Source organism: Pygocentrus nattereri, chromosome 20 (genome assembly GCF_015220715.1).
Source record: "Pygocentrus nattereri isolate fPygNat1 chromosome 20, fPygNat1.pri, whole genome shotgun sequence".
Taxonomy (NCBI): domain Eukaryota; kingdom Metazoa; phylum Chordata; class Actinopteri; order Characiformes; family Serrasalmidae; genus Pygocentrus; species Pygocentrus nattereri.
The window spans coordinates 17,694,875-18,151,153 of record NC_051230.1 but is presented as its reverse complement, the minus strand read 5'-3'; the positions used below and the strand labels follow the sequence as shown (position 1 = coordinate 18,151,153).

At 39.0% G+C, this 456,279-nt stretch overlaps 14 protein-coding genes across 32 annotated transcripts in view; 8 read left to right on the top strand and 6 right to left on the bottom strand.

The window, feature by feature from the left end:
- The window catches only part of rhobtb4 (Rho related BTB domain containing 4), a 67,414-nt gene extending 29,743 nt beyond the window's left edge, over positions 1 to 37,671 (bottom strand). The window contains exons 1-4 of one of the 5 annotated variants that reach the window (XM_017695546.2): positions 37,522 to 37,671; positions 36,684 to 37,164; positions 5,271 to 5,472; positions 1,858 to 1,961 (exon numbers count right to left, since the gene is read on the bottom strand). In XM_017695546.2, the coding sequence (XP_017551035.1) occupies positions 1,858 to 1,961; positions 5,271 to 5,462 (296 nt within the window). In that variant the 5' untranslated portion in view covers positions 5,463 to 5,472; positions 36,684 to 37,164; positions 37,522 to 37,671. Of the gene's footprint in view, positions 1 to 1,857; positions 1,962 to 5,270; positions 5,473 to 7,475; positions 7,799 to 14,661; positions 14,949 to 16,032; positions 16,403 to 36,683; positions 37,165 to 37,521 lie in introns of those variants that run through there. The other 4 variants (XM_017695547.2, XM_017695545.2, XM_037531336.1 and 1 more) reach the window with 4 other exon arrangements.
- A 29,067-nt stretch (positions 37,672 to 66,738) lies between these two features.
- wdr54 (WD repeat domain 54) lies at positions 66,739 to 79,223 on the bottom strand. Its single transcript, XM_017695548.2, has 10 exons — positions 79,178 to 79,223; positions 77,807 to 78,078; positions 75,722 to 75,784; positions 75,575 to 75,641; positions 75,225 to 75,281; positions 74,965 to 75,092; positions 74,154 to 74,254; positions 73,510 to 73,672; positions 73,345 to 73,419; positions 66,739 to 71,419 (listed from the first exon to the last, which is right to left on the bottom strand). The coding sequence occupies exons 2-10, from the start codon at positions 78,038 to 78,040 to the stop codon at positions 71,288 to 71,290; spliced, it is 1,020 nt and encodes a 339-aa protein (XP_017551037.1). The 5' UTR covers positions 78,041 to 78,078; positions 79,178 to 79,223; the 3' UTR covers positions 66,739 to 71,287.
- Positions 79,224 to 79,543: 320 nt separating this feature from the next.
- On the top strand, positions 79,544 to 83,305 carry LOC108426181 (uncharacterized protein C2orf81 homolog). 2 transcript variants are annotated; one of them, XM_017695486.2, is made up of 4 exons: positions 79,544 to 79,696; positions 80,645 to 80,880; positions 81,041 to 81,235; positions 82,437 to 83,305. In XM_017695486.2, exons 2-4 carry the CDS (start codon positions 80,650 to 80,652, stop codon positions 82,692 to 82,694), a joined length of 684 nt encoding a protein of 227 aa, XP_017550975.1. In that variant the 5' UTR covers positions 79,544 to 79,696; positions 80,645 to 80,649; the 3' UTR covers positions 82,695 to 83,305. The 2 variants fall into 2 exon arrangements, with proteins under 2 accessions (XP_017550975.1, XP_017550976.1); XM_017695487.2 differs by lacking the exon at positions 79,544 to 79,696 and adding an exon at positions 79,719 to 79,902.
- A 2,323-nt stretch (positions 83,306 to 85,628) lies between these two features.
- LOC108426221 lies at positions 85,629 to 99,944 on the top strand. 2 transcript variants are annotated; one of them, XM_017695550.2, is made up of 5 exons: positions 85,630 to 86,235; positions 87,856 to 88,326; positions 92,040 to 92,159; positions 95,864 to 95,954; positions 97,632 to 99,944. In XM_017695550.2, exons 1-5 carry the CDS (start codon positions 86,172 to 86,174, stop codon positions 97,879 to 97,881), a joined length of 996 nt encoding a protein of 331 aa, XP_017551039.1. In that variant the 5' UTR covers positions 85,630 to 86,171; the 3' UTR covers positions 97,882 to 99,944. The 2 variants fall into 2 exon arrangements, with proteins under 2 accessions (XP_037387867.1, XP_017551039.1); XM_037531970.1 differs by lacking the exon at positions 92,040 to 92,159 and having other exon boundaries at positions 85,629 to 86,235.
- Positions 99,945 to 118,108: 18,164 nt separating this feature from the next.
- aqp3a (aquaporin 3a) lies at positions 118,109 to 129,022 on the bottom strand. Its single transcript, XM_017695551.2, has 6 exons — positions 128,832 to 129,022; positions 122,288 to 122,414; positions 122,038 to 122,175; positions 121,834 to 121,937; positions 121,234 to 121,451; positions 118,109 to 118,868 (listed from the first exon to the last, which is right to left on the bottom strand). Exons 1-6 carry the CDS (start codon positions 128,937 to 128,939, stop codon positions 118,691 to 118,693), a joined length of 873 nt encoding a protein of 290 aa, XP_017551040.1. The 5' UTR covers positions 128,940 to 129,022; the 3' UTR covers positions 118,109 to 118,690.
- Positions 129,023 to 173,138: 44,116 nt separating this feature from the next.
- polk (polymerase (DNA directed) kappa) lies at positions 173,139 to 185,015 on the top strand. 2 transcript variants are annotated; one of them, XM_017695554.2, is made up of 15 exons: positions 173,139 to 173,582; positions 174,173 to 174,364; positions 175,450 to 175,569; positions 175,723 to 175,875; positions 177,139 to 177,258; positions 177,390 to 177,540; positions 177,956 to 178,153; positions 178,266 to 178,390; positions 178,761 to 178,927; positions 179,799 to 179,831; positions 180,166 to 180,262; positions 180,492 to 180,663; positions 181,465 to 182,655; positions 183,070 to 183,109; positions 184,344 to 185,015. In XM_017695554.2, the coding sequence occupies exons 2-15, from the start codon at positions 174,218 to 174,220 to the stop codon at positions 184,444 to 184,446; spliced, it is 2,817 nt and encodes a 938-aa protein (XP_017551043.1). In that variant the 5' UTR covers positions 173,139 to 173,582; positions 174,173 to 174,217; the 3' UTR covers positions 184,447 to 185,015. The 2 variants fall into 2 exon arrangements, with proteins under 2 accessions (XP_017551043.1, XP_017551041.1); XM_017695552.2 differs by having other exon boundaries at positions 177,139 to 177,270.
- Positions 185,016 to 187,704: 2,689 nt separating this feature from the next.
- Positions 187,705 to 198,651, top strand: ankdd1b (ankyrin repeat and death domain containing 1B). Of its 2 annotated transcripts, none has more exons than XM_017695478.2 (15): positions 187,705 to 187,891; positions 189,161 to 189,261; positions 190,364 to 190,462; positions 190,672 to 190,770; positions 190,867 to 190,971; positions 191,624 to 191,728; positions 191,980 to 192,078; positions 192,389 to 192,487; positions 192,625 to 192,723; positions 192,915 to 193,013; positions 193,506 to 193,604; positions 193,693 to 193,788; positions 196,218 to 196,419; positions 198,225 to 198,356; positions 198,513 to 198,651. In XM_017695478.2, exons 1-15 carry the CDS (start codon positions 187,720 to 187,722, stop codon positions 198,566 to 198,568), a joined length of 1,662 nt encoding a protein of 553 aa, XP_017550967.1. In that variant the 5' UTR covers positions 187,705 to 187,719; the 3' UTR covers positions 198,569 to 198,651. The 2 variants fall into 2 exon arrangements, with proteins under 2 accessions (XP_017550967.1, XP_037387291.1); XM_037531394.1 differs by having other exon boundaries at positions 187,710 to 187,891; positions 198,518 to 198,648.
- Positions 198,556 to 206,387, bottom strand: poc5 (POC5 centriolar protein homolog (Chlamydomonas)). 6 transcript variants are annotated; one of them, XM_017695555.2, is made up of 13 exons: positions 206,272 to 206,387; positions 205,822 to 205,905; positions 205,508 to 205,658; positions 205,312 to 205,416; positions 205,048 to 205,232; positions 204,476 to 204,652; positions 204,177 to 204,281; positions 203,531 to 203,710; positions 201,468 to 201,633; positions 200,354 to 200,499; positions 199,783 to 199,902; positions 199,469 to 199,645; positions 198,556 to 199,311 (listed from the first exon to the last, which is right to left on the bottom strand). In XM_017695555.2, exons 2-13 carry the CDS (start codon positions 205,903 to 205,905, stop codon positions 199,168 to 199,170), a joined length of 1,740 nt encoding a protein of 579 aa, XP_017551044.1. In that variant the 5' UTR covers positions 206,272 to 206,387; the 3' UTR covers positions 198,556 to 199,167. The 6 variants fall into 6 exon arrangements, with proteins under 6 accessions (XP_017551044.1, XP_037387287.1, XP_017551045.1 ...); XM_037531390.1 differs by having other exon boundaries at positions 199,831 to 199,902; XM_017695556.2 differs by having other exon boundaries at positions 205,048 to 205,220.
- Positions 206,388 to 216,399: 10,012 nt separating this feature from the next.
- Positions 216,400 to 258,622, top strand: sv2ca (synaptic vesicle glycoprotein 2Ca). 2 transcript variants are annotated; one of them, XM_017695561.2, is made up of 13 exons: positions 216,400 to 216,595; positions 224,709 to 225,398; positions 235,593 to 235,773; positions 237,579 to 237,730; positions 247,479 to 247,612; positions 248,049 to 248,138; positions 249,450 to 249,560; positions 249,668 to 249,756; positions 250,471 to 250,635; positions 251,066 to 251,199; positions 251,524 to 251,727; positions 252,771 to 252,930; positions 254,596 to 258,622. In XM_017695561.2, the coding sequence occupies exons 2-13, from the start codon at positions 224,810 to 224,812 to the stop codon at positions 254,777 to 254,779; spliced, it is 2,193 nt and encodes a 730-aa protein (XP_017551050.1). In that variant the 5' UTR covers positions 216,400 to 216,595; positions 224,709 to 224,809; the 3' UTR covers positions 254,780 to 258,622. The 2 variants fall into 2 exon arrangements, with proteins under 2 accessions (XP_017551050.1, XP_017551051.1); XM_017695562.2 differs by lacking the exon at positions 216,400 to 216,595 and adding an exon at positions 219,020 to 219,170.
- A 3,593-nt stretch (positions 258,623 to 262,215) lies between these two features.
- Positions 262,216 to 349,250, top strand: iqgap2 (IQ motif containing GTPase activating protein 2). The gene is made up of 38 exons (XM_017695563.2): positions 262,216 to 262,474; positions 274,206 to 274,305; positions 288,648 to 288,804; positions 289,874 to 289,951; positions 295,996 to 296,072; positions 302,929 to 302,996; positions 303,858 to 303,971; positions 304,908 to 305,086; positions 308,412 to 308,499; positions 310,160 to 310,323; positions 310,535 to 310,622; positions 312,878 to 313,038; positions 313,517 to 313,683; positions 314,210 to 314,334; positions 314,673 to 314,836; positions 322,179 to 322,269; positions 324,460 to 324,627; positions 325,135 to 325,277; positions 325,532 to 325,702; positions 325,883 to 325,966; positions 326,304 to 326,375; positions 326,813 to 326,882; positions 326,980 to 327,188; positions 327,699 to 327,851; positions 328,170 to 328,333; positions 328,870 to 329,094; positions 329,689 to 329,829; positions 332,002 to 332,086; positions 332,275 to 332,507; positions 334,083 to 334,215; positions 336,668 to 336,770; positions 336,934 to 337,075; positions 340,559 to 340,646; positions 344,038 to 344,250; positions 345,363 to 345,523; positions 345,965 to 346,108; positions 348,079 to 348,187; positions 348,399 to 349,250. Exons 1-38 carry the CDS (start codon positions 262,429 to 262,431, stop codon positions 348,510 to 348,512), a joined length of 4,992 nt encoding a protein of 1,663 aa, XP_017551052.1. The 5' UTR covers positions 262,216 to 262,428; the 3' UTR covers positions 348,513 to 349,250.
- Positions 314,409 to 318,568, bottom strand: f2rl2 (coagulation factor II (thrombin) receptor-like 2). The gene is made up of 2 exons (XM_017695564.2): positions 318,351 to 318,568; positions 314,409 to 317,553 (listed from the first exon to the last, which is right to left on the bottom strand). Exons 1-2 carry the CDS (start codon positions 318,412 to 318,414, stop codon positions 316,547 to 316,549), a joined length of 1,071 nt encoding a protein of 356 aa, XP_017551053.1. The 5' UTR covers positions 318,415 to 318,568; the 3' UTR covers positions 314,409 to 316,546.
- A 629-nt stretch (positions 349,251 to 349,879) lies between the features above and the next one.
- Positions 349,880 to 353,512, top strand: f2r (coagulation factor II (thrombin) receptor). Its single transcript, XM_017695565.2, has 2 exons — positions 349,880 to 350,089; positions 350,566 to 353,512. Exons 1-2 carry the CDS (start codon positions 350,011 to 350,013, stop codon positions 351,729 to 351,731), a joined length of 1,245 nt encoding a protein of 414 aa, XP_017551054.1. The 5' UTR covers positions 349,880 to 350,010; the 3' UTR covers positions 351,732 to 353,512.
- A 1-nt stretch (position 353,513) lies between these two features.
- si:ch211-130m23.3 (uncharacterized protein LOC558547 homolog) lies at positions 353,514 to 402,860 on the bottom strand. Of its 5 annotated transcripts, none has more exons than XM_017695570.2 (17): positions 402,723 to 402,860; positions 385,499 to 385,571; positions 380,437 to 380,498; positions 380,242 to 380,326; positions 362,349 to 362,429; positions 359,711 to 359,770; positions 358,673 to 358,730; positions 358,471 to 358,541; positions 358,302 to 358,363; positions 357,348 to 357,396; positions 357,189 to 357,224; positions 357,030 to 357,084; positions 355,910 to 355,980; positions 355,368 to 355,473; positions 354,877 to 354,905; positions 354,623 to 354,721; positions 353,514 to 354,116 (listed from the first exon to the last, which is right to left on the bottom strand). In XM_017695570.2, exons 1-17 carry the CDS (start codon positions 402,776 to 402,778, stop codon positions 354,087 to 354,089), a joined length of 1,083 nt encoding a protein of 360 aa, XP_017551059.1. In that variant the 5' UTR covers positions 402,779 to 402,860; the 3' UTR covers positions 353,514 to 354,086. The 5 variants fall into 5 exon arrangements, with proteins under 5 accessions (XP_017551059.1, XP_037387670.1, XP_017551061.1 ...); XM_037531773.1 differs by having other exon boundaries at positions 354,877 to 354,899; XM_017695572.2 differs by having other exon boundaries at positions 355,368 to 355,446.
- An 8,211-nt stretch (positions 402,861 to 411,071) lies between these two features.
- On the top strand, positions 411,072 to 421,856 carry LOC108426232 (arrestin domain-containing protein 3-like). The gene is made up of 7 exons (XM_017695573.2): positions 411,072 to 411,428; positions 414,184 to 414,228; positions 414,337 to 414,397; positions 415,560 to 415,707; positions 415,801 to 415,897; positions 417,851 to 418,107; positions 421,172 to 421,856. Exons 1-7 carry the CDS (start codon positions 411,164 to 411,166, stop codon positions 421,358 to 421,360), a joined length of 1,062 nt encoding a protein of 353 aa, XP_017551062.1. The 5' UTR covers positions 411,072 to 411,163; the 3' UTR covers positions 421,361 to 421,856.
- The last annotated feature ends 34,423 nt before the right edge of the window (positions 421,857 to 456,279 follow it).

The following is a 456,279-nucleotide window of genomic DNA, read 5'->3' as shown; positions in this document are numbered from 1 at the left end:
TTTGAACATGGCATGGTTGTTGTTGCCAAATGGGCTGGTCTGAGTATTACAGAAACTGCTGATCTGGGATTTTTCACACACAACCATCTCTAGGGTTTACAGAGAATGGTCCAAAAAAGAAAAGATATCCAGTGAGCGGTCAGTTGTGTGGACACAAAAATGCCTTGTTGATGTGAGAGGTCAGAGGAGAATATGCAGACTGGTTCGAGATGATAGAAACAACACCTTGTTGAAATGCCACAAAGAATTAAGGCAGTTCTAAAGGCAAAAGGGGGTCCAACCTTTTACTAGCAAGGTGTACCTAATATAGTGGCCGGTAAGTATATATTAGTCTGAAATTTTATCTCAAAAATGGGGATGCACAGAAATATTTTTTTTCAGACCAAGAGTTTATTAGTACTTGCCAATACTGATACTATGAGAAACCTAATCAAAATGCAGTAGTTATGTAAATATGTTAATATAAAGGAGTGCAATGTAATTTAACAGATAAATCATTAAAATCTAGTACATTAGCTAGCTACATTCCATTAGTTACATTGGATTGAGTAGCTTTACAGTAGACAAGAGTTTAAAGTGACCAGCGACTGCCATGGTGTCAGCGATACTTCGCTGTGCAAGCAGAGCCTCATTCTTTGCCAGCTTAAGTCATTTGTACAATAGCAGGGCAGCATACACTGGGCTTATGTCACACAGTGTCAGGTTGTATTGGCTGAATACGAGTAAATGAGCACAGTATCAGGTTGATACTCAATACTAGAATTTGTAACACACACATTTGAAAGAATGTCTCAGAAATGGAGTAATGTCTTTATTTGTATTTAGTGTAACAGCTTTCTGTGATGTAGCATTTAGATTAAACTCTGCTTTCTGATTATTTCTAAACAGTTCGCTTTCTGGTTAAAGCTGCACTATGCAAGATATTTACCCAGTAAATAAATACTCAAAACCTACATAATGTAGCTTTAACATTTACTTGTGGCTTTCCCTTTAGTATAAATTGTATAGAAATAAAACTGAACAAAAACAAGTTATCAGATTTGTAGGACTTTTCAGTATATAGGAAGCATGGGTCATTCTCTAAATGAACTGATCATGGATAAGTTCTCTGACCTGTTCTCTGTCTTGCATGGACAGTAATTATAATTCACTTTTCTCATGTCCCTCACAGAAGTGTAATTGTAATAGTTCCACACGCCTGACATTTTTACTGTTGATCTACTGCTGCTTTTCACAGTTTGAATGTGTCTGTGCTGATAGGCACAACTATCACCACAACTATCACCACCATTAACCACTATTTCTTTTAATTACCATTAATTTTTTTTTTTAAATTACCATTAAAATGGTATGTTAACTGTTAGAAATATAACACTTATTTAATCTTTTTCTTAGGCATTTTTTCTCTTCTAATTTGGCACAACTATTTAGCTGGTACATTTAGTCTTTTCCAACTTCTTTTCAACACTCAGACAAATAAAATGTTATATATCATGTATATTAAAAATATTGCAATGTTACAGTTTTTGCCATATCGCCTACTGGCCTGCCTTCTCCCCTTGGCGCAGCTCTCCTATAGGATCCTCACTAATATCCACTAAGCTGAAATAGCAAGGCTGATCTACTGATCCTTCCCTGCCCGGCAAATAAGAGCCTCCACGCGGCCCAATTGGCCCTGCTTATGGTACATTAGTGAGCCAGCCAGGAGGATTACGCTGGTAACCAAACCTTGGCAGGACTACAAGTACCATTAGCAAGAGTGAGGGAAGATGAGAGGATACGATCAGGTGAGACTAAAGATGGATTGCGGGGTGTGAAGTGGGGAGCACAGAGTAAAGGTCATGATGTTCCACTGACCTGCCATAAGCGAAACGTCTGTCTTTGTGATGATCTCCGAACGTGTCCCACAGCCTGAGGGACACGCTGACTTCATCCACCACATCCCTAGATCTTTCTAACACCTAGAAACGACAGAAAACACATTTAGCTCTTCATCTTATGTCCTTGTGTAGTGATATTAATAATGCATGTTTGAACTGAGAATGTGAACGAGCTAGGCCGGGCAATATTCTCTCCATTAGCATATCTAAATGTGCATAAACAGTATAGTGTTATAACCATAGATTTGCACAATACTGATGCTTCAGCTTTTTAGTTTATGTGTGTTTAGTTATATGGGTAACACTTTACTTGAAGGCTACCTACAAAGAGACTTCATAAGACATGCACAAGCATTAAACATAAAGCAATGGTTGAATCTAAAAAGCAATTATTTGATATTTGATTTATCATACATATTTGAGATGATCACAATTATTCAGGCTGATTGCACAGCCATTATATTTCACAATAATATTACAAGCAACAAGCAAAATGTGAACTGGATGTCCTGTGCAAATAAATGTAAACTAATAAGGAAAACTGTAAATGCAATCTTTGAGACACATCATGAAAATTATGTAATCAAATGAACTTCTAACTTTGTGCTTTAACACAATTAGATGACAGTAATATGTGTTCACTTGCTTGCTATGCAGCCAATTCTAATGTTTAAGTAAAAACAATAAAAAAGCTCTGTTTGACTACACACTGAGACATTTGTGTGAGAGTTTGTGTGTGGTGTATCATGTATACAGCGTGGTGTATATCAGTGCGGTGTATCATGTATACAGTGAAAAAGAAAAGACAAATTATTAATTGGAATTAGTTATAAGAAAATTAATCATCGCTTAAAGAGGATATCAAATGTTTGAAGATGTGAATGGCATTGCATTGACCTAAGGGGCCTTACACTGAGATTTGTTTAAGTTATAACACAGTATTGTAAACCAGAGGCCATATATAATATATAAAACCATATATGTAAAACATAAAATTCTATGAGAGTTAAAGTATAAAATACAGTTTCTGTTAAGGCTGCACATTGAACAGGTAACTGTGTTTGCCATCTCTGCAGCCACACAGTCTTAACAGAAACTGTTTCCAAATACTATATCTGTAATGACTTAAAGTGCTTTCACTTTTAATACTTAATTACATTTAAGACATTTTGTGCTTTTGTACTCAACACTTAACACACAGACAGGGGACTCCTTTTACTGTAATAATATTTGACCAAGGGTACTTCTACTTTTATTCAAGTACATATGTCCAGGAATATGTATATTCATACATATAAGAAAATATACATAAAAATATCACTTGAGCTTAAAGCATTCACTGAACATGGATCAAAGGATGATACATGGAGCTCTTATCTTGATTTCTAGGAATGATAGAATAAAACATATCTGTTACTTCAGATTAAGAGCCCTTATGTCTTGCGATTGGCATAAGCTGTTATAAGTGTTTATAGATATTCAAGTATTGCTTTATAAATATGTTATGCAATACTTCAGTAAAAGTTACGACTTCCCTATGTAGGAAGCCTTCAGTTGAACTGTAAAAGTATTGTGTTAGGTAGATGGAACTTTAATCAGACGAGATTGTGTTGTTTAGGTGCACCCTTAAGGTGAGTCATGACTGTCTGGCTTCATCCTCTTAGAGAATTCTTAATCATAGCAGAGGCCAAACTGCTCACACTAAACTTGCATGCTTGGTTAGATGATCTGTAAATTCTGATCTTGTTGTTGTCATAATAAACACTTTTCTCTATGTATTGTATAAAGGAAATAAGTGTGCACTATTGCTGAGTAGCTGTAGGAGTATTACAGAGCTTTTTTGTATTCCAGTCTACCCCAATCTTCTCCTATTTTTATGTTAGAGAAAAGTTATATGTGCTTATAATTATGGGGCTTAGATACCAGAAAGTCAATTAAAACAAGTGGAGGAGGGCATTTTTTCCATCTTTTAAAATTAGCCTTTTTTATGTCTTTGAAAAAACTTCCCCTCCTCTGGTGGCACTTTATATAATGGCATTTCATAAACTTTTAGAATTCTGGTTTTTGGCAGGCATCATAAAGGGCACTATGTCTTTAGTTTCCCCCACATTTATGTTTTGTGGGCTAATTTGAGACCCTCAACAGTACTGTGTGAAAGTCTTAGGCACCCAAGACACATTTTCAAAATCAATTTATTTGCTGAGAAAAGTGTTAATATATGAATAAACAAAATGTATAGAATATTATTTAATAATGATTATATATATATATATATATATATATATGTGTGTGTGTGTGTGTGTGTGTGTGTGTGTGTGTGTGTGTGTGTGTGTGTGTGTGTGTGAGTGCGTGTGTGTGTGTGCGTGTGTGTGTGTGTAATAAATGGTGATTTTATGGATGTTAGTGTGTTTGTTTAACCATTTTCAAATCTCTCCTCAAGGAAGCCCAGTATTAACTAACCAAATAATTCTTGTTACTTTTTATTGTTTTTATGTTTAGTTGAATTATGAATATGACTTTATTCTAATGTATATTGTGATAAACTCACTGCTGAGGTAAATTGTTTAAAAATTTGCTTAGATGCCTAAAACTTTTGCACAATAGTGTACTTTTACCCTGAACTGTGAAGGTGCTCAAACCAATAAGACACCATGATACCATTATCATGTGAGTTGAATATTGCAGAATACATTATTAATGAATATGCCCAGAGATTCTGCAGGAATTCTAAGGATTCAATATTATTATTTTTTAACCCGATTTTCTGCAATTTCATCCATTAGTTAGTTGACTCCCCCAATCACATGATGCTATCACTATCAGGAGAGTGAAGGCTAAGACAGGCTTCCTCTGAGACCTGTGAAGTCTTCTTTTCGGATTGCCGCTCACGCAACGTCATTGGACAGCCGAACGTGCTAAGAGGAAAGAGGAAAATGCTAAACGCCAGTTCTGTTACGTCAGCTAACAAACACCTGTGCCGACTAGCATCGCATTGAATGATGGCGGGAGGAGGGGGTGCCATCCTACCCACCCATCACCAGGGATCAAACTCGCAATCTCCTGATAGGGCCAATGCTTAGACGTTTGTGGCACTCTGGAGCCCCTGAATTCAATATCATTTTAATACTGTGAAAAACTGAACAGCCTAATTGTTTGTGAGACTGGTATACAAACTGAAACGTCAACGTATGTACCTGCACCACCTTAGTCTCAGCGTATTTTAGTCTGACATTAAAGCTGAATGAATTAGTCATCTACTTTGCTGACGATATGAACACCCATTTTACGTAAGATGCTTCCCTTGGGGTTGTAACAATAGTACCATACTATATTTGTGTACATTCCAATATGTTGCACAGGATATATACAACACGCCACAAGCCTACCCACCTCCTGGCACACACGGTACTGGTCGATGGCCCAAACGGTTGGCACGTGGGTGGCGAGCAGCTGGTACTGGGTGAGGGTGGCGTTGCAGGCGCGTGCACAGATTAGGCGGGTCTTACCTACCGCGTTATCACCCACCACCACACACTTTATGGTCTCCACATTAGGCCTTTCATAGTCTGTGTCTATATCCATGGAGAGGGCCCTGTGCAAAGAGAGAAAGACAGACAGAGATACATGAAGTATCATCATGGATATCAGGAAAAAGTAATTTTTGCAAATATAAGTGCAAATATCGGTTCAGCCATATCATAAGCTATGTCAGCATAAAGTATCAGCAGGGTCCTGAGTTGACCATCAATATGGATTGTAAACTGTTAATAATAAATAATAAAAAAAATAATAAAGGACGATAGCCCCCTGACTATCCTTCCACCAAATGTTTACGATCTCAATCAGGGTGCTATTTCTGTCTCCATAATAAAACAACTAAACAGTTCTGAGAACTGAGTGCTTGATAATACACTCTTCCATGGGTTGAGGTTCAGAAACAACACAAACACATGCACCCCCCACTTCAGTTCTCCTCTGCTTTTGCAGAGTGACAGAATGGCCTACCTGAGAATCTGTGAAAGCTGAGGCTGCTAGCAGAGAGCAAAGCCCAGTGGCAGAGTTTATTTTGGAAAAGTGCACATGGCTCCCATCTGCTACAGCAGATTACAAGAAAGCCTGTGCTTTCGTGCACACACTCACATACACATACACACTCAGGCATTCATCCACATAAAGACTGCTTCTTATTGTGCAGGGAATGAAAAAAAAGCATTACCTTCTTAAGGGATGTTCTTAAAATGGACTACTGAGAAGCATGCATGACAGCACATACTGCTGTAACTCGATATCCATGACAACAACAACAAAAAAAGCCCTTTGCAGGCTCTAACATGATTAAGCTGTGAGAGGTATTCAGTGTTCTTTCTCATGCCAAAGAAAGGATGGAAGAGGTTACCAAGGTGTTAGCAGAAGGAACCAACTATGCTGAGTCATTAGGTCACTGTGAGTAGGCTAAACACACTTGCAAAAGACTGTTGGAGGTGTGTATATCTGTGTATGATGGCAATTTGAAAGCATAATACAAAGGTGGTAATACAAGGAGAAGACATAGAAGAAGAAGGTGAAGTTGAATTACAAATGCAATCATTTAACAAAAAATAATTACAACCTTACAGTAATGTATTACTGGCAACAGAAACTTTAGCTTTGTCCCATTTAACTCATTAAAATGTGCCCTCAGAATAGTTGTTACACCTGGATGTCTATATTGGTCACAGTGAAATGTATCAGCACGTGGAACTGGAGCTCTCAGTGTGCTACTGTGATTTCTATCACTATATAAAAGAAGCATTACGCTGTCTTTATTGCTGGATGCACTGTGATAGCACACATTCAGAATGGAACTGATTATTACTGATTTGTATCATCACAGACACAAGTTGATTGAAGTACTTGTTTCACATGAAAAAAAATCCATTATTATTATTTCAGTTTCAGAAATCATGTTAAAAGACAGAAATAGTGCATGTTTGCCTCAGGATTAAAGGGTTAACAGGCATTTCTGCACACTAAATGCCTCAAATGCTTACACTTAAAAAAGGCCTCATGCAAAGACAAGTCACCGGCAAGTAGGGCATTCTATTCAGCAATATAAGGACACAGCTATCTGTATCATGAGTAGCGACGAGCTCAGCGATCTGGCTCTGCTGAGGTTCCATAAAAAGCATCTATGAAAGATTGATAGGGCCACTGCTTATTATTCCATTGACAAAGACGTCATTGGTGTGACCTCCGATGCCAGGCTGGGGGTGTCTAAAAATGGATCCTATTCAGACGGACACACGAGCCATCTTTTCAGTGCTTAACAATCGCCCGTTCCTCCATTCACATCTCTCGAGGACGAGAAGGCACAGACTGCACCGGCTCAGCGTCATTCACCACAATGCAGAAAGCAGAATGAATGAAAGACAGATGTTCCAGTCTTCCATCGATGAGTCTTCTATCAATGAGATTTAACTTCTGATATGCACCTACTGTTTTTCCCCTTATATGCGCCTATAAACTAGTCGGTTTGTTACTCATGCTAAACCTCACTTCCGAGATTTAATCACCATTCACCCTGGTAATCATGCGTGTTAAGAAGAAGCAGCCTACCTTGATGTTTTCATTTCAAAGAACTGGCTCTTCCAGGAGTTTCTCAGGAGTTTGTAAACATAAACGCTGATGAGACCTACTTTCAAGACACCTTCCTCACACAGGATGAGGGCAATATGTTGTTTAGCCAAGAGTGAGAAGTTACCTTTACTGCATCACGTATTATCTTTATATTAGTCATACCAATGATGTGGCAGTGACATGCAATCTGAAGTGTTGTAAAGTAGTGATAAGCAGTTTTGGAGATAACTTTCATGATAATAGGAAAAAAATAGCAGATATAGGAATACTTGGCCTAGTTTCCGCACTGACCTAGCTTTTTACATTTTGTCAATGAATACATAGCAAGACAGTGCCTTATTGACCTCACCCTTGGCCTGGTATAAAGCAGAAAACAAGATCATATTGTGCTATGTAATGTTACTTTGCTGTTATTCTCACTTAATCCAGGTCTGCCTGGCCAAAATGCCTGGGGGATTTTCCTGATTTAGTGCTTTAATGCAAGATGCACGTGGTGGCTGTGTCTGTTCGCTTCGGCCGTGTTTATTCAGACTGGAAGTGCAATGGACACGTACTCTCTCTCTCTCTCTTTCTCTCTCTCTCTCTACAGGCCACTAATCAGCTTAGAGACAGAGCAACAGAGCAATGTGTGATGTAACCCCACAGCAGACAATTTCTCAAGAGTACTACAGGCAGAGAGAGAGGGAGTGAGGGAGAGGGAGAGAGAGAGAGAAGGAAGGGGGGCATTTCAACCCTATCGTCTCCCTGTCTCTTCCCCTCTTTCCCTTTAGATGGCAAGCTGTGGCACTGTGTCTGGGACTGAGCTGGGAAAACATAGCCTGCTGGAGGTCAGCTAAGGCTTTCAGGCAATCAGGCTAATTTCGCTGTTTTTCACCAGAGAATGATGCCATTACTGTGTTTTACCAAACACACTGGCATTTTTGAGCCTACAAACACATTGTTAAATGTAATACTGTGTTAAACATTCATGATAGTATATACAATAGTCATGCTCCAATATCACTTTGAATAAACCTCTTTACAACAACTTACATAAAAAGGTAAGACTTCTATTCTAAAATAATTATTTGAAGGTACATGTTTTCTTTGGACAGCAACAATCTTGGCCTTGGCCAAACAGCATTTCACAGGCTATAAATATTCTTTAGTGTTTCTGAACGAGTACTTCTTTAATATAAATATTGCAGTTACTCATTTATTAGCAGTGTAATGACACAATCAGCCCATGATTCTGGGCTCACAATTCAAACTTTGAATTAATAAAAATAATGATTATAATCTGTTGCTGTACAACTTCTAAATGACATTATAGCTGGGGGGCAGGAGGGGCACTGGAGTGATCTGTTGTTGGTGATGACTGTTTGCAAACATTGCAACAATGCAACTAATAATTGCATGAATGTCCAAATAATAGGATGCCCATTCTCTATGATGCATTGTCACAGTTTTGCATTGCAATACCATAATGCACTGTTACACCTCCCAAAGTTTGCACAATTTTTTACTATGAGCATCCCAAAGAATCAGAGAGACTGTTCAGAGGTGCTGTCACGCTATGTCACAAACCTACCTCACCAGTCGTATGCAAAAGTTTGGGCAGACTCTGGTAAAATGATATGTTTTGTTAATTTTCTAAGTAAAAATAAGCATACACCCTCTACAAAGAACACACACATTTTAAGGAACAATTTTAGTTGTTTCATTTAGTTGATAAGACTATAGCAAGACTATAGCAGCAATGAAACAAAAGTGCAATGTTTCAAGACATAAATCTTAGCAAGGTTTGATAGCCAGTTAGCTGGTTTATTGGACAGACTGTCGAAGCTCATGTTCCAGTGCCAACTTAGTGGTCCAAGTTAAATTCCACTGCGAGTGAAATAAATTCTTGTTCAGAATTGATTAATTGGGGGTTTTATTCTAAATCCATACAGATTTACGACTGTTCATTAGCCAAACAAATGAATGTGCATTTGTCTACTTCTATTCATTTAAATGCTCTTTGCCATTTAATGGTTGGGGGGATGGGGGGGTGGGGGGGTGGGGGTTGTGTTCAGCCTTTAACTAAGATTACCTGGGGATGATATGATTTTTCTTAGCCTAATGTTTTAAACGTAATAACAAAGGTTTCATTACGTTCTTACCATTTTTGCTGACTTTTTAACTGTTTGAACTGTTTGAACGTATTGAACTGTTTAAAATTTTTTATTGAAAACGGTGACAAATAAAAATATACCAACATAACGAACAAATACTCTGGTATTTGGATTAAATGGGTCAGCCCTGGTACATATGTGTCCTTGCTGCATGCACACTACCTGAGAACTCTGCAAAAAGTTCCAGAAACCAGATACCTTAGGACCAGCACTGAGTTTCACTTCCATCAGCTGACCGACATGTGCAGCCTCACACAACAGACCACACACTCACACTGTACAGTACAAAGCTGTGTCGCCAGAGGTATCAGTGTATCCTGTAATGCATCAGTACACTGAGTCAAAGTGCTCTAACATAGAGAATCAGAAGTATGTTGAAGCCTTGATAGTAATAAAATTAGTAGCACATAGAGCACATATAGACAGAGTCAAGGTGCTTTGGGGGAGGGAGTAGAGAAAGAGAGAGGGCAAAAAAGGCACGTATTGAGAGATGAGAAGTGTGGGTGAAGGGAGGAGAGAATAAGAGAGAGAGGAAGAGAGAGAGAGAGAGAGAGAGAGAGAGAGAGAGAGAGAGAGAGAGAGAGAGGGAGGAAGACGCCTACTCCATTCACAAACATTCCACTGCCCACACAATAGGCCTTCTGCTCAATTCAGCTGAGCCAAACCCTGTTTCTGAAGGCTATATGTGTGTCCACTTAGGAAGAGTGGGAAGCATCATGGCATGAGGATGGACTAAAATCTCTGTTTCTTTCTTTGTTTCAACAGCTTCCACACTGACTTCAAAATGAAAGCAAATTTAAAGTCTGTAGTTGAGATACACAGGATGCGTGATAATTTTGGCATATACTGAAATCGCTCAAAAAATGACTGCCACTGAGCAACAGTTTAGCTTTGACCAATATTTTTAAATGATTTTTTGATGCCATATATATTATACTCTGGAGGAGCTGAAAGTTTAAGTGTGTTAGATGCCTGCAAGTTAGATTTTTTGAAATGGCAATGCACTGCACATTTTACAAACAGATATGTACATGGAAAAAACAGATATTGGCACTGGCCCACAATTCCTATGTCAGTGCATTAAAAAGAAAAAAACTCTGAATACCATCATGTCTGGTTTTGATTTGATCAAATTCCTTCAACAGAGCTTTATCAAAGTAGTTTTTGCTTTGTGTATCTCTGCTGCACCTCTTTCTCTCTCTCCAAAAGCAGGGCAGAAGATAGACGGAGGGAGACTCACCCCCTCCCTGGCACAGCATGAGTGCGCGTGTGTACGCGTGTGTGTGTGTGTGTGTGTTACGTAACAGCTCCAGTGGCAGAGACTGATCCGGCCCTGCTGCCACATAACCAGAATCCACAACTAGCGCTCTACAACAAAGCCAAACCGTCTGCATGCGGCCCAGAGGGGTAGACTCCAGACACACGCGCTCCATCATATGTCAAATTATGAAATCTGCACAAATACACCAATGCTCACACATTCACGCCCAGAAGGAAAAAAATATCCAGCACACACTTCGACAGACAAGACAAAATACATATAAAGATGACACAACTGTCTACATGTCAGTATATCTGTAATAATGTATGAATTAACTGGCTTGCCAACTCATGCCACACATATACTGGGCTGGATTTGCAGAGTTGTGCTCTTCAATGTTTTGGCAGAGGATATGTAAAGACAGCCGCTGCCATGGGCAAGGCAAGTGCAGACTGGTTACATAACCCAGTGGCCTGCTAGTAAACAGGTTGAAAGGGAAGCATCTTGCTACACAGCAACCAAGATCTTCACTTATTAATAACTGGAGAAAACCAGAAGAATCTAATGATTAATCCAATTACGGCGGCATTATTCTTGATTAAATGGCTATCAGGTTTTGTTGCTCAGAATTGAGATCAGGATTCTTCACAAAGCACTTTGGTGAAGAACAGTAAGTTTGTTAACTTATGTGTCTTGTATAATAGCAGCTCAGAGATTGATATAAACAGCTATTACTCTGACCTACAAATCGACTGTCAGCATGATACCATCATGGTGTCAGCTCTTGTACTGTTTGCAGGGTCAAGGCCAACCGTCACTGAATCGAGATCACTATCTTAATACTATTTTTGTGCAGCCCTAAAACCAATACAGTTATATGTTAAAGATCTTTGAAAAACAGTGCAGAGCAAACACAAGGAGTATTCTTTCCCCTTGACATCAGTGTCTGTAAGAAGGAGGGAAGAAATAAGTAAGTGAAAGAATGGAGGAAATCATCAGCGCTTCCTTCTTCAAAATAACAGGTTCCAGGCTTAGATCTATAGTTCTAAAAAAAAAGGCTTTAACTGATATATAACCATTACTTTTAAACATTTTTCACACTGGCACAGCTCATTTACACCAAAAGCTGCAGTAGTTTGCATTTAAACATCAACAGTTGTTTCAAGTTTTTCTATTTTTGACATCAGTAAGTATATTAATCTGTTATCACTGTTCAAAGAGGATAGTGTAAACTCTAAAGAATGAAACAAGGGCTCTTCAGAGAACCAAAAGTGGTTTGCCAATGGTACTGCTCCAAAGGACCCTTTTTTCCAGAAGGGTGTTGATAAGGACACAGCAACCAAGTGACTCATTCTGTTTTGAGATTTATCTCCACACCCTTGAAACATATCTATTAAGCCAAGCATACAAAAGAGCACTGTCTTTTTCTGCCCCACTCCTTCATAACCACACTTTGTACCTGCCACAAAATAAGCCAAGAGGGTGCAATGTGGTGCATGACAACATGTGTACACAAAGGCATCTCAGCTACGTGCGAGAATGTGTGCAAGCACCAAAAACCAGTATCAAAACACTGGTGGACATTGTAGCAACCTAACAAGTAACTGCTCTCCAATGTTTAACCAGCCAGTGCAGTCTCACGGGGGCCTCTGCGGACCTCAGCTGTCAGATGCTCTCCAAACACGACTGCACCTTTGCTCCCAAAGAGGAACTCGGCCAAGGACAGAGAGAAGGGCTCATTAAGGCTGGCTGACGGCCAAGACTTCTTCCTTCAGTTCCAACACCCCTGCCAACGGTTGCTTTCAGACTGTTCTAGCAGAGGTTGAGCCTCTTTGCTGATCTGAGATCAATCTAGTTTGTCATTGTGAACTGGCTGAGGTTTTGCATAGAGGAAGCCAGTCCTTCTGACCTCAAAACACAGAAAACTATCAATAGATTTTAAACACAATATCTATTGGGACAATATGCAACGGCAACATATCACATCACTCATACAGACTCCAGACTTTTTTAAACTCTTCAGAATACTGTTTCTCAACTTCTGAACATCACAAAAAAAAATCTATTCCTTTTTTGTCTGTAAAGTTCATATAGAGCACCCTAGTTGGAAGCAACTGTATCCAAATGACATGGAAGCCAGGGATGCATAAATATGTGAATTGCGGGCAGATGCCAATATGAAATTTCTCCTTGTACATTCACTATATAGCCAACACCTCCTAATTACTGAGTTAGGTGTTTCAGCCACATCCACTGCTAACAGATGGATAAAATTAAGCACATAGCCTTGCAATCTCAATAGACAAACACTGGCAGTAGAGCTCAGTGACTTTAAACGTAGCACTGTCATAGGGTGCAACATTTGCAAGCCAGGCCTTCTCACCCAACATCAATGCCTGACCTCAAAAAATGCTCTTTTGACTGAATCGGCACAAATTCCCACAGACACACTCCAAAATGTTGCAGAAAGCCTTCCCAGAATAGTGGAGGCCAACTCCATATTAATACATATACACTACATTGCCAAACGTATTCACTCACCCATCCAAATCATTGAATGCAGGTGTTCCAATCACTTCCGTGGCCACAGGTGTATAAAACCAATCATGCAGACTGCTTCTACAAACATTAATGAAAGAATGGGTCGCTCTCAGGAGCTCAGTAAATTCCAGCGTGGTAACGTGATAGGATGCCACCTGTGCAACAAGTCCAGTCATGAAATTTCCTCACAACTAAATATATATATAAAGTTTGATGGAGGGGGGATTATGGTGTGGGGTTGTTTTTCAGGAGTTGGGCTCAGCCCCTTAGTTCCAGTGAAAGGAAATCTTAATGCTTCAGGAGACCGAGATTTTGGACAATTTCATGCTCCCAACTTAGTGGGAACAGTTTGGGGACGGCCCCTTCCTGTTCCAACATGACTGTTGTGTGCAGTGTGCAGTGGTCCATAAAGGTCCATTAAGACATGGATGAGCAAGTTTGCTGTGGAAGAAACCTGACCTCAACCCGATAGAACACAGAATGCGCTTCTGGAAGAACGGTCAAAAATTCCCATAAACACACTCCTAACCCTTGTGGAAAGCCTTCCCAGAACAGTTGAAGCTGTTATAGCTGCAAAGGGTGGGCCAACATCATATTAAACCCTGGGATGTCACTCAAGTTCATATGCATGTAAAGGCAGATGAGCGAATACTTTTGGAAATATAGTGTAGTTCTAGGATGACCAAGCTCATATGGGTGCGATGCATAGGTGTTCACATACTTTTGGCCATACAGTGCCTCTGCCAGCGCTGAAATCTAGATATAACAATTTATAAAATGTAGAATTTGGGACGTCTACCTGGAATAGCACTGCAGAGAAATCAAACAATCATAACTAAAGTGTTGCAAATGCTGTAAAATGAATAAAAGGCTTAGCGTTTCCTAAATGTTCTGCTTTTCCAGAGAACAATAAACACATCTTAAATATCGATTTGAAGTATGAGTCAAACATAATTATCTGCTTGATGCTGCTATTTTTACTGATATCATTAACCACGGCAAACAAGTTGATCTACCTAAAAGAGATGCATTTGATTATTTATTTATTTATTAATGTTCATTTAGTCTTATCGAAATGCATGAATTTACACTGTCATATGACGGCATAAAACAGCAAGCATTCCATCTTCCCTGCAACTTTTCATAAACTGAAAACACAAACAACTTCTTCATCCAGGTGTTTGTTCTTGCAATAAATATCAAAACATACCCATTGGCAGTACGGCTGCTCATTTATCTAAGTGTGCTGATCCTCATATCCTGGGAGTGGCTGTGACGTGGAAACGTTTTATAAAGATCACAAACGTGCACTGAGGAAAGAGGAGAAAATGACTCTTCACTTGTGAAAAGAAATAAAACCACTGCTAATATAGATGAAACTGGCTGGAGGACACTAGTCCTGGACTAGATCTTCCTTTCAATGGATGGATTTCAGTTCGATGGATAATCCTGGTCCATGAGACTAAATCTTAAAGTTTTATAAGCCTGTTATAAAACAGAACAGAACAGGAGTGGAGTCGGAGTGAGTGAATGGAAAGGGTGGATGTGAAGAAATCTGCACACATGGTTCAGCAGTGACGCTCGATGACAATGTACACTATCACTGCACAGCCATTTACGGATGATTAGATCACGACTTCTGCTTTTCAGAATCACATCACTGTGTTATGAACATTAAATAAACAAGCGAAATTTCTATTTCAGGGTCCTCGGATGACAATGACCGGACTAAAGCCCCCCCAGTGTCTCAGAATGAATAAAACTCAACCAAGCTTGCGATGTGTAAAGAGAAAAATCATCCTCCGAGTATTTGCAGCATTTCAAGTGATTACATCAGGTGAACAGGTGTAATGCGAGGCATCTGTGGGCAGCCATTGATACCCAGCTCATCTACCAGCACCACCACGACCACCCCCCATTCATATTTCCGAGCTGCAACAATTCTGTATTCATTGAGAGCGCGTTTCATTGAGAAATACAATGAGCAGCAAGCGCTCTCGCTAAGAGGATTTCTCGCCTTAGACATAGAAGAAGATTACCGAAGCTTTGAGAAATGCGTGATTTTTCTTTTTTTTGGTGAAGTAACCAGCGCTGCTTTCCTGCTAGGGGTAAGAAAAGAGATGCAGCACAGCGGAGCCAAGCCCATGCGCGCGACCGAGAGAGAGAGAGAGAGAGAGAGAGAGAGAGAGAGAGAGAGAGAGAGAACAAGTACTGTGGCACTGTGCGCCGAGGAGGATGAGGAAGCACAGCAACATACTGTCAGCTGCGGCTACAAGAGGCGTACAAAGGAACTCCAGCTGGGCTGAACCGCCGGTCTCAGCAGTCAGTCGAGGCTCATGCTTCGCAAGTTGGCTTCCTCGCCAGCGTCTTGTTCGAATTTCCCGTTCCACCTTAAACGGTGCAGCAGTTACAGGCGCCGGAATGCACCAAACTGCACCGTTTAAGGTGGAACGGGAAATGGGACGCTAACTTCGGCTTCGTGTTTCAGTTCCAGCGGTCCCACAGCCGCTTTATCGCGAGGTAAAACATGTGACTGGTCCACAACACCGCTGACACCCCACCCCCAGCCCCCCCAGCCTACCTTCCGACGGTTCCGGAGTTGACCCACATGCCAGTCCGCTCGTCGTCCGCTCCCTGCTCCCGTTAAACCGGGGCGGAGGAGGTCAGCAAGCTCGAAACGACTTTAAACGCGCACACATGCACACGCGGCGCCGTGAAGACCCTAGCCGTGCTTTATCTCGCCCCTGTCACGAACGAGGAGGCATCATCTCCGCCAGCTCGCTAAGAAGTTATTTCTCTGCACAGAAGTGAGCCTCGCTGCCCCTTCCACTCCTCCTTCCCTCAACTTTGAGCTTCTTTACCGTCAGATTCTGCACACTGCTGTATAAAACATGCCGTTTTGTGTGTGAGAGTGTGTGTGTGTGTGTGTAAAACGGGGGGCTCGTTTAAGTGTTATTGTTTCCACAGCTGATTTCGCCTCCTGACACGCCCCTTCGTCCCTGCGTCACGCCGACGGGGCTCCGCCCGAATCCCTGACGCAACAAGCGTCGCAGCCAATCACGTCACGCAGATCTGCCCACCAGCCTGCGTGGCCACGCCCTATTCTCTCTGGAGAGTCTGGCGCTCCGTTTAACCCCCAGCGTGCCGAAGCCAAGCCCAAGCGCGCCCGTTACAAAACCATCCTATTCTGGTACACGGAGAATATTAAATCCACTCGCTTGAGATCTCAAAACTACCTGTGTTTACTTCTGGTCTCATATCACAATCGTCTGTACTTCCTTTATTCAGGCTCCCATGCATGTGATGTTTTTCCTGCATTGTAAGACCTGTTCACTACCTGCTGGGAGGCATGTAGGAATTCACTTCTGGAAAAATGCATGAAGGCTGCTGCATATGAAGTGTGGAACATCTTGCTTGGCTATGAACTTTGCACTGACTGAGAACTGAGACCAAAGTCACTGTCTGCTGCTGCAAGTAATAGAAAAAGCAGTTGATGTACAGGGTTTTATCAGCTCTAAAAAGAGATGGAAGATGTGGTAAAATATGCTCTATAAATGTCTTTTGGAGAGCTTAAAATAGTCAATGCTACTGCCTCTAAATGCCATTTAGGCAGCGCAAGCTAAGAACACTGACCTCTGCTGGCCTATCTGCACAGAATATTCCCAAATCACAATAACCAGTTTCGGTCTATTCCACAGTGAACATGATACGACAAACAACTCATTTGTAAACAGTAGGCACCACTTTAAATGTGAAAAAAAAGATTAAGAAAATGCTGAAAAGATCCACTGTGAGGCAGCGTGATCATGCATGAGGTCATAGCGTAGAGAGGGGCCGCCGTGTCAGTAACAGGCCTGTTCCCACAATTCAGTCAATGCAGGCCTTTCTATCATCCATCTGAAGCCCAGCTGGACACTAGCAGGCATGGCAATGCCAGTGAAGCAGCGGGCCCTGAGAAAGTGATGCCCCCCTGGCCCTTCTGGCGAGCAAAGAAAGAAGGGAGAGATGAAGCGGGGGGAATCGGACTGGGGGTCAGAGGAAACAGGGCAAATGAGCATGGGTATGGGGATTTAGGGGGATTTTTATGGGGAAAACAGTGGGTCAGTGACGTGGTATTTGCTTTCATATAAGCACGTCTTTAAAACTGGGCCATACAGCCAGAGAGACAAATTAGTCTGCGATCTGAGCTCCGTCTGGATGGTTAAATGGTAAGCCTGGGAACCATTAGGAGATGTCTCCTCCAGCGCTGGGTTGGGTTTGTTATTGTGCCGTGATGTGGACAGTAGGTCATGGGCTCCCATGCACAAGTACATCTGCAACATCTGAAAAAAAAATCTCCCTCTAATGCAAACAGACCATGCTGGTATCTATTACATCCACAAATCCCCTCCCAAGCTCTCTCCCTCAGACACACACACACACACACATATAAAAACTTCAGCTAATACTCTACTCTAGGCTCCCCAGGCACAGAAGGGGCACACAGACTGATTCGCTGGCTAAATCAGGCCTGGCCCCTGTTGGGCACTTAGACAGGCCTGATCCACTGACCCCAAGCCAGCTCCAGATCGCAGCTGTCCGAGCAGCTCCTCTTCCTACACCAGTGGTCCACATGATATTTTTACAACAGGGACAACCTCAACCCCATCCTCATCAAGAGGGCAAAGGTTTTTCATCATAAATTGAAACTGTCCTTAATAATCTACAATACAGCGGTTATACAACTGGTCCTCAGGGCTCTCCAGATGGTCCATGGTTTTGCTCTGTCCCAGCACCTAATACCCCTGTACCAGGTATTCAGTGTTCTTAATAGGTTCAGGTGTTTTGTGAGGTGAGATAAAGAAAAGACGTGGACAATCTGAGGACCAGTTAGAGAAAGCCCAGTTCATGCACTTTATTATGCACATTATAATGCACATACCTACTGGCTATCCTGTGCCATAATCCCTATGAATAAGAACCTTTTCCTCTTTTTTCCGCTACTGTAGTATGTTTACATTTACATTTAGATTTGCTGATTTTTTGCTCTACACACACACACACACACACACACACACACATGTTTACACACACATGTTTGCACACACACACACACACACACACACACACACACACACACAGACATACATGTGTATGCACACACACACACACTACACTCACACACTCAGTACGTCAGTGATGTAGCTTTATTGTAGCTGTACTTACATCAAATTACCCGTTCTTTCACTTGCACATTGTTGTCTATTTTATATTTGTATAGTATATCTTTTTCTAAATTTATTTTATTGGGTTTAATTTTGTGATGACACTCACACATAGAGAAATTCCTTGTTAACCTGGTACTTGGCAAAAAACGATTCTGATTCTGATAAAGATTCTGATTCTAATGTCAGCTTACCCAGACTGCAAAGTGGTCCACTAGTTATCGAAGTAATGGTAGTTTCTCTGTTATCATGTTTATTTAGGTTAGCCACCTAGCCAAGTTAGCTAACGTACTGACCCCACAGTGCCTTCAGTAATTGTGTGCTTGTGTTATATCTGACTCACAGAAATAAAGTTTGGGTACTCACCATCCGCTGCCCTACACCATCTGCATTTAGTCACACCATCTCACACAAGTAGGTCAACCCCTTTTCCTCTCACGTGGAGGAGGCAATTTGTGGAGCTCAAATTCAGCGAGGTCATCTGAGGCAGCATACAGGTTCTGTACCACATCACTGGTTAAGTAGACATGTGATATGACTAGAATAGGTACGGCTGATAGTGTTCTCCACACTTCTGGCAAGGTGTTGTGCATGTTAATTGCCAGTGTCACCACAAGAAGAGAACAATTTTGGCCCCAAGATATCAGCACATGTTTGGCACAGAGATTTCCCAAAGCACATGCAGGAGGACACAATACAAGGAAAGAGGAAGAGGTTCCATGATATTGGGGTCATGGTGCTGCCCATCTGAGCAGCTTGTAAGTGTGTGTTTGCACAGAACCTCCAAATGAGACACGTCCAAACAACACAGAGATAAGCAAGGGAAAAGCGGAACAGGGAAAATAAGCAGGAAATGGCCATCAGAGAAGAAATGAGGACCAAGTGAGGGATGAAGTGGAAAGATGGAGTGAGGGGGGAGGGTGAATATTTTGAGGACAAAAGCAGCTGTACAGAGAACAAATGACAGCAGTGGAGTAATGAGGGAAGGAGCAACAGTGAGTATCAGAGAATGAGAGACACAGAAGAAGCAGAGCAAGAGCAAGACTGCAAAACCAAAGTGGTCCACACAGGGGAAGTAGGGGAGGAGCAAAGGAGGTATAAAAGAAAAGAGGGATGGGGCAGGCCCATAGGGAGGGAGAGCAGGAGAGTAAGAGAGAGAAGAGGGTGTGAGACAAACAGAACTCCAGTTCTTTCTTCCCTGGTTTTATCTCCGCATGACTGGGATGGTTTTATCAATGATCAATTTCAAGCTCTGCAAGTACGTCAGGACTGTGCGTCCAAACAGGAAGTCGCTGTACATGATCTAATTACTGTTCTGATTCATGTAATGCAGTCACAGCATGAAACATAACAGAAAGATGTTACATAACAAATACAGCATATACCGTATGACAGTTTTTATGCTATCTATGTAACTTTAGCGCAACCTGGTATGTACTAGTATACATTATCGGACAGTACTAGTCCTAAAATGACACAAAGGAAGGGAAAATTGAACTTGTATAATAAACTCAGTGGCTCAGAGGTTATTTTTGATTATCCAGTCTGTATAAACATTGCTGCCCTCAAAGTTACTGCTGTAAATAATGGAAAAATCTAACTTTCACAGTCTAATGCTAATGATGAATGTATCCAAACAGCAAAGTCATATTTGGTTTAGAATTGCAGTTAGGCTCATGTAGCTAACAAGTACTGGAAGCACAAAGCCCACCAATTATCATCATAACAAAAATCACATTTGCCTCAAACCATGTTAAGCTGACATCTTTGAAAAACGTATGGGCAAAACTCAGGTGTCAGAATGGCACTAGGGCTCAGGGAACCAGGTGAAGCTGGATGAGCAACAGCAGGACTGCATTCTCCACAGTGCTGCTCTGAGGAGTTGGGCCTTATCAGTCCAAGTACACTCGAGAACTGTGAGAACTTAGGAAGGGGTCTGGAGATGGTGAAGGTCTACTGGCAAGGACTCCATGAATTTGAGACTGTGCATTAGACAGGGAGCAAGATTTTTTGGATGCTACTGTTATCTGTGTGTATGTGTGCTGACAGTACTCTCAGGGACCTGCTTCATATCACTGAGGCCAAAGGCACTTTTCCACAACACATCTGCCCCACTGCTCTGCGGCATGCACTGACACCCATTTCAGCTCAGGGGAAAATAATGATCCAAACAGTACACAGCTTCTTACGTTAGCCGTATGACATAACAGTAATGAGGCTCAGAGAAAAAAATATAGACAATGTACTGGTAAAGAACAAACTGTACATCTGCTGATTGACTACTGCTGTCTAAAGTTCGCTTCTTTAGTTTTGAACTGGAGTTATGAGGCTAATATAGCTAATGAGTAATGAAAGCACAACCAATGCACATCAAATAACCTGCATGCCTAAATTATCACACACTTGCTGAAATTTTCAGTAATCTCAAATAGACTTGCTTATGTGGTTCCTGACAAAATGCCATACTGTTATCTATAACAGTGGATAAAAACAGCAGCAGCCAGATTTTAATGTTCAGGCATTTAGAAGGCCCTGATGAACCTGAATCTGCTGCCATCCATTGAGCTCCACTTAGCTCACTCCATCTCCATCAGAGCAGCTTTATGCCACTGAAGAATGTAAAGCATCCACTGACCCCACTGCCCCTCCAACCTTTCATACTCCCCTGTGCCCGATATCTGCTATCATTTTTGTCCTCACTAACTATCTGTGAATCCACACTTTCCTCACTCTCATGAATCTGGCTTCATAAATGTTCATGTGAGCTGTCTGCAATACAACTTCTGTACAACCTGGCCATTCAAAACCAAAGTTGCACGCAATACATTCAATCACTCCACTAGATGGTATTTTTGATACACTGTATGTCTAAAGACAGCTTCTACAAGTACGGTTCATGCCTTATTCTCTATGAGTAAAACATTAAGACCTGATCTCTGATCAGTTGACAGAGGAACATGCAAGCATTAAGTTATGTTCTGAGCAGGATGTCCCCCGGAGGTTGAACATGAGGCTCTTTAAGCACAGCATGCTAAAGTGAAGAGGCTAATCTCATTAAGGCTTGACCCAGCGGCTACAGCACCAAGGCTTAATCACAGGACTACTATGGCTGCGTACCTGAACATCTGATTTACTGCGTTAGCCTCTCTGCAGATAACAGCAGATTTGCACATGAAGGAGCTGTAAGTTTTGCAGACAGCAGGGATCATATTTGAAGTAATGCCAACTGGGGTTCACAATACATTGTTTGTTACTCATTTTTGCAACGTTGGTTTTTGCATTAGTGCTACAATACACTCAAATTAAGTCATCAACTACAAAAATCACAAATGTTTTGTTTTGTGTTGTAGCATCCTAACTAAACTTCTGTGGGCCTGATTGTTAGCATTGTTAGATGAAGGCTTCCTTAATGCATTTTAAGATATTGTAGGCCTTTGGTAATATAATGCTGATTATATCTATCATAAACAAGAGCGTAGTTCTAGCATGACATTGAGTTCAGATACCAAAACCAGCTCACCACAGGCAGTGTAGTGCGGTCAGAAAAAAAAAGTACATTCTAAAAAAAGCACACCATGGTGTAGCATGATGTAATTTCAATCTTATTTTGAATGTCATGTGACAGAAAGCTTGCCCAAACACCTGCAGTGGACTGTTTAGACTTCACAAAAGAATGAGGACACCTTAAAATGGGCCCAGTCCAGGTCAGTCAAAATTAACACCAGTCAAGTCAACCACAGAAGATAAAAACTGACCCCAAATCAGCCTGTGAAAGCAACAATTTTTCCTGCACTCATCAATCTCTTTCGTGAGGTGCAGCCCAGTGCAGCAGGCCATTACCAGGTATTTGCACTTGCATGTTAGTTGTTGGAATGTTGGAATGTTCTTAACCTGTCAGAGCTTCGGATAAATCTTCAGTAACCCTCACACTTTGCTGTGTAAACACTTCAGACTAGAAGAGCAACATGAGAGGTCAGCGAACAAGAACAAGAACAAGGGGAAAATAAGAGAAAAAAAAGAGAGTGGATAACTCCCCATCCACTTAGCATTAGATATATTTCTGATTGTGTTCTAAAAGCTGAATGTAATAGCCCACATCTTCATAGTATGAATTTTGTCACTCAAACTGAAGGTATTTAAGACCTCAAACAAAAATCTTCCTTGGCTGAATTCAGAAACAGCTCCATTGTAACTAGTAAACTAATAAAGTGTAACTTAAAGCAACTGATGTACACAAATGAAAAGAAATGGGTCAATTTTTAATTTGATCCTTTAGTTTTGCACTGGAGATCCAGTAAAGACCAGCATTATGCAAACTGCATCACATGCATGCTGTCAAGGTTAGTAATCTCAAATAGACGTGTGGTTTCTGTCACTGTAGAGTACTGTGTAAAAGTCAGAGACCACCTGTCACTTCTTTCATTTCCAGTCTAATGGCCATTTAGCACAAGGTGTTAATTTTTCAGGAGATGTTTCAGAGGAGATAAATGACATTTCACTTGCAGAAGGAAGGAGAAAGTCAAATGAAAACATGTTATTTAAAAAATTATTCAAATAATATAGAGAGAACAGGACTCCTTATAACTGTGCAAGGCCTGGTCAACAATCAAAACTGTCAGCATCAGACAAACAGTACTTTAAGATGTCATCTTTGAGAGATAAATCAAGCTTCACTATTGCTTCAGATCTGAAAAATCCACAGGTGTTTTTGTCCATCTATCCAGTGCTATGGGTCTGAAAGGATGTGTAGATGTCAAGAAGCTCTTACTGAGAAAAGGAAAGAAGAAAATCTGCAAATCAAACAAGCTGCTAGTGCTCTCAGAACAATGGACATCAGAGTCCAGACCTCAACATCATTGAATGTGTTTGGGATTGATTGGATTATAAGAAGCAGAAAATGCAACCAACTTGTAAGACTGAACTTTGGTGGTGTGGAAATACATCCCAACAGATTTATTTGAAAAGCTGAAAGCAGGTCTCCTGAAAAGAATAGAAGCTGCAATAAAGGCAAAAAGTGGACACACTACTAAATGCTGAAAAATCTGATGTTATGTTTGGTTGTTGTGGTTCCTGTATAATTATCTGTTAAACATGTTTTCTTCTTATTTCTTATTGTTTTATGATGCTGAAAACAATACTGTGCACTGGAATTTAAATAAATGGCACATTTTTATGCATAAAAAGATGACTGCCACTACTGTGTTTAGACATGTGAGCTACTTTTATTCACTTTTCCAGATAAAAGTATGTAATTGTTGTGGATATTTGTGCAAATTTGATTTTCACTTTTTAAAAACTGGACACCTTTGTATAAAGAATAGACTGAGCACATGGTGCTTTGAGCCAGATGAACACATTACACTCCATCCACAAAGCATCCTGTATTCTTGTTTTATGTAAAGAAAAAAGTTCTAGAGACAAGGAGGGTGTGGAGAGGGTGCAGGAGGAGGGGTTGGATTGGACAAACAGGCTGATCAAATACAAGGCCCTGCCAAGCCAAACACCTCTAGAGCTCAGGCTGCATGCGCAGCAGGCCAAGCCAGGATCAGGCCGTTCTCCTCTGGGGGAGTGAGGGAGTGCAAGAGGGTTGCAGACACAGCCCTGCTTTTCTTCTGTACTTGCTTAGATCGAGAGAGAGAGAGAGAGAGAGAGAGAGAGAGAGGATACATGGATACATACACCTAGTTGAGCAATCTGACAATACGTTATTATCACTGCAATAAATCATCATTGTAAGTATTTTTATAAGACTGAACAACCACACAACACAAATTCAGACCAATTATAGAGCCCTAGTAATCAACAACTCGTATACAGTAATAGCACAGACTGCAAAGTAGCAAGTAGGCAATTGGAGGTCAGACCATTGTGATGACATGACATGATTTTAATCACACATACACACACACACACACACACACACACACACACACACACACACACACTTTCTAAGCTGCTTCTCCCTCAGAGTCGCAGGGGGTGCTGGAGCCTATCCCAGCGGTCATTGGGCAGAAGGCAGGATACACCCTGCACAGGTCGCCAGTGATCACATGAAACACATTAGCCCATTTACAATACTCTCAATTGGCCAAAGTGGCAACATAAGTAACATTATTTGCTCTTTTAAGCTGCACTTGGTAAAACATTTTGTTAAAAAAATTGAAAGAAGTAGCTGTACAGATTTACAAGAAAGAAAAACATGATATGTGTGCACTGCTGTGAGTCACCCTGTAAAACCTGAAACAATAATTTAAAAGCCAGAGGTATCAGGTTTGGTTCTGCAGGGGTTTTTCAGACCATGTCACACGTACATACTCAAAAAGAAGGTCGATGTTTAGCTCTCAAATACAAAATCAACATTACACTGATGATGATATGATGACAGTTAATGACTGAATTCTCTAAGAACACTCTTTCAATCATCAGATTCATCTGCTCAAAAAAAAACAGCTGCCTATTTAAATAACATGAAATCAAACAAAGTGTGAAATTGAAAGTGAGAGGCAACGGCCTATTTAGCACAATGAGTCATGAATAATTACAGCATTATGGTAAAGGTGTAGTAGAAGCACTCACATATAGCATGAGTGTGCTTTCCTGGCTGAAATTACTTATGTGACAAAATTGATGATTGCCAATTTTGTGTTTAGGTCTTGAACAAAGGCTATAGTTCATTTTAAATTCTTATTATACATCATGATTTTACACAGTTTTGCCAAATTGCCCACCCTTACACACACCACACAGTCACAAAGACTCTATGGCATGTGCACCTCTGAGATGCTCTCACATGCCTGGCATTGTAGGCTGGGTAGAGTGCAGAGATTTCTGGGCTCTGGAGAAAAGAGAAGGAGGCCACTGTTTGACTCGGGTCTTGCTTTTTCAGTCACATTCTTTTCTGTGTTGATCCCTTTCTCTCTCTTGTTCTATCTCTCTCTCTCTCTCTCTCTCTTTTCTCTCTCTTTATTTCTCTCTCTCTGTCTCTGTGTGTGTCTGACTCCGTCTCTCTTGGGAAAGGGGCTTTCAGAGCAAACAGGAAGGGGCTTTGTTGGGATGTCTGTGGAGTGTTGACTGGGTGATGCTGTAACTGCTTTGGTATGCATCTCCATACACTGTTTAAAAATGTGGAGGGGAAACATGCCAGATAGAAATAGACTTTTAAACATGAGGGCTGCGATACAAGCATGCACTGTGGCAGCCGTATCAAAACCTCATTACATTTTTTTGTTTTTGTTTTTCTTTTTTTTTTTTACACCATTTGAAAATGCTAGCTGCTCTTTAAATTCTGTGAACATTTCATCATGAGTGAGAAAATCGAGTCAGAATTATTCACAACAGAACCAGATGCCTGAAGCCTTTAATGCATCTAAAAGCCACCTCAGAATAAAGGTAGCTTATATAGGTATATAAAAGTATATTATATTATATGGATTAGCTTTTGGCCTAAAACACATTTTTAAAATGCGTTCATGGCGGAGAGGTACGTGCAGGGCATAATAAGGGAAAACAGTCCCCAAAGAGCTTTTTTTATTTTACCATAAACAACATTAGATGTCAAGAAAGATAAAAGAAAACTGGTGATTTTGGATAGTAAATAAAAGGTTGTATTTGTAGACACTATAAATCTCATTTCCTATCACTAACATTGTAAAGAAATCTAAGTTGCTACATTTCTCTACAATGAAACACATCACATCTATACACTCTGATTGACTATGCAGAAACTGTGTAGAAAAAATCATAACATATATATATATATATATATATATATAACCCTGACTTATGTTAAGTTATGAATATCTTACCTTTCTCTTATAAAGTTACCATTTCAGAGAGATGTAGAGAGAGATATTTGCTGTAACAGCCATGACACACAACAAACAACAAAAACGGAGAAGCAGCAAGTCATATGTTAATAGTACGCACACACACACACACACACACACACACACACACACACACACACACACATACATATACACACACACATATACACACATATGCAGACACACACACACAGCACTCTTTGGTACCCTTTAGAACATTTCAATGACCAAAACCAAAAAGCAACGGAAAAATCTATATTGCTGTAAGCTCACAATGTGCTGCCATGAGCCATCTCACACTGTGACTGTGTCATTTGCATCATGGTGATTACGGTTTATCACTGATGGAAATAACAAGAAGATTGATAGCATGGATTAAACGTGTTCTGTGAGGTTATTTTCACATTTTATGTGCAGCGTGCAGTACTAACACATGATAATACTTGGGTGTTGTATGACTGGTGTTAAGTAGGCGGTACTTCTGGAATATTAAGATAATTGTATGTTATGCCACAGTCAGCTGCTCTGGGGCTGCATCAAAATAGGAGCTGTGGGCCGATGCTGACATCTGATCAGTTTCATACGCATATCTGCTGACAGGGCCGAGAGAATACAAGTACTGAGAAAATGTATTTAGAAGTATCTGTACTCAGTCCAGGTTACATTTTTAAAGCAGCATTCAGCATACAATTACATGGTACAATTTCAGGAAAATACATTTCGAATGTATTACCTACTAAATTAGAAAAAAATGATACCATCTTTAAAAGAAACACCATCAATGCTTGTTTATGAATTTTATTAAAATCAGTGCACAGCACGTGAAGACATTTAAAGTAAGAACTTATTAAATGACTTCTTTACAAACACTGAAGTTCCTGCTAAAGCCTGAGTAGACTGATAAACCAAAGTGATGAGCTAATTATTAGTCTCAGCGGTACTAAACTCTAAAGGCATGACTCAACTGTTTCCTAAACATGTTAATTTTATGCGTTGTATTGTATATATTGAATGGCATACATTCAGGGCAGTGTATTCAGAATTCAGCCAACACTACTTTTTCAAAGTCGGTCTGCTGGTGCCAATGCTGATTCATACAAAGATTTACAAAATGCAAAAACTGGGGCTACATCTACCTGGATTAGCATTACTGAGAAATATAACATTTATTTCTGAAGGTTTACAGCTGCAATAAAATGAATAAAATACTGACATTTTAGCACAGTAGCTTTATAAAGCAAAATCTACCAATGCTGATATGATTCTAATATCATCATGCATCACTACATTGAGCCTTCCTACACCTCCTATATGTGGTTAATTAAACATCTCTTTAGTAAAGCAGCTGGGGGAAGAGTGATTTAATCATTAATTGAGTGCACTGTTACAGACTGCCTTTCATTGTCACATCACACCAACAAACACCTGTATGGAAAACTACATCAAAACACTCCATTGCATCCATGGTAACTTCATAGGACACTAATGAGAGGGAGTGTAGCAGTGGCCTCCCAATTACAGCTGTTGGGAGTATTAAAGAAATGCCACAACAGCAACTCCCAACTTGAAGCAGCCAGCCAGGCAACGTCTGAGGTAGCACGTACGAGCTGCGGTTCAGGATTCCCCCCGATGACTCACTTGGTGTGTCAGCACGGTTGCATCAGTGTTTTATATTTTCAGTCTAGTGAGGTCTATAATTTCCATTTCCAGAAAAGAAGTTCCATTCTAACATTATGGTGAAATGTATACTCTGGCATGGGATCAGTGGTCACTCCACAGGTGGTCTTCATTGCAAAAAACAGACTTAGACAGCATTCAAGAAAAAAAACATTTCTACCATATGCAGGGTGTAAACAAGCTAGATTTAACTGTCACTGCTAACGTAATTACTGCCAGTAATTAAGTCAACTGAAGGCCAGTAGTCTAAACCGGTTCTTTCAGATTTGTCAAAGACTGTTATACAAGAGAGCAAACTCCTTTCACAAACTCAGAAGAGGTGACTGATTTTGTAGTTTAAATGTGGAAAGAAAAAAGAATATGATTAATTCTCTGCCTTATTTGTACCTGTTTCTATTCACTTCTCTACCCTTTTTTGTTCTTCATACTCATGCTCACACACACATACACACATAGAAGAGCTGTTAATGTGGCTTCTTAATTCTGATTTAATGAGTCCCACACCTTCCTGAAAAAGCCTAAGGAAAACTTATTAAAAGTCAGCCTGCAATTTCTGCACTCTCTCAACTCTTGTTCTGCAGAATTAGGCCCAACACAACACATGTACCAACCAGTGAAGAAAAGCTGGAGTCAATTTTACCCCATCCACTTTGCTAAAATCGCTACTGACCTAAAAACCCCCGGGCTGACAGTGATTTTGCGGTGTTTCAGTGGAGATGTTGTCTTCACTCATTGTGTTGATTTTGGATCTGGTTCCTCTCTCTCCCACTGACCTTACGTAAGCACTGTAAGTCCAAAACTGGATACTTGATCTCAGGCTCTGTCTATTCCCTGAAAGTGTCATGCAAGCTGCTCTTCCATGCTGTGTTTCTGGGTCAGTATCAACTATCAGTGCCCTATCAGCGGAGAAAGAACTCCTGCAAATACTTCACCACAGAGAAAGAAGCTCCACCACAGAGACATAAAGCACTGAAATTTATTCAGATACCAAGTAGATCTTTGACCATCTAAACTCTTGAATAAATACCAAAAAGAAGCACAATATGAGGCACATTTGAGTTGCAATGACAAACAGCATAAGTTACATTCTTTGTAAAAATCATCTAAGTATGGTATGGCATTGTTTGATGCCCTGTATTAATATAATGGGGTCACTAAAGAAATTGAAAATAAAATCACTGATAATTAAAAAAAGGTGGGATGGCTAACATATTGTTTATTGTTGCATCTTGTTCACACTTCTTCAATCAAACTCCTTATACAGAAAACTGTTTTTTGAATAATGCTGTTAAGAATCCATGTAGTTCTTGCAGGAAATGGTTCAAAATGCTCTAAACGCTTTAAAAAAAGTTGGAATATGTATGTTATATCTGTTCATCATGACATGAGCCACGTCTTTCCAGTAAAATCAAGTCAAGTACACATTCTTTTTTATTGAAAGTTCTAGAAACCTGTACCTAAGGTAAGGTAACTGTATAATAAAAGTGTCTGTGTAAAACGTGTCAGTTATGATGATGATATGATGATTTATGATTTTCCTTTCATGAAAAGAAAATATAAAAAGTCTAAAAACATATTTTACATATTTTACATTTAGTCTCTTTACAGCACATTTAGTTCATAATATGAGTAGTCTTCTGTTCAATTATGGACTATTTATAGTTCCACTTTATATAGACTCTTTGTTCATCACTGGCCCCCATAGCAAAGTTCACATTAGTCATGTTGTACAAGAACGTGATAAACATCAGTATTTACTTTCCAAGAAAGGCAGATATTCGTAGAAACACCAAAGTTCTTATTAAAAGCCTTGTGATGTGGCAAAGCTTTGTGAAGATGTATCTTACATTTTCACAAAACATAGACTAACCCTGAACCGTGACAGTAGAAACCAAAGCACAGAAAAACAGAAGAACAAGCTCATAATACACTCTTCATACTAGCAAAAAGAAAGTTAAGTCCAGGAGAACCATTTTAAGACAGCAATTCTAAAGCTCTCCTTTTATTAATGTTGCAGGACATTAAACCTAGCTTTAGATTTCAATCACTGCTTTTCATCATTTCTGTCTGCACAACGACATCCTCTGCCCAAAGAGGAATCTCAAAGCACTTTCATTCTTCCAAATTGCTTACTGCTCCAAACTGTTGACTGCTTTGGATATCACAGAGTCATGCCCGGGAGGGTGGCACTCCAGATATTTCTCAGCACCAGAACATGCAATACTTGTTTCGGCTTGGATTAAAGGACTACTCATGTCTATATGCTGCATCTGTACTGCACAGACAATAATTATGACTTATTGTCTCCAGTCAGTAAAAGAACAGAGAACCTGTTGAAACACACTTATAACAGAAGCCAATCCGTAGGCTCTGAAGCAACAAGATCAAGCTGAAAAATGCTGGAAACATCACTGATTGAGGTCAGTACACTGCGCGTTCCAACTTAGGTCCACTTTGCCCACCCTTCCCCTAGTTTGTACAGCAAAAAAAGAAATGAACGCCAAAGAATGTTGATTAATAATGTGCACCAGTGAAATTACGGCCATAAAAGCCCTTACATTTCCTTCAGTCTACAATGTCCATTAATTTACTTAAAACAATGTTGCAGATCTTGATAGAGAAAAAGGAAGTGATATCAGCACATTAGAAAGCTTTGCTCCACAAAGCCTGAGGTCATTCAAGAGTGAGTCAACAGGAGTTGTGCAATGGACTCCCCTATCTGCACATTCACCATGGACCCCAGAACAGGCATTCAGACAGGCGGACACAAAAAAAAACACACAAACACAGGCACACACATTCCCTGGCAGGCTGAAGGAGAGAACTGAGGGAATACAGGCACAGACAGCAGAAGGAAATGCTGGTGCGGGTGATGCAGCAGAGCTTATCACCAGTCAGGCCTCTCCTCCATCCCAACATCACACCTTCATATCCTCCTGTCTTGGCACAGACACCTTCCCCACCACACTGTTAAAGTGGGAGTGTGTGTGTGTGTGTGTGTGTGTGTGTGTGTGTGTGTGTGTGTGTGTGTGTGTGTGTGTGTGTGTGTGTGTGTGTGTGTGTGACTGCGAGACAGGAAACACATCCCTGCAAAATTTTTGTGTCATAGTGTAAATTGTATTTGCATATTTTCCATATTGTGTTTGATTTTAGTTCCAGAACAGAAAAAGTCTTCAACATTGACATAATACCAAACATGTAGGAAATTTATTGGCTTCAAGGAAGCTCTTTAATTTTCAGAAAATCTGGAAATGAAAATAGGCTTGAACATTGGCAAACCACCAACTGACACAGCAAGAGCGTGAGAATTCACTGTTTTGACATCACTGCTGTATCCATTTCTTTTCAGAAAAGTGACAGTGTAGTTCATTTTACTATTTTGTTATTGACTGCAAAATATTTTGACAGACTCAGTCATACTACCATGGAACAGCCATTAATATTGAGATATGAAAAGAAAGAATCGAAAAAAAGACCTGGTGGACCACCAAAGTAGTACTTTTTGGAGAAACAGACGTTAACAATTTTATCTGTGAGAGATAGGAGACAAAACAAGCTCTCTTGATTTAAAAAATCCAAAGGTGTTTCTGTCCTTCCTTTCACTGTGAGAAGACGACTCAACACTATGGGTCTGAAAGGATGTGTAGCTGTCAAGAAGCCCTTACTGAAAAAAGGAAAGACAAAAAAGAAAATTTGAAAGTCAATCTCACGATAATGAGTCCAGAACTCAACATCACTGGATGTTTTTGGGATAATTTGGATCATGAGAAACAGAAAATGGAACCAACTTCTAAGACTAAACTTTGAAGGTGTAGAAAAACATTCCTGTAGGTGAAAAACTGAAAACAAGTCTCTTTAAAAAATATTTAGTTGTTGACACGGTTAGTAAATATGTAAGTAAGCATATAAGTATTTAACAAAACATAATCCAGTGCAACCTAACCAAAAAAAATAGGTTTATAATGCATCCGTATAGGGTGCAGACCTAATGTCCAGAGGTAGACTGTTCCACAGTCCCTGAGTAATTTTCTTTTAAGTATATGCTTTCTGCTTTTTCTGATGCTGAAAATGAATAACTTGTACTGATGGGCAGTTCTGACTGAAAATTAAAGAAATTTAATGTGGTCTCTGACACACATACCATATGAACAGGATTAGATACACCTATGCATTCAAGAGTTGATGTCTGTGGCAGGAGTGCCCAAGCCTGCTTCAGCACATCTACCATCCTATAGAGTTTGAATCCTAATCTACCACATCTCATCCAGTGTATCAGGTTCCCTGGAAGCATCTAAGTATTGGAGAGCAATGTGTTTAGAACTGGCACAGTCTATAATGGCAGAGATGAGGACTTTCTGGGAACAGGGTTGGGCTCCTGTGCCATCAGCAAAAAAAAAAAGAAATGACTCTCCAAGAAGGAGCAGAAGAGTCTACAGGTACTTATGTCAACTTTCACATCAGATTTAGGTTACCATGTGTGTGTGTGTGAAGGTGTGCACATACTTTAAGACCAGGGGTCTACCACATTGGTTACTATTGTTCAGGAACATCTGAGTATCATTCTCATGAATTTTAGATTGCGAATGGGAGATGTCATGACAAGCCTCCAGGAGTAGAGGTGGGCAGTCCTGTTCTATAGCATGTGTACACAGCAGGGTGTTTAAGTACTGATTTAGTTATTTGTTACATCTACTTGCCAAATTATGCTCCCTTCTTTCTTAAGGCGTGCCATTAGTGAAACCAGGTGGATGAATCATGCATCTAAAGACACTGCCCTTTTTAACTGAAACCCTTGAAACACCTAGTTCTAATGTTCAAAGGCTTGTAACTTGATTTGCAAGATCAGCTGTGAAGTATTCAGTGTTGGAATGCCGCACTAATACACACCTCTAGAAGCAGGTGAGGTATACATAGACACAGCCTTGGATTATGTAGTTTATAAATGTCAATACTCAACATACTAGGAAATTTGCCCACACCATCCCAGTTCTCAGTTACGCTGGCTTCCCATAGCTGCACACCTTCAATTTAAACTCCTTTTCATTACATGTAAAGCATTGGACATGACCTTTGCCATCTCTATGGACTCTGATCTGATGGTACGAGTTGACATGCCTTGGGTAAAGCGGTCTACTATGGGTGTTAGATTATTTAAAGCCACTGCACATTGGAATCCCCTCCCTCTACACCTTCATAACTGTACTACCCCTTCTTCAAATCTAACACTAACTCATCATATCTTTCTAGACAGTACTTTCCTACTAACAGCCACAGTCAGTAGCCATCTCTTACATCTCAGTCACTTATTTCACACACATATGGACACAGACATGTCTTGTTTTATTTATCGTACATATATATTCTGCAAATTTAGTTGCATTTTTCATTTTATATTGTACAGTAACCTTGAGTTTGGGAAAGAGGCTATGTAAATAAAATGCATTATTATTATTATTATTATTACTACCAAAACAAAGCCTAGTTATGGTTTGTCATTGCCATACACTGTCCTTGTGTCATCTGAGTCATTGTCATTGTGTTTCCCTTTTTGGTCCAAATATACTCAGGTGTTTTTTCACTACTACATGGCATATTATACAATATTATGGTTATCATTATGGGTTATTCTCTTCTGCTTAATTTACTTTGCACTATGTTTATATGTGTTTAATGTTCCTTGTAGCATTCTGTCTTGCACTGGGAGTTCCTGTAATGGGAACGTGTGGAATGTGCATCAAAGTTGATTCTGTCATAGCTACTGTTTGTCGACTTCGGTATGACTTGCCTGGCTTGTAAGTCAGGTTTGGATCAAAGGGCCTGCCAAATGAATACATGTAAATGTATAGGACGAATGCAAAACAAAAAAGATGCTGGCTGCAGCATTCTGTTACTCCTGGCCTGTGGTGAGTAGGGCTGTTATCATGTGGGCTAAAATAATGCAGTTAGCAGTGTCATTTAACATTTAGCAACTGTCGTTTGTGGTTTTGACACTGATTGAAAGATTGTGGATTGAAATTTGTGCACTTTATTCGCTAGTGCATGATTTTCGTGTAAACAAACCAAAGTTTTTTATCTGATTGTTTCTGATTTTGGAAGTAACGTGAGATTAGATGGCACAAAGGCACAGTAAATGTAAAATCAATCAGCGAATAGCTCCGCCCCCAAGGTTATACCATATAGAGCGGAGATGGTTTAAACCTGGCTATGACAAAAGCAGCAGTATGCCTATGTCTTGCTCTCATTTCTCACATCCATGCCTTTCTCTAGGCCTCTTTCTGTGTCTTCTTTCACTCTCTTGAAATGTGTCTCATTAATAATTACCCTCCTGTTTTCCTATAACCATGTCTCACCCTTGTTCCCGCTTTCTCTCTCTCTCTCTCTCTCTCTCTATCTCTGTCTCTCTAACTCACTCTCTCTTTTGCATGCAGCTGCAACTTGATTCAGCCAAAGCACCCCCACCCTGACCCCTTTGCACTTGCTCTCCAGGATCTGCACTCCTCTTTTCTCCCTTTGCTTTCTTTCAATCTTTTTTCTCTTTCCTCATCCCTCTTTTCCCACTCTATCACCCACGCTGGCCTGGCCTCGGTTTCCCTTTGCACATGGGCTCTCCCTTTTCAAAAACAACTGCGGGAGCAGCCAAGAAAGAAGGGAACAGACAGAACACCCTACAATGGCCATCTCTCTAAACTGCCATTGCTCTGGTGCAGACAAACATCATGTGGTTTGGGAAGCAATGACATGTTTGTTGTCCCCTGAGTGTGCGGGTGAGTATGCAGGACAGTCACTGTGACAGCAAGGCAGCATTTGTTTGGGCATATGGTCTCTCTGTGTACAGTACACAAGTTTCCCCACCCATTTGTCTATGAGGGTATTAGGGCACATTTCTATGTATTGGAGCATCTATATATACTTGCATGTTTGTGTTTGAATGTAATCCATCTGGGTTGATTTGAATGGCACGCTGCCCTGGTTAGAGGGAGTGGAATGCAGAGATCAGTCAACCCCCCCCCACCCCCCACCCCCACTTACACTTTCCCCATGGCATCAGAGTGTGGAGTTTTGGAGTGATATTGCTCAACGTTCAGAGCCCCAGGGTCTTATAAGGTTCCCAGCTGTGCCGAGCTGGCCGGCTCCACTGTGCTTGAGAAGCCTGGAATGTTTGGAGTGCAAACCTCTCTGGAAAGCTCAAGTCACCAACAACAAATCTCACCAAGAAAAAGGAGACAAAGAGGGGGCGGTGGGACGTGCAACGAGGTCCATCAGGAGAGCACTGCCTTAGTCAAGGCTTTCACACTCAGGTTTTCTGAAAGCTGAAAAGCGAAAGCACTGATTGCTCACCTGCCACTGATTTACATTCCAGGTCATGTCAATCATTTCTATCACTACAGTCACAGGTAACTGTCACCATAAACAAAACCACAAACATCTGTCAGTGCAGCTGATATGTCACGCTTCAGTTAACAACCTGTATAGTATGGGAACTTCTCAGCATCATTACAAACCATAAAAGGCTGCATAGTTCAGAACTTATGAAAAATACCGCAGTGAGGCAAAGCGAAGTTGACTTTGGCCAGACAAAACTGTTTACACAGCTGAGTTAAGTCACCCAAAGAAAGGGAATAGTGTCCCATAGCCTGGGGGTGGGCGATATGATGATATTTGTTGGTATTGAGATAAATTATGTCACTGTATGGTTTTCTGAGCATTTCTGACCGAAGGCATGCTTCATTACTAAGACAGCATATATTCCTTCCTCTGGTCCAACTTAATAAACTACCATGTAATTATCATGTATCATGAAAAAGTACTGAAGGATCCTGCTGTTATATATTTGGAACATCGCCCACCTCTTCTGTAGCCTAATTTCATCAAGTCCGTCTTTTACTTGAACTCTTTTTATGTATGAAAAGGGACAAATAGAACATGCTCTGATTAAAAACTTCTCAACTTTCTCTATCTTAACAAGCAGAGCAGCCCAAACCAACTGAAGACTCCTGCTGTACTAGAGCTACGGGGGCGACGTGCTTCAGCAACACCCCACCGAGCACTCCGGACAGGGGGAAGCAGATGACACACCCACAGTTAAGAGCGTCGGTCCGGACAATCATACGCTAAAGCCTATGAGACATATGTCTTTTATCAACTCACTATGAAGCTTAAAAGCAGCTCACTGGCGTATTCGCTCACTTTAAGCGGCGGGTTGTGACTCGTAGTGAGTCGCACCTCTGAAGCGAGAACTTGGCTGAGCGGTAATCACCGCAGTCTGGGCTTCAGACACACTGGACGCTCCTTCGTCCCGTTAAAACCATAAACAAGCGGGCACACGTCGCTAAAGTGGTACGAAGTTGTACGAAACTCAGTGTTATCTACTTCTAAAGCGCCTCTCTGTTATGCAATGAGACCAGGCGCACATGTGGACTCGAGCACAGAGGCAGCTCCGCCGCGGCTGCTCCACCAAAACCACAACACACGGGGCTGAATGTGGAAAACAGACCACAGCTCAGAAGTGAAAGCAAAAAACACACCTTCAGTGTATCTCTCTCAGGAGGAATCCTTCTGCTTCTCCTCGACACGCGTTCCTCTCCTTCGTCTCCTCACTCTCCTCTGGAAAAGGCGAAGCAGGTTTTGCCGTCCATAAAGATGAAGGCAGGCAGAGACAACTTTCCCCTCAGAGGCTGGAGCTGGAGCTGGGGTTGGAGCTGGAGCTGGAGCTGGGGTTGGAGCTGGGGTTGAAGTTGGCAGCAGCTTCTGTAGTTTCACCACTAGCTCTCTGAAGAAGGTCCAGAAGACGCTCCTGAGATCCTGAGACGGAGATCGGCGGGGATCGAGAGTGCGGCCAAGGCGAAAGGGCTCGAGAAAGAAAGAGAAGACGCCTGGAGGAATGCACTAACTGGGGGGGACGAAATAAGAGGCAGAACGAAACGGGCGGGTGTTGCTTTACTGTGTCTTTCTTTGTGTTCACTGGTCCTGATGCGAGCTGCCTCGGCTCCTTTTGTTGCTGCTGCGCTAGAGAGAAAGAGAGAGGGGGGGAGACAGACAGAGAGAGAGGGGAGAGAGAGAGAGAGAGAGAGAGAGAGAGAGACGGGGGGAGAAGAGAGAGAGAGAGAGAGAGAGAGAGAGAGGGGAGAGAGAGAGAGGGGGGGGGAGAGAGAGACAGACAGAGAGAGCGAGACAGACAGAGAGAGAGGGGAGAGAGGGGAGAGAGAGAGAGAGAGAGAGAGAGAGAGAGAGAGACACAGAGAGAGAGAGAGAGAGAGAGAGAGAGAGAGAGAGAGAGAGAGCGATGCAGAGTTAAACTTAGCAGCTACAGCTCCAACCACAGCAGTTCACTCAGTAAGCGTGTCTGAAAAGTGGGCGCTCTACCGAGACAGACAGACGGCGAGCTGCTCCGTGTGTTTGTCCGAGGCTCGCGCTGCTCAACCTGCCGCTCTCTCAGTCTGCAGAGGAGAGGAGGAATCCGTTCTCAAACTGGGTCCTTCCCGAATCGCTCCCTCAGTTTTCTGACTACAGAAACTCCAGCGTGTCTGTGGTTCCTTTGTTATCTCCCTCCCTCCACACACCACGCGCCCGCCCCGCCCCCTTTCTGCCTCACCGTGTCGTCTGAGGCTCTGATGCCGGTCTGATGTGAGGTCCGGGTGGTGGTCTGGTGGTCGGACTCCTCTCGTCGGGTCTGCTGGACCCAAAGAATGGTAACAGTAATAAAAGCAGAAGATAAAAGAAAAGCTTAATGTGGATGTCAACGAGCGCGGTGACGCCACCGGCGCTCGCGCTACCGCTCGCCACACCCATCCATTCATAAAGTGGAGAGCGCGGGAACGGAGGGTGGCACGCGCGCGACAGGCTGAGCTCGCTCGCCATGCTAACCGTGCTAACCTGAGGCAACCCACAGGGAAAAAGATGCCCGAGATGAAGTTAAACGACGGCGGTGTGCTCGTAGATTCAGCCCGTTTTAAACTGCTAATAATCACCCTTCAGACTTTTCTGCGAGGGTTCTTTGAAGGAAATGGTTTTATTTAGAACCATCAGTTCCACACAGAGCCATTTCATGCTTCAGTGGGTCTTTGTATGGTGTAATATGTCTTCAGATTGATGGAGAATGTTATTGGTTTTTTGAAAATGGTATAGCACCAAAATGGGTTATGCTATTTATCTAAAGTGCTATTTAAGATTAAGTGGCCCTTGTTAGTCCCACAACTGGGAAATTTCACCTCCACATTTAACTCATCCATGAAGTGAAACACCACATACACACTAGTGAGCACACACACACTAGGGGGCAGTGAGCACACTTGCCCAGGACGGTGGGCAGCCCAATCCGCAGCGCCCGGGGAGCAGTTGGGGGTTAGGTGTCTTGCTCAAGGACACCTCAGTCATGTGCTGTCGGCTCTGGGGATCGAACCGGCAACCTTCCGGTCACGAGGCTGGTTCCCTAACTTCCAGCCGATGACTGCCCCCACCTCCAGCCCATAACTGCCCCTAAGCTTGGCATGTTCATAATAGAACCATTCTGGGCGCTATACACTCTTTAAAAGATGGATCTTCAAAGGTTCTTTAGTAAAGACAAATGGTTCTGTATATGAACCATGAAGACTCAAAGAACTGTTTGCATGGCTTGTGGGCTCATTGCTCAGTGAAATGGTTCTTGAGGTTGATATAGAATGTGTTCTTTATGGTTCTGTATAGAATCTTTATGAAAAATGTTCAATATTGTACCAAAAAATGTTTCTGTTGTCAAGCTTATAACAACAGAAGAATGTTTTTTGATATGTAGAACCATATTCTGCAAATTCTCCAATCTGAAGAACCATTTAAGCATGAAATAGTTCTATATAGACCTAGAACATATGGTTCTGAGTAGAACAATTCTAAATACTAAAGAACACTTGAAGAACTATTTCTTAAAGAGATTAGATTACAGTAGTTTACACTGTAAAAATATGGATGCAGTTTTCCTCTCGTTAGGTCAGGTCTCAGATTCAGGTGATCTAAATCGGGTAATCAGGTAACTTCATAATCTGTATTTATTGAGCATCAGTGAACTCAAAATTGGAAAGCAAACATTATATAACCTGAGAAAAGTTCAGCCAGTTCGTATTGAAGTCCCAGTAATTACAGAATAATAAGCCTTAGGTGTTAAGACAATCAAACATGCATTAAATCAAAGTGTGGGTGCTATTTTATTTATTTGAGATTAAAATAAATAAAACAAAACATTAAGACCTCTATAAAAATGGCACACTTTCTGTAGATCTGAAAAAGATAATGAATGACTCTATCACATTTGTGCTTCATATTATCATGTTTTAAGAGGATTAGTAATATATGCTAAATGGTTCTGATATACATATTTTAAAACAACATTACTTGATATTTACTACTTTTTTCATGGTGTGTATAATTCAAGATTAAACTATATTATTTTTGGAAGGCAATACCTGCTAAAAACATTAATATAGGCTGTATGTGGAGTTCTGGTTTCACTGAAACAAAAACAAAACAAACAAAAAACCCCCAAAGAAAATTGGGCATGAAAATCTGCTTCTTAATTGACTACAGATGACTAACATTTTGAGAGCTATGATTCCATCAACCCATTTGCAGAGCTCAACAGGTTTGCTAGATAGGCTACCACCATGTCTGAGGAAAAATAAACCATAAAGTGAGGAAATATCCCTGAAATAGTCCATATTCTCTTGATCTTCCTCTCTCCAGAGCAATTTCTGACATCCAATCCTCAGGAGATACACCCACACTCAAGTGGTGCTGTAGTTGGGTTCCACATGGGCAATGGTGCACTAGGTGTATCCCTGTCAGAAGGGTTTCACTAGACAGCATGTTTGCATCTCTGTGCCATGGTCCCTCAGGAAGCACCAGGAGATATGGACCATTTTAATGCGTCTTTCACTCTTAGAAAGAAATGCTCCCTGAGCATCCTTTCTGAACTCTAGTTCAGGACATCAATAATCAATAAATGATATTCATGGAATAGGTCACTGAGGCTGAAGCTTTGAAAGATCTCCTGTTCGTCACATCCAGAGCTAGAGCCATCACGTGTGTGATAAGCTTTTGTGATCTGAGAGCTTGTTCTTATTGTTTTCTTGTGGTATTCATTTGTGTTATGCACAGTGATGTACTTTCACTTTCACCTCAGCTGAACCACATATTCACCAGTCCCACATATGCCTATGGTAAGGAATTTTCCACGAATTGATGTACAAGTCATAGCTCATGGCTCAATGATCAACACGTGTGTTGCACATCAGTGTAAAATCTACATAATTCTGCCTTGTGGATAAATGTCATTTTGCAGTGGGACATTTCTGAACATAGATATAAATTGATTATGAGTAGAATACTTGACTCGATTTTACTACATCAGAAAGCAGAACTTCCCAACTTAATCCAAGTTCATTGAATTTGAGATGATGCCTCATAGCAGAGTTACTGAACTGAGTTACTGACGTAATTGCACAGGAGGATTTTCACAGTGCTAGTTTTCAGTGTTTTTTTTAAATGTCTTGGACTTCCTTACATGTACTGCTGTCTTAAATGAAAGACTGCCAGTGGGATATGTCCAGACTTGCCTTTCTCAAACATGATATGTAGTTTCAGCCAAATCATTTGAAACATCTGCCTGTTCTGTCCACCCACACATGACTAAAATCTTCCTATTTTCTCTGTACAGTTCACCAGCCAAAAGTTCCACAGCTGTTAGGCTTTCATTTTAAGATGAAGGCAGAATCTCAATAAGATTTAAAGGAAATCACTTGTCACCTTTTGGAAAACATTGACTTTTCTGACACTTTAAAAGTGAACATAATGCATTTTTTTGTTTTGTAGATGTCAGATCACACTAAGTTGTCTGGCGGTTTTTGCTGCTCTGCCCATTAGTGCCCGCTTGATGCATGGGCAGGATGCAGCCTCTTTTGTTCCTGGTTCTCCCTGGTACCATGCGCCCATGGCCATTCTCTTTATCCTAAAGTGTCTTGCCTAGCACTTTTTTTGCCCAGGCTTCTACCCAACACTATTGATGTGCCTGGGGCACAATGGAGAATAACGACAATTTCAATGCAGTTCACTGCCTCTCTCTCTCCTCACAGGGGGGTAAAGTGCTGATCAGTGGGACGGAAAGGCCTTGCGTAGGCTGATTTGAACAAAAAAACTGGCCTAGCCTGTGACATAGACACATGAAAGGCTTGGGGGTTAAGCCCAGCCAGATCAATTTCACTCAGCAACTCTCTATGTCCCAAGCTCCGGCCTGACCAAACCCACAATGCCTGGCTTTCTGTGGCACTGAGCCACACAATTCTCTGAACTGATCCATCCTACAAAGGCCTGTTACAGAAGTGCCAATTGAGCTTGAATAATCGCTCACAAAAGCGTCGCTGACCCTGACCCCGCCCCGGCACAACCCCACCTCCTGTCCAAACGACATGGGGACAGCTGGCCCGTCAGAGGCTATTTCAGCCAAACTGTATTATTTGAAACCACATGTATATTTTGTGAGATTAGCAGAATGCAGTCTGCAGTATAAGACTGCACAGCCAAATTACTAATACCACAAGCTGGAATGTCCCTGGTTTTTGGGATGACCCAGCTTGCTCCGTCTTCAGTTCTCAAAGTGGAATTTGACCAGTTTTTGAGATGTAAACAAAGTAATTCAGTCAAGTTTTTTTATGTAAAACAGTAGAGTTGTAGCGACAGCTATCAAATTCTTTGTAGTGGCAGTGGCAAGAGCCAGGGGTCATAATGTTTACAACACAAATATAGCCATTTATTTGCTAACCAAAATGACCAACAAATCTTCTGTTTGTGTTGTTTTTAGATATAATGTAAATAATGGTAGTGAAGTGTTAGACTTGTCTTTAGTATTATTTTGACTCTCTGTCAATAATTAATAGAAATAAAATACATTTAAGACCTTAAAACTATAGTTAAACAACAGTTCAGGCGTCAGGCAGTATATTTGTAACTATTTTATGTGATACGTTTTTGTGATGAAGGCAAGTTTTTTGAGGTATTGAAGCTGTGAACTCTACAGGTACTAGTATACTAGTATACTAATTATACTCTACTAGTATAATTCTACTATGCAAAACTTTTGTTTACATTTAAATGATTTCTTTTCACAGAAATAAAAAAAATTGAATTACCTTAATTAACCTATACATATAGGTATAGTTATAGAGCTTTAAAAATAGCACATCATATTCATATCCATACTTGCTCATGATGCTGAAATGCTGTTGTAAATGGCAAAGTTGTGGCATTACAAAGATTGTTAAGCTAACTAGCCTGCCCATTATTAAGGCCCGATTGTCTAGCTTAAGCTACTTAACTTGCACTATTATATCAATCCTGTAGATCCCACATGCATTCATGTGTGAGTCTGAGCTAAAGTAGGAGCCAACTGAAGACTATACTTACCTCATGGTCACTAGTCTAGCACTTCTAGTGACTCATCGAGTGAACTTTTGCATCTTGGCTAACTTTAGTGAAATCAAGACATAAAATGTCTGAAGGGTTTTGCATGAGAGGGAGACAAATACACAGGGAAAACATTACTTTTAGCTTGTTCAAGGCAAAAAGTCTTGAGAATGAGGTAACGTCAGCAGAATGTAGCCCAAGTGTCCCCTAAGTGCATCACAAATGGGAGTGTAGGGAAAGTATTTCAAAAGCCAAGACCATTTGCCACAATGGCTGTTTCTATGGTTGTGACTGTTGGTTTGCTTTAGTCTGTAATGCAGGTTTTTATAATGACGTGAAAAATTATGACACATTTCAAAATTGAATTTTTATTTTACTAAATGAACAGAAATAGTGCACTGAAATTTGTATAAAAATGTCAACTTCAAGTTCTCTGTAGAGGATGTGTTCATTTATTTTCACTTAGGAACAAAACATGTCATTTGACCCGGGGTTGTTCAAACTTTTGCGTATGCCTGCAGGTACAGGAGAGAAAACAATCTCTCCCAAACAAATCTAAAAAAAGAGATGTGTTGACCCCAGAGAATTATATTTAAAGCAATCTAATTCAGAAAATGAATGTCTTCATAGCACATGGCTCACCAGGGGCGAAGCTGTGGCACAGCGCTTGACCCTTGGCTTTGGAACGGCTGGGCATCAGGTGTGATTTAGACTAGAACAGAACCACAGAGAACGCAGATGTCATGGTCAGAACAGACGCACACCTGCCCTCGGCCAGCCCTGCTCAATCTCAGCCTCGTCTGTCTTTCCTTGTCAAGGGAGGGGAGGCTTGCGCCGGGCTGAGCAGAGCGGTCCATGAGTAAAAAAAAAAACACAGTGTTTATCCTGAGCTCAGTCTACCACAGAGAGCTATGAATAGAAGCTCAGCAAGAAGGAGAAAGAGAAAGGTAGAACGAGAGAGAGAATGTGTGAGTGTGTAACAGAAGAATGGAGAGGGAGAAATTGAGACAGAAAATGAGAAAGAAACAAAGAAAGAACAAAGAGAGAGAGAGAGAGAGAGAGAGAAGAGAGAGAGTGAGAGATCCACAAAGAAGCAGAGAAAGAGAGAGGTACAGAAGAGAGAGAGAGAGAGAGAGAGAGAGAGAGACATTGGGCTTTGGCATCCGCCGCGCTCCCAGCAGCGTCACTTGTCCCAGCAGCACTTTGGGGTCGCCATGGAAACAGTGATGAGTACAGCTGCCACTGCCCCTGGCATCCTTGTATCGTGCGCACTCGAGATTATTCATATCGCACACGCCCGTTTTCTTACCCATGCCACCGAGAGGAGACCTTGATACGCAGAGCAGGAGAAAGCAGTGAGCCTCAGTCTGACACTGTGACTTATTGAATTAACAGACTCATCCAGTCTTCACAACTTCTTTAGTCTGTAGTCCACATAAGTTACACTGCATGCAAGTGGAAGCACTTTGCAAGTGAAACGATTACAGTGAGGTCAATAATTACATCAAAACTCTGCTCTCAAACCCTTTTCATCAAGCCGAAGTATGGCTTTCAGATATGAAAGAGGAACCATGAATGAATGAACAATGTAAAGACATAGAAACTATGAGTATTTGCAATTTTTCATTCACAAACTCTTCATCTTTGTAAACAGTGATGCACACTGTAGTTGCAATAATTGGATTGCGTGCAGGCCAGGTGCATGATGAGCACAGCTGGAAGCATTTCAGTGTTCATGAGTATGAAATGGGCAGAAGAACGATGTGTGCAGGACCTTAATACAAGATTCCCAGAGGTCAATATTATATAAAACAAGTTATATATCTCCATATATTTGCTCCATACAGGCTTCCACATCTTATGTGTATAGAAGCAGATTTTACACCCCCTATAACTAATTATATTTTAAGATGTGTAACACACTCATTTTGGAAGCGCTGTACTGAATGAGTGGGTGAGACAGGCTTTTCATTTAGCATTCTCTCTGGGTTTGTCATTATTACATTTTAATATAGCAGAGGCCACCCTTCATTTATCTAATTTTCATTCAAATATTTCATATGAAGGCTCAGATACTTCACATCCATCATTTATCAAAAAATGACACTCAACAAATGTCTCAACAAATATGTCCAAAATCTCTACACGTATATCCAACGTATTTGCATTAACAATTTATATTCTTTTCAGGAGATTTGGAAACATTCATTTGTTCAAAGAAATCTGCAGAGATATTTTTCCACACCTTTGGTATGACCTTTGGTATATGTTTGGTGTCAACATGTTTCAAGTGCGCTGAATGCCAGTGTTCACATCACTTTTTTTTCCATACAGAAGCATGTATGACATTTTTGTGTTACAATATTGCTGCTGTCAAATCAAAGACTCCAAAAATGTCATTTATGTTGTGAACTTTTCATGGCTGGATCAACAGGAAAATCCTATTATATCAACCTAAAAGTTAAAGACATTTTGTTTCAGGTGCCATTCCTGAGATGCTAAGTTTTTTCTTATAAGAGCAATAATATGTAATGCCTGTATACATGTATTTATGAGACAGCGTTTTTCTTATCTGATGGACTAAAGACTACAAACAACATTCAACAAAGGAATAGATCTTCTAAATCACAGAAAGTTGGCTTTTATGTTGCAGGTTCAGGTCAGGGTTAAAGATAGGCTAGGCCTACACCCTGTCCAGAAAAGGGTTGTTACAGAGTCCTCCCTTAAAACCTCCCTTTCAAATCTGCCTAAGCCTAACCTTGAACCCCCATTCAGCTACAAACGAGAAATATTGATAATAGTACACCATGCTTTTGTTATTGCAATAACAAGATTTCTAAGGGTTAAGGTGCCTCACCTTTTGCTCCCAATTTGGCTCATTCTCCAAATGGACCTCTCTTGTGATCTTTACACTTCATTTAAAGGCTTTGGTTAATGCCAGCTCTCAGAAGCCCACTGAGAAACCCAAACAGACAGATTGAGGGGTTAGTCTTTCCACTCCATTTAGACCCCAATGTTTGATCTCTTCTGTGCATCAAAGGGGCCAAGCACCGCCCATCTGGAGACCATGCTGTTTGAGGGCAATGTTTGTCATATATGCAGTGGGCCAAATGGAGGTCTAGTATAGGGCTATTTACGGGGCATTCCAGTGCCACAGCTATGGGGATCTTGTGACCATGTTTTGGCTAGGAGAGTGCCTTATGAGGAGCTGGGGTGTGTAACAGGGAATGGGGAGCGTGCTGTTGGTGTAAATCATTGCTGACATATCAAAAACTATTTTTTCTGTTTTTTTAATTAATTTATTTATTTTATTTTATTTTTGTATACCATATGAAAATACTAAATACTCTGTACATTATGTAAACCAGAGGTGCCCAAACCTGTTTTGGAGGACCAAAAGCAATGTTTGTTAAAAATTAAAGTAAAAAGTTATATAAAAATGTTTTTTTTTCTCTCATTGGACGAAGAGGAAGGGGACTTGGGGCCAACTCTCTGGCAGGCTGTTTTTGTTCTGTTTTTATTTACATTCTGCACACATTCTGTCCCAACTTTCTTGGAAATGGGGTTGTATATTAAACATAAAAGGTCTAGTCCATATACTAGAAAACTGAATCTTCCTTACTTTTTAAAAAATTTATTTATTCATATACATGTGATATGTAATGTGGTTGTTAACATTTTGAACATTGTTAACATTTTGAAATATACTGTTCACTGCCCAGTCTATACAGCACATACACACAAACAACAAAGTTTTTAATTAATTGTTATTGTGATTTCACAAAAACCAACACATTTACATATTTCCACCTATCCAGCCTACAGCAGTTTATCTCCACCCATTCACACTGACGTTATAAGGAGTGTTTCTTGAATGAGCCACAATACAGTGTAGTCTTAAATCTTAACACAAGTCATTTGCACATATCAATACTAAAGACAACGGGCTGTTTAATTTTAATATATAAAAAGAAGTTGGGAAATGGTCATTTAAAAAATGAATTATGGCTTTCATTGGTTCTTTTCTTGCTTCTTATTTCTGGTCAACACAATGAAATGGATGTAAGAGAAGTAGTACAAGACAAAGTTTCCAGCTAACAGCTTGACCCAAGGACGCTGTGGGAGTTTGCAAACACTGGTGTCAAGGCTTGTGTGTGCGTGAGTGAGTGAGAGTGAGTGAGAAAGTGCGTAAAAGAGAGCGAGGAAAATAGAAGGTCAAGTTTCTGTCCAGCACAGCATATTCAGGTCCACTTGGAGTGCAAGGCTAGTTTGTGTTACAGGTGCTACAGGCTGCAGCATGAGTGACAAGGCAACTGGGACATGTGCTCACACACGTACACACAGACACACAAGCACACGCAGCAAGCAAAGCTGAGAATTACCCAGAGTACACCAGCTGTGCTCATTTAAACACACATTATATAATCCACACCGCCTGTTTTGACCAACACTAAGTTAACTAGTGCGTATATAAAAGCTACGAGAGAGATGTCAGATGATTAAACCCATTCCTGAGAAAGTGGCATGAGCCAAATTTGCTGCTTTCATGTATTTTTAGACAGTCAGGCTGAATCTGTGAGCAAATAGGCCAGAATTGTTAGTTTACATATAATAACCACATCATCATTTTTCTCAGCTCTGCTTGCATACAGACAGATTTGCTAGTAACTCAACTGAATGCATTTAAAGGGGCGATATCCTACATTTTATGTTTTCTCCTGAGGTCCACCTACAATGTTTGTGTGGTTTTATGTAAACCTGTCACAACTGATTGACCATTTCCCAACCACTCTTTCTACCTTAGAAGTAAACAAGCTGTTTGCGTTACTGTGCATTTAAGACTGATATATGTAAATGACCTGGCTGTCCCTTACTGCACCTGATTCAAAAATCAGCTCAGGCTTAGACACTCTTTAGAACTTTAATGTGAATTGGCAGAGTTCAACTGCTGTAGGCTGAATATGTGGATATGGGCAAATATGTTGTTTTTTGTGACATCACAAAAACAGTTCAAAACTGGCACATTTCTGCAATTTTGTCCATATATGGTCTATGTCGACTGGAGAGTGAATGGTAAGTTTTGACATTTCTACAAACCCATTACTAAAAAGGTTGGTGGGATGCTGCAAAATGTAAATAAAGACAGAATTTAAAAAGATAATGATTTTGAATTTGATGCCAGCAACATATTTCAGAAAAGGTGGGACAGGGCAACGAAAGTTGTGTAATGCTAAAAAAAAACACCAGGTGGAACAGCTCACAACTAATTAGGTTAATCAGGTCAGTAATATGATTGGTATGAATAAATAAATAAATAAATAAATAAATAGGTATAAAAAGCATTCTAGAGAGGCTGAGTCTTTCAGATGAAGAAAGCTGTATGGGCAAATAGTGCAACAACTCAAAAAAGTTTATCTTTCTTTACATAAAATGGCAAAGGACTTGGAGATTTCATCATCTACTGTACATCACATCGTTAAAGGATTCAGAAAATCTGGTGAAATCTCTGGCAAAAAACAACATTGGCTGACCATGATCTTCAGGCCCTCTGGCAGCACTGCATTAAAAGCAGATATCATTTTGTAGTGGAAATCATGGCATGGGCTCAGAAAAACTTCTTAAATGCACTGTTTGTGAACACACTTCATCACTGCATCCACAAATGCATATTAAAACTCCACCATGCAAAGAAAAAAACATACACAAACAAGATTGGTGTGGTTTAGGTTATGGATTGAAAAATATGACAAAGGAGACCCTGAACTGTTGAGCAGCTGACAGCATATGTCAAACAAAAATGGGAAAACACTTCACTTTCAAAATTACAGCAGGTCTCCTCAGTTGCCAAATCCTTAGAGTTGTGTTAAAAAAAAGAGGTGATGCAATACAGTAGTAAACATGCCTCCATCCCAACTTTTTGATGTTTCAGGCATCAAATTCAAAATGAGCAAGTATTTAAAAAAACAAAAAACAATTTCCCAGTTGCCACATTTGATATGTTGTCTTTGTACTATTTTCAATTAGAGTTGATTTGCACATCGTTGCATTCTGTTTTTATTTACATTTTGCACAGCATTCCAACTTTTTTGGAAACAGGGTTGTACAAAATTACAAAACTAACTTACAAAGGCAAACAATGTTTTTTTTTCAGTATATGGGCTCTTTAAGTGAAATTGTGCTTTTAATGGATATACTTATACTTATGTATATTTCTTAAGAAAGAAATCAACTTTGTACTCCTTAACACTTAGCTATTGATATTGAGTTCCTAAATCCTGTTTTGTATGTAATTTTATTCTGTTCTGTTGTTGCACCACCTAGACTACTTTCCTGTTGAACATTTATGGGCTTTAGCATTTTATTTTAGACCAAAATAATCCAAAAAGTGACTATCTATCTTCAAACTACCAAACCTTGGTTTGGTTCCTGGCCAATGCTAGATATACTAAGAAGTTATACTGCAGTTACATATAAAAATCAGTGCTAAAGTACTGAGACCTTTTTTAGTCATGCTTTTATGCTAGGTTTCTTTTACTTCTACTTGAATCAAGTAAGAAACCTTGTACTTGAATATAGCTTTAGGCTATTTTACCCTCTTGTGCTTACAAAACCCAATAGGGGCATCTAATACATAATGCTCGGCAGCTGATTTGGAAAGTTTTTAATGTGGCCTTTTCCATGCTGACCTGAGAACAGTTTTGGATATTTCCTTGTGATGGCTCAGGTTAAGATTTGGGACAGGAAAGTTAATCCTTGGTCAGTTTTAAAACTTGCCAGCCTTGATCTCAATCTGTGGCTTGTTTGAAATGAAGACATGAGGTCTCTCATGTGATATGAACCAAAATATATTGACACAAAACTTTAACATGTAAAACCAGGTTTCAACGTGATGCTTGCAACTCAGCAGGGTGGTTTGGTAAAATCTAGCACTTTGTAAACATTCAGCAAGTCATGTAAGCTGCCAAGTGGGCGTCTAGATTTCAAACATTATGAGGCAGTTGATATATGGGTGGAGTCCTGATTTCCAAATCCGAAGACAAGACAGCTGTATTTGACAGGATTAAGGCAGAGTAAAATTTGTGCCTTGTGTAACTGGAATGAGCTAACCAGACGTGCACACATGTATGCACACCCCCCCACCCCCACCCCCACACCAACCCCCCACCCCCACCCCCAACCCCAACCCCCAACCCCAACCCCCCCTACTTTTGTCTTTCTCCTTCTTCCTTCCCGACACCCACAATGCTTAAAAGTATCATTTTTAGTAAAGACGGAGAGCTGGGTCAGGTCACAGCAGTTTCTTCCCTATCTTTCTTATTCCCTCTCCCCTTTCAGCAGTGGACCACCACCGTTAACACGCTAATCCTTCCTCTGTGCTGTCAAGCTGCCCTCACTAGCCTTCGAGCTGTTCTTCGAGCTGTTCGAGTATGTCTCTCTTTGCCAAGGCTCTCACCCTGGTGCCTGACCCTGCCATACCTGGCATGTTCCATCATGCTTGGCAAGACCTGTGCACCAAAAGTTGGATAAGTGGGGCGAAAATGCATCCCGATAGCATTTGTCACTCGTGAGGCGGCCAAGCTTCAATTCAGCTTAACCTCATTATTAAAACTTGAGGATAGAACTGGTCATTATGGCAGGTTACTATTTCTAGACTATCTACGCCAGCTTGTTCTGAAGGATACCAGGATGAAGGTATTTGGCACTAGAGGGCCATTTGGAACATAGCCAGGCCAATAGCAGCTTAGGCTGGATTTACACTGCAAAGTTTTCATGCAGTTTTAGTTAATTGAAACCTATGTGAAACTATTACTTCACTTGAGCAGCCTAATATAAAGCATCATGAACTCATTTGAAACTTACCTGCAACAGTCATAAGTGTCTCAACTTCATGGAACAAGTTTCATGAAACATCCATCCATCCATCCATTTTCCGTTTACAAGCCGCTTCTCCATCAGGGTCGCAGGGGGGTGCTGGAGCCTATCCCAGCAGTCATCGGGTGGAAGGCAGGATTCAGACAGACAGACACAGACAGTCACTCACACACTCACACCCAGGGGTAATTTAGCATATCTGACTGCATGTCTTTGGGATGAAACCCATGCAGACACAGGGAGAACATGCAGACAGAGAGGACCCGGTCACCTGGCCGGGGAATCGAACCCAGGCCCTCCTCGCTGTGAGGCGTCATCTCTAGAGTGTCTACATGACATTGTCCAGAACACTAGGATGAAGGTATTTTGCACTACAAAAATGTTTCAAGCAGAGCCAACTGGAGCTTAGCAGGTCCAATGTTAGCATAAATGTCAGCTTTGCAGTGACAGCATTACAACATAATCACAGCAATGATGCTGGAGAAAACAAGGACTAAGCGTAAGAAAACTAGATAAATGAGGATAACTAGGTTTGTGACTGCTTCTGACCACAGGTTGCAAGTGAAGTAAGCAGCTGGCAGTTCTGACCTCTGTCTTACACTTGATTTCATCAGAACATTGTCATTCGATCTCAGACTGTTTTCCTGTTTCAGTCATTTCAGGATAGTGTCCTGTGACCACTGTGACATCAGCACGGTAGAAAGGGTGGCTTCATCTGATTTTAATTTGTGAATGGAAGATTAAGACAATAGGCAGCATAAGCATTAAAGAGACTACAGGATATTCAACAGTTACATACTAGTGCAATCTTAACCTGTGGAAATTTCCACAAAAGAGTAACACACAAGTAACTGGTAGCTCAAATTATAATTATATTATAATGATTATATAATAATATTACAGCTAAATATAAAGCCTTACATGAGCAAAAGCATACTAGGTGTAAAACGCTTTTAAACTCTATGTGCTTCCCTGAAAAATCAGTTTTAAATCATCCCAGGTTTTCATTTCATTACCGAAACACAAAGAGTTTTAGTCCATAGGTGGAGCCTTATTTTAGCCACACCCCTGCATTTTAGAGCAGGAAATGAGACTGCATCCCTGTCCCTCATGGTGATCAGTTAGATCCCATTGTTTTTAATAGTCCTAAAGTCTGAAAATCAGTGTGTAACATTTTAAATTGTCCCATATTTTCTGCAATACATTTTTCTGTGAAAAATATTATGATTTTATGTGTGTTCAACTGTTCAAAGCTGTGTTTGCTAGTCATGTGCAAGCTGGTGTTTTTCAGTTCTGCTGAAAATTAGCTAAAATTGTCACTACCAAAACAGTCACAACAAATCATTTGGCAAACTTTTGGCAGTGCTATGAAAAACTTTGATGAAAAAGTTTAGAAAAATTGGCTGTTCAATGAAACTAGGAGGCTGTAGGAGGCTTTACATTATGCATAAAGTGTGGGTTTTTGAAATGCAGCTAAAACTGCATGAAAGTTTCACCTTGTAAAGTCACTCATAACTTGACTCCATGTTTTCCAGTACCTGGCCCATAAAGACACAGTGAGCCAAAGCCTCATTTACAACCATAAAGACCAAAGCTGATATGACGGCGTTAGTGACTAATTAAAGAAGAACAAACAAATCCATCAACAACATGCTGCTCTTTTCCATTTCAAAGCCCATTATCTCTGTCCCATCAGCGACAGACTGCTCAAACAAGGACGCAGTGCCTGGCAACCCAACTATTTCACCACAGATGACAGAAAGTCAAAGCATGTTTATTTAACGCAAAAAGCACTTATGCGGAGATGCTCCTTGTGCCTGCTAATTGAATTCAGTTAACTAAGACTTCGGAACACTCATGCAGGACTTCAGCGTCTGACTCTAATGCCTAATTTGTGTTGAGAAGAGGCTGCGTGTACGTGTGAGTCTGCATGCCCCACAATGAGACCAGAATGGACTTCTATGTAATCTTCGGGCTAGGTCAGGCTGTAATAAAAAAAAGAAAGCAAACTCCGAGACCAGTGCATGCCTAATGGTTTAGCAATGTGAAACAAGGTGTGGTCACATGCCTGTTCTACTTGCCTGTCTTGCAGAGCATGCTCCCAGATTTTGGCTACCCATGCTTTGCTGAGTCATTAATTATTGTAGTTATGAATTATAGTGCTCTGAGTCATCACTCAGAAGCTATTTCAAGTCTCTTTCAAGTGCCAGTCTTCAAGAGAACAGGAGATTTTTAATTTACTGTATAAGAAAACACTGCTGTTTTCTTTGTTCAGTGCATTTCCTGTGAGATATGACCACTTGAACTATGGGAAATACAAAAATTAAAAGAAAAACAGGATCTTGATAATATTATCCTGAAAATAATCTTTCCTACCAAACAGGCTGTAGGTAAACTACCCCCCCCCCCCCCGTTATTCATATGTACACATTAAAATTCATGACATTGCTTAGATAGTGTAAATATTTTCATTCAACACAGTGTTCTCTCTGATTAGATAGTATGTATCTGCAGTTAGCTATGAACACACTGCCAAATAACAATGCTAATGAGACTAGGCTTAAATTAGACTAGTCAGGTGTACTTTATAACATTATTTCAAATATGTGAATAGATTTTTACATAGAAATGCTGTTTGATTCTAGAAGTTATACATAATCCATAAATTTACTGATCAAATCCCTATAACCCTAGGCATCCCTATGCATAGTGAAATTTGTGAAAGGGCAGCTGGGGTTTTCAAATGATAAATATGTGCTAAAACATTATGACCACTCACAGATAAAGCAAATTACACTGATTATCTCATAACAGCTCATGTCAAGATTTGCAATATGGACGATAGAAGTCTGCAAAAAACAGTCCTGAACCTGCCTGCTTATGCAACATTTCATCCCGCTCCCACAGAAAGGTGGAATCATTTGTCTTGCTCCCGCCCACAACCAAAAAGCTTTAGCCCCCCCACGCATTTCCATCAAGTCAAACTGACATCCAATATCTGACAGTCTTTTCACAAATACATTCCTCTGCTGAAATAAAACGGCAGTCTTGGTAATCGGGCTCACTGGGAAGTAACTTCACCAATTTAACCAGTTTATTCCCAGTAAACACAATGCAGCAACTAAACCAAAGATTGATTATTTTTGGTGTTTTGCTGGGCTCAGCAGCTGTGTGTAATCCAGAGTGAGGAGGCGGACGCACGTGCTGAGATAAGTGAGATTTATTAAGGGCAGATCCAGGGTCATAGTCTAAACGGTCCAGGTTCACATAGCCAACACAGATAGATCGGGGGGCAGACATGACACACAAACCAGAATAACAATGCAAACAGGTCAAACAACAGTACAAACACCAATACAAGCAACAGTGCAGATAACAAAGACCAGCAAAGATAAAAGGGCAAACAAAGGGCTTAAATAATAACAGGGTAAACGAGGAACAGGCGGGAACACAGCTGGAGACATTCAGGAGAGGAGTCATGAAATGAGGGGGCTGGACCAAAACAAACGCACAACAAGTGCAACGAGTTCTGTTTTCTGTTACATCTTACACGTGTGCAAGTTTTCCTAGGGAAGTAATGGCACCAGGATGCACTGTGGAAAGAAGGCAAGCTGGTGGAGGCAGTGTGATACTGTGAGCAATGTTCTGCTGGGACATCCTGGGTAGAAAGATTCATGTGGATGTCAATTTGGTACACGCCACCTAAACATTGTTCTGAACCAAGTACACCCCTTCATGGCATTGGTATTCCCCGATGGCAGTGGCCTCTTTCAGAAGAAAAATGTGCCCTGCCACACACTTTTTGGGAATATTTTAAGGAACATGATGAAGAGTTTTTGCCCTGGCCTCTAAATTCCCCAGATCTCGATCCAATCGAGCATCTGTGGGATGTGCTGGAACCTCACAACTTACAGGACTTAAAGGATCTGCTGATGACATCTTGGTGGCAGACACAAAAGGGCACCTTCAGAGTCCATGCCTTGGTGGGTTGGAGCTGTTTTGACAGCACATGGAGGACCAACAGCATATTAGGTATGTGGTCTTAATGTTTTGGTTTGAAATTTGAACACAAACTACAGGGAACAAACTCAAAGTTATATATGCATAATGTAACCCAAGTATCCAAAGAGATAGATATTTCTAAGAGAAGTCAACATATTTGGCTGATCATTCACTCCTGACTTTTTAGTACATCAGAATACTGAGAATCAGAATCATTACTATATTTCCTACAATGCATTGTGTTTAACAGTACAATCCATCATACTCAATAGTAATTGTGTGAGCAGAGACTGACCAGCGTACGTGTGTGTCTTCATGCATCAAGCTAAAACCAGCAAGGACCACATTGTTATCTTTAGGCTAGGTCATGCTGCTAAGCCGTGGAATAAAAAGAAAAAAAAAAAAAACCCCAAACCCACAAATGGGCAACTGAGTGTTTCCCAGGTGAGCAATGTGAAACTAGGTGTGGCCACAGTGCATTGTGTTTAACAGTACAATACTGTAAAATAAATAATAAATCTGCCCTTTACTGTTCAAAGACCTGTAGAACTGCATTTATCACACGGCTGTACATATGATGTTATGATCATGGGGCTTGTGTTTAATTACTGTATGTGTAATGTGTGTCAGTTAAATGCAATAACTGATATTGTGAATAAGACGTTTTGGACCATCCAGGAATCCCACCAGTGGAGCAGATGGAGCATTGCTCTTTTTTCCTCTTGCCCACCCTGCTGTAAAACTACTGAAATGAGATACAAGTGGCATGTGTAAGAAATAGAGGGGTTAGTGCGAGTAACGTGCTTGCTCTGGAGAGGTCCAAAAAAAAAAAAAAACCACAAATAAGCCAAATGAATCATTCACTGGGTGTCTCTTTCTTAATCCAGCCCTGATCAACATACCTGTCTTTGTCCAATTTGGCTCTCTCGTTAATGCTGGCTCTTCTCTCTCTGTCCCTATTGCTCTCTCTCTCTCTGTTTCTTTCTCAGTCTCCTTTTGTACCACCCTCCCCTTAGTGCCAGACTGCTGGGGTATTAGGCAGATCTAGTAGGTTGAATGCTCTTCCCAGCAGGATTAGCTCTAAGGAATTCTCAGGACAGAAAACTGTAGACACAACAACCATCTTAGAATAATTCTTATAAAACAGTTCCTCTTCTAAAATGTTCATGCTCCAAAAAGTTCTCAATACATATCAATATGACACCATACATCAATTTACATTGAATTTTATTGGGGCCGTATTTATTACTGTGCTAAATGTGTGTATGTAGAGTTGTATATTTCAGTAAAAAACTCATATCAGTAAATTAATTTTAATATTTTCTTATAAGCAATGTGTCACTGGCATAAACATACTATCACTTGCTCATTGGAGGCTGAAACTGGCTTAAAAACACAGAGTCTCATTCACCAACTGGTCTTACGAAGAAATGTCTTCTTAAAACCCACTTATGCAGTTTTCACAAGGACTGATATCTACCAATGTTTTCTTACTTGGAATTTCATCTTAGGTAAAAACCAAATGAATGCACACATAAATCTGACATAGATGTTTTCTTAGGACCTTTGACTGACATGCAAATGTGCCAACCACTAACCAATTGTCCAAAAGGTGCTACAACAAAAACAGACCCACATAAAGCAAAAAAACCTGAATGAAATGACTGGATGGCCTACCTACCTGTCTGTCTATCTACCCCACGACCTGCACACATGCATGCACTCTGCAGGTTTATTCATTTGTGTACATGTACAGAGTCCATCATACAGACTATGAGAAACAAGATTCTCTGGTCTGATGAGATGAAGATTGAACTTTTTGGTGTTAATTCTAAGTGGTATGTGAGGAGAAAACCAGGTACTGCTCATCACCTGCCCAATACAACGCCAACAGTGAAACATAGTGGTGGCAGAATCATGCTATGGGAGTGTTTTTCAGCTTCAGGGACAGGACGACTGGTTGCAATAGAAGTAAAGATGAATGCGGCCAAGTACAGAGATATCCTGGAAGAAAACCTCTTCAAAAGTGCTCTGGACCTCAGACTGGGCCAAAGGTTCACCTTCCAAAAAGACAATGTCCCTAAGCACACAGCTAAAATAACAAAGGAGTGGCTTTGTTCACAGAGTGAACAACTCTGTGACCATTCTTGACTGGCCCAGCCAGAGCCCTGACCTAAACCTGACGGAGCATATCTGAGCATATCTGGAGAGACCTGAAAATGGCTGTCCACCAACATTCACCATCCAACCTGACGGAACTGGAGAGGATCTGCAAGGAAGAATGGCAGAGGATCCCCAAATCCAGGTGTGAAAAACTTGTTGCATCATTCCCTAGAAGACTCATGGCTGTACTAGCTCAAAAGGGTGCTTATACCCAATACTGAGCAAAGGGTCTGAATACTTATGACCATGTGATATTTCAGTTTTTCTTTTTTAATAAATTTGCAAAAATTTTTACATTTCTGTTTTTTTCTGTCAAGATGGGGTGCTGAGTGTATGTTAATGAGAAATAAAATGAACTTTTTTGATTTTTGCAAATGGCTGCACCGACCCACAACCGAAGGGAGGGGCAGTAGTAGGGGTTTGGTGCTTTTTGGATCGGGCGGTGTCCGAAGGCATGGGCCTTGGCGTTCTGATCCTCGGTTGCTGAAACTGGCTTTTGGAACTTGGAATGTTACCTCACTGGCAGGGAAGGAGCCTGAGTTGATGCGCGAGGTTGAGAGATACCGGCTAGATATAGTCGGGCTCACCTCAACACACAGCTTGGGCTCTGGGTCCAATCTCCTTGAGAGGGGCTGGACTTTATTCTTTTCTGGAGTTGCTCATGGTGAGAGGCAGCGGGCAGGTGTGAGCTTTCTCATAGCCCCTCGACTCGGCGCCTGTATGTTGGGGTTTTCTCTGGTGGACGAAAGGGTAGCTTTCCTATGCCTTCGGGTTGGGGAACGGGTCTTGACTGTTGTCTGTGCTTATGCACTGAACAGCAGTTCAGAGTACCCAGCCTTCTTAGAGTCCTTGGGAAAGGTGCATGAAAGTGCTCCTCCTGGAGACTCTATTGTCCTACTGGGGGCAATGACAGTGAGACCTGGAGGGGTGTGATTGGGAGGAATGGCCTCTCTGATCTGAACCCGAGTGGTATTCAGTTTTTGGACTTCTGTGTAAACCACAGTTTGTCCATCACGAACACCATGTTTGAACACAAGGATGTCCATAAGTACACATGGCACCAGGACACCCTACGCCACGGTTCAATGATTGACTTTGTAGTCGTGTCATCGGACTTGCGGCCATGTGTTTTAGACACTTGGGTAAAGAAAGGAGCTGAGCTGTCAAATGATCACCACCTGGTGGTGAGTTGGATCAGGTGGTGGGGGAAGATGCCGGTCAGATCACGCAAACCCAAACGTATAGTGAGGGTTTGCTGGGAACGTCTGGCAGAAGAACCTGTCAGATTGATCTTCAACTCACACCTCCATCAGAACTTTGACCAGATATTGGGGGAGGTGAGGGACATTGAATCAGAATTGGCCAATGTTCCTCTCCTCCATTGTTGAAGCTGCTGACTGTAGCTGTGGCCGCAAGGTAGTTGGTGCCTGTCGGGGTGGTAATCCTCGAACCCGGTGGAGGACACCCCAGGTGAGAGACGGCGTCAAGCTGAAGAAGGAGTCCTACCAGGCATGGTTGGCCTGTGGGACACCAGAGGCAGCTGGCAGGTATCGACAGGCCAAGTGATCTGCGGCTTCAGTTGTTGCCAAGGCAAAAACCTGGGTATGGGCGGAGTTTGGTGAGGCCTGGTAAAGTGATTTAAGAATGGCTCCTAAAAGATTCTGGCAAACCATCAGGCGACTCAAAAGAGGAAAACAGTGTGCCACTAGCACTGTATATAGTGGAGATGGTGTGCTGTTGACTTCGACTGGAGAGGTCATTGGGTGGTGGAAGGAATACTTTAAGGACCTTCTCAATCCCACCGACACGTTCTCCAGTGAGGAGACAGAGTCTGGGGACACAGGAATAGCCTTGTCCATTACTAAGGCCAAAGTCGCTAAGGTAGTTAAAAAGCTCCTTGGTGGCAAGGCTCCAGGGGTGGATAAGATCCGCCTGGAGTTCCTCAAAGCTCTGGATGTTGTGGGGCTGTCTTGGCTGACATGCCTTTTCAACATTGTGTGGACATCGGGGGCAGTGCCATTGGCAGACTGGGGTGGTGATGCCTCTTTTTAAAAAGGGGGACCGGAGGGTGTGTTCCAACTACAGGGGAATCACACTCCTCAGCCTCCCTGGTAAGGTCTATGCAGGGGTACTGGAGAAGAGAGTCCGACTTATTGTCGAACCTCGGATTCAGGAGGAGCAGTTTGGGTTCCACCCTGGTCGTGGAACACTGGACAAACTCTTCACCCTCTCCAGGATTCTGGAGGGTTCATGGGAGTTTGCCCAATCAGTCCACATGTGCTTTGTGGATTTGGAGAAGGCATTCGACTGTGTTCCCTGGGGTATTCTGTGGGAGGTGCTTTGGGAGTACAGGGTACATGGCTCTTTGCTACAAGCCATTCAGGCCCTGTACAAACAAAGCAGGAGTTTGGGTCGCATGGCCGGCAGTAAGTCAGACTCTCTCCCAGTGAGAGTTGGACTCCGTCAGGGCTGCCCTTTGCCCTGCCTTTTTATCTATTCATAATTTTCATAGATAGAATTTCTAGGCGCAGTCAGGGGATGGAGGGTGTCTGCTTTGGCGACCTCAAGGTCATATCGCTGCTGTTTGCAGATGAAGTGGTCCTATTGGGGACATCAGGCCATGAACTTCAGCTTTCGCTGGATCGGTTTGCAGCCGAGTGTGAGGCGGCCGGGATGAGAATCAGTTCCTCCAAATCCGAGGCCACGGTTCTCAGGTGGAAAAGGATGGAGGGCCCTCTCTGGGTCGGGGATAAGCTCTTGCCTCAAGTGGAGGAGTTTAAGTATCTCAGGGTCTTGTTCATGAGTGATGGTAAAAGGGAGCGGGAGATTAACAGGTGGATTGGTGCAGGGTCAGCAGTGATGCAGGCTCTTTACTGGTCTGTTGTGGCAAAGAAAGAGCAGAGCCATGAGGCAAGGCTCTCGATTTACTGGTCGATCTACATTCCTACCCTCACCTATGATCATGAGACCCGGGCGGAGACCCCAGGGAAGACCCAGGACACGCTGGCGTGACTATATTGCCCAGCTGGTCTGGGAGCGGTTCAGACTCCCCCCAGGGAGCTAGTGGAAGTGGCTGGGGAAAGGGAGGTCTGGGCCTCATTGCTTAGGATGGAGAACCCGGAGAAGCGGAAGATGATGGATGGATGGATGGATGGATGGATGGATGGATGGATGGATGGATGGATGGATGGATGGAAGGAATGAAACAGAGTGAAAAATTTAAAGGGGTCTGAATACTTTCCGTACCCACTATACATTGGTGCTTGAAAGTTTGTAAACTCTACAGAATGTTCTATATGTATGCATAAATTTGACCGAAACATTCACATTAGGTTTTCATACAAGTCCTAATAGTAGATATTGAGAACCAAATTAAACAGATGAGACAAAAATATTACATTTGGTCATTATATTATTGAGGAAAATGATCCAATATTATATATCTGTCTGGCAAAAGCATGTGAACGTTTAGGAATAGAAGTTAATTTGAAGGTGAAATTAGAGTCAGGTGTTTTCAATCAATGGAATGGCAATCAGATGTGAGTGACCACCCTGTTTTATTTAAAGCACTGGGATATGAGCACAGTCTGATATTCACAACACATGTTTGCGGCAGTGTATCGTGGCATGAACAAAGGAGATTTCTGATGACCTCAGAAGACAAAAATGCTTATCAGAATGAAAAAGACACTGGAAAGCCACCTCTAAAGAGTTTGGATTCCACCAATCCACAGTCAGACAGACTGTGTACAAATGGAGGAAATTCAAGCTCCCCAGGAGTCACTGACCAACAAACATCACACCAACAGCAAGGTATGTCTGTGAGGTCACAAAAGAACCCAGGGTAACTTCTAAGAAACTAAAGGCCTCTCTCACAGTGGCTAATGTTATTGTTCATGAGTCCACCATCAGGGGAACACTGAACAACAATGGTGTGCATGGCAGTGTTGCAAGGAGAAAGTCACTGCTCTTCAAAAAGAACATTACTGCCTGTCTGCAGTTTGCTAAAGATCACACAATCTATTGGAACAGGCTATTGGAACAATGTTTTGTGGATGAATGAAACCAAAATAGATTTTTTTGGTTTAAATAAGAAGCGCTGTGTTTGCAGAAAGGAAAACACAGCATTCCACCAAAAAAACCTTATACCATCGAGAACCATGGTGGAAAACACTGCATTCCAGCATAAAAACCTTATCCCATCGTGAACTATGGTGGTGGTAGTATCATGGTTGGGCCTGTTTTGGGCCAGGACATCTGATTCTGAGCTGAAAGAGAACATGGGTCATGCAGCAAGACAATGACCCTAAGCACACAAGTCATTCTAACAAAGAACAGTTAAAGAAGAATAAAGTTTTTGGAATGGCCAAGTCAAAGTCCTGACCTTAATCCCATAGCAATGTTGTGAAAGGACCTGAAGGAAGCAGTTCATGGGAGGGAACCCACCACCATAACAGAGTTGAAGCTGTTTTGTACAGAGGAATGTGCTACAATTCCACCAAGCTGATAAGCAGGACTAATCAACAGTTACCAGATGCATTTAATTGCAGCTATTGTTGTCCATCTTCTTGCTCTAACTTAAATGGTGAAGCAGCTGCATTCCTGGTTTCTACAAAATTAACTACTCCAGCTTTAAATGTCCCTCTGCTGTCACTTGCCACTCACAAGCACATCAGTGGTTGACATGCAAACTTGTCACCTTTGGTGAAATTTGCCGTTTTGAATTCTGAACATGCCACTCTCATGATTTGTGTAGATTATTAGAGTTTTCAATTTGATCCCTGCTGTCAACAAGGAGAGTTCTGAGGAAGAATCTCATTCCCAGCAACAGAACATGCTCATTTATAATTTAAGACACATAACACATGAAAAGATTTCAACAGTTTTGTTTTCACATATATGATTTTTTTCATCAACAGCTTTCAAATAGCTGTGCAAAAATGTTAAGTATCAGTCTGCAAGCAGCCCACCGCAAACAGCATTTTTGTCTGCATTAATGTAGAACACATTTATGTGGACCATCTACAAATATCTCTGCAAGTGGTAATCATTGGGGTCCAAGCACAACATGGCTTACACAGTCAGAATGGCATCTATTTAGAATAACTGCTGAGGAGAAGGCCAAATCAGATGTCTGCCCAATTTAGTTTGCCAAATAGGTTTAAACAATAAGCCTAAATACCTGGAAAGACATACAGTTTTTGACATGACTTATACTGGCATAGTTTTTTAACTTAATGAATTTAATAATTCTATAGCAATTACCTACTTCTGTTATTCTCAGATTGCACCAGAAAAAAAAATTCCTCCTGCATTGGGGGAACAAGCCTCTGAACTTGTCACCCTTTTCACTGCCTGGAAGTTTGCATGTCTGAATACACACACACACACAAGAGTGTGTGGAGGAAAAGAGGAAAACCAGAGTACCCGGAGGAAACCCATGCAGGCACGGGGAGAACATGCAAACTCCACAAAGAAATGATAAGCCTCATGATTAAATGTTTTATTAAGCCTACTGCTGAACAATATAGGGAATAAGCTGTATCAGTATCTAGGTTGATGCTTAATAAAGTTTTCTGTTTAGATGTATTTGGGGATAGTAGGCAATAATTATGGAGTTCTTTGAATTGAAGGCATTTATTTATGTCCCAACCAAAAAAAAAGCCACTATTATATTATAGCCTATAATTACTATTATAGCCACTGCTATGTTTACTGGAAATTCAGAGTATGTTTTTTAGGAATTGGACTTCTCCTAAAGTCAATCTGAACACTAAAAGACAAACAGTATACATAATAATGGTGCTCTACAATGCAAAATGCACCATTCTGGTTGTAGTTTGTGATAACGCATTATTAAAAATGTTTTGCAAATATTTCTTTTATATATATATATATATATATATATATATATATATATAACTTTTTTTTTAATAATCTTTGACCATGTTGCTTGGCAACAATAGCCTGTTCACAAACTACTTCATGGAAGAACGGTTTGTTGTAGTTATAATTAACATTAAATAACAATTTATTAAGTGCTTGTGTATTTTATCATATTGTATTTTGCTATTGTTTTATAAATGCAATATGGTATTCACCGCATGTTGTGCATAACATCATTGCATGTGTAGTAAAAGCACTGTAATGCATGGTTTTGAGTGTGTTATTACTTTATTATAGGTCATTTCCAGACACTTTTGGTTTCCAAGGCTCAGACTAATGGGTCAACAACTTCAGAAGAGGCTTACATAAACACTAAAAACTCAGAGCAAGCAAATGGTCAGATTTAAAGAGATATGAAAAATAATGGACGGATTATTTTCACACACTACAGAGAGTGAAAGGCAGCTTCGTTTCTGTCTCATTAATAAAAGATGGGAGTACTTCCTGGGTTTTATGAATGGGGTCACCGCTGCCCCTCCCATCCACAAAACACCAAATATATACACACAGACATTCTCTCTGCATCTCTTACATACGACTGCACCCACAAATGTGCACATTCTCTCTCTCTCTCTCTCTCTCTCTCTCACACACACACACACACACACACACACACACACACACAGACACACAACACACTTTCCAATCACCATAATGAGCCACTTGGGCTTTCTGAGGAGGTAAGGTAGCCAATTTGGACAAGGACGAAGCGAAAGGCAAAAAGTGACGCACGATCTTGTTACATCTGAAAATGGAACTCAAAATATCACAGACGACATGGACAGGCTGCTAACAACCGTCTAAAAGCTCCTCGGTCGTCTCTGAGAAAAGCAAACTGATGCTGCCATGAAATTCTCCAAAAAGCACACCACAGCACTAGTGAATGTACTGAAGAGACTAATTCATCATATACAGGCCTACAGTTGACAAGCTTTGTTTGTGTCTGAGCAAAGGCACAGCTAGTAATTTTAGGCCCCCTTAAAAATGTAATGCATGCAATTTGTTATAGCTACATAATTGCTGTGAATATAATATAAGCAACATGATTGCATATTAGTTCACTGTATGCAACTGCTTAAAGTGTATCGTTTGGCACTTTGTTGCATGTCGAGTAAGATCTTAGTTCTTAAATTAAAACTCTATAACGAGTTATGATCAGTCTTTAACTAGGATAGGACAGATACATAGTACAAAGTCCACTAAAATCATAAAAACATACTCAATTATCCTAGACATCATGAAATTCAGTGGTGAAATAATGGAAATTCTAGTTTTATTCAGGCTGCAAGAGGAGGACAGGAGCAGTCTTTACACTAGAGAGAGGGCTTGGGCCCCATGAGCTCCATGGAAAAGGCCTCCATGGAAAAACATAATTTTAATTGTTTTTCACATCATTTGAAAATGCCTGTAGCCTGCATTGTGTAAATATTTCATGACAAATGGACCAAAAGAAATGGCCCACAATTACTTGGAAAAAGAAGTGGTTACACTGACTTAAATTAAAAGTGAAGTGTGTTTTTGTTTCCTGTAAAGTTACTATTTTGGAGATACAAAATTTTGTTCAGAGAGCAGTGACATATACATATATGTATATATATATATATACACACACACAAGTATTTGTGTGTTGCACTAGTATGAGCAGATCAGACACAGCAGTGTTGCTGGTCTGATCCAAAACTTTTCACCAACAGCGTCCTGTGGACTGCATCCTGTGACCACTGATGAAGGACTAGAGGATGATCAACACAAACTACACAGTGACAAATGAGCTACAGTCTCTAACCTTACATCTACAAGATGGATCAACAAGACAGGAGAGTGAATTCCACTCACTTCAGCAACACTGCGGCATCACCATCACCATCATGCGGCATCACCACCATGTCAGTGTCTGCATTGCTGAAATGATCCAAAACCCAAATATTACCTGCTCTGTGGTGGTCCTGTGGAGGTCCTGACCAGAAGAACAAGGAAAAGGTGGGCTGACAAGGTATGGACCACAGTCTGTAATTGTACAATTACAAATTGCTTATATAGGAAAGTGGAGCTGATAAAATTCACTATGAGTAGAAACAAGGAGGTGATTTTAATGGCTGCTTGGTGTCTCTCAGGAGGCCTAAGTACAGTACTGGAACTAAAGAGTGACCAGCCATGGAACACACTAGCGGTCAGTATTGAGCGTTATTGTACTGGGCTGTTTTCTGACAGTCCCCAGCTGCAGCCCCTGAGGCTACAGTCCACATCAGGGGAAGATGTTATTGAACTTATTAGGTATGTCTGAAACTAGGCTCCATTTGCTATATAGTGCACTATTTTTGAAATCTACCATTTTATACAGATGTTGGAAAACAGTAGAAAATATCCAGTGCACTCTTACAATTTCAAGTGCAACAGGTAGTGTACAAACATTGTTGCCTATCCATAACATAGAATACCTATAACACTAAAGGAATGTGATTATCTTCGCAGCGTCATGAGCAAACCAGTGTAATGTCACCACACAAAACTGTTTACATACAAATTCTGTTTCTTACAATACTGTTGTGGAGTTCCAATGTAGGGTAAATTTATTACTGAGCCATTTCTGTTTCCTATAACAATGTTTATGTAATGTTCTATATAATGCTTGTGTAAATATTTTTTATCCAGGCACATTTTCATGCATTACATAGCAGTTATAAAAGCTGGTGTAATACTGAAAAGCTTTTTTCTATATAAGCCTTTGAACACAATTTTTTTTGAGCAGTGCACATGCTGTGCCTTTGTTGTTGTGCACTGAATGATAATAAGACATTTAAATTTCAATAAGACATATTTTCCCTGGGAGAAAATTCTGGATGGTAGGCAGGCCAGTCTAGCACCTGCGCTCTGTAATTAAACAGCCATGCAGTTGTAACATTTTCAGAATGTGGCTTAGTGTTGCCATGTTGAAATAAGCATGGACTGCCCTGAAAAAGACAGCATCCTAAAGGCAGCATATTTTGCTCTAAAATCTGTGCAGCATTAATGGTGCTTTTACAGATGTGCAGGTTACTCACCAATACCCCCCATATCATGACAAATACTAGATGCAGAAATTTATGCTGGTAAGACCTTTTCTTCTTTGGCCCAGAGAACACAATGTTTATTATTTCCATAAATAATCTATAATGTTAATTCATCAGGCGACAGTACACGTTTCCACTTCCTCTGAATCAGTCCATTTCAGATGAAAGCCCAGAGAAGTCAGCAGCATTTCTGGCATGACGTCTGCAATGAATAGTACAGTCTCAACATTGCATTTGTGGATGCAGCGACGGACGGAATGTTTATTGACAACAATTTGTCACAGAATTACGGAGCCCGTTTTTTCAATTTTGTGTTCTTGAGAAAGGTTCTGAGAAAAAGTCTACATCAGATTCATGACGTTCTTAAACTGTTCACACATTTGTGCTCTTGAGTGTGTGTAGATTCTGTTCTTACGTAAGAACAAATCACAAATGAGAAAACATTGAATATCAGAATCCATGTGAAAACTGTATAAGTGGGCTTTAAGAAGACATTGCTGTTTTAAAACGATTGGTGAATGAGGCCTAGTATTATTAAACTGTTGGATTTTTTGCAGCTTCATTTTGGAGATCCTCGACCTGTCCTTCCTCATAAAGGACTTGGCCTTTCCCAGAAGCTAATTTTATACCCAAGCATGATTGTATTACTTGCTTAAGATGGTTTTTGAACATTTCACCATGCTACACAATAGTCTTAAATTGCCCTGACCTGACTTTTTTGGAATTTGTTGCAGGCATCAATTTTTAAATGAGCATAAATTTACCAAAACCAATGAAACTGATGGGGTAATACATTAGATATCTTGTTTTTGTATTGCCTTCAAATACAGGTCAAAGGTGATTAATACATCACTGTTTTCTGATTTTATTTGTATTTTACATGCTGTCCCAGCATTTTTGAAACTGGGGTCGTGCATGAAACATGGCCTCATAGTGAGAATTTATTTAGAAATTTTTGTTTGTCATGTTTCACTCGTTTTGTTGGTCTAGTGCCTGTATTATCACTATACATTTTTCGAGGATGTGCTTGCTTCATTTCCTGTTTTTTGATCCACAATGTAAAAATGGTAAACATTCTAATTAGTGCATAATACAATACATATTTTTGACACAGTCTCTGTCCACAGCTATGGAGTTTATTACCACCCAATGAGAAGCATGATTTTAAAAGCATCCCGCTCGCTCTCCCCCTCTCTTTCACCTCTCCACTATGTTACGTAACTCCATTAAAGCAGCAGCCATCAGACTTCTCACTTGCTTCCCCTCACTCTCCTCTGTACACCGCTAACATCAGTTCCAAAGCCCCCCATTCAGATAAGCTGCTCCGTGTCCCTGGTGTCCGGTCTCTTTCACACGCAGCCCCAGTGTCAGACTGCACTGGGCAGAGTTAGCCATTCTTACGTAAGTCTTACAGCGTGTTTTAAACATCAACGTTCACCGTTTCCAATCAGATTCTGAGTGAACTGGACAAGAAAGGTGGTGACCTACGGAGATATTTGTGGCAAAACAAAGCCTCCAGAATTTTGGAACAAAATAGAACATATGTTGTCAACACACACATCATATCAAAAAAGGTTATTTAAGGTTATAGCACTTTGGGAAGACGCAGCTAAAAACTAAGCCAGGGGAGACTTATGCAGGTCAGTGATATAATGATGACAAATCATCAAAGCAAGATAGAAAAGTATGAATTAAGACTCTCATCATTAATTGATTACACTTGATTATGCAATTTTAACAAAGAACAAAGTAAAGCATTGTGGTTACTGTGGTTACTGTGAAATTATCAGAGACCACTCATGTTTTATTTCATTTCCAGCCAAAACAGCCTTGAAGTAGAAGTTATCCAGTTATATCAGTACAAAAAAAGCAGAAAATATACAGTACTGTACAAAAGTCTTAGCCACCTAAGCACATTATTTCAAACCATTTGCCCTTTGCAATTAGTGTGTGTACATTACAATAAATGCAAATAACATAAAAAGCAGCAGAAAAAAGGCAAGAATTTCTTGTTTTCAAAAAAGTGGTTGAGTAACAAAGTCTGGTTCCAGCTGTCTCCTCCAAGCCTCCAGCCATCAAACAGATTTATAAAATTCCGTCACCAGAACACTTTTAACATAATGAAGGCTTGATTAGCCAAATCAGATAATGGGCAGTATCAACAAACATAGCTTGAGTTGCTGGAGGAGTGGTTTGAAAACTGACAAGCAAACAAATTGGCATGTATAAAATAACTACTTAATGTATTAACGTCATTTATATTTATTCTATTTTTAGCATTTTCTATGTAAACTGCCAAGGTAAATAACTTTTTTTAAATGAAAACTTCTCAGTGGCCTAAAACATTTGCATAGTACTGTATAAAATTATGGTAAACAAAATTGTACACTTTTTTTTTTGTATTTAGCATGTTCCTCATTTGCATTTAACACAGCTTCAGTCCTTTTCGGGAGAATCTGCAGGGATATTTTTCCTCACCTCCAAAGTTCAGTCTTAGAAGTTGGTTGCATTTTCCAATTCTCACAATCAAATTAATCCCAAACACATTCAGTGATGTAGGGTGGCGGCTGTTTTAAAGCGCACCGGTTTTGTTTGATCTGCACATTTTCTTCTTTTCTTTTTTTGTCCGTTTCCTCTTCAGTAACAGCTTCCTGTCAGTTAAGTATCCTTTCGCACACATAGTTCTCACAGTGGAAGGATGGACAGAAACAGCCATGCATTTTTTCAGATCTGATACAGGAGTGGAGCTTGATTGTTTCCTCTCTCTCAAAGATGAAAGCTTTAAGGACTGTTTATCTGATGGTGGTTGTTTTGATGGTTAACAGGAATTGCATGGTTATTCTGTGTCCCAATTTCTCTACATCTTTTAATCATTTTTGACAGAAGTTTTGGAAATTTGCATTTGACTTTCTCCTTCGTTATGCAAGTGAAATATCTTGTATGTAATCTCCTCAGTAATAAGATGAATAAGAATGAGGAACCTGTACTTAAAAGGCTATTTTGACTGGAAGTTAAATAAATGAAAGGTGCTCTCTTTTTCTGTTCAGGGAAGTCCATTTTGAAGTCCTTGGCCTTTAAAACACAAACCTCTTGAATAACTGAATAAAAATCTATTTTAAATCAACTGTTAAAATATTTGTTAGCTTACTTGATTACTAATATAATAGGCAGTAGCCAACCTAACATTAGTAAAGCCATATAGACAGACCGTGTGACAAAAGCTTCAGCAGAAGTTTACATGTGTTCTATCAACAGTGATGTCATACAGCTTACCTAATCAACACACTATCGCATGGCCATGCATTATGTGTTGTATACACTCCTGTTAGAAAAAGAAAACAAGAACTTGTTTAAATGGGTCAGTTCCCAAGTGTAACCATAACCCCTGGTCTTTCCCTTAGATTATACACTCTGCTTACTGTAAGAACAGTTGGTTCAGTCACAAGTTGACACGCTTCCCATAATTCCCAAGGATTTATGCGCTGGACATCAAACCTATAGTGATTCATACAAAATTACTATCATTCACTGTAACAGTTCATTGGCATTTTGAAAAATCATACCTTTCATATGCCTTTTTTTTCCAGATGGGTTGAGCTTCCAGTATTAAATTTATAGCTCCATCTACTGGTGGATCTATGGAATTGCTACAAAAACTGTGATAAACTGCAGCATGAACGTTTATTGACTAGTGTTCATAATCGAGAAAAATATAATACTATCATTTTATGACAACAAGTCCTGCACCAGAAGTGCATAATGTAAGACATCAAAACTCTTTAAGGAAAAATAGTCTATCTCACTCATTAACACAATAACATTCATATTAAATACATTCAAACTATGTTGATACAGTTGACTTTAGCCACGTAAACTGATATGAAGATATAGATAATGTCTATTGTAAAGAGGTCACTCAGCATGGACCTAATGTAACCCCTAGTATAGAAGTATACAAGAATACATACGCAACTGTAGTACTGTGCAAAAAGAAACTGCCCCTCATTTATTTGATTTCCAGTCAAAACAGCCAGCCATTAAGTATAAGATACATCTTTTACCATCAGGAAAAAGGTAGGTACACACACACACACACACACACACACACACACACACACACACACACACACATACACACATACACACACACGTATATATATCTGAAAATTACACTGAAGGCTCCTCAACTAAACATAACAGCATTTTTAAGTATTTAGTGTGCCCACCTTTTACCTTTAACACAGCTTCCATTCTTTTCTTTAAAACTTACTTTCAGTTTTTCTAATAAATCTACAGGCAGATTTTTCCACATCTCCAAAGTTTAGTCTTAGAAGTTGGTTGCATTTTTTGCTCATCAATCCATAAAATCTTTCTCCACATATCAGATGTCCAGTTTTGGTGTTCTAAAGCAAATTTTCTTTTTTCTCTCAGCAACAGCTTAGCATTGAGTTGTCTTCTTACAGTGGAAGGATGGACAGAAAGGCTGTGGATTTTTACAGATCTGAAGCAAAGTGGAGCTTGATCTTACCCTACCTTATCTTTATAATCTACATAATTTATATAGATCATATAATTTATTCACTTTTTAACTCCAGTTTTGGAAACTTCTGTTTTTTTCACATTTTCTTTTGCTTTTCCGCTTCCTTAAGCAAGTGGATTATACCTACTTTCCTCAGAAATATTTTCTTTAGCCTTTGTAGATGAACTTGGGAGAGACTATTGCAAAGCGGCCGAGTTTGGCTAGTTGCTTTGGCAGTAGTGTGCACTAAAGAGTGGACAAACTAAACAATGATAGATTTGATGTTATACTTATGTTATACTGATGTTATACTGTTGTGGGCTTCTGTGTAATACTCATTATTTTGCTGTGTAAATTAAGCTAAAAGTAAATAATTTGTACTTAAGGGCCATTTTTGACTGGAAAGTAAATCAGTGAAAATGTGGTCTGTGAATTCTGCACAGTACTGTATGAAACAAAGTAATTTCTACTTAAAGTTTTTTATTTAAATGTCTATTTGAACACATATGCTATTATCACAGTCATATCATCAGTCTTTTGTTGCCTCTCTTCTATAGTGTTTCAAAATATCCACTCTGTATTTTCAGCTGCAACCTCTTTAGAAGAGAACCGACCACAGAAACATTCTTATCTCAGGCTCGGGTCATCTTTAGAAGAATTTTGTTTTGCGAAAAATCAAATTTACACAGCTCAGTTTCAGAGAATTCAGGCATGCCATTTACACTATTCCACCTGGTCAATATAATCTTCCATTATTTGTTAGCTAAATTAGCCTCACATCTCCAGAAAAGACACAAACGTCAAGATACCAAACACGTCTTAGCTAATTGACTGCAACTGAATAAAAGGAAAGCCTCTGCAAATTAGACTTCTTGCAAGATTATTCCTTTAAACCGAGGCTCCACTTTCACCACTGTGATTAAATTAGACCAACGAATGGCTGTAGAAACATGACGATGACTTTCACATGCCTCTTTGGACCCAGAGTTCAGCTTCGACTACAGTACACAGAACACAACGTACTACTGACAGTCTTGCTCCCTGCACCTATACTGCAAACCAAATCACACACAAACAACCTCTACCATAACACACAGTCAGGCCTGTGTCTTACAGTAAACAGTCCTCAGGAAATCACAGGGAGCACTCTCTAAGCCTGTGTGTAGCGGATGATCTCGCTCAAGTCGTAGCCCGTGACTGCGAATGCGTAGCCGTCACCGTCGCAGAACTTGGCTCCACAAATCTGAGTGTCCGTCACACATTCATTATATAGGTGCTCAATCTGGAAAAAGAGAGGATCAGTATGGATGAACTGCTTTTGAAAGTATTACAAATTAATAATATCAGGTTATTTAGATGAAGGACAACAAAAACAGAAACATTTTAAGATCAGATCAAGTTACAGTTGACCTAAACCTGCCCCACCCACAAATGTGGGTGTCACTTCACAATAGGACTATGCATCACTCTTCTAAATTGCTTTAAACTGCGGTCCCACCAAAAAAAAAAGATTTAAAAAACAATTAAGTATTCAGACCTTAGATATGTACATTTGGATCTCTACTAATCAAGATAGTAATAAGCTAAATATATACCAAAATCATAATTTATAGGGTACTTTGTTGGAAGGTGCCAACCCCTAAATTTCAACTTGAAATTTGAAAATAATACTTCAAACTTGTTAATTTTTTTATGTTGATTTTGAAAGATCACTTTGATTATTTTGAAAGTGAAGGTTTAGATTCATGAGTTTTTTTTTTTTTTAATAAATGCTGTCCCAATCTTTCATGTCACTACAGAAACACAGAATTTTAGTGGTGCCTTATTTTAGCCATACCCCTGCATTTTTGAGCAGGAAGTGAGACTGCATCCTTGTCCCTTATGGCTATTGTCCCTATTGAGCAGTTAGATCATACTGTTTCAAAGTATATGTGTCACAAAGTCTGAAAATCAGTGTGTAACATTAAAAATTGTCACTACTTATATTTTCACACACATATTTTCAGTAATGAAGTAAACTCTTTTTGTGTTCTGTTTTTTTTTTTTGTTTAAAGTAGGCATAAGTATGCTAGCATTTTTTTTTGCTTATATATTCACTTTAAAAAATATATATGTTTAAATAATTGACTCTATGCCTGATTCTGTGCAACTAGACATATGTTTGAGTAAACAACTAAGAAGCTAGATGGCTAATCAGCTAATCTGGACACGTCATGCTTATACTTTAACAGTTGCAAACAATGAGCAAAAAAATACAACCAAATCATCAATCACAATTATTTATGACAATCATCAGTTAAAATTCCATGATTGTGACAGTCCCAGTTCTGAGCAGTGTTTTCTACTATGGTTTATTAAACATTTAAAATTAGTTTATTGAAGGTTTTTATTTAGGTCATAAAAACTTAAAAATGATTAATAAGCAGTTATAAGATATAGTGACGGTTTTGCTAAAACCTCAGATCTTGCTGTTTATCTATCTTTCTTTGTCTTCTCCATCAGTCAGCATTATACCTGTCACCTTCATCAGATATTCAACAAGTCAATGTTGCCTTATTTATTTATTAAAACTGTTTATTAATGATTTGAAGGTTTTTATGACTTATTAAACGCTTTGTAAGGGTCATTTTAGTGCAAAGTGGGACCATAATGTGTTCTATGGTCACTTCTAGTTTGGGCTCGACAAACATTATAGGATGTGGACAAAAGAGTTTTTTGTCAAAATTAACAAATCTGGGTTAAACTGGGTGCACTATTTATTTTGAATGATATTTATATTGTATGCATGGGAAATGTGTAGTTCCTTTTGTTGCATAATACAGCTATAAACTTTCTGTATGTTGATATACACAGTGGGAAAAATATTGGTAAATAACTTCAGATATGCTAGTGCTGTAGGCAATGATATTAACTTAGCAAGCTAGCGATGTTAAAACAGTTAAAGCTAGAGAATTTTTCACATCTGAAGCTAGCGAACCAGATGTTTATCCCTGAAAAATTGGTCCATCCTAACAGACTGCATTCAAAACGTAAAATCTACTGTACGTCGATTTTTAGATTGAATGAGATTTTTGTCAGTGTTCTGTGAAGCTTGTCCAACCTCCTGATAGTTGCTATGAACGAATACACTTGTGAGCATGAACAGGTCAGCAGAACACAACTGAGTTTTGACTGAATTTAGGGCTAACTGACGAACCGATCACTCACCTCTACACTGTTGGTTTCTGGGGTGATCGTTAAATGCCATACTCGAACTAGAGAGTCCTCAGCAGCAGACAGCAGCTTTGAGTTGACAGAAGAAATGAAAAACATAGTCACTGTCCATAAATCAGTGTTATGCATGCTGTCATGAGAGAGATCTGCTGCTCTTACCAGACCAGTGAAAGGAGCGATGTCCAGTGAGTAGATCCAGCGGGCGTGGGCATTGACCTCAGCATGCAGGATCCCAGTGACTCCCTCGTACAGGCGAATCTGTCCTGTTCCATAACCGGCTATCACAGTGCCTTTCCATAGCTTCAAAGAGGAGCAGCTAGTGCTAATAGTTCAAGAGATGTCAAAAATGAAAAACATTTCCACTTTTTGACAGTTTCACAGCTTTAGAAAGACTCCAAATTATAATTTTATGTATGTTACAATACATAAAAAGTGAATGTGATCAGAATTATTTTAGAATACATTTAAAATATAAACTGATAAGGAACATTACTAGTTTGATCATCCCTTAAAAGACCTCAGTAACACTGAAATAAATGACTGAATTTAATAACTGTTAGGCTTTAGCAGAGCTCAGCAACAATAAGATTAATAACTGATCATCACTTTGATTTATCAGTCTACTCAGGCTTTAACATTTTTTTTAATGGACAAGTATTCTAAGGGTATTTTCTTTAAAATGTAAAGTCACTGTATTCTGAATCCTGCCTTTAAAAAATGAAGCCTGGACTGAACACAGATGCCAGTACTTGTATTCCATTACATCCCAACACTGTGCATACTCTATACTTTTTTCCACTTACTCAAATCCAGGGATCTTGTTGAGAAGCTGGAAATCACCTCCAGATTTCCACACACAGAGAAGACCTGAGTCATCAGCACTCACCAAATCAGCTATACATTCCTGATGGAGGGAGACAGAAATGCATTAGCATTAAAGCATCATCAGTTTATTACAATCTGCTAAACTGTATCTACGGACATAACTAATATTACTACTAGCTTTAAATAACTGTTAAGTTTAGTCGGCCATGCAAACAAAGACAGTTATGGTTATAGTCCTTGTCAGTAAAGTTCCGCAAACTGTCTAACCCTGTGCATAATGTCATCAGAGGTAAGATATAAATGGAATGGGGAAAAAAAAAATTCCATACCCACTGTGGCAGTAAGCTTTTGGGTTTGGTTTGAGTTTTAAGTATTTTATATTTACATGGCCAAATTTCATTTTTTTGCCTTCACTGGGGTAAATGAGTTACTTTTCAAGAGCAAATGCATTCTTTGTAGGGAAATGTTGCATTGACTGTTGGGCTTATATCACCTGCCCTTTCATTAATGTGCAAGTAATGTTGTTATTGCTTTGTCTGTGTAAGTAACATGTACGTAATGTTGTTATTGCCTTGTGGGGGAAAAAATCTTAAAAGCTGTGGCATGCCCAACACCATGTTTAGTGTGCTGCTACTGCAGTGCTGCATAACCTTCTGTGATATCCTAAAAAAAATCTCTGACCATCCAAAAAGGTAGTATGGCCCAAGAAACACGTGTGACTGAGGGCTGACAACTTTATGATCTGTGCCTGATTTTATTCTCCCAGTGTAGAGTAAGTAGGTACTTTACCATACTGCCTGAGCACTCTGACGCCATGTCTGTGATAGCTTCTGTGTGTTCCTCTAGGACTTCAGAAAGTGTAATGTTGCTTCCTTTACTGGGAACATCAAATACCAGCACTGAACCAGATGAGACCCCTAACAGGAACAGAGGTATAGAGAAATGGAAAAGAGTATGATATCCATTAGCTATGCACAGACCATAATGAACCATCAAAGAAGGATATACTTTCAGTTAGAAGTCAGTGCTGTTGTTTGCATCACACTTACCTACACAGATGTATTTTTCTCTCACTGCAGCGATCCCCCGAGCAAACACTGCTTGAGCTGATACAAAAGAAATCAGTCAAGTGGCTTTATTCTATCCGCATTTACATTATTTATTTGGCAATCCATTTCAAATGGTAATTTATCAGATTAATTAAAATATGCACACAATGTATATAGTGAGAGTACAAACCTTTATGCAACGATATTTTAGATATTTTGTATTGGATTTATTTGATGCTGTTTGCATCAAGTCATTTTTATGCAATGTATCAAAATACATATAAATACATGGATGAAACACAGCTACACACTTATACAGCACATCTCAACAGCACTCAATCTGAGCATACCTGTGGGAGTCTCTGGAGTTTCCAGTGCGTGCCAATACACCATAATGGAGCCATCAGATTCGTACATCTATTATATAAATACAGAACTTTAAAGCACAGACATGGTGGCTACTGTATGCGAATTGCATGTGAATGTTTATGTCCCACCTGAATCCCTTTTTGAGATGTGAGGACAAGAAGGTCTCTGGATGGTAGGACACACCAGGCTGCCTGCACAAACAACAGAAGGTTTGCCAAAGATATTCACCTGTGTTGTGGTGAAATACAATGGGAGGTTGGCCAGATTTGTTTTATAGCTGAACAATTCCTCTCAGTATTCTACAACATTTAACTTCCCTGGCTCGGGAGTCTGGAGACTGAACAGACTAAAAAATGGGTACTGCCTAGTCTAAAGGCCTGCACAACGGTTTTACAACATGCACAAACTTAAAGTCATGCTCATCTGGAAGGCAAAGTGCTCTTTAGCATTAATGTACATTCTCTTTATTAGCTTTGTATTACGACTACTGGTTCTTTCGATTTACACTTTTTATCTGCTTGTAGATACACTCTGTATCACTATTTATTTATTTATTTTTATTCTTGCTTTTGGACTTTCTATTTTCTACATTTACTGTTATTGTTGCTGTTCATTGTGGCTTTATACACACACACAGCTGCAAGAAACAAAAATAACAACAACAAAGTTGTGCGGCAATAAAGAATCTTCAATCTATTATCTATTAGCATTTAATGGTCTGACACTGGTCTGAAGCTGAACCGCTTTCCTCCACAACAGTTAGGCACTTTGGAGGCACGTCACTAAAAAGTAGTTAAGGTGTTAGTGCCAAGAGACAAAGTGTGTGAAAAGATACAGGCCAGTTCTGAAACCCAAATACTGCCTAATACTGTTTATATTGTAAATAAAAAAAATCATTTAATGTAATAATAATGCTCTACAAACTATAAACCTATTTACCGCTCATTATGCATTCTCACCACATCATTGTGTGTGTGACACAATTGGTTACCACACCACATATCAACCGCATGATTGGACGCCACTGCTAAACTGTAACTACTGGCATAACGTATATTACTGCTCACTTTAAATACCTGTTAAGTTTAGTCTGCCTGTTAAGTTGGCCCAAAGCAGCCTACTACTATTTTTAAACTTTTTATCAGATTATCAGATTATCATTTATCAGAAATCACTGTGGGTGTGACACAGTCGGTTACCAGACCACATATGAACAGTCTGATTGGTTATTACTCTTTATAATGTAGTATGACAGATCATGTTTGATGTAGATTATCAAAAAACTCAAATGTAAAAAGGCAATTAACTCATCATTATAACATAGTTCACTTCAAGTTTAAAAATTTCAGCACTCCCACATATACTACCATATTTTTTTTTTACCAGATACCTTACACTTCCCAAGCATATTGTCATTGTCCGAAACAAAACTACAAGTATCTCCATTTTTTGCCATTTTTAGTTTTTACCTTATTAGTTTTGTGAAAGTTTTCATGATGAATGGACCAATAAAAATACTTGCTTGAAATAAAATAACATCACATTAACGTACATTAAAAGTTAAGAACATTTTTGCCTTTTCCTGTGAGGTATCACTTTGGAGATATGAAGTTTCTTTGGACAGCGATGAAGATTCACCAAAGCATCAGGCACCAAAATGCCTGCATGCACATTTGCGTACAGCTGCTCTAAATAATGTACTCAGTGGTCTCTTTACTAGAAACACCTACCTTGTACTTTTAGAGGCTACAGCCTATCTATTGCCATGTATTATAACCACATGGTTTTACAGTCACTGCTCTAAATGCAGAATTGACACTGGCGTGTGTAAAAACCTGAGCAGCAACACTGTTCCTGATACACTCATACCAGCACCACTCATGCAACAATCATCACTGTCATGTCAGTGTCATGGCTGTGCTGAGAATGATCCACCACCCACATAATATCTGCACAACGGTGGTTCAGCAATCAGAAGCTGACCACTGATGAACTTTATAGATGGTGGCTGACAAATATGGCTACCATGTGTAACTATAGACCTATACCTCTTAAAGTGATCAGTTAGTGAAAGTACTTGGTAGGTGTTTCTAATAAAGTGGATGGTGAGTGTATAATCAGGACTGCGCTGTCAGATACAGAATGCATAATACGAGCATATGAAGGTTGTTATTCATACAGACAGAACAGGACCTGTCATACACAAACATTACCTGCATAATGAGTGAGGAGCTGGTGGCCACATTGCCCTCTTTGGACTGCAGCTGTCGATGTGAATAATTCAGTCCATCCCAGGAAGCGCTGACCATGTTGACCACGTTGGCATGGACCACAGTGAAATAGGTGAGGCAGCGGGGGGCAATGCGCAGGACACTGAGGTTGTTGTAGAGAGCAGACGCACTGCTCTTTATCTGGATGCTCTTCTCTTTATGATACATTTTTGCCATTTCTGAGCAAATGAATGAAAGCAGCCCCCCACAATTACCTCGAAAACACACAAAGAGAGAAACATTACAGCTTCTACTGGACACATTAAGATGCATCTTAAAGGGGAATTCACCTTTAAGATGTCCAATGCTGTAATGTAAAGCCATTAAAATTTGGATGATGTGAAAGTGGTTTGTTGTAGAGAAACTTTTTGACTTGTTATATGTAAATGGATTAAAACGAATGAAATAGCAAGACGTTTTATGCCAAGACTTTACCACAAAACTATTGAAAAACAGTCTCAGGTATCAGGCAGAGTATTCATAACATCATTTCATGTAATAGCTGTCTGTGAGTGGAGCCTTCAGAAGCATTAAGCTCTTTAGACGTCTGGTTCCTATCACCAACACTGTGAACAATTCTGACTAGGCAATTTTTTCTAGAACGGAGCATTTCGCACCAAACTACCCTGAATTATTTTTGTTTACATCTTAACCATTTTATTATGTAGAATGAATTGAACTTCTTTTATCCATTTGTAGTAACAATGCCACTGTGTTTAACAAAATACAGTATGCAGTTTTTCACTCTTATTTTATCAAATAAAAAGGCTTATTCGTATAAAAGATTCGTTTCTTCGGTGGCTGTAACGTTAGGTAAGCTAGCGTTAGCTACGTTGGGATAAATAAAGTCATTAGCAAGACCAGGAAAAATCTTGGAGATAATTAGACTAGGTTAATCTGCATCCTAGCGCCAGTTAACTAAATGGAACTAGACGGACTGACAGCCGATAACACTGGCTAACAAAAGCCACTGCTTTAAAATATAAGGCGAAGAGCTGAGAGGAAAGCTACTTACAACATTAGCTAACTAAGCTAGCTAGGTTAACTCAAGACGAGGCCATCAAGCTACAGCCGTCTTCCCCTTTACCGGGGTAGAGCTAGGTTAGCTTGTTAGCAAGTAAACTACAGCCAGCTAACATCAGCTACAGCGTGTGTGTTTAAAGAAATATAACGTATGGACAGTTCACCAGTGTTCAACAATGTAAGATGTCAGTAAACGTGTAAATAAACGTGAACAACGTGAGTTAAGCGCGAAAGGGGAGACACAGACGCCAGATTTCACTAACGTTAGCTAACGGGTAGAATAGCTCTTACCACTTCGCGTCCTCTGCAGCCATGGTGACGGCAGCGGCAACGTAGTGCGTACACTTGGGGTACGTTCCAATCTGTGTGCTTGAGTCCTTACTAGAGTGCCTAGCTAGTGCGAACCGTACATGTCGTTAGCCCTTGTACTTCTCTCTAGATAAATCGTTGCACTGAAGTTAAGTGGAAAGAAGACATTCTGAAACGCGTTCCAATTGCCGTGCCTTACGCGTAGCCTATTCCCAGCCAGTAATGTGTACCTCATGCTAGAATGTCCTAGCTAGTGTACTAGCATACACCTCCATTGGAACACGACCGTAATTCAGGCAGGCGAGAGTTGCGTGGCAAGACCCTAAGAGGCATGTGTTGCCTAGCAACTAACATTTTATGTCCGGCTGGCCAGAGGAGATTTCAAATTTAGTCCATTTGGGTTGGTTTTCACTTTCAGAAAAGGAAGATTCTGAGGTTTGAGCAGCAAAACGACACACTCGGGTTAAGTCAACGGACTCGCTTCATCCTCCATCTATAACGGTGATTTTATAATGTAGACTGCGCAGGCAGTGCTGTGTAGTTGTGTGTTATAGTGAATGTGCGCTCGCTACAAGTGCTTTAAGTAGGCTAAAGTTAGCTAATGAACTGTTTGGAGGTTATGCTGTTTTAAATTAGTCTTTCTAAGGACTGTAAATCGACGCTATGAGATCACAGGCATCACCGTGGACACAGTACTTTGCAAAAAGGTGTGTAAAAAGTGATTTAATTGGTAAAACATTATTTAGCTTATTATAATAAATATCATCAACAATACAATAAGTAGTGATTTGGCTATTCAATACTGAATTCAATAAATCAGACGCACATTAACTTGTACTGTGCTGCTGATAGAATTTAACGTCCAGTCAATCATTATTTTCAAGGTATTATTTTTCAGCATCAGGAAAAAAAAAGAAAAAATATTTCTTTTCAGTATTTAAAATCTGCAGGAATATTTTCCCATACTTCCAAATTTCAGTCTGACAAGTTGGTTTCATTCTCTGCCACGATCCTGGTAATCCCACACACAATCAGTGACATCAACGTCTGGACTCTGGGACGGCCAGCTCATTGTTTTGATAATACCAGCAGCTTCTTTGTTAGATTTGTAAATTTTCCTTTTTTTCTAAGTAACAGTGTCCTGACAGCTGGTGCTTGGCATTGTTCATGGTGACCATAGGTTCACATGCAAATGATCCATAGCATCCCATTTTATTGACAGTTCTTTGCTATGTAGATTATACAAGCTATTTGTGCACAACTGAATGTCTGTTTCAGCACTGAGTGCACCTTAAAGTAGCTAAATTTGCTAGAAGAACTAGAAGGAGTGTCTCTTGGACAGATATTACAGAAGTAGATGTTGCATTAAAACATATTAATAGTTGCAGCAGGACTGAAAAATCAAAGCCAGAAAACAATCTGAGGCTGCCTTTACATTAATTTCCTCAGAAACCATGTCACGCACATCTAAGAGCCGGGCTGATAAGGGACGGGCTACATCTGCACAGCTCCCACCTCCCACTCAAACGCCAGATGTGGTGGACATTGTCAGTGGTCGCCTCACAGAGTCTGAATGGCTGTCCATGATGTCTGAGCAAGATGGAGAGGACATTGTGGCAGACACGGTGGAGGAACTCTTGAATAGTGTGATGGAGAAGTGTTATGAGTTGGACGTTAAGGAACAGGTAATACAGCTTATTTGTAGAAAGTTATAGTTCTGATAACCTTCTGTATGAATGCCAGTTGAATGCACTGTTCTGAAAATAATACATTAATGCCTTATGTAGGGTATGAGCCATTAAAACAGCTGTGTAAGCATAACTCAAAACGTTCTTCTTCACACAGATAGTGCCATTCTGTGTGGTTTGGGCAAAGGATGCTATGGTCCAAGTGATAAATTGCCAGTACCTAATATGTGACGAAGGTGATGAAGCAAACATAATCTCAGACTTGCAGGAGGACACGGAACCTCTACCTTCAATCCCAGACTCTTGGGCTGAAGGCTGTGTGCCTGTTATCAGAATCCCAAATCCCGCACAGGTAATGCTCTGCCTATATATGCTCTCTTTAATAGGTACTGTTGCTGGGCTGGACAGGCCTTAAAGAACATTGGTATAAATTCCTTTCAGCCTAATGAAAAAAACTGTAGCACACAACTAGCCCAGTTCCCAAGTCACGTCCTTTTTTACAGCAGACTGTTTCAGAGGAGGTTCCTCAGTTGACCTAGGAATTTTCTTCAATAACATTGATGGAATATATTTCAATAGGAATGTGTATGATTTACAAAACTGGGAGTGAACTGAACGGTCAGCAAGCAAGTAAACTTTTATAAATGTGTTTTTGTGGCAGCTGTACACAACTGGGAGCAGGGAGTTCTCACCTTTCCCCTTTCACCTTTCATTGCTCGCTAGCAGCTCAACACAGAATCACATTTCACAAACAGAGTGCCAAGAGTGTCCTAGTTAATCTGAGTTACAGGGAAATTGCAACATCAAAGTATGTTGTGCATAAAATAACAATCTTAGGAACACTGCATGCTACAGAGTTACTTTCATTTTTTCCCAGAAAGCTAGAGACTGAAAAATGGCTAATGCAACACTGAATGTCTTGTGAGATTATTTACCCACTTCTCAGTGCTGAAAAGAGTTACTGTTGTTAGCAGGGCAATCAGCTGTCCACTGACACCTTGGGTTGAGTGGGTTGACCACTCAGAGGCTGTGTTCTTGACTTGTCAACCAATCAAAGGCTGTATTCCTGACTTGTCGCTGGAACAATGCTACCCTTCTGGGCAAAATGAAAGTGCATTGAGCTGGGGGTGTAAAACAGCAGGATGGTCAGATCTCTAGGGTAGATGGCCACTTTTCTACAGCACATCAGCAGGTGGAAAGCTTTAGGTCCCATCAAAAAAAAATAATAAACCACAAAATCCCAGCATCAATAAAGCCACACAGTCTCTAAAACCTTAGGAGATGATTCAGTCATGGACACTTGCTGTAGCTGTAAGGAGGGTGAGCTGAACTAAAACTACACCCGACCACCCAACTTTTTATTAAGTTGAATGGGATTTTCGTCCATGTTCTGTAAAGCTTGTCCAACCTCACAACATAAGAACGGAAGAATTTGTACACACATATTCAATGACATAAATCATCTTTTTGGTTATACTCAATTATATAGTTTGTTAAAATCTTACCAATTGCAGCTTTATAGCAATGTGTCCAACCTGTTGTTATTTGGACAGGACTGTAAGTCAGATGTACAGGAGGATGACGTCAAGGATCCACCACAAAAACAGAGATCCCAGTCAATAAAGGAATCAGAATCTCCAAATAAAGAATCCAGAGCGGAGAGAAAGCGAGGTAGCAGGCCTCTGAAACTAATCCCTGCTCAGGCAAAGTTGGAAGTGCAAAGAAGGCCACATCCACCTGAGATACCGTCACCAAATAAGCTAAAACCTTCAACTAGCATGATTTCTGCAGGACCACCACCACCAGAGTGAGGTTCTCCATCACTGTAACAGGTGCCTCCGCACATGCAGTCAGGACAGAGAATGATGTCAGAGAACACAGTCTTTTAGAGGATGAACATCCAAACACCTTTTTGAAGGTAGTCTGCACAGATGAATGGTGATGCTAATAGTTCTTTCATTTCTACAAAGGCATGCTAGCCAAGCTGGTCACAGGTGGAAGGCCCTGAGAACCAGTTTGCTTGCTTGTAAACAGACAATACACAGTTCTCAGAGAATCATCTCACTTTAACAGCCTGTGAGAACATTAAAACAAAAGACCAAATCTACAAGGAATGTGGAAACTAGGCTTGTGCTTATTTAGAATTAAATGAGTACAATGTATTCTACTGTAAATACAAAAGCACCGACAACTTCAAGACATTGTTACCTAGTTTTAAATGGTTTACGTGTTTTAGGATGCATATTTATGGTTCTGCATGTTAAATGTATATGTCAAACAGAAGATAAGACAAAAATAAGAAACAAGGGCTTAAAGATTTTCTAGCTTTGTTTTCAGATTTTAACATTTCAAGCTCTTTTCCTAAATTAAACGGCCACATTAAAAACTATATCACCTGCATACCTGAATTGGTTTATTAAACATTTTGCTACCATCAGCTGCACTCTCTTGCTTGCCATTTCCACCTTTGGTGTCGGTCAGGGCTTGTTTGTACCGATTACCAAAATAGGAGAAGCTTTTGCCAACAACACCTGCTTAAATGTGTTAAGTTTGCACTATGAGACTCTATAAATCTTGCATTACATGTGATTCATATCTGGATGGTATCTGGATATATTTTGACCTTTACACTTTTCACTAGAATGCATCCCAAAGGTTTTATGTTTCTGCATAAAAAGCACTTCAACACATACACTCGTAGGCAAAAGTTTAGGTGCCCCTAATCAAATGACAAGTTTTTTGGATCTTCTAAGTGAAAATATGTTATTTAGTCTACTAAGTAACTATAATCTACAGAGAACACACCTCTGCACATTCTGCACTACTACTCTGTCTTTGCAAAATCTAAGAAATTAAGAAAAGATCAAATGAGGCCTGTGCAAAAGTTATGGTTCATTTCATATTATTCTTATTTTTCTCAAGACTCAGCAAATAAATAGGACCTACCAAATAGAAAATCATCAAAACATGTAACTGGATTCAAACTTTTGCATATGACTGTAAATAGTTTCTGATTGTCAAGTGAGATCTGAACATGATCCGACCACTGAAAACGCATGTTAATGCAAGATGTGAGCCTCTACCATTTCTCAAGTAGTTCCAAGAGAGTCTGATTGATGATTAGTAAACTCTAATCAGTCCAGACTGCTAGTGCAGTCAGCCTTGATTTAGCCCCTACACTGTCACAAATGTTATCATGCTGGTGCCTCTTCAAGCTGGTTTGCTTCATGTTTTTCAATGTCTTGTCTTTTCCCCCTCAATTTGCTCAATATTGCTTATGATGAATCCCTCCTTGACCTCAAACTATGTTGCATATACCTCTCATATTTCAAATCCATTCTCCTCTTCCTCTTTCACTGAATATGGTCTGCATGATCTAATGACATGTACGACTACATCCAGGAGCCATTGGACATCAACAAACAGCCTGTTTGTTTCAAATCATATTCTCTGTAGTTATGAGCTACAACTTCAGTTGACAAGTTTCTGAATAGGTTGATTTTATTTCGATCTCGCACCAGATATTTCTTAAATTGCATTTAGCAGGATGAGGCTCTTCACTAATCAGGGAAAAATAATAATACCTGAACATAAATTTAATGCACATTTATGATGCAACTACAATGATGGAGATCCAGAGTCCAAGAAATGTTGAATAGATCTCAGGTGTTTGGCATGATTAGTCATTTTTCTCACATGTTCTTCCACAAAAGGCCTAATTTTGTACAAAAGAACTCTGTACCACCTAGACTGTAAATCACCCATTCTCTCCTTTCTCTTCAAATTCGGAGTGAAACTGACCTTGGCTTCATTTCCAAAAGGCATCACATTACAAGGAACATAAAACGTTTGAAGTGTGTATGACTTTGAACACAAGTTCAGACCCTCTCACTTCTGTGGAACTCTTTGTGGCTCTTTGGTGTGTTATGTATACAGACTTTCAGCAAGAGGGTTTTTTTCTTAAATGACTACAAGACTTTGTCCTTAAATATCTCAATGTAAACTGAGATAAAACCACTTGTTTTTTTGCCAAAAATGAACACAATACATCTAGTCTTGCTCTGAACGCTATCATTAATGTCACCATGTGCTTCTCAGTGCTGAAAAGATGCTTAATGTGGGCGCTTGGCCTTCCCCAGTTTGGTCTTTCTCACCTTTTTCTTTTACTAGACTTTCTTCTTTTTAAATCTTTGGTTCCTTTAGTATTGTGGACATCATATGAACACTGTTTGTGCTGTTTTCACTGCACAAAACCTAGCATTTTATATAAGCATCTATAGGGGAGCAAACTATGAAGCAGCCTGAACAACTGAACAATCAGTTCAATGGCAGTCTTAGTATAGTATATTCAACCATCAGCAATGTCTTTAATGCCTTAAGTTACATCTTTAGACATCTTTGACTAATATCTTCTAATACTGATGTCTTCAGGCAGAACTGAGCATTTCACACCAACCCACTCTGTTTACATCTCAACCATTTAATTATGCAGGAATTTGGCAAAAAGGAACCTTTAGTTTAACCTGAAATGCTAGGCTTGGCTGTTTACTTGATCAAATTATTTGCGTTTACAAATATTTAAGCAGCTACTGGTAAATTATTGGACGTAAACTTTAACAACAATGTTGTTTATCACTTCGTCCCCCTTTTCTGCTCATTTCTGCAGTAATCAAAGCAGCTCTGTTGAACGCGCTGGCATGTTGTTGTTGTTGTGGCCTGTAGGCGGCGCTCTGATATCACCAGTGTTCTGTACAGAGGCGTGTAACTCACTGCGCGTTAGCCTCGGGTATTTATCATTTTGAATTGAGTGAAGTGGGTTTACAGTTTGGCCATCTGGGCTGACCCTCGTCATTTGTGGATGCTTTAGCAGACAGAAGTGGTAACCAGTATCGTCTTTAAACTTGTTTTGGGCTGTTTTGGTCGCGTTTCCAAACCGCGCCTCTCTCCCACGCACTGAAAGCTGAAAGGTACTTTATTGCCCCCCATTATGTCTTCTTAATTAGTATTCACTACTTAACCGTTCTGCATGTTTGCCTGCCACCAGCCGTAAATCGCCCATCTTCCTCCAAGGGGAGCTGTTTTTGTTTCTGCGTGCGAGCTGAAGAGGAGCATTCATTCTTTTCACTAAACTAAGATCATTTTCGTGCAGCAAGTTATCAAACGAGGTAGTGCAGCAGAGAGACACCGACACTGGTGGGTGTCTGAACCTCAGCGTTAGGCTTTGGGCAAAGTTTCCCACCTAGAAAGGCTGTGGAGCAGCAGGCTAACGGACTGTCCTCACCGCTGTCATGGAGGGAGGAGGAGAGTGGAAGAAAGTCTGCACTCTGACGCTCACCGCACTTTTCATTCGAGGTAATAAACATTCATAACACGGTAGTAAACGTGTATAAGCCACAGAACGTGTGGAAAACGGCATGTAGTGAAAATGAATGGGAAGCTAAGTTACTTCGAGGTGAAGTAGCTCCAGAGGAGGCAAGTGTAGGTTAACTTAGCCAGCAGCCACCTGCCGTTAGCCAAACAGTGGGAGACTCACCGTCTCCACGGAGTTTCAGAGTTTGGCCAATATTACTGGCTAGTTAACTAGTTAGGTAGTTAGCGTTAGTTAAGTTGGTTGGTTAGCTAACTAAATCCTTTTAAGCCGTTTTTCCCACGAAGTAACTGGTCGGTTTCATGAGGATAGATTTGTTGGTCTGTCAAGAGCGGTGGGAGTAGCACAAACTGCTGATCCTACATGTTTTGATGCAGATCCCGCTGATTCCCAATCAGCTAAGCTAGTCCTGTTAGTATTACTAGGTGCTGTCTGGTCAGTTGCGAATCCATTGAAGAGTATGGACATTTATTCCTCCACAATATCTGCCTTCTTTTTAGGTCTTGAGTATTTTTAATGGCTTCTTCATCCTTCTGCCATGTTGCTGACCGTCCCTTTTATCTCTTTACCTTCTCGCTGTGACCTTTTCACCGAGTTGGTTCTTCTCACGTCCTAAAAGCTAGCCTAGCCTCTGATTGTTTACTGCCATTTATAAGAAAACCACATTTTTAAAGCTCATATTAAATAACGTTAACACATTTTCTGTTAATTTGTCATTACTGATAGCAATTTCAGTATTTTCTTACATTTTTACAGTACTTAGGCTCACCTTAACGTTCACCTACAGCTATCTGAAGTCCCTTAATCTTCACTCTGTTTTTCACAAGAGACTCTTTATCCATCACACCCTTAGCTAAGCTGCACATTACAGCAGTTACTTGCACTTAGGATCATTGTAAAGACAGCAGTAGCCAAATATCCAGTATTAATAACACTGCATGATGAACTATTTCACTGAAACATAAAACACCACCATGGTTAGCATAACAAAACAGATCAAATACATTCAATCATAGGAACGTAGTAATAACGTCTTAAAACAAAAAGTCATTTGAAATGACCCTGTTAGGTAAAAAATAAAAAGCAAATGAACAAAAACTAACAACAAGGAATGCTTGAAAGCTCCATCCCATCATTGAAATATTCAGAGACAGGCTGCTAATGTACGGTTCCTACTCTCATTGGCCATTTAATCAGATACACCTGCCCTAAAGATGCTTTTTGTGACTTTACAATTACTGAATGTTCCAGGTGCACAATTTGCAGGTCACCCACAACTACACCTATCCACTGAACAATAACCAGCCATCCCTTTCCTCATTCATTAATGGAAAGGAAACCTCTGTAGGACCACCACAGACCAGATACTATTTGGTGGACCATTCTCAGTGCAGCAGTGACTGACACCAACATGGTAGCAGCATGAGTATCTTAGAAAAAGCATGTATAAGCATAGCTGACAAAATGGCTATTACGTGTAGGTACAATAAACTGGCAATAGTGGTGTATTTTCTATTAGATAACCAGGGTAAGGGGTAGCATTTCAGTCATATTTGAAAAAGATGTCCTAATTAGTTCAAAGTTCTCCTCTTTTCCGTCCATAGAAGTGGCAGGGTTGAGCATGAGAAACGAACAGTTGGAAAAGTGTGTGCAGGTACAGGAGGGCCAAGCCCACAGCAGTGTGAGTCTGGAGGACTGCCAACCAGGCTTGGCCCTTCAGGAGTGGCGCTGGAGCTCGGAGAGCCAAACCCTCAGAAACCCGCAGACAGGCAAATGCTTGACTGCCATCCAGATCAAAGAGCATGAGAATGTTGGGCTGTTGACCTGCAGACCTGCAGAAAACGAAGGCCAGGCCTGGAGCTGCTCGAAGAAGGGCCACCTGACCCTCCATGGCAAAGGCTTACATCTGAGTGCGCACCATGACTCCTCCAATGTGTTTTTGTCCATGGATCGGGGAAAAAATAGCAAGTGGAGGACACTGATCAAGCAGACAGTGTGTGAGGAGGAGGAGGAAACAGATCGTGTGCCTGAGAAGACAGGACCTCGCATCATTGCTAAAATCCGCCTGTGGCAGCGTAAGAAAGCCTGGACTAATATCGTACCCCACACTGTCATCTAGCCAAATAACAGCATTTCATCCATTTGTTCATTAGAGACTGGACTGACTTTGTCTAAATGCAGTATTCTTAACCTGAGATGTATTAATTCAATAGTTACTAACTTCCTGAACCTGACATCCATTTTGCCATTGTTTCTGTGTTGTGCGCATTCATAACTGAATGTTTTATGTTTTCATTTTAATGACCTGCGTATTTCAGAGTTATCTGGACTCCTTTTAATTCACTCAGATGTGCTTGCCATCTTATTTTTTGTCCCATTATACTGTACACTAGTAGTTGTTGTTACTCCTCTGCTGTTGGGTTTAAGGAATTCTCCAGCTTTTTCTGTTATAAGCATACAATCGATGACTACACTCATTTCAACCTGTTTACCTGTAGTAAGTAATAGAGCTGAAAACCTGCTGACTCGAAACACACTTAAAATAGAAGCCGTTGCTGAAACACCTTCCCATTGGCTTCTGTTATAAGTGTGTTTTGAGTCAGTGGGTTTTCTGTCCTTTTCTAAGTAAAGATGCACTGATAACATACTGTTATTTTCTTCTGATACTGACACCTTATTGCAGATACTGAGTACCAATCCTAAGAAAATTACTGCCTAAAAATTCTGATTTATACTATTGCACTTTAGCTGCACTCTGTATGACCTCTCTGCTCTAAATGTATAATTGCACGCAACCTGTGGAAGAACATTTTTTTAACATCATTTTTTGCTTCTGGCCCCTTTCCAGAGCGGATGGCTCTGATTGTGAGCATGTTGAAAAAGCATTCAGTAATCTTGGGAGCTGTTTTTGGTGGCTGGCTTGCAAACCTAAAATGCCGTAGCTGTTCAGGAAACAAAAAGCCAGCTCTGTGTCAGTCTTACAGCCCCTCAGGTCAATTCTAGAAAGCCATGTCAGTATTTGGTCATGTTTTAGCTCAGCCTTTATCGTTCTTGCTTTTTGCTTGCTGACACTCTTAAGTTCTTGTTTTTACATTTACATCTTAGCTTTAACAACAGGTGATGGCACAGAAGATGAATGGGTGCCAAAACAAAGTCGCTGCACAGTCAGCAATGTCTTGCAGAATACATTGGACAAATAGAGATTTTATGAAGTTGAAATGAAAGAAATGTCAAATGATTGGAAAATAAAATGAAGAAATACAAGAGAATAAAAATGAATTTGGTTTACTTCAGCACTTTGTTTCACATTGACCTCGCAGACCAGTCTGCTGACCTGATTGACTACTAGCTCTGTTAACCCCCTTTTTAAAGCTCTCGTCCGAGAGCTTTACCCACTTACCTTTAAGTGCTACGTGTAAACTAGATGTATCTGGATATCAGAGATAATATGTGCTGTCCCCCTGCACAACTGATTTATGCTTAGGCACACATGTGACCTGTGATTAATGTCAGTAGCCAAGAGGGCAAGTAGCCTGGACCAATGAACCCCCTAGGCTGCCCATAAACACCATAAAAATGCCATCACGACATTGGATGCCTAAACACTACACATTCTTTACTAAAATTTACGGTCTAGGTCAGTCTTAAATTCACATGCAGTCCTAGTAAAACAATACATATGAGCACATGGTATGTGCTAATCATATAGAACAGCTATATAACATAATAAATGGGTAAACGTAACCAAGAAAGGATGAATATTCAAAAGGTAGAAAGGATACAATTCTCTTTCATCAGTAAAATAATCTGTTTACTGAAGTTACATTGCTTTAAGTTATCACTGACAGCCACACTCCCACTACGCATGTACCCTATGTAAAGATGGATAGCAACATCTATGATGGACTCCTCTGACTGTTAATATTATTTCAAGCTTTACAGAGTGACTTGAATCAGCATAGCATGTTTTTTTCTCCTTGTCTTTGTATTTCTTTGAATAGTAGAAAAAACCTTTACATTTTAATCTGGTAAAAACTGTGTTTTGTGTCACAGATAAAACATACTAAGCTTGAGTGAATGGCATTTACTGGTTGGATAAGGTTTATTTTCAAACGGTTAATAAGATTTAATGTAAAATCCTTGCTAGTTGTACCACCCATTCAAATACCAGCCTAACCGATTTTGCAAGGAGTACTTTTACTACCTCTTCTCTCAAACGTGAAATTATCCCACACCACTGACATGCTACTTGCTTCAGTAAAGCTACATTTGCTTGGTATCGGTGTTCTCTGTTGCCAGTAGACCACTGTCGTGTCGTCATTTTGTAGTCGCACCATGTTCTTATGCCCATATTAGGAACTAAGCTTAATTTCCTTATGGCCAGAATGAATAGGGTTATCGAAAAATCACCTCTATCGCACCCTGTGTTAAATTTAAATGTTCTGAACCCGACATGTTTTGTCTTGTGAATGTTCTTCTCTCAAGTACCACTGGATCCTCTGAATTACAAGGTCATTAAAGAGTTGAAACATGAATTTGCTACATATGAGCTAAAGCTACTGTGCACTGAATTCACATCATTAGACTGGCAGCCTCCTTAAGGCTTTTGGCAGCGTACATTTCCATCTACAGACTAAGGGGATGAAAAAAGTCAGTAAAACATCAGTAGGTTTCCCTGCAGTTCTCAGTTCTTCATCTGATGCTCAGTGAAACATGATAGATCTCTCCTTTTAGGTTGATTTTAAAAGATCTACAAACGTAGCTGCACTCAGGCTAATCCAGTGTAGACTCAGCATAATAATCACTGCTCACCGCTGATAAACTGATGTAGGCAACCAGAATGTCCTAATTATTATTTTAATGCTGGCAACATTTTTCTGAGAACATTTTTTCAGGACATTCACCAGCTTTTTGATCGACTTTCCCCGTTCTGCCTTAAATGTTGCAGCAGTTCAGGATGTGGGATGGGAAAATTCGAACAAGCAGCCCATGGAAGGTTGACAGGCATGATCAGAACTGACAGGTCAGTATTTTGTTTTGTTTGCTAATGTTTGTGATAGCTGCTCACAGCCGCTGCACTATTTAAGGTGGAACGGGAATATTCCAACAAGAAGCTGGGAAAAAAGAAGCTAAATCCAGTCTCGTATTTGTAACACAGGTAGTATTTTTTATAAGGAATTTTAGCCTATCAAAATATCCCACCCCGAGGATTTATTTACCCGTACACTTGTAATTACGCGCAACAGCAGAACATTTCGATAGCACAGCTCATCTGAGCACCGGCTCAGCCCGCGTTAGTTTTGTGTAGCTTAGTGACATCAGATTGATGCGCAGTAGCTTTAGCTCTGATGTAGCAATATTATTATTATAACTCTTTACAACCTTGTAATTCAGAGGATCCAGTGGTATATGGGAGAAGAATGTTCACATGACAAAACGTATCAGGTTCTGAACATTTTTATTTAATGCAGGGAGCGACAGAGATGATTTTTCGAAAACCCTATTCATTCTGGCCATGAAGAAATGGGGCTTAGACCCGGAGTTCCTAACATGGGCATAATGAGGACTACAGAGTGACGCAGGATTATAGTGGTTTCTACCAATACAGTGTTTAAGTGTCAGTATCAGGGGCTGAAATTGATACAGTGTTGGTGAAGCACTATTTCTAAGTGCAGGGAAGTTGTTGTCTGTGTTAATCAGCAGGACCCTACCAATAAAGAAGAAGACTAGTTAGAAAAACGCCAGAACACTTTTAACTGCAATGCTGTCTTGCTTTGTCTTTGTTTAGCTCCAGTGGATTATGGCCTGTCACCTTCCATGGCCACTGAGCCAGCTCAAATTTCATCTGCAGTTCCAGAAGCAAATAGTAGCATTAATGCTTCTCTGAATCAGCTCAGCATGGAGTATGGTGGGTATGCAAACATATTCACATACTGTTAACATCATGTTGTGTTAATAGTAAACCATGAAAACAAGAATCAGAAAACTTTTGAAAGCTATTAATGATGATAAGTAGTGAGTCAGTTGGAAGTACATTTTTGCTCACATGGGGGCAGCAGAGGATGGGAAAGCTGAGGATTGAAGTCAGTAGAGAGGTATTTTTTACAAAGCGGGATTTCTCATTTAGTCAAATATCTCAAGCCAAAAGTCAAGCTAGATTAATACTCTGTAAATCCAAATGTTTAGGTTTTAAAAATCTCACAGTTTCAGTTGAGCTGTTACCCTAATTGAGAACGAACAGGAGAAAGCTTGACTGCAACATCAAATAAACAACAGAGTTTAAAATCTAATTGCCACATGATTATTTTTGGAAATCAGTATTCTTGTTTTTAACAGGGGTTGTTTTTCCTTTATTATTTTACAGTGGTGCTTCCCCAAGTTTGCTCCCAAGTCGGGGAACAACTCAAATAAATACCATGACACATTAAAGACTGTTACAGAAAAGTGTTTGAGGCCTAAACATATGGATTTACTTAGTAGTAGGGGAGAGGGGATGAATGCTTCAGTCACAGTTTGTGAAGAGAACCTCCTACAGATTATCTACAGATGCTCAAATTATTATGAAACTATGTGGTGAAACTTTAGGGTTAGGACTTTTAGGTTTAGGTTTTGGGTTGAAGTTAAGGTTAGGGTTAAAGTAAAAGTTAGATTTAATACAAGTTAAGGCTGCTCTATGTTACATTTGTTATTGTTAAAATTCAAACAGCATTACTGAGTCAGGAGAAAAAATATGGTAAAATGTGGTGAATGTATGCGGCTCCCTGTAAGGCCTGAAATAAGTCTGAGACACCGGGTCAAATTTCATGTTTTTCAGACCATTAATGTCACAGGCACAGGCTCAAACAGAAGGTTCAGCTTAGTTTAGGTATCAAATGCAAAATCGCATTATGCTAATGAAGATATGATGACAAAAGTTGATAATTCACTTACGTCTTCAGGAGACACGTCCTTCACCAAGTTTTTACCTTTTTGTTTTTGATCATCTTTCAAACATTAGATTCATCTTCTTCGGGAAGGATCCGAAGCAAAAACTACATTACGTAGCGTGCAATTACATATTTCCACTAAAGAGGTCTCCAAATCCTTAAAACTTACATAGTGTAGCTTTAACATTCATTTGCATTATTATAATAGATTATAATAGATATTTAGTTGAACGATAGTTAATGACAAGCTGCCAATCTACATAACATCTACAGTGGACTCAAGCAAGTGTTTCCAACATTCCTATAAGACATTTCATTTTAAGCTTAAGTTATCCATCTTACTGAGAAATCCTGCTTCATGAAATACCCTTCTGGAGTCCTTATTTCATGGTTTAAAGTTCTTCCAACACTGTGCAGGAATTCCAGAGCAGAGCAGGGTCGTTTTTTATATCTAAATAACGGCTCATGACAAAATGGATAGTTCCAGTACAGAAGTCTGATTGGCTGATCTATGTTCAAAGGTGTTCAACACACACCTGACCGCCTCACAGCTGAACTGTGTATTACTGCACCACGTAAGAAAAAAATCTTTGTGCACTTGATGGAATAATCTTTGACTCCGACGCTACTTGCACGGACCACAGAGTGTACTGATGAAATAAGTTAAACCAGTGGGCTGACTGCTTATTTTCTCAACTAGGCTGCTCAGCTAGCTAACAGGCTAAAAGATAGCAAACATGCTAAACAACTTCTTCATTAATATCAAAAGCTTAAATTAGAATGGGGTGGTGGGGCGCGGTGGGCAGCGCTGTCGCCTCACAGCGAGGAGGGCCTGGGTTTGATTCCCCGGCTGGGTGACCGGGGTCCTCTCTGTGTGGAGTTTGCATGTTCTCCCCGTGTCTGCATGGGTCTCCTCCGGGTTCTCTGGTTTCCTCCCACAGTCCAAAAACATGCAGTCAGGCCAGTTGGATATGCTAAATTTCCTCTGCGTTTGTGAGTGTGTGAGTGACTGTCTGTGTCTGTCTGCCCTGCGATGGATTGGCGACCTGTCCAGGGTGTATCCTGCCTTCTGCCCAATGACTGCTGGGATAGGCTCTAGCACCCCCCCCTCGCGACCCTGAGGAAGAAGCAGCTTAGAAAATGGATAAATTAGAATGGTTACTGTATGATTCACTGTAAAACAGCAATTCAAAAGTCTACAGAATGTCACTTGAACAGCTTCTGTGTTTCAGTCAGATTTACCTTAAGTATCATCAAAGCCAGAGTGAATCTCAAATGGCTCTGTGCTTCCTAAATAGTGTGCTAACTATGTAAGTTATGAAATTCTAGCTTCTACAGCCAAATAGTGCACTATTTGTCGATTATGGGTGTGACCAAATCCCAAATGGCTATTTGTTAACTATATAATGCACTGTTTGCGTACAGGATTTCAGTATTTAAATTACTACATAGTGCACTATATAGACAGCAGGGAGCCATTTGAGATTAAGCCCCAGTGTGAGAAAAGGCCTGTTAGCTTGGTGCTCTAAACAAGACTTGCGGTGGTAATTTGGTGACCAAAAAGTACTTAGAAAGTGAAGGTTTTTGCATTAAGCAGTGTTATGTCATGATATCTCTTTACTTTTTTTTTTTTTTTTGATCCCACAACCGGGGAAATTCCACCTCCGCATTTAACCCATCCGTGCAGTGAAACACCACATACACACCAGTGAACACACACACTAGGGGGCAGTGAGCACACTTGCCCGGAGCGGTGGGCAGCCCTATCCACGGCGCCCGGGGAGCAGTTGGGGGTTAGGTGTCTTGCTCAAGGACACCTCAGTCATGGACTGTCGGCCCTGGGGATCGAACCGGCAACCTTCCGGTCACAGGGCCAGTTCCCTAACCTCCAGCCCACGACTGCCCCATGTTCATTATTATATGACCAGTTTATTACAGGTTTATGAAATGAGAGCCAAATACACTAATGACTGACCAAACGTTCCCCTGTTCCGCCTACTGTTACGAACACTCTTGTGATAAAATTGCCTCTTATGGCTTATTGCTAAATTATATGTCTATGGAAAATATTCTGCATATATTTTTTTTTAACTGTCGCATAGCAATGACCTGGCTCTTTATGTATGTATGCAATCATAAACCATAAATCATCTTTTTTGTAATAATAAAGCAGACCTACTTTATTAATAAAAACCTTTGTTTACATTGTTGGTCATCAAGTATCAGCTCAGTAATGCATGTGACTACACTGGTTTGAAAAAGCTTTGCAATTAATAAGCTATTTGTTTTGTTTTCATATCGTCATCACAGTCCTTAGAACTAATTTGGCAGTCATTCAGGAACAGTATGCTGCACATGCTTTTCTGAGAACAAAGATAGAGCAGGCAGTGACATGTTTAATGAATAGGCGTATCGAGTATACCTTATGGCTTTGAAGGTTGTGCTTAGATTTGGATACAGTTATCATACATTACAGTTATCATTGCGCTTTTGTTTCGTGCAAATCGTTATTGTACTTTTTGTTATTGTTTATTTGTTTCAGTTATGTTATGTCATTTTGTGAATCTGCCATAACCAAAACTTTCACCAGGAACATTGTAACTTCATTTACTTCATTGTCATTTAAACCTGAAGCATGAATGACACGTTACAGCGATTGAACAGTGAAGTATGTGGTTTCTAACAGGGATTGAATGGAAGGTGACCATGCTGGTCTTGAGCTCACTTGCCCTCCTCCTTGGACTGGTGATCCTCATCCTAAACATCTACCAAAACAGGTCAGCTTCCACTTTTCACATGTTATCCCCATCATTGCTTGTTTTTTAAGGCAAGACAAATATTTCTAATTCATGTTTCTATACAGACTTTATTAGTGCTTTTTCATGTGCAGATCTCCACAACAGTATGCAAGTTCTATAAAGTCATTACGTAATGCTTCAGTTAGAAGCAGGTTGTGGAGGACAAATAACTGAGTGGTTTTTAATTACATGGAGGCATTATCATATAGCTCATCTCTGAGAGCAATAGTACAGCAAAAAATCCAGTTGGCACAGTTCTTATCTATGTCTAGAACTAACAGCCACAATGTGTTTGGACAAAGGTATGGAAAAAATTCTGGTTTAGGAATGGTTGTTACAACTGTTTTTATATGTGTTACTCTTTTTTGTTTTTTCAGATAACAGCACTGTTAATGTCAAAACACATAAGCACGTCTTATTAAGTTAACTTTAAGGCAGTGTGTGGTGATTTAGGCATGCCATTTGCTTGGTACTAATTGGCAAATACAACCCCAATTCCAATGAAGTTGGGACGTTGTGTAAAACATAAATAAAAACAAAACGATGATTTGCAAACACGTTCCAAAGAAGTTGGGATGTTTACCACTGTGTTACATCACCTTTCCTTTTAACAGCACTCAATAAGTGTTTGGGAACTGAGGACACTAATTTTTGAAGCTTTGTAGGTGGAATTCTTTCCCATTCTTGCTTAATGTACAACTTCAGTTGCTCAACAGTCCGGGGTCTCCATTGTCGTATTTTACGCTTCATAATGTGCCACACATTTTCAGTGGGAGACAGGTCTGGACTGCAGGCAGGCCAGTCTAGTACGCGCACTCTTTTACTACGAAGCCACGCTGTTGTAACATGTGCAGAATGTGGCTTGGCATTGTCTTCCTGAAATAAGCAGGGATGTCACTGAAAAAGACGTTTCTTGGATGGCAGCATATGTTGCTCCACAACCTGTATGTACCTTTCAGCATTAATGGTGCCTTCACAGATGTGCAAGTTACCCATGCCATGGGCACCCCCACACCCCCAGACCATCAGAGATGCTGGCTTTTGAGCTTTGTGCTGATAACAATCCAGACAGTCCTTTTCCTCTTTGGCCCGGAGGACATGACGTCCATGATTTCCAAAAACAATTTGAAATGTGGACTCGTCAGACCACAGGACTCTTCTCCACTTTGCGTCAGTCCATCTCAGATGAGCTTGGGCCCAGAGAAGCCGGCGGCGTTTCTGGGTGTTGTTGATATATGGCTTTCGCTTTGCATGGCAGAGTTTTAACTTGCACCTGTAGATGGAGCGACGAACTGTGTTCACTGACAGTGGTTTTCTGAAGTGTTCCTGAGCCCATGTGGTTATATCCATACAGAATGATGTCGGTTTATCTGTTTAAACATTAAATATCTTGTCTTTGTAGTGTATTCAATTGAATAAGGGTTGAAAAGGATTTGCAAATCATCGTATTCTGTTTTTATGTATGTTTTACACAACGTCCCAACTTCATTGGAATTGGGGTTGTATAAGCTTCCTTTACTTCTTGGCTATACCGCCTCATAGCTTGACTTTAGAATCAGATATCTTGGCTGATTGGCTACATTTTGCAGTAAGGCCAAAATGTGCTCATATTTTCTTGCCAAACTCTTGATTTAAATGAATTTCTTTCTCTGCCAGGACCAGGAAAACTGTTGTGGTTCTTAAGTCGTACTCTTCAAATGAGGCAGTCAGTCAGCCTGGATCACCAGTTCCCAGCGAGAGAGCTCCTCTGACCAAACACCCCATGAGACCCCCCAGATCCCCTTCCATCCAGCGTGGGGAGATCCTTGTGGAGTGGAAGGATGGCTCAGTCACTCCCCTGTTCGACACATACCTGACCTCCCAGACCAACAACTTCCAACTTCACAGGAATAAAAATGTTGTGTGATGGTATGTGGTACACCTGGTTTGATTGTTTGAAACCTGAGCCCCTCTTTCCACTCAGTTCCTCAGGTTTCAGTTTGCTCTTTGGTATGTTGAGCTCTTTTTTTAACATTACTTTTCACGGATGATTGTTTGATAGAGTGGATCTGCAGATGATATGTACAAAATGTACTAGCAGTGGCCACAAGACTGTAAACAAGCATAATGCACAGACACACCCTTTGGTAGCGCCACATGAATAGCAGTGGTGCCAGGCAAAACTATAGGGTGCTTTCAGCATGGTCCAATGTCAGTGAATGTGTGGGTGGGTGTGCAAATATGTGCACTTCACTCTGTGATTCCCCAGGAGACTGAGCTACAGTACACTGTTTACGTTTCAGTAAAACCTCAAAACGCCTGGTGAAATTTACGTAGGGGAGCACTAACGGAGAAGAATATTTACGACTTATAAACAGACAGATTCTGGATGTCATTATACACATTTTGAACACTGCCAGAAAATGTATAGGGTTCAGCAGGAGGGCGTGAACCTCAAGAAAGACTGTGCTCACCCCTAAGCTAAACTTCTCGTCATGAGTGTTTAGTTCATGTGTTCAGGTGCAAGTTTGAGCATGTAGGGAACATAATGTAGTGAACCAGACTGGCAAGTTGGAGTTTAACATAAAGAGGCATTTGCACCAGTCACAACTTGCAGTAATGTTACATAATTATAAACAAGGTCGGGCTCTTAAATTATAAATGTCACGAAGGTGGTGCAGCTGCTCTCTGTAGGAGTGAGCCCATGTATTGATGTGACTTCATGTGACCTCAGTAAGGACAATAATAAATAACTAGATTCTACAGCTAATATATAGAATGTAAAGTGTTTGTTGGCGACTCATTCAAATGCCAGATTTCTCCAACCATTTTCAGTACAGATAGACTAACTTGGTACATACATGCAAATAACACAGTAGTTAACATTTGAAGTTGAGTTTACTCCTATTTGTATTCTGTTCTAGTTTTTCTCGTCTTGCTTGATCAGTCCTGTGCAAAAGAGATCATGCGTTCATTTAATTTCCAGTCAAAATGGCCAACAAGTTCTTTTTTCAGCATCAGTGAAAAAATTTAGCTGCTTCTGTCTTTGATCTGCAACATCTATTAATATTTTATCTCATTTTTTTATCTGTTCTTTTCTTTTGATTTTACTCATTTTTCTTTCACTTTTCTCTTCCTTACACATATGTAAATTATTATATTACCTAATAAGACCATAATAATATTCTGGAAATTAAATACATTAAGAGCTCTATCTTACTTTTGCACAGGACTGTATGTGTCCACAGGAAATCTTTCCTTCCTGGTTATCCTCAAATATTATTAATAATGTATAACAAAGTTTAGAGAACGTTTTTAGAGAAAGTTATGTGCGCATTCTTAATTTTGTGTTCATCCTTCACCCCACCATTATCCACAAACATGGACCTTTCAAATGTAGTTTATCTGTACTAGCTAACATATTGAATTCTCTTAAACAGTTAAAACAATGTTGGTACTGTTTTCACATTGTAGAAATGGCCTTTCTGGTGAATAAGGTCAAATTTAATTCTATTATAAATGGTCCAGAACTGAATTTTATCTTTGGCAATGACAATATCATGTGGAAAGCGGACATTTATGAAAGCATGACCTGAAGTTGTTTCTTTTGCTTGTGCCATGACTGGATTAGTAAAGTATGCCTTAAATATGCATTGTGTGAGGCTTGTATATCCAACCACAGCTATACATGCAAATGTATGTACTTGGTCAGACTAGGACATTAACTCATATCTAAGTACCTACATGCAAATAGACCTATGTTGAAAACTGGAATCTCTTTCTTTCCCTTCTTTAGACGAGCCAATGCTGTACAGGTCACTGATGGTAACTAAATTTATAAGAAAACATGTTAAATGTTAACATGCGAAGCACTTTTAATATCTTTAGTATGTAAGATCATTCACATGTATTAAATGTAAATTAACAGGTTTGAGTTAAAAGTCCTAGTATTTATATTATAACAATGAAAATTAAATGTCATAAAACTAACAGTTTTGTTTTTAGTCTTGTATAAGTAAGATGTGCTGTTCTTCTGGAGGTACGGTCTCCAAACTGGTGTGTATGTTTATCCTATAAGATTTTGTTTATTTTTTATTAAGAATAACATTTACATGGGCTGTAATATAAATGTGTCTGAATATTTTGATAAATAAACTAATCCCTCATGTGTGGGCCAGGGAAAGGCAGATATTCAGGTTGTGCTTGGAGAAAGTTACGTGTCGGGGAAAACATGTCCTGACAAAGCCACAGCTTTCTATATAGAATCTTTTACAGGTGTGCCTGAGAGCACAGATGTCTACAGAAGATTGTTTTGCTACTCATTTTTTTTACAGAAATGAAGGAGACAAAACACCAGATAAATCTCATTCAAGATTCAAGACCAGTTAACAACTTGCATGTATTAAGCAAAATAAGTAAAGCATAACAGAAAATGACTAGTGATGGTCACTTGTTGGGCCCTAATATTTGTGTGGCTTTAACAAAAACAGTTAAAATTGTTTCACGTGACATTTTTAGCCTTGCTTTATTCCTTAGAATGAAGCAAACTGTTTTTGTTACAGTGCTTTTTAGATACACATAAAAAAAAAATCTGGCTCTACCCTTTTGTGCCTTGTTCAAGACGTAGGCCAGGATGTACAGAACAATCTCACTTGTGAACTGAAACACCTGTCTGGATCTATTGGAAAGCTATGATGATATATTTTTTTCTGACAGCCAGCAGAGTTGTTTGGCCCTATATGCTGAATACGCATGTTGCATAGGGCCCCCAGATAACACAAGGGCCCGGCCTCCCCCCCTTATGTCAAAGCCTCCTATCATTGAGGATGAAGCAGAACTAGCTATCTGGACCCGAACAAAGAAAAGAACACCATTAGCGAATTGCAGGAACAGCGGTCAGTTGAACTTGTGTTCTGACCAAGTTTAATGACAGCAAATGCTAGCTGGGCAGTGGATCTCTCTCTGTCTGCCTTGCTAACCTAGCTGGACAGTGCTTGTTGATTAGCTGGACATTCTGGACAATACGGATGCAGAGCTCTCATGTAATAATTACCAGTTATGCTGCCAAGCTATAGTATGAGTAGTATTTTATGTTAGAAAATGTCTGAAAGGAAATCGGGGGCCAGTGTGTATGGGCCTGATGCAGCTGATGAAATTAATAATAGTATAATAAGTTGACCTATTCTTAGACCAACAGATGCAGAAAACTGTTTTAAGGTTTGGCTGTGTGGCAGTTGCAAGCGGTTCACATGGCTCACGGATCAGTTAGGTGGGCTGCTTTACAGAACTTTGCTTAAGGCTCCAGGGAGGTGAGGACCTGCTCTTGCAGACTATGATGCTCTGCACATGGTGCATTCCCTCCACGTTCCAACTTGTATAGCTCCCAAAAAGCCTGGTTGCACTGAGTGAAACTACATGTTCTCAACATGGAACACTTCAGCTCATTCCTCCAGACAAAAGTGATTGTTTCAGAACAGAAAGTAACATTAATTAACATTTGTGTATTAAACTGGAATAATGTTTTTCTTTCTTAAAATAAACACCTATGTTGAAATAATCACATACTTTTAACAACTAATAAGTAATTTTTTATATTCTATTTATAGACTAGTTTTACCAGAGGAAGTCGAGTGAGGTAAATTGTTTGATTCCCCCAGCTGATTCCTACAGGATGAAGTATCTGTGTAATTTCCCCAAATTATGCCAGATAGCCCAGATCAAAACGCCGTAGCCCAGGCTTTCCAGTTAATACCAGATAGTATTAGGCTTGTAAAGTGGGTTCATTTAATTTAACAATTGCAAAAAAGAGTAATCGTGTCTCCCGCTCACCAAGAATGTGAGGTGTTGTCTATTACCAGGATTCATTTTTACACTTCCTTGAGGTTGATTTGAACAAGTCTACTGTTACTGTAAGTTCAACAAATTTCATCAATTGATAAATTATAAAACATCATTCTTTCAGGAATTACTTAACAGACTTGGAAAAACTACAGACTTTGCAGGTTTGGGTTAAAATCACAGATCTTGTCTGTAATCATTCAAATTACAATGCCTCACAAGTTTAAACTAATCCAACTCGAAAAGGGCTTACTAACTAAAATCTCAAGAAAATAAGGAATTATTTTGAGCTAGTCAGTCACAGTTTGAAACTTAGTCAGAGAAAAACCTGCTTTCTTCTACCCTATGGAATCCATACAGTAAACATGTGAGCTCTTTTAACTAAAGAGTTGTGTCTGTGTTCATTTGCCTAGAAGTTCATAATAGATAACCTGCTAAATTGGCACAAAATCTGCAGACTGCCAGTAATTAGTGCATGTTTTAGTGAATCTACTGAATCGTTGTTTCCACGTCTTCCACTTTTAATAACTCTGCTACAGAAAGTCCGCAGTAGCAACACTCCTTATCACTTCAGCATGAATGGTGGCTAAACTGGTGGAGGCTGAACGAGAGGTCATATGTAAATGTGTGACATCACAATCTTGATTAATTCAAAACATGCAGTTTTTGGCAGTTCAGCTCCAGTAGATGGTCTGAAAGTGGACAGTATACCTTGAAATATGTTTTTTCGTATGTGACCTTGAACTGAGCAAATGACAGTTATGACATATAGGTCTGGTTTACCAGACATGGTTAAGACTAGTCTAGGACTAAATTGGATTACCAGTGGTGATTCATCGTGCTTTAGTTTAGGATTAATCATAATCTGGGTCTAGCCTGGGACTGAGTCTGGCCTGTTTTACTTGCTTGTCCACAAATTTGCAGTATTAAAATATAAAGTACCACTAGAGCGTTAGATTTATGTGCTAGAGGCTAGTCCATCATGACGTGAGTGTATAGCAAATCTGTAGCACAAATCAATCTACTGTGGCAGTTATCCTTATCTTAAAGCAATTCTTGGGTTGGTGTTTAATGAATTTAATACAGCAAGTGTGAACAGCATTGCAGGTTTAAGACCCAAAATAACCCACAAGGCAATAGTGCTGACAGCCAGTGAATCCTTCATTTACTTCTGAGGCTTTTTAGGCATAAAGTGTGGATTGAAACATACCAACCTAAGAGCAGATGTGCTGTCCCGCATGGCTATCTATCCAGATAAGAGAATGTCTCCACCCAAGGATGTCCCCACCCAAGTACTTGAGCTGGATGGGGCCACTTTTTGTATTAGTGACCCTCCTTCATCTGTCCTCGTTCTGGATGCATATCTGCAGTAGTAACCATTTCAATTAAATTTTTGTCTTGTTGTATTTGTATTTTACAGAGTAATTCAAGTCGTGACCTCGAAAACATTTTTTATGTCACATTATGTAGAAACTCAGCTAACCTAAAAAAGAAGCAAATCTGTAAAGCACTGTAAATCACTCTCAGTTGGCTTCTGATGGTTTATTTGGGCCAGAACATCTGATAACCGTTCCCTTCAATTAAGCCTGGGCTTCAACAAAAGTACAGCACAGAGACGTGACTACAACCGAAGCCCAAGTGAGTTTAGGAAATTGTTTGTTGCAAAACAATACATTTTGAGGATCCGGAGAAAGAGGACAGTAATTGACAAGCACACATTTTTCCAAATCTGCAGGGAACTGGGAGGAAGTGTTTTTATCTGAGGAAGGTATCTGCTCATTGTGGAAGCAGAGTTAACACTAAAGGATGAAAAAATAGACTTTCTTCACCAAATATTGCATGTGATACCTTAATGTATACATGATGCTGAACTTTATTGTTACGTTGTCAAAACAATATTTAGAGGGGTTTTTTGCTCCAATCTAGAAAAAAATTTGAGGCCAGAATTATTTAAAGATAAATGAATCCATAAACATCACAGTATAAATGAAATGTTTAGAAAATCGACATTTTTAAATCAATTCAGAATCGCTCACGCCCACATCGCGGTGCATCTAAGAATCTAGTTTTTCCGGCACCCCTAGTACATAATATCATTAAAAGATTTAGGAAATCTGGAGAAATCGCTGGACACAAGGCACAAGGCCAACGTTCCACATTGGATGCTCGTGATCTTCGGGCCTGCAGGTTGGATTCTGTGCTGGAAAGCACCGCATGGGTTCAGGAACACTTCCAGAAATCCTTTTCTGTGAACACAGTTTGCCATGCAATCCACAAATGCAAGCGAAAGCTGTATCGTGCAAAGAAGAAGCCATATGTCAACGTGATCCAGAAACTCTGCCGTCTTCTCTGGACCAGAGCTCATTTGCAATTGACTGAGACAAGTTAGAAAACGACGCCAGACGAATCAAAATTTGAAATTCTTTTTGGAAACTATGGACGCCGTCTTCTGCGGACTCAAGAGAAGAGGGACCATTCAGCTTGTTATCAGTGCACAGTTCAAAAGCCTACATTTCTGATAGTGTGGGGTTACATTAGTGCCTATGTCGTGTGCAGCTTACACACCTGTAAAGACACTATCAATGCTGAACTGTATATAGAAGCTTTAGAACAACATATGCTCCGATCCAGACAACACCTCTTTCAGGAAAGGCCTTACATATTTCAGCAAGACAATGCTAAACCACATACTTGCTTAATCATAACAGCATGGCTGTTCATCAATAGAAAACATTTGGCACATCATAAAACGAAAAAATCCAGCAAAGAAGATTTTGAAACTGGGGTTGTAATTTGAAGCCTATTTGATTTAACTATGTTAGTGATTGATATGACTTAAGTTCTGCTCCTGAAGTCCTAACCAATGGGAGAGCTGGCTTGGCCATATCTACCATGATACCATCAAGAAAAAAAAATTTGGGGCAATTTTCCACTGGGAGCTTCAAAAATGTAACCCAACTAAAATGTAATAATGAAACTGTGGAGTTTAAATACAACAAGCATGATGTAAAATAAAAACGAACAGACTTTTATTTCACAGAAATCATTAGGCCTTTTCTGAAGGCCTAGGAGGCTCTGAGGTTTGTCTAAAATGTACTTAGCTAAATGCATGTTGGGTATATGGTAAAAAGTGTACACTAAATCCTTTTTTTCACATTTCACATTTTTTATATATGCATTGTAAACATGGCTTCTTTCAGCACTATGAAGAAATCAGCCAGTAAGTTTCTCTACAATGAACCATTTCATATCAGACCACTTGAATGACTTGAATATTTACATGTTAACAATTCTATTATGCAGAAATTTGGAAATCTGCGTGTATGTGTGCTTGTAGGTTAAGGCTTGCAGAGGGTCAAAGATTGCTCCAGGAAAAGCGCATAGATTAACTGAGTGCTTGCAACCATTTATTTGTGTTAGATGAAATCTAGCCCTTCCTTTGTCAGTATCCTTTGCTTTTTCCCCCACTTTTTACTCTTACTTACTCCATGCAGCTAAAGCAGTACAGCTATCTGATAAGGAAATGGCCTCTCTCCACCCAAAAGTAGCTTATATTGTTCTGCGTCCTCTATTACACTAAGACAAACAAAAACTACTGTGATTCAGTTTTGAGGATGTTTTTTTTTTTTAAATAACACCCATGAGGAAAAGTAGGATGACTGCAGCAGTAGTCTTTGCGGCCAGCATACATTTTTGGACAAGCGATTCTGACAGACCATAATTTTCAAGGCTACCAACCTCCTCTGGAAGGTAATGGAAACAGTCCAGAGAACTAGAACTTTCCTGCCAGAAAAATAGACTACCCACCTGGGGACAAAATGATGAAAAGAGTTTTACAGCCTGGCAATCATGCCTTTGGAAACATCTCCTAAGACTTTACCTCAGTGCAGATTTCCAGGGTTCTGCACTTTCACATATGGGCAGCATATGGTTGACCAAACACTCTCTAGGTGTCCGAGCCTAGAAAAGTCTGAACAGAGAGTTTATTACCGGAGGATGACCCACTAAAACGGCTTTTATGGAGCAAAACAGGAAACATTAAAAGCTGATTAAAAGCTGGCTAATCGTGAGCTTTAGAAGTGCTTTCTGTACCTCTAGCAGAGGAGCACATCATGACACCTCCCGATGCCAGACAGAACACATCTGTTTAAGAGTCCAAAAGAATGAGGCTCTGGACCAAGATAACTCAATTCAGCTGAGCCTGTTATGGGAAAGAAATGAAAGAGTCATAAATCTAGGATTTTTGTACTATGTACAGCCTTCAAGGTAAATATCACAAGCTAATGCAGTGCAACTCATTGTCTCATTGTCAAAATCATCACAGTGCACCTTTGTTCCTTGAAAGTTCCCACAATGCACCTTAAAAACCAGTGTTCACTGTCCTCCCTTATGGAGTTTCTATTGAAATAATAAAATTCACAAGCAAAAATTTGCATCAAAATGCCCAACATATGAAAAAAGTAAAGCTCACAGTGGAAAAATAAGAACTAAGTTTACATGTTTAAAAATGAGTAATAACCTGTTTGAAATGTTCAGTTTAACTCCAATTATTTGTACTTGTAACATATTATAGTGTTTACTGCTATCGAAGAAGACACAGCTGATGCACAGGTTGTTGTGCTTTATTAACGCTATAGTTGGCCGCTCCCACGTACACAAAGAGAGCTTCGTCTAACAGTTTGCTCTAAGCTTTACTGTGTCTTACTTCCTCTGCCATCAGCATTAGACTAACTCAGTGCTTCCTAGTCTACACAGAACACAGCAATAGCTAGCCCTGCCTTCAGAACAAGAGTCCTAACAAAGAAATGCTACAATTATCCAAAAATTGACATGCACACATTATGGAACACACTACAATATGTTGGATATTTTGGTACTTAATATTTTTCTTTTTTTTTTTTCAGATTTTATTATTTGTTTGAAACTTTTGACACAAAACGATCTCCATACTCCCTGACCAGAAAGTTTTCAAATGGAGGATAAATGTACGTTATGTCACTTCCCAGCTTGCAAAATCACCTGGCGCAATTCCCACTTTAGTGTCAGTGCAATCGGCAGAGAGTTAGATGCAGCCAGAAACAATATGACCAATGCCGACCCGGTCTTACCACAGCCAGGCTTGGCTAATACTTGTAGGAAAGCCTCTGACCTGAATAGCTGGCGGAAAGGCTGCAGCCCTGCACAGCCCTGTGATTTAGGGCCTGTGGTGTGTACCGGTAACTCCAGAATCACCATAGCAACGGAACAAAGAAAGTGCAGGAATGCCACATGAAAGAAATGCGATTTAAACACAAGCGGCTTGCGGCCTCCACAATTTCTCCCACATAAAGTTACACTTTAACTAACTGCTATTTTGTTTAGTGAAAGCCTAACGATATTTGAATGGACTAACAAGCTGTGCATGGAAATGGTTTTTGTTTACTGGAAAATATTACCTTATTTATTTAACCTGGCTAGAATACTGCATGCAATGTTAGCGTAAATGTTATTATTAACCTAATATTAGATATTAATTAGATATTAGATATTATTAACCTAATAGATATTAAACTAACTAGCTGCATCCTGAGGTTAAAAGACGCTGGAAATCTGTTTCAATTTTAGAGCTTCCTTTAGCTCCTGCGTTAACCGAAGCTTTTCTGACAAACTCCAGGCCAACATCACCTCAAACTCACATAAGTGGAGGGTCGATGTTTGTGTGAGATGTGTGATCATTATGCTCTGTTAAATGTTTAAATCTTTATATAGATATTACACTTGTGTTTAATCTTTTTATATATTTTTATTGAATGACCTGTGCCTTCAATGTGTACTGTGGCAAATGCCAAAAAATGCATCCATATGACTAGAAATGTTTGAAGTTATGTTACATCCCTACTATTAAGTCATCAGTTCACTGTGTTCTAATTACAGGAGCCATGAATCACTTAGGTGAATCATGGTTAGCCTGGTGCTAGCAATGCTAATAAAAAAGATTGTTATGCAAGTGATGTTAATCGAATAATGATTCAGCTGCATTAATCATTACTATGTGTGTGTGTGCTATGTGAGGGTGTGGTCATGCAGAGGCAAAGAGGCAGCTTCAGAGAGTCAAAAATGACAGTTTCAGTATTCCAAGGAGGTTCTAATCACTCAGTGGAAGTACAAACCCATCTACACATTATTTCTGGCCATAAAAAACACAATACATTCAAAGAACTGGGCGGCACGGTGGCGTGGTGGGTAGCGCTGTCGCCTCACAGCGAGGAGGGCCTGGGTTCGATTCCCCGGCTGGGTGACTGGGGTCCTCTCTGTGTGGAGTTTGCATGTTCTCCCCGTGTCTGCGTGGGTTTCCTCCGTGTTCTCCGGTTTCCTCCCACAGTCCAAAGACATGCAGTCAGGTCAATTGGACGTGCTAAATTACCCCTAGGTGTGAGTGACTGTCTGTGTCTGTCTGTCTGCCCTGCGATGGACTGGCGACCTGTCCAGGGTGTATCCTGCCTTCCGCCCGAAGACTGCTAGGATAGGCTCCAGCATCCCCCCGCGACCCTGACGGAGAAGCGGCTTAGAAAATGGATGGATGGATGGATTCAAAGAACTGTCCCAAATAGCAGTCTCCCCAATAAATAAATAAATGCCTTGTAGCACATTCAACTACTAGCTTTTCACTTAAAGGAGCATGCAATTAAACCTTACAGGAGCATAGGGAGCACTTACATGAGAAGTATAATATGTCCACTGATGGGCTTAAATCCAGTATATTTAAATGAATGTTAAAGAAGTGCATAAGACACCTAGTTATAGTTCTCGATATCATTTGGATTTACCTTCTAGAAAGGCACCAAATTAAAGTGGCAAATACCGCACTTCTACCATTGAAGATGTAACCTATTTTCACTTTTAGCACTGAAACCATGGCTTTAAGGACATGCAGTTCATATATATAAAATATCAATGCAACCAGTATAACACCATGGACATGTAAGGTCAATTAAAAAGTATTAGATGGCTTGGCAACATAGACAATGAAGGTTTGTGTTTCATAGTGCCAAGCTAACATGCTGTAAATCATAAGCATGACAGCCCCAGACACATGGGCCGTCACAGTGTGACTGACACATGACTTTATCTGGGTCTCACTTCAAACAAAATGAAAACATCCATAAAATAACTGGAGTGTCCCAACCTAAAACAACACTGTGGCTAAACAGAGTAGGCAAGCTTTGTAGTTGATGTTGTACTATGTTGGTGCATAATATCTCCCAATCTTCCTGCTACCAGGGACCTAGCCAGTGTCCACATTTGTATTCTTTATATACTGATTCACTTTATATTGGACTATTAAGCAGTCTGTGGTTGACATTGTTCCATCATTTACCGTGTGTCAGTACTGCATTCTTTGACTTAGCCTCACTATTTACCATTGGGGGAAATCCTCAAGATCCACTCAATTCATTTTTATTAGATGGTCTCTTGGAGGACTGAAGGACACAAATATAGACTTCAGCAGCAGAACTTATCAACATATCATGCAAATTACCTTTCAAAACTCCCTTAAAATGGCTGACAAAGCTGCATATCACGGCAGTTAAACTCTTTAAAATACGAATAAGTGGCAACCTGTAGAGCAAGGGTCAACAATGTTAGTCACAAAGAGCTGGCATGGCTGCAAGTTTTTATTCCAACCAGGCAGCAGAACACCTCATATTGCCAATCAAATATTTGAAGACTGATTAAACAAGTGGAATCAGATGTGTTTCTGCTTGTTTTAAATGAAAAACTTATTTTCACAGCCGCCAATCTGTAGAAATTTGCTGATACCTACAGTATGTATGCAGCACGGGAAACAACCTAGCAAAGTTACATGGACTTTTTACATTGTCAAAGAAGGTCAAGCAGTTTGTACCTCGGCCACATTGCCACATTTCCTCACCACGGTCTCCCGTGAAAATTCATTCATCAGCGTTTTAAGGAGATATATATCAAAGAACGTTTTGAGGGCATGTAAGTACTTTATTTCGACAGTTTTTTTCAGTTACTGAACTGTTTGTGTAAATCACAAAATTCAACCTTATATTATGTTAATCACCATCTTGTTTCCTACAATGCATCAGTACTTGGAAGCATGAGACAAGCTCACAGCAGCTACTAGCTAGGCTTTAGTATGACCTCTTTGACTTAGCCTCGCTATTTCTCATTGGGGGAAATCCTTGAGATCCACTCAAATGTTGTATGGACAATGGTCAATCGATTACGGGTGGCTCTGATGCAGTTTTGGAGGAAATCACAAGCAACATTAGTTTTGTTTTTTATTTAGAAAGAAGATTCCACAGTCTGCCCTCTTGTTTTCTGCTGACTCACACTTCTGGGATTCACAAATTAGTGGGGTTAGTGTTCACCTAGATAAATATGCTTTTCTCCCCAGATAAATTGTGTAACATCTTGGTGGAGAAGAACCAGAGGAGGCTATTATTTCTGCCTCAGGAATGCTCTTTTATTGGACAAAGCAGAAATGGCCACTAAAAAACACATATCAGGCATAGGAGCCTCTAGCCATAGGACTCCTCTCTATGATAGACACTTAATTCACACTAACGAAACTCACATCCCAACACAATAACACAAAAACAATATGTAAACACATCTCAGACCGACAGACAACAATAATAGCAAAAGCTACAAATGTCTCTTTTCCTTTTCTGCTTTGCGTACCACACATACCAAAGCCCCTTCTGCAACACAGAGCAAGCCACCACAATAGCTTTGCAAGTACAATATTCTAATGTGCCTAAAGCTTTTGTGCAGTATTGCATGTCAGGGATGCCCAAACTTATCCACACAGGCCTGGTGTGGGTGCAGGTTTTCGTTCCAAAACGAAGGGCACACCCGATTTCACTCATTTAATCAGTCAGTCTCAGTCTTTTAACAGCTGATCATGTGAGCTTCCACTTTCTTGCAACAAAAACCTGCAGCCACACCAACCTTTTGCAGATAAGATTGAATACCACTGGTGTATGTAATTAAAGTAAACATGGCTGGTTGCTGCTAGTATGAACTGAAGGAACTCTTGTGCAGACTGGAACTAAAGATTGCTGTGGGAACCGTTTTTATCATCTTGGTAAACAAAGCACCTGTATCTACCCAGTTGAGTCATTTCTGACAACTTCAGACTTGTGTGCCACAGGTGAACAGCTTCATCATCATTAAGCAGGATTATATTAATAGTAATATTGAACAGAATATCATACAATAATTGGTGTGGACTAAGGTAGTTCAGAAATGGGGGTATGTGACAAACAATTGTTTGTCCTATAAAGTAACATCCTTGTCTAGTTTTTACCTTGATCTACTAGGCAGATTTAGTCAGTGAACTATTTCAACTCTTAAACCAACAGTGTTGTCACTGGTATCATTTCACATAAACTGATGTACCCACATTATCCTCCTAGAATCACCACTTGCTACTTTCACACACAGTGTATATGTGAAGAGCATCAAGTAAAGAGTTATACAACATGGGGGCACATTTGTGGGCAGTTCAGTTCTTTCTCTGGCATAATATGTAGCGCCGCTCATAAGAGACAGGAAAAGTCATAATTCCTGCTCAGAAGCCACTTTTTATTAAACAAAGCAGAAAACAGGAGGGAGGGGGGGTTTCCACCACTAACCACAGCTTTCATGCCACTGGTGACTCCCCCTCGCACAAACATCACCCCAAAAACCCACATCCTAGACTCACAATAACACATAAAACAAGTACACATACCAAAACAAAACAACAAGCAACATAGCCAACACAAAAGACTTTACTTAGTGGCCAGTGGCACGATGTCACAGTGTGAACACAGATGAATAATATTGGTTGACATTGCTGCTAGTGATGCAACTGAAAGGTTGAGCATTTGACTGGATGTAGGTGACTTTCACATGTTTCACAAGTTTAGACTTACTGAACTTTAGAAAGTGTAACATTTTACATCTGAGCTGCAGCACATTACATCAGAGCTGAGAATGGCTGCTCTAAACCAAGGTGTTAAGACGGTCTTAAGCTAAGATTAAGTAGTAGTTAAGATTAGTTTTTAGGGTGGACTTAATGCCAATTGCACCAAAGAAAGTTATGCCTACTGAGACTGATCTTATGCTACGTCATTCTGCACTTCATAGTGGTACAGAGGCAACAGCATCATGAAGCTATGCAGTCATTGGCATAATGAACCTGGTGCTGGTGAAAATGAGTGATCATGAGAGGAGAGCTTTAGCCGTGTAGATTGTTAAAGGTAAAATAAGGAAGCAGGACAATCTATACTATTTCATTTTGTGTTCTATAATACTGGGTTTGTCTGGAGCTCAACAACTAAACGTTTGGCATCCATGGCTCCCAAAAAAATTAATATGCGGTTTATTCCACTGTTCATGGATCACTATACTCACTGCTGCAAGTCATATAGTCACCTGAAAGTCACACTGATGGATAAGCATCTTCACATCTTCAAAACATTGGCTGGTTTAGGAGGACAACACATTGTAGAACAGCATTTCTGCAACCATCGAAAACTGCATTTTGGGGTTCCTGACCCCTTCTTCTGGACTGAAACACCACAAAATGGGCTTTAAGCTATGGCAGAGCGTTTTTGCCATCTGATTCTGCTTTAAACACTTGCTGCATTGAAACTCTGACCAATAAATTTCTTCGTGCTCAGATTTGTTTCTCACTGTCTGGCCTAAGCAGTTATCTGATTAGACAAGGGGTGGTATAGAAGGGTAAGTATACATACTTGTGAAATTCCTATGCAGGTCATACACAGAAAAAACAGATCACCTCACATGGGAAACAAGTCAAAACACAACAGTATCACTTGCCAGTATGGATAATCAGATCGTCATTCAATCTGATTGTAGAAAAAGCACTAGCACCCTTGAAGTCCCATTGTCACAATGTTGTCTACCATCTTACAACGGTGCTGTTTACGTCGTCTGAACAAGGTTCTCATTGCAGTATAAAACAGCCATACAGTATTATGACTAACTGTTGCCAACTCAGCAACATGCACAACATGATGGAACAACATGATGGATTCTAGAAAGCTCTGACAACATTGCCACTATGTTATCACAATGTTGTCAGATAACGTTATTACAACATTCTGAGGAATTACATTTCAACATTGTGACGTTGTTGGCACCAAAACAATAGGTAATCACAACATTGTCATAATGTAACTGTGTTTGCAGGAGTGTAACTTACTTAAAAATTACAAAGATAATCCTCAATCTCACCTTCGACATGACAGTATATCAGACTTTAATTCTGTCAGTTAAATACACACATAATTACAATCAAAGGCAGTCAGTGAGTCTCTCATTCAATGTCTTTGATTGTGTTTGTATGTGTTAAATGTGGATGAGAGACTGTTTAGCTGTTAAACAGTAAAACTACATAACTGAATCAGCATGACGTGAGTATGATAACCAGATGAAAATATAACAAAGACAAAATTAGATTTTAATGTTAGAATTGTTCTAACTGACATACACAGGCATGGGTGCCATTGGGAGGGGGCAGAAAACAGATTTGATGAACATATTGTGTGAACATTTTAAAATGATTAATAATGAATTCAGTTTGTATTATTGTACAGTTTCAGTTATGCTGTATTTATTAAAAGTCGTACAGTGATGGTGTCTCTCCGCGCACCCAGCAATTCAAAGCATATTCCAGTCAACTTTGCTTAGTTTCCGTTATGCACCAACGGAGCGCTTATAAACTGCTGAACAAATTGAAAGGCAAAGTGGATAATGTGATCACATTACACTACTCTTGTCTTATAGTACTTGAAGCGACCTGTTACTCGCTGGAGCTGCCTCCAAGAAGCTCTGGAAGTTTGTGTTATTTTGTGCCAAGGTGTTGGTTTAGTTTGTGTGTGTTTTGTGTTGGGGTTGAAGTCTGTGGCTAGTGGTGACCTCCCCCATGAGTTCAGTGTCTTGTATGTTGATTTCTGCCCTGGTGCTTAATAAAAAGCCTTTCTTGTGGTGGATATCATGGCCTGCCCTGCATCTTACTCTACATGGAAAAAAATTGTTATTGATAGTTGCCAGTTTTGACTTCCAAAGATCTCTATTTTGTGATATTACATGCTTGCATGCCCTCCTTCAGGATGTAGGCTAAAACTGGCTATCAGCAACATGCCACCAAACATGTCACACTCTTTCCCCGTCCAATTCATCAGGAAAACTATAACTCTGACAACTCTGCATCACAGGGAAAGACCACCCCCCAACTGCCAGTATGATTAAGATGCAAGTGGATTTGTTGGTGGAGCTGCGGCTTGTAATTCAAGACATCCATGGCACATACTGTACCATCAGTATTTCCTGTCCAATGCTGCTTTCGCAGCATTTCGCAGTCAATTCTTGACTGTCCTTCAGTAATCTCAAATTTCCAAGGCATGACCATTTATTATTAATTAGTTTTGTTTACTTTGAAAAATATCAAAATGCATTCAGTGTCAACGTACAACAACTATTGTTGGTTAAAAGTTTCTGCTTTAGTACCAAAACCTAGTATGCTTTATCTTCTGTGACGTGCTCACAATACCTTTGTTTTTAAGCAGAGAGCAAGCACTTAATGTACCTTTTATAACTGCACCTTTTATAACTGCACCTTTTATAATGGCTCAAGGTGAGTTATACAACAGCACAAAACACAGACGCTCCCAAAATAACCTGGATTTTCACACCTCATTGTAGCTGATATGTCTTGTATTCACCAAGTCTTTCCTTAAGATCAAGTTAATAGAAAACGTTTGTCCGCAGGCATCCATGCAGGTGGCAGGGCATGAAGATAGATCGAGGGCTGGATAGACCAAAGCCCTCTGAGTCTGTTAGATAACAGACAAAGCTTTTATTATAGAAACAGTAACCCTATGAGATTGTTCTCCCTCACATTAAACTGGAACTGAACTTCTGTGCTGGGAACAGAGCTGGAACATGTTCTGGAGTGCACGTACCCTGCAAAATGAACAGTGAAAAAGAGGTAGCAGCTGGACTCGAACTCTCACCCCAAGATAGAGTTAGATAGGCAGTAATCCCAGACTGCTCTTGGAGCATGCCTTCAAGAGTATTATAGTTGACCATAGAGCAAAATTCAGAAGTCTAATGGCACTAGCTATGAGAGGTACATGGACAGTATTGCAAAAAGGGGAAAAAGTCAGAGATCAAAGTCAGAGATCAACATTTGCTTTATTTCATTTCCCTTCAAAACAGCCATTAAGTACAAGTTAAGTGTTCAACATCAGAAAAAAAGCAGCAAATATTTAGACAAAAAAATCACGTAAAGGCCTCAACACCAAGTGTAATATTGAATCTATCAGTATCTAATTTGTCCACAGTTCACATTTGTTTACTGACACAGTAACTCTTCCATCCTTCTGATCCTGATCCATCCTTAAAACCAATGATTTATAGCTGCGTCCTCCCAACAAAAGCTGTTCCCAAAGCTCTCACTGACATCATGTTATCCTTCAAAGAGCAACTTTACACAAGCAACTACCCAAACACTCCTTAACTGCCTCACAAAGTTCTTGTGCATGTGCATCTAAAGTGCTAAAGAAGATATTTCTGAGGAGATTGGATATAAGATAATCCACTTGCATATAAAGCAAATGGGGTTTCAATTAAGAGATCTAAAGAAAATGGGACTCCTAACCACCATGCAAGACTAGGCAGACTAGCAAAACTGTTCCCATCAGGTAAACAGTGCTTAAAGTCTTCTTCTTTGAGAGAGAGAGAAGAAAATCAGCCTCCACTCGTGCTTCAGATCTGAAAAAATCCACAGGTGTTTCTGTCCATCTTTTCACTGTGAGAAGACAACTCAACACTGTGAGTCTGAGGGTGTGTTGCTGTCAAGAAGCCATTTCTAAGAAAAGGAAAACGACAAGCAAGAACACAGAAACATATATCTGAGCTGTGGAGTAAGGTTTTATGGACAGATTAGGGATTATTTCATTTTGTGAGAAGTAGAAAAAGCAAGTTCTAAGACTGAACTATGAAAGTGTGGAAGACATCGCTTCAGATTTCTGTGAAAAACCGAAAGCAAGTCTCCCAAAAAGAAAAATTAAAAATTATATTTAGGTGTTGAGGCTTCAGTGTTAAGCTGCTTTCTGATAAATAATTTTACTGCTTTTTCTATGTAATGTGGAGTTTTTAGATTTTTAATACATTTAGATTCAAGTAGAATATCTGCTATCAAATAAAAAATAAAAAATGTGAGTTTACAAGAGGAAACAAAACATTCTTTACTTTCAAATCAATGTAAATTCCAAGCAATTTTGTAGAATTTATATTAATTCAAGGACGTCATGACTAAGAAGTCGCAATCATGCTATGACTAGGTGGTTAGGCAGTTTAATGCCATTTCATTCTTTTGTGTCATAGTTGTATTTCAGATGGTTATGTAGGCCACTCCTAGCATATACTCATAAAAATACAGATATCAAAAAGGGTTCTGATGCCATAGAGGAACCACTTTTGGTTCCAAAGAGAACCTTTCAACGAATATAAAGAACCACTTTTGGAAAATAACATGAAAATGTAAAGAACCTCCTCATAATGCAAAAGTTCTCTATCATTACATTACATTACATTACATTACATTTAGCAGACGCTTTTATCCAAAGCGACTTACAAATAATGTGGTACATAGAACAAACATAGTCAGGCCTTAAAGGAGGCCAAGGGGTGATAGCGGGGTAGAGAAGGGAAGGAGGGCAAGAAGGAGATGAGGTTGGTAGTGGTTAGATTTGCAAGAGGCAATTAGAGCAAGTGCTCCCTAAAGAGCTCTGTCTTCAGGAGTTTCTTAAAAATAGCGAGGGACGCCCCTGCTCTGACAGTGGAAGGTAGCTTGTTCCACCATTGGGGAATCAAGTATGAGAACAGTCTCGATTGCTTTGTGTGAATGTTTGGCAAAGCTAAGCGACGTTCATTGGAGGATCGCAGCGGCCGGGCGGTGCTGTAAGCCTTTAGGAGCGAGTGCAGGTAGGAAGGAGCCTATCAATTATCAATTATCAACTATCAATTAAAGGATTTCTGTTGAACCATACATCCAAGCCAAAGACCATTTAAGAAACTTTATTGTGTGGAAATACAGGATATATTTACTGATTTAAAAACAAAAAAAAAATCATATAGTGTTTGAGTTAAAAGTGTATGAACTATTAGCAGATATAACAAAACAACAAACTGATAAAATTATGATACAAAGATTTTTTATACCAGTTTAATGATCAAAATGGCACTAAAAACCCAACCTTAGAGCATTAGAAGAGATCTGCATATGGCTTTAAAAATGTTAATCACACAATAAAGCTAGAAATATAAGAGACACAAGTGATACATTGAAGCGTAGAAAGCTATACAAAAAAGAATGCTTGTTTTTAAAGGGTTTGTGGGGCGAGGAAGTGAAGCCAATGGCGGATCTGGTGGATTAAGATGATTTGAGTGGATACAATTACTTAAAAACAAGCAAAAAGGTCTAGAAATAGATTGAACAATCTTAGAATACTCCTACAGCAATCACATAATGAGAGATATTACATACATTCTCTGTATTTAGGATGTTTTTTTTTTCCGCATTTCACAATGCAGTTAGTTGGATGACTATTATGTGCCAAATCCAGCATTTGTAGTAAAACATGGAGTGCATTTTAGCTCTTTTTGGTGGATTGTTTCTTCTTTTCTAAAACTGAAGTGAGCTAAACAAGCATTCAGGTGTGTACGGCCTTCCCAAAGATTGTAGCAATGCCCAAGCAAATTTGGCTCACATTTAATATAAAACAATATTTTACAAGAACCGCAGTTCTGAGGTTTTACAGTCAGAAAGAGCTTATAGTGGTTTCATCCATTTTACACATACAATGTATGAAATCTAGCATTCATTAGCTACAGTTTACATGAGCTAAGATGTTATTGTCACCCATATTTGAAAAGCTGAGATGTCTTCCCAACAACTGAACTGGATCCATTTTATTGAAAGAAAACAAAAACAGTTTTTAAAGAGAGCCCTTAATATTTAGGTTTCTTGGTTTAAAGGATGCTGTCTATGCGCGCACACACACACACACACACACACACACACACACACACACACACATATATATTGCTGTTGTTGGATCAAAACCTCATATCTCCAAAAGGACAAAAGAATAACTTTACAGGAGAAGGAAAAAACATACTCTACTTTTAATGTAAGTCTATGAAACCAGACGTTTTTCCAAGCAGATTTGTTTAATTTCTGTTGGTCCTTTCATCATGAAATTTATGCACCATATATAGTACCACAGGCATTTTCAAATCACCTCAAAAACTGAAAAATGACAAAAAATACAAGGTTTTGTTCTGACAGCAGCGATATATATATATTTATATAAAATTACTTACAACAATGAAAATTATAGCAACTATGTAGCCTGTATGTGTACATCTGTGTAAACCTCCATAACCTTAAGTACAAAAGCAATGTCAGCATATTTACAATAGAAAAAAAGACTAAACTAAATGGTAAAAAACAGGAAATACTGCATATACATATACAGTATTTGTGGGAAGATGTCATTTGACTTTCTGCTCCAATCACCTCTTTCTGTTTCAGAATTAATATAATTCGCGCTGATGGAGAGAGACCGTTTCCCTTTATGTCAGAATGTTGTGTAGATTAATATGTAGAGAATACAATCGATATATGAACAAACAATATGTCAGCATAGACAGCACTGCTGCGAAAGCATCGTGCTGTGTTTACACATTTATTTGCAGCTGTTTCAGGAGCCGCGTTTGATATCTAAATTCTTTATGAGATGGTCGAAGGCAGGTATCATTCTTTACAGCTTACTGAGGAAAGCACTGGTAGGATTGGTTGGCACAGTTCAGGGAGCCGTGATGTCATTCACATCATTCAGTTTCACATTGTCCTCGGTTGTCTTCTTTTTGTCTCGCACCTCGCCCTCCACATGCCAGCCCACCATCAGCTGGTACACAATGACTCCGACGATGGTACCCAGGAACGGGGCAAAGATGGGCACCAGGAACCAGCAGTTCCCTTTACTGTGGAAAAAAATAGTTTCACTTGTTAGCATTACGTTCTTTAAAGTACAGATGACATAAAGCAAGCAAGCAAAATTTATTTATATAACGCTTTTTACAACAGGTGTTGTCACAAAGCAGCTTTACAGAAAAATCAGCACTACAGAAAGAAAATCCGGGTCCAAGACCCCATGGGTGTTGCCAGTGGCAACAGTGGCAAGGAAAAACTCCCTAAGAGGAAGAAACCTTGAGAGGAACCAAGACTCAAATGGGGAACCCATCCTCCTTTGGTCGACACTGGATAGCAAACGTTGTTAGTATAAAGTATTATAGTATTATAGTACAAGGCGGGAAAACAGGTAGGCAGTGGTTAATTTGATTAGTTTATGATTTTGCAGTGGCAGCAGCAGCATCTGAGGGTGAGGATTGCACAGCGTTTGTACAGCAGGAAGCTCAATGGTGGTCAAGCCGGTCCAGCAGGCTGGCGAGCAGCGGGCACCCAATCAAGGCAGAAGAGGCAACAGCATCAGACGCACAGGAGGGCAGCTATTCAACTCGGCAAAGAAATCATAAAAAAAAAAAACACACAGAGAATCAGTTCTTTAGTGGCTGACTGATCACATATTACAGTATAAAAGAGCAGCAGAGACTCCGGCAGGTCTAGATTGTACAGGGAAAACTAATTACCAAAGGCTTGACTATACAAGTAAGCTTTTAGCCCAGACTTAAAGACAGGCTGTGTCTGATTCCCGAACATTAACAAAAAGATTATTCCAAAGCTGGTGAGCTTTGTATGAAAAAGCTCTCACCCTGAGGTAACTTTATTAATTCTAGGTACGAGTAGTGATTCAGCACCTTGTGATCTAAGTAGGCGTGATGGTTCATAGTAGGAGAGAAGTTCACTCAGGTACTGAGGGGCGAGTCCGTTTAGAGCTTCATATGTGAGTAATAGAATTTTATAATGAATGCGAAATTTAACTGGTAACCAGTGCAGCGTCGATAAAACTGGACTAATATGGTCAAACTTTCTGGTTCTTGTTAGGACCGCGGCTGCAGCGTTCTGGACTAGCTGAAGCTTGTTAAGGATTTTGCTGGAACATCCAGACAGCAGGGCATTACAGTAATCTAATGCATGAACTAGCTTTTCTGCATCCTGTAGAGATAATGCATTTCTTAATTTAGCAATATTACAGAGATGGAAGAAGCTGTTTGGGTAGTGTTTGGGTAGAAGAACAGAAGCTGTTTGGGTAGTGATATTAGTTATATGTGCGTCGAAGGACAGATCAATGTCTGTAATCACACCAAGGTTTTTTACCAGTGAGCTTGATGCAACTGAGATATTGTTAAGTTTAAGTGTTAAGTTAAACAGTTTGTTTCTAGCTGCTTTTGGACCAAGAAGCAGAACCTCTGATTTATCCTCCGAGTTAAGTAGGAGAAAGTTACTTGACATCCAGTCTTTTATGTCTTTTATACAGACCTCAATCTTGCTGTGTTTGATCAATTTATGCTGTGTTTTCTGAGGTCTTATTACTGCCAGTTTGAGTTTTGGGGATGTATCCAAGGCTAAGAGAGGAGTTTATTATTGACAGAATGGGATTGTTTATTTCTGCTCCGACAATTATTATTTTACTTGAAAATGTTGTTAAACTTAAAAAATAGAAACTCAGAGAATTCCTGTAAGAACTGAGAATACGGCCCTGGCGGCCTGTATATTGTAATTAGTGAAGAGGAATTTTTATTTATTCCTTGATATTAGGTAAAAGAACTTCAAAGAAAAGAGAATTTGAATCATACATTCTGGCTCACGGTTAAAGCTTTACTATGGATGGTTGCCATATCTCCACCCGCTTAAACTAGGATTCATAGGGACTGGGTTCTTGGGTTTTTTTTGTTTTTTTTTTCCCTAAAGAAACTTTCAATTGATGGTTCCGCGTGGAGTTCGGACCATTCCTTCAACATATGGTTTAAGGCAAGCTCAGCTTAATTTTCCAAGAAATTCAATTGAAAAGGAATTCTGGGTGGTAGGCCTGAGCCAATTGTTGATTGCATCGGGCATTGCTCACAGATTGCCTCTATTGCAATGGCTATGAATTTGGACAATTTGTAATGCCAGAAAACGCAGCATCTATGGCTTTAAGATGCACAAATGAAAAGTGTGTGTCTCAAAATCTGTGCATAGTCCATGTCCTATATCAGGACATTATACAGCAGTGCTAGGTGACTTCCTTTTATATGCGATGGTCACTCTTGCTAAACAGATAAAGCTATACTGCAACTCACCACACTCTGACCGTCTTTTATCATAAAACATTTGAAAAAAAAGAACAGGACAATTGAAATTGATTCATTACAATGAAAGAACTAAGCTTGGTATAGATTGACTTACACAAAGACTTCATAGCCCCAGCCTGCAATGGCAGTAAAAAGCCGAGGTCCCAGGTCTCTGGCTGGGTTTACAGCATAACCAGAGTTGAAGCCCATGGATAGACCAATGACAAGTACAGTGAACCCCACAGTGAAAGCCTCAAGTCCTTGTGGGATGGGGTTGTTGAAGGGGTCCACGATGGCCAGGACACAAACTATCAGTGCAGCTGTGCCGATCAGCTGCAAAAGAAAAATAATAACAGTCAGTGAGCCAAAGTTGGACAGTTGCAAAGTTATATGTGTTTAACTATTTTCACTTGTATCTTTTTTGATTGCCCTGAGAAGGGCAGGGCAATCACAAGGTGGAACTGAGCTAAGCTATATACCAGGCATCCAGAGCAGAGCTAGACTAATTGCCAGGTCTGAACTCTGCAGCGCTATACGTTCAGCACTTTGCACACAAAGAATGAGACAGTTGTAAACATTCAATTAATTTCTACTTCAGACCCAAAACTTCTAACTGAAAAGGTAGGACACTGTGCTCCCCTTACTCTGACATCATTTCACTTGTATCACTCTAATAACTTATGATACAAGAGGCTGTATTGTTGCAATCACTAACCTGATCAAAAAATCCATTGACAATACTCAGATGCTCGCCGGGGTAGGTAGCGAAAATTCCAACAGGTAATTCTTTATGTGTGTGTTCATATGTCACCAGAGCATCTTTAAAAAACAGGATAAAATAAATTAAAAACAACATTTCATAAACAAAACTGTCTTAGAACAAACTTCTATTTTGCCAGGTTATTTTCCTGATACTTGCCATGGTACATGCCAAAGATGATACCAGCACCCAAAAAGGCACCAAGGGTCTGGAAGAGAAAGTACACAGGGAACTTCCTCCATTTTTCCCTCCCAAGGAGGCAGAGGGCAAAGGTGACAGCTGGGTTTAGATGGCCTCCTGTGGGGTTGGCAAAAGTTGTCAAAGTGAATGATAAAAACATTCCAGAAGCAATAAGAAAAAGACCATGCCTTACACAGCTTAGTGTTCAATTTTAGCAGGGTTTAGGTACCTGAGACCTGTCCACACACCAGGATTCCGAGAGTGGCCGCGAATCCGAAGGCTAAGTTCACACCTAGGAAGATGCCGTGCTTTTCGTCGCTAAGCTTTAGCTGAGCCACCGAACCACAGCCAAACATCTACAGATAGAAGAAAGGCAAAACCAGACAAAACAACATGAGCTCCACTGCACATAGGCTGCATTTAGAAAGGCTGTATTTGTGCACTCATATGTGGTCTTTGCAGAAGGAAGCGTCCAGACCCACAATAATGCGTTTCATAGTTGGATAATGCTATGTTATGTGTGCACAGGAATGCAATGAACAAAACTTGCAGAGGAAGAATGTCAACAGAGAGAAGATCCACATGGCTGATATGGCTGATAAAACCTCTGGAAGCGACCCTTCCTACTACTGCTGTACCTGAATTAGTTGCTATTCTTGAATGGAGATATGCAGTTATCATGCATGTCAAACCACTTGCATAATAAATTATAACTAGGTTATAATAAAAAAGTTATATAATTGGAATTAGATTCCTTCTTGTCTCCTAAAAGATCCACTTGTGTTAATTGTGTGGGTTTATGTACCAAAAACATACAGGGCATACAGGGCAGTGAAAAATGGTGATGTAAAAATGTACATTTTCCAATGTCTGTATATTTTTATAGAATTACACAGGAAGCTTTTGTTGTGCAACATTGATGATGGACACATGTACATGACCTCCGTTCTGATTGGCTGCCCTGTATTGTGCCTCATTCAAAAGCAGTCCAAGCTAAAACTTGCTTCAGCATAAATGGGTGGGGCTAAGCTGCTAGGCTGAGTAAGTAGATGATGTCACAAAAACAGTTCATTTTAAATGCAACTTAGTGTCCATATTTGGAATGTTTGGGCCGGGTAGTGAAAGGTCTGCTATTAAGCCTTACATGGCCATGGGGCCACCGTCTAAAGTCTTATTATACACTTCTATAACTTAAGAATAGCTCAACCTGTTTACATTGAAGTTCCCGTCGTTACTGAATGATAGGCCTTAATATGTAGGCCTGGGACAACAACTCTTTATTTCCAACAGGTAAGAAAAAAGATAGATACTTGTTTGTCGGGAGTTTACTTTACTTTTGTGAGTTTAACCTGAAGTGAGTCACTTGTCTCATCTTTAACTGAGAAGCTTTTGACAACTCTGGCAAACCACTTTTCTCCAGCTTCCAAGAGCTTGAAGTAGTATGCCAGATTCTTCTTCTGGCTTGTATCAGACCTAGGGGGAACAAGGTGGTCCATGGAGTTTGTTTGATCCAAGTTTATGTCAAAGAACAGAATGTTCCATCTTAAACAGCAGGTATGGAGCCTTAGATCTTATGGGCTGATCAAAGCGTTCCGTACTTTGGGTTCTCAGGATCAGATTTACTTCACCTCAAACTTTACATGTTTTAGCACTTGCTGGACCTCATTTGTGCTTCATGTGATCATCAAGACACAAGGTACTTAACAGCCACATTTCACAACAGGAAGTGCAGCTCTGACACTCTGTCCCTGATAGGAGGAAGACAGAGGAAGGTTTGTTCGGCCTGGTTTAGACAATGTAGTATCCAATGACTGTAGCAGTGTAGCAGGAAGAGGTTTGAACTGAGAGCTATTTTCTCATTTTCATGCTAAGGTGGTGGTAAACAATTGCAAGGCATAGAGGAACTGCAAAGGTGTGACATTTCTGAAGCCACTTTATAATGTGGTAGAGCGAGCATTACTTTGAACACATGCTCTAATTGTCCTGTTTTAATGCTACAGATTCAGATTCTCTCCTCTGAACCCCCATAACAAAAAAAGCTAAGCGATCTAGCTAGCCAATGTAGATATTTACATTGGGCTCATTTTAGGCTTCTATTATTGTTAGCAAAACTAACTAATTAATCATTTTAAACTTGTAGAAACAAGATTACCAAGAAGAACTATTTTGGTATATGAAAAGCTCATGTTGTTGCTACAGCAGCTAACATTTTTTACATGATGTCAGATCAATCAACCCATGTTATATGTATGACTGCTCTGACAATGGATTTGTGGGCCGAGATTCAATATTTTTCAGGTACATATCCTACAGTGCAATACATTAATGTTTATGAAATGTAAAAATTGACACAAATCTACTAGGATTAGCATTATGGAGATGTGTACCATTTATTTGTGAAGTTATGAATGCAGGAAAGCAAATAAAATATAGATATTTTAGCCCAGTAGCCCAGCCTAAACATTCTGCTCTACTGGAACATAATAAATATGTAATCAAATACTGGTTCAAAAATCAAATGTAGACATCTGCCTAATGTTGCAGTTTTTAAGCAGTCATCTGACAATATGGTTGTGACATTATTGCGTATGTACTGCCCCATTTCTGCACAAAAACAAACACAAAAGCTAAATTTTGAAAAGTATTGGGGACATGCTCTACACCCTACCCCCACCCCACCCTGCCCCTAAATGAAAACTATACCAATAAGCACTTAAGCCCTGTTAAAAAACTAAATTGTTTCAATTGTGTGTATTGAATATCACTTCAGATACCTTTGGTGCCAAATGTAATTAACTGGTTCATGTTTCAGTTCCAGAAAAATCCTTTAATTGTTCAAATGTGAAGAAACACTTCTTAAGGAATGTTGCCAGGGCCAAGCACTTTGCTATCTATTTCATGTGCCTTTACTGCATGCCACTAAGCACAGGGTTATGGAGATATGTGGAAATAAATCTATTTATTTTGTATATATAATCTGCACAATGCCCACTTTCACTAGCAGAAATGACCTTCCTCAGATAAGCCACCCTGGTTAGGCCATGGATGACGCCTTAATTGCCACATTTGAGTAGACGATTGTGCACACCAACGCACAAACAAAGACAGACTGTTCATTGGCACTGCAGAGGTGTTTGATGGCAGTGTGAGCACTCTTTCACCTTTCCGAACCATCTCAAGTTGTAATGGCATTAAGTGCTGCTTATCTCGAGGCCTCTTGACAAACAACTACCACAAAAGTCCTTTTCACTTTAATTTCCTACCTACTTATATATGTCTTTCAGTGAGTAATATTTTTAATGCTTTACACAGCTTTCAGTTTAGCTGTTGATTAAAAACTTTATTTGAGTTCAAATATTTTGTTGGAATTGATGCTGGTGGGTCTGTCATGTTCATTTTATTGTAAATGCCTCTAATCATATTTACTCCTACATGAAAGCTATACATTGTTGTAGTATCCTAACATTTTTAATTTCTCTTAAATTCTTACATGCTTGAATTTCTTATCCCTTCCAGTACTGATCTTGTGTGGTGGGAGAGAATGTGCCCATGCTGTTTGCAAGAACTCACTAATTTATGCTCCCACAGTGTGATGCAAGCCACATAATGTTCCATTCATATACATTACATAATATTCCACTGATATAGGACTGCAAAACACCTGTAACCAATACACAGGGTGTGGTGCTCTCATTTATGGCACCCTGATGTATTGCATCATTGCTTTTTGCAGTTATTTAGTAGAATGACAGAATCATGATTGCTCATTTAATCATTCCTGAGTTTTGTTTTGGTCCCCCAGAAGTCATTGAGAAAGCAACAGGACCACACACGTTGGTACAAATTCAGGAGTTATACAAATGCAATCATGTAAACTGGGACTTATTTTTTCTGAAAAAATATCTGTAGGGACAGGAAACATTTTCTGTTTGAATGCATAAGCTGTCTGTGCACCACTCTGTTTGGAAAAACCTGCTACAGCTGCAACACCAGGACAATGCTGTTTGAAGTTAGACCACAGTTCTCTTTCTTAAAGCTGCACTATGTAAGATTTGGAGATTTGGAAACCTCTGGTGGAAATGTATAATTGTGTGCAATCACACATTTTTGCATGCAAAAAAATGCTTTCTATCTGCGTAGATGAATCTGATGATTAAAATGTGTGGAAAAATTATTTTAATAAGATTATATTTATAAGTATTAGTATTTCATGATTTCCAGGGTGACTTAAGTGTATGCACTATACTTTAGGGTTTTTTGCATATTTAGTTGTTTTTTCTGCCTCAGTAATGCTAATTATTTCAATTTTAATGAAAGATATTTGCACACATTCATCAATAATTTGTATATATACTTATCAATAAGCTTTCTTTGCTGCATACTGTGCCATCTATTCAAATGTTTTTTTTTTTTTATATCATTATATATGGGCGGCACGGTGATGCTTCACAGCGAGAAGGGTCTGGGTTCGATTCCCCGGCCGGGTGGCCTCGGTCCTTTCTGTGTGGAGTGACTGCTGGGATAGCCTCCAGCAGCCCCCCGCGACCCTGAAATGGTTTAGAAAAGAATTATTTATCCCCAAAATATCCAAGGTAAATAGTGTTTGAAAACTGCCCTGAAAAGCCTCCTACTTTTGGCCCCAGACTCATATTTAATGTCAATCCTCACTCCACCTATTTTGGCACCACCCAGTACCACACATTCCTTTAGCTCTGCTCTCCACCATATACAACACTCAATAAAGTTAGCAAACTTCGTCTTTGTGAAACGACACCATCCATCACAAATATACCAAGGAGAAATGAGCGCAAATGCCTTTTAGGAATGTTCTGTCAGAGACACCTACAGTGTCCCGGATGCAGATTAACCTCTAGTCACTGCAGAGTCAAGATTAATGTTGCACTTTGTTCCAAGACTAGGTTTAACCTATGTCCAGAAAACCACCTGTGACTGTGTAGGGGACACTCCCCTTGTGCACATTCACGAGTCGCTGGCTCAGTTAGTGTGCAGCCATGTGTCTTATTGCATGGTGATTGATTAGAACCCATTTGCTGCAAATACAATAGCTATATCTGCACTGTAGACATCACGGGTAGGAACACAAATCTGAGTCAGTACTGTAGTTACTCTACAGTAAACCCTGTAACAACAAACCACTATGAATTACCTTGTTTACATCTCAACCATTGAATTGTACAGATTTTGCAGATATTCTGCTAATTTTCTTTTCCTAGAACCAAGGAAGCACCATTGGAACCTTTATTTTTAAGAGAACATAAAAAGGCAAGATTCTCAAAGACATTACAGTACAGTACAGTTCCTGTCCGGCACCACTGTGCGTCAACAAAGGGAAGTTTGCTAATGGGGAACCTTGCTGTCCAATTTAGAACTGCTCATTTTATTCACAGTCCTGGTAGATGGGAAATGGGAGGGCACATACAGGTAATAACACTTGCTAAATGATTTCATCCATGTCATTAGTGAGCTTGCTTCTTATCTAGAGCCTTCCAGTTTTAACAGTGGGCGAAAGGATAGAAAGCTGAAGGGTGTTTTCTGTTGTTTTTTATGGAGGCATGCCAAGAGCCTGTATTTATGCATCTCAGAAAGCACAATGAGATTCTATCGCTGCTCTATTCAAGTTAGAGCTCCAGCACTGCTCATGCTGTCACACTGTATACAGGTCTATTGCGTGTGCATAGCGGCAGACACAGGTTCAGTCTCAAAAAATAATATAAAATTAATTCAAGAGGAGCAGATTTTTTATCCTACAGATTTTAATTCTTAGCTATGATGTTGTCAATATTGACAACCACTCTGCATTTGAATAGATTAACCTTGGATTAGGTAAATGAGCTCTGAAGCAGCTGTACAGTGGACAGGCTGAAGTGGATGCTCTCATGATCAGCTAATGTTTTTAAGGGCTAATAGGCAAATTGCAGGCTGATTTCATTCTCAATTAACACATCCAAATCCTAGAATCACTCATTGGCTCTTCATTTTTAAGCACATCTATCCTCTGCATTCAACATTTATGGTAAATGTTTCCTTATATAAACAACGCTCACTTGCTTGCATACACTTGCATTTATCTAACAAGACCAAGTAATTAAAATTAAAGGTGCCACAAAATGTTCTGTCACAAAAGAACTACTTTTTGTTTTCGGAAGAGATTTGGATGGTTCTTTAAAGATGCATATAATGATTCTACAACAATTAGGTTTTTTCCTAGATCCATACACCAAAGCCAAAAACCATTTAGGAACCTTGTTAAAAGCCTAGGTGCCTGTCTCATCTCTGTAAAACAAAGATCCTGAAACATTTTATTTGCAGTGGAAAAACCACTTTTTGTTCCCTAAATATCTTTTGAACCCTTTTTTAAAATGAAATGTCTAAGTGTGAAGAACCTTTAAAGTTAAAGTTTAAAGAACTTCCACATAATGGAAACATTCTAGGAAGAACCCTTAAATTGGTGAGTTAAAATTTCTTTTTACTTTTAAAAGGTTCTTCACTCTTAAAAATCTCATTTTTAAACATGGTTCTTAAGGGAACCAAAAGTGGTTCTTCTCTGGAACCTTTTTTAAAAGGGTAGGTCCATGTAGAATCTCAGGGTATCCATGTGGCTTCCACTTTTTGCACACTTTCTAAGTTATTTAACTTCTAAATCACTACATGTAAATGGATGTATAAAGTTTAAAAATGGCTACAATGAAAAGGTTCTTAGCCCAAATGTTCATAAAAAAAACATAGAACCAAAAGAACAGGTGGCCACTTACCACCAGGATGAGGGTGCCCAAGCATTCTGCAAGTCCTTGACGCAGCAGCTTGTTGCGAATCTGCAAGCTACGGGACAGCTTATCCAGGAAAATCTTCTGCTTGCCCATCTTTCAGCTGAGCTGAAGCTCTTCTCCTGACCGTTAGTGAGAGCTACAGAGAGGAATGTGCAGAGTGATGCCCTTCCATGCTCTATATACACTGCAAGACTGAGGCCAACGCCTCAGCCGGCTCTCACAGCCAGCCTCCACACACACCCCTGCACCACAATGGCCCTGCCCATCAAACCATCCAAAGATATTATGCCTTCTGTTTCAAGTGCAGACTTGCAGGCATATGCTCCCTTCCTGACTTATCATCAACCATCATTCATTTACTCATGCTGAAACCCTAAAGGCAGTCACTCTTTCAAGAAGACACTTTCTTCTAGGAAATTTCCAAAAGCTGTGTGAAGAAACTTCCATACGCTTTGATGAAGGAGTGTGTTACAAGATATGCAGACAGCACCACAAACTCGAGTTAAAGACAGTTGATATCCTTGACTCTAGCTCCACTGGTCAAATTACATATTTTGTTGATTTTTTAAGTGAAAAAAAGTGAACATATCCATACATTTTAATGCACAATTATTTACAGAATTCAACATATTGAGGAGGAATAAAATATGGTCTATGCAAAGGCTTTGTCTCATTTAATATGGTATGTGCTAAGCTCAGAAAAAATAGAAAGTGTACACTAAAATTTGCCAAGAACTGCCATATTTAAGTTTGAAAAACATATTTATAAATGAATACTTGAATATTCCTAAACATGTTATGCCAGTAATACAAGATGACATGAGAATATTACAAAGTGAAAGATGTTTTTTGTATTGAAATAAGTGGCCTTAAACTAAAATGATGGACATTTGCTGTGTTTATAATACAGTTGTTAAGTTTTTTTCTCAATTAATGGATAAGTCAGAGACTTAGACGAACACTATACATCATTTATGTATACCATATTATATACTATAAGGTCCAAAAGTCTATAGTATAAGGTCTATATATAAGGTCCAAAAGTCTGAATCTGCACTGAAAGTCTGTTTTTTTAAACCTGGAAATAAACAACAGAAAGTTTTAGAGTTTTGAAAAAATGAAAACAAAGAACAGTTATGAAAATGTAAAAGAAAATATTCAAGATTCTGCACTATTTTCTGGTAACCATTCAAATTTAAATTTAAATGCAAATTTGTAACACTGAGCATGTTGTGTCCTTTGTACATTGAGATCAGATTATTTTAGGTTTATATTTCCACTGAAGTTGGAAGGTGGATTTTATCTACTGATTGATCTACAGATTTGCATGAAAAAGTCATCAGAAGGAACACAAGGAATGTGTAACCTTATCACAAGTAAGCCAGAGTCATTTTGGAAAGAAGCATTGTGAACTGTTGTGAAGTAAAACTGGAATCTTTTGGCCACAATCACAGAAGAAAGGAGCAGAATTGGATTAAAGGAACTGTTAAGTGTGGGTGTTTTACGTTTTATGCTTTAGGGTTATGTGGCAACCAGTGACGCAAGAAGTGATTCTGGCAGCCAGTGATGCAGGGTTCCACAGAATGTGACACAGTCAGCAATCAGCTGGAAAGAGGCCAGTTTCAACCAGATTATAATCCAAGATGTACCTCAAATCTACCATGAACTACTGCAAGAAATGCAAGCCAAAGCTTTTGGAATGACCTTCACAGTCCCCTGTGGTCAGCTGTCACAGTCAGCTGACTGAATATTGTTAAAATTTGTGGATAGGTCTTAAAGAGCCCATTTCTTACATTTTATCTTTCCCCCCTGAGGTTCTTTTATAAAGTTTGTATGGTTTTATGTACCAGAATCAGTTCTAGTTCATTTGTACCAAGACCATGTTCCAATCTTTCATAATCCCTTGCAATTTAATGGGCTGTTGTCACTGTGACAGCCCCCTCACAAGTATAGCCCCATGAGTGGTATTTGCTGTGGCCAGCCAGAAGGTTCAGTTTTAAATGCTGATGCAACAATCTGCAACACAAATAAAATAAACAAATTAAACAGTGCTGATAGCCATCCATTATCATCCAGCCTCTAATAGTCACAACACTTGTGAAACAATTGCAACTGATATGTAAAGGCCTTTTTTCTTTGATTGGCTGACCACTCTGAGTGAAAACACTCTTTCTAACCACAACACAAGTGGACAGGGACCTCTGTAGTTTAAATAGGCAGATGTATATAAATTAGCCTTTTTAGCTGCTCACAAGAACAGTGAAATCAAAATTCATGGACTGGGGAGTGAATGAAATGTCTTAAAACTTTAACACTGTTCACATTGTACATCAAATTCATAGCAAAAGAAGCAAAACTTGTTTTTCTATAATATGGGCTGTTTGACGATGCTGTGCATGCAAAAGAGCCCAAGGATATCACAGAACTAGAGGGATTCGTCAAAAAAGAGTGGCTAAAAAAGTCCTAAAACAAGAATATTTTGAAGATTTCTTTTGAAATATTTTACTACAGATTGTGTTTACATCTTTTCACTTAAATCAACAAAATGTGTAATTTGGCCAAACTTTGGCGTACATGCCTTTCAAATCATCTTGAGCTCACCTTGCACTGCACAGCATGTTGAAAGTGCTGTTACAGAAAGTGACAATAATGACCGTTTTCCAGTAAAGTGTGTTTAGTTACTGTACTCTCCCTGCAGCTCTTCATATTTGAACATGCTGTCAGATGACCCTGCAGAAATCTCAAGGTTGCAACATGTCAGAGTATTTTTAAAGGCATGGTGAATTAAAAGCTTTCGAGACTTGTTTCTTCAAATAGCGCCTCAGGCCCTCCGTTTTCTTTTGACTGAATTGTGTCAGGGAGAAAAAGAGAAAAGGTGGATGGCGGGATGGTCTCCGTTTTCATGTGTGAACATGAAATGGAGGGAGTTTGAACAGCTTTGAATGAATTGATGAGCAGGAACTTATCCTATGGTTGTCTGTGGGAGGAGTGTAGAAGGGAAGGAACTGTTCTGGTTAGCCCCAATCTATTAGTCAGAAGATAGTGATCATAGCAGAAAATATCATTATTTCTAAGGTGGAAGGGATGTGGTATAAGATTACATACAACAGGCAGTTCTGATAGCACAGTCTGGTGGGTTCACAAGCATTGTACATGCACTCAAAAAGGTGTTGTTTAACTTACCCAGGGGTGATTGCTGCACTAAGCTGAGGTAAGCAGCCACTAAGGGCCCCCATGGACCAAAGACCCCATGAAAATAAAAATTATATATAGCATATGAGGTATATATATCAGATATATCATATAATATATATAAATAGAAATAGAAATATAAATACATTTCTAAAATGCACATTATTTGCAATTGTAATGGTTATTTTCTGTAATTTCAATGCAGCCCACACCCATTTCACCCCCCCCCCCCATTAGATAATAGACTATTTCATTCCTTATATGATAACACAACTGTGTAAAACAGACTGCAGTTCTGCAGTGTAACTTGTGGATATTAAACAAACAACAAAATCTAATCTAAATATGAAAAATATATAAGTGCAGCAGAGAAATGCAAAAACAGGATGGAAAGCAAAATGTTTGGTGCTACCCTTTTAAACATAAGTTTCTTTTTTCAAACTTTGTCCATTTCTACCACCCTAGTGACCATTTAAGACTTTTTCTGAGGGAGCACAAATGCAAGATAAGACAATACTGTGCACATTGGATGCCATACAACATCCAGAAATGCTGCTGACTTCTTTGTGATCTGAAATGGATTGATGCACAGTGGAAATGTCAGTTGTGGTCTAACGAGCCAAACATGGAAAGCAATGTCCATTATTTATGGCAATAATAGATATTGTGTTCTTTGGGCTGTGTCTGTCTGTCTGCCCTGCGATGGACTGGCGACCTGTCCAGGGTGTATCCTGCCTTCCGCCCGAAGACTGCTGGGAAATGGATGGATGGATGGATGGTGTTCTTTGGGCTAAAGAAGCAAACTTTACCAGTGTAAAGTTCAAAGGCCAGAGCCTGATATGGTAGTATGAGTGGTATTGTTGCCCATGGCCTGAGTAACTAACAAATCTGTGAAGGCAATATGAACACTGAAAGATATAAACACATTCTGGAGCAACATATGCTGCCTTTTAGACATCGTCTTCTTCAGGAACAAACATGCTTTATTTACAACGGCAAGCCACATTCTGCACATGTTACAATAGCATTGCTGCATAATCAGAGTGAAGCGGGGCTAGATTGACCTACCTGCAGTCTAGACCTGCCTCCCATTGAAAATCCATATGCATTATGAAGCACACAACACAATAAATGCCATGTATGGTTGTACAGCTGAAGACTTGTACATACAACAGAATAAAAAAATTAACTTTCAAAAGTAGATCAGTTGGTGTTTTTTGCCCCCAAGTAGTTATAAGGTGTTGTTAAAAGGAAAAGTGGTGTAACATATTGGTAAACATGCTTGTGTCAAATTCATCAGGTAAAACATTAAACATATTGTTTTCAGTTGACAACAGATTAAACCAGATTTGTTAATCACTGCTGTCTTTTTTTACTAGCATTTCACTTTCTGTACCAACTTTTCAGCATTTAGGTTTGACACCGGTATGGAAGGAAGCCTCCTTTTGGCAGGGTTTGCTCTGCTCAGTAGCGTATATAATGCCAGACAGTGATGAGTTATGGGGGTTCTTGATTTTTGTGGCAGATACATCACAGCATATAAACTTGTACTCTGAAAAATATGTACCAAACAAGGTTTTTTGGTGTGATGAACAACGAATAGAACAACTACTGTTTTGTTTCCTAAAACCTTTCAAATGATAATTTATTAAAGAAACATTTTACAAGTGGATCACGTTAGTGTGAAGAACCTTTTTAAAGTTTAAAAGGTTTAGGGTGCATGGAAGATGGAAGAAGGAATGTATGCATTAAACTCCTCAGATGTCCGGTTCCTATCACCACCACTATGAACGATTCTGACTCAGTAAGTTTCCCCACTCTGAATTAATTTGTTGACATCTTATTTGGAAATGTTTAATTCCTCTTTAGTACATTTTATGCATGGCACAAATGTCCAAATACTTTGGGGTCACTGTAAGTTGTGTACATCACAGTACAGAAGCTTTTGAAAAAGCACAGTCCCTGGATAAAAAAAATTACAGAAAGTCAACAGACAGCTATGACTGAAGCTAGTCCCTGCTGAATGGTAATGTTGAACCCCTGATAGATGCTCAGATGCACTGTAACATGCTCCCTAATACTGCAGTCAAGTTGGTTTCAAATCTGTTTGCTGAACTATGGAAAAAAAGACTTAAGAGCTGTTTCGAGGGCACATTTCCTTTTTTATTTTTAAAATGATACAATCCCTCACTAGACAGACCATTTAATTCCTCTGACTTTTACAGTGTGTTTTTCTCTTCACAACCTCCTCCTGCCAGTGCTGTTCCCCTCCTGCATACAACGCATTGTTGTTTTCTTCCCCTTCCATTCCTTTGTGGCCTGGTCTTTTGTCAGGTGCCTGAAACTTAATCACCTGCTATTATTTGTCTGGAGTCATAACTGAAAAGCTGTGGCAGAAACCTTGTGTGAAGATCTGGTGTGAAATCTTCAGTATGTATGAAGAACCAGTAATCAGGTGGTTTCAACATGCGAGTACTGCTCTGAGCTGGTTCAGGTCGGCACAGAATGTGCTCAAAGCTGGGTGAGATTAGCTGGTTTTCATTTAGTCATGAGACAACTGCTGTAGATGCAAGAGTTACCAGCTTTATCGTGTTGAGTAAGACCTGTCACATATCGTTACTATCATTCAGGATGACTACTGACTATTTACCTGAAAGAACACCAGAAAGATTGATGGGAAGGAGACAGAAAGTCACAGTATGAATCATCACAGGAAAAATATGAATGTTTGCTAGCTAATAGTTTACCAGCAGCCTAATAGTCATTTTGACTTGTGTCTTTTATATTAGCCTAATATAAACCTGACATTTATCAGAAATACAGGAATGTTATTTTGTTTCCTTTTTGCCTCATCTGATGATAACGAACAGCAGCAATTGAGAGTCATTGACAGTAAATCAAACTGCATTGTCCATTTCTAAAAAGTGTGTCAGATTAGTGCACCAACAATAGTGGCAATAAATGCATTGTAGATCTGTCCAAAGGTTCAGGAGAAACTCAACAGGAGAGCTTGTGGCAAATCTGTCTGCTGATTTATCTTATATCATATATCCCTAAAATACAAAGTGAAGCATGCAAATCCTTATCTGTTTGGTGGGTTTAGGAATGAATGGTTAGTGGAGCATAGACACAATAGCCCCCTGATGCCTTGCATAGTTTGCATGTAGGAAAAACTGGCACTATAGTATGGCAGAATGTGAAATGAGGCATAGCCATCGTACATGATCATACATCATACATCATACATATGTTTTGGCATTCGGTTCAAGTATGTGATGTGATCTACAGGAATTTTCTCAAGAGAGTCATTCATGTTTGAATGGAATGAGATATAAGCAATTATTCTCTATAGAATCCTTTTAGAATAAAGGATGCAGAGAAAACTTGTTTATGACTAAAATGATGGCTAATGATGACTAAAAGGGCAGTTTTTAAACTCTTATTAGCTTTTAAGTAATAAACTCAAATAAAACAATAACCTTGACACTTGCTGCAACCTACAGATGCTGCCAATTCTACACTAATATGACTTGAATCCACATACTCAATAGTTTGCATAATCAAGTATTAGCAAATTGCAACTAATAATGCAACATCTTTCAACAATACTATTACCCAGTTGTACAAATACATACAATACTATACATGACTGCATAGTCAAAGATCTACTTAAAAGTGCTTCTTCTGGACAAGACCTTAATAAATCCCAAATATGTGTCCCTTAAAAAGAAGTGTTGACCTGTTTTGGATCATTAAGAGACATAATTCTTAATCACTCTTAAAAGTAAAGGGATTTTAAATTATTCTTGGCTTGGACATATGGTAAAAATATTAATTGGTATAGAACCTTTACGTCACAGTGATGTGAAAAAGTATTTGCCCCCTTTCCCAATTTCTTCTATTTTTTGTTTTTTTGCATATTTGTCATACTTGACTGTTTCAGATCATCAAACTATGTTTTTAAATGATGATTTTATTCATTGAAGCAAAAATGCTGGTTTAAATTAAAAGAATGGTTATTTTAAAGCTAATTTTGTCAGAGTTTACTCATGTTGTCTTATTTTAAAATGAGTTGGATGAGCTGTAATATTGTGAAATGTGATAAGCTATCAAAAATAGCAGAAATCAGGTGAGGGGCAAATACTTTTTCACAGCACTGTATATGACGACTCTTTAAACTTTAAAGATGTTCTTCACACTCAAACAGCTTATTTACAAAAAAAAATCCTTTAATGAGCCATGTTTTGAAAGATGAGGATTCTTTAATAAAGACAATGACTCTATTTAGAAACATGAGTTCGATATAGAACCATTTCATGCTTAAATGGTTCTTTGATGTGAAGTCGTTCTTTAGATTGATGGAGAATATGTTGTACATGGTTCTGTATAGAACTATTTTGAAAATGGTCCTAAGTAGCACTGCGTATAACACATTCTCCACCAATCTGAAGAACTGTTTCACCATACAAACCATTTAAGCATGAAATGGCTTTTTATAGAATTCATGGTTCTACATAGAACTATTGCCTCAAGAACCCTTAAAGCACCATTGTTTTTAAGAATGTAAGTTTGAGCTTTATAGGACAGGAGAAGGACTGAGGGATCATCAGCAGATTTAAGAATTCCCCTTAGGCAACCACAACCTTAGCAATACATCTGAGCCAAAAATCTCAGCATCTGATTAGCTCTTGATGAGCATTTCAGCACATTCCATGTAAGCTGATCATTCTATATGGACTTGTGTTAACTTGCATGGAATTAAAAAACCAAAAAAAAGACCAGAGGTGAATCTAATCCAGGTCAAACAAAACGCCCACCTGCCAAAAACATAACGTCATAAAAGTAACTGATAAAAACAATAGCACATTGTAGTCATCAGGCATAAAAACAAAACTGAAAGCGCAAGAGAAGAACTCATTACTGCAGGAACTGTAGAACCTTTCAAAGATAACACACAATTGCCAAAGTCAACAGTGATAGGTGTTACTCAGAGCACCTCAGTTTCCAACAAACATGAAAATAACTTGGTTACTGTAAAAATAGTTCAGAAGACACTGTTGCTGCAATAGGAGGAGCTGATAGATGCATATAAAACAAGGCCATGTAGTAGCTGTATTAAGAAGTAAAGAAGCTGTTTGGACTGTGTAGGACAGGTGTGGCTGTAAAAAAAAAGGCTGCAGAGCATCCCTCAGGACACAGGTGGGGCGAGGTGAAGATGGATATAATAATTGGGCCCTGACACATGCAGGGTAAATCTCACTCCTCTGTCTAGCTAGCGGCTCATCTGGGCATTTGTTAAGTTGATTGGGTGTGGGACCATCACACAACAAAGGGATATTGGAAAGACATGATTTTGAAATTGAAAAGTGATTTTCTGACTTGAAATGTTATTTAAGATGCTAAAATATTTCTTAAAAGAATACTTTTCTATCAAATTTTTAGCTTCCACATCTGTAGCATATGGTTGAATATCACGGACAATAATTTCTTTGTAAACACTCTTATGTATGATGAGCATATATTTCCAGTCAATGTTTCTTGTTTTTTTACTGTGATAATTTGCTACAGATACAGCAGGCAAGGTACAGATACATTAGACTGAAACACTGGAATATTCCTTTAAATATAATTTTCACTAATGTATAATACTGTGCAAAAAACAGAGACCACCCTTCATTTATTTTATTTCCAGTCAAGACTGCCAATAAGTACAAGTTATTCATTTTTCATTGTCAGGAAAATCCAGAAGGCATGTACTTAAGAGAAGATTACATAGAAATCTCAACAACCAAACATAATATCATTTTCAGTATTTAGTGTATCCAAAATCAACCTTTATTACAGTTTTCATTCTTTTCAAAGAAATCTGCAGGATATTTTTCCACACCTCCAAAGTTCAGTCTTAAAAGTGGGTTGCATTTAATGCTGCTCATGATCCAAGCGATTAAAACACATTCAATGACAATAAAATGCAGTCTTGTTGGTGTATAAATGGGGCTCAGGTGTGTGTAAAGAAGTTAAGATGAAACAATTCAAAGAAAAGATTTAAAGCAAAGATGTCGGACTTACTAACAGAACTATTTTAAATCTTGATGTACTCTTTCAGTGTTTAGCATTAACCTCTGGGGAGTGCAGTGCTAATTTAAATCTTAATATCATTGTCATAACAGTGAAACTTAGCACTTGAAAATGATCTGACCTAGGTTGAAATGTATAATATAAAAAGGAGGGGTCCGAGGACAGAACCATGGGGCACTCCCTGAGCAACTGGGGCAATGGATGACTTGGCTACATCTATAGAGGTTGCTTGTTTGTCAGGATCAAAACCAATCAAGAGCTAAAGCCGTAATACCTGTGTAATGTGGCTATGACAAACCAGACACTTGGGGATGTGAAAAGTAAGGGCTTTAATGTTTGAAGGATAGTTTAGGATAACATAACCAAAGTCAGACTAAGTAAACCAGGAGAATCCAAAGCAAATACATGGACAAGGCGAAATCAATGTCAAGACACTAGCAAATGTCAAAAATGAAAAAAAAAAAAACAGAAAACCAAGAAAACAAGGCAAAGGGCAAAAGGAGAAATCACAAAAAGAGCTTGAAACACAATAAAGACAAAACAGATAAACCCTCAGTACACTGTAAAAAGTGGCTTGTCGGATCTACTTAAAAAATTACTTGGTGGTAATAAGTAAATTAACTAGTTTTATTCAACCTAAATAAATTCTTTTAATGAATGATTCTTTCAGTCAATGTAGTTTTTTTAAGTTCAGTTAGTTCAATTGCTTGTTACCACATGAAGTAATTAACAGATCCGCTCTAAATATTCCATGGTTAATTTTTCACCAGCATGGATCTACTGTTCATCATCCCTTAAACTACACCTACCCGCCCAAACAGATGTCCAAACAATGATTCAGTAGAGTGTATACAAAGCTACTTAGTCTTTGCAGTAGTGTCCCAGGCTTTATAACCATGTTGTAGTGATAGTATATTATAGTATCACTATAGTAGTAGTGCTTTTTGGCCTAGAGCTGGTCTAAAAAAACAAACAAGCAGTTTGTGCTGTTGCGCTGTCATAGCCTTGTCAAAAGAAAAGCTCACATGACACAGTTGGAGCAAGTAATGAAACCTCATGACTCTTGCCAAAGCAGGAACAGAAGCTAAAAAAACATACCTTGAAGGTTCAATATAGAGTCTCTCCTAAAAACTTGGGATCAAAGGGGCCATATGATAAACTAACATCTAGGGATGTAATTTTTATGTAACTATTAGCTTTGAAATTGATGTTGTTTTATGCATTTGCAAACTAACAGTGAAGACAATGAAGAAGAATACAATTCAAGAATTCACTGGTTTATTCAGATTCAGATTCCTTTATTGATCCCAGGGGGAAATTGCTGTTGTTACAGTTGCAGCCATTTATGTAAAAATAAACACTTTACTAATAATTTAAGACAATATAGAGAATTTACAGTATGTACACCAGATTTAAGTACTTAAGAATATAGTAAGGTGGTGGTGATTGTGATAGTAATGTGAAACATCAGGTATAAAGCAATTACAATTATTTAAATTATTTAAATGAAGTTAGTGTCTCTCTGAGTTATTGCACACACAATTGTTATTATTGCACATATGAACAGTTTCGTATTGAGTTTTGTGAATCACACACTGAGAGAGGAGTTATAGAGTTTGATGGCCACAGGTAAGAATGACTTCCTGTGGCGCTCTGTGGTGCATTTTGGTAGAGTGAGTCTTGAGCTGAATGAGCTCCTGTGTCTCATCACCGTGTCGTAGAGTGGGTGGGAGCCATTGTCCATAATGGCCTGCAGTTTAGACAGCGTCCTCCTGTCCGACACTGCCTTCAGCGAGTCCAGCTCCACACCCACAACATCGCCGGCCTTGCGGATCAATTTGTTGAGTCTGTTGGCATCTGCCACCCTCAGCCTGCTTCCATTGCATGCAACAGCATAGATGATAGCACTCGCCACCACAGACTCATAGAAGATCCTGAGCATAGTCCGGCAGATATTGAAGGACCTCAGGCGCCTCAGAAAATAGAGACGACTTTGGCCCTTCCTGTAGAGGGCGTCAGTGTTCTTAGCCCAGTCCAGTTTATTGTCAATATACACACCCAGATATTTGTAATCATCCACAGTGTCCACACTGACCCCGCTGATGGACACAGGGGTCACCGATGCCTTGTCCCTCCTCAGGTCCACCACCAGTTCCTTTGTCTTTGCCACATTGAGCTGCAGGTGGTTCCGCTCGCACCATGCGACAAAGTCCTTCACCATCGCCCTGTACTCATCCTCTTCACCCTTGCTGATACATCCAACTATTGCAGAGTCATCATAAAACTTCTGAAGTTGGCAAGTCTCTGTGCAGTAGCTGAAGTCCGTGGTGTAGAGGGTGAAGAGGAAGGGAGAGATGACAGTACCTTGTGGGACTCCAGTGTTGCTGACCACTCTGTCCGACACACAGTGCTGGAGGCGTACATACTGTGGTCTGCCGGTCAGATAGTCAACAATCCAGGACCCAAGGGGGGCATTTACCTGCATCACTGTGAGATTATCACCCAGAATAGCAGGCCAGACGGTGTTAAATGCGCTGGAGAAGTCAAAAAACATGACCCTCACAGAGCTGGCTGGCTTATCCAGGTGAGCATAAACTCGGTTGAGCAGGTAGATGATGGCGTCTTCAACTCCCAGGCGGGGCTGATAGGCAAACTGGAGGGGATCTAGAAAAGGCTGGACTATGGGTCAGAGCTGATCCAAGACGAGCCTCTCCATGGTCTTCATGACATGAGACGTCAGTGCCACTGGCCTGTAGTCCTTGGCGTCACTGGGTCATGGCGTCTTTTGGACAGGAACAATGCAGGATGTCTTCCACATCATGGGGACCCTCTGGAGACTCAGGCTCAAGTTGAAGACATGTTGAAGTACACCACAAAGTTGGGTGGCACAGGCTTTAAGCACCCTGGGTGGAACCCCATCAGGGCCTGCAGCCTTGTTTGTGTGGAGTCTCTTCAGTTGTCTTCTCACCTGGTCAGCAGTGAGACACACTGTAGAGGTGGTGGGTGGGGGAGGGATGGAGGTGTGAGATGGGCTGTCACAAGAGGGGGGCAGGCTATCAGGAGGGGGAGAGGGGATGAGTGGTATAAATTAACTTTCCTGCTAATACAAAAGATTAAAAAATAAAACTCCATTGTGTTGTTCCAGCCAAGAATGTGAAAATCAAATGTGCAAAGTAGCAGCAAGAAAATATAACAAAATTAAATCCGTTTTCCTTTAATCAAGTAAATAAAAAATATTCTAAATTCTAATGTTAATTTTAAACAATGCATCCTGTGATCTGTGCAGTTTGCTGTCTGTCTACACTCTGCTACACCTAAATTTTACAATCACAGATCTTTAATGAAACAGAGGTAAGTGAACATTTCTTTGCGCTCCTGTGAGAGTCTCACTTTCCTCTGAGAGCGGATATTCACCGCTGCAGAGAAAGCAGTCTCTGATGTAGGAAAGTGGTGAATGTTTATGGTAAACCTCTCTATAAACCATATATGTGAATAGTGTGTATTTCACACACTACACTAATGAGTGCACCTCTAATGGTATATGCGTTATTTTTACACACCATTTAGTGTGCTATTATGTGGTTTGGGACGCGGCATATCTTATGGAGATGAATCTTCTTCGCAGTGAGCCGCTGTGTTGTTAACTCTCCACTGAACGGTAACGTCAAAGCGTTCCTAATGAACGGGAAGACATGTAATGACGTCACCAGCTAATTGACCTCTGAATTAGTTGCCAACTAATTTGGTCATCGATTTTAGTCAATTAAGTCGAATAATCATTGCACCCCTACTAGGATGCCTCCAGGCAAAGAAGTCATGAGACAAAAATGAAGTTAGTCTCCTCTACTCTCAGTTTAAAAGGCTTTCACAAGGCCAATCTGGTACTAATGGTCAGTTCTGCTGAGGAACCAAAGCCTGGCAGCTTGATAAAACTAGCTGAAGACATAGTCAGTTTGAATGGTTGAGGTCAGTCCTATCTGAGAAACATCAGAAACAGACCATCTCAACATAGCCGGTGCCCTCACTGGGAGGAGGCCTCTAGCATGACAGCCACTGGGGAAAAGGTCCACAAATTTCAATGGTCAGGTCTGGAATTAATTATCTGTGTGCACAGTGTTAGGCGCCATAGGTCATCTCAAAGGATCTTTGCAAACCAAAGTTTATCTGACCACCTGGGAGCGATTACAATCAAAGAGAAATCCTCTGCCCTCACCTCTGAGTGAAGAATTAGCTAGGTTCCAGCAAACCTTTCTGGTTTTAGCCAGAAGGTGAAAATACTGCTCTGAAAATATGTACTACAGAAGAAGTGGATATTGTGGGTCAGTATGCAAACACAACGTCATACTTTTTGGCTCGCTTTTGATAAGCAGATTGACCATTCGATCTGTGCTACTACTGCACTTCAAAAATGCTACCTGGACAAGTGAAAACATCTACATTTAATTGGTATATCCAATATTTTATTATTTTGAGATTGTTGTATTAATTTGATTGTTAAAAGTCCCCATACCCTAGTTTTTGTGACCCCATGTGCTTTTTGTTTACTGTTTGATAGTCCATGTGCTTCTTTGTTTTGGCATCCCTAGTCCTGCCCCCTTGTTTTGTGACTCCACCCCTGATTGTTTTCACCGGTCCCTCGTCTTCCTGGTGTTGTATTTAAGCGCTGCTTGCCCTTTGTTTTTGTTTGTCTTTGTTTGATATGTTTGGATGTATGTTTGAATTGGTGTTTGTTGGATGTTTTGTCTGTGTTCATTTTGTCATGTCTGTCCTCTGTGTTGAATATATGAACCTGGAATGTTACGACTACGACCCTGGATTTGCCTGAAATAAAACTAATTTATCTCCATATGAGTCCACCTCATCAAATCAAATCAAATCAAATTTATTTGTATAGCGCTTTTTACAACAGATGTTGTCACATAGCAGCTTTACAGAATTTCTGAAAAGACAAAGTTTCAACAGGACTGTAAGAATGTACAGAACCCCCCCCCCCCCCCCCCCCCCCCCCCCCCCCCCAACCCCCGGTGGGCAAGCCAGGGGCAACAATGGCAAGGAAAAACTCCCTCAGAACTGAGGAAGAAACCTTGGGAGGAACCAGGCTCACCAGGGGGGACCCATCCTCCTCTGGTCAAACTACCTACAAGTGATTATATTACTAATATTAATAGCAGTAATATTGGTATTAGGAATAACTAGGAGTCTATGAGAACATCAGTGTAGGGTGGGCAGCTAGTCCAAGGCAGGTGGTGGCAGCTGGGGCATGCGCAGCTGGTCTGAAGTGGGTAGCAGGAGGGCTCGGCAGTCGGTCGTCTTTCAGTGTCCAGCCGGACATGTGGGTGATTGTATACTCGGAAAGAAAGCAGGTAGATGGAATTAGTTTTATTCTATCCGTTTATACATAAACAGGGAATGTGAACATTTCCAGAGTGTGGCTAATGACTCCGGCAGATCTGACTAAGACAGCTTAACTAAAAGGTGAGAACCAGAAGGAGACACAGACACAGCAGCACTCTGAAACAGTTTGGCATCCCTCCGCTCCACCGTCCACAAACTTGAGTGACCGCGTGCGAGCAGCGGGACGACAGCACCAGCGTCTCAGTTTACTATAATTCCCTGTGTCCATGGACCCCTGGATCTGCTGCCTTTATCTAAAGTATCTAAATCTCATCACTCCGCATTACACAGCCGAGTACTTTTTAAATCACAAATGCAAACAAAACTGCTGTTTGTTTACTCTCTGGTTCTGTTTTACACAGAATTTAGAACTTAATTGATTGGTCACCTCATGAAATGTGACACAACAAGCAGAGCTTTTCTGATAAAGTGAAAAGTACTAAGTTACAGAAATACCCAAGTAAAGTACAGATATTTAAAAAACTTGTACTTAATTACTTCCTACTAGTGCATTTGGATATGCAAGCCATCTGGGAATGCTATGATTTGTTGGTTCTAAAATGTTTCATATGATTAAACACTAAAGCAAAGTAAAATCTAACATAAAAAACAGCAGTGGCAGAAGAAAAACACATCAGATGCTACCGGTAAAATCCGGTTTTCTGTGGCAACAGGTCCTGCAGTTCTGTGAAAGCTGAATCAGTCGGATCTGAATGTGCGTCAACCCTCGAATGACAAGGACAACAGGAAATTGTAAGATTGTTTAAAACCGAGCAGTAAGTTCCAAGGAAATTCACGCTTTATTTTTTTTATAGTGACTTTTTTCATTCTAGGTAGAATGTAAGAGCTGTATAGGACACAATTAACACTCTATACTGAGAATATTGTCACCTTTTAATAACCTACTGACCTAACTGTGAACAACTTGAATGCTAATGGTGTTATATTAGCCAAATATCAGTCAAGTGTTGGCTTACAGTATCTACTTTATTGCACTGTAGCCAAGGTGATAAAGTCCCAAGCACTGGCTTAAATGAAAATGAAGCCAAAGAATAATCGTTATGTATCCTGGTTTCAGTCTGACTCCCAGGTTGCCATTATTTAAATGAGTCTCCAAATACATTTGAGAAGTCAATTCAATAAGTATATTTATTACACACATAATGCTGAATTTGAGTAATTATTCTTTGTCAAATTCCTACATATATTATAAACAATTTCAGTGACCTTTAAACTTTAGAAGTTGTGAGTTGCTACTGTCATTTTGCTATATTATTTAAAAGTATTATACAACTAAGTCCTTACATAGTAATTATACAATAAATACATAGTAGTTACTAATTACATAATGATTATATGTAAATTACATTCCGTATTTACACTTTGAAATTTTTCAGTTTGTTTTGATGCCAATCAATGAAAGAAACATAGCAAAACTATTAAGGATGTTTTATTCCCTGCAAAACAAGACGGTACGTGCAAATACAACTTCATCAACTCAAAATAATAATTAAATATCTCCTCTTCCACTTGTGAATACAAATGTTAAACTGTTTGAAAGTAGAAAATCTACAACTTTTATCCATTAGCTATGAGTGAGAAATAATTCATGTTGAATTACACCATGCCTCTGTTATCAGTGCCAATAAGCTCTGAAAAGAGACCACACTCCCTACCCCTAACACAGCACTGGTAAATATGAACAGTGACCCCTAACATACTAGCAGTTAGGGCTGCCTTTTATGTTTTGAGCCTATGAGTTCACTGCTGCGTCCGCACCCCGCAGATAGAATTGTCCGTTAGGGCCAGATCAGCTGCTATCAGCTCAAGAGGCCTCCACCCCACTGATACTATTGCTCACTAGTAGCATGACTCTGATCTGTAAATACAGTAGTTTCAGAATCTTAATCTGATGAGTAAGACAAATAGTGGTTAAGCAATATTTTCCGAAACTGTGCATTTATGGTTGTTATTGTTATCGTCTGCTTACTAGCAAGAGAAGGGAAGTGTAGTGAGTCTGAGTGTGGCTTAACTAGTTTGACATGTTTAAAACCTTGGAATTATCATAGGCTGAGACAAAGAAACAGGTCCATGCAAGCACTAGAAGAGTGGATATTGTGGAGGTGCTGAGGTGAATGAAGTTACGGGAAGGTTTGTTGTATTATTACATCATTAAATTAGCGAGTTAGGTCTGTGGCATGTAGTTAATTGAGGTTAGCTGCATTGTGCTCAATAGTAACAAAGACAAAAACAAAGTTTTGGTGAAATGTCAAAATCGTGAAATTTGCACATTAGGACTGTATCATGTAAACAGGTTCTCAAAAAGAGTTGCCAGCACACCAAGCCTGTTCAACTTAGGACCAGTTTTCTGACCACAGATTAAATGCTAGAGTATTAAAGGATTTTTAGTGAAGAATCCCCACTGACACTGTAGTCTGAGACTCAGTCTGGAAAACCTGCTCAACAAGATCCTCATAAAACTTTTGAAATCAAGACTCAACACAAAATCACATGCGTGACTATGCGTAGTCCAGGAAAAACAACAAGTGTAATGAATCAAGGAGAACAAAGCAGTTGGCAATAAAGATGCCTGATGATAAATCATGAGAACTGAACTGAAACAAGATAGACACAGAGAGGCGTGCAAAAGCAAATCAAATCTAGTTTTAGCCAAAATAGTCAGAAAAGACATTTGCTGTTATAGTTCTTTAGCTTTTTTTAGAGTTTCTTTAGCTTTTCACTGGAGCTCAGCTAATGCAATAGAAGTCCATGGTACTACTTAGATGGGATCTGTTTTTTTTTACCACAGGACGTCTATGTTTATGACCAATTTGCACAAAATGTCAGTACAAAAAAAGATAAAGGTGGTGCCGTTTTTCTGTTATCAGGTTTTGTTAATATATTACTGTGAGGTCAAGTTGAATAAGGTTAAAATTACTGAAGAAGCTCTGAAAATGATGAACAGAAGATAATTCAATCCCATATGCTTAGCAGACATAGCGGATGTGTACTGGATTAAAATTGCAGATCTCAAAGATCACTCAAATTACAGCATCTCCCCATGAAAAACTAATCCAGCTTGAATAGGGCTTTAATCACTTATTCTTAATGATTCAGTAATCACTGAAGTTGTTAGGGGGGCAGCTGTGTATGTTGTATGCTGTTACAACTGTACAACTGGCACTGCAAGCAACCTTCAGACCCCAAACATGTCTTGGCTGATGGACTGTATGAGCAAAAGGAAAATTGCAGGCATCCATTAGCTGACATAACTAGCAGTTAGCATTCTCCAAGTGCCGTGAGCTGTCCAAGTGTTTATGACAGATGTGTTGGTGCTTCACATGCTCATGTTAACCTTCACTCTCCCAGCTTGGTAGCATCAAGCCTAAATTAAGGCAAAAGCCAAAAAGAGGAAAATAAAGATAATATCAAAAAAGCTTGCCAATTGTCCACATTGTTAAAAGAATTTGTCACTGCTAAAGACTGCCAAAGCATTACAGTGAAACTTCAGAGCATTTGTGAAAGTGTAATCATGTGGAGTAGGGGTGGGAATAAATGAGAAGTAAAGGCTGGTTTTACAGAGAAAACAAAAGATGATGTGGAAAGTGATTTCAACAGTAGCCAGTGTGACACCTCCTGTTCCAGTTCTCATGATCTAAAAAGCTAATTCTAACATACACATTTATTAAACAAACAAATGTATAGCTCAGTAAAACCTGATCTGTTTTTGAGATGTCCATGAAGGCCTCAGCATAACATGGCAGCCATGGAAATGATGTAAACCAGCTGGATTTTTTGCTTCTTTGGAACAAGTATATGTGTGTCAAATGACACAGAGGGTGCCAGCAGAGACGCTGTCTAATACTGTATCCAGAGCGATCACGTGGCCCATGAGATATTATGCAAACGAAGAAAAGGTGGGTTTTAACAGTGCTTTATCAAGTGTGCACTTGTTTGCCACAGTCAAAACCCTTGTCGTTACAGGGCTAGACAGATAGGTCTCCCTAAACGCAGTACAGGTTGGTCATAAATCGTGTCATGTACAACACTGGCCTATGCTAATGCTAACTAAACAGACCTGAACTGCATATATTAGTGTCTTTCCTGAAGATGTTAGAATGAGGGAAAACACTATGACTGCAGTGCAGGGGTTCTCCAGTACAAGAATTATGAAAAAGTACAAAAAATGATGTTTAGAACCAAACTTTCCACACCTGTTTAAAATAAAATGTTTCAAAATGTACGTTTCACTCCGTCCATCCCGTCCATATATGAAGACTACGCTGCTAAAACAGTCCATTCTGATTTCACTTAAATATATGGCTTAAATGATTTGCAAATCTTTGCATTTTGTTTTTATTTAGATTTTGCACAGCATCCCAACCTTTCTTAGAAACAGGGTTGTACATCAGCTCTTTACCTTGAAAGCTACAGTAAAACACTGTGATGAATAAAGTGCCATCAAAACAATGTAACACTTTTTCTAACCTGTCAGTCACACTGAGGAAATGATAAGAAGCAACTTTGTTACAGGCAATTCTAAATGTATGAAGTGAGACATACACAGACTGCCTGTGCTACAGTATGCAGAAGTCAAATCAGGAAGAGAGAAACAGTTGGTTGAACCAGTCCTTTGAGGCAGTATACAACCTCGAAAAAAGCTGAACTGAAAACTGGGTCCCTCAAATTAAAGGCCTATGGAGTTACAATAGAGGATGTCCACTGCTTTTGATGGTTATGTGGTCTCAGCTGGCATGAATGCTACTCTTCTGTGGTTGAATTTAACATTAGAGTCCTATGAGGTTTTTGAGAAGTCAAAAAGCACTTACATTTACAGTTGAAAGGGACGCATTTAGAGAAAAGCTTACATGTACTCATTCAGCTGCAGACACATTCATTGCAGCAGAGAAGCAGAGTGAAACTTAAACATCTATCTGAGAATACTGGGAATAAGCCCCACTGGCACATATGCCACTCTTTCAGACATAATGGCACATCGAGCGGATGTTTGAAATATGCCACTTCAGCTGAAAGCTCAGAAAAAGTTCAATTGTGCATTGTTGGGAATAATTTGTCATTTATTATTTATGAATAGAAATTACTTTTCTTGGTAATGCAAAAATATTCCAGGCACCCGTTCTAATTAGTGAATCCAACTATACTGTAAAAAAACTGTAACTTTAGAACTGCTTATTCTGGCACTCAATCAGATACTTTCGGGATGAGTTGGAGTGGAGTTTGTGATCCAGAATGAATCATTCAACATCAGAACCTGGGTGCTTAATGGCTGAATGCAATCAGATCCTCACAACAATGTTCCACCATCTGTGTAAAGCCTAACCACAAGAGCAGAGAAGGAGGGGTAAACTTCCTATTTACACCAATGATTTCAGAAGAAACTTTGGGTGAGCAGGTGTTTACAAACTTTTGGACCAACTCATTACATGTACCATGGCCACAATAAGAATATAAAGTGGAAGTAATCAATATTGCATATTCTGTGAGCTACAAACTTAACCAAACATAGCAGCTTCAAAATGCTCACATAGAATCACATCATAAAATGTAGGTAAAATCCTTGTAGCCTAGAAATCTGCAACAAACCCATAGCAAAACTTAAAGTGTGTGCACTTTTTTATACTTCCTTTATTGCTTCTGTTTAGTATTTCTTTCAGTTTTTACGGGAACATACTATTATGCAACAGAGAGATGCAGAGGAGGAAAATGTTGATAGGGGTTATGACTTTTTGAACTCAGTGGGGAATATTATGATCAGGGTTACGTTACAAAAACATAACTGTCAAAACAGAAGAAACAGCACAAGTAACAATCAGAACAAGTCATTCATTCCTCTGTGTTATGACCCCACGGGTAAGCCTACAGGAAAAAGGGCCGGTAACATGGTTTCGATGTGATGTTTGCAGCACAAACCAGGAAGGAACAAGACACAACAAGTTCAGTGTCTTTTGTGCCATTTATTTCACTCCGCACCGGCTACGAGTGAGTGAGACCCTCCCCCCATAACAACAATCATCAATATTTACAATATTTACAGTTTTACATTTACAGGCTTGCTGTCAAAAGAAAAAAAACAGTCTTCTGGACCCGGACGGAGCCAAAGGAAAGAAATAATCAAAACCTTCTTCTTTCGGCTGCTCCCTTTAGGGCTCGCCACAGCGGATCATCTGCCTCCGTCTTGCCCTATCCATTGCCTCCTCTACTTTCACACCAACCATCTCCATGTCCACCTTCACTACATCCATAAACCTTCTCTGAGGTCTACCTCTTCTCCTTCTACCTGGCAGCTCCATCTCCAACATTCTTTGCCCAATATATCCACTATTCCTCCTCAACACATGTCCAAACCATCTCAACCTGGCTTGTCTGGCTTTATTTCCAAACTGCTTTACCTTCACTGTCCCTCTAATCTGCTCATTTCTAATCTTGTCCAGCCTTGTCACTCCCAACGAAAATCTCAGCATCTTCATCTCCGCCACCTCCAGCTCAGCCTCCTGTCTTTTAGACAGAGCCACAGTCTCCAAACCATACATCATAACAGGACGCACTACTGTCTTGTAATCCTTCCCTTTCACTATTCCTGCTATCCTTCTGTCACACATCAGCCCTGACATCCGTCTCCACCCACTCCATCCTGCCTGCATCCTCTTCTTCACCTCTTTTCTACACTATCCATTGCTCTGGATGGTTGACCCAAGATATTTGAAGTCATCCACCTTTACGACCTCTACTCCTTGCATCTTCACCTTTCCACCTGCCTCCCTCTCATTCACACACATGTATTCCGTCTTATCTCTACTGACCTTCATTCCTCTCCTCTCCAGCGCAAACCTCCACCTCTCCAGATTCTCTTCCACCTGCTCTCTACTCTCACCACAGATTACAATGTCATCTGCAAACATCATGGTCCATGGAGCCTCCTGCCTGACCTCATCTGTGAACCTGTCCATCACCATTGCAAACAAGAAGGGCCTCAAAGCTGATCCCTGATGTAACCCTACCTTGAGCCATAAACTGTAAATGTCTTCTGAAAAAAATTGTTACAGAAAATATATCTTTACATTTTTGAAAGAAGAAAAGTGAAAAGTCTAGAGATTAAGCTCTTTTTAGCTTAGAACTAGTGTCTATATATCAAGGTGTGCTTGTCTAGTCAGTCTGAATTAGCTCTGCTAATAGCTGCTTATGTTCTGTGGTCGTGCTCAGCTGGGTTATGTAAGGGGAAGAGATTAAAACAACGTAACATCAACAGAAAGCTAGCAGTCACATTCACACAGAGTGCATGCATTGGCACAGAGGGTGCGTGCACATGCAGCGCTAAGGGTGGAAATCAAGTTCACACCAATAAGTAGTTTCTCTCTCTTCTTTTCAGATGAAATGAGGTGACTCACTGTTTAGCAATTATTTTCCACTCCTTCATTATTCTTAAGAAAGCAGCTATTTAGTTAGACATTTAAGAACTACCTCAAGATTATGCACAAAAAGAATCCTCATGCAGGTTACCTGCTGCCTTAAATTGTTAAATTTAACTTTACACACACATAACTCGCTCTCTTTATGAAGCTTTTTCAAATTCTACTGTTAGAGTTTATCAGGAGACCTACTGATCCAACACATGGGCAAGATATCAAAGAGAATGGAGAAAAGAAAAGGCCTGGCCATTGTGAATCAAAAAGATTTAAAGGGCGATGAAGCCAAAGCTGAGCAGTGCCAGCGCAACAGACCAGATTGATCCATACACTTACATGCTTTGTGAAAAACACAAGAGATAGAAAGATATGCCATAAAAACAAATCACTGCGTATAGCATCCCATATGAGAACAATGGCTCCACCTAAAGGTTTGTTCCAAACATGCAAACCAGACTGTTGGTTCTAGGTAAACAGGAGCAGGACAACATTGTTTTAGATACTATATTACAGTAAACACACTAAACTAGCATGGCTTAGTTGTGCATGTCTGCTATTAGTTGATAAATTAACATTGTGCTTGAGTGCTGCTACATAACATTAACAGAACCATTCCATAAACATGGCATGACAAATGTCATATTCCATCATTAATTGGCATGACAGATCACGTTCAGTAATATAACAATGTTATGTTACTATTAATGAAATGAAAATGGAATATGTCAAATATGTGAAATGGCCATGTATCCTTATGTTTGATTTCCCATTCTCACACTTTTGGGCTCAAGATTAAAATTCTAAATTGTGTCTGGAGACTGCTTTTCTATGTTACATTTAAATTTTCCACTCCTATATGGCATTTTGGTCTCAAATGGACATTTTAATTTAGTTTTACCATTTTAATTTGCCATTTGGTATAGTAGTGTTAACATTTTATTTACAAAGACATTCAGAGGTTTTACAAGTAGCTTTATGTATTCCTAGAACTTCATGTTATGCTTTAGGTGATTATATAATAATGGTCTCAAAATGAGAATTAAAATGAAATTTTCCATCCATGCATTTGCATTTTCTAATCATGTATTTGAATTTGCTTCATAAATAAATAAAAACAGAATACAATGATTTGCAAATCCTTTTCAGCCTATATTCAATTGAATACACTACAAAGACAAGATATTTAATGTTCAAACAGATACTTTATTGTTTGTTGCACATTTTTACTCATTTTGAATTTGATGCCTGCAACACGTTCCAAAGAAGTTGGGGCAGGGGCAATAAAAGACTGGGAAAGTTGAGGAATGCTCAAAAAACACCTGTTTGGAACATTCCACAGGTGAACAGGTTAATTGGAAACAGGTGAGTGTCATGATTGGGTATAAAGGGAGCATCCCTGAAAGGCTCAGTCGTTCACAAGCAAGGATGGGGCGAGGTTCACCACTTTGTGAATGATTGCATGAGCAAATAGTCCAACAGTTTAAGAACAATTTTTCTCAACGTGCAATTGCAAGGAATTTAGGGATTTCATCATCTACAGTCCAAGTTAAACAGCCATCTACAAGTGCAAGTTAAAACTCTCCCATGCAAAGCGACCATATATCAACAACACCCAGAAACGCCGCCAGCTTCTCTGGGCCCGAGCTCATCTGAGATGGACTGGCGCAAAGTGGAAAAGTGTCCTGTGGTTTGACGAGTCCACATTTCAAATTGTTTTTGGAAATCATGGACGTCGTGTCCTCCGGACCAAAGAGGAAAAGGACTGTCTGGATTGTTATCAGCACAAAGCTCAAAAACCAGCATCTCTGATGGTGTGGGGGTGTGTTAGTGCCCATGGCATGGGTAACTTGCACATCTGTGAAGGCACCATTAATGCTGAAAGGTACATACAGGTTTTGGAGCAACATATGCTGCCATCCAAGCAACGTCTTTTTCAGGGACGTCCCTGCTTATTTCAGCAAGACAATGCCAAGCCACATTCTGCACGTGTTACAACAGCATGGCTTCGTAGTAAAAGAGTGCGGGTACTAGACTGGCCTGCCTGCAGTCCAGACCTGTCTCCCATTGAAAATGTGTGGCACATTATGAAGCGCAAAATACGACAACGGAGAAAGTTGTATATGAAGCAAGAATGGGAAAGAATTCCACCTACAAAGCTTCAACAATTAATGTCCTCAGTTCCCAAATGCTTATTGAGTGTTGTTAAAGAGAAAGGTGATGTAACACAGTGGTAAACACGCCCCTGTCCCAACTTCTTTGGAACATGTTGCAGGCATCAAATTCAAAATGAGTAAATATTTGCAAAAAACAAAAGTTTATCAGTTTGAACATTAAATATCTTGTCTTTGTAGTGTATTCAATTGAATATAGGTTGAAACGGATTTGCAAATCATCGTATTCTATTTTTATTTATGTTTTACACAATGTCCCAACTTCATTGGAGTTGGGCTGATACAAATGCATACATTTGCATATTGTTGCACACACTGACTGGCCACTGAATTAAAACCACCCTTTGTTTCTACAATTGTAGTTCAACTTTTCTAAAGCTTTCTACATTTACAGACTGTAGTCCATCTATTTTTCTGCATAATTTGTTCACCCTGTTCTTTAGTGGTCAGGACCCCCACAGGACCACCACTGAGCAGATATTATTTTGGCGGTGGATCATTCTCAGCACTGCAGTGACACTTATGTTGTGGTGGTGATGTGTTAGTGTCTGTTGCATCTGGTACAAGTGGATCAGACACAGCAGTTCTGCTGGAGTTTTTAAACACTGTATCCACTCACTGTACAGTGTACATGCTTAAAAGAGATGGTTCTTCAAGGGTTCCTTAGTAAAGAGAATGGTTATAGAATATAATTACTATATATATAGAATATAGTTCTATGTAGAATGATTTTATGCTTAAATGATTCTTTGCCAGGTGAAATGGTTCTTCAGACTGATGGAAAGTGTGTTGTATATAGTTCTATATAGAATGTTTTTGAAAATGGCTCTATATAGCACCAAAAGGGTTCTTCTACTGTTAGGATGTCATGCTGGTAATAAAAGAAAACCCTTTTTGGTGCTACACAGAACCAATGTCAAAAAAAGGTTCTGTTAGGAATTTACTTCCTGTCCCTTTCTGATCCTACCCTCAGAACTCTGGGGAGTGTATCAGAACAAACAACACAGAAGCATCAATGTTCAGAGACACACTCAGTTTAATGCAGGTCAGAATAGCCCTTTTCACTCCAAGAGCAAGGCGTGTAATTGTCAGCAAGGTCAGAAAGAACCCCAGGGTAACTTCTAAGCAACTGAAGGCCTCTCTCACATTGGCTAATGTTAATGTTCATGAGTCCACCATTAGGAGAACACTGAACAACAATGGTGTGCATGGCAGGGTTGCAAGGATAAAGCGACTGCTCTCCAAAAAGAACATTGTGTCACACGCTCGGAAGCCTTGCAAGACAGGGACTCCAATTCCCAGAATCCTTTGGAGTCTCACGTGACTTCATACTCCCCACCCCGCTCCTGGCAGAGATCCAAGTCTCCTGATTACTAAGGATGTCCACCTGAATTTTATCATGAGACCCTAAGGTTGGGCTATTTAAGCCCTGACTTAGCACTACTACAATGCGATGTATTGTTCCGCGTGTTTCTCGTGTTTGGACTTTAGTATTGTTCTTTGTGCCTAGCCCTTTTTGGATACCTCTGTTTTGTCATTTTGGATATTTGCCTATTTGAACTTCGCTCGGACTGGGATCACGATTTTGTGTCACTCTTTGTCTTTCGATCATTGTATCATTTGTTTACTACGCTGATCTCCGATCTGCGTTCGTTTGCTATTCTCTATCTTACACATTGCTGCTCATCTGCAGTTTGATAAAGATCATGTGGACAAGCCAGAAGGCTTTTGGAAGAATGTTTTGTGGATGCATGAGACCAAAATAAAACTTTTTGATTTAAATAAAAAGCATTATGTTTGGAGAAAGGAAAACACTGCGTTCCTGTATAAGAACCTTATCCCATCTGTGAAACATGGTGGTGGTAGTATCATGGTTTTGGCCTGTTTTGCTGCATCTGAGCCAGGACGGAATAATGGATTCTGAATTATATCAAAGAACTCTAAAGGAAAATGTCAGGACATCTGTCCATGAACTGAATTTCAAGAGAAGGTGGGTCATGCAGCAGGACAACGACCTTAAGCACACAAGTCGTTCCACCAAAGAATGGTTAAAGAACAATAAAATTTAATGTTTTGGAATGGCCAAGTCAAAGTCCTGACCTTAATCCCATCGAAATGCTGTGGAAGGTCCTGAAGTGAGCAGTTTATGTGAGGAAAACCACCAACATCCCAGAGTTGAGGCTGTTCTGTACAGAGGAATGGGCTGAAATTCCTCCAAGCTGGTGTGCAGGACTGATCAACAGTTACTGGAAATGTTTAGTTGCAGTTATTGCTGCACAGGGGGGTCACACCAGATACTGAAACCAAAGGTTCACATACGTTTGCCACTCACAGATATGTAATATTGGATAATTTTCCTCAATAAACAAATGACCAGGTATAATATTTTTGTGTCATTTGTTTAACTGGGTTCTCTTTATCTAATTTTAGGACTTGTGTGAAAATCTGGTGATGTTTTAGGTCATATTTATGCAGAAATAAAGAAAATTCTAAAGGGTTCACAATTTTTCAAGCACCACTGTATATGCTTTTAACATTGTTGTGTTCGCAAGACAGGACTTTCAGGTTCTATATAGAAACATACAACACATTCACCATCAATCTGAAGAACCATTTCATCATGAAGGAACCATTTAAACATGAAACTGTTCTATATAGAACTCATGGTTCTAACTACAACCACTTCCTTTACCAAAGAGCACTTGAAGAACCATCTTAGACACTCTTACCTTGTAAATGTAATGTTGGAGACAACATCTTTGTTGCTGCACAGTTTGTGTTGCATCTTCTAGTCTTTCACAGGTGGTCACAAGACACTCTTAGCTGGATATTTTTGGTTCATATTTAGATAAAAAATTGTATTCTCAGTCATTACATGATAAAAATTTGTCTGTGATGAACTCCAACATCTTTCTTACATAGACAACATGCATCCCCTTTAAGTACAGGCAAAGCACAATACGATAAAATGATTTAACTTCCTTTAAAACTTTGAAATTAAATCAATTATGTCCTTCAAATTATGGTAAGATTTATATGCATGATGCATGCATCGGTCCATACATATTGACCAATAGTGGTTCTACAATATTTACTGATTAGGACAATTTGTAGCCATTGGGATAAACAATTTCTGAAAACATCTCTTTTAATTGATTTGTTTGTTCTACTGATTAATTTGCTCTATCTATACAGTCCTGAGAGTAGAGTTTGCCTTGTGCCAGTTATTTTGCTTGCCTGATTAAAACTCGTCCCAACCTGCACTTGCTGTTGTCAGTGAGAGGAGTAATACCAGGATTAGAGTTATATCAGGATGTAATATTACAAAACACATCAGTATAAACAGCTATCAATACACCTTCTTCCACATCTGAGCTTCTCAGAAGAGTTAATCGCTGCTGGGTTTTCATATAAACAGAATCGGCATGTTGGGAGAAGGACCTTAATACCCAGGTACTTATAGGCTTTGACCTGCGCTATTACCTTTACCTCTAAAGGTTCAAATAGAGGAAGAAGAGAGTCATGTGCTTGCTTCCTTATGCAGCACCGCACCTTAGTCTTGGACATATTAAGCTCTAGAGACTTCTTTTCAATGGAGTCAGACAGGGAGTCCACACAGTTCTGGATGCAATCAGGGAAGGATCATTGTCTAATTGTCTGCACATTTCAGTAGAGTCCATTTATCATCACTACAAACAATTGCATTTGTGTAAATAGAAAAAAAGAGCAGAAGATAAAACACATCCCTGTGGAAGCTCTGTGTATAGAAACGTATTAACAACCATATAGCCGTCTATCACGGAGAAATTTCTTAATCCATAGGATTCACTGCTGAATTGATCTGTACACCTTTAAGGTGACCATGTATGGAATCTTACTGTATTGAAAGGCAATATAACAGGCTACTAGCAGTGCTCCATAGGCAACCCTGCCAGCTGTAAAGCTTAGCTCCTCACTGCTAGGTTTTAGTTAAATTTAGGGCATCATATGCTTTCAAAAAGGCAGGATGTGATATCTATTATCGTCCACTCCTCATTCTCTGGTGATATGAACCTGAATCCAGCAGTTCTGACGCGTAAAGAGCCAGAATGTAACTGCTGCTCCATTTAAGGTGGAACAGGAAATTTAAGCTAGCTAGCTACTGAGACATTAGCACACTGCTAGTGATTTTTAATGCTTGTGTAAAGAAGAGGCCAAAGACAACACAATGGTTGTCATTTTTTAACGTAGAAAAACTTTTGTTTTTGTTTTTTTTTTGGGTTTTTTTGGTCCCCATCTTGTAGGTTTTCTTTTTTTCTCATAACACTCTCTTTGGCGTGTGCCTCTAAAAACCTCAGTTTGGAGCACCATGTAGCCCTAACACTTCTCCCTAACCATCCTTCTCAACAAAAGTCGGAACACCTTACCCCTAGAAGTGAATGTGCAAATGGAGGGCTAAGGGCTACGTGGTAGGGGTAAGGGGTGAAGTGGGATTGGGCCTTGGTTTCCTTATTTTTATAGTTTCTTAGTCAATTCAAGACTGCACCTTCTCCAACTCCCTGACTTTATGTGCATCTCACTGTACAAATACATTTTTTTCCCAATTCAAACATGTTTCCTTGGTGACCCAAGGTTTATTATTACGGCTCACCTTGACCAGTCTGATTGGGACAATAATGCCCTCACAATATGATCATTTACAAGAAATTGAAGGTTCACAACACCCTCACTGCTTTCAAAGAACTTTTCCCAATTTGTGCTCTCTGAGTAGCTGCTGACTCAATTCAGTTGAGTCTTGGTTCCAAATATTAACACTTTTAACCTCAGTGTTGCTCATTTTTAGTTTCTCTCCGTAACGTGGCAGTGACAGGACAACATAATGATCTGAGCGACCAAGTGGTGGGTGGGCTGTGGAAACATGTGCATTGGGAATATTTTCCAAAACACAAATCTAACATTTTATCCTATGTAGTTGGTACTGTAACATATTGATGTAAATTTGGAAGCAACATAGAAACATTGTATTTGTTAAAATCCCCAAGCGACAATAAAGCACTGGGTCAACAAAAGAAATTAAGGCAACGTTTTGCATTAGTCTTTTTGAATTATGGCAACTGCTGGTAGAATTACATTGAGCCAACACAATATTTTAAGTGGATTAGCTTTTCAGTCATAGTAAAAAGCATTTTTAAGTAACATGAACTTAGTAATTGTCAACATGAACAGATATTTAGTTGAATTGATACAAAAATCAATCAATGTTAAAACTATGTATATACAAATTCTTATATTATTAAAATTATTATTTTAAAGTACAGTTGTTACCTAATATCTCTAAAAATGAATTTAATGTTTGTTGACTAGCTCCTTGCATTGCCCTGAATCTTTTCTCACTCAACTCCTGCTTTTTTCTCAGTAACATCAGTCTTTCTGAATGGAGTAAAAAAGAGTAAATATTAGACAATATGGCTACTTTTATTCTGTGCAGTGATTTGACAGAACATTGTACTCAAAGCATAAAAAAGAAAGGCACTGAAGTATTTGGTCTAAAGTATTTCATTACAAGTCAGATATGAGTCTCTGTTTGATTCTGTTGAGAGTGAAACAATATAATTAATAATAATAATAATAATAATAATAGTAATACTAATGTGATAATGTGCTGCGGACAGAATTGCAGACAAATGCAGATAAAAATACCAATGTGATTTATAACAAAACAAATCACAAATGTCAAAGGGTAAAGCAGCAACATAATCAATGTCAAGTCTAAAGTCAAAACCAAAAGGGTACCAAAAAGGGAAAAGGCAAAAATCCAGCATTCAAAGAACATGTAGGGAGGTCAGAACACAAATGCAAACAGCACACAGGAAGAACGCTCGGTAAGTCTCAATGGAACAATACTTCACAATGTAACTACCTAAAGCCCGGGCTTAAATAGTCTAAGCTATTTGTCACCTGATAGCATACAGGTGTGGACAATTAATAATCAGGGGACTGAGATCTCTGATAGGTTCGCATGGAGAGTATGGAGTCATGAGAGACTCCCGAGGATCTTGGGAGATGTAGTCCATCTCCTGCAGGGAAGGATTCGAATGCCTGACAGATAAAACATAGTTATAGAAGAGATCATTAGTATTTCATTAGAATCTGTAGGGAAGAAAAGTGCATGCATTATCCCTCATCAGCAAAGCACAGAATCTGGCGACATCAAACCCACCAGGATATTGGTTCCCTCAACCACAATGATGGCAATCTTCATCATGTCTTTTGCTACACAAACATTGTCCTCATGCCTGGAAGGATAGTTTAGAAATGGGCATAAACAAGTTCTTATCTTATGTCACAACAACTTTCTCAAGAAAAAAAACACCATGATGTCCATGAAGATGACAAACACGCTACACGCCACCTAGAGACACAGAAACTAAAGTGATGTATTCCTAGGTGTAAGAAACATGTTCTTTAGATATTCTATATGAAAAGGATACACATTTTATTAAAAGAGATCATTTATACCCATTTAAACTGCTCTAGGAAGTTAACAAGGCTGAAGATGGACAATCTGCAATCACAAAACTCTCAAATAAATATTTGCTGGTAGTGATGGCAAAACTGCTTTTCATGGTATCAATTTGGTTCTGCAACTGGACTGCTTTTCCTAAGGAACTGCGGGGTGGGTATCTTGCACAGCTTGTTGACTGCCCTGCATAATTTAACTCAGAATTTAGTTTCTAAGTTAAAGTGGTGTGTTTGAGCAGCAAATAGATCCATCAGTTCCCCACCCCCTGTTCTAGAAATATGTTGTCAATAATCTGCTAATAAACAGCACTGGTTTGAGGCATGTACAGTTTCTACAGTTCCCAGGACAAACATTAGAGAAAAAATGGTTGCTATGATGTTACAATGACACCATCTATATGTACATGATATTATATATCATCTTTATGATCTTCTGAGCTGTGGTTTTGCATCGTGAGCTGTACTGAGGCCTCAAAAGTTTATTTAAAGCTCCTTTCATAAGCAAAAGATCTCTGACAGGAAGACATTTACCACACTGAGCACAAACCACGAAGCAAATGCATGCTACATTTCAGAGGCTGCACCAAAATAGTACTGTGAAAATGTCACAGATCACCGTGTTAAATTTCCAGTCAAAACAGCCATTATGTATATGTTATTCATTTTTCAGTGTTACAAATAAAACAAACCTATATTAACAGAAGGGCACACAAAAGCCTCCAACACTAAGAATAATAATAAACTTATTTCACAGTATTTCATTTGTCCACTCTTTACTTTTGTGCCACCTACTGCCACTTTAACTCCTCCATCCTTCCAACTTAAAACCAAATACAGCGGTGATCTTTCAACAAAAGCTGTTCTCAAACGAGTCACTGATGTTGCATTCCCCTTTAAACAGACACTAAAATTCACACAACTACCCAGCACACCTTAACTGTCTCGCAGATATCTTTCTCATGTGCTTCTGAAATGGCTAAAGGAGATATTTCTGAGGAGATTAGATATAAAATAGTCTACTCGCAAAAAAGAAGGGCAAAGTCAAAGACCACCAAAACTGCCACCATCAGAGAAACAGTGCTTAAACCTTTATCTTTGACTGCTCCACTCGTGCATCACATCTTAAAAAAACCCACAGTTGTTTCTGTCTATCCTTCCACTGTGAGAAGACAACTCAACACTATGCATCTGAAAGGATATGTAGCTGCCATTACTGAGAAAAGAAAATCTGCACTAGAAAATAGAAACTGGACATCTGGGATGTGGAATAAGGAGTAACAGGACTTCATACAATCCCAAACTGTTGAAATAGCTAAATGTGTCACTGTAGACATCAAACAGCAAAGAAAAGATCAGATCTAGATTAAACCTGTGGTTTTGGTTTCACCTTCTTGGATAGCACCCAATCGATTATCTATAGATGTTCAATTCATTAGCGAACTGACAAAAGTCAGTTGATTCACCACAGTCATGGGGTTAGGATTAGGTTTAGTACCATGGTTAGAGCTAGGACCAGGGTAGTAATATTAAGTAATATTTTACCAAATTGATTTCTGCTTGTACAGATGTTTTATACTTTGCCTGTGTTGAGTTTAAAGCCCTAGTTCATCCAGGAGGCATTCAAAAAAAGGAAATTAGAAAGCAAAACAGTCTGATGCCATAATCATGCATGAAAAAACATGTGAGAAATTATAATATCTTCTTCATGCATTTTTATTCTTTTTGCTAAAGCAGCAGACCACAGAAAGTGAAACAGCTACCACACAGAGCACAAAGCATCTGATAACTGCATATCGCATATCAAACAGAAGGCCAGCTTTTTCAGTATTTAGCCAATGCTTTAAGATGTGTGAGTGCAAGAGATAAGAGTAAAAGCTTATATGATATAAACTTTTACAAAAGTTTCCTTCAAAAGAGCAAAGAACATAGACAAGATCATATGAGTTATAAAGCAGTGATTTGTGATAAAAAGTAAAATTTAATGGTGAATAAGAAGCATATTACAATTACAGATGGAGTATTACTGATTTTAAAACTGTCATAGTATTTAAAATATTTATTGTAAGATATGATCGATAATCCTCACTGATTCAAAGTTCTGAGTTAAGAGTAAAAAAAAAACACTTGCACAAGAGCTACATTAAAGAATCACCAAAAACCACTTATTATAATATGAAGAAATATTACTTCAGTTAATGTTCTAATAGTTTACACATCACAGGAACACATTTTGACAAGAGTTAAAAAAAGGTTAATTTTTCATGAACATTTAAAAAATATTTTAATCAGAGACTTTCATTTTAATTCAAATTAATGGCTGCTGGGAAAATAAACTGAATGTTGATTTTGGGAGCCATGGATGCTCACTGACATGTCCAGGAGCACCCAGTATTGCAGAACAAAATATTACAGAGCATCCTCCTGAGTTTTTTCCATTTTAAATAAACACTGACACTGCCAGAGTACTCCTCCAGTAACAGGGACAGCATCTTTTTTAAAGTCAACATGTAAATACAGCATTACAGTTGACTGGGGCAACTCTAGCACTGCAGAAATTTGATGGACTGACTTGTCCTATAACATGAATTGAGAAATCCTTTGTGAAATAATTATCTTCATCAAGTATTATCTATAATGTATTATGTGGTTCCTGTTCATTATTTGAACATTTTGATGTCTTAAATAAGCATGATAACATGTTTAGCAGTATTCAATGACATAACACAACACTTGGAGGAAAGCAGTTTCCACACTCACAGTGAGCACAAAGAAGAGAGAAGACAGTAGAGAAGGTTCTATGTAGAGTAAAGAAAGTGTATTTCTGCAATGACATACAATGAAATGCTAGTATGTACCGTAACCCAGGGAGATGGGGTGGGGGGGTTGTAACACTTTAAGCTTCTGTAACTCATTGGTTGCTTGTGCTAGAACTTAGAATTTTTTACCAAGTTATAAGATGCTTATATCTGTCTGTAACAAATAACAACAGTGTAGAAATCGACTGCTCATTCACAAAACGAGCAAGACAGTGTCAAATACAGAGTTCTGCTGTTACAGTAGGCAACAGTAGGTGGTGTAGGCTGTAAAAGTAATATAACAGATGTCCGCAAAGTAATATTTATAAAAGTCCACAGGCAGAGCCTTAATTTAGCAATAGTCCTACATTTTAGAGCAGGTAGTGAGGCTGTATTCCTGTGTGGCCACATGATGAGCAGTTAGATGCTCCTGTTTTGAAATCATTGTGTCCCAAAGTCTGAAATTCGGTGTGTAACATTAAGTCTAATCACTATCATAACACATATTTTCGGCAATTAGGTACATTTTTGTTTTTTATTAAAATTATTAGGATTTTATGTGTGTACAACTGTATTACGTTTCAGTAGTTTTATGACTGTATAGGTAGTGACAAAATGTAATCTTCTAACATTTGTTTTAATAAAATAAACACATGTAAGGTCACTCAAAACTGGGTTTGACCTAAAGTCTTCTATCTTTTCATATGAGCTCAGGAGGCTGTTGGATGTTTGCAATAGTGGTATCACCCCTGTAGGTTATTTTTCATTGGTGAAACTGGGAGTGTTACTAATCACCCTGTTTTACAGCTCTCACTGGTCTCCCTTATTTCTAAAAGTTCAAGTGCCCCACAGATATCATAGAGGTAAGAAACAAGGTGACCATACATCCTCTATAGCACTAGCCCTCTTTTTTGAGGCCTGTCCCACTGTGATTTCTAAATTGCCTAATGTCCAGGATTGAGCTTTGCTTTCATGTTCTGGATCTCAAATTGCCCCTTAATGCCTATAAAGTGCATTACACAGGTCAAACTGTGGTTTTCTACACCTAAATAGTGCAGTAACTATTAGACAGGGAGTTGTGCTGCTTTAGCTGAATATAAATGAATATAAAATCTGTTGGACATTCTTATGTAGACATTCTTTCACAACCTACATAGTGTACCAAATGGAGAGCAAAGAGCCATTTGAGATTTGGCCTTAGACCACTGAGTTAAGATTATGCTGATTGTTTACCTGATACTTGGTCAATATTGAGGTCTTTAAGTTTGTTCTTGTAGGCCAGCAAACACACAAAAGGGTCAGTGATCACTCTCAAATGTACACGATGAGAAAAGTTGTGTACAGGATCACTGTGAATGTGGCAAGAGATAACATTATGTATTCTTTCATTTTGGTTCTAGAGGAGCTGTGGAATTTCATGCATGGTGTTCTACATGTAGTTATCCACAGCTGTCACAGCTAGCAAAGGTGACAGATCCAAAAGCAGAAACATGGGCGCTCTGAAAAATTCACACAGGAAGATACAAAAGTATGTAATGACAAAGAGTAGGGTGGACAAGAAAGGAGACAAATCAAAGCTGAATGAATGTCTCAGAGCAAAAAGCACTCTCTAGCACTACCATCTGCTGGAAGTGTACACCACAGATTCTTGACCCTGACCATAAAGGTAATAACATCTGATAATGCCATGACGTGTTGCCCAGTTCTGAATCCCAGGCTTTTTGGAACAGTTTTGCTATGATGTATGGATTCACAAGCATTTCTAACAGATCACAAAGGAGGACGGTAATAACAAAGGATGAAATTCTGCCCTTGGTTTTATGATGATGGAACAGAACAGCAGCAGTGCAAATCAGAACTGGAACACTGACACCCTCACCACAAATGCACTGAGAGGAAGACAATAAAAATGTGATAAAAAATTTTAAAAAGTGGAAAGTTTGTGAACAAAGTTGGCTTGACGAAGCATTTGCTATGAATTCCCATTTTTCCCATTTTTAAGGAATGTCAAGTTGTTTCTAGTGTGTTCCTATATTATCCCAGGTGGTTTCTAAGGTGTTGCAGGGCTGTTGCTGTGTTATCCCAGGTGATTGCTATGCTGATGCTATATCATTGCTATAGCATCCCAAGCAGGGCCTTAGGTGTAGTTAGGCTGGTGCCTTGATATCCCAGCTTGATGCTAAGGGGTAGCTATTCAATTGCTATGTTATTCAAGGCGGTTGCTAAGGTCTTTCTAGGTGATTGCTATGTTATTCCATTAATGGTTGCTAATATGTGTCTGTCATATTTATGTGAACCCTCAGTGGCTGTGGCTGCTTCTGGAGCTAACAGTGTGTGCTTTTCAGGTTAGCTGCTGAGCTGAGGTGGACCCTCATTGGGCAGTGACTGTGGAAACACTATGCTACATTAGCTATTTTAAAAACCTTAACTTTCTGCATTGAATCACAAACTGTGCTTATTTATCAAATTGTATTTGTCAAAAATAACTATAAATGTAGCTAATCGCCAGCTAGCTAACCTAGCTAACTTTAGTTCATGTTACAGTTTACATATTTACAGTGGGGCTCTTTAGGTTCACTTCCTCAGAATGACAGAAATTGCCTGTCCTCTTTTTTTGCTTTCTCTCTGTCTCTCTTTTTTTTCTACCTCTCTTTTTTCCTTTGTGACATCCTGATTTTGGCTTAATTTTAACCAGGTCATGATGGCTGATCACCCACTAACTGCCATCTATAGCCAACAATGTAGAAGTCACAGGACTTGAAAGATGATCATGTAAATTACTCAGTTAAACACTGTAAATAACTAATTAACTAATAAAGAGGATGTTTGGGTGAAGCCTGTTCCACCTGAATGTTGATGTCTTTAGGTCGCCTCCAAAGCTGCCGTCTCTCTGTAGTGTTGGGAGCCGCATTGTTTTTCTGTGTTTTTTGAATGGCTTTCAGAACTGAATATTTAACATCTAACCATGTCTTTCTCTCTTTTTTATGAGAAGATACTCATAATTTATCTTTATTCTGTAAAGTTATTAAACATTAACCTTTTAAACTCCTCGAGACCACCAGTGGTTCCAAAATGCACTTCATCATATTCTTCATAACTTTCATATTTAATAAGCTACATTTAAAAGGTGGGTGTCGTATAAGAGCTGCAACTGTTTTCTTTCCAAATAGATGGTGATGTAATTTTAAATCTTTACAATGAATATAACAAGCGGAACTTGTTGTTGTTGTTGGTTGTTTTTCTACTAAAAGTCGACAAATTTTTCCACAAATCTGGGCTATAAACTATAAATAGATGGCGTCTCTTCAGTGATCTGCTCTGTAAAATTATTTTTATAGGAAATAACACAAACAGCATCTAAGATGTTTGGCTTTCAGCAGTTAATTGTAAGCATTTAGCAATATGTGTATAATCATAAAACACATTTTCTGCTAATTTGAGGGGAACTTTTACAAAATAAAATAAAAATGTACATTTATTTCATGCAGTTGCTGACTAATTTTCCTTTTGATTTGGTCATTTAAATTCAGATAAACAAACCCAAATATACTCTGGAGAATAGCCAGGATGAAATATTACAAATGACCACAAGTAAGAATAAAATCACTACAATTCAATGGGATAGGCTCCAGCACCCCCCAGCGACCCTGATGGAGAAGCGGCTTGGATGGATGGATGGATGGATGGATGGATGGATGGATGGATGGATGGATGGATGGATAACCAACTCTCTGATACAGTCAGCTAAAGTTTGAACACCGGTCTAATTACCTGTCTAATTGTTTTTTGTTTTTTTTTTAGTTAACACATTCTCTACAGGGAACAAACTTAAATATGCCATTTTCTGCACGTTTTAAAACACAGTTTCTAGGTATCTGCTGATTTTAACACATGGGGACTAAACATAACTAAACATACAGATTATGTTCCATAACATTTGCCCAGGTCACATTTTATGCATTATTTTTCCAATATGATACATTTAGCACATAAACAGAAATTGTGCATTAAATGTGCAGGTCTGTCCTCTGTAGAGGATGTGTTAACTTATTTTCACTTCGAAAATAAATAGAACGCTATTTGACCCAGGGTGCCTAAACATTTGCATGTGGCTGTTAATATATTTCTAGTCACATTTGACAGTGGACAAAAACTTTTTAAACTTTAAATAACAGAATAAATTAATACAAATCTGAAACTATTATCTGAACAATAGTAAACATTTGTAATATCATGAGCATATTATTTTTTGCAATCTTAGCACTGCTATTCTAAAAGAGTGACATTGTTCTGATAACATCAAAGACCACCTCCCTGCCCTCCTTCTATACTGAGAAAGTACCAAGTGAAAATAGTTTCTTGCACTTTAATAAAATACATGTACCGATCAGCAGTCAAATTTAAGAGAGGATCAGAGAGTGAGCAAGACCGGGCACTCTGACACTAGCCCTGCCCTCTAGGCTCTGTCCTAGAAAGAGTGAAAGGGAGGAAAACAACACTTGCCGGCTGTCCCTCGCATCAGAGGAGAGCTAAGTGTGCAATAACCATCACTCCAGGAGACTTTGTTCCCAGCGTACAACAACTTGCTTTTTATTATTTTTTTATTTGATTATAGTAGGTGATTTAAGTTTATTAGAGTACAACTAAATATGTAAAAGAACAGTTTTGTCTAAAAACACATTTTTATTTCTCTAATAAGGGGGTATTAATCACATTATAGCACTGGTAGTTCTTCTATGTGTAAAGCCCACTACCATCAACATATATCATGAAAAACAGAAAATTAATGAAAGTAGTGCTTTGTAACTCTATAAACAGTCCTGTGCAAAAGGTTGAATACTACCAGTCGAATTGCATGGTTTGTTGATTTTCTATGTGAAAATAAGTTAACACGTCTTATTCAGGGAACATTATTAAACATGGCATTTCTCTGCACATTTTAGTGCACAATTTCTATATATTTCCTGAGTTTAACATATTCCTTCCTTCATTCATCATCGTTTGGTAGGTGTACCAAATAAATTGGCAACACAAGGTACAATGCTATGTACCTGGAAGTATAATTTTCAAGCCCCTATAGCCTAAACACCAGCTTCATAACCAAGAAAGCCCAGCAGCGTAATGTCTGTTTAATTTATTGAATTGTTTCTAGTTTAATGTTTGCACATTTGCACTTTGCCTGTACTTATTTTGTTCCATGTTGCACAATGTTGGTCCTGGAGAAACGTAATTACACTCCATTGTGTACTTGTACACAGATGGAACGACAATAAAAGCCTCTCGACTTGACAGGACTTGACTTGAACTCAGTGACTGCTATGATCATATATGCTGGGCTGTCTGCTAAGCTGCTAACTCCACATACTCTGTGTTGTGTACTACCTGTGTTCTGTTTTGTATTTATTGTTTTGTATTTATTGTAAATCTTTTGTATTTATTTGTTGTACTGTATTGTCTGTGCTGTTTGTATTGTATTGTTTTGCACTTGTGTTGCATTATGGTCCCGGAGGCCCAGAGGAATGTTGTTTTGCTTCACTGTATACTTGCATATAGCTGAAATGATAAAGCCTGACTTGACTTGACTTGACTTGATCTTCATTCAGATAGGCTAGCCTTGGGGACCCTAAACATATTTTTTGGGAATATCCATCTTGCTTGATGTTCTTCAAAATTAAGGGCTACCTAATAACAATGATCACCACAAGCTGTCTAAATTAAATGCATTTATAACTGGCTAACTGCATTTTGCTGATGGTTGGATGCTCATTTGGGATTCTACCATTTAAATTACAGATCACTTTCTCAGCATTCTCCATCCAGAGCTCTGTTTTGCAGAGCAGTGTTTCATGGAAACCCAGCTAACTTTAAGCTTGATTTAACCTTGGTGGTGATTTATTTTTCCTTCTTTTACAAATCCTCCTCATGTTTCATTATGGTTGCTAAGGGGTGGAAAATGTCAGATACATTTCCAGTAAATTACTGGTAACTTTCCATGGGAATTTTAGCTCAGAGCCTTTCAAAATGTAAACTTTCCATGGAAATTTTGGGAACTTTGTGAATTTATAGGAATTTATTGGATTTAATAGGAAATATTGGATAATTTAAAGGAGCTATATCATTCATTATCATCAATGTACCATTTTATTGTCAACAGCAGACATGAAGGCATAACAATACAAATAATATCTATGACACATAGTTAGTTGCAAGCAGAACTTTATAAATGCTTAATTCTTTCATTGAACAATTAAAAGTTCAAAACAATCAAAAAAACACAACTCCGTTCAAAATGTAAAACAAACAGCCTTCCCTCTTTTTTTAAAAAAAAGATCAAATTTAACATAAAATCAAATAAAGGTATTTTCCCACAAGCTTCTCAAGCCTGGCCTCTGGATGCTCTGCATTTTTGCTTAATAGTTTCAGGCTTCTTCCTGAACCTTGGTATCATCCATGTTCACTTACTCATCATCTGTAACATTAGACTCCTCTTCCTCTGTGTCAGTGTCCAGCCTAGTTGAGGATGGCTCTGTGAGGCTCAAAGAGCCTTAAGTTTGCTCAGATGGCCACTAGTTGTCCCACTCTCTCATTTGTGAGCCTTTTGCGAACCTTTGTGTTTGTGTTCCCAAACAGTGACCAGTTCCATTCAAAGGCTGCTGATGTTGGTGGGATTTGGAGGAGGATGGAGCTTTGGGTGTAAGAATCTCAGATCCACAAAGGCCTTTCCACCAGATGGCTGCTGGCTTCCCTCCAGTAGACTTTCATACATGATGACAACTCCACCCCATCGTGTGGTGCTGGGCAGTTTTGGTGTGGTACTCTTCTTCTTTTCCAATTGCTTTGAGAGATAGATTGCTGAAAGCACTTGTTTGCCTTTGACATATTTAACTACTTCCTTTGCTCTCTTGTATTGTGTGTTCATTGTCTTCAGTTTCTTGATGTCCTTAAGGAGAAGATTGAGAGTGTGGGCAGGATAGCCAATGGTTGTTACATGAGAGTAGGCTTCCTCCACTTGTGTCGTCTTTTGTGTCTATGCTCTTGTAGAACACAGGTTGTGGGGTAGTGACAATGAAATTGATAATTCCATGTCCTTGGATGTTTGATCATCCATCCGATATGACTGAAATGCAGTCTGCCCCAAACTCATCATCAAGGAAACGAGTTGATAAAGCATGTCTGGTTGGAGGGATGTATGCTGGTCAGAGAATGTTGAAAAACCTCTTCCAGTAGACATTTGATGGTAACATCAGAGGTAAGCAAGTTGCATAAATTGCTCTGGCAAAACACTCATCTGCATTCTTCTGGGTTAGTGTATCAAAGAATGCTCTCATGCCAGAGGGACCAGCAACTGATGAGGATGTGTCTGTGTCCAACACAACAGATGCATTTTCTGCTGGAGTGGAACTCTTCTCTGCGTGTTGTTTTGAGCTCTGGAGAAATTTGAGGCACTTATTGATATGTTGCTGCAGCTTTGTGGCATTCTTCACACACCTCTTTCCACAAGATTTACACAAAAAGAAAGACTTTCCATCCACATTAGCTGGTGTGAAATGTCCCCACAAATCAGATGATGCACGTGGCATTCTTCCGTTGAATAAAATGACAAAATGTAAAAACACTAAAGCTAATGGTCTTCAAAATGTTAAATAAATAATTAATAAGTCTTAATTCTTGGTTACAGAAACCCGTTGAGGCAAAAAATATAGGTTGCTAGCCTATGCTAGCCTTGGTAAGCTAACCTCTTGCTAGCCTTGATAAACAAGTCTCTTAAATGAAATTGCTCATTAAGCTTTTCTGATTTACCAGAGAGCAAGCAACTGTGAGATTACACCTTAATTTAATAGTTGCTTAAATATTTCAGTGCTATTACTGTCAATAAAAATCTGAACCTCGTCAAAACTTACCTGACTTTAGGTAGTCTTTTGGTCCAAATGTGTGCTTTCAATAGTGGTGAGTGTCAGGTTTCTAGAAATCATCTGGACACATGCTGTACATGTGATGGAGGAATGAACAGTGCATGCAGGGGGTGTGGTCTCAATGGCCCTTCAGTGTGTAATGTGCCATGTGCCTGGGATTGAGGAGCAGCCATTCTGTTCAACTGTTTTGGTATCATATATAATTATTTTAGCCAAGATTATGCTTTAGTATATTTTTTTACCTATTTTTTTACCTATTTTTAACTATATGTAAGTTTCTCACCTTTAGCTTTGAATATTTCTATTTCATTCCCATTAATTCCCGTTAATTCCCATGGTAAATTTCCCAACTTTGAAATGAATTTTGCAACCCTATGCTTCATACAATCGGTGTCATGCTTTCAAGTGAGTCAGGACCAATAAAAGCCTGAGTATCTGAACCTGGATTAAGCACAGCCTAAGTATCTGAACCTGGATTAAGCACAGCCTCAGTATCTAAACCTGGAATAAGCACAGCCTGAGTATCTAAACCTGGAATAAGCACAGCTTAGGTATCTAGTATTGCTCCAAAATATGCTCAGCATTAATTGTGCAGGTTACCCACTAATATCCCCCCATCATGACAGACACTGGCTTTTGAGCTTTACAATGGTAACAACTTGAATGGTCCTTTTCTTCTTTGGCCCGGAGAACACAATGTCCATTATTTGCATAAACAACCTGAAAAGTGGGCTTGTCTGAAAATAATGTATGTTTCCACTGTGCATGAGTCCATTTCAGATAAGCTCAAGTCCAGAGAAGTCAACAGCATCTCTGGATGTTGTTGATACATGTCTTCCCTTGTGCACAACACAGTCTTAACTTGCATTTGTGGACACAGCGATGAATTGTGCTTATTGACAATGGTTTGTTGAAGTACTGCTGAGCTTATGTGTGATACACAGAGATTTCATATATTCGATATTATGCACTGCAGAAGGTGAAACACCAAAAATCCTTGCAATCCTTGGCTGAGGGACCATGGGCCAACTGTTCTTAAGAATACATTTCTTCTTTAAACCCACTTGTGCAGTTTTCACAAAGACTCCGACATTCACCAGTGTTTTCTTATGTGGGATTTGTTCTTCAGTCAGAACAGAATCTACACACGGTTACGAGCACAAAGGTGTGAACATTTCTGCAGTTTAAGAACACATTACGACTCTGACGTAGACTTTTTCTAAGGACCTTTCTTAAGAACAAATATATGAAAAATGTAAGAAAATAGAGGTGAAAGAGGCCCATTATATTTAAATTACTGGATTTTTTCAGCTGACACATTTTTCGGAAAAATTATTGATCCACCCTGAATGCTGTTTTTATACGTAAGCATAAATGCATCACCAATTTAAGATGTTTCTGAACATTTCACAATCAATTTTAGAATGGGGGTGTTTTTACAAGAAACTATGTTTTTGTACTGTTTCATTCAAATATGGTCAAAGTAGATAAAATAAAATAAAACCAGTGATAGAAAAATCACTGGTTTCTGTTTTTATTTACATTTTACCTAGTCTTTTTTTTTTTGGAATTGTGTTAATACATGCAGTGTATTTAGGAAGGAAAAGGACATGAAGGAAATATACTACTTTAAGAAAATGTATTTTATCACATTGACCTCTACCATTATTAACATTACCTCAGAAATGAGTGTAGCTTCACTGGTCATTTTGTATAGTAAATAAAAGAGAGTAGACGTGACTCCTGCTTCTTATGAGCACCACTGTAAAGAAACCTCACTCAGTAAGTTTCTCTACAGTACAACAGTGATTTCACACAAAACCACTCTAAATACATTTGTTTACATTTCAACCGTTGAATAATGCAGACATTTTCAAAAATGATGGAGATCCCCAAGTCTTGGGTTATTATTTTGTTACTAATATTAAAACTACTAAGCTAATATGTAAGTTATGTGAGTGGGGAATTGGGTTCTTAGGGCTTAAGGAGTAATTACTGATTAGGATATAGGGTGCAGTAAAACATGCTGGAGGTGTTTGTCTAGTGTTGTGGTCTTGGATATATTTTTTAACTCATTTGGGAATTACAGCTAATGAAGTACTTTATTTATTATCATGTAGGTATAACCTGGACAATGTTAAAGAACTGAGCTCTAGATTTTTATTTTTTGTATATGCAACTGTGTCCTTGCTTGGAAATGCTTGGAAATTTAAATGTGCCATTTTACTCGCCCCAGTGAATTAGGAAGCATTTAAGAATTCCCAAAGACACTCAAGTGTTCTTAAAAACAAGGACACACAGTGTCTAGGCTGCAGCTAAGAAAAGGTTAGTCCACCACAGGACTGTCCTATGAAGGCTTCTCGTTTGTTTTATATAATACAAAATGGAACGGTCTGCTAGGGTCGCACTGTCGTGGCACCAGAAAGTAGTTGGTGCTTAAGATTTAATGGAAAAAATAACACTGACCTAAATGCTAAGCTGGCAAGCAAAATATTGATGTGAATGATTTGAATCCTGCAAGCTAAAAATGGTTAAACTCACTTCACACCATGCATTCAATTCATTTACACACTCTTATATACACAACTATATATTCTGCTGGCCTTTCAGAAAACATGCAGGATTAGTGATGACAGAAGACAGTAGGAGTCAGCAGGAGGCAGCAGCAATCAGCAGGAGGCAATAGGAATCAGCAGGAGTCAGCAGGAGGCAGTAGGAGTCAGCAGTAGGAATCAGCAGGTGTCAGCAGGTGTCAGTAGGAGGCAGTAAGAGTCCTCATCTCCTGTCCTCTTCACCACCAGCGAAGAAGTTTGAAAATGGCGGCGGTTGGAGCGCAGCTGTCAACATGCCTCGGTTCGTGACTCTGAGGCAGACTCACTGTATTTACCGCGCGCGGTCCCGCTCAGCGGCGTATTCAGTGCTAAATATTACAGCAGTGCTGTAAAAGGCCGAGCACCGAGTCTGACAGCAGGTACCGCGCTGGTAGCGAGTTAGCTGTCTTAGCGAGGCCAGGGCTGCGGGTTGGGAGGCTCGAGTCCAGCAGGTTCGGCTCGACTGTAAATCATCGGCAACAGCATTTCCTCCGATACTGCGGGCTTCGCCTTATTTCGTGGTCTTTAGACTGAAGGCCAGAGCACACGGACCAAACATTCAGCAGTTCTGTTTATGATGAACGGCCGGGAAAAGAACCGACCGACACGCCGGTGACCGAACCGTCCGGATTTCCCCAGCATGTCCGGGGGTTGTTCGTATGTGTTTGTTTCTGCAGGTACCTGTGAAAACGTTTCTTATGTCTTGAAATATATTTACGGTCATAAAAGGTCTGTTTTTCCTACTGGAGTCCATTAAATTATAAGGTGATGCTTAAAAGACCAGGTTGGGAAAAAAAAAGTCATTTTGCGTATTTATTTAAAACAGTTCATAAAACCTGAGATGTCCAGCATACAGTGGTCCTGTGGTCCGAAATCAGCTGCCAATGCAAGGCAACACAGAAGCAGTCGGTTAACCTACCTGACAATATAGTCAAACACTGTACAAGACAAGAAGATAAGAGAGCAGTTAACGTTAGTGGAACTAGACGCTGAAACCCAGAGTCTGTTTTTATAAAATAAGCATCAGATAATATCTCCCGTAGTTGAATTTCTGTGTGGCAGTTCAGTGGAAAATATATTCCAATATCAAAAAACGTATTGAGTTTGTTTTTTAAAGAAATTGTGCCGTATGAAAAGAAGAGAACGTTCTTTACTCTCCCAACCAACACCGGCACAGCACAACAGCCAAGCGCAGTTTGTTTATGTTGTTGTTTGTCTGGTCTGTGTTCTCTGGCCTTTAGACATTCTTGTTGTATGTCGTCCTCAGTTTAGGTGACTTCCTCCACCTGTAGCTTGAATTCCTGCTGAAAAGATGGAGCCCAATGCAGGCAATGGAGTGGCTGATAGCAACGAGGGTCAGAGCGTCCTGCTCTCCAGAATTGCCCTCAACGACAACAAGGCTGGTATGGAAGGCCTCGACAGGGACAAAATCAACAAGATCATCCTCGAGACATCCAAGGTTTGCTTAAAGATTTAGTTAATTGTGATTTGTTGGTTCAGTGCCCAGTGTGTCTAAAACAGAACTGCAGTGATAAACAAGAAGTCCAATGTCTGTAGCGCTTTGTGCTACTTAATATCCATATTCCAGCCCTAGTATAATCTTTGGGTATTACTGTCTTAGTCATTTGTAGTGTGTATTGTGTTCTGTAGTGAACTATAATATGTAGGTTAGTTGTTCAGTTTCCTCTGGGATTTGCACAGGAGTAATGTAGAAATTCCTGTACAGTATTGCAGCGTTTGGTTATTAGGTGTTGGTCATAGCTAATGATCATAAACGTCTTGAGCTGAATCAAATGTGTTGGAGCAAGAAGGAAAACACAGCTCTTGTGTTTGATGTGACTTAAGACTGTAGTTAGGACACCGCTACAGAGCTTTTTATTTTCATGCCAAGGTTTGTTACCTGATAGCACCAGGCCTTTTGAGACAAGCAGTCGACCCACAGTGGCATTTTTGTAATCCCCATAATCTCCATTAAGGCTGGGCGTTAGTTTGAAATACAAGGAAACCCTACCAGAGAAAATGTTTTTGCTCAGAGGTTTCTAAATCAGTCCTCAGAGACCCACAGCCAGTTCACATTTTCAGTTCATGCTGATTACCTGGCTCAGGTGCGTTAGGGACTTGAATAGAGCGAAAATGAGGGCTGGGTTGGGACTCTCTTGACTAGCTGCATCTTTACTTCTTCAGTAACATTTCCAATGGCTCAAGTGATGAATGTGGGCACACCCAGAATAGCATATGGTGTACTTTCTTTGGCAGAATGTCTGGTTTGTGTTTGTTATTAACATGTGAAATTCACACTTTGTCTCCCTGGAGATCATGAGAAATACAAAAATAGTATTTATTGTGGGATACCAAATCATGTCTCTGCGTAACGATGAGAAATAAAATGTCTTTATTTTTCAATGACATCAAAACTAAAAGGGAAATTTAGACATTCTGCAAGATAAAGTGAATGAAGTAAATATGTGCAGTGATATGTTAATTAGCTGGTGTTTTGCACTAGCCTCATAAATGTGGAAGTCTAATCTTTTATCTGCTTTGCAGGGCTCCAGATTCTATGAAAATGAGCTGAAAAAGGAGCATCAGGTGAACCAGCGCATTGAGAAGATGTTGCGATATAAAGCTAAGGTCACAGAACAGCAGATACAGAAAGCACAAGGGGAGGTAATTCACTTTTTTTCATTGCATTCTGCATTTGAGAAAGCTTGAGTAAGTTTAGGGTTCATCTGATGGATGGACGAATTTGTCCTTTTCTATTATTTCTTTATGTAATAAGGGTAGGTATGTATTACAGTATGTCATATTTCTGTTCTGTAGGTGGAGAAGCTGACCGCGGAGCTGGAAAGGGGCCGTGAGCTGGGTCGAGTGATGGTGCATGTGGACATGGATGCATTTTACGCTGCTGTGGAGATGAGAGACTGTCCAGAACTGAAGGAAAAACCCATGGCTGTGGGGTCAATGAGTATGCTGGTAAGGATACTTGGTCAGTTAGATCTTGTCTGAGTAAGGTCATTTTCGTGGAGCATGGTCGTCCCTACTGTTCCCCACAGATTTGAACTATACTGTAGCAATACAGACCCTACAGTGTTTGTACGATAGTCTGTTCTTACAAGTACACGCATTCTTTATTTATTTGTTTGTAAGGGGCCTGAGTGATTTTTTTCTTTTTTCCCTGTGAAACTATACTGTCGTGCAGATATATATAAACACGGATGGTCTGACCAGCTGCCTGCCCCTGTTTAATCTGGCATTTTTGTCAGTGCTGTAAAAGGTGATGATTTTGATTCTGAGCCTTTGTTTCTCCAGTAGGTTACAGTACTAAAATAATAACATTACCAAAATATACTTCTTTTAAGGTTTAAACTTAATGACTACAAAGCACTGAATTTGCCCCTAACAGGGTACCTGGGCTACAAGTCTCTTCTTCTGTTCATGCAGCTTCTTTTTAAGATATTTCTCACTACTCATCTCTTAAGTAAATATTAGGTGAATAGGTCGTGTTACTGGAACTTGGGCAAAATTACATTGGCTGTCCTTTGCCTTATCGAGTCATTTCAGCCACTTGTGTACAGTGTCATCGTAACAAACTTGTATCTAGTATACTTGGGTATGCCACTGTGAACCAAACAGTAGTAAAACATCTTCCAGCTTTTGGCATGTGTGACTGGTGGCCGTGTTTGCTTGCAAGCTCTTTGCGTAACCCTAAAGGTATGATGATTCACACAACATGTATTCAGGAATCTTACTGTGAAGTGCAAAGTTACTACTACTAGGGCTACAGTTAACCATTATTTCTGTCATTTAACCTATCGACTTTTAAAATGATTTTTAAATTGAACTAGCAGAAGACAGGTCATTTCCTTTGAAGTGTTCCTTCAATGTATGCTTTAAAATGCCATTGCAAGCTGTCGGAGTGATCATGAGGATCATATGAACATTTTAGTGCATTATAAACCGCATTATGCTGTTTTAAGTCAGTGTTTTCACAATCGAGTTTATGAACTTTGCTCACTGATCATTGTACTAACTGCCAGTGGTAGACAGATTGTTAACTGATTGTGATAAACAATGGGCTATTTAATACATAAAAACAGCTTGGGCTAGGTTTTAGGAACTGGTATATGTTGACAATGGCATGGTTCTCATTTTTGCAGGCATTCAGTTTTTTTGCCCTGCATCTATTTTTAAGTACATGTATTATATGTATCAGTGTAACATGTTTTACTTTTTTAGTCCACTTCCAATTACCATGCCAGGAGGTATGGTGTTCGTGCTGCTATGCCGGGCTTCATTGCAAAGAAACTCTGCCCAAACTTGGTCATCGTTCCACTCAACTTTGACAAATACAGAGCAGTGAGTGAGCAGGTGATGGTCAGATGTCTCCATTCTTTAACTTACTGAGCTCAGAATAATGCCCCTACACCTAGTTACTGTCATGGACAACTTATTGTGAATTTTAACATATTTATATGTGTTTGTTTTAGGTTCGAGAGATATTTGCAGATTATGATCCTCAGTTTCTGCCGATGAGTTTAGATGAAGCTTATCTGGACATCACTGACCATCTGGAGCAGCGGCAACACTGGCCTGAGTCTATGAGAACATATCACATCAGTGGAACGAAGACTGAAGGAGGTATTGTGTACTGTTAAGATTAGATATCACTGTAGCTCTTTGCACAGCTCCTTTAATGGACAGTTTGAAATATGAAATTTCCAGTCATTACTTTTGAATAAAATAACTTACTAAGCTCATGTGTATTTAATGTAATTATCAGAATCAAATCTGGGATTGAAACGTGGGCACACACATTTTAAGGAGATTTTAAAGGGATAATAAATAATATTAAAATGATGCTTTTAAGTAAATACAGTTCCTTGTCCTTCAGAAAGTGCTAGGCAAGCTAGACAGGGAAATCAATTGTAACAGATTTAGCTACTTAACATGCACATACTCATAAAGCATTAAATAATTTGTAAATACAGTGCTGTTTAAATAAAATTTAAACAGAGCTGTGAGTTACATGGTGTCCCCCTTGTTTCTGTTAAAGACATAGATAAAACAAGTACAGAGGTTGGAGCAGAGACAGATACTCTTTCCCCTGTACTGTTTGAGGACAGCCCAAGTGCTTCGCCTACATTCCCAGGTGTTGATGGAAAGGTGGAGGTGTTTGGGACGAATTCTGAAGAGGCTGTGAGAGAAATGCGCTTCCGTATTGAGCAAAAAACCTCTCTGACAGCAAGTGCAGGTGACTCCAAAAATATGCTTTTAGTTTATTTGTAATCTTAAACAGCATTTATATCCTTTATAAAAAGATTAATGATTGATGTCTTTTTGTCATTTGTTTCGCTCTGCTTTAGGTATTGCTCCAAACATGATGCTTGCGAAGGTATGCAGCGATAAGAACAAGCCTAACGGACAGTACAGAATTCCTAATGAGAGACAGGCTGTGATGGACTTCATCCAGGATCTGCCTGTTCGGAAGGTTCATGTCTACTCCATTTTGATCTCTAATAATAGATTTCCGAAGTGGTGACGTTGTTCTGTAGCCGGTGTCCTGACCGCATTAGGAGCTCCAGATCTAATCTGGTTGTCTATATGAGAAAATGAATATTGTTTTTGAAAAAAGCTGTTTGCACCTGAAGTAAACACAAATGTTTCAAATCTGATATATTTTGACACACGTTGTTGCCTGATCCTCTAAAATATGAGACTGTTAAGAAGCTGTGACAATTGCTATATGCAAACTACCACTACTGATTACTGAAATGACATCATAAGACAATAAAATGACACATAAGTTTAACAGTTACAAGATAGTGGCTGCTGAAATGCTAAAGAAGTTTGTATTGCAGGTGTCTGGGATTGGTAAAGTGACTGAAAAGATGCTGGCTGCTTTAGACATTATCAGTTGTGCTCAACTTGGACAGCAGATGGCAATCCTCTCATTGCTCTTTTCTGAAACATCCTGGCACCATTTCCTCCAAATCTCACTTGGGCTTGGATCTACACATATAGAGAGGTGTGTAGCACTAGCCTATTTGATCTGTTTGAACTAAGCCACATTATTTATTTTAATTAATATTAATAAATATTATGTATTTTGTTGTTTTTATTTTACCATGTTTTTCATTCAAATGTGACCACATTGGTTTTGTTTTTTCTTTTTTTCATAATTTTTCATATTCAGCAGTTGTACGTTACATTAGAATTAGTTTGTACGAATGTATGAATAGATTTTGAAAATTAATAGCCAAATCTTTGCTTGAGTAGTGTGTGTGTGTGTGTAAGTCATAATGAAATCCAGGCCAACTAGTTATAAGATTTGAATATGCCTGAACTGTGTTTGCCAGTCGTATACAACAACAGTCAATAAATCCTTAAGGGAAAGCACTTGTGAGGATCTGTGGTCGCTTGCATAACAGTTTAAGTAAAGGTTGGAATTACATGATCTCCTTTACCTTAAAGGAGCTTCATAAAATCTTTTCAGGCAAACATTTAAATAGAACAGGGGTGTCCAATCTGATCCGCAAAGGGCAGGTGTGGCTGCATGTTTTCACTCCAAACAAGCTGAAGCGCACCTGATTCCACTAGTTTAATCACTTCTTTTAAGGCTTCAAATGTTTGATCAAGTGATCTCCTGCTTTGTTGGAATGAAAACCTGCAGCCAGACTGGCCCTTTGGGGATCAGATTGGGCACCCCTGAAGTAGAAAGTAGAAGAAGAAATCTGTAATTGTAAGTTGAGTTTTAAACTTTAAGTTTATTTTTACAGATGCAAAATCTGCGTGCACATGTATGGCTTTAAATTTTTCACTTAAGCGTGTAACTTTATGTAAGCTACCAGCTGCCCAAACTTTATATCGTAACTTTCAGCCTCTGTTTTTACTTGCAGAGATGCTGAGAGAAAAAGCATGAGCACAGAAAGGTAATTTCTTCCTTCACAATCTATGCTCAGTTGTGAATCTCACTTTGTACTCTCCACTTATTTTATATTTTTGTCAGCAGTTCTTGTTCAGTTCCTCAATTTCCTTATCTTTTAACACTGCCTGAAAGAGGCATTACATGCCAGAGCGCTTGAAAAGAGGATGTTAACAGCACTTGTAAATAATCCTGGATCAGCTGCATTAAATGGTCATGAATTGACCATCTGTCTTCATGTCCCATGTTTGAGATCTGAAGACAAAATGGAAATGCATTGACTCCAAGATCTTTTATGGGTGATTTGACACAGAATGACCCACGATCATCTTTCCTGTCAGGACATTTGGGGAGATGAGTGACTCAGAGGAGCAGTATTCTCTGTGCCGGGAGCTCTGTCACGACTTGGCCAAGGACCTGCAGAAAGAAGGCCTTAAGGTACAGCTTTTGAATGCAGAAACGTAAGGGGTGTATTGAGCTTGGTAGAGAGCTTTTTTTCCCTTTTCTGTCTTGTTACTAATTTTTATGTCTTGCCTGTGAAGCTATTTGCCAGAGGCTACAATGGCTGTAATGTGATATTTTAGCTTAACTGTCAGTGTGACACAGTGTCTGTGTCACTACACAGAAATAGAATTAACACATTTTCATTATGCAATTTCACATATAGGGCAAAACCATTACCTTGAAATTGAAGAATGTGAACTTTGAGGTGAAGACCAAAGCGTTCACATTGCAGTGTGCTATCTGCACTGAAGAGGAGATTTTTGCTGCTGCCAAGGACCTTCTGAAGGCTGAGATTGATAATGTCAGCCCTCAGCCGCTGAGGCTGAGACTAATGGGTATGCATCTTTTTCACTGACATCTTTTTGATTATTTCTGTGGTGATGAACCAACTTAGGATGGATAAAATCTCTCCTGTGCATCAGGACCTTAGAGTGGAAGTCATGGTTTTGTGATTACCTGCTTTTATTTACTCACCAAGACCTGTAATTCTTCTTTGTATGCCCATTAAAAGCTCTTCACACTTCATGTAATTCCATCAGATTTACCAAAGTAATTTGCCTGAGTCCTTTACAGGCAGGATTCTATTTTTTCCTGTCATTAGGCTCAGTAATAACTCTAGTAATTAACTTCAATGAGATGGTTATTAGCACAATTGAAGGCATTTTTCTGCATCAGTAGACAATCCTGATAACTCTATTAGTCACTGTGATAAAACTCTTTTGAAGGTCTAACTGCCACTTCATTATTAACCTGAAGTCTAGAAGTGTGGTATTGTGAGGATTTTAGGCAGTTGTAATGCTTCTTCTATGTCCCCTACATACAAGTTATAGAATTGTCTTTACAGTAAGTCAAGGTGGCAGTATTTAAGCAGGTTTAAATGCTGGGGAATATTTACATCACTCATTTGAACTAATAAAGTGTCTTAAAGGAATAAATGGGGGGGAGGGGTAGTTTGTAAATACAGACCATGTTGTCTAAAAAGGCTACCTTTGGCATTCGGCTACATGGCTTTAAGTTTGTGCGAAGTACAGTTGCCTATCATCACTACTACCACTAGATGATGTTTCAGTTGATTATATATTTGTTAAATTGTAAAATGTTTTGTCTTTGATACATTTGGTCTTGTTTTTTGATAGGTGTTCGGGTCTCAAGTTTCATCAGTACTGATACCAAACGGCCCCAGCAGAAGAGCATAGTGGGTTTTCTGAAGATAGCATCAGATTCCAGCAGTTCAACACAACCACCCAGAGTTTTGTTCAGACCTGAAGAGGGCAGCGTGTCTGACTCTAGTGTCAGTTCTCTGAAGCAACAATCTGAGACCAGAAGTCCCTCAATTGTAGGAGAAATACCCAGGCTTGTCATTAAGTTGGGGAACGAATCTGAGGGTACTAAGAGACCCCAGCAGCAGACCTTTTTCCAAAGGGCCCTTTCAAGAAGGTTGCAACAGGAGTCTGAGCAAGAAACCTCTTTGTCTTCAAATAGACCATTTACAGCCACCGACTCAACAGTATCCCATGCATGCTCATCAAGAACATGTGCAGAAATTGACAAAACGGTAGTTAAAACTGACACAAGCTTGTCTGCTACAAATACAGCATCACACATAACTGAATGCTTAAACATGCAGACATTAGTGAGAGCACAGTCTTCAGATATGCCACAGTGCTTCACCTGTCCTGTGTGCTTCAATGAAATGAAAACTACAGACCTCAGAGTGTTCAACCAACACATAGACGAGTGCCTTAAGGGCAGTGCAGTGGACGATGGGAGCAGATTCATGGATGTAGGTCAGGATGTGTGTGAAGAAGAGAAACAATTGGACAAGTGGGATCATGTGGAAAAAGATCAGCCAGTGTCTTATGCTAAAGCTATAGCTTCAAGTTCTGGAACCAGTATGTCATTGGATAGTTTAAATAGAAGCATGTTAACAATAGCAGATGAATGGCATTGCACCTCAAATGCAGTAGCAACCAAACCAGTGTTTGAAGATGGTGCAGATTCTGATTTTATGACACCGTTTTTTAAACGCTTTACAAACATGAACAAAAGACGTTCACTTGTGCATGATGAAGCCATATCAGTGACTGATTCTGGATCTAAAGCCTTAAAACAGACTTTTAGTCATGATGCAGTTATAATGAAGGATGCGAATGTGAAAATCTCCACTTTGACATGTCCAGTATGCAACCAAGCTCAGGATACAGATGACCTCACTCTCTTCAACCGCCATGTGGACATGTGCCTTAACCAGGAAATGTTGCTGGAGTTCAGAGAAGCCGGTCCCCCATGTGGTCAGTCAGTTACAGTATTGCTGGGGAAAGCCAAAGGTCAGTGTTTTTGAAAAAGTATGTGTATATATATATGTATGTATATAATATAATTTTTTTTCTTTTCTTTTTTTCTTATATAGGAGTATTTGCACTTTTTTGACTACAACAGACAGTAATTTGGGCATCTTTCCCTGTACTTTGACAAGATTTTAACTGTTTTAGTTTTAAATTTGCATTGCGTAGTCATGTATTTCAAATGTTAAACCATTGCAGTGATTTCTCTTTTCAGTAGGTTTTCAGTTCTGTTCTGAATACAGGAGAACATGTTGAAATTATTCCCCACAGTAATCAGTGCTACCATGCAGATAAAACAGATAAATTTGGTTGAAAAATGCTGCCAAGCTCATTTAGATTGCTGTTGTCGACTTTTTTGCTATAACTAGATGTTTTTGTGCATTTTGCATTTTGCAGATCATGAGAGAGCTTCTAATACAAGAGGGAAAAGCAAAAGGTCAGATTCTTTTAATGAAGTCATGTGCAAACTCTGAATATAGGTTTCTGCAACTGTGGGCAATTTTGACTGTTCAGACCTCAACAGAAATTCATTTTAAGTCCAAATAATGGTTTATACCAAAATGCATAAAATGTTCTTTACACCACTTTTAATTCATAAAGAAACTGTGTTTGAAATACTCTTAAGCTGTGTGGAGCGATAAAAAGATTTATGCTGTCTTTGAGTAAAAATGACCATTAGCATGCCCTTTAAGATTTAACATTAACTGTAGCAGATAATGCAGAGAATGTCTGACGTTTATCAATTTAACTTTAGTTTAAATTAATTGAGCCAAGACATTATAACCACCAGTCTAATATGCTGTTGGTTTTCTTGCTGCCAAAATGGCTTTGACCCACCAAAGCATAGAATCTACAAGACCTTTGAACAGATCTTTCAGATCCTGTGAGTTGCAGGAGGGCGAGCCACTGCAGATTGGATTTGCTGTTGTTTGCACTCTGGTGCTTGATTTAGAGGCCAGGGCAACACCTCAAATTCTTTGCCATGTTGAGAGAGAGAAAGAGGATGTAAATGTCATTATGACACTTTTACACAGTAAAATTACCTGTAAATCTTGAGTCAACACATTTAAATACACTCACCGGCCACTTTATTAGGTACATCTTGCTAGTAAAAGGTTGAACCCCATTTTGCCTTCAGAACTGCCTTTATTCTTCATGGCATCCTTTAACAAGATGTTGGAAACATTGTCGCTCACTGGATATTTTCTCTTTTTCGGACCGTTCTCTGTAAACCCTGGAGATGGTTGTGCATGGAAAAACCCAGTAGATCAACAGTTTCTGAAATACTCAGACCAGCCCGTCTGGCACCAACAAACATGCCACATTCAAAGTCACTTAAATCACCTGTCTTCCTCATTCTGAGGCTCGGTCTGCACTTCAGCAAGTTGTCTTGACCACCTCTACATGCCTAAATGCATTGAGTTGCGGCCATGTGATTGGCTGATTAGCTATTTGTGTTAACAAGCAATTGAACAGGTGTGCCTAATAAAGTGGCCGGTGAGTGTTTGTCTCTCTCTTTCTCTATATGAAATGGTCCAAGAATCATTAAGTATTTCTATTCTAAAAATTGTAACGTAAATAAATTAAAAATCCATGATGGACTATTTGTTTTGTGATGCATGCAAAACTAGTACTAAGAGTTATGCTTTTATGTTCCTGTTTATCTATAGGAGAGGATCATCACCAAATCCTCCTTCAAAGAAATCCAAAGCCATTAGCACAAGTCACACCATTGACAAATTCTTCAAGGGAAACGGCAACCGGACATTCTAACAGGATTTATATGATACAAGTCCATACCAAGCAGCAGAACAGTCAATGAAGCAATGTGTGTTAGAGAAAGACTTTGGATCTACTGTTGAATTTCTATTTTTGAGTACAAGAATTTTAGCGAATGCACTTTTAAAATAATATGGATATGCTACGTGGATGTGTGTATCTAATTAAGACAAAAGGAAAAGGCATTTTTGCACTGTGTATGTAATTGAAGCTAAACAGCCTGGTAAGATGATATTTTTCTTAACATTTTTATTCTTATGCTGGAAGATAATATAATAATACTTTCTTACTATTTTGTGTTGCTGAAATTATAGACAGAAAGCACTTTACAGACCTTGCACAATATTATCTAAACCCTAATGAGAAATAAATATTCAATTTATTGGTGTTCACAGACCAGCAGCCTGGGAAAAGACGTCCTGAATCTTGCAAGCTTTTGCTTTTGTTTTGCTTCATTGATTCCATCTGGCATTCCTCCTGTAGCAACACTTTCTCCAGCCTTTTTATAAGCCATATCGTTCAGTGTATACTGGTAAAATAAATAAATAAATAATTTAGAAAAATCAAGAACGAAGGGTGGCTATCAGTTCTAGCTGAACTAGAAGCAGTAATTATGTATTATAAAAGTTATTTAAAGTTTGACGTATTTTCTTAGTATAGTTATTTCTCTTTTTTTGACTACAGCCTTGAAGTTGTTGATTTAGCTAACTCTTGGTTGAAATCTGATTCTAGATTAAATTTATTCTGTGCATCAGGTGGTGACACCTTATAAACAAATGGTGAGTTACTAGAACCATGGCAGACTGAAAATGACTGAAGATCAGGGGACCTTTTAGCCGTTATAAAAGTGAAAAACTAGGTCTTATCATTTTCAGCATTTAAGAAAACATCTATTCAACAATTCCAAAAATATGTCAACCTATTTCAGAAGCAATATAACATGGTTGAAATAAGACGGTTGACTTTTTTTTAGCATAGAATTAGCAAATACACAAAATGTGTAGCATCCATGAAAGAATAATTGACGCCATCTCTCCCCTCATCGCTCAGCTTAGTGCTAGTCAATGCAGGCATCTGTATGCTGCTGTAACAGAAATGGCAGTTATTGTTCTCCAAGTGTGCTGAGCTGTTGAATGATGATGTGCTAGCAGCAGTGTGAGAAGAAGGGGTTTTGCTTCCCGTGTCTCAGAGGAATCATGTTAGTCTTCACCCTTCCAGTTTGGTAGCATCATGTGATAGTGGAGTCCTAGCTAACAGTTGGAATTAGACATGACTAAACTAGGGAGAACTATGGGGGGAATGGAAAAAGGAAGGACTATAAAGATTGAAGAATACAATAACATTCTTTCTTCCATGATCTTCAGGAAATTGCATAGTGTAGATTCCTCTGACACATGTGGCATAATGTACATATTTCAGAGAAGTGAATGTAGGGGTGGGCAGTATGAATATTTTATTGTTGACAAGATAAATTATCACAATACGCTTTTATTGTGGACATTGTCGGTATGTAAAAATTTTCATTACATAGTATAATTTAGTCTGTTTAATTAGATTTTGTGCAATGCAATTTGTAAAGCATTGAATAAGTCATTTTTGTTGGAGGATTATTATTAATAATAAAGTATTTTTATATGTGGCACCACAGGTTCTATTTTATCTGTTTCAGCTTATTAAAGCCTAGAAAAACTTAACATCCTGGTACATCTTGAAATATTGATAATATTTTTCCATGTTGCCCAGCCCTGGGTGAACGTGTTCAGGTAAAAGCATTCATTGAATATTGAGGGACACACATACACATTTTTCGTAACTTATAATGGGTGCCCCATGAAAAAGGAAGTTGCAGTCATGAGTTGGTAAATTAATTACACATTCATGCACAAATAATACGTTTTTTGAATATTTTCATGATATACACTCACCGGTTACTTTATTAGGTACACTAATAAAAGGTTGGACCCCTTTTTGCCTTCAGAACTGTCTTAATTCTTCGTGGCACACTTTCAACAAGGTGTTGGAAACGTTCCTCAGACATTTTGTTTATTTATTTGAGTTACTGTTGCCTTTCTATCATCTCGAACCAGTCTGCCCATTCTCCTCTGACCTCTCACATCAACAAAGCATTTTCGTCCACACAACTGACCGCTCACTGGATATCTTCTCTTTTTTGGACCATTCTCTGAAAACCCTGGAGATGGTTGTGCATGAAAATCATCGGTTTCTGAAATACTCAGACCAGCCCATCTGTCACCAACAACCATGCCACGGTCAAAGTCACTTAAATCACCTTTCCTCTCCATTCTGATGCTCGGTCTGCACTTCAGCGAGTTTTCTTGACCACCTCTACATGCCTAAATGCATTGAGTTGCAGCCGTGTGATTGGCTGATTAGCTATTTGTGTTAACAAGCAATTGAACCTAATGTACCTAATACCTAATAAATGTACCTAATGTACCTAATAAAGTGGCCGGTGAGTGTATATCAAGCTTGTGTAGTAGGCTGGGATTGGCGAAAATGTTTTTAAAAGCTGTAGATAATCCTATAAATTGTAACCGAATGTTATTCATCTGAATGCGCACAGATTGTTGTGACGGACCCTTTACCGTTTTATTTTTATTTCTTTCACCTTGGCGTTTATTCATATATGTAAGTGTAACATCAGTGGGACACACATGGCACCCCAGTCATGGAATCACCCACATAGTGTTGCCACTATACCATTTAAGAGTACGTGTTGTGTTACAGTGGCCATATGAAAGGAGGCCCTGAATGATTTAAAATATTATAATACAGCAAGAATATACTTAAAAAATAGAGTTGTGTTTTTAATTTATAATGGGAAAATTATATTATTCTCTTTTGTAATGCCTTTATGCTTAATGCCTGATGTTTAAAGTTGCATTCATACCAAGTTGGATATTTTCCTCATTCTCATGTTCGAGTACAAATAGCATTTCGTTTTCACTCGGTGTGTTCTGTAGCAGGTATCATCTCATATGCTGTCTTATTGTTTTCCTCTGATTCAGATTCCCTCAGCACCAAGATACCCTGCCTTACCAAGTCTTAAGGCAAAACTTCTAGAGTGTCTTTTAAGAAGTTCTCACAAGCCTTTCAACACAATCAGTTCTTGAGAAGTTTAACTGTATGTACTTTGAGTAAGAGCAAATTTCCTTAGGGTGTAGGCCTCCAAAGCAAACAAACGTAGCCACGTTACAGAGCTCTTTCTGTTTCAAAGCAGAAAGCTTCACCACGACACAAAGCACAATGGAGGAGAGAGTTTTGGCTCTGAAAGAAAGAATCATGAAGCACCCCATGCTGAAAAAGGAGAACCTGAACCCTAAAACGTGGATGAAATCAGAGCATATCAAAGACTTCACAGATTTTGTACTCCAGAAAGAGCCAGAGCCAGACAGCAGTTTCGATAATGTGGAGATGTGTGAGTACTTGCTGTGATCTAGTAGCAGTTTCAGTAATTCGGTTATTTGCCTACTCTGTTACAAGTCCTGCGTATTTTTGTTAGGTTTAAGACTTAAAAAGTTAGTGACCTTATAGCTGAAATTAGAAGTGGGCAGTATGTATGGCAATATTCTGATCTTGATAACTTTTGTCGTCATGATAATACACTTTTGTAAGCATATTGTGGATCATCAGTACCTCAGGAACACTCCATGCTTCATTACATAGAGAGCATAATTAGCCCATAAATGTATTCCATTTTTCTGGATTTAATACAGTGCAGTATGTGAGATGTGTACAAGTCATTGTATTTTTACTGGCCGTTTTAAATATAGCTTTATTGCATTATTTCTGTGTGAAAATGTGATATACATCATGCAGTGTAGTGCAATGATATATTTTTTTGCCTTATTAGTTCTCCCTAGCTGGTATTATTCTCAACCAAACTGATTGTTTTGCCCTGAATCCTAATAGATGATTGATAATATCTGAAGCAATGCATTCTTGACCTGTTTATGTCCAACCTTTGTAATTAGAAAATCCCAGATATGGGCATTGAGGTGTTAAAAACTAAAAGGCACCAAAAGGGATTTGGAGGGAAGAACCTCTTGGTTCCCTAAGAACATTCAAATGAATTTAAATGAATAAATGAAGATCCATTTTTATGAATGAGATATGTGTCTGACAAAGTTTATAAAACCACATAGTGTAAAAATTCTGTATCATTTAAAGTTTATTTCTGGAACTCTACATCCAAGGTAAAAACCGTTTAGGGACCTTTATTTAGTAAGCTTTAAGAAAAAAAAGTGCTATCCCAGCAGAATATGGAATGTTTTTAGACCTTTTATGATTAAAATTAGTCATTTTGGAGTACCGAAAAGTGGCCAGGTTGGCTATTAAGGTTTTGTATAACTACAAACTCTGGTGAGAAATGTTAATGCAGTGGGGATCCATCATTTTCTTGGATGTTGTCAAGTACAAATCATGGAGACCGAAGTACATAGCCTCCCATGAGTAAATCATTAGTGGTCACACAAGACTAATTCATCCATGAAGTGAACACCTCAAACAAAATACTGTTTGTGTACTCAGTGATACATACCTGAGCATGCAGGCTATCACTTTTCCTGTAATCTTGTAAACACTATTGCCAGAAGTAAAATGACTGTCCGTATTGATCTTAAATGCTGCAGCGAATTGATCAGTTTTGTTAATGAACTTTTCCCTCTTCTCCAACGCTCTGCTCCAGTGTTAGAGACGGAGAAAGAATACATTGAAGCAGCGAAGAGGAATGACGTCGAAACCATGAAGCTTTTAGGAAGGGGTGTGAATGTTAACGCAAAAAATGTGGTAGGTCAGTGAAACTATTTGGAGAGTTTTTATGAAATAGGAATCTTTGAATGTTTATTACTGTATTTCAATATACACTCACTGAGCACTTTATTAGGAACTCCTCCTTGTTCCTACACTCATTGTCCATTTTATCAGCTCCACTTACTATGTGTGCACTTTGTAGTTCTACAGTTACAGACTGTAGTCCATCTGTTTCTCTGCATGCTTTGTTAGCCACTTTTACCCTGTTCTTCAGTGGCCAGGACAACCACACATCAGGTAGTATTTGGGTGGTGGATCATTCTCAGCATTGCAGTCACACTGACGTGGTGGTGTCATGTTGGTGTGCAGTGCTGGTGTGAGTGGATCAGACATAGCAGTGCTGCTGCAGTTTGTAAACAATGTGTCCACTCACTGTCCACTCTGAGACACGCCTACCTTGTCAGTCCACCTTGTAGATGTAGTCAGAGCCGATAAGCTCACCTGCTGCTGCACAGTTTGTGTTGGTCGTCCTCTACTCCTTCATCACTCGTCACAGGATGCTGCCCAGAGGACGCTGCTGGCTGGATGTTTTTGATTGGTGGACTATTCTCAGTCCAGCAGTGACACTGAGGTGTTTAAAAACTCCAGCAGCACTGCTGTGTCTGATCCACTCAGACCAGCGCAACACACACTAACACTCCCCCACCTCTTCATTGTCACTGCAGTGCTGAGAATGATCCACCACTCAAATAATACCTGCACTGTGGTGGTCCTGACCATTTAAGAACTGGGTGAAAGGGGGTTAAAAAAGTATGCAGAGAAACAGATGGACTACAGTGTGTAATTGTAGATGTTCCTAATAAAGTGCTCGGTGAGTGTATGTACTGTACTATGTAGTAGATGCAATATTTATTATTGAATATTATTTCAACAATAAAGCAGTTGTGATCCATGTGTCATCTACTCCATGGGCTCAGAAAAAGCTTTTATTTTACTTCAAAGCCTGTATGTCAAGGAATATATGGAAATTCTACTTACTGTACTTTTAGGGTCCAGGAAGTAATTTACTTTCATTACGGCTTTATTTTGTTCTCTCTCTCAATCAAGAATTTTCTGAATCATCTTTGTTTCATCCCAGCACAATCGTACTGCCCTTCATTATGCCGTGGCCTGCAGAAACGTGGAAGCGGTTGATGTCCTCCTTAGGAGGAGAGCAAAGCTGGACTTACAGGACAAGGTACGCTATGGTTTAATTTAAGTTTCATTTAAATGAGACCAAACAGTGACACGTGTAATATACACTCTTAAAAATAACGGCATAAAGAGTTTTTTTGGAGTCATATATTAGCCACTTTTGGTCTCAAAATAATGTTCTATGAAAAGTGTACTGTGAAAATACTGTTGCATCTATTTATCATTGTTCCTCCACTTTCATCTCCCACACAGTATGGAGTAACTGCCATTCACCTGGCAGCTTGGTTTGGCAGTTTGGAAATCTTAAAGTTACTTGTACAAGGTGGGGCTGATCAGAGGATTGAAAACATGGTGAGGTTGTGATCTCACTGTTACATATTATGTCTGATGAAATGTGACCAGTCCTGAATTTCAAAATTTCTCTATGTGCTGTCATTCTGTTCCCAGCAAGGGATGAACATGATGCACTGTGCTGCCATTAATGACCACACTGAAATTGTGGAGTACATTGTGGATGACCTTCAGATGAGAGAACTTGATAAAGAAGACAAAGTAAGACAGTTTATTCTTTTGGCTCTAGCTGGAAAACACAGTACAGTTTTTTTTTTTCAGGAAGACCCTAAAAACCTAACTGCCTGACTAGTAAGCATAGGGTTAAGGGGTTAACGAAAGTGATGCAAAACAGGGGCAGTCGTGGGCTGGAGGTTAGGGAACCAGCCTCGTGACCGGAAGGTTGCCGGTTTGATCCCCAGAGCCGACAGTCCATGACTGAGGTGTCCTTGAGCAAGACACCTAACCCCCAACTGCTCCCCGGGCGCTGCGGATTGGGCTGCCCACCGCTCCGGGCAAGTGCGCTCACTGCCCCCTAGTGTGTGTGTGCTCACTAGAGTGTATGTGGTGTTTCACTTCATGGATGGGTTAAATGCGGAGGTGAAATTTCCCCGTTGTGGGACTAATAAGGATCACTTAATAATTAATAATAATAAATCTATTACATTGTTCAAAACTGTGCAACTCTCATAACTATAAGCAGAGGAATCGGCTAAAATACTAGCTTGGCTAACATTGAATGAAATTGGGAACCAGTTAGCATTATCTTTTTATGATGCTACATTGTTATATACAGTACATGAGGGTGATGTTAGACCTTGTATTTTCTTGACGTGAACAGTTAAACATAGCAAACACGTTCTCTGTATGTCAGAATGGAAATCGGCCTTTCGCTGTGGCAGCAGAGCATGGCTGTGTGAAAATGCTGCAGATGCTGATGGAAGAGCCTTACAACATGTCCACCATGGAGGAAAATCAGGTCCACTTCATTTACACTTTCTCAAACTCTCCTTCATGCTAAATCATAGTTATGAATGGTGATACAGTATATAGCCAAGTTTTTACCTAGGCCATCTATTCGTTTTCTGTTCATCTTTTTTCTATTACTGTTCCCTTTGTTCACTTGTGGGCATTATTGAATATATAAAATAGGTATATAGAAATGCAAAACTGTAAAGGGAATTGTTTTAATTAAACATTGGCCCATGTTTTTCCACCTCTCTTCACTAGAATGGTGACACACCTTTGCACCTTGCTGCCAGAAATGGTGAACTAGAAGCCCTGCAGCTCCTGCTGGATAACTTTGAGATCCGGAATGAAGTCAATCATGTAAGACTTGTAGCGTCTGAGTCTAAACCTATAAAAAGAAATGCTGATGAAAAGATACTAAAATCCATAGATAGAAAGACAGACAGACCAATGGATGAATAGATAAATGGACATATCAGATAAATAGAGAGGCAGACATAGATGGTTAGACAGACAAATAGATGGACAAAAATAAATGGATGCACATATGGTTGGACAGACAGAAATAGATAGACATATGGATGGACAGATAAATAGATAAATGAACACAGTCTACACTATAATGTTAAATGTACACTTTATTCAACATTGTAATGTGTTGTGTTTGGAGGCTGGGGAGACAGCGCTGTATTTAGCTGCAGTTGGAAATCATGAGGAGTGTGTTCTGGCTTTGCTACAAGCGGACTGTGACCCAAACATCCCCACTACAGTGAGTAAGAAGTGCCTGTCTTGGAAATGACTGAAGCTTAGATACTTTACTTGTATGAATGTATGTTCTATTGTTAGGTCACCTGACATCAAATGACACTCATTATTTCTAATATGTTGTATGCTGTTTGTTCTCAGAACAGGACAGGTCCTCTGCATGCTGTGTGTGAAAAGAGTTTTACACCCGTGGTGAAGCTCCTTGTTGATAATGGCACACAGATGAACATTCAGAATCAAGTAAATCACAATGCTTTTCAACCAGGACTCAATACAAAATGCAAATGCTTATTTAAATCAAATTATGCTGAATGTAATGGCTCACAGAACTGAAGTATGTTTATGATAAACTAGTATCCAATAAAACTGACAGTAGTATTAAAGAACGGTTAAAAATCACCTCATAATGAAAATTATTTGACATTTTCCAGCACTTGCAAACACCACTCCACCTGGCAGTGAAGAACTACCATATTCCAGTGATTCACACTCTACTGGAGTCAGGGTGTGATGCAGACATAACGGATCATGTGAGTTATGCAGCAAGTTATTTCTGAATGAATAAAACATTGGTAATTATGAATATGACAAGTGAGTCCAAACATTTGAATAGTATTGTGTTTATACAGTGCAGATGTAAATATTATAAACCAGGCACCAAAGTATATTATACTGTATTTACCTTTTTATCTGCTTTGAGATGTGATCGCCACTGTTAAAATATTCTAGATATATTCTTTATTATAACTATGTATGGTGTTATGTGGATTTTAGAATCATCTACAGCTCATTTCATCACTCTGGACATATCTAAAGGTTCTTATTTTACAGTTTTGTAGCTGCATATTAATTATTTGAAAGATGTGCAAGACTAGTGGCCTAATTAGGATCACTTTATGCATTCATCTGCTACAAAACTGGTTTTATATTACTGAAAATATTGTTTCCACTGCTGTAAACTGTTTAATTTTTAACAGTAACGTGTAATTACAATTAGTGTGTTTCTCCATCACCACCCTCAGCTGGGCCAGACAGTCTTGCATGTCGCATCGGAACTGGGGAAGGTGGATGTGGTGGAGATGATTCTGAAAGCTGGAGTGAACATGGAGATCAAAGACAGGGTATTCTAGTTCTAAAATATAGACAAACCTTTACAGAGATACCAAATGAAGTGTGAATTTCAATAAAAGTTTGTTTTTTAAACTCCAGCAAGGGAAAACAGCCTTGGGAGTGGCAGCCAGAGCTGATATAGTGATCATTGTAGACATGATAATCAAAGCTGAAAGATATTTCAACTGGTTAAATGTGAGTATTCAAACCCCCCACACCAGTAATGCAGTTAAAGTGATATTTCAGTGAAAGATTAGATTTACACAATTTTACCCCGCAACCTGCACATGTTGTCCTGCGCCCACCTCCAGTCCCGTATAGCTGGTTTCCCTCTGCATTAATCACATATTTAAATGACTGCAATACGTCAGTAGTCTGTAGCCTACTAAGATTTTCAGTTTGCATGTTGTTCATGTGATTGGTTGCTTCACCACTATTTAGGAAGAGTTTTATTAATTTGTTATTTTGCTGTTAGATATTATAGACTACATTAGATATTATTAGTTAGTTTTATAATTTTTATTAGTGAGCATTATAATTAGAATTATTATCATTAGCCCTGGCCTGCAAGGTATTGTGGTGGGTACTATGGCAATGTAGACCTCTACCTTGAACAATTTCGTGTTAAGTAAATAACCTGACACTTTATGACAAACTTTTTTTATACCACAGGTAGTTCCAGCAGAGTCTGATTTGGTTTAGAAGTATCTACCCACAAATCACATAGCACATTTTTTCACAGTAAGGGGTATCAAAGCCAACCGTACATCCTCTTCTCTTTTTGGGACCTAAAAAAATCCATCCAGCTAGGACTTCTAAACTGCCTGAAATGTCAGGCATTTGGTTTTGCTTTCATGTTGACATTTGCTTTCTACCATCTACCCTGTGCTGCCCTCATGTGGATATGCAAGCAAATGTGACTACAGTCTGACCGTGCAAATCAGATTTGGTCACTTGTAACTTTAAATCTGAACAGCTGATCTTAAAAGGTAGACATAAGAAACCAATCCAGTTTGATCTAAAGTGTGAACAAAGCCCACGTTTTTACTTTAGCACATACAAGAACAGAAAACTGATATTTGACCTACAGCCCATTTGCTCGGATGTTGGTGAATAATGTGATAGCAGGCCTGCATCAACAGTTATGATGGCAGAACTAGACTTGAATTAGCCAGAAACAAACAGAAAACAAATAAACAAACAAAATAGTTTGTAAAATGTTTCATAGTGACAAAACGACATCCCAGCTAAAAGAAATAGGCCCTGGCCAGCGGTGCCTCCAGGGATTTTGGGCCCCATGAAACGATATCACATTGGGCCCCACCATCCCACTACCACATACTTCAAAATTAGCTAACGTTAGCATGCTAATCCCTCAATGTACCATAAGTCATGTGTGTATCTTTATTACAAAAGAACAAGCACAACAAAACGCAAGAATTTGTAAAACGTAGCTATATTTGAGAATAAACTGTGGAAAACTATTTAGTTTTCTTTTTTTTGGAAAGGATTTAAGGATTTGTCTTTTGTCATAATAATGAAAACCAAAATGACCACAAACCCCCTGCAATTATGCCAACTGACGTTATTGAACGTAATGCTTCTCGCTTCTGCTTACAGTTGAAAGTAGGACTGGGTCATTGGTAGGGCTATGAGGATGGGCAAACAGGGCTGCTGAGCCTGAATCTGCATGTGTTGGGCCTGGCCTCAACAGGAGCAGGGAGTACTTGTGTACTATGAATAGCTTCCTAAATGTTTGCCTGCATTGATTAAATGTCAGCTAAAAGAGGAGCAAATTGTAAACACAGATTTTCTGTGAAGATATTAAGTAATTAATGTTAGGGGAGCAAAAGTAGCCCAGTTCACTGTGGACTAAGCTAACAGGTTAATTTCTACCTCTCATGGGCTAAACTCCATTTCTTTGTGAAAAACTGGGTGACATACTCTGTCACCCTTTCTTTTCTCTCTTCTGTCTTTCTTTTAAAGACCACAGATTAATACTTTCACATTGAAAAAAAACTATAATAATAATAATAATAATAATATAATAATATTTAGGCCCTCTGTCAGTAACAGGCCCTTAGAATCGTCCTATATTTTGTCTTACATTTGTTCTTTGTTGTTGATAACGGTAGATCATACAGTGTCAGAAACCTCATAAGCAGCTCAGTTTTAGATTACTGAGCAACTGTGTGGTTAGAGGAATGTAAGATAATTTAGGTGATAATTTTTCACTTTAAAATAGAATTGGATAACATAGTAGAATGAGTTCAACCTTTCTTGGGATCTCCTCTCAGGCCTGGCCTCAGTTATCTCTTATTTCCTCGGTCATCCAAAATGAAATTAGAGTGAGGGGTTAATGTAATTTTACACTGTAAACGATGCCACACCTAAATGTCACCCCATCAGATTTATTTGGTTAGAGCGCATGGATGTAATGGAAAAATATTGGCATCCCAGTATAGTCTGACAAGTGAATAACATAACCAAGGGGGACTGGCCAGCAGTAATATTGGATAATGAGCCTAGACACGTTCATTCAGCACCTGTTTTTTTTTTTCTTCTTCTTTTTTTAACCATCTGGCCTTTCTCGAAAGGTGATGTTATTTGATTACTTTTGTCAGTCCAATCCAGGAGCTAATGGGACCCTTCATGATGAATCTCCCCTGACGTTTAAGCCAGACCGCCGTAGTGAGACTAAGCAGGTCCGAGATGTTATGTGGAAGCTGGCGCACAGCCTGGTGAAGCAGAATGAGTGGAAGAAACTTGCCCAGCACTGGGGCTTCACTGAGCAGCAGGTGGCTGCCATCGAGGAGCAGTGGACAGGTGATGAGGGCTACTTGTCTCTTAAAGGGGCCATATCAAAACCATCAGTGTACCATTATTGATTTGAAAAGGCCTATAGTAACACAGTTTTACCTTTAACAGAAGAGTTCGAAGTAGCCTGCTATGTAAGATTCTTAAAGATTTTAAAAGCCCAGTTCATGTACAGAAATTAAGTTGCAAAAACAGACTGTTTTGCATTCATCATGTTTGTGGTGTCACGAGCACAACAGAGAATTTACATATTATTCTTGGAGGTGCAGTATTTCTATGGCCAGTGCTGTCATTCTACTGGAAAAAGAGAGGTTGGTCGTTTAAAAGAAAACAATTTTTTGGAATATAAAACCACTCAAATGTTGTAAGCGGGCTTCAGCGAGAAAACAAATAAGAAACAAGGACACAGCAGGGCTGTACATAAACATTTTGAGCATGTAACACTGGTGCTATAAAGCTTGTAAAGTGCTATAAAGCGTTGCAGCACAGATTAAATTTTATTAGCACTAATATTAAAATAATGTCAAATGTTTAAAAAAAGTGCAAATTTCAGTAAGTGGAAGAAATTTTTAATTGTGAAAAAACACATAGCATTTAAGAAGTTTGTATTTTTGTGTTTATTTTGTGAAATATAGATAACTTTCTCAACAATGACAAAGTAGCAGGAATGCATATGCTGCATTCATAAATTTTAAAATGGGAAAAAAAAAAATTCATTATCTAAAGGTAGGACTTACTTTTATTATTATTTAAAAGAAAATATATATAGTATATACACTCTTAAAAGCGATGCTACTCCAAGGGTTCTTGTAAAGACAGTGGTTCTATGTAGAACCATGACCAATCAAATAACCCTTTGTGTGCTTAAATGGTTATTCAGATTGATGGGGAATGTGTTGTATATGGTTCGATATAGAACTTTTTTGAAAAAAAAGTTCTATATAATATCAAAAGGAGTTCTTCCTTTGTTACATGTGCTTCTAACAAGAGAAGAATGCTTTTCAAAAATGTTCTGTATGGAACCATCTATAGCACTTCCTTCATCAGTACCTTTAATCATGCAAATGGTTTATTGTGTGCGCATCGGTCTATATAGAACCATGTTCTTTACTAACAAACCCTCGAAGAACCATCTTTAAGAGGCTAAAGATGAGTGAGGTCAGTAGGCATAACAAGAGGCAAGAGCTGCTGATTCCAGATTGGTCTTTTGGGGGGGACTTTCAGCAGGTAAATCCCAAATCATTGCTGACTCTACGTATGAAATTAGAGCCCCATACTAAACAAGTTTTGGACATTTTGTGCATCACAAAGCCCTTCATTCACAAACATCTGGATTTCTCTAGTATTCATATACACTACAACTTAACCTACATTGCAGCGCACACAGCTATGCTTCAGTAGATGACTTGAGCTGTGGGGAAATGTTTTGATGTTGCACACACCGGAACAGCTAGAGCAGCTCAGAAATAACTATGAACATGTACACGCACTTGAACTGACACGGAGGTCTCACACACATCCGACTATGACCTACTAGCCTGTGCAGTAGTATTGTCACATTGTACAACCCTGCACACAGTGCCACTAATGTGAAGCACCGCAAGCTAATTGAGTACTAATATCAACACCATGTGGAGAATCTAAATGTTACAAATTAACAAGCCAAGTAAGGTGCTTCATCTACAATGAACAAGACACCCTTAAATCTAAATGAAACACGCACACTCCTTATTTATTATATTTCTTACATCTAATGTCTAATAGTTTGGTTACCTCACTGTAATTACAAGGGGTTAATTTGCTTGTGCTGCAAGGTCCCAACAGTTACCAGGAACATGGGAACAGAATGTTACTGATCTGGCTCCATGGAGTGACTATGGCAAAGGAAAACCCAGCCAAAGAGCTTTACCAAGCCCTGATCTCTGTTGGGAATACAAAGATGGCAGGTATGGCGACAGATATTTTCCAGTTTTTAAGTTGTTTTCATATTTACACAACACTGAATTCTTTGGTGATTTTCAAAGAAACAGCCACTTAAAATGACCTACTATTTGACTAAAAAAAGTTGGATAACATCAGAATGTTTTTTGTCTTCCTGATAGAAAAGGTCAGAATGGAGGGAGAGGACAGTAGTAACCGGAAATGTGTGGTTTCATGAAACTCTAAAAATAAAGCTTTATTTCACTTGGAGGAGCCTTGAGGAAAAAAAGAGCTGAAGTCTATCAACTCCCATTTTACACCAATTCAAACACACGTTACATTACCACACATACTTGTTTGGTCAGTGAATACCAAATACATTCAGTCTTACGAACACTATAAATCATCAGAGGATTGTGCAGACATGTTGGTGAACCTTCATACTACCGACCGTACTGAAGATGATTGTATCACACATTAGCAAGTGAACAGTCACAAACAGTGAAATGTTGACAAGAAGACAATACATAAAAAAAATAAAACATTTATCTACAAACATGGTGCGATTGTTGCATTTCTTTAGTATAAAATACGTAATCAAATAAACTGGTTTAAAAATAAACATAAATCAAAAATGGTCACCCATACCTGAATGAGCAGTATAAAAATCTTTGTCCTGATCCCTGAACAAGAACAGATGTTTTTGCTCCAATATGTACCTGTGTAGTTTGACAGGTTACGTTATTGTAATCCACTTCTGTGCAACAGTTAAAAAGTCCTCGTATATTTATCAATAACCATAGTACATTCATTTGTGTTTGCATGGAACTGAATGCGTTAGTCCACTACTTTGATAGAGTGAATATGAAATGCAGAGGAGTGTGTTCTTGGCTGGCTGGAGGAGCTCTTAGTGCTTGACACAGTCTGACTCTGGAGGGCAGAGCGAGGGAATTTGGCTGCTGTTGCCTGACCAACAGTGAGCTGAGAGAACGAGACATCAGAAACATCAGAATACAGAAATAATAAAACAATTCCGTCTTTACATACTGAATGATTACATCCATCTATACTAGTGCATGTGCATCAAAACCATGGTTATTTTAAGCTGCTGTACTTTTATAAAGACAGGCTCTGATACCTGAGTGACAGGGTGGTGTCTTTCCACAATGACGGAGCTCATGGGTGGGGCCACACCCATCACATGCAGATTTCCAGGAGGGCAGCCTGCCTTGGCCAACTCGGAGCGTCCGGTTATACGTGCAGTCACAGTCTTGGAAGCTTTCTGCTGACCAGCTGTTACTATCCGTGCACTGGACTACGGAAATGGCCATAAAACCATAAATTAGAATTGTCATTTACTATACTGATAGTAGTTAATGCTTAAGATGCAATACTAACAGATTAAATGCACATAAACCGACTCATTTGATTTATTTTTGTTTTTTTAAAAACCTTTCTAAAAGAGTTTGTGCTGCCTCCTGGTGGTAAAGCAGTGTTTACTATCGTGGTGGAAGGTAGTGCCTCTGCCCGGCTTGCTGCTGCACTAGAGCCAGCCAGAGATGTGAACTGCTCCTGCAACAGAGTAATAGATAAATGGACTGAATGTTGTTTTAACAAAGGATCAAGAGAATTAGCAAATAATGTTGCTTATAAAGAATTAAAGGAATGTCTACAAGATCTTGATCTTGCCTGGAGGCTATTCTGATATAGTCTGATATAGGCCTATTCTTCTCCAACCAACTAGTCTAGAGATTTAGTTTCTAGTTTTAAAGCTGCTTTACATATTATCTGCTTTTAATCAATCAGATCAGAGAAAAGCATTTTGCAGCAAGCCTATACAAACTTACAAAACTGTGGATCTAACCATGCAAAACTAGCTTAGCAATTTAAATCTGATTTTTAAAATATAGAACATAATATCAATAAATGCATTTGAATTAATGCAGTGAAAATACTGAACCCTAGAACAAAAACCATCCATCCCCGTTAAATACTGCCCCTGCAGAGTTCTTTAGTGTCTTACTGCTTCTGTGTCTTCTGCATTACTGCGTGACGGGGCGGGCAGTACTGGAGACTCCATGACAATTGGGCTAAGGCGTGCAGAGGCGGTCCGGAGCGGGCGACTGGCCATTGTGCTACAGCCAGGCTCCTCCCCTGAGAGTGGAGCATCTTGAGGAAGTATAAGAACGTTTTTTTATTGTTTATTTAGTTGCAATTAATGCAACAACAGTGGTTGAAAAGAGAACAGAGAATATACTCTTTGAGCATAATGAAAAATGTAGATTAAGTGCAATCTGAACTTTCAGAACTCCAACTCATTGCTGCTGCAGTTATTCAATGACACCTATTTGGCCCTGCTTTAATTCACAAATATGAATAGCAGCAGTGGAGGAGGGTGTTCTTTTTGAGTGCTGCTAGTCGCACCACTTAGTATTCTGCCTTAGTCTTACACAATGAAGATTTCACTGGGTTTACAAAAGGATGACAAGTTCTACAGGCCTATTGAACAGTCCAGTCAATAGCCCATTTGCTGCCACAGCTAAAGTACTGATACTGAACTGGGTCTTATTCTTCTTTCCTCCCACTGTTCTTGTTTTGCCTGCTTATTCTCTATATGGGGGGATAAGAGAAATATCGACCAACTCCAACTTAAGGCCAGACCATCAGCATTAATGAAGATGTAGGATGCACAATCAAAGGTATAATACTGAAGCTTTTACTGTAATTTTCAACATTAAATTAATGCAGCATCCAAGATAATTATGAGATCTGAAATTCAGACAATAGATCAAGTCAGACTTTGGCACATTCACATGTGCAGCTCAAAAAACATGAATGCACATTCTTTATCTGGCTGTTCTTAGGTGCACTAAACACATTATGCCACCACCCAAAAATAGATTCCTAGTTAGAATTTGTTTTGTGTATCTTCAAAGTTATTTTAAATGCAACATTAATTACAATACAGTGGACATTTCCCATCCTCAGACATAAATCAGTCCTGTGTTGGAACTGGTCAGTCACTAGACTAACCCAACACTTAATTGCAGGATGTCTGGACATGTTAATCTGTATCTGGGTCTTTGTCACTGCAGTGCTGTAGTACTTACAGAGTACATGGATAAAGCTTAGCTTACCTCGCTCCTGCCTCCCTGTATCTCCAGTCTGGAACATACTGAGAGCCTCAATGTTGAGTGCGCAGACTCCACGCATGAAGGCTTTCTTCATAGATTCTTCATAGCGCTCTCTCTCTATGTGCAGCCTTTGGATCTCTGCCTGGGCTTTCTGTAGGGCTTCCACATGCTGAGAGCACACATACATACCCAGACTTTAATGTTCACATAAATTCTTCTAATTAATCACTAAATTTAAGCAACCAAAGTACTAGTACATCACATAGCCAAGGGCCAGAGGACTTTACTATTAAAACCTTTCAAAACATTTTTCACTCTAAAAGTTGTGATTCAACTGATTTCGGGAATGTTTTAATAATTTTCTGTCAAGTATATGACCATTTTTGGCCAAAATAAAATTCTTAGGGTTAATGGTTATTTTTATAAAAACCTGAAAATATCAAAAATTGCTGTTATTGTCTTTTAATAATCTACCGTTATGTAAATCAATAGCTTGAAACGCTTTACCCTGCATTTCCTTGTGCTTTAATTTTACTCCTTATTCTTTCTTTCTATTTTCAATACCTTAAAATAGTTTTAAATTTGGCATGCTGGACTCATGCTGTTCACGGAATTCAGCACCAAGATCCAGAAGGACTACACTCATAGGAAAAATGGAAAAGTAAAACGTGACATGACTTAGGAGAGTATAATTGAGTGCAGCCAAAAGGACGTTTATATTTATTTGGCCAAAATAATTTTTTGTTATGTGCAACAGGTTCTATGCACAGAAAGAGTTTCAGTGAGAATATCCCATTATTGGAAGACAACAAACAATCCAGGCTACAAAAAATTCAGATGTTCATAAGCAGTGCTTGATGAATTTGTTACAGCAAAATTTAAACTTCAAAATTTAACTTTGGTCAACTGACTATGCTTTTGTGTCAGAGCTGGGCGACAAGGCAAAAATGTAATATCATGACCCCTCCAGAGGTTTTCATGATGTATGGTAAGTCACAATATTTATTTTTTTCATGGCATCTGCAAAGTTAAAACAGTAGGGCCACATTAAAAATCTTCTTCTTTCGGCTGCTCCCTTTAGGGGTCGCCACAGCGGATCATCTGCCTCCATCTTGCCCTATCCACTGCCTCCTCTACTTCTACACCAACCATCTCCATGTCCACCTTCACTACATCCATAAACCTTCTCTGAGGTCTACCTCTTCTCCTTCTACCCGGCAGCTCCATCTCCAACATGCTTTGCCCAATATATCCACTATTCCTCCTCAACACATGTCCAAACCATCTCAACCTGGCCTCTCTGGCTTTATCTCCAAACTGCTCCACCTTCACTGTCCCTCTGATCTGCTCATTTCTAATCTTGTCCATCCTTGTCACTCCCAATGAAAAACTCAGCATCTTCATCTCGCCACCTCCAGCTCAACCTCCTGTCTTTTAGACAGAGCCACAGTCTCCAAACCATACATCATAGCAGGATGCACTACTGTCTTGTAAACCTTCCCTTTCACTCTTGCTGCTATCCTTCTGTCACACATCAGCCCTGACACCCATCTCCACCCACTCCACCCTGCCTGCACCCTCTTCTTCACCTCTTTTCTACACTGTCCAGGGCCACATTAAAAATATACTATAAAAAAAAAATCTAAAAATCCAATTATTTGTATTTAACATTTCACATACTGTGCTACACTAAATTCAATTAAACAGGACTAATTATGCTCGCTCTGTAGTCAAACATGGAGTTGGGAAGTGTTAAGTGGCTCAGGTTTGGATTGACAGGAAGTCCTCTGTTCTCAGGCTGTATTCAGCTTTGGAACAAAATTTCAGGCTTGATTAAAGCTCTAAATGTAAACAGCTCTTCCAGACATGTGTATTATTATTTTTTTTTAAATAATTCTGAATTGTAACAGTGAAGAAAAAAATGTGTCATTATCAAGTCTGAGAATTTACCCATAAGAAATGATACCACCCTAGAACTGATCAAGGCTCAGCCTAATTTCTTTTCTTTTTTTAATCAAAAACATAATATGGCCATGCGGTTCAAATCAACTCAATGGTGCTCCTACCTCCAGCAGCTTAGCCTCATAGTCTGCAGACAGCTGCAGGCAGACATCCTCAGCACGTGTTCGACAGGCCTGCTCTACCCTCTCCCTCCAGTCTTTCTGGATGAGTGAGTGCCAGCCAGCCCACACCTTCCTCTTGAGCTGCAGCTGGTAGTGCTGATCTGCCAACTTGGCCCCATGTGCCTAAAGGCCAGGGAAGAAAACAGTGACCCAGAGGAAAAAATTCAAATATGACGGGTCATCATCAGGTGAGCAAATTACTTCCTACATCACCTTTTATGTGGGCAGAATCTTGTGAATAACCAAAATGTTTCAGATTGGCAGGGAAAAAATAAGACAGACAATGTATGACAATGCATTTATCCTGAAGATTTAACCACACAAAACGTTTGTATTTTTGGAATGTTTTGACATTTACTGAGACAGATCAAAAACTTTCTCACTCTCAAAGCAGAGGTCAGGAGGTAAACAATCTCTCAATGACAGGACTCAAAGAGAGAGTGTGGGGGCACCCAGTGCTGTCCAAGCTACGCATAAATATCACTATAAACCATGATATAAATAAAGGCATCTGAAAAGGTGCTGGCCCTTAGTCTGAGTGCCACTGGGCTGTCAGACTGCTCTACTGTGGCCCTGTCGCCCGGCTCACCTCTTCCTTGGCAGTGCAGTGCTTGATCCTCCACTGAGTGAAGCTCCTCATCAGCTCCAGCCGCTCCCGCTGCCTGTCAACCGCCCGTGTAAGATTCACAATCACCTGCAACGGCAGAAAGATGAGGTAACCAAGTGGATTTAAGGGCATTTACTTAATTTTTCATCAGATATGCATAATAATACTGCTATCAGATCACTGAAGAAAAAAAAAAAATGCTGATCCTGTCTGATACCAGAACTTGGACATTTAGCACCATTATAATGAACAAAAATGGATCTGTGTCAGTGGGCACACACCTCATCTTTTCTCTGATTGGAGATCTGGTAGGTGTTGAGCAGGTCTTTGAGGCTGTCCATCTCTGCATTAATACCTGCTATATGAGCAGCATGTTTATCCCTCTCCTTTCTCATCTCCAGCCTGTGCTGCTCCACAAAGGCCAATTTCCATTTCCTTAGCTCCATCATCACATTACTCTATGAAAAGATAGAGATGAGGTATTATCTACCAGGCTTGATACCTAAGGAAACGCACTGTGGAAAAAGGCTAATTTAGAGCACTGACTCCAAAAAACATTCTGAAGAGACAAGAATTCCAATGAAGTTGGAAATCACAACTGTTTTCTCTAGGCTTTAATACACGTGATAGTTACATACATAACTAAGTGACCAATCTTCTTTCGTCCTTGTACTCTAACAAACTGTTTTTAAAGCCAATAATAACTATGAAATTCAGCTTTATTTCTATGGTATTGACATCAATATAGGGTGGACCATTTGGGAATTATGGCTCTTTCTTTAAACACACCATGTACGTACAGACTGAAGTAAATATAAGACAATAACAAACACATTTTAGAGGATAGTCAGACCTTCAGGTTGCTGCTCCAGATATCCAGAATATTCTCCATCTTGTTCAGGTTCTCCTCCGAGATAAACATCTCGGTCAGCGAAGTGATAACAGGATCTGGACTGCTCTGCCCAGATCTGTCCGATTCAGAGCGTCTCTCTGACTCTCCTTCAGACCTGGCAGCCATCTCCTCCCCTGAAGAAAATGCTATATTTACTGACAGTAGTAAAAAGTACTCAAGTCTGAGATTTGCTACTGAATATATTTGTTGCAGTGATAAGTTTACCTTCAGAAATCTGACTCTGTGGTCTGGAACCACCTAACTGTGGAGTAGCCCTGGCTGAAATCATCTCATTTGCAGGTACAGACTGTCTCCCATTTTCTGTGATGTCTAAGACAGAAAATATAATCGGTGGTTAGATATTCATTTTACTATTGTCTACTGTAGTATGGTATTTTTTTTTTTGAGGACTGCATCTAACCCTCGTGCTCATGCTGAAGTCCTGCATCATCCATTAATCTCGAATACTGGGCACTTTTAGAAGGAAAAGAGCTTCTCATTAGCTGTGACGGAAGATTTGGCTCATACTTAGGAGTGACCACAGCAAAGCGAAGCAGTTCTTCATACTCATCCTAATGCAAGAAAATGTGCAAACTGAGAAAACACTTGGACTTCAAAAAGGTAAGCACTGCAGAAAGTGGGTGAAAAAGTGTGTACAATGGAAATCGCACCTCCCCTATCAGTAAGACAGTTTATGTGAAATGTTAACCTACTTCTTTGAAGGAAATCACTCACTTGAAGTTCAGAGGACACCGAGCTACCTCTGTCTGAGTCCCTTGGTAGGTCTGGACTGTTGAGTTCCCCTTCATCTGAGGACATCTGAAACGGGAATATACAGGCAAACAACATTCTCTTATACATAATTCACCAGCAACTCATCTGAGACTTCAAACTCAAGCATCTTGGCAAGCTAACAGCTAAACCTGATTTTTCGAGCACTTCTTCTGTCGGAGTGATTTAACATGCAACGTTGGCAACAACACCCTGACAAGGCACAGAGCTCAAATCCTCATCAAACCTGTAAACTTTCCAATTTCACATCAGCTAATACCCAGAGTCCTGCTCACTAGCACTGCTAGCTAACGCTAGTTAGCGAAGTAACCGGCTAACATTAGCTAGCAGTTCGACAGTTTCCTTTCTAACGACGACTTATTAGACGCACAAGTTCAGAATGACTTTCGTTACCTTATCGGGGCGACCGAAAGCGAGTCTGTCGTTCCCTTTCTTGCGCGGTTACTTATAACAGGAACTTGACAACACAAACACAAACTCCAGATGCACTGTTCACTCGCGTTTCAAACTGTTGAAAAGCACAAGAAGACCTAACCGGATTGGTTCAAATTTTGACCGACCATTCAAGAGCCATTCTGATTGGGCAGTACGTTCCCGTGGCAACACAGACGCGGTCGTTTCCTTCGAACAGCGATGAGCTAAAGTTCATGTAAAAGAACCGTGTTTTAACTTCACTCACTGATGAGCACAGACAGTGAATATTACAATATAAAACAGTAAAAACGAGGTATTTGCAATTTACGTGTAAGTTTTTGAAGCAAATCCAGCAGATTACGGCCCGTTGCCCGGCTCAAACCATAAAGATTAAGATATATAGCAATATATGGATTTCACATAACTGTGATACATATTAGCAGTTCCCTGATATCCAACTTACATTTGCCACATAGGAGCATGTATGTTTTATATACACTGCTCAAAAAAATAAAGGGAACACTCAAATAACACATCCTAGATCTGAATGAATGAAATATTCTACTGAATACTTTGTTCTGTACAAAGTTGAATGTGCTGACAACAAAATCACACAAAAATCATCAATGGAAATCAAATTTATTAACCAATGGAGGCCTGGATTTGGAGTCACACACAAAATTAAAGTGGAAAAACACACTACAGGCTGATCCAACTTTGATGTAATGTCCTTAAAACAAGCCAAATTGAGGCTCAGTATTGTGTGTGGCCTCCACGTGCCTGTATGACCTCCCTACAATGCCTGGGCATGCTCCTGATGAGGTGGCAGATGGTCTCCTGAGGGATCTCCTCCCAGACCTGGACTAAAGCATTCGCCAGCTCCTGGACAGTCTGTGGTGCAACGTGACGTTGGTGGATGGAGCGAGACACGATGTCCCAGATGTGCTCAATCGGATTCAGGTCTGGGGAACGAGCGGGCCGGTCCATAGCTTCAATGCCTTCATCTTGCAGGAACTGCTGACATACTCCAGCCACATGAGGTCTAGCATTGTCCTGCATTAGGAGGAACCCAGGGCCAACCGTACCAGCATATGGTCTCACAAGGGGTCTGAGGATCTCATCTCGGTACCTAATGGCCGTCAGGCTACCTCTGGCGAGCACATGGTGGCCTGTGCGGCCCTCCAAAGAAATGCCACCCCACACCATTACTGACCCACTGCCAAACCGGTCATGCTGAAGGATGTCGCTCTCCACGGCGTCTACAGACTCTGTCACGTCTGTCACATGTGCTCAGTGTGAACCTGCTTTCATCTGTGAAGAGCACAGGGCACCAGAGGCGAATTTGCCAATCCTGGTGTTCTCTGACAAATGCCAAGCGTCCTGCACGGTGTTGGGCTGTGAGCACAACCCCCATCTGTGGACGTCAGGCCCTCATACCATCCTCATGGAGTCGGTTTCTAACCGTTTGTGCAGACACATGCACATTTGTGGCCTGCTGGAGGTCATTTTGCAGGGCTCTGGCAGTGCTCCTCCTGTTCCTCCTTGCACAAAGGCGGAGGTAGCGGTCCTGCTGCTGGGTTGTTGCCCTCCTACGGCCTCCTCCACATCTCCTGGTGTACTGGCCTGTCTCCTGGTAGCTCCTCCAGCCTCTGGACACTACGCTGACAGACACAGCAAACCTTCTTGCCACAGCTCGCACTGGATGAGCTGCACTACCTGAGCCACTTGTGTGGGTTGTAGAGTCCGTCTCATGCTACCATGAGTGTGGAAGCACCACCAACATTCAAAAGTGACCAAAACATCAGCCAGAAAGCAGAAAGGTACTGAGAAGTGGTCTGTGGTCCCCACCTGCAGAACCACTCCTTTATTGAGTGTGTCTTGCTAATTGCCAATAATTTCCACCTGTTGTCTGTTCCATTTGCACAACAGCTGTGAAATTGATTGTCAATCAGTGTTGCTTCCTAAGTGGACAGTTTGATTTCACAGAGGTTTGATTTACTTGGAGTTATACTGTGTTGTTTAAGTGTTCCCTTTATTTTTTTGAGCAGTGTATATATTTAGCAATGCATGATAGAAAACCATATATAATCATATATTGGTGGCATATATCACTCATGTATGCCATCTTCATCTTAAATAACAAAGTTTTATGCACCTTGAATGCATCTGCATATTTCCAGTTTAAGTGAAAATCAGTATAACTCAACTTAAAAAAAAAAATTATGAAAGTTTTATTCCCTAGCACATTTAAATAATATAATATTTAAAATCAAACAGTTAGTTTGACAATTATAGCTGTATTGGGATGTATTCAACCACATATCAAACATATATGTATCATCCATATATTATGCGTTTATGTGATAATATTTGATACTTACACATATGTACCCAACATATATTAATGTATATTTTAAAATATATGCCTGATCCTTTATGACATGTGCATGTATGGCTGCATATCAGATTTTCATATGGGGAGGGAAAGCCTAACAACATATCATGACAGCTACTACTGAGAAATGACTGTGACAGGTAATAAGTAATGATTTGAAACTCAAAAGGGGAATTCCACTGACTTTTCAAAATTTCTACATAATTCAATGTAAACAAAGTCATTCGGATTGGTTGGATGTGATATGGTTCACTGTAGAGAAACCTACAGACAGATTTCTTTACGGTGGTGGTGATGGGGACCAGCGGTCAGGATGTCTACAACACAAATATGGCCATTTTATTTAAATTGACCAGTGAAAGATACTGCAAGTATCTTATTTGGTTTTATATGTAATGTTGCCATTGAAGAAAAGTCACATGTATTTCACATGAAGTGTACAAAAACCACATTTAATCACGTAAAAATTGATGTGAGTTTTCTGTAAGGGTGATAATGGTAAAACAGTGGTAAATACAACAAAACAAGTTTTCACTGGGGACTAATTTACATCACAACACCCTGCATATACCCCTCCGCCTAAATGCATTATTAAAAATATGATTGTCTCAGGCATCAGACAACATATTCATAACCATTTCCTGTAATAATGTGAGGTAGCTTTTTGAACAACTCTGAAGTTTCTCTACAGTGGCACATTCACATTAAACCACTCTAAATGACTGTTTGCATCTTTAGGATTTAATTAGTGGGGATTTAAAAAAAATATCAGTGGAATTCTCATTTGATCACTCCTTAAAACTAATGCCCAGAAATGTTTCAGTAAAACTTGTGGCTAGTTATGTAAAGTATCATGATTACGCATGAATAGAGTTATGATCTTAAGTGATGAACACCTATGAACTTCTGTATTAAGGTGAAAAATGTGCCTTAATAAAGGCAAATGAAAGGAGGCGTCCTTTTTAGAGGCGTAGGATGCTTTGTTAGACATGGGCTGCATGCTAAACCTGCAGTCGGGACTGTATAAAAAGGAGTTGTGTTCAAAAAGAGCTGCAGTTGTGAATCAGACAGACTAGTAAATCACATGAGACGCATTCACCTTCGCAAACAAAAGCTCAACGCAGTTCTCCTCTGTTCTGCCTGCAGGTATAAGTGCTTTACAATTCACTCAGTGCTCCAGAAAGGCCTCCTGAGTGGATGGAGGCTCTGACGTCTGCCATGAATTCAAGTTGCTTTGCTTTTTCATTTCACTGGCTAAACTTAGCCCCGCTGCATAGCTCGGCACAGCACAAATGTACAAAATTGCCATTGACACTGAGTGTGAGTCATGGCTTTCTGAAGGCTTTGGCAAAGGGTTCAGTTTGGCTCTCAGCATTGGCTTGAGGAAACTCAAGGACATTGCAGGGTGGTTTACAAGGAGATGCATTTAAGAGTGTAGTAAGTTAGCATTGGCTCTGGTACATTAAAGCCTTAATTTCAAAGCAGTTGAATAGGAGATAGAAATTTCTCATGGAGAAAATAAAGGTAGCACTGGTCCATTTGTCGTGGCCAACCATCTTGCCTGCTATGTAAACAGAGGCAAGTCCCTTTTACTACTATATTGCATGATGTAATGCGTAGCCGTATGATTAATATGATTGAATATGGTAATGAGAAAACATGGCACACTGATATAATAATCCATTTTATTGTGAAGGGTAGTGTGAAAAAACGAACTTGGAGGCCTGTGTTACTTGAAAGTCAGACCACATTCCTTACTCACACTCTCTAAGAGGTTCAATCTGTTCCAGGACAATAGTTGCAATCCATTAAACTACCTGTCCCCCCAGTGGTATTTCAGCTCAGGCACATATGTGGTGTAGGATACTGAAATTGTAGACAGAGGACAGAAATAATAAAAGGAGTTGAGCTTTAAGGTTAATAGAGTTTGTCCCCGTGTTGTAGACTGTTGTGGGCAGAGTTACTTTGTGTTCACTAGGTTCACAAGACGGTGAATTTAACTTTTTTTCTTTTCAAGAAATATTCCTCTGGCAATTTTCCTTCCTCTCAGCAGTACTCTGCTTTTTATTATTCTTTTTACCATTTAATAATGACATAATGAAATAAAACCACTAGATGTAAGATAGCTTTGAAAATAAAGGGCCCATTTTATGGAGTAACAAAATGTTCTCACCTTTTTTGAATTAGGGTTCACTTCACAGTCTATAAAGTCCATGTGTGGAAACTAACGTGTGAAAAAACAGCACATTTTGCATTCACTAGTTTTGTAATGTCACATTCACAGACATCTGCCTATTCAGCCTACAGCAGTTTAGCCCCACCCATTCTAGCTGAAGTTAAAAGGAGTGTTTCAACAAAGCAGCCACTCCACAACAGATGCCATTCGTTATGGTATAGTAACACAAACAGCTTGTTTAATTCTAAGGTATAGGTCAAAAATGAAGCCCATTTTGGGACATAAAACTACATAAAAATTCATAAGTGGACTTCATTATAGGATATTTTTTGTATTAGTGATAGTTCTACTATGATTAGAAAAAGCTCCTTCAGTTTTAGTTCAGTTTCTCTCAGCTTTTTATATTATGCTTTACTTTCTTTCCAATTGTTGTATTCTTTATAATGGCCTCTGAAGATGCTGTCTTTGACTGCCTTGCAAATTGTACTGTTCACTTAACATAAATGAGTCTTGTCTCATCAGTGATCTTTCTGCTATTTATTGATGGAATATGGAAATAGTAAATTTTGTAATAATGGTTATGGCTGTCCTGAGCTAATATGCAATTGGAGGTATTTGCAAGCAAAGATGGTGGCAGTTGGATTGTCTTGGAACGCAAATAGAGGCTTAAAATAATTTTCAGTGGATGTTGGGTAGATATAACGAGCTAACTTGATGCACAGTTTCACATGTTGCAAGCAACATCACATGGCAGAATATTTTATTTTATGTTTTTTTGTTGTTTTTTCTGGAACAGTCACGTTTTTGGAAGATTTTCAGGGGTTTTTGTTCTTTACACTTGCTCAATGTTACCCATGCTGTCATACACAACATGTGCCTGCAACATGTGGATGAACATTTTGTACCTTCGGTTGTGCTTTGAACTTCTTCCCTGAGTTGGAAGCTTTCAAAGAGAACTCAGTCAAACCTTGGTGAAGGACTTGATGTCTGAGGATGTTAGTGAATGATCTACTATTGTCATCATACCTTCATCAGTGTCATGTTGATTTTGCATTTGGTATGTAAACATTTAGCCAGACCTTCTTTTTGCGTCTGTATGTGTGACATTAATACGTAAAGATGTATGAAGTGGTCTGCGAAATCTGAGCGGTCAACTCTGACATCTGAATTATTATTTCGGACTATTACAGGGTATCTCGTAGCAGCACAAAGACCTCATCATTTAGCTTCTTTCCCCTACAGACACTTCTTCTACTTAATGCTGCTTTTTTTAGTTTGAACAAAACTAAATCTTACATAGTGCAGCTTTGAATGCGTCAGTCTAGTAAACCTTCTACATGAATTAGAAAAGCTAGATGGGATTGGATGCATTATCCCAGCTTATCTGGAAACATTTTTTTTAGTGCAGACTTTAATGCTATGTCTAGGAAGAGACTGAGGAAGCTAAGTGAAATCTCCCAATTAGGAGTAAACTAATTATTATTGAAGGTATTGACTTCGAGGCTGTATCCACTAGTGTGTCCTAGAAAGATATACAGTGCACTCTGTGAATGTGAGCATCCATATTGAGTGAACAGTCTTGAAATTACAACCCTTTTATGTAAAGCTCTCAGAGAGTGTCGGGGTAGTTCTTAAATGAAAGTAATCCATAAGAAATTATTACTTCTCTCAAACCGTAATGGGATTACGTTACTTATTTATTCCCTGGACAAAGTAATCTCATTACTCATGACTTCTGCATTACTCTATAACAATCGAGCACATCTGTACTGACTGGGAAGCACAAGGGAAAAATCCAGCAGACCTTTTCAGGCGGACAGACATTGTTTTTGTTTTTTATAAACAGGCCATAAAGACAGCATTGTTTATTTGCTCTGAAATAAGTGCACTGACATGAAACACACATGACATGAAACACACAGGCCATTGTGGGACCATTTGAATACAAGACACTGGTAGCTCCCATATTTATCAACCCATATTTAGCAACAATGGTATGTTGTCAGTTACAGTAGGCAGTCAAATGCAAGTTAATCATGTTGTGTCATGTTTAAATGTATTTCCTCTGTTTATTGCAATTGGGTGGAGTATTTAATAAATGGCTCAACTAGAATGTAGTAGGCTAGTGAAGTGGGGGTTGTGGGGGGGGGGGTTGGGGGTGCGATGCATTACAGCGGTGCTGACATTCCTGACAATGTAGATTTGGCATTTATGACTGCAACTTACATGCACAGGCTCAAAAACATACATGCAGTACAGTATTGAGCAACTGAAATCTCACAGCATTTGTACGGCTGATTTCAAGGCCATGCAATCAACTACAGAGTCAATAATTGAAATTATAATTGATTAAGCTGCTGTGCATTATGTGGTCACAGATATTGACAGGTTTCAGATGGATTGCTCTCTCTTGTTAAGACTTAATGGGCTACTTTTCTTTTAAGCTTCATCAGTGATTCCAACCTAGAGTGATTTCAAGGGCTATCATTTCTCTTCAAATCAACCTTGGGTAATAATCTGAGTGTGCTCTCAATAACAATCGCAACCACGTAAAAACAGTAATCTGTCAAAGCGTATGTGCAAAAAATATAAGGCAGTGTAATGAGTCCGTGTAAAACTTGAAGTCACGCAAAAGCACATGATGAAACGATCCTTCACACAGTGTCTGATGAAAATATACAGAAAGCCAGGTTGCATAAAAAAAAGTTTATTACCTTAAAAAGACATTTTATTAGGAATAGTCATATTCATGTAATACAAATACATATACGTATTACATAATAATACAGTAGATGCATTTACATTTGTGTGTATACATGGCTTTTCATCTGAGCTAGTATTATTTCTTTGTAGAGGTAAGAGGCTGATTTTTTGCTGGCCATTTAGACCACAGGCCCTGATGGACCTAACGCAGGCGCAGTATATTCTGTGCTGGCGGCTCATTAAGTTAAGTGCTTCTTGGCTTTCCATCATTCTGGCTCTAAGTATAGTCAGCATGCCACCCCCTCAAGCCTCAGTCATACATGAAGAGCACCAAACCCTAAGGTCATACACCATTACAGTCAACTCATTTAGAGGACAAAGATTGACGCATTGTTTATCATTTCAAGGAAACGTCTATGTATTGTCTGTACTGTGCTTGATGGGAAGAAGGCAGTTGTGGAAAATTGAAATTATGTATAATGTTAATATACAACACATACAACTTTATACATTTCTAGACACAATGAACAGTCCTAAGCACTACTTAAAAAGACTAACTGAGCCGGAATCACCAACCATTTTAAATAAATAAATGCGAGCCTAGTGCACATTGCAGGTGTTAATTTAGCACTGGTGATTTTGCATCACTGTGCAGCTTCACTGCTTTTATCCAAAAGTATCCTGTATAGTAAGTATAGCCTACAATGTTTATCACATTATTGCATGATCAAGGGCTGTATGTGGTTCATTAAGATGCCATACCTAAATTCAGTGGACATTTAACTGATTTGAAACACATTAGATAGCTGCAGTATAGCGGTACTCTGAAAAAACAGTGCAAATCATAGTAATTATAGTAATTTATAGGCAACAAATAAATATATATTTATATCTAAATACAGTTTATTACAGTTTTTCCTGCCCATCTATATTTCTAATATACAGCACATATGTACTCTAATGTGCAACCGCTGTCTGAGGACCCTCTGTTTGGCTACATTATGTAGTACCACAAAACAGTGCCTGATAGCAAATGCTTGAGCCCTGATGTACATTTATATATCTAGAGGAATGATCATGGTAGATCTGTTTACCAATCACACCATTAACTGACTGTCACATTACAGCAGTTACATGAACATAAGCCTGGCATTAGACTATAAAGGTGGCAGTAACCAAATATCCTAATGTAATTCTAAAGTTAAAGGATGAGCTAGTTCACTAAAACAGAAAAGAAACCCATAAAAAACTTGTGGAAATAATTGTAGATGAAAAAATAAAAGCAAATTAACAAACAAACAAAAAAAAAAACTAACAAGAAAGGCTTGGAAGCTCCACTCCTGCCACTACAATACTGAAGAGGCAGGCTGCTCAAAATCACTTCCCAATATGGTTTGCAAATAAGAGGCAATGAATATTGAGCATATTAACATCTTTGACAAAAATCTTGACATGTGTCTCCTAGAATGCACCAGTTAAGGAATACAGAAGATGAGTTCAGCTTTTCTGCTGATCAGTTAACACCAATTGTTTACAGTGTATAAATAGCAGGACACTCGCAAAATCGTCTTGATATTGTCCAAGTAGCATAGTACTCTAGTCTTCAATAAGTGGTAGTATAGAGCTGCAGACCTGGCCTATTTGGCTGCCAGAGGTGTTTTGGTGGTCAGACCAGACACAGCACGACTTCAGGGCGTTCACAGTTTAAATCAATAGTTCTGAGAAGCAGTAACATCTTCCTCTTCATAAAATGGTCGTAAATTCTTTCTCGCACTTTATTATTATTATAGATACACATTTGTTCCATATCTGCTCTGCTAAAAACAATGGAATATCCTGTTTGCTGTTGACCTCCCACTGCCAAGCATTATAATTTCAGTGTGAAAGGGCGGAGCTAAACTGCTGAGGTCTGGACAGACAACATAAGTTCGTTCTTGTGACATCACAAAAACAATTAATTAAAATCAGACTGTTGCAGTGTAGTTTCCATATGTGGCCTGTATGGACAGGAAAGTTAATGGTACCTTTTGAAACTTCAAACACGTTTATTTCAACACAGCGAGGGACATGTGGCCTGATATGAGCCCTTTAATAGTGAAAAGACGTTTGGACAATCAGAATAAACAGAGGCGTGATGAAAAGCATATAGTTTGGGATCCATAGTTATACAGCTGGAGCTCTGGTGGGCTACAGAGCGTCAGGGGTCTGTGTTGTTTGCAAGTGTACGAATGTAGGCTCTGCTGTAATAGATGGCAAAAGCAAATCCCCTGAGGGTTTTCGCCTATAGTTTTAGACTCACGAGGTCACACACACACACACACACACACACACACACACACACACACACACACACACACACACACACCTCACAGAGATAGAGGATTGCAGTATTAGTTTTGAAATGTTTAATTTTCTAATTGAACAAGTATTTATTATTTTCAGAGACCCTGTAACGTATCTTTTTAGAATAATATTTGTCGAAAAATGCAGCATTATTTACTTGTAAAGCATTCTGAACAGAATTGAGAGAGAGAGAGAGAGAGAGAGAGAGAGAGAGAGAGAGAGAGAGAGAGAGAGACCCTTTCAAACTTTCCCAGTCTCAGTAGGCTGCGCAATCTGGCTATCTGCCCCCCCCCCCACGCTCTTGCTCGCCGTCTAAAGATGTTTCTAGAAATATTTTTGCGTCAAATAACGATTTTTGGTCTTAGTTTGCGTCACGAGCTGGTGGTTCCGTCAGGGTCGGTCGCAAAGCATCATACCAGCCAGCCCATCTCTCTCTCTCTCTCTCTCTCTCTCTCTCTCTCTCTCTCTCTCTCTCTCTCTCTCTCTCTCTCTCTCTCTCTCTCTCTCTCCTGAAGTACTGCAGAGATAGACGCTGGACTGCAGCTCGGAAAAGCCTCCTCACCGTCAGCTCTTCAGCTCTTCCCTCCTCAGTCCCTGAATGTCCATCTGAGGTAAATTTGTTTTCGTTGGATTCGCCGCAGCTCCTTCACAACGATGGAGTACCAGCACCGACATCTCATTAAAAGGTGAGTTTCTCCTTTTTTAACCGCGCATTTTGTACGTCTTTTCTGCGCCTCTCCAAATAAATCTACACCGTTTAAAAACTAAACGGCGGTTTTACAGCGGTTTAAAATGCCACGCCGATTAGCCCCGTCCTCTAAAACCTGCTTCCCTCAGCGCAGGTGGAGAAATGAAGTAGGTTAGGTTATCGTTATCCTTAGCTGGTAGCCTGCAGGTTCGCTAACGTTAGTTAGCTAATATGTTTACTTCTTTGCGTATGAATTGAGAAAAGTTATAGTGTGTTATTAAATCGGAAAGATGGGGTTTTCACCAGACCACCGTGTACCGTTAGCCGAAGTTAGTCTGCATTGGCTGAGGGTACGTTAGTTTACCATGGCTGGGGATATTTGTGTGCTTTACAGTTGCATACAGTATTTAAAAGGGCATTTTCTGATGTCTGTATTTCAAACACTGAAACTTCATTGGCTCAGTCAACCGCCAGTGTGTGAGCAGGAGTTTAGAAGAGAATCAGTTCTCCGGAAAAGTCTGTTGAAATGGCGAAGTCTGTTAAAGAGCGAGCCTGAAACTCTGAAAACTGACTGACATGAGCGAATCAGCCGTTGGAGTAGAACGCTCGGCGCGTGGACATTCCGCCGCGAGCGGTTACCGCTCTCTCCGCAGAGAGAGAGAGAGAGAGAGAGAGAGAGAGAGAGAGAGAGCGAGGAGAGAGAGAGAACGAGGAGAGAGTGAGAAGAGAGAGAGAGAAGAGAGAGAGAGAGAACGAGGAGAGAGAGAGAACGAGGTGAGAGTGAGAAGAGAGAGAGAGAGAGAGAGAGAGAGAGAACGAAGAGAGAGTGAGAAGAGAGAGAGAGAGAGTTAGGAGAGAGAGGAGAGAGAGAGAGGAGAGAGAGAGAGAAAGAGAGTGAGAAGAGAGAGAGAGAGTTGCGTTGCTGTAACGGTCACTGCACTTTCCCGCGGAAAAAACGGCACGTTTGAATAGCATTTTCCTGAGAAAACACTCCTTTTTGAGTCTGATATGCTCTGAAGAACTAATGAAGGCTATTCTTTCTTGTGTCTAGAGATATTGATGTGCAGTGGCTCTGAGAGGGATTCATAGGGGCACATTAATAGAAAATGAAATCACCCCTGTTAAAAAAGCAGTTCAGAAAGCTCTATATAACGGTGTACGAGCTCACTGAGGGGATCTCAGGACCCCTAATGTGGTGGTGGAGATTCGCCCAGGTTAGATTTTCCTTCAAACACAGCAGGTTCCTCTATACTCTCAGCTGTAGCTGTTTAACATATAAAAGTATAAAATATAGTGCCTTAAATCCGCCTTAAAACACAGTGAATTTTGAACATTTGAAGCTTCATTTTCTCTTTTAACTTAAGATTATTTGCAGATCTTGTAACATTAAACAGAAAGTGTCTGCAGAATCCGTGGCTTGATCCCTGTACGCAAGATGAATTATTTTAATATTCTGATTGAACGTGTTAATTACTAGGCCTTTTTTAAAGGATGCCTGAAGATTATCCCCAAATCCTTACTTGTGCTCACAGTACACTACCATAACAAAAATATAAACATCAAAGCAAGATATACTTTAAATATGTCTGTTCCTCCTCCGTTCATTTCTCAATTCTGAGTCTTAATCGCCCCGTAAAACCATTTAACTTGCCAAAGGACTTCTGGGACTCAAGGTTGAATCCTTGAGACAAGCACTTCATCAGGGATGCCGCATTACAGAGACTTGCACAAAGTTCAGATGCGTCAGCCTGCCTTCGTGACTCACCCTCATTAGAGTATATTTTAAATGGGCAATTTGGAGCTAAATAATTTATTATCTGAGTAACAGCATCTATAGAAGTGAGTCAGTGTGCAGTAATTCTATTACTTGGCTATACTCATTTCAGAGCAGGGGACTAATGTGATTATGTCTTGTCCTCTGAGACTGAATCCAGGTATATGGTCCCAGATACGTTTCTGCTTCTTCAGTGTTTCGACAACGACTGGACCGTGCTCTCACCGCTAGAATTGTCATTTTCATCAAGATGAAGGAGATCAAGGTGTTATTTGTACCTGCAAAGTGTGTTTGCTGTGTTAAATGTACTGATCAAGGCAGAAATCACTCGTAAAGTGCACATTTCTTATATTTTACCATTCATACTCATCTTTATCTTATTCCATTACGTGCTGTGGATCAGTGTCCCAACCTGCACCGTCCTGTCTGTGTCCTCTCACACCGCCTGGGCATGTGTAGCTGAAACAGTAGGTGGAGAGATTGTCTCAGTGGTCTATACCTGGCATGCATGGTTGAACATATGTCCACTGCTTAGCTCGGGAACTGCAATGGAATCTGCAACGGAACCCACGTGGCTTGGGGTGCGCGGTGTGGGGGCAGGTTCCCAGCCCACCGCTCTGCCCATTCAAGAGAGCTTTTATTGAATCACCTACAGAGCCGAGTGCTCAGCCGTGGTGTAATTGAGAGCGACAAGCCCGATATAATCGGAGCCTCTTTTGCTTTAGTGTGCGGCGGTGTATGGCGGTGTGCCGCATTATGATGCACGTGTAGAGGGTTCGAGGGCTGGAGGGGAGATAAGGTAAGGAAATGTTAAGACTAAAGTGAAGTCAAGACTAATTCTGAAATTGAAAAGGACTTCTTTAGTAAAACATGGATGTGCAGTGAAGTCACCGGCAGCTGGATTAAAAATAAGAAGAGATCAGATTAAGTTAATTGTGATATGCAGTCGTACGTAGTTGGTCATCATTTTCACAATATGTCATTTAATACTAGTTCCAATTTTTTTTGCTGGCTTAATTATTTAAAGTGTTTAGTCTTTTAAACAAAATATGGACCAATTTAAATTGTGCAGCTATGTCATGTCAGACAAGACAGACATGCCTCCAGTGTATTTGTCATCCCACACACATATCTTACCGTCCTCTTATTCAATCTGTCTGCTTTCTTGTCTGTCTGTCTGTCTCTCGCTCTCTCTCTCTCTCTCTCTCTCTCTCTCTCTCTCTCTCTCTCTCTCTCTCTCTCTCTCTCTCTCTCTTTCTCTCTCTCTTTCTCTCTCTCTTTCTCTCTCTCTTTCTCTCTCTCTCTCTCTTCTCACTCTTTCTTCTCTCTCTCTCTCTCTCTCTCTCTCTCTCTCTCTCTCTCTCTCTCCTTCTCCTCCCTATTCCCAGTAATAGCATCAGTGCCTGATGCAATCTTTTAACGTGAGATGTCCTAGCCTTCTCCTTATAGATGAGGTTATTCGCTTTCCGTTTTGATGTGATTATGTCCGCCTCCAACCATTAGGAGATTGGACTTGGCTGATTCCCACTGTCTGACACTAATGAAGGAAACCATCTCTCACCCACCTTCTCCTTTTCTGTTGTTCAGCTGGATGTGCGGATCTGTCTGTCAAAGTCAAGAATGATAAATTTACACACGCGTACAAACATGATCTGTCAGAGTATTGCACTAACAGACTGCAGATGTAATGATCACTTTCAATATCACTGACTTTCAGGTTTCAAGAGAAAAAAAAATAGGCACGTTTTTCCAGGTATGCTTCATATTCGTGACTGTGGACATGCTAAGTGATAGTCACTAAGCTTAATGACTATAAAGTATAAAAACGACTCTCCTTGCAATCTTGATAAGTTCTCCTTCACTTCTATAATATATTGCATGTGCAACTTGGTTAACGTCATACACTTGTTTGACCAATACAGAGAGGCCAGTTGCCGTCTCATGTTATTTGTACTTAGATACTTTAGCTTTGTGTTTACAAAACTCAGTCCCTGTAAATGGAAAAATGGAATCATGTTAAAAGCAAATTCAAAGTGGTTATTAAATTCTGAAGCAAGTCTGTTAGTGAAGACTTTTTATTTTAAATATATATTGATAATTTGTATCCATCTTGTACGTATATAGACCAGAACCTGTGAGTGTTATAGCCCTGTGCACAGCTCGGAGACCACCTTTCATTTATTTCACAATAAATAAACTCCAGTTTTAGAAACTCACATTTTTTTTGCTAGTTTTTGTTTGACATGCCCCTTCATTATGCAAGTGGGTCATCTTGTAACTTATCACCTCAAAAAAGATCTCCTGAAAAAGTAATAATTTGTGCTTAATGGCCTTTATGAGGACAAATTAAATAAATGATGGGTGGTCTCTGACCTTTGCATAGTACTGTATGCTAGGCACTATGTTGATGTTCATTCATTGATTATAAAATCAGACAAAAATCCCATTATGAAGCAGTACATGTTTTAGCCTGCCATGGATGTTAAAACAATCACGCACACGACCTGGTGTTTTTTTTTTTAATGCACCTAAGAGACCAATGGGAACAGAAACACCATAGATCATCCAGACAGAGGCTATCGAGAGTGCAAGCCCTATTTTCAGTCCTCTTGTGAGTGATCACACCTAAACTGTACTCTTAGGTTGCTTTCTCTCTTTGGGATTAGAAAACTTTGCAAGAACCTGCGACTGCAGCGAAATTTCTCTTTCCGTTTTTGTTTGTTGACATTACTGACAGTACTTACTTACCTGCAGCAGTTACCTTTCTCTTGCATTAAGTACTACCACCTCTTTTATACACAATATTTCATTTGTTAATCATTGATTTGTTAAACATACTGATTTCTAAGGTGTCCTTCATCTGTTTTGGCGAATTATTTACATGATATTTACATGAGCCAACAAATGCAAAAAAACGTTGTCACTGTAATGCATGTCTGTTTTTGGCTGTGTTACATTAAGGTTTTGCAATGGAGTTTTTAATGTATGTGATGTGTAGTTCTGGTGATGAATAGCAGTAAAATCACAATATGATACTTTTCCCATGTTGTGCAACAGACCAGCAAATTAGATCTCCATTAAAGAATGGCTAGCTCTGTCCACTGCTGCCTGACTCACTATCATCCCTCTGCCCCCAGTTGTGATCAGGTGAAAGGGGGTGTGCTGTCTTTTTTGTAGCAGGGCCCAATGGCGAATCTCATTGCGGCTGTCAGAAAGAGAGCGGAGCTCCGCCTCACTGCCTCGCTGACAGACAGCCGGTCCACATCCACCCAGCAGGCCAGATAATGGATTGCTCCCCCGCCTGACCATTCAGCGCCCCACCGGCATACAAACACAGTGAAAGTGAAGCTGGCTATTGGGCTCTTTTGATCCCATCAGAGTCTGTTAAGGCCAGCAGTGCATTATCTGGAGGGAAGAGTATGATTCTCAGCACTGGGTGCATTCGTACAAACTGAGGGATGTGTCTGTGTCTCTGTAAGCTGTGTAGCCAGGGGATTTTACAGGTGTCATTTGAAGAACTGTTGCTTTTGTGCTGCTTTGACTTTATTGCTTTGCAAGAACACTATTTGTTCTAAAGCACAGACAGTGCACAGATGCATTTTATGATCATTGGCATCCCAGATGTTTTCGAATCACAACCCAGGAGGTTCAGTTTGTGTAGATTTTCTTCCCTCCCTTTTTTGGGAGCTACCAGAGTTCACCAAACTCAAACGTCCTAGTTAAGTAAAAAATTCTCCCAGCTACTCTTTCTTGGTCTGCATCTCAGTTACATAAACACTGTTGAATGTGCATTTGTTACTTAATTTCCCTACTAGCTGGCTTTCCTTTGATCATGCAGTCCCATCTAAAGGTGCAAGCCTTGAGTCTCTGACATGCAAGTCTGAGTCAAGTCTCTGAGATATGAGTGCAAGTTGAGTCTTGAGTCTATCAGCTGTTCTAAACCCTGTTAAAAACCTGTCCGGTTCAGTACAGCTTCAAATTAGAATGCTTTCAGTGTTGAAAAACCTTTATTGACTTAAATAAAAAAAATACTTTAATTAAGTCTAGTTTTAGTTTTATTTTAGCCAAATACCTACTATCACTATGTCCATCTTAATACTAAAAAAACTAAAACTGAAACAAAATAAAAACAAAACTAAGATTATTACTTTTCAGAAAATAAAAAACACAAATAAAAATAAAAATAAATACACCCTTAAAACTGAAACCAAACAGAATTTCCCAGACATGGTTTAGGACTAGTCTTGGACTAAATTGCCATTGAAAAATTGTTGCCATTGGTGAATCACCATCAGAAAACCTTAGATTTTTTTTGGCTGAGGTTTCAATTTGGTCTGGGAAACTTGCCCATGAATGATTAAAGAATGTGTGTGCACATAAAGGCGGAGGTTTGAAGACCCATGCATTATATCATGTAAGACTAATTGAATTGGCAGCTTAATGCAATGCAGACATTTTCAAAAGTTGGACGGTTTAGTGTAATGTTTAATCTATATGAGAATTGAATACAGAAAGTCACCTTGCAGTGGGCAGTGTGACCGTGCATAGTAAGATAATGTTATGGAGTCCAATAGTCAGTCGGTGATGGGAGGCAGTGAGAGCTCTCCTGACAGTGCTTCAGCTTTCATTAAACCTCCACACTGTGCAGCTCACAGACTAAGAAAAAGACCCACGATGTCTCCATGATCTAGAGGGCCTAGTGGTTATTATACTGCTAACTACTAATCACTAATTATGGTGTATAAAATTGCTTAAAAACAGTAAGGCTTTGAAGAACTAGACCGATGCAGCAGTTACCTTTCTCTTGCATTAAGTACTACCACCTCTTTTATACACAATATTTCATTTGTTAATTATTGATTTGTTAAACATACTGATTTCTAAGGTGTCCATGTAATATCAGAATTGTTTATCGTGTGCAATGAAAATCCACACCAATCACAGATAATCCTATGTTGTGATCCTTTGTCTGTTTTGGCGAATCATTTACATGATATTTACATGAGCCAACAAATGCAAAAAAAAATGTTGTCACTTTAATGCATGTCTGTTTTTGGCTGTGTTACATTAAGGTTTTGCAATGGCGTTTTTAATGTATGTGATGTGTAGTTCTGGTGATGAATAGCAGTAAAATCACAATATGATACTTTTCCCATGTTGTGCAACAGACCAGCACACTGTGCAGCTCACAGACTAAGAAAAAGACCCACGATGTCTCCATGATCTAGAGGGCCTAGTGGTTATTATATTGCTAATGCTTATGAGCATTTAATTTCACATCAGACAGACTTTCTGTGCCAGTGGCAGGTTTGTTGTTTATAAAAAGCACCAAGACAGTTCTGATGAAATGATTCCTCTCATTTTCCCCTTCTTTTTACCGAAACATAGGCAAAGGATTCTGCCAGGATTATTTATGCATAAGGTTACCATTGCTGTGTGAAGGTTATTCATAACATTATCAAGAGCAAAGAAAAATCTTAAAAAAAAAAAAGACAAATCTACAAGCAAACCTAATGTGTTCATAATAATTTGCAGGCCTATTTAAGAAATGTAAGTACAATTATGCAAAGCCCTTTACCCCTTAAATGACTGTATTCATTGATACACTAATAAAAATCTGGATTGAATATATTATGACTTTCTAATTTTTGTGTGACTTTCTAATTTTGTGTAATACTGAGCTGCCAGTCAGTTTTGGAAGCTGTGTTTGCAGTCTTTTTTTTCTGATTCAGCATAGGCAAATTAATTTTAACAAATGTCATAGCTTATGCATAAAATGAAACATGAAAATAAAACTATTCAAGAGGGAGATAGTGAAAAGAGAGACTGCTTTTTTTTGGCTTTCTTTGCTTAGGGAAATCTGAAATGCAGTTAATGTGAATTATAATTCTCCTTCCCAGTGTCATCTAGTAGCAGGAATCTAATGTATCAAATACTCAAGTGAAGACAGCTGGTTGTGTGTGAGCAGTATCACAAGATTAAAATTCTACTGTGCTTTAACAAGCGTTTTTTCCCATCTGCTTGCTTTCTTTACTCACCTGACAAGATGCTATGTCTCCCACTATATTACACTAAGTCAGTATCTTACAAAAAATGGAAACAAAAGAAATGTTATAACATAACATATAACTAAACTTTATGCATATTTTACACAGTAGGATTCAAGATTGCCTGCCACCGTCTTTAGCTATAGCAGTCATAATTAACCATATGAATGGTTTAGAAGATTTAATGCTACCTGTTTGTGATCCTGCAGTATTCTTAAATTTACACTTTTAGGAAAATGATCCCCAACATAGTTTTACTTTCAACTAAACATAAATTCTCTTTTTCTTAGACTCATCCAATGAGAGCCAGGGAGTTTGAGGCTCTTCTTTTGTGGTAACTACAGACATCACCCTCCCTACTAACTGCAGACATCGAGGGGAGGCTCCCGGCATGGATGACACAGACCCCCGGGACCGAACGTCCCTGATGAAGGGAGCCAAGGACATCGCCAAGGTGGCCAAACGGCAAGCTGTCAAGAAGGTTAACAAGGTTGTGGACCGGGCGTCGGATGAATACTCTCATAGCCGTGCCTACCATCGTTTCCAAGATGAAGATGATGCTGACTACTACAGCCAGCCAGAGGGAAACTATGAGGGCAATCATGCCAATGATGAAGAAGGGTCCAGTGATGCCACTGAAGGCCATGATGATGAGGATGAGATGTACGAGGGCGAATACCAAGGGATCCCTTCGGACTCCAAGCCTGGGGATGGACAGGTGGCTCTGGGGCGTCCTGTGGCAGATGGCCTGAAGGACCGGAGGGAGCTGGAAAGTGAAAGGCAGGCCGATGAGGAGGAGCTGGCACAGCAGTATGAGCTGATTATCCAGGAATGCGGGCATGGAAGGTTTCAGTGGCAGCTCTTCTTCACACTGGGACTAGCGCTCATGTCAGATGGGGTGGAGGTTTTCGTGGTAGGCTTTGTTTTGCCCAGTGCTGAGACAGACATGTGCGTGCCTGATTCAAGTTCTGGCTGGCTAGGTAAGTGTCTTTGCATGATAAGCGAATACATGGTGCAGTGAAAGTTAAGGTTTAGGTGTGTTGGCCCGCCATCAGTTGCATGGCATTGCTGCACAGATGTTTATAGTACAGGATTTAAAAAAGTGCTGGTGGCAAATTAAAGGGAATCAGAAATCCAAATAAACCTTTACTTTGTTAATTCATCCATCCATCCATCCATCCATTTTCTAAGCCGCTTCTCCGTCAGGGTCGCGGGGGGATGCTGGAGCCTATCCCAGCCGTCATCGGGCGGAAGGCTTTGTTAATTCATGTTCATGATAAATTTTATATATGTATGTGCAGAGTGTGTGTATATATATATATATATATATATATATATATATATACACACACACACACACACACACACACACACACACACATTTTCTAAGCTGCTTCTCCCTCAGGGTCGCGGCGGGGTGCTGGAGCCTATCCCAGCGCTCATTGGGCGGAAGGCAGGATACACCCTGGACAGGTCGCCAATCCATCATAGGGCAGACTGTGGGAGGAAACCCACGCAGACACGGGGAGAACATGCAGACTCCACACAGAAAGGACCCTGGTCACCCGGCCAGGGAATTGAACCCAGGCCCTTTATTTATTAACTGAATTGCATAGAAATTTGGAAAAACTGGTGGAATTCCACATTAAGTACTGACAGTGTCCACAGTGTGCTCAGAAAACTATATTGTAATCAAATTTATCATAATAACAATAAGATATTGTCATATTGCCCACTTTGCAGAAAATTGATTTGGTAATAAAAATAATTAGCATTATTAACATAAAGAGTTGGTTTAAAATCTTTGTTTTCATTTCTCACCCAGTATCTTATGTAGGGGGACTGATTTTCAGTAAATGTAGTCAGGCAAGTAAAAGTTTGGGGTTAATTTGTGACTGGCTTTTTTTCTTTACTGTAGAGTCATCAGATCAATTAAATCGCCTTATGTGCATCATGAGTAAATCAATCAACCCTGAGCCAATCTATTTCTCTCTCTCTCTCTCTCTCTCTCTCTCTCTTCTTTTTCCTCCACATCCTTGTCTGTCTGGGGAGAGCCCTCTGGGCATCGCATGGCACGCTCTGCTTCCTTCTCTTTCATGCTCCCTCTCTCCCTTTGTCCTTCCACTGTCAGTGGCTTTTAAGGCATAATCGCACGTGGCCACCCGTGACCACCACTGCAGCCTGGCCTTTGAGATCGGAGATGTTCATCAGATGAGGAGGGCTTTTCAGGTCCTGAAAAAGGAGGCAGAAATACTGGCTAAAACGTGACTAATTTCTCACTCATTCCTCCATGATGTTGTTTTGTACTCAATGATAAGAGAGAGTTGTAAAACTAGTGGAGCATTTTAAGGAAAAAAGTAGATTTGGCTCCCCCTTATTCTCTCTCTCTCTCTCTCTCTCTCTGGCTCTCCTTTTTTCTCTTCCTGTCTTCAGTTGTTCCTTAATAAGCTCTCCTGGGACTCTAATCTTTCTGTTTCAGTGAAGTGTGAAAGTCATAATTGTTGCACTCCTCTGACATGATCCTCTTATTTATAAATGTTTGTGTAGTGTCTCTATCACAGCGCTAGTTTCTTAGAAACAGCATGAATGGGAAAATCGTTGTATGTTTAAAGTCTGACCTCTTTCCTTGATGTAATGCTTAAAGATAAAGGGCCATGAGTGAACCTTAGAACTGCAGAGTGATTTGGATGAGCATAGTTAATTGTACCTATGCATCTTCAAAGCAGTTGTGCACTAAAGGGAAACTGGCATAAACAAAAATGAACAAAAAGATCTAAACTGGTCTTTAAAGTGCACATGTTACTGACACAAGCATTCAGTTACACACGTACAGTTTGTACAATCTCCACAGAAAAACACTGCCAATAGAAGGGGATGCTCTAGAGCAGCTGCACATGAGACTAAGATCACCATGTCAAGTGTGAGGCACTGGTTAGAGGGTATAAAGCTCCCTAGCACTGAGCTTTAGAGCAGTGGAATTGCAGTCTCTGGGGTGATGGAGCACTATCAGATACCTTTGGGATGATCGGAGAGGCAACTTGGGGTTGTAATTGAAATCTATAAGTGAATTACTTTCTAACCTACACGCTCACTTCCTCTCTCACATTTAGCAGGCTAATGTTACAACCTCATAAGTCTAGGGGATTTTAAAAGAGGTCGTACATGAGAAAAGGCCTAATGCTAACCCAACCGTCAGACCAAGACAACTTGAACCCAGATAAGATGGCAAAATATCAACAGCATTAATCAGATTTGAATTGTAATTCTTCAAAAGGTTCATATTACGATATAGTAGAAAACAGATAAAGTTGTTTATGTAACCAGCTACTGTTTTGATGCAAAATAGTAAGATATAATATGACCCTGACTCCTTGAACCAAACCAGGAGAAAACAGCAGCAAAAAAAAAACAGGGCACTCACCCCCTTCTTTCAAATACAAGAGTTCCGTGATTCATTGGAATACTCAAATAATTTTGTTATTCTACATATTCTTGTTTTAAATTATGTTATTTTCTACAGTCATCTAGCTAAACCACAAGATAACAAGGATTGAATGATGTGCATGCTGTGATGTACAAAGATGCACAGCAGCATTTCTGAAAACACTAGCGTGAACATATCCAAACTGTATGAGAACAGATTACACAAAACATTTAATGTGACCAGAAATTTTGTAATAATCAGCATCAAATCACCAAATTTCACACATTTGCATAGTATCTGTCTCAGTTTTGCAATTCCTTACGTATTCGCCACATCGGAAATCATAGGGCTCTTTTAGCTAAATGCTATCATATTCTCACAACAGTGTTCCAACATCTTGTGTTAAGCCTTCTGAGTAGAATAGAGCCTGTTACTGCAGACTGTGGGGAGCAAACGTCCTTGATTTCAGAAGAAATATTTTAGATTTATTTTTAGATCTAGATTTTGCAGCATCACTGAATTATATTCATATATCCAACAATTTCAGTCCAGCTAATTTTTACCATCATCTTCAGCTTCTAACATCAGCTCTCATTAGTTGTGTAGTTCTGCTCATAGTTGTTAAAAAATATTCCAAATCAGACTTTATGCCCATAAACATGGCTTTAAGAGTCTTGTAGTGTTGCAGTGGGAGTGCGGAGAAGATGCTGTCTTTAAGTTCTCAGTTTTTTATTTCTGCAGCCCCTAATCAGCATTCTAACATTGGCGCTCACTTACGCCAGGTCCAGGATAAAACTCTTCATCATCCACCTTCTCCCTCCCCCAGCTCTCCCTGTCCCCTGTCATGTTCTCTTTCTCTCTATCTCTATCTCTCTCACACACTCCCATACACACAGTGTGTAAATCCATGACTCCATGTAACGCATAATGCCAGTTTGCTTTTGTAAAATATTGACTATATGGAGGTGATTCATTCATTCAGTATTTAATACATTGCAGGAAAAAATCCAGCTGTATATGCAACATCTATTTCTACTGATAGGTCTAGCACTAGTAGTGTTATTATGCAGTAGTTTTCTAATGTGGGGCTGACATCAAGGGTAACCTAATGGTGAGTGACAAAAAGAGAGCGAGAGTTAGGCGTTTGAATGAATTTGGTGACTAAAATGCTTATTGAATTACAGAATGCAATTAGGGCACTAACAGGATTGCATGGGAATCTACAAAGCTAAGAGTGATTTGTGTTCAGAAAGAGGACTGCAGATAATAATGAGTATAACATTGAAATTTGTTACGATGATAGTAATAAAAGATTTTGTATTTAACCTTTTGCCCATTTACAGATCAGCTGAAAGAAGCTCAATTAAAAGGCAGTGCAAAAATACATGAAATCAAGGAAATATTCAAAAATGGAAATTTTCTATGTTTTCTGCTAATAATTATTAGGGATGTCTCAAAATTTTAATGATAATGAAATACTTAATTAAAATACTGTGTATTTCTTTTGCTCTCTTTCATGTACCAGTGCAGATGTGTTCAAACAGTTTGCACAGCAGTGGATCAACAGTAAAAAAAAATGGCCATGTGTAACTATTTCACTGTTTCTAGGAGGAGCTTTAGAAAAGTCATTTATAATCTGAGTTCATGTCAAGTTTCAATAGGGGATATAACGCTCAATGAATTCTCTGCTACAGGTACTATACCACTTGATAAAACATCTGCCTGCAGAATAAAGCAAAACAACAGAAGCAGAAAAGTGAGTCCCAGCGAGCACTCTGACATCACCAGTAGCCATAGTTTTTAAGTGACGGAAAAATTCACAAACGACTGTGTCAGAGAGTGAAGTATAACTAGAAAAATAATGGAATTAATATCCTTGGGTGACCATCCATTCTCTGTTGTCAAAGCTGTTAGATTTCATTGTTCATACTGTAGCCTATATACTGTAACAATTTTATTAAGCTACCTAAACTGTTTTTTTTTTTTATTTATTGTAAGCTTTTTCAGTTTTGGTTTTGGTTTTGGCCAGGAATTTTCATTTTGGTGCACCCCTAACAAACTGTGTATATGACAGTGAAAATAAAAGATGACTAAGTATGGATCCCTGTGGAACACCAAAGAAAAACAGCGTAGTTTTGGATGCATAGGCGTTAAAGTTATCAAAGTCTTCTAGTTAAATAAGCATTGGAGCAGATTCAGAAAGACCAGTGTAGCTGTCAGGTTAGTTGAGAAATTTCCTGTTTTCTGTAGTGTCCCATAATTTAGTCGAGAATCATGTTTGGCAAGGACAGAGCAGAGAAAGTGGGAAAGGCTTTTGTAATAGAGCATGAAAGTAACAAGGAAATCCCATTCGGTTCTTTTTCTGCATTGTTTTACTGCTGCAGAAAATCGTGACTCTCTTGCTCTCCTTAATGTACACGCACTCTCAACCTCTTTTATCATGTGCCACTGTAAGAAACGTTTTCATTATCCAAGCTCTTCATTGCTAAATTAAGAAATTAACATTAACTTGATCCACTACAGGCAAATCAGTCAAACCAAAAAGAAAATTGCTGCATCATACAATTAGGATAATGGACTACGCTTTGAGCAAGTAGTGTGTTCCATTAATGCTGACACAGAGCCAGAAGGCTTTTTTCTTTTTACTCTTTTTTTATCATCTACATCGTATCCTTGATCTTTCTCTCTCTCTCTCTCTCTCTCTGGCTGCGCAGTTGTGCTGTATAGACCAGAGGCAGCTGAGCATGGCTAAACTGCAGTGAAATCACACCACTGCAGAGATTTCAGCTCCTGCACGTCTCCTCTGTGTGTGTGTATCAGAGCCTAAGTGATATGAATACCAGCTGCTTCTGAATATTTGCCACTCCGCAGTCTACAGTTGAATCCCTACTCATCTTCATTTCTGTACATTTGTGCTGATGATTCTAGAACATTGTCAAAAAATGAGGCACAAAGTCCAAATGTAAATAAGAGAAAATGCTCCTTTCACTGTAGATCAGTGACTCCTTATCTAACACAAAGCCAACCCCACTATAGAGGTCAACAGTGTAAGCAAACTGTGTTAATGCTGCGTTTTATTTGACAGTCTTGCCTGAATTAGTGATTGAAGCAAAACGATGAATAATATAGAGCTCCTGTAAAACAGTTCCTCTCCCAGTCAGGAGCATCAAAGCATGAAATCAGAAAAAAGGCTGCGATGCATCTTGAACATTTCCGCTGCTCCCCGGCGTTCTCTCCAAGGATCTGACAGTCTCTTCTCTTCTCTTCTCTTCTCTTCTCTTCTCTTCTCTTCTCTTCTCTTCTCTTTTCTTCTCTTCTCTTCTGTTTTGTTTTCTGTACTTCAGCCAGGCTTTCTCTTCTCTTCTCTTCTCTTCTCTTCTCTTCTCTTCTCTTCTCTTCTCTTCTCTTCTCTTCTGTTTTGTTTTCTCTACTTCAGCCAGGCTTTCTCTTCTCTTCTCTTCTCTTCTCTTCTCTTCTCTTCTCTTCTCTTCTCTTCTCTTCTCTTCTGTTTTCTCTACCTCAGCCAGGCCTTCTCTTCTCTTCTCTTCTCTTCTCTTCTCTTCTCTTCTCTTCTCTTCTCTTCTCTTCTCTTCAGTTTTGTTTTCTGTGCTTCAGACAGGCCTTTTCTCTTGTTTTCTCTTCTCTTCCTTTCTCTTCTCCTAATTCTTGTTTTCTCTACTTTAGACATGCTTTATTTTCTCTTCTGCTTTGTTTTCTGTACTTCAGACAGGCTTTCTCTTCTCTTCTCTTCTCTTCTCTTCATTCTTGTTTTCTCTACTTTAGACATGCTTTATTTTCTCTACTCTTCTGTTTTGTTTTCATTACTTCAAACAGACTTTTTTCCTTTTCTCTTTCGCTTTGTTTTCTGTACTTCAGGCAAGCTTTTTCTTCTCTTCTCTTCTCTTCTCTTCTCTTCTCTTCTCTTCTCTTCTCTTCTCTTCTCTTCTCTTCTCTTCTCTTCATTCTTGTTTTCTCTACTTTAGACATGCTTTATTTTGTGCTTGTCAAAGGTTTGAGGCTGATTTTTCTGTACAGCTGTGTGGGACCATGCAAGTTTGCTGAATCTTGTTGCTTTATGTGTGTCTGTATGCACATTTATGTGAGTGAGTCCTGTTTTCTTTCCTGTTGCAAGCTGTTCTCTGCTTCTCTTAGTTTGTTTCTCCCTTTGGAACAGTTGCCATCTATCCACAGAGTACTCTCCATGTGGCCTTCAGCAATGTGGAGTTGATGATCTGGCCCTTTAGGCCCTGCTGGGAAAGCATAGTCGCTTTGTGAAAGCTTGTCCCTTACAGGCATCTGTACTCCCTCTTTCCCTGCAGTGTCACAGTTCACCTCACCAATGCCACTGCCTGGCATTTACCAGCAGGCTCCATTGCACTCTACCATTCACAGCAAGACATGTTCCCTTCACCTCACGTTTTCTTTGATCAGTTTAAATAATCCCCACTTTTGCTCAAGTTTTAAAATGCTTATATTCTCACCGTTCCTTTTTTGTCAGTGCAGTAATTGGGTGTGATATTGTAATTCTCAAAATAAATCTGTTTACTCACCTAGTCTTTCATATGTTAAGTTATTCCAAACTGAAAAAGAATACTAATTTACATAAACATTTTTGAAAAGCTGGGTGTCCTGAACCTTTTTCCAGGTAATGTATGTAATATAAATGTGTGAACTACAAGCAAATGGACATCTTCTCAGCATTACACACTAGATATATTAGAGGCTCATATTTTGACAGACGTTTTACAATGAAATTCATGTACAGTTTGCATATATTAATGATCATTTATCTCATGTCAATTTTGAACAACATCAAATCAGAACAACATGATGAAGGTTGACAAGAACTAAAAAAATCTTTGTAGACTAGGTCCACCTATTCTGTAACATCAGTGTCCTCTAGTATGCTAGCAGGCGCAGCGCAATGCGGCAGATTTTTGCCCTAAAATTGTTGTTCCGTCGCAGACCTGTTTCAGTAAAGGAATGAAACATTTTTAATGAAATGTGTTTCCCCTGAAGAGAGGAGGCTTTTCCACGTCACTGATCTCCTTCTCACTTTCACACGCTGAGCAGTACTTGCTGCTGTAACAGCAAAAAAAAGGCAGTTTGCTGCCTCTTAATAGTTGCTGTGTTTGTTCTACAGAAGAAGACTGTATGCTTGGTCAAAGCTGCAACTCAGATATTGGGCTGGATTTTACTGTCTGAAACATTTTGGGGATTTCTAGATCACACTGCTGTCACCCATGGCTGAAAAGAGCACTTCCTGATCAGTTATTAAACAAAGACTATAAAAGGTTTAATTTGTGTTGCACATTGATTTTTTTAAATATTCCAAAATGTGCTTATAGTGTTTTTTGGTTCTTATCAACTGATCACAGAACCTGTATTTACCTCTTACAGTTAGACAGTTAGACTGTGGAAAGCTTTCTCTGCATACACACTGCGGCATTCTCATTCTGTCCCTGAGCAAGGAGAGCCCTACATGCTCTGCACATTAATTTAAAGTCTGTTTTATAAGGAAGTCCAGTAGCCAAGGACTTAGTGAACCATCTGCAGAAATGTATCGAATACTTTACTATATAATTCTGCATCTCAGCAGTGCTCATATGATGTAGTGCAGTGGTGGACAGTAACTAAATAAATGTAATTAGTTACTGTAATTAAGTAGCTTTTTCATGTATATATGCTTTCCTGAAGTATTTCCATTTTGGGCAACTTTTTACTTTCACTCCACTACATTTCAACGTCAAATATATTTTTACTCCACTACATTTAGAAAAATCTGTGCACGAACTTTGTTTTGAGCTTGTTTTTGATGTGTTGGACACACCGACCCAGTGAAAGCACACGGTTCAACATCAGAGCAGCAGCGTAAAATTTTGGGAGTATCTATTCCAACATAAACGAAGGGACTAACCTAACTTTGTGTAAATAGACCCCAATATAGAAAGATGCACACACATGCAGTTGTAACTGACATGTCTTTTACTGAATTTATACAAACACTTTCATTTTATAGTAATTTTTTTTTGGCTAGTTTATATTTATGAACAAAGACCTACAGATCAATATAGTAAAGGAAAACTCATTTGTGAATCTGCATTTAAAACAAGTTTTTATTAAACTTAAACTTGTTACTAAGTTGCAAATAAATCTTAAACTGAAATTGAAAAACTGAAAAACTGAAAAGACTAGTTTACCAAGAGTGATATTGGAGTATTTTCACCTAAAATGAGGTAATGAAGCAAGAGTCTATTTACAAAAATGATAACAGGACATTAGTGATAATTAATCTTTTATAACTTTTACTTTCGATACTTAAGTACATTTTAAGGCCAATACTTTTGTACTTTTACTCAGTTGGAGGTCAAAAGGGAGGAACTTCTACTTTTACTAGAATATTATTTTACCTAAGGTATCTCTACTTTAACTCAAGTACATGATTTGTGTACTTCGTCCACCTCTGATGTAGTGTTTAAAAACCATACTGAAAATGTTCTCTTATTCAGCACACAAACCTCTGGAGGTCTAGAGTTATTTTGCAAAGTTATGTAATTAATTATATTTGACTTATGTTTTGCATTGACGAGTTCTTTTATCTGTTTGTTTTGTTGTCAGACAGTAACTAAACCATGGCAGAATGTGCACAACTACCTTTTATCAATTTCAATTCATAAAATATGTTTCTTATGAACACAAATTTGGTATGCATTGACGTTTTGAGTGCATATGATTGAGATAAGTTTCTCCTCTTGTTCTAATGATCTATGAGGAATAATTTACATAAAACTAAGCTACATGTAAACTGATTAAGCTTTATTACTTACCAGGGAGGTTTTTGGTTCTTATGGTGGACAAAATGTCAACATCCCTTTTTACCTCTCCAGCTTCTCTCAAAGTTACCAGAGAGTGAACTGAATGAACTGTTGATTGATTTTTACTGGTTCAGTTTTCTCAGTATTCTTGATTAGGATAAGATGTTAAATTAGGGAGTTTTGTGGTAGACTAAAAAATGAGATTGGGTATACACAGTCCACTAAGGACTTATAGCCTTTTTCACATTCCATAGCTTATTTAGAGTATCTGCCTCCTTATTCAGCTAATGGATTTCTGCTTGGGCTAACCGTTAAAGCATTCCAGAGTATCTATGTTCTGTATCTGCGTCCTGTACAGCCATTACAAAACTGTGTTTAACAGCGTTTACTTAAAATTTAAAAGCATTTATGATGCTGTGACAAAATACTTCCTTCAGACTGTGGTTCACGTGCTGAATTAAAGATGTAGATCTGATTTATTAAAGAAGCTTCCAAAAAAAGCTTTTTTGAAGGACTGTGAAATTACTGACATTTGTAAAGCTTTAATGGGTTTAGTCACTGTAGATAAAAAAGGCTACCATGTGCTTCAGACCTTCATTTTCAATCAACATTTGTTTTGCACTTTAAATAGCAAAAAGGTCTTCAGGGCAAAATACCAGTTCAGCAAGATTCAGACCTTATCTCTTTAAGATGCAATGGAGTTGTAATGTTGAGACTTAAAAATGAATAGCTGTCAGCAATCCAAAAAGAATGGAAAAAGGAAGACTAACTTGTCACGTGTACCAAACAAAGCAAAAGGGACACTTTCCAATGCTCTGCTGCTTCCTAAGTATCATTTCTTCTATCTCTGTACAGTCCCCTGCCTGAGGCGCATGCACCTTCTGTCTCTGCTTATAAACTCTCTCTTTTCTTTTCCTCTTCCTTTCTTCTCCTAGGCAGCATTGTATACCTGGGGATGATGGTGGGGGCCTTCTTCTGGGGGGGCATGGCAGACAAGGTGGGCCGACGGCAGTGTCTGCTCATATGCATGTCCGTGAACGGCTTCTTTGCCTTCCTGTCCTCCTTCGTGCAAAGCTATGGCTTCTTCCTGCTCTGTCGCACGATAGCGGGCTTTGGGTGAGTCTTCTGCACCCCCACTGTCCAACCCCCAACCCCCCACTCAGCTTTTATAACACACGGTTTCTCCAGCTTGATGTTAATGGAGCGGCACATATCTTCAAGAGCATTTAAGAGAAAGTCTGTCTTTTTTGGTTAATGGGAACAATCCATACGTGAACATACAACCGAGAAGGATTGCAATTAAATGAGAATGAGCAGCTATTTGAGTTGATTGTTCTTTGTATCAGCTTATCATTTATTTTGACCAGAAGCGGATCTGGCATCTTCTTAATGCATTCGGTGAATTGCATCAGCAAACAAATGGCATAAAATAAATCTTCTCTTAACATACTGTTGTTGTTGTTGTTGTTGTTGTAAGAAAACTCTATATCTCTCAAGTGGTAACATCAGAGAAGGAAAAAATGGGCCTCATTCACCAACCATTCTTAAGAAGAAATCTTCTTAAAACCCTCTTACAGTCTTTTTTTGAAGATTCTTTTTTGAACCGTTTTCTTGTTTGGGATTTCTTCTTAGGTAAAAATAGAATCTGTGTACACTCAAGAGCACAACGGTTCAAACAGCTCTGCAGTTTAAGACCATGTCATGAATGTGACGTATACTTTTTCTTAGGACTTTTCTCAACGACAAATTTGAGAAAAAACTTTATATACTGATAAAATATTGATAAAAGAGGCCCATTGTTCTTAATCTCCATTAATGTAAGTTAAATTTCAACATTTCTGTTGGTCCAGTTTGTGAATGTTTGTTCATGAAATGTTCACCCAACATAAAGGGCAGGCTTTTTTCAGAAGGTTTAAAAATATTGAGTTATAAAAACTCAAAGTAGATGTGCTAACTCACATTGTTTGTTTCTTTCTGTACACTGGTTTCTGGACATTGTCATGAGAAATGATCCAGTAGGGATCCTTTATCAACTCTGCTCTAAACGACAATGGCTTCTCTTTGCTTTAGATAATATTCTTTTTTGGACAGACAATACGTTACATCTGCCCAGATCGATAGCCACTGCAGGAGCGCTTTCTTGACTCCCACAGCTTCTGTCACTGCTACTAACTGCCAGTGGATCTGTGCTTCACGCACTTGGCTTCTGGTTAATGAGATTGTTTTAATGTCTTAGAACACATTTTATGTATTGATGATCTGTAAAATTATGCTACACACTTTTAAGACCCAGTCAGGATGTTTTTTTAGTGGTGAATTACATGAAATCAGATCGTTCTAAATTCATTCAAAATTTAAAAATGAAAGAGCCAATCCAGGTTAAGAACAAAAATGCCCACATACAGGGGCTTGCATTTTAACTTATTATTTTAAGATGGCAATCAATTGTGCAAAATAATTTGTATTTAACAAGTACATACCATCTTTTGGAGTAAAAATATATACAGTGTTTTGGGGTAAGGTCTACAAATGTATATTAATCTAATCTAATCTAATCAGTCACTTCCATGCCTACTTCATATTCTCTGAAATGTACAAGGAGGTTAGTTTGGTTAGAGGAAAGGGTTGCATGAATTTCCAGAAAACCTGACGTTGACAAGAGAGCCCTTTCATTTTCAAAGATTGTCTGTTTTTCAGACTGACTCTGTAGAGCAAAGACAGTCCCTTTGCAGACAGACTAACTTGGGTATCTGAAGCTATGAGTAGAATTTGAACAGATTGGCACTTCCTCAAGGTTCTTCCCACATCTTTTATCTTAAGACCCTTCTTGAATGTACAGGTCATGACTTCAATCATAGCCCGAACCATGAGCTCTCCTTTGTTCATTTGATGTTTTTCTTTGTTTATTTGATCTTTTATAGGATTGGTGGAGCAGTACCCATTGTCTTCTCTTATTTTGCGGAGGTGTTATCGAGGGAGAAGAGAGGTGAACATCTCAGCTGGCTCTGCATGTTTTGGATGATAGGGGAGATCTACGCTTCGGCCATGGCCTGGGCTATCATACCTCACTATGGTAAGCAGAGAGAGTTCATAGACTGTTGAATGAATTCACAGCTTTCCCAGCTGCTTTGTCTTCAGTACATTGTGGAAATTTTGATTATAGTTGTTGTTAGAGAAGCCTTAAACTGATGATACCTAGAAATGCTGCACTCAGACAGATCAATAGCGTCTATCAAATGAAGCAGCACAACCTAGACTGACATAAGCATGTAGCACCTTCAAGAAAATCCTGTAGTTGCCAATCAGGGCTGCTAAAAAAACAAGGTTCCTGGCAACGTTACGTTGGGTTACCAGCCATGCAACCTGGCTAGCGGAGATGGGTGTAAGCGTGTGTCGCCACGGAGCTTTAGGTTAAGTGATTAATGCGTATGGAACACACTGCAGGGATATTTAAAGGATAAAGGCATTCCTGTGGGGGGAGGCACAGCACTATGATTTATGAGGACCTCAATGACGGAAATAAGCTGCACTCATCAGTAAAAAACTACACAACGGCGGGGAGGGGGATGGTGGTGGCTGGTTATGAAAGAAAGAGCCTTGCAGCCCGAATGGCTTTAGTGTCAGAGCGTTCTGTTATTTCTCCCCTTTTTTGGTTCACAATGATTGGAGTGTAATGAGCTTTTTCTCCTTGCCTTGCGAGACAATGTGCAGGCAGAGCGTGATTTATGAATGACCTGCAGATAGTCTGAGGCAGATGCAGGCACACAGGCTGTCAGCTTGACTAACCTTAAAGCAAAATTTTGCTGCTAATTTGCACAATTTTCCCCTTACCCCAGTAATTCTTATCATATATTATATATAGTCAAAATATTTAGTGTACAAAGTTTGCTTCTTTGGGTTTCACTAGAGCTACATGGATAATGTAGCTAACAAGTAATCGAAGCTTATACACATCAATTAGCATCAAGCAAACTGCACATCTAAATCACCACGCAATTCCTTCAAACTACATGAATTTGAAGTAGGCTTATACATGTAGTTTTTGACACTGTATGACATACTACTATAAAAAACAGGCAAGCACATACGTTGCATAGCAAAGAACAGTAGTAGAACAAAGTAAAGATTTGCGTGGTTTTACAGATGCTATTCAGTTTTTATAGGTGCCACACTGGACCCACTCTGAAGTAAGGGTGTTGGCTACACGATTTTTAGACACATGTGAACCCTGATTTGCCCCTTCTGATAGATTTTCACAATCTTAAGCATTATTCCAGGTCAGGAAGCTCCCATAGAGAAAGAGAAATGAAGGGAAATGCCTTAGTCTCCTTAGCCTTTGAGCTCTGAAGTGATCAGAGGTTTTCCAATACTTTTGTAGTTTTTGCAGTAAAATATTTCTTCAGCTCTGACTGTGATTTGTGTTTTAACCCCATATTCATCCCCAGTTTGTGTTTTTGCTGTATTTCTTCTGTGAACATGAAAGCACAAATAGGTGTAGTCCAGTTTAGCTTTGTTTGTATCCTGTGATAACACGGGGATATTCTGGATTTTGAATGCTTCATGTAGATGAAAGTCATCATATGTGTTGTACCCTCTTTATGCCTTATCTAAGTATGTAGTGTGTAGGTCCGAATGACAAAGTAACAAGAAAGATGGGCGTTAAGTGTGTGATGTGCTCTGTTTGCAAAATCTGTTGTGTAGTGTGTGCCTAACTTTAGAAATGGAGATTACACAATGCCATTAGGTGGCCATGAGCTTCCATTACTTGTTAGCCTCATATGTTCAGTGCAAAACTTAGGAAGCAAACCTCACACACCAAACGCGTATCGACTGAAAGATCATTTTTGAGTGAAGACAAATTGTGTGCATTTGATTTTGAAATCATTTGTACCTTGTTTGTTTTTCCTGTTGTGTCTACATTTTGGGACTTCATTGTAGACTATGTTTCACCTCCACCTACCACCAAAAACACTTGACTTGCTCAGAGACCCTTCCCAGTTTTGTGTTTTATTTGAAGAAAAAAAAAAAACATTATGGAAGCAAAATACATTTTAAGCCAAACTGTTGTTAAGTGTATCACATAATTGTATTAGGCTGCATCATTCTCAATGAGTATAATGAGAATCAATGGGAAATATCCAGGGGCTCAGTAGACAGAAGGTGAATGCGTAGTGATGGTTTGGTCATGTTTGGCCACTCTGGGCTTCCTCAAGTGCTTCCCATTGCTGTTTTATTGCAGGACACTCATATTCCTTTGTCTTCTTTTCTCTGTATCCCCTCTCTCTTTTGTTCTTCCCGTCTCTTTTTCATTCACACTCCCTATCATGTACTCTTTCTTGACTCTCTCTCCCTGCTCATTCTGTCTCCCTCCCCATTCCTCCCTCTTAGAGTGGGACTACGTGCCTAGCATTCTGCCAATTTCTCTGCTTGGTTTTGAGATCTCCTGAAAAGTAGCAGTAGCCAAAATCTGAGTAACAGCTCTTTGAGTTTCAAACGACGAGGCATCACGCTAGTGGAGAAAGCAAGACAGTGAGAGGCGTGACGGGTGATGCATGGAGATGTGTTCACCACTTCATTTGTCTTAAACAGTTCATTAGATCCTCCCTGCTGGTTACTCACTTCTCCTGAGCTACCGAGAGCTGACTAAGTAGCAGAAGCAGAGCTGCAGTGATCATACAACAGCTTAATGTGGTGTTTTAGCTAGAAATCAAATTTACATAGTTTTACGCAAAATGTAGTTTAGCATCAGTGCATAACGGTAAACTGGTAGGGTTTAAGGTCCCATTATTTGGTAGCCACATAAACCTCATAACTCCAGAGGAAAGCAAAAGAAGCAAACTTCAGACAGGTCATCAAATGCATTCTGAGTATTATTTGTCCCCGCCCGGTACATAGTAATGCAGTCAGAAGTCAGAAGATGTTTTAGAGGTAGGCAAAAGTTACATTTTGATCAAAGATGGGAATTTTCTATTTTAAATGTTATGATGAATTATGTTTAATATGATCAGGGATATGAACTAACAAAGAAAAAAGGTCCATTTTGACGTCTTTTAAAACATTTAGGGTGACTTTAAAAGCGCATGAATATTAGAATAAATATCCCTGTTCGTTGACATCCATATGCACACATGTACACAGATTTCCACTCTGTCATTTTGATCAAATGCCTGCACAGCCATTAAAAACGACATTAAAAAAATCATCTGCACTTTCAAAAACAGTGAAAATACTTTCCTGTGAAATATCCATCATTTTCAGCTGCAGGCAGGGGTTGAGGTGCAAGCTGCTGTTCATTGATTTCACATTAAAGGGGTTTTGGGAGGGAGGGGTTTTCTGTGCAAATGCAAACTGCTTTCATTTCCAGCAGTCATGACACTCTCTCCTTTTTTTTCTTTTAACTGTTTCTTAATGCTGCTCATCTTTTCAGCAGCTCTCCATGACACAGTTTTTGAGAAATGTAGTATTTTCTGGTGTGCTCATGCTCCTTTTGTGATGGGCTTCTGTGCACGTGTCTGCCTCTTTGCGATCTCTTGTAGTTTTGTATTCACATATACATGTATGTGTTGGCGTGTGCATGAGTCAGATATAATCCCCCTTCCAGCAGTGGTTGTATTGGCAGCGATGCTGGCTCTCCAGTATACACAAGCATAAAAAAAGTGCAGGTATACCGGCTGCTGCTGACTCAGTCATCCGTACCTTTAGTCAATTATGTACATAATCCACATAATGAGATTTCCAATGACATGGGCGAAACACGAACCCTCTGGGTCTGGCTGCTGCGTCCTCACACAGAAGGCAATTACAGCAGTGCTAGTTCCCCGTGAGCGCAACTGTACCTGTTTTACACAGCACAAGATTTCAAGAAGACACACACACTCAGACGCACAAGTTTGTTTTTATACATAGTGAGGATGTGGGGTTCCGTGCAAAAGTCAGAGACCTCTCTTCATTTATTTAATTTCCAGTCAAAATGGCCATCAAGTACAAGTTACTCGTTTTTCAGGAGACTTTTCTAGGTACATTAAATGCAAGATAATCCACTTGCATAAGGAAGGGGACAGTCAAAGGAAAAGTGAAACAACAGGATTTCCTAAAACTGGTTTCAACAAAGTCCAAACAACCATGCAAGACCTGGTAGCCCACCAAAACTGTTGCCATCAGATAGTGCTTAAAGGTTTTATCTTTAAAAGGTAGGAGAAACTCAAGCTCCAGTTTTGCTACTGATCTGAAAAAATCCTCTCTGTTCTTCCACTGCAGGACAACAACTTAGTGTTCAAGGATGTGAAGCCATTACAGAGAAACAGAAATAGACAAAAAATGCACGTCAAACAAAAATCTGATGGTGTTCTCAAAACAGTGGACTGACCAACCCAGAGTCCATACCTCAACCTTTTTGAATATGTTTGGGATTACTTGAATTGTGAGAAGCATGAAACATAACCAGTTTCTAAGACGGAACTTTGAAGGTGTGGAAAATATTCTGGCAGATTTTCAGTGTTTTTTTCTTCATGCTGAAAAATGCATAACGTGCGGTTTTGGCTGTTTTGACTGGGGAAAAAATGAAGCATGGAACTGTATGCACAGTACTGTACATGTGGTATTCAGGTTTTTCCTTACATTTTTCATTGTCTGTACATATACACTGGCAATTTTATGAATAAACTTATTATATGTTATAATAATATGTCTAATGAAGTTTTGCCTTTTCAGTTTAAAAAATGAAATGTATAGTTTTTGGATCATTTTGTTGCTCGACATTAAAGATAACTTTAAGAAGCTGCTTGAATACAGTAGTTGGAGCATAATAGAATAGTTTAAGATGCTCATCTTAACCATATTTAACCAAGTATATCAATGGTGATCCATTCTGAGAATTTGGTTACTTGTTTAAATCTGCTACCAGAAAAGCTTTGACACACGTATATTCATGTTAGCCTGAGTGAAATGTGTCTTTTCAAAGATTCTTTTATGGGTGGATGCACTGATTTTTTTCAGTGAGCATGCTCATGCTGGTGCTTCTTCTTTATTTGCTATTATGTTAGTTATATCATGCCATTTAGCATATATAGATGATTATATGTTATGGGAATAATTTCTGCTTTTGTAGCCACTACAAAAATATTAACTGTGGTAAGCATATATATTAACTATATTAATAAAATGAGTTATGGTCAGTCTGAACTATTTGTGAAATGTGTCCAGAGCAAAGTAATTCATTGCGACAAAATATTAAACCTAAGGCAATCATGGAGGGAGGTATTATAACAAGTATTTAATTGTTACTGTGATAAACAGTGTCATAATATGCTTTTCTGAGCATATTATGTTAGTTATGTTATTATGTTAGTTCTTAAAGATCACTGCTTGATGACATTTAATAAAAAAAACTGAGCATATTCCTGCTTAATTACATTTAGTGTGATGCAGTTTGGGAAACACTGAATAAAAATAATTTCAGTTGTAGGTTTACTACTATTACAGTATTTTTATGTGCCTCTACAGGTTCTTTTTCTCTGTTCCAGCTTATTAAATCTCAGAAAAACTAAATATCATGTTGCGTATCATATATTATGCATGTATCTTGTAGCCAAAGTATAGTCATGTAATATTTTGGCCATATTGCCCATCACTAGGCTATAATATGTATCGTATGAATAAAAACTTCATGTTAGGGCTGCATCTGATGATTACTTCAATAATAATTTATTTCAAGTGGCTTTTGTTTACGGTTTTGTTTTTTTTTATTTCTTAGATGAAATTCTTAAACTATCACACCATTAAAAATGAATTCAAAATATGATCATATACAAGAAATAATTAAGTTAAAAAAGGAAATATGAATTATTTTATTAAAGTCTTCATGCAGGTAATAAAATGTATCAAAGCAATATATTATGTCTTTATTTATCAGTAATTGATCTTGAGTGGGGAAACATTTGATAGATTATTGGGTAAATGTTTCTGCGTTAAACATTGTTCAATGAGAGGAATAATAAAACGATTTATAATAAAACACTACTGATATATGAGTTCTATACATATTCATGTGTTTCAAAACACCCTTTACATATCATACAAAGCATTGAGACACCATGTGCTTCACGAGTAGCAATAAGCATGTTTTTGTTTTGCCGTTAAAGGGTTTAGTAGTTTACATAAAGAAAAAGAAATGATCATTTTAAAAGAAAAAATAACGGATATGTATTGGCTTTAATATCATCAGTGGTATCTGTGGTATTTTTCTACTGTTTTTTATAATGGGGACATTATGAAAAAAACAAATGCGTGTGCACATATTCACCCATGATACGCATGGTTACATGTATATTCTCTCCTTTTCTCTTTCTTCAGACTGTGCTCGTCACGCACAATCCTCAGGACACCCCACAACACACATACCCACTCGCACTTTTATACAGCTCTCTCATTCACTTATCTTTAACATTGCTGTCTTACAGCCCACATACTCCGAAGATGCAGGTTCTTTAACATCAGGCTTAAACAGTCACATCAGCCATCACTCCCCATGTCTTTTCAGCACACACTTTAATCCAGGCATCCATGTATAATCGGTGGCATTTATCAAAGCCTTATTTAAATATTCAGTGGATTTATTCAAAGCTGTCATTTCCTTGCATGAACCCCCCCCCCCCCACCGCCCCCCACCTCCAGAAGCCTCCCCCTCTCCTCCTACACATCATTGGATTAGTCTTGTGATAATTCTTCCAAAAAATATAAATATAATTTTTAGCTTGTGCCTGTAGGAAGAATCTGTGTTGGGAGGACACATAAAACGTCACAGAAACAAAAAAGGATTCACAGAAAATGAATAAAGGAAATTAATTTGGAAATGCAAGGTATTGTACTTGACATTGTAACATTAAAGCAAATGTTAATTTGTGATGTTGGATCTCTACAGTATAGTGAGACTAGGCTAATTCTGATCAAGGCCATATCTGCAGGATACAGTCAAGTTATCAAACGTAAGGAAAAGAGGTCAAGACATGCACGCTTTCATCTTTGTTTAATTCTGCTTTATCTGGGGAAATTTGGGAAAATTACACAGGTTCTTATCTCAGCCAGTCAAATCCTGTTAACAAATTACATTAACAGAACTTTTGGTCAAGTGAAATCAGCTAAGATAGGGCTTAACATGATATGGTTTGCCACAGCAGATATTTTGCTGTATGATTGCCTCAGTAGTAGTAGCTAGGATGAGCTCATTCTGCTAGAGTGCAGATGTTTCCTTTAAGGCCACATTTATAGATAATTCACTCTTAAATGTTGCCATTTCCTGTTCTGCTTTGCAGCACAGTATGCTCGAAAAGGACTTTCAGTAATTTCCAATCGAGATTACCGAATGATAAGAGTAGGACCCTGTGTAGAGTCTGACCATTTCACTGGCACATTACATTTCTAATCATGAAATTTTAGTGTAGCTCTCTGCTTCAAATGGGGATTATTACATGGGCCCAAATGTACTTTTCTGGTCGTGTGGCTAGTTTTATAAGGTGTAGTAGACCGTACTGAAGTATTTGAGTTTGTTGGATTCTGACACTTTGCTCAGTTATTGGGTGACTTGAGCACATTGTGCCCCCTGTTGGTAAATGTTGGTGAATCACAGAGATTTGAGCAAGTGTCATGCCCTCATGTTAGGAGTATCCTACAATAGATACATCCAGCATCTAGTGGATTCCACAGTCATCTGGACTTTTGTATATGATTAACATTCTGGATTTTTTTTTGGTCTCTCCCTTTTCAAAGAACAAAGAAAGTACCACTATGTTTTTTATGCTATGTGTATAGAATACACATAAGACAATGATAAATATAACAATCTTAATAGTAATACTGCCCTTCAAAACCTTTTATATTATTAATAATAATAAAAAAATCATAATAATAATTGCAATGGTAAAAGCAACAGCTATAAATGTTTTTACTAAATATTACTGTTTATGGCTGGCATGAATGACCAGCACATTCACTATTTTCTAACTATGTTTTTGATTGTATGTATTAATGCAGGCTTCATCTGCCTAAAACAGATTTAATATTGGCCTGTGCACTATTTTATCCTCCCTGGAACGATTGTCGATAGTCTGGAGCCTTACTATTTAATTACTGCTCCCTTAGGATTGCATTCATTTTACTACCCTGTACTTAACTGAAATGTTCCTCGATTCCACAAAACATCCTGTTTTCCAACATGCAGCCTAACGTTACATTTACTGGACTCCCTTTAGGCACTGGGTAGCTGCTAACTAGACACAGTTAGCCATTATCAGTGGGAGCAAAAACAGTGTTGGAACTGAGGTTCTTTCGTTGCATCTGAATATCATTGTGGTGCTGCTGTAAAATACTGTCTCCACTTCTGCCTGGTGTGCATTGTGCCATGCTATCACTTTCGTGGGTCTGTCTGTGATTCTTCTTATGAAATGACAGGAGCTATGCTGTCCCCATTTCTATGGAGTGTTTTAAAAATCTGGTAAAATTAACACACAAATGAAATTCGTACAACTATTAAAAAAGTTAATGCATGAACAACAACAAATCTACATCTCCAATTTTTTTATAATAAATATAGTTGACTTTGAGGTGGAGCCTTACTCTGCCTCCAGACATATTTATGTGTGATTCTATATTAATATCCACACATTTCATTATGAAAATGGATTTTACATATATTTCAGCATCAGACTCCGGCTCAGTTTGACTCATGTGAGCATATGTTGGCATATAGGATTCTGAAGATTAATGAGGAACTCTCTGTGGAGCTAATGAAATCAGTGGTAGCAAGAAAAATGGTGCCCCTCTAATTCAAAAACACATCCTATTAACCTGTCCCTGTTTACCTCCTGCTGCCTCCTGTCGTGTATCCCCTCTTTGCATCCATATGCAGGAACAGAGTGGAGAGTATTAATTAAGCTATGCTTTTAATAACATCTTACTTAAAGAAGCAGCTGGGGTTCTTTAGCGTGAAAGATGCAAATAAGCGTGAAATCATGTTGGACATTTATCCAGCACAGTGACCTACTCATCATCATGAGACAAGAGAAAGGAGTCAGGATACTTCTGTACCTTTATGCATGGACTGGATTTCTTTCATGTTCCATAGTAACAGGTTCTGTTACTCATTCCAGTACAAACATCACTAGACATGACAATACAGTCTCTTGGAAATCAGCAGTTCCCAGTCAATCTAAACTGCCCATCAAATGTTTGAAGCCAACATGACTCATTTTGAACAACATGGTGTCACTGTTGCATTTCAATTAATAAAATAAAAATAAAAAACCTGCATAGATATTTTGGATATGTTTCCAAAACTAATATTTTGGATATGTTTAACGGCACTCAGTTTCATGCTAATTTAAGTATGAGAGAGAAAGTTGAAGAGAAGTATGAAGAGAAGGTTTGGTCCGATTTGTCTGTTTTCATTTATGAACTATGCTTAAAAGCGCAAATGTAAAATATTTGGCTCCGGAGGTGGTTTAAATTAGAAGTGACATCACAAATGTATAAAATACATTAGGTATGATATTATTCCTAAGTTTTTCTTTTGTTTTTGCAAAGAAAAGTAGCAAGATATAAACATTTTTGAAAAGCTTGATGTTCAAAAGTCATGTATAAAATCTTTTCTCAGTATCGAGCACTCAGGCCTGAATCTGAATGCTAGCTAGCTAAGACAGTCAGCATTTGGACAATCATATCTGCTGATCCCTAACAACTTTTGTTGGTTGTTTACCATATCTGTGTTGTAGGTGATTCCTTTTACTACATATATGTGATTTTATATAGGCTTTATTTTGTGTCTTCAGGCTGGAGTTTCAGTATGGGTTCAGCATATCAGTTCCACAGCTGGAGGGTGTTTGTGGTGGTATGTGCTCTGCCGTGTATCTGCTCTGTGGTGGCCCTCACCTTCATGCCTGAAAGTCCCAGATTCTACTTGGAGGTAAGAATGTTTATATTTGCTTGGTAAGCATGCATGTGTATACTTTGTGATACATGCTACTGTTTGCAATTTCATTAATGCTTCACAGTGCACTGATACATTTTACACCCTGCTCTCTAACATTTAAAGGCTTAATTATTTGCAGTTGCTTGAAGACATTGACATCAAGCTCATGGCTTTTGATTATGGTGACATAATACTTGTTTTTGAGTGTATATATTAACATGTATTTGCTGTATTGTGATTAAATTCAGTGGATCATTTAGACTTTTTTTGAACAACTGTTAACAAAATCTCCTTACAAATAAGATTGACTCCTTTTGAAGCTAATAACTCATGTGCGTCGTGACTCCCTTTGCTGGCTCTGAGGCGAGGGAGGGGGGAAGCTGTCATCCAATCCTGTTAATCCCCCTGGATTTTCCCTCTCTTCACTCAGGTGGGGAAGCACGATGAGGCCTGGATGATCCTCAAGCAGATTCACGACACCAACATGCGAGCGCGCGGACAACCCGAAAAAGTCTTCACTGTGAGTCTGTCATCATCGTCACTGTAATAAATTAAGTCCATCACCCTCACCATGCTAAACTAAGCAGTTTATCCCCACAGTGTGCTCTGAATGCTCTGTGGGACTCCAGTGGTCATTTTTTCCTTTCTTATTTTTGGCCTTAAGAGGGATAATTTTGTGTCTGAATAAAAAGTCTTGTTAAATTTACAATATTCAGTTCAGAGCAGCTCCTAGCCGGAACCACACTACAGTCAGGTACAGAGATGCCCATTTTATTTGAGAAAGAGAGAGGAGAACGCTAATCCAGGCTAAACAGATAATGTGTTTACTATTTTATTCTTACATTACTGCTTCAGAATACACTGACTATTTATTAAACTGAGAATATTTTGTGTATATTTTTTGCAAGTATCTGTCAGCTAGCTACTTTAGTCAGCCCATAGCCTTTTGTTCAGCCATACATGGTTTTGTGGCTGTTTTGGAGGTAAATGGCCATATAAGTCTATGAAACTAATCTAATCTAACTAGTCTAATAGAGATTCCCCATAAACTCTCACTTAAAAACGCAGTTGCAAAAATACATTTACTCATCAATTCCATTATACTAATTGGACTATATCATCAAAGACTTTGTCAGTCAGTTCATCACAGAACGCAGCCTGACATTTCTCTGTCTCTCTGCCTTTGTGTTTGTCTTTAACTGTGTGATGAGAAGCTGTTTAGCTGTCAAGTAAAGGAACATTAATTTCTGATTCTGCATGAAATAAATATGGTTATCTGAGGAATATGTCACTGTAAAGAAAATCAAAGTTGGATAAATTGCCATTGTTGATTCAGTTTGAAGGCTGTGAAAGTAAAGTTTATTATATACAATACATACACATATTTTCATATAGCCTTTTTAAGAAACAGAGGAAGCCTTGTATTATTATCAAAACATGAATTGCATGTGTTTTATGTTTAATGTAAACCTTGTTCCTTACACAGTTCACAGGAAATGTGTAAACGTGCTAGTAGAGAATACTGTGTTCAGTCTCAGCATCTAAAAAACATTTTTCTCATATTTTCTCAGAAATATTTTCAGATTGTGATTGTGGCAAAAGAGAAAAAAGTAACTTGATTACTCAAGTAGTTTTCAAATAAACTACTTATGTACTCTTGCTTAAGTGTTTTCCTGTACAAATACTTTTACTTGTACTCAACTAAATTATTACTACAATAACAGTATTTTTACTTCATTAGGGATTTTTAGTATTCTTTCCACCCCAAGTATAAATAAGGAAACTGAAAAAGCTGATGATTTGATATTTACTCTATTTTGTCTGCTCACAGGTAAACAGGATCAAGATTCCAAAACAGATTGACGAGTTTGTGGAGATGCACACTGAGTCCAGTAATGCTGTGTCCAAAGTTATTTTCCGAGTGAAGACTGAACTTTATGGCGTGAGATTTTTTGCCTTGAAGAAAGGAGAACTCTAAAAGGTTTTTTAATTAAAACCTGACACTAGCTCATACCATATTTATCAATCACTGTTTTTTTTTTCTCTTAGATCTGGTTGACCCTTATGAAGTGTTTCATTTATCCAGTGAAGGACAACACTGTAAAGCTGGCCATTGTGTGGTTCACACTGTCATTTGGGTAAGCCTTTTGATGTCTGATGTAATCATGAAGAAAGGTAAATCGATATTTCAGTGAAAAAAGCTTACTCAATTTTCCAATTATGAATGGACCACACTACAGGATTTTGTAAAATTCAAATGAATGTTGAAAATGTAATCATTTTTATGACCAAATATTCTATCTGAATATCAGAATTTCTTATAAAGAAAAGTGACTTTAGATTAAAACAAACATGGCAGGCGATAGCAAGGCACAGATTACTATGCTAGTTTTGTGTACATTTTGCATTGTAAAAGTAAAAGAAAATATCATTTATTTGCTTAACTCCTTTTGTTACGTTGGCAAACAGTTTAAAGAAAGTCTGAGGAAATAATGGCTTAATAATGGCCTGAACTCAGGACACTTTTTATGTTTGTAAGCCTCAAATTTGGCCCGGTTGTCCTGTAGTGTGGGCCAGGTATTAAATTAAATTGATCATCGATGGTATCTGAGGTTTGCTGCTTTAGTTTTGCACTAGAGATACAAGGCTAATGTAGCTAATGAAAAAGACCGATCCTCCCCCACCAGTTAGCATCATACAAACTGCATGCTTCAATCGTAGCACACTTTCCGTGAACTGTGTTGAGTAGTTAAATAAACTTATACAGAGTTGTTTGTGTGGTTTCTGACACTGTGCGGCAAACTGTTGGACAAAATTCAGGCTTTAAGATAGATGCTACTTTAATCCTGCAGGTACTATGGCTTGTCTGTGTGGTTCCCTGATGTCATCAAGCACCTCCAGGCTGATGAGTACGCTTCTAAAGTGCAGTTGCACAATAATGAGTTAACTGAGGACTTCACATTCAACTTCACATTAGAGAACCAGATACACACAAATGGTGTGTTCATCAATGACAGGTATTCCTGAAAAGGCATGCATTAGATGTTCTGGAATATGACAATATCTTATCTTTACCGTGATGCATTCCTTCACAGTACACTTTTTTGAGGATATTGTCTGTACTTGAAAAAGACTGACTAACTGCGTGTTTCATTACAAAAAGAGCATAATTAGACCTGTTAAGTTGGATTTACCGTACATGTGGTTGTGAAACTTTGAATGAAAATGACAGTAGTCCTAGTTTTTGAATTTTTTTTTTTTTTACTCTGACACTGCTGGTTCTTTTGGTGTCTGTTCTAGTTCATCAAATGTGAGGTTTTGTGAGGTTTTGTGATGTTATATTTTTGCCTTATCGATCACCCCTGACATGATGGCTTTTTGTGTTATTGTTAAAACAGACTTCATATAAATGTTCTCTCTTCTCTTCTTTTTTCATTACCTTCACAGATTTGTAAATATGAAGTTCAAGTCGGTTACATTCATCAACACCACTTTCCAAAACTGCTACTTTGAAGACGTGACCTCGGTGGGATGTTTCTTCCGAAACTGCACTTTTATTGATGCATTCTTCTACAACACAGGTAAATTAACTGCATGTTCTTATAAGCTCTACTTTTTTATAGCAGATACAATGTTCGAAACTGTTAATTTGCAAGAATGTTAACATTGAGCCCGAAAGAGCGGTTAAAGCACTGGGCCTTAGTAGTCATTATTGTGCTAAACTTATAATTTAAAATTTTAAATAATTTAAAGAAAAAAATAATTTAATTTAAAATAATTTAATAATTTTAATTTTTTTGCAGTTGTCATGTATAGCACAAGGAGTCTATAGCTAAAATTAGATGTCTGCGTTTATAATGATTTTAATTTCAATCAGTATTGCTGTCATTGCTTTTTACACACAGACATTGATGACTCCAAACTTATTAACACAAAAGTCACAAACTGCTCATTCCATCACAACAAAACGGGCTGTCAGATGACATTCGATGATGACTACAGCGCCTACTGGGTTTACTTCGTCAACTTCTTGGGAACATTGGCTGTCCTACCAGGGAATATAGTGTCTGCCCTCCTCATGGATAAAATAGGACGCTTATCTATGCTAGGTAAAATGTATATTCTCTTTTGTATTCATTTCATGTATTTGTCATGTATTTGTTACCATTGAAGTTGTAATGGTCAACAGAAGCTTCAAACAAATGTAGTAAATGTCCATTGGCTCTCACTAAACAAATGTATGTGTCACGATTGGCCCCTCCCAGTCCGGTCCATGTGCGTTTTGTTTTGGTTTAAGTTCCGCCCTGTTTGGTCCCTGGTTTTGTCCTGTTCCCTGCTGTTGTGTCTGTGTCTGTTCCTGTTCCTGTTGTGGTTCCTGGTCCTGTGTCTCCTTTTGTTTATGTTCCAGTTTCTGTCTGTGTGCCTGTTTCTGTGCCTGTGTTGGTCTTGGTGCCTGTTCCCCTGTCTTTTGCGTGGTCTGTCATTCGTTCTTGTTTTCCTCGTCCTGTTTCTCCGGTCGTCTCTCGTTCGGCGTCGTTTTGTGTTGTGTCTCCTCGTCCTCCCTCCGTGTTTTGTCCTTGTTTGTCTGTTTCGTCTGTTCCTGCCTCTGTGCCGGTTTCTGCCTCTGCTGTGCCCCTGGTTCCTGTTCTGAGTTCTCCTGCTCTGGCTTCTGTGCCTGTCCCGTGTGCTGGGGGGGGGGGTACTGTCACGATTGGCCACTCCCAGTCCAGTCCATGTGCGTTTTGGTTTAAGTCCTGCCCCTTGTTTGGTGACTCCTCCCCTGATTGTTTTCACCTGACCCTCGTTATCCCTGTGTATTTAAGCCCTGTGTTTGCCTCTTGCCTGTCTTCGTTTGATGTCTCGGCCTCTGTTTGTTGTTTGATTCTGGTTTATGTCATGTCTGTCCCCCGATCTGTCCGTATTGGCTATTTGACCCTGGACCGTTTTGACCACGACCCTGGATTTGCCCTTAATAAAAGTCGCTTACCTCCGCACATGCGTCCGCCTCATAGCTCCGCGTTACAGTATGAAGAGATTCAGGCTCAAAATTGTCAACAGAATTGACTTTGTAAAAACAGCAACATGATTTCCTCAAAGACTTAATCAAGCAGAATTTCTGGCTGTTTGTGAACTATGTCTTGTGTGTTGTCAGGGTTCTCTATGGTCCTGTCTGGAATCAGCTGTTTCTTCCTGTGGTTCGGCACCAGTGAAGCCATGATGATTGGGATGCTGTGCCTTTATAATGGCCTAAGTATCTCTGCCTGGAACTCACTGGATGTGGTCACAGTAGAGCTTTATCCTACAGACAGGAGGTTTGTATCCAGAACATACACACACAACCATATGGAAATGCTTTGGCTCACACTTTCATGTGGAACTCTAACACTAACTTCAAACACAAATGGTGTTGAATCAGGGATGAAAAGAACCTTGATTCAATATGATCCATCCAGCAGTTTAACCGTTTTGGAATATTAGAATGTTAAAACCTGAAAAATCAAGAACTGTATTTCTCTGTCAGTTTTCAAATGTAAGAATATCATACGCAGCATTATATACTGTATTTATTATATGTATGTCATATGTGCTCTGTAAATTAGGGCTGGCCCAAATAATTTGGAGTTGTTCATAATGCTGGTGGTTGGTTCTTTATTTAGTATGTGGAAGCATTATTTTAAGCCACAAAAGTTGCAATAAATTTAATGCATAAAACAGTTCTTGTTAATATTTGGAAACCAATGATAGCTAGTTTAGTTGCATATATCATAAATTCATGCTAGGGATTTATGTCACCTCGCCTCAGAGTGTAACAAATTTCACTACTGTCCATGTGGCTGTTGAATCTAAAAGAGCATGAAACATGGCATTAATCAGCTCAAAGACGCAAGTATAGTAACATTAGTACCACTGTTCTTTGGTGAGGGCGACGCTAAACCTGAGGACCTCAGAACTTCACACTGTTTGTTGTGGTGAGTTCTGGCAGTGGGTGAGGGAGAGGGGGATACTGTTGCTTCTGCCATCATGGATGATTCCAGGCAGAGGAGTCTGGTGCAGGCTGAAGCCAGCTATCCTTTATAGGCTGCCATTTGAAAGCTGTATTTTGTAAGGTGGAAGCGATTACAGTTTCACTGGCACTGTTTCCTTGCAACATGTCCTCTCAGTTTAAGTCCAATCTCTGAAGCTCAGGTATGACTGAATTGTAACTGTGTGTCGCCTTCTCTGTTCCTTCTAATGAGAAAAAGGGCAAAATAGACAAATAAATTAACATTTATGGCATCTTGGCAGATACTCTTCTCCAAATGGATGGATACTGGTATAGTGTAGTGCTTACCCTGGTGGGGATCGAACCCAGTCTACAGCATAGAAGGCAGAGATGTTATCCACTACACTACAGCAACCACATTGAGGTGACCCAGAGCCGGAGTTACCGCTGTGCCACCGGGACTTATCAAAAGTGAATAATAAAAAAAAACCTAAAACTAAAGTCATTATGGAGATAAAATTAGAACTCTAATTAATTACACCTTTAGCATTTATGTAGCTCATATAAGCTGCATTTGAATGAGAGAGCTACAGTCGTGGCTTCTATAGGAATATAGAGTGCATGAGCATACTAGCTATTGTTACATGGCTGCCACTGGATGTATTTTGAATTGCATTCAAAAACATATTTAAAATGATGGTTAATTATGAGACATAAACACTTTTTAAAAGTATTTGAGTGTAAATGGTAAATCCAGTCATATATGTGCATTTATATTTAGTAATTCCTGTTTGTAACAAAATAAGTGAATCAAATCATAATGTGAGATTTGAATCGTTTCTTAAAGAATCATGATCAAAATATGTTGTACTGAGGTCCGATAATTATACCCCTTTTATCTCTATAAATGTAACACAAATACCAACTTTCTCTCTCTTTCTCTCTCTCTCTCTCTCGCTCTCTCTCTTGCTCTCGCTCTCTCTTTCTCTTTCAGAGGGACTGGCTTTGGATTCTGTAATGCCTTGTGTAAGTTTGCAGCAGTGCTGGGCAACCTGATTTTTGGCTCCCTGGTCAGTATCACCAAAGCCATTCCCATCCTGCTGGCCTCCTCTGTACTGGTGGGTGGAGGTCTGGTTGGACTTCGGCTACCCGACACAAGGTCCAACGTCCTAATGTAGCCCCTACCAGACAGCCCTGAAGCTAATGACTTCAGTCAGTCCGTGTTTCTTCAGTCTACCATTTTACACACTGTTCGAGTCATCCTTTTTCATTTACAGAGCTAAGTGAGATGGAATCATGAATGAGCAACATGATTACCACAAAGAACATTATAGCAGTAGCTATATGTCATGACTAAAAGACAAAAGCTGTTAGAGCTGAAGAGCTTATCAGTCAGTGAGTAATGCATTTAAACCTAATTTGTGTGTTGATGTGTAGGCAGTTAAAGGTGAGAAACATTAATGTTTCTGAACATGGGAAAGCCAAGGAGGGCTGTTTTCCTTCTTGTGAAACTATTTCCTAACATCCTGCAGCTGTGTAACAGTCTTGCACCCCTCTCCCTGGCTCCGTAGTGGTAAAAAGAGCCTGGCTAAAAGTCATATACATTATGCTGATGGGCTGTAGCAGAGCTCTGGCATTGAGTCGAGCGTAAATATTAATGTCCCCCTTATTAAGAAGCTAGAAAAACAAACTCTTAATGAGCAGGCTGAACCTGCTGGAAGCCTGTAGAGGAAGAGGATGATCAGAAAGACTGTGAGAGCGGCACAGCTGTAGCCCAGCTGTCCTATACAGCTTCATACAGCCCAGATAGGCCAAGCGAGAGTAAATCACAGTCACAGTCAGCAGCTCTCTTTACTAACAAGTTATTTTGTTTGCTTGTACATCACCTGTACAATGAAATATTTATTAAGTCAGTATATGACTGCTTGACCATAAATTGTCCTAAAGCTTTAATCATTAAAGGGATCGTCATAAAAAGCTTTATTTTTCCCAGGGTTAAGGGGTTTTAAGATGAAAAGATGATATGTTGGTGTTTTTTTGTGAATTATTCATCTAAAGTAAAGCACAGCGTAAAAATGACCTCCCATGAGGCCCAGAGGGAATAAATAGTTGCTTTTAGAAACTAATTAATTGCTAATGCAGTTAGGCTAAATTCTCCAACAGTTGTGCTGTTATTACCATCTCATGTTATGTCCTAATAAAGAAAAATATCAAATAAAAAACATGTATAAAATAAAATATCTCATCAGAAACTCAACAGAAACATTTCACATAAAACCCACTAAAATCATTTTCAAGTCTTTCATGAAATACATTCGACTATCCCTTTAAGCCTAGTCTTTAGAAAGTGTAACTGATGATTTTGTGATATCGTCTCACCCCAAAATCAAAATCATGTCTGTCATGTTGTACCATTTACATTGGATAATTTGGTGTTGGAACATTCAATTAAATGACCCCAGATATTTTCATACCATAGTTCCAGCTGTGAGATTGTGCATGTACATATCAAATGCCAGTATCACCAAAAGCAGCCACTGAAAAGACTGAATTTATAATTTACTTGCATATTGGATGCAGGACCTTTAACACAGATCGCTTAATTCCAACATTCGTGGCTTGTTATTAACATTGCATTATTAACAAACTTGTTAATTATTCCATACTTTGTGTGTGTATAATGTCAAGTTGTAAAATGAGCCATTCACCACATTTTTTCCAGACGTACCCATGTGTGCTTTATGCTTTGTCTGGAAGTACCGATGGCCTTTTGAAACCGTGCCTCTCCTTTGTAAGACCGTTCTCACCTATGGGCAGGAGACGCAGCCCTCGTTAACCTGAAGTGCAGTAGATGTTGTAAATGTTATCACCCAGTGTCTTCTCACATTTCATCAAATTGCATGGAGCGTTTAGGGACACAGCACTGTGCTTGAATGAAATTGCCCTCATTTTAGCAAACCGTGGCCACAGGCCCATGTTGGCATTGTTGACAGGAAGGAGAACGATGGCCGATTTTGGGGACTGGAAGGTTTAGAAAGACCGCCTCAAACAGATGGGCCCTCCAGTTGGCAGAAGAAACATGTGGTGACTCTAACAAGCCTAAGTTCAGGGAGTTTACCAGCAGTTTGTTAAGTTTGTTATAGCCATTACTCCTGTAGTTTGCTACGTGCTACTATAAGGTAAAGCATGTAAGTACAGACCTTGTTATTAGTTTTGTCATTGTGTAGTCAGCATCATAACCATATTAGGAACTCAAAGTCTAAGCTGGTTTTCTTTATGAGAAAATTGAATCGCTGCTGTTTTTGTCCTGTTGTAAAACAGAAATGTTGCATAGCCAGTATGTTTGGTCATATGAACATTTTTTCTCTGAATGTCCGTGGATTTTCCAAATTATGAAGTTGTGAAAGTGCAGCGATGTGAATGTTGCTACATGCAAGCAAACAGTGCTGCACAAGGAATTGACATCATGACGCTGGCAGAAAGCTTTGTCAAATGTGGTAAATAGTAGTCTACAGTATGAATAGCTAACAGTGTTATAGATCAGTGTTGAAGTTTAACAGTAGGCTTACTTTCATGTGACGTTAGTATAATGTGCAGGAGTGTTAGCTTGCACATAGCACATACGTAGCTTTCTTCATATTTCAACAGCTGAACGACCTCGTAATTCACAGGATTTAGTGACACTCTGGGGGTGACATGGATTTGGGACAATGCTGTTTAAAAACAGCTCTTGTTTTTCTTGTGCAGAAAAATCTTAGAATCCAGAGTTCCTAATAAGGGCGTGATGGCAGCTATAGAATGCCGTGCAACTTCAGAGGTTTATCTTAGACCTTTACGAAAGAAAACAAGTCATTAGGCGATGATTCATTTGATGTGTTAGGTTTTTAAAAAACAGTTTTTATGGCCTATTTTTCTCTTTTTGTTTTACTAGTTATTGTAATGTCATTGATTATGACCATGCTTGTTTTTCCTGCTAGTTTGTGGATATAAGCCTTTACTGTAGCCTATAGGCGATGATTCATTTGATATGCTATTCATAGCCTGATTTATTTGCTTTACTAGATATGATTATTCTTTTTTTGTCTTTACTCCCATTACTTTCTTTGTTCTGCTACCTTGTTAATATAAAACTACGGACTTGGAGTCTCCTGTGCCCTATTCGGTGGCTAGATGTTGGTGTATGTGCCATGTTGTTGTTACTGTTGATATTAATTAACAGCTGTGTTTTGAGATTTCAGTAAAGATATTAATCTATTTTGATGAACACTTCTTTGAGACAATTCTAAATCATTTATTGTAAAAACTGTAGGCAACAGATCGTAATACAAGGTGTCCTGTAGCTTTTTTGATTAGGCCTCCAATGAACCAAAGTGACTTCCTGCTGTCTCAGTTTCAGCAGAGCTATGCAGCCTGAACTAGAGGTTTATCATTAAAAATAGCTCATTGTAGAAATATTATTCTAGAAGACAACCTTACTTTTTGTCCTAATGAGAAATTAGCTGCATTTAAAAGAAATTATGTTAACTTTTTCGTTTTCAGTTGCGGACACGTTGTAATGTCACTGTAGGCTACTGTGTATGTCGGTGTGTGCGCTTATGTTTGTCTACAGTACATATATATGTATGCGAGTGGGACAGAAATGTGATCATCTGTAAAATACTGTATATACACGATGCAGGTGGCTGTGTTCAGGCAGAATATATGTTGTGAAATTGTTTTGATGGACGCAAATGGAAAAGGATGTAATGCATTCACAGAAGTGTGCGACTGTGTTAGCAACAAGCCGACATTCTTCTTACATTGCAAGCAATCCTGCATGTGCGTATGAAACACTTTTGTGCTCAGTTCATAGTTCTTGTGTCCCCCTGGCTGAGGGACAATCAGAAAATGACTACTTGGAGTAATGAAGAGAATGTAACACTGTTAAATGTATCATGAAGGTTGTGTGTATGGTTTGTGAGCAGAAAAATATATAAAAAAGCTTACTTTTGTGAGAGTAATAAAGATATGTGTTGAAATGATTCACTGTCTGCTAATAACATCTGCAACACAACATATTATCTAACTATCTTTATCTGGACCACTGGTTAGATAATGCAGTGCAATAGACTGGCCAACAGTATGATGTGTTTATCTGCACAGACCGTCTTATACAGCACAGGACATGGACTCCTCTGTTTTGCACATCATCTTTGGATTTTGAATTATAAGGTCTAAACTACACTGCATTTCACTTCAAACTCAGAGATATGAACACATTTTGATAAGAATAGTAGTGAAGATCTATAATCAAGAAACGTTTGATTAACTGTATATAAAATGAGTTTATACTCAGCTGAATTTAGATGTGCCACTGTATATTGAGTGTCGAAGTTGATGTCTGCAGATGAGGAGATGAGGTTGCTGAACAGGTTCAGTACAGACCGTCTCAACATCCTCAACAAGCAGTTACAGACATGCTGCTCACACCATTCAACTGGAGCTTCACTGGATTAGGTTTTGGTTGAGGATGGTATTAGGATTAGGGCCAGGGTAAGGATTAGGATCAGGTTTTGAGTTGAGATTAAGGTTAGGATTAGGGCCAGGGTAAGGATTAGGATCAGGTTTTGAGTTGAGATTAAGGTTAAGATTAGGGGCAGTGTGAGGATTAGGATCAGGTTTTGAGTTGAGATTAAGGTTAGGATTAGGGGCAGGGTGTGGATTAGGATCAGGTTTTGATTTGAGATTAAGGTTAGGATTAGGGGCAGGGTGTGGATTAGGATCAGGTTTTGATTTGAGATTAAGGTTAGGAATAGGGGCAGGGTGTGGATTAGGATCAGGTTTTGGATTGAGGTTAGGGTTAGGATTAGGGCCAGGGTGAGGGTTAGGATCAGGTTTTGAGTTGAGATTAAGGTTAGGATTAGAGGCAGGGTGTGGATTAGGATCAGGTTTTGAGTTGAGATTAAGGTTAAGATTAGGGGCAGTGTGAGGATTAGGATCAGGTTTTGGGTTGAGATTAAGGTTAGGATTAGGGGCAGGGTGAGGATTAGGATCAGGTTTTGGGTTGAGGTTAGGATTAGGATTAGGACCAGGGTGAGGGTTAAGATCAGGTTTTGGGATGAGGTTAGGGTTAGGATTAGTGGCAGGGTGAGGATTAGGATCAGGTTTTGGATTGAGGTTAGGGTTAGGATTAGTGGCAGGGTGAGGATTAGGATCAGGTTTTGGATTGAGGTTAGGGTTAGGATTAGTGGCAGGGTGAGGGTTAGGATCACTTTTTGGGTTAAGTTTAGGGTTCTGTTTAAGACCTGGGTGAGGATTAGGATTACATTTTGGGTTGGGGTTAAGGTTAGGATTAGGTTTTGGGTTGGAGTTCAGGTTAGGGTTAGGATCAGGTTTTGGGTTGAGGGTAAGATTAGGAAAAGGTTTTTGGTTGAGGTTAAGATTAGGTTTAGGGCCAAGTTTCGGTTAAGGTTGCTTAGGGTTATGTTTTGCTTCATGTAACATGATAGCATTAATATAAAAATCAACAATACTTAAAGTAAGTAATGTATCAAGAGTGCATCTTTAAGATATTAATTTCAATGTATTCAGGCGCCTCACTACTGCTACTTCACTGATATGTTGTTGATGTTTTACTGATACTTTGTTAAGGGTTTATTAATCATCTACAAAAGGCCTTTCCAAATAAAGTGTTCGCCAAAGACCTTCTCAAGACTATCATTAAACAATGTCAACATCAGGCAGTGAATTCATAACCATTTCTTTCTGTGAAGTGGCTTGTAGAGGCGTTAAACGCTTCAGATGTCCGGTTCCTATTATAACCACTGTGAACAACTGAGTCTGGGAAAGTTTCTCTTTAGTGAAGCTGTTCACTTCAAACTGATGACTTTGTTTACATCTTCATGATCAAATCACTAATGTGAAAAGTCGGTGAAATTCCCCTTTAAATGGTCAGTGTAGGTCATTTAATGCAAATATATGTTTAGCGTTTTCCTGGTTTCACTGCAGAAATAACAAAGAATTACCCTTTTTATGTGAAGAGGGCTTTTAAATGTTTCTGCAACTGGATATTAATCTCAGTTTTACTTGGTTTCTGATGGAAAAGGAAAGTAGCAATGTCAGCCATCTCTAGCGTTCATATAAACCACTGCTTAATTTTTCAATTCATTTTTTCACTTTTTAAATTCATATTATATGATATCAACAGTATAACAATCAAAAATCATATTTAAGATAAGATAAGATAAAATAGACTTTTATTATCCCACTGGGGGAAATTTGCATTGTTACAGCAGAATACACAGTAAGCAGATAAAGAGCAGTAAGTAGACAAAGATGTGCATCATACAAAATACAAAATATAAGATATACTATAGAAATAAATCAATAAACAAGGCGTCTGTTAGCAGAAAAATATAAAAAATAAAAATAGAATTAAGAAACTATACAAATTTACAGTTTACACATGCAGTTGTATGGATGTTGCACATTTCTGAGCAGGTAATGACTGGATATCGCACAGAAATGATAGATATTGCACTGTAATGATTACAGATATTGCACAGAACTTGCGTATATATTGCACTTGTACCAATCTATCAGCAACAGATCTTGTACATTAATTACAGGTAGGATAAGATACAGGTCTATGTGGTGTGTTCGTGATAGAGTGCGCTGTGATAGAGTGAGGTGTGAATCCATAGTGTGTTTATGACGGAGAGTGTCTGAGTCTCTGCTTGGGGAGGTATTGGTTGTAGAGCCAAACAGCAGTGGGGAGAAAGGAGCTGCGGTATCTCTCTATTTTTATATATTTTATATATATCTATCTCTATATATTTGCAAAGATGTCATATGTAATATATGTAGCAGGATGCTTGAACACAAATACTTTCAAAAAACAAAAGAATAAACATAAATATATATAAATATAAAGACATAAAAAAAGTAAATAAAAAATAAAAGTCATGAAATGAAAATGTTTTTTTTAATAAACAGATCTTTACAAATTCGTAATGTAAGTGCTTTTGAATTTTTAAGTTTATTCAAAGGATTTCAGTAAGGAATGAATTTGAAAAGGACGTATTTTAGTTTCCCACTCGACCGTCTGCGTTTATGTGTATAATATTTACCATAATAGATGAGAACATTAACGGATGGAAAAAGGATGTCTGGATTCACATTACACTCCAAGCAGAGAACGTCTTTTTATACAGAATTTTACACCAGCATGAGCAAAAGTGAAAACAAATTTTTCTACATCTGTTCAAAACAATCTGAGCACAATAAAAAGGTCAACAGTTTCTATATCATTCAAAATATACACTTTTCATCTAAAATATTAAATGAATGTACACTAAATGAATCCTCTTCTGAAACACTCCATTGACTTGATTGGTGGCACAATATTCCCTCCCAATCTTCCATAATCCACAATCCAGAATTCCAGAATCCAAACCTCTCCAGCGTGTGGTGTACAGTATTTACTCTCTGCTGCTGTTCTCCGGGTTGCCGCGCGGGGGCGCAGCGCTCTGGAGCGGTTGGCGCTGCTGGTTTTTTGTGCTGTGATGCTGCGCAGCGCCGCCAGGTGGTGCAGTTTGACGCTCCGTGGTGAAAGTGTCAGGAAAGGAAACTGTCAGTGACGGACACTGAGCGCGATGGCAGCACCGCTTCACCCCGGACAGCAGACATGACACAATATTCTCTCTAAAGTAATTTCTCTCTAAACAGCGGGACGGACTTTTCTTTCAGGCGTCTCCGTTTGAAGACTTGTTAGTCGACACACGTGGGAAACCCTCCAAACGCGCTTTTTCCTTTCCTGAGGGCTTAAAAGCGAGGACTCTGTGACAGGATGTACCATGAAGACGGCGCTAACTCTCTCAGACCACGTTATGGATGTGAGTAAAACCCGCTTCCAGCTTGTTTCAGCTAATAAACGCAGGTTTCTGGGGCTGTAACGCGTCTCAGAGGACGAGAGCGAGTCGTAAGTGAAGCTTTACAGAGACATTCTGTGTCAGCGAGGAGTAAATATTCACCCCAAACTCTCCCAACTTGTTATACTAACGTTACAGGTGAATGAGCGGAGGGTGGAGGTGTCTACCTACTTAAAGAGGAAGTCCACCAATTTTCCTAAATTTCTGAGCTTATGCGGTCGGTGAGGTGTAAACAGCCTTTCAGGGTGGTTTGGTGTGACGTGGTTCACTGTAGAGAAACTTAAAGATTCCGATTCCTTTACAGCGGCGGTGATAGGAACCAGGGGTCATGATCAATACAACACATATATAGCCGTTTTATTCACTGTCCCAAACCACCAGGGAGTCTACACAGTTTTATGTAGTGTTAATGAAGGTAAAATCACGGTCTACCTTCACTCAGTGTCTTACATGTACACCCTGAGGATTAATAGATTCAAATAAATGGATTAAAGAACATTTTAAGCCAAACCATATAACAAAACCTACAAAAGAAAAGTTTTCCCTACAACAGAGCATTTCACAACAAGCAAATTGTGGTGTTCCCCTTTAAGTGATAGCTGTAGTTTACTGTAGTTTTGTGTAGTAAGACAGCCAGAGCTTTTCATTTGCATTTTAAAGTTGTGTGTAAACTTGCTATTAGTGAAGTAAATGTGGGGGGAGTGAATTGTCAGCTAGGCAGGCAGGTGGGTAGGTTGATGGGAAGACAGACAGACAGACATATCTGTAGATGTAAATTATTGTCCACAGTGTGGCGATTCAGCTTTGGCCACCCATGACAAAACAAACATAAGCAAACGAAACATAGCAAGGCATTAAACACACACAGCAAAGCAAATACAGTCAACAGGCAATACATACAGTTTCACACTTTAGGAGTTAATGATTGCCACTACATGTGGGACAAAATACCTCCTAAAAACAGTTTTGGTAACTCTTAGCATCACATATCAGCTGCATGAGCTGTGAGCAGAAGGGCTGAACTGGTTTCCCTGCAGTTTTAAACTGCACTCCAAATGTTGCCCACTGAAAAGCCATTTTAGCCTAGGTTTAGGAAAACAGCCCAGAGAGTTTGAAACTGGAGGTAAGACTAAGGGAGGTTCCCTCTGGAATGCTTTTCTCTTGTCAAACATTAGCTTTGGCAGCTGTAAAAGCACCTGCCACTTACATTTTAAGGATCTGAAGTATTCACATTGACCACAAGCAAGGTGCTTTATATCATACAGCTGAGCGTCAAGCAGCACGAATCCTGAGATGTGTTCCAATCACAGGAGGCCGTAATACTGAGGCTTACGTTACAATCAGATGGTGTATGATTAGTCATGCTGTTCATCATGTGTTCAGTGTGTTATTCAGGCCACTGTTAGATGGCATATCTGCTTTGGAAGGAGTGCATTTCTGAGCTCAGTCAATGCTGAGCTGGTTTAACATTAACCTGAGTCTGCTCCAGTAGATCAAACACAAATTGGGAGTTTTGCTCGCCAGACTTTCCAAGGCCTTTGTGTCATGTTTGCTTGGTATTGAACCTGCATTCACGGGAGTGTTGCACGTCTGTTAAAATCCTGACAGTGTTGTGAAGAATTCTATGAAAGATCGTCTCTGGACGAAGGGCGTTGAAGGCACAATTAAACTGACAGTCTTGCAAAAAATCAAAAGGAAAGAACCCCCCCCCCCCCCCCCCCCCCCCTTACCCCATATATAGACAATCAGCTCAGACACGTTTTGTGGCCCAATATCGCTTTTTATGCTTTGCACTGCAGCTGCGACGCTAATGTAGCTAACAAATGAATGAAACTTGAACTCCTCCCAATAAGCATCATGTAAACTGCACGCCTGCATTAGAAGAGTCGAGTTGTTACATCATTTTGAACTTGCTCATGTTGTTGGACTCTACGACGCACTATTGTCTATGAAAATTCAAGCTTCAACAGGGCTCCTACTGTTTTAACTATACAATGTACTTTTCCCCCATTTTATAGAAGATTGGACTGGAGAGACTGGTCAATATTTTTGGGGCCGATACCAATCACTGATCACCTTTCAGAACAATTGGCCAATAGCCGATACCGATCGAGGGCGGGGCTGGATTCATCATTTAAAGGCGCAGAAGGCGAACAACTCTTTTTTAGATCTTGGTGTCCATAAAGCCCTTCGCAAGCACTGTACAGACAGACGCCATTGTATAACGTTAAAATGAACAGCAACACAGGACGTAACGTAGCTAATGTTAGAAAACGGTCACTACAGTTGCTGCTGCGAAGCTGACCGTAAACATCCGGAAACAGGACAAAACAACGCTGACCTACTGATTCTATAGAACAAAATTTCTATAATTTTTCTTTAGAAAAATAAGTTCATTTACCAACTTGTCGAGCAGAAACCGCATCTGTGCCCTTTTAATCCCATTTCATGCCTTCAGTTCTTTCAGGAGCTAATCTCAGCTTCTTTTCCGCCAGAATTTTGTTTAAATATTCCCGTTCTACCTTGGTGCAGCAGTTACGTTCTGGTACCTTACACCAGCGTAACCACGGAAATAACCAGAGCCTGTGCAACCGGTTAATAGCTAATATTAATATTAATATTTTAACTGGTTAAAAGCTAATATTAGCGCTCAGATGCTAATGTTCTAGCACAAACGGATCCTCAATGTTTTGACAGCAAACTGCATCAATTACAGCTCTGTAAACACAAACGTGTTTTATTAGTGAACCAGATATGACGAGGCTGAACTGGCGTCCTGTTCACCAACGTTCTGGCACCTCGTGTGAATATGGCTCGTAGGTTTTATGTCATGGATCAGCTCTCAAGATCGGGCAGATTAGAGAAAGATCAGCCGATTGCATATTTAGGCTGAAAATTGATACTGATGCATAGCTAATCAGTCTGTCCATCTCTGTCTGAAACCATTTAGGCAAGTCTGTTTGAGATTACTGACAACTTGACACAGTTTGAGGCAAGAATGAGCCTTATTGCTCCAGTGCCAACACCAAACGTGTCTTAGCTGATCGCCTATTGCCTTAAGTCCATAATAATGTCATAAAGTTCAATTCTATTGATCTGGCTAGTTAATAAACTAGTTATTTAAAAATATCAGTGGGTCAAGACTGACCGGTTTCTCTGTGTTTTTCAAAGAAATATCCAGATTTATTTCACAAAACAGCCGTGATGTCCATTTAACAAGAATGCCTCACAGATTTAAGCCTACACTTATGAAGGCTGACTTTAGAGCCTCCGTCTTCTGTGGGCTAAAGTGGACAAACCAACCCACAGTGCAATTCCTTACAGGTTTCGTGGACGACTGCTATGCTGTTTTTTTTGTGTGAATGGTCTAATATTAGCTTCGCCGTCTGGCCGTTTTTGTAAGAGGACACAAACCATTTAGTGAGTCACAGCCTGTTAATGGGAAGAGAGGAAAGAAGCGGCGCAGTAGGCAGGTGAGCTGGAAGACCTGCACTGAGTGGGCCTGAGCTGCATGTTCATACACAACATCTACTGACCGTCAGCTTATGAGATACGAATGATAAGATTGTAGGAATCATACTGTGCTTTGTTGGTCTTTCAGGAGTCAGTGAATAGTTGGGAAGGTATGTGAGTGTAATAACACTTTACTTGAATCTTGCTGCATTACACTGACATAACCATGCTGTAAACATGTTGTGGAAGATGGCATGTGCTGTCATGAGTTGTGGCATTATAGGAAAGTCTGTTCACTTGGAATTTATCTTTGCAGTATAGCCAGGCAGTTATTTCCAGCCATAAAAAAGTCACAGTTTGTAGCATTTGGTTAAATAACTCACAAGTTATTTTTAGTTATTTTGGCTAATGCTGCAGATCTCCACAACTGAGCCTAAGCTTTTCCCGCTCGCAGCTTAACCAGCAAGCTGATTGGCTCTTTTTTGTTGTAGGGCGGGACTTTCTCCGTAAATAGATGCCATGTTGAGCATTATGAAATTTCCCATTCATTAACAACCAGTGACTGTCTCCTCTTTGCAATGTCTCTGCTAGAGTACACATGGCAAACATTAGCATGTGAAAAGCTGACATCACAGCAAACATCATAGCATCTGTCATGACAGTTGCTGGTAATGGTAACAAAACACTGTTATAGTACCTAACAGAACTTGTCATGACAGCGTATGACGTATGCCATTACATGTTAGGACATTTCAAGTAAAGCGTTCCATGGTTATTGTTAATAAAGTATATGCGGATACTGGATCCGGTTCTCCTGTTACCCTGGAAATCTTTCTGTACCTGTGAATACAAGCTGGGATACATCCAACAGGAGCAACTCAGAAAACAATAGACAAACAGAGATATGAAGGTAAACACTAGAGAAGATAGATCAAAGTCTTGTGAACAGAAAATGATGATAGCATCAGCAAATCTACAAATATTACCAACACTACATGCCAGCTCATGTCATGGGAAGGTAACTGAAATGTTGTGTAGGTAGGTTTTCAGTCTAGATTTAAAGACTGAGCATGTGTCTGAATCCCAAACTCAAGGAGGGAAGTTGATCCAGAGATGGGGGGCCTTGTGAGAGAAAGCTTCCCTCTACAGTGACTTTGGTTGCTATATTGGCACAAAAACACACAATAAGATGACATATAATAAGTAGACACATAATTACACATATTTACTAGGACTGTCACTGTTGACTTTGACTATATTTGTAAATTAATAATCTACTGGATGTATTGAAAATTAATTGAGTATTCAGAGTTTTTGAAAAAAGGCCAAACTATAAAAATGGACTTTTTAATTGTGCAATCTTGATTTACATAAAAACTGTAACATTCTCATCCACTTTCTGCAGAGTAAAAATGCCTAAATAATGTGCTTTTAGCTGCACAGCAAACAGACTTTTATCTATAAAATGCTTCAAGTAATGATTCAACTTCCTGCAAAAATATTGTGCATAATTTCTCCATCAGATCCACTGCTAATATTGTGCACTTTCTGTTTAGAAAAGCTGTAGCGTTGTACATCAAGCAAGAATGGGAAATTATTCCACCTACAAAGCTTCAACAATTAGTGTCCTCAGCTCCCAAACGCTTATTGAGTGTTGTTAAAAGGAAAGGTGATGTAACACAGTGGTAAACATGCCCCTGTCCCAACTTCTTTGGAACGTGTTGTGGGCATCAGATTTAAAATGAGTGAATATTTGCAAAAAACAATAAAGTTTATCCATTTGAACATTACATATCTTGTCTTTGTAGTATATTCAATTGAATATAGGCTGAAAAGGATTTGCAAATCATCATATTCTGTTTTTATTTATGTTTTTCACAACGTCCCAACTTCACTGTAATTGGGGTTGTAGAAGGAGAAAGTGAGTGAGTGAACCTTAAATTTGCCTCGACAGAAATGTGCTATGGTATTCCAGGTGGTTGCTAGTGTTGTTATGTTATCCCAGATGGTTGCTAAGATGTTTCTCGGCATCAGGATTGCTGAGCAATCCCAAGGTGTTGCTAGGCTTTTACTATGGTATCCCAGGTGGTTGCAAAGCCATTGCTATATTATCCCACGTGGTTGCAAAGTGTTGCTATGTGTGTGGCTGATATGTGTGTGTACACGCTGTGAGCGTGTGTGTGTGTGTGTGTGTGTGTGCGTGTGTATACTATGCAATCTTGCAACGTTTTGAGGTTCCAGCTTAAAAACTTTGATCCGTGAAAAAAAAGAATTATAGAATAGAATAATAAAACCAAGAAGGACAGGGTGAGCTTGTCAAGCCTTAATAAGGTTTAAATACATGATATTATGAGGTTCAATAAAATATATAGTTACACAACGCAGTAATCTGTGGGTGGCTTCAGCTGTGTTTACCCGCTGATCATTTACTCCTGCTTGTGGCATTTTCTGTGATGCAACTGCAAAACAGCTTCGTTGCCATCTTTTACAGCGAGGTGTCCATTGGATAGATGACAGCGATGATGATGAACAAAGAGACGGCGCAGTGAAACCCAGCGGAGATTAGTCGGCAAGCCACAGCATGTATGCCAGGGCTAAAATTTTGCCGGCCTGTTTGGCATTATGAGCCACTCATTTACAAAAACAAAGGCGAGCGCACACAATTGTGTGTCAGCAAGCTTAATTATTGTTAGGTGAATAGGGCTTGGGAAAACAGTTGGCGCTGCACTGGCTGGCATTCTCTCTGCCCATTCTTTTGCATTAAGCACAAAGTGATAACACTCAGTCTGTGGTGCAACCCACGTTCTAATCCTGGGTTAATAGTAGATCACTTTCACGCTGTAATATTCACTCCACCAGTTTTCTCTAGTATTAATTCTACTTTGTTCATTTTTATAGCTAACATTTGCACATGCAGGGCCAGAAGCCACATAAGCAAGTTCATTTGGCACAGTACTAATTGGAGGTCATGAGCTTCCATTACCTCTACCTTACCCTCATAGCTCCAGTGCAAAACTAAAGAAGCAAACACGTGTTAGCTGATCATTTAGGGTGATGTGAAAGTTGTCTAAATTAGATTTTTCATTACACTGTCGCTTTGATTCCAGCCCTAATTGGCTACAGCGGCAAGACATTAGATGCACAGAAGAAGAGTTAATGACAACCTCACTGGATAAAATGTTAATTTAATAAATGGCATACAAACTTTTGAGGGAAAAAATAAATAAATAAATAAATAAAATAAATATATAAAGTAATTAGATACTGTTAAGTAACATTAAATATAGGACTAATAAAGGAAGGGACAAAAATCAATTTAGCAGAAAGTATTTCTTGGAGAGGAACTTTTCAAGCTTTCAAGCTCAATATTTCTGAGCTTGTTATATGATAATTAACATAATTTCAGTTAACCACATGATGAACTTACATAGCCTTATACTGAAGTACTCAATTGGATGGCTGTCACATCATCAGGGATCTCCTGATCATAGGGCCAATGCTAAGATGGCTGCATCACTTGGAAACCCAGCTGGGTGCTTATGTAACACCATTACATTATCTCTGGTCTTGGAGAGCTGCACCATGGATTTCATGGATTATTGGGTGGATGGATGGATGCTTGGATGGATAGATAGCACTCACTCACATTGACGCTGTGATTGTGTAGAGTTATGAATTGTTTTCACAGCAGGGGTTCCCGCTCCTCATTGATCACTGGCAGCTTAACACAGAGTTACAACATTTCACAGGTATAGTGAGTCCTAGTTAATTTAATAACAGAGTTTTAGGGAGAAATATTTTATTTGATCACATTCATTCAAAATATAGATTTTTTAAAAATCAATTTGAAATGCACTTACACTCTTTATTTGTGTATCATTTGGTCTTTTTGGTCCTCGGTCCACAACAACTGTGGCATGTTGACACCCTAAGTTGGGCACCCTTGGTCTATGGCTTATATGGTATGTGAACCCTGCTTTACCATTAGCTCTTTATTCTGAGCTTCATTACATATCATCTCATAGGATCACCGCCTTGTCATTGTCACAAATGCTCTTGGGTTGTAGTACCTGCTTTACGAAAATTAAGAATATTACTAACACATTAATAATATTTCTTTGCTTTGTCATAAGCAAGTTCTACAGTATATATAATGATCTGTGTTCATACAGCGGAAAAGTCTTTAACATACCGGCTAGTTTATGAAGTGCCTCTACAGCAGGTGTACATTATGAAGGCAGCATGCTGTCCGTAATCAAAGGCTTTGTGGTTGGCAGCTTGTTGACACGTGTGACACTGATGTGGCTGATCACGGTAAAACCTCCGCAAGTGTGAGACGGGAGCTCTGCCTGGGTCACATGAGGTTGCGCACACTGTGTGTGTGTGTGTGTGTGTGTGTGTGGGGGGGGGGGGGGGGGGGTCTTGGGGTTTACTGTAAGTGTAAACAGTAATCTCAGAATTAGCATTGGGCAATATACGTCACACACAAAACTGTTGAATAATCATATTGTGGCATCTCTACTTTTAAACATTCTTTTATTTCAGTTTTGTCTTCTTTTGGCATTTCTGCAGGACATCTATTAATGCTGGTATTGTAGCAGATCTGTGTGAGTTTAAAACTAGTTGTGTGCATCAGTAAACTGTGCAGTAACATGAGTGCAATATCAAAAACATTCATTAGTTTATGACACCGTGTTGAGAACAAAACTTCAATGAACTAAACTACTTTGTTGCAGCTCCAGTGACACTTTAACAAAGTTTACAGGTAGAGATGCGTTGATATGGGACTTGATAGATACTTGATTAATTGAGAGCCAGTGTTGATTGAGAGGCAGTGTCTAATATTTTTCATATACATATCTGCTGACATGTAGAATGTGTAATTGGGACATTTACCTGGATTAGCAGTACATAGAAGTAAGTTGTTTGTTTCTAGAAGGCTACAAGTGCATGGTACACTCTTAATAATACAATAAATGCGTCATCAAATATCGTTGGAAATACTGGCCAAATCTCTTTGGAATATTGGACAATATCTTTTAGGTGCTAATATGTTTTTAACCAATTATCTGCTGATACGATATTATTCTAATCATTGTGCATCCTTGTTTATAGCTATAGTGGATATTAATCAGTGCATCATTTAATATGTGAAAGCAAGCCGATGAGTCCGTTAGCCTAACTCAGATCACATTTTTAACCAAGCTGATTTTATTTAAACAGAAATGATTATAGCCTCACTAACGGTGTTAGCTGAGGGCCACTTAACCTTGTTTTAAAACTTGCTCAGAGGAGAGTTCCCAACAACCGGGCCGGATCTGCTCAGCCAGAAATAAAAGGATTTAACTGTGCTTAGAAGAGAAGGGGGTGGGGATCTGGGTAGAAAGCAGGTAAAGGTCAGTTTGAAGCAGCTTTACCCTGTTTCATAACTTGACCCTGTTTAGTTATGACTCACTTGAGGGCATGAACTGTAGGACGTCAAAGGACCAAAGTGTCTAGAGTTCTGTTGACAGCGGCTCGATCAATGAAGGATCAATGATATACACAGAGTGTATATGCATGTTAATGTTTATACAAAGGGTATGTTTGTTAGGGATTAACAGTTGCGTGTTTTTTTTTAAAGATTTTCATTCAATGTATTTTTGTTTGACAAAAACCAAATTATTTTGCTGTTGTACATAAAGTGTTTTGGCATTTTGTTGATCAGAAATGAGTGCTTTGTCATTAACTACCTAAGGTATGAAGAGTTGGAGAAAATAAGTGATAAGCATTCATTTAGGGCTTAAAGCTGCTGATGCTATATAATTACTAGGGGTGGGGGTGGGTGTGGATAAGAAAAAAAAGGGTTGCTGGGTTTTTGAATAAATCACAATTTAGAACAACAAAGGGAAGAACATTAAAGAATGTGACATATATCTTTCCCTAACTTTATGTAGAATAATACTTTACACAGCATTAATTGTGAAATGAAAAGTGTTACATTATTTACATTAGTTGTTACATTAGTAACGTAATGAGAACAGGCTGCACCATCAATGATCGGAGCGAGTTGGGGTTGGGGGGAGGGGGGATATCGCGATTCTGTCCTCTGCAAATACGACACGAGACTTTCGGACATTTGTATAGCAGTTTCAGTCTCAGTTTCAGAACTGATACCATAATGTTTGAATCTGTGGTGCTGTGCAGTGCTGGGCAATGTGATGCCATATTATCCTCATGGTGATAAATGACATTATAGTGTACTTTTCTGAAAATCTCATGCTTATCATGTGTACTTTTAATTAGTGTTTCCCAACCCAGGTTCTGGAGTTCTCACTGTCCGGCAAATTTTAGAGCTTTTCCTGCTCTAACACACCCACTTCGACTAAACAAGGGGTTATTAATGGGCTGATTAATTGAATCAGCTGTGTTGGCAAAAATCTTAAATGTGAAGGGTGGTGGGGGTTTTCCTGAGCAAGGTTTGGGAGTAAGAGTACAGAAGTAATTGCTTGTGAATTTTTGATTTTAAGTTCAGTTAAATTCTATTATGGGCGAGCTCAACAAGTTTTTTTTTTTGCGGTTTAGAAAAGTATTTCTACTTTTAGTACAAAAGTACATTCACAGGCAAATACTTTTTCACATTAGTGCAATTAAAAATATAAATAGAATAATTAAACGTTTCCTCAAGTATGATTGAGGTTAGCCAAAGATTTTTCGTTGAGAAAGCATGTTGTTTATCATGATGACAAAATGTATCACGATAAAATATCATTTTGCCCACTTCTAAGTAGCGTTTTAGCAAGAGTACATCTACTTTTACTCAAATACTGCTGTACTGTAATTCCCCACCACTAAAAAAGGTCTACTGACCTTTGGAAATCTCTCTCTAAAGTTGCTTACTTACTGTTGCTGCATCCCTTAAGCCTTCAAGTCAGGCCAGTTGGTAGTATCTGTAACCCTTGTACCGATGGTTTGAAAAGGTCAGTAGAGCAAAATATATGTTGAAGCACACAGAAGAGTATCTCATCATTCATTTTTATTCAGAAATAAACTGGCTTGACAAGATGTTCAGTGCAGACATACTTGTTTGAAATTTGACTATATGACTGTGGGCCAATTGAAAAAGGATTCGGAAAGCCATGTTAATATTAATCAAACCAAATTTTTTTTAGCCACTTGGCATTAAAGTGATGGTTCTGATGATAAACAAGGAGGAGGCTACCCTTTCAGATAAGCTAATGCTAAAGCTAACAGTCCCTGCTATGTTAAATTCTGAGGAGGACTTTCTTTTGGAAACTTTATCAAAACAATTCATAATCATATACGTATCAGTGCATTAATATTCGTCTTCACACTCTGTATTCTTAATCACTAATCTTAGCGCTGTGCAGTCTTATTGCACTGATTTATCAAGCTACATTTCATGAGTTAATTAAAGCTACCTTAGCTAGCTAACTGATCTTAACATTGTTCTGTAATGTTGTTTATTGTTAGACGTCATGTTATAATGAGTGTTAGCAAGTATAGCAACCCTGATAAAGTTTAGTTGATCTTAGAGATATAGGTTTGGCATTGAGCTGTAAACATGGTCCTCCATGTAGTTTAACTTTTATAGCTTTGGGAATGAAATAGAAGCAGCTTTCTAAGTTACTGCCAGCAAAGTTCTCACTGCAAGTTTGTCAAACTGAGTTTTTTCTTCGCTTAATGGAGGAAGTAGCGATCATAAATAGTTGTGATTGGCAGAGAGGTGTGTCAATCACTGTTTTGCAAACAATCACTTATAAAAAGCCTGTAAACAACAACAAACAATATACAGCTATGCTAACTATGTAGTAATAAGTAGCTTGATGGAGACTATGCAGTTTTCCATAGCCTTTTAAAATGTGACACTATTGCTGGTGGTTCTCAGAACAATATATTCGTAAACATGATGTCTTGTAAGGTTGTATTTTTGCCAAATCGACCACCCATCATGCTGTGTGAAATGCTTGGATAAGTCTATAAGGTGACTTGTGAAAGAGATTTAATGGAATAGAAACGCACAGGCAGTATTATAGATGGTATTAAAATACTGAACTTAATTGTACTTACATGAGAAGAATTCTCTTCTCTTTGTTAGTGCAGCTTCCCTAAATGAACCTAATAAACTGTTTAGCATAAGTACATTGACGCTGTGTTTTAATGTGAAAGCTCAGAGTGGGTCTTTAGTTTTGAATTGTGTGCTTCACTTTCAAACTCTTATTTCCTTCTGTTTATTCCACAGCCATTGTGGATGATGAGAGGCTCTCGGCGGAGGAAATGGATGAGAGGAGACGTCAAAACATCGCCTATGAATATCTCTGTCACCTAGAGGAGGCCAAACAGTAAGCTATTCAGCTTAGGCTGTGTGTGTTGCTCTTTCTGCAAACGGTAATAGCGTAGTCATTGATAACGCATTGAGACGCATCATGATAACCTTGTGTGCTGATTTGGTGTAATTATTTAATTGTACCACATTTCATTGTCCATACATGATATTCTCTGTAATGTGCCAACATTGTAAGAAGTGGTGTGTGCTGTAGTTTGCAGGGTCAGTCCAGGCTGTTTCGCGTGTGATTTATTATGATACATTATGATACATTTTGTGTATACATGTTTACCATAACTGAGCTCAGGCCAGGCATGGTCAAATTCAATAAAGGGGCCATTAGAGCATTATCAGCTGTCAATTGTATTATGGGGAGCATGACCCACATGTGAGGAAGAGCTACATAGGACGGCGAAGATTGCTGTAAGCTTTGTTCTGAGAAGTCTCTTAGACCTATTAGCCCAGATACTCAGGATAAAAGATGACCAGTTCTAAGTCAGCATTGCGAATCAAGGAGAACGTAAATGAAACCTTGCTGCCTGCTCTTCTCCACAGATTTCATGACTCTTGGCTGTGACTCTGTGGCAAAGCCTCTGTTCTCGGAATCCTGTCATCTTGCATTAGGATTATAATGCTGGTCACTAATCGGCCTGTTAAGGAGCCAGGGGCATTACATCCTACTGTTCTGTTTGGCAGTTATGAGTCAGAGATAAAGGCGCTACAGGTATTACAAAATGTTTGGCTCCTGCAGTGCCACTTATGCATCAATAACATACAAAAGAGCAAAAGTATATTTCAACACTAAGTAAATTCTGCTTTTCTACATTCAGGTGCCAACAGGTGATGTGGTAAAAATATAAAATGATAAGTGACCATATTGTCTCAATACATGAGATATGCAGACAGTAGGAACAGACAAAACCCATCACCAAAACAGTGCCACATTTCAGGGACATTTCCACTAAAAAAGAAGAGTGTAGCCATTGGTACAGCTGTAAAGATGCCTATTCATTTCCAACAGCAGTGCTAAAGTAGTCTCTAGAGAGAGATTTCAGAGTGGAAGACTAAGAAAACCCTTTTTCTGATGATGCATCTTGAACTTTTGAAGAGAATCTGAGCACTTTAGGATGGAAAGTTATTTTAAATGTTTTATTTTCTTGCTGTCAGTGGCAGCCCTAGCAGGCTTTTATCACTGTGAGGGGATTCCCAATGATTGTATGATTTATTTAAGAAATGCATGCTGGGTATTGTAGTGAGAGAACACTGATGAAGGAAAAGGTGAAACAATTGGTAAAACTTAAGTAATGAAACCATATAATGGCATAATGAGGTGAAAGCCTATAAGCTGCTTGTTACTAAGCAGGTTATGAAGTAGCGATACTCTGGTTGCTGTTGTGTTCAGGCTCTCTCAAATTGGTTTTAATCTGTTTTTATACATGGAGCTGTTCAGCGTTTTAAAAGCATTGATGGTACCCACTTGGGACGGTGTGTGTGTGTGTGTGTGTGTGTGTGTGTGTGTGTGGGGGGGGGGGGGGGTTATGATAATATGTTACCGTTACTGTGATAAAATACACCATGATATGCTTCATGAATATTTTGGGTATTGTGAATACTTCTAGAACAGCTGCATAGGTCATAAAAAAGACTTTCGACCAATTATAAAGCAAAATTCACTGCACTCATAGTTTTGTAGTTTTCATTGTGTCAGTTCCAGCTTGATAATAACCCAAGAAAACAGTGAATTCTGACTATTCTAATATTATATATAATATTTTCTAATATTTTTGTGGGATGCACAAATTTGACGAACGATATAAGGAATTCCGTTACACCTTAAACCAAGTGCCTGGACAGGGGCCAGAATGGGGCCTTTGAACAAAAAGCTGCCCAATAATGAGCCTTATAGTAAGTTATACCATGATATACTGAAACCATGAGATATTTTAATTACACCCTGATATGATTTTTTTGGCTGTACCACCCTCTACTGTATTATATAGAGAAAACAGCTTGAAGTGTCAGGATATTATTGCCATATTGCTCATGCGTAGTAGCCATAATGTGCTCTGAAAATCATACTGTGATGTGATTCAGTCCAGAAATGATTTCATTTCGAGATACTGACCACGTTTACTTATACTTCCTTTGCTACAGTGTAGTGCCATGGATAACACAGCTCATCAGCTGACAAGCACATTTTTTCCCACACCTTTTCTCCCTCCCCCACTCCAGCGCTTTCCCCGAGAGACTTTGTACCTGCTGACTTAAGTAAATAATACACGTTTACCCATGTGTGCTTTTTAGATAGGGGTCCTTCTGGGAGAGCTTTTTCCATTACTGGCTGAGGAGTTGTGTGACGTTAAAGACCGAAATGAGTTTAATGCAGGTCGTTACGACATGATGTTGATTGAGAATGTCTCCCGTGCTGCAGGTTACAGCGCTGTTAGCATGCTTCCTGGACAACATTAAGTGTCTTATTTCACCCTCTGCTTCTGCTTTAGCCCCCTGATCAGATCTCTTTACCTTTGCTTTTCAAAAAGCTGAATTCTTAGAGACTGAAGGAATAGCTGCCTTTAGTCTTAAAGCATTATACAGTGAACCATAAAGCCACCTTTGTTAAAACAATACATGCATGGAATGTCAGGTTACATGTTTTAGGAATGGTGTAATGATTTTGAAGTAGTATCAAATAATGTAAAAATGAACACAGACACTATTTAAACTTGTGTCTGTTTGATATGATACAGCATGTCTCGGTTCATCGATATAGCAGGAAGAAGGAGTGGCGGAAATATAAAAGGGTCCATATGCTACATATTCTTGTAGGATTGTCCCCTGGTATGGTTTATGTTTCAAAAACAGCTGTCATTCGTTTTACTTGACTATTTTTAATTTAACAAGCTGTTTTTTTACTGTGTCTTTAAGGCTGCTTTCAAAAAGCAGCCTGAGCTGAAACATTCCTTATGAGCTCAGTAGTGAATAGACAGAGCTAAATAGCTATAGGCTGAATAGGTGGATATTTGTAAATGTGTTGGTGAATAACAGTAACTAAAATTAGTTTTTCTCATGTTGTGGGTCCATTATTATATGTAAATGTGAGGTACAGTTGCAGTTCATTAGAGCATTCAACATTATAAATATGATATTTGAAACAAAATCTGTACTTTATAGTACAGAGCTTATACATTAGCAGCAAGCTAACATGCAAGTCAGGATGGTATTGTATGATATTGTGTACCCTGGTGTGGAACAACAAGCAGCAGTAAAAATGCGTCTTCTAGGTGTTAATAGGGCAAGATCTACTGCGCTACTACAGATTTCTACCCAGTAAATGTACATGTATTATACAGTGAGCAAGAAAAATCCTTATCACAACACAAATGCTTATCACAACAACAAAAAAAAAACAATTCCTATGAAAAACATCTTAAGAGTTTGGCTTTCACTTCGTCTGCTCTGTTATTCAACGTATTTTCATAGTGTGGCTCATGGTATGCACTGTGAAATAAGCTTCGGAGCTTTTTGTAGTAACACAACCAGTTATTTCAGTTATTAATCTTAAATCTTAAGTAAACAAAACCTGCCATGATGTTATTATCAGGGCTGCACGATCTGGACCGGTTGCGTATTTTGAAATATCACAATTTTGATACGCTTTTACAGTTTATGTTGTTTCATTAAAGTTTGCTACAAGCACTTGTGTAACAGATGAGTTCTCCGCAGCATTGCACCAGTTTGTTTTATTGTTAGCTTTAGCATTAGCTCATCTGAAGGGGTAGCTTCCATCTCTCAAATCTCCTCTTAATTAGACACGAGAGCCTGTCACTTTAACGTCCAGTTGTTAAAGGATTTCTTTGGTCTGATTAATGTAAACCTGTATTCCTAACGGATAAAAGTGTGTAAGTAGTAAGTACAATCTACGTTAGTCATAAAAGCTGATGTATTAGACCCAGAAAGTGGAGACACAGACTAATATCAGCTCAAAACCCCTTTCGAATGCTTTCAGTTTCAAGTGTCAGAAATGCTCTCTGAAAATGGAAGTTGGCCTCCAGTCACATCTGTCAGCCTGTGAATAACAACTGCGCTGTCAACATTACTTTGATAAAACATAACAACAATAAGATTGCACTGTTTGAAACAGCCCTCTGAATGAGCTCAAAGACTTGACTGGAAAAAAAACATACATTGGACAAGAAAGGAAGCCTTATACAGTGATGAAAAACACAGTAGCACACACAAAGCTCCAGTTCTACACACTGAAATTATTCAAATGATTTTACTGTTGCCATTGGCACTTGCATGCTACATAACCTCTCTCGCAGCAGATTTAAACTGGGGCCTGGTAACAGGCCTGCAGGGTTCACGTAGTTAACATGGAGCCTGGAGTCAGAACAGTGTATGGAGTCAAGCTGAAAACAACAATAATCTCAGTGGAATGCAATACATTTATATTCCCTAACTGGTACTGAAGACATACCGCTGAGAGAACCACCCCTAGTAACAGACCCTGAAAGGTGCAGTTTAGTATCTTTGCTATCTTAGTACCTTTTTTGGGACTATTGACTTTTTTTAAAACTGTTAACACATTTTTCTTAGTTTGACCCTTTGAACCCTTTGTAGTTCCAGCCTGAAGCCCAGCTGCTTGTGCGTTGTTGGACAGGCAGCTGTAAACAAAACCAGGCACTCTGACTGGTTCTTGTCTGTATGTCATGGAATTTTGGGTAACAGGCTGCTGCTGAGCCTACATTGGTCCTGCTAAAGGCTAGAGTAGGCGATCCCGAGCCTACTCTGTGGGACACTTTAGAGCCTTACGTTCTTAGTGTAAGTGTGCGGTTGTCGATTGCAGGACCACAAGTGTGCCGTTTGGGGCTGCACTACAGTGTCCCCACCACTACTAGCTAGTAAGCAAGCTAGTTACAAAGACTTAGTGTGATAGATCATTAGTGTGTTTAGATCATTAAACTAGCCATCTGTAGACTTAGCTTGCTAGCTAGCTAACTAAGCCCTTTAGTTCTGTGGTTCTACACTCTGTGTAAGTTTATGCTTTTCTCTGGGTCTTGTTCATACATTTTTATTGAACAACCCCCCCTTTCATATTTTCTCCATCTCTGTCTCTAGTTAGCTTTTCCTAATAATTTGCATTTGCTGTTGCAGTTTGCCTCACACTGAGGAGAAAATGGGCCCCTAATCTTTTTAAAATTCTGCATTGCAGTATTTGCCCACATGTCATTTGTCCCAGGTAGTCTCCATTCATTTATATATGGCACTACATCAGAGACAACAATGTGGCAGGTCAAATACTTTAATGAAATTTCTTTTTCTAGCTCTCTCAGCGACCCCTACACATACCGGCCCACCAGGAACTGTCCCGGTCCTCCTCATGGCCAGTCCATCCCTGACCCTGTATTTGGACGAAAACTGAGTTGGGCTCTCATTTCTCATTAGTTTAAGGGATATGAAATACAAAAGAACACATATGTGGGCAGAGCATGTATAGCTGAAACTGAAACACTGATCCAAAGCTGTCTTTAAACTGTAGCAAACATTTGGTCTTTCCAGCTATAGGATTCATATATGTGTAATGACTTTGTTGACAAGTGTTGCTAGATCTCAGGGTGAAACAACCTGACAGATTAGTAACAAATAGTGAAGTATGTCACGTATGACTGTAAAGGAAGATACTTAAAGCCCTTTTACCTGAATAAAGTGTCCATGTTTAAGTGTTTCTATTCCCCAAAGAATCAACAGTATTCATTAAATGGAGAAGTTCAATTTTCCTGTTATTCTGGGTTGTGCTATAAGAGTAATGCTATTTTTGCCTCATTGTGCTTTGCACATCCTTTGATCACCGCAAACCACCTCTGGTGTTGGAAGTTGTGTAATCAACAAGACAGACGAAGCCAAGTCTTGCCTTGCAACTGAAAGTAAAGATATGTTGTAAGAGCAGAATCTTTAACAGTTAAAATATTTCTCTTTGATCTCTATGCAAACTGCTACATATTTGCAAACTGTAAAGGAGATCATGCATACATTAGTTTCCAATTAGTGTTTGTTCAATTTTTATAGACCCCAGATGTGAACAGGCTATCAAGCTCCTGCTTGGCATCAGAATCAATAGCTTGAGACTAGTGATCCAGTACATCTCTAAAATATAAGATCAGAATACCTTATTTCCCAGATAGACCCGATGTAAATCTGAAACCAGCCTTTAAGTCGAGAGCCTTAAATTTTGTTGAATTCATCAAGCTATCATCCAAGATAAGATATAGTAGAATGGCACAGTGTCTCCAGCTGATCAGAATGTGTTGACAGAGAGTGAAGCTTGTGGGAGGAGGTTGGGGAATTGCTGATACGTGCTTGGGCAGCATGTTGCCTCAGCCATTGTTGATCCATCTGTGTTGTTTTTAATTAAACTACCCTTTAAAGTGGTAAAGAAGGTCTACAGGAAGTGGGAAGATATGGAGACGCGGGAACTGCAGTATCAAAGGCTAAAGACTGCCGTGTGATTGAAATACAAACTGAAAGATTAAAGCACTAAAAGCTTAATTATGCTCCTAAATATAAGGTTCCTAAATGGTGTTTGACTCGGACACAGGGTCCAGGGAAAATGTTTAATTGCTATATAATTCATAGATTATGTGGGTGTTCTTTAAACTTCAAAAAAGTTTCCTCACAAAAAGTTCTTTACTTGCAAAATCTTATATGCAAAAATAGTCTTTAGAGAACTATCCATTCAGAGGTTCTTTAGGGTAAAAAAATTATCCTTCTACAGCCTCGTTCCCTTTATTTTTAAGAGTGTAGTTCCTTTGTAGCACTACTGATTAGGACGGGGAGCCATACTGAATATTTCTGATATAACTGTAATAATTTTTTTTAGAGATAAAAAGCAAAATTAGGCAACATTAGACAAATATTGTAAATATCACAATAGATAAAACAACTGCCCTCTGCTCACTCTGATAAAAATTGGTATAAGTGATACTTTTTTAATCCCACCTCCACATTTAACCCATCCATGAAGTGAAACACCACATAAATGCTAGTGAATACACACACACACACACACACTAGGGGGCAGTGAGCACACTTGCCTGGAGCAGTGGGCAGCCCTATCCACAGTGCCCAGGGAGCAATTGGGGGTTAGGTGTCTTGCTCAAGGACACCTCAGTCATGGACTGTCAGCCCTGGGGATCGAACTGGCAACCTTCTGGTTACAGGACCAGTTCCCTAACCTCCAGCCCATGACTGCCCCCTTGAAGAAGCAGTGCAATATGATTTCATTGTGTCAATGAGTTGCTTTCTCTAGATATACTTGTTTTGGCTATTAGTGTGTCCATTTAATACACATTATTCATGTGCAACCACTTGACACTTTGTCAAAAATAACATCACAATACTTAAAGACGTGCACAATATGTATCACAACATTTTAAACAGACAGTGCACTCATAGTGCCACATTTAACCATCAAAAGCTCTGGATACAGTTTCACACACTGTACAGGACCAAATCCAATTAAACAGGACATTATACTGTTTCTTTCATCAGCACTGATGATGTCCACAATATGTTTTTCAGCATTTTGTTTATCATGCTAAAACTTATCGTGATAGCAATTAAATACCATCATATTGCCCACCTCTAATTTAAAGCACAGTGTTTTTCAGTGCAGGAGATCAGAGTTTGATTCCCTGTTCAGATGAAGCTACAGGGAGGATTTTTATTTTTTTATGTATTTGTCTACAGTGTTAAGCTGATTTTTATAAGAATGTCTTTTAAAGTATAGATACAATGAGGGAGAAACCGGCTGGGTAAAGATTTAGTATGAAAAAAGAAAAGAAAAGTAAAAATTCTCACCATCTCAAATAGGACAAAGACAGTATGACAGTATGCTGCTTGTTCTTCTGTTTATTTAGTATTTAGTTTTTTTCTAGATATTTTCTTTTTCTCTGTTTTTCATCATTTTATAGTAAACATTTCACATCTACTTGGCAACAATTTATTTACTTCAAAGTATTAAGTATATTTTATAAAGTCACTGTTTAAAAATGTCTCTCTCTCATGTTGTTTCAGAGAGAAAAGAGTATATAGTACATTTAAACATTTAATGTTTGATTTTTTCTCTCTTAAATCTATTGCTTTTGTCATGTTTTAATTTCCATTCTCCTTTGTTACTTTTCAGATTTTAATTTGAAGTATCTTTGTATTTGCTCTTTTGTAAAACACTTTGAATTTCTGGTCAAAATGGCCATTTTTACAAGTTAACTTATATAAGTACAAGCAAAAAAAAATATTCTTTTCAGGAGATTTTCTCCTAGGTTTTCCAAGAAACTTGCAGGGATTGTTTTTCCCACATAAACTTGAAATTGGGAGAAAAACTTAACCTCCACTACTTTTCAGATGACCTCAAAATCGTCAAGGATGAATTACAACTTGAGGCAATGCTTTGTTTTAGTTACCCAAGGCCGAGCAGTGAAGCCACACATTTTAAAGCCACTCACCTAATAGGCTTTTAATGTAGAACCTAAAAAAATCCTAGCCAATCATTAACCATAGTTCTACAAACGGTGTCTCAGTACTGGCATTTCAACGGATCCCCTAACTCATCTCATTTTCTATGCAGCTCAGCTCTGTGTAATGCAATAGCTCTACTGTACGGCTTCCAATCCTGAACGTAGCCCTATCTTCATTTCACTGAGCAAACAGCACTGGTAAAGCAAAAAAACACAGTTTCATGAAGGAGATACTTTTTCTCCAATCAACTTAATTGCATAGAAATGCCCTGTTCAGCATCTCAAGTCCCATCAACCATCATAGTTAATGTTTAGGCACAGATGTTAAGAAAGGTCTTCTTCTTGTTTTGACCAGAAATGAGGACAGTTGTCATGTAGATCAGTCAGAACAGCTCTCCAGTGCCTGGGGCAATGCCAGTACCCCTACACAGGCATGAGAAGAACTGTGCCAATGTAGGTGCCCTGACAATGGAGCCTTGTCTAGTATGTCAGAGGCCACTCGTTCAGTGGGTCATGCACTAGTGATCAGCACAGAGGAAGGAAATTGCATTGGCTCACACTGATTCACCTGCATATTCAGGATTCAGTGATCTAGGTGAAACACAAGCTTGGGATGTTTTACTGACAGCAAGTAGATGTTGGGAAAAGCTTGAGTGGTTCGTTTTCGATGAAACATTGTGTTACTGTCTTGTTTTTAGCACACATTAATTTGTTTTTGCTACATTAAAAGTTATGAGAAGCATCCAGGTTGGTTTTACTGGTGGTACAAGCAAAGATAAAAGTCACTTAATAGTTATTAGATTCTTGCAAATTGTTCTTTAATTGGTAAGGAACCTTTATGTTATATGGAGCTCCTTTTGCTTTAAAAATGTTCATTGCACACATATACATCTCATTTAGAAAGTTTTTCTTTAAACTATCCCAGAAGTCTTCATTTAAACCTTTGGTGAATGGGGAATTCAGCCTGCTATGTTTGAACAAATTGAACAGATGAGATGCAGCGCAAAACTAAAGGCTGCTGCCAGCAAGTGAAGTACAGTGCAGCAAGAGTAGTTTTGCTAATGGTTTTCAGTCCTCATTTTCTGAACTGGAACTTCAGTGTGCCAGAAGCAAGCCTGTGCTGTGCAGTTAAGATATAAGATATATCTTAAGGTATAAGATAAGCATGTTCAGACACTGCTACCAGCTACTAGAATAGCTCAAACCATATTTAACATTTTATTTGATATATAGACCATAAATTTCACACTGTCTGAAATGTCTGTTCACACGATCTTTTGTGTTTTAACTAACTGGACAGTCCAAACAACTCAAACATTAGGATAACCACATTAGTGCAGGCCTGTTTTGCAGCTCTGAGTTACCTTTCACCACAATGTAATCTGTTCATTAGTGTATCTTTATTGGAATACAGAGACAGATGTTGTCGCTGTCCAGAGAAAAGCATGTCTCTTTTTTTCTATACTTTTCTACATTCTCCTGTAATTTTGCCAATTTGGAGATTTTTGGACAGTCACAGTATTCCTGGCTTTTTTCTGACACTATTTTGACTGGATTTTGTCTTGACTTTTGCCAAAAGGCTTAAAAATAACCATATCACCTTCTCCGACTGCCAAATACTAGAACTTGTAAATTCCACATTTACAGTTGACATTGGAAGAAACAATTAGCTTCCACTACTTCTGAAGTGACTTGACCTCAAAATGGACAAGGATGGGTTGTAACTTGAGGGAATGCTTTGTTTTAGTTACTCGAGGCTGAGCAGTGAAGCTGCACATTTTTAAACCACTCTCCTAATAGGCTTTTAATGTAGAACCTAAAAAACTCCTAGCAAATCATTACCCATAGTTCTACAAACAGTATCTCAGTACTGGCATTCCACTAACACACACACACACACACATATACACACATCTTCTAAGCCGCTTCTCCCTCTGAGTTGCGGGGGGTGGGTGCTGGAGCCTAGCTCAGCTGTCATCGGGCAGGATACACCCTGAACAGGTCGTCAGTCCATCGCAGGGCCATACATATATGTGTGTGTGTGTGTGTGTGTGTGTGTGTGTGTGTGTGTGTGTGTGTGTGTGTGTGTGTGTGTGTGTGTGTGTGTATATATATATATATATATAACTCCTGGACAGTCTGTGGTGCAACGTGGCGTTGGTGGATGGAGCAAGACACGATGTCCCAGATGTGCTCAATCGGATTCAGGTCTGGGGAACAGGCAGGCCAGTCCATAGCTTCAATGCCTTCATCTTGCAGGAACTGCTGACACATTCCAGCCACATGAGGTCTAGCATTGTCCTGCATTAAGAGGAACTCGGGGCCAACCGCACCAGCATATGGTCTCAAAAGGGGTCTGAGGATCTCATCTCAGTAGCTAAGGCAGTCAGGCAACCTCTGGCGAGCACATGGAGGGCTGTGCGGCCCTCCAAAAAAATGCCACCCCACACCATTACTGACCCACTGCCAAACCGGTCATGCTGAAGGATGTTGCAGGCAGCAGATCGCTCTCCACGGCATCTCCAGACTCTGTCACGTCTGTCACATGTGCTCAGTGTGAACCTGCTTTCACCTGTGAAGAGCACAGGGCGCCAGTGGAGAATTTGCCAATCCGGGTGTTCTCTGGCAAATGCCAAGCATCCTGCACGGTGTTGGGCTGTGAGCACAAACCCCATCTGTGGACGTCAGGCCCTCATACCATCCTCATGGAGTCGGTTTCTAACCGTTTGTGCAGACACATGCACATTTGTGGCCTGCTGGAGGTCATTTTGCAGGGCTCTGGCAGTGCTCCTCCTGTTCCTTCTTGCACAAAGGCAGAGGTAGTGGTCCTGCTGCTGGGTTGTTGCCCTCCTACGGCCTCCTCCACGTCTCCTGGTGTACTGGCCTGTCTCCTGGTAGCGCCTCCTGGTAGGCATCCTGGATGAGCTGCACTACCTGAGCCACTTGTGTGGGTTGTAGAGTCCGTCTCATGCTACCACGAGTGTGAAAGCACCACCAACATTCAAAACTGACCAAAACATCAGCCAGAAAGCAGAAAGGTACTGAGAAGTGGTCTGTGGTCCCCACCTGCAGAAACACTCCTTTATTGAGTGTGTCTTGCTAATTGCCAATAATTTCCACCTGTTGTCTGTTCCATTTGCACAACAGCTGTGAAATTGATTGTCAATCAGTGTTGCTTCCTAAGTGGACAGTTTGATTTCACAGAAGTTTGATTTACTTGGAGATATATTGTGTTGTTTAAGTGTTCCCTTTATTTTTTTGAGCAATATATATATATATATATATATGTATATATATATATATATATACACACACACACACACATCACTGAAACTGTCAGACTTTGATGCTGTGTAAACATTTTTATGTAACATTTTTATTTAAATATTTTATAAATTAAAACATCGGACTAACCAATCAGAACTCAGTTGTCATGGTTGCAGTCCAAACAAATGGCAGCAGAACAGGAGCACAAAACTTTATACAGAAAACAGGGGCAGATTTAGGTGTGGAGCCACAGTGGCACTGACCCCAGAAGAAATCTGATTGGTCCCTTAAGTGCCCTCCTTCCAGGCCTCCCTCCATTCACATCATTGACAAACTTGTCACCCTTCAGTCAAATTGCTTCTAATGTGAATTGTGTAGATTGAAAGAGTTTCAGGAGTGCTACTGTTTCGTGAGTTAGTTTCATTTTCAAAAATATAAAAAATATAATATCTCTCTGAAGTAGCTTTAGAATGTTGGGTGCAAGCAGTTTAGTTTTAGTAAATTAGCCTTGATTGCAACCAGGACAGTAAGGTACCACTTAGTTTTTTGTTTGAAATTGGGCTGCAACATGCTGATTTCTGTGGACTGAACTACCTATGAGAGCTACATTAAAAGTGGCCAAGCATGGTGTGCCTAATGGTGCCAGTATAGGCCTTTCAGATAGAACATGAATGAGCCTCTGTTTATAATAACTGTTGAGGAGGGATCTTAAAAGAAGATGTTTGTCACATTTCGTAAACACTGACACAGGTATGTAAGCAATAGGATATTTTAAACAAATATCTCAAAACACCTGGAAAGCAGTACAGTTTTTGTGATGACTTGAATTTCCATAGCTGTTGAACTTGATTGAAATGTTGTGGTTGTGAAATTATTAGCCTCATTATTAAATTTTACCCTGTCTGCTGCCAAATGTAAAATACACTGAATAATATGTATGTAGTATAAATAATACATATTATATATATGTGGCTTCTTTAGACCACACCAAAATAGAAATCCTAGAATTGCCAGTGGTGACAAAATGACAATAAAATTCTTAGAAAACATGCCGTTGGACTTGACATTGTGTACTTTAGTACAACATTGCCACTGTTTGTTCTCTGTTTTTTTATATCTAGGTATATCCTAGACTGTTTACGCACATTGTAGAATATTTCAATATATGTGCCTTTTAGTGGCAGTGCTTCAAAGAAAAATTACCAATTCACTGTTGCTACTACTTGAGGAATAAATTTTTCATTCCTCCTCTGTCTTTTTTCCTCAGTTCCAGTTTTAAGGTTGTCCTACTATGTTCAAAAATGCTTTGCTTTTGGTGTGAATAGGCCTTTAAACTTTTAAAAAATGCAAGAGTACAATAGGTCTTCAAAGTACCACATATGTAAATGTTCTAAAAGAAAACAGACATTGTTCTTTTGTGGTATTACTCTACAGAATACTTTTTGGCACCTGTATTAAAAGTGTATGGAAATGTTTCTTTCTTGATTAAACATTTTGTTTTACTATCTTACATTATTTCTCTGAAAAGTAACAGTGAATATCCACTGTGGTTTTGAGAATCTGTGTGTCTGTGTCTTTCTGCAAGTGCATTTCTTTCATTCTTGCACGAAAGACAAAAGACTAGGAGTTTCCTCTACTCCTCAATTCATTGCCAAGCTAGTGTGACAGGAAGGAAACGTAAGCATGCTAATCATAGCAGAGATCAAATTAAATGACTGTTTTCTGTGGAAGCTGCTCACTGTAGACATCTAGCGGATTGGGAAAATTGCTTGCTCTTGTGTTGGAAGCTTAACCTTGACCATTAACTGTACGGTCTGGAAAAGCCAATATTGACTAGCTGGTTCGAGCACTGACATCCTTACCCTGTTTAGCCTGTGTGCTTTCACAGCCCAATCTGTGGGACAGTCCAAGGTTACATTTACTTTACAAGGTTACTGTGGTGAAAGTTAACCCCCGCTTTTGTGCTAGGAAGTGAGACAATATGGCAAAAAAAAGAGGTTGTAACCTTTTTGGTTGTACATCACTGAGGAACTGAAATGCTCTTGTCTGTGTTTTTGAGGGTTAATCAATTTGTGGTTATTCAACTTTAATGTTATATATTTAGTCCAACAGGCCAGTGTCACTAGTAACTGTTGTTGCTCTCATTATGCTCACATAGCTTCTTGTTCTTTTGACAGAGACTTGGCTTAGAACATCTTTCATGCACCAATGCTATTTGAATAAAAAACAAGGATCCTCAGGAGTCTAACCATAGTTCACCATCAATATTTTATAAGTAGACCTCAGATGCTGCGTTTTTGCTGCTCTCACATGTTTAAAAATAACATTACTTTGTACTATATGTAGCTTCTTGGAGATCTGATGCACCGAGGACTATAAGCTCTCAAATCTTTTATTCCTTTTGATGTGTTGCCTACCCATTCCTTTGATTTCATATTCCTGTTAAAAATTGCTGTCATGGGATCTAACTTATTCAAGAACACACTATGGTTGGCTTTGCAGTTTTTGACTTGAGAAGGTGAACTAGATCCTGGTCTGAGATCAGCTGAAAGTAAGCCTCTGATCCTTTTGTTTTCAGGTGGATGGAGGCCTGCCTCGAGGAGGAACTTCCTTCCACCACAGAGCTTGAAGAGGGCTTGCGGAATGGCGTCTACCTTGGCAAACTAGCCAAGTTCTTTGCTCCTGAAATGGTGTCGGAGAAGAAGATCTATGACAGAGACCAGAGCCGTTACAAGGTATTGAATTAAGATTCAAGATCCAGTTTAACATTGATTTAAAGCTTGAGTGTGGGGAAAGGTCTAATTTACATTGTTTTCCTTACACTAGGTTTGGTGCCTGGCATTTGTTTTAGCTTTGCCCTGGAGCTACGAGGCTAAAGTAGCTAACAAAAAATAGAAACTTATGTACATTATGCGATTAAAACAACACTAGGTGCGATTGCTCTGTTAGTGTGGTTAGTGAGAATGCTGCTGTTCGAACCCTGGTCAGTCTCAGTCTTCTTCTAAACTCACCTCCTCTCTCCTTTCTACGCACCTTCTTTGCTACCTGCAACAGATGATTCCCTGGCACTGTTTTGACATGGGATGTGGTTTAACAGCTCTGAATGGGTAGTTACAACAAGGCTGAGGCTAGTTTGAAGACCTTGTAATATACACACACATGTGCACATCAGTTATATATTATGCATCAATATGTTAAATTGTCACTATAAAAGCTGTAGGCTACATAAGGGTGCATGTTACAGTGATTTTACTCTGATTCACATTGTGGCGTTATGCTAATTGGTGTACATAAGCTTCCAGTACTTGTTATATACATTAGTCTTGTAGCTTCAGTGCAGAACCACAGACCCCAATGTCAGGCACCAAGCATGCTTTCTTGATCAACCACATTTAGGGTAAGGGAAAAACTATGTAAATTATGCTTCCTGTACATTTTATTTTTGCTGAATTATTTGTTGTGCAGACTGTCACCAAATTCATATATATTTCACCAAGCTCAAGCACATTGTAAACTTCCCAGTTTCCACAGCTGTTGCAGGAAGCACTTTGTCCCTAATGCATCACAGACATCCTGACTTCCTGAAAATCTCATTCCCACGAGCAGAGAGAAACCAGTTACTGTTGAACCTAGCAGCGTGATGACTTACCTTCAACTGTATTTCTGTTCATATTCTGAAATGCTAAAACAGTAGATGTGGTTAATTCATATAATGATTCACAGATCAAAAAGTTTAATGAAGGATTTAGAAATTTGCTTTGGACTAATTGTTCTGCTTATTGTTTTCTGTCTTGCTGTCCCCAGAGCAAAGGGCTACACTTCAGGCACACAGACAACACAGTCCAGTGGCTCAAAGCAATGGAGTCTGTAGGTTTGCCAAAGGTGAGGCTTTCTGTGCAGGTCTCCGCCTACCTGCTTACACCCGCACATACACACTATAACACGTTTGGTTTTTTACAGTGTCAGGACAAGAAGCCATACACAATTTGCACATACATATTACACATAACAGTAAAATCAGAACTGTAAAATAAACATGTGTAATTATACAAAGACCAAAAAAGAGTGTTTGAATGTAATAATATGTCCTATTTGTATTTTATATGCATATATGTATTATGTAATATAAATTTCCCTAACCTAAGTCTAACCATAACCTTCAAGAAACGGTTGGCGATAATTCAAATTTACACAGTTTTACACTAGATGAAATTTTCCTCTAGATGTATTAGGGTAACCAACATGTGTTGGGTGTCCATATTTTGCTACTTTAATTTAGCACTGGCACTACGAGACTAATGATGCAAACAAACAATAGAAGTCAATAGTCACCCAAATCTTTTCAGTAAATTTCACATTCCCCTCGCGTGCATAACATCATATATGCATATTGCCACTGCAGATTATGTTAAAGTTTTCTGTACCTTCTTTCTATACATAATTGTTTAATCTTGAATTTTCAAAATGAAGATAAATATTTATAAATAGAAACAACAGGAATTGAAAACAATCTACTGTCCATGTGCCTGCATGACAAGCAATATTTAAAGGGGTGTGAAGTGAAGGTATGTTAGTTTTTATAATTTACAATGTCATACTATGTCCTAAACCACCTGAGTGTGCTTTGAGTGGGTTGAGAGAAGTTTGGAAGATGTATTTATGGAAAATATTCGGGTGTCTATTGATATCTAGTTGGTTAACAATGTTAGCTTTATAACTCCATTGCTAAAATAAAGCATAATTTGGACTTGGCTAACCTATTGCATCTGGTGTAAATGGAAAACTGTAAATATGATTTTTTGCCAAACCTTCAGTAACCAAAACTCAGGAACACTTTGTCCTGTTATTGTAGGTTAGGACATGTCTCAAAAATGTACAAAAGCAAAAATACACACACACATACACACATACCAACACAAACCCAGATATGCTGCTTGCAAAGTCTTTAACGCTTGTAAGGTGGGTCATCATATCTTCACGTCGTAACTTTTGCAGAGATAACACCAAAATTTATTAGACTTTCACTCAGAGTAATCACTTGCTCTCCCGTTTGTTTATGGCGTCGGCTTGTTTTGAAGGGGGATGGGTGGAACCTTGTGGAGCGATTCAAACAAATGCATGATTAATGAGGAGAACAACGCTATTATCCTACATGGGTGAATAGCAATGGAAAATGCCTTTTGTTTTTTTGGCGTACAAAATAAAACGCCTGAAGTGAAAAAAAAACTTTTTTTTGATGAAGTTGAACTGTTTCCTCGGCATTGACAGACAGTCTGCAGAACAATTACTTGTGGAAATGTTTGTTGTTCATCCTAATTAGCTTATGCAGTCTGCACCTTGCTCTTACTTGCACAGTTTGATTGAGTTTGCAGTACCTGGCTAGAACATTCCCTCAAGGGCAGGAAAGCTAAAGCTGCAGCCAGCTGTAAACTGAAACCAAGTGTAGTGTTCAAGGGAGCATGCAGACTGTTACAGGCTATGAGTTCATCCAGTAGAAACAAAGGGTTGTTCATTTATTCCCACAAAAAGTAAAAATATGCTTTGGCACCTTGCCTAAAATGCATGTAGGGCAGCCTAACTGCTGTTAATCAAAGACTGTCAGTGGTTTAGTGCCTGCTGAAGATGTGGTTAGGCTCCAATTCTGCTGAAATGTGTTAGAGCTTGCACCTAGGTTGCAGAGAAGTAATGATGGTGTTGTCATTTGTTTATGCACTCACTTTGCTCTTTGCTTATGCGTTTCATATCTATGTAAAGGATTTAGATTACATATAAACTGCCTGTCAAAAAATTAAACATGTTTTATATATGTGTATGTTTTCTTAGTCAGTATGCAATAATTTAAGGCCCACATTCCATGTTTTTTTCCCCTTGAAGCCTACTTAGAACTTTTGTGTGGTTTAATGCACCCAAAATCATTAGAATTAATTTTTCATCACTATTTTACAACCACTTTATCATTTAGAATCAAACAAGCTGTTTTTGTTGATGTGCCTTTAAGTCTGACATATGTAAATGAGCAGTGGTGGACGAAGTACACAAATCATGTACTTGAGTTAAAATAGAGATACCCAAGGTAAAATATTATTCCAGTAAAAGTAGAAGTTCCTCCCTTTAGACCTCCACTTGAGTAAAAGTGCAAAAGTATTTGCCTTCAAATGTACTTAAGTATCAAAAGTAAAACTATTAAAAGGTTAATTATGACTCTAATGTCCTATTATTATTTTTGTAACAAGACTCTTGTTTCTTTAACTCACTTGAAAATACTGAAAATACTCCAGTGTCACTCTTGGTAAACCAATCTTTTAATAGAACGTCATTAATTAGTGATGCTGGCGTCTATGAAAATTATCAAACACAAAACACTGAAGGAAGCATTTTTCATTAGGGGGAACCAAGTGTCTATGTAATAATCTTCTGTGAACAAGCAAAGTTTCAATTTAAGATTTATTTGCAATTTAGTTATAAGTTTAAATTTAATAAAAACTTGCTTTAATCACAGGTTCACAAATGAGTTTCCTTTACTATATTATATCTGTGGGTCTCTGTTCATAAACATAAACTAGCCAAAACAAATTTACTATAAAATGAAAGTGTTTGTATAAATTCAGAAAAAAGGCACATGACAATCACAACTGCATGTGTACATATTTCTATACTGTGGTCTGTTTACACAAAGCAAGCAAGCAAGCAAAATTTATTTATATAGCCCTTTTTACAACAGGTGTTGTCACAAAGCAGCTTTACAAAACAATCAGTATTACAGAGAGAAGAGAAAAGAAGAAAGAAAATCCGGGTCCGAGCCCCCATGAGCAAGCCAGCGGCGACGGTGGCAAGGAAAAACTCCCTAAAAGGGGAAGAAACCTTGAGAGGAACCAAGACTCAGAAGGGGAACCCATCCTCCTTTGGTCGACACCGGATAGCAAACATTATTAGTATGAAGTATTATAGTAAAGTGGGAAAAGAAAAGATCTAAGGATGAGGACTGCACAGCGCTGTAAAGCAAGAAGTGGTGGTCAAACCGGTCCAGAAGGCTGGTGAGCAGCGGCACCAATCAAGGCAGAAGAGGCAACAGCATCAGACGCACAGGATGGGCAGGAAAGAAAAAAAAACACAGTTCTATAAAGAGTGGCTGACCACAGATAACAGTAAAACAGAGCAGTGGAGACTCCAGCAGGTCTAGACCTGACAGGGAAGACTAATCACCAAATGCTTGACTGTACAAATAAGTTTTTAGCCTAGACTTAAAGATTGAGGCTGTGTCTGATTCCCGAACTTTAACAGGAAGATTATTCCAGAGCTGGGGGGCTTTGTATGAGAAAGCTCTCCCCCCTCATGTACCTTTATTAATTCTAGGTACCAGTAGTAAGCCAGCACCTTGTGATCTAAGTAGGCGTGATGGTTCATAGTGGGAGAGAAGCTCACTCAGGTACTGAGGGGCGAGCCCGTTTAGAGCTTTATATGTCAGTAATAGAATTTTATAATCAATGCGAAATTTGACTGGTAACCAGTGCAGGGCTGATAAAACTGGACTAATATGGTTGAACTTTCTGGTTCTTGTGAGGACTCTGGCTGCAGCGTTCTGGACCAGCTGAAGCTTGTTAAGGCTTTTGCTGGGACATCCAGACAGCAGGGCATTACAATAATCTAGCCTTGAAGTAATAAATGCATGAACTAGCTTTTCTGCGTCCTGTAGGGATAATGCATTTCTTAATTTAGCGATATTGTGGAGACGCAGGAAGGCTGTTCTAGTGATATTAGTTATATGTGTGTCGAAGGACAGATCAGCGTCTATCATGACACCAAGATTTTTCACAGATAAGCTTGATGAAACTGAGAGATTGTTAATGTTAAGTTAGACAGTTTGTTTCTGGCTAATTTTGAACCAAGAAGCAGGACCTGTGTTTTATCTGAGTTAAGTAGCAGAAAATTGCTTGACATCCAATCTTTTATGTCTTTTACACAGTCCTCAATCTTGCCAAGTTTAATTTTGTCATCCTGTTTGCTTGATATATATATAACTGGGTGTCATCGGCAAAAGTTAGGTTAGTTCTATAATTTATGTTGAATAGACACTTCCAAAATTTTTCGCTGCTGCACTGACATTGAACCTTATGTTTGCACTGGGTAACTATGCCCAGCAGGTCAAACCAAGCTCAAAACAAAGTGCTGCTGTGCCCTGATTTGTGTTCTTGCTTCCTGCTTCTTTCATTTTGACATGTGACATTTTCATACACGCATAAGCCAAAAGAAATGATAGGTTTAGCAAAATGTAGTGGAGTAAAAGGAAGATATTTGACTTTGAAATGTAGTGAAGTGAAAGTAAAAAGTCACCCAAAATGGAAATACTTCAGTAAAGTACAGATACATGAAAAACTAGTTAAGTACAGTAACAAATTACATTTACTTAGTTACTGTCCACCACTGTAAATGAGCTCTATTCTGATAGTCTGCCTTGTATTGTACATCTGTCAAAAAGCACTCAGAGCTGAAACACTCCTAATAACTCCTTAAGTATGACTGAGAGAGATTTGCAATAGGCTGAATAGGTGGATATACACTGTATGGCCAAAAGTATGTTAACATCTGACAGTCACGATTATATGAGCTGTTGGAAATCCCATTCCAAAACCATGGCCATTAATATAAAGTTGGCCCTCCTTTGGCTTTCCTCAAGATTTTGGAGTGTGTCTGTGAAAATTTGTGTGCAGTCTGGAACTAAGGGGCCAAATCCAAACTGTAAAACAGCCCCAGACCATTATCCCTCTTCTGCCAAACTGTTGACACTATACATTCCTGTAGGCAGCATTCGCCTGAGTGATGCAACAGAAGACAGGGAATTTTTTACATGCTATGGGGCAGATATGTCACAAACTCATTTGTGACAAAGGTGCCATTTTATGGCCATACCATGTTTACAGTAACTGAGCTCCGCAGTTTTACCCATTCTACCGCCAGTGGATTCTGTGCGGATTGCATAGGTATCTGCATGATTTTATACACCTGTTAGTAATGGTTATAGCTGAAACACTTGAGCTCAATGTTTTTAGGTATATAGTGTATGTAAATGAATTGGTCTCATGGCGTCTCAGAGATAATGAATTCAAAACAGGCTGTTTTTGCAGCTTTATGTCCATATATGGACTGTATGGACTGGGTATGAAATGGTACATTTTAATGTTTTGAACTTTAATGCTGACTTTATTTAAAAAAAGTGAGGGAAATTCAATTTTTCATGATGTGAAACTTCAGCTGTTTAGATCTTAGCACTTGCTATTTAAAGGGACAACTGACAAAATCACTAGGTTGAGAATAATGACAAACCCTACATTTTTATCCCTTTCAATATGTGCGTTTAACAGTAGTTAAATCATGATTTATGTAAATCTCAAAGATTTTTCCTCTAAACATGCAATCAGCAATCTGCCTATTTATATATTTCTTTATTTGCTTATTTAGTGGCTGATCTTTGTTTTATGACATATATAATGTGAGTCAGGTAAGTTCACTAGTGCTGTGTTTGAATGCTGTTTCTACAACTACAAAATATTGCAAATTTTCCTAAAAGAAAGGACTGAAAGATCACACGAATGAGCTTTGTGTTAAAAAAAAAAGACTAATGAAAATCTGCAAAAAAAAAAAAAAAGCTGTCAGAAAATTTGACTGTAAAAAAGTGCAATTAGAATTGTCCATAGCAATTCAGATCTAGTGCATCCTTACTGTCCTTACCTTGGCAGGTATTTCTTACTTTCTATTTGAAAAGCAACAATGAGAATTAAACATTACTGAGAATGTTTTCAACAAAAACTAGGTGTCCCCAAACTTTTAAAGGACGGTGTACATTTGCAAAACCTGTTCCCTGTTATTTGGCACATAAGAAGGACTGTGAGTGGAAACACAACATAACTAATAATGGTTTCTACTTTCAGATATTCTATCCTGAGACAACTGACGTGTATGATCGCAAGAACATGCCCAAGGTGATCTACTGCATACATGCACTCAGGTACCGGCCAGAGACTTTTCTTACTCACTTACCAACACTGGATGTTGATAGAGACTTCTCGCCTTGTACAGGTGTTTTTGTTTGGCTTCAATTGCTGAAGTGCCAACATCATAGTTTGTCAGAGAAGTATATTTTAAGTAGCCTAGCATATTTAGTGATCCACTGTCTGTGCCATCTTCAACAACACATCCTTGGCAGTGCTCTCATGTGTTTCAGAGTAGCAAAATATAACCACATACTTACAAATATAAGCAAAACTTTAACATCTTACAGTTCTATTAAAATGTAATGCAATAGCTGTTTCCTTGAATTGGTCTGTTCCCCGATAGATTCGCAGATAGACTATTGGTTCCCCGATGAGTTTGTAATATATTTCAGGGTGCATAATTGTATATGTAGCAGTATAATCGCAGCCCTCATACTATAACAGTGTTGTGATTTACATGTGAGCTTTGTGGAGCTTGTGTGGTTTTTGACGGTTTGCTTCTCTTGAGCGCTTGTTGTCATGCCAACCTGAACCCACAGACATGCTTTCTAGGGTGATGTTTTTTGTCATACGTGTCCTGTGGTATGTCTAATTCCAGGCCCCACTGCTGTACTTCCTGCTTGCTTTTACTCATTTCCTGTCCCTGTTTCCTGTCGATTCCCGCCATTTTTCTTTACCACAGCAGCTGTTCTTGTTATCTCCACACCAGGTGGCCACTGAGAGTCTATAGGACGCTCTGATGTACAACATCCTCACAGCAGCAGTTTTCCTGAAGCAGGGCTTTTCAACACATTATTTAATTATTTGTGTGTTTTGCATTTTTTTGTTTGTTTTTTTTGTATATAACAAAACAGGAAACATGGTTGGCATAATAAACTATGCAGACAGAAAAGGAAGTTAGGGCTTTAAAAAGAGCCTTACTTAAAAATATTAATTTCCCAGTGTTTACAGTTTTACAATTTTGCTAACTTTTTGTCAATTTTTATCTTTTTTCCAGAATTTGAAATGGTCAGTGGCCCTTTGCATTGTGTTATAATTTGATGATCCATTCTTGATAAATGGATTAACAGATCTGGTACTGTTAACTTTCATTTTAGGTGAAGAATGTTTTTTCTTTCTCCTGTAAAGCTATGATTATCCAAATTCTCCAAATATTGAGTTTGGATTGACATTTTTGGGTTTTCTCATCTCTAACACACAAGTTTTACCTCATTTAACCTTGGCAGTTAGCTGATGAGTTCAGTCAGATATTAGGTGAGCTCTATGTGCTGTAAATCCAGTTACTGAGATGTTTTTGAGTTTTGGTTTTGACTTGTTCTAAACAGGGATTTTGGAGAGCAGTCTTCAGTGTAGATTTGATGCTGGTTTGATGGCGTGTGGTTATGATATCAGGTAACTAGCCCTGCAGGAAATGCATTTACAGAGATGGTTTCTGTTTTCTTTTTCTAGTGCACGCGACACACAGACAGCCATGATGACAATTAAGTCAACAGTGCCTCTAGCGATTCGTCTTCAAATAGAAAGGAAGTTTTGAGAATTATCGCAACTTCCTGACACTTTTAGTTCAGTGTGTACAGTGATGTTGTCTGGGGTGTTTTTCTTGTAAGTTGGTAGGAAGATGGATGGATAGCAAAGGTTTCGGCACTCCTGGTGAAATTAGATATTGAATTGATTTTCTGAGTGAAAATAAGTTAAACACATCCTGCACAGAGAACAGACTTCTGCATTTTAATACACAGTTACTGTTCATTTGGTGAATTTAAAATATTGGAAAAAGAAATTAAACATAAAATGTGTCCTGTGAAAAAAAACACACACACACAGACACACACACACACACACACACACACACACACACTCACACACACACACACACACACACACACACACACAGATCCTAGCGATCATCTGGGGGAAGGCTGAAAAAAACACATTTTATATTTTATGTTTTCCAGTATGTTAAAGCTGCATTGTATAAGATTTGTGGGTTATACTTCCATTAATTGGTAGCTATATTGGCCTTGTAGCTCCACTGCAAAACTAAAGAAGCTAAATTTCAGACAGCATCTCTTGGATGGTGGACTACATTTTATATATATATATATATATATATATATAAAGGGGAAAATTATACAGTTAATTTGTCCCTAAAGAAAGTTTTAGGGATTTGGAAACATTTGTGGTGGAATTGTGTAGTGGCACGTACTGAACTCAGTCAAAACTTGATGAAGGAGGTGTCTTCTGATGTTGCATGTGAATTGTGCACTGTTGGCATCATGTCCTTAGTCAGTATAATGCTTTTGCATTTGAGGCCTACTGCAGCTAATTATTCAGCAGCTACATTGACTACAAGGCAGATTGACTGAGTTATTCTTTGGTAATGGAAGTTTGTAGTAAAACTTTCAATTGAATGAGGCAAAATGTTTGAAATGGTTCAGTTCAGTGTCATCAGTCAGTTATTGTGTCTGTGATGACACAGTGGGAAATACCTGAATGGAAAACCTTTGGGTGGCGACTGAACACTGATAGGGTTTTTTCCACGTTGGGTTAGTGGGGAGTAGCATTGCATATCAGTGGACGTCAATCTTGGCAATCCTTCTTTGTGAGTCCAGATGAGAGCGCAGTTAGCAAATACCTGTCAGTGTGTTTAACAGCTGACAACAGGAAGGTCTCTCTGGCTGTAGTAAAGGTTTATGGTGTTATATAGTCTCTCTCTCTGTCTCTCTCTCTCTCTCTCTCTGAGCCTGTGTGGGCTGCCTGGCTTCCTCCCTCTCCCTCACACATGCACTTCCTTCCTGACCCTATGGTCACCTCTCAGCCTCTCAGCTGGACTAAGCAGCCTTGAGACCAGAGCAATGGAGATCCAGAGAAAATCCCTCTGAGAACAGGAAATGGCCATAGGCAGAAGACAACCTCCTTTAAATGAATGGGTGCATGTTTTACTCACTGTGTGATTGAATTTACACAGAATTGGAAGAGTGGGAAGAAAAATTCAATGGCCAAGTTAAGATGTCACTCACAGGCGATATGTAATGTCAGAATGTCACATAGAGATAAATGCAGTAACAAGTAAATAAATAGAATACAGGTGAGAAGAAAATGTGTCTGTAGGACAAAATCTTTCATCAGAATGTAGCCCCATGTACATAGAGCAGAGATAATGCACTTTAACAATTCATGACTTGTACTAAGGACTGTTCAAAAGTTTCAGAGTCTTTATTTTCATAAAATAAAATAAGGTTGCAGATACATGTATAAAAATCATTCTAATATGCTAGTCCAGGGGTCGGCAACATGCGGCTCTTTTACTGCCCTGTTGCAGCTCCATAGCAGAATTAGATTTTTAGGTAAAAAAAACACTCATGTGTAAATGCTGGAGTTGTATTATGTATAACCAACCTTTAATCCTGAAGAGGAGACAACCTCGCTTAGCTAGTAGCTATCAAAAAAGCAAAGAGAAAGATTAAAGACAAACATCAATAATTTGGAGATTAACATACGTATCTGCATTTATAAGAACTCAGCTAGTTTCCTGATATGTTTAATCTGCAAAGAGAAACTGTTGAACACTAAAAAGTCACTCAGCTGATGTTACTTCTCATTCACCAGCTTCTTGTTAGAATTTTCCCATTCCACCTTAAATGGTGCAGCAGTTACATTCTGGCACCTCAGGCAGCATTTAAGATGGAACAAGAAGCTGGCGATTGAGAAGCTGAATTCAGCCTTGTGAAAAGTCAAATGTTGAAACATTTGTTCAAGAAACTGTTCCACTTTTGAAGAAAAGTTTCCTGCTGGAGATGCGAGATGCGAGGCTATGGCTGAGCTTAAGCTTAAAGCAGAGCAAAAGAACGTTTTTTGGCATATATTACGTTTTTAGCCTATACTAGGACATTACTAGTACATACTGAGACATATTTACAACCAAGATGGTAAAATGGACATAAATTGTGGCTCTCAAGGTGTTTTAATTTTTATTGAAAGAACAAAATAGTTCTTCTTAACATTTTGGTTGCCAACCCCTTTGCTAGACCTGCGAAACTTCATAGATGTCAAATAATTATTCAAAAGCTGTATTAAAAAAAAAACCAAAAACAAATGAACTGTATGTCCAGATGAACCTTGAACTTTGAAAATGATAATCTTAAAATAAGCTGTAGATAATTCTAAATTTGCCCTGTAATGGACTGGCGACCTGTCCAGGGTGTATTCTGCCTTCCACCCGTTCACAGTTAAGATAGGCTCCAGCACCCAGAATGAGATGTGGCTTAGAAGATGTTTAAATGTTTAAATCCTGCTCTAAGTTTGTACTAGCAGGCCCTAAATTGCACCTTAAAAATAAAGAAAAAAATTATTTATATTACACCCATCTCCGGAAGTTACAGTCACTTTCCCCTCTCTGTGTTAATATAAAGGATGTAAACAGACTAATTAGTTTAAGGCTGCCAGGCTGGGTTGTGGTCTATTTGTCCTGTGCCAGGAGTTAAACACTTTGCCCTTCACCCGTCCTGTTGAATGGAGGTTAAGGAAAGCCTCAATCTCTCCTCCTGTCTGTCTATTGTCTTGAGCGGTCAAAGGTGGAGGAAGCTTGCAAGCTTATCTCCCACACACACAGGTACGCACACATAAACACACACCCAGGTACGCGGTACACTACAAGCTTCAATAATTCATGACCTACTTATCCCCCATCAGCGAGTAGATGAAAGTTTAATGGAGTTTCCAGACACCTGTAACAAGCCGACTGCACAACTTTCATCTAGACGGAGTACTGCAGTATTAGATAGTGCCTGAAGAAAGGGCTGCACTTACTGCACACTGACCTCTAGTGAAAAGAGCCATGCCATTACATCATTACACTCCTGATGTGGCGTGAGTAGGGATGTCCCAATCAAGGGTTTTTGTCCCTGATACAGATCTGAGTCTGATCCTGTATTTGTATTTTATAGTTCAAATAGCTGCATTATGTGTTTTAGTCAGTAAAACCAGTCTACTTCAGGTAAGACATACTTGACAGTCAGAGCGGTGCTTTGTGAAAGAATAGTCCTTGTCACAGCTTCCCTTTATTTTAATTCAAGTTTTAACCAAAAAGTTAAGTTATTGGCACTGCAGATATTAAAAATGGCTGTTGGGTGGTTTTCATTTTGCACTTTAAAACAGATCCACACTGTGAACATTTCAAGGTCATAATTAACTTCTGAAAATTTGCCTTAGAATCCTCAAAGAATCTGAATGAATGTGACCTGACTTATATACTCAATACCAGTTCATTTAAATATATTTAAATTGATCCCATAATGATCTTTCATATGAAGATTGGGATATGTTGAGTTGTTTATTATTCTAAGCTGTTTGTGAGAGCGAGTCGCCACACATTTTGTTTCTTGCTAGATCATTATCAAAGAATTTGGAATTGAATATTTATAATTGTTATACACTAAACTGAGCCTGAGTGATATCTAAAAATAATTAACACAGTATATGAACGCAACATATTTCTGGTAAAAAAAAATTTGAGCATCATCACTGGGTTACTTGTCAATCATCGCTAATATCCAATTACATCACCCTTTCACCCAGGCCTTCAATCAACCTAAACATGCTACAAATGAAATTATAAACTTTGTTCCCAACACCCACCATTGAAGTTCAGCTAGAATGATGGTGAATAATTATGTTAATTTATATAGTTTTATCTTCGTTTGGTTTATTTGTTATATACATTACAAAAAAGATTAACATTCACTACATTTCCAAAAGTATTTGCTCACCCATCCAAATCATTGAATTCAGGTGTTCCAATCACTTCTATGGCCACAGGTGTATAAAGCACCTAGGCCTGCAGACTGCTTCTACAAACATTAGTGAAAGAATGGGTCACTATCAGGAGCTCAGTGAATTCCAGTGTGGTACTGTGATAGGACGCCACCTGTGCAACAAGTCCAGTCCTGAAATTTTCTTGCTACTAAATATTCCACAGTCAACTGTCAGCGGTATTATAACAAAGTGGAAGCGATTGGGAACGACAGGAACTCAATCACGAAGTGGTAGGCCATGTAAAATGAGAGAGCAGGATCTGCGGGTGCTGAGGTGCATAGTGCACAGAGGTCACCAACTTTCTGCAGAGTCAATCACTACAGACCTTCATGTGTCCTTCAGATTGGCTCAAGAACAGCATAGAGAGCTTCATGGAATGGGTTTCCATGGCCAAGCAGCTGCATCCAAGCCTTACATCACCAAACACAATGAGCGAATACATTTGGCAGTATAGTGTATTTATTGGTCTGTTAAAATGAAAAATCTTTTTTATAGGTAAATTTACAATAAATAAGTAATACATTACTTCTACAGTTATTATACAAAAATACAGGAGATTACTGTATTTTAAAAACAGCTTATGACTGTAAGTATACAGTGGAATACAGCTATATCGCTGTAATGTTGTGGTGCAGGTGACTGGAGTTACAGTTCATAGTTGTTATTTTACTGTTGTTTGCTGTCAATATGGTAGATTAAGGTACTGTAAAGGTAATGCCTATAAAAACTTAAAACTCTGCTGTGTAGAGGCTGTACCTTGGACTGGCTAGTTCTCACATTGAGCTGAATGATGCTATATTACAGGTGGTTGATATAGAAGTGAATTTTGTGTAATGTAAATTGTAAGTATTGAAAATGATGAAAAAAATACTTTTATGGTACAAATAATAGAAGGTAACCATGAACCTGTTTAACTACCGAATATATCCCTGATTAATTTATCATTGTATTATTTTGTGCCTTACTCTTCCCCACATTTGGTGCAGATAAGGTTGGAATCATTAATTTGTGCCACTAATCTGATTTTTTTGCTACACATTTCTCTGTTTTTTGCAGTTTGTACCTCTACAAATTGGGGATTGCCCCACAGATTCAAGACTTGCTGGGAAAAGTGGCCTTCACAGGTATGTACAGAAGATTTCCATCTGATTTAGATGTAAAGCCCTGTAACATTTTCTTTGAGAATTCATGTAATTGCATTCTTAAGAGCTGACATAAAATGCACATTAATCTCTCATTAACACTATGAACCCAATTACATGTCATAGTCCTGTTTGCTGTTTATGCTAGAACTGAGGTCTGTAGGTCATTAAGCTGATTTCTCACATTAATTATAAATCTAGCTATAATCAGGCATAGATTGCTCAACCCCACCACCTTCATAACCAAAACATGAAAGCTGCTCCCACTAGTGGACTAAATGACAGATACAGTGTCTGAGGACTCAGCAGGCAGAGTGATTGTTCTTGATTAATGAGCCATTCTGGTCGCTAATGGCAGGTAATTACTAGCTGTGCTTGAATTAATTGTAATATAACATACCGCAGGCAGTGATATAGTGTTTTCCCCTCATACATCTCGACCTCCCCATTGTTTGCACTTTCACAGTAGGTGCTCCGCATCCCCAGTTATCACGATGTGCAGCAGAGCGAAGTGAGAGAGGTTCAAACGTGTGTCTGCTTGATAAAATGAATTGTAGAAGTGGTTGATTCTGGCAAGCTGCCAGCGATGATAAGAACTGACCAGGATCCAGTGTTTTGATTGACATAAGTGCAAGTGCATGTAGTTTCAATTGAATTTTCTTTCAGAGGTCAAGGAGATCTTTCATTTTAATTTGATCACTTTATTCACCCAAGTGCTGCAATGCCAGCACTGTCTGTGACAGACACATTTTATTTAACATAAGCCCTTAGCATAATGGATGATTTTAATGTGTTGTTTAAGTGGACCAAAATAATCTGAAGCATGATGTTCCATCTCTTCAGAGGAGGAGATCAGTAACATGAGGAAAGAGTTGGAGAAATACGGTATCCAAATGCCAGCCTTCAGCAAAATTGGTGGCATTCTGGCCAATGAACTGTCAGTGGACGAAGCTGCCTGTGAGTATCCTTTCTCCTCTGAGAAAAATCATGAATTAGTGCTAAATTAAATAATTGTACAAATGATAGATTTTTTAAAGATGTCTACTTTATTTTACCAGCAAACTGATGCTGTCATATAAACACCTTGTAAAATCTTTTTGCATTAATTCACATTGAGAGTGCTTTGTCTTTTTCCAGTAAAGTTATCTCGTTATGCCTGTGGTGTAAATCAGATAACATAATAACTTGATCATGGATGCAAAGCAACAAAATAAACAACAAATAAATAGATTGTATAAATATTATTTGAATATTTTTTTTTTCCTGAGTAAATAAGCTCTTTTATATTTACATTACTTTGGGGAGTGTAGGCAGAGAGAAAAAGAGATAAACAAGTGGCACAGCAGTTTATGACTCCTACGCCACGTCCACATGCGTCACGTCTAGGTTCAGACTACAAGCTGAAATCAATGTTATTGGAAGACAGAAGGGAGATTTTTACATTAGTTGACATTTTTCATAAAAATATTTGGCTTTATTTTCTCACAAAACCCACTTAGAACTCTGCTTGGACAGCTTGTATTTTTGCAAACTCGGCCAAAAAAGCAGCCAATAGTTGGGAGGCAAACGTTTTAGATGTTGTAATGTAGCTGCAGCAGTACAGCCCAGTTTCAAATTTCATTTTGTTCAGCTGCCTAAGACTTTAGTACAGTACTGTACTAACATCGCCCTCTTGTGGAGCAACTACAGCCTGCTAAACATGAATAAATGAGCAAGTAAGTGTGTGAGTTACGCCAGTAAGTTCTGTGAGGTTCTTTGCATCTAAAAAAATAAAGAATAAAATATTAATTTAACATAGTTTTCTTCTGACAAAGCTGGAATACTAATGAAAAAAATGTAATTTCTCAATCCTCTTAATCTCTAGCTTCTCTTTCTTATTTGTTTTTCCTCTAGTACATGCTGCTGTAATTGCCATTAATGAGGCAATAGACAAAGGCCAGGCTGAGGGCACCATGGCTGCTCTGCAGAATCCGAATGCCATGCTGAGAAACACGCAGAAGGAGCTTGCTAACGATTACCAGGACACACTGAGCCAGGCCAAGAAGAGAAAGGAAGCACTGGCCTCAGGGCGGGTAAGTCGCATAATAGTAGATTATGTTTTGTGCGTGGTCACATTTATCAAGTACCTAAACTTGTATAGATGACTAATCCCGGAAGCATGACATACATTTCCTGCCTGCTTATTCTGTGCATCACAGCTGCTTATCATCACTGCAGGAAAACATTTTAGGGGAGGTCATTTGTTGCTCTGTGTTGTTTAGGCTGTAACATCCCAAATCTCCATGGCAGGAGTTTATTCATCAGAGGAGACTTTCAGTTCATAACAAATAAACAACATTATTAATAACAGATATAAAAGACACTGGACCAATACTTAATACTTAAATTACAGTTATATTGATACTAGGACTGGGATACAATCAAAATGATTAATTCCATTCTTTTGAACAGTAGATCACAATTAATCACATTTGTGTTGTTTGCTACAATTCAAAAGAATGAGTGTGTACATCACATATAATCATAAAAGTTTGGACAGCTCTGGTCAAATTACATTCAAAATAGGTTCAAGTACAACAATTTCTCACAAAACTCGCAGAGAACGCTCATAGGCTCACTTAGATAGCTAGCACAGCTTAGATTTACACGTATATACATGTCAGAAATATTGGTCAAATATAATCATCTGCTGATAATTGTTTCTTTTATAGAACAGTACAGAAGTGCTTCCAATACCATTTTGCATCCCTGCTGTCTCTGAACAGTATAGTCTGCCAAAGAGACATTAAAAATTTAAGTGTGACAGCCCTAATTGCTGCTTAAATCTGCTGCAAAATGAATGACAGAATATTAAAAACACATTTGTAAATAAATATTGTGAAAAATAATTAGCTGTTGTATGATTACATAAATACCTTGATTCATCAAATCACTCATAGTAACACTTGTCTGGAACTTTGATGGGTCAAGATGGTCACAAGACATGGTAAAACTGGGCCTCGTTCAGCAACCATTGTTAAGAAGAAAATTCTTTTAAAAACCCACTTACACAGTTTTCAAAGTTTCTAACATTCACCAATGTTTTCTTATTTGAGCAGAATCTACACACACTCAAAGGTGCAGACAGTTCTGTGGTTTAAGAACATGTTATGAATTTGATTTAGACTTTTTCTTAGGACTGTTCTCAAGAACAAAAAAAAGCCTTTTTATACTGGCGAATGAGGCACATTGTGATTGGTTGATTTACATGAAAAGCAAAGGCCAATATCTCAATAAGGATTAATAAATAATATGTCAGCATAACAATATACATATATTTGAGAGTTTCCATGGGTTTGTATATTTTACTTTGTAAATTGTTCATGTCTGACTCTGTGTAGTGTTCATCGTGTGTTTTTGCTGTACCAGCCAAAAATCTGAAATAAAACATTAAACAACTCCTATGTTTCCTCACAAGATACCCAAGAGCACAGCATTGAAAACCACATGAACTACACACAGCTGAGCACAATACGCCACAAATTAATCACTGAACTGCGAGAACAGGGGTTAAGCAGTAAGACACAGAGAGAATTATTCATTATCGTACAACACTGAGAAGTACACGAGAACTTGTGTACATGTTGTGAAAACAGCAAGCAAAGCAGATTTTCCAAAGGGATGCATATAACAGCTCATTAGGTTTGCCCTCTTCTCCCTAGAGCCTCCTACAAGGTCAAGCATTCTGGCATCTGCAAAATCAGCTAAATTTAGACACAAGAATAACACAACTCCTCTTGCTAATAATGTCCCATAATATTTAGACTTTACTAACTTGAAAGGTTAATTTCCTAATCAGAGAGTCTAAAACCCAATTTTCAGGGCCAAATTTTCTTTTGAACTTTGATACGTGAATTTTTGTCTTCACCCAATAGCACTGTCTCTCTGGCTGAGTTGTCCTCTGAAGGAGTGGCCCTTCATATATCAGCAAACCTTAAAAATGGAGGAAACACTTATTTAACTAGAGTCCAAGTGTGAGCTTTTTACCATTTCCTTACCACTAGCTATAAACACGTGAAAGAGAGACTGCATGATATGCAGTCAGACAGGAGACCGTATTATTATGTTTACTCTTATAGTTTTACTGTTTGTGGTAGATGAATTAGTCAGCATACTAACTATGAGATTAGATTTTTATCTAACAGCAGGTGCACGCAGCTTATCCCACTGTCGTGAACAACACCAGTTAACTGCACTTTTTTTACTACAGATCAGTGCGTAGTATTGTGGTATGACAAGTGTATAGCTATCTTAAATATCTGTGTTCACTTTTGTGGTTTTACTGTGGTATGCGATTTAGCCAGCTTACTAATTACTGTGTTAGCTCCTTGGCTAACTGCAGCTGCACACAAGTCATGTCGCTGCTACCAACCATGTACAGCTTTTGACATTTTTTGCTACTACTCAGTGTGTAGCTCTAAACTTACACAAACATATATTTATCTGATTATAATTGTGCTTAAACAACTGGACACCTAATGATACTAATAGCTAGGCAGCAAATAACTGTAATTTTCAATAAATAACAGTTGATGTGCTGCCTAGGTAGTGCATCTCTTTCTGTTCTGTCTGTCACACTAACCTAGCTGGGCAGTGCGTCTCTTGCACGTTGCATTTATCCAGAGCTAAAGAAGCTCTGGATAAATGGTTTGACTTCATTGTCTACCCTGCTTTGGAAAGGAATCCCTGTGGATCCAGCTGTATTACTGCTTAATTTAGTCCTAACAGGATAACAAAGGAGGATATGGCTTGCGGGTTAAACATCTGCTGAAAGAATCATTGGACAGAAAAGGCTTCTCTCACACACTCTTAGTGTACGACACTGGCTATTTCAGCCACATAACATAGTGATGTTAGTGATGGCCACAGCTAAAATAAATAAATCTAGAGCACCTATTCTTGAGACATGGGGACAGGTTTGTTTAGCAGTATTGAAATGAAGCAAATGGAATGATGCACACTGTATAGGCTAGCATCTCTTTTCAATTTTATCTAACTTCTACTCATTAATATCTCATTTAGTTTATTGTCAGTGATGTACAAATAGAGAAGATGTGTGGACCAGTGGGATGGAGAGGGAAATGGGTGTTGTTTTTGGTTTAGTCCTGTCATTACATTTGATGAAGTGGTATTTTACTAATATAAAATAAAATTTAAAAATCATCATGAAAATAACAAACAGCTTTGGAAAAAGTTTGGATGTGTTTGATATGATGAAGTGATGTTTCTGTTGTGAACTGATTGTAACTGAGACATGCTCTTTTGAATGAACCGTTTTGCCATTGTTTGACTCTTAAGGCTCTGTGTGGCTGTTATGCTAATTGTGATTTGCCTGTCTGTGTGTTTGTGTGTGTCCAGCGGTCCTCCATTGCAACTGAAGAAAGGGATGTGTATGAAGAGTTACTGACCCAGCAGGAGATCCAGAGCAGTGTAGATGTGGTCAACAGTGAGTGCAACATGACTTTTAAAGTATTACCGTGTTATTTTTACCTACTATGGTCTTCGTTCTGTTCGGGGCCAGATGTCCTAAGCCTTTTGCACAAGGTTTCAGGACCAAACAGGACCTATTCTGCCTGAAGAAAACATGCGTGTTGTGTGCATATGAGAGTATTTGCACCATGAAGATGGAAAAACAAAGTACGTTTCTCTGCCATATGCAATTCTCATACATATGCAATTGAGAAAGGATTGAGAAGGAAGCAAAAATGATATTGAAAGTGCAGCTGATTGTGTATTCCTTTTGATTTACTAAAGTTAGGGCAGGAAATTTAGTGTGGATTTTTCTTTGCCTCTTAAAACCAAGCTTATACTAGTGGTAGCATTGCAAACAAGGGTTGGAACACTTGCTTAAATTTTGGCAGCTGTTATTACGTCTAGGTGGAGGCACTGGCCTTGAAGATGAGCAGAAATTAAAGTAAAGAAATTTTTTTTAAGTTTTTTTACCAGTAGAATAACACATTTCGACTTCTCAGAACTAGTTTGGCTAGCAGCTGCTGTAGCAGTGTTATTGATTCTTAAATTCTATCATTTTTATTATTATTATTTTTTAATGACATTAGAATATGCCTTTAAAATGTTTGATGGGAGAGAATTTAATTTATTAATATCACTTTAATACCACTTAATATATCAACATTGCTATCTTAGCAGTCCTATGCGCAGTTTGTGCACTGTGAGCAGGGGTGGGTGATATGGAACATATATAATCACAATGTGATCCAATATATTTTTAAAATACGTATTATGATATTTAGTTTTTTCTGAGGTTTGAGACAGAAGAGCCAGTATTGCCACACAGTACTATTTAAGATTTTTTCTTAAGTATCATTACTAAGTCAGGAGGGCAAAACATGATAAATAATGATAAGAATTGATTATATTACACTTTTTCCATTCTTTGCAAACAGGTTGTTGTTCATTTATATTTTAACATCAACCTGCACAGTAACTGCAGATGAAAATTGCATTTCCATTTTTAAATAATGATACTGATTGTCTGGCAAGTTTTGACTGAATTCTTTATGAGGAATTTGATTGCAGTCTCCAGATTCATCCACTCAGGAAAGGGGTCCAAATCAACAACAGATATTACAAAACGTTCTTCCGCTCATTGTGTGCAACTACATCCTTTTAACAGGGAGGTTTCCAAATTCCCAATTGAAATTGAAAATAGTCATCTGCAAAAGTTTGGGCACCACTGGTCACATAATGCTGTGTATGCTTGATTTGAGTAAAAATAAGTTGACACATCCTCTACCGAGAACACACTTTTGCACATTGTAATGCACAGTTATTGTTTATTTGCTAATGTAACATATTGACAAAAAACCTGAAATGCGAATTTTGCTAAAGTTATGTCACATTTTATATTTTTCATTGTTTTTTATTTTTATTATTGTTTTATTTCATTTCAAGTCAAACAGAAATAAAAATGATGCACTAAAGTAGACGTAGCAGTAAAAAGCCATATTTAAGTTTGTTCTCTGCAGATGGTGTGTTAATTTTTACTTAGAGAATCAATAAAACATGTAAGTTGACTGAGGCGTTCAAACTTTTACATCTGACATCTGACTGCGCTACTTTCTTTTTGTATCTTCTCTCTCCAGCATTCACGGCCACGCAGAAGGTGAACCAGGCAATTGATGCCCAGGATAAAGACGCTCTCCTGGCTGGCCTCAGATTACCTGACCTGGGCATTCTCGGAGTCTTAGAGGCTAACGCTCAGTGGTACTTGGAGCACTTCACATCTTACAGGGAACACAAAGCTAAGGTGGGTTCACCTGGAAGGGGACGGATAAAGTGAAAATAGAAGCAGCCTTTATGCTTAGCATGTATTTAGGATGTGACAAGTAGCGTTTCAGAGTTCATTTTAACTTTTATTTTTGAAGGTGTGTTTTTTAAGTGTTGTGCTATTTAAATCAAGACTCTGACTCAAATCAAGATTCCAGACTCTATTGTTGATTATAGTTTTCTCTCTGCAGGATGTTGGTGCTGCAGCTCAGTTGGAGAAGGATGAGATACAGAGGGTTGTGAGCTCCTGCAACGACTTCGCTGAAGCAGAGAAACGAAGTATGTGTCATGAAAGACTTGACCTCAGACAGTGTAGGAATAGCATTTTGAAGGTTTATCATGTGTGGCAACAGTAAAATGTTGTGCATTGAACATTTGCGTTGGACAGGTGGCTTAGTGTAAGTGAAAAGCTCTAAAATTGCCAAGAAAAACATGCAGATTACCTCTGGAGGCAGTGTGTGATGAGTCATGAGGCAGCAAAGCAGCGTAACAGAACATGCAGTCATTCTGTTAAAGCATACAGTTTTGCCCCGTTTGAGAACTTTTGCTAGATATAATTTGCTAAGAGTACATAAACATGTCATAAGCTATCTACAATGCCAGGGGTGTCACGTTGTGTATGTTGATATTATTTTTTTCGCTATGGGGTCATGACACGATATACACTGTAAATACATTACAGTTTGACTTTGTGCTTTAAAATGCATGAAAATGGGAAAAGTTTCCATAGTTCTATTTAAAACAGTCAATGATAATAAAATAATAACCATCAATGTCAATATTGGAACTGATTTGGTTAGCCTAGCTTGGATGGTTGATCAGACAAGCTGTTTAAAATGCCAGGGTTTCTCAGTTGAGTACAGTAAAGATGGCCTAAGAGTGGTAGATTAAACTAATACCTCAAATATGCTTACTCATTTGTGAAGACATCAGCCTAATGTGTCAGCTACCAGAGCAAGGCATAAATGTGAAGGTAAAGTTAACAGGCTTCTTATTCAGATTCAAGCTTGTGAGTAGGAAGCTGCTAAGTGACTGTTGCAAGTGGGTGAACCAAATGCTTGCACCACAAAACTTGCACCACAAGAAAGTTGATAGCTACCAATTTCCACGTTTGTTCAGTTGTAGAGTCATATCCTTATTCGGTTGTGGATTCCACAGTTTGCTGGGAGTGACTGAGCCATGGTAGAAGACAGAAAATAGTTTGTAACTGAACTTGTAACGGAAGAATACCTAATAAATTAATAACTAAAAAAGTAATATAAATAATATTTAAGGAATAAAAAATACAAAAATAAGCACTGAAGTTTTTTTTAGCATTTATCTCCAAATTCTGTATCAAAAATGTATCACATCATGATGCATAAACAACCAAAGGTATCATATCGAGAAATTAGGACATCGTTACACCCCTATACCCCCTATACAATATGCATTGCAGAAAGGCTGAGTCTTTCAGAAGTAAAGATGGGGAGGTGTTGACCGCTCTGTGACTGTGCAGGCAAATAACTTATCATCTACAGTACACTATATTATTAAAATATTCAGAGAATCTGGAGAAATCTCTGTATGCAAGAGACAAAGCCAAAAAACAATACTGGCTGGCTGTGATCTTAGCTGGCTTAGTTGGCTCAGTAACACTCCTGAAAGCCATTGAGCATGAGTGCAGTTCCTTGCATCCAAAACTGCAAGTTAAAACTTTACCACGCAAAGAAGAAACCATATATAAACAGGATCCAGAAATGCTGTCGCCTTCTCTCGAGCCCATTTTAGATGGACTGAGGTGAAGTGGATGTGTCCTCTGGTCCGATGAATCAAAATGTAAAATTCCTTTTGGAAATCATGAATGCTGTTTCTTCTGGGCTTAAGCAGAGAGGGACCATCCAGCTTGTCATCAGCACACAGTTCAAAAAGTTGAATAAATGCACATGGCATGAGTAACTTGCATGTCTGTGAAGGCACCATTAATTCTGAATGATATGTACAGGTTTTGGAGCAACATATGTTGCCATCCAGGTGACGTGTTTTCAGAAAAGGCCTTACTTAGTTCAGAAGACAATGCTAAACCACATTCTCCATTTTTACAACATCATGACTCGTTACTAAAAGAGTCCAGGTGCTAAACTGGTTTGACTGGAGTCCAGACCTGCCACTCATTGAAAACATTTGATGCATTATGAAATGAAAAATGGAACAAACTGTTGAGCAGCTGAAATCCTATGCCAAGCATAAATGGGAAAATATTTAACTTTCAGAACTAGTGTTGTAAAAAGAAGAGGTGATGCAAAAGCCCCTGTCTCAACTTTTTTTTATATGTGGTACTGGCATTAAATTAAAAATGAGCATATATTTTTCAAAAATCAATACGATTTCTCAGGTTTAATATTTGATATGTTGTCTTTGCACTATTTGAAATATAGTGTTTATAATCATTTGCAGATAATTGCATTCTGTTTCTATTTATTTATTTATTTTTTTTACATTTTGTGTAAATCTGTGATCCAGCATGGTGAATGCAATGCTTTACTGTAATACAGAGCAAGATGCCATGTCTGCGATCAATGCTGCCATTCGTCGTGGTATTCCAGAAGAGACAGTACATGAGCTCATGAACCCAGAAGCCCAGCTGCCTATAATCTACCCCTCTGCTGCCAACCTGTACCAGGCTGAACTCTTCAGCCTGCAGAATGGCTCACAGGTCAGTTCTAGAGCCCCACAGTTTGGCCTGTGCAATCAGTATTTTAATAGAAGATCAACCAGCACGGTTACAGTAACAAAACCCACACTGACCTTTAGAAAGAGGATAAAATATTACACCATTTTGCACCATGTTACACTGTAAAAACATATGAAGACAGCAGCTCAAATAACAATAATAAGAGCTAACAATAATAAGAAACCAACAAAACCAAATTTTTAAAGAAATTTGCTAACTGACAGTTCACAGCTAACAACTGGTAATTTGTCTTGTATATCTTAAACAGTAGAAAACCGACAATCGAAAATTTTATCAGTCAGTATTTTCAGTTATCAGCATTTGTAGTCCCTTAAAATCAGTATCTGTATCAGTGACACACTTTTTATATCATTTGAATTCTAGTCAGTTTCATACTGTAATTTCTCTGATGAGATTTGTTTGATTTTTGACTGCTATCTTTGCACTGTTTTTATCTTAGAAAAAAATTGGTCTGAGCCATGAGGAGCTCTGTGTTGCTGTTGAGATGCTGTCAGCAGTAGCTGTCTTAAATGAGGTGCTGGACACTAAGGACTCTGTGGCGGTCACAGAGCAGCTTTCTGACTCTCCACTAGGATTCAGTAACATGGACCATGACAACATGCAGAGGTAATACTGAAAGCGGAACACAGTACACATCTAGCTTAATCAGTCACTGAAGATGAGCAGAACCTGGACCAGTGTTTATCGGGATTAAATCTTGATATTCTGATTTTGTAAATAATGAATACATAAATGTTGTTTAGCCAACTCATCTTGATTAATACTTATACAGTACTGTGCAAAAGTCATAGACCATTTAATTTCTAGTCAAATCAGCCCTGAAGTACAACTTACTCAGTGTAGTATAAAATCTATAATGTTTAGGTTGTCTGGCCTTTACTTTTGTGCACCCTACCACCAGTTTAACTCTAAATAATGAATCATTTGGTTTTAATGGCCATTTTGACAGAAAATAAATATGTTCTGATATTTACAGAGTACTGTGTGTTATTGAGACTAATGTTATGAATGGGAAAAAGGGCATTGTTCATAAAAAATAAAACATAAGCTGTTTATGAATAAAGTATTACCTCAGACCATGATCATTATATAAAAGAATACTAAAACTGTTCCATGGTACATTTTCCCACAGATACGCTGATACACTCATAAGCCTTAGAGCAGAATCTCTTGCTCAGGGACAGGAATTCCTCACCTGGAACGATGTTCAGAAGTGCATTGACACTGTCAACTTCCAGGTTCACGAGGAGCATGAACGTAAGGGTTTACTGCAGACATAATGTGTACTACATTTTAATTTTAAATACTTGAATAAGAGACTGGATACTGAATATTTTCTCAGATGATTTAATGATAACTTGCATTTCATTGAACTGGCACACAGTAGATTTAACAATGAACATTTTACTCACTCTGTTTACTCAGTCGCTTTTGAGAGTGTAGACTTTGTCGTTGTGCATAGGCCCATCCTATTAGCTGCTGATTATACAGTATTTTTATTCATATTTACACCCAAAAATCTGTGTTCTAGTTTTAACCTAGTTCTTTGCTACATTTGACTAAAGTCAGTTACATTGTGATGCATGTGTCTGCAGGAGTGATTGCCATTGCTGAGATCAATGAGGCAATGAACTCTGGAGATCCTGAGAAAACCCTTGCTGCCCTGCTCCTCCCCACAGCAAAAATACAGGGAGTTAACCCAGAAACAGCCAAACACTACCATGATTTGCTGCTGCACACCAAAGATCTTATCTGCAAGGTACAGGCATATTCACTTCTAAATAGTCCAACTAATTGTTATTACTGCTGTTGGTTTAACCTGCTGGTTTGGTGCAGCTTGATAAATACTCTTTAACTTAGTGACCTCATTTCAACCCTTAACCAAAAAGCAAATGCATTTTACAGTCTAATGACACCAGACAGATAGGCATTCATGTTGGAAGAGAATGCTCCTATTTCTTGTCTATTCATGTCTCAGCATGATTTCAGTGTATAGTTAAATTGAGGGAAATTTGTCTGGAAGGTTCTTAAGAAGCCAAAGAACTTGAACTCAGCTTGATTTTTGTTCCAACATGTTTCACATCTGTAAGCAATGACACTGGCGGTAATTACTTTAACAGTTTTACTTACAAAAAAGCAAAGTAGCATTTAAATGTGAATTCCATACATAGATGGATAGCTTATTGTGAAAGTGTCCATTATAGAGAAACTTAATTACTCAGATTTTGTTTACAATGGTAATATAAACTAGGGGTCACAGTGCATTGCAAAAAAATGATATCGTGGAAAAATCATCTATTTATTTTACTTAATTTATTTTACTTTAATTTATTTTATTAAGTAATCTAGTTAATTTTTTCTCATTTTGGGATTGTTCTAATAATATCATAAGATTATCTCATTTGTAGACATATTTTGCTTGTTTCAAATAATTTTATCTTTACAAATTGTCTCATTCTATTGGCAGATACTTCTGCTCATGTTGAAGTATTATATGTTGAAATAAGCAAACTTATCAGAATAGATAACAGAATAGAACAGTTTTTTGAGAAAATTACCCAAAACAAGTACAATATATGTAAAAATAAGTGGAATCATTTTATAATATTCTTACAACAATCTCAAAATGAGAAATGTTCTCTGTATTTGCTGGAAGTAAGATTTTTCCACTTGCAGAGATAGAAGTTTGTGCAGTGTGTCTTCAGTGCAAATAGAGCCATTTTATTTACTGTCCAAAACAAACATTGAACCCACAAGTGTCTGAGTTTTTCTATGTAATGCTGATCAGATAGAATATTGGGAGTTTCTCTGTTTTGCCCTGCTATGCTCTGCATGTATGTATGTATTTAAGAAAATATGTTCTAGTCTAAAAGTGTATTGCAAAAAATATTATAAAACTAGGTCTTGGGCATCAATCAACATATTTAATATCATTTCATGTAATAACTTTTATGAGACAGCTTTTAGAGGCATTATGCTGACTTTGGGTTCCTCTCAAACCACTTATAATAATTCTAATTTGGTAAGTTTCTCTAGAATGGCACATTTTACATCAGACTACTCTGAATGACATCTTAACCACTTAAGTATTCAGACTTTTTGGAAAATCAGTGCAATTAATCTTTAAAGTTCTAATCATCACTGCATAAACATTGCTGCAATACCCCCTACTAATTTCAAGTATTTCCAAAAAGTATTGCCACATTTTACTGGGTGTGATCTTGTAGTGTAACTGTGGTAACAAACCAGCTGCATCAGTGTATTAATAGGGTTTTGAACAAGTCTAGTAAACAGGATAAACAAAACAAAGAAGTTGCTCTGTTTAAGTATCAGCTGTTTTTTTCCAAATGGCATACTGTCCTGTAGCAATAACATCCGCTAGCCGTTGTTCTGTTTGTTTTAGATCAGAGCGCACCCCCACTGCTTCTAGAAGGTACAATAACACTCCACTTCCCAGGACCCCTTTGGTTTAGGCATTAGTTGAAGTTGTTGGAGAAAAACTGGTTAGAGAGATAAATTCCACTTGGGAATTTGTAGTCTTTGTTATGAAGTACGAGAGGAAGGGGTCCAGACAGCTGTGAAAGCAGCAGAGACATACAGCTACGCTAAAGTAAATATAGAAGTCATCCTGCTGGCTCGTGTAGAGTCTTGCGTAGTGAATCAAGTGAATTGCATTACTTGGAGTAAAACACAGAAAGAAGATCACAAAAACCAATGTGCTTGCCTTGATATAATGCGCCCAATCACAGCAAGACCTGTTCAGCTGATGCACAATGGATCCATAGGCATATGCAATGACCACAAAAGGAAACATGTAACCTAGACAAATGAGGCATAGTCTATATGGAATTAAGATGTTGAATGGTTCCTCATTATAAGGCAGAACATCATGGCATGTGGTGATGCCCACATCATTGAGGTTGTAGCTTTGATGAATGAGTAACTCTGGAGCCATGGCTGCAGCAAAATACACCCACATAGTCAAGCTAGCCCAAGTAGTACAAGATCTTTTGGAGAGTCCTCTGTAGAGGAACGGATGAACCACAGCCAAATAGCGCAGCACGCTAATACACATGTGGGCATGGATGGAACAGTAGATGTTACCATAAAAACAGGCCGTAACCAGCTTGCAGGCAAGTTCTCCAAACATCCAGTTGTTGCCATTCAGATGGTAGTGGACTTTCAGTGTGAGGGACACCAACAGGAGAAGGTCTGAAACCGCAAGGCTGAAGTAGAGGATTGCGCTAGATAAGGTTCTTATCTTATTGATGAGACAAGCCAGTACTAGGCAGTTTGAAGGGATTCCTATCAAAATGGCAATGAAATAAGCTGCTGGAATGATCCTGGTGCTAAGGATCCCAGCTGTGTAGTTCCTCACATGGTTGCTGATCTCATCAAGTTCAGGTAGCGTTGTGTTTCCCGATCTTCTCGCGTTAAATGTTTTTGGATGCAAGGTATCATTACCTGTCTTTTTACCTGTTGAAATGGAAAAAATACAATGATCACTCAAGAAATCAGGAGCATACATCTCACAAGCATTAATGTCATCAAGCATTTTCATTTCATGTCTTCCTTTTAAATACTTGGTAACACTTTACTGTAAGGCAATATGACACTGCATCACATTGTCATGAGAACTGGCAAAAACCTACATAACCTTTTATAAAGGTGCCTTTCAGTAGACGATGTCTGTCAAAAAGACTTGTTTTGTCATTATTTGTAAGTCGCTTTGGATAAAAGCATCTGCTAAATGTAATGTAAATGTAATGTAATGTCAACTTTGAAGTCAAGTTAACTTAACTATATCAATTTATTTTTTCTGATATTGATTTGTCATGACATTTTTTGGGATAAAAAAATAGCCCATTATAACGACTGACTTTGTAGCTTTAGTGCATCATAGTGACATAATGCTGATTATGTGACATAGCATAATAGTAAAATGAAACTTTACCCAAGAGCCACAGACAATACCTTTGTTCAAGCAAGGTGTGTCATATTATTAATGTCACTGTTATATACATAGCACTACAAAATATATCATTTCACCCCAGAAAATAACACTGACAGATGTTATGTCAAATGACATTGAAGTTGACAAAGCAGCCTATATGTTAAACATTGCCAATTAATTAATTTATTTGAAACAGCTACTAAACTGCTAATTTACATTTTTAAAAACTGTACTTCAAATATACTTTAATAATACAAATATATATATATATTTAATTTTTGGAAAAAAAAAAAAAAAAAAAAAAAAGCAAATTACTTACGTTTAGCCTGAACTGAGTCAGAGAGCATAAACACATACAAGAGTACCAGAAGCAGTCTATACATGTTTGTCTATTCTTCAGTTCTTAGCATTGAGAATGTTCCTTTTTTTATCAGTCTTACTTAAGAAAATAAAGAAAAGGCAAGACGAAGGTCATCCGAAGAAGTGAAGTTCCAGTAATGCTCATGGTAATTCTGTCTCTGAGTGTGCTGTTTCCTGTTGAGGCTTGTAGGACAAGCTCTGAATTCCTTGGTTCTGTGTTATACATGGCAGGAAACAATTTAGCACTGTGGGTGGAGATTGCTGGTCACTGCCTTCTCTTACCTATTAAACTTTTTTTTTCCTTCTTCATCTTATTTCTCTTTTTCTGACAATCGTAAGACACTTGGTCAATTTGTTTCATATTCTTTTGAATTTAACTTTTTTTTTTATTTGCCTCTGTCCTTTGAGTCACAGCTCCTCTAAGTCATGTGAATAATCAACTTTTCTGATGATTGTATCACATTTCACAAACCTTGTTATTTTTCTGAGATTTTCACAGTCTTTGGTATTGCTTTATTTAAGGAACACTATTGGGTGGTTTGTCATGGTCTCGCTCTTTGGTCAGTAGGAGACCCTGAATAAAACACTTGTAATTGTGTTATGCACTATTCATTAAGGTTTATTCATTATGACCTGCATGAGAACATAATTGGAGGTCTGTTACGTGAAAATGACTTAGAACTGCTTTTTTAGTTGTAATAAGGCACAACAAACACTTTGCGACCTTGATATGCAAATTATTAAGCATGAATTGTCATCAAAATGTACATATTAATACTTTATAATTGGCAGCATTTTATTCCTGTAGGCTGTAAGCAGTATCAAGTTTATTTCTTTTATTGCAGTTTATAACTAATTAATAAGATGTAATTACATTACTAGCTAATAAGAGTATAGAGCTAATAAGACTAATAAGTCTCACATACGTCAAGGTGTTTTTTCTTATACATATTCTATAGTGCAGTTTAATTTATCACTAATTGAACAGTATAGAACACATACAGTATTCGATCTTTCTGGAAACAGAACACCATGAATTGGAACTGAATTTGTGATGCCAATTGATTTATTGGATGTTTACCACAAATTAGTGATGACTAAAGCTGCCGTTTAAAGTATGGAGCACATCTTGTAATATTAGACTTATTAAACTCTTACAGGTTCTAATGCAGTGAATCCCAGAAGTCACTTGACACTATCTAAAACCTGTAGGAACTGATCACTTCTGCCAAGTTTTTTCTTAAATAAGAATATCAGAATCTTTGTGAAAATTGGCTACATTTGGAGAATTATTTGCTATCCAAAACCACCAATAGACCTACAAACATCTCTGGAGTTGTGTATGTAACGTTGACAATTGTAAAATAGTAGTTAATGTGAAAAAAAAAAATCTTTGGGGACTTACCTGCGCCTCCGTGGGACCCATTTTCAGTGTTTACCAAAGGAAAAATGTGATTTATTATTATTTCATCCCCGGATTCCTTGGCCTTAACTCATTTTCTGTGAAGAACATATATAGAAATATACATACAAATAACACATTTTCAGTGACTTCACACTGTATTGCCCCTACACATTTATATTACACATGTGGTGTTGGGGTGAACCCACAGGGAATAAAAGTGTGGAGGTGCTGTGTCCCTTCACTCTGTTCTCCAGCTACATGGCCTGCTGTTAGAGTGTGTGTGTGTGTGTGTGTGTGTGTGTGTGTGTGTGTGTGTGTGTGTGTGTGTGTTTGTGTGTGTTTATATATGTGTGCGTGTGTGTGAGGGGGACAACCTGAACAGGCTGTTGACTGGCTACAGCTGCTAAAGGAGAATCCGTGATATTTTAAACATCTGGTGTTTTTACATAAATTATTATGGCTGTATTGATTTCAAAACAATAATGCGGTGGGTCTACCAGACCAAAGAGTAACAAACATGCAGACACCACACAAGGGTTAAAGAGAAAAATTTCATGTATCTTTAAAAGGCATTAAAGTCTTCAGACATCTGGTTACTGTCACTACCACTACCACTGTAACCACTGAGTTCTCCAGAATGCAGTGTTTCACATTAAACCTTTGAATAACTTTGCTCACAGCTTTACCCTTTAATCATGCAGAAATTATGAAATAAAATCTGTGGAATTCTTCTTTCTTCTTATGTATAGTGAATAAACCACTTAAGTGTTTAATTTGGGCTTTACTAAACTTAACTTTAATTAAGTCCTAATATGTGTTCCTTAAAATAAAGTGATACCCAATCTTTTTATGTAATGTCATATTCCTGTTTTCATCTTTGGCTTTCCGTTTTTTATTCTAAAATGTTTTCATTTTTAATTTTTAATTAAAGCTGTCTGATTTGTTTCCTCACATTTCCCTCTACCATTTAATCTATCTCAATTTGGCACATTGCTCACAGAATAAAAATAGATAATGATGTAGCATCAGGCTGCTTCTCAGAAGTGGTGAACATGTACATCAGCACGGACCATTTGAGCTTCTTTTTTTAGTCATTTGTTAGTAAGAATGGAATGCTGTAACTGTATGTACTTTAGCTTGCAAAATATCAAGAGAAAGGAAGACAATGGACAAATATTTGCTGTGTAAAATCCACCATTAGTTACTGTGGGTATTAAATGTTTTGCTCAGTGCTTGGTCTGATTTAAGGAGCTCTGTTAAACCTCTCTTCAGGTCTGTCCCTGTGAAAAGGAGGAAATGTTATTCATTAGTTTTTAGATGTTGTGGCTAAGACTTGTTATATAGATGTCTGTGTTAAGCAACAGTTTGTTTTTCATTTGCACAACATGTGTTATAGTAGAAGTACATCATTGCAGGTTGTTGTCATGTGAAAATAGAAAATATAGAAAATCCCTTTTAGTTTTAGTAAAACTACATGTAATGAAAATACATGTAACATCTTAGATATTGTAATTACAGTGTTTTAAATTGTTTCACAGCTATGAAAAATGTTCACTTGATTCCAAGAAATGTTTCAGTTTTCAATTCCAAGTGATGTGAATCAGAGAATCAACTTCATACAGTAATGTTCTCAATTTTATGAAACAGTATGAAATACATACCATTGTGATGAATTATATGAATGTTGTGTCTCCTCAGGAACACAAGATATCAGCTTCATTGTATGACTTATTTTCAGCAAGGCAATTTTCAGAGCTAACGCATGTTGACTAATGGGGGCTAGCTAAACAGTACCTGATTCTCCTCTGTACCTGTTAACCCCTTAAATGGCTCACCAGTGGGCCCTAAGTTGTATTACATGCTTCTGTAGCCTAAGAATAGCTCAGCCAGTTTCCACTGAAGTGCCTGTAGTTGCTAAATAATAAGACTTAGTATGTAAGCCTGAGATTTTAATGGTTAACTCATTGGGTGGGTAGAGTAATCATGGGCGATGCTGTTTGATTGGAAATGTATTCAATGTTAAAACTTTACCTTCTGCTTTGACTGAAGTAAAATACATGTAGACTGCTGATGTGTTTGTTGTGGAATGATGCATTTAGCAGACAGGCTTTCACAATTTTAATACCAGCTTGTGTAATTGAGTCAGAAATGGACTGTCATTTCTCAAATGCCTGGAATCAAAGAGCCAACTGTTTTTGTGATTGACTCCCAACCCTACCTATCATAGTTACATCCTGTAATATTCAGTATAAGTATGTTGTGTTTACAAGAGCGTTGACGCTGAGTGTTTGTGTACTGAGTGTATGTGTGTGTGTGAGTGAGTGTGTATGAGTATGTGTTAATGCCTCTATTGACTCAGTGTCCTGTGCTTTGTTGTAACAGAGATCAGGAGATGAGTCTGCAGTGCTGTGGCTGGACCAGATCCAGGAGGCAGTCCACACTGCCAACCAAGACCAGGATGACGCTCTCAAACGTAAGACTGATTATTGTATGAACGTCTGACTAAACTGTATTGGTGGTTGTTGACGCCACCGTTCTAGAATATATTGGCAAATGCAAGACACGTTTTCTGACAGTGATGGTAATTTCAAAACAATATAACTTCTGTTTTTAATGTTTAATATTGATTTGCTCACAGTTGTATGCAAAATTTTTTTACGTTTTGTTAATTTTTCCAAGTGAAAATACACTATACTGCCAAAAGTATTCGTTGTCTGCCTTCACACGCATATGAACTTCAGTGACATCCCATTTTTAATCCATAGGGTTTAATTTGATGGATAATGTGATGTCGGCACACCCTTTGCAGCTATAACAGCTTCAACTCTTCTGGGAAGGCTTTCAACAAGGTTTAGGAGTGTGTTTATGGAAATTTTTGACCATTCTTCCAGAAGCGCATTTGTGAGGTCAGACACTGATGTTGGACAAGAAGGCCTGGGTCACATTCTCCGCTCTTATTCATCCCAAAGGTGTTCTATTGGGTTGAGGTCAGGACTCTGTGCAGGCTAGTCAAGTTCTCACTCATCCATGTCTTTATGGTCCTTGCTTTGTGCCCTGGCGTGCAGTCATGTTGGAACAGGAAGGGTCCTTCCCCAAACTGTTCCCACAAAGTTGGGAGTATGAAATTGTCCAAAATCTCTTGGTCTGCTGAAGCATTAAGAGTTCCTTTCATTGGAACTAAGGGTCCGAGCCCAACTGCTGAAAAACAACACCACACCATAATCCCCCCTCCACCAAACTTTACACTTGGCACAATGCAGTCAGACAAGTACCATTCTCCTGGCAACTGCCAACCCAGACTCATCCATCAGATTGCCAAATGGAGACGCGTGATTCGTCACTCCAGAGAACACGTCTCCACTGCTCTAGAGTCCAGTGGCGGTGCTTTACACCACTGCATTCGACGCTTTGCATTGCGCTTGGTGATGTAAGGCTTGGATGCAGTTGCTCGGCCTTGGAATTCCATGAAGCTCTCTACGCTGTTCTTGAGCTAATCTGAAGGCCACATGAAGTTTGGAGGTCTGTAGCAATTGACTGCAGAAAGTTGGCAACCTCTGCACACTATGCGCCTCAGCACCCGCTGATCCTGCTCTATCATTTTACGTGGCCAACCACTTCGTGGCTGAGTTGCTGTCGTTCCCAATCACTTCCACTTTGTTATAATACCACTGACAGTTGACTGTGGAATATTTAGTAGTGAAGAAATTTCATGACAGGACTTGAGTTTCTGAGAGCGACCCATTCTTTCACAAATCTACAAGTTTGTAGAAGCAGTCTGCATGCCTAGGTGCTTGGTTTTATACACCTGTGGCCATTTAAGTGATTGGAACATCTGAATTCAATTATTTGGATGGGTGACTGAATACTCTTGGCAATATAGTGTAAGTTAACACATCCTCTATAGGGAACACACTTAAATATGACATTTTCCAGCAAATTTTAGTGCACAATTTCTATGTATTTTCCGAGTTAAACATATTGGAGTGGGGGGGGGGGTCACAGGTCACATTTTATTTGTATTTATTTGTTTTTATACATTTTCAGTATGTTAAAATGTGAAGACGTGTGTTGTCTGTAGAGGACGTATACTTCACTTATTTTCAAGGAAACGTAATTTTACCAGAGGCACCCTAAATTTGATATACAACCATATGGTCTGATATGTAGAGAATAAGTCTACAGATCCTCAATTTGTTTCTGGATTGTTGTTTTGTGTTTTGATATTTATAATAGGGCCCGGCTGTTTGGTAGAATATCAGTTTCAAGGGACTATATATATTTATTTATTTTTTTATTTTTTTATTATTATTTTGTTTATTATATAGGCTCTGCTGTGTCATTGTGAGATTGTGAATTTGAATGACCTACACAAGTTGCTAGTTAGTGAGCCATGAGTAATGGTTACTGGCTGATGTTATCACCAAACTAATATATCAATCACAAAACATGACTGTACACACAGCAGTAACTTTTCTTGACCACCATATAATTGAATACTTGCGAAACACAAATGTGATATCATTTAAAAACCCCACTTGTTTCAATAAGCTACATGTGAGAAAGTACAGTTCCAAAATTACACAGAGCTTTAATTACCACTGGCAATAACTATAATTATAAAGGGTTAATGACTACAAGCTGACCGTGCGTTGTGTCCTTGCAGTGGCTGAAGCAGTGGCCGACATTAACAGAGTGATAGCTGTGGGAGACAATGAGGAAACTTTGGCTGCTCTGCAGAATCCATGTGCAGGACTGAGGGGAGTGCTGTCTGACTGTGCACCCACCTACCAGACTGAACTAGCACAGCTACAGGATCAACACATACAAGAAGGTAAGGTGACTTTCTGTCACTGTAGAGAACTTTAAATATTTAAAAAAATTTCACTATAGAAGTGTATTTTATTGTTTTTCACCATTTACAAATACCAACTGCTCTTTACATTTGGTATACATTCATGATGAATGAATCAATATAAATGCTCCAAAACTACTTGACAATGATTTGTTCATGTATTATAAAGTTACCATTTTGGAGTTTTGTTAGAGGATACAGAGGTTTTTGTTATGATAGCTATAATATGATTTAGGTTTTCTGTGAAAAATGAGAGAACATGGCAGAAAAGGACAAAGTAGCATGAAAAACACAAAATTTGCTGTTTCTTATTTTGATATTCTTTGTGCTTGAATATTTGTGTCAGTTATTAACTGATAAATATAATTTTAGATTGAGGATGTAAACCAAATGGAAAACACTCTATGAATGGTTCACATACTAAAATAACTGATTTCTAACTACTGATTTCTAATACAATGTTCTATTCTCTTGCCACTTACATAGGGAATAGTGGTAGTATGTGGGTGAAGCACAGAATCAAGGACAAATATGACTATTTTTATGACCTGGAAACCAAAAAAGGGACATGGGTACAACCTGAAGACTTCATCCATGACAGCACACAGCTCACAAAAGAGGACATTCAGGTCGCGATTATAGCAATATCACATTTTCACTGTCATAGGACAACCTGTAATTTTTTTCAATTATTATTGTATTTGTTTACATCAGCTACCCTTTAAAGTATGTGAGCCTTTAAGATGAATGCAGCAATAGAAATGTTTAAAAGTGGAATAAAATCTTAAAACATTAATGTACATTAAGGCCAAGCAAGTAATTAATTATTATGATTAGCCATTATGAAGATCACTGTTGAATCGTGTTTCTCCATGTACCTTAGAGTGTTGTGAGCAGTGTGACAGCAGAGTACAATCGGGAACAGCTGTGGTTGGCCAATGAGCCACTCATCGTACAGCTACAGGCTTGTATTCGTGGATACCTGGTGAGAAGGGCTTACAGTGACAGACTGGCATATTTAAAGCAACAAGAGCCAAGAGTAATCAAACTACAGGTAAGACTTAAATAACTGTACAACACATGATATATTTTTGATATACTTTTATATATCAATTACATTTTAAAGAAGTGTTGATTAATGAGCTGAGGCTATACAGGAAGTATGGAGTTTTTAGCTAATAGATCCCATAAATATTTGTGTACATGATCCATGGTTTGTTTAACTTGTGTACAGGCATCCTGGAAGGGCTATAAACAGAGGAAAGCCTACAAGGACAGACTACAAACCTTACAAAGCAATGTCCAGACTGTAGTGAAGGTAAACAATCTCTAATATAGTTTTAGAAGAGTGTATAAATACACACACACACACACACACACACACACTCTCGCATCTTCTAAGACGCTTCTCCTTCTGGGTCGCGTATAAAGTCTTGTATAAAGACAGTCGTGTATAAATACAAAATGTGTCGAAACTAGAGACACAAAGAAGAGCCGTTACTTTTTTTCTTAACTGTTGTGCACTGTCATTGTATGAACTTTAAATGGATGAAGGTTTGATACAATTTCATAAAATCCTTAAACCTTTGAATACTTACTGTATTTGTTTATATATATGTTTATATAAATCATAACCTGACAATTTTCTAAATCAGTTACAGTCCTTCGTGAAAATGTGGCGAGCCAGACGAGCATACACTGAGAGACTGCAGTATTTCAAAGACCATGTAAGTCACCTGTGTGTATATATATATATATATATATACATACAGTACAAAAAGTCAATACTGTACAAAAGTCAGAGACATTTTTAAATTTCCAGTCAAAACAACAGAAAATATCCATCAAGTTATTCATTTTTCAAAAGATATTTCTGAGAAGATTAAAACATAAAAAAACAGAAGTTCAAAATATTATTAAAGTATATAGAGAAAATGGTATAATTCTGTGTCATTTTCTGTGGAGTGTATTTCTTTTTTCTTGATGTTGAAAATAAACTTAACCTTGAACTTTATGGCTGTATTTGACTGGAAATTCAATAAATGAAAGATGTGTATAAAATAAATGAAAAAACACTGTGCTGCGTGTTTAGATTTTTTGGTATCATGATAACATTGGTATAATTTGAACAGCTCCTTCTTTTAAACTCCTATTTTTGTTTCAGGAAAAAGAGATAATAAAGATCCAGGCTTTTCTGAAGGCAAACAAAGCCAGAGTTGATTACAGAACTCTGAGTGAGTAAAATAGCCAAATGCTGCTGTTGATGTGATAAAATTCATGCCTGTTTTTTGGGGGAGTAATGTTAACTGTTTATGGTTAATTGTGTTGTAGCTGGTGCTCAGGACCCTCCTCTCTGTGTGGTCCGTAAGTTTGCTCACCTGCTGGAACAGAGCGGCCTAGATCTGCAGGAGGAACAGGAAATGACACGGCTCAGAGAAGAGGTTGTAACTAAGATTCGCGCCAATCAACAAATGGAGAAGGACCTGAACCTCATGGACATTAAGATTGGACTGTTGGTGAAAAACAGGATCACACTTCAGGTTTGACTAATCTTCAGAAGTTGTTGAATCCACCCATTGAGATATTGTGTGATTTGACAGAGCAATATGCTTTAATATTTCATAATCTACAAATAATACAATATCAGTTTTAATTCCCTCAAGAGTTTCTTCCTCAGAGAAATTAGTCCTCGGCTATGCACATCTGCCCATGTGTTAATGATATAGAGCATTAGGTTGGTCGAAGGGGCTTCAGAGCTTTATAATATGGTTTATGGAATTCCAGTGTTCTTTGTTGCTAGCAAAAGTATTTAACATAAGTTATGAATAACTAGAAATAATTCTATTAATGAGTGGAATAACGTATATACAGTCATATGCAGTTATACGTTTGAACATTTCTGGTTAATTGATGTTTTGTTGATTTTTTTTAAAGTGACTACAACACAGAAAATCAACTAAACATATTGTTTGACCAGGGGGTTCCAAAACTTTTGCATACATTTTTTAATTCATTTTTTTTTACTTTTACTATGTGCATTATTGCAACAGGACGTGGTGTCACTCAGTAAAAAGATGAAGACCAAAAAGAACAAAATGAGCAAAGAAGATCTTGCCATGGGTGACAAGCAGGGCATCAAAGGTCTGAGCAAAGAGAAAAGGAAGAGATTGGAGGCCTACCAGCATCTCTTCTACCTACTACAGGTAAGACTGGTTGAGCCTGTAATATGTGTGTCATACAAGCATTTATTCAGACAAGCCAATAAATCTGGAAATTGAGGTCTAATCTAAAGTGAGGTGATAATATTTAGAGCACAATAAACTTTGCATTGAACGTGCCATGTAATTTTGACATTTTTAAATGAGTAAATTAACAATGTTATTCACAGTAATCACACAGGTCTCTATTTATAGGGTCTGCCTAAAATTTTAACTAACTTGTTATTTTAACTTGTATAGAGGGGAGGGGGGGTCGAAATCCATTCAGTCAGGGATATTTACTCTCTGTTGTTGTTGAAACAGACAAATCCATCGTATCTGGCCAAGCTCATCTTCCAGATGCCACAGAACAAATCCACCAAGTTTATGGACACAGTGATTTTCACTTTGTATAACTACGCCTCCAACCAGAGAGAGGAGTATCTGCTTCTCAAGCTCTTTGAATCTGCCCTCAGGGAAGAGATCAAGTGAGATAATAAATGTTCCTGATTTTTTTATCCTATGTATGTTATGAATATTTAGGTCATGGATGAAATTTTTATTTATGATAACTTGTAGACCATGTTTCTCTATGTGTTATTCCATGCCAGCTTACTTAGGGTCTGACAGGTACATGCAAATATGTATATTTATTTCATATAACCATGCCTTTGCAAGAGATTCTGTGTCAAATAGATTCCTCAACAGCAAGAAATACACGACTATATAAAACCTACATTGTGTAGAAAATGATTCAATTGTCAGTATGTTCAGTCATTATGTATGAGGTTAAACTTAATACGTGTGATGCAATTTACAATCTGAAGAATTTTTATTTCTTACAAATCTTATTTACTATTTGCTAGAAGAAAATAACTTACTGCCCATTGTTTGACATGAGATCGCAATATCAAGTTCAGTGATGCATCCCATAATAAATAGAGGCCAAATGCAACTGAGCAGGTTGTGTTCATAATAAAACACCTTCATAAAAATATTGCAACTGTTGTAACAACATTGGCAGGTCGAAGGTGGACCAAATCCAGGACATAGTGACGGGGAACCCAACAGTCATTAAGATGGTGGTGAGCTTTAACCGTGGAGCTCGAGGTCAGAACGCTCTAAGGCAGCTACTCTCACCAGTGGTAAAAGAAATCATCGAGGACAAAAGCCTGGGCATCAACACTAACCCCATAGACATCTACAAGGCCTGGGTCAACCAGCTAGAGACAGCTACAGGAGAGGCAAGGTTGGTGATGCCACATAAATGCTCTAAACACCAGACAAGAACTTATGCACATGATGATACTGTGCCTGTCAAAAATTTGGGGGTTTCTACATCTTTCCCGTTAATCAGTTGGCTGAGGTTCTGAAAATGAAGGTATGTTTGGAGAATAAAAAGGAGCAGCTCTTGATGAAATGAACACTGTCAGCTGTTAAGCATGGTTCCAGGTTCAAACTCCATCAAGGCAGAGGCAATTAAAATAATTGAAAATAGATTTAAAAAGATAGTATTGATTTGTTTAGCAATTTTTTGCCCCCTGTATAACTTCTTATGTGATATTTTATTTTGTTCTATTGTGATGTTTTTACTATTAGTCTAAAATGAGAACTGTAGAAATAATAAACCATAAATAAAAAAAAACATCATTGGTAGTGTACTGTACCATTAGTATCACATACTAAAAAGAACTACTCTGCTTGTAGCAATTGCAGTATGAGATAAGTAAGTATTGCTGTAATGCACTGAATTCCGGGATTATGTAACATTCTGGATTAAACGTAATTATTTGGTGAGGTCATCCTCTGTCCTTTTTGTTCCTTCTATACTTGCAATTATCAGTAAATTGCCCTATGAAGTCACAGCGGAACAGGCTCTATCTCATGAGGAAGTGAGGTCCAGGCTGGAGGCATCTAATCAGACACTGCGTTCTGTCACGGACAAAGTGCTGAGCTCCATCATGTCATCAGTGGACACCATCCCGTACGTACTAAATGCTGTCAGCCTTTCCTTTATTTGGGCATAGACATAACACTCATTTGAATGCGTACATTTGAATTGTTTTCATTTGATTCAGTGTAAGGCCTTATTTTGAGATGCTTATCTGTGAAATGTTAGTTTTCATTGTCCACTAGGGTGCAGTGTTGTGTTTTTACTGCTGAAAAGACTGCAATCTGAGATCCACAGGACCAGTTCAGTTCTAATACGAATGTTACGCTGTGGGAGGATATAATGCTAGCCTTTTTAGTAGATATCACAGCAGATCAGCCAAGGATAGTCAATGTCCCTGCACTGTTGAAATATGCTTGTGCAAAAGTTTCACCATATAATACGAAGGTACCATTTTGGCAACTCACTATCAACAAAGCAGCTTGTTTGTTCTGGATGCAACTATAATAAAGTACAGAGTACATCAATAACACAGTGCTCAATGTAGGAATAAATAATTGGATCAAATCCAAGCAGTGGACATTCTGAGACTGTAAAAATGGGCTGTAGGTGGCCATGGCACAAATATGTGTAATTATCAAAAATGCCCTAGAATACAAGATGTATTTCATTTTTTTTATGTGAACAAAAATTATATCATTGACACTGACATCAAACAATAGCTTGTAAGCTAGTACCACCGACAGTACAACCACAGTGTGACTAAGCCAGGCTTGCCTTGTAGTTTTATGTATTTATTATTTACTTTTTTAACCTTAACTTACTATAATTATAGTCCTCAACAGTCTCTCATATTGCTTACATCAGGGGATCTTAGACTGTGGTCCCTTTTAGAATGAACAATATTTTGCAATTCCCCCCTTAATTCCTCCCATCTTTACACCCACACCAGTACACACATTATTAAAATTACGCTGTCATGCATGACAAGCGACATTATACTGACAGAGGAACGTTTCTGTGTTTAGCATTTTTCAGAAAGAAGTCATCACGGCTCAGAGCCTTGTTTTCAATTGGCTGATGTTTCCGAGATTCGCTAACTTGCGGAGTTAATGTTCACCTAGATGAACTTGATGCAAAGTGAAATTTAACACTAGAGAATGTGAAGAAAGGAGAATTGCCACACACAAATGTTTTACAGATTTGTCAAATGCTAGAGGGCACTCCTGCGCGAGTCCAAAATAAATGGATTAATATGGAGCATTTGAGCTTATACATTTTTAACATAGACATATGCAGTCATTTTCTGACAAAGAACTGTATTAAACATTTTAACATTTTTATTTTTAAATGCTTTTAAACTCCAGTTATAGGACTTTATAACAGCGCCTCTTGTAAATTCATGATGTCAGTAAGCGTGACCTGCTTTACTCAGCCAACGAGCTGATCAGCTCACCAACCAGTTCGCACTCAGTAGAAGTAATACTAGCATCCACTGTCCAAAAACCTGTTTTCTTTAGAAAAAAGGGAAATTTACAGGTCAGTTTTCTTTGCTTTTTTAGTGAAATATACATCCTTAATTTTTTTCAAATTAAAGGAAGGTCCTGAATAAGTGGTTAGATCCTATTTTAACTTTTTGTTTTTAGCTATTTATCTCCATTTAGCCCCATTTATTGAGCGCTCCCTTGCAGGCACCCTCTAGCATTTTGCAGTCATGTTTTTCATATAATAGAAGAAAAAGGAAGTGCCAGGCTTCTCTTAAACTGGCTTTCACTTTGCTAAAACACTTTGCATACTCAAAGCAAGCATACCTTTATATTTTTCTTACCATTTGTTGAATGTAGAATGTTGTATGTAGAAATGTAAGAAGTCCTCAAACCAGTGAGTTCTGGGAGATGATGGAAAGATAAAAGTTTGCACAGTAAGTTAAGTGTGAAATGCAAAGGCTTTGGGTCAGCATTTGAATCTTTATGCCAACTTTGATGATTCTACCATGAAAATGAATAATAATAATATTGTACTTTCCATCATCTCCCAGTATCCACTGGTTTGACTACTTCTTGCACTTTTAGCTGAAACTAATGTTTCTTTAGTCCTTCTCTGTTGCAAAAAAGCCTATCATTTTTCACAGTTTACTGAATTTAGCTAGACAGCTTCCATGTTCTACATCGCCATGATCATGTAATGGGCTTTGGCAACTCAAAGTTTATTCACAACTTTAAATTATAGTTTTCCACTGAATCATTTCATGTTTTTTTCATGTAGGTATGGCATGAGATACATTGCTAAGGTTCTGAAGAATACGCTTCATGAGAAATTCCCTGATGCTTCTGAAGACGATCTTCTAAAGGTCAGATATGAAATATCTCAGTTGTCCTACATTCAGTAGAAAAAGCTTGTTGCTAAAAAAAATCATGAATTATAGAAGACCAAATGTTCTTTTCAGGAACACAGGAATTCATTATTCTGTTTTATGCCTTAAATTGTCCAGATCCTTGTAGTAGAACTGATCTTTTTCTGCTTTCTGCTTTAAAACAGATTGTAGGGAACCTTCTCTATTACCGGTACATGAATCCGGCTATAGTGGCCCCAGATGGTTTCGACATCATAGACATGACAGCCGGAGGGCAGCTGCATTCAGACCAACGCAGGAACCTGGGCTCTGTGGCTAAGATGCTGCAGCATGCCGCTGCCAACAAGCTGTTCGAGGACGGGAGTGATCATCTTACATCCATGAACGGCTACATCTCTTCCACTTACCAGAAATTCCGGTAAGAAGATGTGAACCTAGGGTTTCTGACCAAGACTTCATTGTATTTATCATCTGAATAAAGCAACGGTTTGCTTGTGTAACGTGGAGTGATGAGGCGGACGCATATGCTGAGATAAGTGACTTATTGAGGGCAAATTCAGGGTTGTGGTCATGACAGTCCAGGTTCAGTGAACTAACACGGAGAGATTGAGGTTCAGACATGACGAAAGAAACACTAATCAAACAACACCAACAAACAATCAGAACATCTAACTTCAAACAATCAGCACGATCAAACAAAGACCAACGAAAACTAGGGGCAAACACAGGGCTTAAATAATCACAAGAATGACAAGGGACAGGTGGGAAACAGGTGAAACGAATCAGAAAGTTAAGAAGTTAAGAAAACAAGGGGGCAGGACTGATAACCAAAACAAACGCAAATGGAAGATCAAAAGTAAACCAAAAGCACATGGGGGAGACTGGGAGGGGCCAAAAATACAAGTGTTCACTTCCCAGTCCATATATGGAAACTAAGCTGTACAAAACATGTATAAAACAGCTCATTTTAAAACTGTCATGATTGTGATGTGTAGTGTTGTCACTGCGGAGATACAGGAGCAGAAGATGTGGGAAAAAAGATTGAACATTGTGCTGTTACTGAAAGTGTAATTAAGCTAAGAAAAGGTGGGGCGTCAATCCACAGTGCTAGTGACCCTTTGGTCAGCACAGGTTCATCAGAAGTGGAAAGTGGAAGAGGTGAAAGGAGAGGAATTGCTTTTGTGTTAAAGTTCGGCATCAGCAGAGAGGAGAGGGTGTGTGTGGAGTGTGTGGGGTTCCCACAGGACACACTCCTCACTCAATTCTCTCACTGCTCATACTCCTCCTTGTGAGTCATACTTACTGGAAATCCCCTGCACTTGGAAGTTTCTCTTTTGCCTCTCCCTCAATTCATACTGAAGACACAACAAGGAGAAAAAAGTACTTTTGTTTTTGTTATTTTTGTTTTTGTTATTCAATATAACTCCAGTGCAAAGTGTTCAGACACTACAAATGGATAACATTAGCACTTTCTTGCAAAGCCGTTGGTAGTAAAAACAGCTTTGAGACATCTGCAGTTGGAAGTTATTGGCTTTTTGCAGAACTGTGAGTCAGTTTTGCAGACCATTTTCGGTTTCCAAGTTTCTGTCTGATTGACTTGCAATCATCCATCCTCTCCCCAGATTCAGTTTTTAGCCCGATGCAATTAAATCCTCCTCAGATATGCCCTGGTACTTGTTGATGTGCAAAGCACCAAAGCAGTTTGCAGCACCATATCAAGATGCTCCCAATTCCATGTGAAGTGTTCTTGTGATCATACGCACAACCTGTCTTTCCCCAAACATGCCAAAAATCACATAGCACCAAAAAGGGTTACAGTAATGTTACAAGTGCACAATGGATAATGAGTACATATGCAAGGCAGGTGTACCTAATAAAGTAAGTGTTTATGTGCTGTGAGTTATTTGTATCAAGGGCTGTAACGTCTTTGCTATGGTATGATTTCTGCTTAATCAACAAACCCAAACTATAATATGAATGCTGATATTTCTAGGGTATTTCTACAGTCTGCATGTGATGTCCCGGCTCCTGAAGAGAAATTTAACGTGGATGAGTACTCCGACATGGTGACGCTCAGCAAACCTGTCATCTACATCTCCATTGAGGAGATCATCAACACTCACTCAGTAAGACCAATCAGCCAGTTGCTGTGCGGCACTTGTCGCAGTGTGCATTTCTATGGACAAGTAAATGATCGTTGTTTCATTCTTAATATGAGTGTTTCACACAGAATGTCAAAGGAGAGTGAGTCATTGCCATGTAATTTGTCAGCAATATTGAGCTGAAGCCTTTATGCAGCTCCATGACTCAGTATTAGTCAGTATGCAGCAGAAAGCTGACAGACACTCTTCCCCCATCAGGTTTTGATAAACCGGCTGTGTGTGTGAAGAGGTGGCTTAATGTCCTAAGCTTGTTTTCTGTCTAGCTAGTGAGGCATAAACCTGCCAGCACCGCTTTTGGTGCCTAATTCTTTAATTCACCTGTACAACCATTTACTGCATGCCTTGCTAAGCCTGTTTCACATACACTTGGTGCTATGTCCATGTGTTGGTCACCTTCAGCCAAGCACAACCAAAGCCCACTGTTATACTACAAAACCATCATATTTCGGTTACCTTTCACTTGCACTCAGAACTTAGTTCAGTAATGGCAGTTAAAGTGATAGTTTGGCAAAAAAGCAAATTTACACTTTTTGCCCTTACTTCAATAGCTGCTGATCCAGCAAGACATGTTTGTTGTCAGAAGCTTGCCTTTTAGTTTTGCCCTGGGTCATAGTGTTTATTTAGCTAACATATAATAGATGTGCATCAGTTAGAGCACTGTGCAAATTGCATGCTTAAGTAATGTTTAAGTAAATGTAGTTTTTGACATAGTTACGTATGTATGAAAAATGTTATCTATAATGAAAGTACAAGCTTCCATATGGATGTCTGTACTGTTTTTAGCTGTACATGTCGGTATCTAACATGGACTACTTTATTAGACTTTACACTGCATTGCAAATGTCATTTTTAAAGAGCAGTACAAGGCATTTCAAGTAAATATCACATGAAAGAGTAATTATGTTATTAGGCCACATCATGATATTCTGTTAAATGGGAATAAATGACATCAAGAGTGCTGCTAATGGGAAAACACTGTTAGGCAGCTGAACAACAAGGAGTCTGAAAAGGCTCTTTCGCTTTGTCCCAGGAGTTACAGAGTGCTGCATTTTCATCATCCAGACTGGAAGGCAGACTGGATAACAACACCCTGATGTCTTGGAAACAGTGAACACTTCTCCTCCGCATGCTAAGCACATCAGCCGCCTTAGCAACCAAACACAACCAAAGCCAAGACCTTTACACTGCAAAAAGTATCGCTCTCAGATAGAGACAGTGAATCTATAGTAATTAAATGTTTTTTGCAAGCACAGGATACAGCTGTGATTACCCTTTCCAGCTTGGAGAAAGACATTCTTAGAACCTTGTTGCTTCTTTAGTTTTTCACTGAAGTTTTAAGGCTAACGTAGCTAACAAATAATAAAAGTTTATTGACAGTTAGCATCATGCAAGCTGCATGCCTCAACCAGCTGTGTTGAGTTGTTGAGAACTTAAAATAGATTTGCTTATGTGGTTACTGATACTATAATGTACTGTTATCTAAAAAAGGACAAACGTATGTCACACAGCTAAAAACAGTAGCAACAGTCATGCAGCTATAAGGTATCATTGCTGTCCTTTTGTCTGCAATTTTGTTCAGTCTTATAGATAACAGCAAGCTAGCCTTACAAGTATAGTGCAAAACGAAAGAAGCTAAATTCAGACGCTAAAGTCTTGGCTGTTGAAATAAATTTAGGGTAGGGGAAAATTCTGTAAATTAGATTTTTTTGCTATTTTTTCAAGGCAAGTATGAAAACTTAAAAGACTTAATAACTTGGCCAAGTTAGAACACAAGTTTAGAGAGCCTCCATGTTGTTGCTGTCCATCTGCACGTAGGTGTAGATGACCAGCACTGGTGATTTATGATATAGGTCAGAAAGAGCCCCTTCCTTCTCCCTCCTGTAGGTGTTTTTAAGCTAAGGGGAATGTTTGGCGGTATGGCCTGGCATCTCAGCAGGACTCTGTGAAGTGCTGAAACCTCGGCTTTGTGTTGGCTCTCCTCCATCCTCTTCCCCACTGCTAACAGAGATAACAGGCTTTCGGCACATGCTGTCCTCAATCTGTTTTTAATCACTTTTGGAAAACAATGAAAAAGAACATGCTGTACACATAATATATGGCACTGTTGGTGACACCACCATGTTGAGGTAGTTGTGGCACTGCTGGCTCAGGGGGTTAAGGTTAATGCTAGCCAGAGGGTTCATTGCTAGTACAGGAGATTTCTTGCTGCATAATGAAAATGAAAAACACCACAGCCCTAGAAAAGAGTAAGCTTCTACTATGGATAAAGGTTCATGAAGTGTGTTCATAGAAGTGTTTGAGAAAGGAGCTGGCATTTCTACAGCTTTTTCAGCAGTTAATTACCAGATTTAGTAGGTATGTTTGGGCAGCCATTATGTAACATATCTTATATGTCTTGTTCATGTTTGTCTGACAGCTTGTACTGGAGCATAAAGAGGCCATAGCTCCAGATCACAGTGATCTTCTGCATGAGCTTCTGGAGGACCTGGGTGATGTTCCTGACATGGAGTCATTGCTTGGTAAAATAGATCTGCTACAGCTGTTTTCAAATGTCCAAAGGTGGCTCTGGTGACGATTCAAGTAGATTTGTGTTAAGCTCATGAGGGATCTCAAAGGAATTTGTCTAGAGCACAGTGGTGAAGCAATAGTTGAGCAGACCAACAGACTTATTCCTGTATGCAGGTGAAGGCACTGTCGATCCAAATGACCCCAACAAGGAAAACACCATGAGTCAGTTGGCCAAAACGGAGGTCTCCCTCACGCTTACTAACAAGTTTGAGCTGATGGATGGTGATGACATGGATATGAAGGGGCTGATGATGAAGTAAGTGATATCATACTGGCTTTGCAGACTGCAGTTTCATAATGGCAGTGACTAAAGTGGCGTCGTCATTTCTATCAGTTAAATGTGGTTTCATGTGTCCAGAAAAATACATTACTTTGATTATGACTATAAGGTTCACATATATTGTCGCTATTGGAACAAAAGATTGTATTTCCAAAAAAAAGTTTTTGGGAGAAGGAAAATCATTAATAATTAATATAAGTGGACAATATATAATTATAATTAATATAAATTAACAAGGTTTTATTAGAAGTAATTTTGGGATGTTTCTATTGGTCAGTTCATCATGAAATTTTGACAGGAGCTAGCATTTTTAACAATAAAAATGACAAACATGGAGATGCAAAGTTTTGTTCCAACAAAGACAATATGTCTGTCAGAGTATATTTTCATGTTTACTGTCATTTATAGGCAGTCTGAATTTCCTATTCCACTATCTCTCCCACGCCACAGTGGGAAATGGTGCGTAGGGTGTTATCTCTTCTGCTGTTGAGACTGTCCCTTTTTGGCATTAAATTAGCACAGCTCCTAGAAATTATACCACATATCCGTCTTATGGTGCTATCAACGTGCACGTCATCGCTTGCCGTTAGGAAGGAAATGTCTTATCTTTTGACGCCTGGCGAATTATGAGGCAGCATAAGGTATAAAGGCTCTGATGGACTTTTTGGATATGAGACTGTAATATGTTTTGACATTGAGGTTAATTACATCCTTATTATTTAGTAATTACTATGCATTAGTGACAGAATTAGTTCATTATTATGAAAGTATGAAATCCATACAAAACTATTTAAGCTATGTAGTTATAAGGATAAGGAACTGATGTGTAAAGTTTTTTTTTTAAACAAATTCAACTGGCATAAACTGGTCAAAAAATTTCCCTTTGACCTGATTATCACCCATCCCACTTATCCCATACGGTTAGGGGTTCAAAGCCAGCTGTGTGTCCCTCTCTCTGGTCATTACAGTGTTTTTTTTTCAGAGGGCTTAGGCTCTCTGGGGAGGAAGCAGGAAGCGTGAGTCAGGCTCTATTCCCCTCTACTGCAGACGGAGCAAGCGGTGTGGCGTCAGAGCTCATTGTCTGAGTGCTAACATGCTGCTCCGTTTCCTCCCCTCACACAACCAAAGTTTCACATATTTGAGTATTTGAGTTACTGTAACAGAAAGACAGAACATTTGTGCTTGAGGTCACATACACAAGAAACAGATTCACAGCTACCAAGCTGTTTAAATTCACTGACACCTATATAGAACTCTGGTAGCATTAGAATAATTAACAACACTTTATCTAGTTTTTTTTTTTTACTGTAATAAATTCCTTGGGTAATCATAGTAATCATTCTAGTTTCTGCATCAGAAATGTACTTTTACTTTAAGTGACGACAGTTAAACAGCTAAACAGTCTCACGCAGTTAAACACATTTACTAACAATTAAAGGCTGGAAGAGAACAGAGATAGGTTAGTTTGTGTTCAAGTGGCAAATGCATGCATGTTTATGTAAACTACAATCCACACATGGTAATTTTTTTTTCCCCCTACGAAACTGGAAACTGAACTCTAATCCCACAAAGGACAATTTGATATTACAGCACAGTCCTTTTTAAAATTCTGCTGAGTGACACTCTGATGTCTTTGCTCATTTATCAGGAGGCTGTCTGTTTTGTCTGTGTACAAGACAAAATAATTGCACTTATGTTTGTATTCCTATGCTCCCATTCCACCATGCGCAATCTGATCAGATTACTTTTTAGGCCAGTAAGTCTAATAAAACAGAAAGTGAAAAATCTGAGAAGGCAGATTTAATTTAATACAGTTTATGAGGAAAACTGTATTAAGACCCAGTCACACTTGTGATTACCAGTAAATTTTTTTGACCAAAATTACATTAATTTCAATACACGATGAGTGACTTCAGGTTACAGCATCTAACCTCTGGACCCGTTAATAAACCTTTTACCATTTCTTCCCCACTGGCTATAAATAAACACATGAAAGGGTGGTTGCACCATGCCACAGTCAGTCAGGAGAAATGTATTAGTATCTTTACTTTTATGGTTTTACTGTTTTAGGAGCACTATATGAATACTGAGTAGGGCTTCCATTTGCTCTCAAAACAGCCTCAAATCCTCAATTCCTAGCCATTCTCTGTTGACCTCTCTCATCAGTGAGGCATTTCTCTCTGCAGAACTGCTGCTCACTAGATGTTTTTTTATGCATATTTTATATATATATATATATATATATATATATATATATATATATATATATATATATATGCATAAATATATATATATATATATATATATATATATATATATATATATATATATATGCATAATTTTTTTTTTTAATATATATATTTAAAAATATATATATATTAAACTCTAGAGAGTGTTGTGTGTGAAATCACAGGAAGTCAGCAGTTATAGAAATACTCAAAACAACCCATCTGGCGGCGCTACGGTCAAATCATGAAGATCACATTTTTTCCCAATTCTGATGGTTGATGTGAACATTACCTGAAGCTGCTGACTCATATCTGCATGAGTTTATTAAGATTAAGTGACCCTTATTAGTCCCACAGCAGGGAAATTTCATAGGTGTCTTGCTCAAGGACACCTCAGTCATGTGCTGTTGGCTCTGGGGATCGAACCAGCGACCTTCCGGTCACAAGGCTGGTTCCCTAACCTCCAGCCCATGACTGCCCCCATATGCACGCCTGCAACACGGCTGATTAAATCATTTCATGAACGAGTAGGTGAAAAGGTGTTCTCAATAAAGTGCTCATAATAACCTGATATAATTATGTTCACTTAGGTGTCGTGACTGTTAAGGCTTAGCTTATCCAGCTTGCTAACTGCACCGACATGGACCGACAGCTTCAGTCATGCTCATTTTGCAAGGCAGTGCAAACTGCTAAAGAGTAATGTGACTGAGGCTTTAGGCTAGATTTCCCAAATCCCAGCCATATTTGGCCATATACCTCCAAAACTGTGGAAACATATGGGTAAACCACATGAGTTAACACCTTTGCATATACTACTGAAATGTTCATATTAGCATTCAGGGCTTTGAAATTCTGCTACACTTATTATTCTCATTTGTTCAAGAACACAGGCAGTTGAGTCTTTATTGTTTGAATAAATGTGCCATTCTCTGCTTGTAGGACACTAAATACTTTATCACAATCCTCATGATACCACAGGCAGCCTTGTACACTGTTCTTAACCACACGTGTAATTCAGTCTCAGTTAAATATTTACAGTTTAATTCTAACCACTAATTGATCATGTGCTACGTAACAGTCAAACATGGTTAGCCATAGCTATAAGTGCTAGTGTGAAATGTGTCAGAACCCTGCTGTTGTTCAAGACTGTGAGAAATGTGCAACCATTTGTAATGACGTATTAAGCCTGGCAGCTGTATTCTCTATTCTGTCTTTGCCTGTCACGCTAAAGGACGAAGAAGCTAGTAGTAGATGTGGTGAGAATCCAGCCAGGAGAAACACTGACTGATATCCTGGAGACTCCAGCTACTTCCCTGCAGGTAATGCTTGGAATATTTATCTAAGCTATTTATCCTGGAATGTTTATATACCCACAGAGTAGGAAGACAAAAATGCATCAAATAGTGAGTAGACTGGGCATCTACAAATGAGAATGACACCAGGCCTGTGAGACCAGAATGACATGCATCATGATATTTAGTTTTTCTAAAGCTTGACAAGTAGGAACAGATGAAATGTGGCAGCAAAACAGCTGCATTTAAAAATTACTAAAAAAAACTAAGTGTACAATTCTGCACTAAAACCAGTTTAACAGGAATAATTATGCTGTCTTTGTAATGAAACATGCAGTTGTTCTACAACCCCAATTCCAATGAAGTTGGGACGTTGTGTAAAACATAAATAAAAACAGAATACGATGATTTGCAAATCCTTTTCAACCTATATTCAATTGAATACACTACAAAGACAAGATATTTAATGTTCAAACAGAAACTTGATTTTTGCAAATATTCACTTATTTTGAATTTGATGCCTGTAACACGTTCCAAAGAAGTTGGGACAGGAGCATGTTTACCACTGTGTTACATCACCTTTCCTTTTAACAACACTCAATAAGCGTTTGGGAACTGAGGACACTTAATTGTTGAAGCTTTGTAGGTGGAATTCTTTCCCATTCTTGCTTGATGTACAACTTCAGTTGATCAACAGTCCGGCGTCTCCGTTGTCGTATTTTGCGCTTCATAATGTGCCACACGTTTTCAATGGGAGTAAGGTCTGGACTGCAGGAAGGCCAGTCTAGTACCCGCACTCTTTTACTATGAAGCCACGCTGTTGTAACGTGCAGAATGTGGCTTGGTGTTGTCTTGCTGAAATAAGCAGGACGTCCCTGAAAAAGACGTGGCTTGGATGGCAGCATATGTTGCTCCAAAACCTGTATGTACCTTTCAGCTTTAATGGTGCCTTCACAGATGTGCAAGTTACCCATGTCATGGGCACTAACACACCCCCATACCATCAGAGATGCTGGCTTTTGAGCTTTGTGCCGATAACTGATAACTTGCACTTGTAGATGGAGCGACGAACTGTGTTCACTGACAGTGGTTTTCTGAAGTGTTCCTGAGCCCATGTGGTAATATCCGTTACAGAATGATGTGGGTTTTTAATGCAGTGCCGCCTGAGGGATCGAAGGTCACTGAAGGTTCTCTGAATCTTGATGATATGATGGACTGTAGATGATGAAATCCCTAAATTCCTTGCAATTGCATATTGAGAAACATTCTTAAACTGTTGGACCATTTGCTCATGCAGTTGTTCACAAAGTGATGAACCTCGCCGCATCCTTGCTTGTGAATGACTGAGCCTTTCAGGGATGCTCCCCTTATACCCAATCAAGACACTCACCTGTTTCCAATTAACCTGTTCACCTGTGGAATGTTCCAAATAGGTGTTTTTTGAGCATTCCTCAACTTTCCCAGTCTTTTGTTGCCTCTGTCCCAACTTCTTTGGAACGTGTTGCAGGAATTCAAAATGAGTGAATATTTGCAAAAAACATCCCACCCTTCTATATTTGTACATAATAATTCTGAGCATTTTATTTTATTTGCGCCATTACAAATACCTGGATTATTTTTCACAAAGATTTTTTTATGATTTTACTCTGTACAATGGTTTGATACTATAGTCATATATTGGTATTTACCAGGGGTGCCCAATCCTGATCCTGGAGATAAACCTTGCACTCTAATTGAACTCACTTCATCCAGGTAATGAGTCTTCAGTGGCATCTAAGATATTAGTCCTTGGTGTGTTTTCATCTGAACTGTCTAGGGTGGCAGGTCTCCACGACCAATACTAGGCACACCTGGTTTAGACCATATCATATCCTGCTCGTTGTTGGTTGGATAAAATATCTTGGTGGGCGGACCATTTGTTCTCTGACCATCTCTGTCCAGCTTAAGAAACTAAGGCTACATTTACACAGCAGGTAAAAGTGGCCCAAATCCAATTTTCCCTCATATGTGACACAGATTTGTCATTTGTGTGGCTGTGTGAACAGCAAAAACAGTGGCATTCGTTTCGCTAGTCGTCATGATTGTTTATCTCTGGACAAGCCATGTGAAGCATTGTTCTTTCACGCATGCGGTTCGGTTTGGGAGTTGATCTGTTCAGACTGGTGTCACATACAGATCACATTTAAAAGACAGCATGAACAAGCAAACAAAAAATCGATTTGGCAAGAAAATCAGATTTGGGCGTAACCTGTAAACGTAACCTTAGGCTTTGTTCACACAGCAGGTAAAAGTGGCCCAAATCTGGTCTTTTTCCTGAAAGCAAAAATCAGAGGATAATAATAATATATAATATATAATAAAGTGACCGTGTCCGAATAACATTTGACAAACATTCTGGCAAATATCATGATGGCTCTTGTGATGCTGGTGAAGCTCTGGCAGCGACTGGCATTCGTTCATAGTCATGATTGTGTATGTCTGGATGAGTCACGTGAAGCTTTGTCCTTTTGCGCATGCGGGTCAGTTTAGGAATGCGATCTGTTCACTCTAATGATGCATACAGATCGCATTTTAAAGATAATGTGAACAGCCAGACAAAAAAATTGGATTTAGTGAGAAAATCAGATTTGGGCCTCTTTTATCTGCTGTATAAACGTACCCATAGTCCTACATATTGACTGTGTAGTCCTAAATGTCACAGGAGTGCATGCAGAATTTATATATCACATACTCAAACTTTTGTAATTTTTTGTAAACTAAAAGGATCAAAGGATCGGAATTAAACACTGTGGCAGACCTCATTGCATAAGAAATGGTATGTGGATGAATTAGATGAATTAAAGGAAAAGTCTTTCTTGTAAACTCATTAGATTTTGTGTCATGGATTACCCTGGCCACTGAAAACAATTGACATACCAAGCTCAGAAGCTTGCCAGAGTAACAGTAGCCAAATGGGATGGGGTTAATGTCCTTTTTTATTATTTTGCATTTGGTCTCAGGCCCCAACTCCCTCGGCCTGTTCACTCTGCTTCCTTTTGCACAATTAAAGGGAAGGATTGCCATACTGAAGGCAATGTCAAATCAGTTAGGGAAGTGAGGGCGAACTACAAAACCCTCAGACAGCAAGCGTCAAAGCAGACTTAACAACACTACACAGAAGCACATGTTTAGCAAGATGGACTAAACAGCACACTAATGTTCCATCTCACTATTTAGTCTAGTATTATTTGTAGTTATGCACATACATTCATTGCATTTGAAATTTGCATAAAAATGGCATACTTAAGTTTGCTGCCTGTAGAGAACGTGTCATTTTAACTTGGTTTCAATTTTGTACACAACTGTAAAAGTTTGGCCATTATTTTCATAAAATTTAAATGAAGTACAGAAAAGCAAAGCATGTTTTATTCAAACACAGGAATCGGAACATGCTAAGCTGGTGGAGCGGCGGGCAGCACAGGACGCTACAGCACCAGAGGGTCTGAAGAGCAGTCAGGCTGTGCTAGAAGACCGGCAGTTGCCTCTGGAGCAGAAGAAGCGCAAGATCCTCAGGAACCTGCGCACGCTGGAACAGGCTGGACTGGTCAGCTCTAGCAGCAAATACCAGGAGCTCATCAACGACATCTCCAAGGTAAGTCAATACTACACTCACAGTATAAAACTACTTTATACAGTGGCATTGTTGAATTCTTGATTCTAATTGGACAAGTCCTGGCAGCATTCATGTTCTCATTCTGGTCTTTAATTTTTGTGGATTGTTTAATAAGAAATAAATTAAAATTAAATGCCATGGTCTTTATCTGTTTTGGCTCTTTCTCCTCTTGGATACATGAAATTGTTAACAGGGCAGTATCATACATTTTTCTTTTTTTTTTCTCCACGTAACATTTGAGCATAATTATGTTTTACATATACATTTTCCAACTTCTCTATATCCCTTAGAATTTAATCAGGAAGTTTGACTGGCTGTCCTGTACTGTGCCTTGTTAAAAAAGTAGTGTGGGCTGAAAAACTCCTTATAACTTTGCCGAGAGTGGGCGGGACTAAACTTCTGAATAGGTGGAAATATCGTCACTGTCAGCAAAAACATTGGGGCTTATTCACCAACCGCTCTTAAGAAGAAACACCTATTCAGTTTTATGAAGATTCTGACATTCACCAATGTTTTTTACTGTTATTATTATTTGTTCTTAGGTAAGAACAGAATCTACACACACTCTAAAGCACAGAGACGCAAACACTTCAGCAGTTTAAGAACACGCCATGAATCTGACGTAGACTTTTTCTTAGGACCCTTCTCAAGAGCACATTGAAGAAAAAACTTAGGAAGATATTGGTGAACGAGGCCTGTTGTGTCTCTATTTGTTTTCCATTTTTTACTTTTTTGCATAGTTTAAATCCTCAAACTAATCTTTGTGTTAAAATTTTCGAAGCAGTAAGAAAATATTTAACAAAAATTACTTGGAAAAAATCTTTCACCTTTTCCAACAGTGAAAATATGTACAAGAAAAATAATGAAATCAAAATGAGCCGTGAATGCAGTTCATGAGCGTAGTTTCCTTATATGAATGGATGTATTTTGAAACTTTAACAATGGTGACATTTGTTTACATAACTCTTGTTAAAACATGATATTGGCCCTTTACATGTGAATTATAAGCAATAGTCTTTGGTCTTATTGATACCTTGAGTATGTTTAAGCTTGGGAATTATTAGAGCCCATTTTTGTGTGTTGAATGACAGGACATTCGCTACCAGAGGCGCTACAGGCAGAGGAGGAAAGCTGAACTGGTGAAGCTCCAGCAGACTCTAAATGCTCTCAACTCCAAGGCAGCTTTCTACCAGGACCAGATCAACTATTACGACACCTACATCAAAACCTGCCTTGACAACCTCAATAGAAAGTGAGTGGCCAAAATTGTGACTTGATTTCACCTTGAAGTTGGTCGGTTTTGGGGCTTCTGACTAATGCAGTTGGCTTTGAGGATTGTACCTCATTTTTGCAATCTGAGTGCAAATCCTAATGATGCCAACTGTGGCTTACAGTACAATTAGCTCTGCTGTCCTAGTTGGAAAGATAGCTTAGTTACTTCTTCCACTCAATTGGGCAAAGAGTTGAATTGGTTTCTCCTGTTGAAAATCCTGTTGGCTTTCTCCAATTGAAAAGATGCAATGGCCTAAATACATACCTCAGAGGAAGCATGCGCTTGCCCTGATGCTCATAGGTGGGCACCATTTGATTGCGTACATTAAGTCAGCAGTCGGCCACTGGCAATAGATATTTAAATATTTTCAATTATTCATTCATATTAAAAAGGCAGCCATTTAACATCGATTCTTCACAGGAATGCTCGCAGATCAATCAAACTTGACAAAAAAGGAGAAGAGAAGGGAAGTAAGAAGTCCAAGCAGCAGTCCTTGAAGTACACAGCTGCCAGGCTACATGAGAAAGGAGTCATTCTGGAGATTGAAGGACTTCAGACCAATCAGTGAGTTTATATGCCTTTTTTGGGGGAAAGAAATTCCCACTGCATTTATGCCAAGAGTTTTTCATCAGGTTTTCACCAAGGTAAAAATCACCTGTTCTCATTCTGATTTTTAATTCTTGTGGACATTCACCAAATGCAACAAAGCATATTGATAAACTGCTGTGGTATAGTAGGATATAACCATTTCCCACTCTTCTTTGATTCAGACCAGGCCAGCTAGTACTTTAATTACTAAAGGTGGTAAAAATGGTTGATTCTTAGATGCATCCCAATTCTCTCTTTAAAAGATTTGGAATTGATTCACAAAATGTCAGAGTTTTATATACTGAAATACACCTGCACAACCAGAGACTATAAAGCAAGATACTCTGGCCTAGCAAAATGCAGGAAATCCCTAATGCATGCATGTTTGCAGTCATACTTTTCATGTAAGTTCAGTTCATTCAATTCAAGTAAAATTCATGAGTAAAACCCTAACCCTAACCCCTAACCCTATCCCTAACCCTAACCCCTAACCCTAACCCTAAGAACAAAGCTTTGTTTAACAATCAGGCTAATACTCTGAGTTAGGCTTTAAGCAGAAATGCCTTTAAAAAAATAACTGTGAAGCTGGAACAGACGAAGTATAAAAAATGTTGAGTTTCCCAAACGTGTCATAACATCTCAGTATTTTCCGTATAGCTTGTGTCTCGATGTTCAGATGAGTTTTAAAATGATAGAAATGTAATGCTTTACCACAAGCATGTATACGTAAAGTCAGTCGCAGCTCTACTGTAACAGTGCAAAGTACCTCATTTTTTTATATGGAAAACATGTGGATGTGGCACAGAGCACAGCCTGCATAGTCACAGGGCCTTCCGGTCACAGGGCCAGTTCCCTAACCTCCAGCCCACGACTGCCCCATTAACATTAATAGTGAGCATCATTTAAAGATAGAAAGGTGAAATAGTTTAGTTAAGCTGCTTTCATGCTGAATGTAGTATCATGTAATCTCAAGATGTTACTCATGGTGTGTGCTGCACTCGCAGGCTGGGCACAAGAGACACTGACGCTCTCTTTCTAATAATAAAACTAGCCTTTTGTGCATGATGGAGGAAAAAACAGCCATGCCCACTGCTGGCATGCAGTAGTTGAAAACATTTAAACTTTAAATGACCCTGTGTGTGCGCTGCAGTGAGTTTTATGGGCATACCATTAAATATGTGTTTGAAAGCTCAGTGGTGAATTTAAGATGCAGCAAATCTTAATGTTAGAATCAATAAATCAAAAATGAACATGCATCAGAATGCATCCAGAATGGTTCTACAAACACCCTGAATTAAAAACGAGGTGCTTAGATATTCCCACTCTCATAGATAACACTCATTATCTGGCTAATTCAGAATCAGTTTCACCAGCACAGACACACTGTGTGAACACTGCAAAGAGATTATCATCCCAGAATAGCACAAGTAGCAGCTCCTCAGTTACTGGCTTTGATGTGAGTGGAGTGCTGGGTCAGCGGTTTGGGTGTGAGACCGGAGGGAAGGTAGCTCATTACGAGCAGTTATCCATCCTGTTTTGGTTTTTCTACTCCAGGCCAGTGGCAGCTTTCCAAGCGCAGAGCCAGCCTTGCATGTGTAGCACTGATAAGGCGACTTGACGAATTAAAGTGGAAATGGAGGGAAGGGATCTAAAGATGAGCTCGAACATTATCTTTCATTGCCATGTACAATGGCCTGTACTGTTTCAGTTAACAAGCTGAATTGCCTGTAAATAGCATTCTCTAAGACATGAGTCGTTCGGATATCTTCTCATTCATCTGTGAGACTGACTGAGTTAAGCAGTTGAAACAGAGATACGGTCTAGTTCTTCCCTGATATTTAGATTCTCTCCACTGTCATCTGTTTTGTTTATACAAGACATTTCTCTGATATTATTCCCCCCTTGAATATCAGTTTGTATAATGTTTGCTCTTGCCTTGTTTCCAGACTGAAAAACATTATGTTTGACATTGCGCCCTGTGAAGAAGTCGGAGACTTTGAGATAAAGGCCAAGTTTATGGGAGTTGAGATGGAAAAAGTCCAACTGCATTTCCAGGTAAATCCCTCCAAATGTGTTCCAGCTGTGCCACTGGCATGTTTGTCATTTCCTGTCAAATATATCTGAGAATCACAACAGAAACTTTCCTGACTGGATTTTTTTTTTTTTTAAAGCGGGAAGTTAATATAATACTTTGCATCCTCTTTTGTGAAATTCCAAATATAATCCATCCATTGACACCCTTTTTTTCACCTTTGTTCACTTCCAGGATCTTCTGCAGCTCCAGTATGAAGGAGTTGCTGTGATGAAAATGTTTGACAAGGCCAAAGTCAATGTCAACCTCCTGATCTTCCTGCTGAACAAGAAGTTTTATGGAAAGTGAATTCTGTACCATTGGATGCGTTAACTCAGACGACACACTTGGGAATATTAACTTGCTGAAAAGTCGTATTTGGGGTAGCATTAGTGTGAAATAATGCACAATGAGAATGAAGTGTGCCTTCAGGTGAAGCTGTTTTTGTAAACAGACTGTGTAACTGGAAATTCTGGGACAATTATTGGGTATTTAATTTTGAGCTATGTACACATATCAGAAGTTCAAATATTAAAGCTGTACAGACATAAAAAGCTACTAGTGCTAAAGCTGAAATCCTGATTGGTATTGATTAGAATTGTAGTGAAATTGTACCAAAACGTCCAGCATGCTTCCAATGAGAGGCTTATATTGACAAGTCTTACAATTGTATTTTTTTTTTCCACACAATAATTGTACATGATCTATTTTTAAATGGTATTATAATTGATATATCTATTTTATATTTAGGTAGTACTGTACGTGAAACACTTTTGTCACTGTAAAAAAAAAGGAGAAAAAATATGGGAAAACAGGTTTTATGAATGAATTTCACAAAGCACTACTGCCTCCTGCCTCTAATAGATTAAATGGGAAAGCCAAATTGTAAAGCCACAGACAAATATTCAACTAGTGCCTTCCATTCATAAGTGATTAAGCTATGTGCATCTTTTAAATGATCTAATAAAGAGCTTTTAGTAGCTTTTTAAAAGGATGTGCTGGTATTGTAAAAGTCATTGATCTGAAATAAACAAATCACATCACAAAGCGTCTTATTTCTTGCAAACATATGGAACAAAAATGTTTTGTTATCATTAGGGATCATGATCAGCTTTGAGCATGGGGTCCGTGTGTTAGCTTGTGTTTGACCGGGACACTGAAGTACAGCTTGTGTGTCAAACACTGTACTTTTATAACGTTGACTGCTCCAATAAACTGAGAATGGAAATGTTAACAGTAACATATTCACCTGAAATGCATTTTAGGCAAGCATTATTTTTGCTGTAAGTAAATGTATTAACTGGAGACACTGCTCGAACGTTCCTATTGGTCCATTCATTACCTTAAATATTATGTAAATATTTAAATCATTATCTAAATATTCACACAGTGCAAAGGATGAAACAATGACAATAAAGTAGGCCTAGATGCAAGACTTTGTTCTAACAGTGAGGAAAGTTTAAGATGCAGGATAAAAATTTGTTTTTTTTTTTTTACTATTTATAAATAACAATATTCTATATTTAAATACTGTAATCAGTTTCTTTAATGATGTAATATTACTGTTTATTTCTGTGAGATGACACATCTCTCTTATGGCTGTTAGTGCTGGGTTTCACTAGTGGGCGTTCACATGTAACCACAGCCCCCTCCAAAAACGGGGGGTGGGAGCCCTTCCCACTGAACAACTCCTCCAGAAAGAGAAACATGAGTTTCTGTGCTGAGTCTTCAGGAGACGCTGCTTGTTGATCGACGTTTCGCTGCGTTCAGCTGACCGCTGGGTGTTTTTGAGTGTGGAGTGTTCAGCATGGCTGTGACAGAGCGCTGTTTTACCGCCGCGCTCCTGCTGGCTGTGAGCACCTCAGCAGCGATGATGCCGGATAACGGTAAGTTCAGAATTCAGACTCGCTACAGCAGGGGGCTCCGCGGCGGGCCTGGGGGATCTGTGTTCAGCACAGCTCGGTGATTCTCCTACTTGAACACACCCACCAACACCGGCGGCGAACCAGGGGTGTGTGAGCAGGAGAATCCCAACCTGTGCTGCACATCAGCCCCTCGGGATGGAGTGAAATGGGAAAGTTATTAAAAATGACGATAAAGTCTTCAGAGTGTGAAAAGGCCGTGTTTATCAGATGGTGACCTTTATCTGTGAAGGGATTCCTCTTACACGGTTAGGCTATTCTAGACGTGTGGATCCAAATACTGTAAGTATAGGGGTCCATCTAAGCCATGTGGCTAACTACAGACGTCATAACGCCTAATAAACGTCTGATACCTGCACTGCACCGTTATAAGTCCTGTAATAACCGCCTAATGATTTCCTCCCTTCACTCCTCATTCTCTACCTCCACACCTCCCTCAGACACGCGGAGCATCGTCAGGACCTTCTCCGGGTTCTTCCTGACCGCCACTGATGAGCCCTTCGACTATCTGGACGTGCAGGAGGGCAGCGGCTCCGGCTTGGGCCCAGAGCGCGAACGCGCGCGGCCTCCGGTGGCCAACGGCCGCTACTACATCTCCAAAGAGGCCTCGAGTTTCCTGCAGAGCCGCTTGGCTACGGTGTTCGTGCCCACCGTGTACACGCTCATCTTCCTCACCAGCGTGCCCCTTAACCTGCTCGCGCTGGTGGCGTTCGCGCGCCGCGTGCGCCCCCAGAAGCCCGCGTCTATTTACATGATGAACCTCGCGTGCGCCGACCTGCTCTTCGCGCTCCTCCTGCCCTTCCGCATCTCCTACCACTACGGCGGCCACGACTGGCAGTTCGGCGACGGGCTGTGCCGCCTGCTCACCGCTGCCTTCTACTGCAACATGTACTGCTCGGTGCTGCTGGTCACGGCCATCAGCGCGGACCGCCTGCTGGCCGTCGCCTACCCGACGGACTCGCTGGTCTGGCGCACGCCCTGCAACGCCTGGGCCGCGTGCGCCGCCGCGTGGCTGCTCTCGTGCGCCGGCGTCTTCCCCTTGCTGCTGTCCGAGCAGACCCTGCGCGTGTCCCAGCTCGACATCACCACGTGCCACGACGTGCTGGACGTGCGCAAGCTGCGCTCCTACTACGTCTACTTCTTCCCCGCCTACAGCGCGCTCTTCTTCTTCATCCCCTTCCTCCTCAGCGCCGTGTGCTACTTCAGGATCATCCGGGTCCTGTGCGGGGTGAGCAACCGCCCCAAGCGGACCCGGGCGGTGCTGATGGCCGCCACGGTGTTCATCGTGTTTGCGGTGTGCTTCGCGCCGACCAACGTGATCCTCGTGTTGCACTCGCTGCACGCGGCTCAAGGGCAGGCCGACTCCTCGTACGTGGCCTACCTGCTGGCCATGTGTGCGGGCAGCGCGAGCTGCAGCCTCGACCCCCTGCTCTATTACTTCGGCTCGTCGCGCTGCCACCAGATGGCGCTCGACTTCCTCACGGGCAGGAGCTGGAGGAGGCGTAGCGCGGCGGAGGGGACGGACAGCTCGCAGTCCACGAGGTCCAGCAAACTGGACACCTTTAAAAGCAGTGTGGGTGGACAGTACAGGAAGCTCATGGCCTGAGCTGAACGGAGTCCAGATCCGCTTGAAGGAATAATTTGGCAAAAAGCTCAAATTCACTGAACCCCCACAGCCCGAAAGCTGAGACGGCTGATGTTCGGTGTACAGACGTTACGCTTCCAGAGCCACAGCTAGCGGCTATGATAGAGGTGAGAGCTCCTGCTGAAAAGGCAGCTTAGACCAGCCTGTATTCCATTAAGCTGGTCTAGTGCTGGTTTAGCTGCTCACCCAGCATGGTCATGGTGGTTGACCAGAGTACCAGTATCCAAAACAATGCATGCTGGTTTTAGTTGTAATCAGCATAACACCTTTTCCGTTGCTGCTGACCAGCATCCAAAACTAGTTTTGCAGGGTTTTTTCTAGCAGAGGTCACATTAAACATAATAATTTGGTGAAAACTGTCTGACATCTATGGAGCCCTGAGGGTGACATCCTGTATAAATCAAAATAACGCATGCCCATGAATTACTAAGGCGTGGGAACAGGATCTTGTTGAACAAAATGCATGGCCACAACTAAGCAAGGCATGTTCTCATTCTCACAACTTACTAAGTTGTGGCCACAATTTATCTCATTACCACACCTTACTAAGCCATGGCCATGCACTAGGATCTCATTCCCACATGATAATAAGATGTGGCCACACATTATTTTCATTTATATAGGATGTCACCAGCAGGGCTCCATAGAAGTCACTCTGTGATGTTAAGTAATCTCAAAAAGACTATAGACTAAAGGCTTATGTGGTTTCTCACATTATGGTTGTTATCACTACCACTTTAGAACAAGACTACAATTATAACGCATTAATGAATGGTTTATAAATGTATAATGTTTATTAATGGTTAATAGTTAGTTCATACATACCTCAAAAATAATTAATAAGCAGTTACAACACAAACAAACAAGGAAACAATGACTTGTGTCAGCTTTATCACATATTCAGGTTCATCAGATAGCTGAATTTTGTCCTTGTGTTATAACTGTTTATTCATGCTTTTTAATGTGTTTATGACCTAATTAATAAACATTAATAAACTTATTTTAAACCATAAATGTTTTTATAAGGGTAGCGTTATTCTAAAGTGGTACCATGCTATCTATAAAAATGGACACTAGTATGGACAAAGTTCAGTCTTCAAGACGGTGCTACTCCCGCTTCACTTTAGCCATGCAGTGTTGGAGATAACAGTATACAAGCACACAGTGTCAGAAACCACGTCAGCAGTTCTGTCTGAGATTATTACCAAGTTACACTAGCCTCTTAGCTCCAGTGTCTTTGGACAGTAAATGTGTCTTGGCTGGTCACTGCATTTGGGGTAAACTGGTGAAAAACTGTGCATGTTTGACTTTTTGCCAAACTATTGCTTTAAAGACTGGCAGCCCACTGTTTCAGGAAGATTAAGCTTTGTATCCTTTACATCTTATCAGTATGTTAAGTGTAAATCAGGTAATCACTCTTATACTGCAGTTATCACATGCTTGCATAATGGACATGTTGCACTATGCATGCTACTAAACAGGCCCAGCAGGCTGAGCCAAGGACTTATGTATAGACTTGTCCATATCCCTTAAAATGGACCTGTATCTTTGTGTATATGTATTATATCAGTATTTCTGCACATTTGAGCATTTTTCCTGCACTAAGCTGTCAGTTTTAGATTAGTCCAGTTTTGCAGGACTGAGATACTTCAGGAATTGAAACCATTATACTATGTAAACAGATTAAAAATGTAATTTCATAAGAAATTTGTAAATAAAAACACACAATAATCAGAAAACGACTTTTAAAAACAATGAAAATGAGCTTTATAGCAATATTTCATACAATCCATGTCCAAAAAGGATCTCATATGTAGACGGCTGTCCAACTTTGATGTTATCTTATACATATCAGTGAGTATGAGGGGGTCACTGTGAGACACAGGCGTCAAACTCAGAACTCAGTTTTCTCTTCGCACGGTTTCGAGTCCATTTTCATTACAGAAGAAACAGTTTGCCTCTTATTCCACAAACTATAGCAAAATGACCTATGAAGATTAACACAGTGTGCAATACCAAGACAAATGAATCAAGACTCTCAAACATCATGAGGGATCTAGCAGGAATTCAGATGGTGAAACTTTGGGGTTGCTTGTCCTTGTTCACGCTCACGTCTTGAGCACATAAGCTAAATTTTCAGTTTCCTCTTCATGGATTGTCCACAGTTGTTGACAGTTTATGGTTTGTTCAGTTTTGGTCTTGATGATGATGTTGGGGTGAAAGCCACAGCTGGATGAGGGAAATGACGAATACTGCGCCCCACATACACTTCCAAGCGTTTCCCATGAGAATCCCAGTGCATTTGCTCTCAGCCTCTCAAACACTCATTGTCATGTTTGGAGAATACTGCAGGAAAAAGGACAGAGAAAAAGTAGAAAATTGACATTGGGCAGAAGAATATTCCTATAAGCATATTATCACTGTCATGACAAAACCTCATATCTCCAAAATTGGAGGTGTTTATGGCTGGTTTCAATACTGAATTCTTTACAGCCAAACTGGCCAGATTTTTAAAATCATTTTTTAATATCTGAAAGTCACCGAATGTGGACAGGGAAAAGTATGAAAGACGCTGGTACCCATACAGTCTATCAGCCAATATATAACATGAAATTAATCAAAGTGTTAAATGTTATTTACATGATAAAATGCTCGTTTTGGGCCATTTCTATTGGTTCATTCATCATGAAATGCTCAGGCAATGAAAACAGCAGCTGTAATTTTTCTTAAACTAACAAAATAAATGAGTCAGAAGGTTTTGATGTGACATGAACTATCTAAGTTTTTTGTCTCGTTATGTTCACATCAAAGAGCTTCAGGCCACTCCAAATGTCAGAAAGCTTGTCACATACGCTCTCGTTCTGAAAGGGGTTGAGGAAATTTCCGCCCATCTCTCCATCATCTCTTGGCGTGCTCGGCTGGTTGTTCATACTTAGGTTCCCGGGAGAGCTCTGGTAAATGCAAGAAGGAGTCAGGACAGACCTTTCATCACAATACAAACACAACATCCTCAGATGGCTTTCTGTGGACTTGATTATTACTTAATAAATGTGTTCATGCGAAAGTGAATCAGTGTCTTTCAGTAGAGTGTGGAAGCCTTTCTTACCTTGGGGAGGCTGTCAATGTCACCTGATGCTTCCGACACAAAATGAGGATGAGAGAGTAAAAAGAAAAGTTCAATCAAAACTGCTGCTGTTGCAATGCATGAAAGCACATAACATAAAAATATTGTTAAGAAAATTCGCACTAGAACACCAAAACTAGACACCCGGACTGAATTTGTAATTGGGTTTAGTTTAATCATTAAAAGCAACCAATATCTAAGACTGAACTTTTGAGGTCACTCCAAAGAATGGACGCTGTAAAACAAGCAAAGGATGTACATTAAATACTGAAGAAATACTGCATATTGTGCTAATTGGCAGCTACTTGCTTATGTTCATTATTATTATATCTTATTTTTATCCACATAACTTATTTGGTGATCTCTTCCTGTTAGGGTATTTACTGGGCTCAGAGCATGTGAGCCGAACCTCCTGTGTTATTATATTTAGTAGTATTTTTGCCACTATTTTATGTCAGTCATATTGATTGTACCTAATGAGCCGTTCAGAGGGTGAGGTTCCATTCCTGCAACACCACCCATTGCACCATCAGCACAAGGACCAACAGGAAACTGACAGACCATAAAAGACCTTGTCATCTACACACAAATACATACATTCAATTCTATTCAAACATACACTCACTGGCCATTTTATTAGGACTACACTATTACACTACTCTAATACTTGGTTACCAACAACCATGCCATTGCATTTTCCCCCATTTTGTCATTTGATGAGGACGTTATCTGAGGTGATCGACCACTGTGTGCTTGATTTTAAACACTGTGCTGCTTCCACTCTATTGTCTGATTAGACAACAATTAGACAACTGCATGACTGAGCAAGTATACAAGTGTTCCTAATAAAGTGGCCAGTGAGTTCATATTAAAGGGTTTGTTCTGTATTTTTAATCTAGATGCTCCTTTTTTCACCCATATCACATGGACATCCACTGTTAGCCTCGTGGAGAGGTTATATCTAGTAGAAACTAACCCTAAACATGTTGGTAAGAAAGTGGAAGATGGATCTTACATTCGGCCTGTTTCCATTTGGAGGGACTGAATTAATCACGCTGTACATGTTGTCCCCTGAGTTGGTTGACTCTGAGATCAAACAGATTTTTGGTCATTTCTTGATTATTTAAATACAAACCGTTACAAATTCATATCTAAATGCTTGTAAACTAACTTGGATCAACTGCAGGCCTCCATAGAGCACACGTAGTATATTGTTTACATACATGAAAGCACTGAGGCCGAAACTTTAGCTTTAACTAGATAACTTACTAAGTCACTAAGTCTAGTTATTTATAGTAGCCTTAACCAGTGGTGGGCAAAGTACACAAATGCAGTATTACTCAATAAAAAGTATAAGTGCTTTATTCATATTTTATATTTATTTTATATTTTATTTTATTATATTTTAAAGTACAAAACTAATTTCTTTCAAATTTTCTTTCAAAATTCTTTCAAAACTTAAGTAGTAAAAGTAAAAGTATTTTGAGAAAGCTGAGCAGTGCTAGCTACAGTTGCTACAACTGGACATTCAGCATTTATGGAAAGGACTTAGTGAAAGATATGCTATGGCTGGTTTGATTTATTTCTAAAAGTGCATCATATTTTTATTTCTAGCTTTTACTTCACTGTATCTTACAGAAGCTACTGGAGTACAAAGTAGGACCGTGTTACTGCAAAATGTAGTGAGGTGAAAGTAAAAGGCTCAAAAATTGGAAATACTTTTTTAAAAGTACAGGAGGTACTTAACAAAAGTACTTAAGTACAGTAAAGAAATGCGTTTACTTCATTGCCCACCACTGGCCATATATGATGACAGACAGTTCTAAGAGTATTAGTAATGTAGCACAGCTGGCAAATATTTGAGGAAGACCACTACAAACATGCAAGAGTAACATGGCAGAAACTAATAAAGACAATATCAATGATAAGAAGCCAATTTCCCACCGGACAAGGACAGTAATGTTGATGGTAGGCCTATTGTTATGCAAACCACTGTACATACATGGTATAACACTGCTTTTATAATTAGCACATAAATGCCTCTCTGTATTCAAATGTGTTTGCTCAGATCAGTAGTTCATAGAGCACATTTTGGTGTTGGGGGGTCAGTGACCTGATTCAGGATCAGTGTTTACCTGCTGGACTGGGCATGACTGGTGTGCCTGGTGGTCCTCCTCCTCCTGCTGGGCCCTACAAGGACACTGACTCAGCTCAGAAACATGCATGGACACTTATAAAGCGAACAGTATTGTCTGTTTAGCTGTAGAAGAGATCTCTGGTAAGTGAACACCTACAGTATAACTGCCTGGAGATGAAGAAGAGTATGGTATCTGGAGAGAGAAGCAGAGAAAGAGGGTAAGCAAACTGTTTTTAAAGTGGTTTCTATTGATGGTCTACTGGCTGTGGATGAATTTGAAGTAAGTGTGTGGTTTGGAAAACTCGGGAACACTCACTGAGTTGGCGTTTGGAGGATTTGGCCAAGGTCTCCCTCCTCCTGGAGCCCTACACACAACACAAGCGGAAGACAAACAGCATCTGGCTCACATACAAGCATTCAACCTCCCACGAGGACACAGAGAACACAAATTCAAGGATGATACAGAATAAGGATATTTAAGCAATAGAACATGAGAGGCACTGTATTACCACAAATAATATCAAAGCTGTCATTTTTGAGGGGTCATATCCAAGCTCTCGCGCTCAGCAGAACAGTTCTGAAAAGTAACAGTGATTTCTGCTGCCCAAGAAAGTGCCATGTTGCCACAAAGGCCTCCCAAACCTTGACAGATTTAGCATTTGACCTACTAATATCACTTTCTTCTTCTAAATTTGACCAAAGGACAGGGACAAGTGCCATCTTTCCTAATGCATGCATTTCTCTATTTTTGCATAGTTAACTGTTCACAGCAGCATAAAACAAGCTGACCACTATAGTTACTTAGCAACCAGTGGTCAGTGACAAGATACATGCATGGTGAAACAAATAAGTATTCTGCAAAAAATTATATCCTGGCAAGTGAAAACATCTTAAATTTATTCAATAGATCTAATATTTATTATGATGAGATTACTGTAAAAATATTCTATTTTTTAAAATTTATTTCTAAACACTTATTTCTAAACACCTATTCCTTGTTTTAATCATTTTAAGTAGTCAAATGCTTATTAATGGGTAGATACTTCAAGCAATATGGCAACATTTCTCTAGATAAAATTACTTAAAACAATAATGAAATTATGAAATGGACTAAATATTCTTACAACATTAGACTACATGTCATTATGTTTTCTCTTGCCAAGATAAAACAACAATGCTTTTCAACCAAAATGTTGGGGTCAGAAGTAAATAGTGGACAACACTAATTATGACAAAACACATGTCCAGCCCAGCTTTTATGCACACTCACATGCCAGGTATTGCAGGTCCCATTAAGGAATGTACAGGAGGCCTCATTCCACCAGCAAAGTTCTGCAAAAGAATTCCAATCCATCATTAATTCACCATCAGTTTAACTTTACTAATTGATAAACAGATATGCACCTGTGGCTGGAACTGCTAAGACAATGTGTCCAAACCTGTGGTCCAATAGGAACCATTCCTCTTGGAGGTGTCATTCTCTGCATTGGCCCATTCATGTTTGGATGCCCTGCAGAATAAATATATATATATATATATATATATATATATATATATATATATTTTAATGGAACTTCAAGCACCTCCAAAGTTCAGAAGAATACACAGTCCTACTCTGAACAAGAGTAGTAACAATCTTACCTGGCTGTCTCATAGGATCCATCCCACTTAACAGCGGCTGGCTGCCAGGGCCCATTGCCTGGTCATGATGAAAGCAGTTATTAGATATAAATATACACTGCTTGTTAAAAGTTTGGGGACACCTTGCCTTCTTTTGATTAGACTTTTTTTCTTGGTTACTTTTCAATGAACTAGTAAAAAAATTGCCTATCTGCAAATGTTTTGTTAAACTAAAACAGCTATTTGCTGATCCTTTAGGTACATTTTGCACCACTCAGCTTCATGATTATCAGAGTATCTTCCTTGCTCTGAGAATAGTAATGATTTGGTGGTTTTCTTTTCCAAACTAGTTTAAAAAACTTGCTAAAAGCACATGCTGAAAAATTTCTGGAAAGCTGTTTAAGTAGCTGAAAGGTTTGAGTGCTGATATTATAACAAAGGGATAAAATGTGTGGATATTGTCATTATTCACATGATAGCACTCATACATGAAATTCACTGTATATCAACAAAGAAAACATGCTAATTTGTATGTAAAAGCATTTTGAAAGCATAGTGTTCCCCAAACACGTGACAGCCCGTGCATAATAATGGAATAATGGAATTTGTGCTAAATTCCTCAATTCAGTCGCTCTGTTGAACTGTGAACAAGGTCATCAAGAGTGGTTTGATGTGAAAAAGCTCACTGTAGAGAAACTTACAGACTCACAACAGCGGTGATTGGAACCAGGGGTCACAACATCCTCAAAACAAATATAGCATTTTAGAGGCATTAAACTCTTAAATGTCTGGTTCCTATCATCACCACTCTGAACCACTCTAATTTTGAAAACGTGTGGATTCCTCTTTAACAACTTCTCTTTCTGTTCTCCACGGCAAAGTTTCCACACTCCACCACAGCCTACCTCAAAGTAGAACTTAAGTTCTCAAAGGTCTTTCCTCCTTTACAGTTTCACATTCAATCCATAAACCTCAGTCAATCAACTGAAAGCATGTTCTGCCCCCACAAAACATAATAAGCCATTTTCCTGCATGAATTGAGAGAGTGTGAGAATGTACCTGACCAGGTATTCTGAGAGGAGCTCTGGGACCACCGGGGCAGCGAGGAGACATGAACTGCTGTTGAAACACAAGCACATAAACTAGTTAAACAAGACCAAAAGATTATTTCACTCAAAATGCTGTTGTGACTAGAATGCATGAAACATTAATCTATAATAATAATATTTAATAAAGTATGCACTCAAACTAACTTTTTAATAATTAATAAATGTAACAAAATGAATTTATTTGTGGTGAAATTTGACCTTTCATGAGGTACCAAATGGTTCCTTTGAGGACAGATTTACACCTGTATTGAAAAATATTTAGCATGACCTCACGTGCAACTGTGAGTGGACTGATCTTGCTGCATTATGCATTACTGTAATGTATTTTTATAAGGCAACCGTTATAAAGAACAGAGGAAAAAGCAGTTAATGACCTGCTCTACATTACGCCACCAGAGGGCAATGCAAGAATGACTTTGATCAGCTAACTGTGCAACACTGGTCAAATCATCTTTTCATTTTACATCACTGACAACAGCCTCTTCCGTAACCGCCTTGAGCAGCTGTGAAACATAAAATCAGGTAATGGCTTTATAAAAATGTTGGCATGGTTTTATAGTCATCTGCTGCACTAATAAAAGAGAAATGTGTCGATGAATCAATGCACAGTGAACATAACTGATGTATGTTTCTGCTGTCAGACACAGTATTAGTTATAGTTTATCCTGTGTAATATTTCAGCTTATATTTCCAACAAAGTGCACAGGAAGATATCATTTTACTGAATTTTAATGTTACCAAAGTGCAATCCACTGTAAAATCGACAAGCTTGTTTTTTTATTTTATAGGATTTTATAGTTCTATTCTTTCAATCAGTGATAGGCAATACGTTTTTGCACGGGTGTCACACAACATTCATTTTTAGCAGCACTGGTAGACAAAAGCTTACTTAACTATGATTTATGTCATTTGCGAGTGGTTCAGGTCATTTTGAAAGAGCAGTTAAAAATGTGCTGCTGTGCGAACATCATAGACCACCATTCACTTATTTAACTTCCAGTGATAATATCCATTAGGTACACATGAGATTATTCATTTTTGCATCAGGAATAAAAGCAACAAAAATTACAAGCAAAAAAAAAGTACACAAAAGCCTCAACACTAAATATAATATAATTTTTGTTCAGCATTTTATGCCTCCATACTTTGCCTTTACTACAGCTTCCATTCTATTCAGAAGGCTTTTCAGGTTTTCAAAGAAATCTGCAGAGGCATTTTTCCACACCTCCAAAGTCCAGTCTTATAAGTTGGTTGCATCCCAAACACTTTCAGTGATGATGAAATCTGGACTCTGGGGTGGTCAGTCCATTGTTCTAACACCAGCAGCGTCTTTGCTTGATTTGCAAATTTACTTCTTTTTTGTCATTTTTTGAGTAACAGCTTATTGAGAGTTATCTTGATGGAGACAGATGGAAGCTGGTTTTTTGTTTTTGTTTTGTTTTTTAAAGTGCTGTTTATCTTATGGTGATACTTTTGGTGGTTAGGAGTCCCTTTTTTCTGTATCTTTAATCATTTATTGAACTCCACTTTTGGAAACTCCTCTTATTTCATTTTTTTGTCATTCCCCTTCCTTATGCAAGTGGACTATCTCATATCTAATAAAAATTAATAACTTATACTTAATGTTCCTTTTAACTGGAAATGAAATGCATGAAGGGTAGTGTCTCACTTTTGTACAGTACTGCATATCTAAATAAATACCAAGTTTTCATTGTAGAAATGGGTTCTGTCTGGGTGACAGTGACAGTGCTGTATAAGGGTAACTTTGGTGCAACTTTAAAATAAGCAGAACTGAAGAAAACAGTCCAATCAAAACCAGCTATGTCACGTCTCTAAGGCATTCTTTCAGAAGGCATTCTTTTCAAACTTAAATCTCTTCTGATACCATTACACTGTGATATATCTGAGGCAAGTCGTGACTGAACTTTACTATTCAGTACAACCTTCAATCCGTATGGGTGTAGACATACAGTAGTAATATTAACAAAATAGTTCCTTTGAGGATTTGAATTGATCACAGGATGAATGACGCATATGGGAAAGAATGTTAGGCTGAGCTGCACTAAAGGTAGAGCGATAGAGCTTTTTCTGAAAGCTGAGCTGTAGAATGCGAATGAGGGCTGTCAGTTCTTGTTAGTGGGGCAGGAGAGCAGCTTGGAGTTCAGCTGCTGACACTAAATCAATCTGTTTATGCTCTGCTCTCTCAGTGGATCCCCACAAATTCCTCGCTGATGAACTCCAGAGTATTGTTATTGGCACTCGTGCAGGGGAGTAGCCCGCACAGCGTTTTGCAAAAGAAAAACAGCTAAACAAGTACAAACACATAGACTTCCTCTTGATTTCACAAATTCCTGATATGACACAATAGTGCTGTAGTTCCAGGGAGGAAAACGTGTAAATGAGATTTAATGTCAGTGCTGTACAAATGCACCACACAAACTGTCATTAGCATTGAGTCAGTGAATTTGAGATGTTTTGTTCCCTTCAGAAAGGAAGTATTTGAATAGCATGTAGATTCAGTGTTTATGTGATAAAAGCATATTTTCCTGGGTGACAGACTGTGTGTATTTGCATGTGTTTGAGGGCACCTGAAAGAATCCAGGAGGTACTGGCATCCCCTCTCCGGGAGGCAGATTCCCACTCGCTGGACTGGGCACTGCTGTTGCACTCTGGAAGGAAAGTATGCATATACACACACATCAAGAAAATAAAAAGTTATCAATAACACCTCCCATGCAAGTTTAGTCAACATGATAGCCCAAAACATCTAATATACACATTTTCCCCATTTACTCCCAATGTATGCAACAAGAAATGTTTGAAGTTTGCTTCTGTGGTCTTGCACTGGAGCTCTCAGGCCAAATTTAGCTAACAAACTAATAATGCATTAATTAGCACTGAAATCAACAAATAAATACTAATTGTGTATTTAAATGTGTAGAAGGGCGTTCTTTGTAAAGGATGTGCTTTCACTAAACATGTAATTTAACCAGGGGTGCCCAATCTTTTGCAGACTGTAGATTTACATACTCTCATGTAAAAAAAAAGCCAAACAAAAACATAAAACAAACAAAATTCAGCTTCAAGCTACTGTTCAGGCTGTTACTACTTTTTTAGCTAAGAAAGTTTTAGATTTGGGCAACAGGGCAATGTAATGAGATGTCAGCAGTGACTGACAAGTAAGCTGATGACAATGCATCAGTGGTGACAATCGCGTATAACATAAATAATTTCCCATAGGTATGTATGGCAGAATTCTAGAGTTCCCCCACTATAACAATGTAAAACATCAACATTTTATTTCAATGTTTAAAGCAAAAATACATTTATTTGGAAGTCGCCCATTTACTTGCCCATGTGTAGAAGTCTGGAGTTTATTCAGCAAGGGGGCGCTATTAGTATGCAAGTTGCTTTGATGCGCCTCAGTTAAAGAAGAATAACAACCAATGACTCACACCAGCAGGAGCTCACACAGTGCATGGGTTTGCAAAAACAATGTTCAAAATGTTCTTAACAATTATGTTTGAAAGTTGTTCGGTATTACGTCTTACCAAGCAACACAAGCAAGCAACAATGTAAACTTGATGAGGTGAAACTCATGGATTTCTATAAACCTTCCAGTATACAATATGGAGATAAAGTGCCAGAGTGCTGGAAATTAGAGGTAAATGCTGTTTGTTTTGTGTCACTGATTGATAAGTACACTTAGCTACTTAGCATAGTAGACTTTAGCAGACACAAGTTAGCAGATACAGCATACAGTGTATCACAAAAGTGAGTACACCCCTCACATTTCTGCAGATATTTAAGTATATCTTTTCATGGGACAACGCTGACAAAATGACACTTTGACACAATGAAAAGTAGTCTGTGTGCAGCTTATATAACAGTGTATATTTATTCTTCCCTCAAAGTAACTCAATATACAGCCATTGTCTAAACCACTGGCAACAAAAGTGAGTACACCCCTAAGAGACAGTTCCTGAAGTGTCAATATTTTGTGTGGCCACCATTATTTTCCAGAACTGCCTTAACTCTCCTGGGCATGGAGTTTAACAGAGATTCACAGGTTGCCACTGGAAGACTTTTCCACTCCTCCATGACGATATCATTTAGCTGGTGGATATTCGAGACTTTGCGCTCCTCCACCTTCCGCTTGAGGATGCCCCAAAGATGTTCTATTGGGTTTAGATCTGGAAACATGCTTGGCCAGTCCATCACCTTTACCCTCAGCTTCTTCAATAAAGTGGTCATCAGTGGTCATCTTAGAGGTGTGTGTGGGGTCATTATCATGCTGAAACACTGCCCTGTGACCCAGTTTCTGGAGGGAGGGGATGATGCTCTGCTTCAGTATTTCACAGTACATATTGGAGTTCATGCGTCCCTCAATGAAATGTAACTCCCCAACACCTGCTGCACTCATGCAGCCCCAGACCATGACATTCCCACCACCATGCTTGACTGTAGGCATGACACAACTATCTTTGTACACCTCACCTGATTGCCGCCACACATGCTTGAGACCATCTGAACCAAATAAATTAATCTTGGTCTCATCAGACCATAGGACATAGTTCCAGTAATCCATGTCTTTTGTTGGCATGTCTTCAGCAAACTGTTTGCAGGCTTTCTTGTGTACAGACTTAAGAAGAGGCTTCCTTCTGGGGTGACAGCCATGCAGACCAATTTGATGTAGTGTGCAGTGTATGGTCTGAGCACTGACAGGCTGACCCCCCACCTCTTCAATCTCTGCAGCAATCCTGACAACACTCCTGCGCCTATCTTTCAAAGACAGCATTTGGATGTGACGCTGAGCACATGCACACTTCTTTGGACGACCAACACGAGGTCTGTTCTGAGTGGACCCTGCTCTTTTAAAACGCTGGATGATCTTGGACACTGTGCTGCAGCTCAGTTTCAGGGTGTTGGCAATCTTCTTGTAGCCTTGGCCATCTTCATGTAGCGCAACAATTCGTCTTTTAAGATCCTCAGAGAGTTCTTTGCCATGAGGTGCCATGTTGGAACTTTCAATGACCAGTATGAGAGAGTGTGAGAGCTGTACTACAAATTTAAACACACCTGCTCCCTGTGCACACCTGAGACCTAGTAACACTAACGAGTCACAAAATGACATTTTGGAGGGAAAATGACAAGCAGTGCTCAATTTGGACATTTAGGGGTGTAGTCTCTTAGGGGTGTACTCACTTTTGTTGCCAGTGGTTTAGACATTAATGGCTGTATATTGAGTTATTTTGAGGGAAGAATAAATTTACACTGTTATATAAGCTGCACACAGACTACTTTTCATTGTGCCAAAGTGTCATTTTGTCAGTGTTGTCCCATGAAAAGATATACTTAAATATCTGCAGAAATGTGAGGAGTGTACTCACTTTTGTGATACACTGTAGCTGCCCAACATCAGTGCTGTAAAATGTTATTTTAACCATGCTATTTAGACTGATGTTAAACATGGAGATAACATTACAACCCCAATTCCAATGAAGTTGGGACGTTATATAAAACATAAATAAAAACAGAATACGATGATTTGCAAATCTTTTTCAGCCTATATTCAATTGAATCCACTACAATGACAAGATATTTAATGTTCAAACGGATAAACTTTATTGTTTTTTGCAAATATTCACTCATTTTGAATTTGATGCCTGCAACACGTTCCAAAGAAGTTGCGACAGGGGCAACAAAAGACTGGGAAAGTTGAGGAATGCTCAAAAAACACCTGTTTGGAACATTCCACAGGTGAACAGGTTAATTGGAAACAGGTGAGTGTCATGATTGGGTATAAAGGGAGCATCCCTGAAAGGCTCAGTCATTCACAAGCAAGGATGGGGCGAGTTTCACCACAGTGAACAACTGCATGAGCAAATAGTCCAACAGTTTAAGAACAACGTTTCTCAACGTGCAATTGCAAGGAATTTAGGGATTTCATCATCTACAGTCCATAATATCATCAAAAGATTCAGAGAATCTGGAGAAATCTCTGCAATTAAGCGGCAAGGCAGAAAACCAACATTGAATGCCTGTGACCTTCGATCCCTCAGGCGGCACTGCATTAAAAACCGACATCATTCTGTAATGGATATTACCACATGGGCTCAGGAACACTTCAGAAAACCATTGTCAGTGAACACAGTTCGTCGCTCCATCTACAAGTGCAAGTTAAAACTCTGCCATGCAAAGTGAAAGCCATATATCAACAACACCCAGAAACGCCGCTGGCTCCTCTGGGCCCGAGCTCATCTGAGATGGACTGACGCAAAGTGGAGAAGTGTCCTGTGGTCTGACGAGTCCACATTTCAAATTGGTTTTGGAAATCATGGACGTCATGTCCTCCGGGCCAAAGAGGAAAAGGACTGTCCAGATTGTTATCAGCACAAAGCTCAAAAGCCAGCATCTCTGATGGTATGGGGGTGTGTTTGTGCCCATGGCATGGGTAACTTGCACATCTGTGAAGGCACCATTAATGCTGAAAGGTACATACAGGTTTTGGAGCAACATATGCTGCCATCCAAGCAACGTCTTTTTCAGGTACGTCCTGCTTATTTCAGGAAGACAATGCCAAGCCACATTCTGCACGTGTTACAACAGCGTGGCTTCATAGTAAAAGAGTGCGGGTACTAGACTGGCCTGCCTGCAGTCCAGACCTGTCTCCCACTGAAAATGTGTGGCACATTATGAAGCGCAAAATACGACAACGGAGACCCCGGACTGTTGAGCAACTGAAGTTGTACATCAAGCAAGAATGGGAGTTCCACCTACAAAGCTCCAACAATTAGTGTCCTCAGTTCCCAAACACTTATTGAGTGTTGTTAAAAGGAAAGGTGATGTAACACAGTGGTAAACACGCCCCTGTCCCAACTTCTTTGGAACGTGTTGCAGGCATCAAATTCAAAATGAGTGAATATTTGCAAAAGACAATAAAGTTTATCTGTTTGAACATTAAATATCTTGTCTTTGTAGTGTATTCAATTGAATATAGGTTGAAAAGGATTTGCAAATCATCGTATTCTGTTTTTATTTATGTTTTATATAACGTCCCAACTTAATTGGAATTGGGGTTGTATAACCTGTTATACATTCTATTAAATCATTGTCCCAAACCACAGCTGAACAGCTTCACTAGTAAAGCAGCTCTTTTCTAAAAGGTCTTTAGTTTGTTTATGCTTTGCCTTGATGCATGCACTCCATATTTTTAGTGTAGATATACTGAAGGCTTTGCGGTGTCATGCAATACTACACGTGGATGCATCCTTGATCTTAAGACATGAGGTTACAGTATTTAAATTTTTTCTTTAATCAGTTAATGCTTTAAAAGCATATAATCAAGATAAAAGATAGGATATAAAGTAAAGCCAAGATGCAGTTCATCATGTGTTTAGGGCAGCAGGGAGTGCAATATAATTGGTGATTTTTAAGCAGGAAAATATTGTGCAATATCATGAAATGATTTTTTAAATATTGCCTAGAATTTTTATAGATAACAGTGTAGTTTCAGAAACCATATCAACAAGTCTTTTCCAGATTACTTAATGACACAATATGGTTTCAAAACTAAAGAGGCAAACTTAGGACAATAAACATGCCTTGACTTTATCTGTGGTAAAGGGAAAAATGCCATCCAGAAAATCTATGATCTGTGGTTTTATAATGTCAGGGGCAAGAAGGAGCGCACTGTGCTATTTATTTACCACATACTTGCTTTCTGTGAATGTCCAATCCACTTCCTGTGAGTTAAACCATAATGTCTTAACCCATCGTCCAGTAAACACCCACATGCATGCATGTTACGACTACAGGACTGGACACAAGAGGAAATCCGAAACAATGGATACACAGCTCCAGAAAGGCTTGCACCTTCTGGCAAACTCATTTTGTCCACTGAATAATTAACTGTGCTGTTGTGGGACTAGAGTTTCACAAGCAGGTTTTAGCTTTCTGCTAGCCTGGTTTCTCCAGCCATCCCTGCAAGTATATATCAGTGGCCTTGTATTCTAGAATATTAGATCTGAAATGAAACAATGACTGTGAAATTAAAGTGCAGACTGACAGCTCCGGGAGAAATGAATAATAATTATAACCTTCCCGACAGTTTATTGGCTAGCTATGCCATCACTTTGTACACAAAAGAGCTCCAAAAAAACCCTACTGCCACTATAGCAGGTCATCATGAGCCTAAATCGAAGTCAAAATGTTAGCTAAAAATGAGTTTAATAATATCAGACGACCCGTCAGGACCCAGAAGGAAGTAATGTATGACTGAAGAATATTTTCAATGAAGAAAAACTGTTGAATAGATTAAGAACTCTATCCAGAATGTAGCAACAGATGTATCAGATATCTAAAGAGAGGAATACACCGGCATGACCTCAGAGGATTCATCATAAGATAAAAATCATTGGCAGAGCCTCAAAAACAGAAAGGGCAGGATGTAGTTCACCATGTGTTCTGAAAAGATCTTGCAAAGATTACCCTGTACCATAGTGATGAAATGGCAAAAGAAAAAAAAAAAACTGCTCATGGCCCAAACATGTATGGCTGCCAGTGGAACTGGCTCAATATCTTGATAACGTGATTGCTGACAGCATCAGAATAATTAATTCTGAAATGGATGACAGTAGTCCCCTCAGTCATATAGGGTTGTGACTCCTTTATGATTCACCCAACTTAGCATCTACCTTGAAGTCTTCTGGGATTTGCTTCCTGTTCAAGTATATTAAACTTTTATGACGTCTGTCCATGTGAACAATGTTTTTATGAGCACAGTGATCTCATTGGGTGGATCACTGTCTCTAAATGCAATTACATAAGACTATATTCTGTTTTTTGTACCAATCGCTCTATCTACACTCCTGAAGCTAAACAGCTCATGGCTTGGACAAACGCTTCTTTAATTGGTATATACCCAATATAATGTGGAATTATTCACATGTATCATCTCATTTACAAAAGTGGTTCTATAGAGAACAATCCATTGAGAGATGGACTCTTTACGGAGGCTATTGTAACTAGCAGGTAATGGAAGATTACACTCTCTGAATTAGCATAGAACTGTTCAGTAATCTTAACTTGACTTGCTTATGTGGTTTCTGACAGTGTATGACATACAGACTTCATGCTACTTACTATTCAAGCTGCAATGGGATCATACCTATGTTCCCAAGGCCCTATGTTCCCAGGGTTGTATGTTTAGCCATTTGTATGATACATACCTCAATATAAAACACTAAGTGAATGAATGAAGTGAAGGTTCCCCAGTGAAGAACACTGAAGAGATCTGCTAGCCTTTTTGCCTTGTCTGATTTAAGTGTACTTAAGTGTACTGCTCTTTTCTGTTGTTGCTAGATGTGTCGCTGAATAAAGTAACCAATTTGAGATCTACTTTGTAATAAACTAGAGGCATGGATGTTACTCTTATTTTCATTTTGAGGAAATATGATTGATGCAATATGGCAACATAATTCTTTTCCTGTGAAAATGTCAATGAGGGGACATAGGACTATTTCCAAATGACAAAGAGGGAACACAGGGCCCTGGATTTCCTAGAAATTTCAATAAGAAAATAAAGGACAGAGGAAACAGAGGGGTGGCCCTGCTGCAACTGCTGTTTTCAGATATACAGCATACTTTTGTTCTTTTTCACAGGTTACAGTATGTTATATAGTATCAGAAACCAAGTGTATTTGCGATTACTTACCAACTCCCCATGGTTTGAGGCAAGGGTGTTTTGCAGTTGGCACAGTGCTGATTGGTGAGGTATAATTTACATGCCAGCTACATTAGGCAGGTGCAACATCCAGTGCAATACCAAAAAAGCAATCTTTGGACAGGAAACATGTCTTTGCTGATCCAATACATTTACAGTAAGGGGTACATTTTATAAAATTATCTTCACTTTATGCTTATGCCTTGCAGCTGAACGATGATCTTTGGAGGCAATAATTGAAAGATTCCTTAGTCTTTTATGGCAGCACTCCAAAGAGTCCTTTAAATAAAAGTGTAAAGCATGTGATCTCGAATGAAATCCAGCAGCAATCAAAAACTTGTAAATCCACAAGATAAACAGCAGTGGATCAGAAATATGTAAAGCATATCTTGCAGTCTACTTGCTGTTAGCATGCTGTTAGGACTGTGTCGAGTGAGACAGAACTTGCAATAGTGAGTGATTACTCAGAAGCAGAAGCACTGGGGGAAAACTATTAGACGACTGTGTATTGCTGCAGACATCACAGCTGCAACATCTGACCACAGGCAATGGACAAGGTCATAGCAGCTGCTCTAGCCTCGCATATGGCAGTAAGTGTTTGCAGACAGATCCATTAGAAACCTTTTCAAGAGGGTTGTCTGTACTTGAAGTTCATCACAAGGGTGAAGTACCACCTACACTACAGCAACAGTATGTCAGATGTGTGTGAGATACATTGCCTATAGGTGCACTAAACAAAACAAGTTTTCAAAGACTGATATAAATTCTCGTTTCTAGTCAAACAAAGGGGCATGTAATACACATGCACATATTTGCAGTAGGGATGGAACATTTCTTGTTTTTTAATGACATAATGAAATATACAGCGAGACCGACCTTCATTTTTTAACAGCCATTAAGTACAAGTTCTAATACACTTCGAAAGGGAGAGGTGAGGGAGGGGGATTCAGTTGGTTGCAATCTGCAATCACACTACTAGATTCAACTAAATCTTATACACAGCTCCTTTATATTTTACACTGGTGCAACAAGGCTAAAGTAACTAACAACTAACAACTGATGGAAGCTTATAGCCTCCAGTTAACACTGTGCAAACTGCTTGCTTAAATCAATCAAGACACTGTACAGCTTACTGCTCTCTAGAACAATATAAAAGAGATCTAAGGCTAGATTTCAGGCTTTAGGGTGGCTGCTGCTCTGTTTTCATCTATGCAACATACTTCTGTATAATCTTTATAACATGTCATACAATGTGAAAAAAAACCCAAAAGTTTACTTAACAAACAACACAGTTTAAAGCATTTGTGTCTGCATGTCTCCATTGTTTGTTCTCTGCATTAACCTGGTAGTTTGATTTTTGGCTGAACATCCATCTTCATGCTTGTCAAAATCTAGATGTAGTAACCCTTATTTCACAGTATCTGAACTGTATTTCATAGCCACATAGAACCTCTATGTTTCTAACATTCAGGTCATCAGCAATTATAGTGCTTTGATTTTCTTTGACTGTCTCTCTGGTATTGATACAAATTACTTATTACAGAGCCAGAATTTTTTTTTTACTTTTTTTGAGTAAAAGTCAAACAGCTAATCAGTCTCTCTCATGTACACAAACACAATTAAAGCCTGTCTTATTTCTCACATGTGGCAATATCTGTTTTGTTTTGTCCATGTACATTTTACTTATATCAGTACACCAGTGCATAGACTAGACTAGATTCCTTGTATTCCTGCTATACGGCCATATACGTTTATATGGGTGAACCATATGAATAGAAATTTCTGTTTCACTACTCAGCATTTACAAATTAAACACTGCATGTAGTTTTTCTTGATATAGTATTGTCATAATACTATATTAATAACTGTATTGTAATTTTTGTGATATTATATTGTTATATTGTCAAATGCCTCCATAGGTTCTACTATACACTTCGAAAAGGAGAGGTGAGGGAGGGGGATTCAGTTGGTTGCAATCTGCAGTCACACTGCTAGATGCCACTAAATCTTAATTGCTTTAATGTAAATAACAAGACTTTTGTATGTGTAACTTTATTGTAGATACTTGGTAAAAGTGCTTTTATTGGAGGTCATTGTCAGTGTTTGACACAAACCGAAGCTGTTAATGTTCCTGTTCAGTAGCACAAACATGTTTCCCTCTCTCTGTCCTAGCCCAAGTGCCTGTTCTGCGGGGGGGAATGAGTGTCTAGACGAGGCCACTTGCCATTCCTGCCACGTTTCCCTAATGATTAGAGAGATGGAATCCTCCTCTCCTCTAAAGTTAGCACACTCACTGCATACAGAAATACTGCATCTAGTCAGTATGCAAAGAGAAAAAGACCGGCTGATTGACAGAGCTCAACTAGAATAGGTCTAATCAAATCTCAGTGTAAAGCCTGGAGAATGCATGTACATAGCCTTTTATTAAATACAATTCAAATATCTCTGGAGACTGTACACAATGCTAGCATTTCTAACAGTTATGGATGGGACGATATGAATATTTCCTACCAAGATGAGCAGTGACCAAAATCAGTTTTGGGTTTCATCATTGTAGTTTAAAAATGTACTGAAAACGTCTTAAAGAACCTTCACATCATGTAAAGGTTCTAAACCGATTTAAGGATTCTTCTAAGAAACTTGATATTATATGGAAGCTATTTCATCTTTAAAAATGTTTTTCACACACACATCCTCTGAAAGTTTCTTTAGGAACCAAAAGAGGTTATTTCTGTGGCATCACACAAATAACTCTTTCTTGAACCTTTATTTTTGAGACTGGGCTACTGTTCACTATATTGTGAACGTGTTGTCCTTGCAGGTCCATTGCAGGTAGACTGCAGCAACAGAATCATTAAAACTTAAAACAGTATGATTTTTGGTATGGTACTGTGCAAAAGGCAGACACCATATCCACAGATGTTTCTGTTCATTCTTCCACTATAAGAAGACCACTCAACACTCTGAGTCTAAAAGGATGTGTAGCTGTCAAGAAGCCGTTAATCAGAAAACAGGCAAAAGAAGAAGAGTAACTAGAACACCAAAACGGTGTTTAGTCCAGACCTCAGCATCACTGAATATGTTTGGGAATACTTGGGCTGGGAGAAGCGGAAAATGTAGCCAACTTCTAAGACTGAACTTTGGAGATGTGGAAAAATATCCCTGCAGATTTCTGTGAAAAACTGAAAGCAGGTCTCCTAAAAAAGAATGGAAGCTATCATAAAGGAGTAGGCTGGATACATGAAATACTGAAATAAAGAGATTGAGTTGTTGAAGCTTAATAACCTATGGTGGCCGTCAGGTTTTCTGCCATCGCCTGTGCAGATTTAATTTTGCTTCTTCATGATTTTGCTCCTTTGATGACAAGGACTCGCTAAATAATGAATATGATCTTCCATTTGTCAAAATTTCTAAAACTTCTCACAGCATAAAATGGTTAGGTAGCACCAGAAACAACCACTGATCTTTTTGCTTTGTATTTCTTCTACCCAGTGCTACAGCACAGCAAATTCTAGCTGCCACTTCAGTGTAAACAAGCAAAAGGCACTCTCTAGGCCAGTGTTTGGTTTGTCCATTCTGGACTACTGTAGAATCATGGTACCCCAGCATAGCGCCACAACATGGTGGCCTCTGTTAGAAGAGAACCCACTTGCTATGTAGATTAACACACTAACAAAAACACAATGATGTGAAATTAAAGGTGATCATACACTAATGAAAACATGGTTTTGTATAATTCTGATAATAGAGCCCCCATATCCTACTTGCTCCTTTAAGAAGCAAACTTTGGACACAAACATGTCTTGGCTGATTAACCATATTTGTATGGTTAATTTTTGTATGGCAAAAATTGACCAAACAACATGGTTACCATGCAGGGTGAGGTGAGTCAAAGTGATAGACTGCTGTGGCAATATTCCAGTGACAAAGGCTGCATTCCACTAATCTCCTCTGAACCACCTTCATTACTCAAACTCTAAGCAATATTGACTGGCTTGTCTTTTGTTCTGCTCCATTTTCATTGTTGTATGAACTTTTACAAAAAACCAAGACAAAACTGACATCAAGGCTGATTTTGTATCGTGTAGCTTAAACCCAAACAGTCTAAACAGTCTAAAGCGCTCACTAGACTAACATAATGACAGGAAACACACCAGTGCCAGCAGTGTTTTCCTTCCTCCTTACTTCCATCCATCCATCCTCAGCCATGCCATTAAGCCACTTCCTGTGTGAGCTGTGGGGAAAGGGGAAATGTAAAAAAAAAAAAAAAACACTGCTCCAAAACAAAGAGTGACGGATGAGCTTTTGGGAAATGCTCAGCCCTTCTTTGTCAATGAGCTTTGGAAAAGAGGTGGAAAATGTGAGAAGGGTGAGCAATGAAAGTTGAGGGGCATCAGGAAAAGGACATTTTCTCACTTAAAGCTCTCAAAGGCAAATGTGTTTTTTAAATATCCCTGCCAATTTTGTGACAGCCATAAAAACATGGCAACAAGTAAGGGCAATGCAGTTAAAACATACTCTCTCCCCAGTTCCCGGCATTTACACCATGTTTTTAAGGGCGCATAAGGTCAAACTGCTGCAAACAGAAACTTTATACATTTCACTGATTAACTAATAAACAATTTTATTGGGCATTAGCCAAAATAGCAATATATCACAATAATTACAATACAGTTATTAATATAGTATAAAAACACTACATGCAGTGCTTAATTTGTAAATGCTGAGTACTGATACAGAAATTTCTATCCATACGGTTCACCCATATAAAGGCAAAGCACTGTAATTGCTGAAGACCTGAATGTTAGAAACATAGAGGTTCTATGTGGCTATGATATACAGTTCGGAGACTGTGAATATAAGGGTTACTACATCTAGATTTTGACAAGCATGAAGATGGATGTGGCATGTCAATGGGGCAGGGGAGGCCCTGGAACAAAAAAGGGACACCAAACACAAAAAACAAAAGTGCAGCTCAGACTGAGTCATAACATTGGATCTTACCACTAATGAGGCTCTTAAGCACTGATACACGGGTTTCCAAAAATCATCAAAGTGCTCTTGCTCAGTATTACTCATTGTCTTTTGAGAGATAAACAAACACTGCAGTAGTGGGCAGATATTCGAAAGTGTTAGAAAAATATCAAGTTAGAAAAATATATATCCACTAAAATAGGCGATGGGTCTAATCTTGGAGATCCAAATTGCACAAATGAACCTTTAATATTACATGCACATATATTTGGTGCTCTGAATGTAATTTTTAACAGCAATAATGCGTTATTCATTTTATACATGTACATATACATACGCACATGCTCCTGCCTTTCAAAAAAAATCCCCTAGTGGCACAACAGTCTTCATTCATTTCTGGAATCCAGGCAATGTATTTTCAAACTCTCTTAAGGAAGCTTCTTTACTTTTCTGACCAATCAATCACCAATCATTCATTGAACATGGAAGGAAAAATAGCTTTGGTTGTTTTATTTTTTTACCTATTGATTACAACAATCCAACAAAAACAGTTTTCTCTACTTCATCATATATATATATATATATATATATATATATACATAAGAGGCGCATATTGCTTCTTTTTAAGTATGACACACAGTTTCCCCTAGATACTTTTTTACATTCTAGGTAAACTTGATAACACATCAAGACACTGAAACAACTGAAACAGTTGTACATACACCATAAAAGCAAGAGATTACAACATGGCAGTGTAGTGGGACCACAGCTGTTTACATATCTACAAAACCTCTGGTGAAACTGCAACTGCAACCATCGCTAAAATGCAGTGAGTATTTCAAAATATCAGTTGAATATTGTAGTATACCTTATTTATCAATAGTCTTCATTGAATTTAATAATTAACTTATTTAGTGAATACTGGTGTATTTTATCACATTCTCTTCCATCATTTTGTAAAGCAAAGTCAATTAAGGCTGTGTTTTACTGTGATTACACCATGATTAAGGAGGTTTTACTCTGCTTCCCATCATGCCTTACCCATCATAAATTCACTGTAATGCAAGACCTCTTATTGTTTTGTCTTACTCTTTATTGCTTTACTTATCTTGTGTTCTTCTAGCTGTCAACAGCAACTTCTATTTAATGTTACTTGTATTAGCACTGTTTAAAGGATTTAGTTCACTCATGGTTCAATAGGTTGACATTGATCAGTTAGCATGTCAGTCAGACAGGGGATTTACGATAAGCTCTTCTTTATGGTAAAGATTACTGCAATGAGTATCCAAAGCACAGTAGAAGACCATAAATCTCAGATTTTACAAACAGTACACGGCTATTACAACACTGGAGAGTAGACTTACTGCTTCGAAATGACTTCAAAAAATGGCAGTAACTGACTGTTGATGGAACTGCCAATTTTTAAACAGCAGAGAGGCTATTAAGTAACAGTTATTGTCTAGTACACTTTTTCTGGCACACACTGAGGGAGTGGGCATAAAAATAGCCTGTGTTTATGAAGCCGGGCTCCACTCAGATGGAAGGTGCTCATTTAGAGAGAGAATGATTTTCAGAGAGCTTGCAGAACTGCAAATGATACGTCCTTGCTGAAAAAGGTAAATGGTGGGAGTCAGCATATGCAATGTTGATTTAGCCCACCAGCTCTGCCACTGAATGTCTCAAAGGCTCCATGGTGCTCTTGGTGTTGAATAGGTCCCAAAATCATTAAATTAAACAACCTAAGCAACCTAATATATTGTTATTACTCTTCCTGATTGATTTTTACTGCAGGCTCGATTCTGGATGCTAGAAATTCTTCAAGGACGTCTTCAAGAAGCACAATTTCAGGTTGAGATGAATGACATCTAACTGGTTAAGAGGAACTCATTAGACAGGGACACATTTCAGGGAGGTCCACTGAGTTTAGACCAGTGGCCTCCAAGTAAGTTACAGGAACACATAGATATTTTAGTACCTGCAACACACAGTGGGGTCCAAGATTTTTAAAAGTCAAAATGCTTCTATTTTGCATTCTTTTCTAATTTAATACAAACGTTTTGATAACAAATAATACTAGCAGAATAACAATATGAGCGATACGTAATAGTATTTGTCTGATTTTATGGAAATTATTCATTTTTATTTGACCATTTTCCAACCTCTCTTGATCCCTTAAAATTAAACATGCTATTTTATTACTGAGACTTTAAGAATGATTAAAAATAAACAAGTTTTGTTCTGATTGGCTACCATGTATTTTACTTCATTTTAAAAGCATTTAGAAAAGCATTTATTCAGTTTTCCACATTTGGACTTTATCTATATCTCACTTTATCTATGCCATGTACATGGACTGTGGTAAAAATTACTCACTGTTAAATGGCTGTTTTATTAAAATCAAGAAATATTCAATTTGTATTCGAACTAAAAAGGACAAATTATAACAAACTATACTAAGTATGATATCTTAGAACTGTGCTGTTAAAGTATTATAGTACAAAAAGAGTTAAATGTATGTAAACAAACCCCACATATATTGTGTTTTAAAACTGATGTTGTTAATTTACAGAAATAGAATGCAAATTCACATTTATGTTCATTTTACACGTTTGCATTTTTTAATGGTTATTACTGTTGTTATTATTATAGTAAAATACTGTATGTCAGAATATATATATATATATATATATATATATATATATATAATGCATGGTGATAACATGGTGAGGCTGACCATGTTAAGGCCTTTATGCAATTTTTGATTTTTCAAGAAGATTTGAAGATTGTGTTCAGACAACTCTCTGCTTGATCTAATCTTCAGAAGCTTTTGCTTAAACTACAAAACACAAGTCAGCTTGAGCGCACACTGCCATTAAAGCAAAAGGGGCACATACCAAATACTAAATACTAAAATTCTGAGATTCGTGTAAATATGTCAAAGGCTCTAGTGTTATAATAGCTTTAACTGATAGTTGAAAGTGCTAAAAAAAACATCACACCATAAGGTGAGCCACAGAGGAGTTTAACAAAAACTGTCAGTGCTGTAGGTTCATAAAAATGCAAAGTTCAACAACTGTCTAAAAGGCCTGAAAAACCAAAGCAAACATTCAAAATGTGATGTTAATTAAAACTAACAGAATAGAGATTACAGACAAAGACGTCAATTAATGATAAACAGGTTCGCCAAGGCGAGGTAATGTCTGCTGTAAAAATATCACAAGGACAACTGTTTTGGACAATGCCTCCACCAAAGGAAAGAGCTTAGTCTCATTTAGTGGCACTCAGCCCAGCCTGGCTCACACCTCACCTCTTTGGCAGAATCATATCTATTTCTGCAATAATCCATCCACAATTTTCATTTTTATGGAAAATAACCGTGGAAACATTACTGATGGTGACCCGGGGTCACTGCATCTCGCTGAGCACAATGTAGCTTTTTAAATTATTCTGCACTACAGAATTGTTAAACATTTCATTCATGAATAATGAGTGGTGTGCTGGTTTTCTTGACTGACTGAGCCACTAGCTAAAACCTTCACTCCACTCCAGTAATGACTTACATCTAGCAGTATTATTCATTGAGCTATCGGCTGCAGTGCTACTGGCAGGCTGTCACTGTGGGTTTAATCAGCAGGCTGCATTGTGGAAAAGGTACAGAAGCGTCTGCTTTGAACTCAAACATGGCAAACCATTTGCTGTGTCTTTAATCTCTCTTTCTTTCTCTCTCCTCTTCCTTGCAGAGTTGACCACAAGAGTATGACATCACTTCTGTTCCTTCATAACCAATTCATCATCCCTCCACAGCACTCTCTTCCTCTCTCTGTCTTGCAGCTGCAGATATCACAATTCTTTGTTCACAGCCACAACACTGTTAGACCAGCTAGTTAAAAAAATCCAGCTGAAAATGTAACAGCTCACCAACACATACTAAAATAAAGGTGCTAAAAAGGGTTCCTTGGCGCGATACCATAAAAGAATCAATTGTGGTTCTGTAAAAAAAGCTTTCAATATAATAGCAGAACCTTTTTTTGTGTTATATAGAACCTGTTTTGGTATGTACAACCCCAATTCCAATGACGTTGGGACGTTGTGTAAAACATAAATAAAAACAGAATATGATGATTTGCAAATCCTTTTCAACCTATATTCAATTGAATTCACTACAAAGACAAGGGCAACAAAAGACTGGGAAAGTTGAGGAATGCTCAAAAAACACCTGTTTGGAACATTCCACAGGTGTACAGGTTAATTGGAGTGTCATATTTGGGTATAAAGGGAGCATCCCTGAAAGGCTCAGTCGTTCACAAGTAAGGATGGGGTGAGGTTCACCACTTTGTGAACAACATTGTTGAGAACAATGTTTCTCAATGTGCAATTGCAAGGAATCTAGGGATTTCATCATCTACAGTCCATAATATCATCAAAAGATGCAGAGAATCTGGAGAAATCTCTGCAATTAAGCAGCAAGGCAGAAAACTAACATTGAATGCCCGTGACCTTCGATCCCTCAGGCGGCACTGCATTAAAAACCGACATCATTCTGTAACGGATATTACCACATGGGCTCAGGAACACTTCAGAAAACCCCTGTCAGTGAACACAGTTCGTCGCTCCATCTACAAGTGCAAGTTAAAACTCTGCCATGTAAAGCGAAAGCCAGATATCAACAACACCCAGAAACGCTGCCGGCTTCTCTGGGCCCGAGCTCATCTGAGATGGACTGACGCAAAGTGGAAAAGTGTCCTGTGGTCTGACGAGTCCACAAATTGTTTTTGGAAATCATGGACGTAGAGTCCTCTGGGCCAAAGAGGAAAAGGACTGTCCGGATTGTTATCAGCACAAAGTTCAAAAGCCAGCATCTCTGATGGTGTGGGGGTGTGTCAGTGCCCATGGCATGGGTAACTTGCACATCTGTGAAGGCACCATTAATGCTGAAAGGTACATACAGGTTTTGGAGCAACATATGCTGCCATCCAAGCAACGTCTTTTTCAAGGACGTGCTGCTTATTTCAGCAAGACAATGCCAAGCCACATTCTGCACGTGTTACAACAGCGTGGCTTTGTAGTAAAAGAGTACGGGTACTAGACTGGCCTGCCTGCAGTCCAGACCTGTCTCCCATTGAAAATGTGTGGCGTATTATGTAGCACAAAATATGACAAAGGAGACCCCGGACTGTTGATCAACTGAAGTTGTACATCAAGCAAGAATGGAAAAGAATTCCACCTACAAAGCGTCAACAATTAGTGTCCTCAGTTCCCAAAAGCTTATTGAGTGTTGTTAAAAGGAAAGGTGATGTAACACAGTGGTAAACATGCCCCTGTCCCAACTTCACTGGAATTGGGGTTGTAGTTTAATAGCCTTTATGGATTTAAATGAGTTCTACATAGACTCTTAAAAATAAAAGTTCTTTGTGCAATGACACAGAAGAACCAATTGCTTCCCTATAGAACTGTTCGATGACTGCAAATATCATTTGTGAGTGTAAAGAAATAATGTTGAAGCACTAGGAAAACCCCTCAATTTAGCAAAGAACCTTTGTATTATGTGAAGGTTCTTTAAATCTTTAAAGAGTATATAACCATCACTTTTACTAAAGAATCCTCAAAGAAGAATAATTGGAAAACCAACCAAGCATAGTAAAAGAGGCCTATAGTTCTAATAAAATCCTACAAATCCAAAACTGATATATATATATATATATACATATATATATATATATATATATATATATATATATATATATATATATATATATATATACATATAAAACAATGCAACTCACATAGTCATGGAAAGCTTTGGCCTCGCTTGAATGCTCACATGTTTCTCTTCTCTCCGGAGCCGCACAGTAGAGATCCCAGAAAACACTACAAAAAGAGGGAGTTCTTACAATCCAAGGTAACCTCTGAATTAATTAACAATCCATGCTTCTTCAGGCATCAGAGCAGGTTCAATTTGCTGGATGTGAGCAGCTTACCACCACCAGGAGTGGAGGAACCCAGGCGGCTCGCCGAGCGTGATGTTCTTCTCCCATCGGATCTGCCAGGTCAGACACAGACAGAACACTAGAATGAGTGATTAGGGTTCTACCGAAGCCTGCTTTGACTCACCGAGCTGCTTTGGTGAGTCATACACACTGGACTTTTATATAGCAGAGCATCAGAAGGACTGCATCATATGGACAAAAGATGACATTGTGACATATTGTAATATGTCTTTCAACTGATTAAACATGATAAAGAGCCCTTTCTTTATGTGACATGATCAAAGATTGGCCTACATTACTGTGTTTGTTGGATCATATAGATGTAACGATTCATCCAAACACTTTAAAACCATCTTATTGGAAGTTCAGACCACACAACAAAACATTTTTGATTGGTTAGAGCCTTATTTGCATACTGCATATTTGACCCACAATCAAACTGTTGATATGAATGTAGAGCATATACTACCTGTAAACTCTCTATCCAGTGTGCATACTACCACATTTTAACTATAATGCTTGCTTCTATCTTTGATTGTTCAAGCATGGTGCTCTCTTTGATAATGATATTTCAAATGTCTTAATAAAGACTGCCAAAACGCATAAGCTGACATTTCAATTATCATTAGCACCATTACTGCATGACCGTGCAATTCAGTTGCAATTAAATAAGACCAATCATAAAGTATCAAATCTTTGAAACAAATAAAATGTCAGCAGTAGTATACCACATGGCAAATATGTTATACAACATACACAATGTCCCTTGGTCATAATAATAACTGCTATTATTTTATTCAGTAATAACTTATCTAATGTGGACTGAAATACTACAAGCTATACCAGAATGCATGTTGATGATTTATTCAATATTTTATATTTTCTTCAATATTTCCGTTATTATATTGTTGCTGGTAGAACAAATCTCCATATTAGTTTTTTTTTTCAATTTTTGTCACAATTTGAAAATGCCTGTTGCCCTTTACTTACTGTGTTAATTTCATGATGAATGGAAGAGACAAAGAAATGGCCAAAAATAACTTTGGGGGGGGGGGGGGGGGGGGGGCGGGGGGGGGGTGGTCTGGTTCCACTGACATTAAAAGTAAAGTAGGTTTTTTCCTTCTTCTGTGAAGTTACAATTCTGGAGATACGAGGCTTTGGCTTTGTTCCGACAACAGTGATATGTTACAAGATATACTGTAATTATCTACAGCCCTGTTTGTCATTCTAGAACCATCTAACATTTCATCATATTTTTTAAAGCTTCCAAAAAATTAGTTGAAACTGAAGTATCATCATAATATAATAATTTTCTACATGAATCTTTAAGAAATTGGTTTTATATTCTTGCAAAAAGAATACGAACTCCTGAATGGTAGTGCATGAATAGTAGTGCATAATTACAATAGTTTCTACTTTACTATATTTAATACTATACAGAATCTTACACATTTATATAAACAATATGTTTCCTACAACATGAGACACCCGTAGGAAAATTGAGAAGCATGAGCTATCACCATGCAAATTACAGATTAATAACTGCTGGTAATTTTTAATCACTGATTTTTTAAATTAAGCTCTTGTGACAGTCCTGCATGACACAGCTAATATGGAACCCACAAATATCCAGTTACTGAGGCAGCGCTGTCTCTTCACAACAACTGCATTTATATTAACCACACAAGCTGCAGACCACACAACAGTATCCAGCACCACACTCTCCTAGAGTGAGATCACTGGATGAGCTGGCTGGCTGTGCATTCTCTCCACACAATGATCTAACTGCTGCCATAAAGCAGGTGGGTGTGCCGAGTGCCCCTGTTATCTAACGTCATTGTTTGTGCGCGGCTGTGTCGCCACTGCAGAGATAGAGACGGGTTATTTTGGGCTTCGGTGCTGCCTGGCCTGGCTATAAGGGCCAGGGTGGCAAAAGACATGAGTCGCAAAGGAAGCAGCACACAATAGGAGGGGATGTCTTAGGATTGTCTTGTTTGTGTCTGAGTCACAATATGGCATGGCTAAGTCATGGCTGTGTCTGTGGAGTGATCTTGTTTTCCTCTTTTTCACTGCAGCAGCCTTGCTCTCTTTTATTTGAACGTTCCTCTATATTGTGTATCTGTTTACATAGATTTGCAATATACTAAAATGTGATACTTCCAGGTGTCACAATATTAGAGAAAAAAATCAATACAGTGTACAAACCCAATTCAAAAATATGTTGAGAGTGATTTGTAAACTGCCTCTTGTTCACTTGTATTTCTTTGAAAACAGTATAAAGAAAAAAATCTAATATTCTATCTTATCATCTTGATTTAAACCGCTTGGGACTAACTTAGTCAATAAACAGCAGTCACTGCATTCACAAATTCGCAAGTTTAAACTACTATTAGACTCTACTATGCAAAGCAGAAGTCATATATGCACAACATATATGGGCGGCAGGGAGAGAGCCATGAGAGTGGAGGGGGCGGAGTGCAAAGCCCGAGCTTCCTCCAATGGATGTGAGTCATAGGACTGACAGCAGGAGGAGGAGGACGGTAACAGCGCCAGCAACGAGCTAGTCCCAAACTCTGCCGTCTGCCGCCTGGGCCCCACCCCCAGTTATGCAGCGAGGTCACTACACCTCACGTTTGACCTGGGTGGCCAAGCTGCCAGCTGGGGGCAGTGACGAGGAGGCGGAGCAGTGAGCTCTCATTCCCTCTGGGCTTGGGTGCTCACTACCCTTAATGAGAGCCAGCTGATGCTGATCTGGCTGTCAGCGCAAGCGCCTTTTAAAAGAGCTGAGAGGGAACAGCAAGAGCGCGCAAGAGAGAGAGACACAAGTAGCAGCAGACTTTAAAGCTGGAAAGCTTAGTGAAGAGAAGAACTGAAAGGTCTAGCTAGCCTCAGCCACTGAAAAGTGGCCAGCTTACCTTTGGTTGTGTTTACTTTAGGTGTTTATTTGGATGAAGTAAAGTAATGGCTGCTGCAACATTGAACCCTGCCTCCAGTGTCCTCCTTCAGACTGGGGTAGCACATGCGGTGCTACAGTTTTATATTGAAATGTCTTATTCTCTCAAAAAATTACCTCTCATATCAAAATTACTGCACACTTTCTCAAACAGTAAAAACAAATTATTTTGACTGTCATTATGTTCACACAAGAAAATAAGTGATTTTGATCTAATGAGACACAATTTGAATCTAAATCTAAGAAGGATGTAAAACTCTTTTTTCATATACTTGGTGGAAACAAGCTCACTAAACGAGCCACGTTGCCCACCACAAAGTGTCAGGAGAATCAGTGCCTCTTTCAGTAAATCTGTCCTCTTATGTCATCTCACAATACTGTGGGTATCCCAAGTCTTCAAAATATCGCAATATAATCAAACATGCATATTCATACTTTTATTAACTGAGGTTGTGAAACTATACACATTATAAATCACCTGTAATGGTACAATGTTCCCCTTATTTTATGTTCCCAGAACAGCACCCAAAAACATTTACATTTTGTGGGTATTTCAATTTGTCTAATTAGAAAATTACCCTCTTGTGTTATTTATGATTTCGCCAGAAACACTATTTTCGTAATTGGACTTTGACTAAAAAATAAATACATAAAATAAAATGAATAAAACTACAACTAAAATAACTAAAAAAACTTTAAAAAAAGCAACATAAATTTACAGTATTCTGCTAATAAAATTTGTGTATTGTTACACCCCTTAATATGTAGAAGACCTCCTAGACAATATAAAGACTGTTATATCACTAGTTTTGTCTGAAATACTGCTTTCCCTGCTGTGTGTATTAATGTGTCTCTTTCATAAACGCAGCTAGAGTGGTTAACATGCTTTTAAAGCTGAGTGGCTCTTTTAGCTGATCCTTTGAAGAAACGTGATAATATTCCCTGCTGTCTGGTCTATTGTGACAGTGCTTACAATACACAGCCTGTGTGTCAATTGTTCCTTGAAATAAACTTAATCCATAGCCTGAATCATCAAGATTATATCCAACCAGAGCCTTCTCAGCTGGCTACAAAGTATGATTATGCCAGCAAGCGCTAGCAAGATGTAAGACATAAATCACTCTCTGACACGAGACTTGTCCTTGACAAAGTGTGAACATGAACACAAGCATATAGCGTGTCTCTCTCTCTTTCTCTCTCTCTCTCGCCATTTCCAGTAAAGAGACACTAAATGTCCTGCCAGCTCAGCTCTGTGTCCAGAATAATTCAATTACCCGGCAGCGGAGGGAAAGACACGGTCTCCCACAGGTCACACGCAGGTAAGGTTCTAAGTTGTGCTGCACAAAATATCATTTGTTAATCCCTTAATGGCCTTTACAGTACTGATACCACAGGAGGCTGATTGATAATAATATTGATAAAAATTATGCAAATGTATGTGCATATGACAATAAAGAATCTGAATCTGAGTGTTCTGTGAGTATTCTGACCAAATATCAGACGTTTCAGATCTGTGTCTGTGGGTGTTTTGATCAATCACGGCATTCACGTGATCCAACATATATAATTCATTTTGGTCAAAACACTGCGGATCGATTGTTAATCATGAAGGGGTCTCACAATGTTTTAGTATGTTTAACGATAGATTGCTATGGCCCCCAAACACTGAGCTGTGATGCAGTGGAACTGTGTTTTCTGGAATGATGAAGCTCCATCGAATGCCTTTGAGATGAGATGGGGTCCAGAACTTATCATGCATCATCAGGACCTGACCTCACTAATGCTCTTATTTCTGAATACAATCAAATTTTCACAGCAACATTCCAACATTATTAACAGTATTAACAATTCCCAGAAGATTAAAGGATAATAATGGTCTTGATTTAAGAAGAAATGTTGGGATGGGCAGGTGTCAATAAATGTTGGACATATGGCGTATCAGAAAATAGCAGTTATGTGCTTTAATGCAGGAGAACATTATGTAAGTTACATCTTGAGGAAGTCCTTAATGGAATGTGGCAACTGTGTTAAACGGTGCTCAGTTTGACCATAAAAAATAGCTCTTAAAATCTGCTGCTCTGTTCGTTTTTAGCTACTTACCTCTGAGAGGAAGGTCTGTGCTGATTTCTGAGCTCCAACATGAAGCAGATATTCGTAAACATAGAGGGCTAGCCTGCAGGAGAGAGAAGAATAAGAAGAACGAGAGAGAATAAATACAAGCAGTAAAGCATCTAAAATTCAGCCTTATTCAGGGATTTCATTAACAGAGTATTTTTTCTTCAAACAACAACAATCAGTTTGGCTGTTGGGCCTTTAGGAGACCTTCACTACCCTCAATTATGCTTAGTTGTTCAGCCTGGGCAACATCTGTAAACCATCCTTTTTCAGCAAAAGCTTTCTTTTGGAGTCCATTTGGAGAATAAATGGAGAGCCATACAGAATGAAATGAAAGCATGCTCTGTCAAGAGCTCTTAGACTTTGACTGAAGAGTCTGTGATAAATCTCTGATTCAAGTTTAACAACTACACTGAAATCAAGTGATAAACAGACCACCTTAGGGAAAGAGAGGAGGGGAGACAGGTTCATTTAAAACAATGATGTATTTCAGTCTCTCTTTTTTGGTCTGTTTGATGGCTGAATTGTGTAGATTTACACTGATAATGCAGCCAAGAAATACTGAAACATAACAGGCAGCAAATGCAAATTAATGCATGTCCTTCACACCTTAGAATGATAAAACACCTTCGTTCAACCATAGTTGCCAGATTTCAGATATTTTAAAGAACATTTTGGTAAAATATGTAGTGGATCAGCAGCAACATGTTTTGTCGCCTTATTTTGTTCTTTTTTTCCCACTGGATCCATGAGGCTAATGTTGCTAACATGTAACAGAAGCTCCATGTAAATCAATTAGGATTGTGCAAACTGCCTATATCATCAGAGTTGTTAGGTAATCTCAGAATAGACTTGTTTACACTGAGGGGAAAGAAGTATTCAGACACTTGTGTTTTTGTTATATAATACACTTCCAGGAGCTATAGACAGTGTCTATTTACACTAAGTGAAAACAGCACTGGCCACACAGTCTGCCTTTTTTTTGTTCCATGAACAAAAAGTGGGAGAAGCTGTGTTCAAGAGAGAAATAGAAAGTAGGGTTTTATAGAGTAATCTTAACTAGGAAATAAGTGCTATTTTCCATTCACTACTCAGTAAGTATTTTAAGTAAAGCATCACTCCAACAGTAACAATTGCTAAAGATTGAGCTGTCTTATCTAGGACAGCGGAATGATCCTGATTGCAGTTGCAATCTGTGGAGACTGGGGTTTTGGCAGCACAATTTGGCAATATGGGCTTTTTAAATTTTTAATTCAAGAGAGTTTAAGTCAAGGGGGTATGTTTAGTTTTTCACATCTCTAAATGATTATGCACTGTCCACTATCACTGTCTTAAATTAAGAAAATACCCCTTCAGATCGACTTACGCTGTTGCAATTAAATGTCTAATTAAAAGAAATAAAAGACACCAACATGTGCAGATGTAAGCAATAGCAATAACAGCTTAGTACAAATCAAACAGGGACAGTAACCCCATGATGAGAAAGAGAGAGAGAGAGAGAGTTGCTGAAAAAAAGCAGAATAATTTAATTGCTGTAAAGTAGGCTTACACTGCTGAATCATACAAGTGTAGCAAACATCCTTCTATTTACACTTAGTGTAAACAGCATCTGTCATGGTGTATCATCTTCAAATTTCCACATGCCTTTTGACTTGAGTTTGAACAAAGATTTGTCTAGATTCATAGGGAAAACAAATTCAGACACCTCAAATGAATAACATGAGTACTTTGTTGCCAAACCACTGTTAGCAATTACATCGTAGAGATGTCAACAGTAAGAAGTAATTAGATTTTTGAAGCAATGTTGTTCGGTTATGGCCAGTTCCTCTTGGCAAACTGTCTTCTATTCCTCAAGGTTACAGTGGAATCACAGTTTCAAAATCTCCATAAATTTTCCATGGCTTTCAAGTTAGGAGTTTGGCTAGGCCAGCCAAGCAAATCAACCTCCTTTTTTAGAAAACAGCCTTTTGGAAAGCGAATCGGATCGAATTCTCCTCAAATATGTTCTGGTACATCACTCCATTCATGTTTGCTTTGATGGTGTGTAATGCTCCAGTATCACTTGCAAAGAAGCATCCCCATATCATGATGCCCCCACCTCCATACTTCACTGTGTATGTGTTGCTCTTGTGATCAGATGCATTATCCTTCTTTTGTCAAACATAACAAGCTGTATTATTGCTAAACAGCTCTTTTTTGTTTCGTCTGGCAGAGTACATTGTTCCCAAAGAGTTTCTACTTGTTAAATGCTCATGTGCAAAGTTTAGATGTGCATCTACGTGCTTCTTTTTTATCAGAGCAGTTCTGTGTGGGTTGTAGGAAGGGAAATGATTATGGTGCAGTTCACTGCTTATTGTTCTCTGTGTAAGTGTTGTTCCCACTGCTTTCAGGTCGTCTAACTGTAGCCTGCAGCTTTTTCCATTCAAGTGTTTAATAACGTGGTCTTTAAAAACTTTAAGAAGCTCCTTCACCTTCATCATGTTTGCTATTGTTATGTGAAATTTTTAATAATTTTTTTTTTTACATTTTTTGAATACATACTATTTGTTCATCTTTATAAGTACAGAGTCCAGAGATATTGGACCTTATTCACCAACCATTCTTAAGAAGAACTTTGGCATCACTCACCAATATCTTCCCATGTTTTTTCTTTAATTTGTTCTTGAAAAAGATTGTATGAAAAACTCTACATCAGAATCATGATGTGTTCTTAAACCGCAGAACTGTTCTCACTCTTGTGCTCTTGAGTGTGTGTAGATTCTGTTCTCATCTCAGAACAAATCCCACATAAGAAAACACAGGTGAAGGTCAGAATCTTTGTGAAAATTGTGTAAGAGGGTTTCGAGAAGAATTTTTTCTTAAGAACAGTTGGTGAATGAGGTCTTTTCTTCTTAAAACTCATGCAGTTTTCACAAAAATTCTGACTGACATGAATCTAATACAGATTTTTTCTTAGGACTTTTCTCAAGAACAAACTGAAAAAAAAAAACATAGGGGGATATTGGTAAATGAGGCATGTTGTATGTGTGTAAATCTGAAGTGGATATATGCACTGTAACAATATTAAATAACAGCAGCTGGAGTGGTTAAAGCTGAGTGGCTCTTTTAGCAGATCCTTTGAAGAAATGTGATGATATTCCCTGCTGTCTTAAATAAAAAGAACTGAAGTGTCTGAATACTTGTTTCACCTTTACAGTGGTTTAATATACTGTGCATAACATACTTTTAGCTATAAAATAGTCCGAAGGGCAATGCCTAGTCAATTTCATACGACCAATGTAGCCAGAGTTCTCTTTATATCTGCACTCATGTGGTTGGAGATCTTGGCAACACCCATAGACACAATGCTGGCAGAATACTGTAGCATCAGAGCTAATTTCCAACTTAACATGGTAGTGCTCAAACCAGTCTAATTGCCACAATTATTAAGTTCATAAATTATTCTGCAATGGCTCACAATAAGCTGGTTCATGACTCATCTTCTCCCCAGGCAGGGCAACTTCTGCCTGGGGTTTATATGCTTGTTGTGTGCTGGCATGGTCTGCACCACTGAGCCAAATTTACTGAAAATATTTCTCCGTAGACATGAAAGGAAGCTTTTGCTAGTATTTCAAATGCACAGGCTCTATTTCTCATTTCTGTAAGCATCTGCAAGATCCAGAGACTTTAAAAAACTCCCCCAAAAAATCATGAAATATAAAACAGGGCAAAAATAAATGTACCGGAACCAAAAGGAAGGAGTATTCACAGGAGGAGGCATTTCATGTGAGAGAGGATGGTGCAGAGGTTGGAATAATGATAGCGGGGTTTTATGGAAACCAAGATGAAAGACAGCCGGAGTTGAGGGAGGAGAACGGGCGGCTGGAAAGAAGAGGGGGGGGGGGTCGCAGGCAGAACTCAACAATTAATACTCCCGAGATTCCGTCAAACCTTTAAACTCGAGTAGAGGAGCGTCTAGCAGGAGAGAGAGAGAGAGAGAGAGAGAGAAAGACTTCCCTGCTGAACAAAAGCCAAAGGCTATGGAGCGGAACCGGCGAGGAAGCTAGACTGCCTTTAATGTAAGACAAGATAAACATTTCAGAACCACTGGACCATAAAATAAAAAAGGAAGAGAGGTGCACAGAAATACTATAATGTATAATAACTCTCCAAATAACAGCATTTAGAGAAAAAATATATTCTTCAGTGGAAAGGTGTAGGAAAATCATTAAATTTGTTGTCTGTGTTAGAAAGAATGGATGACTGAGAGAATTATGACCTTAGTGATGTGTAAATCTCCTTTACACAAATATTAAAGTCATAGTGTGGCAAAAATAAATAAATAAATAAAGGAAACAAACAAACAAACAAAAAACTAATTTGCACAATTTGTTTTTACTCCAGATGTAGATGCGTTTGGTGTCAAATATTAGCTTCTTTAGTTTTGTACTCGTGCTACCAGGCTAATTTAATACATTGGGCCTCATTCACTAAACATTCTTAAGAGGAAATTTCTTCTTAAAGCTCACTTATGTAGTTTTCATGAAGATTCTGACATTTACCAATGTTTTCTTATTTGGGATTTGTTCTTAGGTATGAACAGAATCCATACACACACTCAAGCAAAGGTGCGAAGAAGGAAGACATCGGTGAATGAGGCTAATTGAGTAGACTTGCTTATAGTAGGCTTGGGCTGCACAATATGTAATTTTCACTAAATCACATTAAATGTGAACGGAGAATTAGAACTGAGAGTGATAATAGTCATAACTTAAGTATGCTTACAGATTAGTAGTTCAGGACAGAGTCATTTTCGAGTAGTGCATGTGGGAAAGCAGGGCTCAAGACCTGGGCAGGGAAGAACTTGTTGGGCTTCTAACATTACTTTCTTGCCAGTCTAGTTATGTCATTTTGGACAATATTCAGGCCTCAAGCTACATGACACTACTGTTTCTAGCTATTTGATATACATTTCATCAAATTTCATGGATTATAACTGATGGAGTATAAGCTTCTATTATTTATCTATGTTTTCCCTACCATAAAAATAGCATGCATGCCATCTGGCTTTGATGTAACTGAAAGGCTAACATTCAGGTTTTATGCAGTATGCACCTAGTTTGCAGCTGAACTAAAATTCTCTATTATCTATAAATCTGTTTTCAAATGAAAAGATGCACTAAATCCAGATCCCAAGTCTAGCGCAGATCCAGCCATTGACATTGCAGTGTGATGTAGCAGTGTGTGGTTGAGATGAGTTGGACTGTGGCCGAGAAGCAGTGGCTTGCTCTATTCTTCTAACGTTCATTATAGTTAGAATTATAGTTCATTTAAAGAGTCACAGTCACAGTCACAGTTGTTAAAGAGTCGCAGTATTTCTTCAAACAAATATCAATTTGGGGATGTTTTGTTGAAATATGGCGTAAAATAAATAGTTATAAAAGACAGGAAACTCAAGCGTAGTGTTTCATCTTTGCAGTTTTATCAATGCGTAACACCAGAGGGAGCTCCACCCTCCTGGATGTTTGCAGCCATAAGCAATAAACTTCCTATAGTATCAACACCCTATCAGATAGTAAATTCTTTTGGGATTTTTATAGACTTCACAGTCTAAATAGTGTGTAGTGTTGGTTTAAGTGACTATTACGTCTATAAAAAATATGCATATTATGAAATGTAAAGCATTTGGTGACAAATTAATTTCTTCTTAAAAATAAATGCATGGAGAGGCAGCCTCGATTAATCATCCAACATGAAATCTTATCGATTTCCCAAGTTCGGATTTTTAAAAAATAGAACGTACTCTGAAGTGTATTTCTCTCAGTGTTGCCTGCAGCCCTACATTTTTCTCAGTTAAAGTCACTTTCTCTTTCATTTTTGCTGTTGTTTATCCTTCCCTGTGGTTAACTAGATATCCATTCATGAGTTATTACAAATATTCACATATCAACACTAGTTGGAATGCACACCCCTAGTACCCGTATATGTATTTTTTAAATAATTCTACGCTATAACACTACTCTGGCCTCTGACAACACTAAGTATAGGTTAGCTACATGAAGATTGTAGCTTCAGTGAATAACTAAAGAAAAAACAGACACCAATCATGTTGGCTGAAAAAACTGTGTACATTTTATTTTTCATTGACTTTAAAATGAACTTGACACTGTAGTTATTGTATATTTCTCTGATGATCAGGCCATGCTCATCAGTTCCCACTTGGCTGCTGCACAGAGCTCTGGAGATGACTGATATAAGCAAAGAAAGGAACAAAATGGTACACTACTAGAGAGTGAGCCCATGTGACCATCACTTACTCTCATTAAAGGGAATGGAGAGCAAGGCCGCGTGTGCCAGTAAAATGCATCAGGGAAAAAGAGTCACTGAAAGTCATTTTGGAGAGAGGCTGCTCTGAAGGAAATGGCTTTTCCTCTGGTTCACTGCTTCATAGTGAGGCAGTAAGAATTAACGCTGTGTTACTTTGCTTGCATCATATTCACAGCTTAATGTGGAACGACTGCATAAATATTGGCAAACGATCTCTGGAAGATAACAGGGCTGAACTGTTTTAAAGGGGTTTTCATGTATGCAGGTTAACCCTTAGAGGTCTAGAGTTCTTAGTCACTCAAATTCAACATACTTTCATATTTGATTGCATATTTAGTTACAAGGAGTGCAACACTGCAATGTATGGTACCTATCAATTCAATCCGCACAGGTGTCGGAAAAAACATTCAACAGCCTGGAGTCAATAAAGTACTCAGTTTAATGCTGATTACATTGTAGAAATCACAATAAAAATGAAACAAACCCCACAATGAGGGCCAACACTCCCTCTTCTGAAAGCATCGCTTCCTGTTTACCTCAGAATTGAGAGCAGGGAATAAAAGCAGACCCAATGCAAGTATATATTAGCTCAGGTCTAATATTTACCTCATGGTTAGTACTGTATTAAAAATTACACATGTATCATGTTGAATGCTTTAGTAAATGGAAAATGGAAACAATAATATATTAACAAATCAGATATCAGGTACTCCTCAGTTTTTGTGGTTTAGAGAGACACAGTAATTAATTTTGTGAATCTTACTAGTTATAAACAATAAACATTTGATATACAGTGGGGTCCAGAAGTCTGACACCACACTGAAAATCTGACATTTAAACATATAAATAAACTAACATTTTAGAATTTAGAACAATTTCAACAAAAAAAAGTTATCACAAGTAAAATGAAGAAGAAATATTAAAGATCCTGCAATATTTGACATTGACCATGTTGATGGTTTGTATCAAAAGGTCAGTTTTTTGCCACATTTCTTCCACTCTCAGGAGTATCTGATCTGCTCATCAGATATTTTGGCTCCACAAACTTGTGGAGTCTATGCCTGCTGGAGTGCACGCTGTCATTACAGCAAAAGAAGAATATCAAATACTAAGAAATTCTAAAATTCATGTTAAAATTTCAAAGATTCTGCTTTGATTTCAAATAGTTGTGCAGATAACAGAATTTGTAATGAAAATCTTTATACTAAATTGAGGCATATCCACTAGTGGTCTCAGATTTTGGACCCCACTGTACATTCTTGATTGACAGCTTCGAGTCTTGACCATTTTCCACTTCTATGTCAAACAATGACAAAAAAAAAAAATGTCTTTTCCAAAACAAGATTACTCACAATATTAACTTGTCATCGAATTCAAATCGTACAAAATCTTACAGGCACAAATGTGGTATAAACTGGAAGTTTAGAATCCACATAATGCCTCTGCTTGTTTCACTGAGCTACAAGCCATAAATAACTGATATGAAATTACACCACCAATTTGTCAAGTGATAGCCGTGGTTTCTAAGGATTTAGAAGTCCGGTTAAACATCCTCAGTGTTCAGCAGTTGAGCTTTTACATGGATATGAATGTGGAAAATGAAGGCTTCCTCCTCCAGGACTACACGTTAGTGAGCGATGATGAGGTAGGCACACAAACAAGCTTTATTAAGCTCATGCTGATGCCAGCAGCGTCCCATTAGAGCAGCCTCTGTTCTGTTTTTCCAAACGAGTCCTCAACGGTCTGATACCACACAGACAGAAGCAGATATGAAGGTGGCAAAGCAGGGTATTCTGTGGTGTGTTTGTGTTTACGAGTCAGAAATGGTATGGCAGACACAAATGAGAGCTTTCAGAAGCTTTCATGTCCAAAGAGACACACCAATATAAATAACAAGAGGAAGAGACTCAGAAAGATAAACAGAGAGAAAACAAACAAAGGGAGGACACGCAGAGAGAGAGAGAGAAAGAGAGAGAGGGGAGAATGAGTAATGAGGAGATCTACGAAGGGAAGAGAGAGACATCAGGATGAGAACAAAAATGGATTGCAACCATGGTGATGAAAAACATTTACAGACAACAGGGAAAAATTCCCTTTCACAAATGGCAAAACAAATCTCCTCACCTCAACCAGCACTCACCCTCTGAAACAAACACACGAACCCTACTGCCGGGACGTGTCACAACAGTAAACACGGACTGCAAGATCCTGAGGCTACAAATGATGAAAATTCCTATTTCTGTGCTAATTCTAAAACTAACACTCAACCCAGTGATCGTCATAGACACCGACTTGGCCAGATGAAGGCAGCAACCAAAACATGTTGCAATCAATTATACAATTATTACACTTTTTAATGGCCATTTATACCGTAAACTTAATAAACACAACACCAGTTCATTTATAAAGAATGCATTACTTAATAATTCATTATTTATGAGGGACTCCTTTAAAAGTGTATGGTACAATTACGGTGGCAAGGGGGAGTTAGGTGGTGTTGCAGCTACCTCTGGAATATTCTTAACTACTGAGTCAGTTTGCACCTCCTTGTAGATTTAGGAGGCATAAAATTGACTTAGAACTCTGGCATTTACTGCAGTTTGCAAAATAATGTAAATAATGTAATAAAGCATAAATTATCAAGTGTCTCCACAAGCACACAGTGTTTACACCAGTGATTCTCATACTGGGCTAGTGAGATGGTTGTCAAAAAAGTGACACAGGCCTAATATATAATACCATGCAAAATTTAGAGATGATCCTTCATTTATTTCATTTCCAGTCAAAAAGGCCTTTAAGTATATGTTATTCATTTTTCAGGAACTATTTCTGAGGAGATTAAGTATAAGCTAATCCACCTGCATAAAGAAAAGGACAGTCGAAGGAAAATAAGTGAAAAAAGCAGGCGATCAAAAAATATTAAGAGATGTAGAGAAAATGGGATTCCTAACAGCCATGCAAGACCTGGTAAACCACTAAAACTGTCACTATCAGATACACAGCTCTTAAAGCCTTTATCCTTATGAGACAGAATAAAACCATGTTCCACTCTTGCTTCAGATCTGAAAAAATCCACAGGTGTTCCTTCCACTGTAAATACAAACAAAATCAAGCAGCCTATAATGCAATGAAGTGTCCACATTTGGAGCATTGGCTGATCAGAAAAGGTTACCTTGTTGTAACTGAATGTAGTAGCATTATTCAGCTTATACAAAAAACACAGCACTTCATTCAGAACATCTAGAAAAGCTGTCGAATTAGAGACAAAATTGAATGTTGCTGTTGTGTTTGTTTTTGTATGGTCTTTCTATCCCTAGCTGTGGTGTCATAATACTATAGTATATATTATATATACATAATACTATTATATATTACTATAATACTGGCTTTGAACATCCTACTGCAGAGGTAGCTTTAAACATTTGAATGGGCATTTAATGTCACATTATAATGTCCTTTTATGTCGGCTTTGATGAATATTTATATGTTGAATTTTGGATGTTTACCCCATTGTACCCTCAGAAATGCATAAAAAATCTGCCTTTATTTGGAAACTTGCTCTTGACAAGCAAACAAATCATGTTTATAAATAGGGTTTAAAGTATGTTTTTCTCAATCATACTCTTGTCCTTGACCCTATAGTAATATGACTGGAATAGGCACTTAGCCTACAATGTTATGTATATCTTAACAACTAGCTTTTTAGTTTAGCTGCAGCTACAGTATCCAATTTGCTAATGTTGTGTATTCAACTCACTGCACAAACTAAAGAACAGCAAGATATGATATGTGGTAAAGAAAAGAAAAAAAAACACAGAATGTGATGCAGATGTGTGAGAGGACAAACTAGGAGTTAGTCTGCGACTATGAGAATGACCAGAGGCAAGCAGTCTGGTACACAGAGGGACACCACATCTGTGGGCATGCCAGCGTTTTTGTTGGGTTATAGAGTGGATGATTGACAGAGAGTGCAGTGGGAGAGAAACAGAAGAGAGAAAAAAAAGGAAACAGAGAAAAAAGTGTAGACAGATCCACATGTAGTTCCTAAGAAACACTGTCACATTTGCTTTACATTGAATTGGGATACTGCTTGTATGAACACCAATCAGCTGTTTACTCATTCAGATATTTCATGATTTCAAGTTGAACTGATCTTAAGGTCCTTCTTCCCGGGTAACTGTATGGACAATAACTGTGATAAATGGTTGTACTGGGTTGGAAAGGTGATATTTTTTATCCTTTGCTTTTCTGTTTAATAATAGTAATAGTAATTTTCAGTCTTAGTCTTTGTCATTAAAAAATATAATAAAGCACAGTTAAGCAAAAGTTGTGGTTGTAGTATATTGTCTTTAATTTGAACGGAATTGTAAATACCAGAAATAATTCACTCTTTGCCTTCTTCTGGCTAGTTGAAAGTTCACCTGATGAACGAGAGCTGAGACAAATTTTTGCTTATGTGCTTTTCCTGTTGTTTTCCAGTCTGAAAACTGACGCTGTGGTGTTAAGATGTCCTTAATGTACACTGTATCACAGAGGTAGCTTTTCAAACAAGTATCTGCCTACAGAATAGACTGTTTAACCACAGCTTTTTAGAACAATTTCACCAACACATGAGCCAAAACTTTATAAGCATCTGCCTAACATGCTGTTGACCCTACATGTGCCACCAAAACAGCTCTGATCTGCGAGTCATAGACTCTGCAAGACCTCTGAAGGTGCCCTGTTGTATCTGGCACAAACATGTTACCAACAAGTCCTGTAAGTTGCGAGGTGGAGCCATGGATCAGGCTTGTTTTTCCAGCACATCCCACAGATGCTTGATTGGGGAATGTGATGACATGAGATCTGGGGAATTTGGAGACTGGGGCAACACCTTGAATTCTTTCTCATGTTTCTCAAAGCATTCCCCAACAATATGTGCAGTGTGGCAAGGTTCATTTATCTTAGAGGCCACTGCCATCGGGGAATATAACTGCCATGAAGGGTCTACCTGGTCTGTAATGAGTTTTAGGTACAATCGGGTGAAGCAAAATGATAGAAGCAGTTCTTCAAGTGTTCATCAAGTACTGATGACACCCACTAGACTCAGAAAAGCCTGTGATGTAATTTATCCTGATAACAAAATCATATAATCAAGCATTGCTACAACAGGCAAACTGTGTAATTTTATGATGCTACATATTATGCTTTATTGCGTAATTGGCTTATCACGAACTGCTCATTTTGGCTGAATGTGAAACAGATATGTCCAAAAAGAACACACTGTCTCTATAATGCTCCAGTTTCTGTGTCGGGCCCATTTAGTCCTTTAGCAGAGGATAAGATGCAATGGTTTGAGTGACAGCAGGAGTCGGCGGCTCTAAGCATCATCATCCTATGCAAATCTCATGAGCCTTCCTCTGCACATCACCAAGCACCCACTCGGCAGGATAGGTCTTGATGTCCTAATGCAGCCAATCAGAGACGCTGAAGCACAGGGGAGGATGGAGACGTAATCACATTAATTTGCTTACTTGCTTGCTGATTGTGACAAGAGAAGGGAGGAAGCTGGAAGGCTGAGTGGGACAGTGAAGCGTGCTGTGTGATAAACTTAGTTACATATTGTTCCATTCCAACAGAAGCTGCTACTGCTTCAGTTAACAAACCAAGATCTGCAATACCTACAAATGTCCAAGTCTCAGAAAAAGGCACAGAAGTGATGAGGCTTAAAGTGGATGTCAGGACATCTGACATCTTGAGAGAGGAGTCCATCAGGTCAACTGTGTCACAGTGGCACAGTGGTTATTACATCACCGAAAGCTTTTACATGAAATGGTTATGAATATGTTGTCTGATGTCTGGGCCATTGTTTTACAATAGTAAAGATAAGATATCCAAGTTTATAAATATATAAATATAACTGGATTAGATATCCAGTTTTTACACTATTTTACCATTATCAACATTAAATTTAAAAACTCAGGTAGGTTCACTAGTTTAAGACAGTAAATAGAATGGTTATATTTGCGTCATAGACATTGCAAACCCTGGTTCCTCTCACCATTACTGAAAAAGAAATCTGAGTCTGTCCCACTACAATGAGCTATTTCACACCAAACCTCTCTAAAATACTCTGTTTACATTTCAACTATGGAATAACAGAGTTTTTTTAAAATTGGTATTCCATTTTAACTCCTCCAGAACATCTCTCTTTCTCGCACATACCTTAACATGTCAAACAATAAAGAGCAGCTGAAAGCACCTAAAACGTTGACATGGTCTTCATGTACAAAATACCTCAATATTAAGCACTTGTTTTTCAGATTTATTTTTGCTGAATCTTGAGCGCATCAAAACCTTCACAACAACTCAATATATCAACTCTGCATCCTCCCAGCATATGAGATGATAAAAGTACACTGAACATGTTCAACTATGATGCAATACATTAAAGCTGCACAACGTCAGTTTTGGTTAAAATCGAAAGAAGTAGCATTACTGAATCTGGGGGGAAAAATGTGTGCATGATCTGCTGCGAATCATCCTATAAAGCCTGAAATAATTTAAAAGTCAGTAGCACTGGATCAGATTTTTGACATCATCATAAATCTTTACATATTGATGTCAGATGCCCAGGTTCAAAAACAAGGTTCAGCTCAATGTTTGCAAAATCAATAATACACTGATACACATATAATGACACTAGATAATTCACTTATATCCTCAGAAGACATGTCCTTCACCATGTTTTAACTTGACCTTGAGTTCTATTTCAATACTCTTTCAAGGCACTCTGAAACATGAGATTCAGCTGCTTGGGGAAGGGATCCAAACTACAGACATAACAAAATGTTCTTCCCCATATTGTGTGCAATTACAACTTTCCACCAGAGAGGTCTCCAAATCCCCAAAACTTACATAGTGTAGTTTAAAGTAGCAGTTATTAATATCCATCCATCCATCCATCCATTTTCTAAGCCGCTTCTCCGTCAGGGTCGCGGGGGGATGCTGGAGCCTATCCCAGCAGTCTTTGGGCGAAAGGCAGGATACACCCTGGACAGGTCGCCAGTCCATCGCAGGGCAGACAGACAGACACAGACAGTCACTCACACACTCACACCTAGGGGCAATTTAGCATGTCCAATTGGCCTGACTGCATGTCTTTGGACTGTGGGAGGAAACCGGAGAACCCGGAGGAAACCCACGCAGACACGGGGAGAACATGCAAACTCCACACAGAGAGGACCCTGGCCGCCCGGCCGGGGAATCGAACCCAGGCCCTCCTCGCTGTGAGGCGACAGCGCTACCCACCACGCCACCGTGCCGCCAGTTATTAATATTAATAACTGAAATTAATATTATTAGTTGAAAATGGAAACATTAGCACATCAATGTAGGGCACATTTTAAGCCACACTTCATTTTTGCTGTATCAAAAAAAGTATCAAATCAAGACACCTCTGTATACTGCCGAATCAAATTATTCTGTGAATAGATACACCCCAATAATTATACGGCTACATTAATAACACAATATACTTTAAACAGCTACAATATGTAAGTATGAACACACAATTACTACATTTACATCGCAATGTATCACCAAAATTCTTACCTGTGGCCATCAAACTCTATAACTCAATACGAAACTGTTCGTATGTGCAATAATAACAATTGTGTGTGCAATAACTCAGAGGGACACTAACTTAATTTAAATAATTGTAACTGCTTTATACCTGATGGTCCATATTACTATCACAATCACTGCCACCTTACTATACTCATAAGTACTTAAATCCTGTGTACATACTGTAAATCTCTCTATATTGTCTTAAATTATTAGTAAAGTGTTTATTTTTACATAAGCGGCTGCAACTGTAACAACTGCAATTTCCCCCTGGGATCAATAAAGGAATCTGAATCTGAATCTGAAATATGTAAAAAAAAAACACTAAGATTCACTCCCTGATATTTCCCATGCCACTGAGTAGATTGACATGCAATTACCATTAAGGCCACCCACCATTAAAGCCAAATCAATGAGCCCACACCCATGCTCCTTCATAAATCAGTTAATAAAAGTAAGACAATAATAAAGCTCTTCAATTGATTTATATTGTCATCAATGTAAACTTTTAAATCAAAGTCGACGTTTCTAGCAGCATCCATCCATCAAGACTGTCAAACAGGTAACACTGGCAAACAGAACATATGAGCTTCAAGGTTATGTTATTTGCTTAAGCAAGCTATGAGCTGAATAAAGGGCTGTAAACACAACGTGAGAGAACTCAGTTTTTTAAAAGGCTACGTCTGGTGTCACTCTCTTGAAAGAAAGCATAAAGCATCCTGCTGGCACACAGGGCTCTGAACCCCAGTAAACACAGCCAGAAACTGTAAGAAATCTGTCACACTGTAAAAACATTCAAACAGAAACATTTTCACAACTGACTGCTTCAGTGAGGCTTCATTGTACAACATGGATACTGGCTGGAATGACACTCAGTAGGTCATACAGTTTACATGAAAATACACACAAACCGTGCCTGCTTTATCACTGGAACATTTTTTTTCAGAAAACTACAGGAAAAGTCTACTAAAGTCTTCTGGAATTTGATCATTTACATTTAGATTTTTTGGCAGCGCACTGGATGAACTGGCTAAATTTATCAGATGAAAGGTCTGTGATCAAGTCAAAACACTGCCAAATGTGAAATGACAGAGCAAGAGTAGCTTACCATCTTCAGCAAGTAAGGATGGAACGATTTCAATACAGTACCAAAAATGGGATATCCTGTATTTCCTGTCACTTTTCAGTGGAGGAAACAAATCATACCATGTAAATATGAAGAATGTCAAGTAATTATTACTCTTATAAGCACTAACACAGTGGCAGTGATGACAGTGTTGGATTTTAACGTTGTAAATACTTTGCGCATATTTAATAATTATGGCATTTTTACGCTCCTGCTCACGTTTCTTGCAGTGGATGTTTGCCATAAACATTACACTTTCACATCCATGTTCACAAGGATTGACCATAGCTTCAGTATCTGTATAGTACAGTGCTAGGGTGGGTAATCAGGAGAGCTGGGATAATTCCAAGTGAGCTGGTAGCTTTTTGGGCCGGTGACTGTGAGCTAATGTATAGAATCAAGCACAAAATGCTCAGAGAAACTCTAAATGTTACATCCGAGTTTAGACTTGTAGTACTTTAGAGATTAAACCAGTTGACCCCACCTCAAGTGGTGCATAGTCATTTTGCTGATTGTAACTGAGTCTTGTGCAGTGGAAACAGATGAAGCTGAAGTTAGGTTCTTATTCTCATTCCCCATGCCACCTCAAATGAAGAATGCCTTCAGATGCCTGTAGGGGCACTAGTGTCTAAACGTTGCACTATTTAAAGTGGAACAGAAATTTGATTAAGAACCTAAGATCAGGCTCAAGAGATTAGCGTATCAAATTCAGTGCAATATCATGAATCTGTACTGGCTAATGCAAGAGGCAGTGCTCTACACAGTTCATTACCTTTTTTTTTTTTTGCATTATCAATACAGCCATTTTCATACCTGCATCATGTGAAGATGGGTAGAATTGAAAACAACAAACAATGCGTCACTGACAAGACAAGAATGAAAAAGCTACTTGAGGAGGATGAGGACATATCTGAGCAGATGCTCAAATATGTGATAAGAATGCCTTCATCTTTTTCTAAGATCTGCACAATGTTTGCACGCAGGTGTGTGTGGCAGGAGAAATACTGTAAGAGTTTGCGGGTCTGAAAACAAGGCCCACTCTGGCCTTGCAGAGAAAGTTGTTAATCAGTAAATTTAGCAGGTATTACTAGCTATAAATAACAAGGAAATTAAAATGCCCAATAAAGATCTGGTCTTAGGAGAATACATTATGTAGTAGTAGTAGTAGTAGTAGTAGTAATAATAATAATAAACATGTACTTATCTAGCACTTTTTATTTTATTTAAATATAAGTGAAACACTGGACCAACAAAAACGCTATTCTCTAAATCAAAATAATATCACAATTACAAATAAATATAAAATGGGCCACAGTATTTCTAGCCATGTGTGGGACAAAAACAATGTTCTTAACCTGGATTTAATAACATCAATTAAGCTTTCTTTCCTAATATTCTCTGGAATAGTTTTTAAGAAAGTACAGGAGCTTTTAAGAAAATGATCTTCCACCAACTGAGCTGCTAGTGATCTAGCCAGCCCCAGCCAAGCCATGCAGGTTATTGGAAGATAAGAGCTTTAAATGCCATAAGCAAGACCTGAGCCAGTGTGAAAGCCAACAGGACGCCAGTGTAAAGTGAGCAGGACCATAACAGCACGTTTAAAACTTTCTTTACCTGGTAAACACACAGGCTTACGATCAGAAATGAGACAGCAGGACAGTTAGTTTAATCTACAGTGACTGTAAACACAATCCGTATTTTTAGGAGCCAAACCAGAATCAGAGCAATCGAGACTTTTCAACAGAGAATCATCACATCAGAGCCGACTTTCGTCTCAGCCCCTCAGGAGGACTCAAAGCAGCAGTCAGAGCAGCAGCTGAAGGTTTGGCCAGGGTGGAAGAATTCGGTGCCATGTTTTCAGCAACGGCGAATTAACCACAGCCCGGTGAACACACGACACCCCACACACGGAACCGCGCCAGCCAGCCAGCCAGCCAGCCGGCCAGCCAGCCAGCCAGCCAGCCTCGCCCTCCTTCACACATCTTTCAAAACGTCTAACGTAAACAGAGTGACGCGCGAGCTCTTCTCCTCAGAGCCGGGACTGTTTGACTGATTCAAACGCAGCCGTGTGCGCCTCCCCGCTCGCCTGGCTCCCGTAATGGCGCGGCAGGGTTCTCCCCTCCTCTCTCTCCTCCTCCCTCCTTCTCTTCCCGTTAAAAGAAATGAACTTACTTTTCTCTGGCTTGGCTGTCGGACGGCACGCGCACGCTCCTGCTTCTGGAGTACATGCTGGAGCCCCGCTGACTGCCGCGCACCTGTCACGCACTCAAGCCGGACACCGTCACCATGGCGACTCACGCAAGGTCTACAGCCATTGGCTGGGCGGCGGCGAGGGCACGCCCCTTTTCTGTAGCTCTCCAGTAATCAGCCACTGCGAGGCCACGCCCTTCCAGGCGCCCCCGCGTGGCTTTAAAATGTCACCTCACATGTTGGCAAAGTGACCCCGCAGGAGCCGACGCGGTCCGGCCGAACACATACATGCAGCCGTGCGCTGTTCCCGCACGGGGGGATTTAAAAGCACCTGCTCGTCCACAAGTTTGTAGACACCTGCCCAACCAACGTTTCTTCCGAAATAAAAAGGGGAATTTCCACCGATTTTTCAAAATTTCAGCAAAGAGATGTCAGCAAGAGCGCTTTTCACAGCGGTGTTCATAGGAACCAGGGGCTGCAATGTCTCCAGCACAACAATAGCCATTTTATTTGTTATTTAAAACTCCCAGTGTTCTTATGTAATGGTGATGATGGAAGTTTTCGTAGGTACTATTTTGCTTTGTGATGCCCTGCATGTGCCCCTCCACCACAAATGTATTTCAAATATGGATGTTTTAGTCCAAAATCTTCTCAGAACTTTCATACAACAATGTCTCATATAGTCACTTTCTGTTATGCAGCTTTTAGGGGCTCTTCATCTGGTTCCTATCACCAGCACTGCAAAACATCTGACTCAGTAAGTGTCTCTAGAGTGGAGCATTTCACATCAAACCACTCTGATTGACATTACATCCATCTTAGCAATTTGACATACAGATATTAAATCTGCCACTTAAAAAATGGGTACTCACTTTGAAGGTCATTAATAGGGAGCTTGCCCTCCTTTGATGGAGTAACAGACTCTTCTGGGAAGGCAAACATCCCATTGTATCCCATTCAGTTGAACATGTGTGCACCTTAAATAAGTAAAACTATGTATGTATGTATATTAAATTTATAGGCCTATATTAAAAGTTTTTGATACTGCTGACTAGTCATTTAAATTGGTATTACCCTATAATTCTAATCTTTTTATGATATTTATGTGTCTTCAAGTTGATTATGACCCCTGGTGACAATGTAGAGTGTTTCAATAGAATATCCTGTCTTGGCGTTGATTGTATAGGCTTGCACATGAAATCCTGATCAGAACTTCAATGTAATTCCACCAGCTTCTCTCATTGGCTTAACCATATTGCATCAGGAAATTGGGCTTATACAGTCTTTGCAGTTCATAAACCTATCAAATATCACCTTGGCATGGTTTCAACAGGCAAGCGTTAACTACTTCACAGTATATGAGCAACACACAAAAAAGATGTCATTAAAAAATGTATAATAATGTCACGATTAGCCCCTCCCAGTCCTGTCCATGTGTTTGTGTTGTATTTTGGTTTAGCCGCATGTTCTTTGTTTTGGTTTTGTAGTCCAGCCCCCTTGTTTAGTGACTCTGCCCCTGATTGTTCCCACCTGTGTCTTGTGATCCCTTGTTGGCCCTGTTGTATAGAAGCCCTGTGTTTGGCCTTTGTCTTGACTGGTCTTTGTCTGAATTGGCGGATGTATTGTATTCTCGTGGTGTTTGGTGTTGGATTCAGTTTTCATTTCGTCATGTCTGTCCCTCCTGCTCTCCGTGTTGGATGTTTGAACCTGGACTGTCTGGACTATGACCCTGGATTTGCCCTTAAAAACTTCGCTTACCTCAGCACATGCGTCCGCCTCCTCGCTCCCATCTATTACAAATAAACGGTAGGGCGCCATGTATAGGGGATGTTATTACTAGATAAACGTTCCAGCACAGTAAAATCATTTCTACATCAAGACACCTCTATAATGGCATAACCCCCAGCTCATGAGTCATATATAGCATTGCAGGTAAATATGTTACTTCAAATTCTAAATAGTAGCGTTTAGATTGGGTGATTTGTTTTTTTAATTGCTACTTTATCAGGACAGCACAATGAATTAACCTCCATTTTCCACTTCTGCACCATGATTACCATTTAACACTTTGCCTTAGTAAGTCATTAGCTTTCTTCTCCAGTAATGAGCTCGCTTGGGTCTTAAATATATCATATTTGGCCAATTGTTTGGCAGCATGTTTATGTGTTTCATAAGATGCGCAGCATCTCCCACTCATTGTAAACCAAAAATGATTGGTTGATTCCTCTGTCACTTCTTAATTATGCTGATAGTTAACACATTAGGGCCTTTCTTTAACTCTTGAAGTCATAACCCATAGGAGAGTTCTCTTACTAAGGGGTTTCCCTCTGCATTTGGCAGACACTCTCATCCAGAGCAGCTTCTACTAATGTTACATAGGTAGGTTATTGTAGAGTTGAGAGTCTTTCCCAGGGATGCTTGCAGAAGGATATTCATGCCTGGATGGGGAATCAAACTCCAAACTGCTTGGTAGGGAGCAGAGGTGTTACCCCCTATGCAACATGAAGCACAAGCTAAAGCCCAGAAAAGTGATGGTTAACACTGCTGCATTGCACCTGGCAGACTGGAGTTTGATTCCCCATTCAGGAAAGAACCAAGACTCCTAACGCTATATTAGCTACCTATATAAAATTGATCTCAACCCTGGACCTGGAGAGCTGCCTTCCCGCATAGTTTAATTCCAACCGGTATCCAATAAGCTGCCTTACTTAACTTCAATACATCTAACCCAGCCAGTCAGGGATTTGGGAAGAAGGTGATTAGCTGAAGCAGGCCAGGATGTTTACCATGGAAATATAGCTATTTTACTCATGATCCAAAACCATCAGTGAACCTACACACATCTACTGTGTTTTTATGTAATATTGGTAAAGGTAAAATAATGTTAAATCTGAAAAAAGAAAATGGGCACTATTTATTTTAAAATATGCTTCAGGCCAAAATTTCATCATAAAGCTTTGGAAAAGACCCTGTGATGTAGAATTTAGGTTCCTATCACCACCACTGTGAACAAATCATTCATTTTCTCTAGCATGGAGTATTAAATCACTCTGAATGACCATTCAACTATACAGAAAATGTGAAAAATCAGTGGAAGGCCAAACCCAGCACTCCAAACTTTATCAATAGTTAAACTGCTTAAGCATGATACCTTATAGCTCAAAATTTCAAATAAGCACACAATGTTTTCTCACTTTATACTAAATGTGAGTATAAGGTAGGCTTTTGGAACAATGCAGTGCAATTCTTTTCTTATTTATGGGCAAGCATGCAAGAAACATTCATATTCACTTGTGAAGAAAAGCAGTAGTCACAATGCTACTATGGATGGCTATTAAATATTTCACAGTAGGCCGTGTGTCTATTACTTAAGTTTACTGTAAATAATATCCAGAGAAAGATTCATTTTCATATTGGAGCAACACTTACATGATGTTCATTACCGAAGTTACTATGCATAGCAAGCCGTTCTGATTATTCACAAGAATGGGCGATGCCTGAGGGTGAGCAGGAGATAATCTCGAACAGGGAAAGTAGCTTTTGGGAAAACATTAGGTGGATGAGCGCCAAAGTAATTATAAGCTCTGTTAGTCATCTTTCCATTTTCTCCAATTTCAAAAATCACCTGCAGGCCTGTAGTGGAATATGATACAACTTGTTTTTCATTCTGCAGATAGTCTTAGCCGAAGAGCATAATGAAATAATTTATTACGACTTGAAGTGCCTTAAACCACACGTGAATACCATTTTGAACAATTGACATTTATGCCAAATTCAACCAGAATTTTGTATTTATAATTTCTGAATATATCAGCAATGATTAAAAAGATGGGAATTTGTAGGTGTGACCAACCAACATGTTAAATGCTTATATTTGAATATATAAATGGTTTTCAGTCTGTATGGAAAGCATGACTTAGTCACAGGTGCATTATCTTTACTGTCCTTATACACATGCATGTGACAGTTAAAAGCCCTTTTTGCTAGTTGTATTTTGAAAATAAACAGAAAATAGAATCATGAATATGTAGGAGGATCAATAAAGTAAAGTAAATAGCAAGTAACATTTAATTAAGTTATAATAACAAGTATTAAAGGAGTTGGAAATGGAATAAAACTTAATATTCAACAATGACCGTATAAAGCTACATAATGCCACATGCCATGCAGCATGAAATTAAGAGCCCAGTTCAATTCAATTCAAATGCAGTTTAAGATTATTCACATTCTACATACATGAGATACATACATACATGAGATACATACATACATGAGTATACAATATAGCCAAATGTGTTTGAGCTATTTTGAGTCATATAAGGCATCATAGGCTATACAAAAGATTTGCAATTCACATGCAGTACCACGGTGGTGAAGAGGTGTACAAAGGTTCAGTGTGAATTGATGACTTTATAATAATGCTTAAAGTTCACAGTTCAACAGTATAACAGCACACACAGACATTTATGCAAAGCTGTCTTCTTAAAGCCATTTGCACTTACAAATGGTATGAATGAGTTTTGAATAAAATTTTTAGTTCTTTTTTTTCAGTTTTGGATCTAATTCAGTTTTTCTTGAGAATCTAAATATTTTAGCCAGATGTTTATAGACTAGATTTGTTCTGCATTAGAGTAGGTATCCCAAAGCATAGCACTTAAATGAGCATTGAACTAGCACTTAAATGAGCATTGAATAATAAGCTGCACTTATTTTATTTATTGTATTGTATCTTATTGTTATTGTATTGCATTGAATGGCACAGAGTTCTGCATTCAACTCTGTTTCTTTTTCTCTTGGTGTCTGCAGTGACATATTTGTCTCTAGCAGTATCTGAACTCAGGACTGTCTTTTCTCTAAGCTATTGGTAACTAGCAAGATACTTTAGACTGACAAAGCACTTCTTGTAAGTCGCTCTGGATAAGAGCGTCTGCTAAATGCTGTAAATGTAAATGTAAATGTAAATGCATAGTTTGGCATGACTTTTGTAAATGCTAATATAGCTCACTGGGCTGATACATCTAAAATCGCTAAAGCCAAAAGAGACACACATGAAAGGGGCATGTATGGCACTAGTGAAACTGAGTCTGAGACAGTAGCAGATATAGCATTTATATGTATATACACTATATTTTCAAAAGTATTCGCTCGTCTGCCTTCACATGCACATAAACTTGAGACATCCCATTCTTAATCCATAGGGTTTAATATGATATCGGCCCACCCTTTGCAGCTATAACAGCTTCAACTGTTCTGGGAAGGCTTTCCATAAGGGTTGGGAGTGTGTTCATGGGAATTTTTGACCATTCTTCCAGATGCGCACTTGTGAGGTCAGACACTGATGTTGGATGTGAAGGCCTGGCTCACAGTCTCCGCTCTAATTCATCCCAAAGATGTTCTATCGGGTTGAGGTCAGGAATCTGTGTAGGCCAGTCAAGTTCTTCCACACTAAACAAGATCTTTATAGACCTTGCTTTGTGCACTCGTACGCAGTCATGTTGGAAAAGGAAGGGGCCATCCTCAAACTGTTCCCACAAAGTTGGGAGCCTGACACTGTCCAAAATCTCTTGGTCTGCTGAAGCATTAAGAGTTCCTTTCACTGGAACTCTGAGCCCAACTCCTGAAAACCAACCCCACACCATAATCCCCCCTCCACCAAACATTACACTTGGCACAATGAAGTCAGACAAGTACCGTTCTCCTGGAAATGGCCAAACCCAGATTCATCCATCAGATTGCCAGATGGAGAAGCATGATTCGTCAGACCAGAGAACACATCTCCACTGCTCTAGAGTCCAATGGTGGCGCTTTACACCACTGCATTCAACGTTTTGCATTGCACTTGGTGATGTAAGGCTTGGATGCAGCTGCTCGGCTATAGAAACCCATTTCATGAAGCTCTCTATGCTGTTCTTGAGCTAATCTGAAGGCCACATGAAGTTTGGAGGTCTGTAGTGATTGACTCTGCAGAAAGTTGGCGCCCTCTGTGCACTATGCGCCTCAGCATCCGCTGACCCCACTCTGTCATTTTACATGGCCAACCACTTTGTGGCCGAGCTCCTGCCATTCCCAGTCACTTCCACTTTGTTATAATACCACTGACAGTTGAATATTTAGTAGTGAGGAAATTTCACGACTGGACTTGTTGCACAGGTGGCGTCCTATCACAGTACCACTCTGGAATTCACTGAGCTCCTGAGAGTGACCCATTCTTTCACAAATGTTTGTAGAAGCAGTCTGAAGGCCTATGTGTTTGGTTTTATACACCTGTGGCCATGGAAGTGATTGGAACATCTGAATTCAATGCATGGAGGAGTGAATACTTACATGCAATATAATGTTAATATCAATTGAATTCCTCAGTGCAAGACTTGTTATCACTGCCATCATGTGGCCAATGGTATGACTTACATTTTCAAAAACTTAAAAAAGGTTTTTGATGAATCTGTTGATTATCTTAGTTTTCCTGGTCCTCAAGGGCAACAGCAAACTATAAATGCAAGTACAATAATATAGCAGTATTTACTAGAGATAATATAGCAAGTTAACTTAGCATTAACAAAAATGGTGAATTTACTATCAGTGGATAATTGTCATAGAAATGTCAGTAGTTGTAGTTCATTTATATAATATAATATAATATATAGGCAACTTGTTGCATAGCAAGTTTTATGCACAAAGGAAATTCACAAATCAAAACTTTAAAGGTCAATTAAAGACAAGTGCTGTTAAAACTTAAATAAAAATAAAATGATAAATTAATGTAAATAAAGCAGGTAATAACTAAATACAGATTAAAGTTGCAATGGGAAAACTAAATAGCAGTAAGAATAATGTCTTTAGAAACAAGTCTTAGACCTCAATTACAAGCACACGAAAAAATAAATGTTTTAAGCTTTATTTTTAAAAATGTTAAATTTGGGGCACATTTAAGATCTTCTGAGAACTGGTCCCAGTGGCAGCATTAAAGCTACATGTTACTTCCCTCTTTACTAAGTATAATTTTATTATATTAAATTAGATGATTATATTATACAATATTACATGATATAACTGAACATGCTCAAGGAACATGTTGATGAGGCCATTGTTGTTAATGTAAATGGCCATTTTTCTTTCATACAGTAATGGGATTTCAGAGTAAAACAAAGTACCAGGGAGGGTCGCTTTTATGTTACGAGCTTTCATGTAACAATAGGTGGGTATGATTGGAAGGAAAAACATTATTGTATTGGTTAATATTACCTTCCCTGCCTGTTGGGGCATAATGACATCATAATAACTCAGACAACAGTTTAGAGGTGAGCAAAAGTCACAAAAGTACTTTTCCAATGTAACCATCATCAGTCGGAAAGATGGCCTGAGAGCAAACTGCCTTAGAATCATTTCATAAACATGCTCGATGTACAGTATATCTCAAGTGTTCCCTTAAAACTTTTTTAAAGTTTAGCATCTAGTATCTAGTATTAACTTACAAGCCATCAACTGTATGACACTATGATACCTTTATGTTTGAATTGCAGTATGTAGGCTTAAGCCTCCTGACATTGCGCCCCCCCCCCACACACACACCTGTCGGACCAAATTTGCATCCCTGAGACTACAGAGACTACTACTTAATCTACAACTGCAACTGTGTTATACATGGGAAAATGTGTTGAAGAAATAAGTTGATAAAATGATTCGTTTATGTTGACTGTGGTCTGTTCTTCCACCTTCACACTGGTTTATTTGGCTGCATGTCTCACTTGCTATAGTTAAGGTCAATGTACACCATTCCATCCCAAAAAGAGCACAAAACCTCCTCTTGGATTTGTTGAAAAAACATTTAGACTTTTGAGACAATATTCTGTGGATTGATGAGCCGAAGATTGATCATTTTGGAAGACATGGGTCCTGTTACATCTGCAGTAAAGCTCAGACCACATTCCACCATAAGAACATCATACCAACAGTCAAACATGGTGGTGGCAGTGTGATGGTCTGGGGCTGCTTTGCTTTGGAAGGACCTGGACGACTTGTCATAACTGAAGGAACCATGAACTGACTGAACACAGATACTGCATTTCTGTGATCTGAATACGTATTTTCAATACTGGCATTCCATCACATCCCAACCCTCGTACAGCTGCGTGGTTCACAATTCTATTCTATTCTATCCGGCAGGTAAGAAACACCAGGCCAGGCGACGCCTGTCCTGCGCGCTATTTTTCCCACCTGTATTCGCACTGACACTTCACACATCACTGAGTATGAACTAGTCAAAGCAAGCGAATCACACTGCACGAGACGGGATCCCACCAATCGAGTAACGCAGGGGGCGGGGCTTTCCGGAATTCAGGTGGTGGGATAAATACGAGTCCTCGGCTTGAGTGAGGGTATTACACTAAAACCTACTCCACCTGTAACTAGTCGGCCTGATAACGATGGCGTTCGTCGTGAAGAAACTGTCCATAGCTCTTGATCCGGTAAACGCCAGCAATACGTTTACCAACGGAGACTGTCTGTCAGGCCGAGTTACTCTGGAAGTGTCGAGGGAAACTCGTATCCAGTGTTTCTCCCTCAAAGCCAAAGGGAAAGCGTCTGTGTTGTGGTCTGAACATTACGGGAAATACAGCACGGTGGTCTACCACGATAAAGAAACCGTCTTCAAATCAGTGCAGTACTTCGTTCGAGAGGAGAAGAATAAAGGTAATCTCTTTTAATCTCACTTCAGCTGTAGTTTTCAAACGTCCCAGCATTTTAGTAAACGTACTGAAACTCTGCTGTTTCTGAGGCAGCTTAACTTCGAAACGAAAGGAAGGAGCTCCAGTTCGGTGTTTTTCGTCAAAAGGTGCCCTGGTTTAAACTCTTTCGCATCGCCAAACTGCTCAGAACTGAAAAGCTCAAGTTGGCTCCGTAGTCAAGGTTTTCCCGTTCCACCTTAAATAGAGCTGCGGTTACGTAAAGCCTGAGGCGACCGAATGGAGTTCCTGTGGCATTTAAGGAGGACCGGAAAAATTCGAAAAAGAAGCGGACGAATAAGGAAGCCACACAGCCTCGCTTAGCACTGAGATTTGGCAAACAGCTCTGTTTTCCTCCAATAAGCTGAAGTATTAAAATATTTCTCTGTTTTAAAAACGCAGATTTATACATTTCGATACAGCAGTGCTTCTATTTTATGAGGTTTAAAGCACGAGGCACACGACCAAACTGATTAGCAGTGTGTACCGTCTGAAATCATGATTTTAACATCAGAAAGTGTAAATAGGAGGACCACACAAATGGTTGAGAACCTTTCCTCTTCTCTGAGAACCTATAATGTTCCTCTTCTCTGAGAACCTATAATGTTCCTCTTCAAAGATATAAAGGCACACAGAGTGCAGTGATGTTTGATAAGCGACTTCAGTGCTTGACCTGAGACAAACATGTTTCCTTCCAACATTTAACATTCAAACCGAGTTAACAGAGCATCATAATAGTCATATATAATGCGAGATGTGGATCTGTAGTCGATGTAGAAGCTAAAAAAATAACTTAAAATATCATTTTAAGACACACATTGTGGGCGGTGACACACCTGGTCACAAGGGGTTGGAAACTTATGTAACTATATCATAAAGAGTTAGTCTGAGGCCTAGTTTGAGGTCTGAGTACGCCCAGTTTCTTAATCAGTATTTAAGATAAAGCATTCTGGTCCTGGGAGTTGGACAAGTTTGATAAGTTTAAGCTTATATCATGTGGTAAACACTGATAACATCTGCATGTTAATGCTCCTCTGTAAGCTTTATGTTACACTTTCATTAATCTGCTTTTAACGGTAATATTAAAACCTGATTAGTAGGGCCACAGTTGACTTATGCTCATAATGTTCCTCTCCGTGGAAATCGTCAGTAGAAGGTGAAAGATTTATGTGATTTGAAGAGAAACAAGAGTGCAATGCTGGGCTAGAGACAGAGACAGCACCTGACCTCAGACACTGCGTGTCCAGATCATGTTGAGGTCCTTGCATCCTTCATAATTTTAACTTTCAAACCAGTGAAGTCGCGACATGTGGGAGCAAATAAGTTCAATACTTTGTTTAAAAGCAACCTTTCAAGCCCACCTACACTCATATTGAATAATAGGATACATAAATATTAATAAGACATGTAAAGATATATAAAGCATATATAAAGCAGGTTGTACATTTAGCATATTAAATAAAATATTAGTGCTGTCCCAAAAAACAAAAACAAATGTAAACATTGTATTTTGTAATTGTTCTTTTCTTATTTTTCTCCATCATTTCAGCACAGCAACTGCTCTTTATGTTGTGTGAAAATCCAAACTTCTTTTAATTACTGGGTTAGGTTTCTGTTTAGCGTGCCACAGTTTACAGGCTAGACTATGTGAGGTCACTCATCTTATATCTAGTCAATAATATGTAAAGTTGGCTTCAGTGAAACAAAATATAATGATGACAGTGATAACAAAATATAGGTGTGGATTTTGTCAGTAACTTAAATGGATACAAAGCAAAGGTGTTCAGTGATCTTTAGTCAAGTTTGCAATGAAAATGGATCAGTGTTGACACTAAAAGGAAGAAGCATTCTGGGTTCATTTGAGGTCAACACACACAGCATGCTTATTGTACTATGATACCATGTAAGCCTAACTAACAAAAATGGCTCATTTTTAAACATCCATACATATGTAAACAATTCATGGTTTATTTTTGATTAACATAAAAAATGCCGCAGAAAATGTAGAGTATGCATGCTTGGTGTGCCTTATACTGTGTCAGTGCAGCACATCACAAAGCTAATGTTTTCACTGTGCTGTGTTGTCTTATTGGTAACAATAAGATAAAACTCATCCTTTTATGTAGCAAGAAGTAGTAAATACTATGGAACTTGGTTAAAATGATGCTGATACTGTATCACTGTTGGCACTGGTACTGGCATTAAATGCAGTAATTGTATCAGCACTTGCTCTGTGGTGGTCCTGTGGGGGCCCTGACCACTGAAGAACAAGATAAAAGGCGGCTAAAAAATGTACAAAGAATGTCATGTATGCATTTTGATGTTTTGGTAGACAGACAGACAGATTTTTGCGCAGTCTGAGCTAATGTTACTCTTTGCATTGTGCTAAAATCTAATGATCAACAGACCAACAGAAATAGTCCAAGTAAAATTACTTGGAAACAAATCTTTTCATTAACATCATAATTTTTTCCTTCTCCTCTAAAAAGTTACCATTTTTGAGATAATAACTGCAACAGTATCATAATTTCACTTACACTGAGGTCACCAGCGAATGCGTGTACGTGGGTGCAGTCAGGACTGACAATTCTGCTTGATTTGGGATAAAAGCAAAAACATCACAGTTGAGTTTGGAAGGTGCACGCCTATCTCAACCTGCAGATTTTTGTTCAGAATTGTCTTATTTTTATTTATTTCATTTAATGACGTGTCTTTATTTGCAGGTCAAGATGGCTCCTCATTGCTAACAAATGAGGCTGGACAGTCTTGTAAGTGTTTAAAGTGTTTCAAATGTTTGGTTTTTACTCCTTGTCACTTATACTACTAATATATCACTCAACACTGAGTGATAATGAGACAACTCTTCTTCTTTTTAGACTCAAAGTTTGTTGCCCCTGGAATGCATGTCTACCCTTTCACTTTTCAGATTCCCTTTGTGTACGTATAAATTTGCATGGTTATTTTAGACTTTTATTTTAAAGAGGAATTCCACTGATTTTTCTGAATTTCTACATAGATCAATAGTTGAGATGTAAACAAAGTCATGCTTTGGTGTAAAATGCTTCATTTCAGAGAAACATGGAATCAAGATTGCTCACAGTGATGATGATAGGAACCAGACGTCTGAAGAGTTTAATGCCTTTAAAAGGGCCCTCACAAAACATTATTACACGTAAAGGTGGTGAATACAATGCCTGATGTGGTGAATACAATGTCCATTGCTTTGCAATAGTTTTGGGATAAGTATGGCCTAAAATATATATTTATAACTCCCTTCGTGGTGGAGAGGTACAAGTAAGGTAAAACAGTCCCCAACAAAAAAGATATTTTTTTTAGATTTACCATCATCTAAAGGGGCTGTGGTAAAAAAAAAATGTTGAAAAGTTAATGACATTGTGTTCCCTCGCAAATGTTTTGCATTATGATGGAAATGGTTTGTATTCGCTTGCAAAAGCTGTGCTTTGCTTAAACACTTGGAGACATGGAGCAGCTAAATTTTATGTTGATCTTGGATTGAAATATAAAGACATAGCGTCATTTCTCAAAATCAAACATGATTATGCTATTAGTGAGCGCAAACTGAAACGGAGATTGCATGTCCTCGTGCAGTAAAAGCTACAGATGGGCGAAACTGGGAAAACAGCTTTTAATGTTAGCTGTGCAAAAAGCAAAGCTCTAATGTAGGTAATGTCGTTAGACACCTCTAGTCCTACGTTTGCTTGCTGTCTGACAAGCATATATTTTGTGAGGGAATGCAAAACATTTGCGAGGCAACTCAATATAATAAACTCCATATTTTGCTGTCTGCAACTTAGAAGATGTGTGTAGGTTTATGGGTGTTTTTGGATAGTAAATAAAAATGCTCTGTCTCAGATATTGTGGCTCCTGGTTCCTGTCACCACCACTATAAAAAATCTGAGTCTGTAAGTTTCTCTACAATGAAGCATTCCACATTAAACCAATCAGAATAACTTTGTTCACATGAATTATAATAAATTTATTATATAATAATACATTTTGAAAGAACCACTTTAATCTCTTAATTTGAAAGACTCTTAGGTTTACACAGTACTAATTTAATCTTCTTTTTTGTGTACAGAGACATGCCTGCATCATTCAAAGGCCGCCATGGAAAAGTTGATTACTTTTTGGAAGCTAAGCTGTGCAGGTCAATGCAGATATCCCGCAAAGCCAAGATTCAGTTCAACTATGTTCCCCAGGGAGACTTGTCTATGCCTGACTTGACAGTAGGCACATCATAACGTAATAGCTAAATGACATAGCAGACTTGTAGATTTGCTAAGTGCATTTATTGGTTCTTGTTGTCCGTTGTTATTTAGATGCCTCAGTGTGGGAATACAGAGAAGGACATGAAATTCTTCTCATCTGGGAATGTGGCCATGAACATTCACACAGAGAGGATGGGTTACCGTTTAGGTAAAGTGTCACCGACGTACAGTCACATGGAAAAGTTTGAACATGGCTGGTCAAATGACATGTTTTGTTGATTTTCATAGTGCCCATCATCTACAGAAGAACACTCGTGAATTTTACTGCGCTATTTATTAGTTTAGCATACTGGAGAAAATATAAAATACATAATCTTTGCATAGGCTGCATTTTATGCTGTATTTTTTTTCCTAATATGTTACCATTACTAAATACACAGTAATTGTGCAATATGTGTAATTAGTCCAAGGGTCTCTAAACTTTTGCATGCAACACTACAGCATATAGTTATTGCAACACTTCCAGTAAAGCATGATGTCACTATTCACACAAATGATGTTTTGTTCTACAACATGTGAGATCAACATAACTACAGTGATTCTACAAATGATTAAGGTTCTAGCAGAAATGACTGCATAGAACTGTCTGTTTAACTATTTACCACAAACTTGTAACCTTTTTTTTACTTAATCTGAAAACAGCAGCTGCCCAATAGATTTGTGAATATGGTTCAAAATAACATTTACAACATTGAATTAATCTACACTGAAATTTTTTGATTGACAGCATCAATATATTCTCATGCTAGTGGCTTCATATTTACATATATAGACTAATTCTGGAATTAGCTACAGATGCTAATCACTGTTTTCAGTTGATCTAAGGTAGATAAATGCAATGTTGCTAGGGATACATTTTTTTCCTGTCACTTTATAAGCTGCGTGTTCCTGTTCTGATGATGTTGTTTTCAGGTGTTAGTGACTTCAAATCTGTAACGGTGGACAGTGAAGGAGAATGAATGAATGAATGAAGATCTCTCATCTATGAGGCACTCACCTACGCTCACTGAGCACTTTATTAGGAACACTAAGCTAATACAGGGGAATGCTTCCATTTGCTCTCAAAACAGCCTCAGTTCTTTTTGACATGGATTTTACAAGATGTTGGAAACATTCCTTTGAGATTCTGGTCCATATTAGCATGATTGATGCATGATGTGATCCGGTGACTGGGAAGCGCACTGAGCTCATTGTCATGTTCATGAAAACAGTTTGAGATAACTTTTGGTTTGTGACGTGGTGCATTATGCGCTATTAGCCATTAGAAGATGGGTAAATTGTGGCTATGAGTGGATGAACATCGTCAGCAATAATATCCAAGTAGGCTGTGGCATTCAAGTAATGATCAATTGGTATTAATGGGATCAAAATCTGGCAAGAAAACATTCCCCACAACATTACACCACCTCCACCAGCCTGGACTGTTGATAAAAGGCAGATTGGGTCCATAGATTCATGCTCTTGGTGCCCAATTCTGAACCCACTGTCTGTGTGTCTGAGCAGAAATTGAGATTCACCAGACCAGGCAACATTTTTCCAATCTGTAGCTGTCTAGGTTTGGTGAACCTGTGCTCAAGGCAGCCATAGGTTGCCGTTTTTGGCTGACAGAAGTAGAACCCAGCATGTTCTTTTTGCTGTTGTAGCCCATTCACCTCAATGTTTGATATGTAGTGCATGTGGTGTGTCGTGCCATGCTTTTCTGCTCACCACAATTATATAGAGAAGTTGTCTGAGTTACCATAGCCTTTCTGCCAGCTTGAACCAGTCTGGCCATTCTTCGTTGAGGTTTTTTCTTTAATGCGCAACTCTGAGAAAACTCTAGAGACTGCTGGGTGTGAAAATCTGAGGAGAACAGCAGTTATAAAAATGCCTAAACCAGCCTGTCGGGCACCAACTATCATGTGATTGCCAAATCACTGAAATCACATATTTCCCCATTCTGATGGTTACCTGAAGCTGACCCGTATCTATGTGAGTTTATGCACTGCTGCCACGCAATTGGCTGATTAAACAATTGCATGAATGAATAGGTGTGAATATATTCCTAATAAAGTGTTAGGTGAGTATACATGCAGTTAACATCTTTGTCATTTCTTCTTAGGGGAGGGGCTAAAGGTGCAGATATATATCGAGAACAACTCCTCTCAAAGAGTCAAACCGAAGTTCTGCTTCTACCAAAAGCAAAGCTTTTTTGCATTGAAAAAAAGGAAACTTGCCACCAAAAAACTACTGAAATACAAAGGTGACGCCATTGAACCATCAGCCAAGACGACTGTGACGAAAGTGTTGATCATTCCAGAAGACACCTGTGTTTCCATCCTCAACTGCAGAGTACTTAAAGTGGAATACAGGCTTAAGGTGAGCTACAGTGTTTTGGCATTTTCCCCCACTTTTCTCTCTAATATAGTTATGTCCAATTCTATTCATTAGCTAGGCCTCTCTCAATAAACACAATACTACCAGCACTAGGAAGGTTATTCTCATTTTTTAAGAACCAAAAGCAGGCAGGCATGTGAAAAAGCCATTAGAGTATATTTCTTTTTGTCAGCAATAATAATAATAATAATAATAATAATAATAATTGTGACCCTGTTACTTCATCTCTGGCACAGCAGGCCCTGTCCAGTCTGGCATATTTCCATTTCCACTTGTGTGATTGTTTTGTGCATGTCTCTCTCACGTTCAAATTGTAGATCAAATTCATTTCTGTTCATATTCTTAACCCTACATAGAAATTGTTTATGTAAAAGGTACAAAAAAGTCCAGAAAACTAGTTTAGATTAATGGCAGCAGTAAACACAAAGTATGATTCAGCCCTTTTGAGCCTTTTCCTATGGGGGAGGCTTCCCTTTATCTAAGATTACATAAATTCATAATCTGATACATAGCTCGGTCTCTGTTGAATATCTCAGGATTTTAATCTTACAGATGTTTGTAATATGTAACTATACTCATGTTAAAAGCAGCACATAAAATTAGAATCACAAATGTGAGAACTGCCTGCTTTTACTAATATTATGAGTAGTTCTGAATTCAGAGCTAAATGGTAAGGTTACTGTTGTCTGTTGTGGACTGGTACATCTGAAAATACCCATTTTTGCTTTTGAAACCAAGCAGACTCTGAAAAAAATGATGCAATGATTTTAAGTGGTCTTACCCCTTTAGACCCAGAGTTGCTAATATGAGAGTGACACCAACTACAGAATCACAAGACAACGTCAATGGTCAGTGTTGACAACTAAGACTGAAAGTACTGTATGTTTGGCCAATCGTGGCCAATCGCATCAAATTTCAGGGAGTCTCTAAGATGATGTAATAGTCATGAAAATAAATATGGTTTTCAAGTTACTTTCCTCAAAATGTTCAGTATGTACTAGTTTACAATTTTGGGATTTTACTGTTGTGTTACATGTTGATTATTTACAAAAATAGCTTGCATGTTCAATTTTGATAATATCTCACTATATTAGACCAGTTAGATGCCATATATATATATATATATATATATATATATATATATATATATATATATATTGCTCAAAAAAATAAAGGGAACACTCAAATAACACATCCTAGATCTGAATGAATGAAATATTCTATTGAATACTTTGTTCTGTACAAAGTTGAATGTGCTGCCAACAAAATCACACAAAAATCATCAATGGAAATCAAATTTATTAACCAATGGAGGCCTGGATTTGGAGTCACACACAAAATTAAAGTGGAAAAGCACACAACAGGCTGATCCAACTTTGATGTAATGTCCTTAAAACAAGTCAAAATGAGGCTCAGTATTGTGTGTGGCCTCCACGTGCCTGTATGACCTCCCTACAATGCCTGGGCGTGCTCCTGATGAGGTGGCGGATGGTCTCCTGAGGGATCTCCTGCCAGACCTGGACTAAAGCATCCGCCAACTCCTGGACAGTCTGTGGTGCAACGTGGCGTTGGTGGATGGAGCGAGACATGATGTCCCAGATGTGCTCAATCGGATTCAGGTCTGGGGAACAGGTGGGCCAGTCCATAGCTTCAACGCCTTCATCTTGCAGGAACTGCTGACACACTCCAGCCACATGAGGTCTAGCATTGTCCTGCATTAGGAGGAACCCAGGGCCAACCGCACCAGCATATGGTCTCACAAGGGGTCTGAGGATCTCATCTCGTTACCTAATGGCCGTCAGGCTACCTCTGGCGAGCACATGGAGGGCTGTGTGGCCCTCCAAAGAATTGCCACCCCACACCATTACTGACCCACTGCCAAACCGGTCATGCTGAAGGATGTTGCAGGCAGCAGATCGCTCTCCACGGCATCTCCAGAATCTGTCACGTCTGTCACATGTGCTCAGTGTGAACCTGCTTTCATCTGTGAAGAGCACCGGGCGCCAGTGGAGAATTTGCCAATCCTGGTGTTCTCTGGCAAATGCCAAGCATCCTGCACGGTGTTGGGCTGTGAGCACAACCCCCATCTGTGGACGTCGGGCCCTCATACCATCCTTATGGAATTGGTTTCTAACCATTTGTGCAGACATATGCACATTTGTGGCCTGCTGGAGGTCATTTTGCAGGGCTCTGGCAGTGCTCCTCCTGTTCCTCCTTGCACAAAGGCAGAGGTAGCGGTCCTGCTGCTGGGTTGTTGCCCTCCTACGGCCTCCTCCACATCTCCTGGTGTACTGGCCTGTCTCCTGGTAGCGCCTCCAGCCTCTGGACACTACGCTGACAGACACAGCAAACCTTCTTGCCACAGCTCGCATTGATGTGCCATCCTAGATGAGCTGCAGTACCTGAGCCACTTGTGTGGGTTGTAGAGTCCATCTCATGCTACCATGAGTGTGAAAGCACCACCGACATTCAAAAGTGTCCAAAACATCAGCCAGAAAGCAGAAAGGTACTGAGAAGTGGTCTGTGGTCCCCACCTGCAGAAACACTCCTTTATTGAGTGTGTCTTGCTAATTGCCAATAATTTCCACCTGTTGTCTTTTCCATTTGCACAACAGCTGTGAAATTGAAATCAGTGTTGCTTCCTAGGTGGACAGTTTGATTTACTTGGAGTTATGTTGTGTTGTTTAAGTGTTCCCTTTATTTTTTTGAGCAGTGTATATATATATACATTGGTTATATAATAACCAAAGTTTGTGTACTAAGTGGTGTATATTTTTCACAATAAGTAGAAAATAAAATGGGCTGAAAAGGGTAAATTGTTATTCTGTTGTTTTGAAGAATCTGCAGGGCAAGAGGGAATACTTGACAACCTGACAAGAGCTATTCTCTTTCTGACGCTAGTTTTAATTAAACACTCTATGGTTCATCACAGTTCTAATTAAAACATTTTCTATTTAAATACAAATAAATATCTGTAAATATCTTGCCAAAGTCTTTTGTAAGGTAGTCTTCTTTTCTAATCATGCCTCTGTGTGTTTTCTTTCAGGTCTATCTGGATGTGAAATTTGCTTCTAATCCAGAAGTCAAAGTGCCAGTGGTGCTTCTTCCCCAGAAAGAAACCAGCGCTGCAGCACCTGTTGATGTGCACATTGGATTTGATTCTTGGACCAGCAGCCAGGCAGGGTGGGATAGCTCTGCTGATTACAGTACTGTACACAGATTCAAGGAAAACTAAAGAGGAACACTTTTCATAAGAGACCACTTTAAAATGGACAATCTTTACTGCCTAAAAGTGACTCCAGATTTTTGACTGCTTGCGTAGTCAACTACTTGTTATACTGTGAAAGGCCAAAAATATTTTAACTGTTCCTACTTTCTTCAGTTCCTCTGGTTCTTCTAAACATGTACTCATGTAACACCATCAGGAACTACAGTTTCCAATAGAAGACCACTTGGATGTTCTCCATGGGCTTAAACCCATAACCTATCCATTTATTCCCTATGCCCTATCCATTATTTATTATTAATCGCTACAGTACTAACTGTTTGGATTTGCTGCTGTTTTAGTGGAACTGTGGGATGATGCAGTTGCATTGGTTTTAATGTAATTTTGTTTACAGTTTAATACTTGTGCCTTCATTTCTATAGCGGTACAACTGTTAATTTTTAAATGCTTAAAAGAGAGAACTTTACTGCGTATGCAATTGTTAAATTTTTTGTATTGACATGAACCCCCTTGTCATTGTGTTTTCTTAAGTTTTCTCTATAGTCCGCACCTTTTGCTTAAATGGGTCTTTGCATTTTGAAATGCTTCTTCTCTCTTCTGGATGTCAGAAGTAATGCAAGTTACTAGGCCGATCGCCAGCAAAACCAACCAGCACCAGACCAGGACCAGACTAGCCTGACCATCTTAGACCAGAATAGAATGTATGCTGGTCTGTGCTGTTTTTTTTCAGCTGGGTGGACACTGCTCCTCTGAACATCGCTGAATCCTCTGAATTATGAAGTTATTATGGATACTATATGTGTTACGAAGGACAAATTTACAACTATACACACAAACTACACACTTAAAAAAAGGTGGTTCTTAATGGGTTCTTTGGTAAAGGTACTGGGTCTATTTAGAACCATGAGTCCTATATAGAACCATCCATGCATTCTACATTAAAACTTTTTCAAAAATGGTTCTATATAGCACCAAAAAGGCTTCTATTGCCACAAGCTTGACGCAGTAGAACCTTTTTAAGTGCCATACAGAACTATTTTCAAAAAGGTGCTATACGGAACCTTATACAACACTCTCCATCAATCTGATGGAGGCTGCCATGAAAAAAACCAGGTTTTATATAGAACTTGTGGTTCTAAACAGAACCACTGCCTTTAGTAAAGAACCTATAAAAAGAACCATCTTTTGAAGTGTGCATGATTGAAGATGCCAAACATACTTGGTCAGTAAAGCCTGATTATAAAATGTTAAATGTATGACCCCCCCAGACCCCCCACCCCATCTCTACACGCACAGAGCAGGGCGTGTAGATCTGAGACCAGCGCTCAGCCGCCGACTGTCCTTCCTCACAGACTGGTTTTGGAACGTGGGGGAGGGGAGATGGGGGCGTGGCTTCGTCCGTCTCCCGGCCCGCGAGTTACCCATGACAACCGCTCGAGCCCGCTGGCAACTCCCCGCCTTCGTTGGTTGGGGTTGCTATGGCGACTCCCCGCGGGACTCCACCCCGCCCCCCGCTCAGGAACGGCAGCAGGAGCGTCCAGCGCAGCTCGGCCGCAGAGCCGCAGAGCCGCAGGGCTGCAGGGCAGAGGAGCTGCCGCCCAGCCCGGAGAGCCGCGGCTCTGAAGAGGTGCCTCAGCGCGGTGACTCAACGGAAACAGGGCTGAGGCTACTTGACCTACACGCCGGCCCTCCGGTACCCGGAGCAGTTCCGTGTAGTTGGTCGAAAATAAAGAAATAAATAAAACCCATTCTCGCCGTAGGATGTTCTTGGCCGTCTGTGTGCGAGGCGAGTTAGCTTAGGTGGATGCCCCCCTGCTCTCCCCTCCACACCGCCCCTCTTCATCCTGTTTGTGGTTGAGGAAAATTACATTTTCAAATGTTTTATTCATTTTTTCCACGGCTTTGTCCTCAGAATGAGCTGTGGAATCGAGCACCAGTGTGAATTTCCAAATCAGCCTACATGAGCTACACAGCAAAGTAAAGTACATGTAGACCTCATTATAGTGTTACAGCTACATCCAGATAAAATTTATTATCCCTTCATTTACTTTGCCAGACAGCTCCCCTGGCTGTTCCTGTGAAACCAGGTACAAATCACTGGTGTCATGAGCTGTTGGGTCTCCTATAACAGCAGCCAGGGTTCCTAGTCTCACTTGCCTGCTGCAGTCCAAATGAGTGAAATCAGTAACACTCTCAATTAAACGTATCCATTTCCCGTGTCCGTACACAGCAATCTCTGGCTTACAAATGAAGCACAGCTCTATTAAATGCTTTAGCCATATAATGAAACACGTTCAACAAGCACATTAAACTGAAGGAGTTTGTCAAGAGCTCTCTTTAGTGGCTCTCTGCATCAGAGTGGCTCATTCAAAGACACTGTACTCATATTAAGATTACACAGATGGTCTTGCCGCGGTGGCTGGAGTGCGTTTAAAAAGGTTACAATCTGTCCATCCACCGAGACCAGAGAGCCCTTTTCAGCCTTGTAATTGCTACAAGCTGTGTCCCCTTGACAGCCTGGACCACGTCTGAGACTTCTTGCAAATGTGATACCACTTAATACTTATGACTATATATAAAATCAACTGATTCCAGATAAAAGGGGTTTTCTTCTTTAAGTATTTATTTTGGAAAAGCATAAGAACTTCTCACAGAAAAAAAAAAAAAAAAACTTACGCCACTGCTATTGTTATCAATGTAAGTGCCGAAAAGTTTTCTATTGGTTTTCTATTTGTCAATAAAATGCATCTCAGTTCCTGATTATAAAAAGTGACACAAGGCCTTTTGTTGGCAATATGAAAGGCAATTAGACAAAACATTCTATACTAATGCAAATGTATAATTGCTGATTCTTTAACTTGTAAATCCGTGCATTACTACAACTATGACATTACAACTACAACTACTAATCAAATCAGACTACGAGGATGATTACAGTACTTGCAACGATTAACTTTGGATAACAGATCCTCAGTATCCAATGTGTCGCATAACCAATTGAGAACAGAAACATCAACGTAAACAGTAGAAAAAAAACAAAACAAAACAAAACAAAACAAACCAAACAAAAAAAGGAAGGAAGGCTTATTTATGGAATTCACTGAAACACCCTCCCCGGCACAGGTGTACATTACAGATCTTGCAGCCAAACACGCTCTCGTGCCTCAGGCCTTTGTTAGTGCAGTTCCGGCAGCGGCGTGAGCGTTCTGACATGCGCTCCAGCCGGTGGCCATACTCCAGGGGTGAGTCAGCGTGGCGTTTGCGGGCAGCCCGCTCCATGCCCCGGGCACCCTGATAGTCCCCAATTAGCTGCTGCGCCAGACGCACACGGAAATGGCGCTGCGTGAACTCCTTGCCATTAAAGCCAGCAGGCGGCACCCCACCACGGCTCTCACGCAGAATGATGTAGGCATTGACGATGCACAGGTTGACATAGAACCACAGGAAGTAGCGCCACCACTTTTTGCATGGTCGGCCCACCTGGTAGCACTCCCTCAGCTGGTCACACAGGTCCACACCGCGCATGTTCTCCTGGTATAGAAGCAGCGGGAGCGGGCGAGGGATGCCGAGGGCCGACAGAGTACTGCCATCCCCATCACTCGTGTCTCCGTCCCGCTTGTTGCCAGGCCCAATGCCCACAATACCAGGCGCAGAGTTGGATGACAAACAGCTGACTACCTTGGCGTCCTTGGTGATGGTGGCCACCAGGTTGCCACGCTGGCACTGGTAGAACTCACCTGGCTCCAGCTTGCCAACACTGCGGGGCCTGAGGGCGTCAGGGTAGCCACGGCGGTATGGGTTGGTGGGGCCGCAGGCGTAAAGTCCATCCTGCATGAGGCGCTGCAGAAGGGGCACTGAGGTGAAGAAGCTGTCCATGAAGAGGTGATGATGCCGACCCTCCAGACCCCTGACCAGGGACATGACCACTCGGTGGCCCAGTGCAGCGACAGCTGCGTCGTCGCCCGGCTTGCCCACGTGTAGTCGGGTGCGATGGCAGTAGCCTGAGCGCGAGTCACAAAGCATCCACACCTTCAGACCCTTCCGCAAAGGCTTGGAGGGCATGTACTGTGTTGGCGAGAAGCGGCCCTTAGTGGCAATGGCACACTCGTCAATAGTCAAGCACCGGTTGGGCAAACAAGCGTCCCACATAGTGTTCCCTACCATGTCCAGCAGGGGCCGGATTTTATACAGGCCATCATACCCAAGCTCACCTTTCGAGGGCTCAGATAGGCGGTCGCATAAGTGCAGGTTTTGGTTCAGTTTCTCAAACCGCCTGGCGGTCATTGTTTTTTTAAAGCCGGCATTGCCTATAAAAATATCGCTGGCCCAGTACATGCCATAATCTGGAAGCTGATTGATCCCCATCAGGATGTTGAGGCCAACGTACGCCTTCATCTCCCTGACGTCAGTCGGGTGCCAGTGGGGGTCTGACCTACCGCTCCTCCTTTGCCGATAGAGGGCGTAGTTATTTGTTTGTTCTACCATGTGTTCAAACAATGAATCTGGGAAGAGCAACCGGAAATAGTCTAAAGTGTCAGCATCATCCCCTAGCGAGTGCTGAGGGCCACTGTCAGCGCTGAAAGGCTCAATTGATATTACCTGGTCAGGCTCCCCCCAGAAGTCCGGAGAAGTGCACTCCTCGTCCAGAACGTCATACGAGCTGAACAAGCCCGCGTGCTCCTCCTCCTCCAAATCGGAGAAATCAATGTCTGAATCGGTCGAAGTGGTGTCCGAGCAGTTATTGGAGCTCGCGTAGTAGGACTCCTCTTCGTACTCCTCGTGCTTGATTCCATTGCCCGTCACCAAAATAATGTTGCAGCCGCCTCCCGCGATGTAGCTCGCCGCGTCCGCGGGCTCTTCCTCCTCCGCCGCCGCCGCCGCCGCCGCGCTCTTCAACTCGGGCTCCCCCTCGTCCTCCCGCACTACTTCGTCTTCTTCTTCCTCCTCCTCCTCCTCCTCCTCGTCCGACTCGGGCCGTCTGAAGGGGATCTCGAACCACTTCACGTCCACGGACAGGTTTAGGGGACACTCTTCGCCGTCGGAGACCGCGCTCGCCTCGGTGTCCGCGCTCGTTTCCAAAATAGTAAAAAGCTCTCCTCTTTTCCTCGCCGCCATGTCGGGGTATCGAGCGGCGCCCGCATGAGTCCTTTATTTATTTTCGCGGCGCCGAGGGTCGTCGAAACTGAGCGCGGACGCGAAATCGGACGAAAAGCAGCTCTCTTGTCGCCTCCGCTGCCGGAGAAAGTCATGGGTCTTTAGGAACATGGTGTTTCGGACGGCTCGCAGCTCATTGTTTCCGCTCTCGGCGTTAGCTCGCTTTGTAGCGCAGTGTGGCCGCAGACGTCAGAAGCTGCTTGCATGTCCTGCTTTGTAAGGGCGTTTTTTTTCTCTCCCTCTCTCTCTCTCTCTCTCTCCCTCTCTCTCTCCCTCTCTCTCTCTCTCCCTCTCTCTCGCGACTGCAGCTGGTGGGGTTGTTGCTAGTTCGCTAGCCTGCCAGATGGCCGCTCGCTGTGCTAATGCCCGCTGGCACTGGCCGTTAGCCTATCACGGCTTTTTTGTCCACGCAGTCCTCTGAGAAGCAGTCGCACGCAGAGTTTACCTCAGGAAACCTGAAGCTGTCGCGGACAAAGTTGCCCGACGCCGTTTTGCAGCTGCTAAACTTGTGACATTTCGGCACTTGTGACATGTTTGGGCGACGTTTTAGCCTCACATGGAGCTGACGTGGAGAAAGTGGGGCCACAAAAAGTAGGCTAAAGCGTCCGCCGCTGCCGCGAGGCATGTGGGCGAGTCACGATTTAAACGGCCGATAAAAGCGCCAGTTTTTTAAATTCGAGAGTGAAAATGTCGAGTGGTCTGACGTTGGATGAACCCTGGCCAATATCATGTCTCCTCGGCGCTATTGTGGAAAACAGAGGCGCAGGCAGAAGGATACACCTGCTTTCCACAGTTTGTTGGAGCTGCCCTGCTGCACTCTGTGTTTGGGTTGCTTACTGTATTGTTTCACATGTTATGACAGGAGGGGGAGGATGATTCTCACAGTCACATGATCAGCCTGCACTCTAAACACTACGTCTAAGTGGATTTTTCTGAATTGCAAAATGAAAAAGGAAGTTGATGAGGAAAAAAAAGTTGATGAGGAAAAAGGCTCATCATAAAGGTGTAATATATGAGGTGAGCTCTGGAGACTGACCCTGTGGGGTTCCTCGGTCCAGTCACAGTCACACACTGTGTAACAGAACAGTCACCACAGCACTGCTTGGTGTCATTTCAGTGATTTCTTTTTTTGTGTGTGTTTTAAAATCCAGAATGGCTTGTTCTGTGCAAATGAGGTAAAAATAATTTTTCAGAACTGATCCGAAAGAAACCAAACCATGTGATTGTGCATGAAGAAATTCTGGCCAAAAATAGAAGTAGGGAGGGGAAAAAAGCTTCTCCCTAGCATTTCCAGGCCTCTGGAGCTCTCTCCTGCTGCAGCCCCCATTGAGACGCTATTGGCGGGGTGGAGTGAATCTGACCAATAGGGGCAAAGAGAGGGGAGAGTGTGTGCGAGGTGGGGGGGATGTGAAATTGAGAGAGGGAAAGAGGGAGAGAGGTAGTAGGAGGAGGGCGAGGTTAATTCACTGAGACAGTGGTGAGATGACAGTATAGAGCTGGACGACTGGAATGGTAATTGATCTGTCGATGGTCCAGTTCCTTCTTACATACAGTTGTCACAAGTGTGGCTTTGTGTCACTATTAATCACAGTTAATGAACCAGTAAATACATTGATACATGACAGTTGTGTGAAATCATCTTCTGGCTCTGATTAAATCCAATGTTCGCCACATCAGTTCAAAGCCTGTGCCTTTAAAATACACGTTTTAATTGATTTGAAATGGGAGAAGAACTATTTGAGGGCAGTTTGTAAAGGTTGAGTCACTTACATTTGGCTTTAAGGTGGCTGACATGACATAATATAATGACTTGATAGCTCCTTTCTTAGTTTAATGATGACTGAAGGAGATCAGGTCTTTCCTCGCTTAATTCACAGCTCTTGGGCCTTGATGTGGATATCTGTCACATGACTGGTCCACATTCAGCACTGTTTCTTAGTAGTAATTGTTATACACATAGTGTGGACGGTCTGGGGGGCTTTGAAGACTGGATTGCGTATCACTGTTGTAGGTCAATATAATTAAAAGTTTTGCACTAGCCTTTACTGTGTACAGTGATGCAGGAACACATTTCAAGTCATAACATTTAAGCAAAACATATAGTGCCATCATGCTAAATGCTATGCCTTATGACTTTTATAGATGACTAGTAGGATCCTCAGACCAGGGCGAGAGTGGGATGGGGTTTCAGACCAGGAGTTAGATGATGCAGACCAGCTCTCCTGAAGCTATGCAGTCATTTTTCTGAAATAACTGATTTATTACTAATAGCTGACTTAGCAGAGAATGGTATTCGCGATGTAACCATTCTGTTCAAATTAGCTTAGCAAACTACTTTTCTCTGAAAAATGTCATTTTCAGCTGGACAGTCAATCTAAAATGGCCAAATCTTATTTGTTTACAATAGAGATTAACCAAGCTATTAAATGTGCTTAAAGCTAATGCGACTATCAGTATATTTAACATGCTGCACAATATTGCGCATTTCACTGCATTTTGCTCAAGCAGCTTTCTTATTCTTGCTTTTCTGTGCTGCGTTTGCTGTTTTGCTGTTGTCGCTGTTGTTTAGCCGCACAAGATTCATGTATGAAGTTGCCTTCGTTGTTCTGCGATGCAAAAGCAAAAAAAGACCTGTAAAACACTGCCTGTTGTATCAGATTCATGCCGCTTGACTGGTGCTAAATTGTACCCCTCACCAAGATGAAAGCTTTATTACACACTTCCATAACCTAAGAAAAGCTCCATTAGTTTACATTGGCATCTCTGTAGTTACTGAATAATAAGCTTTAGTATGTAATGAGCCTGGAATGTTAAGGGGTTGAACAAGCTAAATCACTCAAATGTCATTAATTGACAAACGGAGCTGGCCCATTTGAAGGGCAGGCTGCCAATTTACATTGCCAAATTACTACATAAATATAGACTTGGTTTTAGCATTTACAGTTTCTCAGTGCGTGTTTCTTGTGTTTATATGTGTGGGGAAAAATGGTGAGTGAGCCATACATAGGCATTTTTTGTAAAGGCAGGTTTATTTGCCCATATTAACCAGCCCAAAACTCTACTGGCCCACTGGGATTTCTCCCAATCACATACTGGCATTGGCTGAGACCACCACTTCTAATGACTGTGTAATTAATAGATTACATTCTTAGTTGTTTGTTCTATGAAACATGAGGACCTTAACAGAACACTGTTATTGGGTCATTACACTGTTGTTATATTGTAATTGACGATATCAAGAAAGAAATTAGTGCATCTATAGTGTCCACAATGACCAGAGACTTGAACTTCTTTTCAACCAGCTGGTGTGCCAAAGCAAGGGCCAGCATGACACTGACCTGTGCGAGGTGTCCCAGATGTGTCCCAGTCACCATCAGCCTCAAGATATGTGCACCTTGCCTGGGAAAATGCTGAGGCTGCTTTCTGTCCACAAGGCGTATTCTCCTATTGTACATATACTAAAATGCCAAGCGTGCAGACTAGGGCAGGACTTAGCCACTGACTCAGTTCAACAGTTTCAGTGGACTTACTCACTAGAGGTGCTGAATGAAGTAACTTGACAACCACATTCCTTGTTCATTATCGATATCGAGATAACTGTGATCAGCTTAAATATGTGTAAATGGCATTCTTACTGCGGCCTGGACCTGGCCTTGGGTGAGCCTGAGGCTAAGCATGGACATCCTCGCAGATAATTCTGCCAATAATTGTTACATCATATGATCTATAGAACAATGTGTGTCCCTTGGTGTTCTAAAGCTCATTTTTCAGTGTATTTTTATTCCTAGGAGACACCGACTGGCCGGCCACTCCGTCTCAGGCAGAGGATCTCTTACATCTAATTACATCAGGTTTACTTCATTCCCCATTTTTTACCTTGTGCTGTGGGCTCCTGCTGCACCAAGAGCCGTTAGACATAGTGACACAAGCTAAATGAATTCTGCTACTTGAAGGTGGACTGCTAGCACAAATCTTCAACTGTGAATACACAACTTGTGTTTTTCCATTGCCAATAGAATGGCACACTCTGGAGCAGCCACACATGAGCGGAAAGAGGTACTTCACAGATGATTTTTCAGAAATTCTACATAATTAAATGGTGCAGATGAAAACAAAGTCATTCAGAGTGGTTTGGTGTGAAATGCTCCATTCTAGAGAAACTTACAGTCAGGATTGTTCACAGCAGTGGTGATAGGAACCAGACGTCCACCTCTTGACACTCCCTCACAGAAAGGTAGAAAATGAAAGATATATGCTGCCTGATGTCTGACACATTGTTTTATGATAGTATTGTGAACATGTTTTGGCTTAAAATGCATTTGAATTTGCTTATTTTAATCCATTCATGGCATAGGGGCACATATTGGGTGCTGTAAGGCAAAATAGCCCCCAAAGAAACCTTTTTGAAACTCAAAAGGCACATGTAGCATCACTGGTGGTTTTGGACAGTAAATAAAATGGCTATATTTGTGTTGTGGATGTGGTGACCCCTGGTTCCTATCACCACCACTGTAAAGAAACCAGAATCTGTAATGACGCTCATTCTGTAATGAATCTCTGGATGACTCTGAATGGCACTGAATCATTCTAAAATTTTGAAAAGTTGCCCTTTTAAGGTCACCATGCCCAATGCCAAGCTTCAGCAAGTAGGATATAAAGCTCCATAATGCTGACAAAAGAATCTTGAGAGTGAATTAATATTTCATTTCTCATTCAGAAGAATTACATTATGCAACCTATTTCACATTTTTAAGTTGTAAATGGGAATTCCACTGATTTTTAAAAGTTTTTGAATAAATAAATTATCCTCATAATTATTTCACTGTTAACAAAGTCATTCCAAGTTTTCTGATGTCAAATGTCCCATTCTAGACACTTTCCAAGTCAGAACTGGTGGTGATGTCTGGTTAATCTTTAAAAGCTCCCTCACAGAATGTTATTCTAATGAAACGGTTACAAATAATTTGCAACACTTTTGCGAGGATGTTGTAAGGCAAAATAGTCCCCAACAATTTTATCATTATCATTAAAGAGGTGTAGGTCTACTGGCCATTTTGGATAATGAATAAAATGGAATGTGTTTGCATTGTAAATGTCATGAACCCGGGTTTCTGTCACCCCCACTGTGAAGTAATCTGAGTTGGTAAGTTTATTCAATTATTTATTGGTAAGTTCACATCAAACCACTCTGAACAATGTCTGTTTATATCTCGGTAATTGAATCATGCAGAAATTTTGGTGGATTTCCCCTCCAAGTAATAATCTGATAAGACTTTTTTTTATCTGCATCCTTTCTTGAATTTATGTATGTATATATATATATATATATATATATATATATATATATATATATATATTAGCTTTTTGGTTGTCAGTGACAACATCTGCAGTTACAATACCATGTTGTAGTGGACTTACTTGAAATTGGCCACAAGGTGGTGCCATTAAGTTGGATTTTCTCAAGGTGAAAGTTTGATGTCAAGGAGTTGACAGGCCTTAAAAACTGCAATTGAGCCTACAATTCAATTTTCTCTAAAACTTTTTTGCAGAAAAATACATTTAGATACCAGATCAGGTTGTATGTACAGTTGTCTACTAATTTATAACCAATTGACAAATTAAGCACCTAACAGAGAACCAGAAGAGTACTTTTGTCTTCTGGTTCTCTGTTGGGTGCTTATTTTGTCAATTGGTTATAAATTAGTTGACAGCTGTACATGGTATTTCTGTACTTTGAATGTAGTCCCTTACAATGTGATACACATTTGTAAAAAAGTCCTATTAGTCAGGCCTATACTCTTTAAACCACAGATTATAGCATACATTGTACAGCAGGTGGCCCTAGCGTCCAGCGTAATTCTGTATTAGTAGTATTAGTAGGGGAGTCTTTTTTCATAGTATACATTGCTGATAGTCAAAAATGCATGACAAATGATTTTCCATAGCTGATTATATTACAGTTGAAACTTGATTTGGGGCACATTTTTTAAAGGGTTGGGCTTAATACACTGATAAAGTAGTGATGAATGAATATTGAATGCACTGTTCTAAATGTAATCACTAACATATTCCATTACTGAACATCAAAAAATAATATATCCAGATTATGTTTAGAATACATTTGCAGTACATCTTGGTAAGGCACATTAGAAACTTTTAAACATTTATTTTTACTTGATTCACACTGGTCCTCACTGCTACTTGTAGCCAATTTTCTCTGTCAATTCATTTCATGAAAAATTAGCTTATCGTTTAAGTAGAGTTGAAAATCCTTAACTTATTTTCTCTTAGCATCTGTCCACTGCTGCTCCCACAATCCCCCAGACAGTAGTCCAGTACAACTCCGATGGCTAGTTTATCACTCTCAAACATGTCCACTAATGAGAAAACTGTCAATTTTTACCATCCCTCAAAAGAACTCAATAAAACTGAGATAAATGACTTATCATCACATTGGTTTATCAGTCTGCTCAGGCTCTAATAGGAACGTCAGTGTAAAGAAGCCATTAATTGAGGTCCTCTTTAGTGTTCATCTAACAAGCATGTTTGCTATATGTTGTGTGCTGATTCTAAAACGTATGTTTTAAGGGGTAAATATCCTAGAATTATTAAGTATTCTCATGAACACATAAGCATTTTCTGAATACTGTCTTTACTAAATGTAACATGGACTGAATACAGATACGTTTATATAAAGAATGCACATTCCTGATACTTGTATTCTGTTACTCTGTTCATTTAGGATGTAGCAAGGAAGCGTTGTACTTCAGAGCACCTATTTGAGATGTAATTGAGCTAAACCAGTTTATAGCTTTGCCAAAATAAGCAGCTCACGCTGGCCATGTTTTTAATGGCTTTTATATTGTGTTTGTGTTTAATATTAACATGCTGTAAATGGGGCCCCACTAGAAAGGAGGTTTCAGTCTCAGCGGGGTTTCCCTGCATAAGCATCTATTAAACAAAATGCAACTAAAAGGCCTATAGTGCAAATTCCCATTGCATTTGAATACAATGCAGATGTTCATCCTTATCGCCCACACAGGGAAAAGGACAGTGGAAACCTCTTGGTTTTTGATGGTCACACCATGTGTTTCCTGTTAATGGAGACTTTATAGTAAGAAAGCTAATGAGTTGTAGTGAGTTTCAGATCAAATGTGGGCCTAGCCTGCTCTCTTTTCCCTAGTCCTTGACCAAACTCAACAATGACTAAGCTTTACTGCAGAATACCATAGTCTTATTTGGGCATTTGATATCTTCCAGCTGTTTCTTTTAAAGACTAAACTGTTAGAGTCGAAGGGAAAAATGCAACAGTGCAGGCTTATAATAACTTTGTGAATGATGAAAAAAGTCATTCTGAACCAGAATGTATACCATTGGCCCGGTAGGTATAACTTTTGCACAGTGCAGAGAACTAAATAGGTTGCTATGTGTTTTTAAAATGTTGCACACACTGTCAGAAAAAGGTTCTGCACAGGTATTTTTCATTCATCAAGGTACAAACAATGGTCTTAAGGTTCAACTGCGTACCTTAAATAAGTTTTTTTTTTTTTTTTTTGCAATTTGCATGTAAAGTGTTGCATATTGCTGCTATTCGAGCAAAACCTCATATCTCCAAAATGACGAAACTTTACAGAAGAAGGAAAAACATACTTTAATTTTAATGTAAGTCAATGGAACCAGATCTTTTCCAAGTAATTTTGAGCTGTTTCTTTTGGTATATTTATCATTAATTTTACACTCAATATAAAGGACAACAGGCATTTTCAGATTATCTGAAAAAACGAAAAACGACAAAAATGGAGATACAAGGTTTTGTTCTGACCACAGCTATATAAAGAATTTGGTAATTAAAATGCAGCAACATTTTGGTAAATGTAGCTTTAAGGAATATTTCTGTGGAAAATCTAATTGACCCCTTTAAAATTATTTTTCATATTTGGTGTGTAAAATTTTGCTTCTTTAGGTTAGCTATGAGGCTAATGTTGCTAGCAAACACTAGAAGTCAATAGTCACCCAAATTCTTTCCGTAAATACGTCCCTAAAACATCTGTCAACCCACTTCAACCGCATCCAGATCTTCATTAAGTGCATTGTTCAGACTTGTTGAGGTGATTTAGGACCCAGGACGACTTACTGTGAGCTGCAGAAATAAATAAAACTTGTAGCTCAGCGCTGTGGTCAGCCATTTCATACTACAGGTATGTCGTGTCAAAATCCGATTCCTGTTTGTTTGCACGCACATCATTCAGGCATACAGATGCTAAAGATTACTTTCACAATTTCTTTTGTTTATTTTTAGAAATAAACAGTCAATTATTGATTTTAAACGGAAGATGTCATGACATTCATGCACATGAAGGGGAGTTGGATTCTAAAGCCAGAAATTGGCACATTACCTCACATGTAAAATGGAAAATTGTGTAAATTCAGTGTCTTGCTAAACTATTCCATTGCAAGTTTTTCTACTATTATTTACAGTGTTTCATGCATGTGAAACCTTGTTTGGACATGAGGTGGAACCAGTCTGATTCAAGGCAAAAGTGCCTTCAGAATAAACCTAAAACAGGACATAAGGGCCTCATGATCTCAACCATCACTGTCTTGGCCTGGTTCCTCCTGGATATCATGCAGCCTTAGCCAAACAGAGGCTTATTGTTTGGTAATTACTTGCAATTTGCAACAGCAGACCACGCCCTCAATTAATGGCATGTGGTCAGAGGAGTAAGTGCAAGGCAGTAGAGGAAGAAATAACTCAGAGAACTTGGACTAGATTTCTTTACAGCTTCTGCTTTGCAGTAGAAAACCAGACCTCAACTTTCTGCTTAAGAGCTGAGAGATAGGTGTAGGAGTCGAGGAGAAACAGGGAGGTGTTGGGGTGCTACAACCTCATCATAGAAAACAGAAATAGAAGCATTTGAGCTGCTAATTTATGCAAAGGTTTTGGCTTCACTGGTCAAATTACAAGTGAAGTAAATATAATTTAGCACATCCTCGACAGGGAACACATTTCTGCATATTTTAATGCATAATTATGTTTATTTGCTGAATTTGAAGTAAACATAATATGTGGGCTGTGCAGAAGTTTTGGCACATTTTATATTTTAGGTTTATTTTTTCCAAATTGTTAAACTCTGCAAATAAATAGAGAATGTGAACTAAAATGCCACGTTTAAGTTTGTTCCCTGTAGATGATGTGTTATGTATTTTCACCTGGTTAATCAACAAAACATGTAATTTGACGGCCGGGGGTGGCGGGGGGTTGGTGTTAAAATTTTTGTATATCACTCTTCATTCTTTGTACCTACGCTAAACAGTCATTTTGTTTAGAAACTCTTACCATCTAAATGTAAGTTTACAACTGACCGCAGCCCATCTGCTGCATATATTGCCAGCTTTCCTGTACCCCATCCATCAGTGGAACGGGACCACCATAGGACCACCCCTGACCAGATATTAAATAAGTGCTGGACCTGGGTTGCTGATTATTGCTCGCACAGCAGAGAGATTAGATGTAGCTGAAGTTAGCTTCTTATTCTTATTTCCTGTTCGACCTTATATGGTGTAGCACTTACCTACAGATGCCTGATGGATCACTATCTTGTAAATGCGACACTATATAAGATGGAACTGAAATTGCAATAGGAAACTAACATAAACCTCAAGAAATTATCAAAAGAAACGTTTCCATCTATTTCCATGCACAGCTTTTCTTAGTCATCCTCTAGCTCTTCACCAGTGGTCAAGTGTCTGACCACAAAGGCACTGTTGGCAGGATATTTTTGGTTAGCGATACCAACTTGGGAGTTCTCAACTCAGTATTGACACTGTGCCTGATACACTCATTCCAGCACCACTCGCACTACCATAGAACTACAGTGTTGGTGTCACTGCTGTGCTGAGAACAATCCACAACCCAAGTAATATCTGGTCAATGGTGGTTGTTGAACAGATTCTTGGTCAACAATTACAAACCTACAAAGTGCATGTAGATGGGTGTACCTGATAAAATGGTAAGCCTTGGTAGGTTCTGCTTCCTTTGCAACACAGGGAGATAGTCAAGGCCAGAGAGTTAGCAGTAAGTTCACGGTATGAATTTACCTTCTTCTTCTTTCGGCTGCTCCCTTTAGGGGTCGCCACAGCGGATCATCTGCCTCCATCTTGCCCTATCCATTGCCTCCTCTACTTTCACACCAACCATCTCCATGTCCACCTTCACTACATCCATAAACCTTCTCTGAGGTCTAACTCTTCTCCTTCTACCCGGCAGCTCCATCTCCAACATTCTTTGCCCAATATATCCACTATTCCTCCTCAACACAGCTCAACATGGTGGGTCTAAAAGAATGAGTCAAGAACCTGTTACTGCGAAACTGACAAACTAAAAAAGAAACTGCAAGATACTGTTCCAAAGTGCAGGCCTCAACATAACTGAATGTTTTTATGGATTATCTGGACCATGAGAAGCTGATAATGTAACCAAATTCTGAGACTGAACTTTGGAGGTGTGGAAAGAATGAAATCTGTCATAAAAGTAAAGCGCAAATACTGAACAATTTGAAGTTATATTTAGTTGTTGAGGCTTCTTTGTAAATTTTGTCTTTTTAAGAGCGTGCTATGCATTTTAAAAATGCACTTTAGACCCAAACCATTTCAAAACTGTCATAAAACACTGTCTTAGGCATCAGGCATTGTATTCTCAATTATTCTGTGTAATAACCTTCTAAGCCTTTCATAGGCTTTAAACACTTCAGACTTCTGTTTCCTATCACCACTACTGTGAACAGTTCTGAGTAATTCTAATTTCTCTAGAACATGAGAATTTCACATCAAACTACGCTGAATGACTCATTTTACATCTATCAATTATCCGGACTTGTTGAAAAATGTGTGGAATTCTCCCTGAATTGCTATGGAAACTTTCCATAATGTGGAATGTCTTCAGTCTCTAAAACACACACATCTAAGAGCTATCCACTAAAAGGTTCTTTAAGGAAGTAAAAGTGGTTCTTTGCTCTTTAAGAATGTAAGTTTATAATCTAGTAAAGAAAAACAGCTGGCAGACAGTCTACTAATCCAAACAGCCTTAAAAGCTATGACACAGACGTCATGCTTGATGTGAAAGCATGGTGGGGAAATCCTGGTGATGAATAAGCAAACAAGGCATCCAGCATGTGGGTCAAGAAAAGTTCTCATCAGCTCGAAATTGAAAAAATACCTCAATCTTTCCATTCTTTATAGTGTTGCCTCTGAGTAAGCATGCTTCAGAAGAGCCACAGGTGTGAGTAAACCGATATCCCTCAAACCAATATAGTCGTCTGCTTTGCTTCTTTAACAGACTCCTAGGTGCCTCCCCCAGACAAGTCATCAGACATGTCTGATCTGGTTAGTTGGTCAGACGTTGAGTTTGACCTAAAGCTGTATTACCTCATAGCATCAGCCAGATCTTCCTGGGAAACATCAGAAATTACAAGTACTCTTCTGTTCCACAGTCTGGAGTCAGTGATTTTGTTAATATAAAACAACTTTTGTTGCAGCCACATGTATAAATGCTTCTAATAAGATGCTAATCCTGCAATCTGGTGGGTCCAGACATGATCTGGTAATGAGAATATGCATGTGGGGACCTGTTAACCTCTTCATGCTGGATTGCAGTGAAATCTGCCATTAACAAGAACACACCCCCTCAAACAAGTGCTCTTTTAACATCCGGAATGCTGTCATAACACAAGCAAATCAAGCCAGCTAGCAATAGCAGATTTAGAAAATTTTACCAGGGGTGGCTGGGCGTTTTCGTCAGGGTGGAAATATTACAGATATTCTTGAAATGTCTGACAGAGGTGGATGGACAGCAGTGGTAGCGTTGTAGCGAAATAACTCCACCCTTGGGTTGGACAGTGTAGTGGGTAACACCCCTGCCTTCTAGGCTGTAGACTGGGGTTCAATCCTCACCTGGGTAAACACCCTACACTATACCAATAAGACTCCTTGGGCAAGACTCCCAACACTACCTTCGCCTACCGAAAAAGCTCAAATTGTAAGTCACTCTGGATAAGAGAGTCAGTCAAATGCCATAAATGTAAATGTAAATAACAGACCAGAAGTAATTGCAATGCTAATGCAGAAACTTTGGAGTGGCATCTGGCAGGGCTAGTCAGATTTTAGGGAAGGCACTGGCCATGCCAGTCACCCCTTTAAAACTGGGAATCCTAGCTAGCAAATCATGGCTGAAGATCTGGAAAGTATCTGGAAATGTCCAGGAGAGGGCAAAACATTGAGTGTGTTGCATGCACTTAAAATCTGATCATACTCACATTTCTGCAGTTATCTTATTATTGAAATAGTCATGTAAACACCATACTCCGATTTTTAAGATTGGAGTAAGGTCTAGACATCCGATTAAGAAATCCGATAAAGAGAGCTGGATCAGATTTCTCAGTGCATGTAAAATCTTAATGGATTTCTTTTGGAATTGTCTGGATCAGTCTGCTCATGTGCGAAAACAGACGGTGGTACCGGAAATAAACAAGCCGTGTTGTCACGAAATGGCTCCAAAATATGTTTGGAGTGACGCTAAAGCCTATGTGGTTGTCCAAATAATGGATTTACATATTCTTCATCTTCTAGATGATGTATGTTCATATTTTCAAGTGACATGATGTTTATAAAAAAAACAACAAAAAAAACAAATACTGTTTGACTTGTGTAGATCCGGAGTTTCCCAACATTTGATTACTTAACTGCATGTAAACGCTTTGATCGGATTACTAACAAAAATGGATTTTCTTCGAATTATGAAGTGCATGTAAACACATTCTTTATTTCTAATGTTAGTTAACGTAAACACCTTTTATTCAAGCAATTTTGGAGCATTTCAGTCGGTCTAATCATTATATCATTTTGAGATAATGTAAAGCGCAGCTTCTTTTCTCAAATGATATGGAAAAAAAGATTCTTTCTTTGAGACAGTGATGACATCCTAAGCAAACAGCTGTTTTATTCTTGCAAGAGTTGTGTGTTCTCCTCACATACAACACACCTATATGCTAATTAATATTTCTTTGGGGGACTTTTCAGAGATGTTAATTTTTTACATTACATCCATTAGTTAACAGCAGGTTTGCTGTTCATCGGACAGTGTTGTCGAGAGCACAATTGCCTTTTGTTTTGAGCTTTGCCTTTGTGAGTCTTTGGATTGATTAAAAAACATTCACTCAGCTTATCCACCCTAATAAGTAATTCCCACCCACACATAGCCCAAAATTTCTCATGGTTGCCCAGACATACTTGCTATGAGATCATGTCTGGCTCCATGAGACCAGTCCTGTGCATCTTCTCAGGTTTGACATAATAAGTAGGAAGCTAGAAAAAAACATACAATGAACATTCAGATGTGTCCAGAGTGATGAGTGGACCGGTAGATTATTGTCAAATGACTAAGAAAGCTGTATGACATTGAGAATCAAGTAATAATAACATCAAAATAATAAACCAGAATGAATTAATAGTGATCAGCTCTCAGTGTACATACAATATGTTGACCAAAAGGGTTGTAAAAAATATAGTATTATTGTACATAGTTATCATTTAAAAACTCTTCTTGTTCCTTAATTCTTGAAATATATTTTTAAAAATCTAAAAATGCATTTTGGTGTGTATAAAATATTAATATCTACATTGTGCAAGTCGTTATTGTATTTTAAAAGGCAGACATGATTATTATGACAAGTGGTGGAGTTACAGGCCAAAGGTTTTTTCCTCTCATGTGAAATAGAAAATACATGCTTGCTCAACACAGAGCTTTCCACCTCTGCTTACTTAATTACATCAAGATTGTCTACAGTGAAGAGATGAATCCACTTTATGAGCTTTTTTTGCAGTTACAATGTTACAGACATACTGAATTTTGACATTTTATTGTTTTTCTATTGTTATTGTAATGTCATTGTATGAGTATGACAAAGTGGAAAGAGACACACTTGCACAATAGATAATAGATATTGCTCTAATTAAACCATTTACACTTTTGCTGACCTGCCTAGCATACATTTTTATTGCTTTGGCTAATTGGGTGTTTGTTTTTGGGACTGTCTTCTCTGACTTTAAAGTACATGACTTTAGTCCACTCTGTCTCTGATTGCTGAGTTAGGTAACTGAGACAGGTAACATTTCACTATTTCATCATTAGGACACCTAAAAATTACATGACCTTGAATGTAAGTAGTAGCATAGCTGCCTTCACCCATGCATATTTTGGAGAATATGATTGTTGTGTGAACTGGTTAAGTTGTGAACTTGATTATATGATACATCATATTAGTATGGAAGTGTGAGAATAGGCAACACCACACAGGACAAGAAAAAAAGAGTGGAGTTTAAAATGCCATTGACTGCAAGCCCAGGCACAAACACAGTCCAGGCGCTCATCCAGTGAACACTGATCTTGAGCCTAAGTTAGCAAAAGAGTGTGCCAAACACCACTGTCATGACATTTTGGATCAACTACAACTAAAATATAATTCACCAATAACATGGCTTATTTCCTCAGGCCCAATTTCAACCTTGATAAGGCGAATGAATAGCCAGCGTTTATCAGTCTGTGATTATGCAGGCATAGTCATTCTATTTCTACCCCAAAAACTATGGACGTTTTATCTAATAAGGGAACTCACTTTTATGGTAGCAGGAATATCTGAAAATATTTATATTTTCAGTTAAAACAGATGCTGCAAAATGACTTGATGTAACTGACAACCAAGTTTCCTGTCATTATTATCAGCTACTTCCATTTTAATCCCACTTAATACACAGCTGTCAGTCATTCTGATAGATTGCAGTTCTGTTTATGTAGTTGTGGGAAAGATATCTTAAGAATTAATACAAGTCCTAAAGGCAAAAGTTCAGTTTGTTTACACTGTGCCCGGCCAACCATCTGAGACTAAAAACATTCTGAGCACAAAGTAACCACAAGACAGCGTCAGTAATGTCCTAGCGACCCATTTAACTGGGCGTTGCTTGTGAAATATTGGTCTGCTAATTCACTCCAGTATCCACAAGACTGGGCAAAAGTCAGAGACCACCTTTCATTTATTTAATTTCGTGTCAAAATGACCATTCAGCTCACCTAATTCATTTTTTAAGCAGAAAATATGTATTTAACAGAAAATTAAAACTAAATATAATTACATTTTTCTCAGTTTTTATTCTTGTTTTACAGCTTTTACTTTCATGCTCCCTGTAAACACACCCAGTAAACACCTCAAGTTCAGTCTTAGAGGTTGGTTGCATTTTCTACTTCCAAATGTCCAAGTAATCCCAAATACATTCAGTGATGTTAAGGTCTGGGCTCTGGGGTGGTCAGTACATTTTTCTGAGAATGCCAGCAGCTTCTTTGTTTGATAAGTGTATCTTGATCTTCTCAATAGTTTGCTTGGACCCACTATCTTGCTGTAGAATTAAGTTCTTCCCAATTCAATATTTTGCATAGGGTATTGCCAAATTCCTTATAGGAAAGTCAGTTTACTTGGCTTCCATATTTGCAACACTGCTGGGCAGTTATTTCCAGCCATACAAGGCCAGACTCTTCTCTAACTAAATTGGGAGACACCAAAATACTCAAAACTGAAGGTTAAATTACTGTTTCACTGTATCTGAATCACTGATAAAATCAGAAAAATATATAATAAATAGTTTGTGTCGTTTGGCCCAATAAGTCACAAAACATATGTTTTTTTGGGTTGTTCTGGCTTGATCTCCACTATGAAGCGGGTGATTTTACCCACTAGTGGTGTAACAAGCAAGCTGATTGGCTCTTTTACTGATGAGCGGGACTTTCTGCAAACAGACTTAACTTATTAACTTGATATACTTATATGTCTATTTACTAACAAATTATTGATCCTAATTCTGGATGACATGATGTCTTGTTGTTGCTTTCCCATTCATTTATCAACCAGCGACTGGTTTCTGTGTCCACTTTTATAAAGTCTCTGGTCTTGCATGATGTATTAAAATGTGTTTGCAGTTATCAGCACTCAAATTTGATGAGGCTGATCCTCCATCATATTCCAGGAGGCATTCATTGGTTCAGCTGCATGCATGCTGTTACTTCTAAAGATCTCAAATTTAGACAGTAGATCAGCCCATACACATCTATACACATCGGACTATAACCTTACTCCAAATTTTAGATGTCCGGTTTCAATGTTTAGAGCATGTTTCCTTTTCTCAGTATTAGCTTCTTGACAACTATACATCCTTCCAGACTCAAAGTGATAAGTTGTCATTTCACAGTGGAAGGATGGACAGAAACTCCTGTGGGTTTTTCCAGATCTGAAGAAAGGTCAAAGCTTTGGTAGTGATAATTTTAGGGGTCTACCAGGTCTTGCATAGTGGTTATAAGCCCCATTTCTTCTGTACTTTAAAAGAATGTCTTCAAATTTCAGTTCACATAATTATGTTTAGCCTGTACTTAATCTAGCCAGATAAAACTATTCCTACTCCTCTTTAAGATTATGGTTTAAGGTTTACGATTCCTTTCTTAGCAGCGCAAAGCAAAGTCCCCCAGATACACCACACCTCCATCTTAGCCTCATTGAGAATGAATGGTAACTGCTGTTCAAGTCAGTAAACTGTACCATAGATTTTCTATGGCTTGATTGCAAAACACAGGTTATAATTATATACCCTTTTTGTATATGAATAGTAAATAATGCAATTTACATTGAATCTTTACAATTTGTCATAATGAGCAGCGAAACAACCCCGACCCAAACTTAGATTACTTCATGCACCTTGTATATTTTCAAAGTGAACATTCTTTGAACTTTTCTTTTGATTTAATGTACATCCTTTTCTTATCTTTATCCATGTGCCACTAGTAAACCTGCTGTTTCTCTCTCTAAACTGTAACCCCCCTAGGTCAGGCAGCAAGAGGAAGTAGCTACATCTGTCAGTTGTTAGTGTGCTGCACTCAGCACAAGCATTGATGACCCCCAGAACTCCTAGTTCAGGCTCATTTGCCTGGGTGCAAAGCCCAGCTCCATGGGGTGCATGGTCCAATTGTGGTCTTCATCTTCATAAGATGTACAGTCACCCACATGCAGGCCATCATTTACATCAGCTTAGATCTAACACTCCTTGTTTTTTTTTCTTAAACCCTAAGGCTCTGCATGTGGGTCTGCACTTCAGATCCTCACTCTTACAACTATGTAACTGGCTAGTTTCATAGCAGTTAACACCTAGTCATGCTTCTACAAACATTTATGAAGGAATGGGTCGCTCTCAGGAGCTCAATGGATTCCAGTATGGTACTGTGATTGGATGCCTCCTGTGCTACAAGTCCAGTCGTAATATTTCCTCACTACTAAATATTTCAGAGTCAACTGTCAGTGGTATTATATTATTATAATGTTGAAGTGATTGGGAATTACAACAACTCAGGCAAGTGGTAGGCCGAATTAAAAATGACAGGTTGCCAACTTTCTGCAGAGTCAATCGTTACAGACCTCAAAACTTTATGTGGCCCTCAGATTAGCTCAAGAACAACGTAGAGAGCTTCATGGAATAGGTTTCCATGGTCGAGCAGCTGCATACAAGCCTTACATCACCAAGCACAATGCAAAGCATTGAATGCAGTGGCGTAAATCATGCCGCCACTGGACTCTAGAGCAGTGGAGACGTGTTGTCTGGAATGACGAATCACGCTTCTCCATCTGGCAGTCTGATGGACGAGCCAGGAGAACAGTACTTGTCAGACTGCACTGTGCCAAGTGTAAAGTTTGGTGGAGGGGGATTATGGGTTTGGGGGTGGTCCCTTCCTGTTCCAACATGACTGCGCACCAGTGCACAAAGCAAGGTCCATAAAGACATGAGTGAGTCTGGTGTGGAAGAACTTGACTGGCCTTCACAGAGTCCTGGCCTCAACCCGATAGAACACCCTTGGGATGAATTAGAGCGGAGAATGCAAGCCAGGCCTTCTCGTCCAACATCAGTGTCTGACCTTACAAATGCGCTTCTGGAAGAACGGTCAAAAATTCTCATAAACACACACCTAGCCCTTGTGGAAAGCCTTCTGAGAAGAGTTGAAACTGTTATAGCTGCAAAGGGTGGGCAAATATCATATTAAACCCAGTGTATTAAGAATGGGATGTAATTGTAATTTTAACTGTGAAAAAACAGAAGCAGCATGTAAAAAGTTTGAAATATGTTCATTCTGTGAAATGTACGTAGAATTAATTCTCCAAAAAAATTCCTAATAATGATCCAGTGTTTTAACTTAAAGAAGTAGGAAACCTGGTTGACTTATAATTTTAAAATGAACGTTAAATATAAAGGTTAAAAGAATGCATCATTGTTCGGACTCCTGTTCTGTTAAAGCTGCAGTATGTGAGACTTCTGTTACAATTAAAAGACAAACAAAACATGCAAAGACATACTGTCTATGTGCTGCTGTGAGTCACCTTGTAAAGCCTGAAATAATAATTAAAAAATCAGTGGTCTCAGGCTGGATTTTTTTTTTTTCGGACCACTTCATACATTTGATATTTAGGTATCAAATTCAAAATCAGTGGTGGTAAAAAAAAGATTTACCACAATCATCAGATCCTCCCAGGGAAGTGGTCCAAAGCACAATTAACATTCCAGTGTTGTGTGCAAATACACATTTCCACCAGAGAGGTCTCCAAATCGCCAAACTGACATAGTGTAGCTTTAATTTACAGTTAGAAGCTGGATTAACTGAAAAATTGAAGGCAATCTGGTTACTTATGTTTTTGAGTTAATAGTGTCCTTGTAGAAAGCAAGGACACCCAAACCTGCAGGCACAAACTTAAGAATGACTGCATACACAAATTTCAAAACATGAAGCGAAAGGCTTAGTGTTGTTTAATATTTATTTTTTAGATAGGCTAAAGTTAAGAAGGCAGTAAGCACAGCATGGGATGCTTCAGCTTTTGAATCCAGGGATGTTTTGTGACTTTACAGCCCCACACTACACAACTTCTAGGCATTTTGTACTTTTGTAAGACCCTTTTTTTACAAACATATGGATTTGTTCTATAGTGTTGAAAATACCTGATGGACTACTGCTAGGCCTATAAACACTGCAGCTTAACATGTGTGACTGTTCATACTACGCTTGAGGACATGTTTCGCTGAAATCTATGATATTGCAAACACCATGGGGTGAGAATATTTCACAAATAATAGACTACAACTTTCATGAGCAAAAAGTAGTGGACAAATATTTGGATGAAGATAAGAACATGCATGCACATACATTAAGATCTTTTTTTATCACACTTGTGACAGTGATATTGTTCAGATTCATTTCTTCTACAATTTTATTGCATTGCACAGCCCTGATAACTTATAATTTAGCTTCTGAACAATACCATTACATTTTAGAGAACCAAGATATTCAGGCTGGAAGAGCAGTGATGTAGATACAGAACTACATACCAGGCTAGTGTTCTACAATTTAACTCCTGAAGAACCGCAGCAATGAGCAGTTTTCTGTTTTCCCTGTTTTAACATGTCTGAAGAGCAGTAATTAAATGAGCTGTGTTTAACCAGGTATAAAGCAGCGTGCTTAGCATTTTAGGACTGGACTCTAGCGCTCTGTTCTTTTTTTTTCCGATCAATGACTAAATGCTTGGGGACAGTTTATCATGCTTTCTTTTGATTGTTTATGAGTGTAGACTTGACAAATGTCTTTCCACCAGTTTTGGGGCAGGGTTAGACTTATGTCACTTGCCATGATATCAGGAAAACTATCAGCATTACACTTTCATTAAGACACTCTTTCTGCAGGCCATCTACTGACAAAATGGAAAATGGCTTTGATATTTTAACTTAGTAACTTATAATCAAATAAAATATTTGTCACTCTAAATCTGTTATCAGATTAACTATGACAATCTGTTAAACTGCTAGCGAGCAGTGAGGGGTGAAAAAAGAAGGATGTGAGCCCCTGCTTTGAAAAGATTTGACACCTCTCCATACCTCTTTTTGAAGAAAACAATGCACAGTTCAATGTAGAGACCTCCAAAACAGACAGAAATTCAATGTTATGGTTACTATGGAAAAGGGCTAGTAAGTTTTTTCATGCTGGTTATGCGCTGGTTTTATTGCTCTAGCTGATGATTGCAGTTGGATCTACCGTGCTGTTGAAAACTTACGCTAGTGTTAGAGCAAACCAAGCTAACTAAACTAATTAAACTTTTTTGGACCATGTCTCTCCAAGGTTGACTGACTAGTACTAATACAAGTGACCGCTAACCCGGAACTCTGAAGGGTGGGGGGTGGGTTGGTGAGGCGAGTGAAAACATTATGGCCATTGCTGTTGTAAAAATCTGAAGCCCTTAAAAAAGTAACAAATTAAAAAAGAAATAATTTGAATAAATTAAGTCAAACATTGACAGACTTGGTGTGAATTACCAAATGACAAAAGTAAACTTACTTTAGACCATCAGCACCATTATATTCAGAAGAAGCCTCAGGATGTCTCTGAATGTCACTTCTCAGCATGCTTTGACAGTTCATGCTTTCCAAAGGCCCTTCTTCATGCATGCAGACTAAACAGACACGAGATGAGTGAAATGTTGACTAATATAATGCACAAAACCAGATGTTTAATTTGCATACAAAATCCAGTATATTTGGCTTCATGCTCAATTTCACAGTAATCTGTTGCTTTTGCTTGTCTTTAAAAAGGGTAAACAGTGGACCATTTGGGTGGGGGATGGTGGGGGTGAAAATGTCAGGGCATGTAACAATACGCATTCCTATGATGTTACTTAATGTTTATCTAAAATGGTGTTTCCTAATCTTGGTCCTGAACATTCTGATGCTTTCTTTGCCTTACCACACGAAATAAAAGATAACTAATGAACTCCATTATTCTTATGAGCCCTTGTGTACAGTACCTATTATATTCTAAACTAATTAAACTAAGGTGCTCTGTACTTAACAAGTCAGCAGCTGATCTTCATTTCTTGATGACTCAAGATGGGAAGAATTTACTTACAAGGAATATGCCTGGAGGCTCTAAATCTAAGATAGTACCAAGCACACCTCACTCACATTTCATAAAAAGCAGAACACGGAGTTGATTTTCACCATATACACTATATTGCAAAAAGTATTCAGTCACCCATCCAAATCAATGAATTCAGGTGTTCCAATCACTTCCAGTGAGTGCGTAGAGAGCTTCATGGAATGGGTTTCCAAGGCTGAGCAGCTGCATCAAAGCCTTACATCACCAAGCGCAATACAAAGTGTTGAATGCAGTGGTGTAAAGCGCCAACACTGGACTCTAGAGCAGTGGAGACGTGTTTGCTGGAGTGACGAATCATGCATCTCCATCTGGGAATCCAATGGACGAGTCTGGCTTTGGTGGTTGCCAGGATGGTTGCATTGTGCCAAGTGTAAAGTTTGGTGGAGGGGGGATTATGGTACGGGGTTGTTTTTTTCAGGGTTTGGACTCGGCCCCTTAGTTCTAGTGAAAGGAACTATTAATGCTTCAGCAGACTAAGAGATTTCGGACAATTTCATGCTCCCAATTTGGTGGGAAAAGTTTGGAGATGGCCCCTTCCTGTTCCAACATGACTGCGCACCAGTATACAAAGCAAGGTCCATAAAGACATGGGCGAATGAGTTTGGTATGGAAGAACCAGATTAAGAATGGGATGTCACTCAAGTTCATCGACTTATATAATGTATTTCACATTCATGTTTGTATTCATATTTTGGAACATTATGGAGTTACTGTATCTAAAAACAGATGCCAGGAGAAAGATCTTGCCCATAGTCATTCCCTTCCACCACAATCAAACCAAATGCACACACATTTGACACTTGCTCAAAGCACAGCAACATTACTGAGGTCAGGTTGATGGTCAATTCTGGATCACATCACACCGACTAATCCCAAAGGATTTGGGTGGAGCTCCATCATTCCAGGAAACGTAGTTCTACCAAACCAGAGGCCCAATGCTGGAGAGCTTAATATCCCTCTTGGCGACACATGGCATTGGGCATAGTGACCTCAGGAGTGTGTCATTTTATTGGCAATGCTTTTGTATAGAGATAATGCCAGCTATGTGAATGCAATTCAATGCCTGTGTCAGCAATGGGTGCACTTTAACCCATTATAATCCCAGGCTTATTACAGATTGAGGCTTCGTTTTAGGGACTTCAATGCTAATTGGTTGAGCTATTATTAGGCTACAGAAGTGTATAATAAAACTTTGGGCCTACCGACAGGTCCTGGTCATATGAGGGGTTAAAGTAGCTTAATTCACTAGAAGGAGTGTCCAGATACTTTAGAATCTTTAGTGCACTTCTGTGTTCTATCTCATCTTCCTTATTCTTGAATTTGATGAAGAAGTCGTACGTTAACTGTGTGTTTATTATTTCATGACCAATATCAAAAGATGTCTCTCAGAGCTTTAGTGGTGTCACTTTGTTTGACATTTTTATTGTTTTAGAGCATGTTTAGAGCAGTGGTCATGTGCTTAGAAGCATAATAATTTCCACAGTGGTTTCTACTGAGGCTTATACCACATTGTTGTAATTCAATAGCTATAATGCCAACAAAAAATGCAGTTAATTCAGTAGACATAATGGTGTCGGAATGAAAACAGTAATAATGGTGTTATTAGGGTCTACGAGTGGTCTTGGTTTCCAGTGGAAACTCCATTATGAGCCGTGTCAAATGTCCTCTAAACTTATTTAAATTTATGGGGCTCTTTAATTAAACAATTCTGTTGGTTTTAGTGAACTGAATGTATTTCTCAAGCAAAGACACCATCCTCCAGAAGTGAACCACCCATTACTGAGTCATTGGTAAATAAGAAGCCCAGAGTCATTCTTGGGATCCTGTCTACATCAATTGGTCACAGACACTATTGCCACAGATTGCGCCCATGAGCTCAGAATCAGTGGCCACGACTCGCATGTAACCAGCCAGATGTGAAATGACCTCTTGGCCTGACCTTTGCTTCTCTGCTTTACGTTTTTGTAGGAGATGAGAGGAGGAGGTTTATTTGTCTCATAGAGAGAGGTCACCTACCACTGGGGTGGGAGGAGAAATGAGCCATTCCAGAATAGGAAAATACCCATTTTTTCCTTTTTCTTTTGCCTTAGCTCAAGTTTGTTTGCCAGGATCAGATAGAAGCAGAAGTAGATAGGCCACAGCTGCCACAGTTTCATTTCCTGGATTAGTTCCATTGAGCATTGACAATTACTTTTCTCACCAGTGGGTGATCAAACAAGCAAATAGTACAATTTGTACCAAGGTTTGTTTTTTCTAGGTTCTAGGAAAAACCTTTAACCCTATCAAATGCAATTCACAACAGCAGCATTGAGACATGGCCAAATGGCAGAAATTGCTGCTTTTTGAGTTAACATTAAAGGGTTCATTGAAATATAAGCTTTAACATTAGGTGTAGGTTCTGTAAACATTAAAACTGCACTACACACACAAATCCCTTCAAATGTTTTTTAGAGTAACAAAATTGGTCATTGCGTAATTGCAAAGAACTCCTTTTGGAAGCTTTACATTTAAGAGTGTGTACGGCACTTAATTCACAACCTCATTTTAATTGGTTTTAGACTCACGTTGGTTATGTTTACAAGGATGTATGTACAGAGTGTTGCAAAAGAAGTCAGAGACCATTTATTTACGTTTCTCCAGTCAAAACGGCTATTGAGTACACAGAAAAAAAGCCAAAAAATTGATACAAAAAAAATACGGTCAACAACAACAACAATAAAAAAATCTTTAACAGAAAATTACACAAAAGCCTCTACAACTAAATATTGCCTTTTCAGGTACTGAGTGCATCCACTCTTTGGCTTTCTAACAACCATTCAAAGAAATCTGCAATGATGTTTTTCCGCATCAAGTTAAATCCTAGAAATTGGATTAAATTTCCTGTATTTCACAATCCAAGTAATCCCAATTACAAATGTAGACTCATCACTCCGTAAAACCTCTCAGATGTCCATAAAAACTTACTCCACATCTCAGATGTTCAGTGTTTTAATTTATTTAGTTTTGGCAGAAATGGCTTCTTCATGGCTTCACCTTTTAGAACAATAGATTTGATTGCAAGGATAAATAGAATTTTTAAAAATCTGAATCAAGAGAGTAGCTTAATTTTCTCCTCTCTCTCAAAGATAAACTGTACTGCCTATTTGACTGATAGTTTAATAAAGTAGGTATTGCAAAAGAGAATATTTTACTGGACAGTGTCTACTGGGTCTAAATCAAGGTATTATTAGCACTAATTAGTAAAACACTTCTCTCCAGTTTATGCTGACAGTCACTATGCCACCATATCATTAGACTGTGAAGACTACTTCAGGACTGGTATCTAGACACTTTGATCTCATGATCAATTGCACATTGAAATGTAAAAGCAGCCTCTTTGTTACTTCATTGTAAAGTTGATTTTTGCTCTTAAGCTCGTGCCCACTAAGGTACTCTAGCTGGTCCGTTGATGGTGATGGTTTTATTTAACTCTCTGGCAAGCTAAGTTTCTTGACATAAACCAATAGAGGGCAGTAAATCCATCACAACGTCATAACGATGCTGACCACTGTTTGGTGCAAGTGGAAAAAAGGCTTTTTCATGCATGAACTTTTCCCTGACCTCTTATTAATGTTAATATTATAGGAATATTAGACTTGAGACACAGTCTCATATTCATATATGTCTGCTGAGACACAAAACTTTTTTGTGGAGATATGTCTAACCTTAGCTGAAAAAACATTTTACTGTCATATTCATAAACCTGCGACTATGCTTTGCCACATTTCCCAAGTGTGAATCAAAAGTTGCATAAAATAGCTGTGCTTCATGTGTTTTGGGAACGTCAGAGTTCAGCTTTAATGAAATCACACATGACACATCACCGCAGCTCTAATAAATTGTAGTTATCATTATCATGCTGTACAAGGGACTGTTGTTCAGCTTCCAAAATTGCAAAACTGGGCCCTGTTCTGTGGAAAAGCTTGAGGCACAGTAAGGGGCCAAACTGTTTCAGGGCAAACTGAAGACAGGGCATGCACACTTCATCCACAAACCTCCTTGCCAGTCTTCAGGTTTTCAGTGCATTGAATCTTAAGACACCCCAAAATAAGCTTTTGCAGATCCAAAAGTGGTTACTTTCAAGTTCTTTCAGTTAAATCTAAAAGTATCTGTACAGCATTTTACAACAAATTTTGCAAAGCAGCTTCACCAAAAAGGAAAAGCCCCTAAACAGCATGAGGAAGAAACACTGAGAAAAAGCAAAACCCAAAAGGAAAAATCTCCATAAAAAGTAAAAACTACTAAAAAGGAAAACAATATTAGAAAGGAAAACTGAGAGAACTCAAGACCCAAAATGGGAAACTCCCTAAGAACATGAGAAAGAACCACTGAGAATGACCAATACCCAGAAGGAAAAATACTCTAAAAGTATAAGATCCACTGAGAAGAACCATGAACTTAAAGGAAAAACTTCCTAAGAGTATGAGACAGAACCACTGAGAACAAATACCTAAAAGAAGAAACTTCCTAAGAGCATTAGAAAGAACCACTGAGAAAGATTCAATATTTAAAAGGAAAGAAACTCTAAAAGTATAAGAAACAACCACCAAGAAGAACCAAGACCTAAAAGGAAATACTCCCTAAGAGAGAGAGAACCATTGAGAAGAGCCAATACCCAAAGGAAAAAACTCCCTAAGAACATGAGAAAGAACCTTTGTGAAGTACCAAGGAAAAACTCACTAAGAGTGTGAGACAGAACCACTGAGAAGAGCCGAGACCCAAAAGGAAAACTTCCTAGGAACATGAAGAAGAACTACTGAGAAGAACCAAGTCCAAGAACCAAGAAAAAACTCCATAAGAGTATGAAGAAGGAAACTTTGAAAACCCAAACTCAAGATTTTAGATGCATTCTGAAATCAGATCCATGACAAATGTCAAGAAAAAACCTGTGAGCAAGAGATCTGGTGGGCTAGGAACTGTGTTAAATATATATATATATATATGTAGAGTGGGAGTAGAAATAAAGACATAGCAGTCATGGACCTACATGGTCTCTTTAACAGGTCTATGTTTTCTCTTAAAACGAAATGCCACAAGGGGTTGTTTGAACAGTGCCATAGAAGGACCACTTTCAGTTCCCATAAGAACCATGTTTGAAAATGAGATTTGTGAGTGTGATGAACTTTTTAAGATTTGAAGATACTTCACATTATTTATCACAATGAGTAGGACTAATTTTTAGGATTTTTCTTCGTCTTCTAAAATGAATTGGCAAGACCAAACAGTAACTCCTATAGACATGAAACTTGGTCAACCCCTCCCACTACTCAGGGGCATGTGACTTGAGCCCAGTTGGCCTAAATTTGAGGGGGGGATGGGTGCTAAAGCACAGTCTAACGTGTTTGGCCTTGTAACCAGAATTTATAGAGACAATTTTTTTTCCTGATTCCTTGGCTCAAAGAAACATTTGCCATTTGGACCATTTAGCCTCACCCACTAAGATATTTGCTAATTTGCATTACATTAAAACACTTTTTCACTCAGTCATCAGGTTACTGGCATCAAAAACTAAGTGAGTTTGAATGGAAGACGTCATAGGTTTGAAATGTATGGCTTCCAAAAGCCAACCAGGTTTTAGTACACATTTGACAGGCCTAACTAACCAATTGTCATGAACCTTGAATAGTGTGTTTATGTAGGCAATCCTTACTAACCAGTGATGTTTCAAGGCTATGCTATTCCTGAAAATCAAGTACATCTTGTACATATTCTTACTTATGGTCAGACAACCAGTTTCAAACCATGCAGTGTTCCAGACAACCTTAAAATCCTTTAAAATTTAAGTGGTATACAGATGAATAATTGGGCTCATGTCTTTTAATTCTCTGTCCTGAATAACTTTGCAATTATATAATATTTCAGAAATAACTGCCTACATTATATCTGGCTATTGTTTAAAGTGACCACATTATGGAATATGACAATTACTTGAAGTGACATCATTCGTGCATTTTCAGTGGGATTTCCAATGCTGTGGAGATCCACATACCCATGTCAGAGTTGACTGAAGCAAAATCTAAAAGGGCATCCAAGTATCTCTGTTCACTGGATGAGGCTGAGCCAGTTGAACAAACAGTAGCATAACAAATATAAAACACAATGAATTATATGCACCAAACAATAGGGTAATTGTACAATGTAAGGGCAAAAGGGCAGGGGCTGAAGCCCCCTTTGGGGTTTTTCTGTGCAAGTGGCTAGAGGGTGAGTGGCACTGCTTTTCAGCTTTTGTCATGTCATTCCAACAGTCTACATATCTCTCCACGTTTCCCATGGAACTAATTTTTGTCCACTCACAATGAACTCAAATATATTCACTAGAACCCAGGTTTTACCTTCAGCTAAGCATAAAAGCCTGAGCTAACAGTCTCAGCTATGCAGAATGGAAATATTTATCACCACTTGAAACTTAATGTATCACTACCAGATGACTTAGGACCCAAATGACCTCTCCCATAGCCTAAAGCTGGTTAATACCTAATCATGATAAGGATTCTTGGGGATGAATAGAGAATCCTAGATTGAAGCTTCTGGTGATATCTCCTTTGCACCAGGCTAACAAAATTGTATCTCCAGCCAAGTTGTGAAAGTTTGTGACACATGATCTATTTCTCCAACCTATATCTATTGCAAAGGGCCATCATCGTGATGGCACTGAAATCCTTTTCATGTCCCTGTTCAGTGGACCAACCCTGTGCTTCCACCTGAGAACATTGGTCATGACCCGTAACTAGAACTGCTTTGAAGCACTTTGCATTTTATTCTCTTTCCTCATTCAAAGCTATCGCTGAGTCAGGATGTTAGCAGTGTGAGTGCTCTCGGGCTGTGTGGGGAAGGCTTGTTACCTGCTCTTCTGGCCCGGAGCCATGGCTGCAGCAGAGCAACCTTAGAGTAAATGATCATGCTTCAAAGAGAACATGCAGAGTCCTGCTCCCAGGGCCACAGGCTGCTGACCCAGAAGGCGCTCTCGTTAACTTTTATGTACGCGACTAGTTTTGCGAGCAAGATGGGTCAATATATTACAAACCCTTGAAGACACACTGTGAAGGATCACTTTACCAAGATTCCACTTCCTAAAATGATGCTTTATGACAAAATAATAACATATGTTAACTATTTTTGATGTGTTTGCCACTGTGTCAATGCCTAGCTTGAGTAGAAAACTCTTAAAATGAATAATTCTTAGTAAAAGTAAAGACAATGATTCTATTTAGAACCATGAGGTCTATATACAAACATTTCATGCCTAAATGGTTCTTTGTCTGATAAATTGATTCTTCACATAGGTGGGTTGTAAATGAGTCTATGACGTGTTCTTTTATTGTTACAAGCTTGCTATTGTATCCGTTTTGGGGGGATATAGAACTATTTTCAAAAAGGTTCAACATAGAACCATATACAACACATTCTTCATCTTTACAAAATGGTAAAGAACCATTTGAGCAAAAAAATAGGACCCCCCCTTTACTAAAGAATCCTCGAAGAGCCATCTTTTTGGTTCAGAGACCACCCTGCATTTATTTAAGTTCCAGTTGAAGAAGCCACTTAAGTACAAGTTACCAGTCTTTCATAGACTGGTTCTTTTCAGAGGAAATATTAGAAATCTACTTACATGAAGAAGAGGAAAGTGAAAAAAAACAAAACAAAAACAGGTGTTTCTGTCCATCTTTCTGCTGTGAGAAGACAACTCAACATCATGGATCTGAAAAGATGTGTAGCTGTCAAGCTTTTGCCAAAATTACCAAAAGAAAATTTGCTAATAAAACAACAAAAAAGCTGCTGGTGTTCTGAGAACAATGAACTGACCAACTCAGAGTCCATGAGACCATGAGAAGCAGAAAATGCAAACAACATCACAGCAGATTTTGTTGAAAATCTTAAAGGAGGTCTCCTGAAAAGAATGGATAAAGGCAAAAGGCAGACATAAATACTGAAATTTCAAATTGTATTTAGTTGTTGAGGCTTTTGTGTAATTTTATGTTAAACATATGTTTTTCCCTTGTCAAAAAAACCTTGTCAATGGCCATTTTTGCTGGAAATTAAACAAATGAAGGGTGATCTCTGACTTTTGCATAGTACAATACATCATTGATATCTTAACAAAACCTTGCATCTCCAAAATAATGTTCATAAGTGAAGAGAAAAAAATCTCAAGATTTTATCCCAAGTAATGTTGGACCGTGTCCATTCATCCTGAAACATTCACATAAAATGAAGCGCAACTGATGTCTTCAAATGGTGCTGAAAGGAAAAAAAATCACTACTCATGGTTTGTTGCTAGAACAAGAGTTTGGAAAAGAGGAGATGCACTTAAATTAAACTTCATCAGACCTAAAAGCTACTTGTTTGGACTGTTCATGTGATGCTACAAAAAAAGCTGGATATCCAATGCTAGTAGGTGACTTTGCAAAACTCATTACAACATTTCTCTCCATGTTGTAAAACTGGCTATGCCCTGCAGCACACTTTTTCAAAGACCTCCTTAAGCCCCTGTGGTGCACTTAGACAGCAACTGGCAAGAGTTTGTTAACGTAGATGAATTTAAAAGCATCCAAATGAGCCTCATCTGCTAATCAAAAGAAGACCAAAGGAGACTCCTTTGGTCTCTATGTGACCTCTTTTGAAATTCCAGTGGTGTAGTAGGTATCTCCCAGATTGCTCAGCTCCCAGTTATTCTGAAGCA

Coding starts and splice junctions, on each gene's coding strand:
- LOC108426221 (XM_017695550.2), top strand. CDS start 86,172: ATGGAGGGAGGAGGAGAGTGGAAGAAAGTCTGCACTCTGACGCTCACC. Junction 86,236..87,855: donor CACCGCACTTTTCATTCGAG/GTAATAAACATT, acceptor TTCCGTCCATAG/AAGTGGCAGGGTTGAGCATG. Junction 88,327..92,039: donor TAAAATCCGCCTGTGGCAGC/GTAAGAAAGCCT, acceptor GTCTTTGTTTAG/CTCCAGTGGATTATGGCCTG.
- f2r (XM_017695565.2), top strand. CDS start 350,011: ATGGCTGTGACAGAGCGCTGTTTTACCGCCGCGCTCCTGCTGGCTGTG. Junction 350,090..350,565: donor AGCGATGATGCCGGATAACG/GTAAGTTCAGAA, acceptor CACCTCCCTCAG/ACACGCGGAGCATCGTCAGG.
- LOC108426181 (XM_017695486.2), top strand. CDS start 80,650: ATGTCACGCACATCTAAGAGCCGGGCTGATAAGGGACGGGCTACATCT. Junction 80,881..81,040: donor AGTTGGACGTTAAGGAACAG/GTAATACAGCTT, acceptor TTCTTCACACAG/ATAGTGCCATTCTGTGTGGT. Junction 81,236..82,436: donor GAATCCCAAATCCCGCACAG/GTAATGCTCTGC, acceptor TTATTTGGACAG/GACTGTAAGTCAGATGTACA.
- sv2ca (XM_017695561.2), top strand. CDS start 224,810: ATGGATGACACAGACCCCCGGGACCGAACGTCCCTGATGAAGGGAGCC. Junction 235,774..237,578: donor CGCACGATAGCGGGCTTTGG/GTGAGTCTTCTG, acceptor GATCTTTTATAG/GATTGGTGGAGCAGTACCCA. Junction 249,561..249,667: donor TGAAGACTGAACTTTATGGC/GTGAGATTTTTT, acceptor TTTTTCTCTTAG/ATCTGGTTGACCCTTATGAA.
- polk (XM_017695552.2), top strand. CDS start 174,218: ATGGAGCCCAATGCAGGCAATGGAGTGGCTGATAGCAACGAGGGTCAG. Junction 177,271..177,389: donor ACAGAGCAGTGAGTGAGCAG/GTGATGGTCAGA, acceptor TGTTTGTTTTAG/GTTCGAGAGATATTTGCAGA. Junction 177,541..177,955: donor TGGAACGAAGACTGAAGGAG/GTATTGTGTACT, acceptor TTTCTGTTAAAG/ACATAGATAAAACAAGTACA.
- f2rl2 (XM_017695564.2), bottom strand. CDS start 318,414: ATGTATAGACTGCTTCTGGTACTCTTGTATGTGTTTATGCTCTCTGAC. Junction 317,554..318,350: donor TGACTCAGTTCAGGCTAAAC/GTAAGTAATTTG, acceptor CCATTTCAACAG/GTAAAAAGACAGGTAATGAT.
- iqgap2 (XM_017695563.2), top strand. CDS start 262,429: ATGTACCATGAAGACGGCGCTAACTCTCTCAGACCACGTTATGGAT. Junction 305,087..308,411: donor AAGCACTGGCCTCAGGGCGG/GTAAGTCGCATA, acceptor GTGTGTGTCCAG/CGGTCCTCCATTGCAACTGA. Junction 332,508..334,082: donor TCCACTTACCAGAAATTCCG/GTAAGAAGATGT, acceptor TGATATTTCTAG/GGTATTTCTACAGTCTGCAT.
- LOC108426232 (XM_017695573.2), top strand. CDS start 411,164: ATGGCGTTCGTCGTGAAGAAACTGTCCATAGCTCTTGATCCGGTAAAC. Junction 414,229..414,336: donor AAATGAGGCTGGACAGTCTT/GTAAGTGTTTAA, acceptor TCTTCTTTTTAG/ACTCAAAGTTTGTTGCCCCT. Junction 415,708..415,800: donor TGTCTATGCCTGACTTGACA/GTAGGCACATCA, acceptor GTTGTTATTTAG/ATGCCTCAGTGTGGGAATAC.
- poc5 (XM_017695555.2), bottom strand. CDS start 205,905: ATGTCCTCAGATGAAGGGGAACTCAACAGTCCAGACCTACCAAGGGAC. Junction 199,903..200,353: donor ATGCAGAAGACACAGAAGCA/GTAAGACACTAA, acceptor ACTCTGTTGCAG/GAGCAGTTCACATCTCTGGC. Junction 199,312..199,468: donor GACACCACCCTGTCACTCAG/GTATCAGAGCCT, acceptor TCGTTCTCTCAG/CTCACTGTTGGTCAGGCAAC.
- wdr54 (XM_017695548.2), bottom strand. CDS start 78,040: ATGGCAAAAATGTATCATAAAGAGAAGAGCATCCAGATAAAGAGCAGT. Junction 75,785..77,806: donor GCTCCTCACTCATTATGCAG/GTAATGTTTGTG, acceptor TTGTTTGTGCAG/GCAGCCTGGTGTGTCCTACC. Junction 71,420..73,344: donor CAGAAACCAACAGTGTAGAG/GTGAGTGATCGG, acceptor CTCTTTTTCCAG/ATTGAGCACCTATATAATGA.
- ankdd1b (XM_017695478.2), top strand. CDS start 187,720: ATGGAGGAGAGAGTTTTGGCTCTGAAAGAAAGAATCATGAAGCACCCC. Junction 187,892..189,160: donor TTTCGATAATGTGGAGATGT/GTGAGTACTTGC, acceptor GCTCTGCTCCAG/TGTTAGAGACGGAGAAAGAA. Junction 193,605..193,692: donor ACATGGAGATCAAAGACAGG/GTATTCTAGTTC, acceptor TTTAAACTCCAG/CAAGGGAAAACAGCCTTGGG.
- aqp3a (XM_017695551.2), bottom strand. CDS start 128,939: ATGGGCAAGCAGAAGATTTTCCTGGATAAGCTGTCCCGTAGCTTGCAG. Junction 122,415..128,831: donor TGGGCACCCTCATCCTGGTG/GTAAGTGGCCAC, acceptor TTCTATCTGTAG/ATGTTTGGCTGTGGTTCGGT. Junction 121,452..121,833: donor TCAATGGATTTTTTGATCAG/GTTAGTGATTGC, acceptor TTTCTTTTGCAG/CTGATCGGCACAGCTGCACT.
- si:ch211-130m23.3 (XM_017695570.2), bottom strand. CDS start 402,778: ATGTACTCCAGAAGCAGGAGCGTGCGCGTGCCGTCCGACAGCCAAGCC. Junction 358,731..359,710: donor CTCTCAGAATACCTGGTCAG/GTACATTCTCAC, acceptor CATCATGACCAG/GCAATGGGCCCTGGCAGCCA. Junction 357,085..357,188: donor CATCTCCAGGCAGTTATACT/GTAGGTGTTCAC, acceptor GTGTCCTTGTAG/GGCCCAGCAGGAGGAGGAGG.